At 37.3% G+C, this 576,716-nt stretch overlaps 8 protein-coding genes and 2 non-coding genes across 16 annotated transcripts; 4 read left to right on the top strand and 6 right to left on the bottom strand.

Annotated features, from left to right (window-relative positions):
* Positions 1 to 3,991: 3,991 nt before the first annotated feature.
* Positions 3,992 to 15,337, bottom strand: LOC134795077 (torso-like protein). Its single transcript, XM_063766913.1, has 5 exons — positions 15,001 to 15,337; positions 9,673 to 9,891; positions 7,474 to 7,768; positions 6,137 to 6,271; positions 3,992 to 5,171 (listed from the first exon to the last, which is right to left on the bottom strand). The coding sequence occupies exons 1-5, from the start codon at positions 15,108 to 15,110 to the stop codon at positions 4,911 to 4,913; spliced, it is 1,020 nt and encodes a 339-aa protein (XP_063622983.1). The 5' UTR covers positions 15,111 to 15,337; the 3' UTR covers positions 3,992 to 4,910.
* Positions 15,338 to 26,924: 11,587 nt separating this feature from the next.
* On the bottom strand, positions 26,925 to 115,629 carry LOC134794968 (torso-like protein). The gene is made up of 8 exons (XM_063766840.1): positions 114,831 to 115,629; positions 36,522 to 36,640; positions 35,607 to 35,831; positions 33,946 to 34,068; positions 33,077 to 33,251; positions 31,597 to 31,731; positions 30,496 to 30,630; positions 26,925 to 29,257 (listed from the first exon to the last, which is right to left on the bottom strand). Exons 2-8 carry the CDS (start codon positions 36,617 to 36,619, stop codon positions 28,997 to 28,999), a joined length of 1,152 nt encoding a protein of 383 aa, XP_063622910.1. The 5' UTR covers positions 36,620 to 36,640; positions 114,831 to 115,629; the 3' UTR covers positions 26,925 to 28,996.
* Positions 38,756 to 38,870, bottom strand: Trnal-caa (transfer RNA leucine (anticodon CAA)). Its single transcript has 2 exons — positions 38,833 to 38,870; positions 38,756 to 38,800 (listed from the first exon to the last, which is right to left on the bottom strand). It is a non-coding gene; the product is annotated as a tRNA-Leu (tRNA).
* Positions 115,630 to 115,882: 253 nt separating the features above from the next.
* Positions 115,883 to 119,807, bottom strand: LOC134794887 (uncharacterized). 2 transcript variants are annotated; one of them, XM_063766720.1, is made up of 3 exons: positions 119,707 to 119,807; positions 119,252 to 119,301; positions 115,883 to 118,758 (listed from the first exon to the last, which is right to left on the bottom strand). In XM_063766720.1, the coding sequence occupies exons 1-3, from the start codon at positions 119,719 to 119,721 to the stop codon at positions 116,046 to 116,048; spliced, it is 2,778 nt and encodes a 925-aa protein (XP_063622790.1). In that variant the 5' UTR covers positions 119,722 to 119,807; the 3' UTR covers positions 115,883 to 116,045. The 2 variants fall into 2 exon arrangements, with proteins under 2 accessions (XP_063622790.1, XP_063622791.1); XM_063766721.1 differs by having other exon boundaries at positions 119,252 to 119,295; positions 119,707 to 119,804.
* A 63,589-nt stretch (positions 119,808 to 183,396) lies between these two features.
* On the top strand, positions 183,397 to 260,075 carry LOC134794909 (paired box protein Pax-6). Of its 3 annotated transcripts, none has more exons than XM_063766760.1 (9): positions 183,397 to 183,508; positions 200,039 to 200,264; positions 205,933 to 206,113; positions 222,237 to 222,450; positions 237,276 to 237,443; positions 238,505 to 238,575; positions 249,365 to 249,546; positions 251,603 to 251,760; positions 259,741 to 260,075. In XM_063766760.1, the coding sequence occupies exons 1-9, from the start codon at positions 183,496 to 183,498 to the stop codon at positions 259,827 to 259,829; spliced, it is 1,302 nt and encodes a 433-aa protein (XP_063622830.1). In that variant the 5' UTR covers positions 183,397 to 183,495; the 3' UTR covers positions 259,830 to 260,075. The 3 variants fall into 3 exon arrangements, with proteins under 3 accessions (XP_063622830.1, XP_063622831.1, XP_063622829.1); XM_063766761.1 differs by having other exon boundaries at positions 237,291 to 237,443; positions 238,505 to 238,587; positions 259,741 to 260,074; XM_063766759.1 differs by having other exon boundaries at positions 238,505 to 238,587; positions 259,741 to 260,073.
* A 4,469-nt stretch (positions 260,076 to 264,544) lies between these two features.
* On the bottom strand, positions 264,545 to 278,337 carry LOC134794899 (transmembrane 7 superfamily member 3-like). Its single transcript, XM_063766744.1, has 9 exons — positions 277,989 to 278,337; positions 277,010 to 277,348; positions 274,309 to 274,574; positions 272,413 to 272,605; positions 270,594 to 270,761; positions 269,545 to 269,697; positions 268,411 to 268,671; positions 267,768 to 267,918; positions 264,545 to 266,638 (listed from the first exon to the last, which is right to left on the bottom strand). The coding sequence occupies exons 1-9, from the start codon at positions 278,050 to 278,052 to the stop codon at positions 266,560 to 266,562; spliced, it is 1,674 nt and encodes a 557-aa protein (XP_063622814.1). The 5' UTR covers positions 278,053 to 278,337; the 3' UTR covers positions 264,545 to 266,559.
* Positions 278,338 to 278,667: 330 nt separating this feature from the next.
* Positions 278,668 to 440,869, top strand: LOC134794871 (uncharacterized). 2 transcript variants are annotated; one of them, XM_063766680.1, is made up of 18 exons: positions 278,668 to 278,962; positions 300,093 to 300,173; positions 301,322 to 301,478; positions 301,931 to 302,076; positions 307,054 to 307,179; positions 314,286 to 314,512; positions 315,329 to 315,434; positions 319,120 to 321,769; positions 333,322 to 333,453; positions 334,033 to 334,515; positions 339,129 to 339,273; positions 416,906 to 417,156; positions 425,137 to 425,373; positions 426,510 to 426,893; positions 433,429 to 433,713; positions 437,500 to 437,658; positions 438,489 to 438,626; positions 439,375 to 440,869. In XM_063766680.1, exons 1-18 carry the CDS (start codon positions 278,859 to 278,861, stop codon positions 439,714 to 439,716), a joined length of 6,153 nt encoding a protein of 2,050 aa, XP_063622750.1. In that variant the 5' UTR covers positions 278,668 to 278,858; the 3' UTR covers positions 439,717 to 440,869. The 2 variants fall into 2 exon arrangements, with proteins under 2 accessions (XP_063622750.1, XP_063622749.1); XM_063766679.1 differs by lacking the exon at positions 278,668 to 278,962 and adding an exon at positions 295,192 to 295,311.
* Positions 299,964 to 300,045, top strand: Trnas-aga (transfer RNA serine (anticodon AGA)). Its single transcript has one exon. It is a non-coding gene; the product is annotated as a tRNA-Ser (tRNA).
* Positions 440,870 to 462,865: 21,996 nt separating the features above from the next.
* Positions 462,866 to 464,850, top strand: LOC134795172 (cytochrome P450 6B6-like). The gene is made up of 2 exons (XM_063767003.1): positions 462,866 to 464,153; positions 464,797 to 464,850. The coding sequence occupies exons 1-2, from the start codon at positions 462,981 to 462,983 to the stop codon at positions 464,848 to 464,850; spliced, it is 1,227 nt and encodes a 408-aa protein (XP_063623073.1). The 5' UTR covers positions 462,866 to 462,980.
* A 72,184-nt stretch (positions 464,851 to 537,034) lies between these two features.
* LOC134794894 (uncharacterized) lies at positions 537,035 to 552,271 on the bottom strand. 3 transcript variants are annotated; one of them, XM_063766737.1, is made up of 16 exons: positions 552,113 to 552,271; positions 551,868 to 551,955; positions 550,670 to 550,846; positions 550,160 to 550,253; positions 547,457 to 547,585; positions 546,933 to 547,096; positions 544,050 to 544,161; positions 543,402 to 543,511; positions 541,444 to 541,541; positions 540,682 to 540,979; positions 540,515 to 540,595; positions 540,118 to 540,265; positions 538,852 to 539,028; positions 538,242 to 538,340; positions 537,581 to 537,660; positions 537,035 to 537,208 (listed from the first exon to the last, which is right to left on the bottom strand). In XM_063766737.1, exons 1-16 carry the CDS (start codon positions 552,184 to 552,186, stop codon positions 537,179 to 537,181), a joined length of 1,959 nt encoding a protein of 652 aa, XP_063622807.1. In that variant the 5' UTR covers positions 552,187 to 552,271; the 3' UTR covers positions 537,035 to 537,178. The 3 variants fall into 3 exon arrangements, with proteins under 3 accessions (XP_063622807.1, XP_063622805.1, XP_063622806.1); XM_063766735.1 differs by having other exon boundaries at positions 547,457 to 547,588; XM_063766736.1 differs by having other exon boundaries at positions 546,933 to 547,092; positions 547,453 to 547,588.
* Positions 552,272 to 576,716: the final 24,445 nt, after the last annotated feature.

Genomic DNA, 576,716 nt, shown 5'->3' on the forward strand with positions numbered 1-576,716 from the left:
GTTGCTAACTGAAAATAAGCCTTATTCCAAAGTTATAAGGTCCATTGATAGCCACAAAATTTTCGTTTTAAATATGATTGTAAGATTTGTAAGAATTGTAAGGGGTCATCCATTAATTACATCACACGTTTAGGGGTGGGGGGGGAGGGGGTCCAGAAAATGTGACATGTTGTGACAAGGGGGAGAGGGGAGTCACAAACTTTGTGACGTCACTTTAACTTCATCAGTAACCAAAATTTTATTTTAATCATTTTATTTACTGTACAGTTCAAAAACAAGTTTTTGGAACGATAATCGTTTTTATTAGTTAAATTTTTTTTCATAATCAGTTTTGGGTTATAAATTTACTAATATTTTGACAAAAAATTAATAATACTTAATTCGATTTGCCGATTTCATTGAAAAAATGTGACGTCACACCAGGGGGGAGGGGTTTGCCAAACGTGACCAAGTGTGACAAGGGGGGAGGGAGGGGTCAAAAAACCTTGAAATTCGTGTGACGTAATTAATGGATGACCCCTAAGTGTGGTGGAAGTGGAACATAACTGTGTAGGAATTATTTAAAAAATCGTGTGTGTATATTATATTATTGTGGTCATAGTACTTGAAAGTAAGTGCGATATGACATATCATTTTATATTTTTATATCGCTTTGATTGCTATTTTTATTCTATCCTAAAATTATGTGAAAGTACAACTTCGAACTTTTATATTCAATATTTTTTAGAATGTAAAATTCGTGTTGGTATCTAATGATCTGTAGAAGGTTTAGATATGACTTGTCAGTTTTATCAGTATTTCTATTTATGCATCATTTGTGTTACCTCTGACTGTTTAACTACCTGTGTCTATTTTACTAAACTACAAAACGTAATTCAAGACCAAAAAAAGTAAAAAAATGTTGCCACTTTTTACTAGCGCGTCATGTATTTATGTAAAAATAAGTAAATAAAAGTACTTTTTTAATCGTAGGAGTAAAATTACTAAAAAATAAATTAACTTAGCGTGATTATTAATCAAAAGGAATTTACTATTTTACAAACAAATTATTGCAGTGGCAACATTGTCTTACTTTTATTGGTTTTGAATTACGTTTTTCAGTTTTATATGTATTAAAAAGGTGTGTATTAAATATATATTTGAACTAAGAAGTATAGGTAAACCAGAACTTTGGGAGTATTGTTAAGAGGGCGCTCGTTTTGAATTTTATATAGCAACAATTTGTATAGTGGGGACAATGGAAATTGGCAGATGATTTTTGTTTTATTCCGACAACTTTAATAAGTGCGAAGTTTGATGTTTGGATATTTCTTCGCTTTTTACGCTATAAAATTCGTGAATTTTACGACGTATGACACATAAATCAAAATCACTCAAATCTATTTTCTTTTTTTGTTTTCTTTTTTTTTAGGTTTGGTCGTTTAATTCCGCCCTTACGCCCTTCGCTAGCAATCCGTGATGCCGATGCATGCGATACACCTAATACACAAATCAAATTATTACAAGACATCAACCAAATCGTGACGACCTGACTATAGTGACATTTGTCCATAAGTTTGAAACTTACCCGTCAATTCAGGTGCTAATTTCGTTATGTTTTCTAATGGAAGAAATTTCTCTCCCGCACGTTATTTTTCCAATAAATAACTATATACACTATTTACAACTTTTTCTCTGTAAAATCTAAAACTTTCGGCATGATTATTGCAGTCTAATAATAATTCACACGAAACTAGACAAAGCAATGTTTACATTGTCAATATTGACAACTATCATAGAGGGTAGATGTTGTCTATTATTAAAATTGTTGCCATTGCTAGAAATTAGTACCAACAAATTTCCGTAACATGGCGCACCCTCAATAGATCCTGGTTCACCTATACAAGACTGATGTGCTATAAAGTTATGATGTTAGTGACACGTGTGACAATGCAGTGTCACGCAAAAAATAATTAGATACCTTTTACAAAGTGACTTTGTTATGTTTGACCATACTCTGAATATGTAAGTAGCCTTATAGGTCATACTGAATAACTTTTACGTTGGGGCCTGCCGAAAAAACGAAAAAAAAAAAACCAGCTGTCTCATACGTTTACGTTCTATGGAACAGCAAATTTTTACCCGATTTTATTACATAATTTTTGCGTGTGAATATGAATTTTAGGTTGTAATCATAATAAAAATGTGCTAAATATGATCATAAGAGTCGATGTACAGCAAACCTTGCAAACAAATTTCTATGCATGTGAGGCAAAGAGAATAGAGTGTATAGAAGCGGATTGTCAAAGTAAATTATGTAGCCACTGTAAATGTACTGCCATCTTTCGACAGAAAATTAACACTGTTAGAACGCCATTTGACTTTGATCCTTATTCTTTCAATGATATGTGTTAACTTGTTAAATATTAATATTAACGCCATCTACTCGACACTAGGTCAAAGGTATGGTGCAATGTTTTCGAGCGATGGCGCCATAACCTTCAGCCTACGCTCGAGTAGATGGCGTTAATATTATTATTTAACAAGTTAACACATATCAGTGAAAGAATAATGATCAAAGTCAAACGGCGTTCTAACAGTTTTAATATTCTTTCGAAAGATGGCAGTAAATGTACTGTAGCTACATAATTTACCATGACAGTAACTCTCTATTTCAAATTCTCTTTGATGTGGTCACCTCTCTCTGTAGCTGACTGTACATATGTATAAGCTGAACTAACACTAACAGCGGAGATTTTATGAAAACTTTGAGAAAAGATTCATTGCATGTATAAGATCAGTAAAGTCAAAGACCAAATCGTGTCTCGAATTTGACAGCTGATGTAGATGGCGCCGTAAATTATGCGGTAACTCTGGTTGCCAAAACTTGTATTTGATAATCCAGTGAACACAAAACATGGCACTGTGCAGCGCCATATATTTCAGCTGTCAAACTATGGACATTTCTCTAATACTGTACACATATCCATCACCCACACTGTTAACTGTACATCGATGGACCTTGTCTTATGTAATGAGGTCCACCGATGTACACTTAAGAGTAGTGATCCAAAGGACTCGAGCCTTTTAGCTCTTTTTTTAGGGCTCGCCTCATCTCTTGACGCCTAAAAGGCTAAAGGCTATTTAGCTCTTTAGCCCCCGAGCCTAATTCTATTTAAGAGCCTAGACTCTTGGGGCTTAATAAAGTTATGAGCCCCAAGAGTTTAGGAACTTAAATAGAACTAGGCTCGGGGGCTAATGAGCTAAATAGGTTTTTTTTAGGGCCTTAATAAGGTTATTAGCTCCAAGAGTCTAGGCTCTTAAATAGAACTAGGCTCGAGGGCTAAAGAGCTAAATAGGCTTTTAGCCTTTTAGGCTTCAACAGATGAGACGAGCCCTAAAAAAAGAGCTCCAAAGGCTCGAGTCATTTGGATCACTACTTAAGAGTCTATTTGTACAATTAATATTCTTTATTTTTCATATAAATTGATGTTATTTCTTATAATTAATGTATTGTAAGGGATAGCTGAAAGAAATAACGGAACAAATAGCTATAATAATACCTAATAAAATACTCCGAGCTTAAATTATATTTCACGGAAATAAAATGTGCTATAAATAATAAAAAGTTTATTCACTTTTCAATACTGCTTACACTTAAAACAAATTAATTGACAATTTATTCCTCAAAGCCATAACATAACTAGATTTTAAGTAATATAAACATACTTAGAATAGTGTTTTAAAACTTGTAATTAGGGTAATTCGCCACTGGCCACTGTTAGTAATTGGCCACCCTAGGGGCTGTCCATAAATTACGTCATCGATTTTTGACGATTTTTGACCCCCCCCCCCCCCCCATAATCATCCAAAAATCATGCTTCAAATGACCCCATTTCCTCCTACTTCATGCTACCGTCATCCGATGTCCAGACCCCCCCCCCCTAATTTGAAATGACGTAATTTATGAATAGCCCCCTAAACTAAAAATGATTCTATTGACCTATAAACAAAATTAATTTTAGTATAAGGTTTTCAATAAGGGGCTATTCATAAATTACGTCATTTCAAATTAGGGGGGGGGGGGTCTGGACATCGGATGATGTAGCATGACGTAGGAGGAAACGGGGTCATTTGAAGCATGATTTTTGGATGATATTAGGGGGGGGGGGGGGGGGTCAAAAATCGTCAAAAAACTATGACGTAATTTATGGACAGCCCCTAAGTGGCGAGTCTTCAAAAACTAGCCACCTTATACTAAAATATATTATCTTTATAGGTTAATATATTTTTTTTTTTTTTTTTTTTTTTTTTTTATAGGTTTTTTTTTTAAGGCGGCCAATTCCTACAAGTGACCAGTTACTGGTGAATTACCTACATGTTTTTAGAAATAAATTGTCATTTTCTAAATAAATCACTGGCTACAAACATTTCAGAATGTTTATACAGTGCCGGTTATATACACAAGTACATAAGAAAGTTTGTTCTTAGCTCTTGGCATAGCCAAATAATCCAGCGTAGTGGTTTTGTGATATGCTGTCTAACCTAACTTTGCACCGACTTGAGTATAACAAGTGTAAACGTCATATTTTCATACAAATTTGACATTAATGACGACCATACCCCGGATATGCCAAAAAATTGGTTTAAACTGTAATAACAGAAACTATTTTTAACACAAGTACTTGGAGCTATCTACCTATTTTTAATTCATATTTGTATTTGTATTCATATTCATAACTATTTTACAATAAACAAGTTATAAATACACAAAATCATTTCCGCACCCAAAATTCCCGGGGCATGATGATGACATTACTACATCGAAAAGTGGGGTATTCAATATTCATCAATTTCTTAATTTCATATCTGTATCATTCTTAATGTATAATTATTTAAAAAACTATTTTTATATTTGCCTATCTAAAAGGTTAAGCATTAACCTCCCAAAGCTTCATATCATTCTCCACCACTTCTACATATCGTTTTCTCTTCTCCTCATCTTTAAACAAGGGAGCTAGGGTCTTGAGGGAGAGCCCTAGTAAGGCTCCATCGTCTAACATACGATTGAGGGACAGTATTAAAGCGTTATTGTAGAAGAGTCGCAGTAAACTTGGTCGGTAGTAGAGGTATTGGCTGTCCAGGAGGTTCCGTCGGGCCCAGGCTTCAATGGTTTTTTTGCCGCTTGCTATCTGTAATTAAAAGTTGATTAATGAGTAGGTATACAATGACCTGGAGCCCAAAATGTTGAAGTATGTACAGTCACCTGCAATAATATATTAATATTACACAACGAAGGCCGCAAAAATATCTGACACGATCTTATTTGTAGAGCCATAAGAGCGTGTCACATATTGCGGCCTTCGAAGAGTAACATATTATTGCAGGTGACTGTACATCTAGGACAAAATATGAAACAAAGAGGCCTATCACATATACTTTTAAAAACTATATTACCATAGACAATGATTGGCCGGAATTTTTTTTTTTAATTTACTTATTGGTCAAGCAACTTTTTTGCTGTTGGTCTGTCTCGTGAGCCAGGGGGATAACAGTAGGTAACACAGATTGCTGCAAATAAGTTTCTGACAAAAAAAAAATATGTTTTTAAATGTAGGTACTTTAAGGCTGATTTAGACGGCGTGCGAACTCGCATGCGAGTTTCATTACATTGCGGGCTTTGATCAGTCGGTTGAATTGGACGTAACCCATTGTCCGGAATGCAACTAAAATCGAATGCGAGTCCTCGCGCCGTCTAAATCAGCCCTTATTATTGCCGACTGCATTTAATGCCGCCAAAAATTAGACTCGTCTCGTTAAAGCGAATCATATGAGCAATCTGCACTGATTTTGCAGCAACAAAGTGTGGTGGTGCCATTATTACGGCATTTACGGCTCAAAAAATAAATTACAGGTCTCGTATATAACTCGCAAATGCAATAAAATGTAACTATCTACCTACTAATCTAATAACACATTCATTGCCACCCAGCCAAACAAGACGTCCGCGCCAGGCCACAACAATTTCGTCATATAAAGCAGTAGTACCACGATCCCGACTATCGGGTCGTCCGGCCTGGGAACTAAATTATAAAATACCCGATAGTCGGGTTTTCGGCACTGAATGTGTTAAATTCGAACACTATTGGGAACATACCCTAATATCCCCGACTTGTCTAAGGAAGTTGGAGGCGAAGTGGGACCTCAGTCTGTCCGAGTTGTTTGTATGGTGTTTCCGGTCTCGCACGTACGAACGCAGCATGTTGTACCCGTACCTCTTGAATTTGAACACCTGCAACAGATAATGCAACTTATACTTATAGAAACTGCGCGTTGGGTTCTGTACAGTCTGACAAAAAAGAGTAGAAATTAAAGTGGCAATACTGTAGTGTCGTCCCTTTCAAATCATTTTATATAAAAGAACGGGACGACACTAAGTACAGTATTGCCACTTTTTAATTTCTACTCTTTTTGTCAGACTACACCTAATTACCTACCTAATAACCATTTAGTTTAAATCGCAAGCTTAAAATTGTCATAAAAACTTCATGCCAACAATGGTGATGCCCACTAATTATAATACAGTGCAAGCACGGTCTCTTGGGAGTCTTGGGCGTTGTAGACTACGCCACCTTGTGGCTTAAATCGGTAACTTCAACTTGAAATCGGCTCTTAAGCCCCCTCCTCACTCGTGCGCGAATCACGGCGCGAAGCCGCGAACGTGAGTGTGGCGTCGATTTTCGCAGACAGCGAAATCGACTCCACACTCGCGTTCGCGGCTTCGCCCGCGATTCACGCGCATAGTCTGGAGGGGGCTTTAGGGTTGGCGGATTATTGCTGCTCGTCGAAGATAGCGAAAACTTATGTCGTTGATTGGAAAATTCCGAACCGGGCTTTAAAACTTCCTATTTCTTTGACTCTAATATAGGGCGCTCCGGCCTTGACCGGCGTAAAATCCCCCAAATCTATTCAAAGCGCAACTATATACATGGCTCAAAAAACAGGTATTTTATTCTTTAAACGAGTTCCTCCAAATCTAGTAATATTAAGTAGAAATTATAGTTGTAATGTAAGTAAACAATGTAATAAATTAAGACCACCTATGTATAGCTTTAACTTAACATTTGCATGCTTAACCAGCAAAATATGTCACTGTGCAGGATAATCTTTTCAATATCACCTTGTTGTACAGTCACCTGCAATAATATGTTACTCTTCGAAGGCCGCAAAAATATGTGACACACTCTTATGGCTCTACAAATAAGATCGTGTCAGATATTTTTGCGGCCTTCGTTGTGTAACATATTATTGCAGGTGACTGTACCATATTTTATGCAAATAAAAGAATTTTATTTTATTTATTTATTATTTAATGTCGGGAAATACTATCCGTATACAAAATCCGTATCCGTAACCCATATACATAAAATAATTGGCATGGCTCTCATTCTATTAAAAGTAAATATAATGTATAACATAGGAACTAAATATTACCTGATAAACAAAATTCCCCGTCACATAAGAATCAATATAATGCGTCCCATAACTCCTCATAAACTTCCTGATATCTGCCACGTCGCTCCCATTCATGGCGCCCATCGCCTTCTCCACATAGCTCTTGACAGCCACGTGTTCCAAACTGTCAATTTTGACAGTTTTGTGCACTTTTGACAGCTTTAGAAGAACGTAGCAGCAGTTGTCGCGGACGATGTCGACGTCTATGCCGAGGGTGCGCATGATTTCGTCCTGGATCCAGTCGCCCATGAAGGCTTTCCAGGGCTTGTCTGTTCTGAAAACGAGAGAATGTCAACTTAGCGCCACTTGCACCATCCCACTAACTCGGGGCTTACCGGTTAAACCGTTAACCCAGTGTCAAATTGTACTGGTAACCTTGGTAACTCGAGGTTCAACCGGTTAACCTCGGGTTAGTGAATGGTGCAAGTGGCCCTTAAAGTGTCATTCTATGGAACTGTCTCTGAATGATGAATTTACTAGTGACTTTTGTTTACATAGTTAGCAAGTTCCGTAGAATGACACTTTAGTAATTCTGGTTTTGCATTGAAAGCTAATTTTTGCTTTTAACACTTCGCCGAGACTCATGAATATTTCCAACACCCCGCGTGCCAACCCAACATTCATGAAATGTTATTATTTAGTCATCACTTTTTACCCACGCTGTTTGGGCTTTGGTCCCCACGCTGGTCCAAAGCGAAATGGGGACTTAACATATACCTTGGTATTTCATATATAAGTTCAGAGTAACTCATTGGTACGAGCCGGGGTTAACCGCGCTGTCAGGGTGGAAAGTCGCACGTCTTACCGCTAGGCCACCAAATTGCTCCCATTATATCAAACTAGATTCTGCCCGCTACTTACGGCTCGGCCACGACATGGCGACGGCGGCAGCGATAACCATAGGTTGGAGCGAGACACAGCGATCGGACCTTTCGTTCCTACCTATGGTTGCCGTAGCCGCCGTCGCCAGACGCGCAATGTCGTGGCCGAGCTGTTAGACTGCGTGGAATTATGATAATGGATAAAAACTATTCTATGAAACTAAGTATCCCCATACAAAACTTGATCTGAATCTGTTCAGCAGTTTAAGGGTGAAGAGGTAACAGACAGACAGACAGACAGGAGTTACTTTCGCATTTATAATATTAGTAGTGATAGGCACTGTCTTGATTAGACATTATAAATAACTAAACGCGAAGATATTGTGTGGCAAAGATTAACAATGTAGTTAGATGTCAGTTAGAGTCATGATCTTGACTAATTAATCGTGAGTGTCAAGTTATCGACTCAATGATTCATTTTATCATAAATTTTCCTGTGAATCATTAAACGCAATATCTATTGCACGTTTACGTTATCAGCTTAAACTAGGATGACGGAATGTGTATAGAATGAATCTGAATACCTTCCTGTAAGCTTATAAAAATAAAAGTAAATTTCTTGCCCCTCAATCTGAAAATTCTAGAAGTATTCATCCAGCAACTTATCAAAGGATTCACACAATGGTATATTCATCTCCACCCGGTCTTCACTCAGCGCCTCCTAGCTGCTGCCTTTGAGAAATACTTCAGTGTGAAGAAAAGATAGTATGACTCTTACCCCTCAATCTGAAAATTCTGGAAGTATCCATCGAGCAGCTCGCCAAAGGTCTCACACAGCAGTATGTTCATCTCCACCTTGTCTTCTCCCAGCGCCTCCTTGCTGCTGGCTTTAAGGAATACTTCAGTGTACAGAAAAGAAAGTATAACTCGTACCCCTCAATCTGAAAATTCTGGAAGTACCCATCGATCAGCTCGTCAAAGGTCTCAAAGAGTAAGATGTTCCTCTCCACCCTGTCTTCGCCCAGGGTTTCTTTGCTGCTGGCTTTAAGAAGTACTTCAGTGTAAAGAAGAAGAAGAAACTATAAGGTCTCACACAGCACAGCAGTATGTTCGTCAACACCCTGTCATCTCCCAGCATCTCCTAGCTGCTGGTTTTAAGAAATACTTCAGTGTAAAGAAAATAAAGTAGGTATACCTCTTACCCCTCAATCTGAAAATTCTGGAAGTATCCAACGGGCAACTCATCAAAGGTCTCACACAGCAGTATATTCATCGCCACCCTGTCTTCTCCCAGCGCCCCCTAGCTGCTGGCTTTAAGAAATATTTCAGTGTAAATAAAATAAAGTATAACTCTTACCCCTCAATCTGAAAATTCTGGAAGTATCCATCCAGCAGCTCGTCAAAGGTCTCACAGAGTAAGATGTTCATCTCCACCCTGTCTTCGCCCAGGGTTTCTTTGCTGCTCACATTAAGGAAGACCTTAATATTCTTCTCGCTGAAGGGGTCTGGGAACTCCTCCTCGTCGTCGTCATAGTCCGCTGAGATCACTTGGGTTACTTGGGAGAGGTCGCCGTAGCTGGAAAGGTGTTAGGTTATTAAATCTGACTATTGAAATTGGTGCGGCAGGGGTAAACCATTGAACTATTCTTCTTCTTCCGAGCGTTATCCCGGCATTCTGCCATGGCTAATGGGAGCCTGGGGTCCGCTCCGCTTGACAACTAATCCCATGACGTAGGCACTAGTTTTTATGTAAGCGACTGCCATCTGACTTTCCAACCCAGAGCAATAAGCATTATTGGACTCCGGAGATTTCCGGAGTGCATGACAACGTAAGGAAATTGTACCTACTTGAGCAGATTGAGCTTACTCGTGATTATAAAAATTTGGTCTCGTGAAAGTTATTAAATAAGCCTACTATGTCATTTTGGCCGTATTTCCCCTTTTATCATATAATATAGGTTTGCTACAATCGTAAAATTCAACTGACTTAACATTTAAGGCAAACACGTGTTTTAAGTATTAAATCTCTACGTTATCATTTCCATGCAAAGACATAAATTTAGCCAATATGGACGACATTATCATATTTTAGACTCGACAGAGCCAGGCCAAGTTCGTGAAGTAACCTTGTGTCTATTTCGAATCTACGTATTTATAGGTAAAGTATGTCACTTAATTGTGTATTGCACTTAACTAAGCATTATTGCACTCCGACCCGGAGATTTCCGGAGTGCATGACAACGTAAGGGAATCGTACCTATTTGAGCAGATACTTACTCGTGATTATAAAAATTTGGTCCCGTGAAAGTTATTAAATAAGCCCTACTATATCATTTTGGTCGTATTTCCCCTATTATCATGTAGGTCCATATCATATAGGTTTGCTACAATCGTAAAATTCAACTGACTTAACATTTTTTTTATTTTTTATTTATTTATTTCATAGTTTGGATGTTACATAGGTGAAGTACAGTGAGTGCAAACACGTGTTTTAAGTATTAAATCTCTACGTTATCATTTCCATGTAAAGACATAATTAAGCCAATATTATTATAAGTATCTCCGTTTTGAAACTCGGGTCTTTCGAGCCCGGTCATTTATAACTATAAGGCGTGCGTGGGGATATAGATCCAACACGTAGAGGCCATTTGGAGAGACTTGATGTCATGTGGAAATATTATTATAATATTATATTAATATCCGCAGCAGAACCAAAGTAACCAATGTAGCCCTCCGAATCGCTAAACTTAAGAGGCAATGGGCGAGGCACATTGCCCGTAGAACCGATGGCCATTGGGGCGGAAAGGTTCTCGAGTGGTGACCACGTACCGGAAGGCGCAGCGTGGGTAGACCCCCCACAATGTGGAGGACGACCTGGTAAAGGTCGCAGGAGTCCGCTGGATGCGGGTGGCGCAAGACCGGTCATTGTGGCACTCTTTGGGGGAGGCCTATGTCCAGCAGTGGACGTCCTTTGGCTGATATGATGATGATGACGATGATGATTATATTATCATATTTTAGACTCGACAGAGCCAGGCCAAGTTCGTGAAGTAACCTTGTGTCTATTTCGAATATACGTATTTGGGAGATAAGTTTATTGCTACAGAGATTTGATATTTGACTGACAGTATGCGTGCTCTATCACCTGACTGTAATAAAATAAGATTAATGAACAATTAACAAATTGTGAAACAGTGATACGAGTGGAAGAGTGACGGGTTGAATTTTCTTCTTTGTAATTTTTATGCCGTGATAACGTCTTATAAATCGATGAACACCGGTAGCATGCACGAAAAAGTGTCACGTTGTGGACAAATCTCCTTGGTAACGTTGTGGACATATAATAACGCCATGGTAACGTTACGGCCAAACTTCGAGTAACACGGAAGGGAGGCGGTATTCGCACTATTTCCCCTCTGCCGAGGTACAAGATTAGCGCGTCAATCTAATCTAGCGCGGGTAATAAAACTAGTTGCACTTGGATTTTTCACTAGACCGAGTCCAGACGCGCGCGTGAACACTGCTGCACAAAAATGCCTGTTTGCTCGGTTTTTTGTTATAAAAAGAGGTCGTGGACATCAAATTTACAAAAAGAAAGTGTTACATTTCACATGTAATATTTTTTTTTACATATCATACGTTTAATTACATTCAAACACAATTATTATATTTTAGTCTCATGTAATTGTTGGATTTATCGATTTTGCTCGCTCAGTACAAATTGCGGATCGGTCGAGCGACAAATCCGACTTCTCATCTCTCAGAATACAATAACATACTTCAACGAAAATGTGTTAGTGTGCGTGTTGTGACACTTGTCACTCGTCCGTACACAAAAAGAGATCGAGGTTTGCAAGATTTGTCTTTGACGTGTGTCATTTTCTATGTATTTGTGTCCTCATTACATATTGGATTTTGTATGTAAGTGTGTGAGAAGTGCGACTGTGTGCACCTTTCCCCCCGCGAAAAATGGCAGAAAGATTTGTACGGTGAGGTATCGCTTGGGCCCCTCCCTTCCGATGTGTCGGAAGCCTGTGTTGCTCGAAGCGGCCAAAGTATGCAATTTTTCATCAATGTTTTCTTTTGACGCTATCACTCAAAATTATCGACCGTAAACCGACTTTACAGACAACCATATTTTTTTTGGCTAGCAGCAATCAAGTGTCATTAAAACTATTGAAATAGGTAACGTATTAATGTGTAATTATAAAAAAATTGCACGTCAAAATAGGTACTATATGAGTAATGAGTATGGAAGTGAAATGTAAAAATGCAAGCTGTTTTCGACCACTTGTTGATATGAGATATCCGACGAAGCTATAAATATACCTATCACTTGCTCAATGAATCATATACCTACTACTTAGGGCATATTGAAAATTCCTGGAACTGGCTACTTATAAATAATAAGTGGTCTCATATATCAGAATCCAGAAACTTTCAGTATGGCCCACGTATCTATCTAAATATTCTAAATCCTCCTCGCCTCCTCCAAATCCGCCCAAGACTTTCTGTCTGTCTCTATCTCTATATATTAATTTAATACCAGTGGGTTTTAGGGAACCTGCGCCAAACTCAAGTTTTCATATTAATCTTGCGAACCTCAGAGCGTTTTCACATTGTCCGATCCGATATCGAATGTAGGATCTTACATCCGTCATCCGATAAAATGCTTCCGATAATGTCGGATCCTACTTCCAAGATAATAATAATTATAATGTATGACATCCCACGCAAGTGTGGAGGCCGAGGCTTCCTAAACGCCAAGGATCTCCATAACCGCGAGGTGTACAATCTCAGGAATTATTTCCTTAACAACGAGTGTGGGATGCATCGTGATGTGGTGGCAGTAGACAGGAACCTCACGCCGCTCTCCTTGGCAAACGAGAACTGGCGCAAACCTGTGGTACTAAGTACTGCGGATCGCAAGGCGGCATGGGAGAGTAAGGTGCTACACGGGCGGTTCTACAAGGCCCTCACGGGACCCGATGTGGACCTGCTCGCGTCGGTGTACTGGTTACGATTCGGGGACCTCTTCGGAGAAACCGAGGGTTTTGCCTGTGCAATTGCGGACGAAGTGATGATGACGAACAACTATCGGAAATATATCCTGAAGGACGGTACGGTCGACATTTGTCGGGCATGCCGCCGTCCCGGAGAGTCACTCAGGCATATCATTTCCGGGTGTTCTCATCTTGCTAACGGCGAGTACTTGCACAGACATAATCTCGTAGCCAGGATTATTCACCAGCAACTTGCTCTTCTATATGGCCTTGTGGACTGCGAAGTACCGTACTACAAGTACTTACCTGCGCCTGTTCTCGAGAATGGTCGTGCCACGCTCTATTGGGATCGATCTATCATCACTGACAGGACTATTGTAGCCAATAAGCCTGACATAGTGATAATAGATCGATCGCAACGTCGGGCTGTGCTCGTTGACATCACCATCCCCCATGATGAGAATCTCGTGAAGGCCGAGAAGGAAAAGTCCAGTAAGTACCTAGACTTGGCTCACGAGCTAACTAACCGCCATGTGGGATGTTGATTCGACGATCATTGTCCCGATAGTCGTTTCAGTAAACGGTCTAATAGCGAAGAGTCTCGACCAACACCTTGAGAGACTTTCGCTAGGTGGTTGGATCAAGAGTCAGATGCAGAAGGCGGTGATCTTGGACACGGCGCGTATAGTACGTCGGTTCCTCACTCTGCAGCCCTGACCACCAGCAGCTTGGGCCTTGCCCCGCTGCCGGCGGCACCCTAGCTAATAGGTTTTTTTATAATGTGTTTATATGTATTTTTTATTGTTTGTTATGTGTTTTTGTATTTTACTTTTATCATCATACTATAAATGACCTAGCCTAAGAAGAAAAATAAATAAACGTATTATAATAATAGAGTTAAAGGGGTGTCACTTCATGTAAGTACCTGCTCCAGAATATAAGAGCACTAAGTATTCCGGCTCATCTTAGTTTGGCAACCTAATCACAAGAATAAGCGACTAGTTTTTCCGAAAGCGACTACCGTCAGACCTTCCTAACCCAAAGGGGAAACTGGGCCTTACTGGGATTAGTCCAGTTTCTTTATGATATTTTCCTTCACCAAAAAGCGCGCGGCAGGTAGCTAAATATCAAAGATTAGTATATTGTGCAACATGGGGCGTAAGTTGAACATTGCAAACGAGAGTACGTTAAATCGCGACGGCTTGCCGGAGCGATTTATAGACTCGATCGAGTTTGCAATATTATTACGCCCCGAGTTACACACAATGTTTTTCATCACACTTGCGATACAAAAATTAAGTATAAAGACAAAAAACTGTTAATTATGGCACTAGAAACTTCATGGGAGAACGCTTTTTCTATAACTCCCGCTAAAGCTGCGTGCAATTCCACATTTACTGAGCGAGTGTGATGAAAAAGTATTTAGCTACCTGCCGCGTATTAACTTATTGACACGAACTGGGGTTCGAACCGGCGACCTCTGGTTTAAAAGCAACATCATGCCTTATTGCGACCAACGGTTTACCTACAGCACAAACATAATATAAACAAAGTTAGGGTTTATTTCTTGATACAATTACTCGATAATAAGTAATTACACATGCTACTAATTTACATATAGCTTCGTAATCGGAGTGCACCTGATCTTATTACAATTGCACAAAATATTTAAAAAAACTTACTTGGCAAACACATTTATAGCATTCCCTATACTCAAACTATATCCCAAGTCACTTTCATCACTCGCACTAAACGCCACGCGTAAACAAATCATGAAAAGCACCGTAAACATTTTCGAAAATGCGTAAAAATATGTATATAATATTGTAATATTGTATGTAATATTTGAAACTCCTCGCCGCGTGGAAGCGGCATGTACACTGAGGTTTTTTCACATTTTGCTAATGATGTACATAAGTAAACACATTGTGAACTTGACCTACGAGATTAGACTGAGAGTCGTGCTACACTATACTATTTTAACGCGATTCATTATTGTAAATGAAGTTAATTGAGGAAACTCGTTCGAAAAGCGTGTAGTATCGTACGTATATTGTGACACCTTTATATATAAATACATAGCTGTTATCAATACTTACTGAAAATAAGCGGTATTAAGCAGGCGCGTGTAACTTTTGTATACTCGTATCTATTCGTTGGTTTACCAAACTGAAATCAGTGATTTAATAAAATCACACATAATGTGTATGATATGAGCAATGAGCCTTATCAACGGTACTTTATTATGTACCTACTGATTTATAATCTATCCTATGCTGAAATGGGTATTTGTATGAAAATACCGAAAGTATAACAACTACAATTCTCTGCGTATTCTCCAGTGCTGAGCAAACAAAATTAATTTGTTTTTAACAAATAGAAGCCTCCGGTGTCAGTTAATGTCAAAGGTATTATGACATACCTACATAATAAATATGATAATACCTATAATACCTAGTAGATAAATCGGGCAAATACCTCGATATTTGGTATTGTTATAACAGCAAAAAATATAATAACTTATGTAGTAAATAAAGGTACCTATTGGTTAATGTACAGACTTTAGTATTCGTCTTGTTTTTGTTTTATTTTGTTCATGATATACTTAGCGCCAATCATACGATTCCAACCTCACAAACATTGAACCTTAAACATAGTTTTCAATAGAAAGAATATTTTTTGCCTGACACGTTCCTACTACGGTCATGGACACGTTCCTACTACGGTCATGGACACGTTCCTACTACGGTCATGGACACATTCCTACTACGGTCATGGATGAAGGATACGGTATAGTGGACAGAACACTTTAAAATGCAAATAACCAAAAGTAACTAAACATAAAGGGCGGTAGGTACTTGCTAAAGTACCTAAAGCTGTTTGATTATGAAGCAGCCATGGTGATGCTACCACCGCGCTGCGCTGGCCGTTAGCTGGGCCAGGGGCGTATTTACCCTAGGGCCATCCGGGCCATGGCCCGGAGCGCCAACCCCCGGGGGCGGCATATGCCGTCCCTTGGCGGATTGCATTTTCTTTTTCTTCCTTGACTTCTGGGGCGGCTAAACGTATTGGCCCGGGGTGCCAAATTTCAAAATACGCCCCTGCTGGGCGTTCATACTCACCCCCTAGAACCTGGAATGGTCCTAAATGGTCTCAGTGTAGCTATTCCCATTCGTAACCGCCTTTGTCACGGGGGCCAGACACAGATGGGAACTCTCACTGTGCCGTTTTAGAATTTTACTGCTTTGAAATTACGAACTCACTGGCTGTGGAATGTATCTACTCTTACCGGGGTTTTTCTAGGGATTGAGATAAAAATGAGTGTACCTATACAGGTTTTTAAAGGGTCAACAACACGGTACCGACCATATAGATACCATACGGCTACCTAGAAGATGCTTTCGAACTCCGAGGCCTTATCTTTGGACGGACCGTAGTACATGCATGTTTTAAAAAAAAACATACATTATCAAAATCATACTATATAACTGAACTTCTACTTAATACCGTGGTTAATTTTCTTTTATCATAATTACATATAGAAAATGATCTAAATACCTTATAAAAATTCTTGTTTTAGTAGAGCAGTGGGTGACACATTTTATTACAAACATTAATAATCGATTAGATTTATGACTGTCTCTTGATGAATACCTACACAATAATTTGCATCTATTATCTAGCCTACAAAATATGCTTAAGTAGGTAATTAGGTAACCTACCAAAATTGTATACTTAAATCAGTGGGGAGACACTCCTTCAATCGGCTCAGCATTGCTCCGAGCAATTATTAGGGTTGGCACCACTTTACGTTCTTCTGCGTGCACGACCACAGATAAGATTGACTTGCATTTTGACAACCCTAAATAGCCGAAAGGGATAGTGCCATACATTAGAAAGGGACAGCATGATTTGTCCCTGAATCGCTGTCAAACTTCGGTTTTGTAGGAAGTGTCCTTTCGTATAATATCTAATCACTAAAAATGGTACTAGTTCAGCGGTGTTACTCACGAATTCCAGCCAATCGTGCAGTCTGACGCAACTAGTTGCGACCAATAGCGCGCGTGATGCTAACTCATCAACCAATCGCGCGCGTGATGCGAACTCATAAACCAATCGCGTTGTAGCGGTTTCACACCGCTGTACTGGCTCCTGTCATGCCTCATTATTATTGCCCGTAAAGCCAGTCCCTAGATATAGTCTATGGCAATGGTCCTTTCTATACGGTAGTAGTGCAGTAGTATTTATTCTGTGCTTAAATCTTATTTTTTTACGACGCTCAGCACTCGGGTGGCAAAACTAAAACAAGTGCGAGTCGGACTCGCGCACGAAGGGTTCCGTACCATATAAAAAAAAAACAAAAAAAAAGCAAAAAAAAAAACGGTCACCCATCCAAGTACTGACCACTCCCGACGTTGCTTAACTTTGGTCAAAAATCACGTTTGTTGTATGGGAGCCCCATTTAAATCTTTATTTTATTCTGTTTTTAGTATTTGTTGTTATAGCGGCAACAGAAATACATCATCTGTGAAAATTTCAACTGTCTAGCTATCACGGTTCGTGAGATACAGCCTGGTGACAGACAGACGGACGGACGGACGGACGGATGGACGGACGGACGGATGGACGGACGGACGGACGGACGGACAGCGAAGTCTTAGTAATAGGGTCCCGTTTTACCCTTTGGGTACGGGACCCTAAAAACACTCTCTAGGTACAGTCAGGATCAAAAGTAGCGGATCAGACTATGCGTCAAAATCATCTACATATCATTCTCTAATAAGTTTAATAAGCGTGTGACTATTTAGCATTAGCTCTAAATAATCGTTATCAGTGTAAAGGAGGCCATTATCTCCCATAGAGCGTTCGCAAATCCTACTCTGATAGCGTGTCATTCACCTTCTAACGTCTGCGAAATTGTGGCAGATTGATCTAGAAAATTATTCAAAATGATGACCTACTTACGTAGCCAATACTGGGCTACCTTTTGTGGGGCGCCCACCTTGTTTATTTTAAACTAATTTACTTCATGGGCATTTTAACTTAAAAGTGTAATATTTACTTTTTTTCGAAAAACCATTAAGTACTTATTTCTGCTCAGAATCACGAGGACTATCGATTTAAAAATATAAAAAAAATGTGTCCCAAAACATAGTTTTGTGACACATTTTCATATACCTACTTAAGTACCTACATTTTGTATGGACCGACTGGACCGTCACAAAACTGACACCCAAAATTTGTATGAAAAACTGGGGACACTTTTTTTCTTTGTCTCATTCATAGTACTCGTGATTCTGAGTCTAAATAACCCAAAAGTTGATGATTTTTCGAAAAAAAAGTAAATGGTACCATTTTTTCTGATAACACCCTTATATTAATATTTGTTACTCGCCGAGCTTACTTAATATAAAAACTTTTTACAAAAAAAGCAAACCGACTTCAAAAAGGATGAAATAAAATATTATCATTTTTGAAGTCTATGCGTTACCAACTGATATGTTTGAAGTCGGTGCCAAGCCAAATTTTGAAGCATACCATGATTTTGGTGCGATTCCATAAGGATGTACCTACGTTGGATTGCCTTACACGACGACAATGAACGTACTTTCTGTAGGTACAGTCGATGTTAAAAATATGTTTACACTTTTCGCCTTATTACAAAGGAGTAAGGTGCAAAAGTTTAAACATATCTTTGACACGTCGATTGTATCTTAAGGGGCCCACTGATTAACAGTCCGCCGGACGGTATCGGCCTGTCAGTTAGAACAAAATTTAGACAGTTCCGAACAACTGACAGGCCGATACCGTCCGGCGGGCTGTTAATCAGTGGGCCCCTTAAGAACACACCTCAGAACACACGATCAAACCTTCTTGGCGCAGTCTGTACCATGTTTGTCGGCACATTAGTGGAAATCCAATGCATTTTTTTTCCGTCGTATTTTTTAAAGAGCATTTCTTACTAATGCTCGAACAGTCTATAGCACGCAAGTGTGAGATTGGGACTGAGTAATCTCCCGTCCCTTATCCAGAGGACTACATTTCAAAATATAAAACAATTCAAGAAATTTACCTTCTTGCCAAATTTCACCTAAAGCGGTTCAGTTGTTTAGCCATGAAAAGGCGACAAAGAGGCAGACAGAATTACTTACACATTTGTAATAGTTATTAGTACAGTTCTAATGGGATTTATTATTTTTTTATTATTATTATTTTATTTGATACACTAGCAGCTCTTAGAACTGATGCGTGTATATCGAAGCACTTGTATTTTATTTTGCACTTTTTAAAGTTCTAAAATATGTATCTAGTCTATTTTTGAAAGTGTTGACCGATGGTGCACTAACAACAGTTTCTGGTAGAGAGTTCCACACATTTACCACACCATTCGGCAGGAAGTGTTTATAGCCATAAAGCTGATTATTTTTGACTGGTATTGTTACTACTTGGCTTGGCACCGACTTCAAACATATCAGTTGGTAACGCATAGACTTCAAAAATGATAATATTTTATTTCATCCTTTTTGAAGTCGGTTTGCTTTTTTTGTAAAAAGTTTTTATTTTTCCATTTTTAGTTTTAACGCATTGTTAAGAGCGCGACGCATGAATGAAAAACAAGATCATGTTTAACACTAAATTCGTGTACCTATTACTTTAATAAATATGTAATCAGGAATTTTCTCGAGTCCGTCTGGGAAATTATAATTCCTGTCACTACTACACTAAATCCATCCTCCGCCCCGCCACAGACCCAATCCCTCAACGCCCCGATCACTCAACCTCACAGCGCATCAACCCCTGATCCAGGAACCCCTGGACCCTGAACCAGAAAATTTCTCGAGTCCGTAGGAAATTATAATTCCTGTCAACTAAATCCATCCGCCCGCCCCGCTACTGACCCAATCCCTCAGCCCCCCGATCACTCAACCTCACAGCACATCAACCCCTGATCCAGGAACCCCTCGATTCTGAACCAGCAACCCTTCAACCGCCATTCCCCGACCCCTTAATCCCTGACCCCTTAACTTCTAACCCTAATCCCCGATCAGTAGCCTTACCAGCTTACCACGAATTTGACATTGATATATTCGCTAGCATGTTTGTAACTTACTTCCTATTATGCATCTCGCTCGTACTAACCTTAGTGTGAGCGAGATGCATAAAAAGTTACATTTAGATGCATAAGACGTTAGCGAATATGTCAATGTCAAACTCGTGGTAAGCTACAGTTGCAGTACATCAAATTGGTGGTTTTCGGAAGCAAATGCTCGAGTTACTTTAGAAAACCCCGAAACCACTTAACACGTGCCTTTAAAAATTGAGGAGTTCCCTCAATTCCTCATGGATTCCATCATCAGACCAGAACCAAAAATAATACGGAAACACCTTGGAGGTAACTTCTTCCAAACAAAAAAAGAATTACTCAAATCGGATCACAGGTGCCGGAGTAATCGCTGAACATACTTACATTTAAAGAAATCATCATCATTATCATCAAAATAATCATCATCATCAGGTCTACTTCATCAAATTGGTGGTTTTCGGGAGAAAATGCTCGAGTTGCTTAAGAAAACGCCCAAAACACCATGCATGTGCCTTTAAAAATTGAGGAGTTCCCTCAATTCCTCATGGATCCCATCATCAGAACAGAACCAAATTAAAATGGGACCAACTCGGAGGTAGCTCCTTTCAAACAAAAAAAGAATTACTCAAATCGGACTACGGATGTCGGAGTAATCGGTGAACGTACATAGAAAAAAAAAATAAAAAAAAATAGCCACAACCGAATACAGAACCTCCTCCTTCTATGAAATTGAAGTCGGTTAAAAATATGAAATCAACTGCCTGCATTCCCTTTCTTTATTGTTCTTTGTGTATTTACAATTTTATAGCAACCAATTTAACAGGTGTTTTTGTCCTTTCTATTTTTTTTTTTAAATCATTTATTTACATACAATATATATACAGTGGTACTACTAAACTAAATTAATAGCTAGCTTAAATCTAAAATAGGCCCTTGAGGCATTGTACCAAGGATGCTGGCGGCATTTCCTCGCTGTATCGCAACGTTGTGCGAGGTAGCCGCCAGCTCTTCGGTCACCAGTTACGTCAACCAGACGCTTCGCGATTTCTGCGAACAACTTATGCGCGCTGGGACCCCATGGACCTAGAGTTTCAACTCCAAATGGTACAAAATGGTACTCTCTACCGAGGCTCTTATATTTGTTACGTTTTAGAATTTCGGCGCTTTCCGCCGCTCCGCCCGCTTTTACAGTAGTCCGTTGGAGGTGGGACGGTGCCAGTGTGTCTACGCAGGTAGCATCCCACACCAACATCCGTCCCAACCTCCAAGGAACTAAGGACACTCCATCGGGCCTCTTGCCATCATCTCTGATAATGCCAGTCGGCTCAAGAAGAGCAGGCACATTGATGGTGGCAAGAGACCGACGGACTGTCATTAAGCGACGCATGTCTCGAAAAACGGCCTGCACTTTTTTGACAAGATAATCCGTGGTGTCCCAGTCGGTCCACGTCCGTGCCACAAGAGCATATGTATGGCGTACACACCGAAACCCCGAGTCGCAAACCAGTCGCCAGTCTAAGGGAGGCCGGATCCAAGAAAGTACCAGTATTGGGCGAAGGATGGGCCTGTAGCCAGTAACGGGCTTCCCGGGCTCCGACCGCCAAAAGCCTCGCGCGGTCTGGACCTGTACAGTTGTTTAGGAGAGTATTGTAAGTTAAATCACAGTAAACATTATCCCAACTCCTTTGTAAATTTGGGTTGTCTGGAAATTGTTTGCCTGGGCAAGCAATTTTAAAAGCATTTTTGGCGTCCTCAAAGCCCGCGATCTCACAGTTTGTGGGCAAAGCCCTTAAGATATTTCCTATGAGACCAGACGTGCTATGAGTGGACGCCAAAAAGGCTGGGGAAGCCACACTGGAAATTTTGCGAATTAATAAACCTCCAAACCGAATAGGGAGGGACGCTTGAGACCAGGAAGGCTCACTTAGCTGAATGTTTAGAATCGTCTCTAAATTAATTTTGATCAAATCATCTATGGGCGACAATAAATTTTGATGTTTCCAGAAAGGACAACAGCGGAGCACATACGTAAATTTAGGGACAAAAAGGCAGACTTTAAGAATCACAAGAGCATAATGAGGGCTAATTTCGAGTAAGCGATCCGTGTGACTTTTGAATTTTGTTATGGAGTTAGAAATATAATCGGGAAAAGATTCTTCGAATATAGGAGAACCCAGGAGGCAAAGAGAATACTTGTCTACTGATTTGATATTGGGAGTCAGATCGTCAAATTTGAGTTGTAAGTCGGTCAAAGTACAAGAAGATTTTTGAATAAAGAGTTCGCATTTACTGAAATTCAGTTCTAAACCAATATTTTCGAAACTACTCTTAATAAAAGACAAATCAGAGAGTACAGTATTCACGTCGCCTCCTAGGGTTCCGTCATCTAAGTACCACACATTGAATTTTGATTTTAAATTTTTGATAATTGGATTTATAGCCAAACTAATAATTGCTGGCCCGAGAGGGTCACCCTGCTGACAGCCAACCTCAGAAGATAATTATATTTAATAATATCTTTAAAATTATATTTAATGTTACGTAATCGTATTTTCACGCCGCGCGCGTTTCTAGAAAATGAGGCGAGGAGGGCTGTGTTCAGCGTTGAATAAAAAGTATAAATAATGGAGATACAGTTCTGCAAGTATGGAATGTTTGATTGGAAATATCCTCCTCTTTTATAATATTAATTTTGGTTTCTTAAATATTAATACTTTTTGAGATATTAGGGAAATAAAAAATATCTACTTTTTTCGCCCTTTTTTTGTTTATAACTTTTGATATTTTTTGTGTGCACGCTTCGAATACATTTTTCTAGACATCATTATGAATCTAATGAGGTATCACACGTATTTTTAGGAGTATTATCTCTATTTTTCACCGTTTTCCGTTTCTCGAACAGACTATAGTGTGGTAGTTAGGTGCAGGCACACAGCGGATGTCATTCCAGATCTAGAGCAGAGCCCAACTGGGGAAGTACCTCCACCTTACAGAAAACCGCAGCCAAATAACACTAGACCCTACTCATAGTGTTGTGTTCCTGACGATGAGTAAGGTTGCCAGAGCTCGACGAGGGTGCGTGGTGTTAGAGTCGGCAACGCGCATGTAACACCTCTGGAGTTGCAGGCGTCCATAGGCTACGGTAACCGCAGGCGGGGTATGCTTGTTTGTCACCGACACAGTATAAAAAATACCTCTTGTTGACTATTCTTTAACAAAATATTTAGTATTCCTCATTAGACTTGATTTCTTTATCGGATAATTCTCCCATGTCATAGGTTATCATCGCCCGCGCAATTCTCTAGTTTTCGTCAGTAATTCGGCTGTTTTTGCTATCACTAAACAAATTGCACCTTATTGAACACGTTTTAAGGTCTAATTTATCTAGAACCGAAGTGTTGAGAACATCCGAGCTATTTGCCAACCTTGATCACGACGAATCCTTAGTTTCGTAATGTAAATAAGCGTTAATTTTATAAAATAAATATTTCAAACCAATAAATAAAAGCAACACATTGACGCTCAAGAACTAGCGCGAATCACCAACAAACATTGCCCACTAAAGGCAACTTTGCCCGCTAAGGACAACTTTGCCCGGAGATGTAAGAGGGAAATAAAACTATAACGGGTATTTACAAATTACTTGCATTTTTAAATGTGTGATAATTAACTATTTGTGTCGCTTAACTACAAACTCAGGTAAATCCATTCGACCCTCTCAGCAAAGCAAATATCTACCCTATTACCTTTTTTAGGGTTCCGTACCCAAAAGGTAAAACGGGACCCTATTACTAAGAGTTCGCTGTCCGTCCGTCCGTCCGTCCGTGCGTCCGTCCGTCCGTCCGTCTGTCTGTCACCAGGTTGTATCTCACGAACCGTGATAGCTAGACAGTTGAAATTTTCACAGATGATGTATTTCTGTTGCCGCTATAACAACAAATACTAAAAACAGAATAAAATAAAGATTTAAATGGGGCTCCCATACAACAAACGTGATTTTTGACCAAAGTTAAGCAACGTCGGGCGTGGTCAGTACTTGGATGGGTGACCGTTTTTTTTTGCATTTTTTTCCGTTTTTTTTTCATTACGGTACGGAACCCTTCGTGCGCGAGTCCGACTCGCACTTGCCCGGTTTTTTTAATACCAAAATAGCATAATCTGGCCCCAATTTCACATCGGTGACAGGTGCGACGAATTGTAAAATCACTGTTGCTGACGTGACAGGCATCCATGGGCTTCGATTACCACTTACCATCGGGCGGGCCGTACTCCTGTTTGCCACCATCATTGTATTATTTAAAAAAAACTTTATTATATCGGATAAAAACAGATATTTCTCTTGCGAGGTTTCTGACAATTGTCAAAGATTTAGAAGAATTGTAGGTAATTCTTGACAGGTAATGAGTTATATGTGACGTCCCACGGTCAAAGGTACCTTATGGCGGGTATGGAGTTATGCATACCCCAGTAATCTACAATAAATAAGCTATCGATAACACAAAAGATCAACCTTCTAGGTTGCGTAGTTACAGAGATATGATTTTTTGAAAATAATGTTGTGAAATGAGCAACTTTACGATAGAGAAGTTTTAAGTTTAGCCGCCTAAAAAACTATGTTCCTGAAGTAAGTTACATAGTTGACTACAAATAATAATACCTTATATATCTGAGATTAAAAAAATATTGCGACTTGTTCTGTAATGCAAATAGAAACTTTTGATATCGACTGATTTATGTGTATACTAACCAATCTCTTGAAAATAAAGTTTTATTTCATTTTCACGATTGATTGCAATGAGCTCTCAAGATTTAAATTTTATCTATTAGAAAACGACACTGACAGACAGTTTAAGCAAAAAACAATACCGATTTAGAGGTGAAAATGTATTTTCTGACTTTTTCATATAAAATCACAAAATTGAATATTTTTACTTTTAATGTGACACACAATCAATTTTTCTGAGCACATATGAAAGAAATTCTGTCATTCAAATGAAATAAATCCTAAAACCCCAACTAAATACTATATTTAACCCCTTATGCCACTTTAAACTTACATAACAATAACAGTATTGGCTCCATACATTTACGAAAAGGTACCTTATGGAAATAAATCTAATAATACATCACTACAAAATATCAATCATATTACAGTTTATCTTTTATGAATAGAAAATATTAATTTACATTAAACTGCCCCAAATTTAATTAGTTCTTCGTCATAATAATCTTAAAAAAGACCAATAATTTGTATGTAATGAAAAGGTACCTTGTGATTAAGTTACATGATGAGGCATGATGATGATGATGATGGAACAGTTAGGATAAACTAATAATATTTTGGTAATGGTATAAATCGTCTATTTCTTATCAATAATATATTTCGGTTGCTATTGAAGATAAGAGGCATTGAGGTTCAATGACCTCAGATATTCCATAAGGTAATGCATCGGGTATTGGCATTTTTCAGCAAACCAATGGCTGATTTACTGCATGCGACCAAACCAAATGAAGATTATTCTAGTTAAGAAAGACTTGACGAGAGTAACTTTGGTATAATAGCAGGCTACTTGGATTTGTGATGTCGGTCGATGTACGGTTATAATATTTGCGAGGCGCCCCAACCAGAACTGAAATTATCAAATTAGTTTTGCAGAATGCTAATACAGTTCTCTACCAAACTTCTTTTCCCGTATTGACTAGTTTTTTTGGGAATTTTCAATCTTTTTTCCATAAGGTACCTTTTCTACTAAACTCTGAGACGACATTACTAGGCTTATAACTAACTTATAACAAAAATAAAAACAGGTAAACAAACGTTACGCATTAAGGTTTCAGATCACACAATAAAAAAAAATTGAGCATTTTTTCACCTCTTTACAAAACATTTCATATCTCCGAAACTAGAAACCCTCATAAGGTACCTTTTCCCGTGGAACGTCACATATGTCGGAATTTCGTGACAATTGTAGTGTTTCTTGTGACAATTGTCAGAAACCTCGCAGGAGAAATATCTGTTTTTATCCGATATAATAAAGTTTTTTTAAATAATACAATGATGGTGGCAAACAGGAATACGGCCCGCCCGATGGTAAGCGGTAACCGTAGCCCATGGATGCCTGTGACGTCAGCAACAGTGATTTTACAATTCGTCGCACCTGTCACGTTGGTGAAACAGGGGCCTGACAGATGGATTTACCCGAGTTTGAAGTTAAGCGACTCATTTGAAGGTACGGTCAAGGACTTACTGTAAGTACCATTTCGTTTATCACTGTAACTTTAATATGAGAGCCGGCTTTCATATTGATCGAGACTGTGACATGTTAAAGTGTCATTCTATGGAACTTGCTAACTATGTAGGTAAATAAAGTCACTAGTAAATTCGTCATTCTTTGGTAATTTCAATATGGCGGTTTGTTTACATACCTACTTAGCAAGTTCCATAGAATGACACTTTAGGTACTAAGTAAATGGTAAGGAAATCAAACTCCTGATTTAATCTTAAACATGAGAATTAAACAATTTTTCAGTCATAAATCAATTTATTCCTTTAACTTTTTAATTAATTACCAAAAAATATTTACATCCGTTCCTTACTGGACTAATTAATTATAGTAATTATACATAAAAATAAATGCATTCTCAAGTTTGATCCCGCATTGCGTTACAACACTAAATTGCACGATTTGCTATCTTAGTCTATCTTTTGGACGAATATGAGAAGGAGAATCAGAAGCAAACTATTCATAATTTCAAGTATAATTTGTGATGAACGTTAGGTATATGTTAATAAAACTCTTTTTAATTATATGATTGAATGTCAGATGATGACATTGATGACTTTAAAATATTACTATAAATTGCAAAATTGTTGAATGTAGTACGTGTGCCATTTTATAGGATCAATACAAAAATAGAATAGAATGACTAAGTGTTACGTACCTGCTGTAAAATTTTAGGTATTAGAAGAATTCTATGTCAGGTTCATATACCATAATAGAGTCATTATGTTAGTTCACCGTCCAGTGCCTGTTTCCGTCCACTTGGCGTAGTTGCCACAAAGAATTGTGTATAATTTCAAGAATTGCGTATAATTTCAATATATAGGCATAAATTAAATTATACACAATTCTTTGTGGCAACTACGCCAAGTAGACGCAAACAGGCAAAGGGGGCCGATTTTTGAAATTCGTGCGTTCGATTTCGTCACTCGAAAATCGGCGGAAAACAGTGAAATGCTAATGTTTGAAATACGAGCGATAGAAATTGGGAATCGAGTGGTATTGACCACTCGTTTTCAATTCTATTAGTAGAATTCAATTGCCGGGTAATGGAGATATTATTGAACAAAATACACGAAATCGAGCGGTCGAAATTCAAAAATCTCCCCCCTGGACGGTGAACTGACGCAATGACCCTACCAAGAGTATCAAGTTATTGTTCTACCTAGACATAAAAAAAGGTTAAGTGATGTCAAGCTGTAGTTGAGCATTACCAGAAAGTAGGTACCTATTCGCAAACTATTAAGTTACAATTATTCTAAAATGTCTTCACCAACGAGTTTGAGCAAAAGCCCTATAACAATGTAATATTTCAAATCGACCAAAACATTATACTTAATTAATTTATAGGTATTTCGTATTTAGAATGGCTTAGGAGTGTTTTACTTATTCGAAATTAATTTGACAACATTAAATTACTTATAATATCTATAACTTATATTTATAAGTAGTTCGTTCAATTCACTGCGTCTACATTGTCATTTTTATATCTATAATCACATTTAATATTATATCTAATTTGTTTTTATATGTAATGCTAGGGAAAAATATAAATTCACAAATATATCGTTTATTATAGTCATTATTTGGTAAATTCGAGATTGGATCACAAAATAGGAAGATGATATTTTAAATTGTATTCCAAACATGTACCTGCGTTTAAATTTACGTCCAATTTTAGATATAAAATGAAAAAATGTTGTACTTAAACATGAAATGGCAGTTAATATGATAAACAGACATCCTTTTCTTAGCAAATTGCGCTAAAATCGAAAACGAGCATACTCATATTATCTTCAGAATAACAAGACAAAATTGTATGTAAAATTAATTTAAATTGCATAATTCCGTTTTCAATTTGGCCGGCAGCTTTTTTTAGCACCAATTTATTATTGAACTATTTTTATTTATTGCATACGTATTAAAATACATCATTCATCTTACAGTTAAAACCGTTTAACATAGTTGAATAAGCATCTATAATTAACATTGGTATATTATTTTATTGATTTTGTTTAAATAATATTAAAGGGTTGATACGCTGATATAATATTAGACTAGGCAATCTAAAATAATGATCTAAATTAATGGATTGAAAAAAAATTAAATACCTGCCATTAAAGCAACAACATATATCTTTTAAAAAACAACATGTGATAGGATAAATATTTAAAATTCAAAATACGTATCTCGATATAATAATTCAATCCGTATAATGTGTGCGTATATAAATGGCTTTATAAAAACATTCAAACCAAACTAAACGACTTTAACTGCAAACAATATTCTATAATAACCTAAAAATACCATTCATCACATATTACTCTCCCACAATTTCAAATAATTGTCTATCACCTCCTCGAACCACCGTTTCTTCCTCACATCTTTGAAGGCAGGCGATAACGTCTTCAGTTCCAACTGCAACAAGGCCTCGTTGCCCAGCAGCGAGTCCAGGTTGCGCAGGAGAGACGGCTCGCCGTGCAGTTTGAGGAGACTGGGGTACGAGAATATGTAGTAGTGCACCCGGAGACGCTTCATGGCCCAGTTTTCAACTGTTTTGTTGCCGCTGGCCACCTGGAAAAGGATAGTGTTAGCTTTTGGTTTGAATTTAGTTTTGCAAAAACTATGCGCAAAAACCTTTATTTTGAAGAATGATTAGGTACTTAATCAAAACCCGTATTAAAGGTTTCCTTTATCAATATAAAACAAAAAGTGCATAGAATATAAATTTATGTGATCTTAAATTCATTTACTGGGCAAAGTTGCGTCATCTATCTAAGTTCAATAATACCCAATTATGCGTCATGAATAAATGAGGAAAAATGCAGATGAAAGAGCCGATGACAATGGTACCTAATGATAAGATAAAAAGTTGGATGCTTAGTTTAGTCAATGGCAATGTAAAATATTAAGACACATTTTTCAATTACGACTATGATAATTTGATAAATGCACACTGAAAATATGATTGGTAGTTTCATTTGTTTAATAGAATTTATTACTCAGTTGTATCACACGTCACAGATTCAGCCAACTGGCTGATAGTGATAAAGCAAATTATATTAACACATAAATCGATAGTTGGGTTACCTCTCTCCTTGTCCGAAAGAGACACAGAAAGAAACAAGCAAAATAACATAATTTCATGTTATAATATTTTTCAAACTCGAAGGGTAGGATGACACCTGTCATCTCCATATAATTTATAACCTAAAAACGCCACATCTCGCAAAATTGTCGCATCCTACCCTTCGAGTTTGAAAGCATATAGTTATAGCATTACCGTAGCAACTTATGCTTGACGCCTACATACTTTTTCTAACAAAATTCTATCAAACAAATGAGAACAGCCGTGAGATCTAGCAACTTTGTCAACGGATGTTTGTATGTAGGCGATAACTGATAAGCTAAGCTTCATATTATGTAGGTAAGTACTCTGGAATATAGGACAACTTCTAAATCTGATATGATAGCTAAATATGTTACTAAAAAAATACACTTCGGATGGAATCAAAAAATTCTCCGTCCGCTAAAATATTTACTAAAAACTTCTTAAACTTTTTTCATTTATAAAAATATGATAAGTAAAATCTTGCATTTATGCCTTATTAGAATTTGGCTAACAGAAGTTAAGCTTATCAAATTCACTAAACATAACGACCGTATGTTACATTGCAAAGCTCATTCAATTGTATACCGTTTGAACTTGTTTGTGGCATTTTTGTTTTAATTTTACACCAGCTATTAGGTAGGCATTTATATTTAAAAAACAGTGGGCAAAGTTGCAAGCTCTCACGAAAGATGGCGATTACCTTAATCTGTCCAATATGCTTGGCATGCCAAGGCGAAAAGTAGCCCTCAAGCTCCTTCGCGGTGATATCCGCCACGCCTTTGACTTTAAGTCTCTCTTTTATCATAGAGTATGCCGTTCTAGAGAACACAAACACCTGGAGTGAGAGCATAGACAAGATTCACGATTTTTATTTTATAAAAGTTTCAAATTTGGAACGTGTACTCCGTCAGTGGGCAAAGTTGGACTGAAACTTCTTTTCGTGTTTCTTTGGTTTATAAATACGTACCTAAGTAGTTTAGGCCGAAGTATTGTGTATTACGTATATCCAACTACATCATTCATTACTTTTACCAAGTTTCACATTCGAATTTAATCATAAACTTGTAATAGTGACAACAATTTTGTGTAAGATAGAAAACACTTTTCACAAATTAGAGGTTCTATTATTGACACATTTAAAGCAACTAAATAAAGTAAAAAATCAAATAATTTCTTTGTTTATGCCACTTTTTCTCGTGATGAGTATAGCGTTGAAAATCAAGATTTTTAATTCTCATTGCTCGTACGAGTAAGTAAGTACTATTTTCTCTTTTATTACATTTTTACCTTCAATTAGGAATACAGACCCAGGCGAGAATGATAAGCGAGCTGCAAAGGTAAGAAGTAATGAAGTAATGTGATGGGTAGATATTTGAATGTCCAGGATCGAAAATGGTCAGAAAATGATGAACACAGAAAAGAAGTTTTGATGACACTTATGATCGAAATTGGAAAGCATCTTCACGAGAAATGATGATGATCCATATTTTAGAACACTTGAAGGAAAATTCTAACGTAACGATTATAAAACTATGTTACTAATTCGTTAAAATATACTCAATTCCAAAGCTGCTTTTCCAATTAGTATGATTTACCATCGAACAAGTAAATATTAACTACAGCGCCATCTTATATTACCAGTAGGAACTACTTAATAGTTCTGCTACTCACCGCAAGATGGCGCTGCCGGTCATTGTTACTTATCAGCCACACAGATGGCGCTACTAAGTCTAAGCAGTTCTTAAAGTGTTCGATAGAATTTTCCATTATTTCAAGTGCATGTAACAGCGTCCGTCCAAACCTTGACCGCGCCGATGTGTTCGGCGAAGAACGGCGAGAAGAAGTTGTTGATCTCCGCCGGCGGGATGTTAGTGACGCCTTTGGACTTGACACGGTCTTTGATACGAGAGTACACGCTCCGTGTGAACACGAATACCTGGGCATAGTCACAAAAAGGTGAGAAGTTGAAAGGATTGGGCTGGGGGCCGATTTTTGAATTTCGACCGCTCTATTTCGTGTATTTCGTTCAATAATATCTCCACTACGAGGCATTTAAATTCTACTAATAGAAATACCACTCGATTCCCAATTTCTATCGCTCGTATTTCAAAAATTAGCAATTCGCCGTTTTCGACCGATTTTCGAGTGACGAAATCGAGCGATCGAAATTCAAAAATCGGCCTCTTGAGCTATACATACAATCTCACATCGGAAAATAGGTATTAATGAATTAAGTTTTAAATAGTTTTATTGTTGGCAAATTCTTTGAACTTCTCATTATATTAAAATACATTAAGCGCCACTTGCACCATCTCACTAACCCGGGTTTAATCGGTTAAACCATTAGTGGGATGGTGCAAGTGGCGCTAAATTAAGCAAAATAAGTAGATAAATTATAAATTCAAGTAGGTACCTAAGTACCTATATACTTTCCTACCTAGATTATTTTTAATTTAAAAGTATTTCAATCTCCGTCGGGTATCATGCAGCACTTGTTTGCGGCAATCAAATATCTGAGTAAAGTACTTGTACTTACTACTTATATACTTTATTTAATATAATTAATAATTATTACTTTAGTACTCTTTGATTATCTCTAATCATTCATTCGTTTCAGTACCTATACTAAAAATAGTAAAAATCAAAGTCAAGTTAAACAAACTAGATTATCGCAAAGTTTTGAAAACAATCGTCACGTTTTCGATCACGTCCTGCATCCGTCCTGCTTACTCAATATAAGTAGGAAGGAAATGGATGTCATGTGATCAAACAGCGGTGACGACACGTGCTTTATCACGTTTGGAAAAAAATACAATTTATGGTAGGAACAATTTGATTCGTGACTTGTGATAGTTGTGATCTTCATTCAATCAGCCGTTGTTCATACAGAGTTAGACCAAAAAAAGTTTGCAGAGATTTTGATAGCCCACACAGCGCAAGTGTTATTTTAAACGTCAAACTTCTATGAAATGATGACGTATTAAATAACACTTGCACTGCGTGAGCTATCAAAATCGCTGCAGACTTTTTTTGGTCTAATTCTAATATGTACTTTCAAAATCGGCAAATTCAAAAAATGTAGGCGCGAGGGGTTGAACTTCCATAGAAAATTAGAATTTCGCGCCTTTTTCTACTGACATATCGGGTGTGCCGGTTATCGGTAGTATTACTTTTTCTATAACTTTAACTACAGAAAAAGTACTTTTACTATAAGCATTACTTTTTCTATAACTTTATCTATAGAAAAAGTAATGATTATAGTAAAAGTAGCGATATCAGACCTGATAAAGCGAGTTCCCCGTTATGTAGCTGGATATGTAATGCGAGCCATATTTCCTAATGAAGTCGGCGATGGAGACCGTGTCCCCGATGGTGGAGTCCTGGATAGCGTCGAAGACCACGTCTTCAACCGGTATGTTGGTAGGCAGGTCGCTTAGCTTGGCTGTTTCACGGTACCTGGAAGTTTATGTGAGCGTTTCTTTTATTTTTTCCCATTTTTAAATATTGTGATTTTTTTGCCACTTTTGTGTTATTTCTACTCAGAATCACGAGCTCTTTCGATACTAATGGGATAAAAAAATTCCCAGAGTTTTTTTCCTAATGTGTTACCATTTCCCCATATACCTACTTTGTATGGCGGTAACAAAAAGGAAATTATGAAAAATTTATGGAAATTTTAGGACACTTTTTTTTCAATTTTTTTTTTGTTTTTCCTCGAGTAGTCATGACCAGGTCCATCTTCTGGTGCCAGCTTATCGTTGAATTTTGGGACACGTATAAAATGGCAAAAAATAAAAGAAACGCTCATGTGTGGTTTATACAGAATGTAAGGTCACACTTGGAGTTGTAAGCATCCATACAATTCCATAGCTAATACTAACCAATTTGATCGGCGACGAAAATACTAGGAACGGTCGACTATTTTCGCTCCAAACTACATAATACTTATATGTACAGGTATAGAGATAGTGGATGTTGGTCACAGGTAGCCATTGCTGGCAAAAACTTTTTGAAGATTTATTTTTAGCTAATTGTCGAAAATTGGATAGATTACCTTAAATATGATTATACGTACCCTGTTTAGTATTTAGTACCTTAATTTTGGGATTTAGGACTGAAAGGATACTTGGACCAGGGGCAAGCTTAGTACCTTGAGACCCTGACGAGTACGTAGCAGTGGTCGCCCGTGATGAAGGAGGAATTGATGCCCAGGTTCCTCGCCATGATGTCCGTCGGCCAGCCCGCTGTGAATGCTCGCCATGGTCGCTCTAACCTGGAACCAATATCAATTTTTAATTTATTTGTGACACTATAAATATTACAACACTGAAGAAAGTCAAAGAAATAATACATTTAAATGCCGTTGGCAACTGTCTAAGGTTTGTATAGATGGCGCCATCATAGCTTGCCATTAAAAAATAAATTGTCACATTTCTAGAGCCACGACCACGACCAGTGAAACCTGTGTCGAAACGTCGGTAAATAAAGGTAATAAAATAAATTCGCGATTACCAGTCTTCTAGGGATTGACAGGGCAAGCTATGCTGGCGCCATCTGCTAAATACTTCGACCGGCCAACCCCATTGCCACAAAGTGACCCTCAATTCAGCGTGGTGCTGAGTTTTTACCTAGCGCTGTCTTCAATTAAGGTGAGGTCATTATGAGTAGGTGACACTTAAAAAAACATAACGATAAAGTATTGTTAGTAGGTATTTGGTAGATTCCCTAGCTTGAAAACCGAAAGGCAAAAGAGCTGGGTCAATGCTAAGAAAATGACTCGTTTTATTTCACTGCACTAGCCGAGTATGCTGTGCTATTTCCAAAACAGAGTCTTCGGTTCGGTTCGGCTTCGCTCTCGTACCAGAATTTCTCGGTACCTACCTACGAAACATTGTTGTCCGTCGAAACTGCAATCAACGGTCCTTCAACTTCAAATACTACAATCATAGTTGCAAATATAATTCACAGAATTTCACAATGACCGCAAATCAATAGCAATCATTACAAAAGGATCGATCGATTCAATTTTCATTTTCACAACATTTGCCTTCGATCCAGAAGGGCTTAATTTACTTGTTTTATACAAGACCTTACGCATTACCTCTTTTATCGGCGCGAATGTGTTTTATTCGATTTAGTAATGAAGTTCATTTCAACCAAGTATGGAAGCGTTATAAACATCACGAATATCAATCGACAAAGCAGTAGATGTTTATGAAATATCTAAATCCTGTTTAACAACACTACACAACAGTCTAGTCTAGTATAACAACAGTTATGCTAGTTATAATCTTCTAATAGCGACACTCTTAAATGATCATTGGTGAACCTTATGTTTTGGCAATAAGGTATACCTACGAATTGACAGTTAAAGTGTGGACGAACGGTTCAATAGGAAGTCTTAGTTAGCAAACAAACCGCTACTTGTTTTGGTTACCTCAATAGTTTACCTCATAAATAGGACTAGACATAGATAGAAGTGCAGCGTGTAATAGCGTGTAATAACAGACAATTAACAGTGCACAGTGAAGTGAATATAATCTTCGAGAAAACCTGACTGAATTGGTACTTAACTTAATTAACTTACCTCGTTCGGTATCGGTTCATCAACAGTGCTGGAGTTAGACCAAGAAAAGTCTGCAGCGATTTTGATAGCCCACGCAGTACAAGTATTATTTTAAACGTTAAACTTCTATGAAATTATGACGTATAAAATAACAATTGCACTGCGTGGGCTATCAAAATCGCTGCAGACTTTTCTTGGTCTAACTCTAGCGGTTTTTAAGACCTGAGGAAATCTGTCAACCTTACCTCTCAAAACTAAAATCCCTAAAGTACGCCTGCAACAACTGCTTCAGGTTATCGCAGAACTCCATATGGAAGTCTCCGTCGAACAGGGTCTTGGCCTGCCGCGGCTTCGGCGCCACAGAGAGACGCTCCACGTCTCTGAACACGCTGACGGTGGGCTCTCGGAACACCCAGCCTTCTGTGTCGTTGCGGGGGACCACTCGCATGCATATGCTGAGGTAGCCATATCTGAAACGTGAGGTTTTGATGTCAATTTATTAAGTTTTGGAGGGTGAGCTATAGGCAGACATTTGTTGTGATAAGGCAGTTTTTAACAAACCATTAATAATTAACTGATTTAAACTTTCACGATTATTAAACATTATCAAACTGCACAACGGGACTTAATCGCGTATTTAAGTTTTAAGATCTCATCCACATGGAATCCAGTCATTAGTAAATGTAAGCGGAAACGAATATCGACAGTCGATAAATCGAATATCGTTAGTGTTGTGTGTCGACAGAGTGACATCCCTAGTGCGCAAAACGTTCAAACTGATAAACAAGACCAAGTGCGGGTAGTTCGAAAAACTCGCGCGGCTAGAAGATGTTGATGTCAACTTGAGCCAGTCTTCTCCGAGACCACGGGGACAACGCCGTCCTCGAAACGTCGGAGGTAAATCTTAAAACTTAAATACGCGATTAAGTCCCGTTGTGCAGTTTGATAATGCATTAATAATTAATCTCTTCATTTCTGTAATTTTGACATTTGTGTTTGTTAGAAAGATACCACATGTAACAGAGGTTTGCTGAATCTTATAAATAATATATTGGCTGCCCTGCCGACGCCGAACTCGGAGTAGCGTGGCGGCGCAAAAGACCGCTAGCCATAAGTTCGATACGTACCTCAATTTTCGTAACCTCATTATTGTGTCTTACCTCATAAATATATTGATGGCCTTGCCAACGCCGAGCTCGGAGTCCAGCGTGGCGGCGCAAAGGGCTACCGCCAGCAGCGCGGTGAGGCCCCGCAACATGCCACACGACGATGGGACCGCCTGCAAAAAACAAAAAAGTATTAGAATTGTTTGTGTCACACCACGCCTCCTGAAAGTAAAACGCAAAAGGCTTAGGCCACTAAACAACAAAGTACTAAGTATAACACTTTAAACTCTCGCGTTTTGTACACATATTTTATTACACAAACGGGTCTACCGCGATGGATACATATCAGAATACCGAAAATCGATTTACCTAATGTTGAATCACCTATGCTCGTTTCACCTATTTTTTTAAATACCTAATGATCAATTGCTCAGCACAGGGAGGATTGGAAAGGGAGAGGGGAGGCCTTTGCCCAGCAGTGGGACACACACATAGGCTAATAAAATAAAAAAAATATCAATTAAGTTAAGCTCATAACACCTAATGAACGAATTACCTATTGCACGTTTCAGCTACAACTGGCTTTCCTAAGCTCATCATACCTATGGTCGATTGTTTTACCTAATACTCGAAATACCTAAAGCTAATATACCTAATACACGAAACACCTAATGTTGATATACCTAATGCACGAAATACCTAAACTCGGTATACCTAATGATCGAATTACCTAAAGTTAACACACCTACTGCACGAATTACCTAATGATCGAATTACCTAAAGTTAACATACCTAATGAACGTAATACCTAAATTCGATACACCTAATGCACGAAATACCTGAAGTCGATGAACTTAATGAACGAAATACCTAAAATCAAAAATATTATTATGGTTCAGTAGAATATTATTAGGACATACAACATTTGGTATATTTTTTTTAGCCAAATCATTCAATTGGCTTACTATTTTTTATTATAATATAAGGTCTAGTCATTTGACAGAGTCGAGATAGGTGCGACGACGAGCAAAGCGAGGAGGAGCGTGTTAGGTTAACTGCGACCAAACAGTGCCAAAACCGACTTTTATTTCATCGTCATGATGTTAACTTACAAAAATTGAATTTTTGATAAGATAAGAAAAGATAACTAATTTTGTATTAGACTTACGAAATCATTCTACTACCTAAAAAGTAGCGTTTCAAAAAGTGTATTTTTAAGTTGTTATCCAAACAAACAGTTTCTACTGTAAGGTTGGGAAATCATACCATTTATTGGGTGGAGTTGCCACTTGATCATTCGGCAAAATGATATGAATTTTGTGCTAGGTATGTAGACTTTAGGTATTCCGTGCATTAGGCATATCGACAGGTTTAACAGTTTTAGGTATTTTGTCCATTAGGTAAATCAAGTTTAGGTACATCGTTCATTAGGTATATCAGCTTTAGGTGTATCGTCCTTTAGGCATATCAGGTATAGGTGATTCGTGCATTAGGTATGCTTTAGGTGAAACGTGCAGTAGGTAAAACGTGCATTAGGGGCTATTCATAAATTACGTCATTTCAAATTAGGGGGGGGGGGGGTCTGGACATCGGATGACGGTAGCATGAAGTAGGAGGAAATGGGGTCATTTGAAGCATGATTTTTGGATGATTATAGGGGGGGGGGGTCAAAAATCGTCAAAAATCGATGACGTAATTTATGGACAGCCCCTTAGGTGTTTAGTCCATTAGGTTATTTGAGCTTAGGTATTATAAACTTAGGTCAGTCAATGTTTAGGTAAAATGATCGATAGGTAATTTAAAAATAATTAGGTGAATCAAGCATAGGTGATTCAACATTAGGTAAATAAGTTTTCGGTATTCTGATATGTAACCACCGCGATATAATTTCATACCGTCTTTCCGTGACCACAGCTGGTGCAATTCAGCTGAAACGTCGGAATTTAAGGTAAAAACAATGAAATTATATCGCGGTAGACCCGTTTGTGTAATTAAATAAAGTACATACCTACTAAGTTTAAGTATATAACTTACACTCTTCGAAACCGAAAAAAAAACTAAATGTTAATAAACAAATGAGACTAACTTGTGTACAGTCAAGTGTAAAAATATGGGTACTATAACTTCGCAAAAATATGTCCCATAGTTCTTAATAAATAAATAAAAAAAATATTCGCTGACATAAGACTGGGACATATTTTTGAGTATGATGTGTACACCCATATTTTTACATGATATAAACTGAACATAATATTAAAAAAATGCAAAAACAAAAAAGCAAAAAGTATTGTCAGAAGTGGGATTCGAACCCACGCCCTCAAAGAGGACCAGAACAGCTCATACCCGTACTACGGGCAAGGTAAACCTTGAGTCTGGCGCCTTAGACCGCTCGGCCATCCTGACAGTTGCGGTAGAGCTCGAAATTAGCCAACACGTTCGCGCGCAATAGTTTACACGTCGTTACGATAGATGGCGTTAGTAGTTATAAACTGATTAGCCGAGTAGCACTTTTTTTTGTCGTTTGTGTTGAATGATGTAACTTTATAATTCGTTCTCATATCACGTTTATCTGATATGGACTAGAATACTAAGTGTGAGAATATTTAATAGAATATTATTGTTCGAAATTATACTGCACTGTTTATTACCAAACAAAACCACAAACGAAACATTTTCGTCATAATATTTCGACCATAGTAATACTTTAATCGGGTTTCATGAGATATATTTGGGCAAGTACACAGTAATTACGAATGGACTCATTGATAAAGTGGCCATGCACTTTTGCAGCTGCGTGTAGGTATATCTAAATTAAACTAACTATAACTACTAATTAAAACTAAACTTAATACAAAGACCAAGATCACCCTAATGGTACTCCCACACTGTCAGTTATTAACATTTTGTAAATTTTGTGATAGGGTCAACGGACAACATAATAAAACACTATAAATACTATCATGTCACATTATGTTATATGTATATTTATGTAACGTTATATAACAGTCTTACGTGTCCCACTGCTGGGCAAAGGCCTCCCCCCAATTTCTCCACATATCTCTTTCCAATGCTGGCCACTCCTTCAAAAAGGAGTCTAGTTCATCCCGCCATCGCCGACGGGGTCTGCTAGATCTCCGATTTGAGTTTTCGGGCTCCCACTCTGTAGCATTTTTACCCCACAACTCATTCGGCATTCGGCAGGCGTGACCAGCCCAGTCCCATTTTAGCTTGGCCGCCTTCCGAGCTACATCGACGATTTGGGTTTTGGAGCGCAGCGTGGTGTTTCGGACTCGATCAACCAATTTGACACTTAATATGATACGCTCCATAGCTCGTTGTCAAACCCCAATAATAATATAACAGTCAGTGTAGGAGCACCATTAGGACCCTTTTTGTTCGATACGACACATATGAATGTGTCTGTGAATGAATGAATGAATGTGTGTGTGTGTGAATGAATGAATGTGTGAACAAAAAGACTAGATACAGCAGTTGCAACTGCACAAATGCAATCTAACCCCACCGGCGCCAGAATCGATTGTCCACTTGAACCAATCAAATAGTCATCTGATTATAAATTGGCTAAGTGCGAGTCGGACTCGCTCACTCGGTATACCTACTTTATTAAGGCTCAGTAGGTTCGTATTATAAGTACCCACTTTAAGGCCCTGTAGGTTCGTGTTCTTCTATCTATCTCACTGAGCGAAAGCGTGAGCGAAATGAATGTGCGTGCTCGGGACCGCGGATATCATGTTTTTAAATTTTTAATTTTTCGTGTTTTAATAATAAAAAAAAGTAATCGCAGAGTTCCCTCAAGCATAATATGGCTCATTTTTTGAAATTAGTAATTTTCATATTTGTCGTTTTTGTGCAAAATTTTTAATATTTTTTTAAAGTGCATTTGAGACCTATGTTCTATCGAGCGAAAGTCAAAAACTCAGGATTCGAATCGCTGAAGTCCCTAGAGTGGCCTAGAGAAAGACCTCAAGATTGCTAATAAAATTTTTGGTAATCGTACTGTAATCTAAAAAGCGCTACGACTTTTCAAAAACTCCGTTCTCTGAGCTCAGCTGAGGTTTTATATAACTACTAGCAAAAAGAATAGATAGTATAGAGGGGTCCTGTCATTGTAAATTTTGTAGTCACTGTAAATTTACTGCCATCTATCAACACACGACTAAAACTCAAAATGAAAACGTATAAAGTTATCAAAAAATGTATATATATGGATAAATGAATTTATAATTTTTATATCATTTTGATCCATGTTCATTCATTGATATCTATGTGTTAAAATTGTTAAATATGAAACGGTGTCGTCACGCCATCTAGCCGAGGATAGGCTAAAGGTGTGTGCGCCACCTATTCGAGAATGACTTTTACTTGAATTCCGAGGCACGTTTTTTCCTTAGACTTTATTCGTCTTATACGAAGTTACATATGTCTTTGCTACTAGTATAGGGTGATTCAATTAGTTGGTAGGTAAACAAACTGCCTTAAAATGTCTGAAGATCCCATCAAGATGTATTTAGTAACACACTGTTCTGAAGTTTAGTTCCGGCACAGATGGAACCGCGAGTAAATATGGCGACAGATTACCGACTCGAATGCTGAATGGCCGGTGACCACAGCCCTTGGCCTACTTGCCGATAGCAACAAATCTAATTATAGAAACGCAACCAAACGTTTACAAACTTTATTGTAGCTAACATAGATAGTTTAAACTAGTAAAAATGTTATCATAGGTTGGGTCAAAATTGTTACCTGCTGAATGCTGAATGGGTCCTACGGGACACTATGTCAGATGGCAACTGGGATAAAAAGGAGATGGTGGGTCGACTTCTATGCATTTTGATGGTGAGAAAATACTACGAATCAATTGTACCTATGATGACTTAATGAACCCTAATCCATTTATTCGCAAAAAATAGGAATTAACCTGTATTTTGTCTATATCAAATACTTAATTAAAAATGTCAAATTTTAAACGTTAATCAATGGCTTATTAGATTAGAAAAATGTTTATGAATAACGACATATTATGACAGTCAAGTCATGTCAAGTGTAAAAATATGTCCTTACTGAAAAATATGTCCCATGGTTCTTAATTCGCTGAGATAAGAGGTAATGGGACATATTTTTCAGTATGATAAGTTCACCCATATTTTTACACATTTGACTGTACAACACTATAGGAACGTATACGTTTATTTCGAAGTCTCACTTATACTAAACTTAGTCGTTTACACGATCCACTGGCGATGCACCATGAAGCCATGAAGTATGAAGTAAGCCAAGGTTCGCATTTGGCACGCTGAACGCTGAATAAATCACGTAATTGAGCAACCTACTATCAAGCCGGATTACAATTTTTACAACTATATTATATTGATTTTATATTGATTAATTAGTTGTACTGGGCATTTTCCACAAATCGACAATCATTTGTGCCTATTTTGCGTGAAAACGAGGTAGCACTACGCTGGCCACCCCAGCTCCTCCATGAAACCTAGCAGTGTTCAGGTTGCTAACTGCCTTGCTAACAGTGTGATACATTTTCATTTTATATTGGTACGATACATTATTATTCTGTAGGCGCTCGCACCCATAAGTATGCGAACACACTCACATACTCAGAGACGCACACACGCAGCAACACACATCAAATCAATGACAGATCTTCTGAATCTGAATGCCGCTCCGAGCGTCATGCTCGTGGCGTCATTGATATCACAATTATTTTATGGTTTTATGCATTTTACTGCGTTATTTTCGGTATCGCCTTAAGGCATGTACATCTTAGGTACATGTTCAAACAAAAATATGACAGCTTTACGGTATGTAATTCACTATTGAATACAATTTTTTTTCATTTAGTCTTTAAAAAGATTTTCGGGTGGATTTTTGTTTTGTTGTCTTTTTTTGACAGAAAATGCGAACTCTAAATAGAGTTCCCTATTCTGTATATATAAGTGCAATTTTATCGTATGTTCTACAGAATCTTTCGTTGAATAACGAAAACGTGCGGTATTTTCTTAACTCAACGAAAAATGATATAAATATGAACTTATGTATACTCTGTATCTTTAGGTATGTAAATAAAAGTAAACAAACAATTTGTACATTTTCGGGTAGTTATAACATTTATTGGTTAACCAACCAAATACAAAACCGTCTGGATCTGTCACTGAACGACCTGACTTTAACCTACTTTATTTGATCATGTAATGTTTTCATCTACCCTCAACTGGCTTTAGGAGCCATTTGAGGGTAGATTTTGTTTACTTTTATTTAAATAGGTACCTAAAGATACAGACTATAGGTAGGTATATTTTTTTGTCCCAAATAGGGATTTCGTATTTATTCAGCCCAGAAAAATTTATTAAAAAAAGTAATAAAATAAAACTATAGGTATATAATTTTTAGGGTTCCGTACCCAAAGGGTAAAACGGGACCCTATTACTAACGCTACGTCTTACGTAAGCGAAAAACTCGCGACGGCGGCGCGGCGCGGCGCGGCGCGGCGCGGCGAGGAAGAAACAAAACGTTGATACGTATAGGTGTGTCCTACTCACACATGAGCGATTTAGACGCGAAGCGGCGCGGCGCGGCGCGGCGCGGCGCGGCGCGGCGAACGCGCGGCGAACACGCGGCGCGGCGCGGCGCGGCGCGGCGCGGCGAGGTGAAACAAAACGTTGATACGTATAGGTGTGTCCTACTCACACATGAACGCGGCGAAGGCGCGGCGCGGCGCGGCGGCCTTGTCCGACTAGGGAGACACTCCACGATCGCCATGGCCGCACGCAGACACGGTTTTTAGTAAATTCGTATTTAAATTATGAGTAAACTGTGTCTTTATGTGGTTACTTGCATAAAGTAAGTGCAGCGTTCTTCGTTGTCTAAAATTTTGGTTTACTGGGATTTTGAATTGGCACCGCCATCAAAAACAAGTACACAATTACCCGGGTGGTTATTAATTTGCTTATTAGGTACTAGCTTTTGCCCGCGACTTCGTCTGCGTGGAATTAGTAATTTTTAAACAAATCTGCTTTTTATTACTTCCTTCTTTTCGCCCCCAAAATGGATGACTAATTACAATTAGTCAAAAATGCGAACTTTCTTTATTTGTAACGAAATTAAGATATTATTTTCTTTTATTTATTAATTAATTTTGACGTGATAACGTCTTATAAATCGATGAACACCGGTAGCATGCACGAAAAAGTGTCACGTTGTGGACAAATCTCCATGGTAACTTTGTGGACAGATCTCCATGGTAACGTTACGTAATGTAATGGTAATGTTTTCTTATGACGTTATCACGCAAAATTATCGTCCGTAAACCGACTTTACAGACAACCATATTTTTCTATCTTAACATCACTTCCACCTCCACTCCAACTTGGAGGTTCGAGAAGTTGAAGAAGTTGGAGAAGCTGTAGAAGTTGGAGAAGTTGATAAAGTTGAATAAGTTGGAGAAGTTGAAGTTGGACAATTTAAAGTTGGAGAAGTTGGACAATTTGAAAAAGTTGAAGAAGTTCGAGTTGGAGAAGTTGAAGTTGAATTTGAAGAAGTTGGAGAAGTTGAGTCGAAGAAGTTGAAAAGGTTGGAGTAGTCGAATTTGAAGAAGTTGGAAAAGTTGAAGTTGAAGAAGTTGAAAAGGTTGGAGTAGTAGAAGTTCAAGAAGTACGAGAAGTTGAAGTTAAAGAAGTTGGAGATGTCGAAGTTGAAGAAGTTGAAGAATTTCGAGTTGGAGAAGTTGAAGTTGAAGAAGTTGAAAAGGTTGGAGAACTTGAAGAAGTTGAAGTCTAAGAAGTAGATGTTGAAGTTGAAGAAGTGGGAGAAGTTGAAGTTGAAGAAGTTGAAGTTAAAGAAATTGGAGAAGTCGAAGTTGAAGAAGTTGAAGTTGAAGAAGTAGGAGAAGTTGAAGTTAGAGAAGTTGAAGAAATTGAAAAGGTTGGAGAAGTTGAAGTAGAAGAAGTTGGAGAAGTCGAAGTTGAAGTTGAAGTAGGAGAAGTTGAAGTTAGAGAAGTTGAAGAAATTGAAAAGGTTGGAGAAGTTGAAGTTGGAGAAGTTGAAGAAGTTGGAGAAGTTGAAAAAGTTGAAGCAGTTAGAGTTGGAGAAGTTGAAGTTGAATTTGAAGAAGTTGGAGAAGTTGAAGTTGAAGAAGTTGAAAAGGTTGGAGAACTTGAAGAAGTTGAAAGGTTGGAGAAGTTAAAGTTGAAGAAGTAGAAGATGTTGAAGTTGAAGAAGTGGGAGAAGTTGAAGTTGAAGAAGTTGAAGTTAAAAAAGTTGGAGAAGTCGAAGTTGAAGAAGTCGAAGATGAAGAAGTAGGATAAGTTGGAGGAGTTGAAAAAGTTGAAGCAGTTCGAGTTGGAGAAGTTGAAGTTGAATTTGAAGATTTTGGAGAAGTTGAAGTTGAAAAGATTGGATAACTAGAAGAAGTAGATGTTGAAGTTGAAGAAGTGGGAGAAGTTGAAGTTGAAGAAGTTGAAGTTAAGGAAGTTGGCGAAGTCGAAGTTGAAGAAGTTGATGTTGAAGAAGTAGAAGTTGAAGTTAAGGAAGTTGGCGAAGTCGAAGTTGAAGAAGTAGAAGTTGAAGTTAGAGAAGTTGAAGAAATTGAAAAGGTTGGAGAAGTTGAAGTAGAAGAAGTTGGAGAAGTCGAAGTTGAAGTTGAACTAGAAAAAGTTGAAGTTAGAGAAGTTGAAGAAATTAAAAAGGTTGGAGAAGTTGAAGTTGGAGAAGTTGAAGAAGTCGGAGAAGTTGAATTTGAAGTTGAAGAAGTTGAAAAGGTTGGATAACTGCAAGAAGTAGATGTTGAAGTTGAAGAAGTGGGAGAAGTTGAAGTTGAAGAAGTTGAAGTTAAAGAAGTTGGAGAAGTCGAAGTTGAAGAAGTTGATGTTGAAGAAGTAGAAGTTGAAGTTAGAGAAGTTGAAGAAATTGAAAAGGTTGGAGAAGTTGAAGTAGAAGAAGTTGGAGAAGTCGAAGTTGAAGAAGTAGGAGAAGTTGAAGTTAGAGAAGTTGAAGAAATTGAAAAGGTTGGAGAAAATGAAGATGGAGAAGTTGAGGAAGTTGGAGAAGTTGAAGTTAAATTTGAAGAAGTTGAAGTTGAAGAAGTTGAAAAGGTTGGAGAATTTGAAGAAGTTGAAAGGTTGGAGAAGTTGAAGTTGAAGTGGGAGATGATGAAGTTGAAGAAGTGGAAGAAGTTGAAGTTAAAGAAGTTGGAGAAGTCGAAGTTGAAGAAGTTGAAGTTGAAGAAGTAGAAGTTGAAGTTAGAGAAGTTGAAGAAATTGAAAAGGTTGGAGAAGTTGAAGTTGAAGTTTGAGAAGTTGAAGTTGGACAATTTTAAGTTGGAGAAGTTGAAGAAGTTTGAGAAGTTGAAAAAGTTGACTAAGTTCGAGTTAGAGACGTTAAAGTTGAATTTGAAGAAGTTGAAGAAGTTGAAAAGGTTGGAGAAGTTGAAGTTGAAGAAGTAGGAGATGTTGAAGTTGAAGAAGTGATAGAAGTTGAAGTTGAAGAAGTTGGAGAAGTTGAAGTTAAAGATGTTGGAGAAGTCGAAGTTGAAGAAGTTGAAAAAGTTGGAGAATTTGAAGAAGTTGGATGAATTGAAGAAGTAGGAAGATAAATAAGTTGGAGAAATTGAGGAAGTTGAAAAAGTTGAAGAAGTTAAAAAAAGTTGGAGAAGTTGAAGAAGGTGCAAAAGTGGAAGAGTTAGAGTTGGAGAAGTTGAAGTTGAATTTGAGGAAGTTGGAGAAGTTGAAGTTGAAAAGGTTGGAGTAGTCGAATTTGAAGAAGTTGAAGTTGAAGAAGTTGAAAAGGTTGGAGAACTTGAAGAAGTTGAAAAGGTTGGAGAAGTTGAAGTTCAAGAAGTAGGAGATGTTGAAGTTATAGAAGTAGAAAATGAAGAAGTTGGAGAAGTTGAAGAAGTTCGAGTTGGAGAATATGAAGTTAGAGAAGTTGAAGAAGTTCGAGTTGGAGAATATGAAGTTAGAGAAGTTGAAGAAGGAGAAGTTGAAGGACGAGTTGAAGAAGTAGGAGTTGAAGTTGAAGAAGTTGAAGTTAGAGAAGTAGAAGTTGAAAAGGTTGGAGAAGTTGAAGTTGAAGTAGGAGAAGTAGAAGTTGAAAAGGTTGAAATAGTTGAAGAAGTAGGAGAAGTTGAAGTTGAAGTTGAAAAGGTTGAAGTAGTTGAATAAGTAGGAGAAGTTAAAGTTGAAAACGTTGAAAAGGTTGAAGAAGTTGAAGAAGTAGGAGAAGTTGAAGTTAGAGAAGTTGATGAAGTTGAAGAAGTGAAAGAAGTAGGAGAAGTTGAAGTAGGAGAAGTTAAAGTTGAAGTTGAAAAGGTTGAAGAAGTTGAAGAAGTTGAAGTTGACGACGTTGAAAAGATTGGAGAAGTTCGAGTTGGAGAAGTTGAAGTTAGAGAAGTAGAAGTTGAATTGTTGAAGAAAAGGTTGTTGATTCCCCATACAAACTTCCACCCCCTTTTTCACCCCTTTAAAGAGGGATTTCTGGGATAAAAACTACCCTATGTCCTTCCCCGGGACTCAAACTATCTCTATACCAAATTTCATGAAAATCGGTTCAGCGGTTTAAGCGTGAAGAGGTAACAGACAGACAGACAGACGGACACACTTTCGCATTTATAATATTACTAGCTTTTGCCCGCGACTTCGTCTGCGTGGAATTAGTGACAGCAGCTAAAGTAGGTATGGCGCCTGGATAATTCTAATAGCAATGATTCAATTCGCGCATTGCTTGCTTCAATTATTAGGCAATTCATTAACTCTTTCAATTCCACCCCCCCTTGCACTCTCTTCAGGGATGATTACCGACATAAAAACTATCCTATGTACTTCCCCGGGACTCAAACTATCCCTATACCAAATTTCAACTAAATCGGTTCAGCGGCTTAAGCGTGAAGAGGTAACAGACAGACAGACACACTTTCGCCTTTATAATATTATATATATTTATAATATTAGTATTAATATAGTATGGATAGTATGGATTAATTACGTTTTGGCAGAAATTGGCTTTACGACGGGATAGGGACTGGACAAGGACCTATAGGGGTGGGGTCTGGTATATAAAAAAATATTTTGTGCTTTTCAGTGGGTTGGAAGGACCTCAAAAGGAAACAACGGAACCCTTATACTCCTTATAGGATCACTCGTGCGTCTGTCTGTCTGTCCGTCTGTCACAGCCTATTTTCTCGGAAACTACTGGACCAATTAAGTTGAAATTTAGTACACATATGTACATTAGTAACTTAAAGATGGACATGTTTTTTTTATAATTTTAAAATACATAGGTTCGAAGTTATTTAAGAAAATAGCCAAAAAATGACCATTTATCTCCAAAACTACTGGGTCTAAAATTTTGAAAAAAAAATATAAGTACAAAATAGTTTTTTACCTATAGATGACAGGAAAACCTATTAGAAATGTGAAGTCAAGCGGGAGTCGGAATTATGTACGGAACCCTAGAAACGCGAGTCTGACTCGCACTTGGCCGGTTTTTTTAAAGAAATTATATTAAGTTATTTTGCTTTTATGTTTGTTTTTTTTAATTGATTTATTTATATTTTTACTTTTTTATTTCGTTTTATTTATTTTTGTCTCATTATGACGATCGATTGATCTTGCTGCGCGCACGTAATACAGGGACCCACTCCCTCTCCCACTCGCACTCGCACTCGCACTCTCAATCCCACTGAAAACCGCATCAAAATCACGGACAAACATACATACATAAATACATACCGGTCAAACTGAGAACCTCCTTTTTTTTAAGGCGGTTAAAAACCAAAGTAGTTGCTCTTTTCTGTGAGCTGTAACTTCGCAATTAGCTTAAAAAAATTAAAATAATGACATAAATTACTTTGCCGAATCTTTATTACAGCGAACTCAGAATAGTCGTAAGTGCCATAGACGCTACTGGAGTTAAGTCTTTTATGCCAATTTCCGCGAATTTGAATATTTTTTAGTTTTGTGCCTATAGATTACAGGAAAACCTATAAAGAAATCAAACGGGAGTCGACTAATCAAATCATAGCCGGTAATTCTATATACGCAACGCCTCTAGCCGCGTCATATTCGCGTCTAAAAATCAAATGGATTGATCGCGCCCGTTCCGCGCCGCGCCGCGCAGCCGCCGCGCCGCTTCGCCATCGCGTCAAAATCGCTCACCTAGGACACTTCCATATGCAACAACGGTTTGTTTTTTCCGTGCCGCGTCTCGCCGCGCCGCCGCCGCGCCGCGCCGCGCCGCGCCGCGCCTCGCCGCCCGACATTCGCGTGCAAATCGCGCCGCGCCGCGTTCGCAACGAGATCGCTTACGTAGGACACTTCTATGGGCATCAAAGGATTGATTTAGCCGCGCCGCGCCGCGCCGCGCCGCGTTCGCGCGTTGTTCGCCTACGTAAGACGTAGCGTTAGACTCCGCTGTCCGTCCGTCCGTCTGTCACCAGGCTGTATCTCACGAACCGTGATAGTAGACTGTTGCCGCTATAACAACAAATACTAAAAAGTACGGAGCCCTCGGTGAGCGAGTCCGACTCGCACTTGTCCGGTTTTTTTTAATCAAAATCTGACGAAAGGAATCGACAACAAAACAAAAATCGGGGTGTTTAAAAGATTTACACGATCCGCCGACGATTCTTGAAGATGTAAGCCAAGGCTCTCAGTTACAAGCTGAATGAACAATAATAATGTAGCAATGGCAACCGTTTACAATCGGGTGCCGCGCTCGTGCCGCCAGTTGTCGTGAGTTATTTACTGGCATTTAAAGATTCATTGATTGTAAGTAACATTCAACAACAATTCAAGTAGGTAGTAGGTACAAAGTATTAATTTCGCTTTAGGAGGAATACAATTTAAACATCTTACAAACTACTAACAAAAATTGCAAAAGTCTTACCATAAACTAAAACTATTCACAATATTCTGGAATCCCCAAGGAAAGAGGAAACGTTGCCGTCCAAAACAGACCTGGCGCCGGACTATTGTTGCAGAGGCGAAGGCTATCGGGAAGACTTGGAGCGAACTCAAGCACGAAGCTCAAGACCGATCCAGATGGCGGCGCACTGTGGACGCCCTCTGCCCCACCTAGGGGACATAGGACAATAAGTCAAGTCATTCACAATATTCGCCCCGCGCCGCTACAGATGCAAAAGAGCTCATCACTCTGTCATCACGCTCGCCGCGTTGCCACGTTGAACCGCGATGGACAACCTTTGCATAAGGAAAGACCCGGAGCGAGGGCCAAGACCACTCTCAATCGTCTGCCCACTTACCCAATAAAAGACTAACAGATAATAAAAGACCAAGAAGTACAAAGTAGTGTAAATTGTGCGTATTGCACCCAAACTATGTATTGCACGTCACATACATGTGTGGGGTATTAAATGAAAGCTGATACCACATTTGACTCTTACATTAAAGAAATCAAAATGATCCCAACCCAAATAACGGCGCATTTTACGCACCTTTATTTGGGTTTAACAACCAAAACAACTAAAAAGTTGGTTCACGTTGGTTGGTTGGTTGGCGTGGGTATATGTTTGTGTTGTCCTTTGTTCGCAGGTGTACACATCAAAACACTTGACATTGGCAAATTTGTGCCAACTTGTTTGGCCAGACCGCCATTAAAATAAAAGAAGAAGAAGATTTACCAACAAAGTAGCAGTAATAAATGTCCTAATAAACCACTTAGAAACAATTACCGTCCGATTTGCAGCGTTATCTAACCGTAAAAACAAAAAGCGACTAAACAGCTGATTTAGAAGCAGTTTCTTTTTTATAGCTGCATTATCATGACAGTTCGTGTCGGTAACTACACTGTAGTGGGTAATTGGTACGAGGTTGGGTCATGAATAGAATCGATCGATAAAATAACTGTATCTTTTATAATTACTTGCAATTATTTGTCAGATTATTTTATTATTGTCTAGATAAAATTGTGAGTAGAATCAGCATCATAGGTGAGTAGAGGATGAAACGACATGCCAAATGTAGGCAATAGCCACTCTGCACCTGCAGACCTATTATGGATGGGTTATTCCACGTTACAAAATATCCGTCACTTTTTAACAGAGCGCGATTGAAAGTGACGTATACCGTTTTATCATGCTATCGCGTAGACAAGAACGACCTGCATATCCGTACTGGAATAGAGTTAGACCAAGAAAAGTCTGCGATTTTGACAGCCCACGTAGTGCAAGTGTTATTTATACGTCATAATTTCATAGAAGTTTGACGTTTAAAATAACACTTGCAATGCGTAGGCTATAAAATTCGCTGCAGACTTTTCTTGGTGTAACTATTTACTTTTCAAAATAGAGACGCATCTCAATCTCTAGTTCGCGTTCAAAAGTATCTGCCACAATCTAATCGATCTACATCTCAAAAGAAGCGTATCAGAGTGTGCGTCAAAAGTATCTACCATTCTCTAATAGCTTAACGAAAAGAGATATGTCCATTGTCCCTACATGTAAAACAATTAGCCCCAGCAGATACTTTTGAACGCGTAATGTAATGTACAAATATGTATCACTATATGGAAATAGATATTTGTTTTACAAGGGGGCAAAGTTGTTGTTTAACCGCTCGTGCTAATATTGATACCCGAGCAAGCGATAGATTCCAAAATTGAACCACAAGCGTAGCGAGCCTCAGCCTTTCCGAGCTGGTGTGGTGAAAAGTATTTGAGTGGCAGATGTTTTGGTAGTTTTGGTAAGTTGCCTGATCCGCTACTTTTCATACTGACTCTACATAGTTGTGTACCCTTTACGTACATCTATTACGTAGTATATTTGATTCGACTGACATTACAATGAGATGACAATGGTGCTTGCAAAAGGACGCTCGAGTTGACCCAGCCTTGCCCTCGCGAAACAAATTGAATTACGGCCGATTTGCGCCGGCGCAGGGCGCTCTCCGGTACACACGGCCCAATTCGAACTTTAAGATACGTCAATTAATAGATCTAGAAACGATATCAAACGATATGGATTAGATATGTCAGTGTCAAATGTGACGTTTCTTCAAACAAAAACGTCACTTTTGACACTGACACATCTAATCCAATCGTTTCTAGATCTATTAATTGACGTATCTTAAAGTTAGAATCGGGCAAACAGTGTAACGATCAAATCAACTCTCAATAATGGGTATTTCTACTACTTATCACGCTAATAACATAACAAATTTGCACAGTCGCATTCAGATATATCGGAGCCATAGTCTAATAAAACATGGTCTTCCATTCCCAGAGTGACACGGGGCTACGTCACAACAACATGGCCGCTATATATAGCGCTATCGCATATTATCATATAGCGCTGTCGCATGATGACATAAGCCCGTGTCAGTTAGGTGACCTAGAAAAGACGGGAATGGAGTACCAGGCGGAGTATATTATTATACCATGATCGGAGCGGCCAAGGTGCTTACAAATATGTGAACACAGACACACCTCTACTGTCAAGGCGCTATCAGAGGGCGTGTTCAGATATTTTTAGCGCTTAGGCCGCTACGTAGAGTATGCTTATAGTAGGGTGGGTACCTGGGTACCTGTAGTTGACATCATCATCATCATCATCATTCTAGCCTTCAGTCGCCCACTGCTGAGCATATAGGCCTCTCTCTCTTCATGATATCAAACTGAGTGAAAACTTTCAGTGACTTTGAATTTACACGTTTATAAATACAAAGTGGTAATATTGTGAGCGATCTGAATATGTTTATTTTTCCTTCTTCTAATTAGTTTTATATTTAGATCTAGAGAGTTTAAAAAATCACCTAAAACAGGTTAACACAACAAGTTGTGCAGCAGGAAGGCGCGGGCGCAGGTGCCCTAATTTAGGAACGGGGCCGTTATATAACTATACTTTCAAACTTTCTATAACTAGGTATTACTAGTATTTGATTTTATCCAGAAATATTTGAAGTGTTAAAGCACATTAAAGACCACTTGCACCGTTCACTAACCCATGGTTACTAGTACAATTTGACACTGGGTTAACGGTTTAACCGGTTAACCCCGAGTTAGTGGGATGGTGCACGTGGCGCTAAATGACTCAAAGTACATAGGTGCATATAAAAATTACAATACAGAATACATCAGCATATACCCAGTAAATACTTATATTTCGAAAATACCACTCTATCCTAAAGAAACCATATTCGCTCAGAGTGCTCAACCCAATCACAGTTACGCAAATGGCAATCAAACTTTAATAATCTAATTAACCTCAATCATATCTTCTCCATTTAAAATGGCGTAACCGCCATACTTCGCCTTAGAACTTGTGCCCTTTTGTGTGAGGGGAAACTCAAGAGCACTCGAAAGCATAATGCATTAGCAGGAACGCATTAAGATCAGTAGCATAAACAATATGATCGTTCTTGGAAGAGTTCTTCAAATTTTTTAAATACTTGCATAATGTTATTCAACTTTGCTTTTATTTTCCATTACAGTATTATATATTTTGAAGCAAGTGCACAAGCTTATTGTCTACGAGTCCCGAATTCCCGATATGTCTTTGATTTTCGAGTGCTTTCAGGTGATTAAAAGGTACCTAGGGACACAAACTAATTTGTGACCTACCATGGAACGTTTTCACAGTAAATGTCTTAATAATTTTACTTTTTAAATCAATATAATACCGATCCAACGACGTAATACCTAAGTGTGAAAATGTTTCACAGTGCGTCAGGAGTCAAAATGTTCGATAATACATTAAATGCACGACCGGTCGTTGTGGTCATCATTGTGATCACCATTGATGATGATGATGACCCGGAAGCCAGTGCCCTCTACATGGCAACGCAAGTTACATTCCTTCTATTTATAGAGGCAACAATTCCACTCCGGCCACTCCGGCACATCTGGGGGTAGCGACAGCAAAAAAACGTTTTCTAGGATAGTTAATTAAATAAAAATAAAAACTTTGGTGCCATTAATATTAAACTCTGTTTAATTTTATATGTTTTTAAAATAAGGTACCTAACGAAATACCTTGCGACCATTCAATAAAAAAGTTTATTGTTAATAAATTCAAAGTAACAAGCGTTTCTTTAAACAAATTAAAAAAAAGTTGCGTTCAGCTATCAATGCTATCAGAGGGTCAGCTCCATATGGTCATCATAATATTGCATTGTCACTGTCTTTCATAAAGTACACCAATACACTACAAAACAGTGTTGGCCGAAAGTTAATGCGAATTGAAAATGTTGGCAGTTAACCATTATAAATTGAACCTTAAACCGTAATCGTCCGTTACGGTTTAAGGTTCAATTTATAATGGTTAATGGCCAACATTTTAAATTCGCATTAACTTTCGGCCAACACTGCTACAAAATCAGGTTTGACAAAAATACACAATATATTTTATGTCAGTAATAATTTCAATATCAATTATAAACGGCCAAATCTCGTTTTAAGTAATTAAATTTCGAAAAAACGTGTCAAGAATTACCACATAATTAATATAATTACCTATTAATCAATTAACAAAATGATTGCGGTTAGACGAAATTTGATTGATTGATTCACTGATTGCAATTTAATTAAATAAATAATTTAAATGGCGCTTGCGACTGGCAAAAGTAAATTGATTCGTATCGGAGTATCGGTTTGATTAAATTCAGGCCACCAGGAACAGTCATTTTACGAAATATACAGCAACAAATTGGTCCATGTCGGTATATATTTAAATAGATTACCTACCAGTTGCTTCTCGGTGAACGAAAACATCGCGAGGAAACCATATAACTGCGAAGAAAAAAGGAGTGTGTGTGTTATTTAATAGTAGGTTGTAGGTAAGATTTTAATTAACATACGCTCTGATGATGATGCTCTCCTGACCGATTTCGGTCACAGCGATTGTGTGCTCTGGAGTAGCAAATTTTTAACTCATGTTATTAGAGTGGAGCTGATCCACTCTCTGGTGCGCCCTTAAGTGGCTCACGTACCCTAATATCTTCTTGCTAACTAACATACGCTCTACCGTTTACCGAAGGCAAGATATTATGGTCAGCTACAGATTGGTTGAAAGTTTGCCTGCACAAAGCTGATTTGTGTTGTCAAAAGTCATCATCATCATCTCCTAGCCGTTTTCGGCCACAGCGACTGCTTTCTACCGTTGAGTGTCGCTGGCGCGCTCTCGAGTGAATGACGTAGCCAATGTTTGCAGCAAATGTACGGCCACACTCGCTGCAGGTCAGCACCCCTCCGACTTAATTATATGTGATGGCCACAAGTGGTCTGGGCTTTAGCTCGCCACGGCGTATTTTGAAATTTGGCGCCCCGGGCCATGGCCCGGTTGGCCCTAGAGTAAATACGCCCCTGCTTGAAGCTAAGCTAAGCGGCTTAGCGTCGAGTTCTATGCGTCGCCTGGCTTCGAATTCACGCACCTGCGTCTGCACATGCAATATGCCTCCACTGTGGACGGTGTCAAAAGTAAGTAAAAATGTAATATACGTATAAACTAGTTTTAGTCCCAAAACTCAGCTACGTTCTACAATAAATTCACTGCTCAACACATTTTTCCAACAGACTGAAAGAAGAGGTATAACTTTAGTAGCTAGCGGATTTATAAAAAGTGGATTTAAAAATAGAGAAAAATGTATGTGTTTAATTTACAGATGTATTCATTTTGATTGCAGATATCTAGTCAGACGCCCGATTCGAACTATAACATACGTCAATTACTAGATCTAGAAACGATATGGATTAGATGTGTCAGAGTCAAAAGTGGAGTTTTTGTTTGAAGAAACGTCACATTTGACACTGACATATCTAATCTATATCGTTTCTAGATCTATTAACCGTCGTATCTTAAAGTTCGGATCGGGTCGTGTGTTTATTGTGCGTGTGTGCAGCAAGTAATCAAACAAATCTACTACAATTTTTATTTTAGTGTCATAGCTGTTGGATCTCCAGATAAATAAGAAAAAAAAACTAATTTGCTGTCCGTACATGATCTCGAGCCGGATTTGACGCGTTAGCATTTAAGTCCTAATTGGATCCCGTGTAAACACGCTTCAAAGGGATAAAAATACACCATAAAGACCTCATTCGTCATAATATGGGGACTAGCTGTGAAATCGTTTTAATTGGGTTGTAAAGAAATTAAGATAACTAATTGTTTTGGAACCGTTCAGATGGTGGAACACCGAAAAAAAATAATTTTCTACAATACTACCAGAACGTATAGTAATTAAAAATATAGTTATACCTACTAAAATCCGGTAGTAATAACAAAAAATGTTGTATCGTGTAAAACTTGTTTTTTTAAACATCACTGTTTAATTCTAGTTAAATGCAATTTAGTACTGCTTACAATTTCGTTGTATATGTAAAGATGCAAGTGTTGTAAATATTAAACGTTTGTCTCGTTTAATATATGCATCGTAACACTAACTATTGATATGTAAAAATAAAGATACGAGTGTACACGTTACAAGTTATTATGTTGTGGTTACTATAATGCATTGTATTCTGAACGAATCAAACAGTTGTGCCAACACCACGGTGTATGCGCGGGTGGCGGGGGGCGGAGAAAGGAATTGCGCAAGTCACAGAACAGCAGCCATTACGCCAGCGTCTTACGTTGCGGCCGGTCGATGATTTTATTTACGTAGATCCTGTCCATAATTTTATTGTAAACTAGTACAAGTGTATAGTATAGTATAAGTTCGTGTTGTTTGCGTGTTGCTGACACAGTGAAATGTGCGGGCTCCGATTAAGGAAAAGTCCTCCCGCACCGATGTGGATAAGGAGGGATTCACACTGGTGGAAAGGAAACGCAAGGCGCGCAGGGCGCCTCGTAAAACTCTGTGTGGCACTGCGGAGCCGGTTAATTCTGCCCTACGAGTTGCGACACCGAGTAAGGCGCTCTACGTGTCTCGCCTGCATTACTCCGCCGGGGCCGACGAGGTGGTGGAGTACGTCCGCCGGAAGACTGGCTACACGCTGAGGGTGCACCAGCTACAGTCGCGTCACTATGTGCACTTCAGTTCATTTGTAGTGCGCGTGCCGCGGCCTCAGCAGGACACCATCGCAAGCGCGGACTTCTGGCCGAAGGGTGTGGTGTTTCGGCGGTTCCGGGGCAACCTGCCGAATCCTACGCCGAGTCAGACGAGGCTACGGAGCCACGCTGTTACGTCGTCGCCCAAATCCAATGTTTAATTTGTATGTCATTTTTGTGTCTATTGTTTCCTTTGTGGAGACAAAATGTTTTTTTCATTTGTAGTGTCACAGTGCCTTGGTTTTACTGTAATGCTGTGTTACTTATTTGATCAATAAAATAAAATAAGTGTGCTTAAAAACTTGTCTGTATTTACTAGAAGAGCAGTGTACTGGTTATATATTGTTCACGTAACTAGAACCCACTGTGCTGAAGGGACTTCTAAACGGGCCATATGTTCACTGCAATATGTGGCCGGCAACTATTAGTGTCCCTCTCTAACATGTGAGTAAGAGGACACCAATAGTTGCCGGCCACATATTGCAGTGAACATATGGCTCGTTTAGAAGCCCCATTAGCACAGTGCGTTCTGGTAACGTGAACAATATAAAACCATTACACCGCACAAATCGTTCAGTTACATATACTGAATACCTTGTTATAACAACAGGACAGGAACGTATATGTTACTGCATTATTTAGTAACCATTAACAGACCGGCTAGTTGGGTTTACTAAAAGTCTTATACCCACTACTATACACTTCATAGAATTAACAAATTTAATTTAACAAGAATGGTCTGGTTATGTTTACAAAGTGTCCTGTCGTCACATATACAACAAGACAATATAGTACAGCTAACCAGATTCTGGTTACCAGTACCAGGTTTTTTTTTCAGTGAATAAAGACACTGTCGGCCCAATTCGAACTTTAAGATACGTCAATTAATATATCTAGAAATGATCACCATCATCATAACTAAAGAGCTTTGCTCTTGTCGGTGAAGTAATCGCCAATCATTTCGTTCCTGTGCCAGTCTTTTAATTTCCTCATACGACGCATTATTATTTATTTGGCTGAGATAAGTAATTCTAGGTCTCCCTTCTTCTCTTGCCTTTTCAATCCTGCCTTCCAGGATGTTTAGGAAAAAGTTATCATGCTGTATAAGGTGTCCTACCATCATGCCTCTCCTATTTCTTATTGCATTTAACAAGCATCGCTTTTCTCCTATCATACTCAGGACCTCTTCATTCGTCTTCCTTTCAGTCCAGCTAATCCTCTCCATCCTCCGCCAACACCACATTTCGAAAGCATCCGCAGCCTCTTTCTATCTTATTGTCTCAGTGTCCATGTCTCACCCGCATACAACGCAATCGCATAGAAATGATATGGATTAGATATGTCAGTGTCAAATGTGATGTTTCTTCAAAAAAAAACGTCACTTTTGACACTGACATATCTAATCCATATCGTTTCTAGATCTATTAATTGACGTATCTTAAAGTTCTAATCGGGCAGTGCGTCGGTAATATTTGGACTAATCGTTACTTTAATTCTATTAAGTGGTTAATATTAATCCGATCAAGGAATTAAGCAAATACTCGTACTTACCAATACCTCATTTGTTTTAATAGAATAATGTGAACGTGAATTTAATTAAAAACTAATAAATATAAGAGCCTCGGTAGAGAGTACCATTTTGTACCATTTGGAGTTGAAACTCTAGGTCCATGGGGTCCCAGCGCGCATAAGTTGTTCGCAGAAATCGCGAAGCGTCTGGTTGACGTAACTGGTGACCGAAGAGCTGGCGGCTACCTCGCACAACGTATCAGCATTGCGATACAGCGAGGAAATGCCGCCAGCATCCTTGGTACAATGCCTCAAGGGCCTATTTTAGATTTAAGCTAGTTATTAATTTCGTTTAGTAGTACCACTGTATATATATTGTATGTAAATAAATGTTTTAAAAATTAAAAACTTTGTTGTGAAAAAGGTTCTTATTAAAGTTTATTCTTTTTTTAACCTCCGACGCAAAAAGAGAGCTGTTATACGTTTGACCGCTATGTGTGTACCTGTCTGTGGGAACGTAGCTCTTAAACGGGCGAACCGATATACGGCATCCGTTTCATTATGATGAGGGTGTTTTATAGTTTTTTTCTTTTTAAAAGTCTCTTATTATTTTATATTAACATGCTGCCTGATCGGAACTTTAAGATACGTTAAATATTTCGACCAGATACGATATGGATTAGATATGTCAGTGTCAAAAGTGACGTTTTTGTTTGAAGAAACGTCACGTTTGACACTGACATATCTAATCCATATCGTATCTAGTAATATTTGACGTATCTTAAAGTTCGGATCGGGCCGACAATATTAGATTGTAATATTAGATTGTAGGGTTAACTGGAAGAGATCCCTGAAAGGGATAAGTTGGCCTTTGTACTAATAATTTGTGTTCTTTCATCTTTTATGTTTCATTTTGTACAATAAAGTATTTTACTACTACTACTACTTAGATTGTTCGGTATCTATCTACCTAATGTTATCTAGGAAAAGGTTTAGGAATTATAAACTGTTTTACTAATAAACTATTATTTAGGTATTTTAGGTAATAAGGATAAAAACAAAAATAATATACATTTTTTTTAAGTTAACCTACCTACCTACCTACATGTTTTTGTTTGAATAGGTTTTGCCTCCCGACTACTGAATAATGACTGTGACGAATACTCGGTGCTAATGGTAGCCGTGCCAATGAGTCGATAATTAGTTTCGTCATGGGTTACCGTTCGCATGACGAATAAGACGACGAACACAGCCGTGGTACAGTCACCTGCAATAATATGTTACTGTTCGAAGACCGCAAAAATATGTGCCACGATATTTAAATTCGAAATAAGAATTTGTAGAGCCACTTATATATTTATATATATTTCGTTGTGTTACATATTATTACTACATATCAGCCGTAAGTAATGTTCAATGGTTTAGGGACTGTATGGTATCACGATCACGGTAGTTATGCATGGTACAGTATACAAGGTGGAACAAAAATAGGTCGACTAAGTATGTTTAGGATCATTTTTCTAACACGTCTTTTATGTAATTATAAATTAAAACTATATTAATTTTAATTAAATTCCTTCAAAATGTATCCTTATAGCTTTGATAACGCAAATGTTTGTTCATATTATCAACACTATGCTGCCATAAAAAAATTTGGCAACTCATTTTTGGGACATTCTGTAATATAATAATATAACTACAATATGACTAAGCATAAAGGAACCTACAAGTCGTACAATCTACTTCAAGAATTTTATTTTACTCAAACGGCCTGATTCGAACTTTAAGATACGTCAAAAATTTGCTTAAGATACGACGTATATCGGATGGGTTGTTGCCCAAATAGTTTTATGTCATAATGAATTGTTTGTCCGAATTTTCGTTAGTCATAATTGACTTTTCTCAGAAACGCGTAAATTTTCAGGATTGCCATAAAACAAACCTAACCTAACCTATCTACAGAATAACCTTACGAAAATCCTGAAAAGTTAACGGTTTCAGTTTTATGACTAACGATAATATGACAAACAATACATTATGACTTAAAACTTTATGGGAAACAAAGTGACCCCGTATCGGATAAGTCAGTGTCAAAAGTGACGTTTCTTCAGATAAAAACGTCACTTTTGACACTGACGGTCTGATATATCCGATCCATGTTGTATCTTTAGCAAATTTTTGACGTATCTTAAAGTTCGAATTGCATAATAAAATACAAGCTAATACTGAATAATTTTACGGTTTAAACTCACTTGTTTTAAGTCGCACATGTTAATACTTAAGTGAGTCAAAACCGTAAAAATTATTCAATATTAGTACGAGTATGTCTCACAACAGTTTAAATTCGACAAGCTAATACTATTGGTGATTTTGTATGTAAAATTACTACCTACCTAATATTATTAGCTCGTCGTAGGTATTAAATATTAATGCAATAGGCCCTAAGTCGTAAGACTTTAAAAGATTGACATTTAAATGCATGAGTAAGGTCGACACAAAAGATAATGACATCGTTTTACTTTGTTTTTTCTGTCTGTGCAAAGAGCTGTGACGCTATTATGTAAATTATTGTTTTTTTAAGAGCAAGAACAAAGGACCGAGCATCCATCGGACGTGTAAAAAAACTACTAAATATAGTATATGAACCGGATATCGTCAAACTATACGTAATATGTATGTCATTATGTGTATATATAGCAGATACAATTATCATGATGATTTGTTTTTTTTTAAAAAACTCGTCAGTCGTCAGCGGAAAGACTACTCTACCTGTGGCTATACAAAGGGCCTATTAACGCCAACATTGTAAAATCCAAAATCATTATCTGCCTCTCTATCGCTCTTGCACATTCGTGCGACAGAGAGGTAGAGAAAGTTTTTCGATTTTTCGATGTTGGCGGCAGGCCCTCTGGACTCAGCCTCCGCCAATAAAATGTAGGTACCTAATGTACAACGACTGGGACATTTCCACTCGACTCACTGACTCATATATTGACTCGTCACTCGACTCATTGGGAGTTCGCACCGCGCCGCCGTCGTGACCGCACGTATACTTCGTGCCATGCCACGAAGTCGTGTGTGTCACGCTTACCATCTTGGCAACACAGGCTCCAGCAACAAAGCACCATCGACGCAGCGGACTCACGTCCCATCCCGATGGCGCCCACAACTTCAGACACCATCGCCGTAGCGAGCCACACCACCCGCACGACTATGGACGCTACTACTCTACAACTGCAGACACCATCGCCGTTCGGACAAGATGCGCCGCTCGCCCATGACCCTACACCTCTAGCACCTCAGCCGGAGCGGGACACACCACCCGCACGACTACATCTACAGACACCATCGCCGTAGCGGGCTTAACCGCCCGCACGACCTTGGACGACCACCACAGCTCCATCTCCTGCAGCACCAGCGCGTCTGCCAGCAACATGGACGCACAGAAACCCACCTCACAACAGAAGCACTGTCATCCTCAAAATGATGACGTTTGACCTCCCCACGAGGTGGGGAGCGACCCGAATCAGCCGTCACAGCCGGAAGGCGGGCGCGGCCACGCATACCTCCTCTGAGGTATCGCAAGAATATCCATCATCACAACGACTGGTCAAGTGGTGTCTTTATCCTGGTCCTCCTTGTTGGGGGTCTCCACAAAAGGTAGATTTTAATATTGACAAAAAGAGAGGCTAAATAAATTGCAATAGTAGAGCAACAGCCAAGTTCTCAAATTTTAAAGCACGAAAATGACTTAAACCATTTTCCCGCCCCTCCTTGAAGAACATTAAGCATACGTGATGTTCTTTAATATAAAATACGCTATTACCGGTTACGAACGTGCATTCTGTAAAATAAGGCTAGGTTCACACGGCGTAATTTTTTCCCGTATACCGTATACTGGATTTTATCGAATACCGTAGTGACAGCCAAATTTGTAAGGAAACGTTCAAAGTCGTTCACACGGCGTCTATGCGGGAAAGCCGTCTAGCCGTCTGAACGATTTTGAACGTCTCTATACAAATTTTGCTCTCACTACGGTTTTCGATAAAATCCCGTATACGGTATACGGGAAAAATTAACGCCGTGTGAACCTAGCCTAACGGTTTAAATGTGCAGCTGTTTTTTTACAGCCGGCACATTAGGTACCCAATGTTGAAGACGAAGACACAACATTGTATAAAGGATGACTCACGTCAGACCGGGCCGTGTCCGGGCCGGAGCTTCCGGGGCTTATTTTTCTATGACATGACAGGGGATCACGTGATGCTTTCCATAGAAAACGAAGCGCCGGATGCTCCGGCCCGGACACGGCTCGGTCGGTCTAACGTCAGTCACACTTAAAACGGACAGTTCCCAAATAAAAGTAGTTATTCTTCTTTGGCTTATCTTAGAAGTGACATAAATATTATTGAACCGAAATTCCGAAACTGAACAATCAAGAACGTTATACGTACTTATATTATAAACGTGGCTCATATCACTTGATCTATAAATCATTGCCTAGACCATTAGCGACAAGCGGACATGTAAAGGCAAAGGTAAATTCTCACGTAGGTGGACTAATGGCTCTGGCATGCTGACTACTACCCTACAAAAAAACCGTATCTCCATATGGAATCGTACTCTGGGGTAAGGAATCTAAGTGCTTGTTGCGGATTGTTGAAAACTGAACTTTACCGTAAGCTGCTTTTGGGTTAATTTTATGCTAACTGCAAGAGAGCACGAAGGTACGTTTTATCACAGCATGATATGAGTTATATTTACTTTTTGTTTCAAGCCATTGTATACTTTTGATACTATTAAAACAGAGTATAAACTTTAGCGTCAATGGCATATAAGCCTTTTAAATAATGTTATGTATTCACAGCACGTGCCTAGTAGGATATGTTTTGCATATTGACTGATAACGGAAAGGTCTCAATGCTTATATGATAATTAATGTGGTGTATATTTTATAAACGATAAATTATTTACACATGTCGATTAAGATTCCTAACAGTTGATACTCTTTGCATAATAAAGTAAACTCGTAACTTCCTTCTCGCTATCGTAGTTGATAAGAAAACGATTATATTCTCGATTCATCTACTCAATTCAGGGCTTAGTATGTAATTCAAATCTAAACATGATAAAACCTCAACGCAACAGGTAACTTCAGATCAGACACAACCATTGTGGCTGTAAGCGTGGCTATCTAAACGTAATTTAAATATAATTTGTGTTTGCCCATTTCAGAATGTGGCTCTTGTCTTGTTGAATGAATCGTAGTAAGTTACTAGTTTCGTTACTACTAGTAACGAAACATAATATTTAAAAATGTAAAACATCAACTAAAACTATGTATAGAAAAAACTCCGACTCAAACCTTCTGCCTTGGCCTAGGTTAAAGTGCAAGAACAAAAACAATGTGTTAATGTTAAGCAAGCGTAACCGACTTATACCTGTTATCTTTTTTCATTCTCACGGTAAAAGCTACATGAGATTGTGGTAATTGTTCCGTATTTACTAAACAAGAGTTGGAACACGTCTTGATGTGATTTCTATGCAAATGCAAACTTTAAATCTTTAACTTAGAGGCGAACTTTGAATGATAATAAATTAAGATTTCTAGAATCGCTTACAATGTGAACTGTTCATAAATCAAGGAAATGTATGTGTTGTTGTCTCAGAATTTGCGAGTGTTGAGGATATTATACCAATCAAACAATACGATAATTATTACTGTGACAAATAACGCATCGAATATAGTTGTATTATTTTGAACTTTTCGTTACAATTTACTAATGATAATCGCAAGAAAATCTTTAGCACCTGAACCTATTCCTACATGTCCTACTGTTTGGTAAAACCATAGAGAATTGAGGTTTTTACAAAACGAGAGGTTTATTGAAGTTCCTAAATCGTATCAGAAAAGCACAGAGATTAAGTATTATTAAAATCATTAAATTTTAGGGTTTAGGAAGCGTTTAAACATAGGTACTTCCTATAACAATTTTACTATATAGCTATCAATATGTTTGTTAAATCTAAGAAATGCATCACAATTTCCACAAAATGGCGTCACTTGGTTCAACGCCCTATAAGAGCTTGATCGTCGATATCCTGCAATTGATGCACTTCTGTTCCGCTACAATGTAGTTTTCGCAGGGTGTGACCAGCTTTCGTATTGTGTTCGATGCCATACATTATCACATATATATGTAAATGTATACATATCATGTGTTGTATGTTATTTACCTTTAGATTACTCGTATTATTTTACGGTCAAGTAGCTATGACGTAAATAAATATATACCATGGAAGTAAATCTTATGAACGACTCCTAGAAGATTATTGCTTTAAATATCAATGAAATGCGCTATATGCATGCAACGCTTCATACGAAATATACATATTCAACATAATTCAACACCTAAATAAAACCGGACAAGTGCGAGAAGGACTCACCCACTGAGGGTTCCGTACTTTTTAGTATTTGTTGTTATAGCGGCAATAAGTTTTTGGCAAAAATTTCATTTTTGGTACAAGCTTTTATCGCCGACTGTACTTTTTTTTCCACAGGCAACTAATACTCATCGAGACAATTCTAAAAACCCCAAACACAATTAGGTTTCCTTGTTTTATCACAGAGTTCCTATGGCCACCTCCGGTCTCCATCATCAGATCAGCTCGATGACACCATAATATTGCATTGTCACCCGACTTACGTATGTATGCAAAATTTCAGCTCAATCGGAAACCCGGAAGTGGATCAAATTTAACTTGCAAGATTTGATTACACACAGACAGACAACGGTCAGGTGAAACTAAATAAAAGCTTGTAATATAAATACATCATCTGTCAAAATTTCAACTGTTCGTTTCGACTAGCTATCGAGGTTCATGAAATACAGCCTAGACCGAGGTGACAGACAGACGGACAGACGGACAGAAGGACAGTGGAGTCTTATTAATAGGGTTCCGTTTTTACCCTTTGGGTCCATTTCTCCATTTTTCTGTATGCCCCTGAGACCTGGACAATTAAATCGGCTGATAGGAAACGCATTGATGCCTTTGAAATGTGGTGCTGGCGGAAAATGCTAGGCATATCATGGACCGAACACCGGACCAACGCCTCTATACTCAAGGAGCTCGGAGTAACCACCAGGCTCTCAACCACATGTCTCCGGAGAGTACTTGAGTTCTTCGGACACATAGCCAGGAAGACTGGAGACAACCTGGAAAAGCTAATGGTCACAGGTTCGATGGAAGGAAAGAGAAGGGGCCGCAGTCCAACGCGATGGTCCGACCAGATTAGCAAATCGCTATCCATGAAGGTCCATGATGCCTTGGAAGTCGCAAGGGATCGGACAGGCTGGAAATCTGCAATCCGGAATCATGTGCTCCACTAGGAGGTCACGACCCTCAGCACTGAGGAGTACGAAGCAAGGAGGAGGACGGAACGCTAAAAAACAACGTTATTGAAATATGAAAAAGAAAATGCAATTTGAAATCACTAGACTGGGCTCATTACTCTACCGCGCTCAAAAATCTCTAAAATACTAACAAAACAGAACAGACCTTTTGTCTTTCCTAATTGTTTTTACCATTGGTAAGGATTACATTACAAAGCTGAGTGGCTATTATTGTCATTCCAAACCCTCACCAAGCTAGCCCGGGAAGGCTTAGTTAATCCAGTATCGTACGCTCTGAGATTACGTAAGCTTCTTACGAACGTCAAGGTCATTGAGCAGGCTCGCCTGCGCTCGCGCATGCATGTGTTTAGAATACGTGCAAAGCACTGACATTCCACATTTAAATGACCTAATTAGTGATAGGTGTTATCTAAGAGTCTAATGTCAGGCTGTTTACTAGCGAGGCAGTTTGTGAGTACTATCTTTGGCTATCTGAGACGCCAGTGCATTACACATGAACATAATACACGTGCTTGTTACAATAACGTTTTAATAGTTATTTGTTTTATAAGGGGGCAAAGTTGTTGTTTAACCGCTCGTGCTAATATTGATACCCGAGCAAGCGAAAGATTCCAAAATTGAACCACCACGAGCGTAGCGAGTATTCATCCGAAATACATCCAAAAAAATTACCAGTCTGAAGACTTTAAGTTAAATCTTTTCATCATATCAGCACACAGAAAACCGCCTAGGGGTTGGTCTGTGTATCAGCAGCAATAGGCACAGGCTTCATACAAGGATATTTCCTGCGATATTGACTAGATTGTCGATCCTTGACCTTACAATCGTATTTTGATTTTAATAACAGGTTATGAATTAGATCTGGATTAGTTAAGGATCTGATCTGTCAATGTCAAAAGTGACATTTCTTCAACCAAAAACGCCACTTTTGACACTGACCCAAAACCAATTATTAAAATGAGAATACGATTGTTACTCGGATACGGGTCGGCTCGCCACTCAAGAATACAAAATCAAAATATAAATATTACAAAAAAATCTTTACACGCCTCATGATCCAAGCAGTTATCTCCCGCATCCCGACATGCAGTAGCTCATCTCATGTCGTAAGCACACTGTTGCATAACAATCGAGTCAGACCGTGTATCCTAACCATTGCTTATCGAAGCCGACCGACTCTCTTGCTCTGGTCGACCAGTGTGTCTAGGCCTTAAGTTCCGCGAGTTCGTTCAAAGAATAGATTGTTGAATAAAGTTTATGAAGTTTAAATGGTGTCCCCGAGGACAGAGAATAAGCGCCATATAAATTGTCAGCTTTGTTAACCTGATATTAACCTTAGCTGTCAAATGCGGAGAACGAATTTGTTTTGGAATTTTATCTTTGGTGACAACTGAGACGTGACACGTGACACATATGGAGCCGCGATCGTGTACGTGTTAAATTTCCCATTTTTGATCAAAACAAAAAAAATTGCAGAACTTGACTGTGGAAGTAACTACTAAATAATAAATCGGAATACATACTTACATATAAAAAGGCGCGAGTAATTTTTTCGTAATTTATTATTTTAAGAGTTAGGAGCTTTTAAAATTTTGTATGTAGGTACCTAAATTGTTTTTCGCTTCTAACTCTTATAATAAACAAAAAATCTAAAAAAGGCTTTCGCAAGTTAATAATATACATTAAATAGTGTAAAAAGTTTTTCCTTGGTGTCAATATCTAGGAAAATGGGAACTACGTTTGTATGGGGCAGAGTTTGTCCACTGGTCAGGTGTTAAGCGTTTGGAATAAATCAGCGTGCATCTCGAAGGTCGTAAATTAAAACCAGTAGTAAATGATGTCCGTCCATCATTATCATTGCCGCGTATGTTATTAATGGTAATATTAACGCGGTTTCGTAAGTGAGGATGATGGACGTTTTGTTTGGTTGTGTGAGCTTGGCTTTACCCCTTCATGGCCCGTAATTACTGACTATTGGTACATGTTATAGTTTTTAGGGTTCCGTACCCAAAGGGTAAAAACGGGACCCTATTACAAAGACTCCAATGTCCGTCCGTCTGTCTGTACGTCTGTCTGTCACCAGGCTGTATCTCATAAACCGTGATAGCTAGACAGTTGAAATTTTCACACATGATGTATTTCTGTTGCTGCTATAACAACAAATACTAAAAAGTAAGGAACCCTCGGTGGGCGAGTCCGACTCGCACTTGTCCGGTTATTATTCTTACTTCTTTTGTCGCTCGACTGTGTTTATACCTAAGATGTAACGGATAACTTGATTTTGGTTTGTTATAAGGGCCGATTTTTAAATTATTTTGTTGTCGAATTTTTTTCCGTTTGATCTGGATAAAATTTGGCTGATTTGAACAGCGTCTCATTCTGATAGGCGGAATTCCTGCTCTTATCTAGTTAGTTTTTGCTATGTCGATGTTAACGCTATTGAACCATAAGATATTAGCATAACTAATACATTTCACGTTATTTATAAATATTTGTACTGTCGTTAGAGTCCAAGGCCACCATACCGGGTCAAGAACGAATAATCATAAATAAAAAAAAAATACTGCTAATTTGGTCATTAACAGGTTTCCATTTATAAGCATGTTTTCGTGTTAGGTAATAATTAAATTGAGTAAAACTGCAGTGTTTTGACGGCGAAGTATTGATTTGCCAGAAAATCGACGATTTTATTTTAGGTTTAGGTAGGTAGGTACTTATTTTATAATTTGTATATATTATGTTAGATCTATTTGACTCGTCGCATGATATGTTGTGATATAGCTACCGCAATGACAATTGTAAAGGTGACTAACATTACCTATAGGCCAATAGTTGCCTGAAAATAAATATTTTCATTTCATTTTCATTTTATTTCATTCGCATCATTACTACAGCAGTATTGCAGCGCGACATGTCAAATGTCATAAATCGGATAGCATATGGAAGGAAGAGGTAGGGAATACAAACTCCATGTATTAAATAGTGTCCGTGAATAAACCTGGGGATGGCGCCATAATACCTAGAATAATTGATAAAAAAAATCAAATCTTTGACACCGCACTTCACTCCGTCAATAACGCTTACGTTCTTAGCTAGTCTAGCGCTACTCTGAAGAGATTTGGCACTATTATTTATAGGACCAGGGACCCATTTCTCGAACGGTATTAGTCTAATATTATTAGTGTGTTGCCATGGTAACCCATACTATTGAACAGAGGCCCATTTCTCGAATGATATTAGTCTAATATTATTAGTGTGTTGTCATGGCAACCCATACGATTTGACAGTTTGTGGACTAATAATATTAGTCTAGTATCGTTCGAGAAATGGGGCCCAGTTAGTGGACTAATAATATTAGTCTAATAAGTACCGTTCGAGAAATGGGCCCCAGTTCTGTCATAAGAGATTGTCGTTCCTTCTCTAGTGTCCATAGGAATGGGTTAACATTATAATTTGTGACATTTGCGGCGTAACGCTTTCGGCGTTTAATAGAAAGTTTTCTCGCGCTGAAATCCTGCTACAGTCAGCTGCATTTTGGCTCCATTACTGCAGGAAACGTCAAAAAACTTTCCATTTGACGACCGAGCCTTGATTGAGGTGGTTGATAACACTATGTAATTGTTTACCAAATGAATTTGGTATTTTCAAATTCAAACTGGTTGTCCAACCGACCCGAAATCGCCTTGTTAATATGCATGAGCGTCTTCCCATTCACAAAGATCTCGGTACCTATGCGCTTTAGAAGTAAGGACATAAATATGGCATATTGTCAAGTAGGTACAAAACAGTTTCATATTAGTCATATTAAACGCTTTAGAACTTATGTTGACATTGTTGACGGTAAGTATAAGGTTTTATTTTGTATACTACTTACATACTTTATACTAGTAATTAAAGTGTGAACTTTAGGATTAAACTGAGACAATAAAGTTAATCAAAGATCATCTTGCTTGAAGCGACTTATTGCTTTTCTGACATTTTAGTTAAGGTTGCCAAAGCCAGTGGTAGGTCATTCATAGCTGTGTTAACAGGTTTTTATTGAAGGTACAATAAGTTTGAAATTTGATGGCCTTTCAAGACGAATTACTTGAAGAATGAAAAAAACCCCGTGTGGGACTAATCCCAAGCTTTGCAAGCTATTTTAATAATATCTTATACTTACCTTTAAACCAGGGACCGAATACCGGTATGTTTTTCATACAAATTAACCGGTATTGAATTTCGGTATCTCGGTTGTTTATGTTTATTTTTGCATTTAATTTAGCTAATCTGATCAATCATTATCCTTACCTAAATACTATTCTAGAATCGCAAAAAAATATTGTGAATGCTATGTGATATTTTGATTTATAGTTATACCGGTAACGCGATAACGGTCCCTGCTTTAAACGAGCAATTCTTGTATATTTATTTATTTATGAAATTTGCTAATATGGGGGTTTTCGGGGTCGAAAAATCGATCTAGCTAGGTGTTATCTCTGGGAAAACGCTTTCCGAAACGTTTTCCGAACAAAGCTCGGTCTCCCAGACATTAATTATATACTTACTTAAATTTTTAAGTACACAAGCTACGTCACTTTCTCGACTGAGACGAATCGAATGACACCTCGTACTTTGTGATACTGATCCGATTTAGATTTGATTATACCTTTACTGCAATACCAAAATTTATTGATCGATATATACATATAATAACACAACAAATAGCTTTTTACGAATACATAATGAATCAATACATATTTTATAACACAGGAATGACTGAAGAGACCTTGCCATAAACTTTAAGAAGTCACGTTTATTCGTGTTGGTGGTTCGAATTCCTGCACATAATAGATGGTTTGTGCAAAACAAAGGTCTTAGGTTGATAGTGTTGATATTCGCATTCATTACGCTTATCTGAGGAGTAAATGGGTTATTTGTTTGTTGGAATGAGGGCCCACCCACCAAGACCATTTCTAAGTCCGGTCATAGAGAAATGAGTAGGTACTTAAGCTTAGAGTTCTTACTCCATAGGTACCTACAGTCAAAGAATTTAATTTCCGACCCATTTCGTACATTGTCACAGTGACAAATTGACAATCAATATGAAAGTTGCTGGAGACCTAATACTATTGTCAATGTGGCAAAGTATGACTTTACAAGTTGTATGGGAGGCTGGTATGCGTATGGTTAAACTTAATACTTCTTAAGCTTGAGCTTGAGTGAATGAACGAAACGTTTGCGAACCATGTTATAATTTTTTTAATTAAAGGAAAAAAATTAAAAATTCATTGCCTGTGGCAACATTAGAAGAACTGAGTTGTGTCACTTGTGTCATATTCATATCGCATCAAATATGTTGGCTTTAAATAATTTTATTTCTTATAAACATTTTTGACCATACGTTTTGGTAGGGTTATTATATCTTATGATTATTCATAAAGTATTTGGTTCTAAGGCGAAATGGGTTCAAGCAGATTATGTGCTATACTTATTTGAGTAGTTTTATAGATCGAACATACATAGTTAATAGCATTTACTAATGTAAGTAACTTATTTATTTTAAAGATCGCGCCTTTCGAAACGTAAGTCCAATTTTCTTGTATGATCGATTGATCGTAAAACCCTAAGAGACCGTTTTTATTACGATTTTTCCCAAGCAAGTCCGATCTTCCACCTTAAAAAATATTTTTATGACCTACACTTATTTCTCGACCTACCACGTAATGCCTTGAATCGCCGCAGGAAATCCCGCGACCTTGCGCCGCGTTTGCACATTTCGGCCGCGTCCGCGCAGAAACAATCAACTACAATACTCAATAAACAATACTCTCACTACGTGCTCGAGTTGTTTGGGCAATAGTTCTACCGCCAAAGTTTTTCTGTGGTAGACCATACAGGCTGGCTCGGTCACCTGTACGGATATGATGGTCGTTCTTGTCTACGTGACAGCGTGATAAAACGGTGCCCGTCACTTTCTACCCCGCGATGTTAAATAGAGACAGTTATTTTATCACGTGGATAAAACCATCCATATATAATAGCCTTCCTGGAGAGGATGGGACAGGATCATGATGTGAGAAGAGAGTGTGTGGGGCACCCGGCCGGAAAACGTCCGTCTGGGCGTCCCAGATACCGCTGGAGTGACGAAGCCCTAAAAGACCTGTGCGCTCTTAGGATACCCAAATGGCGTGAAGTGGCGCAGAATAGGGCAGAGTGGCGCTCTCTTGTGTCAGAGGCCAAGATCCTTTTTGGGTCACTGAGCCAGTGAAGTAGTAGTAGTAGGCTGTGCAGTTACGTAAAGAGCTAAGGTGTGTTAGTGTGACTTCTCCTTTGTCGTATCCTCATGGCAGAGGAGTCGGATTCTCTTCACCGGTGCTCTCCAAGCCGCTCTATCTCGGGCCCTATGCTAGCCTGTACGCTTCCTTGCCATGCGGCCAGTGATCATGAGCTTCTCCAGACTATCTGAGTGATGTGAGTGTGACAGCACTATGCAAACACATTTAAAATTTAACTTGTTTTCAACTACCATTAAGCTGTAGTGTAGTCTCATGATTTTCTCGATAGAACGTAGAATAACCTTAACATACCTACCTAGTTGATTACGAAATTATAGCAGTCACATTGTATGACACAATTTTGCCAAAAGCAGCGGAGCAAGTGTGGAACGAGTATGGTATGTGTATAATGTGTACAATACAAATACAAATAAAATGGCGAATGTTATAAATAGCCCCAATGAAACATTTTGCAACGTGATAGTGAAAGGACACGCTGTAATCTATATCTGGTGTGGTCTAATTTTAGTTTAGGAGCGTGTGTAAGTCGTTTATAATACGGCCCGCCTGATGGTAAGCAGTCACAGTAGCCTATGGACGCCTGCAACTCCAGAGATGTTACACTCGTTAATGAAGAACCCCATAGATAATGTAGACCCTCGGGAAAACCTCGGCAGGGAGCTTAAACCACAGCCGGAGCGTCCGCGGGAGGAAATTCCTCTTAAACCGCACAGAATAGGTTCTCGGGAGGTTTGGAATGGGGGTTTTTATTATGAAGTATCTTGCATTTTTATCTTAGGCGACATCGCGTGATATGTGCCTAGTAGAGTGGAAACTGAATTACCAAAGCTGTATTTTCAACATCTTTTAGAAAGAATCCAGTAATAGACTTGGCTGTAACGGCATTACAACTAGCTTAATTCATTAGAGAGGACGTATACAACTTATCGTCAACTTGCGGACCAGGAAAAACCAGGGGATCTATCTTCGGACTAGAGCACGGATGTTGCGAGTGTTGTGTGTCGTGCCGCAGAAAAGATTGTAATGACAAGCTTTAAAGGTTGCCTACTTTATTTTACGGTCAGTAGGTAAAAACTGGAAAAGTGCGAGTCGGACTCGCCCACGGAGGGTTCCGTTTCAACTGTCTAGCTATCACGGTTCATGAGATACAGCCTGGTGACAGACAGACTGAATGACGGACAGAGAAGTCTTAGTAATCGGGTCCCGTTTTTACCCTTTGGGTACGGAACCCTAAATAGTAGCACTAACGCGAAAACACTAAAATATTTCAATCATTTTGAACCTAACTTGGAGTAACCGATGCTGGCCGGCTCAAAACTAGTCTTGACATATGACACGTTGTTGAACCAACGGAAAATTAAACAAAAGAACATTAAATTGTATACTTTACAGGGTGTACCGTTAAGTTCAAGGGAACATATTTCCATAAGTTTCAACGTCGGTTTCTCTAATATGTATAAGATATTTATTTTGCCTAATCCAGTCCAGTCGAAGCCAGTCGCGCAATGTCATGGCCAGGCCGTTAGGCTTTGTTTGGCTTTTTTTAATGGTTAGCTACTTTAGCACAAAAGTTAAAGCCTGTCTCGGTATATTTAAATATCCAAAATATTTGAACATGTTGTATGTTGCATGCCATCGATGGATAAGAAATTATTATTTTTAACTATAATAATCATGCAGATATTACATATTTGGAATAATTAAATTATATCCATTAGATTCTATCAATGTGACGGGTTCGAGGATAAATATCCTGTAGGTATCATTGACTTATCGAACGACTATGGAACGAAGCATCCTTGGTATTAAACTTACAGATAGATATAGAAGCGAAGATATCCGCAGGAAAACCAAACTGATAGACGCCGGACAACACGCACTACAATTAAAATGGCGATGGGCGGGAAACGTAGCGCGAATCACAGACCAAAGATGGACAAAACGGGTAACCGAGTGGATGGGCCCCACTGGTAAGAGGAGCAGAGGGAAGCCAAAAGAACGCTGGATAGATGAAATTCAAAAGAAAGCTGGTAGAGACTGGATCTTGAAAGCGCAAGACAGGAAACAATGGAAACTGATGGAGGAGGCCTTTACCCTAACTGGGGCCATGTGACACTCACTCACAAAAACTATAACTATTTAATTCTTATTATAACTGTTTAATTGTTTAAATTGTATTTATTTCCTGTGTTTAATTATGTAGTTACATGGCAATAAAGGCTTTTTTATTTTATTTTTATTTATTATCATTGACTTATATATTCGTCAAGACGGGCCTTACGGGCACTACGAGGTGGGCCAGTTCATTGGCGCGCAAATCGCGTTTGTGCACGTATTCGTTGGTGCGCCTCGCCTGTTCGCTCGGTATTACCTATATGAACGGGCCTATCTTTACTTTTGAAATCTTTGGTATGTATCTGACGCATGACAACGTTTTCCATACTTTGCGGCCCGCAATGCAACGTTGCCAAACCGATCCTTATCATTGGGGCGTTTTCCTTGACCGAACCGAATGCATCGAAATATTACAAAAGGTTTGAAAGTTATAAGTTGAGAAATTACATATGCGCGTACTTAATTCGGTTTTTAGAACGTACTTAATTCGAGTAATTATTATGCTAATTAAGTACAGTAGAGTCCGGTTAGTACCTACGACTTCGCATATAACAACCAACCGCTTCTTGCGACGTAAGTATAGGCACTTGTTTGGTTTTAGTACAAGCTACTATGAAAGTACAACCGTTTAGAACGACTCCGCTTATAACGACCGACCGCTTTTAACGACGGAAATTGACACAAAATCCGTCCGTCAAGTCCGGTTACAACGACGAGCGACGTAGTTTTTACAAATAAATTGTTGGTAAGAAACTTACTCCGTCCCGCGCACTCAACTCCTCTCCCCCCTTTGCCTATACGCAGCAAGATGAAATTAATAGTCATGCGACTTATCGTAATCTTGCAAACAAATTAAAACCCAATTCCCATTATTCAATTGAGCTTAAACTTCATATACACAATTATGTAAGTTGGGTGACAATGCAATATTTCAGTACCTGCGAGCTAATCTGACGATGGACTCAGGAGGTGGCCAATGGCCATAGGAACTGTGTGACAAAACGCATCCTAATTGAGTTTGGGATTGTAAGAATTGTCTCAATCGAGTATAAGTTGCTTGTTGAAAAAAAAGTACACAGCGATAAGCTCCAGTGAAAATTGAAATATTTTTTGACATTTTTGATTGTCGATGTACGATTGTCATCTTGACTAGATTCCCAAGAATTACGACTTTTTATTTTACGGTATTCGAGTAATTTGCGGATGATGAGTCTTACGCGTTGCCTACAAAAGTACCTTCTTCTAAACACACAAAAGTGTCTCCGTTGAAGACAAAGGGTTGTAATACTAACGTAAATAAATATTTTAATTGAAATGTTTTTTTTTTCTTTGATTATCGCATATGTATTAATAAATACAAAATGATGTAATTATTTTGTTTAAAAATATATTTAAATTGGCAGTTCGTTTAGTGCGACGTCCGGTTAGTACGAAGTAATATCAGCGGTCCCTTGAGCGTCGTTATAACCGGACTCTACTGTATGTGTATTTTAAGATAAAAAGATAAAAGATAAAAAATAGTTTATTCAAGTAGGCATATTACAATGCGCTTCAAATAAACCTTTACCGGCTCCAACCGTACACCTCTGCCCCGAGAAGATTTAAATCCCCCCTCAATTGGAGGAGGGTATCCCAATATGGGACCGGCAACAAACTCGGCGGGACACATCTTTTCAAAACATTATTACATCTTATAATTAACATGCATTACGAGTCATTAAGAAAAATACAATTTAAATTACTATAGAATTCATGCAAGTGAGTACATAACTTTATACAAATACGTAGCTCTTTCAGAAAACATATCATTTTCTTACAAAAGGAAAACAAAATAAAACCAATAAAAGAAATGAGAATACATATTATATGAATCTGATTATTATGAGATGCTTTCATACAATTTGATGTGCTTTCTTACCTGAGCTGAGTCACCTTTAACTCTACACATAATACAATGCTTTTAATTGCTACTTGTCGTCATTACAGTTTCTGGTTTGGACCATGCATGTTTGTCTGTCAAGTAGTCCTCGACTCTGTAATAAGCCTTCAACATCAATGACTTTTTTAAGTAATTCTTAAGAGCTGGAAAAGGTAATCTTAAAGAACGTCGTCTTTTTAACGCCGAAGAGTCTAATTACAGCACAAATTATCATTGCATGGATCAATGCAGTCATTGTATAGAATACCTAGCTAGTCATTCTATAAATAATAGATATGAGAAGATATGATGACAACTCTTGTCAAAATTCGTTTCTGCGATAACACAATGAATAACGCCTTTTTGGCTGCGACGCTGCCACTGTATGAATTGGTTTAGGCTTTTAGACATACCTACTGACGGATATTAGAGTTTTAAATACAGGAAACTTGCAAAGTTTATCTAAAAATAAAAATACTGACCTAACTTATTTATTGTAACGATTTTTTTTTCACTTTCGCCAAGATGTAAAAAAATACCGTGTCTTGTGCAGAAAGAAAAAAAACACACACACTCACAAATATATTTTTTGGCGTTTTCAACCAAAAGTCATATATATTTTTCTGCTCATTATGAGATTTTGCGTATTCCTGAGGACGCGTGGTTAAAATCTGACGGGTTACCTACTCGAGCCCACGGTGTATATTTAACTATTTGATATACATTATGGTAATAAATATTAACATTGTCTAGCACGAGCAAAGCGACAACCTTCAAGCGGAGTCAGGGATCAAGTTCGTTCTGCACGAACAAACAAACATATTCCTGTTGTATCTCTAATAGAGTTAGACCAAGAAAAGTCTGCAACGATTTTGGTAGCATACGCTGTGCGTTATTTATACCGTTTATAAGTCATAATTTCATAGAAGTTTGACGTTTAAAATAACACTTGAACTGCGTGTGCTATTAAAATCGTTGCAGACTTATCTTGGTCAAATTCTAACTATCTCTATCCAGTCTATTTTAGGTATCGCAAACAAAAGTGCCGTAGCCACACTTGCGTCACGTAGTATGTACATTAAATATAGTTGGTCAAGCAGATCTTGTCAGTAGAAAAAGGCGGCAAATTTGAAAAATGTATAAGAGGCATATCGTCTCATATAAAATTTGAATTTCGCGCCTTTTTCTACTGACAAGATTTGCTTGACCATTTATATGTTTGATTACGTTCCCATAGCCATAAAAATAAAGTATATCTATACAGCTTTTCAACCGTAAACTTAGTTATCCCTACTATAGTAAAAAACGAAGGGTTCCGTACCATTATCTATACTGTAGTACTGACCCCGCCCGACGTTGCTTAACTTCGATCAAAAATCACGTTTGTTGTATGGGAGCCCCACTTAAATCTTTATTTTATTCTGTTTTTAGTATTTGTTGTTATAGCGGGAACAGAAATACATCATCTGTGAAAATTTCAGCTGTCTAGCTATCACAGATCACGAGATACAGCCTGGTGACAGACGGACGGACGGACGGACAGCGGAGTCTTAGTAATAGGGTCCCGTTTTACCCTTTGGGTACGGAACCCTAAAAAATAGAAAAATACGTAACAAAATTTATTGCTATTTTTTGTATTGGAATTGTTTGGACTTCGTACTTATAATTTATAATTCGTATTCCCAATACATTTTAATATAAAAAATAGGTACGCTCGCACTTCTAGTTTGGACCGCCAGATGGCGCAACCGCGGCGCGGCGCCGCAAACGGATCGTGGGTAAAATGTTACTATTTGCCTACTTTGATGAAGAAAAGCGGCTAAGTATGCTCGTTAGTGCTCACAGGGTTCAGTATAAAGATAACGAGTACCTATATTAGACCAAAGATATATGTAGGTAACTCCATATAAGATAAATAAAGTCTAAGAAAAAAACGTGCCTCGGAAATCAAGAAAAATTCATTCTCGAGTAGATGCATGGCGTCACACCTTTGGCCTATACTCGGCTAGATGGCGTTGATCAGTGAAAGACCATGGGTCAAAGTCATATGGCGTTCTAAAAAAAAGTCGTTTATATACATATAGGTATTCATTTTTTGATATTTTTATTCGTTTTCATTTTTAGTTTTAATCGAGTGTCGATAGATGGCAGTAAATTTACTGTGACCACAAAATTTACTATGACAATAAGCCTCTATACTATCTATTCTCTTTGATTAGACATAGCAAATGAACTTATCGCAGAATACATTCGAGCATGCAGTCATTGACAGATGCAGGTTCATTCTAGTGGACATCGGTGTTCAGTATAACAAGTCCACAGTTTTAATACCGTCAGATAAATTCTCTGATAGGAAGTGTTATATATTTTTCACCACACCAGCTGGTAAAGGCTCTATTGATTGTTATATTATAGTTATTTGACTTACTTATTTGTTTTACAAGGGGTTAAAGTTGTTGTTTAACCTCTCGTGCTAATATTGATACCCGAGCGAGCAAAAGATTCGAAAATTGAACCACGAGCGTAGCGACATAACCATTTTCATACATACGGTTGGAAATTATGCGCTGGCACGCTTAACAACTTTAACCTAAACTGGTTCAAGGAAATAAGACAGGTATCCTTCGAAATTTTCTGTTAAAGATTTTTACAAAGCCAGTTTTTTTTTACAAAAAAGCAAATTGAAAATTATAATAAAGTACCTACCTAGTTAAACAGTATGTGATTCAAGTTCCTGTATCATACATGGCGTGTAGTTCATTATTTATTTTTTGTTGTGCACAAACATACAATTTAAACCCTTTGTCGAGTAATCAGTATCCACTGTAATGATGTAATCAGTCCCATTGTCCTTCAAAACACCATAACACCATTTACGCTATTATTTTTTACCTTGAGATGATGTATCTGTCAATATTGACTGTATCAACTCGATCACACCATCGCCGTGCGTATTACCTGAAAACAAAAATACAAAATAAATAAATATTTAGGGGACGATATTACACACGTCGACCTAGCCTCAAAATAAGCAAATTACAGGGATTCGAACCCGGAACCTCCTGCTTCGTAGGCGTGTCACTACCGACTAGGCTAGGAGACCTTTAAAAGCTAATAGTGAGTAGGTAGAGGTACACATTTTTGAGGAACTACACCCCTTCCAAAATATATTTTTCATGTAATACACTCTCTCGAACAGCGTGGCGAACTCGATCGTCGTGGACTAGCAAACATATTTACACAGCTGCAAACTTCAAGACTACCTTGCTTGAACTACAATACAATTAAAATTAAATACTTATTAAATAAATGTAAAATACAACCAAGACAAATTCTCCAGGACTGTCCCCTGTGGGTGGATAATGGAAGGATTGGAAGGGTACCCATAAGGCTGGCTACATTCCCACGCTGAATGGCGATGATGCCCATAGATTAGTATATGTTATTTGGCCTATTGCTTGGCCTTGAAATGAGCCAGCCCCGAGGAGTTTTATTAGACCCTGAAAAGTGTTGTGCGCGTCACGTCACGGCTCCACGGCTCTAGCAAACGCCGCAAATATGTGGTAAGTATTTAAGGGACCAGCACATTTGCGACGCTTAAGGGTGTCTGCCGCTGCCACCGCCAAAGCTAACCAGGTTTTAAAAAACGTATATTCATTTTAAAATACTCAAGACTTAGATATCTCTTTTTACAAAGTTATTATGAATAGTAATAGATACTTCTGATTGAGTTGAGGTTGAGGCTGATTTTTCAATAATAATCAAACTAGTAAAGAACCCTAAGTTCGTTCCAGTGGCCTGATATTGGCATGAACCATGAAGCGAGCCCAACTAGCGCAACTTTATTGCCTGGGAACTAACGGTACAGCACAGTTGACGTCAAAGATATGTTTACACTTTTGCACCTTACTCCTTTGTAATAAGGCGAAAAATGTAAACATATCTTTGACGTCGACGGTACCTACAATGAAGACTTGTGGCTTGACAACGATCCCATCAGCTCTAACAAGCTAGCGGTTTCGACATATGTTATAAACATGTACAAGAAAATAAAGCAATACCAAGGAGTTACTTTAAAACACGTCGAAAGTTACTACTTTCCCTCTGGGCATTTTCACTTAAAAGTGAAACCATTTACTTTTTTTCGAAAATCCATCAAGTTTTGGGTTATTTCTATTCAGAACCACAAGGAATATCGATTTAAAAGATTTCATAAAAACCTGACACTCAAAATTTGTATGAAAAACCGGGCAAGTGCGAGTCGGACTCGCGCACGAAGGGTTCCGTACCATAATGCAAAAAACGGCAAAACAAAAACGGTCACCCATCCAAGTACTGACCCCGCCCGACGTTGCTTAACTTCGGTCAAAAATCACGTTTGTAGTATGGGAGCCCCACTTAAATCTTTATTTTATTGTTTTTAGTATTTGTTGTTATAGCGGCAACAGAAATACATCATCTGTGAAAATTTCAACTGCTAGCTATCACGGTTCGTGAGATACAGCCTGGTGACAGACGGACGGACGGACGGACGGACAGCGGAGTCTTAGTAATAGGGTCCCGTTTTACCCTTTGGGTACGGAACCCTAAAAAGTGGGGACACTTTTTTCTTTGTATCATTCAATAGTACTTACGAGTTAGACCAAGAAAAGTCTGCAGCGATTTTGGTAGCCCACGCAGTGCAAGTGTTATTTTAAACGTCAATCTTCTATGAAATTATGACGTATAAATAACACTTGCACTTCGTGGGCTATCAAAATCGCTGCAGACCTTTCTTGGTCTAACTCTACTCGTGATTCTGAGTTTAAAATCTAAATAACTCAAAAGTTGATGGTCTTTCGAAAAAAGTAGTACCATTTTTTCTGAAACCCCTATGCGGAAGAATTAAACATACAAATACATACATCGATTAGATTATAGGTACACAGTTGAAAAACATAATACGTACTCCTTCGGCAGTAAAAAGTCACAATGCCTTAGCAATTTATGACGTTATATCCAGAACAGCGGGGTATTTCAAATTAGTTCCATGAAACTGTGAAATCCTTGAGAAAAAAGTTCATATTCAGACAAGAATTAGTAATAGCTAAAGGAACTTTTTTGGAAGCAGTTATTACAGCTGCACTGCAGAGGTCCAGTCAGTAGGTATAAATGATGACTTACGCTAGACCGGGCCGGGGCCGGGCCGGAGCTTCCGGCGCTCCGTTTTCTATGGAAAGCACCACGTGATCACCGATCAGCCGTGAGAAAATGACATGCCGGACGCCTCGGCCCGGGCACGGCCCGGTCTAGCGTGAGTTCGTCATTAAGGCTGATGTTCGATTACGCGAAGTTGTTATCAATATTTTATTTAGGGGTCAGAGTCGATTCAAAATAGTTTTATTATGTTGAATTATTCTTAAAATCAAGATCGGTAATTACGTTATCGACATTGGTTATAAACAGCCAATAATAAAAAAGGCCCCATTAGGCTACCTTTATAATAATGACGAGTATAAGAAACAGTTAACGGCTCGTCCACGACATTGCGTGACTTGCGACGGCGGCAGCGATAACAATAGGTTGGAGCGAGACACAGCGATCGGAGCTTTTTCGTTCCCACTTATGGTTGTCGCTGCCGCCGTCGCCAGCCGCGTAATGTCGTGGCCGAGCCGTAAAGGTTGGTAGAGACCAATTTGTTATTAGAGAATTAGGTAGGTATCTAATGTCTATAAAGGAAATCTCGCGCCAGCTTTTATGAAACAAGTCACACAGGTACGCAATAAACCCCTTTATTAAATCATAATTTTCAAAACCACTTAAAACAATACCATCAACAATGCCATTGTCGTATCAAAGATGCATTTTTCCTGGAATATGACATCGTCGGATGTCGCCACGAAGGCCCAACCGGTTCGAACCGAGCTCAAATAAGGCCAGTTTTTGTACTTCGGCCTTCACTTGCCGCCTTTTGTTACCATAACTTACTTATTTACTATACTATCTGCAAACCAAAACGACGGCCGAGATCATATTGCCATCTTTTTCGCTCCTGCTACGACTATGCAAGTGTGAATGAGAAGTTCTACGACCCCGGTTGTTAGTTTGGTTTGCGGATATGATCTTTGTAGCTTCCCTCGCTTCTCTTGGCACAGCGTCCAACAAGGTTCGATATTGGGCCCAATTTAAGAATGACACGCTACAACGGCCCGGGCCCTGGCTTCTGTGTACACTGAGGTACACAGAAGGTACAATATGCTATTTATAAATATTTCTTTGAAATCGCTGAGGTCCACCCGCCATCCTGACGCTCACCTAAAGTGAGCTTATTTATTTTACTTTGAAGCAATCATCTTGCTGGAAGGTTATTAAATCCGGAAAATGATGAGGATGCATTTGAAACAAACATGGCGGAGGTGATGCCGTGAGCACTTGTGATTTATTGAAGGTTGACATGGTGGAAGGAAAATGTGTAGCGTGACGTAAGATTCCACGTATTGGAATTACAATTTTATGATTTTTATACGCTACGCGTTAGCTTGCATTATAAATGGATTTCTTAGCGTCATTGGTTAGACGTAAAACCTAGCAGGATGATGATTAGGTATGTTCTTAGACCCTGTTTTATTTTTTAAATATTTTTTATCGTCTAAATTACCTACAATATTTCTAAGAAACGATGGTTCAAATTGCTTCAAAAATAAGGGCAATTGTACCTATAGGATTAATGAATTCATACACATTGGTACCTCAAGAATGTATAAGTATAACAGATTTTGTTACAATAAAGTTATTGAAGTCAACACGAAGTTGTATGTATAAAATAGCTAGTGATAAGAATAATTAAGATAAACCCGCGCGATGGACATATTTTCCGTCGCAAATTTCGCTGGACGCGCCGTATCTTTTGTCTCCTTCTAATTTCCTGGCTTTACGCCCGCTCTTAATTAAAATTTTTGGAAGTATAGCCAGTGGGGAGACACTCCTCACTTCGGTCGAACTCGGCTCCGTTCGGCTCAGCATTGCTCCGAGCAATTATTAGGGTTGACACCACTTGACTTTCTTTTGCGTGCACGACCACAGATAAGATAATCACTTGAATTTTGACAACCCTAAATAGGCGAAAGGGATAGTGCCATATATTAGAAAGATATAGCGTGATTCGACCCTGAACCGCTGTCAAACTTCGGGTTTGTAGGAAGTGTCCTTTCTGTACAGTAGTAGATACTATTGTTTATTCTGTGCTATAGCGCGCTGACTATACAAGTATACAGCTTGTTCACTTCATTTTGACACTTAATTACTGCAACTACGAGTATATTAGGAAACAAGATGGAACCGAGGCTCGCCTGCAATAAATACTTACACAATTTGTTGTTTTGTTTTCATTTGGAAGCATTTCGAAAGCGAATTTTTGTTATATTCAAACAATAAGCGGCCGCAGGCCAAATTAAGAAATTCGCCATTGTACAAACAGAAACACTCCTAACTGTACATCGGACTTTATTACAAAAGGCATAAGGTCTACCGATGTACAGTTGTCAGTGTGGTCGATGGTACCTATTGTTTGTTAATGTGTGTGAATCTTCATTTTACAAGGTGCACCTTGGGTTCGCTAATTGAATGTTATCAGGCAAATATTTAATTTTTGCACTATGATTTCTGTGCAATCAGCTAATACACGGAATCTCTATCATCTGTGCAGGTTGTTATGTAGGCATTACGATTTATAATAACTACACAGAATGTCAATTGCTAATATAACTGCTATACGTTTCTTCTTTTTCTCAAAAGCACAGCTTCTTTGTGTCTTTTATTTAAAAATCGATGCTATAATATCTGGAGAATCTGTTGCCAGTCTTTTATTTACCACATGCGTAAAAAATGCTAAGAGTTGATCTTCTTCTTCAACCTAGCGTTTTCCCGGCCTAGCGCCAGGGTCCGCTTTCCTGCTCAATCTTCTCCACTTTGCCCGGTCGTCGGCATCCTCAGGTGTGAGATCGTTCTCTTCCATGTCCGCTGTGACGACGTCCAGCCAGCGCTTCTTAGGCCTTCCCCGGCCGCGTGATCAGATAAGATTTGATAAGTTAAAAAAAATACCGGATGACAATGAAGACGTATTTTACGATAACCACTTAGTAGTTTCGCAATTAGCCAGGCAAGCTAGCAAACTAGTTAATCAGCACGACTTGTATGGCTAAGTGATCTACAAATTTCCGTAAATTGCTGATCAACCAATTTTTTTGTGTAATTCAATTAAATCAACGTCAATATTGATGAAGTCAACTCACGTTTGGTTCTGATCTGACGAGCGAGTCGAATTTCCGTGTTTTTAAATAGATGCTTCGGCCAAAGACATATCTAACTTTGCTTCGGCGATCGAATGTCAGACGCGATTCGCTTTGACATTTTAAAATATGCATAAAATACAAGATAAATTTTCAATTCTAAATAAAATATCGCCAAAAATGCAGCTATGTATTAAATAAATGGTCCCACGAACCTAAAATTTAACTAGTAGCCGCTTAGCTAGGTGAAGTCAGTTAACGAATCAAAATAAAATTTATAGAAAATATACGTGTTTGTTATTTCATAAAATACTAGCGACCCGCCCCGGCTTCGCACGGGTTAACAAATACACCTAAACCTTCCACAAGAATCAGTCTATTGATAGGTGAAAACCGCATGAAAATCCGTTCAGAACTTTATGAGTTTATCGCGAACATACAAACACACAGACAGACGCGGCGGGGGACTTTGTTTTATAAGTTGTAGTGATGATACGTGCTTGTTGCAAGAATATATTAAATCCATGCTAAATCTACTTATTTTAACTAACTGAAGCGTGCCTAATGTTAAAGCTAGTACTAAAGTCCATTCATAATGTGACAATTGTAATCAGCTGTCAAAGAAAATAGTCACCGCTCCAACGGTGGCCGTAACCATCCGTTAAAGGCATTATGTTCGTCTTTAACTAGCTATGTTTACGTCTTGTATTTAGAGATTTTAGAGTTGCGCAGCAGGCGATGTTAACATAGCATCGTATTACAATGATACTTGAGTCAAAAAGATTTTTAGTTTGAGTTAGACATATTTTTATATAATTAGATGTAGTGGATGTATCAGCAACTAAACCGGGGGCTTTTGTGCTGCTCTCAACAGCTCACGCTTCTTCTTCAATTTAAGAGGTGTGGAGTATTTTCCATTTCTCCCTCTCGTATGCCATATCCTTGACCTCTTGATACGACACCAGCTTTATCTTTTATTTGGTCTAACGTAGCTACTCTTGGTCTGCCCCTGCCTCTCTATCCTTTTATCTTGCCTTCTATTATGGTTTTAAAGAAGTCGTGCCGTATCAAATGTTCAATAATTTTTCCCCCTCTGTTCTTTATGGTATTCAGTAGAATACTCTTCTCTTTCACACAGTGAAATAGTTCACACAGACTCCCTAAATGTAAGATAGTGATGAAAGTAAACAATCAAGTACAGAGTAATTTAACATTACTTAAGTTTGGTAAGCGGTTTGACCTTCTGTGATCTGCATGGCGATTGATTTTCGCAACTCTGCGACGGTTGGTGGTTGATTCGGTTATTTGATACATTGCAGTCGGCCACAGATGTAGATTGAACCACAGTTTACTGGCTTGACATAAATATTTGCTATGTCTATATATCAACTTGACCGCAAGTTGCCTAATTCCTTGGCTCAGCTCGTGATGCTGTATTTTGTTATAGGACCTCCTTTACGAAAATCGGTTAAAAATATAGCATATCCCACCAAGTCAACATAGAGAGAACAGCGAAATGAACAATACACCTGCTCTAATTTCATAAAAAAAATGGTTTATTACCACAACTACAAAAAAATGCACAACAGAAAAAAACACTTCATATTTCACAAATTCACAAAACATGCACAAAAAATCTAACAGTAAACTATGTTCATATACTATTAGATTGATCACCTAAATAAATACATGGTATAGGCAATGGGCCAAAAAAAAATGGCAAATGAGCAATGGTACAAAGTTGTAGATCATTTTGGATTGGACATCTTTTACGTTTAGCTTCTCCATGTAAGTATGATATTATGTATATATGTATGTAAATAATTATTAATTTGGTAGATTTTTAACCCAGATTTGCATTTTTTTATACAGAATCCCAGCTTGTAAAAGAGTTTGCGAGACGGGTTTCGCGTGTATTCGCCATTGGCGGTTGGCTAACATCCTCATTAGCATGACGGTCAAGGCAGGGCGGCATGCGGGCTGAAGGCTTCGGATCATTGGAGGCAAAACAAAGTATTTTAGAGTCAAGAGTGCTACGTCAAGTATGGCGCTCCCATGGGACACGTATACATGTCGGCGGCCGATCGTTAAATCTGCCAGATCGTAAAGTTCATGCGTGTAATGTTTTGATGGTGGTCACATTAAATAGATAGGTAGGATAGGTTCGTTAGGGTTAGACTGCTTAACTGTTCAGAAACAGGAGCCCGTCGACTCAGGGAACGACACGATGCGTTTCAAGTTTCACGATATGCCTAGTAATATCATGATCTAGCGGATTTTTTTTACGGCCGCCGACACGCATATACCCATCGTCATTGTTTAAGTACGAGACGAGAGGAACAAATTGTTTGTCCAACGAAAAGTGACCATGATACTGGTCGATGTGTTTGTGTTAACACGGCACGACGGTCAAGGTAGAGCGACGTGATATGGAGGTGTTGCGTCTCCATAAGAACGTAAAGTTATTTTAAGATATTATGTCTTCGATTATTGTGATATACCGGTATGGGAACTAGATGCCCCGAATAGTGGTTTTGGCCGAATACCGAATGCCGAATATTCGGCATGATATGCGAATGCGAACATTTTGAGTCGTAATTATTATGAAAACTGTTCGCCGACAAAGCACAACGTTTACTAAGATATATTTTTTGTTGAACAGCATTAATGAATGTAGTTATTGTCAAACAAAACAGAACCCATGAAAATATTAAAAAAAATTGTAATCAACAAATGCTCAAAAGAGGGTCTTCGTATTTAACAACTTTCCAAGAATAATTTTAAATAGGTACCTACCTACCTACCTAGTTTTTGGTTATTTTTATTGTGTAATATTTCTTTTTAGGTAGGTGCAACAGATATTCGGTATTCGGCCGAATAGTAGGTACATTCGGCCGAATACCGAATATTCGGCAAAGTGGCCGAATAGGCATCTCTAACGGGAACCATATAATTACATTTAGAACTCGTAAAAACTAACAACAAACTATTTAATATCGTAAAAAAAATCTACTAGTTTTTGTAGCTCTCTATTAGTATTTGTAGAAAGATTAAGCAAGTGTTTTTTCTCTACCATCATCAGGTTTCGCATTTAATTAGTAGAACATTCATTTTATAAAACTCTCTTAACGAAACTGTAATAAAAAGTTATGTTCATTACGACCATATTTTAGTATTTTATACAATAACAGAACAATATGTTTTGTTATTGTATCTATATGTACATTACGTCAGCAAGAATACTTGTTGACTTGAGAATTCGCAACAATGTGGACCTAGATAAGATAGTACAGAGAATATAAGCTATTATGCACTTGTCGTCTGAACGAACATTTGTGGTGATTCAAACATTGTAGTTATTTACAATTACTAACGTTCAAACTGTTGCGGTTTGCGGTCTATTGTCTTTAAGATTACTAGATTATTTACAAAGATAGTGTAACTGACTTAGTTAGCTTATGACTGAGTTAAGTTTTAAGAAAACATAACTTGGTCATAAAAGAGTGGTAAAAATAAAATGTTATATGATTTAGAAATTGCTCGATGACAATAACACTTGATGCGATATTGAATTAATTACTAGCACTGGTACGTTTTTGCTCCCGAAACCTGGCTATGCCTAGAATATGATAATAACTAGAGACCCGCCCCGGCTTCGCACGGGTTACACAAAACGTTAGCAATTTATATAATTAAAACTTCCTGAATAATCACTCTCTTAATAGCATGAAAATCCGTTCCGTAGTTTTTGTGTTTATCGCGAACATACCTACATACACACGAACTGACTGACGCGGCGAGGGCTTTGTTTTATAAGGTGTAGTGATTCCTAGAAAAGGGTTTAAAACATGACAGATGTTTAACCCACAGTGCAAATTTAATTAAACCAACAAGTTTACAAACTTGACCGTATTATTTCTAAACCTCATACAACGTAACTCATTGCGCTTGTAAATACCCAATGACATAACCCTACGATATGACCTGCTTCTTGTGTCACTGTCACCATACAAAATGTCATAATGTAGCTTAACATTACTGTCACTTACGCTCTTCTTAATGTACAAGCTGTTTATTTATGAAATTCTATTAACAGGTAATAAGTTGTAATTTCTGTTGCACATAGTTGTTTTGAAGTTAGGGCCGGTAAACACGGACTGCAACTTGTATGAAAACTGCACGACGACGTTGCAGTTGGCATGCCGTCTACGTGCAGTTCCCATACAAATTGCAGTCAGGTTGCAGTCCGTCTGTATCGGCTCTTAGAGTTAGATCGAGTTTAAAGCGGAATTTGAAGGTTTTTTCTGAGTTTCTTAGCAAAGCTTAACCAAGGATGTTAGAAACATTAACAAGAGAAACACTTTTAAGGAATCATCATCAGTGTTTTTAGGGTTCCGTACCCAAAGGGTAAAACGGGACCCTATTACTAAGACTTCGCTGTCCGTCCGTCCGTCCGTCCGTCTGTCACCAGGCTGTATCTCACGAACCGTGATAGCTAGACAGTTGAAATTTTCACAGATGATGTATTTCTGTTGCCGCTATAACAACAAATACTAAAAACAGAATAAAATAAAGATTTAAATGGGGCTCCCATACAACAAACGTGATTTTTGACCAAAGTTAAGCAACGTCGGGAGTGGTCAGTACTTGGATGGGTGACCGTTTTTTTTTGCTTTTTTTTTTTTGTATGGTACGGAACCCTTCGTGCGCGAGTCCGACTCGCACTTGCCCGATTTTTTCCGTCCGTTCTTTAAAATAATCTGTGTTCCCTTTACCCCACTTAGCGCCACTTGCACCATCTCACTAACCCGGGTTAACCGGTTAAACCTGGAGTTACCACGGTTACCACTACAATTTGACATTGGGTTAACGGTTTAACCGCTTATCCCCGGGTTAGTGGGATGGTGCAAGTGACACTTAGCGCCCACACCACTACCCGGGGTTAGAGTCTGTTCGGAAAGAGAAGAGTCGTGGAATGTATTCGGCGCCATACATTCCACGACTCTTCTCTTTCCGATCAAACTCTAAGTCAGTGTCAAATTGTACTGGTAATCATGGTAACTCCAGGTTTAACCGGTTAACCCCGGGTTAGTGGAATGGTATAGTACTTATAATAAAATTATACTGCGTAATCTGAACGGACACGAGATTCGAGTAGGTAATTAATTAAATTCACTATACTTAGTATTCTTAATTCTAACGTTATGAATAAATCAATTATTAAAAGCTACTCACTATGCTGATCCACACTACGTGACGCGAAAACGTGACGCACAGCAGGAACTGCCACAAAACGTGTCTCACGCCGTTTAAAAAAAAACTAATTGTCTCTGGCACAGCAATTTTGGACGACCTCCGAGATTTCAAGTTTCGAACGCACGTCACGTGACACGAGAAACTTATCTGTGAGGATGGTCAAATGAGGACTAAACGCGTTCCCGTAAGTATCTCTTAGTGATTTTACACAACAACGACCCTGATGATGGCAAAGATAATTTTGTCATAATTAAAATGATTCATCGGTACCTTCGTGCATTAACCTATTACAATTTTCTTATTGTTTTATTGCAATATGAACTTGAATAGGTTCTTGAAAATAAGCCATTATTATCTAATGGAGATGTTTTTTAGTGTGTTACTACAAAATATAGCAGGTTTTACCAGTAAGGTTAGCTGATTAAGCAAAAAGGTCATGTAAAAACGGTAAGCAAAAACTAAAAACACGAACAGGTTGGTATAATAATAAGTAACTACTCGTGTTGGACGAGCTATTAAATGTGTAAGTAATTATAATTTAATCGTCAGCAATTTGTTACGCCTATTATGACATTGAAGAATATTGTTTAGATAAACATATTATATTATTTATACCTACCATTCGAAGTGCACTTAAAAACATGTTGATTTATCTCTGCGAAACGATTTTTTTTTATCACGGGATCAATTCCAAAATCATGGAATAAGTAATAGGCTGTCCCATCGCGACAAAACAGTAAATTTTTCGCATTCTGTTATCTATCGCTCGCGTGTCTCGTACGGACAAGAACGAGCGAATGTTAAGGTTAACTAAATGTCATCATTTAGATACCAAAATGTACCTACTTACCTACTAGTAAGCTGCAGAGATAAGTGACCCCCCTGGATAGAAATTTGTTTGCAGGGGACTTGGACAGGGGATCTCTGCAGCTTATTGTACGTTTGAATTGGCCTCCCTGTATACGTTAAGTTGCCAATGTTGCCATGTAATATGTACATGGCAACATTGTACATGTACACACAGTACATGTGTGGTGGTGAGTGACCTTGCACCGCATTTCCCCGCACCTGCGCGTACGCAACGCATCGGTGAAAGGACGCCCTTGGCACTGCGGCATGTTTAGGCCGATGGTTACAGACAATATGCAGACGTTAACATTCATCATCACGCGCCTAAGGAGTCTGACCAAGCTAAACCATAACTTTGCACTGATTTGAATTGAACAAAGTGAGTCATTACTTATTATAAACGTCATGTTTTCATGAAATTCGACATGAATGATGACATTTCCACATTTTGTCGTTGCAGAGTTAGCTTGGTTCGAATTTAACTCTGCACGAACTTTGCATTGACAAACTATGGCCTTCAATACCAAACGTCAAATTGCTATTGAAATGAATCACTTTGTTTTGTTCAAGTCGTGGACTTTGCTTACACAAACCCAATCTTTTTTGTGTTGTCCTAGTTTTTTCTTCCATTAATGACAATATTTTGCCTTAGAACTGCGAGTTTCAAATAATAGTCACACCTGAACTAAGATACATATTAGAGTTAATTTTGGACTTTATTTTGGTGGTTTTACGGCACCCAAATCGCTGGCCCAATACTTATTACAGGGGTTCTATGTTTCATTTTCAAGATAGTTTAAATTCGACTTAATGTCACTATGAGAATGTTCAAATTTCAGTTCGATAAAAGTGAAACATAGAACCTTGTAATATTGGGCCAGCGAAATGTATCGCTGAGTGTGGCTATTAAGGGTAGCAATAACTATGAGGAATATTTTAATAAATAAAGTGTTCATTTAAAACCCGTAATATATGCTGGCAATTATAACCTTAGAAATTATACAAGAATGCGCTTACGCATAGAAAATGTGGAAAAACGTGTAAAGTGTAACACTGTTGAAGTAGAGCCGTCGCGCAACGTGATTGACAAAGGTACCTACAGACAGCATCAAAAGTAACGGGTAAGACTAGACGTTAAAAGTATCTATTTTGTACTTAACAAAAATAATATCTCTATAGAGGGTGTAACAATAGTGGGGACCCGTTTAAGGGTATATTCAGTATCGTGTTCTGATTAGGAAAAAGTAGAAGAAAAAATCTTTGAGGTAAAAATTTTTTGGGCTTTGTATGGAGGGTTAGCCGACTTGGACGAACTAAAACGAATCCTCACTATTTTTTGAAATAGGTACGTCGAACAGACTGTGATAGATACTTTTGAAAGCGAACTGTAGGCGTTTCTCTATCTGGAAAAGTATTCCAGGGTTGCAGATAGTTTTGCCGCCAGAAACGACGTGGCATTTGCGGCAAAAAAATGGCACGTCAACCTACTTATAAAATACACAGATGCTCGTAGGTACATTACTTGACACTTAACGCAAACGATCACGTTATCGAATGAAATTTACACTAGGGATACTGTTCGGTTCGGTTCTATCATTAAATATAAGGATATGTTGACAAGATCTAGTATTTCTCTTCAACTATACGGTTCCTTCTCCACTTTAGGACCGTAACTGCGACGTGAATGACCGAGGACCGTTAGTATGCAAGTCGGGTATCCGTCAACCGCTGCCGGTTTATAGTTTAACCCTCTGAACGCTATGCTTATCGTGTGCGTCATAGTGAACCCTGTCGGAATGCACGAAGGTGGTATTGATGGCATTGGCTTGCGCGCGTCAGTTGACGTATTTGGCAGACTGGCAGTCAAAGTGTTAAAGGCAGCTTTACACAATCAGTTCTATTGTATGTACGCCCTTGAGACCTGTGAGGTGAGTCTAAATTTGAAGAATTTCATTGAGTCAAGCCTTCGCGTCTAGTCAAGAATCGAGCTCCTACTTTTTCGAGTCTTTTTGAAACGTGACTCAAAAAGACTGGAGTTTGCTGCTGACTGCGATGTTTTAAGAATCCAAACATGGTTTTAAAGTGTTTTTCTAAATAGGAGTATAGAAGCTAAGAACGACTTTGCTATTGAAAATCGTTATTGTATCTCTCTTGAATTGAATGTGAAGACGTCTCCAGAGAATTATTTAGTCGGTAACAACTCCACTTCATAAATAATTGATTAATATAGGAATACAGAATGTTTTTGAAGCCTTATGATGGTAATGGTCATTGCAAAAGTCGGCAACTGACCTTTGCGAAGCAATTATCACACGTGCGCTGGTATTTCCAGAACCTTTAGTTTTACAATTGTTGTTAATTTAGTTAACTACTGCTACAATGATATAAATGTTAGTTTAATTAAAAACCTTAAGCTCTACCAACCTTGTTGTAGGGTTTTACACGATTCTTGCAAAAGTAATTTTTAGATTAGATTTGTTTTACCGCAGACTCTCGGCGCGATTCGGGAAATGAATTAGAGATTCACTAGATATGAAATAGTAAACATAACATCTTTACTTTAAATATATTATCTTTACTATTTCATATCTAGTGAATCTCTAATTTATTTCCCGAATCGCGCCGCGTGTCACCGTGTTCCAACTTGTACCTTAATCGTTAAAGGGGCCCACTGATTAACAGTCCGCCGGACGGTATCGGGCGGTCAGTTGTTCGGAACTGTCAAAATTTTATTCTAACTGACAGGCCGATACCGTCCGGCGGACTGTTAATCACTGGGCCCTTAAGGAACATCGGCAACGTTTATCGACCAATAAGTCTATTAAGTTCCTCATTACCGCTAATTCGTCAAATCCCCCCAATTCATCCCAATCCAATTGAGATCCGAACCTAAGTCACTGCACAATTGACCTCATAAAAGATCACTCTAAATTGGTCCTTCCCGTCTGGCAGCTATGTTCCGAGTACCAAAAAGGCGGTAAAGCTGTAACTCTCAGATTTACATAGTATCTTTTTGGAAAGGAGTATTGGCTATTCATCTTTCTACCCACAAATGGACAGGACGCAGTACAGTCACCTGCAATAATATGTTATACAACGAAGGCCGCAAAAAGATCTGATACGATCTTATTTGTAGAGCCATAAGAGCTTGTCACATATTATTGCGACCATGGGGCCTATTTCTCGAACGATATTAAACTAATATTATTAGTCCACGAACTGTCAAATCGTATGGGTTGCCATGACAATACACCAATAATATTAGTCTAATATCGTTCGAGAAATGGGCCCCATGTAAGAGTAACATATTATTGTAGGTCTGTACGTAGTGCAAATGGCAGTCACAAAAACTCAAATAAGCTTAGTAAGTACACTTTGCTGACGCGGAGGAAATGGGCCGCTACGTTTGTATGGAGAAACTCAAACGCCTATCGTCTTAATATTTTTTACCAACACCGTTAATATGACTCAACTGTACTTTTTCACAATCTATCCAGTTATTGTGTAGCCCTGTAAACCTTTAGGTACTTGTTAATTTATACTAAAGAATGGAGCCAACACATTGTTTATTTACCATAACTTTGACTCACGATAGTCACGATCAAAACTGCTCGTGACTGACTCACGCAGCTTCAAAACGACGCATGCGCCTGTACAACTGAATGCAGTTACGATTTTCCAGCTTTACATATTCCTGTGCGCAAATTTGAGCCATAATATGGATTCGACGTGGAACTAAATAGATTAACTGGAAGAGATCCCTCTTAGGGATAAGTTCGCCTTTGTACAGTCACCTGCAATTATATGTTACACAACGAAGGCCGCCAAAATATCTGACACGATCTTATTTGTAGTGTCATAAGAGCGTGTCACATATTTTTGCGGCCTTCGAAGAGTAACATATTATTGCAGGTGACTGTACTACACATTTATGATTAATCTGATGTAACCAATATTCCGTTCTTTTCGTACAATAAAGTGTTTACTTACTTACCTACTTACTTATTAAAATGTCATATATGCAATGGTTGCATTTGTATTTAGATTAACCATTTATATTATATTACATATAAGGGCAAAAATGATCACATGAATTATTAGGACTTTAAGGAGGCGATTAGGCATTGGGTATTTTTTTTTTATCTTATAAAGGGGACACGGATACCGGTTTACACTCTACAACCCAAAGAACTAAGAAACTAGCTCAAACAAATCCTAATTCCAAGTTTCTTATTTAATGTTAGTTGTGAGACTTGTGAGGTGGTTGTGAGTCTTGTGAGTACACATAAAAAATAAAAAGGCAAGTTTTATAATATTACCTATCTAAAACACTAGTTTATGGAAATATTTTTGTGTCAAATCATTTCAACGAAACTTACTAGCTTTGTTACTAGGTAGGTACCTACAATAAAATTGGAGGTGCATAGTTAAGACGTTTTATGAGTACGCAACAGAAATGCCGTGGTTCACGGCCTGGCCTTTCAATTTGCCGCCATTATTATCCGATAAACAACTGATTGAGAAATTACTTGATTTCTTCAATAGTCCTCTATTGATTCGTTTGTAAAAATAAGAGAAATTGATTGTTATTGTAGTCGGTCACGTTGCGATAATCATTAAGGTGTAAGTAGTACGGCTACCACCAGTTTTGACATTGACATAACGCTCACGTTTACGTAACTTACTTTCTATGCATCTCGCTCGTACTCGCATATGCGAGCAATAGTGCAAGCGAGATGTACAGAAAGTAAATTACGTAGACGTGAGCGTTATGTCAATGTTAAAACTGATGGTAGAGGCTTAGGTGCCTTGATTATCACAACATCAAGTTTTTTAAACAAAAATTGGAAACATCTGAATCTGAAGTACTTACACCTTTGGACTATTACCTTAACCCTCATACCTATATTAATCATAATCATAATAATTTATTGTAAGTATAAAATATTTACTACAGAAAATTTGGCGAGATCGAAATATTACGCCCAAAACCAAGTTGCAGCTAGTGCGCACGCTCGTATTCTCCATTTTTCTGTATGCCTCTGAGACCTGGACAATTAAATCGGCTGATAGGAAACGCATTGATGCCTTTGAAATGTGGTGCTGGCGGAAAATGCTAGGCATATCTTGGACCGAACACCGGACCAACGCCTCTATACTCAAGGAGCTCGGAGTAACCACCAGGCTCTCAACCACATGTCTCCGGAGAGTACTTGAGTTCTTCGGACACATAGCCAGGAAGACTGGAGACAACCTGGAAAAGCTAATGGTCACAGGTTCGGTGGAAGGAAAGAGAAGGGGCCGCAGTCCAACGCGATGGTCCGACCAGATTAGCAAATCGCTATCCATGAAGGTCCATGATGCCTTGGAAGTCGCAAGGGATCGGACAGGCTGGAAATCTGCAATCCGGAATCATGTGCTCCACTAGGAGGTCACGACCCTCAGCACTGAGGAGTACGAAGCAAGGAGGAGGATAAAATATTTAGGGTATGAACACCACACTATAGGCCCCGTGCATGAACTATAGGGGGCAGCATAGGAGCCGTCAGATTTTTGGCGCGAGGCGTAGATGTGTTGGTTATGCTTCCGATGTAGCCCTCAAGATGGCAGAACTTACTATGCACAAGGAAACGTACCGACGAGAACAGTAGATGGTAGCGCTTGCTGTGGCAATGTACATGTGCACATATGATTCCGATTCAGGCCACAAGGTGGCAGGCCCTCCAACGCGCACCGTCCAGAGATAGAAGCTAGCAAAAATTTGGAGTTGGGCCAGGGGGGTGTCACTACGCAGTTTAGGTACATTTGGTCGGCGCACCTCCCGGGCAGGGCAGGCGTATGGCAGTGCAGGCCGCTCGGCTCGCACGATAGTCGTGTCACGTGGCGCTCGCGCAAAGGAGATTCACGGTTCGTGCGCGGTTATAAGTTTCAATTTTGTTGCAGGCGGCGAGTATAGGTATAATTTTATACCTAAATCTGACTTTTGTGAAGGAGTGAATTTTCTGTACGGTAGTACTATTAGTTATTCTGTGGTTGGGCAGAGGGAAGAAAAGGTAATACTGTAGCTACAGTTGAGCTACAGCATATGGTGGCAAAAACGAGTGCTTAACAAAATTAAGAGATTTAAAAGAAAATCTTCGAGATACGGAGGTCTAATTAAAGATACTAATAAGGGGAAATTTAGGAGAAATGACTATAGGATGATTTATAGGATGAAGAGGAAGACAGAGAAAAAAATATTTCAACCAAATAAAAGGTTCAGGTCGTGTCATACCAGAAGGTTAAGGAGTTGGCAGAGGGCCGGATGAGTTGGAGATTGCTCCACCGACAAGAGCACAGTTCTTAAATATAAAGAAGACAGGATGATGTCCGGACTTTTGTCAGGGTATTCCATATTCATATGATTCATAATATATGCATGATTCTTCTCACCTGGTGGTCTCATCGGAAGATCAGCGCTGGAAGCCACCAGCAACATGCTGAGATGGGGCCATTTCGTGGCACTTTAATCTTACTTTGTGTTTTCTTTTATATTATGTATTGTATCGATTGTTTGTGCTTACAAATAAATATATTCTATTCTATTCTATATGGTAACCCTAACTCAGGACATCATTACGAACTGGTTTCACTGCCCGATTTGAACTTTAAGATACGTCAACTAATAGATGTAGAAACGATACGGATTAGATGTGTCAGTGTCAAAAGTGATGTTTATGTGTGAAGAAACGTCACATTTGACACTGACATATCTAATCTATATCGTTTATAGATCTATTAATTGACGTATTTTAAAAGTTCGAATCGGCCGTTAGACGTTTCGGTCCTCGACTTAATTTTCCAGTCAACTCGTGTTCGCTAGGCGCCACTTGCACCATCGCACTAACCCGGAGTTAACCAGTTAAACCGTTAACCTAGTGTCAAATTGTATGGATAACCATGGCAGCTCCAAGTTCAACCGGTTAACTCCGAGTTAGTGAATGGTGCAAGTGACCCTAAGTGGTGTTTAAGTGAGCTTCTTTTGGTTAACTTCTGTTCGTTAAGTGGCGTATAAAAAGTAAGCAGCTGGTTTTGTTAGTGTTTGACAGGTTTCTTGATACCAGCGCCCACACTGTTAACTGACAGTCCGTACTTAAACCTTATTACAAAAGGCATAAGTTCACCCGGTGGACAGAAAACAGTGTTGCTGTTTGTACGGTGGAGTGGTCGACCAATACTTGAAGAGGTTTCACGTTTGTGCATGGACGGTGGACGGGAAAACAAGAATTTGTAATGGAGTAACTTAGAAACTGGATATTTTTGCATGTTATGAATGAGAATATAATGAAGATTATAAATACATTAATAATAACGAGGTTTTAGAATAGAATATAATGTTTTTATCCGTAAACACACACAATAAACATAAATAAAAAGAAGTATAAGAACATAGTGAAAATAAAGTATCACGACATGGCCCCATCTCAGCATGTTGCTGACGCCTTCCAATATCTTCCGATGATACCATCAATAATAAATCATCTTGGTTTTCTGTAAATAATGGCAGTATTATCATTGTAATTACGTAAATCTGTATAAGTAAGTAGAATGCTTAAGTATTAAATTTTTCTCAGGCCTCAAACTATGTATCTCTATAACAAATTTCAATTAAATTGGTTCCGCGGTTTAAGCGTGAAGAGGTAACAGACAGACATATAATATAGGATGTAGGTAACTATTAAACAAAAGGATTTTGTAATAGTATTTAATTAATTTAATTAATTATCAGTCAATTCAGTCACGATAAGGAATACTATAGTATTTATTAAACGCTTAACTCCTTGATGTAAACATTAGCGATCGGAGAGAAAACATTTAGTGCTCAGCACGTGCCAATTTCAAACAATTCTGAGGCCTCCCTGTCGCTCGAATATGTAAGAGTGATAGAGAGGCAGATAACGAAATTTCGATTTTAACGGTACGCAACGCAAACGCAAACAAGCATAGGTACGGCCCGTCCGACGGTAAGCGGTTATCTTAGCCTATATGCAGACTAGGGTTTGCTCCCAGGAAATACCGGAACCGAGAGTACCGGGAATTCCCGGGATTTTGAGCCAAGCAAAGAACCGGGATTTCAAAATATAAATGCCGGTACTTTCGGGATTTTCGGGACTAACATTTCCAGTACAATTTTTGACTGTTTTCTGTTACTTAGCTTGAAATATCATGTTTTTTAAAGAAACATACTTTGATAAAAAATCAATTTAAGGCTGATAATGCTAATACTTTTATGGCTGTCCACATATTAAAATCAAAATAAAAATATTCAATGGGTTTGACAATGCCGACAATATAAAATTGCGTAATTGGAAACTTTAAGGGCGTAAGTGTTTCTACAAAAAATAATTTTATACGAGTTTTTATTAGTTATTTATATACTAAGCACGAGAGTTAATGTAGGCAATGATTGTGTGGCTTAAAAACACGTCGTAAAAAATTAAATATCATGTTTGGAGAAAGATTCATTGTCGTTTTACGCTTTTTATACTGAAGATTTAGATAAAAACTGATCTTTTAAGGCAGTCCCGAAAGTACCGAAAATACCGGGAAATCCCGGTTCCATTTTTGCCTGGTACCGAAAATCCCGGTTCTTTTAAACAGTACCGGCAATCCCTAATGCAGACGCCTGTATATCAAGAGGTGTTAAATGCGCGTTACAGACCCTTTAAAACGTGTACATTATGTACAGTCAGCATCAGAAGTTGCTAAGCGGGCGAGGTGATCAAAATTATCTTGACGCGACTTTATAGTCTCTTTTAAGAGCGTGTCAAGGTAATTGTGAACACCTAGCCCGCTTAGCAACTTCTGCTGCTGACTGTACATACACTCCTTTTTTTATAAGAAGAATGAACTGTATTTCCTCGAGAAAAGCTCGTCAGGCATCGGTTTACCATAACAAATTAATCGTACTTAAGGTGTGTGTGAACCTAGCATATCAAGTGCTAGCATCTCAAACTTTTATGAGAGTTCTAGTAGCATCCCTAATAGTTCTACAGTTCTAGATGGTTTTTTTAAATAGTTCTGCTCATTTTCGCGAAAAAAATGAAATTTTAAAATGAGATGCTAACTTCACATTTTGACATTCCAGCATCCCAGCCATTACCCACTCCACAGCCTCGAAATAGCATTTAAATGAAAGATACTAACATTTCTAGACGATATATAATGAGTTCTAGTCAAAACTGTAAAAAAAATTTTTTTCATATATGTATGGGACACGAACATGAAAAATAATTCTAGGTAAATTCTGATTAATGCTAAGTTTGAGCAAAAATCCCAGTTTGGACAACCAGCATCTCAGCAGTTCTGGATAGCCAGCTCCCAAGTGCACTAGAATAACCACAGTTCTATCTTCTAGAAGAAAATTTGACAGAGTTTTGATAGAATATCTCCGAAAATAGTCTCAAAATCGAGTAAATGCTAAGTTCTCAGCGTAGCATACCAGCCAATGCAGGTCTGGTACCCAGCATCTCAGCAGTTCTGGATAGGCAGCTCCCTAGTGCACTAGAATAACCACAGTTCTATCTTCTAGAAGGAAATTTGGCAGAGTTTTGGAGGATTATGTTTGAAATAGTCTCGAAATCGAGAAATAGCTAAGTTCGGAGCTTAGCATCCCAGCCAATGCGGGCTAGATACCTAGCATCTCAGCAGTTCTGGATAGCAAGCACCCTAGTGCATTAGAATACATGCAGTTCTATCTTCTAGAACGAAATTTTGCAAAGTTTTGAAAGATAGTCTTTCAAAACTCCAAAAAAGTATCAAAATCGAGGAATTGCTAAGTTCGGAGCTTAGCATCCCAGCCAATGCGGGCTAGATACCTAGCATCTCAGCAGTTCTGGATAGAAAGCACCCTAGCGGATTAGAATACATGCAGTTCTGTCTTCTAGAACGAAATTTGGCAAAGTTATGAAAGATAAGTCTTTCAAAACTCCGAAATAGTATCGAAATTGAGGAATTGCTAAGTTCTGAGCTTGGCATCCAAGCCAATGCAAGTCAGACACCCAGCATCTCAGCAGTTCTGGATAGCCAGCTCCATAGAGCACTAGAATAACTACAGTTCTATCTTCTAGAAGAAAATTTGACAGAGTTTTGATAGACTATGTCCGGAAATATTATCGAAGTCTCGAAATCGAGAAATAGCTAAGTTCTGAGCTAGCATCCCAGCCAATGCGGGTCAAACACCCAGCATCTCAGCAGTTCTGGATAGCCAGCTCCCTAGAGCACTAGAATATTCACAGTTCTATCTTCTAGAAGGAAATTTGACAGAGTTTTGACAGACTATGTCCGAAAATATTCTCGAAATCGAGTAAATGCTAAGTTCTGAGCGTAGCATCCCAGCCAATGAAAATCTGATACCCAGCATCTCAGCAGTTCTGGATAGCCAGCTCCCACGTGCACAAAAATAACCACAGTTCTATCTTCTAGAAGAAAATTTGACAGAGGTTTGATAGAATATCTCCGAAAATAGTCTCAAAATCGAGTAAATGCTATGTTCTCAGCGTAGCATCCCAGCCAATGCCAGTCTGATACCCAGCATCTCAGGAGTTCTGGATAGGCAGCTCCCTAGTGCACTAGAATAACCATAGTTCTATCTTCTAGAACGAAATTTGGCAGAGTTTTGGAGGATTATGTTTGAAATAATCTCGAAATCGAGAAATAGCTAAGTTCGGAGCTTAGCATCCCAGCCAATGCGGGCTAGATACCTAGCATCTCAGCAGTTCTGGATAGCAAGCACCCTAGTGAATTAGAATACATGCAGTTCTATCTTCTAGAACGAAATTTGGCAAAGTTTTGAAAGATAGTCTTTCAAAACTCCAAAAAAGTATCAAAATCGAGGAATTGCTAAGTTCGGAGCTTAGCATCCCAGCCAATGCGGGCTAGATACCTAGCATCTCAGCAGTTCTGGATAGAAAGCACCCTAGCGGATTAGAATACATGCAGTTCTGTCTTCTAGAACGAAATTTGGCAAAGTTATGAAAGATAAGTCTTTCAAAACTCCGAAATAGTATCGAAATTGAGGAATTGCTAAGTTCTGAGCTTGGCATCCAAGCCAATGCAAGTCAGACACCCAGCATCTCAGCAGTTCTGGATAGCCAGCTCCATAGAGCACTAGAATAACCACAGTTCTATCTTCTAGAAGAAAATTTGACAGAGTTTTGATAGACTATGTCCGGAAATATTATCGAAGTCTCGAAATCGAGAAATAGCTAAGTTCTGAGCTAGCATCCCAGCCAATGCGGGTCAAACACCCAGCATCTCAGCAGTTCTGGATAGCCAGCTCCCTAGAGCACTAGAATATTCACAGTTCTATCTTCTAGAAGGAAATTTGACAGAGTTTTGACAGACTATGTCCGAAAATAGTCTCGAAATCGAGTAAATGCTAAGTTCTGAGCGTAGCATCCCAGCCAATGAAAATCTGATACCCAGCATCTCAGCAGTTCTGGATAGCCAGCTCCCACGTGCACTAGAATAACCACAGTTCTATCTTCTAGAAGAAAATTTGACAGAGGTTTGATAGAATATCTCCGAAAATAGTCTCAAAATCGAGTAAATGCTATGTTCTCAGCGTAGCATCCCAGCCAATGCCGGTCTGCTACCCAGCATCTCAGCAGTTCTAGATAGGCAGCTCCCTAGTGCACTAGAATAACCATAGTTCTATCTTCTAGAACGAAATTTGGCAGAGTTTTGGAGGATTATGTTTAAAATAATCTCGAAATCGAGAAATAGCTAAGTTCGGAGCGTAGCATCCCAGCCAATGCAGGTCAGACACCCAGCATCTCAGCAGTTCTGGATAGCCAGCTCCCTAGAGCACTAGAATAACCACAGTTCTATCTTCTAGAAGGAAATTTGACAGAGTTTTGATAGACTATGTCCGGACATAGTATCGAAGTCTCGAAATCGACTAAATGCTAAGTTGTGAGCTTAGCATCCCAGCTAATGCAGGTCTGATACCCAGCATCTCAGCAGTTCTGGATAGCTAGCTCCGTAGTGCTCTAGAATAACTACAGCTCTATCTTCTAGAAGGAAATTTGACAGAATTTTGATACACTATCTCCGAAAATAGTCTTGAAATCGAGTAAATGCTAAGTTCTGGGCGTAGCATCCCAGCCAATGCTGGTCTGATACCCAGCGTCTCAGCAGTTCTGGATAGGCAGCTCCCTAGTGCACTAAAATAACCACAGTTCTATCTTCTAGAACGAAAGTTGGCAGAGTTTTGATAGACTATCTCCGAAAATAGTCTCGAAATCGAGTTAATGCTAAGTTCTGAGCGTAGCATCCCAGCCTATGCAGGTCTGATACACAGCATCTCAGCAGTTCTGGATAGGCAGCTCCCTAGTGCACTAGAATAACCACAGTTCTATCTTCTAGAAGGAAATTTGGCAGAGTTTTGGAGGATTATGTATGAAATAGTCTCGAAATTGAGAAATAGCTAAGTTCGGAGCTTAGCATCCCAGTCAATGCGGGTTAGATACCTGTCATCTCAGCAGTTCTGGATAGCAAGCACCCTGGAGCACTACAATAACCACAGTTCTATCTTCTAGAAGGAAATTTGACAGAGTTTTGATACACTCTGTCCGAAAATAGTATCGAAGTCTCAAAATCGAGAAATAGCTAAGTTCTAAGCTAGCATCCCAGCCAATGCGGGTCAGACACCCAGCATCTCAGCAGTTCTGGATAGCCAGCTCCAAAGTGAAATAGAATAACCACAGTTCTACCTTCTAGAAGGAAATTTGACAGAGTTTTGATAGACTATGTCCGAAAATAGTCTCGAAATCGAGTAAATGCTAAGTTCTGAGCGTAGCATCCCAGCCAATGCAAGTCTGATACCCAGCATCGCAGCAGTTCTGGATAGTCAGCTCCCTAGAGCACTAGAATAACCACAGTTCTATCTTCTAGAAGGAAATTTGACAGAGTTTGAATAGACTATGTCCGAAAATAGTATCTAAATCGAGAAATAGCTAAGTTCTGAGCGTCGCATCCCAGCCAATGCAGGTCTAATACCCAGCATCTCAGCAGTTCTTTATAGCCAGCTCTCTAGAGCACTAGAATAACCACAGTTCTATCTTCTAGAAGGAAATTTGGTAGAGTTTTGATAGACTATCTCCGAAAATAGTCTCGAAATCGAGTAAATGCTAAATTCTGAGCGTAGCATCCCAGCCAATGCTGGTCTGATACCCAGCGTCTCAGCAGTTCTGGATAGGCAGCTCCCTAGTGCACTAAAATAACCACAGTTCTATCTTCTAGAACGAAAGTTGGCAGAGTTTTGATAGACTATCTCCGAAAATAGTCTCGAAATCGAGTTAATGCTAAGTTCTGAGCGTAGCATCCCAGCCAATGCAGGTCTGATACCCAGCATCTCAGCAGTTCTGGATAGCTAGCTCCGTAGTGCTCTAGAATAACTACAGCTCTATCTTCTAGAAGGAAATTTGACAGAATTTTGATACACTATCTCCGAAAATAGTCTTGAAATCGAGTAAATGCTAAGTTCTGAGCGTAGCATCCCAGCCAATGCTGGTCTGATACCCAGCGTCTCAGCAGTTCTGGATAGGCAGCTCCCTAGTGCACTAAAATAACCACAGTTCTATCTTCTAGAACGAAAGTTGGCAGAGTTTTGATAGACTATCTCCGAAAATAGTCTCGAAATCGAGTTAATGCTAAGTTCTGAGCGTAGCATCCCAGCCAATGCAGGTCTGATACCCAGCATCTCAGCAGTTCTGGATAGCTAGCTCCGTAGTGCTCTAGAATAACTACAGCTCTATCTTCTAGAAGGAAATTTGACAGAATTTTGATACACTATCTCCGAAAATAGTCTTGAAATCGAGTAAATGCTAAGTTCTGAGCGTAGCATCCCAGCCAATGCTGGTCTGATACCCAGCGTCTCAGCAGTTCTGGATAGGCAGCTCCCTAGTGCACTAAAATAACCACAGTTCTATCTTCTAGAACGAAAGTTGGCAGAGTTTTGATAGACTATCTCCGAAAATAGTCTCGAAATCGAGTTAATGCTAAGTTCTGAGCGTAGCATCCCAGCCAATGCAGGTCTGATACCCAGCATCTCAGCAGTTCTGGATAGGCAGCTCCCTAGTGCACAAGAATAACCACAGTTCTATCTTCTAGAAGGAAATTTGGCAGAGTTTTGGAGGATTATGTATGAAATAGTCTCGAAATTGAGAAATAGCTAAGTTCGGAGCTTAGCATCCCAGTCAATGCGGGTTAGATACCTGTCATCTCAGCAGTTCTGGATAGCAAGCACCCTGGAGCACTACAATAACCACAGTTCTATCTTCTAGAAGGAAATTTGACAGAGTTTTGATACACTCTGTCCGAAAATAGTATCGAAGTCTCAAAATCGAGAAATAGCTAAGTTCTAAGCTAGCATCCCAGCCAATGCGGGTCAGACACCCAGCATCTCAGCAGTTCTGGATAGCCAGCTCCAAAGTGAAATAGAATAACCACAGTTCTACCTTCTAGAAGGAAATTTGACAGAGTTTTGATAGACTATGTCCGAAAATAGTCTCGAAATCGAGTAAATGCTAAGTTCTGAGCGTAGCATCCCAGCCAATGCAAGTCTGATACCCAGCATCGCAGCAGTTCTGGATAGTCAGCTCCCTAGAGCACTAGAATAACCACAGTTCTATCTTCTAGAAGGAAATTTGACAGAGTTTGAATAGACTATGTCCGAAAATAGTATCTAAATCGAGAAATAGCTAAGTTCTGAGCGTCGCATCCCAGCCAATGCAGGTCTAATACCCAGCATCTCAGCAGTTCTTTATAGCCAGCTCTCTAGAGCACTAGAATAACCACAGTTCTATCTTCTAGAAGGAAATTTGGTAGAGTTTTGATAGACTATCTCCGAAAATAGTCTCGAAATCGAGTAAATGCTAAATTCTGAGCGTAGCATCCCAGCCAATGCAGGTCTGATACCCAGCATCTCAGCAATTCTGGATAGGCAGCTCCCTAGTGCACTAGAATAACCACAGTTCTATCTTCTAGAAGGAAATTTGGCAGAGTTTTGGAGGATTATGTATGAAATAGTCTCGAAATTGAGAAATAGCTAAGTTCGGAGCTTAGCATCCCAGCCAATGCGGGTTAGATACCTGTCATCTCAGCAGTTCTGGATAGCAAGCACCCTAGTGCATTAGAATACACGCAGTTCTATCTTCTAGAACGAAATTTGGCAAAGTTTTGAAAGATAGTCTTTCAAAACTCCAAAAAAGTATTTTAATCGAGGAATTGCTAAGTTCTGAGCTTGGCATCCCAGCCAATGCAGGTGAAACACCCAGCATCTCAGCAGTTCTGGATAGCCAGCCCCCTGGAGCACTACAATAACCACAGTTCTATCTTCTAGAAGGAAATTTGACAGAGTTTTGATACACTCTGTCCGAAAATAGTATCGAAGTCTCAAAATCGAGAAATAGCTAAGTTCTGAGCTAGCATCCCAGCCAATGCGGGTCAGACACCCCGCATCTCAGCAGTTCTGGATAGCCAGCTCCAAAGTGAAATAGAATAACCACAGTTCTACCTTCTAGAAGGAAATTTGACAGAGTTTTGATAGACTATCTCCGAAAATAGTCTCGAAATCGAGTAAATGCTAAGTTCTGAGCGTAGCATCCCCGCCAATGCAGGTCTGATACCCAGCATCTCAGCAGTTCTGGATAGCCAGCTCCTTATAGCACTAGAATAACCACAGTTCTATCTTCTAGAAGGAAATTTGACAGAGTTTTGATAGACTATCTCTGAAAATAGGCTCGTAATCGAGTAAATGCTAAGTTCTGAGCGTAGCATCCCAGCCTTAGCAGGTCTCATACCCAGCATCTCAGCAATTCTGGATAGGCAGCTCCCTAGTGCACTAGAATAACCACAGTAATCTTCTACAACGAAATTTGGCAGAGTTTTGGAGGTTTATGTTTGAAATAGTCTCGAAATTGAGAAATAGCTAAGTTCGGAAAATTCGAAAACAGACAACTAAAACTCATCGAGACAATTCTAAAAACCCCTAACACCATTAGGTTGCGTTGTTTCATCACAGAGTTCCTATGGCCACCTCCTGTCTCCATCATCAGATCAGTTCGACAGTACCATATTATTGTATTGTCATCAGAACTACATACAGCTGCCAATTTTCATGACGCTACGATCCTTGGAAGATGGTTAAATTAGTTACCTTAGATTCCATTACATAGTTAGTTACATACAGGTCGAGAGTTCCTATGGCCACCTCCTGTCTCCATCATCAGATCAGTTCGACAGTACCATATTATTCTATTGTCATCAGAACTACATACAGCTGCCAATTTTCATGACGCTACGATCCTTCGAAGATGGTTAAATTAGTTACTTTAGATTCCATTACATAGTTAGTTACATACAGGTCGACCTAATAAAAGCTTGTTAAAAACAATGTCTCCCGCCGCCGCGTCGCTATGTCTGTATGTTCGCGATATACTCATACGGCGCGATTCGGGAAATGAATTAGAGATCCACTAGATATGAAATAGTAAATATATGTGACGTTCCACGGCTAAACGTACCTTATGGCGGCTGGCGCTTACGCTATTATTAACGCCGCTCCAATATTCAGCCGTGGCAATGGTACCTTTTGCCGTGGATCGTCACATATCTTTACTAGGTATTTCATATCTAGTGCATCTCTACTTCGTTTCCCGAAATGAAACAAAAGAAAATCAACACACAACAATAACGTTTACAACCCACGACGCCGGACCTGATGGCTACGTCGCGGTTTGTGCCTTTAAATGTGGACTCTACATATTGATAATATGTTTTATTTTATTACATCGTTTCACAGAAGCATACTATATACGTTTTTTGGTGTCTCATTCATTATTTCATTATGTAAACAATCAAGGTACCTACGTGGTCTTGTATATAATATATGTAAGGGAGACTCGGTTTATCGTAATTATATCGTAGCAGTTTTTACTTAATCGCGGATATTTTGTTTATGAAGGTTTGTTATACTATATTATTTTTCATCACACTCGTTCAGTAAATGTGGAATTGCACGCAGGTTTAGCGGGAGTTATAGAAAAAGCGTTCTCCCTAGGGAGTTATGAAGTTTCTAGTGCCATAATTAACAGTTTTTAGGGTTCCGTACCCAAAGGGTAAAACGAGACCCTATTACTAAGACTCCGCTGTCCGTCCGTCCGTCCATGTTTCCGTCTGTCACCAGGCTGTATCTCGTGATGTGTGATAGCTAGCTACAGCTGAAATTTTCTCAGATGATGTATTTCTGTTGCCGCTATAACAATAAATACTAAAAACAGAATAAAATAAAGATTTAAGTGGGGCTCCCATACAACAAACGTCATTTTTGACCGAAGTTAAGCAACGTCGGGCGGGGTCAGTACTTGGATGGGTGACCGTTTTTATAGATAATGGTACGGAACCCTTCGTGTGTGTGCGAGTCCGACTCGCACTTGGCCGGTTTTTTGTCTTTATACTTAATTTTTGTATCGCAAGTGTGATGAAAAACATTGTGTGTAACTCGGGGCGTAATAATATTGCAAACTCGAGTCTTTACTTACTCTCGTTTGCAATATTCAACTTACGCCCCATGTTGCACAATGTACTATAGTTTAGTACATTGTGCAACATGTTACAAAATAATTTGTCTAGCAAGTATGAATGTGTCATGTGTTTTCTTTATTTTATTTATGAGTTTTACCATGCGAAAACATCAAACCCATGACCGGCACAAAAGGGGTATTTTTAAACAATCTTATCATCAAGTGCACATGCAAAATAGAATTTTACGTAAGAACCAAAATGACCGATGTAACTACGCGTGACCTAACGATTATAGGCTATCAAGAACTGCTGAGATGCTGGGTGTCTGACCCGCATTGGCTGGGATGCTAGCTCAGAACTTTGCCATTTCTCGAATTTCAGACTATTTCAAACAAAATCCTCCTAAACTCTGCCAAATTTCGTTCTAGAAGATAGAACTGTGGTTATTCTAGTGCACTAGGGAGCTGCCTATCCAGAATTGCTGAGATGCTGGGTATCAGACCTGCATTGGCTGGGATGCTTCGCTCCGAACTTAGCATTTACTCGATTTCGAGACTATTTTCGGAGATAGTCTATCAAAACTCTGTCAAATTTCCTTCTAGAAGATAGAACTGTGGTTATTCTAGTGCACTTTGGAGCTGGCTATCCAGAACTGCTGAGATGCTGGGTGTCTGACCCGCATTGGCTGGGATGCTAGCTCAGAACTTTGCCATTTCTCGAATTTCAGACTATTTCAAACAAAATCCTCCTAAACTCTGCCAAATTTCGTTCTAGAAGATAGAACTGTGGTTATTCTAGTGCACTAGGGAGCTGCCTATCCAGAATTGCTGAGATGCTGGGTATCAGACCTGCATTGGCTGGGATGCTACGCTGAGAACATAGCATTTACTCGATTTTGAGACTATTTTCGGAGATATTCTATCAAACCTCTGTCAAATTTTCTTCTAGAAGATAGAACTGTGGTTATTTTTGTGCACGTGGGAGCTGGCTATCCAGAACTGCTGAGATGCTGGGTATCAGATTTTCATTGGCTGGGATGCTACGCTCAGAACTTAGCATTTACTCGATTTCGAGACTATTTTCGGACATAGTCTGTCAAAACTCTGTCAAATTTCCTTCTAGAAGATAGAACTGTGAATATTCTAGTGCTCTAGGGAGCTGGCTATCCAGAACTGCTGAGATGCTGGGTGTTTGACCCGCCTTGGCTGGGATGCTAGCTCAGAACTTAGCTATTTCTCGATTTCGAGACTATTTTCGGAGATAGTCTATCAAAATTCTGTCAAATTTCCTTCTAGAAGATAGAGCTGTAGTTATTCTAGAGCACTACGGAGCTAGCTATCCAGAACTGCTGAGATGCTGGGTATCAGACCTGCATTAGCTGGGATGCTAAGCTCACAACTTAGCATTTAGTCGATTTCGAGACTTCGATACTATGTCCGGACATAGTCTATCAAAACTCTGTCAAATTTCCTTCTAGAAGATAGAACTGTGGTTATTCTAGTGCTCTAGGGAGCTGGCTATCCAGAACTGCTGAGATGCTGGGTGTCTGACCTGCATTGGCTGGGATGCCAAGCTCAAAACTTAGTAATTCCTCGATTTCGATACTTTTTTCGGAGTTTTGAAAGACTATCTTTCAAAACTTTGCCAAATTTCGTTCTAGAAGATAGAACTGCATGTATTCTAATTCACTAGGGTGCTTGCTATCCAGAACTGCTGAGATGCTAGGTATCTAGCCCGCATTGGCTGGGATGCTAAGCTCCGAACTTAGCTATTTCAAAAAATTTTTTTTACAGTTTTGACTAGAACTCATTATATATCGTCTAGAAATGTTAGTATCTTTCATTTAAATGCTATTTCGAGGCTGTGGAGTGGGTAATGGCTGGGATGCTGGAATGTCAAAATGTGAAGTTAGCATCTCATTTTAAAATTTCATTTTTTTCGCGAAAATGAGCAGAACTATTTAAAAAAACCATCTAGAACTGTAGAACTATTAGGCATGCTACTAGAACTCTCATAAAAGTTTGAGATGCTAGCACTTGATATGCTAGGTTCACACACACGTACTTAAGTAAAGATTAAACTAATTGTTACAAACCGGGATTCGAACTTCGACCTCAGCCAGGCGTGGCTCACTCCGCGATTTCGTCGCTTTGCTACAGGACACAGGTAGGTAAAAGTACACCCGTTTGGCCCCAATTTTGGGGAAAGCCATAAGCCGCGCGTGGCGCTGTCGCCACCTAGCGGCCATATCTGTGCTGATCGTAACAGACGCGTTTTGTTAGAGAGTGAGTCTTCTGTACCTAGTACTATTATTTATTCTGTGCCTCAGCCAGCCTTCATTACGGCTCAACTACTGGTTCATTAAGCAAATGTCTTATTCAAGGATGTTGGCAGAATTGGTTGCATCTGAATGAATTTACCCAATCCCTTGCGCAAGTCATGAAATGACGACAAAGATCGCAGAACGAGCTCGAAATGAAGATCATTAATAGCAATCTTTCATTTTAATAACAACTTAATATTGTACAGCATGTACAGTATCACCATCCATAGGTAGCGGATCAGACGACCTACCGCGAACCACGTTCGACGTGTTGCCTCTCTGTCGCACTTGCAGATTCGTACGTAAGTGTGACAGGGAGGCAACACGTCGAACGTGCTTCGCGGTATGCCCTCAGACGCGTCAAATAAAGATTGGCATGACTGAAAAGGGGTCGTTCATTAATTACATCACACGTTTAGGGTGGGAGGGGGTCAAGAAAATGTGACATGTTGTGACAAGATGAGGGGGGAGTCACTTTGTGACGTCACATTAACTTCATCAGTCATTTTGGAACGATAATCGTTTTTATTCGTTTAATTTTTTATCCTAAGGGGCTGTCCATAAATTACGTCATCGATTTTTGACGATTTTTGACCCCCCCCCCCCCTATAATCATCCAAAAATCATGCTTCAAATGACCCCATTTCCTCCTACTTCATGCTACCGTCATCCGATGTCCAGACCCCCCCCCCCTAATTTGAAATGACGTAATTTATGAATAGCCCCTAATCAGTATTGCATTGGAAAATTACTAATATTTCTTTTGTCAAAAATATTTTGCTAAAATATTAATAATATGTGACGTCACACCAGGGGGGAGGGATTTGCCAAATGTGACCTAGTGTGACAAGGAGGGGGGGAGGGGTCAAAGTGTCCCATAATGTATTCTACCTGTAATTAAACGTCCCAGTGTTTGATAGCCTAATTCCAATAGTTGAGAGTAGGGCCTCTAGAAACGTATGTAAAAGTATGATATAGGTACCACCGAGTGCTGTGATTTCGAAAAGCAGGAACGATTATATGTTTAATCTTGCAATTTTTAAACACGTGATAATGCATTTTTGGACAAAGCTAGTTGACAATTAGGTACTAATTTCCAAACCTGTCAAACCTAATTAATTAATAAAGCAGCATAGAACCTGTAAAGGCTAACAGGTTATACCTACCTACTTAATGTAACATTACAAAACATTGCTAATTTGTTTACATTACTTAGGGGCTATTCATAAATTACGTCATTTCAAATTAGGGGGGGGGGGGTCTGGACATCGGATGATGGTAGCATGACGTAGGAGGAAACGGGGTCATTCGAAGCATGATTTTTGGATGATTTTAGGGGGGAGGGTCAAAAATCGTCAAAAAACGATGACGTAATTTATGGACCCCTTACACCTTCATAGCAACTCTACACCTACGCCTCCGCTGTTCGTCTCTCTGTCAGTGGGATGTCTTGGCAATCGTAATAAGGGTAGATGGGGTAAGATGAACACTGGGGCAAGAGTAACACTTGCTTGTAGGGAATCCTTATACTGTTACTTTTGCCCCGAGTAAAATAAACTATGTTTGTCTTACAGGGTTACCAGATCCAAATTTGGGATTTCCTGACAAAATTCCTTATTTGCGAATATTTTTCCTGACGCTAACCGTAAGCGATATCTATGTATGCTTGAAATACATTGTGTTAATTTGAAACGTGTACCTTTCTACCTTTTTATAATGTTTTAAACTTTCGCGTTTTGAACACATATTAACTCACATTTATAGACGGGTCTAACGCGAATTTTATTCAATTCGCGTTAGACCCGTCTATAAATGTGAGTTAATATGTGTACCTTTTTAGATCTGAAAAGTCTGTTAATTCACTGAAACTCCTGACATTTTCGTATTCCGGTCGCATTCCTGACAAACGGCCATAGTCCCTGATATGTCAGGAGAATTTCTGACATATCAGGAAAATTCCTGGCATCTGGTAACCCTGGTCTTACATGACCTTATGTTGAATTTCTTACGGAATTACTATTGCCACTACGTCAACAACGAAAAGGTAAAGCGTCCGACTAAAACTTACTTATACTCATGGTATAATAATATACTCCGCCTGGTACTCCATTCCGAGATTCGCGTATGACCTAACTGACACGCGCCTACGTCATCATGCTGTTTACAGGTTCTCAAACTTTGAAATGTGGGAGAATTTTAACCAACGGTGAAAATTATTTTAACGACATTAATTTTAAGTTATTCATGTAGAAACATAGTAAAATAAAACAAATCTAATGTATTAAATTAAACTTTATTTATCTATACAAGACAAACGTTTAAAAAACTAATTCACAGTTACACATTCATTACCAAGCTTACGACGTGAAAAGTTTGGAAAACACTGCGACTGCTGACACTGAGCGAGAAGGAAATAACAATTAACACGCGTTCGACAAGGATGACGGTCAGGGCATGAAGTTATCTAGATCCGAATTGTCAAATGTCCACAGCGCTATCCTGTGTTGCCAGTAGTATAAACAGAATTACCCGAAAGTCTGAAATTTCTTTCGTGAATCGGAAGATATTGCTAACGAGTAATTAAAAATGACGTGTTATTGTAAAATTTAAGCTAAAATACATATAAATGAAAATTATAAAATTATAAAGAAATATTTTAACTTATTAACCATAGGTATAATGTACCCATGTAACATGTTATGTTGAAATAAAGTGGCAATGTTATTGTGACGTAATCGCGTGTCACTCTGGGAATGGAAGACCATGTTTTATTAGACCATGCTTATACTCTGTATCTTTAGGTATTTAACCAAAACTAAACAAAATCTACCCTCAAATGGCTCAGTCAGTTGAGGGTAGATGAAAGTATTACATGATCAAAATAATGTAGGTTAAAGTCAGGTCGTTCAGTGACAGATCCAGGTGGTTTTGTATTTGGTTGGTTAACCAATAAACCTTACAACTACCCGAAAATGTAAAAATTGTTTGTTTACAATACAATACAATACTCTTCATTGCACACCTCACATACTCGTAGTTAGTTTACTTTTATTTAAATACCTAAAGATACAGAGATAAATCATGTTTTAAAATGATAGTGTAACTTTATTGTATGGGAGCGGCTTTCTGGCGAGTTCGTGTGACTCAGGTGTTCAAAAATGGATGGCAGCCCCCATGTCTATAGATAGTTTACGACTCTCTTGAGATAGATCAATCTTGAGTCGAAACTGTCTTTTTTCGTCTCTGGAAGTAGGTCGATGCAACGGCTGTGTCGCAGTTTGGTCACGATTGGGTTCCGCGCGACTATTGGAAGATTTGGGTTCTTTTTAGCATAAATAGAACTAAAGATGGAGAGTTAACATGAAGACTTATTGATAATTGTTTCTTAGTTTTTATTAATGGTTATATTATTTTGCTATTTTATTACTTACTGTATTTTTGACTGCTCTAATTATTGACTATTAAGTTTATTTCACCCTAATAGAAGGCAATAAAAAAATGCAAAAAGTAAGTTTTAGTATCAAATATTGTTAGTCTAACTAAATAGACGCCATCAGAGTATATAGGTATATCGGAGCGGCCAAGGTGCTCACATATATCTGAACTTGCCTCTGTTGCCAAGGGGTTACCTAAAGAGTACGTGTTCAGATATTTTTGAGCACCTCGGCAGCTCCGATATATTTGATGGCGACTGTACCTCAATTAGGGTTGAGATATTTCAGGTAGGTACTTAAAGGCCCAATACTTACTAACTTTTTTTATTAAGTATTTTTAGAAAGAGCACAAAGTCGAAATAGGTACCTACCAGTTTCATTTTATACTAATTCGATTCCAAGCTACTGCTTATAGTGGCTACAATTTTATTATATGTACCAATTTAATTTTAGATACCTACTTATAGGGTGCGTGCGTAGGTATGATGGATATGAGATACGTCGGGTAATTCCAAAAATGGACTCTAAAATGATGGAATCATGGGTAATTTTCGGAATTAAGTACTGACAATTTGGAGTATTGGAATTACCCGAATACACCTTAATGCCTTTTATAAAGTCAGAAGTGTCAGAACTTACACAGCTACAGTCTTTATCTTTAGGTATTTAAATAAAAGTAAACAAACAGCCGTATTCGAACAATGAGATACGTCAAATACTAGATATTGAAACGATATGGATTGGATATGTGAGTGTCAAACAAGTGTCAAAATTGACGTTTCTTCAAACAAAAACTTTTGACACTTGTTTGACACTGACATATCCAATCCATGTCGTAAAAATCGACCCTATACTGGCTCCTTAAGCCAGTTGAGGGTAGATGAAAACATTACGTGATCAAATAATGTAGGTCAAAGTCAGGTCGTTCAGTGACAGATCCAGGCGCTTTTGTATTTGGTTGGTTAACCAATAAATGTTATAACTAGATAACTACCCGAAAATGTACAAATTGTTTGTTTACTTTTATTTAAATACCTAAAGATAGACTATAGACCACCAACCTAAGTTGACAGCGGTTTTGACAGCCCAGGCTGTGCAAGTGTTATTTAAACGTCATAATGTCATAGAAGCTTGACGTTTAAAATAACACTTGCACAGTCTGGGCTATCAAAATCGCTGCCAACCTAAACCTACCTAACTAACTAACTACTCTAAGCAACTCAATTATATTATATACCTATTTTTTTTTATTAATTAAACAATATAGGTATTTTATTGAAAGTTACTAGTAGGTAAAAATTATAAATAAGTTCTATGCATTCTTAAGCTCTGGTTCAAGTTAAAAATTCACTCTTAAGAAACTTGTTAGGTGGCTAGTTCTAATATAAATTAACAAACTTACCTGAGATTACAATTCCATCAAAATCCAACCAGAAACCGATTTCCTAGGAACATGGACGATATCGAAAACATCCTCTTAATACAACAACATCGGTAGCTTTCAACAATAGAACACGATACCGCGAAATCACAGCAATTTACAAAAAACTAACCGACCGAACTAAAAACAATCACTTTAGACTTTTCGTGGCACAATACTGTTTAAAAAAGTTGTTCTTTGATACAATCTCATTTAGGAAATTGTTTCTAGTTTTTTTTTCGTCCGCGCGCGTCTAAAACTCGCGAACGGCACCAGCAACCCACACGGCGCCCGGTCACTGACTGAGCATTTGGTCTAGGTATTTGTTTTGACTTGCGACTGTGGTCGGGCAACAAGTTGTTAAAGTTACTCGAGTAATTTTATATTTTCATCGGTATTGTTACTAATGCTTTAGTCCTTATTAACTAAATTTTCGCGATATAACTGTTCCAAATACTATAAAAAAAATTAATAGATTGACAAAATAAAGTTAACTTTAAGTTATGTAGTTGTATCGCCATCTATCCGCCATTGTGGTTACAATATATATGCTAACGTATACATATAATAATTTAATCAACGATTACTAGATGGCGTTAAACCATGCGGTAACGCCATCTTACGGGTAGTAGCGGAACTAATGCATGCCCGTGCGAACTAACAAAATGTTGGTTCCTTGGATTCATATCGTTATGATTTTTAGTATTATGGATAGATGGCGCAAAATTTAAGTTAAAATTAAACATTTAAGTACCTACGTAGAGACTTGGTAGAGACAAAGGTAGAGAGAATAGAGTTCGTGCGGAATCAGAAGAGTCGTAGAATGTATGGGCTCCCTTACATTCCACGACTCTTCTTTTTCCGCACAGATTCTAGAGTGTTTAAATTCTCTCTTTGGTGGAATCATGAGCATTTATTAGGGACTACCTATTAGTTTTTTACTTACCTACCTAAACTTTATTGCATACGTGGGTGTAGTGAGAAAAATATGATTTTTATACGATCATGGTGGAATTAAATGGAAATAAATAACCTGCTTCTGGGATCCCTTTATTATGCTTCAAAAATAGTTTTGGTAATACGGATACTAGCCTGGGTCGTCAAATTAATACCTAAAATGCATAATAAGCATTTCGTAATCTATTACTTAGCTCTACTTAATATTAACACAATTAGGGATAATTTGCCTTAGCCTCTTTATCCATATAAACCAGATCTTCCCTTCCACTTCAATGGAGTGCCACTGCTAGTTGCAGATTTCCCTCCTATTATCCTCCACTCCGGCCTCTCAGGAGTTATAATTCTATGAGTACCATATTTCCCATAATCCATGTGCGTTACTATCCCTCTTCCTTGTGGCAAGGGTGTTAGTGATCCACTTGCGTGTTGTGGCTGCTGTATCTCTGACCAAGCTTGCCTCAGTAATGCAGCGTCTTTGGATATATTTTTGCTTGGGACCTGAGGTCTTTTAGGTTTGTTTATGCTTGAGTCCTGAAGTTTTTTCTTCTTTGACTTTTGGGAATCTTTCCTAAACGACACTAGTTCTTCAATAGGCAAAACTCTCAAACCTTTTTTAGCTTTGGAACTACGCCCACTGACCCTGGCCTCAACATGATATTTGTGTGAAATGGACAAAGGCACGATACCTAAAATTTTTGCAGGCTGTATCATTGTGAGTAACAATCCTTCTAAATAGGGAACTTTTGATGACGTTGTATACTCGTGTGTGCTTTTTTTCATAAAGCGATCGTAAGAAAATGTTTTTCCCACTAATATTGGTCTGAGCTTTAAGTTATCAAGGCTTGACGTTCTACCGTTGCCATCTAAAAGAGTTCCCTCACCCGTAACAATCCAACCATTTTGCAAAAGAACGTTTCGTATCGCTCTGTCCAATGCTGTGATATCTGATGTACTTGTAGGTATTCTATTACCATTGAGAGTTGTGATTCTGAGTTGCTCTCTAAGCCAATGGTCGAAGGCTGGATCTTCTATATATTGATAATGGTAATCAAACGGTCTGTACCTATTTATTCGATATTTCTCCCATTTATTAGGGAATCGTGAACCCCCTTCCCAATAAGTTTTAATGGTCTTGTATGTCCAACCTATAATTCTGCCGTATTGGTCCTTTCTAGGCACTTTCATTCTTTGGAACGTTGGAGTTTTAACTTCTTTATCATCCGGAAACCAAAATCTCTCGGTTAGAGGAGGTCTGATGTGAATGGAATGATTAGGTTCGTCTAAAGATTTTTGTTCTTTATGCCAAATCGTTTCAATTCCACCTGGTAAAGTATGTTCTGGGCTACTTTCTTCAAACAGATTTTGAGGTTTTAAAGAGTCAATTAAGGTCCAATCTATTGGAGGTTTATCCAAATTAAGATCATTATTTATTAATGGTTGTACAGACGCGTGGATTTTTTCGTGAGAATTTGGGTATTCTTCGCCAGAAACAGGTATAAGTTCTGACAAAACGTCTTGTGTTGGAGGCTTAATATTATCAATCACAATTTCTGTCTTTGTTTGGTCATTTCCTCCTGGTACAAACTGTGAAATGATATGTGCAGGATTAACTTTATTTTCATCAAGTTCTGTTTGTGATTTCGGGACATTTATGCCAGTTTCATCAATTATAATTTTTGATTCGTCACTTGGAGATGGAATAAAAGGTTCAGGTTCATTGCTTTCATCGAGTTGGATTTGCCACTCTGGGAGTTTAATTCCAATGTCATCAATTATAATTCTTGTATTTTTGTGGTCATTTGGATGAGAAATAAAATTTTCAGGTTTAACTTTGATTCCATCAAGTTGCATTGGAAACTCTGGGATTTTCATTCCAATGTTATCTATCATTATTTCATTGTTGTGGTCATTTGGATATGGAATAAAATTTCCAGGTCTAACTTTGATTTTATCAAGTTGCATTGGCCACTCCGGGATTTCTATTCTATTGTTATTAATCATAATTCCTGTATTTCTGTTGTCATCAGGATATGGAATAAAATGTCCAGGTTTACCGTTGATTTCATCAAGTTGCATTGGCCACTCCGGGATTTTTATTCCATTGTTATTAATCATAAATCCTGTTTTTTTGTGGTCATCAGGATATGGAATAAAATGTCCAGGTTTAACTTTGATTTCATCAAGTTGCATTGGCCACTCCGGAATTTCGATTCCACTGTTATCAATCATAATTTCTGTATTTTTGTGGGCATTTGGATGTGAAATAAAATCTTCAGGATTAACTTTGATTCCATCAAGTTGCATTGGCAGTTGCTCTGGGTTTTTCATGCCAATATCATCAATAATAATTTTTGGTATTTTGTGGTCGGCGTCGGGTATAACTATATTCTTATTTATTTGTATTTGCCATTTCGGGATTTTCATATCAATGTCATTGTTTATAATGCCCCCATTTTTGTCGTCATTTTCTCCTGATATCTGCAGTGGATATGAATCATCAGGTTTTACTTCGTTTTGATCAAGTGACATATCCCATGTCGGGATTTTAATGTCAGTGTTAGAATGTTGTTCATTAAAGACTTTAGGAATTTTATCATCAGAATCTACAATGTTTTCTTTACCTTCATTACTGTCATGCTGTGATATAGGTTCAATATGTGTTATATGTTCCCGTATATCTTTACTAGGACTGATTTCAAATATATCTTTAATAGACGGAATCTGGTCAATATTATAAATGTGACCATATGAGTCGGGGAAATCGGGAATTTTTCTCTGATACTCCTTTTGGGGAATGAAGCTGATAATTTCGCCTGTGCCTGGTTTCTTGTATACGAATACAACTAGTCTCTCGACACCTGAATGATCTGAATCCAAACTGTTGATGATCGTAGGAGATTCCGCAGGACACACACAATTTTCAAATTGCTGTGGGTCAAATCCTGTTAACCTGAAATTAAACTAAGTGTAAATTTTCGGGTATACAAATGGTAATACCTAAATATTATTATGTAGATATATTGTTTTTGCTTCTATACGTAATCGTGAGATGGAATTAAATAGGTATTTGTATATAATAGAATTAAGTTTTAAGTAGGTTTTAAGAGAGGTATGGGTAGTGTGAAATGTCATCTCGCTTGTGTGATAGGATAGGGCACAACACAGCTCATGTCATTCCAGATCTAGAGCAGAGCCCAACCTTAGAGAAAACCGCAGCCAAATAATACTAGTCCCTACTCATAGTGTTGGTGTGTTGTGTCCCTGCCGGTGAGTAAGGTTGCCAGAGCTCAACGAGGGTGCGGAGAGTAAGGGTCGGCAACGCGCATGTAACACCTCTGGAGTTGCAATCCTCCATAGGCTACGGAGACTGCTTACAATTAGCCATATGCTTGTTTGCCACTGACGTAGTTTAAAAAAATTGATATTTAATGCTTAATACTGACCTCAGTGCAGATGCTTTCACCATCAAGTACATCAACGGTAAAACCTGAAACTTCTCGTATGTATAAAAACAACGATGACTGGTAGAAAATGACTCTTGGAATTAAGTCTACCTTTTAAGTAGGTACCTAAATGTTTATTTCTTTGTTTTAATAAAGAATATATATAATAATAAACAGGTTTTTTTGCCCTGGTATATAACCGAATTACGCTGCATAGGTATACAATTTAATGGAGTAAGAAAACTTGATCTCTATATTATATTAGTGAAATGTCTAACGGCTTAACCTTGGTATTAAATGTATCAATATTTTAATAACAAAAAAAAAGAAACGACCTTATACAGGATATTAAAAGAAATGACAGCTTAAAACTTAATTCGACACACTTTTCTTAGGCATTATTCTAATTGTTAATATTTTTTGTTAACTAATAGGTAATATTTTTTGTAACTTACCTTCAATATACTCATGATTACACAAAAACTAACACTTATCAGAAAATCTCCATCTCTGTGAACGTTCTTAGTTCGGAAAACACGTTTTATAGCAATAATTAAACATAATTAGTGCACCGATGAAAAAGGGAAAACGCACTAAATTAGCGAAGATAATTAATTAACTTCTTTGTCACGGTTTTCTTAATTTTACCTTTATTTAGCTAATTGTACTTTATGTTAATTTTCGATGTGGTTCCGCGCTATCGGTTCTGTCGTCTGGGTGTTTTTTAGGGTTCCGTACCCAAAGGGTCCCTATTACTAAGACTCTACTGTCCGTCTGTCCGTCCGTCTGTCTGTCACCAGGCTATAATTCATGAACCTTGATAGCTAGAGCGATGAAATTTTCAATTTTGATGTGTTTTTGCTGGCGCTATAACAGCAAATATTAAAAACCAAATAAAATAAATATTTAAGTGGGGCTCCCACACAACAAACGTGATTTATTTGCCGTTTTTTGCGTAATGGGCCGAAGCCCTTCGTGCGCGAATCCGACTCGCACTTGGCCGGTTATTTTAAAAAAGGTACCTAGTGCTTACACAGCACGGTAACAGTAGGGTAGTAAAAGTGGTTTACATACGTATATTTTACATGATATATAAAAACATAAACACAATAACAAATCGGTCAAGCGTGGGTCGGTCTTCAGAAAAAAAAACATTGAAAGCATAGGCGCGCGAGTTCAACTTGCGCTTGGTCGAATGATTAACACATACACATACCTACCTATGCGAGATTATTACTATTGCTACGTGTTTTATATTTATAACTGTCGATTAATTAAACTTGGTCAAGCAGATCTTGTCAGTAGAAAAAGGCGGAAAATATGAAAAATTTTGGCGCGAAGCGATATCGTCCCATAGAAAATTTATACTGACATTTGCTTGACCAGCTATATTAAAATTTTATGATACATACAACTAAAATAAATATGTCCTCAGAATAAGAATATATACTTACTGAGGTATGAGGCTGCTATTAGCAAGTTTCAGATTAATAAGACATTTCAAAATATTCAAAATCAATCAGCTTTATTGAAAATTAAAACTCATTACTTAAGTAAAAGTATAGCTATAATGCAGACATAATTACATAAATTTTAATTGCACAATTTTCTTCAAAATTAAACTTTCGTGAGACATCACAATTTTCTTAATTAAAAGAACATATCGAAAAAAAACATAACTAAAATAATTCTTCCTTATCACTTGGGTATTGTCATAAATAAATTACTATTCTTCAAGTAAAAGATTTCCTGCTAACATTAATATAAAAATTCATTTTTTTAGTCACAGACTTCACGGGATTTAACAATCAAAGTAGTATTAGGAGTGCAATAGATATTAATGTAAGAGTCAATAAGTTGAAAATCAATCAGTTTTCGGTTTCTGTTCAACAGGAGGATGCTTTTGGGGCTGACTCTTTAATTTTTCTTTAATTTTCTTCAACAGCTCAGTCTGTTTCTTATAGAAATACCCTTCTTCCTGAGCAACCCCGTACTCCCCCAACGCCCCTCCACTTTGCCTGACCGATCCACCCCCTCCTCCACCCCTTCCTACTCCTGATCCTGGAGATCCGGACCCCTGGATCAACCTGAACGGGGTACAATACGGAGACTTTACATGGGCACGCACGGCAATTTTGGTGAACATTTTTATTTTTGTGTTTACGATTTTTTGATAGTTCACACTGACGTTTGAGTTTGTTTTTATTTTCTTTGGGTATGTTACCTCCTTATTTGACCTTTTAATCATGAAACATACTTTTTGATGCGTAGAAAAGAAAAGTCTGTAGCGGATTTGATAGCCCACGTAGTGCAAGTGTTATTTTAAACGTCAAACTTCTATGAAATTATGACGTATAAATTTACACTTGCACTGCGTGGGCTATCAAATCCGCTGCAGACTTTTCTTGGTCCGACTTCTATCTACTGTCGTTGAACATTTATCGTAAAATAGGCCCCGTGCATGAACTATAGGGGGCAGCATAGGAGCCGTCAGATTTTTGGCGCGAGGCGTAAATGTGTCGTTTATGCTTCCGATGTAGCCCACAAGATGGCAGAACCTACTATGGAAAGGAAACATACCGACGAGAACGGTAGATGGTAGCACTTGCTTTGGCAATGTACATGCGCACATATGTTTCCGATTCAGGCCATAAAATGGCAGATCCTCCAACGCGCACGGTCCCTATACATGTAAAATACAAAATACTAAAGCCTGACAACAGTTTATTTAACCCTGAGATAGTGTCGCTGCAAACAGCTTACGTATGGCAATAATGTGCGTACGTCATGTATAGTCGGGGTAGTGGACATTGGCTTCATGTTGATACTCGTATAATGTCAAAACATTGCTTACAGAGAATTCGGTTCTTTCAATTTACCTATTCGTCAAAATCTGATTCTAAATATTCAATATTTAAATATTCTTCGTTTTCTAACTCTGACGAAGTCTCATTTTCATCAGATGTTGTGTCGCTTTCAGGACCACCAACCTCGATTATAAAACGTTCAGTCTCCAATTCGATTATAGGATTTTTAGGGTTCCGTACCCAAAGGGTAAAACGGGACCCTATTACTAAGACTTCGCTGTCCGTCCGTCCGTCCGTCCGTCCGTCCGTCCGTCCGTCCGTCCGTCCGTCCGTCCGTCCGTCTGTCACCAGGCTGTATCTCACGAACCGTGATAGCTAGACAGTTGAAATTTTCACAGATGATGTATTTCTGTTGCCGCTATAACAACAAATACTAAAAACAGAATAAAATAAAGATTTAAATGGGGCTCCCATACAACAAACGTGATTTTTGACCAAAGTTAAGCAACGTCGGGAGTGGTCAGTATTTGGATGGGTGACCGTTTTTTTTTTTTGCTTTTTTTTTGTTTCTTTTTTGCAAGTTAAGCAACGTCGGGAGTGGTCAGTATTTGGATGGGTGACCGTTTATATTTTTTTGCTTTTTTTTTGTTTTTTTTTTGCATTATGGTACGGAACCCTTCGTGCGCGAGTCCGACTCGCACTTGCCCGGTTTTTATCGTCGATCTACATAAACCTTAAATGAAATATTAAAGTTTAAACCAAACAACTAACCAGTTCAATAAAACCGCACTATAAAATGACAATACCGGTCATGTCAACAACCAACTTTAAAACATTGTTTATTGGAATGCTATGTAATTCTTCGTCCTTTTTAAGCTGTAAGTATTTGATTGCATTCACTACAATTTATTTCGCATCTTTGGTAATTTTTTTTGGCATTTTTGTAATAAAACCGTTTATATTTGAATATATTCGTAGATATTTTCCGTTTGTTTATATCGGTGACATTCGATGACATCCAACGTTCGTTGTCAAAGAGTACTTGTTGCCAGTAAAAGAAATTAGTACCATTGAAAATCCGCAAAATGGCGAGGGTCAAATAAACTGTTGTTAGGCTTACAATAAGTGGAGTAGCAACGGACCTATTTGGCTGTTTAGGCTTAGTATTGGTTCGTTAAAAATAGCATTAAAAAAGTACACAGCATAGAACAATGACGGGCAATAATTGACATATCTTCCAGGCTCAATGTCACAATAACACAAAATGTCTTTAAACTAAACAAACCATCAATTAATAGTTTTGTTACCTATGTTTCCTTCAGTCCATAATATATTTTAACGCCACCATTTCTTTCTAAATTACCAAAATCATAGTCATGAGTACCAACACTTTAATCCGTAGTGCTCTAACCTACAAAGTGTTCTCAAAAAGTCAATCGCCAATGTGTGCACAAGTCCGGTACGTGGACAAGTCAGCAAAACCCCCGGCGAAAGCAGGAAGAATAGATAAACTAAACATGCCAGGTTTCGTCACTCCAGATAACGAAAAAGAGGAAGGGTACTTCACTCAAAAGGCGAAACGTGAGCTGGAGGAACTGAAGAAGAAGTTAGATAAACCTAAAGTTAAAAATTACGAGAAGAGAGATTAAGTGAACGATTGAAGACTTTTCGCGGGTTTCAACAATTTATTTTCACCAAAATTAGAGAGATGTTTTCAAAATTGTACTGTGTTTTTTTAATAATACCTGTTTTTTTAAATAATAATAGCTTTGCTCGGAAAACATGTAAAAACTCAAAATTGCGCATTTTCCCATCGATATTTTTGGCCCTGTAAACCCCCATATAGCCTCCTGAGTCCTATATGGGAGTTCTCAGAATCACGAGCTCTTTCGATCCTAATGGGATAAAAAATGTCCCAGAGTTTTTCCTATTGTGTTACCATTTCCCCATATACGTTGTATGGCGGTAACAAAAAGGAAAGTTTGAAAAATGTATAGAAATTTAAGGACACTTTTTTTCTCCTATAAGTATGAAAAGGGCTCGCGATCCTGACTAGAAATAACACAACAGTGGCAAAAAAGGTCACGATATATAAAAATGGCAAAAATTAAAGAAACGTGACCTATCCCATTTTAATTCAAAACTCGATTTGGATTAAATCCTTTATAAAGGCCTCAGGGACTAGGGAGGATAGCAAATTTCATCGAAATCGTTAGTGCCATTTCGGAGATCCCCGAAATATATGTATATAAATAAATATATATACAGGAATTGCTCGTTTAAAGGTATAATAGATATATGTATAGGGTGTAATGTTTTAGGTGATAGATATAAATACATATAACTCATTACTTTTAGCAACTTTTGTTGTGAGGACAACCCTGAAATCGGTAAGAAACATCGCGCGGTGATCCGTACTAAAGTTCGACAAGTGTATGGAGACTAGAATTTTCTTTTAGGATACAGGTGCTTTTATGTTACTGCTATAATAAATTTGATCATAGCAATGAGTACAAACGCGTACATAACATATATCTTGTATCATCTAAAAAATTACACAAACTGACTTTCTCCTACATAACAAAGGTATAGTAGAAACAACACACTGGTCATTACATAATTTATTTCTTAACAGGATTTGTTACAAACATTTAACGCCCATTTATTGTATCCTCCGGATTCTTAATTACTATTTCTTTCATAACACCATTGTTTCTCAATCGTTCTTTTTCTTTCCTCATTCTCTGCTCTTCGGGTGTTGCCAAATCAACATCAAAATAGCTCTTCCTAAAAGGACGAGACTCTTCTTTTTCATTGGCAAAATTTCTAGCAGTATTTGTAACATAAGTGATATAACACATAATATTTTCTGCCAAATGATGATCGTTTAAAGAGTGAGGTGTGCCATGACTCAGTTCCAGTCTTTTGTTCCATTGGAAGAACGGTTTCATACAATTTGAAGAGTGTACAATGGAATGTTCACTAGTCCAGATTAATGGAGAATTGGAGAATGAGAAGAATCGCCTTGGTAGACAAGACAATAAATCTTGATTTTTATACGATGTGCAAAACTTCTTGATGAATAAATTCATGGTAGGTAATTAAGAAATAGCATTATTTATGTAAAACTGAGATTTTAGAGAAATTTGTCGAAACTGAATTTAATTTTCAAATTTGTGAATGAAGAATGACATAATGTCAGTCAATTTGACGATTTTAACGAAAAAGGATAACACCAATATGCCTGCTGCCCTAGATACAGAGTCTGTGCGGATAGAGAAGAGTTGAGTCGCTTAACTTCAAACTCGGGTAAATCCATCTCTCAGATTATGCGATTTTGGTATTAAGAAAAGGTAATAGGGTAGAGATTTGCTGAGAGGGTCGAATGGATTTACCCGAGTTTGAAGTTAGGCGACACAGTTATATCTATGAATTTATTTATTTATTTATCTATCTAAACTGAATATCGTAATTAGATTCCAAAGTTGCCACTTTGTACTAGCGCGTCTTGTATTTATGTAAAAATAAGTAAATAAAAGTAGGTACTTTTTTAACTCATAGGAGTAAATTTACCAATAAATAAATTATATTAGCGTCTTTATTTATAAAAAGGAATTTACTATTTTACAAACAAATTATTGCAGTGGCAACATTGTCTTACTTTTTTTGGAATCTAATTACGATTTTCAGTTTATCTATTTTGCAAAGCGGTGGTGGCAGAGTGGATCTGACGTCCGACTTTCAATTCGGCGATAGCGGGTTCAAATCCTGGCTCGTACCAATGAGTTTTTCGGAACTTATGTACTTACGGACTATCATTTTATATTTACCACTAGCTTTTCGGTGAAGGAAAACATCGTGAGGAAACCTGCATACAGCAAAGAAATTCAAAGGTGTATGTGAAGTCCCCAATCCGCATTGGGTCAGCGTGGGGACTATAGCCCAAACCCTCTCATGCTTGAGAGGAGGCCTGTGGCCATCAAAGGGACGTATACACGGTCTAAGATGAGGAAACCGAATAATTTTAACCACGCATTTCTGAGGTCAAAAGAAGGAAAATATGTAATATGAGTTTAGGCCAATTTCGCCAAAAAATATTTTATTTTGTTTTGTTTTTTAAATTGTTTGAATGTAATTGTACATAAGAAATAAATGTTATTGGTAAACTTGTCACTTAAAATTGATTTTTACATGTTTTTTTCGTAAAACCTACTTTTTGCAAAGTGTTACTTGTCACTTTTTGACATCTATCAATAAGGATATTTAGACCACGTCCCATAGCAGCAACATCACCATCAAAAAGGCCTTTTACACTATGTAACAATAAAAACTTGTATTTTTTTAAATTAATATTATCTCTGAAAGTAGGCGAATTTGAAAAAAAATTATAGGACATTTTTGTCTCTAAATATGATCAGGAATACGCTGTTAAAATTATTCGGTTTCCTCATGTTACACCGTGTAATAGGCTAAATTATTTATTTATTTGATTATTTATTACTCCGCACAGACTAGTTATACACAACACCACAACGCTTGAAAGAGAAATATTTAAAATAACATTTATTTTGAATCGATTTGCTTTGATTTTGTTTAATATTTTACAGTTTGTATTTTCCGTGTGTTGGTGTGAATAATTTTGTTCACTCGGTGGCAAAATTTGTTTGTCCCTCGTGCCTTGAAACCCTCGCGACGCTCAAGATTCCTCTTGTCGATTTTGGAATCTTTCGCTTGATCGCGGGTATCAATATTATCACGAGAGATTAAACAACAACTTTGTCCCCTTGTAAAACAAATAACCACAGACTTAAATATACCATAGATGACGCAAATGCATCTACTTCGCGTGTCCGAACCCCGACCAAGCGTCGAAGTTGGCCGTCGCTATTGACATTCCACGCGCGCCAGTTGTTGCAGCCCGTAAAATATTAAAAAATGCCTCGTTGCGTGATAATTAACTGCAACAGCCCAAAATTTGCAAGCACCCAAGGGCAAGGACATATTTCCTATCACCTTGGCTTATCGTTGATACTTGGTAATTCGGTGATAATGCGTTTTTATCTTACACTGAGCTTACAGTGCTGAAATGTAAGCAATTTAATCGCTGCCAACCCGATTGCAAGCATCAAAACTGACAGCTGCCAACGATTTTATAGCTCGCATTTCCTCATGGTGAGAACTGTGTAAGATTATAACGGAGTATCACCGAATTACCAAGTATCACCGATTAGCCAAGGTTTGCCCTAAGTCATTTTAAAATTATATTATGCGTATATTCATTTTTAAACAATTTTTTATGTATTCCAAGTTGTGATTCCAATAATATACCTAAGTAACTATACATAGATTAACGTTACAAAACTATATTTACATTACATTGCGCGTTTGATCTGACGTTGTGAGTTAAGGGACGATGAATATCGGACTAGCGATACTGCCGCGCATCGCTTCGACTAGTGTTGTTCGTTCTACCGATCGCTTCTAATAATCGATTTTAATCGATATCGGACAGATGATATTAGTCATTTAGTCATTTATTCAATATTGGATTGTCATGTACATAATAAGGTGTTACAATTTAAAAGGCCAGTTCATGACACCCTGTAAGGGCACACAATAGTAGATACATGCTTATTTACAGTTTTATACGTTTTAATTTTAACGATTTAAGTCTAGAAGGTATTATTTAAACTTATCAATTAATCAATAAAATGTCAGCTAGTCACATAAATTAATTCAGGATTGCAATGTCAAAAAATATATTGAAATAATAAATAGTTAATTAAATTATTTTGTCAACTTATTTTATAGTATATTTTACGAATGTCTTAATTCTAATCTTATAGGTAATAAGTTTTATTAGTGGTACGAATAGGTCAAAAAAGAAAAATCCTAAATTAATTCAATGTCATACTAACTAGCGTATTATCTTTGAGAAACGATTCTACTGTGTAATAACAATTTTCTATTAATAGGGTTTTCAGTTTAGTGTTAAACATTTTATCATCTGGTTCGGCTTTGATATTATGATGATGATACGAGTATGATATTAACTACTTATTCAGAAAAAACTATTAGTAGTTATTGATAAAAAAAATCATGTCCTAATTTTACACGACACCTTTATAAAGAAGGGTAATTTAACCACATACGAATTATATGTCTGCCTATACGTTTTTTGTGTTAAAAAATCTTTCATTATTTTTGTTTTCCACATGATCAAGTCATAGATTTTTCATTGAAGGGAAAAGTTGGGAAGAAGATCATTCGTCTGTTTTTATCATTCGTCTATCTTTATCATTCGTCTGTCAGAAAATCGATGTCAATCATGACAATCGATTTGTGATTTTTTACGTGGTTCGCGGGGGAGCGGGGAGTGAGCGAGCGAGACCGCAGATATAAAATCTATGAGTATGAGCAAGACAGTTGAATAGTAGCGGGGCAGAGGGGCATCGGTGTCTTTGAATCGACTTTTCTTCCCATTTTCCCATCACTAAATTGCGGCTGTGAGGTCACAGTAGGTGGTAAAAAGTCGGCACGCTTGGTTTCAATACAAATCGTGATAGTTGCTTCATCTACTTATGGTACATTTAAGTCTATGCAAATAACTATTGTCTAGAGTTACGGCACTCAGACAGACAGACGGACGGACAGACGGACAGACGGACAGTGGAGTCTTAGTAATAGAGTCCCGTTTTACCCTTCGTGTACGAAACCCTAAAAACTGACAGCCATAGGTACCCATTGTTTATCCTCCCATCGTCAGTCGGTTAAAATGGGGAGCATTCTTTAAATAGTAAAGAGTAAAGAAATAAATAAAATAAGTCTACTTTTCTTCTACGTCTAGGTCGTCTAGCTCAAAAAAGAAACATCATTTATATAAAATATTTATTAAGTACTCAAGATATTATAAATAATTGTTGAAAAGACTTATCAATTCATCATTTATATAAAATGTTTATTATTTCAGTTATACTCAGGCACAGTTATACTCGCGTCATATAAAAGGTCAAAGTACACATTTTATTTAGGTGTGTACTTCGGGAATTTTTCCTCATCCGTATCTCTTTTTAATTTCTGCTCCCTCTGAATTCTTTTCAATTCCGCCTGCTGTTCCTTCAAAATCTTCTCATGTCCATGTTCTTCTCCAGATGGATGGCGTTTATCCGGCTCATAGAACAGCGTCGCAAGTTTCTTCAATTTCTCAATCCAGGTATTTTCACTCCTAGCTTCTACATAGAAAACGCCATCGCACGCCGTGCTTATGATGAATGAGGAGTTCCTAAGGGATCTAAAATACCCACTTGGGACCACCTTTCTTGCTGGTGAATATAGTACGGTTTTGATTTGACAGAGCTTGTATGGAAACATGTTGCTTTGCTGCGTAGAGGCGATTCTGTATGATGTTATTGGCAGGGTATTGGTCCGGAGCACTAGCTTTATGATATTATTCGTTGCTAGTGTCTTCAATACGTTGTTGACGCGAAAGATAGCTTGAAAAGCTAGGAGTGATTGATTACAATGATTACATTATGGGCTCTTTGTCAATGTTTGAACCAAGATTGAAACATATATTATTATACTCTTTGGTTTGAACTGATTTAACTATTCTGCTATGTCAAATGACATCGTAGTTTTTTTTTACTGATAGCCGTCTTTGTAGCTGACAAGTTATAAAAGGATTTTACTCGTTTTCAGATTAATCCTTTTGAACTTCTTTTGAACGACAAAAATCGGTAGAACATTACAGTAGATTTCATTTTTCATCAGTCGCACATATTCGGGATGCACTGTGAGTAGTGATGCACTGTGGGTAGAGTTAGACCAAGAAAAGTCTGTACGATTTAAATAGCATACGCAGTGCAAGTGTTATTTATACGTCATTATTTCATAGAAGTTTGATATTAAAAATAACAGTCAGAAAAGAAGTCTTCTCACTTCACTCCTAATGCTCTAGAGTTAGACCAAGAAAAGTCTGCAGCGATAAGTGTTATTTATACCAATTTATACGTAATAATTTCATAGACGACATTTAAAATGACACTTGCACAGCGTGGACTATCAAAATCGCTGAAGACTTTTCTTGGTCTAACTCTACTGACCTTCAGTAAGTGGTGTATGTGTCGCAGGCAAATTGTAAGAATCCGCCGTTTGTAAACGGCGTCGTTAATATGCCTTGCCATACTGTGCCTTAAACTGTTTTTTGACAATTTTCACAGACAATAAAATATGACATTGATGAATCAAGGCGGTTTGTTAACAAGGGCCTACCGGTAAACGCGAAAATCGAAATTTATATAGTTATCTGCCTCTTTATCGCTCGAATATGCAAGAGTGATAGAGAGATTAGAAAACGAAATTTAGATTTTCTTGTTTCGCGGTAGGCCATGTGATTGACGTGACGTGTGATGTGTCAATGTGGTTTGTTTACTGCATGTGCCACAAAGGTGCCACCTACGCAGAGCTTTGCCTAATATTCCCTATTTACAAACGCTTGTAGACGGTCTTTACTTATAGAGTCTGTGTGGAAAGAGAAGAGTCGTAGAATTTATGGGACACAATACATTTTACGACTGACTATAGCTGTAGCGTCATAAATGTTGCTATGTATTTTTTATGTCACTATATGATGTCACTGTAAATGTTGTAGAGTCTGTGTGGAAAGAAAAGAGTCGTGGCATTTATGGGGCACAATACATTTTACGACAGACTATAGCTGTAGCGTCATAAATGTTGCTATGTATTTTTTATGTCACTATATGATGTCACTGTAAATGTTGTAGAGTCTGTGTGGAAAGAAAAGAGTCGTGGCATTTATGGGGCACAATACATTTTACGACAGACTATAGCTGTAGCGTCATAAATGTTGCTATGTATTTTTTATGTCACTATATGATGTCACTGTAAATGTTGTAGAGTCTGTGTGGAAAGAAAAGAGTCGTGGCATTTATGGGGCACAATACATTTTACGACAGACTATAGCTGTAGCGTCATAAATGTTGCTATGTATTTTTTATGTCACTATATGATGTCACTGTAAATGTTGTAGAGTCTGTGCGGAAAGAAAAGAGTCGTAAAATGTATTGGTTTTCACGACTCTTCTCTTTCCGTACAGACTATCAACTTGTGAAAAAACCCCCGACACCTTACAGACTTACAGAATAAATGTTTGAATTTTGAGTAAGGTGGATAACCCTTGCAGGTTCAAATGCCCAGGTTCAGATCCCGGTATACGGCTACGAAGCTGGAGATACTGGTATCTCCAGCTTCGTAGGGTCACTGCCGACTGGACTACGGAGGCTGTATAGTAATGTACATCATCTATTTAATGATATTATATAACTATACATAGGTTACATACATAAGGAACACAAACATATAATCCATACCTATTTATTAAATTTCATGAATGATGAATCTGTTTTTCTCATTGTTGAACATATCTCTTATCTCTTAATTTTTCGGTGCGCAGAGGGCCTACCGCGACCCACGTTCGACGTGTTGCCTCTCTGTCGCACTTGTAAATTCGTACGTGAGTGTGACAGGGAGGCAACACGTCGAATGTGGTTCCGCGGTAGGTCCTCAGGAACTCATTAACACGTGCACAGCTGTACCTTGCCTAGGTGCGACTAAAGAGCTGTACAATTTAACCTATCTGGAACCTATAGATGGTCGAGAAAATTTTGTCAGTAGAAAAAGGCGCGAAATTCAAATTTTCTATGAGACGATATTAAGGAATGATTAAGGAATGCAAATCGGTTATTTTTTGTATGGAAATAACCGCGGTTTCGGTTAAAAACCGATTATTTCCATACAAAAAATAACCGATTTGCATTCCCTAGTAGATATCCCTTCTTGCCTACATTTTTCAAATTTACCGCCTTTTTCTACTGACAAGATCTGCTTGACCAACTATATAACCTACTTGAGTTATACCATTGCATCTATTTATGAATACAAAGGGAAGATAACGAGGTCTCAGGCTATTTGCTTATACAGTTGGATTGGAGTGAAGTTGTTAATTTGTTTTTATCCCACTGCGTACGGATTGAACTGTGCTCCTGACAGCCGACCACTGACGGACGGATAGCAAAACAAGTCCGAAACAAATCTTTTTTCATAGCTCGACGTATAATGAAGACGGTGTTCCTCTAGCCGGTGCCTTTCTGGAAGAAATAATCTTTGGCGATAAGCCCGCTCATTAATAGTTACGCTCTGATTTTAAAATTACATTCTAAAATAACATGAAATTTGTCATGAATATTCAAGCATTAGAGAGAGTGAAGAGTTTACAATACAAAACTTCTACTCGGTCTATTTTCTTTCCAGAACAATTTTTAGAAACGAAAATCAGACAGATACGAGGTAGGTATGTTACGTAAATGTTCATGTCATGTTTTATGTAATTTAAGCATGTCGTTTTAAAACAAGAGCGTAACTTCTATTGTATGGGGGCATTGGGGGCGGCTTATTATTGGCGGCGCGTTAGTGTGACGCTTAAGCCTATATATGATAATTGATGTGACAGAATGTTTGGTATCTACTTTGCTTCTTAAAAACACTATTTAATTCAATTCCCATTCACAAGATTCGGTATCTAGTTATCATTCATTTAAATTTTGGATAAACTTGGATTTTCAGTCAAATTAGAATCATCATCTAATACCTTTAAACGAGCAATTCTTGTTTTTTTTATATATACCTATATTTCGGGGATCTCGGAAACGGCTCTAACGATTTCGATGACATTTGCTATATGGGGGTTTTCGGGGGCCATAAATCGATCTAGCTAGGTCTTATCTCTGGGAAAACGCGCATTTTTGAGTTTTTTATATGTTTTCCGAGCAAAGCTCGGTCTCCTATTTGTATTTGAAAAGATAATTATTATTTTTGCTTTATATCGAACAAAACAAAACAAACTTTGATCCATTTAGTAATGATATAAATTTAATTGAAAGTAAATAGTGCTAGTATTAGGAACGTGGGAGGCTAGAGTTGATGCTGCTGTCTGTATGCGCGGGCGCACGGGAGCTGTCTGCTGACGAGCGCAGCATGAGCCCGCCCGAGATAATCTCGCTGTCCGCCGTGACCCCACTCACGAGACAACGAGCCAACATTATACCATACTGTTATAAAGCTTATAAAAAATACTTAAAATGCGTAAGAGAAAAATTAAACGTAAGAAATCCTGGGAGCGTTGCTTGAGGTTTTAACCTGAGAACGATTGTACCCAAATCAATTTTTAGGGTTCTGTACCCTAAAACGAAAAATCGGTACCCTTATAGGCATACCTGTGCCAATTCGGGGCATCAAACTAAAGTGATGGTAAGTATTTTTTTTTACCTTAAGATGATATTAGATTAGACATGATATTGAACCTGTTTACAGTAATATCCTGGTTACAGGATTTGCAATAAGCAAATAATGCATAAATATACGTCAATAAACTTTAATAATAAACATCAATAAGGTATTCGTGTCCCGAGTTAGCACAGGTATGCTTAAAGGATCTGCGTGGGCGGGCGCGATGTGTAATCAACGCGCCCACTGAGGTGAAGGGGTGATTTCCCCTAGAGTCGGGTCCGAGTCCGGACGGCCGCTGGCGAGGTTGCGGAAGAGTACTTCGGCGTTCCTGGGACCTCGCCATATAGCAGCGAGGCGGCAACAGAGGGGTTTTAGTGGGTAAACCTGGGGTCTCATTAGCCCACAACAGGGAGTCCCACATAACCATCCCGGCCCGTCCCCGCGCCGGGTGGTATGCGTAAAGCATTTCCCCTCTTAAAAAAAAAAAAAAAAAAAAAAAAGGTATGCTTAAAGGATCACTTTGTTGTTCGTCTGTCTGTTTGTCTCTCAAGGCCCTTTATCTTGGGAACGCGTGGAGGTATCGAGTTGAAATCAAAACCATATATAGCCCAACTCGATACGCCGAACCGAAAAGTTTCGTAAAACGCGAGTGTTTCGATATCAAGTGGCCAGCCGATGTGTCCGTACTAATATACTTACTATACTCTTTGGTCCGTACTGTCCGTCCGCATTAAACCTCCATTCTGTCCGCTTCAAACGGACCGCCATCTTTGAGTCGCCGCTTTGTGCGCTACCGAGTTGCGTATGCGCTGGTTACAGCGTACTTATTGACAGTTAATACACTACGCACATTATGAGGACGTTGATAACTTTTATAAATAGTAGACGCATATATGATTTCTATTGGATGTCCTTATCAGATCTTTGTACTACCGCTTCAGATGACCTTTCAACTCACGGATCTGAAACACCAACCTCCGCTCTACCAATTAACTAGACCTACAGGGAATTTTACATTTGACCTTTAAGTAGGTATGTACTTCAAATTTTTTGTGAGTTAGTGCTCGTTTGTTCATTTCTCCCTCACTTCGTTCTTGAAAACTTTTTCAGTTCATATAAACTCAAAAATCATATACTTAGTACGTAATTACGTAACGTATGGAAGTTTTCTTAGAAAGCTTGGTTGCGTTATAATCAAGGATGCTTTGGGCTGTTTTATACTTAAATATGCCTGTAACCAGTAACTTACCTACAAAAGGAAATCCGACAACAAAACGACGCGCTACGTTCTGACAACTAAATTAACCTTTTGCTTGTATTAGAGGCTATAAATGTACCCTCTGTTTGCTTATCTACGCTGTATAAAACGGTATTCATTTCAAGATTTTCAATTGATAATTAAGTCCAGATACACAATGATACTTTCTACTTGTCCGATCAAAGGAATACTTGTAAAAAATAGTGAATCAGACTCTTTTGTTGCTACTCTGACACTAGGCTTGAGTCTGAAATGATACAGGTCATTACTTAGCTTTGTATTGACTGTGTGTTAGTGTACTGTTATATTTGTGAATATTGTTACATTTATTATACTATTTTCTGAATATTGAACCTAGTGAATTCAGCCACATATCTAATCACAAACGCGCATCATTCGGATAATTGTTTATTAGACTTTAAGTAGTATATTCCATCAGAGTACAAAATCAATCTCAACATGGCCATTCTTGTCAGTATCATCATATTTCGCTTTCATCATTCTCTCTTCCATAACACCCGTCATCTCATCATTCACTTCCTTCATTTTTATATCACACTTCCCTCACACAGTTAGGGAATGCAAATCGGTTATTTTTACCGCGGTTTCGGTTAATAACCGATAATTTCCATACAAAAAATAACCGAAAATAACCGATTTGCATTCCCTACACACAGTCCATCTACCTTTTCCAGGGTTTGCCTTTGCCTTTCTTCTCACATTCCTTCAGATTCCTAAAATCCTTTTAAACATTAGCCTTACTTAGTCTTTCATTGCTGAGCAAAGGCCTCCCCTCGTTTTTCCTTTACTATATGTATATGTATGGTGTTCCGTCGGTCCCACTCAGCTAAAATCCTTACCTACCTATCCTTCCTAAATAGCTTATCCTTTTATGATAAAACTAAAGGCCTCCTCAGTACTCTATCACATAACATAAAAGTACCTACTACATTCACTTACATACATACACTTACATATTATCAAAGACATATGTAACTTCGTATAAGACGAATAAAGTCTAAGGAAAAAACGTGCCTCGGAATTCAAGCAAAAGTCATTCTCGAATAGATGGCGCACACACCTTTAGCCTATCCTCGGCTAGATGGCGTGACGACACCGTTTCATATTTAACAATTTTAACACATAGATATCAGTGAATGAACAGGGATCAAAATGATATAAAAATAATAAAATCATTTATCCATATATATATACATTTTTTGATAACTTTATACGTTTTCATTTTGAGTTTTAGTCGTGTGTCGATAGATGGCAGTAAATTTACAGTGACTACAAAATTTACAATGACAGGACCCCTCTATACTATCTATTATTTTTGATATTATGTAGACAAGTCTCGGTCACTCTAGTAAACAATTTTCAAATTAAATACCCCAACAATGCATCTATCATCACATTCATCTCAACTTGGGAGGCTGCGGTGCTTTGACGGATAATCCTCACCAAAACTTGCATTTGCCAAAACGCCGACTCTCTTCCACTTACTTTTAAAACAGCTTAAGTACCGAAGCATGTCATACTAACATGAGCCTTTTATATTTTCCAAAAGTGTGATAAAAGATTTTTGTTGGTTTAATTCGCCTTTGTTGGATGTTACGATATGGATCTGAGACGCCGACGGTTATCAATATTGGCGCAGGTTTCGGCGTTACTGATGTTTTGGGATTAAATGCGGTGTTTTAGTCGCTAATGTAAAAAATATTTAAGACCACATAAAGCATATAACGCCGTAACAGTTTCAGCACTACTATATATAGATAAAATAGGGCGAATCTACTTTTAGACAACCTTATAACATCTCCCAACTATAGGACAGTACCTACAACTTCTACGTGTCAGGGATCACCAACTAGTTTCTTCAGAAATCCGGTTTTTAAATTAAAATGACCATCGCAGTCCGTTTCTACTTGAGTTTATTAAATAAGCAAATTAAAACCAAAATATTACTTTGCTAATCCGCGAAAAAAATCCGCGCGGTTTTTCGCGGATTAGAAAAGTAATATATTGGTTTTAATTAGTATGAATTTCCGCAAAGTAACGCCTGATTCTATTCACTAAATAAGCAAATGTAATGTACATACATCCGGATCCGGACCGCGGTCCCTGTTTTAGGTATTTGATATTTTGCCTTAGAACTGCGATATTAAAATAATAGTCACATCTGAACAAAGATTTTGGTGAAGTTTGGACTAGGTAAAATTGAACGTTTTTGGACTCTAGATGGTTGGTTTTACGATACCTAATATAACAACCGGAATATAACCCAAGCGTAACCCAATAGCCAAACGAAACTCCAAGTAACATACATCCTTCAAATTCCACAAAGAAATTGAAATCGATTCCAAGATGTTTGTGAGCTTACACCGTATGCACACCTATCTATCTAAGTACCTACTTGTGCCTTTGACCAAGATAAATCGATTCAAGATCATCAGACGGAACAAAATCACGACAGAACGCCCGCGTTTAAAAACCTACACACTTCCAATTTCAAATCACGCCAGCGGTCACTTTGTATTTTTTTAAACTTCGGCGGCCAGAAATCTTAAGAAGGATTTAAAATAACAATTGTTAGTTGTAATGGATATGCACTAGAGCGCAAATGGCTTGTTTGTTTGTCTGCCGACACCTCAAAAACGTATTGTTGTTTAAGAGTTTTGAATGCGGATTTTAAGAGCGGTGACCAGTTGCCATCTGGACCCATTAACTGATGGTCTGCTGGGCGCTTTCATGGTTCTAGTAGTTGATATTGGTGCAACACTTCAGTTCAATAAATTTGGTGACAATTCTTCTACACATGCATTTTTCACTCTGATGATTTGATCGCCAAAGTGTGTCTGAGTGTTTGCGTGCACCTTTTATATTTTTTTTCCAAGTTGTTGATTTTTTAAATGACTTTCTTACAAAATCGACCTAGTTTCACAATAAGCTCAATAAGGCTTGTATATAAGAAAAAAAACTTAGTTCTTCACTTGTTTAAATGTAACGTAGCTAGAACACAATTTGGTACCTACTTCATACAGACCACACCAGCTATGATGATTACACAATGATCTTATCAAAAATATACAGCTTACGTATTTCATATACGTCCGACGTATCATGGAAGCCTCCATTTCTCACTTCACTGATCCCTGACGAGCGTACCTACAGGTAATACTGCCAACTTATACTTATCATTCTAAATAATACAATTTATCAAATATACACTTTAATATATGATTAGTAAGGTTCAAAATAACTTAGTTTTAATAAGATAAGTGAAAATAGTCAGTTCATTTAAGGGTCATTGCGCCTAGTTAACTTTTTCATTTGATAACTGAATATTTGTGGCTACTGTTCGATTTGCTATTTAAATTTTGATTAACCGCTTATGGAAGTTAATTAAATTTCATTGTTAATCGTGAATTGGATATTGAATTAATCATTGGTGATATTGCATTAACGGGATGTTTGGGAATAATTTTATAAGTACCTGGGAAACTGAGCTTTGCTTGGAAAACATATAAAAACTCAAACATATGGGTTTTCCTAGAGATAAGACCTAGCAAATTTCATTGAAATCGTTAGAGCCGTTTCTGAGATGCCCGAAATATATAAATATAATTATACAAGAATTGCTCGTTTAAAAGTATAAGATAAGAGTGGGGGACAGATTAAACACCTACTAGACGTGTACCTACCTAAGAATCAATATCTTCTCATATTTTTTTATGAATTTTTCATATCTTCTATGACTTTTTTAATGTTGTAAGAGGCAAACGAGCAGACGAATTATTTTTTACATGTTTCGGTGGCTGCCATTCCTCAACCCACTAACGGAGCGGCAGCTAACGTCCATGAGGGTTCATTATACATGCCATTAACCACTATACGAGTTATCACCCGGGAGGGCCGGGAGGCGATTGGTCATGGAAATCTGTTCCTGGCTCGCGGTCTAGATGTTCGCTCTTTTCTTGAAGGTTTGAAGGTGGTATCGCTCCGGAATAGTTAGTTAGTTAGAAGTTTCGCGGGCGACAGTTCATTCCACAGTTTAGCTGTGCGAAACAGGAAGTTTGTTGCAATGAGCGGCGTCAGAAACTGACGTTTGCTCCTGATATTGCGTCTGATACACCAGTGCCCTGTTTATCAAAACTTGTAATACAAGTGCAAAGTGGAAGTCCCTCTTTGACAGCTTTTGTTAGAAAGGGACTTCCACGTGTGTAGTTACAAGCTTTTGATAAATAGGGCGGCAGGGCACTAGCTGCTGCAGTGGAACGTATGGGCTGTTGATGATAAACATCTTGATATTTGTTTATCTCATGTCAACAATAGTTGTGAGCATCGGGTCCCTATTGTTTCCCAAAAAGTTTTAAGTCATAATGTGTTGTTTGTCCGCATTTTCGTTAGTTATAATTTGTTTGGTTCAGAAACACGTAACTTTTCAAGATATGCCATAAAACAAACCTAATATATATAACCTAACCTGTCTATAGGATAACCTTACGTAAATCCTGAAAAGTAAACGGTTTCAGTTTTAGGACTAATGATAACACGACAAACAATACATTATGGCTTAAAACTTCATGTCAAACAAAGGGACCCCGTGAACATCAAAGGTCAACAGTATTTTGATTGTAAATCCCTACAGTAGAGCAACGGCGTATCAGAATGGAGTGGAATTAATTAAATTACAATTCGACCTCTGCTACCGCGGGATAATTGTGTGTGGCCGCGCGGGCGCACCTGTGGTTGCCAAACTAGATGAGCCTTTGGGCTCCTACACTAATGGCTCCTCTTCACGTTGGGCCAACGCCAACGCCAACGAGGGACGCATTTATGCGTTAGAGGGAGCAAGTGATATTGCTATCTCATTCTACCGCATGGCTGCGTCCCTCGTTGGCGTTGGCGTTGGCCCAACGTGAAAAGGAGCCATAACGCAGCGTAATACGTAGGCGAACAACACGCGAACGCGAAGCGAAGCGATGCGGCGCGGGGTGAATCAATCCTTACCTATAGAAGTGTCCTACGTGGGCGATCTCGTTGCGAACGCGAACGCCTTGGGCCCGCCACGCCGAGCCGCGTCGCGTTCGCGAGTTGTTCGCTTACGTAAGACACAGCGTAAGCATAATGAAGAATCAATGAAATACGATAACAGTACACAGTACAAACTCTAAAATCCCAGTACTACTGTACTATCTTCATCCTACCTAGTAGGGGGGTGTAGTGTAGGCCCTAGTAGGGGTGTAGTGTAGGGATCGAAGCATAATCTTCCAATGACTCTGGTCCCGGGCATTTTGGGTAACCTCCTCCCACCTTATCCAGTACACCCGCACCCAACTTATACTCATCATCATCATCATATCAGCCATCGCCCACTGCTGAGCATTGGCCTTTCTTCGAGTACGCCACTTATCCCGGTCCCGAGCCAATCTCATCCAGAAGTGACCCGCAGTCTTCCGAATGTCGTCCACCCAACGAGCCAACTGACGCCAGGCACTCCTTTCGTCTGTAAGCGGCCACCATTCCGTTAACATTTTGGCCCACCTGCCATCACTCTGCCTGGCAACATGTCCCGCCCAGCTCCATTTAAGTTTGGTAATGACGTATCCGACTTTTTTTTAATGACAATATCCGCCGCAAGTAGTTACAGTTAGTATAGAGTAGTAGTAGAAGCAGCTGAGAGGGCGAGGTTTTCTAAAATAAGTTTAACGTGATTTATTATTGAGAAAAAAGAGTTTTCAGTATTGCACTACTTCCTACAATCATTTCTTCTACTTCTGGATTAAAGTATCATACTTACACTCAAAACCTTTAAGGAATCCTTGCTCCTTCCAGCATTTTACCTGTCAATCCATAGGTGTCGATAGATCAGTCATATTGACAGCGATATATGAAGCGAGCGTCGACCCCTGCCCGACGCATTTGTTCCTATTACTAACATACTTGACCATAGATGTACCTTCTGTCTTTGGCAATAAGGATTAGAATTAGTCAGTAACACTGGTACAGTCGCCATCAGATATATCGGAGCGGCCAAGGCGCTCACAAATATCTAAACACGGCTGTATTGTCAAGGTTAGTGTGCGTGTTTAGATATTTTTGAGCACCTCGGCCGTTCCGGTACATCTGGCGACTGTACATGTTCGACAACGTATTGGTTCCTATTATCAAATTATTAACATACTTGACCATAGTATGTGCCTTCTGCCTTTGCATATAAGGTTTAGAATTAATCAGTAACAGTGTGGACGATGGTACAATTTGGTACATGTCTGGCGCAGCGCGGGAGCATCTCGCTAATTAAGATTTACATTTATAAATTATAATGAAGTGTTATAGAAAAATTTAACACATATAACGGCTGCTTTAGCCTATGCCACGACTGCCTTTGCAGTATCAAACTGATATAGAGTTAGGCCAAGAAAAGTCTGCAGCGATTTTGATAGCCCACGCAGTGCAAGTGTTATTTGTACGTCTTAATTTCATAGTAGTTAGAGGTTTAAAATAACACTTGCACTGCGTGGGCTATCAAAATCGCTGCAGACTTTTCCTGGTCTAACTCTATTCGGTAACGTCTGAGCAAAGAGAATAGTGTATAGAGGCGGTTTGTTAAAGTAAATTATAATTAAAATTATAAATTAAAATTGTTAGAACGCCATTTGACTTTGATCCTTATTCTTTCACTGATATGTGTTAACTTGTTAAATATTAATATTAACGCCATCTACTCGACTGTAGACCAAAGGTATGGTGCAATCTTTTCGAGCGATGGCGCCATAACCTTCAGCCTACTCTTCAGCCTATTTACCATGACAGTAGGTAACTCTCTATTTCAAATTCTCTTTGCTTTCGCAGGTTATTGTTATTTCAATTTATAAAATCTTATATGATTTCGGATACCTTAAGCACTACTACATACTGCATGAAATGTAAATAGATTTATTTAAGATATATCTGTACATATTTTTGCATGCTATATACGGCTAAATGTGTGATACTTATAATTACAATAAGACCTACTGTTAACCACATTTAATGCAAATAAAGAATTTACTTTACTTTACTTTACATACTTACATATTTGTATGCAGCTGCGGGGTTCATTCACCTATAGACAATTCATCCCTTCAAACATTGAAAAATATCACAGGATAGCTATCACCAATCACTTTCTATCAAATTAGATAAACGCATACCACAAAACTTGACAAGCGACCGGCAGCAGACCGCCCAGTAGCAGCCATATTACCCACCCATTGTCGAAACTTATTGGCCAGAAGTTAATTTCAAAATTCGCATAACTTCGCAAAAACTTCCCTTAGAAAACCAACTTAATTTACAGCTACAATCACAAGCAAACGCTTTTAAATCCTATGTCATAAGAATCATTTTCAACTGGACCAAATGTAATCAATAGGCAAGTTTAAGTAGCATTTTTTTTTTGTAGAAATGTCATTATTATAATCCCTTTTCGGATTCATAAGTTGTTTGTTTGTAAAATATTGTTTGAAAGGGAAAGGATGCGTTCCAAGAAACGACATTATTGTAATTTTATAAACTTCTTAGTTCGGGCCCCTTTTTGAGGAGTTCTTTAGTACCTAAGTATAGTTGGTCAAACCAATTTGTCAGTCAGTAAGAACCAGGAAAACTATACCAGATAAAACGCATCCTTTTCTTTTGGGTTCTTTGTGTAAGACAAAGATAGTATGATTCTCTCTGTCTATGATTAAAATGAGACAGTCCTTTGACAAACTATAAGCAAATTCTTACCATTAATCTGTGGTAAGTATTCGTTTGGGGGTTAACACGTAAGCGTGTCAAACATATTTTAGAGAAAGGTATCTTCTGTGGACAATACAATAAAAGTTAACGACCCGTGTACGTAAATTACAATTTGGTTAAGATGTACATATGTAGTTATCATCTAACTTCGGTAGGTATAATTTCCTTCATCCACTATTTTCCACTGCTGCTGTTCGACCAGCCAATCAGACATTTTAAATTAAGGCCAGCCCGCAAAGCATCATCATACTTTTGACAGCACTAACCCAAAACGTGGAACGTTCTTCACCATGCCCTGCCACTTACGCCCTTTTGTTAGTCGGAGAATGCTCGTTGCCGATTGGTTGAGCATGTGGGTTGTCGCGGCGCCGGCGTCGGTGGACGTCTTTATAGCGAAGTGGACGTCAAACTTTGCGGGCTAACGTTTTTATTTTGGAATTATAGGTGACGCCTCATTGTAAAATGTTAGGGCTACCCTGCACTAGCGTCTTCCGAGCATCGGCAAACTCGGCACTTAGTTAACAAATAAAATAAAACTCTATGGCTGCTGCTAGACGCAACGTTGGCGTAACTGCGCAGCGACGCCATTTTCCATAGTGCTGACTAGGCGCTGACGCTTAAAAGACGCTAGTGCAGTGGGGTGGGGTGTGGGGTTTACACTGCTGCAACGCTCATCATGGCATCTTGCGTACTGTTGCTGCAAAAAGTGCTTCTAGTTTACCTGTAGATATTAGCAAAATTGGTAATATCTAGGTACTAGGTAAACTAGTTTTGTCACAATTACCCCGCTTTCGAAGTTAAGTTATTCCAATATTCCGAATGCACCTTAAGGCGATTAGCAGTCTGTGTAGTAATATTAAACTCATGTTTTACTTGCGCCAAAATCAACGGCCTTTTGGTCAACTTCTACTGATCGATCAACCACCAAACCAGTGGTTAGGGAAACTTACTGTAATTGGCATAAATCTGAGACAACCTATATGACGAATTGACCTATAATGTGGTGAATTGAGCGTGAGCAAAAATAGTGTAAATCTTTGATAGCTGCCTCCCTCGACACACATAAATTGGTTAGGGTATTTTTTTGTACACGCATGATAAAATTTCGCAGAAGTCCAAACCTTCCATCGCCGCTAATCAGCCCTTGACGACGACTCGATTCGATTACGGGACTTCTCGACACCTCCTCGGGTTCGGCCGATCCATCATCATGCCACGATGAGGCGGTTCTCAAACCTTAACCTTGGGATTGCAGACCCATTGAGGCTGAACAAACGCTAATAGTTTGGCTTCCCACAAAGTAATATTTTAAAAATCTTTGCGAGCCGACCAGTTACAGATAATTATTCAGAGCCCACTGTGTCCCCTGTTGGGCAAAGGCCTCCCCCTCTTTCCTTTCTCTCCTTTCTCTCTCAGATGTAAGTGCATAATCCTTTACCATCGTATTTTCTCAGAAACGTTCGTATTTGTCATGCTACTTCTGTCAACCTCAGTGTGGCTCCCACCAGTATGCCACAGATATAAATGCTATCGAGAAAGTAACTTTGTGTGCATCTCGCACGTACTCGCATATTGGTGCAAGCGAGATGTATAGAAAGTAAATTACGAAGACGTTAGCGTATATGTCAGTTTTGACACTTTCAGTGACTCATGGTACAGGCTCTGTAGGTAGGTAGGTACTGCGATTGACTGAAATAATATGACATGTTCGTACGTTTCCGTGAAAATACGATGGTAGAATTATGCACTACATCTGTACATAGAAACCTGGTACACTTCTTGAAGAACCCCGTAATGTGACACCTCGAGAAAACCTCGACAACGAATTCAGTACATAACCGGCGATCGTAAAGTCGCAGAAATAAATGTCATATAGGTACTTACCAAGGAAAAAATGGCCAAGGCCAGTGTCCAAGGCTGGAAACGAACAAGGCGTCCTCCGTTTACACGACACGCGACAGATGCCATAGGGGCTACCGCGAAAACCGAAATTCGCAAATTGCGGGGATCTTTCCCTTTTACTCCAATGAAAGCGTAATTAGAGTGTCAGAGAAAAATACCCGCAATTTGCGAACTTCGATTTTCGCGATTATAGCCCTGAACTTCTCGTTCGTTTTTTTCCTTTGTATATGACATTTATGTCGGTTTATATACCTACACTATAAATAGTAGTGAGTCTACTTGAAATAACACAAATTAAAATATTTTTATAGAAAATAATTTAATTTGTTCTTAGAGCCTTCCAAAGTTTGAGTGTCTGCATGGTCTTGGGCGGTCGCGCGTTGTCACCCGACTAATTATCGCTACACGACGATTATTCCGAATAATTAGGTCGCCGCGCTCACAAACACGCATATCTAAGGTGTATCTAATTTACTACAGCGTTCAAACGAGGCGCCATCGCCGTTTCTAAATGGATACACTAGGATTGGACAGTCAGCAGCAGAACTTGCTATTAGGCGGACGAGGTGTTCAATATTACCATGACACGCTCTTATTCTCTTAGCAATAAAGTCGCATCAAGATCATTTTGAACACCTCGCCCGCTTAGCAACTTCTGTTGCTGACTGGACCAAGCTAACTCTGCAATGACATGAAAAAATGTGGCAATGTCATCAATAATGTCAAATTTATAGGAAAACTACCGACCCGCCCCAGCTTTGCACGGGTTATACAAAACCTTAACAAATCATAATCATAATCATAATCATTTATTCCATCCATCCAAATTATACACGTAAAGCTTCCTGAAGAATCACTCTATTGAATAAGTGAAAACCGCATGAAAATCCGTTCAGTAGTTTTTGGGTTTATCCCGAACATACAGATACAGATAGACAGACGCGCGGCGGGGATTTACGGCGCGATTCGGGAAATGATTTAGAGCTTCACTAGATATGAAATAGTAAATGGCGGCTGGCGCTTACGCTATTATTAACGCCGCTCCAATATTCAGCCGGGGCAATGGTACCTTTTGCCGTGGAACGTCACATATCTTTACTATTTCATATCTAGTGAATCTCTAATTCATTTCCCGAATCGCGCCGTTAGTTTAATATGTATGAATTATGATGCAGTGATGTGACGTTTATAATGATACTACCTCACTGTGTTCTGTTCCAATTGGTACAAAATTAGCTTAGACGGAATCTAAGGGCCCTAGCCAAAGTGACAATCGTTAATACAAAATGCCAATCGACACTCAAATAATGAAAACTCCTCTTAGATCGCATTTTTCAATCGATTTTACTAAATTTTTTGAATAGGTTCGACAATTATGTGGATATTTTCAGATTCAGGATTATTTCAAAATCGCGAAAACATGGGGGTTCAAAGAGCCACATTCATTCAAAGAGTAACATAATATAACATAATATAAAAGTGAGATGACGTGACGTTCCACTGTACTAATAAATATGGCAAAGGTATTGTTTAGGAATTGTCGGTTAAAACCAAATTATAAGTACATACCTACCGTAAAACCATAAAACTTTGCCCTTTCACATAACTTCGCCCACCGCGTCTGAAAGTGTTTCTGTAACTACTTTTAGGTTATTTAGCTTCTTCAGAAAGTGTTTCTGTAACTACTTTTAAGTTATTTAGCTTCTTCAGAAAGTGTATACCTACTTTTAAGTCGCTTTTACTGAACTGTGACGCGGTGGGCAAAGTTATGTTAAAGGCAAAGTTTTATGCTTTTACGGGAATATTAATGAGCATTATGTCGGTCTAGTCTGTCACCTACAACCCTCGTTATCTCCAAAAATTCAATAACTAAAAATCACTAAATACCAATTCCGATCCATTTCTTATCATCATCATCAAAGTTTTCATTACCAAAAACCCTTCCAAAAATGCAGGGGAAATTAAACTTTATGCACTTGGTATAAAATGCATGGGAGGTGTACAACTGTCAAATGTGAGAAAGTTTTTTATAGGGCGGTGATCGGTCGACATTTTGACAATTTTGTTCTCCAAAATGTCAAGCAGTTTGAAGACCACCAAAAAGTAAGATTATGTTTTAACTTTTTTGGCAATTTAATTAGTAAAAATGTATTTGTGAGTTAGGTATTCATTGTTATTTGTTACAAACATGTACCTGTCAAAATGTAATTTAGGTTAGGTTTGGTTAGATACGTCTCGGTAAAAACTTTATGTGTCAAGAGAAATATTCATCAAAATATTTGTAAATTTTCACAGGAACGTACCATTTCATCACACGCTCTTAACTGTCAATCAGTAGACCCATAAGGTCTACTGATTGACAGTAATAAGCTCCACCTTTAGTAATAAGCTCCACCGATGGACCTAAGCTAAGTTGCTGTATAAAAATATACTTAAGACGAAACAGGAGCTGAGTTTTAAATATTTTAGGTAAATATACCCGTCTCGCTAACGGAAGCGGCACCTAAAAGTAGTGCGATAAGGACAAGGCGAAAAATCCTGCGTAAAAATCTCAAAAATCGAGGTTACAAAACTTAACCAATCGTAACCAAATTTGGAAATCTAAATGATTATGAAATTATCTGTGTCGGACCGTTTTGCTTTTTTGGCTAATTGATATCAGTTTTGAATGCCACGCCTCTCATTGCGGCATAGTCAATTAGGCCATTTTGGCCATTTTTGAAGGGCTCTAGCGCCTTAAAAAACAAAAATATAAAAAAAAGCAAAACGGTCCGACACAGATATTGACAATATTAATCTGTGTTGAAAAAATCATTGCTCTAGCTTCAAAAACCACGGAGGAAAACGAGGAGTACGTTTGTATGGAGAAATGACCACTCCCGTTGGCTCTTAACATAATTTCATAGGTTACCTAATTGCTTTGCTTCGACTTGAACTGTAGAACAAAGCGAGGGAGTGTCATTATATAAACGTCATGTTTTATATAGAAATTTGACAATAATGACATTGCCACACTTTGTCATTGCAAATCTACAAATACCATAATGTAATAGCCTGTCCTGTCCGATTTCTAAGACCAAGATCGCCATACATTTGTTATGGCGTACTTGATCTTAGAAAAACGGACGGAATATAACTTACACCACTAATTCATTTGAGTATAGCAACAATAAATAAAATACCTACACCCATAGCGCACAATCAACCCATTGAATGCAGTAAACATATAATTTCAACAAACACCTACCTCTAACAGCCCGTCAAAGCGATGCCGCAGCATAAAGAAGCTTTAAAAAAATAATCCCCCCAAGTATCAAATAATAAACTTGGTAGCAAGTGAATTTTGGGGATCGGGTTGCGTTCCCGACGCGGCACGAATAAAATACCTTTTTTTGGGTTCCAAATTCAAATATGAGGACGACGGCCGGTAAAAAAAGGATGGACTTTTACTTTCGTTTTAAATGGTAGTGAGATAATAATAATAGATGTCAAATATTGCTTGTTTATTTGGATTTTTGTTGAAAGGTTCAGTTTTCAGAGTTACCTTAAACTTTATAATGTTGCGCAGAGGTCTCTAGTTACCAAACTACTGCCTGTTATATAGTTGGTCAAGCAGATCTTGTCAGTAGAAAAGGCGGCAAATTTGAAAAATGTAGGCGCGAAGGGATATCGTCTCATAGAAAATTTGAATTTCGCGCCGTTTTCTACTGACAAGATTTGCTTGACCATCTATATTTAGTCGTATCTTGCTTGGTTAGTATCAGTAATATATTGTCACAATATTTAAACGTAAAGTGTCATTCTAATTATGCTAACTATATAAACAAAAGTCACTAGTAAATTCATCATTCTTTAACAATTTCAATATGGCGGTTTGTTTAATACATATAGATGGTCAAGCAAATCTTGTCAGTAGAAAAAGGCGCGAAATTCAAATTTTCTATGAGACGATATCCCTTCGCACCTACATTTTTTAAATTTGCCGCCTTTTTCTACTGACAAGATCTGCTTGACCATCATAGTTAGCAAGTTCACAGACCAGCTGGTCTAGCTTTAGCTGGTCTGTGGTAGTATTCCTATTCCTACCTCTTACAGCTAAACTGTAGGCTAAACTGTCACCCGGTATTTCCGGACCTATACGACCTTAAAACCTTCAAGAAAAGAGCGTATTATGGGCGCATCTTAACGGTCGGCAACACAACTTTAAATCCTTCGGTGTTGCAGACGATATGACTGTCTGCCCGATTGTTGGCTTCATACATCATGAAAAAGATTATAAATAGGTATGTCAATTTCAAAAACTACTTACTATTTAAGAAATAGAACTTGAACCATGCGTCACGTGAAGTATGACGGGGTCGGATTAACAAAATCATAAAAACGCTTCCACTTAATTATGCATTCATCGCGTCCGATGCAAGAACGAAACGAAATACCCCACAACAGGCCATCGAGATAACCGGCGATTAAAAATTAAATTCCAATTTCGAAATAACCCATTCGAAATGCGAACGTAGCATTATGGAATCTAAGTTTAAATTAGGAACGCGCTGGCCGGTGATTGGCCACAGATAAAGAAAAAAAGGCGGTGTTTGAATAACGAACGTCACGTCAAGTGAAACGTCAAATTGTGACAGTTTCTGCGCGGGCGAGCGCGAGCGTTGCTCCTGAGTTCTTGGAATTGCAGTGTTAAAACAATTGGAGATGCTCTGATGAGAGATATGGGTAATTGAGTACGATGATGCGAGACCATTATGTTTGCTTGAATCAGGAATGCTTCACGTCCACTTAAACAAGTCATTAATAAGTACCCACTAACCACATTTCAATTTGGATTACTAGGTCTAACACTGTGTAAAATTAGTACATTTTGATACAAGGTCTAACACTGTAAAATAATGTTTTATTATTGAATCCGTTTTTTTATGCAATAGGTAGTAAATGAGCGGACGAGCCGCCTGATGGGAAGCGTCATCGCGGCCTATAGACATAAGCAATATTAGAAGATTTCAGAGGAGCACCTTATGTCTGGTCAGCTTTAGCATCCTGAATACCTCCTCGTTTCTTGAAGAACCCCATGTAATGCTGCAAAGCTTCTAACTAAAGCAAAGGTTCTAAATAATTCTATGGAAAGAATTATAGTAAACTCCAAAACGTAATTCAAGACCAAAAAAAGTAAGAAAATGTTGCCACTTTTTACTAGCGCGTCTTGTATTGAAGTAAAATTAAGTAAATAAAAGTACTTTTTTAAATAGTAGGAGTAAAATTACTAATAAGTAAATTATCTTAGCGTGATTATTTATCAAAAGGAATTAACTATTTTACGAACAAATTATTGCAGTGGCAACATTTTCTTACTTTTTTTGGTCTTGAATTACGTTTTGGAGATTAGTTTGCGACAGACGGACAAACAAACAACTTTGTTCCCTTATCTATTCCGTTTTTGAACATCATTTGCTCATTTTGGAACCAATGCCCGGACGTCCTACCCGCACTTACTTTTTTTAATAAAAAGGACTAACCTAAGTAATTTCTATCTACTAAAAAAAACAGTTTCCCATAATTACAAACCAGTAATGTGACAGATGATATCTCGCAGCCCATTACCCGCAAGTTATTATAGATTTGTCTACATGATCACACAGAGAGGCCAGCAATTGTTATATTACGCACTAGGACGGAAACGAATTAAGTTTTCACAAACCATATTCGCAGGTGAATGGTTTTTGACGGTTTTTACGTGACGTTTCTTCTAACAATGTTTTTTTATTTGACAGATGACATTAATTGATATAATATGAAACATATTTTAAAAGTTACCTACACTATAAGTAAATTGTCTAAAGTGAATGGAATGGACTAAGAATAATTTTGTACCTAAGTGATGAGGTGCAGGAGGGCAATTAAGACTGCGGGATAATTTAAACTAATCGAAATATCTTCCATGTTTTACATTATTAACTAGAGTCAGTCACACACAACACATCTTTTTCGGTGTCTGCGGCTCTAGTGAATAATGTAAAACATGGAAGATATTTCGATTAGTTTAAATTACCCCGCAGTCTAAATTGCCCCCTGCACCTTACCTATATCAAACTATGCTTCCATATCAACAAGATCAACATAGGTAGGATACAATAATTCAGTTCAGAAACATCTTTACAAATCAAAGTTCCATAAATATATTTCCACGCCTGTTGGTTAGAGTTAACCTAAAAACTATTTTAATCAAATAAATGACACATACCTACACAGTCACACATACACGTCAAGCCCTATTCTTAACCGCGAGTACAAAATTTGTCTAACCGTGGTTTGTGGTCTCATTTCAAACATTAACTTATAGAAATACCTACGTAACCATAAGGCTGCCTATTGTATAAAACCTTTAAGGGTCCTTCCCACCGAGCCTCTGTTTAAATTGAAAATATGAAATAACTTTGTAAACATCTAAGACGTTTGTAGGTCTCTTGAAACGTTTTGGTACTTGATTTGAAGAAACATGTTGTGGTTACATGTTTTGAAGAAAATGTGTATTTATTTGTATGTTTATCACAAAACGTCAATTCAAATGGTAAATGGCAATTTTCGGTTTGTCTAATATAATGTGGTTTTTTAAATCAATTTAAAAAAAGGATGGGGTTTCGTCACACAGTTACGATGTCACCCTAATGTGTTTTAGTTACTGTACTATTAAAATATAGTACTTAAGTATAACGATAACGTAATGTTTTCAATTCGTCCATATGACTCAAACAATTCAGGAAAAATACCGCATTTCCTTTAATTTTATGACCGATAGGTCCCTACTTTGAACTAATAAACTAACTTAAGAATTTAAAAGCATTGCCTAAAATATACTTTAGCCTTTAATTCAAAGTTCCAAATAACCGCAGCATTTCAAATAAATTCACTGTAGATCTATCTACTAGTAAAGTCTACACTCTAGTGCGTCTAATCTAACTTAGTACCATATAAATTTAATATTAATAGTGACGTTTCCACATTTCGCCGGACGATATCAGCCTGTCAGTTAAACGCAAAAGGTGACAGTTCCGAACAACTGACAGGCTGATATCGTCCGGCGAACTGGTAATCTGTGAGCCCTTTTACAGTTAGCTTGCTCTGACTCTAGATATATTATACCCTGTGTAGGTCTACCAATGATACGATTGCTTATAGTCTGTATCTTAATAAAAGTAAACGAAATCTACCCTCAAATGGCTCCTTAAGCCAGTTGAGGGTAGATGAAAACATTACACGATCAAATAATGTAGGTTAAAGTCAGGTCGTTCAGTGACAGATCCAGGCGGTTTAACCAATAAATGTTATAATTTAACTACCCGAAAATGTACAAATTATTTGTTTACTTTTATTTAATTACCTAAAGATACAGAGTATAGACCCCCATTTCTTACAATTACCATGGTATAATAATATACTCCGCCTGGTACTCTCTTCCGACCACGTGACTGACACAAGCCTACGTTATCATGCGACAGCGCTATATGATAATATGCGATAGCGCTATATAAAGTGGCAATATTGTGACGTAGACTTGTGTCACTCTGGGAAGAGAAGACCATGTTTTATTAGACTATGACAATTATCAAGAGTTCCCATCACCCTATACTCCAGAAGCCCAATGCAGCGAAGCGTGCTAACAAAGTTACGGCGGTTGGTGAACTGAACTATGAGAATAGGATTTCTTCACCCCCTCCACCCGGCGAGGGGGGATTAGGAAGATTATCGAGAATTGATATCCAGCGGTGTTGTCGCGTAGTTTTTAGGGGTTTTAACGGGGGCAATCAAATTGTCAACGGAATATTTTGTTTACGTTGGTTTTTCGAAGCCACAGTTAAAATTATGATTATCTGTGCGCATTTTGTCGCATTTCATTGCAACCAATCATAAAGATACATAAAGCTCACACACTAGCGGCGGCCGCTCAGCGTTTTCCCGGCGCGGCGGCTCCATACTGATCCGACGTGTAATTTTTAAAGATGCACCGGATATTCGGTTACTATCCGGTATCCGGTCTATCCTGCCATCATTTTAATATCCGGCCGGATACCGGATAGTGGTCTACTATCCGGCCGGATACCGGATTAACAGTAACATTGCTTGATTTCGCAGTAAACAAAATTGGAATAAGAAACAGTCACGGTCATAATCGTACCCGTTTATTATTTAAAAACAATTTAAACATTCCCTCACTTGCACGCGCACTCATTTCCAACCTAGAAATGTGTCTGCGCGAACGTTCACTAGGAAACAGGTCAAAAACTGCACAATGCGCACCTGAAAAACCGAAATGTAGGTATAGTTCAGCCGGCCGAATATTCGGCGGCCGGATACCGAATATTCGGCCGAACCCAGGCTGAATATCCGGTATCCGGTATCCGGCCAAACAACGGATAGCCGTTGCATCTCTAGTAATTTTGTATGGCGCCGAGTAAACCTGGAGAAGAAACGTGTGTATACGCCCTGAGGCCCCTGAGCCTCCTTATTTCCCGCCAGGCCAAACTTAGCTGGCTTGAAAACAGAGTGATTTTCTACCAAATACATATTTAGCTGCGTTTCCATAACTAATATTCAATAATCGTTGCCTTTCTCAAACAGCACCTTACGATTTTTCATGTGGTTGTTTTCGTAAAAGTATTTCATTCGTTGGAAAATGTTGTACCTATTTGTAACATGCTTATAGACAGACAGTAAAACCTACTAATATTTTCTAATGCATGTAGGTATGTGTTAATAGTACCTACATTACGATACAAGTGCGAGAAATAGGAAATTCGAAACGACTGGCGATAAATTATAATATTACCGAAGGGAGAGGCGAAGAGGATTTAAATCGACATGACTTGCGAATTATCTATTCGCACATGTATCAATGGCTAAGTAACTACAATTTCTATAGCACAAATGAATTCTTGGACATGAAATTTAATTAATTAGACTTGACCTGTATAACATTAATAATTAATATATATAAATAGCGACATTATTTTATATTTTTTGCATGATATTTTTTAAGTTTTGTACATATTTTGCATACCATTTATGGTTAAACATATCGCATGAACACCGATGTACCTGGTAATGTTTATCGCAAATAAAAGATTCTTATTCTTATCGCATAACGTTTTACATATGGCCCTTAAAAATTTTCAACATAGTTACGTAATGGGCTAATTATAGCACTAGTGCGGTAAAGTAGCACACGTGTAGTACCTACTGTAATAGTTGTTTACGATACAAGTGCGGAAAAGAGAAAACCTTTTCGCACGTGTATCGTACAACGTTTTACAGTACATATGGCCCTTTAAACTTTTGACATACGCACGAAAAGTGCTATTTTACGCACTAGTACGGGAAAATAGGACCATATGTACTGTAATAGTTATTTGTTTTACAAGGGGGCAAAGTTGTTGTTTAACCGCTCGTGCTAATATTGATACCCGAGCAAGCGAAAGATTCCAAAATTGAACCACGAGCGTAGCGAGTGGTTCGAAAAATGGAATCTTGAGCGTTGCGAGGGTTTCAAAGCACGAGGGTTAAACAAAATTTGCCCCCGAATGAAACAAAATTTTTCACCACACCAACCCGAAGCAAATATTAAATGTAAAATATCAAAGAAAATCAAATCCAAATGAATGTTATTAAATATTTATCATCCAAAATCATCATTTAAAAGTCAATTCTACCAGCAAACATAAGAAAACAACTCAAAATTTACATTTGATTACTTTGCCTCACATGTGAATAAAATGCAACTTTGTTATCAGTTTTTGAAGTGCAAAGTAAGCCTTTCCGAGCTGGTGTGGTGAAAAATATATTTTCTCAATCTTTTTAGACAATTTAATAAGGAGCCTAATGGAAGAGGCCTTTGCCAAACGGCATACAGACCAAATCGATGTTGTCTGAAACAGTAATAAGTTAAATTTTATATTTTGATAAGTTAAGTACAATAATATGTAAACTCTTAAACTGTATAATTTGTCTGAATAAAAGGCTTATATTATTATTATAAGGAGCCTGTGTGCCGACAACTATTATCGTTCAGATGCGATGCGTGGGAATAAATCTTAGGTAGGTACAAAATCAGTGAAAGTATTAACCCTAAAGCGAATACACTTTGAACTGAATTTTAAAACGTATCGATACACCAAAATTAACCTTTATCTCGGCTTCTATGGCATACCGCCTTAAAAAAATCTAAACAATATACTTGTACAAACAGTAAAAACGCAAGATTATCGCTTTGTGCGCCCGCGCCGGTTACTGATGCGCAAACGCACCGAAAACATGTAATACGCCGCTCCTATTGTACCGGGCTTTGTGGATCCTACCGCTAATTTTAAAAAGAATATCTGTTACTATGACTTGTACAATACAGCCGCAAGCTTAATCCAGAACTCAAAATGTTTTGCAAGAGCAGGAGATAACTGTGTACTAGAGTAAGATAGTGATATAGACGAGTCATGTTCCTTGTTTTTGTGATGGAGGCAAACGAATAGACGAATTGCCTGATGGTAAGCAATTGTCGTCGCCCTTGGACGCCTGTAACACCAGCACGGCTACCACAAGTTTGACACTGACTTATTCGCTAACGTCTGCGTAACTTAGTTTCTATACATTTCGCTCGCTCTAATATGTCAGTCCAGCAGTACAATACATTGTCATGAGTTCTAGACAGCGTTAAAACTACTGCGAGCCTTGCCGAGACGACAATAGGCACCGTGCGCGTTGGAGGGTCTGCCATCTTGTGGCTTGAATCGGAAACATATATGTACATTGCCAAAGCAAGTGCTAATACCATCTACCGTTCTCAAGGGTAAGTTTCCTTGTGCATAGTAGGTTCTGCCATCTTGTGGGCTACATCGGAAGCATAAACGACACGTTTACGCCTCGCGCCAAAAATCTGACGGCTCCTATGCTGCCCCCTATAGTTCATGCACGGGGCCTATCGTTGATAGAAAACCAATCAAAATTAAAATAATCTGGTAATACTTAAACTCTAAATCATAATTAGATTCCAAAAAATGTTGCCACTGCAATAACTTGTTTGTAAAATAGTAAATTAATTTTTATAAATAAATACGCTAAGATAATTTATTTATTGGTAATTTTACGCATACGATTTAATAAAAAAGTACTTATTTTTACATAAATACAAGACCCGCTAGTAAAAAGTGGCAACATTGTCTTACTTTTTTTGGAATCTAATTATGATTTAGAGTATAGTCATGTGACTTTTCGTAGCATCTACCTACATGTCATCCCGGAGATATTTTTGTATTTTCGTTTGGCGTTTGTCGATGTACGATTGTCACCTTGACTAGGCACTCTGGTGGCTTTAGTTGGTGTCTATATACAATGTTAACATAAAGAACGGGTCGGTTACCATGGGCTACATTTGTAACTGACTCCCAAAAGATCCCTCCCTGAAGAAAAAATCAGATTCCAAAACAACATTACCAATTAGCTCTTAATCTACGTCATAGTGCATAAAATACAATATTTCTCTATGTCTCCGTGTATAAATACAGTCATGTCGCAAATTAACGACAGCGCCCTCTTTTGGGTGGTAGAGCAAAACCTTGACCCCTCTAGACAGATTCTAAAAGCTCACTGTGACGTCATCTGTTGTCTGATAGCAGAACACGCCCGCCCTCTGAGGAGGGTAGCAACCCTCCTATTATTTGCACATTTTCCGGACAGTTGCGAAAATATCGCAGGAAAATGAATACAGATGGCGCTAGTAGTTTCAAAGTGAAATGCTTATTCTTATTAGAAAAGAAGTCTGAAGTATTAACATAATAGTTCTAATAAATTATTAATTGTATGCATAAGGTGATAGTAATTTACCTGACTTTAGATATATAGCTATGTTTTAAATTTAGCCGTAACACCCCTTACAATCTGGACGAAACCAAAGTAAGAGTATGTATGTAGGTATGTATAAACTCTTGATTGTTCAAAACACTTATTTATTTTAAGAGTTTATTGCTTTACGATTTTTTTCCGACTGATATCTACAAACTAGGTGTTCTAAGGTCCGCGGGTGGAAACTAAGCTATGAATTTGACATGAGTAAATTGGCACAAACAAAATTGTGATATTGCGATGCGCGAAGTATATAAAATCCGTCTTACTTAGCTAACTTAGAATAGAATAGAATAGAATATCGTTTATTGCACCATGGTAAAAACAAGTACCGACTTGAACGGAACAAACTTTGTTCAACAAAGTGAGGGAGTGTCATTATAAACGTAATTTCATCCCAACTTGAATGATTCAATTTTCCTATTAACTTAGAAATTCTTAAGAAAGCCTTATTACTACAACATGTTAACCAGGCATTCAGAAAAGATAGGGGGTAAAAATAAAAGTAAAGTAGGTACCACCGCCCACACTGTTAACTGACAGTTCGTAAACCTTATTACAAAAGGCATAAAGTCCACCCATGGACAGTTAAGAATGTTGTCACGGCTGACCAGCGGCTCATTGGATCGTGTACACCTTTTCTGAAACAGCTTATCTTATTCAGATACTAACGGCACTTACGCCCTTTTACGATCGCGATTATGCCTTTAAAGAATATTTTTAGCACTTTACATTAAGGTATTTCTGTTGTAAGGGCCCTGTATTTTTGCATGTCCAAAGGCTCCTACTTTATAGTAGGGTGGATGCAGCAGTAGTTGACCAATGGCCAATGGTTGACCATATGAGTGTGACAAAGATAAAAAAAAAATAGTATGATTTTTTCTATGTACTGGTCAACTACCGGTGCCTGGTCAACTATAGGGTCGACCATCCTACCTGGGAGACCGAGCTTTGTTCGGAAAATATATAAAAACTCTGAAATGCGCGTTTTCCCAGAGATAAGACCTAGTTAGATCGATTTTTCGCCCCCGAAAACTCCCATATATAGTAAAATTTATCGAAATCGTTAGAGCCGTTTCCGAGATCCCCGAAATATTTAAATATATATGTATACTAAATATATACAAGAATTGCTCATTTAAAAGTATAAGATAGGCTGAAATTGTCACAGAGAAAATTAAGGTCTTGTGGCAAGTTACACGTAGCAAACCACACATACCAAAGACAGGGGCCAATTCGACTCGAGTGGCTATCATAATTATCGCTGCTTTTGCCATAAACCGACTAAACTGACAATTTTTGACAGATTACACACAATAATAAGCCTAGAGTTAGACCAAGAAAAGTCTGCAACGATTTTGTTCGCACACGCAGTGTAGGTGTTATTTTAAACGTAAAACTTCTATGAAATTATGACGTATAAATGACACTTGCACTGCGTTGCGAACAAAATCGTTGCAGACATCTCTTGGTCTAACTCTACTATAGTTTTGTTCCATTTCCGTCCACTTTCAGCGGTAAATTGACTTGCTGCCCGATTCGAACTTTAAGATACGTCAAATATTACAACTATAGTAGTATACCCTATAATGGACACGGAACCAGTAATGGGACAAAAAAACACAATTCCTCTAAAATAAGTATATAAAAGTAGTTTATAAACACTGGATATATTTTTATCATAAATAAGAGTCCTAGAGCGGATTATGTTTGAATTTTTATTAAATTCGGTTATTTTTTAAGAAATGTGCGTCAACCCAAAAGTTGTCGTGCCACTGAAAAAAAATATCACTAAAAATTCTTAACAACTTCGCTAAGAGAGGTGAGTTAATTTATTAAATTTTAATTAATTAATACTTGATGAAAACTAGAATGTGTTTTGTTAATTGCATTTACCATGAGATAAGGTATACAACACACTATGTTGTGACTCCACAGATGTAAAAAAATAGTAGTATTTGGCCCAATCCCATTATAGGAGCTGTAAAACTGCATACCTCCTATGATGGGACAATTGACATAATGATGCTTGCCATGCCATAATTTCATGTTTTAAACAATACAGAAGTAAAATGTAGTTACGAAATATGTCAACCAGGAGGTATTCTCGGACTTAGGATAAATTAATATCGTTTTTCCAAACTTTTATTTAACTTGCCTTGTTAGTTAGTGTGGGTCAAATCTTGGTAGCTGAATTTGACCCTCTTTTCCATTTCCGATTCAGTTGAAATACGTGTAAGTACGTAATTAAGTATGCAAATCGGATGATAATGCAATATTATGATAACATGGACTTGATCTGATGATGGAGACAGGAGGTGGTTATGGAAACTTTATCGCAATAAACCCTAACTAATTGTGTTTGGGTATATTAGAATTGTCTCGATGAATCTAATACAATAATAATTGGCTGTGGAAAGAAAAATACATTAAGCGATAAAAGCTTATACCAAAAATTGATTTTTTTGCCATAACTTATTCCCCATTTCTATATTTTATACTGATAGAGCAATGTCCATTATAGGGGGCCCATTACTGGATCCACGTCCATTACCGGGGGCCCATTACTGGAGCTTTGGTGTCCATGACTGGAGAAAAAAAGCATAGTTTTAATTTGTTAATTATGTGGAAACTCATTGCAGTATCTTTGATACAACACGCCTAAAACATGAAAGGCGGATAGGACTTTCATCTTTTAACACGCTAAGCGGAGGACCATTTACATGTACAAGGGAAATATCATAAATACTCCAAATTTCCTCTTAAATGTCCCATGACTGGTGCTGTTACTATAGATATGTCAGTGTCAAACGTGACGTTTCTTCAAACAAAACATCACTTTTGACACTGACATATCTAATCCATATCGTATCTAGTCGTAATATTTGACGTATCTTAAAGTTCGAATCGGGCCATTGATATTATGTATGAATACGCATCTCCAATGTCAATGTTACGTAATAACAAAGTACTTGCTGTCAAGAAAATAGCCTGTATTCAATATGAAATTCTAAAACTTAGCCACGTGCAACTGACGCGAAAGTTTCCCACGCGAAGACGGCTCTTAAAGAAAACGCTTTAATGTCAAAATCGCTTGCAACCCTCGATCCTCATCCCGATACAATTACACTCAGGCCAATTCAAGTTTTATTTATTCGATCTGTTTCCGATATGACACTGTCAGTGTCAAAAGCGACGTTTTTGGTTGAAGAAATATCACTTTTGACACTGCCAGATCAGTATCACATCGGAAACACATCGAATAAGTAAAAATCGAATTGTCCTGCTATACTCGTTACAGCAACATCTTTAACGACCGTTCAAGGAGAAATAAACCTTAAAAACGCGACGATACAGTTTAGATTCCAATGCCGTTCCGACCCCAAAACTTTCACCTCTTTCAATAGGAGTTTAAACCTAAATACCTTTGCGTACGAAAGCTTTCACTTTTCAGGAATCATTTTCAATTTAGACCAATGAAAAAGCGACTCTATTCTAAGCTTGATACGGTATATTTTTGCGTTGTTTTCTGTAATTTCGTAGGCTTAAACTCTCGAAACCAATTCTCTAGGGTGCCAAAGGTTTAAAGCCTCCAAACAATGGATGGAACAATTCAATACTTAGCCGATTATAAATGTTTGTAGGTAATGCGCTTATCGCCTCGCTCTTACGACTGAAAAACAGGGTTATAGTGAGGGGTTTGTTTTAGGAAGTGGCTATTGTTAGTATGTATTATATTTTTATATAGGCATTGTAAAGACAATCGAAGTTAAATTGTCATGATTTATACTAAAATTATTGTACAATTTAATTTACGTATTAGGTCAATTCAAGACGCGTTAGGTCTAAAAATGTGTGTGTTAAACCGTAATAGGTACCTACATCTTAGTTTAATGATAAATGAAATAAAAATAAAAAAGCCTTTATTATTCCAAAATTATACGTAACATGCAGTATTAAGTTGTAGTTATTTTACTTGCATTGCATTATAATTATTTCCAACTAGCATGCATTTAAGAATAGTTTTAATTTTAAAGTGTTCTAAAATTATTGTTTATAATATAATAGATTAATGTTTTTTTTTTTTTCAATTTACATTCGTGTAGTTTAGTTATATTTTAATTAGAAATTAAAATATATTATATTTAGAAATTGTCCATTTGATTAAAAAAAATATTGATTAAAATGTCATCTTTTAAAATTTAAATTTGAACACATTATTTAGGTGTGGCCCTCTTGGCGGGTAAAGGCCTCCTCCAGGCATTTCCAATTGTCTCTATCGGAGCTATTTCTGCCCAATTTTCTCCGGAAATCTCTACGATCTCGTCTTTCCATCTCCCTTTTGGTCTTCCAGGTCTGCGGTCTCCGTCTGGCCCTTTCCATGTAGTCGCTCTCTTTGTCCACCTGCCATCTTGGTACCTAGCCACGTGACCTGCCCACTTCCATTTAAGGCCTTGGGCGTAGGATAGAGCGTCGAGTACTTTTGTTTGTTGTCTAATTTTGCTGTGTCTGATCTTATCTTTTAATTTTATTTTTAACATGCTTCTTTCTAGTGCTCTCTGAGTAGTTAATATTTTATTTCTAATTTTTGCATCAAATACCCATGTTTGGCAGCTGTACGTAAGACATGGTAGTAGGCTCGTATCCATGATTTTTTTCTTTACTGATGGGTGTATATTGGACTTCATTACCTCTTTAAAGCTCCAATATTTCTTCCAAGTCAGAGCGATTCGTCTATCGACTTCTATTTCGTTCCTGTCCTTATGGAATGACACTTGCTTGCCGAGGTATATGTAGTCGTCGACGTAGTTGATTGAGGATCCAGCTACGTGGATTGGGTCTTGGGTGTGGTTTGTCATAACTTTCGTTTTGTTTACGTTGAGCTCCAATCCGATGTTGTTACTGACAGCTTGAAGTTCCGCCATCATGCTTTCTAGCTGTATGGCGTTTTCCGCGAACAAGACGATATCGTCCGCGAAGCGAAGGTGGCTGAGATATTTGCCGTCTATGTAGACGCCTTCATTACTCCACGGCAGGTCTTTCTTTCATTATGTTTTGGAGGACTGATATAAATAGTTTTGGAGAGAGTGGGTCTCCTTGTCTTACTCCTCTTAGTATATTTATTTTGTTTCCAGTTCGGTCGAGCTTGACTATGCTTGTACTATTTGAGTATATGTTTTTTTATAATAAACGCTTTTTTATAATCAATAAAGGCGATGTATAATGGTTTTCTAAACTCTACATATTTTTCTATGATCTGGTCTAATACCTGAATATGGTCGTTTGTACTGTAGCCTTTCCTGAAGCCTGCCTGTTCGATAGGTTGGTGCAATTCTATGTCGCAGATATATATAGAGACTAGAGTTTAATGATAGTGTTGACATATTTTACAAACACAGATGGATCTAGTTATTCTAATTCTACTCTAAGGCTTGTGTTTTGGGACTTGTGGGTACTAGACGACGGTACTTATACCGGGTGTGGCCTGTAACATGAGCAAATAATTAAAACATAGATTGTACTCCTCAAACGGTGACACTTTTGTTCAACAACTTTTTAAAATAATGAAGTATTTAGACTCCCTATTTTTCATACAAAATAAATATTATCTTCAATGGACGCCATCGCCACGCCATATCATTGTGATTGACGTTGCTTGTCACGCCTTAAACATAATAAAATTCGCAATACATTGCGTCTTAGAATAAACTTTAAAGTGTATTAAAAATCAAACCACAAGTTATTTTAAAAGTCGCTGAACAAATGTTAGTCAGTATGACGAGTACAGCCTACAGTTTAATTTTTCGCTCATGTTACAGGCCACACCCGGTATATAAATACGTAGAAAACATCTATAACTCAGAAACAATTATTTGTGTTAAACACACAAATAGGTACCTACATGCCTTATCAGGATTCGGCAGGGTCACTACCGACTAGGCGAGGTGAGGAGGCCGTTAAGCTTTAAAAACAACACAATAAAATTCAAACTGTTAACTTTTTCTTGTTTTTCTCCTGAAATGCACTTTGTTGACAACGAGGCTTGCCCCTTACTTCTAAACTTCAAACGTTCATAGATATGATGATATCGGCGCGATTCGGGAAATGAATTAGACATTTACTAGATATGAAATAGTAATAATGATATGTGACGTTCCACGGCAAAAGGTACCTTATGGCGGCTGGCGCTTACGCTATTATTAACGCCGCTCCAATATTCAGCCGGAGCAATGGTACCTTTTGCCGTGGAACGCCACATATCTTTACTATTTCATATCTAGGGAATCTCTAATTCATTTCCCGAATCGCGCCGTAAGGGTTTTTAAGACCTAAATAAATGTTTTTTTATCGGCTACGGTCTACGATAAATTGAATCTTAGTTCTTGCAATTAAAGTCCACATTCCTTTGACACCGCGCGCTCGTCACGAACGGCTGCGTATGCGCCGAGCCGAATAACGCAGTAATTGGCCGAGTGCCGTGTGCGCTCACCCTTACAAAGATAAACAGGGATCTCGATAATTATGGTAATGTTTGTAGTAATAATGAAGATGGTATAAATATAATTTTTTTACGTCCCACTGCTGGGCACAGGCCTCCTCTCAAGCACGAGAGGGTTTGGGTTATAGACCCCACGCTAGCCCAATGCGGATTGGGGACTTCACATGCACCATTGAATTTCTTCGCAGATGTATGCAGGTTTCCTCACGATGTTTCCTTCACAGAATTTTTACAGATTTTTTTATTTTTTTTATTACTACAAACTTTTTTATTTTTTCCACACAAGAATTTCAGTCATTTATATACGTATACGCCACAACGGCATGGCACGACGAAAGTACAGCGCTGTCGCTTAGACCGAATTTCCCATTCGTTCAATGTATCGATTTGCCATTCACTCTCCGTTGAGGATAACAGAGCGGCGTCGTTTCTGAATGGTGCTAAAAGTGCCTCACTTTCAAGAAATACTTTTAGGTACCTACACATATAAATACATGATACTATATGGCGAAACATTTTAGTTTTAAGTTTTAAGTACAGTCAGCAGCAGAAGTTGCTAAGCTGGCCAGGTGTTCAAAATGATCTTGACGCGACTTTATTGTTAAGAGAATAAGAGCGTGTCAAACTAATTTAGAACACCTCGCCCGCTTAGCAACTTCTGCTGCTGACTGTACGTTTAGTTCACAATTGTCCTTACAAAGCCAGTGTTCCAAAATATGTTAACAAGTCTCTAAGAAACAGACAATAAGGTCGTGTATATATATTTTTGGAACGTTGGCTTGTAAAGATGTTTTTGAACTCCACCGTACTATCAAAGTTAGTAATTGTCCCTGAAGATAATAAAATCACAGATAGGTAAATGTGTAATGGGTTAGTCTAAGGTTTTACCGGTCTAGTTTTGTTCTATGAGATTTGGCTTAAAGGGGCGCTTTGGCTAGCATCCAGACCAAAAATTAGTAACCGGGCAAGTGCGAGTCGGACTCGCGCACGAAGGGTTTCGTACCATAATGAAAAAAAAAAACGGAAAAAACGCAAAAAATAAAACGGTCACCCATCCAAGTACTGACCACGCCCGACGTTGCTTAACTTTGGTCAAAAATCACGTTTGTTGTATGGGAGCCCTATTTAAATCTTTATTTTATTCTGTTTTTAGTATTTGTTGTTATAGCGGCAACAGAAATACATCATACATCATCTGTGAAAATTTCAACTGTCTAGCTATCACGGTTCGTGAGACAGCCTGGTGACAGACAGACGGACGGACGGACGGACAGCGAACTCTTAGTAATAGGGTCCCGTTTTACCTTTTGGGTACGGAATCCTAAAAAGGGATTTGATTAACAGGCACAATGCTGGTGCCATCTGCAAATGAGTTCGACCAGCCAACCCCATATAGGCACTTATATAATAATAGTTATAATTCTTATAAATTATTGAAGTAGCGAACGGTATAAAAACAACGGTTTTTCAACAACGGTATAAAAACAAGTTCCATAAGGGCATGTTGCATTTAATGGTTACTTCATAATATAAATACCTAGTTTATTTTGGCCTATGAACCATTTTGCAGTTGAATTAAGAGTTGTTTTTAGATTATTAGCAATACTTATATCCATTCCAACGGAAACCATTATTTTTGAACTCTACCCACACCTTTGTAGAGTTCAAAGGTAACGCATTTATGCTGTATATTTAACAAGATACACGACATTTTTATCAACTTTTTTCTGAGGCTTCCAATATCTATACCAACACTGTTAAAAATTATGTAATTTTACATGCAAAAAAATTACATAATCCTGTAAAATTCCCGAAAAATCTGGGAAATTTACGGAAAAATATGACATTTTACGTAATTCTCGTAAAAATGTACGTAATTCTCGTAAAAATTTACGAGAATTACGTAAAATGTCATATTTTTCCGTAAATTTCCCAGATTTTTCGGGAATTTTACAGGATTATGTAATTTTTTTGCATGTAAAATTACATAATTTTTAACAGTGAAGAAATAACTAATATCTACGACTGTAAATAAACTTGCTAGATATATTTCATATAGGTATACTACTACATAATATCTGATAATATATAATACGCTGTCGGATTTTTTCAGCTTTTTTACACATCAGAACAGGAGAAACGACAATCACATTTATTTGATTAGCCTCCGTAGGATATTTAAAATGTTTGTTTCTATTTAAATAATTTAAAACGAAACAAATATAAATGCAGATATAGTTGTAAAATGAGTAAAACGAGCAACTGTATTTTTTACTATAAAATGTTGCACAAATTTCACAAAAAAAAAATTGTAGCACTAATATTTACACCGTAAAATAATGGACGCCACTAACCCGAACAGAATGTAGCCAATAATATGTCAATAATACATTTTCATAAAACGAACAGTCGCTCACGCATTTTCGATTTTGGAACACGGAGCGTCGGGAAAATGCCGTCGGGAGGTAGCCGTCGGATTCCGATAAACGCCATTCTCCCCTCCACCAATCACAGGCCAGAACACGCCCAGACAGAGAACGAGATACCGCCATGCGGGAAAGCTTAGCGCCAGAGCGAGACGGCGCGTATACGTGTGTTTACATGCTATGGGGGAATATGATGCATCTGTGTTGTTTTAGTATCGGTTACTGTTCGGTTATTTATGTATTTTGTTTTTTTTCGCGATAGGTAAGGAGTGGATTAAGTTGAAATTATGTGAATATTGTATACGAGTTATTGCGCTTAGGGATTAAATTATAAACCACATAATTTATAATGTCGGCAAAAATAATAAATATACTTGTGAAACTACAGAAGTTGAAGTGAAACTCTTGTAGCTTGTTGGTAATGTTTTTAAACTTGGTATCTGACATTATCGATGCGTTGCTTCCAGCCATAGAGTATAGACTTACTTATAGTCTATAGGTCGTGTCTGTGTGTGCGTGAAGGGGAAACCGCGGGAACGCACTGGCAGCGAGGTGCGTCACATTTGAAAATGGAATGCCTTTTCAACTTTTCCAGATATTCGGAGAGCGTTCTTTGTTCGAATATTTCTTTTTCGTGTTCCGCACGCCATTGTTTTGATTTTGTTTTATCTTTAGGTAATGTTTTGTTTTTGTTGATTTGTTTTAAATGAGCGGTATTAATGAAAGCGACGTTGTTGCCGGGTTGGCTTGAATTTTGATGTTTTTTTATAGCTACGTTTGACCTTCAAGCTTTTGAATTGTAAATGAGGTAGAGTTTGAGGACTGTATCTGACTCGTTGTTAAATACGGTCTGGCAGACGAAAGTTAAATGTAATGAAACAAAATAATTTAACAACGTTATTGGTCAAAATGTACGAAACCATGTACCGTATTACTGGAACTGGAATTTAAGTACCTACACTTATATTGTATTTTAAATTTAAAACCGAACTCTGTTAAATTATTAAAATACGTTATACTTTTTTCAAATTTGAATTCCACTAAGTACCTACTTATTAATTAATTTAGTAAACAAAAAATAAATAAGCTCACAGACCACAATCTAACTTAGACCCTTAACTACATCAAACAAGATACAAAAACTCCCTTACACGGTCCGCCACACAAAAACAATGCGACGAACGAATTTACAATATTAATTATATGTACCCTCGTAATAAATTCATAAATAAAGAACTGAATATGTAATCGTTGTAAGGGGAATATTAACACTGGCCTGGGGTATGAATACATTGTTTCTTATATAAGAGTTAATTAAATCATCGAGACGATATTAATATATGACAAGGCTGTTTTAATTTATTTCATTTGAGAGTTTTATCTACACCATGAATGTCACTTTTCTATGAAAATATGACGTTTATAACCTATTCCCTCACTTTTTTCTGTTCAAAACGGTGCAAAGTTAACGGAGCTCCCGGGTTCGAATCCTGGTAAGGGCATTTATTTGTGTGTTCATCACAAATATTTGTTCCTGAGTTATGGATGTTTTCTATGTGTATTAGTATTTGTAAATATGTGTACACACAATACAAGCCTTATTGAGCTTACTGTGGGACTAGGTCGATATGTGTAAAATTATCCTATACCTATATTAAAAAAAATGAAGTTACTTAGACGTTAGTTAGTTAGCTCTGATGGACTCTAATACTTTCCGATTGGCGTTTGTATAATTATAATATAGGGTCATTGTGCTAGTTTCCGTTCATGCTCTAGTTTACGATTGTCGTCTTAGTTTCGGATCCTGAATGCCTTAAGTTTTCCCCAAAATCTTAACCTAAAAACTTTTTCCTACAACTGTTATTTTCAAACCAGCACCTCAAAACTATCCTACACCTTTGCAAAAGCGTCATAAGGCGTGTCACACACCTAATCCGCCGATCGAAGGCCGCGATCTAAAACCGCACAAGCCGCGTATGCGGAACGATTGACGCTAATCTGTAACCTATCGGTGAAAACGCACATCCTTTTTTAATGCACTATGGTGGACCAAGTCATAAGAGGGAGCGGACAACTTATCTCTATCCCTATCATACCTAAGGTATATGATACCTACAGCGGAAGTACCTAGTAAATATTTATACAGCCACAATAATTATACGCAGATGTGTATAATTGTCGATGTTGTGCGTAGCAGATCATACATCACGGAATCGTAATTTGGGAGTCGAGTCGTCAAGCTCGTTCACTCAATGCCAGAGATTTTTGCCTATTCACTTTAAGATATAGGTAACAAACATTAATAATAAATTAATAAATAACATACAATTTAAAACTTTGAATTAATAAACTAAACGTCTAATATGCGCCTTCACCCTGCATCGTACCTGGCTCACAAGTACCCATAAGGCCTGTAGTATTCCCTCGCTGCACTGCAATTGAGATCTGCTGAACCAGGTACGATACAGAGCGTATAGGTAAATATAGGTACGTTCTGTACTGTACTGTACATTAATGATATAAATCACTTGTCGCTCGTTACATAAGATGCAATGGAACTTTGAAAGCGAGGTAGTTTTGTTAATTCCAAATATGTACTAAACTAGAAGCAGGCGTGGCTCACTCCGCGATTTCGTCGCTTTGCTACAGGTAGCTAAAAGTACATCCGTTCCACACCAATTTTGGGGAAAGTCATAAGCGGCGCTGTCGCCACCTAGTGGCCATATCTGTGCTGATCGTATCAGACGCGTTTTGTTAGAGAGTGAGTCTTCTGTACCTAGTACTATTATTTATTCTGTGCTAGAAGCACTTTCTATTGTGACAACAGTACCTGAACAAGATGCCATGATAAACAAGGCCTATAATAACAAAGTACCTTATTAATATGTTCCGTGAGCGCAAGTGTTGGTAAATTACGAAGTAGTTCTGGTTTAGCAGATTTGGTATTTTCAAATTTATCCCGCTTTCAAAGTTGCCCCAATGTTCACCTCTTCCTCTCATCCCTTGGGCCACTCTCGCCTATCGGCGTGCACAAAGCACATCCCAGCGCGTGCGGCGATGCGTGTAAGACGCGGCAGCTGCGCGTACTATACCCAATATACCCATACCTCATAGATAGACCTTAAGTCATGGTAATAAAGTTCAAAATAGGTCAGTGGCAATGATACTATGGGGTTGTATTGCTAGCTGACTGCTGGCTCTGCTGCGTTCATGATCGCCTGGTACATTTATGGGATGCGTTTAGAAATTATAGGTTAAAATGAGGTACGTTTAGGTCAATTTGTAATCAAAGTATTTGCGATCCAATTCTACTTATGACATTGAATCAAAGCGAATTTGACTGCTAGAAACATAAACTAAATAAGTAAATAGTTACAGAAATACCAAAAAGTCATCTCGATAGAAAATTATAAGTCGAAAATACATCAAAACCTGGGGATATCTCACTAAGGCCCACTTGCACCCACTAACCCGGGGTTAAGCAGTTAAACCGTTAACCCAGTGTGTCAAATTGTACTGGTATAACCACAATTTGTTAACCCCGCTTAGTGCACGCAAGAGGGCGTAAGAATTACGCATAGGTATATGTAGAAGAAGAAAACGCCGATTTTCCCTAACGTTTTTGATCTTAAAACATTTTAATACCTACCCATACCCATACCTAACACTTACGTGATTGAATCTACTGTAGAGTACAGGGATCCGATACCGGTATTTTTTGTATGGGAACGAAAACGGTATTTTTTCGTTCGTTGTTAATTATTGCATTTCTAATTGGGCAATCTAATTATACGAAGTCGTTACCTAAAAACACAGTCCTATATTCGAGTATAGAATAATTTGAAAAATATGGTTATTTCGAAGTTTTTGCAAAAAACCGATGCTTGGTAGAGTACCTATATAATAATGTACTCCGAATTATAAATAATCTAGTGTATTATTCCTATTTAATTTTTTCCAATTTTTTCTTTGATAACAAAATCAAGATCAATACTCCACACCATAAGGTCAAAAGTTTTATGTTTTCCAAACAACGCAACTTCGATAAAATCGCACCAACAATGGAACTTGCGCTAATTTTAAATTTCTACTCATATCAAGTCAAGCTCGAAAACCCTGCACAATGACGTATAAAAAATAAATAATACTTTTTATAAAGAAAGTGTTTGTCTAAGAACAATGTATAGTACCACAGCGGGTTGTCCCTTAGACCAAAATTCTTTATATTCTTTGCGTTTAATTTACGCATCGGCGGACTTATTTAACTTATTTTGTACCAACGGATTGTTCTTAAGACGTTTTTTAACGTTTTGTTACATTGTTATTGTTGTTTAGTATTTGTAGACCGTGGAAAATGAAATTGGGTGAAGTAATGAATTGCAAGCAGTCAATTATCTTAGGGTTTTAGTGATTTAATTGATTTGAGGGTCAGTTTTAGGCTATAATAACCAGACATCGTAAATTATTAGCATTTTCGGTGCAGCGGAGTGGTGTTAACGGAATTGGTATAAACAATTTCGAAGCTAATGATTAATTAGCGTTAATTACGTTAATATTAACCTTAATTTACCATTTCTGTTGGAATTAACTATACCAATTCCGTTAACACCACTCCGCTGCACCAAAAATGCTATAACATTTACGATGACTGATAATAACACGGTTAACTGAAGCTCAGTTCAAAGATGAGAACTATCTATTATGGATTTGAAATTTTACGTAGGGCTAAGTTTTCGATTGGACCCTGTAATATTACTATAGAACATTTGTAGTTAAGCGCGCTGTGCATTTGTACTGCCGCTAAGCCGCCTGCTGTGTCCAAGCCTAAGCAGCGGCCGAAGAAAGGGGTGCAGAGCCTTCGTGATCCTGTTCACAAGGACCAATCACAGCTGACTCTAAGGGAGTCGCGATGTGACGAGGACGGTTTCAAGAAGGTGGAGAAGAGAAGAAAACCGGCTCGTCAGAATCAGTGTGGTACCGCACCGACTGGACCGAACCATTTGCTGCGTCCTGCAACACCGTCGACGCTGCTGTATGTGTCCCGTCTACATTACCTTACGAAGGTCGATGACATCGTAAAGTATGTGAAAACGAAGACCGGATTCATCCTGAGGGTCGCGAAGTTGGAATCTCGACACAATGCGAATTTTAATTCGTTTGTGGTGAGCGTTCCGACTGACCATCTAGCGACCTTCACCAAGGAGGAGTTTTGGCCGAAGGGTGTCAAGTTTCGGCGGTTCCGCGGCCGGCTCCCTGACACTGCGGGGTTGCGTAATGCATCGCAGCCATAATGTGATATGTAGTGTTTAGTTTTTTAAAGTTTAGTTATAAAATATATTTTTATATAATATGTATGCTAGTTTTAAGGTATTTATGTATGGGCCATTAGTTGCCTGAAATAAAGATTTTCATTTCATTTCATAATTTATTAACAAAAAAAATAACAACTCAATCATACCAACCAGCCGCATCGAAAACCATGACACAGTATCGCGAATATCACAATGGGTAAGTAGCGAGCGTGAAATAAGGCCGACATTGCGTCTACTTGCACTCACAATGTCGGATGTGCTTTTAGAGCGCGGTCACATGCGACCTTGCGATTTAGGGGCGCGAATTAGGGCTTGGAATGATGTTGTTCTTATTGGAGTTCCAGCACGCTTAAATGGGCCAGTTTAAGTGTGAGCTATGATTTAGAGTAGTTATTAAGGAGCTCAAGGTCGTGTTTTATACTGGTCTTTTTGAAGTCACGGTATGGGGAGAGAATAATATAAGAGACACCCGTGACGACGGCCGCGTGTCGCCTTTGTTGCGTCTGTTGATTTTTAACCGACTGCAACTAAGCTAAAAGGGTATTCGTTCTAGCAATGTTATCCCCTAATACTATAAATATAAGGTATAATATTGTGTAGTTTTAGTAGTAAATCGGCGTAATGCTAGTAACGACATGATTAAGTTTTGTGCAATAATTGTGCGTGGCGTTACAATGTTAATGGCGTGGCGTGAGAGATTTTTGGCACAGACAATTATTAAAACAAATTATATTAAAAATACTTGCAGTTGTTTATTTTTATGATTTAAATTTAACTTCCTTTTCATATAGACCGCCAAGAAATTGTAGAAATTAAAAAGTGGCAAGATCGGAGTGTCGTCTCTTTCAAATCCATCTAAGAAAACGGTGACGACACTACGACGTTGCCACTTTTTAATTTCTACACTTTCTTGTCGGTCAATAGTGTCGTGCGGAAAAAGAAGAGTCATAGAATGTATTCGTTCCCTTAGGTATATTATACGACTCTTATCTCGATATTCCGCACCGACTCTACCTTATGTTTTTTGACAATTAAATCATAAGTACATTAAAAAATAGCAGAAATAGAGAGATTGTAACTCTAGAGTGCTATATTTCGGTCACCACGGTTTTATGCAAGCTACAAAATTAAAATTTAGAAGTTTACACAATTGCAACTAAAATGAAACAACTAAATTGGTAGAAATCCTGTTAACTCTAACCAACTTCGCCAAGAATCAAATATAATGCAAGTTCACCCTAAAACTGTTTAAATAGTTTATCCTACTTAAAGTAGTGAAATTACACAAACCCCTTTATATTTTCGCGTCGAAAAAATCAATGAAAGCCTCACCCGACTCATTCCGAGTAATTACTTAGCTTATACTTGCCTGTCGAGTTCATTAGCGGAAAGAACTAACGGCCCGATTCGAACTTCAAGATACGTCAATTAATAGATCCAGAAACGATATGGATTAGATATGTCAGTGTCTTTTCAGTTTCTTCTAACAATAACGTCACTTTTGACACTGACACATCTAATCCATATCGTTTCTAGATCTATTTATTGACGTATCTTAAAGTTCGAATCGGACAGTAGGGGTCGATACAGACGGACTGCAATTTGTATGGGAACTGCACGCCGACTGCGCGCCAACTGCAACGTCGGCGTGCAGTTCCCATACAAGTTGCAGTCGGGTTGCAATCCGTCTGTACCGGTTCTAAGACTCCACCGTGAGCACCGTGTTGCGAAAAAAGTCTGATAGTAGCATACGACTTCACACGACTTTGGGCCCGATTCGGATTTTGAAATAGACCTATTAGACATCTTTTAGACATCACCAAGATACGATAACGATATGTTTAAGATCTAACCTGTCAAATTTGACATTTGCGCGATTCTGGAGATACTGTTGAACGATTTCCACAGGGTATGACTTAGAGATCCAATTCACATCTAATAGATATCTTACTCTATCTAACGTAAAAGTGACATTGGTTGCCCGAATTGCGCTGCAAAAGAGAACTAGTTGATATCTAAACTATAACGTATCTAGAATGGATCTAGTACGTGTCGTCTCTTGTGAACATCTTGAAGTTCGAATACGGCACTTTTGTTCTAAGAGTTGATAGAATTAAAACTACCTTCCTACTCTAGCGTGTTGTGAAAAACGCGTATCTGCATACCGGTTTATTAGTTGTAACATACGACTTTTTCCTATTATAAAGCTAAGCGAAAAGGCTCGATCTGCATAATAGGTTTACAATAACATACGCTTTAAGGTTTAAACTAACCTCATATTTTTATTTAACCCGTTAAATGTTCACTCTCCTGTTCCTACCCCAGGAACGGTCTAAACCCTAATATAGTCTGACGTTTCAGGGTTCAATGAGCAAGATTTTTGAATAAGACAATCTAAACTTATACGACTAGCCATAAGCCAAATGACGGTTCGTTAATGTTCCTGCTAACGAAACCTTTTACGGGCTTTAACGTAGACCGTAACCGAGACTGTAAACTTTACGACTGACTTCAGAAAGACGTATACCTACAGGAAGACACGTAAGGTAAGCTGGTCTAAGAGTACGCACTGAAGGTTACATTTTTTTTTCTTAGCCTGTTATAGTGTCCCACTGCTGGGCAAAGGCCCGTTTTTCCCGGCCAGTTACTGATGAAGGTGTCTAAGTCGTCCCGCTGTCTCTGTATGGGCCTTAAAAATTACAAAAAATGAAAATGATAAGTAATCAACAGTGTCATTATTCCGTGTATAATTTAATGATCTTTCATAAATATTAGCGACGCCAACTATTTGCTAAAAAAAATATTAAGAATTTCAGAGAAAAGCAACCAACGTAAAAAGTTGTTCGTGTCGTTTGGTGGAAATTCATAAATACCTACCTGCGGTCCTTTAGTACAGTCGTCATCAGATATATCGGAGCGGTCAAGGCGCTCACAAATGTCTGAACACGGGGTCCCTTTGCTTCCCATAAAGTTTTAAGTCATAATGTATTGTTTGTCATATTATCGTGAGTCATAAAACTGAAACCGTTAACCTTTCAGGATTTTCGTAAGGTCATCCTATAGACAGGTTATTAGGTTAGGTTAGGTTTGTTTTATGGCAATCCTGAAAAGTGACGCGTTTCTGAACCAAATAAATTATGACTAACGAAAATGCGGGCAAACAATACATTATGACTTAAAACTTTTTGGGAAACAATAGAGACCCGTCTGAATACGATTTTATTGTAAGTATACATATATTTAGGTAAGTTACAGCTTTTTTTAAGTAGGGACCAAGTAAACACTTTTAAAACAAACGAACACGTAAATTAGCAATAAACCCGAATTTCAGTAAAACTCAAAAACAGCACTTCCCAGCCATTTCCAATTTCCAAAAATCATAAAACAGTACAATCGGCAGCATTGTCAAATTCTCAAGACGTCCATACAGCGCGCCAACAACGTCTGTGTGCGCCTCACTAGTGTGCGTTTGAGTGTGTGCGTGCACCCACCCTAGGAACAGGCCCCGCCCCCCCGATGCTCACACGGCTGACTTGGAATCAGATGGCTGGGCCAGTCGCTAGCCAGCCGTGACATCGTGAACGGTTGGCGGGTTATTTCTCACCCAATACTTTAGGGCATTAGGGTTACGCTACAGTGACCATTGAGAAACCGTAAGGTTTTATTGACTGTGATGTTTGTGTTTGTGTTGGACTGTTAGTGAGATTTGAGGTAGGTGGTTCTTGATTTTTAGTGTTTTGGGTTAGGTCTTAAGTTTAGGTCATCTAGGATACCTAAGTCATTGATGTATCGACTGAAGTAGGAAGTTTAAGTGTCATCGGCTTTAATTTAAAACCTGTTTTGAGGTTAGGAAGTCTCAATAGAGTTTTCAGACTTTTCATCAAGAATGCATCGTAAAACAAGACCGTTAAGTAATTAAAATTAATTATCGGAATAATTTAAGAAACATAAGCATTTATTATTACAAAAATCTAAACGTTTTTTTATAAGATTTATATTGCAATAATAAAAGTTTTATTTGGCTCTACCTTGTGTTACGCCGTCTCTACTATTAAAAACTCAATATTAACAAAAAAAATAGGTACTTCATAATAGTGGTTGTTAATTAAGTATAAAGTAAAAGCTAGGAATTTAATTTTGAAGCAAATATAACAAACAATATTAATGCCTAGACTAAAATCATCATGATCATTTTCCATTTTATTAAAATATGGAAAACATTCCGAACTCCAAAACAAAAATTACAATTACAAATGAAAGTAAAACTGAAATACTATCAACAAATTTATATATAATTGATGTACAAAAGCTACCTGTTCCAATAAAAAAAAACTTTATCCCTATCTGTAATCCGATATTTTAGTTTGAGCCAAAGGTTGGCGTTACCCGAAATTGAAATAAAATACGTATTGTTATAGATAATTTGTAAAAGTAAACATTTGGCGTTATTGTGTTTTTTTTCTGTAATTTGATATTTTATTTTAAAAGTTATCTGAGGAGATTAAACGCGGTATAACTTACTAAGGGTAACTTTTCACTTAATTCCTTAAAATTTCGGTTATAGGTTTTCTACGTTTAAAACTGTTTATGTATAGAATGAAACATTTTAAATAAAATAGTAAAAATATGCTGGTTTGTACCAAAAAAAATACTAACCAGTATCTAAAAATATTGAAACTATGAAAGAATATTTCTGAAAACATTCCTACTTATATAAAAAAAAAAGATAAAACATGCCTAATTACACATTCAATCGAACTAGAATAAATAAATAATGAATTAAATTTATTAATTGAATGAGATTAATCTTTTTAACAAGGTTCGATTAATACACAAACGTAGAAATATATTCAAAAAATAAAAATTCCATCGGCAACATTTATACGCAACAAAACTGAATAAAAAAAATATCGACCCAAAGCAAACAAACGAAAAACGTCAATTGAAGATACATCTGACGACTTTGATCCCACCGCCATGAAAGCGTGTAAGTCCGAAATTTGTAATTTCGTTAAATAGAGATCTCGAGAGCATTGTTGGCAGCAAATAATTTTTGCGGTAAGCGATACTTGGGACACAATGGTGGACGGCCGGTCGCAACTCACAAATCTCACAATAGATTTTTTTTATTGCTGAATTTAAATGGATGTAGGACCGAAAATGTTGTATTTAGGCATTTTATATTGAGAAAATTATGGGATATTTTTTTTTTCTGTACTTTCAATCTAAACTAGTATTGGTTATCGATTTTATTATTTAAAAACGAAGAGATAACTAATAAAATACGATTCAAAAACTTTAAAAAAACTCATTTGATTAAAATATTAATCAAGTGTTTTTTAATTTAAGAGAAAATATGGTTAACGAGTGAACTACTTGAAATATAATAAAAGTAATACTTAGTGTCTGGAGTCAACACAAATAAACTTATTTGTACTTGACATCAAAGAACGCCATAAAATGTATAAAAATCAATAAATCGAGTGATGTCAAGTCAAGCGTGCCGACAAGCACATTCATTCACAGGACTATTATTTATTTCAAACTCTCTTCAAGTGTTGACACGCATTATAACAACTCAGAGGGGAATCGGCACTTTTGACATTTTTTTTGTCATATTAATGACATTTTTTGACAAAGAGAGACATAACCATTGACAGTTGCGCTCTCACTGTCATTACACGGCTAAATGTGTGAAGTTGTGAACGGCGTGTAATGTGACATTTTAGTGTTAAGTAATCGATGTCATTTTGAAGTTGAGGGTCTTAATTTTTGACACTAATCCCTGTTTGGCATTTCCTACCATATTGGCATCTGATTTTTTGTCAATTAATTAAAGATTCATTTTTGATGATTTATGAGAACTTAGCCATAATTATGATATTATGATTAAAGTAAACTAAGTAAAGGAATTAAAACCGTCGTACCAGTTGGACATCATAACTTTTAGCAATAATTTAAGGAAAAAACAATTATTTATCTAGTGAAAAGCGCACAGAAATAGTTTTATCAGCCGGAAGAGTATTAATAATAACAATCTTTTAATATATAATAGGTATATCATTCAGCCCAAATTTACTTCATTCCATTAAACCGTACTCTGAACTTAAGATTTCCTCTGTATAAGACTAAAAAATAAATTTAAAAGCCAGCTCAGCTTAAGGAAATGATTTTATGTAGTACGTTCAAATAATCTTCTTAAAACTGAGCGAAGCCGCCCCCGTCTTACGGCCAGATATGATACCGAAGTGTTATTAGCCAAAAAAATAATCCTTCTCAAAATAACAGGTCTCAATATCCTCACCCTTTCGGTCTTAATAAGGATTAAGATATACCCTTTTTTAAGTAAAAAGCTTTTCATGTATTTGTGACATTTTTTTTTGGTGATCCAAACGCCGGCAGTGTTTTAAATAGCCGGATCGGTGATGAATGTATAATTTTTATTCAATTAATTTGTTTCGTTTTTGAAAGTAAGTGACTTCTTTTTATAAAAAAGCGTTTTGTACTGTCGTGCGAACGGTTAAGCTGATTATGCAAATTTGGTTTAAACTTGTGAGTATTAAAATGCAGTAGCAATTGAAGTATTAAATGATTAATTAAGGTTAAAGGTAAATTTCTTTAACCAAGCGCAAGCTGTTAAAAAATGCATAAAATTGCTGTAAAAATACACAATAGAGTTAGACCAAGAAAAGTCTGCAGAGATTTTGGTAGCCAACGCAGTACAAGTGTTATTTTAAACGTCAAACTTCTATGAAATTATGACGTATACATAAGACTTGCACTGCGTTGGCTATCAAAATCGCTGCAGATTTCTCTTGCTTTAACTTTAAAAACATTTTATCTGAATAAAATAAATACATCCTGGTAAAAATTAACTGCGTCTAAATAAAATACCTTAAATTCCATACAAAGTACCTAATCACCAGCTCCTAAGTTTAGTGTATGTTGGCTGTAAAAAAATGACTAAAACATATTTGAATAGAGTACGTTATTCAAAAAGGCGAAATGAGCTCGAATCATTAGTATGAATGGGTCGGATTCCTACGAGATCACGGGTCAAGCGCGGCGCAGAACCAAAACAACATAAGTTTATTTCTAAGGTTTTTGGACTTATGTTTTTTTAGAAACGGACGATATAATTCAGTAGTAGCCGGTAGAAAGGCGATGTTCTACACATCACAATAGTGGACGATTGATTTATCGTGCCGACAAATCAGACGGCGGGTAGAGATAGCAGGAATGGCATGTGATACACACAAGTAAAGTACAGCGTACAAAAAATATAACGATACAGATCACTTAATAAAATGTTTCTTGTATTTTTTACTTAGTAGAAATTGTTGGCCAACTAAATTATATCTCAGATTCTCTTTATTCTGGCTGACACTAGAAAAACAAGCCTTAAAAAGTACTTGCTAGTATGCTTGCATGTTTTTTCTTAGGCTGAGAAACTACCAGTATTTGGTTATTTTCATAAGAATTTATAAAATGACAGTCGGACAGTGGAGTCTTAGTAATAGGATCCCGTTTTTAGCCTTTGGGTACGGAACCCTAAAACATTATCTACTTTACATCTTTGAACATCATCAAATTTTGTTAGCAAAATGTATCCTTTAATCACAAAGTCGGTAAATTTTCCAATAACTTGCTATCGGTTTCGGTCAGCAGAATCAATGGAACAAATCGCCCGGCGCAACCTCCGAGCGATAGTCATTTATATCTATTCTGACGACCGTCTAATAGAGCTTAAAGCGCTAAGTGTGCGGTAGACAGCATTCAAATAAGACGTTATAATATTTATGATTAAATATAATAATCTAAATATCTTCAAAAATATGTATTAAACATGTTTTTATAAAATTAATAATTTAATATATTTAATATGTCTGTGTCTCACGGAAGTTTTGTTATTAAAATTAATAATTTTTGCCTTTTCATTGAATGAAAACTTTTTTCCTAATAGTACCTACGGGTATGCATTAAAGCAAGATTTAATCAATAAAATATACGACAACAGACAGATACAAAAAATTCCTCGTTAGACTTTAATTTTAAAGTGCCAATAATTTTAATAATTTTACAGAGTTACATCATTTCTGCAATTGGCGTCTAAATTTGCTATAATTATATTTTTCATTTATAATTTTACTTTGTCAAGTTACTTTTATGTTCATTTACTGAATAGTACTAGATATTAATGATATTATATTACACAATATGTAGTATGTAGTACATGTACCGTGAATTTGAGACTAAACAGTAAAAAAAACTCTATTCTCGCATTTAAAAATAATGAACGCAAATATCAAAGCGTGTCACTCGAAATGTCAAAGCTTTATAAAATGTTTCTAGAGCCGTAATATTAATTATGTGGGTAGGACATAAAAGCCCCCTTTAAAACGTGAATAGGAAGCGAGCTTTGACGCTACAACTTAACTGGAGGGCACTTGTCTAAATAGATGTATGTTTTGTATGTTTTTGTATGTAGCACACACGCATGCGGATTGTATGGTGAAATTTAAGGGTTTGGTTCACTTTGATTTATATAGGTATGTCTCTAAAACCTGGTACTCACGGTCGTGCTAAATTGATGCAAAAATAATATAAACTTTTTAGCGTGGACATTTGTAACTTAGTCTGTTTATGTTTGAGGTGTGATTTTATTGTTATTAAAATTTCTATTTAAAAACCAAAAATTAAAAAAAATACTTTTAATAAACCGGTATGTTCCAACACCGCCGCTAAACATGGCCACGATCGCACCACTATCACAAACACAAAAAAAAAACTAAACAGACTAAATTCTTGGCATCCATTCCGCTAAGGACCGCGCATTAGCCCCACCTGCGCCGAATCCGAATCAAAGCGAACCTAATGAGCTGTGCGCGGAACACACCAGACATCCGATCCTATGGTAATGCGTCTCAAAGTGGATGGAGTTTTCTTCGTCTATGGCGCGAAGTAACGGATACTATTGGGGTTATGCATAAACGCGCTACAAGTCTGAATTAGCTAGATATTAATCGTTTGTGTTAATCTGTCATTGACTTATGTATTTGTAAGATAAATTAACTAATACAGTTACAAGCCCCCAGTTTTATGAATAAGGGGTGATTTTTTAAGTGATAAACTTAATACATCTAATAGGTAACGTTTTGTTTCCTTCTAATAACCACAAATCAATGTAAACAATAAGAACAAACAAATTATAACAAAATGTATAATATAACTTAAGGCAACGAAGTCTTTAAATACGTGCGTTGAAAATAATAGTTTTTGTAAAGAACTTAATATTTTGTCAAAAATCTATAAACAACAAAAAAATCATACTTAATTTAGTCACTAACTTATACTTTCGTGATATGATGGACAAATATATTTAGTTTTTGTGATTTTTGTTTTTTTTTTCAAATCTCAAGGTATTACAACGAATAATTACATAACTATTTCTGTAATACTTAGCGTCCACGTCAATAATAACCTAAATTCGACACATAATTAAATTACTCACCCAAAAAAAATCTCACTTACCACCTTCCACCTCACTATCGACAACATTATCTCTAACTCACAATTTTAAAATACCGACTTAGCGGGTTTCCCTTTGACGGAGCCAGACGGCCACTTACGTATAAAAACTGTTTTTTCTGTCGTTACTTAGCGTAGAAATTCCGTTTTTGATCCCAAGGTGAATTTAGTTTGTCTGCAGATTGTGAAATTATGCGGTATTTGCTGGGTGTAAAAACGTTTGCTTTAAATTGAAAATGAGCCCTAGACGTAAACGTCTTAGTAACAAAATTCTACTAATATTATCCTGTCTGTCCATTAAGGCATTAAGTCCGCCTTTGGTAGTGTCATCTTTGCGTGGACTTTTGCATAAACCGGCCCCTATATTTCAAATGCTACACAACTTACAGAAATCCCTTCGCACGCTTACAGCAAGTCCACTTGTACTAACTAATTACACTAATTAGAAACAAGTTTTCGTTACCCGATACCACAGATGAAAGGGCCGCCGATCGCGAGATAGCGAGTGATGAATCTGTCCGCTGTAGTCTGTGGGAGAAAGTATGGCGGCGGTGGGTTGAAACTTTTATGTTTGCGTTCATATACAGTCACCTGCAATAATATGTTACTCTTCGAAGGCCGCAAAAATATGTGATACACTCTGCTCTACAAATATTCAATCATGTCAGATATTTTTGCGGCCTCCGAAGAGTAACATATTATTGCAGGTGACTGTACTCTTGATCAAATTGGTACCTATATTTAATATTAACATGAATTTGTGTTTATTTTAAAGAATAGTTAATGCTTTATCCATGTTGTTTATATCACTAGGATTATACTTAGATTGAAAAAACACAGTGCACGTTACCACGCTAGTGTAATGTTATGACTCTACAACTCGATCCAGCCAACTCTACATGGCATTAGCAATGACAAAATGTGACAATGCCATCACTTATGTCAAATGTCTATGAAAATACGACGTTTACATTGACACTCCTTCACTTTGTTACAAGTCGATGCAAATTTAGCTTAGACGGACTCTATGAACTCTATAATACTGATTACTTATCATTTAACAGTTTAGTGTAACGTACACCATGCTCAACTTTTTCATTAGAGCATAAAATTTATAAAACACATCTCCGTTTTTGACCGGCGATTTTACTGAAACCACTGTTCTTATTTATTTAAAACTCACAATTAAAACCCACTCCGCAAAAAGCCACACCTCCAGAATCCAATTAGCAAAAAAAACTCAATAAATTGTGTCCAAACTTTCGCTCAAGTGTACTCAGGTACTCACTTTGACTAGACTCAGACCCGGCGACATTGTAGGAGCATATCAAAGTGAGTCGATGCCGGGACTTGAAAAGATCAAATGCGGATCGAGTGCGGGGTTGCGATTTGTTGGGCCTATGTTTTGGTATCGATCGAAAATATAATAAACACACAACTTTTGAGACAAATTATCTTAGTTCATTAAAATATTTTGACTTGTGTTTTTTTAATAAGTTTTTGAAGACGCCGGTTCGAAACCAACCTCCGCCACTGGAAGGCTCTTCTTTAGTATATTACATCTGTTTCAGCTTTTAATAAAAAAATAGTTATACCAACTATTAAAAAAAGGAATAGCAGTGAAAAATTAGAAACTTAGACTAATACATAAGTAACAAAAACTCAAATTGTACTCGTAAATTTAACTTGATTATTATGACCTACGTAAGTAAGTACAGTCACCAGCAATAATATGTTACACAAGGAAAGCCGCAAAAATATCTGACACGATCTTATTTGTAGTGCAATAAGAGCGCGTCACATATTTTTGCGGCGTTTGTACTGTAACATATCATTTGCTGGTGACTGTACCTACTTATTAGTGCGAATAACTAATAATATATAAACTTGACTCGTGTAAACTAGTCTTATAAAAGGCGTATACACGGTGTAACATGAGGAAACCGAATAATTTTAACAGCATATTCCTGAGCCTCTACCATCAGTTTTAACATTGACATAACGCTCACGTCTACGTAATTTACTTTCTGTACATCTCGCTTCCACTATTGCTCGCATATGCGAGTACGAGCGAGATGCATTGAAAGTAAGTTACTTAAACGTGAGCGTTATGTCAATGTCAAAACTGGTGGTAGCCGTACTTATCATATTTAGAGACAAAAATGTCCTATAAACTTTTTTGAAATACGCCTAGTTTCAGAGATAGTATTAATTTAAAAAAAAAAACAAGTTTTTATTGTTACATAGTGTAAAAGGCATTTTTGATGGTGATGTTGCTGCTATGGGACGTAGTCTAAATATCCTTATTGATAGATGTCAAAAAGTGACAAGTAACACTTTGCAAAAAGTAGGTTTTACGAAAAAAATAATGTAAAAATCAATTTTAAGTGACAAGTTTACCAATAACATTTATTTTTTATGTACAAATACATTCAAAAAATTGAAAAACAAAACAAAAAAAAATTAACCGAAATTTACCTAAACTCATATTACATTTTTTCCTTCTTTTGACCTCAGAAATCCGTGGTTAAAATTATTCGGTTTCCTCATGTTACACCGTGTATATAATAGTTCTATTGTAATGACAATAAGTGATAGGTATATTTTTCTAATTTTAGCATTAAGTATCAATTTACCTAAAATTTGCTTAGTAATAAATAGATCGAAAAACCCATAACCCTCTAGATTCGAACATACGAGTAGTTGGTTAAAGAAAGGCTTGATTTCGAAGCGTTATGAATATTAGACGTATCGTTTTCAACTAATCACTTCAGACAGACCACTCATAATTTCATTAGTCAATATTCTAAAACGCACCGTCATATAGTAGCGGCCGCCAACGTCTCAGTCAAACAAAAACTCAAACAAATCGGCCGACAGATCGACAGACATCACTACCGTTCGGACTGGGTGGTACGGGCTATCATACCATCTAAGTTCATTACAACGATTACAATCGACTCACGACCAAACTATTCCTGATATGCAACAATAGATGGCGCTGCATTCAGCACCATCATTCAGCAATTACGCCCCGCACTGCTCTAACTTACCGCGCTAAGCTAAGTTTAAGTAAGACGGAAGCATGTTCGGCGTCGTCTTCAAAGGAGTGATTGTGATTGATGATCCGATTGTCTAATACCGCATTAGGGTCAACAAATTCCTTGAATCGTGCTTTTCTTTTGCAGGTCACAAAGGTGAAGCGCGAAAGTGAAAAAAACAGTTGAAAAGCCGCGTTCAATGACCGTTTAAACTTTAGTGTCAACCCTGTGACGTAATTTAATTAGCGTGCGCCAATAAGAAGCGCGTATTCGGTGATAAGTACGTAAATACGGCCAGGGTTGTCAAAAACAAGTGCGTAAAGACACAGTCATTGCGCTGGTCGCGGATCGTTCCGTGTGGGGGGCAGGCAGCGGGGTGGCGCTGCACGGGGGGTGGGGGCGGCCGGCGCCGGCGCACGCCGCCACCACGCTGGTCGGCGGGCTGGTGCCGCCGCGGGAGCCAACCACGGCGGCGGAAGCGTTCTGGAAGATGCCACACAAAGGTGAGTCAACATTAAACGATATTTCTTAAGTAAGTACCTATAATATGTTATAATGTACAGTTTGTACACCCAGCCGCAAAATTGCATGGTCACTTTATGAATGAATTGATTCATAATGTGTCCATGCAATTTTGCAGCTCGAACGTCCAAAAATTCGGAGTTCGGGGGACATTTACAAAGTGGTTTCTGTACCTAAAAACCTGTGGAGAATAGTTTTTTTTATAAACACATGCACAGAGACAAAAATCGTAATGACGAAATTTCATGCTTAAACCTAAGTATTTGCAATATTACGAGTTTACACGAAGCAAGTCTGCAGGAAATATTTAGCCGAGACTCTGTGAACGGTGTTAGAAAGTTTAGCGACACGTCAAAAATTCAAAATTACATGAGTAGGGTAATTCGCCAGTAACTGGCCACTTTTAGTAACTGGGTGGCCAGTTACTAAAAGTGGCCCAAACCAAAAATGTATTCTATTCACATATAAATATAATTAAATTAGTACCTATATAAGGTGGCCAGTTATTGAAAGCTGGCCAGTTATTGAAACCTTATACTAAAATGAATCCTGTTTATAGGTGAATAGAATTCATTTTTAGGGTTCCGTACCCAAAGGGTAAAACGGGACCCTATTACTAAGACTTCGCTGTCCGTCCGTCCGTCCGTCCGTCCGTCTGTCACCAGGCTGTATCTCACGAACCGTGATAGCTAGACAGTTGAAATTTTCACAGATGATGTATTTCTGTTGCCGCTATAACAACAAATACTAAAAACAGAATAAAATAAAGATTTAAATGGGGCTCCCATACAACAAACGTGATTTTTGACCAAAGTTAAGCAACGTCGGGAGTGGTCAGTACTTGGATGGGTGACCGTTTTTTTTTGCTTTTTTTTTTGTTTTTTTTTTTTTGTATGGTACGGAACCCTTCGTGCGCGAGTCCGACTCGCACTTGCCCGATTTTTAGTTTAATCCGGCCAGTTACTAAACGTGGCCAGTTACTGGCGAAATACCCTACATGAGTTTAAAAACATACTGTCTAGTTATTTAATACAATATGAATAGTAAATTGAAGTGCTTAAAATTATTTAATATGAGTGACCGATACTAGTGGATTGGAATCGATTTATTTATTCAGCAAATAAACAGTATTAATGGATTTTTACCGTTTGACTCGGACTGCCATCGCGTATGTTACACTGATAAATAATCCATTAAATATAACTGTTCATTTATTTAAAATTCCCTATACTATTTAAACAAACGAAAATACGAGTGCCCATGGGTTTTAGCTTCGTAAATGGAAGGAATTATTAGACTATGTATTAACATGTATACATGTGTGTATGTATGTGTGTATTACATTTTGTGGTCAGTCGAAAATGAAATTATGTAATGTTGTGTTCCTAATGGCACATAATAAATAATAGTACTATGTACAGTACAGAAGGTTCACTCTCTAACAAAACGAATAATAGTAGGTACTAGGTACAGAAGGTTCACTCTCTAACAAAACGAGTCAATTACGAGATTTACGAGAGAAACAAGCCCAAGCGCGAGTATATAGGCGTCCATTCAGTAGCGGTGCGCGGCAACTACTACTGCTAGACACCATGGTCTAATAAAACATGGTCTTCTATTCCCAGAGTGACACGGGCCTACGTCACAATAACATGGCCGCTATATATAGCGCTATCGCATATTATCATATAGCGCTGTCGCATGATGACGTAGGCTTGTGTCAGTTAGGTGACCTAGAAAAGACGGGAATAGAGTACCAGGCGGAGTATATTATTATACCATGCTAGACACCAAAATTGGTGTAAGCAGTATGAGTACTTGTAGGTTTCCAGTGCTCCCAAGGAGAAATCCTTGTTAGCTTGTAGGGTCGGCAACGCGCGTGTGTACCAGTAGAGTGGCTGCTTAAATGCAGGCGGGCCGCACGCTTGTTTGCCACCGTCGTGGTATTAAAAATATTGTTTGCAATGTTGTTATTCAACTATACAAAATATTACGTAATATTTTGCAATGCTTGTGTAAGTATGTAAGTATGATGTGACTTGCCATTTAGTAATCTCTTAAGGTCATCTTCCTGGTTCGCGTATTGGATCGAAAGTGAAAATGGTTCGATTTACTCGTAGTAATTTAACTTGCATTAGAAGAGTTTTGAATTATAACCCCCTTATTCATAAAACTTTACGGGCCTGATTTAGTTAAATTATGTTTTATCCTTTTCTTACAATTACATAAGTCAAAATGACAGATATAAAAAACCGGCCAAGTGCTAGTAGAACTCGCGCACGAAAGGTCCCGTACCATTACTCAAAAAACGGCAAAAGAAAATCACCTTTGTTATATGGGGCCCCATTTAAATATTAATTTTATTTTGTTTAGTATTTGTTGTAATAGCGGCAACAGAAATACAAAATCTGTGAAAATTTCAACTGTCTAGCTATCACGGTTAACAAGATATACAGCCTGGTGACAGACAGACGGACGGACAGGCGGAGTCTTAGTAATAGTGTCCCGTTTTTACCCTTTGGGTACGGAACGCTAACAAACGATTCATAGCTAATTCAGGCCAGTACCGAGTTTATGAATAACACCATAAGTATGTTAGGTACCTATAAAAATTACTTATACATATTATTTTATACAAAGCTTTAATCATAATGTCCACGGCATTTTGCTTAGATACCTAACATACGAAAATTAGTCAGAAAAATAATTATTAATATCCTAAAAGCCTTTTGTTTTTGCACACTAAAAATAAGTTCAAAAGGCGAACTTAATGCCTTAAGGCATTCTCTACTAGTCAACCATAGGACAAAACAGAAATATCCTAATGTGGGTGGTGCAGTGACAAAAATATTCCAGAACACAGCAACTAGGGCAAAACGTCAATTACTAGCCACCGGCTAACAACTGACCACCCTTAAAAAATATTTTAGTATAAGGCTTCAATAACTGGCCACCCTTTAATAACTAGCGACCTTATACTAAAATGTATTCTGTTTATAGGTGAATAAAATTCATCTTTAGTTTAGGGTGGCCAGTTAGTAAACAGTGGCTAGTTATTAACGAATTACCCTATGCTGGACATTGATGACAACATCTATTGACAATGATGCACATATTATATTGGTATTTATTCCGAAACTAAGTTTCACATGAGCAAGTACAGTTTTAGCCGTACCTAATTAAGTACGCTGTACACAGTTCACAAAGACATTAAGTCAAGTGTACACGCGCCGAGTTGCAGCGGCTGCCACGGCACCAAGTCCTAACTCTCATTACCATTGGTTCTAGTTAAAAAGTATCAAGAAATGAGTTCTACGAAAATTAATATTGCCACTTCAGGCGACATAAACTCACTAGGTATTTCATATCTCTTGTGTCGGAGGTAAACCAAGTAAAGTACCTTAGTGTACCAAAATAGGCATACATATCAAATAAAATAAAGTACTTCTTTATCGGAAACTTTAATTCGAAAGTTCAACGTTTTTTCAGTAAGGCTTTATAAATAGAGTGTATTTTACTAGCAGTTATAACGTCTAATATAAATATAGGTACTAGGTAGATACCTAATTTATTTCAATGACTTTTCAAAAAGTGCTAGAAAAGTTTATTTTTCTCTTTTTCTCAAAAAAAAGTATAACGTGAATGGAACATTCAATTAGCTGTTTAAATTTATTACTAAAAAAAATCACACCATAAACGTTACTAAAAACTCTCCTTAATAAAAGTTACAATGAAGTGAGTTATATCCGAGTTTCCACGGTAACAGTAATGAAATCTAAGTACGAGTAAGACAGTGGCGAGTTTGGAAACTTGAGGCAACTATTGTGTTGTAAACAAGTAGAGTTGCCGAGTTAGTCATACTAACTGGACTAAATTACTATCCTGATGAATTTATGCTCGGGATTTGTATCAGCTATACAAGATGGCAACTTATGTGACGCATACTGTGGAAGGATGGTAGCAACTTAGCAACTCGGATTTGTTTTTTCTTTGAGTTGTTATGGGGTCAGTCTGTTTATTCTCTTCTTCTCTCTTTTTCCTCGCGCTATCCCGGCATTTTGCCACGGCTCATGGAGCCTGGGGTCCTCTTGACAACTAATTCCATGATTTGACATTAGACACTAGTTTTTACGAAACACACACGTAAAACAAAAACCGGGCAAGTGCGAGTCGGACTCGCGCACGAAGGGTTCCGTACCATAATGCAAAAAAAAAAACAAAAAAAAAAAGCAAAAAAAACGGTCACCCATCCAAGTACTGACACTACTGACCACTCCCGACGTTGCTTAACTTTGGTCAAAAATCACGTTTGTTGTATGGGAGCCCCATTTAAATCTTTATTTTATTCTGTTTTTAGTATTTGTTGTTATAGCGGCAACAGAAATACATCATCTGTGAAAATTTCAACTGTCTAGCTATCACGGTTCGTGAGATACAGCCTGGTGACAGACGGACGGACGGATGGACGGACGGACGGATGGACGGACGGACGGACGGACAGCGAAGTCTTAGTAATAGGGTCCCGTTTTACCCTTTGGGTACGGAACCCTAATAAATGGAGAATTGACTTTAAAAATAAATAGGCCAACACTTTCACGTCGACGTCTCTCGAGTTACCGAGAAATCAGGTTGGCAATTTAATATTTGTAAAATTTTAGGTCTATCAGACAGCAAATCGCTTGTTTCAGAGTATAAGGTGAAATTATATGGCACGTATTTAACCGGTCAACTAATTAATCGGATTTGGGTAGTTAAAAATAATAGATATGGGTACTAAAATTAATAGTTAGGCAACAAAAACGGGGCCTTAAAATATATCAATATGAGTTGTATTTTAATGCCGTTACAGCTTTTGTTTATTTTTAGGCGGGTACCAAATATTTATTTGGCAACTGAATTATTATATTGGCGACTATTTATGAAGCACATTTTAAAAAGAAAACGGCTATCTATTAATTTAAAGATGAAGTTCATTTAAAATATTTTGTTTGGTCACTACACGGTCAACCTAACACGCTCCTCCTCGCTTCGCTCGTCGTCGCACCTATCTTTTGACTCTGGCAGAACACAGTGGTAACTATTGAAATCAGTAATTAAAAATTTAAAGACCTAATGGTATAATGGCCATTAGGTGTTTCATGATTAGGAATTTCGACTTTAAGTATAGCAAGTATAGTAGGGTATTATTGGTAAATAAATTTGTGGTGTTTAGTGGATTAGGAAATTTGTCAATTTAAAGTACTAGGTATACATATGTTTAAATTTAAATTATTTAAAAATGGAGTATTTAAAGCTTATGTATATAGGTATCTTAGGTATTCTGTATATGTACAAAATATAAACAGCCAAATTTTATGATCGCTTTACAATATTAGTTGCCAACTTATTATTTTAGACGCCAACCTATCAATTCAAGTTCCCTATAATTTTTTTGGGTGGCTTGATTTTGCTGCCAGTTTTTTAATAATATGATGCTTAAATGAGGCTAATATAAATTTATTGGTGCTAAAATATTAATGCACAGCCAAATTATATTATTATATGCCCAGTGAAAGTTCCTGTTTAATATTTTAGTTGCCCGGTTAATAATAAGCCAAATGATATATAAGTGATATGTCGGTCTAAAAGTTGAATCGCGCAAATTATACTTACGTCTTAATAGTAGTTTCCCCGAATCTTATTGTATGTTGTGATATAGCAAAACTATGGGCATTTTGTCTCAGTAGGTATAGTTTTTAAAATAGAAAAAAACACATAGTATAAGTAGGTCAAATCATAAGGTGAAATACGCACTCAATCACACACATACACACACAACACATCCACATTCACAAGCACCCACACATACACACACACAATCATAAATTAGACTAGTAACTTAAATTTCTTTTTTTATGTTAAAAGTCATTCTTTTTCCTTCTCAGTTTGTTTTACTTTTCTTTCACAGTGTTCAGTATTACCTGCTGACTAGCTTTGTATACATTCTAAATGATAAAACTAGTGTAATTCAGTTTTGTAATAGTCTCACTGAAATACTTTATAATTATTACCTTTACTGTTATATATTTTTTAGATAGTATTCTAAAGTGTCAAGCTCCTCCACAGGACAGGCGTTGCCTAGTGTGGAGGTCAGTAAAAACTGTACCTTTGTGAATATTCATTAGAAAATAAACATTTTATTCTTTATTCTTAAAATTAATCGACATTATTTTTCTCACTCGTAATCATTCTTAGTAGTAAAAGTTTTTATTAAAAACATTATTCGATAGAATTAACAGGACCAAATCGTGTCTTGATTCAATAAAAAACTTATCAAAACCATTTAAATCTCCAATTGACTACTCACCAGAAAGTTTTTACTACGACCTACAAGATAGAGTGGCAAGTTGTCAAGTCAAGTAAGTTGGCAAGTCGTTAGCGGATGACCTTTTGAGGCGCTTGTTAGGATTTGCATAAAGTTTCCAACTCTATGATTCGAGGTTTTAGTTCAATTTTTGGTTTCCTAAAGGAGTTGAGGATGCAAGTTTTCTAGGAAATAACACTATTTTTAGGTCTTTAGATTGGGCGAAGTTTCAAATATGTACTAAACAGTTTTTCAGGCATCGAAGCTATAGGTACAAATCACAAATTTTGACGTAAGTAATTGTCAGACTTGCTGCTGAATTTTTTTAAAGACGTAGAGTTAGACCAAGAAAAGTCTGCAGCGATTTTGATAGCACAAGCAGTGCAAGTGTTATTTATACGTCACAATTTCATAGAAGTTTGACGTTTAAAATAACAATTGCACTGCGTGGGCTATCAAAATCGCTGCAGACTTTTCTTGGTCTAACTCTAATTAACTTAATGATATAATAAATTTATATGGCATTCCTAGATATAGCTGGTCAAGCAGATCTTGTCAGTAGAAAAAGGCGGAAAATTTTAAAAATATAGGCGCGAAGGGATGTCGTCCCATAGAAAATTTGAATTTCGCGCCTTTTTTTACTGACAAGATCTGCTTGACCAGCTATATTTTCCCAAACTCACAAATTCGTTCTAACAATGCAAGTGCACTGTCTCGTGCGTGTGAACCGTGCCTATAATTTAACCGTTGACACCATATTCCATATTTAAACTCGAACGCTCTATACTAGTTCCAGCAGACAAAATAATGGCAAACGCGCTCAATCATTAAAATTCCTCGAAGGCGGTGGTCGCAATTGCTGTTTATCCCGTTCTAACAGCCGTTTTTCCGGTCTATTTGTCTTTGTCTGGCGCTTAATGTGACAGTCTCGCGGCATGCTCGGTTTGGCTGTGACACCGAGCCAAGTCGCCGATGCGAGTTTGTGGCGTTTTTAGGGTTTTGGTTAAACCTAATGTCTTTGTATAAAACTGTTTGTGAAACATAGACAATAGTCAATAAGGCTGATTTTTTTTAACTCAGCAAATAGAGAATACAGTCCGTCTATGCTAACTTTGCACCGATTTGAATTAGAATAAAGTGAGGGAGTGTCATTATAAACGTCATATTTTCAAAGAAACTTCACATTAATAATTACATATCCACACTTTTTCATTGCAAATGGCATGCAGAGTTAGGTTGGTCCGATTATTTATACCTATATATTATGTGCAATATTGTAGGTATATAGTGTTATCATCAATGTCCAGCTTAGTGCTGTGTTCTGAAATATTATTACCTTCTTCGTGCCTTAAACGTAGGTACCTACCTAAAAAGTTTTCTAATAAATATACATAATAATTCTGAGTATGTAGGTATTTTGGTACCAAATATTTTAAACACCTACCTGTAGGTAATGTGGTAACATTATTTACCTATAAAGCGAAAGAAAATAGAGTACGTTCCAAAATGGATGGAGGTTTAAAAAAATATCGCTTACATTCAGCCACTATCCAACAGGTATAAAAGTGGACGTTGTTTTTCAGGTCTTAGTCGTTCACATACTTAGGTAGCTCTACGTGAAAGGAACTACAAATTTAGGGCTTAAGGGTGACTCACGTTAGATCGGGCCGTGTCCGGGCCGGAGCTTCCGGCACATCGTTTTCTATGGAAAGCATCACGTGATCGCCTGTCATGTCATAGAAAAGTACGTGAAACAATGTGAGTCATCCTTTACGCTGGCCTATTTTGTGGTGTAGTATTCAACCGAAACCCGTTCTTTTGAACATGAATGTCCGGTTTGCTGTTACCTACCTTCGGCCGAAACATGATTTTTACGCCGAAACCAAAACCGAAACTTCAGTCTCACACTACCATAAATACAGTTTCGGCGCGGCCAAAATTTTGACAGTTTTTTGGCCGAAACAGAACCTTTTGATGGCCGAAAACCGGCTGATTAGACGGGTATTTTCTTTTTTCGTGATTATGATTCTAATAGAGAAATTTGTTTATGAATATTATGACCTCGGTATGTCGTAGGTCATGATCCTCGTAGACTTCGTAGCGTAGAGTAGTATAGATGTAGTGCATATAATTGTTTTCCTTCGTATTTTCACGGAAACGTACGAACGTGCCTTGCTATTTCAGTCAGCGTCGGTACAAAATGTACTGAAGTTGACTGAAGTAGCATGACAAATAAGTACGAATGTTTCCGAGAAAATGCGATGGAAAACAATTATGCACGACATCTGTAAAGGGTTATTAGGTATTAAAAAACCGGGCAAGTGCGAGTCGGACTCGCGCACGAAGGGTTCCGTATCATAATGCAAAAAACGGCTGAAAAAACGGTCACCCATCCAAGTACTGACCCCGCCCGACGTTGCTTAACTTCGGTCAAAAATCACGTTTGTTGTATGGGAGCCCCACTTAAATCTTTATTTTATTTTGTTTTTAGTATTTGTTGTTATAGCGGCAACAGAAATACATCATCTGTGAACATTTCAACTGTCTAGCTATCACGGTTCGTGAGATACAGCCTGGTGACAGACGGACGGACGGACGGACGGACGGACAGCGGAGTCTTAGTAATAGGGTCCCGTTTTACCCTTTGGGTACGGAACCCTAAAAAACACCCAGTACCTATATCAGTTAACTTCATCACTTTAAAAATTTCAACTGACAAATGACATTCTAATTTCAAAAGCTCCAACCGTCCCGGTTAAAAATAAAGAACGCCGAACCGTCGGCATCGGACACGGAGCGAATTTCGAAAAAGGAACAACGCGCGCATGCGCTCTGACGCCGCGTGACACGTGGCCGGCGTTTGGGTTTTGTATTTAGAATTTAGGATCTGCGTTTTGTTAGCGGGATAAATTAAAAAGGTGAAAAGTAATTGCTGTTTAGATTTTATTTGTAGGTAGCTTATAAGTACCTACCTAAAGGCATAATTAATACGCCACACATTAAATATTAATAAAACACGTTTTTGGTAAATAGAGTAATTTTTACGGACAAATTGCACTTTATTTAAAAATTCGATAACATAAATCGTAAACCTTTGGTACCTAATAATAAAAATATTAATAATTGATTATGAAAGGGAAATATAAGGAATAATTTTCGAAGATACTACTTAATTTATAATTCCTCTGAATCATACCTATGGTTTCGGATTTTCTCTAAGTATCACTAATATTGTCTGGCTTGACGACGTCAGCGCTTACAGCGCTGATATCGATACCGACCTTAGTTCACAGACCGACCGACTTAGTTCGTACAATTTCCGCGGAAAATTTGGTTGTAATAACAACTTTAAGTCTGTGCACTATGGTATTTGCACTAATTGCAACAATTTTTTCTCCGTAATTAGTACGATTGTGAACTAGGGTCAGTAGGTAGGTACATACTTTAGTATTATTTTTTTTATCTGTAAGTAAATATTCTAAATTGCACTACAAAAAAATTATAATTCAAAATCAGATTTACAATGTGAATAAAGGTAGCAACAGGCGGTCTTATTACTTTAATAGATCTCTACCAGATAACAACTTAATTTGTCTACAAGTTTATATTTAAGTTAAGTACTATATAGTTTATATAGCTACTTATATTTTATATTTATTTCTAACGCATTCCCAGTGGCGTTAAGACTGGCTGTCAGTAGAAGTTTATCTACAACCCTTCTCAAAATACGCCAACGCACTGAATATACATAAATATAAAAGACAAAACCTATGTATCATGTTCCTCGCGTTATCCCGGCTTTTTGCTACGGCTCATAGGAGCCTGAGGTCCGATTGGCAACTAATCCCAAGAATTGGCTTAGGCACTAGTTTATACGAAAGCGAAAGCCCAGAGGGGAAACTATTAGGTCTTGTTGGGATTAGTCCGGTTTACTCACGACGTTTTCCTTCACCGAAAAGCGACTGGTAAATATCAAATGATATTTCGTATATAAGTTTCGAAAAACTCATTCGCGACCTCCAGATTGAAAGTCGCACGCCTAGGCCACCAACGCTTCACACCTCACTACGTATACTCTGCGATAAGTTTCATGCCAATATTTAATTATTATTCAAAAGATGGTACTCGAACTTAAGTAGGTATAAATTTTTGTCAACCACTTGAGTGGTTTTATAACAGTTAGGTTTTAAATCTATAATTTTCATTACTAAACAATGAACTTCAAAACAATACAGACCGCAAAGTAGTCTTAATCCTATTGTTTATTTTTGTTCTACGGTTTTGTTAAATTTGTCAACTACTTACAAACAGCAACACTCTTTGTCCATCGGTGGACCTTATGCCTTTATTAATAAGGTTTACTTTAGGTCAGCTAAGAGACGGTAGAAGCGACAAAGTTTAAGAAGCGATTAGGAATTTGTTTTTAACTTTTGAAATGTTTAGGACAATGGTTTTGTTCTATTGTTTTTTAAAACTTTAAAAGGTTTGGGTAACCTGAGCAACCGTTATGGTTTACTTTGTTTTATTATACAACTATTTTACACAAGAAGTTTAAACATAATAGGTATGTGTACTATGTGTAGAAACTTTTTATACTTACAAAAAAAGTTTTAATGTATGTATGTATGATCTTTCAAGTATGTAGTCATGAAGTAGTAGAGTTAGACCAAGATAAGTCTGCAACGATTTTGATAGCACACTCAGTGCAAGTGTTATTTTAAACGTCAAACTTCTTTGTAATTATGACGTATAGGTAAATAACACTTGCACTGCATATGGTCATATGCTATCAAAATCGTTGCAGACTTTTCTTGGTCTAACTCTAACGACGAATGTCTATATTCTAGTAACTCTTTAATTGTAAAAATCATGTTTTTTACATTGTCTATGCTTAAATAATCTAAATAAATTAAATATTTATTACAAAACCTAAAATAAAACATCATAATAACACTAAAATAAAATTTACTACAAACTATAATATAACAGAGGTCGTCAACATTTTCGCACAACGCAGTCTTATAAAATTCCGACTGCATAAATGTCGCTTGTGAACGTTTTTTTCAAGGGGCGTGGTTGACAGCGCTCGCAATAAATTATGTCAGAGCCAAACAAACGGCTCGACGAATGAATGAAACTGTTCGGTAAAAAAAGTTGACATTAGTTGGTTGAAAAAGTGTGTGATTATTTGTTATTGATATTGAGTGTTAAGTTCAAAGTATGAGAGTTTTTTTATGATGTTTTAATTCCTAATGATATAATTTATTAGTCAGATACATTTGTACATTTTCAGGACATATTATGTCATTACATAATTGATTCATGTTACAAAAGTAGGTGATATATTCGATGAACAGAAAAAGAAACGAAAAAAAAAAAACAAAATGTCTCATAACAATTTACTATGCAAGTATGCATTTTAAAATAATGTTGCTACATTACCGGTATAAAATGTGTTTTTATTTATTTAGTTCCAATAAAACCGCTTAAAATCAACCCACGTCGTCAAACGGGATTTGACGGATTCAAAATGGCGTAATTACAATTACATCTCCCCTACAGATTAATTCAAAAACAGATACAAAATAATAATAAGGGGATGTCACCAGGTGTGCCTCACCCTTATGTAATTGTCTATTTAAATAAATTAAATATTACATAATATAGAATGTGGAGTGTTAATGGCGGTATAGAGGAATTAAAATGAGTGCATTTGGATTTTTAAAAGATTTAAGCGGGGACCGTTACCGGTATAACTTAAAATCAAAATATCTCATAGCTTTCACATTATTTCTCTGATATTATAAAATAATATTTAGGTAAGGATAATGATTGATCAGATTAGCTGAATTAAGTGCAAAAATATACATTAAACAACCAAGATACCGAAATTGAATACCGGTTAATTTGTATGAAAAATATACCTTCCGGTATTCGGTCCCTGGATTTAAGCGAGCAAAAATGAATAACTGTCATGAATAAAAATGAATGTCAATGTCAGCATGAACTTTATGAGTACTAACAAATTAACAGTTTTGAATGATTCACGGTTAGTCTCACTAGACTTATATCGACCGGATTACTAACATATTGTAACGTATTAAAAGAAATAAATGCTGAAGATTCACATATTTCCTACTTTGCAAGGTTTTTTTTTTTACTTTTGAACATATCGTATCCGAATTGTATTATTATTAAGGCCTGTGCACACCGGCTGCTTGTGCGTGACGTGTACGTGCGCGTGCGGCGTTGTAGTATACAGATTCCTATGAGAGACCACCCTGCTCTTTTTCAATAGAGATACCTATCTATATCTCAAGACCTTGCGAACCTCAGTGAAAGGGCCATCGAGTATCTGAAGAGTGCAAACCTCAATCTCTAGATTAATAATTAAATTGAATCCAGTAACTGTAATGCCATACGATAAATAAAATAAACCTCAGGAGCTACTAACACATACAGGTTGCTCCAAAGTAAAAAAATCGTAATTTGTTAATTTCTTCGTAACCACTACACCGATTGTTATGATACTTTGTATACTGGTTCTAAATACCCTAATGCATATGTACATTTCGGCTTTGTCCAATGGCTAGGGACACCCTGTATAATTTAACTCCTAAAAAAGTAATTCGCTCCCATTCGCTTATAGGTTTGTTTGACGCCATATAACTACAACACGTCCTGACTATGACGTAAAACCAGCACATACGCAACGTAAAAATGCAAAAAACATCAGTCCAGCGGTAGCAAACCGACTAAACTGCAGCGACAATAAATGAAAATAATAAATAACTTCAACTACACATGAAATTTATAGCATCGCCATAAAAACGGGGATTAAAAATAAATCGCTCGAATAAATTGCACCTCTGAAATTAAAACACTCCCTCACACGACACGCGTGGCGCGCGGCGCAAGCCAACGGCGCGGCGATTCGCTATGGAATTTTATAGTCGGTTTAAAGAACATTAAAGACTTAAACTATTAAGCTGCGTAAATACTTACATTTATTTAGATTTTCGTAAGAATTATATTTCATCCAAACCAACCGAAAATTTTCTTTTTTTAATTAAATTAAATAATTTAGGAACAGTCGAACTTAAACTGTTGTGAAACATACTAACATTGAATAATTTTATGGTTTAGACTCACTTGTCTTGAAACTTGACTTGAAACATGTCGCGCGAGTGAATAAAAACAAGTGAGTCTAAACCGTAAAATTATTCAATTTAGGAATACTTCGAATTTGTAAAGAACGTTGAAATAAATTGAGATTTTTTTTAGTCTTTAAAAGTTACAGTTTAAAAACAGACATGAAAATTGTTGGTTATAGATACATATTTTTAAAGTATGTACACAACATTCTTATAAGATCACCTAACTTACTGGGTCTTTTCTGTCACAGGCATAATTTAACCAATGAAAATTACTCGTATTTCTTGCATTGATATGTTAACGCAAGGGGATTGTCACCAGATTAATAGATCTTACTATTAAATACTAATAAAAGGCATGTATAGCGAGACTGACTTTACAATCCGCCTCCGCTCATAACCGAATCCACGCGAAGGCGGGGCGCATTGTCCATTGTTCTTTTAACAGCCTCGCTTGTTAGTGCACCGATGGTTGACGACGCCTGCAAGAGGTGTGATTAATAACGAGTTTTGGCGCGAAATCCCTCGTAATTGGCGGATGCTTGACGCAAATTAATTTGTAGTTCCACCCACGCAATAAAAAACGGAAATAAATTCACACCTGTGCTCCCCTGGGGCGAATTTCCAAATACCTGATGTCATTTATATAGTATTCTTTATTTTTTAATCGGTCGGGTTTGTTTGATAGGTAAACTAGGGTTACTTTGACTTAGTCTTGAAAAAAAAGTATTTATCACTTTCACATTCAATGCTGCTGAAACAGTAGATAATAAATAGTCGATTAGTGGATGAAAATCTTACAAGTGTTGAAACAGACGTAATATATACAATTATTACAAAGACAAGACAGTAAATCTTTGAAAAAAAAAGGCGATCTATATAACTCGAATATTACAATTTTGCCTAGCAAGACGCAAATGACCAAAAACAAAAGAATAATTCCGTCATTCGCATTCAATCCATGTTCGCCAAAATTATACAAGGCGACCGCAAAAAAGGGCCAAAACAATGAACTTTCCCCCTTCAGCCTTAATCAAGGGACTGCCCCAAATTCGCCCACAAATTGCATCCAATTGTTCACTTTTTACCGCGAGGCGTGTTTATAAGGGGTGTTAGAAAAAAGGGAATTATCTGGCGGACCAACGGTTGCGCGCATCTGACTGATGTGACGTGACGTCATTGGGAGCCATTGGCGTGAAAACGGGTGGAAATAGGACGATTGTAATCAGTGGGCTCGCGTTTCAAACTACGCTAGTTGCTTGGAAGCTCTTTCTGTCTTTTACACAGGTCTAAGGGTCGATACAGACGGACTGCAACCCGATTTGTATGAGAACTGTACGCCGACTGCACGGCAACTGCAACGTCGGCGTGCAGTTCCCATACAAGTCGCAGTCGGGTTGCAGTACCAATAATGGTAATATAAAATTAGCTAGTGGTAGGTACTCGTAATTATATTTAAAATCCATTTCATTTCACATTAACTTTAATGTTAAACAACAGAAATAATTTCAATAACATTCATAAATGTTTCATTTTAAATAGCAAAAGTGCACAGTGGGGTTTTCACATAATTATGATTTTTGAACAAAAATACCAAAAATTATATTCCAGCTAAATTTGCTTGTCACTAAAACTAAAGCATTGGCAGAGAAATAATACAGAATTTTTCTTACACTACGTAGTCTAATGACCCCAACACGGGATGAATTTAGTTTTTAAATTATCCTACTGATACTGACAAAATTGCTTTGCTAGGCTATATATAACTAGGCAGTTTTCTTTGTTCAGCAATGGTTTATTTGCGGTACAACCTATTTTTTCGGTTTGGTAAATATTCTTTTTTTTTATCTCCATCGCATTTTAGAAGATTTAAAGCCTCGATAGTACTTTTTTTATCGTTAACAATGGCGGTCGCATCTTCAAGTATTAGATAAAAATTTGCGGTTTTAAAAACGCGAACCCTTTCCATTGTGCCGATGTAAGAGGATTATTTTTTAAGTTCATTTTTTATTTTTTAAGTTCTATGAGAAACGGATGATCTTGAAGTATCTATTTATCTGTTTTTGCCAGCTGCATCCTTTTATAATTATGATTATTAAAAAAATTAGGAAAAGTTCTTGTTAAATTTTTATACGGATTACTTAAGTGCAGAGACCAAATCAGTTCATCGAACGATTTAATACCAATACATACTTTTATATATTTTGTCGTACAAAATCGTTTAGATAAGAGTTATCCATCAAATTCCGCCTACGTTTTTTGTAATTGATTTGTTGATAAACATATCGGTGTCTAAACATTGCGATATCATGTATGTTTACATAATTCAACTATGGACACAACTTTCATAAAACCGGTTTTGCCTAATGATCACAATCCTACAGAAAACAGCAATTTTGTCCAACATACTCAACTATTGCGCACTTGCACAGTGGTTCAAATAAAGCGATTCCAGTCAAAACATGACTAATGGAAGTGTCCATTAATTGTTAGGTAGCTTTGCGATTGGATGAAAGAGTGGTTTTATTACCAACAAATAGCACTAACGATGTATTCACTGCGGAATTAAAATCAGATCGATTGTCTATGCGTGCCGATGACCTAAATTATATGTTTCGGCAACTTTTAAAAATGTGGACACGTGTTACTTTAGTACAATGAAATCCGGTCGTTATGTGCGGAAGTTTCTAGCGAAAGTGACACGTTTTCATTGGATTTGAGTTTCAAATTATTACTTGCCTAAGTTTTTGTAAATCCATCAATATTATTATTTACTAGACTTATACCGACCAAGGATATGGACCGTGATTATCCTTTGTATTGTTTTCGAGGTTAAATACAAACGACATTCCAGAATTAAAGCATTTTTTTGGACAAGTACTAAATAGACTCGTATTTTCACTTGTGTGATCAATAAGGATAATTTAGTATAAGAATAGTATTAAGACTAGTATAAAACCAATAGCGGTTCAGAAATTCGTTAGTAAAATCTCTCACAGACCATTTTGTTATAGACGAGCTCATGCATAGCGCCGCGATGGGCGGAGGGGCGCTCTTCGGGTGCTCCTCCGCCGGCCACAGCGGGATCAACCAGCTCGGAGGGGTGTACGTCAACGGGAGGCCGCTGCCGGACTCCACGAGGCAGAAGATCGTGGAGCTGGCGCACTCGGGCGCGCGGCCCTGCGACATCAGCCGCATCCTGCAGGTCTCCAACGGCTGCGTGTCCAAGATACTCGGCAGGTCAGTTGCACCTGGTGTTTGTAACGCCGCTCCTTCACTCTCTAAAGGGTCACTTCAGAAAAGTGTCGGTTACTTAAGTGATGCTTTTTAACCTTACTGATAAAGCTAAGGATGCCGATATTTGGCATGAAAACGTTTGGTAACTTAGCCTTGAATTCAACGGTATATAATACAGATTTCTGTAGGTTATAAAGTTAGCTGCCATATGTGCCCCGTCGCTGACAAATGCCCCTAATAGTTATGTAGTTATACCTCTTTGACTGTCTCCTCTATCTTTCTACGCATCTCGCCAACGTAAAATTACTTGATCACTGCAATTATCTTGCTAAGGAAGCTTAAATTTTGCTTTATCATTTAATTTTTCTAAAGTAATGTACCAAAAATCAACAAGTAGGACGTCCTCAAATCGGACCTAACCGGACCTACACTTAATGAACCAGATAACATCTCCAAAGAAACCGTGGATTCCTAAACTAAAACAGATGAAGATAACAAAAATACTCCAAATCAGCAATTCATCGCGACATTGCGTCACAAAGTACAGTAAGCACCCAACATAATAGGAACTACTATTACTTTGACAACTATAAACGAATTATTTAGCACAAAACCCATTGTCGCGAACAAAAGTCTAAGAATCGATCTAAGGGGTCAAATTCCGGGGCCACGCGTTCACAAATTGACGGAATTCCCATAATACCGCCTAAGGAACCGCACAATGGTCGAATTGTAGGACAAAAATTGAGGAAAAATTTCAATGAATTAATCAATAGAAATATGCATTCCCATAGTGTATTGTTTTTGTTGAATGTGCGCGCTCCGGGAGCTAGAGGTGGGAACGCATCGGGTGCTGGGGTGTTCTAATTTCCCATTTTATTGTTTGATTGCGATTTTATCTGGAGATCAGCTTCCAACCCTCCTCCTTGAGCTGAGTGTTTATTGTAACGCGAATGGGATCCGATTGTTTTTGTAATCGGAATGCAACTGACAGGCGTGGAATTAGCAAAGCGACGTGCGTAGTTTCTCTTTCCATTTGAGTATGCTTCTGGGCAAAGAGGGAACGGTTGAAATTAATGTATTTTGTAACAAATATAGTGTAGTGCCTATCAAGTTTTGAGGATTGCACATGAATATGTGTTTTTCTTTACCTACAAAGAAATCAAACTACAATACAATACAGTTCGATTGACTTCGCTGAGTACAAATAAAACAAAGACGTCAAAAGTCAATTGCAAACAATAAAAAAATGTAAAGAATGTCAATCAAAGAAACTACGCCTTTTTAATACACGGTATGACTTCCAGGGTTGTCCCACGACCGCCCCTAAATAAAAATCAAAATAAAACATTATTTTCTAGTAATTGGCACCCCTACTGCGGGAGGCTGCTTGACGCCACTTCAAGAGATCTTATAGGAAAGCAAATTATGGAACCCTAAAATATTGCACAGTGGGCACATGTTATTATTTTGCTGTTATGAAAACAAATGTGTGGCGGTGTGCATGGGTTTGCTACTTGAAAAATAATCTTAGGAAGTTGTTAAGTAGAATATTGTACAAACAGTTATGCTGAAAAATTCGAGTATTTCTGTTATTATTATATAACGACCGATTTAAATATTGGCATTGATTAACTTTTATAACAGAATATTTAATCGTTTAAAATGTTTCGATAAGGTTTTAGAGAATTTATTAAATCAATATATAGGTGTGCAATTTGCAATTTGAAGAAATTGATTCCACAATAAGAAATGTATAGAAGATTACTAAGTGATAGGCTATGCCAAATAAGCCATTAGAAATTATTATTAAGACGGTGGCTGCAAAAGCCATTTTGTCAATATTTACATTTTGATTGGGAATTGCAACTTGATGAAATATTTTCAGAATAGAAAATCTGTGGAAAGTTACTTAAACTATGCCAAATATTCTATGGGAAATACTTATACCAAGCAAGGTGGCAGCAAAAGCCATTTTTCCCATACACCCCTGGATCTTATCGTGCCAATTACCAAAGGGTTCGTCGGAGGGCCGGCGTGGCGGGGCTCCTAATTAAGGAGCCGCCCCGCTGTGTCTTCACATTCTTAACCTTTGCTGTTTTAAAATCGGTCTAAATTTCCCACAAATTATTATAACAAGCTTTTTGTAAACAAAAATTTATGATTAAAATATTTTGTCCCAAAAAATAGTATAAAAATGCGATTATTACTAACTTCTAGGTAGCTGCTAGGTAGGCGAAAGTTCGGCGACATTGTCTCTGTTGTCTGAAGATAGAGTTTTTCCCGAGGACCCCTAAGGCAAAGGCAGAGATAATTTAATAAGTTTTAATTACTTAATAAAAATGTACAAAAAAAATACTGTGTATAAAAAATCCAATTTGTGACAGCGTGAAAAAGTCGTCGTAAATTAATTTAAATCAGTTCTTTCCTTTGCATTTTTTCCACTCCAACCCCCTGCCATAACTACTCAAATTTCATAACAACAGACTAAGTAAGTATCCACTCAAATAAATACAATTGCATTACATCAGTAACTTAGTTGCATTTGAATAACCACTTCAGAAACAATCTCAGATAAGCCCCCTTTTGCCCCCGAAACTGTTATCTTCGCCATCACCCCCGTTTTGATAGCTACGGCGGCCCACTGTGCGTCGAGCAAGTTGGGTTAGATCGCGATAAAAATTTAAGAGAAGTCAACTTTATATGAAATTGCACAGTGGGTTTGTGATAGCCCGATAGGTAATGTCGCGATCTACTGTGCAATTTCGCATTAAAACGGGTAATGAATGTGAAATATTAAATTAATTGGCTTTTTGTGTTGTATGCGGAACGAAACTGATTTCAATCAATTTGTTATTGTTTGATGGAATAATTCGACGGTCGGGCGACAATTTGACGAATCCAGTTGTAAATGGAATTTAGTCGGTTTAATATTGTTTTGGTTTTGCTTTGGCCCAGTTCGGGTATTGTAGAGTTTCAATGGATTATTGCAGCATAAATTTGCGCTTACTGTAAATTTCAACAAAAAAGCAGTAAAACAACTTTTTCTTAATTTCTCTAAAAAAACAACAAATTATGCACATATAAACGTTTTATTTACGAACAGCACTTAATAAACAAGCATGAAAAGCGTTTAAAACATAATCGAAAGTTCGCCGACCTTAAATAAACTGCTACTCAATTAAAATGTAATCTACGCACCCCCAACGCGAAATCTGTCGCCCAAGGCGAAAGCGATTACCAAACTCTATAGGCCCCATAGACCCTGTCAGTGGGTTCTGGTGTACTCACTTTGCTTTTGCGAACACAGATCGAACAATATCAATCACCATTGTATCGTGACCTCTAAATCTGTAACAAGTAAACGCAATAGAGTAGCGAGCTTATATTGGTATCTATCTTTAAGTCTTTCGTTTAAGCTCTTGGAATGACACCTGGCTGAACAAATCGAGTCGATTGTCGAATCGACAGATGACATCGAGATATTGTTTGTTTAAGGGTTGACATTGTGTTGGTTTTGCGTTTGGATGTAGGTCAATGAAGAACAAAAGCGAAGTTAGCAAAATGTTTACTTGGAAGTTTAGAAAAAATAAAACAGTTATACAACGGTTCTACTCTTATTGAGGTATTTACTTGTTATAAAATGTTCAGTTTTATATGTAATAAAAAAATGTCGTAGCGTGTAACTTTTATTTTTTAAGTTTTTAAGCGTTGTTCAACTTCGTAAGGTTCCAATTAAGTTCATATACAAAAACGTAGGTATATGTATTTAAATACCCTATGTCGTATTTTCCAAAGCGTTATATCGCTATTATCGCGTAGTCATATCTATAAAAAACTCCTGTACGTTTGATACAACAATAATATATGTACGTAATACATATATGTATTTAAATTTTAGTTTTCTTAACTCATTACAGTGCATTACCATTAGTACTAATAGTACTAGAATAAAAAAAAAAGAAAAATATTTCAATGCTAAATTATAACGTATTCTATTCTCCGCCAAGCCGGAAATAATCCAAAATTCATCTAATTCCCATCCTCCATTGTAATCTCTAATATCGGCACGTTTCAGCAAACCGTTTGTAGCCACTTATCCCAAATATCTACATTGTCAACGCTACAATGGTATCGACTGTCGAAGTATCGACACATGTCGATCACACAATGCCGATGTCGAGTGCCTACATCCTTACACCCGAAACTAAGCACATAGAACTAAAATGTCATATGTTCTATACTTTGTGCTACAACTTTCGACCTATGGATTCTAATGAGTGTACATATATTTGATGATAATAAATAGAACTCTATTCAATCAACAGTAAAGTCCTTTTTTGTAAGTAATGGGGCTTCAGTAACTTAACGTATTGCTTTTAAGTTAAGGTGTCTTTTAGAAAAAGCTTTTAAGTTAAGGTGTCTTTTAGAAAAAGCTTTACTTTAGTGATACCTAGAAGTACGTCTGTTTTTATTTTGGTTAAGTAGCCTCGCTTAAAGTAATTCAGGAAATATGTAAAAATTATATGAATTTTTAGAACATTTATCTATTTCAATTATTTTTGTCTGCAATTTGCCATTTAATGAACCACCGTTTCCTTTCACCGAAATATTTCACATTTTTTTATCGAATACGTACGAAATTGGGGTAAAAAAGAAAAAGGTATACGTTAAAAATACGTTGAATTTAAAAATCGAGTTATTCCGTCCAGTCAAAAAGTTCGTCAAAGCCAGAATTCCTGACGCATGACATGTTTTAGTGTTAAAATATATACCGACGCTGTTATTTTGACGTTTAGATTCTATCTTTTCACTTTACCGTTCCCGTATTCATTTTAACAGTTTAGTTCGACTAAAAATTTGCTTTGGCTGGATTCTCTTGGTCAAACTAAGTTCAGCTTTGCACACAGATATTACGAGACGGGGTCAATCAAGCCCCGCGCCATCAGGGGGTCGAAGCCGCGGGTAGCCACCACCCCGGTAGTGTCCAAGATCTATTTACCGAAGCTATGTTTTGACATATTATACCAGTGTTAAAATTGCATTACCTATTTTAATATTCACGGACCTGATACATAATGATTTGACGACCGGTCTGGCCTAGCGGGTAGTGACCCTGCCTGCGAAGCCGATGGGTCCTGGGTTCGAATCCCAGTAAGGGCATTTATTTGTGTGATGGATGAGCACAGATATTTGTTCCAGAGTCATGGATGTTTTCTATGTATTTAAGTATTTGTATATTATATAATATTTAATATATCGTGATCTGAGTACCCACAACAGAAGCTTTCTTGAGCTTACCGTTTTTTATAAGATAGTATAATTTGTGTAAGAATGTCCCTATAATATTTATGATAATATTTATATTAATGATGATGAAGAAATGGTTGCACGATGTGTCCCTCAGATCTGTTAGTAAACAGATTACCGACAGAATCTGATTTTATAGATCAGATAGACACTTTTCTATACACGTATATTTGGGTCATACACATTTTCATTTCATTACGTCGTTGGTGTCTTTACTGTAGACATCGTCGTGTCGTTAACTTAAATGTTTGGCCCACAGAAGTGACATTTTTCTGAAATGTTTGTGACCCATTGCTAGCTTTAAACTAACTACGCTCCCACGACATTCCCTCGTCCAAACTAAGTTCAGCTTTGCACGCAGATATTACGAGACGGGGTCGATCAAGCCCCGCGCCATCGGGGGTTCGAAGCCGCGGGTAGCCACCACCCCGGTAGTGTCCAAGATCGCCGACTACAAGCGGGAGTGCCCGTCGATCTTTGCGTGGGAGATCCGAGATCGTCTGCTGAGTGAGAACGTGTGCAATAATGACAATATACCTAGCGTGAGTACTTAGTTTATAGATTATCTTGTACTGTGTTGCTTTAAGTATGGATCAGAGGCCAATGATATACCTAAGACCGATTTGACGCTCATGTAATGATCAGCGTTCTGCGTTCTTGCTGAACCGTACTAACCTAAGTTTTATAACTTGACTAGCGACCCGCCCCGACTTCGCACAGGTTGACGAATTATACCCCTAAACCTTCCTCAAGAATTATTCTATTGATAGGTGAAAACCGCATGAAAATCCGTTCAGTAGTTTTTGAGTTTATCGCGAACAAACATGCAAACACAAACAGACAGACGCGGTGGGGGACTTTGTTTTATAAGGTGTACCTAGTGATTCCACTTTGTTGATCCGTACTGAAAGCGATACCATGTAAGGTCAATGTGGCGAATACCGTCTATCAGATAAGACTGTCTACAAGCTCTTTCGTGGATTTATTTCTTGCCTTACACATACTCCACTTTCAGGAGGAGTGAAACTCTTCCTTTCTGACTGTGTCTGAGCGAACACGTAGAGTTCTTGCGCTATGACGGCTTCCCTACCATAAAATGTATATGTCGGTCTTCTCCACATTGACCTTATGTTGACTTATTTTTTTTTCGTAATTATAAGCGTGTTATCAAACCCTAAAATTTATACATAATAGATTAATCAGATTCGACGGTAAAAATAGTTTCGTTTTCTTTTAGTGACTTTATCTTTCTCTAAATAATTACTTTTACTTTTTCCGTTTGCCAAAGAAGGAAAATAAGATAGAATAAGGAAAACATGTGGCTAAAAGCACAGGGGTACGCCCACACTTCTTATGTGGACAAAAAATATTACACATTATTTATTTTATACGTAAGTAGAAAGGAGATGTTATCTCACTTTTAAACATCAAGCATTGGCATTAAATGAAAGTCAAAAATCGAGTTACTCTATTACACAGCTATACTGTATTTTTTAACGTAATTTATGATTTGCATACTCTTCAACTCGCATACAATTCTTGACTCACACGACATTGACATAACAAAAACAATAGCTTCACGTCACAAATGCTGCATTATGAACTTATAGATAATTACTGTATAATCCATTATAAGTATTATACTTTAGTGCCGTAATCTCAAAGATAAAGATCGCTTTTCATTCACCTTGGCGTGCCATGCGTGACCGTTTAACCAGTATCGGTACAACGTCAAAACAATTTAGTTTATTCGCTTTAAATGTGTCTTGAGGTTTATTTTCGGCATTTATATTAGCATAACTTCGAGATAGCGAGGTGTTTTAGAAGCCTGCGTATCTTGGGAATTTAAAAATATTTATTTGAAGCATAATCATGTAACATTTCATGTGTTTAGATTTAGAGTAGAGAGACCAAGAAAAGTCTGCAACGAATTTGATACCACACGCCGTGCAAGTGTTATTTAAACGTCATAATTTCTTAAAAGTTTGATGTTTAAAATAACACTTGCACTGCGTCTGCTATCATAATCGTTGCAGACTTGTCTTGGTCTAACTCTAGCGTCTCTACCGACTATGATTTTAATATTTTATAATTTATATCAGACAAAAAATCTTTTGAATAGAGTCCGAATTCAGCACATGTCAGCCCACTGGGCCAGTGTCAAAATAATCCAGACAAAACCCCAACACAAATTCTTAATCCAATTTTGCGATTAGAAAAATTTCACGTTACAATCGGCGACCATACGTTTCGGCCGACAGGGGTCATTGTCCCTTTTAAAGATGGACCCGTGGACCCTACTCAGTATAATACGGGTATTCTACACGTTATTGATGACTGCTTATGAAATCGGCCGACATGTTTGATGATGACATTTTATTAGCTCTTTGTGATGTCCATTCAAAAGTGGCCTATTATAGTTGAGTTCATAAATTTTTGAAACGGCTGTTGGAAAAGTAAAGCTAATAAACTCGAGTCCGTTTGTTGACATAATAAAATTCAGATTCTTTTGTTTGGTTAAAGTTTATAATTCTGTGTAACATAAAAGCGAGATATGCCTAGGTCAATTTTAAGTTCTGAACCTGTTAATTTTAACTATAAAGTACTATGTATACATTTTCTATGTAAGAAACAAATGAGCATTCTATATACTATTTCCGTAGGTGGTTAAAAAAAAACAGTCACGTTATGATTACCTCTTAAAAGTGATACAAAACTTTTAATTTACCAAATTTCACTTCAGTTATTTACCAAAGTTACCTCCTTAAAAAATTTGGTAACTCCCTAAAAAACAGTTAATAGATATTTTCAAATTTCCCGACACGCATTCGTTCTGACTTCGACTCAAAGCTGTATTATGTATGCAAAAAGCTCCTAAAGCTATATTTGTTTTCGTGTCTAAAGTAACGTAAAATCTAATTACGGCAAGAAACACAGACGGCTAAATTCTTCGTGAAACGACTCACAGTAAACTTTGCTCAAAACTTCTAAAACGCAGAGATAATTAACTAGAAAAAAGAAATAAAACCTATGAAAAGTATCGCGTAGGCGATTATAAAATAAAGCTGTGTGCAAAATGACACGGCCCGTAATCGAACCAGACGCGACATCTGCCCGGCCAATGAGAGCAAAAAATAAAAATTATTTTTCCAAAGTACCACGTCAATAATGTCACAACTACGAATTCGTGTTTTTGCCCAAAAGCGGAGCATAATGTAAACACTCGGCGGCACAATGGAAGGCGACACAAAAAAAGTTTTTGTAATTTCGAGTGAGGTTTTGAGGACGTGTTGCGTGTCATCTACAAATGGATGTGGAAAGGTGTGGATTTATTTCCAACATTTACTTTTACGAGAAATAAATCTTAACTTCGCGTATAAATAGAATATTTATTTGCTGCTGCTTAACTACTAAACTCCAGAAAAATGTTAAATACCTATATATTTTTTGTTCAAAGTAAAACGTAGGTAGTTCAACGACCTTTACGATGAGATACTTGCGATAGATAACGCTTATAAGTGTCGACATACGCCGAGTTACCTACCACCCCCCTAACAAGAGGACAAAATCGAAATACCGTGAGCCCCTAGGAGATTCGGCGCCAAAGGGGCTATTTTTATGACTGTCGTACCTACGCACTCGGCCCACTGGGCAAATAGGTGAGCACAATGGATACGCGGACACATGTGTTAGAGCGGGACGGTTACATGTCGTGCGTGACGTCGTCTAGTCATAACGGTCGAATGGGCGTGATGTTTCTTACCAACTGAAAGCGGACAAAAATACGAGGAACAATCGATTGCCGCTCGGTAGTAAAAGGACGTAACTCGAGTTGTGGGGAGCGCGTTGATTACTTCTCTACTTATATTTGTATGTTTGTAGCTGTGGGCGAGTTTATACGTATAAGTGTGCCTTGTATAGGAATTTGTAATGGTCTGATTTCGTAAGTGCATTGTAATTTGTTGATATTGAGGAATATTGTTGTGTATGTTTTTTTTTAATAAGAGCTGTCTAAACAGATTAAGACCTAATATGACCAAAAAGTAATGAACTTAGTTATTACGGATCTTCAAATGAAGTCTTTGGCTGGTTAAAATGACAATTGAAATAATATTTGAATAATTAAATGATGTTGACTCTGGATTTCCATCATTCTTTCTCTTATCACTTAAACATACTTTTTTGAACGGGTGCCAAACAGAAAAAATATAAAACACAATTTTAGTAATCACGATACAGCAGTATTATATCGAATATAAAAATATGTAGCATTTATTTCAAGCCAGATATGAAATACCTCAACATGCCTAACAAAAAATATAACCGCGCCGTAGAAAACTCCACAACCCAACTTACGTCATTCTACCTCCCGGCCGCGCTACTATAATTCCCCGTTTACGCGTGAATGCACAGAACATTTGTTGCCTCTTTCACACTCGCGTGCTACCCCATGGATCGACTATCGCTGCCCTTGTCACGGATTAACGTCAACTGCTTATGCCACAGGAATTGACGGGTAAGTCCAGAATTTATGAAAATGTCGGGGAATTTTCATCGAAATAGCTCTGAGTGTGAATGATGAATATTTATTTCTAATGTTTCGAGTTGATATTTGATGTTTTATATTAACGAGTGAAATGATATTTGTTTGTAGAAATTTAGATTAATAATTTATTTTCACGCAGCATGAAGTACTCCTACCTAGTTTGTACCTATTTCGTTTTACAAGACACATATTACTAATTAATTAGATATTTATATTGTAAAACGAGTAATAGGTATATCTAGAAAAGTAGAGTATTTAAGTGGTAATCGATATACCTAGGTACAAATAAGAAATAATCGTTAACTATATACTTACCTAACCCCTTATTCATAAACGCGCTACAAACTACAATTAGCTAATAACCGTTGTCTTTATCTGTCATTTTGACTTATGTATTTGTAAGAAAGGGATAAAACATAATTTAACTAAATCAGGCGGCTTAGCACGGTCGCGTTTTTATCCCTTGTCACCATGCCTGTCACGTTCTAACAAGTATGTAAGTGCGAAAGGGACGCGCATAGTGATAGTCGATAAAAATGGAACCGTGCTGAGCCCGCAGGCCCGTAATGTTTTATTAACAATTATTGCGTTTCTGATTTTCTAGTAGAAGGTAGTAAGGAGTTTTTGGTTCAAAACTAATACATAGTTTATACATACATACATATATGTGACGTTCCACGGGAAAAGGTACCTTATGAGGGTTTCTAGTTTCGGAGATATTAAATGTTTTGTAAAGAGGTGAAAAAATGCTCAATTTTTTTTTATTGTGTGATCTGAAACCTTAATGCGTAACGTTTGTTTACCTGTTTTTATTTTTGTTATAAGTTAGTTATAAGCCTAGTAATGTCGTCTCAGAGTTTAGTAGAAAAGGTACCTTATGGAAAAAAGATTGAAAATTCCCAAAAAAACTAGTCAATACGGGAAAAGAAGTTTGGTAGAGAACTGTATTAGCATTCTGCAAAACTAATTTGATAATTTCAGTTCTGGTTGGGGCGCTTCGCAAATATTATAACCGTACATAGACCGACATCACAAATCCAAGTAGACTGCTATTATACCAAAGTTACTCTCGTCAAGTCTTTCTTAACTAGAATAATCTTCATTTGGTTTGGTCGCATGCAGTAAATCAGCCATTGGTTTGCTGAAAAATGCCAATACCCGACGCATTACCTTATGGAATATCTGAGGTCATTGAACCTCAATGCCGCTTATCTTCAATAGCAACCGAAATATATTATTGATAAGAAATAGACGATTTATACCATCTTAACCCCAAAATATTATTAGTTTATCCTAACTGTTCCATCATCATCATGCCTCATCATGTAACTTGACCACAAGGTACCTTTTCATTACATACAAATTATTGGTCTTTTTTAAGATTATTATGACGAAGAACTAATTAAATTGGGGGCAGTTTAATGTAAATTAATATTTTCTATTCATAAAAGATAAACTATAATATGATTGATATTTTGTAGTGATGTATTATTAGATTTATTTCCATAAGGTACCTTTTCGTAAATGTATGGAGCAAATACTGTTATTGTTATGTAAGTTTAAAGTGGCATAAGGGGTTAAATATAGTATTTAGTTGGGGTTTTAGGATTTATTTCATTTGAATGACAGAATTTCTTTCATATGTGCTCAGAAAAATTGATTGTGTGTCACATTAAAAGTAAAAATATTCAATTTTGTGATTTTATATGAAAAAGTCAGAAAATACATTTTCACCTCTAAATCGGTATTGTTTTTTGCTTAAACTGTCTGTCAGTGTCGTTTTCTAATAGATAAAATTTAAATCTTGAGAGCTCATTGCAATCAATCGTGAAAATGAAATAAAACTTTATTTTCAAGAGATTGGTTAGTATACACATAAATCAGTCGATATCAAAAGTTTCTATTTGCATTACAGAACAAGTCGCAATATTTTTTTAATCTCAGATATATAAGGCATTATTATTTGTAGTCAACTATGTAACTTACTTCAGGAACATAGTTTTTTAGGCGGCTAAACTTAAAACTTCTCTATCGTAAAGTTGCTCATTTCACAACATTATTTTCAAAAAATCATATCTCTGTAACTACGCAACCTAGAAGGTTGATCTTTTGTGTTATCGATAGGTTATTTATTGTAGATTACTGGGGTATGCATAACTCCATACCCGCCATAAGGTACCTTTGACCGTGGGACGTCACATATGACATTTTTACTTACCTATGTAACACAAGTCAGCTTCAGGCAGCCAAGACCGTAGCTGGCCGTAATAACTTCTTACTATAGTTCGTTTTTTTTAGTATTAGAAAGAACTTAAAGAAGGTAAGGGATCTTGATAGGTCTTTTAATTGAAAAACGCTTTTTAAAAATCAGTATTTATTACTTATGAAAGCAGAAGATTATAAATGATCGTATTAGATTCATAATTGTTACATATTTGCCGTGACTTATTTTTAAATTGTGTTTTTCAATTAAAAGACACATCAAGATTGTTTACCTTATTTCTAATGCAAAAAAAACTAACTATAACCGCCTCAGTTAATAGTAAACCTAATAATAATCGATCGAAAATCAAAATAGATAACATTGTAAACACGCACGATTCTATCCCCCATTGTACTAAGTTTCACCAAATCAGTGTTATTCTCTTAAATAGTTTACGCCGGTAGTACAATGTCTAGACCTAGCCTATTTAGCCTAACGGGATACCTAAAGTTTCCACTCCGAGCGTTGAACGCGCGGACAAGGGACTTTACGAAACTTATCCTATAGTTTACCAAAAGTAGCCATTTGGCAGGAAATATTTTTATACTTTGTGAACCGTATTCATTGCTGTTTAGTATATTAGATATGTTGACATCTAGGTTATTAATCAGTCTGTTTTCTGTAAAAATGTGAATTAAGTGTTAGAAAAACTACGTAAATATAGGTACAAGTAGTAAGGTACTTAAAAGTTATTGCTAACCATAACAGTATAGTTAAGAACACAAATTTGTAAACTAGGTACTGCTATTCGAAATATTTTTCTTCTATTTATTTGTATATATAGTTGGTCAAGCAGATCTTGTCAGTAGAAAAAGGCGGCAAATTTGAAAATGTTGGCGCGAAGGGATATCGTCTCATAGAAAATTTGAATTTCGAGCCTTTTTTTACTGACAAGATTTGCTTGACCATCTATATATATTTATTACAATCGACATAAGACTGGCCATTGACAAATTAACCCACAATCTAAACAAATTCAAAGACCGTTAGATAGAAGTTAAAGACACGTTCGTAATTCAAATGCGTTCGATCGTACAGTGGGCACGGGAACCCGACATCTCCACGTTTCTGTTTTAAGATTTATCAAAATTATTTTTTATATTTAAGTATAGGTACTGAATTTATACACTTTTCCAATTCAATCAATACCAAAAACACTAGTCATTGACAAACCAACATTCTAAACCAACTTCAAGCACCATTAAATACACGTTCCTAATTTAAATGCGTTCGATCGCACAGTGGGCTACGCAACCCGACACCGCCAAAACGCTACCGTCGAGCATTTTCGGGGCTTCCGACCGTAAAGTATATTATGTAGCCAGCTTTTGTTTTTACACGCAAAACGGTTGTAAATGAAGTGTGGTGTCGATTACGTGTGGAATTATAGTGTTAACTAGCTAGGTGATATTGATATGTTTGATTAAAAGCTTTGAGTAGAACAAACATTTGTTGGTGGTGAACCAATTTTAAGGGAATTTGATTGCTGTAAAATTAACATTCCGAATTATGTTGTTATTACACTGAAAACTACTATAATCAGCCTTCAGCCTATGGGCGCCAATGAACCTATCGAGAAATAATGATTAAATGTACAACACGGAATGTTCTCGATAATTTTATTATTGTATCTATGTATAACAATTTATACAGGAAACTTCCTAAATGATAACTTTCTTCGAGTATTGTTAAATTTTATATGCTACTTTAAATTAAGTTAAATCTGGCTAACGAAAGTAAAACCCATTAAATTCTTTGACACAACTGAATTACACAAGTACTTAACTTTCATTTATAGTTTCGTCTTTACCGATTAAAGATAGGTATAACTAGCTCATGCAAATGAGAATTGTTTTTATTCTAGACACTAGTAGACACTAGAGCATGTGATCGAAAATGAAAAAGACAAAATGTGACGTTTTCAACCAAAATGAACCCATTGTCGGATGTCGATAAGGGGTCATCCATTAATTACGTCACACGAATTTCTAGGTTATTTGAAAAAAAATTCGGTTACTGATGAAGTTAAAGTGACGTCACAAAGTTTGTGTCTCCCCCCTCCCCCATGTCACAATATGTCACATTTTCTTGACCCCCTCCCTCCCCCTAAACGTGTGACGTAATTAATGGATGACCCCTAAGGTTGATTTCAAATTGAAGCTATATGGAAATAGCGCCTTATCGACAACCGAGAATGAGTACCCCTTTGATTGAGAATGGCACAAATTGTTTCTAATAACGCTATAAGCATTCATAATAACAGTAATAAACAATCCACTCCATTGCCCACGCCCTCCGTCACGCAGAGTTACTCTTTAATTCACGACATAAGCGACATGGGACCAGAGGGACAGGTTAATTACGAGGGTTGACGACTGTTTCATATTCTATGTGTAGGCAGAAGATTCGCTCAAAATAACCTACACGTAATAGAGCGTTTCTTTTATTTTTTGCCATTTTATATATTGTGACCTTTTTTGCCACTTTTGTGTTATTTTTCTAGTCAGGATCGCGAGCCCTTTTCATCCTTATAGGAGAAAAAAAGTGTCCTAAAATTTCCATACATTTTTCATACTTTCCTTTTTGTTACCGCCATACAAAGTATATGGAGAAATGGTAACACAATAGGAAAAAAACTCTGTGACATTTTTTTATCCCATTAGGATCGAAAGAGCTCGTGATTCTGAGTAGAAATAACACAAAAGTGGCAAAAAAATTCACAATATTTAAAAATGGCAAAAAATAAAAGAAACGCTCAATAGATCGGCCTCCGCCTTAATAGGGCTTGGTCACTTTTTCTTTAGTAATTATAATTATGATTTCAATTTCAGTTTATGATCTACACATTTGACTTTGAAAGCTCGTCTAGTCAATTCGGCAGATTTTCAACGAGAACTTTTTGTGCTGAATTTCTGTGACATTTGGATTGCATGCTTTTCTGGCAGTTAGATTTCGGTATTTCCAAAAATTTAGTTTGCAGTTACATTTATATCTAAACTTCAAAATACTCGCAAGCACTTTAAACAATATAAAGATACGCTTTATCTAGATGTTAAAGTTATATCTAAAACGAGATCAGTACCGAAACGCTGTGTAACCACTTAATATAAAATGAGAAAATCCTTTTAACTACGAAAAATATACCCAAAAATATTCTCAACCTTCATTTCATTACTCATGCATTTTAAAAAAGCCCTTCAACCAAATCGCCGACAACAATTTAACATCCATAATGAACCTGACGAGTGCATCAGGGCACTATCCAATCTCGGCGCCCTAAGAGAATGGCAAAAAACCTCCCTAACCGACGCTCCCTAACCGCTTTCCACCGGGGAATCGAACAGGGTCTCCGCGGGTTAAGCGTGTACGTTAAAATGTTTATAGATAATACCAATGTAGGTAATAGTAATTCTAATGGGGACGGACCCTCTTACGGAATTCCTATTCAGAGTAATGGCTTTTGTCCGGATATCTTGTATCGGTTTGATGCTGAATGGCCCTGGAAAAGTGTAACGGCTTAATAGATGGGATTTTCATCAAGCCCACGGTTTTTGTCTATGAGATTAAAGCGGAGAACCTCTGCGGTTTAATCCTGAAAATCGATTCAAATATAAAAAAAACGTAAAGATACTTTCTTTACGTTATTCCTTTACTTTTTTATAGCGTAACGTCTTTACTTTTTTTTGCGTACTTGCTACTAAAAATTACTTTTTACGAGTAAGATAAACGTACTAGTGCTCGACATGCTAATGCCCACTAGATGACACCCTACTGTCACCTCTATTGACAATTACTTAAGTTTAAAGATGACATGTACCGGGACAGTGATTCTACCTTCTATTACAGCAAAAACGCCATTCCATGATACTAAGAACCTAAATCTACCTGATATTAAATGAGGCGTCAGAAAGAATTTTGCGTCAGAAGGGCAAAAAAAGACTAGAAAAACTGAAGTATTTTGTAATATTCGTAAACAAAATGTCGCATTAGCGAAATTGACCAAAACTGTCAATAATCCGAAGGACCACCAGCGGCTGGATCTCTAACACTATCGCTCGCTAGATGATCTATCGCCATGTCACGTAATGAGTTGCGCGCGCGGCTCACTTGACACCTGTCAACTGTCAACTGACAGATCCAGAACGAGCGGGGACGTGTTTACTTCCAATCCAATTTAGACTTTAAGGTGCTCGGGATAGAATATGAAATTGATTGTTAGTAAAACGTGACATAAGTTGTTTTGGTTTTGAAATAAGTAAGTGACGCAGGAACGCCCGCGCATCGAATGATCTATGAGAGCTATCACTGCGAAATATGATACGTTAACTTTTAATTAGATAGAGATTTTATCGGTGTAGATCATATTAATGCTAGTGACGTTTTGTAGGGCAAAGGGAACTTGAGTAGGTAAACTAGTTTTTCTTGTTTTTGTTTTACTTGTTGTTTAAGTTTGGAAAAGTTGAATCTATATACAGGTTGTAAAATTTAAATGGGTCAGTGTGGGAAAGTCTGAAACTATAAGACATTCGAAGATCTGTTCTTAGGAACCATACTGACCGATTTAAATGTTTAACAAAAGTAGATCTTGAACAAATTTGTTAACTTTGTTAAGCTGCTGCTTTTCAGACAAAATGGGATCTGCAAAATAAAGTCGATGAATATATTTATGCCTAGATAACAAAAATGTAGCTGTAATGTATAACTAAAATTTGCTACATTATTTTTCGATGCAAATACATATTTTGATGTTTGGCATTTTTGCACACCATTGCCCCTCAGACCAAGATGCCTTCAAAATTAGCAAAATAAACGAAATAATTACACGCAAGGTCGTGAAACGAAAGTGCGATATCGTTTTACGTTACAAAGTCGGCGACACAAACGTTTATACAATTAATGAGCTTTATCTCTACGGTATAAGATTAAATTTCGTGTAGATATTTGTGCCGAGCGTCGTGCCGGTGTCGCGTTACTGCCATGTACGGTAGTTGCCAGATTTCAGGCTTGACTGGCCGTCATTTTCGATATTCGTGACAGCTGTTAATTATTGAACGTGTCAGCTTTGCATCATTATATTGGTTGAAGCTTGATAAGGGCTTTTGAAAGTTTGTGTACCTACTAATATTGTTTATAGGTAAGAAAATTGTAGTTGAAGTCTAGTTGAAATGTTTGTAACAAACTTTAGTAGAGTTATAAGACACTATAACTCCTCAAGTCCTCACAAGTAAACGCACTTATTTTTTTATTGAACGGAATAAATAAATTTATATTTCTTTAATATGTGGTTCATGTATATCTATAAAAATCTATTTATTTACGACTACAGACTAAAATAAAAAAAGAACATTATTCTTTTTTTATTTTTGACTAACACCGTGTAGCGCCCTAAACCACTGTGCACCAAAAATTGAAACTAGCGTAGCCATTGGCTTCGAAAACTTACGATCAAAGTTGTCTAAAAATATATTTTTTAAATCTCTTTAAAGCCCCCTACATACGCGGGGTGCGTGGGTACAAAGTTTTAGGCCCGTTACACACATCAGTGGACACTAATTCGGAGGTCGGGGGGCGAAAGGACATAAGTCCATATTTGGTAAAAGTGAAAGTATCCCATAAATTGTGTTTTTAGAGACATACAGATACAATAGGTACAATATTATAATGAGTAAACGAAAATTGTACGTATATATTACCCCGTTGGATAAAAAGTACTCGTTAGAATGTAGGTTGTATGGAATATAAATGTAACGATAAACGCTAGTGGACGGAATAGACCCTATGACGGAATTAGCCACATTTACCTTATTATGATAAAGTGTTTAATTACAGATTATATAGGTAGAGTCTGTTCGGAAAGAGAAGAGTCGTGAAATGTATTGGGCCCCATATATTCCACGACTCTTCTTTCTCCACACAGATTAAGTCAATTAGTTGTGAAAACCGACCAAAATACAACGACATTTTTATTTCGTAAGCACAAACAAACGAGACATTACATTAAATTAATTTCTATAAATAGCTGACATTAATTAAATTTAAATATTATGGAATTTAAAAAAGTTGAATTGGACAACGGTTAACTTTTTTAACGCTAAACCGATACACAAAACCAATTAGTTAACAATTCCACAAAAAAACGACGGCTGCGTGCGTTCTTGCGTATGATGTGGCAGAAGAATTAGCCCCTTTGCTCAAATAATGACATCTGAGCAAATACGATCACAGATAAAAGAAAAAAAAACTAGAACACGTGCGCTTTTTAAACTGAATATTTTGATTTGCGATTTTTCTGTGAAATTTTCTATATTTTACGAATTGTAAAAAGAACGTTAGAATACGAGTAGGTTTAAAGTACAGGTACTTTTTAAAAGGTTCGATTTTAAGAATGACATTTCAGATTTTCATTCCTAACTGAATTGCAAAGCCCTTTAGGCTTTTTTGACATAAGTGAAAAAAAGCTGTTGAAAACAAAGGAATTCGATTTCAAATTTGTCGTTGAACACTCATTCAATGGCTGTCGATCAAATTTTGAAAATAGAATCTATTAACTTCTATTCCACGTCTCCGACACCTGACCGCTTTCGATAAAAATTCATGAAATAGAAAAATAAATCCTTTAAAATTCGAACACGAACGCTTTAATCTTGCCAGCCTATCTGATTGGCCAGGGAGCTGTCAGAAACAGAATTTGTGTTTTAAATGCACCTCCTATTGGCCGGATTCGAAATTCGAAATGTTTTTGGCGTTTAGAATAGAAGGTCTTTTTTTGTCACGCTATCTGATTGGGGAAGGATTTAAATCCATAATTGGTTTTCCAATCACTTATTAGGATACTAGAGAGTGCGTTGCGTATGAAATTGGGATCTAAAATGACCTTTACGGCGCTGCGTAGCGTGAAACTGGTTCTTTTTTGTGTGTAATTCGGTAGTGATATGTGTGTTCCCACGAGTTTTTTATCTGTATTATAAATATGTCTGAGGCATCAATACGAAACCTGAATACCTAAGCTTTAAAGATTAGTTTTTTCTGCAGCGTTTCCACGGTGAGCGTTGAGTGACTCTGTTATGTATGATAAAATTCATAAAATAATTCGTAGAATCCATTTTTTTGTTACATATGTCTGAAACATACACTCTATATATGAATCTAGACAAAATCAACTTATTTACGATATTTTTACAAATACCTACTCGTACAATGAACTATTTTTATATTAAATGTATGTTACACTAGTAAAAACCCGTTTATTTGACTTTTTTTTACTTAAACATTTTTATTCATTATGGTAGTTTATCTTGGTTTACCTAATGTTCATCTATTTCTATGTAATATATCTGTTATTTTACAAACCTTTTTGCAGCCGGTTAAAAACTGACCCGTCAGGCAAATCTGTTTTCCAGCGCACATTACCTTCCATTAGTGTAACACGGGATTAATGCGGGCATTACGGCGCCGAGTGTACCGTGCCGCTTAAATTCTGCCCGACTGTACCTTTCGCTGTGTTCGGAAAATTTTGTTTGCATTTTGTAGGTTTTTGACGTTTTGTTGCACAGTGGTTATGATGGTGAGACTGGATTGGTCAAAAATATTGTGAAGTAATTATGAGTCAACATACGAATAGTGCAATTTTGCGATATTGTTAGGCATGTAAAAAATGCTCACAGAAAAAAAAAACAATTGTCTAATAAGAGTGACTTATAAGAAAATATATCTACTTACCTATAAGAAAAGAAAAATAGTGCATTCAAAATTATATTGTAAACGTACCTATAAAATGATTCTAGATACAATTTCAAAGGTTTGTGATAAAACAATTATTATTATATAGATCAACTGAGTATCAAAATTTCTAGTCCATAAGAAAAGAACTAAAAAGTAAACATTCTGTGTTCCGTAATAAGCATTTTAAAACTACGAATTTGTAAAAAAACACTTTGTTACATAATACAGTAAAATTTTATTATTTACTATTCGTGCCACAGTACATATAATATTATATGTATAAACATACTACAGATCTGGTGCATAATTATTTTCCATCGTATTTTCACGGAAACGTACGAACGTGTCTTGCTATTTCAGTCAGTCTCGGTACAAAAAGTACTGACGTTGACTGAAGTAGCATGACAAATACGAACATTTCCGAGAAAAAACGAAGGAAAACAATTATTCACTACATCTGTACATACATCCTATTTCAGCAACCTCACTATCGTAACAAAAAACCATCATTCCACCACAAAGGAAACACATACGCAATTTTGTATGCGCGGCCCCCAGTCTATTTCAGCGTTACCATTGGCAACAAGAAAACAGATATTATATCGCCATGCCTACATATAGTTACGCAGGGTTGCCGGCTGCGAACTTGAAATATGTTGAAACCATGACTTTTTAGAAGAAAAGTCATGGTTTCAATAATTTCCAACCTTTTGGAAATATTTGTGTTTAAAAACTCATAAGTACAGAAAAAATCATAGGTACTTCAAAAACTTCAAAATAACTAGAAAAACGACGCCTGTATAAAATAGACTTACATTGTAAAAGTTAAACTAAAAAGTATTTACAAAAAAATATAATAAAAATATTTTACTTAAGAATCTTCAGGATATAGGATCTTTACTTTTTCATAAAGATGTTTCATCTTACGAAAACTATACCTGAAAATTTCTTTAGCTCGTCATTAAACATCATCAAAATTATTTATTTACCCCCAAAATTATTTATTCATAAAACTTTAAGGGCCTGATTTAGTTAAATTATGTTTTATCCCTTTCTTACAAATACATAAGTTAAAATGACAGATAAAGACAAACGATTCATAGCAAATTCAGGCCAGTAACGCGTTTATGAATAACGCCATAAGAGTCTTGGGGTCCGATTCGGATTTTGAAATAGACATCTATTAGACATCTTTTAGACATCACCAAGATACGATAACGATATGTTTAAGATCTAACCTGTCAATTTTGACATTTGCGCGATTCTGGAGATACTCTTGAACGATTTCCACAGGATATGACTTAGAGATCTAATTCACATCTAATAGATATCTTACTCTATCTAACGTAAAAGTGACATTGGTTGCCCGGATTGCGCTGCAAAAGAGAACTAGTTGATATCTAAACTATAACGTATCTAGAATGGATCTAGTACGTGTCGTCTCTTGTGAATATCTTGAAGTTCGAATACGGCAGTTGGTATTCTGTACCTTCTTGCCGAAAAAAATAACAAAACACTGAAAAAACCTTGCCACCTGGGAACCCTGGTTACGTGTTAAAATAGGCATGTACATTTGTGTGGGTCGGTTTTTAACGCATGCGTGGTTTTTCCGAAAGTAGATAGATATTGGGGTTCGGGAGGTGGGTGGGGTCTAATCTGCCCCTTTGAGGGCCCGATTGGAATTTAGTAATCATATTAGATTTTAAATTACACGTGTTTTGAAGTTAAGGGGCCGCAATTTGTTTCCTATTAGAATAGTCGTGTCGTGTAGGATATAGGAGGGATGATTAGTTATGTATTCGTGGTTTCGTGTGCAATATTTTGTAAACAAGATTTTGAGGTGGCATTTATTTTCTTACCTATACATATACTTATCGTAGTAAATAAAATTGGGAACCAATTTTTACATTCATAATTAAATAAATAAGATACCCTTTTGAGAAACTTGTAGGTAGATATAAGCCGAGTTCACTCTACACTTTTTTTTTATTTTGGCGATTTCAGCGACGCTGACGATTGAACTGTGTTTTTTTACGATTGGCTATTTTACTATCAAATTTTGCAACAAATGTTTACTAAAATGACGAATTAATTATACAAATTAGGGCAATTACTAACCCTATTTTTTCCGCAGGTCTCCTCAATAAACCGAGTACTCCGCAACCTAGCGTCGCAGAAGGAACAAGCGGCGTCTGCGCAAAACGATAGCGTGTATGAGAAGTTACGAATGTTCAACGGCCAGGCGGCGACGGGGTGGTGGTATCCTGGACTACCTGCGCCCGCGCCGACGTTGCCAGCGCCGCTGCCGCCCCAGCTGAACCGGCCGAGCAGCGAGGAGCATAAGAGAGGTGAGTATGGGTGAATCAACGTTTTCTTGTCACCCGTTGCCATGGTTACGGTCTCCTGGGTCACTCTTAAAATACTAGTTATTTCGTATTGAAATGAACCCAACTTGAATATTTTGGTACCTAGTTATAAGGTCTTTCCACAATAGGACATCTACTAAGCACGTTTGTAGAGCATGGTACAGCAGCTCTTCTAAGAAACTATGCTACTATTTGTCTCCTGGATGATGGGACAGAATAACAACAAGAAATAGTTGATCGACCCGTGTAACTCACGGATAAGAATATCTAGAGACATAGTTTTTCGGTTTATGTACGAAATATCATTTGATTTTGCCAGCCGCTTTTCGGTGAAGAAAAAACATCGTGAGGAAACCGGACTAATCCCAATAAGGCCTAGTTTCCCCTCCGGGTTGGAAGGTCAGATGGCAGTCGCTTTTGTAAAAACTAGTGCCTATGTCAAATCATGGGATTAGTGTCAAGCGGACCCCAGGCTCCCATGAGCCGTGGCAAAATGCCGGGATAACGCGAGGAAGAAGATAGCTCTGTGTACTGAATGCCATGAATATGTAGATAAGTCAAAAACACGAAGAACCCCGGACTACCCGCACCTACTACGCCGGGTCCATAAGCAGCCTTGTTTTCTTATTGATCAATTCATAAGAAGCTATTTTATGAAACACGGGACCGTTAGAGTAGGCAAGGCATACTTATCTTTTCTCTGAATGTTTTCTTTTTCCCTCTTCTCTGTTATTATTTTTATTCAAACCTTCCCGTTTCTTATGCCTTGTCTTGTAAGATAAATAATCCTGCTTTGTGTACTTTCCTACTTTCATATCGATACCATCAAAAATGTGTAGCCTAATATGAAGCAAAATATGTACTATGTAGCAGTGAATGTCTCTCGGACTAGTGGGTGTTTTGAAATATGGTCTTCTTCCTCGCGTTATCCCGGCATTTTGCCACGGCTCATGGGAGCCTGGGGTCCGCTTGACAACTAATCCCAAGAATTGACGTAGGCACTTTTTACGAAAGCGACTGCCATCTGACCTTCCAACCCAGAGAGGAAACTAGGCCTTATTGTCCGGTTTCCTCACGATGTTTTCCTTCACTGAAAAGCAACTGGTAAATATCAAATGATTTTGAAACATGGTAATAATACAAAACATCTCCATTTGCACTGAACGTAACTAGACTAACTGACGTACGAAGACCACATAGTCAATTTGTAAGTAATATAAAGCTATCCTCCTAAGGCCCAAGGTCCTACCTATAGACTTATTCAGTCCGATGAAATTTAAATCATATTCAATTGGAACAGAGTCGCATTTCTTTTGTTTTGTACGATATTCACACAAAACCAAAATCAACTCTATTCTTTACAACAAAGGTTCAAATTTTAGTGGCAAATTCTGGATTTTTCATTTTTATGGGGCCTTAAGAGGCTATACTGACCCTTCTCACCTCCATTGTTCCAAGTTGTAGCGATTTCAGACCGAGTTTAGTCGTTAATGTACCGTGAAGACAGCTCTCAGACGCGTCGACATTATCTAATACGAATGTACAGTGCTCAGATGTCTGGCAGTAAGGTTGATGTGTAATATAATATGCGGTAAAGCCCGGGTTGCAACGACCGTGTCTACACGGACTGATTAGTGTAATAACCACTCACATGATTGATATTTTTCAGTGACCTCTATTATTATAATAAAATAAGGGTGACAGCTGTTAGCTACAGTTACCAAAAGCATGTGAGTGGATATACAGTAATTTAGCTGTCTTTTAGAGATTTGTCAAATTTTCAATACAAAACAAATAGACATGTCATAGACATCTTTTCTATCGAGCCAAACTTTAACCTTTCAAGATTTCGATTGGAGTCTGTCCTTTTAAATATAGTCTAGTTTCCGTGTGTTTTTTTTCATGGCGTTTGTCCATGGTTAAAACGTGTAAAAATTCAATATTAATACGTACAATTTGTGTTAGCCCCCTGTAATGGTCGTGAACCGACACTTGCACCCTCCTTTGCAGGAATTATCGGGTACAAGCATAAAATAGAAACAGCATCTTTTTTCTTAAACTGTACCTAACAGTCAGCGCCTATATGATGCTGACTGTACAATGATGAACGCTAAAATTGATCTTTTTTTTTTAGTTGAACGGCAGGTTTTGTCATGGCCTACATATTTTTAGTGACCTAAATTCATAGCAAAATTCTCGAGCAGCTTGTATTAGTCAATAATCCTTTCTATATTTATGTAACAGGAAAACGCCAAAGTCCCTTTGATGTAGACTTTTCCCTAAAGATTTACAAAGCCTATTTCGCCAACGGAAACGGAACTATGTCAAAACTTTCGCGTCAAAAATAAAACGGGTTCTCTGCTGCACATTGGATCTTACGAAATATTAATGCTGCCTTTGGGTCTAAACCGTTGTAAAATGTTGCGAATATCCGCATCCGACGGCAGACTTATATATTCCTGAAATGTGGGTTCATACCTACTGATTGGAATTGGTTTCATGTAACTGATGTACATCTTGCTAACATAATCTCGTCTGCCAAGGTGTTTCGGCAGGAAAGGCCTTGGCAGACTTATATATTCCTGAAATGAGGGTTCATACCTACCGACTGGAATTGGTTTCATGGTGGTATCAGATGGGTTAGTGTACGGTAACCGATGGTCATCTTGCTTATAATTTCGTCTGCCAAGGTGTTTCGGCAGGAAAAGCCCTGGCAGACTTATATATTCCTGAAATGAGGGTTTATACCTACCGACTGGAATTGGTTTCATCGTGGTATCAGATGGGTTAGTGTACGGTAACCGATGGTCATCTTGCTTATAATCTCGTCTGCCAAGGTGTTTCGGCAGGAAAAACCTTGGCAGACTTCTATATTCCTAAAATGGGGGTTCATACCTACCGACTGGAGTTGGTTTCATGGTGGTATCAGATGGGTTATTGTAGGGTAACCGATGGTCATCTTGCTCACATAATCTCGTCTGCCAAGGTGTTTCGGCAGGAAAAGCCTTGGCAGACTTATATATTCCTGACATGAGGGTTCATACCTACCGACTGGAATTGGTTTCATGGTGGTATCAGATGGGTTAAATTAGGGGTCCTGGTGGCCACCTTTGAGAGCGTCTGCCAAGCACTTCCGGCAAAAAAAATACTGGCAGACTTCGCTTTTCTGTGTCTACATATAAATTTCTAACTGCTGCCATAACTATTATTTCGGTATCAGATGGGTTAAATCAGCCCCCTTTTTCGCACCGGAAGTGGCCTTCTTTTTCGTACTTTCGGCAAGTTCCGCCGTGGCAGACTATCGAATTCGGTCTTAGCATCACTTTTATGGGAAACCATTGTGCATTTCATCGCGGTATCAAGTCGGTTAGAAAATTTGCGGCCGGCTCTTCTACTAAAGTCGGTACAGGAACGTCTTAGCGGCAGCGTAATAATGTGCTCGGTAATTTCGCCATTACCTATTACGAAATTGTCTAGATCTAGAAAAGTCGGCCAAGTTACTGTTTATTACATACAACGCACCTATATTCTTGCTCAAATACTAAACGTATCGTTTTTTTTTAAACAAAACTTACTAATATTCGACGTTTTTTAAGTAACTAATCTTGACATCCGCGGATGTGAGCCTTTAAATATCCGCATCCGCATCCGCGGATGTGAGCCTTTAAATATCCGCATCCGCATCCGCGGATGTCAAAAAATCTGCATCCGCAACATCCTTGTTCTAAACACCGCCCTCGCTCAGGGGGAACTTCAGACTTGCCGAGATTATACCTTTGCCTCTTTTGTGTTTTATACCTGCTGTACGGTTACCATCAGTTTGTCACTGACATAAACGTCGTCGAGAACGTAATTTACTTTCTATACATCTCGCTCGCACTCGCATATTAGTGCAAACGGGACGTATAGAAAGTAAATTACGTTCTCGACGGCGTTTATGTCAGTGACAAACTGATGGTAACCGTACTGGTACGGTAGGTATATATGCATGTTATGACTTCAAAAACAATGTCTTGGGAGGAATTGGTATGGAATTACTTGTAAGGATTTAGTCTGTTATGCGAAATAAGGTGATACAATACAGTTTTAGTAAAGCTCCTAGAATTTATGTTATTGTGTAACAAATATTGCCGATTACAGTATATTCTTATTAAGGTCTTAAGAAAACGTGATTGAGCTATTCTCACGTACTTCAATTTATCAAAAAACTAGACCTTACTACATCGTCATCATCATCATCGTATTCTATATATGTAAAAACATGTCGAGCAATCTCCTATAATATATAGTGACCCGTTTTAATTTAAATATATATCTGTGTTTCACGGAAGTTATGTTATTGAAATCTACATCGAATTAAATCCCTACTTATTTATATTACAATCTGACTAAAAGTCATTTTATTAGTTTCTTACGCCAAGTATATACATAGTTTTTCAAGGTCACAGTTAAGACAAAATAAAACCCAGCAGTAAGTCCGCATTAGGTCGCTGACGTGACCTCAAGTGACCGTTGACAGTCGACCCGACCCAAGACGCAAGTCAACTGCGACCCGAACGTGTCACACATGAGCAAAGGGCCCTCCGTGTCGCACAAAGGGAAGACAGTTCAATTTTAAGGGAGGTTTTAAGGGAACGAGAAATAGTTTGGTAACTAAGGTAAGGAATACTTTAGGTGGCTGTTTGGGGAGAAGTGGATGGGTTAACTTTAGATCGAGTGATACTTAGTTGAAAAGCAAAGATTTTATAGTATCTTGTTACATAACTTTCTTATTTTTTTTATTGTTATCCGTTCTTTTGAATTGGCAAAAAGAACTTAGATAATTCACAAAGCATATTCTCGGAAAAGTAAAGTTAGGTACCTAACGAAACAAACAGAAGTTTTAGTCAGCTTCCACTTTTCTTTGCACTTTTCACAGGTATTTTCATGCGTGATTTATTCAAAATATGTCAAAATATGCTTGCATTCACTTTTTGGAAGACGAGACAAATATTTACGCAAGAAAACATTGAAACTTCGCGATGAACATATTTTTGTAAAACTGTCACAAAACTTAAATATGAAGAAACCAAACGCAACTCCATATAAACTTTGACAGTTATCCTATTTCTTGTTTTAGTCTATTTCAGAAGCGTATTATTTTCGGTCTATTTTTTGTTTTGCCTTATCTATGCCAAAATATATTTAACCGTACAACTATTTTTCGAAAGAACGGTATAAAATAAATAACCGACTTCTAAACCGCTTTCTCACATGTCACCGATTTCTCATATTTTATAGGCGTCTTTGTGTTACACTTGTTAGAATTTTTTTAATGTAAAATCAAATAAAACTAATAAAATCGCTTTATTTTTTTCATTAAATTGACTTAATGATTAACAGTACTCGATTTTTTTTTGAAAAACTTACCAAATTTTTTTTTAACACTCAAAGAAACTAAACGCACCGCCTAACCGTCTGACCCCACGTCGTCGACTTTTCCTAGCACTTTTCCGAGGCGTTGTTTGGCGCGTGACTCGAATACTACGAGTAGCTCCGCCGACTCGTTTCTGGAGTTCGCTTTGTACTTCGGAGTTTCATATTTTTAAGCGTGTTATGAACTTACAAAGTATTCGAACTCGAATACTATGTAAATCAGATAATCTGGTTGGAGCGTTGTTGCATTTGTGTGATTATAAAAAATGTTTGTTTCTGAGTTATGGATGTTTTCTGTGTATTAAAGGACGATTTGTGTCAGATTGAAAAGATGTAATCGTTATGTGTTTGAGCAGTTTTGTAACAAAATGATATTTTGGCATTTTATTTGAAGTAGGTACCTACACGTTTGAGAAACTTAGTTTACGTCTATATGGAAATGTTAATTTTTTTAGCGTGTTATGGAATATTCGTATAAATTTCAATTTGGAACCTATCTTGGAACAAAAACATCGTTATTATCAGGCTAGAAGTTCGAAGCAAAAAAGTTCTTACAATACCATTTTTTTTCTCCTTAACTTCTGTATAAAAATACTTTCTTAAATCAATATACCCCCCTCCCCCCCTATATGCTTATGCGGGTGGGGGGGGGGGGAAGGTCCCCCCTTCTACTGAAATACGTAATACGATGACGGACATGTAAACTACGAGCCAATAAAACGGGACATATAAGCGGGTACATAAGGGCACTTTTATTGCCCCCGGCTCGCTGGCTCGGACACGACTGTTTTTATTAAAGCTGACTGTACCGGTATTTAGTACGCATTTTATATACACGGCGATTAACGGGAGGGGTTTAATTGGGTTTTTAAATTTATTTGTTTTTTTTTGTAATATGTTAACTATGCTTTAGCTACTTGTGATTGATGTATTTAAAAAAATTATTATATTTAATATCCCTCACAAATATCGATTAAATTTTTTAGATTTGATATTTTGTGATACAGGATTTAATAGGTTTAAATATGTATAGGATCCCGCAAATTAAATATGTAGTTCATTTATGGCAAAAATCTATAACATTTTTTTAGCTCTATCGAACATTAGGATCTAACAAGATTGAAAGCAAGATTGAACCTAAACAAAAAGGTGAAAATCGCGTCTTAAATAATTGATGTAATTTTCTCTTTTAGTATGAAAAGTACCTATTTATTGTTATCTTATATAACGCAATTATAACCTATGAGAGTTCGATATGTTACATACATAATCTAAGCCAAACTATCATAAGCCACTAGTCAATAAAACTTAAAAACAGCTATATTCCTCCCGCTCGAAACGTTTTTAATATTCAGCGCAGCACGGATCGATGACTTCAGCCAATGTGCCCACTGTGCACGCAAAGAGTTCCCAGTGTTGCTACACGCAAAAAACTGGACAAAATTCCGCCCGATGTCCCCAGTGTCGCTACATGCAAAAATAGACGGCTCGATGTAGACAAGAATGGAGCGTAGAATGCCCGATTATGTTTTTGTATTGTATTATTTGCTATCGTAGTTTCGTAGGTAGTGACTTCCACTAGTAGCTATATTGCTACTGTAACTACACATATGGGAACTATACCGGGAAATCACAAATATATACCTATATATATGATAAACTAAGTCCTCGTTGATAATAGTAGTTATTTATATTTTTCAATATTAAATAGGTTGTAAGTACAGTTGTAAGCCTTTTGTACAGTGTGTTTTCTTATGTGCAATAAAGATTAAATAAATAAAAAAATAAGTCTAACTGTGTAATATATTTAGTTAACTTAATGATATGTATTTGTTACATAAAAGATAATGTACAAGACTTACATTTTATCCATTCGATTTTGTTGTTGAAACAACCCCAAAAGAGCTCATTACGAATAACTAAAATTAATATTGTATTCAACAGAGCCGACTTACCGCAAACTAACTGTTGAAATAATAGATTTAAAGTCAATTTCGACTATGCAAAATATTACGCAACATTTGCACAGTGGTCCGGTTAGTCCGTAATAATAGCACAAATTGTTTGTGCACACGTTTAGAACAATAATGGCCGCGGCGCCCAGTGGTGCGGCCGCAGCTCGGTTGGACACTAATTGACTGATAGCTAACTGAATTGTGATATTCAATGGATTTTTCAAAGCATAGTGCAAGTCCGGATTGATTTTTGCTTGATGGTAAATTATTGGAATATTTTTAATAGTTATTCGTTTACGGTAGTTACCTTACGTCAACTTACGTCTATCTTGGAAATGTTCAAATTATAGTTCTATATAAATTATATTTCGTTACTTTACCGATCAGCCAATATTTAATATAATAAAAAAAGTAGACTAATATTTATTGTCAATTTTGATCGTATGATAGCCCCGAGGAGGGTTGTTAGAAATCAAGTCAAAATGTCAAGCGTAAACGATGTGAAATTGCGTATAACAAAGTTCATGCCCTCTTAGCGCAACATAAAATATATATATTTATTTGCCGAACAAGCTTTTTATAATCGCTGTCTCTATCTGTCATTTTGACATAACAGTTTATTAAAGTTCGCTAAGTTTTATGAATAAGGCGGTAAACATATACGTCACTTGATCACTTTTAGCCATGCATTAGCAGAGGACGCAAATATTTGCGAGCGATCCCCGTTCGCCAATCATCCGTGCGCTACGGACTGGCTTCCAGTAACTAGTCTGAGTCTAGAAACTTCACTTGTAGTGAGAAAAGCAGGTTTTGTTGAGCACGAGGGTGTTCAACTTGTACATTTCTAGATTACAACATAGGTATTGAGGAATTTCGTAAGGTTGCGTGTTACTTTTATTCGTTAGAAAAATGGGTAATGTTGAATATAAAAATACATTACTTGTATTGGTCTGTTTGAAATTAAATTAAATGAAATTTATTAATGTATATTGAGAACATATTATTTTTTGTTATTTTTTTGTTTTGATTTAATTGTCTTTTTTTGGGTACTACTACTGTACGTAGATGTTTAGTGGCATATAATAAATACCCTTTTGACGACTTCTGTGTAAAACGTTATGTACAGTCAACTGTAAAAATATGGGTGCACAAATCATCTCAAAAATATGTCCCATAGCTCTTATGTCAGCGGATTAAGAACTATGGGACATATTTTTGAATAAGTTGGCTACACCCATATTTTTACAGTTGACTGTACCTGGCAAAAACACAGTGCTTATATAATAAGCAGCCAAAGTTTCGGAAAACATTTATGTATCGCCCGCTTGATTACAAAATTATCCACAGAATAAAATACAGGCTAATCGTACATTTACGGTTGTTTTCTGCAGTATCTATCAACCATTTAAGAAGACCTCTTCCTAAGTGTTGTTGTACACACACTTAGATGGGCGCCCAGGGATCTAAGTGCCACGTTAGATCGGCTGACAGGCCCTACGGACTATTACTTAGGGACAGATAATGGATAGTTTTAACGATTGTTAGCTAAATGGGATCAAATGATTGGTTTTTATGTTGTTATTTTGATTGGAACGTGTATCAGTAGGGTTGGTTAACAAGAAAAGAACAGCGTACCTACACCACACACGCGCACATATTATTCCTAGAAAAGTCAGAGGAGATTCAGTTTTCAGAAATAGTTCGTTACGAAATAAAATACTAAGCCATTTGAACCATGACATATATGATTCGAATGAGTCCTGTGATATCTAAAATCTTTAATATTAGATCAAAAGAATCAAAGTCACAATCAGAAAATTTAAGTGTGCCTTTATATTTTTCACGACGGTAAAATGCTTCAAGAGCACACTTTACAAGTGTTCACAACGTGTTCTTGTAGCATAGACACTCCAGCAAAGTCAATTACAGTAACCAACCACATTTAGTAGCAATCTGTCCAACGCTGCACGCGATAGCAGCCCTTAACACAATGGATTAAGACGGAGAATGGCGTGGAGTTCTATAGAATGAAACCACTTTATGGAGTGTTCAATTAAAAATGGGTATTGTTTCATTGAATATTAAATGGTTGGAATGGATTGATAATGAGGGGGCTGTAATGGAACCCCCCACTTGATATCGATAGTTTGCCAAGGGGCTGTTTCATAGCACCTGGTGATAATAAACTTAACAGATTATTGCACTGTGGAATATTTAGAAACTTGCTGGACAAAAAATAATTAGAAACTTTCGCATTTTTAGTAATTGTCACTCATTATCGAATCGAGAGAAAAAATACTTGAACACTTGTTTTTTAAGCCCCTAATAGTGTAGTAAAATAAAAAAATGATTTTATAGAATATCGTTTAGGTAATTCTAGTAATTGAGATGAACCCAATTACTAGAATTACCTAAACGATATTCTGGCGTACAATGATTCCTAATGCCCTGGACAGTATATTAGTTATTCTCTTGGGAACATGCAATTAGGACCAAACAAACAGTTATTAGGCCGTTCATTATTTAATCAAGGAATATTTAATTATTAATGCCGTTGAGATTTAGATAACGCTATGCTACTCGTATAACTTTACAATAGTGCGGAACGCTGTGATAATAATAAATCTGCAGATAGACAAAGTTACATAAAATACGAGATTTTTCTAATACTGATTTATTTACTTATAGGTATTTGTGAAATTGGCCCACCAAGAATATTTTCTTAAATCTAGACATAAGGTCCTCAACATATTTCCCATTTGTTTAGCTATCAAAGTTAGGAAAACAAAAAAAAAGTAATAGAAAAGAAGGGCCTTCATAAAAGGAGTGTACCTGTTTTTAAACAACGGCATGTACAAGTACAACACCCCTGTAGTTGGAGACAACTATAGGCTACGGTGACCGCATACCATCAGGCTGACAAAACGTAAAACACTGAATTCATTGGTCCAAGTTTAAGCGTTGCCTCTTTCTTTACCGAATATAGCCCGTAAAGAAAAAGTAGAGCTCAGGACAGACGCAGCCGAACATTTATTTGCGGAAGCGCGGCGAATTAGCCGAATCGCGCCTTGTCCGGCCGCAGGGACGCTTAGAGGCCCGAGCAATGGCGACAGCGAGTTTAGAAAAATTGAATAAAATAAAAGCTTAATTACATCGTCATGTCTTGAAAAGTAAATACATACATAAAATATTTTACTAAAAAGTCGATTGTAAATACGTGTTATATTAGTTTCACATTTAATTTGAAACTTTAAATAAAGTGCAAGTGTAAAAATATTGATAACCCCTAAAATACTTTTCCTACTTTTGCTTAATCAGGATTTTTGTTACATTTTATACACAATGACACTTAGGGTCGGTTGCACCAAACTGTCTGTCATCGTTAAAGCGGTCGCAAAAATTTTTGTATGAGAAATTTCATACTTCACTGCTGTTTGACGTTAATCAGTCTGTTAAATGTGGTTGCTGCAACTGGGCCTGAATCTTATTAGAAAAAGGCATTTATTTCTTTTGCCTTCATATATTGTTTAGGTAAGCGATCTTATCACTAAATATATAAGAACTATTAAAAATACATTCATACCTTTTTTGTGATGAAAAATATTCTGCGCATTTTTTCATCAAAAGTGACCACTGTGTATGTATACTTATTTTTTCTACTTTTCCACATTGACCACCACAAGCCCCACTGTCCGCCTTCGCCTATGCCTTTACCCCGCGCAAGTGACAGTATCGATCCCACATAATCGCCCCCCCCCTCCCCCCCCTCCCCCCCTCCCTTATTCCCACCAATTTTTCCTTCCATTTTCCTCCCACTATTATTACAATAGGGTTGTTGACATATATTTTGAATTGTATTACTAAATCTAGTTAAATAGATAGAAAATGAGCAATTTATCACAATAAATTGGAAACTTAAAATTTATGGTACTTAATAATAAAAAAATACAAGACCTAAAAGTTTGAAAATATATTTTTTTTTTCAACTTCCAAATAGGAAAAAAATAATGGTACCATTCGATTCCTTAAATTTTATTTTTAAAAATATTGTAAACCAACAATATACATAAACGCAATATTTCACCGACAAAATCGCAATTACCTTGTTTTCCATACATCGAAACGGCCTCTAACGTAACATCGTGACGTCACGATGTATTGCCATTTTGTTAGATAGAAGCGTTTCGTGAGTAAAGTGCGGGTGCCAGACTTTGACCATCATTTGTGACTTTTGTATTGCTTTAAGACAATGGGTCCCATACAGACATTTGATCCTAAAAACAAACCTGATCGATTGATTGATACAATTCATAAAAAAATTACAAATGCCCTATTATTTATTTTAATTTTTAACAAGCAGAAACGTCTGCGAACGATGCTATTAAGCTTAGAATAAATTTAAAAGTGGAAAAATTACTGTCTTGGGTGAGACTTGAACTCACGGCCTCTGGATCGATACTCCAGCGACCTGCCATCTGAGCCACAAGACCTCATCCATAGCCAGCAAATCTAACAAGACAGAAATTTTTCCACTTTTACATTTATTCTAACCCTATTATTTGTCTCATGTTCGCCCCAATCATCTGTTTATTGGAATTGTGAGTGCTCTCGGTTTTTTAATGAATTCCTCGTAGGCTGAGACGTTGATAAATAATGAAAATGTGCCCCTTAATAGGGAAAATAATTCTTTGTTGCTGGGACTCCTCTTTTGTTGGATCCATTGGTAAAAAGATTTCTTTCTCGGTATTAAAGAGCTTAATTAAGTGGCTTTGATAAATTCAGTTGTTTGGGCTATTGTTATGAAATGTTTGTTACGATTTTGACTATTTATACATTTCCCAAAATAAAATAATGCTTTTCAATGTTTTTCAATCTTTTTGTTTTTTTTTTCATTCTAAATCTACAAGGTTTTTCAGCCTAAGCAAAGTATTTCTAAAGTTGAGTTGGGTAATAAGAACTCATTGGCTGCACCTACCTACTTATTTAATATGTTTAAAACTTTTTACATTAATCAATACATTATTTTAAACCGAATCTTCTCAACTCGTGAACATTCTTTTTCAGTTTTTTAATCAAAGTCTAACCCGACTACATCACAAAAATTAATTTCATAAAAACTTCTTATAACCCATCTAAAATCATCATTAAAGTTCGTTTTTTTAGCATTAGAAAGAACTTGAAAGAAGGTAAGCGATCTTGACATGTCTTTTAATTGAAAAACGCTTTTTAAAAATCAGTAACTATTATTTATGAAAGCAGAAGAATATAAATGATCGTATTAGATTCATAATTATTACATATTTGCCGTAACTTATTTTTAAAATGTGTTTTTCAATTAAAAGACACATCAAGATTGTTTACCTTATTTCTAATGCAAAAAAAAACGAACTATAGATTGAAGTCCGAATCAAGTCTGCAAAAAAAAAACATAATTTGGGAACATTCTCATTTGCACGGCACGTCGCTAGGGCGCGCATGCACGATCAATCAAAATTGTCAACCGATTGGAAAGTCTTGAGCGAATGTCGCGCATCAATCATGTCGTGTAGCGCCCGCTTTATGTATCGAGTGTTTGAATGTCGAACGTTGTTTTTGAAATGATCGGTTTAGTTTTTTAAAGTGGATCATAGGTTATTAGTCGTTAGTCAGATAACGTGTTTTGTTTTACGATCGATTTGATAATTAAGAATTGGTGTTTTGGGGAAAGACTGTTACAAAGAAATCCATTTTAATATAATATTGTGCTGAAATCTGTTTTTATTCATAGGACTACTTAAACTTAATCAGTGCTTAACATAAAATTGACAATATTTTAGTAGATAATACTTGGTCAAGCAAATCTACTCAGTAGAAAAAGGCGCGAAATTCAAATTTTCTATGGAACGATAACCGTTCGCGCCTACATTTTTTAAATTTGCCGCCTTTTTCTACTGACAAGATTTGCTTGACCAAGTATACCTACTATATTATACTTACTTAGTTTACTTCCTAGTTGAAATAAGAATGCAGATTACCGATCAGCAACCATCAGCCAGGCTATGTCATTTTATGTTTACAATTTCCAGCTAAGGTTTAGGTTACTTATCGTCAAACATTTATATATCCGATTGTATCTCAAAGCGCGATGTCAAGAGCAAGTTAGCTAAGGGCATACATACTTGCCAACCAATTCATTCCATCTGACGGATGCACTTGTAATCATTAATTGCATCCATCACAGAATTACCAAACGATCCGTGGGGCGTATCAGAAAAATGTGGCAGATTGTGTAACAGCCCCCATTCAGCATCACTAGCCCATGCACCATTACAGGCAGTTCGAGTGCCGGCCATAAAGCAAATTAATCAATTAGCTTGGGGCATGTCGACATTACGAATAACGTTTAATTTTAGCCCTCATAAGAGGGTCATCTCGCTAGAGACGCGCGACCCCGCGATCAAACCGGTCTGACAGTCTCGCGGGTCCTTTAAAACTGGTTTGTGTGGTGGTACGTTTGGGAGCTCATGATGACTGGTTCTATCGAGTAATTGTGCAGTTTTGTTGACGTCATTTGGTTGATAGTTGTCGAGTGCAGTTTGTGAAAAATGAGGAGGTTGCAGGCTGTGGGTGTGTGAGTTTGTTTATGTTTGAGATTTGTTGCGTAATTCGTAGTGGCTGTTTGATGGAGTTTCGTAAACTTTTCTGAAAAACTCTTTACGGCATGACTGAACTAAGGTGGGTAGGTGGGATAGCATCGTAAACGTGCCCGTAATTTATAAATTGGACCATATAATTTAGTTAATAAAATACAAGATATTATATGTTAAAGCACAGATTATATAATAGATATACTTATACTAATACTTACACGCCTTGATTATTTTTTTAGAGTCGTAAGTATTGTCTTAGTATGACTTACCTGTACACTCTAAAGCAAAAAAAAATCTTCATAATATTTTTAGTAGATATGTATTTTGGAATTCTGAATCCATTTCCGAAGCCTCATTTCTCAATGCCTCTGGAGTTCTAAACGTCGTCTACATTGCAGTACTTATCCATCCATCAGGCGGGCCACACGCTTGTCACAAACGTATTGTTTCCCGTATATTTTTCCTTTTCTGGGCAACATATCTTAAAACAATATATTTACACTCTATTTGTTGTTTTTAATATAATTCCTTTTACGCTATTACGCCAAGCGCGCGCTACGATTTTAATTTTTGCGACACGATTTCAAATCGCGCTGTAATTTTTTTTGTCGTATATGCGCGCACTGACATATAAACACTGCTTTTCTGCGACAAAGTTATCGTACGACAAAAAATCATAGTGCGTGCTTGGCCTTAGTCGCAAATGAAGCTTGAACTTATATGTTTTGCCAAGGAAACGGTTAAAAATTTATTATAAGCACCATATACCATTCTAGTTCTAGGACAGACTTTATGTACCGACTAACAGAACATCTCCCCACAGCGGACGCGCTGCCATCCGAAGCTGGTTCGGACGGGAACAGCGAACACGCCTCCTCGGGAGACGAGGACTCGCAGATGAGGCTACGGCTCAAGAGGAAGCTCCAGAGGAACAGGACGTCCTTCACGAATGACCAGATAGACAGCCTTGAAAAAGGTGAGGACCATATTTATTAACTAGAAATCTTCCAAGGGGCCCATAGGTTACCAGTTCGCAGGACGATATCAGTTATTCGTTTATCCTTTAGAACATATAATGTGCCACGGCATATCACCTAACTCAAATTAACCAATATCCCGTTCTCAACAATTCATTATAAAAAAAATGGAAACTAAGACTAATCTTTAAGCTAATCAAGTTCAATCTTCCATTCATCTCTACCACAGCCAGAAATATAGCTCTCTATCGGTCCAGGTTCATAAATCGACGTCACTTAGCACTCAATTGACAGCCGAAATTGTCTACTTCCAACTGTAAGAGGTCCCTGGGGCCCTAATAAACCTATTTCCCATGTCCCTTTCATCTTATTTATTGTTTGCCGACAAGTTATTAGTAAATAAATAAATGTCCCCAACCCCCGTGTGTGCTCAGCGCTTGAGTCGTGGCAGTTGCAATTATTATCCTGGTTATTTGCTTGTTTTATTGCTTTATTGTTTTATCGGTGTCATAATACATTTATTAGGTTGGTAAACATGATCGTTATTTATGAAATTTGGGATTTATTGCAGATAATCATGATCATTTGCGCTACTGATTTATGTTATTTTTTATCGTAATATTGATTATTTCAAATAAGGTGTTGTACTTTTACTTGTGTTCCTGTAATAGTTAACTCTTCATATTTAATCAGTTTAGTTTGCATTTTAAATTAATTTGTCCTTCCTTGCATTTTTAAAATAGAAAGACAGATGGCAACTCATTACAAATTTTAACCGTATGAGGTAAAAAAAACGGAGATGTCACTTGTCATGTACCTAAGAAAAAACACATGATGACATTGCCACACTTTGTAATGGCAAACGGCATGCAGAGTTAGCTTGGTCTGATTCTAGCATGTTTTTTTCGTTGGCAACACAAAAAAAGCAACGACCACAGTCCGTTTTTCCCCAAAAACTGCCCAGCCCTATGATCCACGAAGATTCGATTTGACGCTCACCGTCGATCCGAAAATTCAAACGTGTCCAATTCGAAATTTAATTTTGAATGTCTGTCCACAGAGTTCGAACGAACGCACTACCCCGACGTGTTCGCGCGGGAACGACTGGCCGAAAAGATAGGATTGCCTGAGGCACGTATCCAGGTAAAATTAAAAAAAATTACAGTTGTAAGGTGGCGATACGCTCTGATACTAACTTTGCCGCCTTTTCGGTGCCAAGCGGTGTATACACGCATGGATAATCCACTAAACTAGGTTAAGATCGGTTGGGGCAATGTTGTAAGAATTAGTTAAGGATTAAAGGATGTGGGCACTTGTTTTAATAAATATATAAAAAAGACTTGTTAATTTAAGTTTTGCTTTAAGATATAGGTAGTTTTCAGTTTGTAAGTAAAGTTTTTTAAGTATAAATTCTAAAAGGTCGGGTTTCCACTATATACCTTCCCATATTTTGAGATAAAACTTAAATGCAAGTTTAAATTTACCTACTAAACCAGCGATTATCGCAGATTGTTCTTTTTTTTTGTTCTAAATATTTTTTCTATATTTAGGTTAAGTATGTATGATTTCTACACAAGATTCATGAACTGCTTTTTTATACACTGGTCGAAAATCTAGATCTAATTAGTTAGGACGTGGCACATGTACTTAATCTTTTCGGGTACAGTCACCTGTAATAATATGTTACACAACGAAGGCCGCAAAATATCTGACACGATCTTATTTGTAGAGCCATAAGAGCGTGTCACATATTTTTGCGGCCTTCGAAGAGTAACATATTATTGCAGATGACTGTACAACGTAGGTAAAATAAGAAAGTTTTACGCTGTTAACTTTACTTAAAACGCTGTTAAAAGTAAACTTCAATAAGCCTCACTTCTAATTAGACTATAGAATCGAAGGGCGTTTTTTTTTTATTAAAAGCGCTCAACGAATGCGTTCATAAGGGCTTGTTTGCACTGCCTGTTTGCGTAGGCACGGCCACGCGGATGCGTATTTAGCAAACATACTAAAAAAACAAGGGCAACATACCCTCCCCGACGCAAATACATGTATTACATAGCTTATGTAAATATTCTCTATGGAATATGTTAAACAATGTTTTTGTTGTTTGAATTTTTCATTTGCGAGTTATGTATTTTGTTTGTGTTGCGGCGAACTTATTGTACAGCAGCAGAAGTTGCTAAGCGGGCCAGGTGTTCAAAATGATCTTGACGCGACTTTATTGTTAAGAGAATAAGGGCCCGTTTACACGATGCGCGAAATCGCATGCGAGTTTAGTTACATTGCGTACTATTGAAGTGGCAATGTAATAAAAAAAAAAACATTTATTTCGGACCACAAAAATCCATAAAAAACAGGTGTAACAAATGTAATGAAACTTGCATGCGAGTTTGCGCGCCGTCTAAATCAGCTCTAAGAGCATGTCAAGGTAATTTTGAACACTTCGCCCGCTTAGCAACTTCTGCTGCTGACGGTACCATTGGCCACACTGTTAACTGTACATCGCTGGACCTTATGCCTTTTTTAATAAGGTCCACCGATGTACAGTTAAGTGTTGCTGTTTGTATGACTTTTATTTCGGATGACTATTGAGAAAACTACAATTTGTTTCGCATTAACTCTGAAATGTTTTCGAAGCTAAATTGAACCTTTCGCCGGTTCATCCATTATTTTCTACTATGGATTTAATATTTCATTATAACCGTATTTTTTAGCTTAACACGCTTTTGTTGTTTTTTTTATTATTCCGTCAAGTCATGTAGCAACGATATATACCAAGTTTTTTGTTTTTCTACCAAGGAATACAATATCTCGACACAATACTACGTAGATTAATCGATACAAACCCATTTTTAATGCATTTAAGTGTAGGAAAACAAGTAATAATCGTGTAATGAAAATTCCAATCAAAACTTAAACAGTACTTTTGGGTGAAACAACTTTTTCTTGTCACCCGTTGCCATGGTTACTGTCTCCTGGGTCACTCTTAAAATACTAGTTATTTCGTATTTAAATGAACCAAACTTGAATTTTTTGGTAGTTATAAGGCCTTTCCATAATGGGACATCTACTAAGCACGATTGTAGAACATGGTACAGCAGCTCTTCTAAGAAACTATGCTACTATTGTCTCCTGGCTGATGGGACAGAATAACAACAAGAAATAGTTGATCGACCCTTTTAATAAATAAATACATATTATAGGACAACACTCTTCGTTGCATCTGTCATCCCATATATTTAAAGTAAAGTTTTCGTTCGGCGTTTGTCGATATACGATTGTCGTCTCATTTAGCTAAGCTCTACGCGCTACGCCGTAGCGCTACGACTACGATATCGTTCACAAGACATTATACTAACGGCCCGATTTGAACTTTAGGATACGTCAAATATTACGGCTAGATACGATATGGATTAGATATGTCAGAGTCAAAAGTGAAGTTTTTGTTTGAAGAAACGATATCTAATCCATATTATCATTAATCCATATCTAACCGTAATATTTCACGTATCTTAAAGTTCGAATCGGGCCGCAACTCTAACTTACATGTCGATATCCAGAGCACGATTCTGATTTAGCAACTTGTTATGGTTTTGATCTTGTTTTGATACGACCTTGAAGATCGCTCACGCTGAATGGTGCATGCGAAATGAAGTGGAAGTTTTACGTGAGATACGCGCCAAACACCAAGACTATCGTCACGGTCGTATTGAAACCAGTTCAAAACCATAACGAGATCTAAATCAGGCTCCAATTCTTACTTACAATCCGATATAATTTTGTTATAAATATCAGGGAGACCGAGCTTTGTTCGGAAAACATATAAAAACTCAAAAATGTGCGTTTTCCAAGAGATAAGACCTAGCTAGATCGATTTGTCGCCCCCGAAAACCCCCATATAGCAAATTATATCGAAATCGTTCGAGCCGTTTCAGAGATCCCCGAAATATATGTATAATTTTTTTTTTAATAAACAAGATAGAATAGAAGAAATAAACAAGAATTGCTCGTTTAAATGTATTAGATCCGCGCGTGCATTTCACCCGTACTTGTTCGTCGTATTGACAAGACGCACGCACACAAAATGACATCATTTTGATATCGGAATGTTCGAATTGGCTACACAACCTTTTAAGATTCCGTTTAAAAAAAGAATCCGTCCCACTTAACAACTGCAGTGTTGCCAACAGTTTAAACCACCATTTGTCATGGGGGACTTGGCTGCAGCTTTTAGCTTTTAACTAAACGGATTTTAAATCGAATTATGTATTATGATTCTACAAATTTTAAGAATTAATTGAGTTATAACATTATAGAATTAAATGATGTTGTCGGATGGATCGAACGAAAATATCCGCAAAAAATAATACGGTCTCTGTAGCCCAATTGATAGTGACCCTTTCGGTGAAGTTGGTGGATTTGGGTTCGAACCCTATACTCTGTATCTTTAGATATTAATAAAAGTAAACAAAATCTACCCTCAAATGGCTCCTTAAGCCAGTTGAGGGTAGATGAAAACATTACATGATCAAATAATGTAGGTTAAAGTCAGGTCGTTCGGTGACTGACTCAGGCGGTTTTGTATTTGGTCGGTTGACCAATAAATGTTATATCTTATAACAATCCGAAAATGTACAAATTGTTTGTTTACTTTTATTTAAATACCTAAAGGTACATACTATAGTATGTCTTTGTTTGTATGGTATTTGTAAACTAGGTAACGCTAAATAATGCCTAGACTTGAACAAGCATAATGTATTCATCTGCGAAATAATACAAAATACATATCGATTGCACAACCCTACTGGGAAGCCGCTACAAACCACTTTAAGCCCTAAGATTAGTGGACAAAACTCAATTTCGCTTGAGTGGCGCGAAGGCTTTCGAGGAGTTGTTTCCAGTGGCTACCACGTGTTGCCCCGGGTTCAAGGCTGTGTAGGGTGACCATATGATTAGAAAATGCAGGATATTTTTTGCCCACTTTATGGAGAAAGTTGGACACTGTTTTTCTTAAGTGGGTTAACGAGGAAATTATTGTATACGGATACGCTACTTTTGTATATAAGTCATATTAGCTATGTAACTTATTGGTGTGAGACAAATCTACTCTACATAGCAGATCTTTCAGTAGTATTAGAGTTTTTAAAAAATCACACATTTTACCTTCTAATTCTTACAAAAAATATACGACATAAAACTTTTAAAAAACTTGACGATTGTAACCGTAATAGGGATTTCTATTTGAATTTACAAATTAATGTCAATTTGATTTCATTTTGACATCTCTCGCCCTTGCATCCCGGTCATACAGATCTTGGTGGAAGTTACAGATATTCGAGTAATATAGCATGTCAATAACGAATCAAAGACATATTTTTAAACTTCCAATACCGCGTACACTTTTCATCCTCTTCAGCTTTTCAATACGCATTCAACAAGCCTCTCAAAATTCTTTAAAAAAACCCAACAAATCCCACACTGGCCCCACTTGTGGGCACACTACCGGGGTGTATCGACCCAGCCTACAGGAAGCGAGGGCGAATTTCCGCCCCCCGTTCTGAAAAATTGGCACCCACCGCGCATGAACTTGCACTCTAATACCAACCTTATCCTCTACTCTTAAAACTCATATTAATTTGGCTACATCCAGGTTACAACAACCTTTATTTACGCATCATTTGAAAATGAATTTTATACCATTGATAATAAGGATGTGTTTGGGGTGGGGATGGGGATGTTTTCCCTCTCCTGTCCTTTTTGATTAATGCTGGTAAATAACTGGTTTGTTTTTGTGACGTATTTAATTCGATCTCTTTTTGTATTTAAAGGCTTTACCTAAAGGTTTCCTGGAAATCTGGGGAAGAAATTTTTGTAAGGAATAAGTTTCTTTAAGTTGATTTTCTTGGAATAAAACTGAGACTCGGGTACTAACACCAATATAATGTCTTCAGGCATTATTATAAATATAAGGACAAAAATAAATAATATATGTACCTTTAACAACTACCTATGTATTTATAATTCAGCAGAAAGTATGGTCGCGTTCATGATTTGACCTTCACTGTAAATCTTTGTCTATGTTTAGGTTTTTCTTATTTTTTTGTTTGTTTTCTTAATTATTTTTCTTGTATATATTGTTCTTTTTTTTGTATTCTCTGTTGTTATCTTAATTATTCCTTTTGTGTATCTATGCAATGTTTTAATATGTATCTTTATGTGTTATCTGTCGTGGCATCACCGAATGGGCTCTACGGAAGACCAGCGCTGGCTTTATAGCTAGCATCATGCTGAGTTGGGTCCATTTCGTGATGCACACTTATTGATGTCTTAATTCCTTGCTGTTGTTGTCTGTACATGTTTGTACATGTTTTGTGAACGTCACGAATAAATATCTTTTATCTTTATCTTTTATCTTTATCAGAAAGTCATGTTATATAATAAGGTACCTAATATTTAAGTAATACAAGGTCGATCTACCTACCTACGTCTAATATTTATTAATATCCTCTTGAGAGCTGAAATCAGGCCAGAAATACAAAAGGTAATTTAATAACAAATCTAAATCAAGATTGAAATGCTCTCTATATTTTTTAGCTTCCCCAGAAATAATATTAAGCTACATTTATGCTTGCATTCCGCTTTTTGACATTGTGTGTACATGACTTATGTGGTCTCCATTTATCTAAATTTATTGAGCTGTATTGCCTTTTAGGTACTCTTTCATTTGTTCGTTAATAAATTAGGTATACTTAATACCATTTCACCTGAAGCTAAAGTACCTAATTGTTGATATAACTACCTGAACTAGTCAGACTGCCGTATTCGAACTTCAAGATATTCACAAGAGACGACACGTACTAGATCCATTCTATAAACGTTATAGTTTAGATATCAACTAGTTCTCTTTTGCAGCGTAATTCGGGCAACCAATGTCACTTTTACGTTAGATAGGGTAAGATATCTATTAGATGTGAATTGGATCTCTAAGTCATATCCTGTGGAAATCGTTCAAGAGTATCTCCAGAATCGCGCAAATGTCAAATTTGACAGGTTAGATCTTAAACATATAGTTATCGTATCTTGGTGATGTCTAAAAGATATCTAATAGATGTCTATTTCAAAATCCGAATCGCCCATATTTTGTCATTGTCCAGGTCTCATTCCGCAAACTTTAAGCATGCAATTCCAGCCTTAGTCCCTCGCAGGGCTAAACAAAATTTAATTGCGAATGACAATTACTCATAATTCCTCTGGCTAATGAGCAAACTTTGTAATGAGATAGAACAAGGGCTGGAGCCCTATGTCTGCGCAGAATGGCGGAAAAAACATGGCGGGAAATAATATGCTGTTATATACACTCATGGATAGATTCATAGGAATGCAAAAAAGTTAAATTACTAATTTACATATTTAAGTTAAATTAGTAATTAAACCTTTTCTTATCTTTAATATGAATAACTGGAAAATACAGGAATATGTAGAAAAATCAATAAATTCAGAAGTCTATTTGCGTTATGGTTAAATTTTTGTTTGCGACTACATTGTCACTGGTAATGTCTGTCTGAATATTACTACTATAATCTTAATAGGTTACATGGAGCCTCATAAAACTGTACGAACAGTCCGGCTGTAGGATTCGCAGACTTAATAAAACATTTATAGAATCAATCATCAAATAATCATTATCATTGAATTGTACAATACAGCGCGCGGGGGTAACGCTGCTAAATAGTAGTGCTAGTGTGATGGGGACCTTTAGACCCGGCATGGCTCAGAACGGGTTTTAGTTTCTTAAGTTTTGTAGGTAGTAGAATTTATTGTATAGAAATAATCATTCACAGATGTCACATATCCGACGACAGCAATTTAAGGCGGCAATTTTTCTAACTTTTAAGAAACAACAGATATCCTAACTTTAAATCTTAAACAAAGTTGCGACGCGCCATGTTGTGCCAACATCTGAACAATTAAACAAGTCGACCGTTGCGTGCCGGAAGCTGCCAGTGCTGGCGCGTGCGTCGCTTCCGGCAATATGGCGCCCAAGAGCTGGGTAATGATGATTTTGAGGCTCACCGGATTATTATCATTTTAATGTGACTTCTCTTCAGGCTGCTTTAAATCTCTTACACAGTCCACGAATTTGATTTGAAACTCGTTTGTATCATTGTTTGTCACTCCAATGACGTCAGGTGAAAGCACAGAATAAATAATAGTACTAGGTATAGAAGACTCACTCTCTAACAAAACGCGTCTGTTACGATCAGCACAGATATGGCCGCTAGGTGGCGACAGCGCCACGCGCGGCTTATGGCAAACCCCAAAATTGGGGCCGAACGGATGTACTTTTAGCTACCTGTAGCAAAGCGACGAAATCGCGGAGTGAGCCACGCCTGGTGAAAGTTGATCCAAGAAAAGTCTGCAACGATTTTGATAGCACACGCAGTGCAAGTGTTATTTTAAACGTCAAACTTCTATGAAATTATGACGTATTAATAACACTTGCACTGCGTATGATATCAAAATCGTTGCAGACTTTTCTTGGTCTAACTCTGTAGACGTATTATAGAGTCAAATAGACCTGAATTAAAATCGATAAACCCCAACCGAACCATCCCGCAATCCGCAAAACTACACATTTCCATAACTAGGTTACACCAAAACAATTACTCCGGCCGGCAACTTGTTGTCAAAATAACAGAATTACGGCAAATCTCATTTAGCAACCCTTGCAACTATGGCGCAATTTATAAAAGGAAATGACGGAGCCCCTTGTCATCGCTGACAGTAGTATAGATATAGACGGAGGAAAAACGTCATAATATTTTACCGGGGTACGATTTAGTTCGGGGCGTTATAGCGTTTTTATGTACGTTGGGGGTATTTTTAGGTATTTATTGGGGGCGGAATTACACAACACAAGACCCAACACAAGAACAGCCGATTCAACGGAGCCACGCCGTTTTGTCGCATAAATAGTGTTTAGTCTTTAAGTTTATAATATATATATATACAGGGTGGAAAGGCACGACGATCCTTCCCGGAAGTATTAGGTCGTTTAAGTGATACAGAGACTATTGGTAATGGTAAGAATCGTTAATTGAGTAAAAAATAAAAATTGCAAAAATACTACTTTTTAACTGTGGTGATAACCCTATAGCATGTGCACATGACGGCTAGATTAAGGATCTCCGTCGGGAAAGCTCGGGACTTTACACTTTTTTCCGATCGTTGACAGTATCGCAATGATGTATGAATGACGCATAAATGTCAAATAAATCAAATGCATGCAAAAATATTACAAACAATTTTATTACTTTCTTAGATAATTACTTTTTTCCAATATTTAATACTATCTTCTTTTCACATACGGTGTTCAAATGTACCTCCGTGTATTACAACGCCGCCGCAGCCCGTACCCGAGTATGTCGATGCACATGCGATATAGTGTATGCTCTTCGTCATTTATCCTCCGCAGAAAGCACCAATTAGCCTTTGTCTCATTTCGTCCGCAGTTTCACATTCCGTTTGGTTTGGTACACCATATCTTTTACACAGCCCCACAAATTTAAATAGCCACGAGCATCTAACATTTTTATTTGAAGAATATGACATTCAATAAGTATAGTTCAATGAAAATTTAATTTCAAACATCAGACGTCTTGTCTATTTCCTACCACGCAAGAAGGTTTGTTAGTTTGGTATTGAAGAAGTATTTATTCTTGATTTATTCTTAGTATTTCATTTTTGCAAGTTCATTTGGTGCAACTAACACAACCTACATGTAATTTTTTATTATTTTAAATAGTTTCCAATTATTCGAAAATAATTTTGTGAAACGTGTTAAGAAACTAAAACCTTTTTATCAGTCAAGGAAACCAGAGATATTTATAAGACGATTGCGTACTTTTGAGTGGTTGTCAATGTCACCATTTGAACTGTCGTTGTAAACAATGTTGTGGTTAGTATTATTAATATTAAGGAATAACATAACTATTTCATTCAAGTATTGAACAAGTGGAACCACTAAGAAAGCGAAAATCCTGCAATGATTCTTACCGTGCTGTAAGCAGACCTAAAAATGGTTAGATGGCAACAAATTAGCATAATTTCCTGTCGAATACTGATTGTTTACAAGTAAGTTCATTGACCCTGTCACCTGTTAGGGTTAGAACAAAGTAGTTTTTTGCGTGGATGTTTAAAAGGTCATAATTTAGAAACGGTTGCCCATATTAACATAGTTTCTATGGAGAAAATATAGAGCTTGTATTGTGTAGAGCGGAAAGGATCGTCGTGCCTTTCCACCCTGTATATGTATGTTAGTCTGTAAGGTATTTGTAATATGGGCCTTGTTGCCTGATTTAAATTTTAAATAAATAAAATAAATAAATATTACACATATACTTACCTATAAAAATAAGTTTAACAGACATATTTGCAAAGTTTTAAATTACTAACTATTACTTTAGGTTTTGCAAACTAGTAGACAATTAAGTAGCCTAAGTTGGAATTAATGGATCAACCATTTAATTGATAAGTCTAAATAAAATATTATATAGGTAGGTACTTACAGTGAAAGTTTCATTAGGTATATGTAATTTCATTATATTTTTGAGAGATTCATTGTTGGTGTTGGCAATCCCTTTTCCAATGCCCTGAAGATTCTAATAAGGCAAACCATTGAATATTTTTCATGACTGCACCAACTTCTAATATGTAGGTACATATCGGACCATTTCCTCATAAGCATTTCCTTCTCATATAAACAACTGAAATATATCTAGTTCCAATAAAACATAAAAGTACGTAGCAACACTCTCGACCCTTTTCCCCATTTCGGCCGGGAATAAAATATTGTAGGCAGCAATTTCAGAGGCCCGGCAATAATATTATGACATATTGCTTTGCCGGCCCCTTTGATGGCAATGTGTGGGGCTTTTCCTATTTTCCTATCAACTACGTAAGTATTTAAATAGAGGAATAATTTTTGGGAATCATGTGTAATAGGTACGTAAAGGAATCAAAATGTAGAGTTGGGTTTATTTTGTAGTTGATCATAAAAATGGTATAAAATAATTATGTCTGCGTGTGTGCTAACTGCATTAACTATCTGCCCGATTCGAACTTTAAGATACGTCAATTAACGTCTAGAAACGATATGGATTAGATATGTCTGTGTCAAATGTGACGTTTCTTCAAACAAAAACGTCACATTTGACACTGACACATCTAATCCATATCGTTTCTAGATCCATTAATTGACGTGTCTTAAAGTTCGAATTGGGCAGATATTGTATCATTTAATAAATAAGACATGTTTACAACTATACTAATATTAACTATTGTATTCATTTTGTTTAACAAAGTGCCCCTATTCATATTCCTACCTTCATAAATAATATACTACATACTTATAATTAATTTTCACTCAAAAGAGGATACTTACATGTTATGTTTTATGGTGTGAGTCACTTAAAGTAATAAATGTCATACTCGTAAAAAGATCACATGCACGAAGCCACGGGACCGCGCGGCTGGCCTAATTTGATTAATAAATACGTAAATGTACATGCTTTAATTAAGTAAATTACCCGCATATTTAATTTTATTTCACGCAACAACCCGCCCACTAGCATTGGAGTATTTTTAAATATAAGTTAGCATGTCGTCAGCCCGTTATTGTATAAAGAGGGTAGACCCTCGGGGTAGACCCCGAGAAAATCGAAATGTCGTTATCTACAATAGACGATGGAATGAACAGAGTGGTTCGCGGTAAGCCCTCAAAACTTAACCTCTTAAAACTCAAATCTATTTTCAAATACCATTTATTCAAATTTGACTACCAATTTTCATGTATGGCGGGCCTTTCATGTATGCATAGGTCCTTAAACATCAAAATCTAACCACCATACCATTACAGGTGTGGTTCTCAAACCGGCGGGCGAAATGGCGAAGGGAAGAGAAACTAAGAAGTCAACGGCGGGACGCACCAGCTGCATCACCGCCCGCACCGCCAGCACCGCGTCTACCACTCAACGGGGGCTTTAACTCAATGTACAGCCCGATACCGCAACCTATCTCAACGATGAGCGATACCTACAGGTATGTTAACTAGATCACTTTGGCAGGGTCGCCATGTAAAAAAATCTTAAGGTACAAGGAAACAACGACAGCGATGTGTCTACCGTTCAACGGGGGCTTTAACTCGATGTACAGCCCGATACCGCAACCTATCTCTACGATGAGTGATACCTACAGGTATGTTAACTAGATCACTTTGGCAGGGTCGCCATGTAAGAAACTCAAAGACCACTATGACAATGAGACGCCTGCTCTGTGCCTACCATTCAACGGGGGCTTAAATCAGCATCAGCTATACAACACGATACATGTCTGCCGCTCAACGGGGTTTCAACTCAATGTATAACCAGGCGTGGCTCACTCCGCGATTTCGTCGCTTTGCAACAGGTAGCTAAAAGTACATCCGATCCACACCAATTTTGGTGGCTGTAGCCATAAGCCGCGCGTGGCGCTGTCGCTACCTAGCGGCCATATCTGTCCTGATGGTAACAGACACGTTTTGTTAGAGAGTGAGTCTTCTGTACCTAGTACTATTATTTATTCTGTGGTATAACCCTATATCGCAACCATCTCTACGATGAGTGCAGGTACGTTAACACGTTTGTACTCGTAGGGTCGCCATCTATGTAACACTGTCCGAGACCTATTATATAAACCAATATGTAGTGAGTTCAAGAGCGATAACCACAGGTAAATAAACAAAATTCCAATGTGATGGTCTGGTAAGAAACTCAATAATAATAACAATTTAGGATACCATTAAATTATTCTAGAAATATTTTCACAGTACATTTGGTGCTACTTTCCCGACTAGTGTGGAAATAAGCAATTTCCGTGGCTATGTCGAAAATTTAAAGGGGCCATATGTAATTATGTACTGTAAAACGTTGTACACGTGCGAATAGGTAATTCGCAACGAGCGGTGATATATTAAAACACGACCGAAGGGAGTATTTTAAATCGCCACGAGTTCCGCACTTGTATCGTAAATAACAATTTTCTGCTATTTCTGAGTACCTAAGTAGTTACTTTTTGCTAAATATTTTTGATGTTTATCTAAATGAAACCTCACAAAGCTCCCTGTCTTTTACAAAGGGAGTTAGTTGAAAACGAGCTTACGCGAATACACACGAACCAAAGCTGCGAGTGCTTTGAACTCGCATTCTTACCACTAGCGCCATCTATCATCGAGTGGCGACACTAATTAAATTGAGCGGGAAATCGCGCGGCAAAGGTCGTCTTGCGTTTTCCGCCGCGCCACAGACTCAAAATAATCTAAAAACTACGACGTGGTTGTGGTTGATTTAATGAAATTAGTCTTTATTGCCCTAATAATAATATTAATTTTATTAGAACAAAGTTTAGAGCACATTTGACGTTTTAAATATTAAAGGAAAAGTGCACTGAGACGCTCTAAGGTTCGAAGGTCGGTCGGCGTTCCACTTGGATTGATTTTTAATACTTGAACGAGGTTTTAGCCTTTGTCGTCGGTTGAAAATTAACTGAGAAGTTTCCCTTTACTTGAAACTAGCCGACACGCTTTTTGTCGTTCACGGGTCGTAAAGTTTATGAAAGGTTTTGATGTCGTGTAGTATAATTTTAACGGCTTCTGACTGTCGATGAGTGCTTTCAGTCAAAACAGAAGTACATTCTGAGTGTCTATGGTCTTATTTTATGCGTCTGTTGTTTTCATGAAACTAGGTAGGTACCTATTTAATAGGCTTTTTTTTTCGAAGCTAGGTAAGTAATTTAATTGTGATAGCATAATCATATGCCCAAATCCATAGCACCACCCGTAAGGCAATGTTGGAGCATTCCACGAATTTGTGTATGACGCTAAATAATAATTTCACATTTCCATTATTTGGCCAATTAAGGACACCGCAGTTATCAAGGAATAACGTATTGGTTTTAAAGCCATTATTCAAAGTTAGACATATTTTCTGTTTTCCGACGATATTTTTTACAGTATCAAATTATAAGGACAGATTAGCAAATCTTTATGTCCGACTACAACGCAACATTTTCTTAAAAATCACCCATTTAAATCCCATTCTGACCCTCTCTTTGCCCACAGCTCAATGTCTGGCGGTCTCTCCTCCTCCTGCCTGCAACAGCGCGACGGCGGGTACCCGTACATGTTTGGCGACGTGCTCGGCAACGGCGGGTACGCTAGAGCGCCGGCCGCGCACCAACACGCGGCGTACAGTCAGCCCCAAGCCGCCGCTAGCACTGGTAAGACCTATTACGAACGCCTTAAGGTCCAGTCGCTTAACGCAGTTACATTGCCAGCCGCTATGACAACCGCGTCAGGCGGCTGGCCGCTCAAACGAACCGCCTAAGCGGCCAACCGCTAGTGCGCAAGGGATCTTACCTAACGCGCGTTCAGAGCGTCAGAGGCATTCACGCTCAAGGCTGACGCCTCAAAAGTATAGAGTTAGACCAAGAAAAGTATGCAGTGATTTTGATAGCCCACGCAGTGCAAGTATTATTAATACGTCATAAATTTCATAGAAGTTTAACGTTTAAAATAACACTAGCCCTGCGTGGGCTATCAAAATCTCTGTAGATTTTTCTTGGTCTAACTCTAGCGGTCGGTGAGCTTGCACGCTCGTGACGCTCGGAGCGTACCTTTCGTAACCGAAACGTTAATCTCCGCACTTTATAGGTTGATTCAAAAGAACTGTGACGAAAAATTCAATAAAACACGCACCAGCTTTCGTTTCGTCCAATGAATCTATACAGTGTTACTAGCTATAAAAATGTTGCTCTGTTGCCATAGTACAACGTGACGTTGTATACAGCGTAAAGTGAAAAGCGAAGAACACCTACTTGCCTAAAGTCTCCTATTGCACGAAGATAAGATTCAAGCTTTGAAGTAATATTGCCGTCTGCGTCATAGAAAGAAATGGATGTAAGTGTTTGTGTCACAAATAGCATTCAAAGGGTCAATTATAGATCAGGAAGACGTTATTGTTAACTGCTTTTTTGTAAGACGGCAGATATCTCATTCGAAAAAAACTCAAACCTCCCATTTATGAAATAAAAATATTGAACACCAATGTCTGAAAACGCTACAGAACCGTCGAAATCAAGAGCCTTGGAAAATATTTACCAACTCCGTAATAAAATGTAAAAAACGCTGAGTCAAGAGCAAGGGGCGCACCGCGACATGACAGGGAAACAAAAAATAAAACCGGGGAAAAAAGAGGGAAAATAGGAGTCCCGATTGGATTTGCCGTTGTCTGTTCCTTACAAATGGGTTTTAAATTGATTTTGAATATCGAACGGTTTTGTTCTGTAGACGACGGTTGGATTCTTACGCAAATGTGGTGCCAATTTAGCGGGCAGACTTACGACTCACAAACGTTTGTATACGTTAATGTTTTGTACCTAGTGTCTCCTTCATTTGCTGGTTGAAAATACCGGAACTATTTAGTTAAAGGTATTTTAAGAATAGAAAGGAATAAATTATTAATCAATTTACTATATGAGTTCAATACTGAATCCAAACGTTTAATACCTACCTCATTTTACTCGCTGGATATTGACATTATAAAAAATATTTTTACACAATTGATTGAACATGAACAGTTGTATTATAACTTTATAGCCTCAGCTATGCCTAGGGTTGCCAACTTTTTTTTGGTGGAATATAGTATTTTCCAGAATAAGGAATAAAAATATAGTACATTCCAAAAAAATATAGTACTTTCAGATAAAATACTAAACATGAGTGTAATATACGTTTAATCGGAAATATAGTATTTTAGCGTACTATATATTTTTCCAAAAGTATATAGTACAGAGAGCCAAAATATAGTACAATACTATAGAATATAGTACGGTTGGCAACCCTAGTAGTAGAGGAGTCGTATGAAAATTTGTATGTAAGGGTCAAAATAATTCCCACAAAGACGGGGTTTGATTTTTTTAGTTCTTTGTGTGTATCTTTTTGACATACTAAAAATATATCAAAATATATGCATGCAAAACGCATTTATTGACATTTCAAATTTGAAAAATCAAAAAATATATTAAAAATCGTGTGTGGTATCAAATGACAGGAAATTACACGCTAAAAAAGGTTGTGAAGTTGATTTTACAAAATAAAAATAAAAAACAAAGTGGTGGCTGAAAGACTGTTTTTTTTTTCAATGTTGAGAATTATTTCCTACATTGAAAACTAAACTAAACAATCATAGTTTTACACATCAAAATACATTGTGTAAAAGAAAAGAATATTTAATTAATGAATACCTATTTTTAATTATATTAATATAATATGAAAAATATAGGCTCTATATTAATTTAAAAAGTTTTATCAATAAACTGAACGCACCTCAAAGGAGGTGCTTGGCAGAATATATGGAACAAAAACTATTGTAAACTGGTCATATTTTTGTAAAACTCGATTTCGACTGGCAAATTATATTACTTTTTGGCAACCGAGTTTTTTACCCTAATTAGATCCCGCTGAATCCGAATTTGCTCGATCGAATTCTTGACCGGAAGTGAGATATTTGATATTAAAGGTTCCTTTTTTTAGCATGTCGTAAATAACTCTTAAACGGTGGCGCATAGCAAAAATGTTCTTATACGTAAGTAATCTGCATAAAATTGCCTACAAGAAAGATTCAGTACAATTTTTCGCTAGGATCAATATACAAAGAGATATTAACGCGGGAAATTTAATTATAATCACTTCTAAGGTCCCTTTTTTTTAGATTTACGTAAATAACTCGTAAACATTGGCCAATATAAAAAAATGTTGTTAAATGTTAATAATCTACACAAAATTCTCTACAAATAAGATTCAGTACACTTTTCCCCGGGATTAATATTTAAAAAGATAATAAAGAGGGAAAGTTAATTATAATAAATTCTAAGGTTCCTTATTTTTATTTTTTCGTTAATAATTTGAAAAGTATGACTCGTAGCAAAAAAAATCTTGTACATAAATAATAAACATAAAATTTCCTACAAGAAACATGTAGAACACTTTTCGCTAGGATCAATATTAGAAACGATATTAAAGGAAGAAAGTTCATAACAATTAATTCACAGGTCACTTTATTTTAGTTTTTCGTAAATAATTTGTAAAGTATGACCTATTTTGCTATGGGCCACAGTTTACAAGTTATTTACGAAAAACTAAAAAGGGACTTTTAAATTTATTATAATTAACTTACTCGCTGCTTTATTTTTTTAAATATTGATCCTATCGAAAAGTGTTCCATATGTTTCTTGTAGGAAATTTTATGTTTATTATTTATGTATAAGTATTTTTTGCTATGAGTCATACTTTTCAAATTATTAACGAAAAAGTATAAACAAGGAACCTTAGAATTTATTATAATTAACTTTCCCTCTTTATTATCTTTTTAAGTAATTATCCCTGCGAAAAGTGTACTGAATCTTTTTTATAGAGGATTTTGTGTAGATTATTAACATTTAACAACATTTTTTTATATTGGCCACCGTTTACGAGTTATTTACGAAAAACTAAAAAAAAGGGACCTTAGAAGTGATTATAATTAACTTTCCCGCGTTAATATCTCTTTGAATATTGATCCTAGCGAAAAATTGTACTGAATCTTTCTTGTGGGTAATTTTATGCAGATTACTTACGTATAAGAACATTTTTGCTATGCGCCACCGTTTAAGAGTTATTTACGACATGCTAAAAAAAGGAACCTTTAATATCAAATATCTCATAATTAAAAATAAGTATTCATGAATTAAATATTCTTTTCTTTTACACAATGTATTTTGATGTGTAAAACTATAATAGTTTAGTTTTGTTTTCAGTGTAGAAAATAACTTTCAACATTGAAAAAAATTAAGTTTTTAAGCCACTACTTTTGTTTTTTATTTTTATTTTGTAAAATCAATCTCACAATCTTTTTTAGCGTGTAATTTCCTGTTATTTGATACCACACACGATTTTTAATATTATTTTTGATTTTTCAAATTTCAAATGTCAATAAATGCGTTTTGCATGAATATATTTTGATATATTTTTAGTATGTCATAAAGATACACACAAAGAACTAAAAACATCAAACCCCGTCTTTGTGGGAATTATTTTGACCCCAAAGGCTATATCCTCTCTACTATAGCTATGCCCCTTCGTTTCAATTTTTACATTTTTTAATTACTATAAGACTAAGAGCTTTAAAAATATGTTCGCTGCGAGCGATAAAATTGCGATAAGCGAAAAGAAACACTCATAGATATAAAGTCAGTATACAGAGAGGAAAATGGGGATTACATATTTGTCTGTATAAGCGGTCATCCACTTTCCTCTTAAATAGATTATAGGTATATAGAAGAAAATAAATTAGTACGGTTAAGATAAATACGCGCCGAAAACAAATGAAAATGCCGGCGTGAAAAGCTAAACAAAATCAACGAATCAGGATTTATTATTCAAAGAGCAAACCCATTGTTTCCCAAAGGCGGTAACTTTTCCATTTGATATTATATATCACGCGGCCGACATTTTTAGCCGTAGGTGGCGGAAAGGGGCATGAATTATTGTTGTTCGTCGGACTGAGTTTCAACGGGAACAAAAGAGTTTTTCATTCAAAATGCATTTCATTTAGTCTTTTGCTTTCGACGGGTGCATTCGCAGGGTATTAAATAATGCGGATTTGCTCGTTTGGCGCCTTGTGCTCGGGATTCCTTTTGGTTTTTCATGTTTCTTTAGACCTTGATGAAAAGAACAATGCTGGGAATACGGACGGAGGGATTCATATCTACCTACATCTATACTAGGAACCGTAGACAGAAAATGAAGTGCTACGAGTATATGCATAATAAGCTGTACAAGATGTAGTGCATAATTGTTTTCCTTCATATTTCCTGGGAAACGTTCGTATTTGTCATGCTACTTCAGTCAACCTCAGTACTTTTTGTACCGAGATTGACTGAAATAGCAAGGCACTTTCACGTGTTTCCGTGAAAATACGAAGGAAAATAATTATACACTACATCTGTACGTAAACATGCATTTCTAAAAGTCAACTTTCAAAGGCGAGTTAGTTTAAAGTTGGCGAAAGGCTCTATAATCCTGCGAAAAGACTAAAGTGGCCCGGTATTCCTTTACCTACACAGTTACCTAGAATTGATAAAAAAGCCAATAAATTCAGAAACTTGAATAGTAAACCGACATACATGAAAACAGATCCAATAGTTTAGAAGTCAAACGAACAAAAACAGACAGGCCGGGAACGTACCTAAAATGATTTAAATTTGTTGAAGTCTCAAATCGATTTTAAAAACTTCCTAGTTACTACACTTACTATTACCTACTACTATACTACTACTACTACTACTATACTTACTAGTTTTGATGATTGACATCAACAAAGAGAAGGTACCTTAGCGGTATCAATTATACCGGGTGTGGCCTGTAATATGAGCAAAACATTAAACAGTATGCTGTACTCCTCATACTGACCAACATTTGTTCAGCGACTTTTAAAAATAACTTGTGGTTTGATTTTTAATACACTTTAAAGTTTATTCTAAGACGCAATGTATTGCGAATTTTGTTATGTTTAAGGCGTGACAAGCAACGTCAATCACAATGATATGGCCTGGCGATGGCGTCCATTGAAGATAATATTTATTTTGTATGAAAAATAGGGAGTCTGAATACTTCATAATTTTTAAAAGTTGTGGAACAAAAGTGTCACCGTTTGAGGAGTATAATCTATGTTTTAATTATTTGCTCGTGTTACAGGCCACACTGTGTATATCATAGAGTCATAGACCATTGATTAAGCGACCTTAGAATTTATCGCAAAAACACACACGACACATCATAATATCTAGTAATTAAATCTAGTCCAAAACACCGATAAATTGACAAGCTAGCAACAATATAGCGTGGCATGAACGCGCCATAGACACAGACCATTGACTAGCGTGCTTAGCGCGATAATGGCGTGAAAGCGAACCCTCCGGTTATCGCCGGCGGCAGGCAAGGGGTTGAAGTGAGCCGTATGTCTGGATAGCTAAAATGTAACCTATGCGAGATTGTGCGAACGCTATGTTGCGTCCTTAGCACTGAATAGGTTAAGCGTAGCGTTTGTTCGATAAACGCAATGATGTTTGATGCGTAACATTTTGGCGTGTCTGTAAAAGCCTTTATTGTGCAATATTATAAAAATATGGACACTGAAAGAGCATAACTGAACAGTTTAGTTATTGCATTATAGGTACAGTCACCTGCAATAATATGTTACACAACGAAGGCCGCAAAAATATCTAACACGATCTTATTTGTAGAGCCATAAGAGCGTGTCACATATTTTTGCGGCCTTCAAAGAGTAACATAATATTATTGCAGGTGACTGTATATTTACATACACGCACTTTATTATGTAGGTACCTACCTAGTTGCATTTCTCGAGTTGGGTTGAAAGGTAGGTACAAGTAAAGGTACATTGGCTATATTATTATAGGTAGGTACTTACCTATACCAAATATGTTACTTCGTACATTAGGTACAATCGCAAATCAATACGTAGGTAAGTAACGAACGATTTTAGTAAAAAAAGTATTTGTACTATAAGGATCTAGATGATATTTGAATGAATAAAAATAACTTTTTAAAGAAAACCATTTAATTTAACATTCTTAATAGTTATTTTTATAGTAATCACTAGACACAAGTACTCGATGGCTGCTTAACATCTACAACAATAACGATTGCTTATTCCTTACTTAAAAATCACAATCAAAAATATATGGCTCACGCGACCCTCGATTACGAGTAATTCTGGAGACGTCCGTCCGCCGCAAGCGCCACGATGTCAATGCCGGACGATGGCTGTGCGCACCGCGTGCTCACCTACCCTACAGCTAGGTAGATAGGTACTGACTGGTGGTGACGTCAGGGGTGGTGGTAAACTGGTTGCGCTTATAGTACCTATTATATTTAGGTAGGTAGGTATTTAAATAAAAGTATACAAAATCTACCCTCAAATGGCTCCTTAAGGTAGTTGAGGGTAGATGATAACATTACATGATCATGTCATGGGCATTTCTATTTAAAGTTGTACCAAAAAATGTGTTAATTGTGTTAATTGTTGTGTTAAAATTGGGAATTTTTGCAGCTGGTTGTACAACGGGTGTACCTACAACCTTATTGTATTACCTAATCTTAGCTTCATTCAATAACACAAACAGTTCCAAATCAAAATTCATCAGTACAAGTAATTATTGGTTCGTCAGAGCATCTACACCTAATAACTTGCTCATGTCTACATTTACGTGGTCAATAACCGCGCGAATTTAAAACAGCGTAAGTCTATAAGGGACGCTATGGCACATACGTCGTTTCCATAATTATAAATCTATAGGGTTGTCAATCGGCTTCCTGACATAATCAACCAAGATATCGTGTACCGAACGTCCGTATCAACCCTTAATCATATAAACTCGTATCTCTTCCCTGCTTTACTAATGTCAACTTTACTCCAACGTCTTAAGGTTGAATTTGCGATGTCATTTAACGCGATGGGAGGTTTTGGAAATAATTGAATACCGTATTAGATATTGGCTGGTTTGACGCGCTAATAGGTTTTACGATAGGTATGACGTTTGGGTCCTAGATCTAGGTAATTGATGCGGAACGCTAAGCGTATCGAATGGAATATGCGTTAAGGTATGGGATCGATAATATCGGAGCGAAATTAACCCTTTGAATGCCGTTCACTAGTATTCGTGATGCAAATGCTATATATGGTAGCATAACTCGACGCTATCAGTGTTAATTAGGCCTGAAATATACATACAGTATGGGAATTACTGTAAGTTAACTTACTTAATGTTAACAGTTTTAAGTAATTAAACGAACGTCTTGAAAAGTGTAATCGTAGGTACTATTTGATGAAAATGATGAGTGTACCTAACTACTTAAAACTCTACCTACTCTACACAATTTAGTGATTTGAACGGGTTTAACGGATTTAATCGATGGATAAGGTATAAAAAAATTAATAACATCGCGTTAGACCCGTTTAAATATACATATGTACCTAATCCATAAACATTTTAACATTTTATTTACCTACGATCTAACATAACGATGCTAATATTTATTATAAGTGCAGTTGCATGTGTAATAGACAATTCTATTAAAACCACAGATTATAAAAGGCGTCTTCCCAACGATCAAACATCAATCCCCTTTTTCCGTAGGTGTAATATCTGCGGGAGTCTCCGTCCCCGTCCAAATACCATCGCAGGGGCCCGACCTCGCCTCAAACTACTGGGGCAGACTACAGTGATCGCAGCTCTTCGGGTTCCCGCGCCTACTGATGCCAGAGAACCCGACAGAGCCATCTAGCGAAATGCCGCACAACTACGACCTCTCGATGAACGCTCTCAACATGACCGCGGGGCATGACGCTATTGAGATGCCGGAAACTGTATCGTAAGTCAAGAAAGCAACTGATGATGTTCAAATACTAGTTTTAAGCGGCGCGCGTGGTAAACTATGCTGAGAAATTAAACTAGTATTTTTTGGTAGAATCTGGAGTTTTAGATTTTTTTTCTACTTAGAATCAGTTTAACATTACCCCAAAACAGTTTTAAGTAGCTATTCTTACTAGAACTAAAATCGATGTAAATCGAATTGGTTTAGACTTGGTTTAGATGTCTTTCTATTCCTCATTCCAATTGGTTGTATAATCGATTCTTCGTAGAATAAACAAAAATACTCCAATTCTAAACTCCAAAAATAGGTACCTACCAGAAATTTTTATTATAATTATTTATCATTTTATTATGACAGCGTATTTTACTGCGCGCGTATGATTTTTAAACTAATCTAAGGGGTATTGGGTACCGGAGAATAATTTCTAAAATCCTAATTCCTATGTAAAGTGTGGACATGAAAAAATCTGGTCGGTTTGAATGCGATCTGTCGGCGTTCATTTGTTTTAAAAACAAAAAAAATTATGTCAAACCTTACTGTCAATACTCGATTCTATCAATCTGTTTCGGTATTTTTATAATATATGATGTAATTAAAAGAATGCCGTCCAAAGAACTTGCAATACGAAAAAAAATCGTGAACATGTTTCAAGAAAATCTAGGCATTTCACAAAACGACATTGCTAAGTGTCTGAAAATCAATAAATCGACGGTACAATCGGTACTTTCTAAGTTCAAAAAGGACTTGACTGTGGAACGGAAGCAAGGAAGCGGTAGGAAAAGTGGACCTGTGGACAAAAAAAAGGCAAAGAAGGTAGTCGAGTGTTTTACGAGAAATCCGGGCATATCTATCCGAGATGTTGCAAAAAAGTTGAAAGTGTCCAAATCGTATGTGCAGAAAATTAAACGTTACGAAGGTTTAAAGACTTATAAAGCTGTAGTCAGACCTAATAGGTCAGAAAAACAAGAAAATTCTGTCAAATCACGCTGTAGAAAATTGTACGACCAGTTTCTGACAAAATATGATTGCCTAGTCATGGATGACGAAACATACGTCAAGGCTGATTTTAATCAGTTACCTGGGCAACAGTTTTATGTGGCAAAAAATAAGGCAACTATTCCTGATGAATATAAAAAAATTAAATTATCAAAATTCCCAAAACGTCACATGATTTGGCAAGCGATATGCTCCTGCGGTAAGAGGAGCAAAGCTTTCGTGGCTTCTGGGACAATCAATGGTGAAGTTTACACGAAGGAGTGTCTGCAAAAGAGATTGCTGCCTTTCATCCAACAACATACGGGTTCTGTACTGTTTTGGCCGGATTTGGCGACATGCCATTACAGTGCGGTTGTCATGGAGTGGTACAGAAATAATAACGTAACCGTAGTACCAAAACAAGCAAATCCCCCCAATTGCCCAGAACTGAGGCCCATTGAGAAATATTGGGCCATAGTGAAAAAAAATCTAAAAAAGTATAAAACGGATTGTAAAGACGTTAAAACTTTTAAGGCGAAGTGGCAAAAAGCTAGTAAAGAAGTTTCTGATTATGTTGTTCAGCGAATGATGACGAAGGTGAAGTCTAAAGTACGTAATGTCATACACACGCATAAACTTGAGTAACTTTTGTATTGTATTTTTATAGCCTCTGACATGTATTATTAGTAAAAAAAAAGTTACATTAAATTTCGTTTTATTGAGGAAATTACAAAAAAATATGTACGACCAAATTTTTTCGTGTCCACACTTTATGTATCTTAATGTTACGAAATTCATAAAGACAACGTATATAGTCACAAAGAAATGTATTATAAAAATGCCAATTTTATTATCGTTCTAATAGTTTGTGCAATTCTCTACTAACAAAAGTGAATTTAACTTTTAATTCATAAATATCACCCTAAACTATCTACTCCAAGAGTTTTAAAGAATTTCGTACATTAAATACGGACCTTCGAATGATTATAATAACGTATTTTAGTAATTGTGATTTAAGAAATTATGCTACGAATCCAAGAAGTTAAAAATGTACATACAGCGCCATCTCTGATCGAGTAGCGGCGGCTTGGAACGCTCCGCGTGAAAACCGAAATACATGTAAATAATTGTTTGTGCCAACGTTCTATGATAAGTGTTATGCACCCTTTACGTGCACAACCCTTTTTCTTTGATGTATGTAGGGGTGACAAGCAGTAATAGAAAACGAGGAAATTCCCGTTCGCCACGGTGTTCCCCTCAAAATTGTCACACTACAAATAGTATTTGTATTATTTGTACAATAACAGCACTTAGTTAATTTACGATATTTATTTATTGATAGGAATCCATGTTGCTGTGATTAAATTAGTATAGATATTATTTTACCACAAATTGTTGAATTCGTGTAAAACTAAAGCCAAAATTGCATTTATTTCTTCTTAATAACTGTATTTTAATAATTAATACGATGGTGCTGGTTTTCAGCAAGTTCTATATTTTACATTTAATTTTAATGTAAAGTGAACCTCTTAATATATTTTCATTGTCTAATGGAATGAAATGCAATACTGACGGGGCGATATGATATAAAAAGTGTATGTATTAATTGTAATTTAGTTTTTAAGTGTAAAATAAATTATTAATCGATTATAAGTGCATATAGATTGAGGGGATTACAGTGAAATTTAATAAATATCGCATTAACCATTATTTTCTTTGTTTTATTAATGTCCTAGGTATCAAAATTATATAAGTATAGAAAATTGACGGTTTTATTTGTCTTGAACATTGCAACGTACAGTACACATCTAAATAGGCTACGGTGCCAGCGTACTATCACCAGTGCAGTATACTTGTGTTTCACCATGAATTTCTAAAAAAAAACTTTCTTTTTGCAAAAAAATTCGTTCGCTCATTATTGCCACAGCCACAAAAATATCCATGTCAATTTAACAAGTCAATATCACAACCCCAAACAAAGTTATGATCATTTAAAATGACGAATGGGCACACTCGAGTGTTACTAATAGCGCAACAATGCCCTAATAAAGTGTGGAATAAAATATTATTATTAATAACCAATTGTGATGCAGCAGATGGCAATAAAATTCAAGCGAAATGCAACTTTATTGCGTAAGTGACAACCCTATGTTCAAAACTAGAATCGTCGATATATCATGCAATATATTTGGACCTTATTTCGTCTACATAAAGGCGATTATGGCTTGGTCTAGCGTCACAGATAATTTGGTAATATATATACTTGGACATTGTTAATGTGTGAGTTTTATATAGGGGACGCACACATACAAACACCCCTCGTAGGGTTGAACAAAAGGATGGGATTAACTGTATTGTAGCATTATAGTGATCTGAGCACAGTATGGTGAATTTTAAACGTTCAGTGGTAATTATTAAACAGTGGTTATAGGAAAATAATTTATTGAATTAGCAATTGAGTTGAATAGCCTATCTAGTCGGTGAACTGTAAATAAAACTTATACACAACTGTAAAGATATGGGAGCATTCTTTTTCCTTTTTTTCATACACTTGTTACATTTAGGTTTCAATGAAAAGTAAAGTATCAATTGGTTGATAAAAAATCATTACTTCAACACACAAACTTAGAGAAATAATAAAAATCAGGGCCGGACAGTATTCGAATGATAGTAGGTTGAATGTACCCATATTTAACATTTTGTAACAGTCAACAATATAAACTCCATGCGTTTAAATTATAGAGCGAATAACAGAGATAGTACCATTGAATAACAACCATTATTTAAACTAAAATGTGACGTTTTCCGTCAAAAGGTACATTATCGATAGTGGATGAGGTTGATTTATAATTGTATATTTACTGTTTTTAACGTATCAACTCACAATGCATACCATTTAGCTTGAAAACTACAAAAGAATACAAAGAAATAAAAAATGTTCTTTTTGAATGTGAAGATTTTTGTTCCCCATATGAGAAATTTCCAAAGTTATTCCATGTGGATATTTCCGAATTTTGGAAACTTTTACGCCACATTAGGGGGCATAGCCAAGTGACAATCGTAAATAGAAAACGCCAACTGAAACTTTAATAATATGGTCTATTACCACGTGAACTTTCGTAGCATCTGTCATCCACATATAGTCTGTCAAGCAACGTATGTCAGTAGCAATGTACAGCAAAGTGAAGTAGGGCAACACTCAAAGAGCAGTATTGCGCTAAGAAAAGCAGCAATGTACATCGAACCAAAACATGTAATTATCATAAGTCATAAATTTTACAAATATTTACGATCAACGAGCATCATTGTACATTGTAGGCACCTGGACTTTGCTTAAGTTCATGCACAATCTTATTCAATATATTGGTATTTAATGGTGACAGCAGAAATTTCTCTTGAAATAGCAACGATTCAGAATGTAAGCAAACAAGATGGCTGTCATTCACGATCCACATTCCACAGATAACACACAGATGACACGCGATTTTGGAATTATTCGAAAACAGTGTTGCTAACTCGCGATTTTTAAAATTTGCCACCTTTTGCTACTGACAAGATTAGCTTGACCAAGTCTAGGTACATTTTTTCTAATGTTTAGCGTTTGTTGTACAATTGCCATCTTGGCTAGGCTCAGTAGAGATGATTGCATTACACTAGTTCTGAGTCTGCACCCTATTTACTCTATAATGGAATTCTATCAGAAACACGCAGCCCCTCTGTCAAACAATTCAGATTATCTGCGCTCATAATTGGTTTAGATGTTGTCTGTCCATCCCTCAAACTGAATTTGATTTGAATGGCTAATCTTTTGCCATAGTGCCAATTCTTTATATCTAAACGGATTGGGATTTCAGTTTTTTTTGTGTTTATTCAACATGGCAGGGTATTAACACGGTCTGCTAAAATAAACTTAGTTAACTTAAATAAAGTAAACATAGTTAAAAGTAAAATAAAGAAGATATATTTTGTGCGAGCGACAGCAATATAATTACGCGCGTGCGATAGAGATAGGAAATCGAGGGTCAATGTACGAAATTATTCGCGCTTAGCATTCATACTTTATACTTGTAATGAATTTAGTTACAAATCTTACTAGACATAATTATATAAAATATATAGGAGTATTTTATGGACATACCCCAAGCAAGCCACGAGTATACTATATACAGGTTGTCTTTTTACAATCCTAGCCATACTTTAAATATGAGATAACCTAAAAATTTATCGTAGGTACAGTAAGCATCAAAAGTAGCGTATCTGACTACGCGTCAAAAGTATCTGCCATTTTCTAATAGATTCACTATAGTTCGTTTTTTAGCATTAGAAAAAAGGTAAACAATCTTGGACGTGTCTTTTTATTAAAAACACTTTTGAAAAATAAGTCACGGCAAATATGTTACAATTATAAATCATACACGATTATTTACATTCTTTTGCTTTCATAAGTAATAGTTACTGATTTTTAAAAAGCGGCTGTCAATTAAATAAACGCGTCAAAGATCGCGTAGTATTTTTCTAATGCTAAATAAACGAACTATAAAACATATGTAGAACATTTAGATAGTGAGAGATAATTTTGACCATGAATATACTAGAGATTTAAGTATCTCTATTTGGAAAATTATTTCAGACTGCCAGATACTTTAGGTGCATTATTTCATCCGCTATTATTAATGTTGACTGTACAACTAGGTTTGAACAACTTCTACTAGGCCAACCCCGAAATAAAAAAAGTTTTACAGTAATAAACATCCACATCTGGTCAGCCCAACTTCTAATGTACGACTACCCATTTTCTGTCGCGATTTTGGCAATGACAATGGGAAAAAGTTGTACACTTCAAAAATGTATAGCAGAGGTTTATATAAACTCCATTTATGGGTAATGTAATGATTATACATTATTTCTAACGTACATACATATATATATACATATTATCACAAATGGCAACAGTCTTAAAGATTTTAAATATTTGGTAACACTAGGAATAAAAAACTAAGTACTAAAAAAATACACTAATTTAAAATTATTCATAAAATTAACGACATTTGCAATTTTGCGCTTTAACCTTTTCACCACATTATTAAAGTGAATAAATAAAACCATTAAAAAGGTTAGACTACATAATAAAATTGTAACTTAAAATCTTCTTACTTAGGCAGTAAGAATTTTTAAATTAATTATTTTGTTAAATTATTAATTGTTGTAGTATTGTAATTATTTTGTAAAAAAAAACTTTAAGTAATACAAAAAACCGTTATAGAGAGATTAATAAGGGTCTCTCCACACCTATCGACGCATCGAGCGACGTCTTTTTCGGTATTATTGTGTAGACTTAAAGCTTTTTTCTATCGGCTTTTGCCGTTTCCGCATTGATAGGTGTGGGAAGACCCTAACTCAGTACCCACTATAGGTAATAAAAAAATATTTGCTTTATATTACATATTAGTGTTTTTGGGAAAGTTTTATAAATCTTCAACATATCACGCAGTTTAAAGGTTAAAACAATTTTTGTTACGTTCAAAGGCGAGATCAAATAGCGATAATTTTCAAATAGGAATCTATGAAAAGAAGCTTTAAGTAGGTATATGTGATTATGCGACATTTTAGGCCAGCAAAGGGGTGTTTTCGTTGCTTGTAAGGTTGGATGTAGACCGCAGAGGTGGATCCGAAGCAGCGCCCAAACTGAAATGTGAAAAACAGTTGGTAAGAAAATGGTATGAAAGTCCGTCTAAGCTAACCCTGCACTGATTTAGAACCCAATCATATAAATTTTGTACTAATTCAGCAGAAAATGATAAATTCAGGAAATCTATCATTTTCTACGATATAAAAACAAAGATAAGCATATAACGGGGGATTGGCCTAAAATACATATAACAAACTGTATAAATTAAATATACGTATGCGTAACGGGTGATAGAGCCGTAACTCTCTGGGCTCTCCCGAATGTTCCTCGGCGGGGGAGGCAAGGGGGCATTGTTACAACATAATCCAGTAGCTATCAGCATTACCCGCCACGCTAAGGCCAAGAACACTGGCACTGCCAACTTGGGAAGTACCTCCACCTTACAGAAAACCGCTGCCAAATAACACTTGACCCTACTCATAGTGTTGTGTTCCTGCCGGTGAGTAAGGTTGCCAGAGCTCAACGAGGGTGCGGAGTGTTAGAGGGTCGGCAACGCGCATGTAACTCCCCTGGAATTAGGCGCTGCACCGCGCGGAACGGCGGAGGCGGATTACCGTGATACAATATTTAAAGTCGCGTCACCGCGAGCATCACCGCTATGTGTGTTCTTCATCTAACAAGATGTCTTATAACTACATGTACTGTGAGTACCTAATAGGGGTAGAAAAGGGGTTGTGTTACAACAAGACCCCGTATCGACCAGTATTACCTACAACTATCCATAGAAAAGCATATGTAACTATAAGTACCGTGAGTAAGGGGTGATAGAGCCGTAACCCTCGGGGCTCTCTCGAATGTTCCTCTGTGGGGGGTAAGAAAATGGTTGTGTTACAACCAGAACTCCGTATCGACCAGCATTACCTAGGACTACCTATAGAAAAGCATAGCATATATAACTATACGTACCGTGTGTAAGGGTTGACAGAGCCGTAACCCTCGGGGCTCTCCCGAATGTTCCTTGGTGGGAGTAGGAAAGGGGTTGTGTGACCAGTATTACCTAGAATTACATATATAAACTATACCTACCTTGTGTAAACGGTGATAGAGACGTAAACCCCGAGGCTCTCTCGAATGTTCCTCGGCGGGGGAGTGAAGGGGTAGATCCCGTAATAGCTAACAACGTACCGTGTGTAAGGGGTGATAGAGCCGTAACCCTCGGGACTCTCTCGAATGTTCCTCGGCGGGGGAGGGAAGGGGGGCTTCCCGCGGTTATGGTAGTGTTGGAACAGGAATCCAGTTATGGCCAGCATCACCCATAGGAGGATTAGCAGGGCATCTGTAAAATATACATTGTTATAGCATAGTAGAATAATATAATGAATATTGATAGTAGATAAGGCTTGCGTATACTCGTAGGTATTCAGTATAATAAAGAGTAAATGACAGGGCTTTATTTTAATGAGATGACCGCGTTATTAATGTTATTATACAACTTTTATACTTTTAATGGCTTGGAGTATTGGGCTAGGGTGAGCTCTGTAGCTCAAAACCTGTTGTAAAATGAGAAGAGGCCTGTGGGACATTAGTATAGAAAAAGGTGAATTTTTAAATATAATAAAATCATATGAGGATATGTCCGTGTACGATAAATGTTGTATGAGGAAAACTTGTAGCATAGCCAGTTGGATATAATAACATGAGACTCTTTTCCTCTTCTGTATGACTTGGCATCGTATTTGAAAACAATTACGTATGAAAGTTATAATGTGGAATAACTAAATGCAACGTAGGAAGGACGGAACCTACAGGTATTAGGGTTAAAACTCACCATTTTTTTCAAAAGGCGGCGAGAGCACAGCATAGTGAAACTTGTCAACAGTAGCCCGTCTCACAGTGTTAATGATGATGTACTTCAAATTGGACCCTAAGCAGTAGTCGATAGGGTATATAGCTGCGTACGCGCCGAGAACAGCGCAACAGAGGATGTTCGCTGGGTACGTAGCTGGTGTTAGGATGACAGCTGTCAGGAGCATCACTAGGATGAATAGCGTCCAGAAGTTTAGGTCTTCAAGCAGCATTGTCAGGCCACCTGGAGATATGATTTATTTCAATAGCTGTCCTTAATATACAATTTTTAGCTGGGAGGATTACTACATAATACATAATATTATTACTAGGTTTCCATGGAACCTGATTTAAAAGGTCTAGTCCCAATATTAATCCAGATACCTGAGTCAAAAATCATTCAATCAAGTTCTTGCACTATCCAAAATGGGTAAGGCCGGTATAAGCTGATGGCGCTCTCAAAATCTTTTAATGGAAAAGATAAATTTCAATATCAGTTCATTTTGGTATGGAATTCGACAATCAAAGAGACAGTTACCTTTCACATTGGTTATAAGTACAATAATATTTGTACAGGTTGATATTTGCAAGGGCCTAATGATTCTTACCAGGAATTTGATGGTACAGGGCGCAGGCAGCGAAGAAGCCGAAGTTCAGGGTGACCAGAAGCAAGGAGAACACAGGAATGCCGTAGAACCATCAAAACGTCAGCCAGATGAAGACTAAGGTCCCAAAGAAACTAATCACCAATCAGATCTACTAGAGCCTAATGAATCTTACCCGGAATTTGATGGTATAGAACGCAGGCAGCGAAGAAGCCGAAGGTCAGGGTGACCAGAAGCACGGAAAACACAGGGATGCCGTAGAACCACTAGAATGTCAGCCAGATGAAGAACAGGATTCCATATAAACCAATCACCAATCAGATCTAATGAATCTTACCCGGAATTTGATGGTATAGATAGAACGCAGGTAGCGAAGAAGCCGAAAGTCGGGTGACCAGAAGCACGAAGACCACTGGAATGCCGTAGAACCATCAGAACGTCAGCCAGGTGAAGACCAGGATCCCAGAGAAACAAATCACCAATCAGATCTACTAGGGCCTAATGAATCTTACCCGGAATTTGATGGTATAGAACGCAGGCAGCGAAGAAGCCGAAGGTCAGGGTGACCAGAAGCACGGAGAACACAGGAATGCCGTAGAACCACCAGAATGTCAGCCAGATGAAACCGAACAGGATCCCGGAGAGGAAGGATGCACCAATCAGAGCTGCAGAAGAGATGTAGATGTAGTGTTTTCGGAAAGAGAAGAGTCGTGGAATGTATTGGGATTTGGGACCCATACATTATACGATTCTTCTCTTTCCTCACAGGGGCGTATTTTGAAATTTGGCGCCCTGGGCCAATACGGTTCGACGCCCCAGAATTCAAGGAAGAAAAACAAAATGCAATCCGCCAGGGGCGGCATATGCCGCCCCTGGGGGTTGGCGCCCCGGGCCATGGCCCGGATGGCCCTAGGGTAAATACGCCCCTGTTTCCTCACAGACTCTAACAACGAGTATTGAGATCTTCAGTGTGCATATATGTCTCAAAAATATATCATTCATCATCAAATCAGCCTTGTATCGCCCACTGGTGGGCATAGGCTCTTCTACTAGTACGTCACTTTTTCCCGTCTTGACCTAATTTCATCTATAAATATACAAGCTGCGTAAACTCAGACCCATAACTACGAAACCTAAATCGTTTCTGAACCTACTTCAGAATTTAGAAGAGAGAGAGAGTTTCTGATTACGATGGGATCCTTATCCCCCGCCTCCCTGATTCCCCGAATTTCGGAAAATTGTTTCCCGAATCGGATTTTTCTTTTGTTTGAAAGGGTTCGTCATTAGATCATCTTCTGATGGTGGTATCCTGGAGAAATCGAGGGAGTAAACTCTGCAATAGATACACAATTCGTGTATTTTTATACTAACTCATGCCTTGCTCTCAAAAAGCATAATTTAGTAAAGTGGAGCTCATAACATGAAAGTATACAGTTTTTAGAAGATGTTTTTTTAGAAATTATGTACGATTAGACCGGTCATTGTAGCACTGTTTCGGGGAGGCCTATGTCCAGCAGTGGACGTCCTCTGGCTGATATGATGATGATGATGATTAACTCACGGGCTTGCTCCATCTCAGCAATCAGCGAGATCAGTATGTAAGTGATGATCACTCCGCTCAGCATCCCGAACATGAACATCTCCGTCTTGAAGAACTTGTGCCCGAAGTAGCACACAAACAGGCCCACGAAGAGGAGAGACGCGCAAAGGACTTGGGATAGCAGATCACCTGGTGCAAAGGTATAGGAAATAAACTTAGCTTCTTCTTCTTCCTCGCGTTATCGTGGCATTTTGCCACGGCTCATGGGAGCCTGGGGGACGCTTGGCAACTAATCCCAAGAATTGACGAGAGGAAATAAACTTAGCTAAAACACGGAACCTGAAGAGACCCCACACTTAGGGCATGCAGTACCGGTCCCGGTACCAAGAATTTCATTTCCCGGTTCTGGGCATGGCCGGAACCAGGATTCCCGGTTCTCAAGGCATCTTTTGATTACTTTTAAGAAATTGTTTGTGTTAGCGTAGGTACAATCTTTATGAATGACTTATTTTCATATAAATAATTGCATAAGAATTAATAAATGACTTATTTTATTGTAAACAAACACTTAATTGGCGTTCTAACCTATTTTACCAACTTAACCGGTACACTGCCTCCGCCTGGGCAGAGCCACACGGCCCGGCCGTAGCGTAGTCGATGCACTCAGCACGGCCTGCCTGCACGATTGTCTACTTTACTAGGTTAGTTTGTCGGCTTATTTGAGTCCCCCGTTATGAAACGAAACCACCACCACCATTATTAAATGTTATATAATATACAGGGTGATTCATGAGACGTGAGCAGGACTAATCCTGCACACTCAGTAACTGATAATTGATCGGTCACCGTCGTATTTAGGTGAAACAACCACACTTTTTCCTATTTTGTAACTTTTTGATGAGGGCAAATTTAGGGCATAAAACCTCTTTAACCGTAATGACAGCATTTTGATTACGAAGAAAATAAACTGTCAAACTTGAGTGAGATACGAGTTTTCAAAAGTAACCAGACCGTGATGACAGTGATGACATTCCATTTGACACAGAATATCGGTAGTTTAGTATTCTAATTTTAGGGTGACCATGCATGTCGTAAATAAATTAATAACTTTTTTTTTCAACACGACTAGAAAATTAAAGTTAACCTGCTCACGTCTCCTGAATCACCCTGTATAATGTCCCGAGCTAAAGTACTAAAACATTACTACTATTGAAATGGGAATAAATAGTCATATGATGAGAACCGGGAAGTACCGGTACCGGGTCTTCATTACCGGTTCTTTTGACACTATAAAATTCCCGGGAATTCCCGGGAATATGAGAACCGGGAATTCCCGGGAGCATTCCCTACCCACACTAGCGTATAAACTTCTAGAGCGTCGGCGTCTACTCAATTCAATGGCTGTTGCTCAAGAAGCAGCGACACCGTTTTCTATAGCAGTGACCAGACGCCGACGGTTTTTCCTGAGACTCTATTTAAATTATTGCTGCATTTCGAACTCCGCAGTTATAAGGCCTTTCTGGGCCATCTACCTACATCTTTTCGATTGTCGATGTTTACAGTAAGCCCTTAGACCTTTTTATTTATTTAGAAATTTAAATCAGGCAACAAGGCCCATATTACAAATACCTTACAGAAAAACATACATATTATGTATTTTATAAACTTAAAACTAATCACTATTTAGTCGACAAAACGGCATGGCTACGTTGCGTCGGCTGCTCTGATGTCGGATTCGTCAGTTTGCCCGGAACCTAAGTATACTATTGGTTTATAGTATGGGCAATTGGGCATGGTTGATAAAGTAGCTATCTATATGTAGACAACTATATATACTTACCAAGCAATAGGCAATCGTCCTCCACCAAAGGCGAGCAGACATACGTAACGGTCGGTACATATGTAGACCACCGCGGAATTGGATTTGCAGTGCCATTATAATTCCTAAACAGTGCTACTGCGACGAACACTACCCCGGTGCCGGGGTAGGCGCTCATTGTACGGCGGACGTTCGATCGATGAGTTTCGGGTATCTAAAATACAATATAATAAGGCCCACTTACACCATTCCCCTAACCCGGGGTTAACCGGTTAAACCTGGAGTTGCCATGGTTACCAGTACAATTTGACACTAGGTTAACGGTTTAACCGCTTAACTCTGGGTTAGTGGGATGGTGCAAGTGGGCCTAATTATAATAAAGTAAGGACGTGGCTCACTCCGCGATTTCGTCGCGTCGTTAGTCGCTACAAGTTCATGCGGCCATATGCAGCCCACACCAATTTTGGTGTCTAGCACTAGTAGTTGCCGCGCACCTCTATTACGGAACGGACGCCTGCTCGCGCTTGCGCCACCTTGCGGTCATATCTGTCGTACTAGACGCGTTTTGTAAAATGAACCTTATTGCAATTTTCATAGGAGTTGTATTCAATAACCGGTTAAAGTTACCGAAATTTTTAATGCAGGTGGTAATAGCACGAGCGGTTTTAACAATAGAGAAAGGATTAGCCGCTCGGGGCCAGCTACAAATCGAAAGACTATACCTAGTACTATTATTTATTGTAGTAAGGACGTCAAGGACGAGGAAGAATTACGTACATTGGCCAGCCATTTCCTATCTCTATCGCACCCGCATAATTGACCGAAGCGAAGCGAAGGTCTACGTTTTGACTCGGGCATTTTGCTTTCGTATGTCCGGATGTTCTCCTCTACAGGTCGCAATTCTTAACCGATTCTCGTGAAATTTTGTGACCGAATTTTATGACTAAATAAAATTTTTTTGTCAATCCGGTTTTTGGAAATTTTAAAAAATGGCGGAGTCGTGATACCTGGCGCCTAAACAAATAGTCGTATCGATATCATAAGACTTTTTTCTTTTTGAGACATGTTTACAGAGTTAATAGCAAAAAATGCAGAAAAAAATTATCGCTGGTTTAGGCGGTATTTAGATATTTAATTTTAACTAATTTTAATTTGAGAAGGAGTAGCTAAATTTCGTCAACCCATCTAAGAACTATTTGGCTCAGTTTGTAAACGTTCGCTTTTTCTGTTTGCACAATTCTGTTTTTTCTGGGTTCGATCCCCAGTAATTGTATGCTGGGATATTATAACTTTTTGTATTTTTTTACACATAAATTTCGTATTGTTTTTCTTTAATTTACTATACACCGTGTTTTTATTGAATTCCGTTACTTCGGGGTATAGTTAAGTACGTTTATAAAAACTAAATGGCATAGTTAATTTTCAAAAAAAAATTTTTTTTTGTTTTCTTTTTTGTTTTTTTTTTTTTTGTTTAAAAAGTAATTAAATGTAGCATATAGCGTTGTTGTAACACGGGCATTACATTTAACTCAACCAAACAATTGAAATCTGTGACATATCAATGTCATTTCGTACATCAATCGACCGAGATTGTACTTAAGTTTAGTAGCAAATGTATGAACTCATTCTAAACACTAATCAATATGTAAGCCGGCCCTAAGGCAAGTGTACACTACACGCTTGTAGAGGCCTTATAGTAAAAAAATAAATTATGGATTATCTCCGAAATGGACTTAATTAGAACATCGGTGTCTTTGAGAAAGTTACTTGATTTAAGCTCAGGAATGCACCCTTGAAATTAACGGAAATCAAAAAAAACACGGTGTATTTAAAGCTCTTAGCACCATGTTATTTCAAGCTCTGCTCGCGAGGTCTACAGCTCACAGAGCCACTAGTTGTATTGCTGTCTCTACTCACCTCGTCACCATACTTCAAAACACTAGGATAGCTCATCATAGCTTTGATTCCTCCAAAGTACGAGTCCATACTAAAATCCCTTTCAGGCAAGTATAATCTGTAGAACGTTAAGCTTTGTAAAGTCTGTTCACACATATCGGGAGCTAAGCTAGGGCTAGGCGCTGGAGCGGTTACGCTTATGTAGTCTCTGTAAGGTGATGTGGTTGTTGAAACGAATGGCGGTATTTCTACAGGGCCATCTAGGTTGCAACCGCCGGGCACTGGATCTGTATGAAGGAAAGTATATTTGAATATAATAATGTAGGTATTTAAACGAGAGTTGCGTAAAGAAATTTCAATAAGTTGGAAATTTCTCGAAAATAACAGGAAACTTCTCAGCCAACGAGGAACTTACTATTTACTGGGATCTCTTCAAACTCTTGTGGTGAAATGCTTTCCTTTATGATGAAATAAATAAAAATTTTGAAATGGAAAATTTCGATTTCTTTAGGTACAAAATTATGAGAAGTGTCCGAAATTTTTCGAAGGGGAAATTTCTCAAATTTTTGACAGCACATCAGAAGGTACTTTAAATTAAACACTCGCATCGCTTGGATTTTCAATCCCAAACGTACGTTTGGATTTACTTTTCGTTTGCGCACTTATATCAACAAGTAAACAGTTGAAAAAATTTAAACTGGCTAAGTTTTTTTTTAGTAAGCCTATCGATAATTATTAAGTAATGTTAAACACATGTTTAGGAATATCACAGTTGATGGCAATGTTGTCGCGTAGAGCGATGGTGTAAAGAAGCGGCAGGGATTTATATCATTTTCATTCCTTTTTAGGGTTCCATACCCAAAGGGTAAAAACGGGACCCTGTTACTAAGACTCCGCTGTCCGTCTGTCTGTCTGTCTGTCTGTCTGTCTGTCTTTCTGTCCGTCTGTCTGTCACCAGGTTGTATCTCATGAACCGTGATAGCTAGGCAGTATCAAGCTGTATTTCTGTTGCCGCTTTAACAACAAATACTAAAACCAGAATAAAATACCTAAATATTTAAGTGGGGCTCCCATACAACAAACGTGATTTTTTTGCCGTTTGTTGCGTAATGGTACGGAATCATATTCATGTGCGACCATATTCGAGTAAAAGGCGTTTTCTCTTTAGGTTACTGTACTATTTATTTAGTTAGATAAGATACGTAATAAAGGTTTTGAACTCATACAGATATTCTCAATGGCATTATAGATAGCAAAACATGACACGGAGTTGGTTTCAAGAATCCGCAAATAACAATAGTAAAATATTATCTTATACCGTGATGATAGAGTTCATACTGACGACCGGTCTGGTCTAGCGGGTAGTGACCCTGCCTGCGAAGCCGATGGTCCTGGGTTCGAATCCCGGTAAGGGCATTTATTTGTGTGATGACTTGATGAGCACAAATATTTGTTCCTGGGTCATGGATGTTTTCTATGTATTTAAGTATTTGTTTATTATATGTATCGTTGTCTGAGTACCCACAACACAAGCCTTCTTGAGCTTACCGTGGGACTTAGTCAATTTGTGTAAGAATGTCCCTATAATATTATTTATTTATATTTATTATTTATTTATACTGTTCATAGTCCTAGGTAAGTAGGTATGTATATTTAATATTTAAAATATTAAATACGAAGACCCTTCATTGAGTATTTGTTGATTACAAAATATTTTATTTTCATCATGGGTCTGATTTCATTGACTCTATAGACCGACCGCTTAAATGTCGTCCTACCCCGTCGCCCCCGTACCGCGCAGGCATGGACTCATTTAAGCGGTCGGTCTGTAACTACATAAAATAATAATAAAATAACTCTGTTCAACAAAAAATATATCTTAGCAAACGTTGTGCTTTATTGGCGAACAGTTTTCATAATAATTGTGACCGCATGTCATGCCGAATATTCGGCGCTTCGGCCGAGAGAGGGGCCGAATATTCGGTATACGGCCAAAACCACTATTCGGGGCATCTCTAATTTTAATATAACTCTTAACTGACCATTTAGCCCTTATATCTTGTCAGTACTTTAATGGTCAATTATAATACAGGTATATGGTAATACGTATCGAGAATGGTAAAGGAAACTAATTTATTTGATTTGTTGCTATGTTGTATAATATGCATTGCTGCCAAGGTTAACAAGAGGAAAATACAATATTTCAGGATATCCCCAACTTTATGCTATAAATAAACTATACTAACTACCTATAGCAATCATTTGATATTAAATATACTTATAAAAAATGAAAGGAAAAGCATTCCATGAATTCTGCAATCAATTATAATTATATTTGTTAGGGTTCCGTACCCAAAGGGCAAAAACGGGACCCTAATACTAAGACTCTGCTGTCCTTCTGTCTGTCTGTCTGTCACCAGGCTGTATCTCATGAACCGTGATAGCTAGGCAAATGAAATTCTCATAGATGATGTATTTCTGTTGCCGCTGATAACAACAAATACTAAAAACAGAATACAATAAATATTTAAGTGGGGCTCCCATACAACCAATGTGATTTTTTTGCCGTTTTTTGGGTAATGGTACGGAACCCTTCGTGCGCGAGTCCGACTCGCACTTGGCCGGTTTTTTCCAAATTATTGTAAATGATACTTATTTATATAGGAAACCTTTTTTAAATATAACTAAAGTGTTTTCAGTATAAAAGCATAAACACACTCACCATCATAAATGTATCCATGGACGGCTATCAATATTTTCAAATCCTTTTCATTCAAATTTGTCACCGACATGTCAGATATAGGCATTGTGCTGAATAAACCAATATTCATACCAGTTAATATCTCACAAGTGCGATTTGACTTGTTATTGTTAAAACAAGTCTCATTCCGCATAGAAATATTGTTAAGATGACTATGCATTTGAAAGACGATGAAGGAGATATCTTTATTAACATCGGTGAATTGAAAGTGGGTTTTAGATTTGCTTTTTACATCAATTATGCTGCTGTATAGCTCGTCATTTGAATATGTGTTGTTTAAGGATATTATAAATGTTGATTCTGAAATAAAAACATCATAAAATTAATATGTGAAACAGAAAACACTTCATATCCACCAAATTGGTTGCCACAGAGCATGTGTCATGGCGGGATGCCACAACACTAATTTTCAGGGCAACCAGAGAAAACTTTCTACTTTTTGCCAATTCACAATAAATAAAACATTGCCCTGTAATAACAGGCCACCTCCGCTTGATTGTACAAAAAAAAACACTATAATTCCGTCTGGGTTAGCCATGTTCAAAACTATTTCAAATCAATAGTGTAAGTTGTGAGATATTTAGCGATGTGACAGACAGACGGACGGACAGAGTGGCACAACAAAGGTTCCTTTTTACCTTTTAGGTACAGAACCCTAAATAGGGTTTGGGCTGGAATCCCTATGTTGGTTGAGAAACAAAAATATTTCATTTACTTTAAAAACATTATAAATTTCGGAGCAACAGGCATAACAGAATGAAGGAATATACTCATCATAAAAGCCTTATAATTTTATTTTAAGGTACTTACTTGGTTTTCACATAAGAAAAAAAAGTAGGTACCTATTCAACTCAGAGAGGGCAAAAATAAAACACTAGCGAACTCTAGTACCTATAGAAATCAATGACATACAGACAATTACTCAGATAATTGAACATACCTTGAACTTCTTCAGCGCTTATAGAAGCACATATGTATAATATTATGAGAATATAATGAAGCATTTTGGCAAACTTTGAAAACTATATCATATCACAACAAGAATCACAATCGATAAGTGCTCTTAATCACTATTGCGGTGTACTTTTATCCTATTTTATTATTGCACCTCTGCCAACAGAAATCAGCTGTTCCTACTTTGACAGGCGTTAACATATTGTACATTTTCCCATAATCATATTACACTTATTCAAATTATTCTACTTGCAAAACTTAAACATGTATAAAGGATTTCTGGGCGTATCAAGGAAAACAGTATGATAAGTACGATTATTACACGCCTTTGATACCTACAAGCAAAACCAAAACAATGGCATGTGAGTGAAGTGAAGTGAATTCAATTGACAGCTGATTTTCGAATGAATGTCTGAATGTCAGAACGAATGGAACAAGTAGGAATGTACAAAGAGTAAGCGAGAAAGCAAGATTAAACAAGCGAGTAAGAGCGAGACAATAGATGCAATGGAATGCGGCAGCCCGATCATCGAACAAAATAAATTATTGAAAACCACACATATTCTTTTCAAAAATAGTAATTTTAATTATAAAATCTGTGGTATTTGATTTTATTAACGCTAACAATTGTTTTAAGGATTATTTTTGCAGTTAGAATGTCAGTTTACGGCACGGGTCACAAAGAGAACGGAATATCGATTCCTATGCCGGCCGCTAGAGCGCACTCACGTCACATTGAACTAAACATGGCGGCGCGATCAATGAAGTAGTAGTGTGTAGTGAAGTCTAGTGTAAAAAATTGATATGATTGATCTCTGTGTTGTTTTTGTGTGTGATGTTTTAAATTAAATGGGCCATGGGGCGAGGCCAGGAGTTGTTGGACGCTGCCCGCAAGGGCGACGTGCGGACTGTTACGAAAATACTTACACTAATAACGAAAAGGAGTGGTCCGTTTACAAGGTACGTCCTTTCATGTTTTGCGAATTACTTTGCAAATTCATGGTATTTTGTATGGTATTTTTTAGGATGCTTTCGGGTCGAATAACCGTTGAGCTACTAGTTTCCCTGTAAGCTTTGTTAAAGTGGAGGAATCGATGCTATTTGTATAAACAATAGGCCATCCAACAAATTGTTAGTGGTATTTTTCATAATGTTTACGTGCTTATCACTACGTCTTGTTCTGATAACGGATTTACGACAGTTTATCGTTATTTCCTACCCATTTTAGGGATAAACGTAAGCTTGAATTGCCTTTTTCTTACGAGAATGTACGTGCATTAGGTCAGTACTTAGATTTATCCGAATCACCAGTTCTTGGTAATGGAAATGGACAGACGCAAGGCCAATTTGATAAATCTTACGCTTGACTAGATAGTTAAACCGTGTAAGATGAAACCGTCTTTCAAATTAAATAGCCATTTTAGTACTTATGGGCTGCAGTAGGTCTTCACTGAGTCTTACTTCTATTCATAACCCAAGAATAAGAAATATCTACGTGCTAAGTAGGTATCTACCTAATCTACCTAGCTATATAGGTACCTACCTATTACTTACCTATTCTTCTCCGTACCTACCTACGTGTTACTCCGACTCCGACTGATGCGCATTCAATTGTAGATTACCAAATTACCATGTTATGAGTTACCTATTCTAAACACTGCATGTACTTACCTATTGACGAGTATGTTAGCTATATTGAGAACGGTAATTAGTCGTAATTCCCTAAGACCTTATCGGAACTTTACTAATTACTGTTTACATCACTTGATCGATAAACGTTCGAAAGTTTAGTTGTCTATCCGAGAATTGGTTGAAAAGGGCTTTTGACGATTTTTTACGGCAATATTGTCAAATACCTAGGTCAAATCTCGCGCCATTGATCTGGGGACACGGCAGTGCCTCCGCCAAGTCGAGTAAAACAAACAAAACAGCTACACAGCTGTAATATCATCCTTTTCTCGAAACCGCTCTAACTTCGTTCCATTGGGGTCATAAAACAACTATGTATACTCATTCTACTAGTCTACATTTTTCTACATCAGAGGGCCTACCGGGAACCACGTTCGACGTGTTGCCTCTATGTCGCACTTTGTAAATTTGTACGTAAGTGTGACAGGGAGGCAACACGTCGAACGTGGTTCACGGTAGGCCCTCTGACTACAGTCACTAATCTCATTATGAATTGACCTACCTACTCTACTGATTAATTGACCGACTAATGAATTGACTTGGAAGAACTATTGATTTACACGATGCATTCTTCGTGGCATACGAGTGTAGGTTGGTAGGTAGGTCAAATTCTAGTATAACTCAGCATAGGAAACACATTAGGGGATCCAGCCTAGACGACAATCGTACATCGACAAATGCCAAACGAAAAGTAAAAAAAACCGGACAAGTGCGAGTCGGACTCGCCCACCGAGGGTTCCGTACTTTTTAGTATTTGTTTTTATAGCGGCAACAGAAATACATCATCTGTGAAAATTACAACTGTCTAGCTATCACGGTTCGTGAGATACAGCCTGGTGACAGACGGACGGACGGACGGACGGACGGACAGCGGAGTCTTAGTAATAGGGTCCCGTTTTACCCTTTGGGCACGGAACCCTAAAAATCAGGATGACAGATGCTACGAAAAGTCACGTGACTATGTCCATACATTATTTAAATTTCGATTGGCGTTTTCTATCAAGAATTTTCATCTTGGCTTTGCCCCTTGGTATCGTGTCATCTTGATTCACATAAATGTAAATAAAAGTTGGCCATTGATATTCATTCATATTTCATAAAAAAACGTGGCATTATCCTTGGAAGCCAGTTATATAAGCCTTATCTCAAAGCAGCAAGGCCTATATCTTTAGCTAAATACCTACTGTCTAATAGCTGTGGGTATCATTTTCCTTGATCATTAAGTCGTTCGATTGTCATTACAATAGGTCATTCAAGATGAGGTCTGTCGGCTACTTAGGTAGGTACGCTGATAGCGATTAGTGAGGTACCTTCCTGATATCACCATCGCCATATTCAGGGGATCAGTAGGGTTATCTCTGGGGGCCCGCGACAATATCTTGCCCGCGATATAGAATACCCGTCCTTCTCTAATTAATACAGTTAGAAAAAGACGCGTATTAGTCTGTCTCGCAGGCGAAATACTGTGTTAAGCCCACTGGTCCGTTATAGGTACGTTTTCAGGCTTAAAGTAGGTACCATGTGCTTGAAAAAACTTTATTGCCAAGATTACAAAAACTTGTGCATATTACTGACTCATCAGGCATCTGAGATAAAATTACCTTTATCTTACATGATTAAGGGCAGGAAATATCTAACGACCTTATATTAGTTATAATAATATGGCAGGTCCTACTTAGAGTTGTGCCGTTCTCGAGAACATTCTCCGTTTGCTATGGGAAATATTCTCGAGCGAGACATACAAAACGGAGATCGTTCTCGAGAACGGCACAACTTTAGTCATACTTTTTTCTTTAAAGAATCCTTCCAAATGTATTCTGGCGCCGTTCCCGTGATCTTAAAGCTGCAATGTAAGCATTGACATACATTATCGTGACCTACTTAATTTATATGGGTTACCCGCTCCTTTCCCCTGTTATGGTTTGCAAAGATGTGACTCGCTTTTAGGGTTCCGTACATAAAGGGTAAAAACGGGACCCTATTACTAAGACTCGACTGTCCGTCTGTCTGTAACCAGGCTATATCTGCCTGCCGCCGCCTGTTGCCGCTATAACAACAAATACTAAAAAGCACGGAACCTTACGTTTCTTCCTCTTGCGCCATGCTGATGATACAATTTCCCTTCATCATGGACGTAAAGGCCCTCTGCGCGGCATCTTCTGGTAGATGTGATAGTATATAGCAGAAGTCTTGAGATGTACGTCTGCTAGCAAAATCGGAAAAATTTACCACATTGACCAAGATTTGAACCTGCGACCTTTCGGAGCAGTTCAAATCTTGCTTTGTGTGTGTGTTTCTTTTTTTAATTAAAAACCAACAAGATTAGGTACACAACAACTGCGATACACACCTTAAACTCTCTTTTCGCACCTTAGATTAGAAGATGTTCATTCATTTAACCGCGTGCCACATATTTTCGGACTATACTGGGTAAAATACTACAATAATCCGTCACGTATGTCAAAATTTGCCTTTTGTTTTCCGGGCTTTCCCTAATCCACGTCTAAAATCCGACGAAATTGCAGGATTGACCCTTAGAAGTTGACGAGGGACTTCTGTCAGTCGTCTTGGGTGGGGTTGTTGTTAGGGTTCCGTACCCAAAGGGTAAAAATAGGACCCTATTACTAAGACTCCGCTGTCCGTTTGTCTGTCTGTCCGTCCGTCTGTCTGTCACCAGGCCTTTGGGTACGGAACCCTTAAAATGACTCATTTAGGGCCAAAATCCAGAGAGGAAAATGTCGAGAACGTTTGTATGAAAAAATGACCACTAATGTATCCTCTTAACCATATACGAGTGCGATAGGGATATCCCCGGTCACGTCTGTGTGTCAGCCATCACACCTACTCGCTTTCGTAAGAGCATCGCCCACTTGATCTTATTTACGTCTTAATGGTGCATATTAAATGATTAGGCTCAAGTGTGTCACACTGAACTTCATATTAGCAATTGGAGAGCTCGGAGCAGTCGGAGCACGCCATGTGTTTTTAAAGTATATAAACAAAGTATAAGCAAGGGCCGCTAAGCTGAAATGGGACTGCTGGGCACTTGGGCAGGGCACATCTGCCGAGTGCACCCAGAACGCTGGGCCAAAATGGGACTCTGGGCAGGGCACTTCTGCCGAATGCACCCAGAACGCTGGGCCAAATTAGCCACGGACTGGATCCCACAGGATGGATCTCGGAGCAGGGGAATACCCAAACGGAGATGACGGGACGACCTTGATACATTCTGTGTGGAGTGGCGGGAGTGTGCATTGGACAGAGCCAAGAGGCGGGAAAGAGGGGAGGCCTTTGCCCAGCACTTGGACACAATAATAGGCTATTAAAAAAAACAGTCACGACAGAGCTTAAGATGGACATCTTTGCTTTAAACAGACCTAGATTCTGTTTGTCTGAATACAGACAGACCAAGGGTGAGAATTTTATTCCTCTAGCTAGGTATATAGTCTTCTTTAAGGACGAGGCAAATAGCTTCAGTATACGAGTAGAAGACCGTAAGACAAACACAAATAAAAGTCCTCATCGGGATTAAAACCCAGGAACTTCAGGTTCGTAGGCAGTATATAGTCACTATACCGGCTAAGGTTTAGATACAATTACCATAAATATACTCTAGGGTTCTTCCTTATAAGGTCTCATAATGATGTTATTGAACAAAATTGGACAACACATCCTTTGGTTTCCCGTGCCTATATTAGGCATTAATTGAAATAGGTATCAACGTATTAATCCTCCATATTAGGCATCGAGTTAAATATTCTTTCTAATAGTAATAATACACCAGGCTTCTGATTCACTAAGCAACGTCAAGTGAGTTATCAAACAATGGCTCTATGATTACATATGCGGTCAAAGTATTATTTTACAGTTAAATGACCTGTCATCTGTACATTAAAGCGGTTTAGGTAAAATATTGTTTTGTTGAAGATGGTGATCAGCTTCTACTCTTCTTCAACCTATTACCGTTTTGCCGGCCTAGCGCCAGGGTCCGCTTTCCTGCCCAATCTTCTCCACTTTGCCCGGTCTTCGGCAACCTCAGGTGTGAGATTGTTCTCTTCCATGTCCGCTGTCACGACGTCCAGCCAGCGATGGTGATTAGCTATAACAAAAAAAAACAGGACAAGTGCGAGTCGGACTCGCCCACCGAGGGTTCCGTACTTTTTAGTAGGTTTTTGTTGTTATAGCGGCCACAGAAATACATCATCTGTGAAAATTTCAACTGTCTAGCTATCACGGTTCATGAAATATAGCCTGGTGACAGACTGACGGACAGTGGAGTCTTAGTTATAGGGTCCCGTTTTTACCCTAAAAAATTAAGAAGCTATGACAATGACAAATAAAATGACTACACTTGTATTGTTGTCTTACTTGTGTTGTTGTTGGGCCAGGTAGCAAAGTAGTCATATAAAAGAGTTTTCTTGAACGGATCATGCAATTCAATACTATCAGCAACTTTTTCAATCTGACCAAATGTGGAGCTTGTGTCTTTGCAATAAGGTTTACTTAAGGGGCCCACTGATTAACAGTCCGCCGGACGGTATCGGCCTGTCAGTTGTTCGGAACTGTCAAAACTTTGTTGTCAAACTGACAGGCCGATACCGTCCGGCGGACTGAATCAGTGGGCCCCTTTAGGAATCGTCATCTTATAGTTTAGACAAAAATATAGAAAATTCATCAGGAAGTGTAGTTAAGAAGGAATCGAGATCTGATTCAGGTATACTCTGACGTATATAGACAGGCTAGATATAGGCTGTTTCAGGAAAGCTGGCACGGATTTTCTATGAAAGCGTTGACAGTTCTTACAAACATTACAAACCTCACGCCAGCTCTTATGAATTTACCTATACTTGTAGAAGTTTGATGTTACAAAGGTTCAGGCGCAAGCTCATGTAGTGTCTCCACACAGTCATATTAAAATCAAGGAATTTGATTAATTGATTTCGGTACCATTTCGTACCTTACCTTGTAACAGTGACAAACAATATATAACCCGCTAGAGATCTAATTGTCACTGTGACATGGTACGAAATGGTATAAGTAAGTAACTAAGTATTTATTTGCAAAGAAATTAAATTCCTTAACCGTACAATATGAAACTCCCAGAAGTGCCAGATTTTTCTCTGCTTTGGATTCAATTTATCAATCAACGAAACTGGGTTACCGCTAATGCATCCTCGTACTCCACTTAAATGCATCGCAAGCTTGTACCTACCGTTTCTATAAAGCACCACAAACACGTCGGAGAAACAATTATGGACACCCGGCGTCTGAAACTGGGGTTTAACGACTTCCTTGTCTATGTTCTAGGACTCTTAGGTCGTTGGCCGTGAGTGTAAACTTGAGACCTATATTGTAAGCGGAAACTTATTTTTGAAGCTTTTGTCAAGTGTATCAGAAAATCTGATACATTCACGCTAACCGGCGTCAGGATAGCAAAAGGTAGCGATAGGTATTGGAGCAGCAAATATGACAAAAAATATCTGAACATGCACTTGGACCTCTTGATAATGAGGCTTTGTTCAGATATTTGTGAACACTATGGCTGCTCCGATATATCTGCTGATGATTGGACATGGATTCGTATCGATCTTCAATCAGCCCTAATGATAAAAACGCACTCAAATTCTTGACTTATACACTTTAGCTGCACAATGACTCTCTTTACAATATAAAGAATAAAGATTCAATTAAATAAACTTTATTCTGAAAGTAGGTCGTAAGGCTACTTTCAAAAGTCTGCGTCGGCCAACGCTACCCAAGAGAAGCGTTTTAGAACACAATTTATTTTATTTATTTATTTATATATTTAATCTTTATTGCACAAAAGAAAACCTTATAGTACAATTATTTATGTTTATCTATAAGTAATGCTCATGTTAACGGGTAATTCCAAGATGATACATTGCGGTTGAGCTGTTAGTATACAAAATAAGAAGTATGACATTCCATACAGTTTACCTATATGATCCCTGCTTACTTCACAAGGTTACAAAACATGATTAATCGAATCGAAATAATATTCGAATCGGAATCGCCGTGAGTTTCGAAATGTTCGTTAATATCATCTAACAGAGTGGTTATCTATTTAAGGAAGTAAGATAACTCAGGCCATTATTAAAGTGAAGTGTTTGGCTAGGCGCCAGACACCAATCGATGCTAAGAACGTACGTTGAACCTCTGTCTGACTGTCTGTCTATACGTAGCTCGTGCATGTAATTTGTATGCAGTACTTGACCGGTACAAATATGGTGGGCGAAGGCCGACCGAAATGCATTCGGTGTTGATTAAAACCTTTGTATTGAATTTAGGGAATGCCTAAGCTTGATTTTAAAAATTATTCTTATTACATGAAATGTTTAATACAAGGTGAGATAAAGACAAACAACTCTAACCTTTCGTATGTGTGTGGTAGTCAAAAATCATGGTTGAAACCAAGTCATGCCGGATAGACCGAAACGTTCTCGAAAAAAATGCAAAATCTTTCAGGATCAGGATTTTTATCATAGGTTAAATCAATATGCCTTTTAAAAACAATATCTATTCGCGATAAAATTGGAAACTAATTGATTTACGATCTTGTGGATGGTTTGGTTTATAAATTGTTGAATTTTAACATTTTGCGTGAAAATTTAACTTGCCAGTTGATTTTTCTTTACACAAATTCAATCTTTAAATGATATTGAATCTGATATAGGAGCCGCATAACTTTGCAACCAAAGATTACATTCAATTTCCGTTTAGTCATCGCAACCGACGAAACCAGTCTGTTGTTTTTATAACAAAAAAAACATAAGTCTTCATCGATTATGCCGACGATACGTGTGTATGTATCGAAGAAGCGTGCGTGCAAAGACACTTTGGCCTTGTATGCTTGACACAGTTTTTTTGCGGACTCTACACGGATTGAATACTGAGCATTTGCATAAACTGTAGGCATGTGTATGCTGCTCGTGTCAGTCGGTCTGTTTGAAAACAATCGCCATCAGATATATCGGAGAGGCAAAGGTACTCAAAAATATCTAAACACGAACTCTAAGACCTTGACAATAAAATTGAGGCGTGTTCATATATTTTATTATGAACACGTTCATATATATTTTACTTTGGCCGCTCCGATATGGCGACTGTACATGATATAGTGGGGCGTGTAAAAACTATTAAGCACAGAGGCTTTTGCTCAGAGAAAAACTTTGCAGCCAAAAGAATCTATACTAAAATTAGGCTGTTATTTATTAAAAATCTTCCTTCTAGGAGAGGAAGAAGAAATGAAATGACACAGGTCGATTCTCGCGAGAGGGTCACGGGCACATCTAGTGCTAGTAGGTACTTTATAATGTAAGGAATTAATCGTAGCAATGGTACTTTTAATGATATGTCAGACGTTATAATACAATGATCAGACAACGATGAATTGATGAATGATTAGACTGTCGCTGTGTATTTTAGGCCATCTTTGTCACCTCAATTAATAAACTCATGTGAAAGTAGAAGCGTTGTTGCGCCGTGATTCGTGCGATTCGCTTGGTATTAGGACTATTAGGGCATTTCTCGGTTTAGCTGCAGAAAAATCTGACCTCCGTCGCATAGACAGAAGTTTGTACGTACAGTAAGTGCCCCAACTTAAGTACAGTCAACGGTAAAAATATGGGTGTAGAAATCATTTCAAAAATATGTCCCATAACTCTAATGTCAATTAATTAAGAACTATGGGACATATTTTTGAGTAAGTTGTCTACACCCATATTTTTACCGTTGACTGTACCCACGTCGCCACACTAGCTGAATAGAAAGATTAGAAAGCAAAGAGAATATGATATAGAGGCGTATAGTCAAAGTAATTTTTGTAGCCACTGTAAATTTGGTATGGCGCCATCGCTCGAAAAGATGCCTTTATACCCATTATACCTTTGGCCTATGCTCGTGTAGATGGCGACACTTTTTGACACCAAACTTAACACACATCAGTAATGAATAAGGATCAAAGTCAAATGGCGTTCTAAAATTTTTAATCAGTTGTCGACAGATGGCAGTCAATTTACTGTGGCTACAAAAATTACTTTTGACAATCCGCCTCTATACTAAATTCTCTTTGATTTCTATCAAAGAGAATTTAGGTAGCACCGGATGTACAGTCACACTCAAAAATAATAAAGGTAAAAAAAATGGATGATGGATATGATTTGTGAATGAAAATCGAAAAGTTGATTGTACAAATCCCCGGATTTCTGCCCAAGAAGTAAGTATAATTGGGAATTCTTCCCCATTCAAAATGTAACGGCTATTAATCCGAATAAAGAGCCGATTTATACCCGTCACAGACGAAATAAACAAATTAGCCAGATAATCAGCTTATCACCGCGACCCATTTAGCGGACCTGTTGGCCCTAATTTGGTTAATGGCTGCTAATTAAATTGATGTAGTTCTGCACGCAAGCGTTTGTTTGACGTTTGACACGACATCATTTCAATGCAAGCAGTGTGAGCCAGTGCTTATTAATATGGATAACTTTTAACAAAAAAAAAAGACTTCACACAACATTTTATTTTATAGGACAATTTTACACAGATCGACCTAGTTCCACAGTAAGCCACAAATTAAAAAAAAACATCATTTTATAGTCTTCATCACTTTCAGCAGTTCCACTTCGCCAAATGATGATCTCTGAGATTAAACGCGAGAGTTACTTACTGCTAAACTCCAGAAAATCCCGAGATCGCCATAGGTTAGCCTTTAAGATTCTCCAAGGTTCCATCATCAGATCCTGACTTGATGCCAATGGGATCGATCAACTTTCATAAAAATAAAACTCGGTCCAGGTGCCGTTAGATACCTGTTAATAGTGACATTAGTAGAGTATATTCGGAGAGAGAAGAGTCGTGGAATGTATTGGGCCCCATAACCCCCCCGCCCCCCGCCCACTCTCTTTCTGCACATACTCTAACAATGTAAAAAATTTAATAGGAACAATGTTTATTTGAGTACCCCTTTTGAGATAAATAATCCTGTAGGTAATCTTTTAAGCTCATTGTAGAAGCACTGCCTAAAGCACATACCTATAGACCTATAAGACTCAAACTTTCTACTAACTCTTGTGGTCGGGAAGTTTAGAGAAATAACAAGGTTGTTGACATGGTACAAGCGTTCACAAGTCGATGAATCAATCGTTTTAACTTGAAACATAATACCATCAGTGTAAAGTCTAGTTCTAACTGAACTTACTGTTTTACTTAACACATTGGTTGTAAAATATATGGAGATTGTTTACGACATTCTATTGTAATGACATAATTTTTGAACGTTTTCCTATATTGCTCAGAAGTATGATTTAGTTGCATCGAAATCCCATGACGTTATCCCGTCCATATTAGGTAGACTAGGTATCGATAGCTCAGCATTTGTGGTGTTTTGTATAGGTATTGTACTTCCCATACCTACATAATTTCTGGTATAGGTAGGTACCCAATAGGTAGGTAACACCACATCGGCATATGACAAACTAGGTACTTTTAGAGTAATTATTTAAGACCAAGCTAACTCTATAATATTTTAATAACATAATAATATTTTCAATGACAAAGTGTGGAAATGTTATCAATAATGTCAGATTTCTATGATGACTTGATGACTGACAAAAATATGACACGCCCTCACTTTGTTGTATTCAAGTATGTTATGTATGTAATGTATGTAAGTAGGTATGTTTACTGATGAAGAAAGAAGTTAACCTAAAGCCGACTGTAAATGGCTTTTGAAAGAGCCCTTGAGGCCTACTTGCAGAATATTTTTTTAGAATTTTGAAAAGTAAATCTCGTAAAAAAGAATTACGTGAATTACTTTTCATACACGAGATGACGATGATGTTATCCTGTTATCTCTGATTAGGGACATACACGACATACAAATTTAAAATAATATCATGTCTGAAAATTTGAAGTATAAGGCTCTATCTTGTCTTTCCCGCCTAGCAAGTTTAAGTAAACAAACCTTAGGTTTTTCCAGTACCTACCAGTCAATATAGTTTATTGGTTGAGTAAACAGTAAACAGGCAAGTCTGTGCCTGTTCTAACCGCAGGCAGGTGTTTACAGTTCACCGTCCTTATAACGGGATTTTGTTTGCCGAATCTGTAGCTCAGCCAGCCGATAGGTTTTACAGTTTTTCGTATTTGTCACGGAAATGTGAGGAAAACGAATTAAGAGGCTTCTTAAATTCTGAACTAGATAACGGACGAGCGAAAACAAGAGTAGAGGCTTTTAAGTTCAGAAAAAATCTGCAATCAATGCAAAAGTAACTTTGTAGATAACGCCAGAAGCCCTTGTGATTTTCGACTCTATCATTCATATTATATACTAGAACCTTAGTCCTTTGAATAAGGCGAAAAATATAAACAGATCTTTGACGTCGACTGTACCTATATATAATAAGTAATTACTAATTACTCAATTCTTCGGTCGCGGTCCTCGCAGACTGCTCATGTCAGTCACTGAGGCACAGAGTACGAGAAAGAACTTAATGCTCAAGGAAGGGCAAGTGTTTACAATTTACCGTTTTGACAATTTATTTGCCGGATCAGTTCAGATCAGTCAGCCGATAAGTTTTACAGTTCAAAAAATCTGCCTTTTACGTACCGTAAGGTATTGAACACTTTACGGTACGAAATGTGAGGGAGACGGGTCAACTAACAAGGAAAATATAAGCATTATGGACCCGAAAATCAAAAGGCTTGAACGTAAGCGCCTCCCTCGTACGGTTAACAAATACGACATCCTACCTAAATTGTAGGGTTTAGCATAAATAACAAACTAGTTCCAAACCAATTCGGAGGAACAAAAATCGCGGAGCCAATAATAATTTTAACTATTGACCACCAAACTACCTGCTAAAAAGATGCGGAAGCCATAATCGCTATTTTATCTTTTAAGGCCAAACCCTGTCCGAGAGATAACACTGTAGTCGAGCTAATATCAAGTGAACTTTTTCACTCCATTAGCCCAAGCCGACAAACTCGCCATTACTTAGTTTTTTTCAGCATTAGAAAGAAGGTAAGCGATCTTAATGTGTCTTTTAATTGCAAAACACACAAGTCACGGCAAAATATACAACAATTATAAAATCATATACGATCATTCACATTCTTTTGCATTCATAGGTAGTTACTGATTTTTAAAAAGCGTTTTTCAATAAAAAGGCACTTCAAAATTGTTTACCTTTTTTCTAATGGTAAAAATAACGAAGTAAAGCACATACTGAAAGTGCAACTACAACAGCAAGCCTACATGATAACAATTTCATTGGTGGTCTCTATTGTTACACCAATGAATCGATCTGTCGACGCGTAGCATGAATACATTACAATTACATCATTATTCATGCCAGAACTGTAACAAAATCTGCATCCATTATGTGTCAGTTTCTCGTTGGCCATTCGTGTTTTATTAAATTGATGTAATGTGAGTTGATAAGAAACCCGACTGTTTTAGATGATTCATAGAAATCTGGTTTTCCCTTCTTTTAATTTATTCAATATAGTTTTTAATTGGTTACGTTTGAATACATTCATAGACTATTGGAACATTTGGAACTGATTTCAAGTTTTGTAAATAACATCACTATTATGAAAAAATCTCGTATCTCACCTCACACTTACACAAAGTTGAAACGCAGTAACTCTGTATGCGACCCATACACATAGTCACCCCTTTTTAATTTGATTGACAGAAGAGTTTTCTTTATCAAAGTACCTAATACTTTAGTGTCACATAGTTTGACGACATTGACGTGTAATTTTAATTATTTCAATTGTTTTATTAATGAGTCTCCGTCTGACCTAACAAAAGTGATAGTTTGAGGCCCCAAGACAAAGTCTTGACACAAATAAATCACAATTTGCGACCAAATCAGATCACTAGAACAACTTCTCAAAAACAGTTAGTCGCAAAAAACCGCAATAAAAAGTTCTAAGTGACCGAAAATGGCGTGTAATGAAATAGGCGTTAAAGGTGTACGAACTTCGTGTTTCAAAAGCCTTTCTTTTCCCAGTGGCTTGGCTTCCTATGAATCATCGCAACAGTCGTCTGTTACTCTGTTAGTCAGTTTTGACCATCCCAACGCACCTTACGCTTGTAAATATTTAAATAACGATAATATCGTAGCCGACCGGATTGTTTGTGTTCAGTTCGAGGACTTGGTGTTTTAGACAAACACTTAGGATTGTGTTATTTGTAGTTATGTGATTTGTGATGTGAAAATGCGATTGAGAATACAGTTTTTTGATAATGAGCATAGGATGTTGAGGAACTTACGAAGGCGGTTCAGGTTTGTTGTGTATTTTTATTTTAATACTAATTAACTTATTGTTACTACAAATACAAATACTAATGCTTCCTTGTTTATTTTCATCACTTACGAAATATTTCAATCAATCGAACTTGATAAATATCATATCCTTAAAGATATAAGGGTTTAAATTTATAAATTAGGCGGTGTCCAAGATTTTGAGTGGTTGCTCATTTGTTTTCATCACTTACGAAATATTTAGGGTTTTATTGGACTTGATAAATATCAAATTCTTATAGATATTAAGGGTTTAAATTTATAAATTAGGCGGTGTCCATAATTTTGAGTGGTTGATAATTTATAATTACAGGCATATACATACGTTGTCTAGCTTTGTTTTTATTTTCGATTCATAATTTACATTTCGTGTTTTATTTGAACAATTTTATCTGTCCATTTAAACATTTATGGGGAGCATTTTTTACTTATAGGTCAGTTTAGTTTAAGATTTGTTTTATTTTAGTTTTAATTTTAACGTTAAGTTTCTTGTTTTCATTTTGGTTGTTATTAATAAACTAACAATATCATTTAAACTACCTATTTCATTTGCAGTAAAAAAATAACTAGGTATATCTTACTAGAATAGTGATATGTTACAATTATTAGACAAACAGTAAAGGGGCCGATAGTGTCACTTGTTTAACCAGTAACGTATTAATTTTCAGTAGATACTAGAGAGTGGATTTTACTGTTAAAAGTTCTACAGTTAAGTACTTTAATTAAATCTATATCCTTTCGAAATGCCGCTTAGAACCTGATAACATTAAACAGAGTTTACTAGTTGTTTGCCATACTAGTTTTATATGATCTGTGGCCATGCTAACCCAGTGGAAAAACTAACGGATAATAAGAGAGAAAATCTCTTTTTTATTTAGTATTACAAGTGTCAGATAAACGTGTGTTCGCTTTGACTGCGCAAACGCAGGGGATCGGGTTCTTGAATGAACCATTATATTATCAGATGGAGGTGGATGCCCAAGGAATTGTAGTCATAGGGCTTTGGAGTCTAAATTAGAAGTATACCTACACGACTTAAAGATTTGTTTTGTAAAAGAACATAAAGTTCTCTGAAAAGAACTCGAGTATCGACTTAACTAACTATAGCGGTCTCAAAAACTGTGTCGAGCGAGTCTTAAACCAGAGGACTGAAAGGACTCTAGTGTTAACCAACACTATTAGTAATAGTGCTTCTATTCTGATTTTCCCAAGCGGTCACGCACTATTATAGAATCACATCTCTGTAAAGACTCAATTGTTGACATTGACAGTAAACGCATTGCTCCATTGACATTGCCTCAGTTTACAATAACGACAACGCAAATGTAATCGTTATTGTTTCGGTTATAAACTGTTTTGTTACGTAACAGGTTGTATTGTTCATATTATCAACACGTTTATATCATTAATTGTAACACTTCGCGTAAGTTAACATAAGTTCCTACTATTATTTTAGTAGCAAAGTGTAGGGGGGAAATCAATGCTATATCTGCCAAGCCAAGCCACGCATTTTGACTAAGGTGTAGAGTTTGTGAAGTTAGGGCTTGTAGAGTTAGATAGAAGCTTGGCTCTACAAGATATCTGATTACTTTTTGACAGGCCTTATGGTTTCGTCTTGGCAAGATTTTACATGAAAATGTTTTTGGTGGGATCTGTATTTAGGAAAGTATTTCGGGGTGGCAGATACTCTTGGCTCATTGTTTCATACGCTGTTGTTAATGCTGAATGTGCAACGTTGTTGAATAGCCACGATTAGTAAATTATTCTTTCTATGAAGAAAAATAGCGTCAGGATTGGAGCCCACGTCCAATCATCAGTAATGGCCGAATGGCCCGTTGACCCGTTACTTAGTACAATGGGTGTTGATAAAACAGCCTATCGAGTGTTACTCATTTTCATGACTTGCGTTGTTCCTATTTCAATAAAAGTGGATCGGTTTTTTGGAGTTATGATTGAAGATCTGGGTTTAAATATGAATTTCTAAAGTTTTATTTTGTGATTGAAGGGAGAACTGGGAGAAGAAAACGAAGAAAATGTTTGAATTTTAGAAGTGCAAATACAGATATATTTAGATCTGGAATATCCGTAGGGAATAAGACGTACTTTCATGGCTCAGGTCAGGTAGCGATGAGTTTGGAAGGGTACTCGGGCAATTTAGATAAAAACTGGGCCAGTAAAGTCATTACCTGCGATAGATAAGGGTCCTGACGGGTTCGATGATAATACAAATCCTGGCTCAAAGCTTCGTGTTTATCTACAATAGGTATCGTACTATCTACTAGTGTTAACTATTTGCGTTATTCCTGAATGTCCTACACGCCGAATTTTTCGTTACGTATCTGTCGCTTAAAATACATAAGTACGTGTTTGTTACCAAGAGAAAAACATCAAATAATTGCTTCATATTAGTTTGTCTCTAATGGGTTGTTAAGATTTCTGGAATTACCTTCTCGTGTCAAAGCACATCAATTGGGCGACTGGCTAGGTTACACTGCTAAGAGAAATGCTATCCTATACCTCTGTTTAATCCAGTGCTTTACCTTCTAAAGAACAAATCCTTTTTACAAGCTTTTTATTAATTTGCAATGTACCTATCTATCTATGTATGTAGGGTCAAATCTTGCATGTTAAATTTGACCCACTTCCCGACTTCTAATGAAGCTGAAAATTTGCATACATATATTATGTAAGTGACAATGCAATATTATGGTATCATCAAGTTGATCTGATGATAGAGACAGGAGGTGGCCTAACGTACTCTGTGATTAAACACCGAAACCTAATTGTGTTAGGGGTTTTTAGAATTGTCTCGATGAGTATTAGTTGCACGTGGAAAGAAAAGTACAGTCAGCGATAAAAGCTTGTACCAAAAATGAAATTTTTGCCAAAAATTTATTAAGAATCTGTTGCATAAACAAACGCAGTTCACAAATTAGATCACTAGCTCGATCCGATTCGAATATCTTATCATACTCACTATCAGACTTATCATTAAAAGTAGCTAGCTATCCAATTAACCGTCTTCATGTTTTATTATTGTTTGGCTCAACCTGCTCGGACCACTTCCCCGTGACTCATGCTTAACACCATCCCGATAGTTAGTATAGTTATTCCTTGTACGCGGTTTGAGGATGTCGCCTCTTTAAATGGTTATTAAATGTGTTTTAATTTTAATTGTTTTTGTGTAAAAATGAGTGCTGTAGCGGAGACTGTGCAGTGTTGCCCTAAGTTTTACTTTAAGAGCTGGATGGCGGGGAAGCTGAGGAAGAAATTGTATGATGTTGATAGGTAAGCTTATTTGAGCTGTACTTAATTAAAGTTATTGTAGATTCATAATTTATTATTGTGACTGTTGCCTGCAGGCTACACTCTGATTGCCCTTAATGTATATAATTGCCATACGATTAAATAAATAAATTGTGCCGGTTTTATAGAACGACATTTGTGCGCTTTCTGTTTTTGTCGAGAAGGGTAAGCAACGCTAGAATGCTCGTTATTTTGTTTATTCTAAAGATGTCTAAAGCTAATCTAATCATCAGCATCCTCATTATTAACCTATTTATTGCTGGATGAACGAAAATCAATTTTTACATACATAATTATAAACCCTGGGCCCAAATTCGACATGTACAACTGTCAGATTTCGCATCCACGTCAAATCAACAGTGGATTTTATTGCATGTTGATTCTATCAAGTGTTTATTCGATCAAATGTAGATAGAGATCATTTGGTACAACGAAAACTCAACTCTGAACTCGGGGTGGTTCTGTATGGTTTGGTTGTCACGTAACCGTGGATTGCTGATGTCAAATTTTGACATTGTACGTACTCGTATTCGAGAACTTATGATTTTTCCCACATCAACGGGAGATCAACATGATACGTCAAACGTCGCTTGTCGAATAGGGGCCCTGTTGGGGCACTGCAATTATTATTTAAGACTTAGTTATACTTAATATAAAGTGCAACATGCACCGTGATGGGACGAGAGAAATCTTACAGTTAAATGTAGAACCTGCACCTCTTAATACCTGCTGGCTTACCTTACTAAGTGTTTCCTGCATAATACTCGGGAATTTATCAAATAACGGAATATATTTTCATTCGTTATACGCGATATAATCCGTTCAAATAGTTTTATTTCATGGATACATAACTATCGCGGTAACCGAAGACAGTATTAGGGATGGAATTAACGGTCTGTGCCATTTTTAAATTAGGCTACGAGTGCTATGATTTCATAAAAAGCTCAGTCAATTCTGTTATACAAAATGACCTTATTGCTCGTGACATGAGTCTACTAGTAATAGTCTAATATACGTTAATTCATGTTATATAATTGTGTAAATTGTGTTACGTACATATTTTACAGGAAAAACGGCTAGAAAATGCATTTATTGTTTAAATCCCACATAGTTTCAACAATTTTTCCTGGTTAATATCCTTTGTTCTGTTCATTGCTTATCAATTCAATTTTAACTTCAGTATGTTTATGGGACGAAAACCTAATTATTTGTATTAAAATTGAAACGAATGCTAATATGAGGTACCACTACCTACTCACATGACATGTAAATAGGTAGTATATATTTTTCCTCTAACCTAAATTTGGTGGTGTGTATGGTGGTGGGTAATATGGTGTTCATATGCCTATTATGTCTATTATTTAACCAACGATATGTACCAATCTATTGCCACCTTTTGAATCTGAATACATTAGCGGAATAAAACAAGCTGTTCGGTTAGGTTTCTTGGAAACGAGCCAGCGGTTGAGCCTTTGGCGATGTCAGGATCATGGACATTCCAATCGCTCTACAGCTCGTATGTGCGAAAACAGGTTGGGCAACATAACTATAACACATATTAAATCACATTTACAACCGGGTCTATCGCGAATTTATTTTGTTAAGTAAGTACCTTTATTTACCGACGTTTCGACACAGGTTTCACTGGTCGTGGTCGCGGCTAACTGATCTCCCAGCAAAATGTCAAAATAGTGATTTGTTTAACTACCCCACGAAAAGTGTATGAAAAAGTTTGGGGTAGACATCACATTTTTAAATCACCCACTACACATATGTAAACCCGGTTGTAAATGTGATTTTATATGTGTTCAAAATGCGAAAGTTTTAAATGTTATATAACTATAACTATTATCTAGAGTCGGACCAAGCTTACTTAGCACGGATTAAATAATAAAGTGTGGAAGTCGTTCGCCATTGCCCAAAGGTCTAGGAACTTTAGGGCTAGAACGGCTTATCCTTTTATAAGCCTTGTATAATTAATAATAATGATACATCCTAGCCAGTTCGGGCTGTAATTAATTTCATGGTTATTAATTCAGTAGCAATTTTTGTCAAGGGCATACGAACGATTAACTTGAGGGGTTAATGATGTGAGAATTACTGTATAGTGTATACCTATGCTTGACTATGGCAATGAATAAATAGTGTAATTCAACCATATATGTTGACGCAGCTGTGATGGTATTTCTTCATATGCGGAGTTACAAAATTAATGCAAAGCCACAAAATGCCTATAAAACTGTATTTAAATGACACCATACTCGTACGTTGTCCATTAAGCAATAGGTACGCTTAATGTCTAAGCCTCGCATCTCTAGTTGTTTTTGAAATGTGAACTCTATGCCGTGTTCATAAAGGTTGCTTTTATTGTAAAATATGAGAAAGAGATTTCGAGCCGACTAACGATCGTTGACATTTAGGCAAGAGGTCAAGGTCATTCGAAACTTCAATGCAAGTCGGTCATTGTGTGATAACAGAGATTTTACTGTTAAAATTTTGCATACTGTATTTTTCCGTAAAACCTAATTAAAAAATCTCAAAGGTATTATACGCGTTTTTAGCGGAAAAGCGTATTTGCCGTGAAAAAATGTATGAAACCGGGTTGCAAAGAGTCAAGGACCATTGTAAAGTAACTTATTACGTGGGAAATCTCAGGTACAGTCACCAGCAGAAGTTGCTAAGCAGACGAAGTGTTCAAAATTATCTACCTTGACGCACTCTTATTCTCTTAATAATAAAGTTGCGTCAAGATCATTTTGAACACTTTGCCCGCTTAGCAACTATAGCTGCTGACTGTGTCAGTGACCTGTTTGAATAGGTTTTACTGTTTGTAATCATAATCAATCAAGCTAAATTTTGAGCTACTTCCCTGTTGATGACGAGTAATGATGACGTGTAAAAGTGCCCTTGTGGCCTATTTGCTGAATAAATGTTGATGTTTGATGTTTGATGTTTCCGATTGAGCCAAAATTTAGCATACGTAAGTTTGTTGGCAAAACAATGGTATTTTACCACCAAGCTGATCTAATAATGAAAGGCCGAATGTGGCCATAGGAACTGTAAAAACAATACCGTATCCAGTCTCTTTGGTTAAAGTCCAAGACAACGTTCAGTAATCAATTGTATCCAAAATAAGTTTTGATGAAAACCAGATTTTTAGATTGTCTCATTCATGAATTTCATGATGTACCTAACCCACTCGCAATAGTTATTTATTTTACAAGGGGGCAAAGTTGTTGTTTAACCGCTCGTGCTAATATTGATACCCGAGCAAGCGAAGTATTCCAAAATTGAACCACGAGCGTAGCGCGTGGTTCGAAAAATGGAATCTTGAGCGTTGCGAGGGTTTCAAAGCACGAGGGTTAAACAAAATTTGCCCCCGAGTGAAACAAAAATTTTCACCACACCAACCCGAAGCAAATATTAAATGTAAAATATTAAACAAAATCAAACCAAATCAAATCCAAATGAATGTTATTAAATAATCCAAAATCATCATTTAAAAGTCAATTCTACCAAGCAAACATAAGAAAACAACTCAAAATTTGCATTTGATTACTTTGCCTCACATGTGAATAGAATGCAACTTTGCTATTTGTTTTTGAAGTGCAAAGTAAGCCTTTCCGAGCTGGTGTGGTGAAAAAGTATATACAGTAGAGTCCGGTTATAACGACGCCCAAGGGACCGCTGATATTACGTCGTACTAACCGGACGTCGTACAAAACGAACTGCCAATTTTAATATATTTTTTAAATCAAAATAATTACATCATTTTGTATACTTATGCGATAATAAAAAGAAAAAAAACATTTCTTTTAAAATATTTATTTACGTTAGTATTACGACACCTTGTCTTAAATGGAGAGACTTGTGTGTTTAGAAGAAGCCACTTTTCAAGGTACCTACGCGTACTCACTCGTCAAGTCGTCATCCGCAAATTACTCGAATCCCGTAAAATATAAAATCGTAATTCTTGGGGATCTAATCAAGATGACGTGGTTTTATCACACAGTTCCTATGGCCACCTCCTGTGTCCATCATCAGATCAGCTCGAAGGTACTTACCTACCAAAATATGTATTGCATTGTCACCCAACTTACATAATTATGTATGTTAAGTTTAAGCTCAATTGAATAATGGGAATTGGGTTTTATTTAGTTTGCAAAATTACGAAAAGTCACATGACTATTTCATCTTGCTCCGTATAGGCAAAAGGGGGAGCGGAGTTGGGTGCGCGGGACGGAGTAAGCTTCTTACCAACAATTTATTTGTAAAAACTACGTCGCTCGTCGTTGTAACCGGACTTGACGGACGGATTTTGAGTCAATTTCCGTCGTTAAAAGCGATCGGTCGTTATAAGCGGAGTCGTAATAAACGGTTGTGCTTTCATAGTAGCTTGTACTAAAACCAAACAAGTGCCTATACTTTCGTCGCTATAAGCGGTTGGTTGTTATATGCGGAGTCGTACTAACCGGACTCTACTGTACGTGTAAATTTTATGTTTAATCAAAAGGAAAGGGTATAGAATCGTCGTTACAGTGTTTCACCTTTCATATATCATCAAACAATGTTACATCATAAGTATAGAAGTCTGCTGCCGCTTCCAAACGGTATTTTCGTCCGATCAAGCACGAGCAGTCGTGGCCGAGCGGTTAAGGCGTCTGACTAGAAATCAGATTCCCTCTGGGAGCGTAGGTTCGAATCCTACCGACTGCGAACTTTTTGCTTTTATTTTCTTATTAAAGATGTTTTTTCTTTTGCAGTTTACGAAGAGGCGCTGGCGTCAACGTTCAGGACGATAACGGATACACACCACTCCATCATGCTTGTATGAATGGCCATAGGTAAGTTACTAATACAAATACTTTTTCTGATATTAAAAGTCGCTATTATTATCAGATATACGAGTATCCTGTATTTGTATACAACAACGAACAAGGTGCTCCCAAATATCTAAACCCGGTTTATGTTCTGATATTTTTGATGCCGATTATGCAATCATGGTTAGATATGTCTGGCTAAAATTTGCAAAGCTGAGTTAATCAAGGAACGGAAAAAATATAGTATATAAAACTACACAATGGGAGAACCGAAAATCCACAAAATTATTGGAAAGTTGCCCGACTTCAAATAATTATTAGATTACCTATCCACGTATAAATTCGTGCGTTAGACTCGCTAGAGGAACAGTCGGATTTACAATCAGTCAATCAGGTATTTTGTTTTATATCTGACCTAATTATACATCTGTAACATACATGATATGCCATGCATACTTATTATCTAGTATATTATATCTATGACGTCGAACTGGTATCGATAAATAGTGACGTAATCGTAGTAGTTAATGTTGACGTTTTGAACGTAGTTACATATGTTTGTATTATGTATTGGTAAACAATACGCTATATAGTATTCAAAAACTCTCTTGACAAAGGGTTTTGACGATTATATCTGATGTTAGAATCATGAATAGTTTAAAAATACTGTGAAAATAGCAGTAGGTATACAGTTTTTATACCACAGTCACGTCTATATCGTCAATTGACAAGCAAAACTCACTAATTACTAAAAATATTTAAACAAAAATCGATCTTCTTTTAGTACTAATATGGTTCACTATGGCTATGAACTTGTGGTGGTAATTAGTGAGTTTTGCTTGTCACCTGACGATATTTTGTACGATTAGACCCCATAGAATGGAAACTTGCTATTCAAGCTTGTATTCTCGTATTTATTGGACAAATATCTACCTTATTATTTTTCTGTTATAAGTAATACTATTAGTAATAGTTTCATATTTTTCGAGATCCTGTGTCAAACCGACATAATCAGCGTTAAATAGGTATTAGATAAGATTCAAAAATTACTAAGTTATTATTTATACTTATTTTATTGTATTTCATACGAAAAAGTAAAGTGTTTCTCGAGATATACATACTTAATGATTTTACTACAACTTAACCGTTAACTTAACTTAACTTTGTTGCAGGGAGATTGTTCACCTCCTACTCAAAGTGGACGCGTCGCCATGTGTAGTGGACAAAAAGGGGGCAACGCCCCTCCACCTAGCAGCTTGGAAGGGGGACTCGCATGTTGTATCTATGCTGCTGGGCCACTGCAACCCCCCGGTCAATATAGACCAGAAGGTTCGTTGTACAAATAAATCTTCCATAGTACAAAAAGGGGGCAATTCCCCTCCACCTGGCAGCTTGGAAAAGGGGAGTAGTACGTTGTATCTATGTTGCAGGGCCACTGCGACCCGCCTGTCAATATAGACCAGATAGTTTGTTGTATTAAAGAAGTATTTTGTCGTCCAAACAGGGGGCTAGGGGGCTACGCCCCTCGACCAGACCATGTGGCCACATATCGGCCACAATCATTGCATCGTAAATACCAATCATAAATCATAATCTTCACGTGGTACTGTAACAAATACATTGGAAAATCAGCGCTGGAAGTCGCCAGCAACATGTTGAGATGGCGCCATTTCGTGACACTTTATTTTCACTAAGTATGTTCTTTTTACGTATGTCTATTGTTTGTGTGTTTACATAAACAATCTATTTTATTCTAATTCACGACGATTTTTCCTTATTAGACCAACGACCAAGAAACGGCACTCCTCATCGCGGCACAGTTCGGCCATGTGGATGTCGTGGCACAGCTTATCGCCAAAGGAGCTGATGTCTCGCTCAAGAACAACAAGGAGGAGAGCCCCCTGGATCTGGCGTCTCAGTATGGGAAGTAAGTGATTGTAAAATATGACGGTAGAAGATGTATTTCATTGATATCGATACAATTTACTGATTAAATAGTCTACAAGGATCTATTGTAAGACTTTAATGTTAGAACCTAAAGGATACTGTAGGAGTTTCATTAATACGACGATAGTTGTTTACAAAACGTTTATTGGCACAATGAATAGAATTATCAACAAGACATGTACATGTAATAAGCGTAATAATCAACAATAAGACACTGACCTGAATGCAGTACGCTGATGTAACAGTAATTAACAAGTTAAACAATTTATACAAACTTCGTAGCACCTAAGTACCTCCAGTGACTGCACGACCGCTCTCACTGACTGTCGATAGACGAATGCCATGCCATGCGCCCCTCACCTCTTGCAACGGTCGCTCAGCCACTCGAGGTGGGGTGACCGGTCACGTGCTAATCACGTGATCGGTCATTACAAATACTTTAATATTATATTATTTAGCTTATTCATCGCTTAAAGTATGCTGTGTTTACAAATATTTATATATTAATTATACGGTATCCTAACAGAACTAATATTAGATAAATAAATGCGAAAGTCGGGATGTACAGTCAGCTGCAGAGAGAGGTGACCCCCCCCCCCCCCCTGTATAGAAAGCCAAGAAAAAAATCGAGAACGATCTTATTTTTGCAAGTTGGCTAAAAACCGCATAAAACTCGTAATAGACTAGGTAAGATCTTTACTAAAAAGAAGCTCATTTCCTAACTTTGCCTCCGCCAGAAGTTGCGTAATATACCAAACTTTACTAAAGCGCCCAAGTGCGCTCCAAGTATGGTAAGTATGGTAACTTTCCGCAGAAGCCAGAAAGCGATATATTGCATGTATTAAGATTAACTTTGTACCTTTTCTTGGTACCTATCATATAAGAATAATAGCTTAGAAGTGGAGGTTATCGTATTGAAATAATGTTTGTTACCTATTAACTATCAATTTAGTTAACCGTCTCGACAATGTTTTCGGTCGAAGTAAGTTGCGTTTTTTTAGCTTATCGTAATACAAAAAGCAACACTCTTAACTGTTCATCGGTGGACCTTATTACAAAAGGCATAAGGTCCATCGATGGACAGTTAACAGTGTGGGCGATGGTACATAACAGTTTCTACTGCGAAAAACCGAATTCTAAAAATATAAATGCCTGTCTCCAAGAAACCAACAACAACTATACTGTTACCATCAGTTTGTCACTGACATAAACGCCGTCGAGAACGTAATTTACTTTCTATAAGTACATCTCGCTCGCACTCGCATATTAGTGCAAACGGGAGGTATAGAAAGTAAATTACGTTCTCGACGGCGTTTATGTCAGTGACAAACTGATGGTAACCGTACTGATCTTCTTTGTCGTTACACTCTTGTCAGAGTGGTCGTGGTCGTCATATCAGGGCCGGTGGCAAGCTTCACAATCCGTCGCCGTTCTTCCCGTACTGTAGCCCTTCTTGTACATTCATGGACTGGTTCATTGAATGCATTTTTGACTAGGTCTAACCAACGCATTGGTGACCTACCGCGCCTGCAACTGATATGCATCAACATATGTCTGAAATAATTGGTCCCATAGAAAAGTATGACAGTAACACTTTACAGAATATAGCGTCAGGGGGCAACCAAAACTTAGTCATTTCTACCACAAATTTAGAGCCATAGTCAACCATACTATTAACAAATCTGTTGTTTAATTCTTTTTATGCTTTTTATGAGTATTGCATGTCACCTGGCGATAGTTCAATATTGTAAAGATCGGGTGAAATAGAACGAGGGACTTTTTAGGCTACTTTATTTTTCACTTATCAATCACGTTAATATTTCTGTCTTTGAGATACAATTTGTTAAAACATTAGTGCAAAAATCTGTATGTTTCAAATTCAACAATGAAGTAGATCCTATGAATGACATGACATGTGTCAATTTAGAATGTATACCGGGTGTGCCCTGTAACATGAGCAAAGAATTAAAACATAGATTGTACTCCTCAAACGGTGACACTTTTGTTCAACAACTTTTAAAAATTATGAAGTATTTAGACTCCCTATTTTTCATACAAAATAAATATTATCTTCAATGGACGCCATCGCCACGTCATATTATTGTGATTGACGTTGCTTGTCACGCCTTAAACATAACAAAATTCGCAATACATTGCGTCTTGGAATAAACTTTGAAGTGTAATAAAAATCAAACCACAAGTTATTTTTAAAAGTCGCTGAACAAATGTTGATCAGTATGAGGAGTACAGCCTACAGTTTAATTTTTTGCTCATGTTACAGGCCACACCCGGTATAACTTTGTAGGGTTGTCACTGATATAAAAATATTTCATGTAAATGATTTTGTTTTACTTTTTAATCCAAATTACGATATTATAGTCGTATTATACTCGATAGTAGATCACTTAGATAATACTATTCTTTCAGCTCAGTATCTAGAAATGTTCCACCCTGTATGTAGTCATCCTCTACTCGTTACTGTATAAGTCTTCAACTTTCAAGTCGCAAACTTACCAAGGTTCTCAAGAAGCGGTCTCGGTGCTTCGCAAATTAGATTTTCCCACTTATCTGTGTCTCTCAGAGTTATGAGGAAAATTGAGGTAATATGTTAACCACTTTAATTAGTATGCGTTTAAAGACTTAATTATAAGACACTTGTAAGTACTGTAAACTACACTTAGTTATTTGTTCCTGATGAAATGTGCTTACGTGTAAGAAGTTCAAACTTCTGAACCTATTTTTAAGTAGCAGGATTACTGGATTAAGTATAACATTTATAATCATTTTCCAGGCCGCACCAATCTGGAAGGCTTTCCCAAAAAATCCAAATATATTCCAGTTAATCCAGCCTTCATGATTCATTTGAAGACTAGTCACATTTCCCGAAAATGTAATTTAATTTGAACCTTAAATCGAAATCCTAAAGTTGAAATTCTATTGGCGCGTATGTGGTCGATAAATCGTACTATACCTGTAAAAAGGTTGAATGAGGCCTCATAATCAGAGTACACTTGTTTGTTAAAAACTAAATTAGATTTTTTTTCTTTGTTACCAAGTAACCGTTCTTGCAAAGTTACGATTCATTATTTAAGTTTACTACACAAAATAATAAATAATAATACTTGAATAATTGGGATTAAAAACTAAATGTATCTACCTAATTATCCATTTCTTTATATAAGAAAAATTCAAAGCTTTTAAAACCAATATACTAATGCAGCAATCGTAATAATCACCTAGAAGTGCGGTTTACCTACATCCTTAGTTACTTATCATCAATTGACGTCATTTAAAATAATTATATTATAAAAATTAAATTCTACGAAAATCATGAGAAGGTCTATCACTGGCAAGCATAGTTACTAAGGAAATAGCCATTAAATATTAATAATTTAGTTACTAGCTTCCCTTGATAATGCTCAATACCAATCCTTTTCTACTTCATAGGTACCTACAAGTCCCTGGCCCAATATTACAGGGTTCTATGTTACATTTTCAAGATTGTTGAAATTCGACTTAATGTCACTGTGACAATGTTCAAATCTCAGTTCGATAAAAGTGAAACATAGAACCCTGTAATATTGGGCCAGCGAAGTGTAAACATTTTCCTCTTGAGTTTGTGGTACCTACAGTCAGCAGCAGAAGTTGCTAAGCGGGTGAGGTGCTCAAAATTACTCTTATTCTCTTAATAATAAAGGCCCGTCAAAATCATTTTGAACACCTCGCCCGCTTAGCAACTTCTGCTGCTAACTGTACCAAGTAGTACCAACAGCAACACATCTAACTATCCATTATGCCTATTAGGATATTATGTTTCTCCAATAAGGTTTTACAGATTGTTAGTTAAATGTGTGGATACATATAAACTAGAGGTTTAAATTAAAATAAGTTTATTTGTTAATTTTTTTTTTGATTTTCTGGCTTTACTTAGGCTTAGGAGGCCCTCTTAAGTTGTGCTCTGATTTGCAACTTCTGCTGCTGACTGTACAAGCATTCCATGTGCGTTATTTTTTGTTTTTTTTTTCCTGCTTGCTATGGGAACGTTATGATTCAAATCGCACAAATTGTTTTGTGGAGCTTATGGGCAGTCGCTGTCATCGAAATGATCAAGTGATAGAGGTATTATATTAGGTAGGTTTCTTTTTAGCCCCGGACGAAAGAAGAGTCAAGGGATTTTTCACATTAAAGAAACCAAGCCTTTAATAGGGCAGTCGCTGTCATCGAAATGATCAAGTGATAGAGGTATTATATTAGGTAGGTTTCTTTTTAGCCCCGGACGAAAGAAGAGTCAAGGGATTTTTCACATTAAAGAAACCAAGCCTTTAATAGGGCAGTCGCTGTCATCGAAATGATCAAGTGATAGAGGTATTATATTAGGTAGGTTTCTTTTTAACCCCGGACGAAAGAAGAGTCAAGGGATTTTTCACATTAAAGAAACCAAGCCTTTACTAATTGAAAAAATAATGCATTTGAATTTGGGGTGTTATAAGTATAAGTTTAACAGGTGTGTACCTGCGGGTGAATCTATGTGTCATTAGTGCTTATGTACTGTGGTGTTATCGTAACACTTCATTAATAATTAATCTACGGCGTTGCAGGCATAATCTAAACTGAATCAGGGCGTGCCTAACTAATATCTAGTTATCATCACGTGCTGACAATATTCTGCTGGCCGGCACGCATTTTATCCTCCTATGGCCCAGCCATACAAATGAAAAATGCAAAGTTTGCCGCAGAAATTTGAACCTTAGGGTAGGTAAATAGGGTTGATTTTGCGTTGTTTAAAACTGAACGAAACAAAGCAAAAGCAACTCTGTTTCAATCGAATATGGTTTAATTTTCATTGAACTGAATAAGTACTATATGTAGGACCTTGGGCCTTAGGAGGATAGGTATTACTTTGTTTCTACTTATTACCTATTCTTCACAATTATTATCTCAATCTTTCTGTTCTCAGGTTAGAAACGGTGGTGCAGCTTATAGCCGCGCATCCTCAACTGCTCGACCCGTACCGGTTTCCCATCGGCCGGGGTCGCTCCTTCCCCACCACCCCCCTGCACCGGGCTACTATGAATGGAAACAAGTGAGTACAACTCTTACTGTATTATACCTAAGGCGCCTTTCATACATTTAGTCGAGCACAATGTATGTATGGCCTTGATTTTTCGCTTGCCGCTTGCATCCACTCTGCCTAACGGCCTGGCCACGACATTGCACGACTGGCTTCGGCTAAGGCGACAACCATAGGTTGGAGCGAGACACAGCGATCGGACCTTTCGTTCCCACCTATGTTGTCGCCTTAACCAAAGCCAGTCGCGCAATGTCGTGGCCAGGCCGTAAGGCTGCCGCTGCAAGCAGCCTCAGAGCACGCTGCTCAAATCCTATGGACGCTCCATGCAACGCTGCACGCTCGCCGACATCGTCGCGCCGCTGGTTGGTCGCCACTGAGACCGTTCATAACCTTTTACCAGGCTAAGGCCCACTTGCACCATTCCACTAACCCGGGGTTAACCGGTTAAACCTGGAGTTACCATGGTTACCAGTACAATTTGACACTGGGTTGACGGTTAAACCGCTTAACCCCGGGTTAGTGGGATGGTGCAAGTGGGCCTAAGGGATATATATTTCCCATATACGGCACTTCAAACATGTGTTCTATTTTCGACGATTAAGAAATTCGATTATAATTTTTGAAATGTCAGCCTGGTAAATGGTTAAATCGTAGATAAAACCTTGGCATCAGCGAATGCTTGACTCGTACTGTTTCCCCCTTTACTACATATACCTAGGTTAACGTGTACCTACACTTTCTTGAATAACCGGATTCTAAAGTTCCGAAAAATTTCAGTTCGGGGGTTCAGTAGAGAGATAATTTCAGGAGCTTGTTCGAATGAGGTAATTCCTATGAAACTACCTGGCTCATTCATTTCAGTTATATCATTCAGTTTACAGGGTTCTTAATCTATTATTTGGACTTCGTCTATAGACGATTTGTCGATTTGATTTGTACTTAGCAAAATTTACTTTTTTGAACAAAAAGCTCAAGTGATTTCCTATGGAGCCCCTTAATATTCAGTTACCTCGACAATCTTTAATTACTCATCTATTTTAACCGTCTTCACATAGTATTTACAAGCTATTAATCAAGCAAACCCTCAGCCTAGTTTTCGCCATATTTACATGATTTATTTGCAACATCTCATGCAGATGTATGGTAATGCGAAGGCGTGTACACACGACAATCGCTTCATATTCATATACAGTCGCCATCAGATATATCGGAGCGGCCAAGGTGCTCACAAATATCGGAACACGCCTCTATTGTCAGGGCGTTAGAGCGCGTGTTCAGATATTGTGAACACCTTGGCCACTCCGATATATCTGATGGCGACTGTACGTTCGTTATAACGCTCCGATCGGTTCTGTGCGTGTAAATTTGCTTTATTATAGACATGGGTTGGGATGTGGGAAGGATTCTACGTGGATGAGCCTGGGGTTGATATTTTCATCATCACCAATACATATAGGCCCCGTGCATAAACTATAGGGAGCAGCATAGGAGCTGTCAGATTTTTTTTTCGTCAGATGCTTCCGATGTAGCCCACAAGATGGCAGAACCTACTATGCACAAGGAAACGCTAGCACTTGCTCTGGCAATGTACATGTGCACATATGTTTCCGATTTAGGCCACAAGATGGCAGACCCTCCAACGCGCACGGTCCCTATATGCTTGTCCTGTTGTTAGACAAGTTACAAATCGGATTTTACATTAAAAATCATGATAAAGAGATTCAATATTCAATCATATTCGAAAACTAGTGGCTCTTTGAGCTAGGTATAGAACTCGCGAACCCCTACGTCTCCGTCATTTAGAAAAATATCCAGAAACTAAATAGAAGGAAAAATTCCATACAATTATAACTAATTATTGAATCTTACCACAAAATTTCACTAGAATCGGTTGAGAAGAAATGCGACATAGGTATAATGTGAACAGCCAGACAGCCGAACATACGCATAGCATTTAATTTTCTCAAGCTGGAACGGAGAGGCTTCTCTTCTTACATGATGCGCATCGCGTTCGCTCGGTCGAATACACTCTAAAAAAAATTTGGTTGGCCCTATCAATATTTTGATAGTCGTAATCAAGCATCTTGATTCCATACGAGCCTAACAAGGACTTCGACATTTCAAATAAGGTAATTCTGATTGATTTTACTATTGCTATGTAACTGAGCCAACTAAGATCTTGTTCAATATATACATGAAAAAGAATTATGCTAACTAATTGACCCTAGTAAGATCAACTAAGCTTGATATTTATTGAATCAACCTACGTTACATAATTATGTCAACAAGTTAATAATAGATGCAAGGTATACAATTGTTAGGATTAATCAATACCTACTTTATTAGTTCAATCACAGATACACTTATTGTTTTAAGTAATCGGCTTTCATTGATTTATATAAGATCGTAATTGTTGTAATTAACTTAACGTCAACTAAGAAGAAACTGCTCTTAGTTGGTCTTCATTTTTTAGAGTGTACTTATGAAAGACTTACTTATGAAGTTGTACTGACAAAACTAGTGTGCTCAATATACCGCATCCAAAATTATTGTTATTATACGCGCGGTGTCGACGCAAATTTTCCATAATAACGGTTGAAGGGGTGAAATTGGTAGCACGTGGCTTCTGACGCTTGCCTTTTGATTTAAACCACGAGAGGGCGCGCGTTCATTATGATAAACTATACATATAGGTATATATTAGCAATATATACCTATATGTATAGCAAATATATGTGGTCTATTGAACAAAATGGATAATTTAGAATTTACACTGCATGAATTTCAAAATAATTATGACAATATTGATGTACTCTGTTTTAGTGAAACATTTATTAAAAAAGGCACTGAACAAAACATAAAATTAAATAACTTTAAACTAGCAGCATCATTCAGTAGAGAGACATGTAGAGGTGGTACAGCAATATTGGTTAGAAAGTCATTAGAAGTTAAGTCCATCAATATTGTTCCAAAATTAGCATCTAACTTTTATTTTGAATGTTGTGGTATTGAAATTACAAGTATTAATTTAATAATAATTACCATCTATAGGATACCACAACAAACTCAGTCGCATTACGGTGTTTTTCTACATAAACTTGAGAGTTTGCTCCAATTTTTAGCCTTAAAATATAAAAAGAAAAAAATTGTTGTATGCGGTGACTGGAACATAGATATCCTTAAAGATAATACAGTTACGAAGGATTTAACTAGTATATTAAGGAGCTACAACTTTTCGATGCATATAAATACACCCACTAGGATCAATACCTGTATAGACCAAATTGCTAGTAACATGCGTAATGTTAAACCTGAGACCCATAAACTTGAGCTGTCTGATCACGATAGAGCCCAATCCATCACATTAAATATTAATAAAACTAAATCTTATACAACCTGGTTTGAGATGAAAAGGGACTATAGCCGTGATAATGTCAGAAAGTTTCATGATAGCATTAAAGCTCTATCTTTTTGTGAGGTTTTAAGTTCTGACAATGCACAGGAGGCTTTTAAAATATTTTATGATCTATTGAAACTTTTCTATGATCTATGCTTTCCCCTTATTAAAGTTAAAATTAACAATAGACAAAAGAAAATTAAGTGGCTGTCTACAGGTATCCGTAAGTCCTGTCAGGTCAAAAGGCAAATGCTCTTCCTAAGTCGGAAAAGTGGAGACAGTATAGACCATAATAAAATTACTCTAAAAAAATATGGTAAATTACTTGCACAGTGTATAAATAAATCAAAACAAATAAGCAACAATAAATACATATCTGCAAATAAAAACAAATGTAAAGCAACTTGGAATGTTATAGCCTCGCAGGTATCAAGCGTAGACCATTCAACTAATATAAAATATTTAAAAATTGATGACAAGACTTATGACAGTCCTCATGATATCTGCACTATACTTAACAATCATTTCATTGAATTAAGCAACGTAAATAAAATTAATATTAATACTATAAGGCCCTCAAAAATAAATATCGAAAATTGTCCATCCACTATGTTCCTGATGCCAACCGATTCAAATGAGATTTATAAAATTATTATGTCTCTGAACAACAGCAAAACTTCAGGCATTGATGATATATCAACTGAACTAGTAAAATTAACCGCATCGTTTTTAAGTGGCCCTCTGGCACACACAATCAATTTGTCTTTTAGTCATGGCTATTTTCCTGAGCAGTTAAAGACATCTATTATAAAACCGATATATAAAAAAGGAGAACGTAACGATCCCGGAAATTATAGACCAATAACAATTGTCCCGATACTGTCTAAAATAGTGGAAAAAGCCTTTTGTGTCAGATTAGATAGCTTTTTAACAAAACATAACATCCTACATCCTGATCAATACGGCTTCCGAAAAGGTCTTAACACAGAACTGGCATGTTTTGAATTTATTAAATATATAACTGAATCTATCAATAATAAATCACCTGTTATGTCCATATTCCTTGATATGACAAAAGCGTTTGACCTTGTAGATCATTCAAAGCTGCTTAAAAAATTAGACAATTACGGAATTAGAGGTCAAACAAATGACTGGCTTAGATCTTATTTAACTAATAGACAGCAAAGTACTGAAATATCAAAATTTGTTGAAATTGAAAATAATTTGCATAAATTAGTATACAGATCACCTTTACGTACGGTTGTTTCAGGAGTACCTCAAGGAAGTAACTTAGGGCCCCTTTTATTTTTACTCTTTATCAATGATCTTCCTAAAGCCACAAAGCCTAAAACCATACTTTTTGCAGATGATACAACCATCGTAGTCAGGAGTCAAAACCAACACACATATGAGTCTGATATCAATGATGCCTTGACAGACATGAATGATTGGATACTTGATAATAATCTTCTAATTAATCTGAATAAAACGCAGTACATGCAATTTCATTCTTCCAGAACAACGCCGCCACTAATTAATATGAATATAGACAACATTCCCTTACAGAAAAGTAATACCATTAAATTTTTGGGTTTAAATATAGACTCCTCACTAAACTGGAGAGAACATATTAGTTCAGTGTGTAAAAAACTAGACCGTTTCATTTTCGCCCTAAGAAAGCTACGTCAGTGTGTGTCCTATGAAGCAGCCCTTACAGCTTACCACGGCCACGTCTCATCTATTCTTAACTATGGTCTCATCTTATGGGGTAACTCTGTGGATGTGGAAAGGGCATTTAAATTACAAAAAAAATGTGTTCGCGCAATTTCTAATGCTCAAATTGGTAGTAGCTGTAGACCATTGTTTAAAAAACTCAATATATTACCTTTAGCATGTATTTACATTCTAAAAATTTGTAATTTTGTTAAAAGATTTCCAAAATACTATGTTAAACGTTCTGATATATATTGTTCAAGTAACCCTAGACCACAATACAAAAACATTCTAAACCAACCGCGCTGCATGACCGACATTTACAGAAGAAACGCTTACAATGCGAGTATTATAATATACAATAAATTACCCGTCCACATAAAAGCACTCGAGGACAAGAAATTTACTCAAAATCTGAGATTTTGGCTCATGGAACGCTGTTTTTATACTGTAAAGGATTTTATGAATCATACGGAGTGAATATTACAACCATTTCAGTGTCTTCTAATTCAAATTCGAATGTAACTGTTTTTATATTACTGACTCTTTTTTACTGATGTTAAGTTACCATTTGTCGGATTAATTTATGTTGTATCATTTGTATGTAATGCTAATTAATATCCTCTATAATATTTGCATACTGTTTAAAACAGTTGAAAAAGGTGAAACATATTTTATTTTTACACTAACACATGTAATCTTTACCCTTTTTCTGCGAATAAAATTTTTGTTTGTTTGTTTTGTTTGTTTGTTTGTATCATTAATCAAACATTAAACTGGGGTCTTAAATTGATAAAGAAAGAGCGCTGGAGGCCTAGCGGTAAGAGCGTGCGACTTTCAATGCGGATATCGTGGGTTCAAACCGCGGCTCGTACCGATGAGTTTTTCGGAACTTATGGACGAAATATCATTTTGATATTTACCAGTCGCTTTTCGGTTTCGCTCGGCATTTCGCTTATAAATCTTACCAACGAAATATTAATGCTCGACGTTGTATACTGTACAATATGACAAATTCAAGGAAATTGAGTTATACTGAATATGAATTTCCTGTTTCATAATAATATGCTATAATTTTACAAAACTACATTACATACCCAATACAAGTACAGTAGTAGTATTTTATTGTAACGTTTTTAACGACTTGTACGTACGCGGAGGCTGTTAGTATCCTAATAAGTACCTATACTTGGTCAAGCAGATCTTGTAGTAGAAAAAGGCGGCAAATTTGAAAAATGTAGGCGCGAAGGGATATCGTCTCATAGAAAATTTGAATTTCGCGCCTTTTTCTACTGACAAGTTTTGCTTGACCATCTATATTTAACTGCCTTCTGACTTCTGACCTACTCTAGGTCTACTCTAGTAGGAAGGTACAAGTAATATCGCCTTCCGGTTCTTCATATTGCAGCTATTCAGGTGTTTCCTGCCAAAAACGCAATCCGTACCCCGCTCGTTAAACATCGCAGATATGAATTATTTATGAATTCCACGTTCTAGGTACTGAAAATATGTGTTCGACACAATGGTTTCTGATTGTACCATGGTCAACACAGTTGACTAACCATTCGTACATCTTATTGCAACGATATAAAGTCCATAAATGCTCATTTAAGTGTGTTACTGTACATGCTGTTGGTAATCGGTTGGATAACTGTTTTGAATATTTTGGTAATGCAAAAACCGCCTTGGAATGACCTCGCTACCGAGGATTTCTCATGTATGATACGGTTTACAGTATGATGCATTGACGTATATCTCAGGACGGGCCTTATAGTCTAACGTAACTAGTTGCGCCCAATCGCACGCGGGATGCGAACTCGTCAACCAATCGCATTGTATCGATGTCTCGCCGCTGTACTGGCCCCATTCATGCGCCATTCTTATTGCCCGTAAGGCCAGTCCTGAGATACGTCAACGGTATGATGCTATTTTCCAAGTTTTCTGCTATCCAGTAAAATTTATAATTGTTTGGGTTCTGTATATTTAACATGAAATTTTCTACCCACAGGGAAGTGGTAGCGTACCTAATAGATGCCGGTATGGACCCAAACGTCCGGACCGAGAACGGTACAGCATTACACGAGGGCATCCGATACCTTCAAGCGTCAGTAGTCAAGGTGCTGCTGTCCAAAGGGGCTGATTTGAGAGCCAAGGATAGACAGGGGAACTCTGTCCATGCACTATTGGCTAAGTACCCGGAGGATGCGACGAAGAAAGTCAAGAAATATATTAGAGGTAAGTCCGAGTGGCCTAACGTACGATACTCAATAAACGTCGCTGTGAGACCAGTGTTTGAACAGTACCAGTATAAGAACGCATTCGGTACCTCCGAGTGTTGGTAGTCAAGGTTCTGTTCTGCAAATGGTCGGATTTGAAGCCGAAGATCAGACAGGGGAACTCGCTCCATTGGCTGTTGGTTAAATACCTAGTGGATGCGACGAAGAAAGTTCACTAATATATTATAGGTAAGTTTTTAATGTTTCAAATACTTCTTACCAAAGGAATTTCTGGTTCCAAAATCTGGTACACAAACCTCTAGAGATTTTCGCCAATACGATCCTCCACTTCAGATGCCACAAATTTCGATAGCGCATTGGATAATATAGCATGAGAGATGAAGAAACGCTGCTTAAATCTTCTGACGTGAACGAGGCCTAACGATGATGATTCAGTTAGTTACATTTTACATTTATATTGAAAGTTCAGCTATCTGTGTCTACCGGAGCCAACCAGGCGTCCATTGATTGTTGGATCAGCAATGTTTGGCGGATGGTCATTCAGGTAACAATTGTCACATGAAACTGGGACCAGATATTTTAAACTTCATTTAATCGTTGTTTATAGTCAGAATTTCAGCAGGTATCCATAAAAAGAAACCCGAATGAATCATTCAGTCAACAGCTACTGATAACACTGTTTATTCTTGGCTGATTAAAATTTTTGGCTGTTGATAGCGACATAATATGTAGTTACAATTTGGTTGTTGTAGTCGTGTTTCGATTATTATCTCCATAATTTTACGTCGTATTCAAACTATGTTTCCTCTGCCAGAATACGAGAATCAAATAAAAATCTCATACGAGAGCGAAGAGGATCTCCCGCGCATACCAGTGAACGACTACCCCAGCCCCGTCGGCGGTTACGTGAACGCCCACATGTGAGTTATATTACCAACACCATAAGGTTACTTTTACAATAACAGTTGTGTCGAATTATATAAAACGTTCAATAAATCAACAAAAAATCCTAAAAATTTAGTACATTGCTTTATGTTTTGTTTTGACTATATTCCGTTGCCGTTTTGGGTGGCTTTTAGCAAATTTTGTATACGTCGACACATTTGTGTAAATATTTGATTTGACGATCGGCCTGATCCTTTAAATATGTAAAGATTATTGCGTTTCCATAATCAAGTCAGTTGAAAACGTAAACACGAAGTACTACTTTTTTATCAATTGAAGGCATTTCGTCAATAAAAATGTTTTGACAGACTCATCGCGTCGCGAAAAAAATATCAGTGTGTATCTATATTTTACAATTGTCTAAGACGTATATAATACAAATACATAATGTGACTTCATGAAGTAATCGTTAAATATATGTAAAACATATGTATCATTCTATCAATTGTGTACGATTTGCAAACAATCAACAAATTGTGGTTACGTTATCAATATACATACTATACAAACGAATATAGTACTTCAACAAGATTATATCATGAAGCATTTAGAGGTAGACCAAGCTAAGCTGGTAGTGATTTTGATACCACGGACTGCGCAAGTGGTATTTAAACGTCATAATTTCATAGAAGATTGTCGTTTAAAATAACACTTGCACGGTCTGTGCTACCAAATCGATGCCAACTTAGCTTGGTCTAGTTTAACTCTAGTAGTAAAGTTTATTTGGTAGAAAAAAACTTAAAAGGTGGCGGTACGCAGGTATTAAAGGTTGCAGGATTTTTGGATAATAAACACTTGATGTTTATAAAGTTTGTTTGTTGTTTTTAAGCAATAAACGATACAAAACATAGTGTGCTATATGTATTATCGGGTTATGGTACACTGGTGTCTTTTGGGCTGTTCTATTTTCTTTGCTTTTTTCGTAATATAGGTTCTTTCTTCATTACATTACGTTCATTTCCAACATTAAAAAAACGAAGTACAGAAAAGTCGTTTAATTAAATTAGAAAAACTATATCCACAAATTATGCGTCAAAAAGATGGTCCCTTTGAACCTTAAACGTCCATTGAATTGTGCTGGCTCGCTTAACTAGACGACATTTTATTTACACAACCTCGTACCAAATATAATAATCCCATTCAAAAATAAAGTTTACAATCCATAAAAATAAAGCTCAAATTTCAACGACTCGCGTCTAAAAATATGAGTTGAAGAAGATCAGTTTCGCGGTTGCCTTAAGCGGCCGCTGAGGGCGCTGTACGTAAAGGAATCCTTCAAGATCGCGTTAATTGGAGTGCGATCTCAATTACGACACACGACGTGACACCTTTGATCCCGATTGTACTAAGAATGCTCTTTCTCTGTGACACTTTGATTATAGTCGGGACTTTTTGTCGTCATGAGTGCAGGAGAGGGACTTTGAAAGGCGTGTGTTTTGAAATTGCAGCTATATCCGATTCCAAGGCCAATTCGTATTCAGATGAAAAGTTTTGCACACTAATTATAACTGCAAATTGAAAAAATACAGCACATGATTACCGAGTGATTAAGTTCACTGTAATACGAAATATTCTTATGTTACGATTGTCACTGCTCAATTAAAATTTGACGCACCATATATACAAACGACACAAGAGCATTGTATAACTTTTTAACTCACGCTACCCCGATTATGCACTCATTAACGTAAATTATAACAACAAAAATCCAACATTCCCTTTAACAAAATTCATGTAAGCGGACAAAAAAGCGCGAAACAAAAAACTGTCAATGCAACCTCATTAAAATCTTCCGTGCCTTTGATTTTGTCTCGCAAACGGTCAGGTGAGAGCCCCCAAGACTTGCCGACATCTTTTCAAAGCGTCTCGCTACCGCTGGGATGAGCACAAATAAATAGCACAAAAAGTGCACGAAAAGAAATTTAATTCGAAGCAGTATTTTGCATTAATAGATGTAGATGAGAACGTACGTTTTACACTTTGGCGGCGCTTATCTTTAAACAAATTCTATGGAATTATGATAATATTCAGTGATTTTAAAGATAATATGCACTCAATTCATTTTAACTTTTTCAGGATTAGGGTTCTTCCAAAGCTTGGCACTAACCCCAATGCTTCTACTAACAAATCTTTTAAAAAACGAGTCTTTAACACTTCATCTTCATTAATTTGTAGGGTGCCACCATTTAAACGTGCATCAACCAAAATAATTAAAATCACTGCTGAAGTTGGTTCCCCTAAAACGGAAGCAAACGTACTAGATAGCCCTGGAATACAGCCTGACTATGTTAATTACGAAGATATGATGTCAGAAAAAACTGAAGCGGTACAAAATGTACCTGCTAATGACGAAATATATGGAAATATACCAAGCGTTAACTCAACTATGGACAAAGAAGCAGATTACAATATTCCTGGTTCGCAGAATAGCTTGAAAAAGAAACCAAAGCCACCTCCTAAACCGCTTAACCAGTTACATAAACAAACGCTTAGTTTTGGTAGTGAATTGGTTCAAAAGATAGATTTAAGAAATTCTAACAAGCAAGAGCCTAAAGACGGGGCATCGCAAGTTGACGGTAATATTAAATCTATTGATGATGATTACGTTATTTATGGTAATTTGCCGGACGATGAAAAAGTCAAGCGAAATGGCGACGCTGACTCAAAAGCGGAAAGTACTTATGTCTTGATGGCTTACAAGAAGCATTTAAACAGGCTGTCTGTACCAAATTACGTGGAAATGGCGGGCAATAATGGCGGCATTGCAGATATTTACAGTGAATATATTAGTATGGACGAAAACGGAGTAAAGAAACGATTGTCCCTCTCTGAATCGAAACAATACGTAATGATGAAAGGTAATCAGAACTCCAATCAAGAAGCTGTGGATTCAGACAGCGATTACATTCCCATGGGCAAAGAAAAAGCAAAGAAAACCCTCTCCCTCGTAGAAATAAAAAAACCCGTTGGACATTGTTTAGGTGTTCATACGAAAGGAGAAAAGGGTTGCATTTATAGCCCAGATGATTATGAGTATCAATACGTCTTAAAGCCCAGGGTCAGCAAAGGAGATGTGTCACCTTTTATAAAAAAGAAATCAAAAGTTGGTGATATGCCTTGCTATTGCCACGAGGAAGCAGCAAAAAATAAAGGGCAGGAAATATATTACAGTTGTGAGGAGATGGAGACGTATGTCATCGTTGACAAGAATAAGATTTATGCTTCCTTAAGTGATGTTTCTGTACGCAATGAAAATAATCAAGCTCCTGACATACCTACAAAGTTAGATTTAACAAAGGAGGAAAAACAATTTGAACCATTTAATAACACTCCAGGTACATCGACATCTAGTGACGATAATACACAAACCCTTCCACGAGTAAAACGATTTTCTTCGCTCTGTAAGAAAAAAATCGAACAAGCAAAGCAATTTGTGACTGACTGGTAACTTTGTCATCAATCATATCATACCATGTTACGTCGAATCATAACATTCTTTATTTTCGGCGATTTTAGTTTTCCTAATCTATATTAATGTCAGGATGCGTTTGGTGGTGGCATACTATCTAACACATGCTCAAAATATAATATCCTTTGTAGCTTAGAATGTAAGTAGTAATGTATTTTTACTTTTATTGTTTGCTTTATATGTGTTTACAGGAAAGCCCCAGAGACCCCGAAAAATACTAACTTTAACCTAAGCTTGTCTCAGTCTTCATCTTCTTTAACAAAGAATCCTCAAAGTTTTGTCAAAAAGCTTGCTTCGAAATGCTTGGGACTTAAAGCAAAGTTTAATTCGGCTCCTAACATTTCTAACAGTTTAGCGTTGGATTCGGATGTTTCTGCTAAATCGCCAAACCCTGATCATAAAAGCAACACAAACACATTGTCAATTGGAAATAGTAAATTTTTCAACAAGATACTGTCCAAAAAAGAAGAATCTGGTGAAATTAATTGTAATGACGAATTTGACACTATTTCATTGGATAGACTAGGCTCTTTAAATAGGGATTCATCGGTTAACAGAAGCAATCGTAGCTGTCCTGGGTTTAAGACTTCTTTACCGAATATTTCTGAAAACGCTGAACTCAGTGATTCAGAGTCTGTAGTAATTACTGAAATTGACTGTGATAATTCACGACGGCCTAAAGAAGCCATTAATTTACACACAAAACTTACTATATTCGAGCCTAGGGATCGTCTCAGTACGAATAATGAGGCTGAAACAAACAACGATTCCGTTGATCTGGTTAATGAATGTTACGAACAATGTAAATTCGCAGAGAGTGAAACAGAAAAGGATAAAGAAAGCAATAACAATTTACCTAAACCATTGCCACGAGCCAATGTGGCGGTACATTCTAGTGAAGACGACCTCATTTATGAAAATGTTACTACACTTAATAAGCGCGGTCCACCAACACCGGCTGTGAGAAATAAAGTGCCATCGAAAATGCTTTTAGATGAAGTGCAACGTAAACCGTTGTATGAAAATATATCAGTTTTAAAAGAAAAAATACAAGATGAATCGCCATCTAATATTAACGTTATCCGTATTAGTCCGCAAGAAAAAACAATACAAAGCAAAATAGAGATGCTACCTATAAGTAGATCTTCTACCTCGTCATCTTCATCTGATTCTATGGAAGACGAATCTAATCTTGAAGATATACTGCTTTCTCAAAAATCTAAATCGTTTCGACGAATTGAAAAGATTGCATCGTATACAAGTAAAAGTGAAATCAGTAGGACTCAATCGAATGCGTCTGATTTCTCCGAATTAACGGAAGCCAGTGCCATTGAAAATGTAGATTGTAGCGAAGAAATATATACAACAATGAGTGGGACGCTACCTAATAAATCAAAAATAGACTCAGAAAAGAAGAAGAAAGTACTGTTTAGACATAAAACATTCACAAATATTGAAGTAGATAGAAATTCTGCAAATTTAAATTCGCCAATGCCTTTCGACCATAACGACTTTAATTTTATGAAAGAAACTTTAGCTAATTATCATATAAGAGGCACTGGTCATTGCATTCATAAAGCGCCTACTGTTGAAGAATTTATGTATATCTTCAATAGAGAGACTCTTTACACAGACACTCCTCCATTCACTTTAGTGCCCAACGATAAAAGGGAAAGCTATTTTGAAACGGCTATCTGCTTTTGTAGACCAAAAGTTCCGAAGTATCACAAAAGTGCTGAAGATTTATTACTGCTGCCGTTTGATTTACCTGAAGAAAATAAAGTCACTATCGATATTGACGCTCTACGGGCTAGGAATGAAATAGTTTCTACGTCATTTCGTTGTTTTTGTGATTCCGGAGAATGCACTTTTCACACTAAAAGACGTGAGTCGATAAACGATCTGATTGTAAAGTTTTCAGCGGTAAAGAAAAGTATATCAACACCCGATATCACGCTAGATACTTCTTTTTCGGCAGTAAATAGAAGCAGTTCTATGAGAAATCCATCAGCTAAGTCCAAAACAGAAAATCATTACGCAGTAACAAATATAGAAGACATCGTGTTAAGAAATAAAAAAATAGAAACCTCCAATCCTGAAAGTCCCATCTATACGGTTATGTCGCAACCTTCTACAATTTCGTCTTCTGTCGGACAATATTCCATTAAAGACATAGCTGATGTAATTTCAATTAACAGTCATTCTGAATCTTCCGACGCTTCACCTGTATGTGCTTTAAATTCTGCTCATTTACCGCTGCGCAAATCGACATCATCGGAATACTCGGACCGTTGGACGTTAGCGTCATCCAATTCAAACACGACTGTCCAATCTGATACATCGTTCAAAACTTGCTTTGAAGATCCTGAAGAGGATTCTGACGATGGTACATTGCATTCCGACGAAGACTCATCAGATGCCGAAACCATTAAATCTGATGTTAGTACAGCTAAAAGACCGTGGGTTCACAGTGACTCTTTCAACTTCGGTCAGAGCGGTCCTAAGATCCAAAACTACGCTATTTTGGAAGAGGATTCAAACTCCGACGACTCCTTGAAGTTTGAATCGTCTAAGATCGAGAGTGGTATTAGCGTAGGAGGGTCTGAGAGTAGTTCGTCGGGGTGCGATGAGGACAGTGGTATTCCGGGGGTGGGCGGTGCGTCTGGTGTGGCTTCGCTTGAGCGGGACGCGGGATCCGTGGGTGTTCGCAGCGGGTCGGGGCGGCGGCGCTGGGACGAGGCGGAGGGCACGAGCGAAGGTGATGCGCTGAGCATCTCCAGTGCGGCGTCTAGCTGCGCGCCGCACCATCTGGCGCATCATCACGACTACAGCAAAGTTTCGGTGAGTACCTACACAAATGTACACTCAAAACAAAAGATAAGGTCAATGTGGAGAAGACCGTCTACAAGCTGTTTCGTCGCTTCCCATTCTTGCATTTGTACACTTAAATTGTATAAACCAGTCTTTTCCACAATGTAATATCGGTACAATATTATTGTCATTTTATAGGTCTAGTGAACTCAACACAAAAATAAAGGTATTCAAAGCAAAGGGAGTGTTGTTCCCGCGGCCACGCTCGTGGGAAGCATTTCTTAATTAGTGACAACAGCTCATTACAATTAACAATCGCAAGACACTGTTAAACACGAAAGGGACACTTCTTGATGAAAAGCGTTACAAATGTTACAGTGGGATTGGCTGGTCTAAGTATTTTACACATAGCAGCATAGATTTTACCTGTCAATACCTCTAATAGTGTCATAATTTTGGATTTGATGACCCAGATTCGTCGACCTTTTGTTTTGTCGCTAATCGTACACATGCCTATCCAAATGCGAATAGTTTAAACCCTTACAATTACATAATATCTAAACATTTTTATGACGAAAAAAAAAATCTACTTATTTCTTCCATATAGCTTGCTGTTTGGACTTGATACTGATACGCCCGATTTTCACATTTTTAACAATTCTGTGATCCATCAGTCATCATGTTTATTACAGGCACTTGATCCTCATTTAACCGTTTAAAACCTTCCTACAACACTATACATTTATCAAAGTAGAGTTTATTAAATAATACAAACACAGCTCATTTTAACACCCTTGGCACCTTTTTATCATGAAAATATGTTAATATTGCGTTTGTGACCCTATTGTTACCTCTAACACAAGTTCATTACGGTATTTCCTTCCGTGTCACTCGTCGCCGCGCCTTGCCTCACGCGATTCGTTAATTCCACTAATTTAATCATGTTGACACGTCCTTTGGTTAGCTTCATAATTTGTTTTAGGCCAAAGGTTTTATTTAATAGGACGTTGGTTTAGGAAAGAAAAAAAATTACCAGCCAAGCCAGTAATTAACACTTAGATATGAGATGTGTTTTCGGAAGTCTTGCCGTTCGATAAAAACAAAAAGCCAAATAAATAAAGTATAAGGTGCAGGGGGGCAATTTAGACTGCGGGATAATTTAAACTAATCGAAATATCGTCCATGTTTTACATTATTAACTAGTCACACACAACATACACAACCCATCTTTTTCGCTATCTGGACATATATGGCACTCTAGTTAATAATGTAAAACATGGAAGATATTTCGAAATTTCGAATTTCGATTAGTTTAAATTACCCCGCAGTCTAAATTTCCCCCATGCACCTTACTCAGCCTAAAATCGGCCTCGTCGCAGTTTTGGGACGTCTCATCTCCCTCACCACCTAATGTGGGTATATCTAACGTTTCCTTGCTGCTATTTCATTTGAACTCATATACTTTTAAAACTCATAAACAAATAAAACTATAAGTAGAACAGCCGAAAATGTTTAGTGTCAATAAATCGATGAGTAATTTCATTTCCAAAACAAAACCATAAAATAATCGTGAGAGTCGTAACTCGTAATGTTACTTAATTCACACACGTGGCTTTTCAGAGCAGATTTGGCAATTTGATTATTTCAGATTTTCGTTTTAAAGTTTTCATGAAAGAGTTATTTTTATCATTTGAATATGCTAAATATTTACTCGTGTATATATTCGTTGCTGTATTCGTGAATATAGGGAGAAGGAATATTTCGAAATATGTAGGTATCGTATTTGCTTATTGATCCAACAGTTATAAACAAAAATCTTCTCTGCAATACTCAATACATGTTTTGCTTAGTCACATAAGTGATACGAGTAGTGCCTCCAAGAATTTCAAATTATTGTGAAACTACAAAACATGTATGTATGTGTAAGTCGTCAGAAAAAATTACAACTCAGCAGAAAACATTACGAGTCAAAGCAGAAAAATAACCTGTTTACGAGTAATTATACTAATTATTCAATGATACTTTACGTTAACGCCAAATTTTTCTTTCAGTAAATCAGTGTTTGTAATCTATCAGCTCACAAGTCTCACAACCAATACCGGCTTGAAAGACAAAAGAAAATAGGTACCTAAAATCCATTAAGCGAAATCAAAATACCTAATTGTTTTAAATAAAAACAATGGACGACGATTTTAATTGTTATCAATTCACAATGACACCGGCTTTTTACACTACAAGACATTACTCGATCCGCGATAACAAGTCACATTTCCCAAGGATCACAAAAATATGCTCGCAAACTGTCTCAGATAAGACAAAAATATCTCAAGTAATGATAATAGATGATCTCTAATTAACACCGTGTTATCCACATGCGCGGGAGTGGCAAGAAGTAACAAATTAGGTGGCAGTAGCGTCTTAGCGCGCGCCCCGCGCTTGCGTCCCGCGATCTAACGCTCGATCCGATAGCGAAATCGCGATTTTAGATCGCGCGATATGATATTTGTGTTGATCGATTATTATAGGATTTTTGAATAGTTGAAATACCGATTTAGGGAGTGTGTTTTTGTTGTGTTTGTTATTGTTAAGATCGACCGGTGTTATAGTGCGTCGAACCTAATTCGGGAATGTGTTTTGGTGATTTGATGATCGATTGTTAGTAGTGATGTGGTTTTGTTATGGTAGTGTTTATGTGTTAGTGACTTGGGAATGGTTATTTACGTAGTTTAAGTAAGTTGGACTTATTTTTTGTAGTTTTTGCAGGATGGCGCAAAAAACGTTGACAAACATATTCTAGGAATATTTTTTTAATTACATGTCTTTTACAAAATGTCATAAAATTTTGAACTACAATCATTTCATACCGTCCTTGCTAAAACAAAACGTATTATTATCTTTTACCTTTGATCAATTCAAACGTTTGCTAAAATTATCAACAATATGACGCAGTAAAAAAAAATTACAATGTATTTTTGGGCCATTTTTACAGAAAGAGTAAGTAGGTACCTAACCTACCAGTTTAGGCATTTATTTCATGATATCTATGGTGGATTAACGATCACTTGATCATTTTTTATTAAATTCCCAATCTTACTTATTTTAAATAACCTAGGTTAATACTCGTTACATACCTATTATTTACAATATCAACAAATCATAACAGATTTATTCAAAACAAATTTAACAAACCTAAATTAGTATAAACCGTATCCGCTTTAATTTCACCCACGTTGTTAAAAGTTTGACCCTTCCGTATGTAATTAGCCATATATTCGCGTTTGATATACTATACGGGACCGAAGTGGGTCAAGGGTCCCATCACCCAATTTCATTTCGTAATTTTATAATGCGCTCGCGTTACACAAATATCTTATGGTGCAAAGACTAAACTATGGGTAGAAGGCAATGATTTATTATAACCCAAGATACGCTATAGGTGTTCCAAAATTGAAGCGCTTACCTTGTGACACATTGTACAAGTTGCCTTTAGTCGCACCTGGGCAAGCGAGAAATGTGCACGTGCTAACTAACCGCTCACAAAGAGACAAGCCATGTTTAGCAACGAGTATGACAAATATGAATGGAATGCGAAAATTGATCAAAAATAACAGATTGCTTCGTAGGTAATAGAAATAAATATGGAAGTATTTTTTGTGCTCCTTATGTATGAGTATAACCTATCTATAGTTGGTAGAACGTACAACTAAAGGATTGGACTGTCGGTTGACATATTCATAGGTTCAAAAAGTGGTTCATTAGAATAATCAGCTACGAATATGAAGCTTGTAAGGGACTGAATAACATCCCTCATAGGGATAAAATTGCCCTTGTACTATATTTATGTTCTATCTGATGTACCTGTATTCCTCTCTTCCGTATAATAAAGTGTTACTTACTTACATCTTTATGAAGCATATGTATGTGTGATTAGAAGTAATCGTAGAGTACTTTCATAAAAACGAATATACTTACTCATAAAAAGTACATATGTCCTCATTATGTTTTGTCGTATGGAGGTTTCACGTTGTCCAAACATCAATTGAATTATAGTGTTAGTAATGTTGTTTTTGTATTCACAACTTTTAAAGATTTTAGTTAAAAAGTCGCATTTCCTCCAACTTGCAAAATGTTGTTTTTCGACATTTACATAATTTAATGCTAATGCCCACAGAATGTGAAGCGGTTCACGATTATTAAAGTAAACGAATGAAAAACGATACAAATACCACGCATATTATGCGATAAGGAATTAGCATGAAATAAATTATCATTGGACACGAGCTGTATTAACCACATTGGAAAATATTTTATCCTATTTAATATAATTTAAATATATATTCATATTTAATTACACAAACGGGTCTACCGCGATATAATTTCATTGTTTTTACCTTTAATTCCGACGTTTCAGCTGAGTTGCACCAGCTGTGGTCACGGAAAGACTGACGTCCCAACAAATGTCAACGGAGATATTAATAAAACACCACTAAACTACCCGAAATTAGTTTATAAAAATGTTCGGGGTAGACAAAGAAATTGCAGCTACCCGTTAAAGTTTAATGTTAAAATATATATTATTGTCATGAATTCATGATGTTTTGAATCTACTTAACGCGGTAGAATAGCTAATTTATGTCATATATGTAATTTGCATTGGGGAATTTAGTATGCGGGGTAATTTTGAAAATGGTAAATAACGATAAAACCATAAGCAACTTCATACTTTAGCAACACTTACATTACTGCAAAAAGCTACAGTAACTGTTGCATACAGTAAAAAGTGCTTCTACACCGTGTTTTTATTGAATTCCGTTAACTTCGGGGTATGGTTAAGTACGTTTAAGAAAACTAAATGGCAGTTAGTTTTCAAAAAAAAAAAAATTTTTTTTGTTTTTTTCTAAAAAAAAGTTTAAGTTTAAAAAGTAATTAATTGTAGCATATAGCGTTGTTGTAACACGGGCATTACATTTAATTCAACTAAACAATTGAAATCTATGACATATCAATGTCATTTCGAACATCGATCGACCGAGATTGTACTTAAGTTTAGTAGCAAATGTATGAACTCATTCTAAACACTAATCAATATGTAAACCGGCCCTAAGGCAAGTGTACACGCTTGTAGAGGCGTTATAGGAATTTTTTTTTTATTGATTATCTCCGAAATGGAGTTAATTAGAATAGCGGTGTCTTTGAGAAAGTTACTTGATTTAAGCTCAGGAATGCACCCTTGAAATTAACGGAAATCAAAAAAAACACGGTGTAGTTTAGTAGATATTTGCTATTATCAAAATGGCCACGCTTTCGAAGCTACCCGAATGCACCTTAGGTTCTTGTGGGAAACAAACGTTACAATATGTAGAAAGTTGGTAAGGGAAAGCATGGGAAGAAAACAAAGAAAATATTCGTGTGAGACAGCAGTGTCATTATTTCTTTGACATTTTTGCTTGCTGTAATATGTCACTAATATATCAGTAGTGTCAGTACGATCGAGATGCATATTAGAAAGCAAGCTATAATATACGTAGACGTTAGTGTATATGTCAATGTTGACACAGTGACTCGGGTACTGTTCAGTTCAACTTATTTTGTAACGCCGTTACCATGGATGCGTATCGAGAGCTTGGTAAATCATCATTTGGTTCATTTAAGCATGTAATACACACAAAAAACAATCGATTGAAACTGAAAATAAATTGTCAGCAAGTCAAAATAATTGTGAACAACAAAATTTTTCACAATTATTTCCTGTTCTCTCTACCTTTTTATTCTTTGACATCGCTAAACGTCCAGAATCCACGGAAATAGCTTCAGATGAACTGACGTTTGGCCGCCGGCCAGTTTACAAATACTTTCTCGTTTTGCAAGAATGAACAACGACCCACGGTGCGCTTCTATTACCACACCCGTAAGGCCTATTTTTGATCGGCAAATAACTGGATGCTAGCCAAGGTGGCAATCGTTTGCGCTACGACAACGAAACGCTTTGTGTCTCTCTCTGCCCGATTTGATAGAGGCCCCGATTCGAACTTTAAGATACGTCATTTAATAGATCAAGAAAGGATATGAATTAGATGTGTCAGTGTCAAAGGTGACGTTTTTGTTTGAAGAAACGTCACATTTGACACTGACACATTTAATCCATATCGTTTCGAGATCTATTAACCGACGTATCTCAAAGTTCGAATCGGGGCCTCTATCACTCTTTCATATTAGTGCGACAGTGACAATTGCGTTTCTTTCGCTACGGAGCGTAAACGATTGGCATGATGGCTACGCACACTGGTTAGAAGGGTTTGCCAAAATTTTCTTTCAACGGGTTGACTAAATGGACGGATTGTTTGGTTCCACTTCTTAATGAGTTGAGATAATGAATGGGTCGTGTCTTACAACTGTTTTTTCTAGGATTTTCCTCGAAATGACGTATTTTCTATGACAGTCAGAATTACGTCTAGACATACATTTCAAAAAGCCATCCAGACACGTTTTTAACTGTTTTGTAACTCTCTTTTTCGAAAAAATTTTCGCCAGAAACATCAACAGCAACATACGCAAGCTCGTTCCTATCCAACGTGGCATGCCAAAAACTACCTTATACTGTGAGTGTAAAGTTCAATTTTCGGTTAAAGGGAGTGTTAAAGAAGAGTTTTCTGTAGTTAAAATAAGTATAAGTTCACATCTGCTTCGATGTAGGCGATGCTGTGGCAAAATGTGTGATAAGATTGGAGAAAAAAAAAACTTGAACTGTGGAATCCTTGATAAATCTAGGTCTAAATGCGGAACCCTAGGTCTATCAATTTAAAATCCATTAATTGACCAGCGCAGTCAATCAAGAATCCGTCTAAGCTTACTTTGCACCAATTTGAACATATCAAAGTGAGGTAGTGTTATTATAAACGTCATACTTTCATAGATGACATTGCCATACTTTGTCTTTACAAAGAGTTAGTTTAGTTCTACTCTAAGTACACTCGCCATCAGATATATCGGAGCGGCCAAGGTGTTCACCAATATCTGAACACGCACTCTAACGCCTTGGCAATAGAGGCGCGTCCAGATATTTGTGAGCACCTTGGCCGCTCTGATATATCAGATACCGACTGTACCAATTTAAAGTCAACTTCTTCTTCTTCGTTGCGTTATCCCGGCATTTTTGCCACGTCTCATGGGAGCCTGGGGTCAGCTTGACAACTAATACCATGATTTGACGTAGGTACTAGTTTTTACGAAAGCGTCTGCCATCTGACCTTCCAACCCAGAGGGGAAACTAGGCCTTATTGGGATTAGTCCGGTTTCCTCACGATGTTTTCCTTCACCGAAAAGCAACTGGTAAATATCGAATGATATTTCGTACACAAGCCCCGAAAAACTACGAGCCGGGTTTACAAATTTAAAGTCAACTTGCTCTCCATCTTTCGCAACGCCCATACATCAAACTGACAGACCTACATATTTAATCTTTCAAAACTACAATTAGCCGATTTCCGTTTACTGTAATCACAAGCGTTTTACACATCACACTATTATTAGGTTACTTCGTTACGTTGCAACACCACACACACATGTTTTGAAGCAGATGTGAACTCATAACTACGGAAAACTCTTGTTTAACGCTCCTTTTAACCCAAAATTGAACTTTACACGCACGGTATAAGGTAGTTTTTGGTATGCCACGTTGGATAGGAACGAGCTTGCGTACGTTGCTGTGGGTGTTTGTCTGAAATCTTCCTGAAAATATAAGTTGGGCAGTAGGGCGCAATTGTTTACATTCTCAAATTTTGACATCTTTCAACACCTTACCTAATATAGGTACAGTCGGAGCCCTGACTTTTTTATTCAGGGCTTTTTGACAGTGACATGTTGTTTAATACCGACTGCATAGTTAGAGATTTTAAGTTATCTGAATCGAAGAGTTCTGAAGTAACACTCGGACACCTTAAAAATCCAGATATCTAATACCTTTAAAAGAGCAATTCTTGTTTATTTATAATTATATATATTTTGGGGATCTCGGAAACGGCTCTAACGATTTCAATGAAATTTGTTATATGGGGGTTTTCGGGGGCGACAAATCGATCTAGCTAGGTCTCATCTCTTAAAATGTTACAACTTAATATGCTGTAAAAAAATGTAGATACTCCGACTCGGACACTGTTTTATTTTATCATTATTACGATAAATCATTGTTGAGTGACGCTTTTATATAATATGTACTACAACTATGAATAGTATATAACATTCAAATTCTCGTAATATTACATTGTTTGAACACTTTTATACAGTCTGCGGTATATGCACTTCGGTAAACAAACCCAGTGACTCAACATAAAAGTCACTTTATCCTCATTGAACGCGTATGCCAGCCATTTGAAACTTCCCGCTTATCGTAATAAATCCGATTCACCATGCTTAATTAGCCTAAACGGCTTTAATGGCTACTTGGCGCCACTCAAATAAATTAAAAAGTTATATGTGCTTTAACTACTCATGCTATTCCAAACTTTCATAGTACTGACAGGTCGTAAACCTTATTACAAAAGGCATAAAGTCCACCGATGGATACTCAAGAGCGATGCTGTTTGTACGCTTAAAACGTTATTCCTTTATTGTGATATGGGCGTATCTAATTTGAAACTTCACGTAGTTACAACCTTTTCATTGTTAGGATCGGCGCAGTTGATTTATATCTGATACTTTGTTCCCTTTGATGTGATTTGTTCTTAATGTGGTTCGAAGAATGCTTTTGAAAGGGTTTCCTTGAAAATTTGGAAATTAGCCGTGTAAGATACATTTGTGAACGAAAAATACGTAGGGTCCGTGAGCATTTAAGATTAGAATTTAAAGACACATAATGTTAAAAAGATCTTATTGACCAAGCGACAGCGAAACATGAGCTAAGCGTCTCCATTTCGGCTTGGGCAAAAATGCTTTCGTATATTGCAGTTCCTTTCTTCTCTTCATGTCGCATTTCTCAACCAATTCTCGAGAAATTTTGAGTAAGTAGGTATAATAATATAGTGGGATTTTTGCCGATTCAGTTTTTGGAATTATTTAAAAATGACAGAGTCATGAGGGTTTGCGAGATCTATGACCGATCTGCCCTAATTACGGCACATTAATTCTAGATACGCTGTTTTACCGTAACAGGGCAGCATTGTACGTCAGTTTCCATCTTAGAGAATGCTGTGTCACCGTACCATTATCTATTAGCCTACAAATTTGCTAAGGCCTGATAGCCTCGGCTTTTAACACCCATTCTATGACCGCTAATAATTATGCCTTTGGTACTCAAGTACTGGCAGTTGTACAGTTCCCTTCTTACTTGCAAAGTGTGTTGTCACTGTGCCATTATCACTACAAATCGGCTCAGGCCTGTTAGCCTCGGCTTTTATTTCGCCCATTCTATGACTGCTAATGTAAATATGCCTTTGGTACTCAAGTACTGACCGTTGTACAGTTCCCTTCTTACTACAAAGTACGGTGTCACAGTGCCATTATCTCTACAAATCGGCTCAGGCCTGTTAGCCTCGGCTTTTATTTCGCCCATTCTATGACTGCTAATGTAAATATGCCTTTGGTACTCAAGTACTGGCCGTTGTACAGTTCCCTTCTTACTGCAAAGTGCGGTGTCACAGTGCCATTATCTCTACAAATCGGCTCAGGCCTGATAGGCTCGGCTTTAATGCATCCCATTCAGTGACCGGCTGTCGCCAATCTACGCCTCATCCGCGCTTCTCTATTGGATTACTTGTCCACTTTGCTTGGTCGTGGTCTAAACTAAACGCGGACGCAATGTCTCCTTTTACCCAACTGGGAATTTATCCCGACTTATGCGATGTTCAGACGATCAAGCATACTAACGTACTTTAGTAGGCTTGACGAAGTTTTTGATTGACACACATTATTTAAAAAGTTTTTGGCAATAATTTCATTTTTGGTACACGCTTTTATCGCTGACTGTACTTTTCTTACGACAGACAACCAATACTCATCGAGACAATTCTAAAAACCCCTAACACAATTAGGTTGCGTTGTTTCATCACAGAGTTCCTATGGCCACCTCCTGTCTCCATCATCAGATCAGTTCGACAGTACCATATTATTGTATTGCCATCAGAACTAGGTACATACAGCTGCCAATTTTCATGACGCTACGATCCTTGGAAGATGGCTAAATTAGTTACCTTAGATTCCATTACATAGTTAGTTACATACAGGTCGACCTAATAAAAGCTTGTTAAAAACAAGTTGATCTCACTGACGATGATCTAAATCGTCTGTGTCCATAAGATTTTCTCTTGGCTTAAAAGTTTATCAAATACAAAGTAAGCTTTTTGGTCACTTAAATCTCGTACCTCTCCTACATCGTTATCTCAGTATGCTTACCAAGTAAACGTGATCATCTGAGCATCCAGATAGACATGACACATTTATATAATTAGTATTACCTTACCCACCTTTTATCACATTTGCCCAATTATTTTTTTAGACTGATCTGATTAGCATAAATAATAAACGAATTATTAAAAGTACAGAGCCCGTGTGTCTTCAGAAAGTAGGTACTTACTTAAGTATGTCTAATTTTAGAATTAAGACATTTAATTCCCTTCAGAAATACAATCCAAAGCAATAAAAACAGGTGATTTTCTATAGAAATATCCATTTCAGTTTACATTCCTCCTAAAGTTCACAAGGTTTTCCCCGACTGCAAACGTTTCTAGCTAGGTACTGTAACTTTGGACCACCGGCTACCAACGTAGCTGTATTCAAATACCCTGTTCAATTGCGGCTTAGTTCCAGGAATAGGCATTCCCGTTCTTTCCACCATACAATTTGATAAGCTCGGGCGAAGACACGGCGTCGTGTTCTTAATTGAAGTGAAGGCTAAGTTTAAAATTATATTTAGGTCTAAATAAAGACGCTGGCTAATTTCTATAATTGTGCCAACTGCTAAACCATTGTATGGGCAGGTTTTATTTTGATCATTGGTGAAGCAGCAAACATTACATTATTTTCGTGGTGACAATATCGCAGTTGGCAGTTGCTATAAAATTCAATACGAAAGCTCTGAATGGGGATCGAGTGTTTTTTTATGGTCCACTGGTATTTTGAGCCATGGTTCATGATAAAGATACTTACTGACATACTGTTTGTCTATATCGATGTTCAAATAGACACGTTTAAAGAAAATGCATCCCATTCATTACGATGCCTATATAATAGCTTTTGAATTGATATGCTCAATCATACTCGAGTTAATCATTTAACCAATTTTATGTTGTGTAGGTATTATGACTGAAACTATAAATTTTTCCTCGTTTAACAAGTTCAGAACACGCAGAATTTTACCCACCACACGATTTTGTAATTTTGTGAACGGACATTTTTTTGCTGGGTCTTTTTTTGATGCGAGTGTGACTCCGACCGAATCTGCCTGACGAACCTTGCACGCTTGACTCAGCCTTCCCGAATCCACGGTTTCCAAACTGTTAATGTAGAATTATACCATTTAGTTACTACTATTGACTATTAAGTAATTATACCTACTATTTAGTATAAAGTTATATTTTTCTTGCCCACAGCCCACGCCGCCTAAGAAACCTCCCCGAAGAAATCTCTCAGTATCTCCCACTCACGCCAACTCCCCCTCCTCCGGGTACAGCTACGAGCTGCGGACCCATGCGAGGAGTCAGGACGACTTGGATGAGATACAGGTATACCTTAAACTATAAATACACACATACGCTGCTGATAGCATAGAATAAATAATAGTACTACCGTACAGAAAGGACAAATCTTACAAAACCGAAGTTTGACAGCGAGTCAGGGACGAATTATGCTATCCCTTTCTAATGTATGGCACTATCCCTGTAGGGTATTTAGGGTTCTCAACATTCAAGTGATTATCTTATCTGTGGCCGTGCACGCAAAAAGACGTCAAGTGGTGCCAACCCTAATAATTGCTCGGAGCAATGCTGAGCCGAACGGAGCCGAGTTTGCCCGAAGAGAGGAGAGTCTTCTCACTGCTGATAGTGCTAATACGCTATTACAGGAGTATTCAAACTACTCCGCCGGGTCCGGCCACGTGTCCGCAGAGAAGCAAAGTCAAAGGTCAAATCACTGATTTTGGCAAGCGACAGTGTCGAAATAGTATTTCCTTTTGCAGCACTTTGTCGCTGCAAACGGCCGCAGTTTTCTAACAGCCGCGGCCTTGATAAACATGAAAATATGTCATTTTCATAAAAAAACGTCTATTAAAATCAATCAATTAACACGAACCTCTTTTGTTACAGGGTGCCAAACATTACCTCAAACACGGTCGATCCGTCGACCAATACGTTGACGGTAAACTCTCCTACCCCGAGTTTGAAGAGAACCACAACTCTCCCCGCGTGGCCCCTGTGCCCAACCCTCGCCCCAGCCTCAAGAACCGCTCACAGCCCGTCGCCATCACTGCTATGTATGAAAACGTCGTCATCAAAGAACAGAACCCTAGAAGAAAGTTAAGAAGAAGTTTCGGACCGCAGAACGACAACGAAAGAATGGAGGACAGAGTCAGAAAGTACTCCAACCAAGACAGATCTTCGTTAGAGAGTCTTTTAGATGACCAATCGATTAATAGTCCGAGCGACTGTGAGCGGTATTACGATGGGCCGAGGGTGGATATTCCGCTGTCGCCCACGCATTATGAGCAGCCCCCTACGCCTGAGCATCCGCCGCCTTCGGCGCGGCAGGCAGAGAACAGCATACATGAAAGGATCAGACCCTTAAGCCAGGTTAGTCCTGATTGCACGTAGTTTTCACACCACTTATATTTGTGTTTGTACCTTATTATTTTTCTGTTATTTATGTTTATGTTGTAGTAGGTTTAGAACTAGTCTCCATGATGCACAAAATCACTTTGTAACTTTGTAAAAATACTTCCCAGGAAAAGTACAAAAAATAAGGCGTTCGAAACTTCCCATAGTTTTACTATTACTTACCTACATTAAAATGATTTATTGTCGGGAAACTTTTTTCTACTAACGCTTTATTTATGTTAAAAGACAATAAGTAACTTAAAAAAATGAATTGCATGATGAATATGCATGATCTTTCAACAGTTTTTTGACATTTCCGATATTTCGTTCACTCGAGGACGATGCATCGAAAATGTATGATAAAAAATTACAAATATTTTTCAAACGTTTCAGCTTATTATGGAGGTTGTAGAAGAAATAAGAATTAGAAAAAAATCTCAGGCAGACGAGTTAGGAACTAGGTGACAAAATTTAAAACCCAGTTCATGCATTTATATTGATTTTCGGTATTTTAAAATAGGTACCTAGTCCTTCCATAATTCTGGTGCTTTTGTATCAGGTGCTTTTTAAAAATAAAAATTGTATGATGTTAAATGTGAATGGAAAAGTATTTCTTAGGTGCTATATATTTAGGATTAATTATGATAGGTATTAAGTTTAAAATGTGAGACATGTCAGAATCTATATGTAATCTATAGTTTTGTGCTTATGTTGATGATTTTTTTTATCTTGTATAAGGAATTAATTTTTAATGATAATTAACTACCTACTTACTACCTACAATATTTACATTGGTTACGCCTTTGGTTTAAGCATTGTGATGTTATAGAAATTAAAAAATATATACTTATCATTTTATGATTCAAAAAAATTATGAATGAGTCTTCCATATTAAATATATATTTGAAATAAACTATCATATTTCATAAATTTGGACATTCTTAACGAATTTTATTATAAGATTTTCTATAAGTACCTACATGACAGTATCTTGAATAGTGATAGATTTAAAAACGGATATATTCCTACATATACGTAAATACGAATTTAAAAAATGCCTTATTCGAGTATTAAAAGAGGTTTTACTTACTTGTTCGTGATTATTAAAACAGACTGAAGTAAAAGTAGTACATACTAACAAAAAAAAACTTAGGGTAAACGTAACTTTAATTGGAACAGATATTTATTTAAGTACGTAACAACGGGTTTTTGTTTAAGGCGGTTTGTTTCAATCAATCATTTGAGATCATTACAATTGTAGTTCTACATCGACTCATTTTAACACACACTTAAGAATAACATCCCATTTAGTGTTCATACGTGTTCGTATTTCACTAGAAACTATTGAGCTATTAGTATGATGATATTGATGATGATGTCCCGTCGGAAACTTTCCAATATTCCATTTTCTAAATGAAAGTTTCTTTTGTTTGTTTACAAATTATCCTGAAATTCAGAGAATTTATTGGAAACTTTCCGTCCAAAATGAAAGTTTCTTTAGTTTGTTTAGAAATTATCCTGAAATTTCAGAGATCTTTTTGGAAACTTTCCGCACATCTGTAGTAACAACTTTCTTTAAAATGGCTATCAACTGAGTCGTTTACCCTAAATTAAACTATGTCCTATTTTATTGTTCAATTTGTTATTTAAAGCTTGGTCATGTATTATTTTTGTTAATTTGCGATTTTAATAAATTACTTAGTCATTTATTTTTTGTTTTATTTTATTATGTTCGCTGAAATCTTCATTCCTACTCACGGAGAACTCTTGAACCTGTAAGTATTGTCAGTATTTTTTAATTATAGCAAATAAGACCTAGTTTAACCCTTTTCCAGGCCGCACCAAACTACAAGGTTTTCCCAAAAAATGCAAATATATTATATAATGCAGCTTTGATGATTAATTCAATGATAAGTCACTTTTCCCGAAAGTCCAGTCGAATATAAACCATACATTGGACTCCTAAGGTTGAAATTCTATTGGCGCGTATGTGGTCGTTAGGTGCACTATGCCGGGAAAAGGGTTAAGAGCCGACGGGAGTGGTCATTTCTTCATACAAACGTACTCCTCGTTTTCCTCCGTGGTTTTTGAAGCTAGAGCAATGATTTTTTCAACACAGATTAATATTGTCAATATCTGTGTCGGACCGTTTTGCTTTTTTGATATTTTTGTTTTTTTAAAGCGCTAGAGCCCTTCAAAAATGGCTAAAATGGCCTAATTGACTATGCCGCAATGAGAGGCGTGGCATTCAAAACTGATATGAATTAGCCAAAAAAGCAAAACGGTCCGACACAGATAATTTCATAATCATTTAGATTTCCAAATTTGGTTACGATTGGTTAAGTTTTGGAGGAGGAAACAGAGGAGTACGAAACCTCGATTTTTGAGATTTTTACGCAGGATTTTTCGCCTTGTCCTTATCGCACTACTTTTAGGTGCCGCTTCCGTTAGCGAGACGGGTATATTTACCTAAAATATTTAAAACTCAGCTCCTGTTTCGTCTTAAGTTGCCAACAACAACAGCAACAACGATTATCAAACTAGGGAAAAGGGGATAAGGATAACATTAGACTTTTTCTTTATTAACTAAGTAACTAATGAAACCAGTTGAAAGATTGACTTTTTAATTATCTTAATATTGTTTGGTATGGTATTCCCATTCAAAGATAGTCAAGATTACAGTGCTGTCAACCGCATTCATACGTATAATAGGCATAATTATGACAAAATTCTAAATTTCATCTTGAATTTTATAAAACAAAATTCAGTTAAATAGGTCACCATTTAAATTGGACACAAAAATAAATAAATTATAAACAAATTACAAGACCTCAAATATCAGAAATACTCGTTTGTCTTTATCTGTCATTTTGACTTATGTATTTGTAAGAAAGGGATAAAACATAATTTAACTAAATCAGGCCCGTAAAGTTTTATGAATAAGGGGGTTAAACTCGACTTTGCCTAGTAGTGTGACACTAAGTTCTAATTAGCCTATATACGAGTAGGATCCCAGGTTGAATTCGATAAAAAGTTTCTAAGGTATTTCATTTCCTGCCCTATCGTAGCCACGCCATAAATGACTGAGCGCTCTAAACTCTAAACTAAAGGGACCCACAGATTAACAGTTCGTCGGACGATATCAGCCTGTCAGTTGTTCGGAGCTGTCAAATTATCTTTACTGACAGGCCCATATCGTCCGGCGGACTGGTAATCAGCGGGCCCCCTAACCCTTAAATGCATAGTGTTGCCAAATGTCTACAAAGCATTAGACAGCTCAAAGATTTAAAAACAAAGGCTTACGTTCTTGAACAAATGAACACACCTTTATACCAAACGTCAAGTAGGTAGTAGGGTAATGATTTAAGGGTTAAATTTACGCAATATTTTTAATTAATAAAAATTACATTCGTTTTAAGACGAAAAGTCGGAAAGCTTGGAAAAATCCAGAAGTTGATAATTTTTAGTAAGTATGTGATTTGGAACGGTGTTTTCGGGTTTTGTAATTATTTAATAATTAAAAACTTTATCATGGGTATATCACAAATAGTGTACCTTTCTAATGGTAGAAAAAAAATCATATATCTATTACTGAAAATTACATATTCACATACCTAAATATGATTTAGCCAATTCAACTTCTAACACTGATTTCGCAGTGAAAATCGAAGTTATATTTTTTTTTACTATTTTTCCTAGAATCGGCAAACAATTATGTGATACATATATTAATTTCGGGCAAAAAGAAAAAATCATGCATTTAAGGGTTAAGTATAAATTTGGTTTCATTGCTCCAAATAACACAAGGCATTGTCTTTATTTGTGCTAAATTTCAATTCCTAAAGATCATTTTGCTAAATGGGTAAAACGAAACTTAAATGCAATGAAACCAAAGCGAATAACTGCCAGTCACAGTGTGCGGCGTGCAACTCTGCGCCTGAATCGTTTCACAGAGCAATATGTAAGGCACCCACATTATTGCACCATCGTACTGTAAGTTCCGAAGTAGCTAACACTAATATAGTACCTAAGTACGACTCCCCAAAATTAGGAGGTACAGTAAGCTGCAAAGTGAATCCCCTTTGCATTTCTATGCAGGGGGGGCTACTTAACTTTGCAGCTTACCTACTGTACATAATGTCATAAACAAGGTTTAAATGAAAGTGGTCAACTCCGTTGAAAAATGAACGACCCGACCCGAGGGATAGCTTGTGTTTTGATGCTGCTGGGGGCTTAGCCAAGATGACAATGGAACAAATGATGTGTAAATGGAATTATGCACAGAGCACACAGAAGTAAAAATAGCATGGAAATATATAGGTAACAATTTTTTTAATTTTTAATTATAGGACTAGAGGCCCTCCCGCGAAATACGAAGGTAGAAATTTCTTTATCTGCTCCTCGATTTCTCGAATAGGCAAGAGTGATAGAAAGGGAGATAATAAAATTTCGGTATCTAAATACAACGTCTCGTTGTGTCTTAACTTAGGGTGTGATACTTGCCAATGAAATTTTGTTAGTTTTAAAACTTATCTCCCCTTAACTCGTCTCACTAAAATACAGTATCAGACCAAAGCTTCCGTCCGCAGGAATACAAACGGCGTTCCATGCTCCGTGAGCTGTTACGCGACTGCCAGACGGACACGGAGCTGCTGCGCGCCATGTCCGTGGCGTCTGTGGCTAGCGGCGCCACCGACTGCGTCGAGGAGTACGTGTGCGACGTGCCTTTTGCAGGTTAGTTTAATATAGTAGGACAGACGGAGGGACACGGAGCGGAGGCGCCATGTCCGTGGCGTCTGTAGCTAGCGGCGCCACCGACTGCGTCAAGAAGTATATAGGTACCTACCGAAAACCAGCTCGTCAGAATCAGTGTGGTACCGCACCGACTGGACCGAACCATTTGCTGCGTCCTGCAACACCGTCGACGCTGCTGTATGTGTCCCGTCTACATTACCTTACGAAGGTCGATGACATCGTAAAGTATGTGAAAACGAAGACCGGATTCATTGTGTCGGATTGGAATCTCGACACAATGCGAATTTTAATTCGTTTGTGGTGAGCGTTCCGACTGACCATCTAGCGACCTTCACCAAGGAGGAGTTTTGGCCGAAGGGTGTCAAGTTTCGGCGGTTCCGCGGCCGGCTCCCTGACACTGCGGGGTTGCGTAAATGCATCGCAGCCATAATGTGATATGTAGTGTTTAGTTTTTAAAAGTTTAGTTATAAAATATATTTTTATATAATATGTATGCTAGTTTTAAGGTATTTATGTATGGGCCATTAGTTGCCTGAAATAAAGATTTTCATTCATTCATTCATTCATTATACGTGTGTGATATGCCTTTTGCAGGTTAGTCTAGCTTTAGTAGATTAACTCAAGCAAGCAGATCCTGAGAACCGACAACTTTTTAACATTCGCTAAGGGTTTCTCTTAACCTAACAGTTTGTAACAGGTCAGACTGAGAAATTCGTCATTAAAAACTTGTTTTTTTGGTAATTTAAGGACGAGTCGATCTATGTCTCCCTCAGGCACTCAATTAATTGGGACATATAAATTAAGTGAGTATGAGGCGTGCTATGAAAGGATCGGTCAAAATGCTTCAGACTAAACTTGACAAAGAGAGTCAAAATCTATAATTTTCGACTAGTAAGTTTCAGTTCCATCTCTCCCCATTTCTGTTGTAGATATCATATTTCCGATTGACTATCAAAGTAAACTTATTAGTAGGGGAGACCGAGGTGAGTTGTGACAGAGGAGAGTTGTGACATTGTCGATTTTTCGGAATCTATTAACTAAAAACTAGGTCGCAATAGCGCGCGTTTGTTAGTTCAAGTTGCGAGCTAACAAACGCACACTGTTGCGAGCTCACTAACAGTTATTAGATTCCAAAAAATCGACAATGTCACAACTCTCCTCTGTCACAACTCACCTCGGTCTCCCCTACAGGCACCTGCAATAATATGTTACTCAACGAAGGCCGCAAAATATCTGACACGACACGATCTTATTTGTAAAGCCATTAGCGTGTCACGTATTTTTTCGGCCTTTTAAGAGTAACATATTATTACAGGTGAGTAATACCTACATAAACTTAATATTTTATCAATTCTTTGTTCAAACAAAACATGCAACATATGTAAATAAAACTCGAAATTAAGCATTGGCTATAAACGTATATAGGTGCTCTTGCCCGCGTAAAATATTTACCACTGGGGAGGCGAGAATCCATACTTTTTCCCGATTTTTCTGTTTGCGCAGCAAATATGGCAATACGCGCCAGTGGGTTGCCAGACTGCAAACAAAAAATCCCGACCGAAAATCCAGCGGCATATTTTACCGATGTTTGGTAACGTCCTACGATGCTGTAGGTATTTTTGATTCGTGTTGAATTTTATACTTTTATTTAAAAGTCAAAAGTTTGTTAGAGATATTTTTTCTAGCTTTTGTTTTATGCTGTATAGTTTCAATCACTAAATTCACGTGGCAATCTGTACACCTTTTTTTCTCCTAGTAGGATCGAAAAACTCGTGATTCTGAGTAAAAATAACATTAGATGAGACGAAAGGGGACGATCGCCTCGAAACCGGTTCTCCATACAAACGTATTCCCCATTTTCCTCTCTGGATATTAACATTAATGAAAATATCTTTACACATTTATTTTTATTATTACTTACCTATAATAGTTAGGAGCGAAAAACAGGGATCGTACAAATTTTTAAAAGCTACTACTCTTATAATAAAGTTAACATCGAACAAAATCAAACGGTCGGGCATAGCTATGGTTAAAATACATCAAATAAATAATAATAAATTCAGCCTATGTACGTCCCACTGCTGTAGGCCTAGCACATGATTGGCGCGACAGTATCTCGCGGCGAGATAGACTACCCGTCATTTTTTAACCGACTTCAATTTCATAGAAGGAGGAGGTTCTGTATTCGGTTGTGGCTATGTTTTTTTATTTTTCTATGTACGTTCACCGATTACTCCGACATCCGTAGTCCGATTTGAGTAATTATTTTTTTGTGTGAAAGGAGCTACCTCCAAGTTGGTCCCATATTAATTTGGTTCTGTTCTGATGATGGGATCCATGAGGAATTGAGGGAACTCCTCAATTTTTAAAGGCACAAGCATGGTGATTTGGGTGTTTTCTTAAGCAACTCGAGCATTTTCTGCCGAAAACCACCAATTTGATGAAGTAGACCTGATGATGATGATGGTTATGATGATAATGATGATGATTTTTTTAAATGTAGTTGTTCAGCGATTACTCCGGCACCTGTGATCCGATTTGAGTAATTCTTTTTTTGTTTGGAAGAAGTTACCTCCAAGGTGTTTCCGTATTATTTTTGGTTCTGGTCTGATGATAGAATCCATGAGGAATTGAGGGAACTCCTCAATTCTTAAAGGCACGTGTAACGTGATTTCGGTGTTTTCTAAAGTAACTCGAGCATTTGCTTCCGAAAACCACCAATTTGATGTAGTGCGACTGTAGCCTTACCATGAGTTTGACACTACCCCCGATCAGTAGCCTTACCACATTGACATATTCGCTAACGTCTTCGTAACTTTTTTTTATGCATCTCGCTCGCACTAATATGCCAGTACGAGCGAGATGCAAAGAAAGTAAGTTACACACACGCTAGCGAATATATCAATGTCAAACTCGTGGTAAGCTGGTAAGGCTACTGATCGGGGGTTAGGGTTAGGATTAAAGGGGTCAGGGATTAAGGGGTCGGGGAATGGCGGTTGAAGGGTTGCTGGTTCACGGTCGAGGGGTTCCTGGATCAGGGGTTGATGCGCTGTGAGGTTGAGTGATCGGGGCGTTGAGGGATTGGGTCAGTGGCGGGCGGAGGATGGATTTAGTGTAGTGACAGAAATTATAATTTCCCAGACGGACTCGAGAAAATTCCTGATTACATATTTATTAAAGTAATAGGTACATTAGGTACACGAATTTAGTGTTAAACATGATCTTGTTTTTCATTCATGCGTCGCGCTCTTAAAAATGCGTTAATACTAAAGATGGAAAAATAAAAACTTTTTACAAAAAAAATCAAACCGACTTCAAAAAGGATGAAATAAAATATTATCCTTTTTGAAGTATATGCGTTACCAACTGATATGTTTGAAGTCGGTGCCAAGCCAAGTAGTAACAATACCAGTCAAAAATAATCAGCTTTATGGCTTCTTCTTCTTTTCGTGTAAAGGGATCAAACTTCTTAGTACTAAATTTTTGTTTGCCAATGTTTTGCTATGTTTTGTTGTGTCTTTATGGCTATAAATCCCATTAGAACTGTACTAAATTTTTTTTTTACCAGTACCCAGAAACAGTCCGCTGCGCAGGATATATTATGGTGCGTAAGTGCTCGCGCAAGCACAGACGCACCCTCTTGTCCCTACCCCTCTTGTTCCAATGGAACGGATAGCCGCTACGATCGGAGAGAAGCAGAGATGCAGTATCTAGGTAGCGATAACAGGTCTCCTATCGCTACCCTTCAGGCCATCCACAATTGCCTAGCTGCCTCGCCACCGGTGGTGGACTGCTACTCAGCCGAAGCAGACACTATGCACTATGCGGGGAGCGACCGCAAGGCTTAGGTGCAAGCACCTAAACCCCCCTCTACCAGGTTTGGCCCATGAGTCGACGTGGTTGCCCGGGGTGTGGCAGCTGCGTGCAGACAGCTACGAGGAGCCACTGGTGAGAGTTCATGGGCATCAGTGATTTTAACTAGGTTGTCCCCCGCCAAAAAGCCGACTGGGTGGATCCGACACTGAAAGCCCACTACACCCAGAACTGTACTAATAACTATTATAAATGTGTAAGTAATTCTGTCTGCCTCTTTGTCGCCTTTTCATGGCTAAATTGTTTTATATTTTCAAATGTAGTCCTCTGGATAAGGGACAGGAAATAACGCAGTCCCAATCTCACACTTGCGTGCTATAGACTGTTCGAGCATTAGTAAGAAATGCTCTTTAAAAAATACGACGGAAAAAAATGCATTGGATTTCCACTAATGTGCCGATAAACATGGTAGGTACAGACTGCGCCAAAAAGGTTTGATCGTGTGTTCTGAGATGCGTTCTTAGATACAATCGACGTCAAAGATATGTTTACACTTTTGCACCTTACTCCTTTGTAATAAGGCGAAAAGTGTAAACATATTTTTAACATCGACTGTACCTACAGAAAGTACGTTCATTGTCGTCGTGTAAGGCAATCCAACGTACATCCTTATCGAATCGCACCAAAATCATGGTATGCTTCAAAATTTGGATTGGCACCGACTTCAAACATATCAGTTGGTAACGCATATACTACAAAAAGGATAATATTTTATTTCATCCTTTTTGAAGTCGTTTTGATTTTTTTTGTAAAAAGTTTTTAACTATGTTAATTAAAAAATGACGGGTAGTCTATCTCGCCGCGAGATACTGTCGTGCCAATCATGTGCTAGCCCGGCTGGGCACAGGCCTCCTCTTATGCGCGAGAGGGCTTGAGCTATAGTCCCCACGCTAGCCCAATGCGGATTGCGGACATCAAATTATGTAAAAATATTTTCCACAATGTGAATATCCATGGAGGAAAATTCTCCATACAAACGAAGTCTGAGGACTTCGTTTGTATGGAGAATCATTCGTCCTCTTAAAAATCCCAAATTTGAAAGCAAAGTGTAATGTAAAACCCCACTGGCCCACTAACTCGACTACTGCATAATCAGTCTACTGCTAGAAAAACTTATCTCATAGTGCCTCAATTAGACTGTTTAACAGCCGCTAATAGGCCGCATAAATAATTGCATCAGCCATCGGTATGTTGATGTTGAAGCAATTTTTACGGCCCGATCAATCTCCATCGAGACGGTAGTCGTGATAGGCTGTCATAAAAGTTGTTTATATGTTTGCTTATAATTATTCTGAAACTGTTTTGGTATCATTATGGTATTTATGGTGCCAAGCCAATGCACAGACCTCTTCTTATTGTATAAAAGGTTTTTGGCTAATTAGGATCGTGGACTAAATATGCACCTTTGAATATCTATATGCAGGCTTCCTCGCGTCGTTGTATTAGTTAACCGGAAAGCAACGGGTAAATGTCATATGATATTGAAATTGCCATTGATACGAGGCGGGGATTGTACTTACGACCGCCAGTTTGCTATAATTCCTACTTTTAATTTCTGTACGTATAGGTACCTATATAAACCCATTTAACAGATCGTAGGTAATAGGTAAGTATTTCAAGAAAATAAATTGGTAGCAAAATTTCCACATAATATACTCACTCGTATTGCTATGACGATGACGTTTTATGAACTATTATTGTAAATAGGTACTTCTTCTATAGCCTTAACGCGAGTTTGACATTGACTAATTCGCTAGCGTGTGCGTAACTTACTTTCTATGTATCTCGCTATAGTGCCGTTACGCAGATGTATGCCATGGTATAATAATATACTCCGCCTGGTACTCCATTCCCGTCTTTTCTAGGTCACCTAACTGACACGGGCTTACGTCATCATGGGACAGCGCTATATGATAATATGCGATAGCGCTATATATAGCGGCCATGTTGTTGTGACGTAGCCCCGTGTCACTCTGGGAATGGAAGACCATGTTTTATTAGACTATGATGTATGCGAATAATATCAGTGTCTAAACTGCTGCTCGCTGCTTATAAAAATCTAATATGAAAAAGTAATTACGTTGTGCAGTAGAGGCGTGTAAAGGGCTCGACCTTTCGCAATCGTCGTGTGAAAGGAACATGGGTTTGTTACAAGCCTCGTGCTAACGGTTGCATACTTTATATCAAAGAGTAGATATTAATTATAGAGGATACAATGTCTATAAAAATGGTAAATAGGTCTCAGACATCAACAGCATGTTCTGCCGCGTTCCCACTGTTTGATTTGGCCGTTTATCCGTGTCTTTTTGATGAAACTTAGATTACCTACGGCGGAATTACGCTACTCTTTGGATTAGGTATTATCACATTCGAGTTGATTTTTAATTTAATATATTTATTAGAAGTAAACATGTAGAAGACAGTAAAAACAACAAACTTATTTATTAACGACAGGTATCTCAAATACCTACCTATATTTTACTCAGTCGATCGTCATATTAAAGTTGTGTATGTAATTAGGTAATTGATATGACGTTAACTTTCAGGGCACCCAGTAAAACCTAAACAGAAAATAAAAACGAGCTGTATTGTAGCAATTGTAATAATTTAAGTAAGTACCTATTATATATTCAAAAAAATATTATATTAAACAAATAATTCAAATTTTTCATGTATCAGATCCATGCATTTCACTATCAAAATCACCATCATTTAACTCCATCTATCACCTGTTGTACCGAATTCTCGCGCTGACCTCATTACACTGCGGTGCAATTAAATGTACAATTACACTTCTCTGTATAATGAGATACACGTGATTAGAACATTAGCAACGATGCCATAAGATGGTGCTTGAAATATCGAAAGAATCGTTAACATGCAAACTTCAAAATAAACTGTACATCTAATGTATTCCGTGCAAAAATCAGCAAAACGGGACACACCGATTTGAATAGGACAAGGTAAGTGGCACGAAATGGCCTCATCTCAGCATATTGCTGGCGACTCCCAGCGCTGATCTTCTGATGAGACCATATGTCTCACTGCTGCATGGATACAGGCCTCCTCTCATTACACAAGAGGTGGCTATACTTTCCCCACGATAATCGAATACGAATTGGGGATTTATGGGGGAATCCGATAGACCGTAACATCACGATTCTATTTATGCACTTTGAACGTTTCAGTAATTTTTGTGCCCAACAAGGCCTTTCATTTTACTTAACTCATATAATTTACGAAGAAAATAATCAACACTCTTCACCCCTTTCAAAATTTATTTTTTCTACTCCCATACTTTTATTTGTCATTTAAAGGGTCGTGCACGCGTCTTTAAAACCCTACCTTAAGTAGCTAACACACTATCGCACCGCACCAAGGTCATTGTGGGACGCGGCCATAAGTAAGAGGGAGACAGCGATATCTCTTTCTCCCTCTTACTTATGGGTGCGTCCCACAATGACCTTGGTGCGGTGCGATAGTGTGTTAGCTACTTTATGGTTGTCAAGACAAGTCTTTAGTCTTTAGTCTATTCCCCAAAAACGCATTTGTGCATACACGCAGTATCTTTTTGGCACTTTTCGATACTTCGTGTAATGACCACTTAAAAAATATTGTATGAAATACAATGTTGGCAACTTTATTTTAAAAGTCATCTCTGACAAATAAGTGAACCATAGACTTGTTTTTTTTTTCAATTTCATTCATTCATTTTCCCACTCGTACCTTCCATTCTGTGCTGCTTCTTGAATGTGGTTATTGTGGTTGTCGAATAAAAACTTGACATTTGTGTTAAAAACAGTGTCTTTCAAGTTAAAATGGATGAAGATGAAAACTTTGTGTCTACGCCTGAAGAAATATCAGTGATAGCCCAAGAAGTCACTAAAAATTTGCTGCCTTCAACTACATGACATGAAAAATATTTGTTAAATTTACAATTTTATTTCAAAGTGCTTGGTCGTAGAAAAAGTATTGTATGCAACGTTGTTTAACTGAGTCAAAAAATACTCGTGGCTTTTTATTAACAATTTTCGGCTTCGCCTCAAATTATTATACTCACGCCACTAGCCTTTTTTGACCTCTCTTAAACAACGGTTGCATAAAATACTATAATGATCGGGGTAAAAGTGATCATCAGACTGTCAGCAGCATTTTACACGTCCACGACTCGTGTACGTTTGAAAGTACGTGTTTTTATAGCGGTCTCGCAATGTTACCATCGCTTGGTCATTAGAGTTCCGTGCGCCTTTATAGAAAACCATCGCGACGGGCGACGCTTGCAACTGCAGCTCTGCTGCAACCTAAAGTATTGACTCCTAGTATTGAACTTCCTAGCAGTATCTGGCGATAAGTATAGGTACTTTTAGGTACAGTCGATATATCGGAGCGGCCGAGGTGCAAAAAAATATCTGAACACGCACTCTAGCGCCTTGACAATAGCGACATTTTCTTATATTTGTGAGCACCTTGGCCGCTCCGATATTTCTGATTGCGACCCACCTGGTAACTATGCTCGACATAAACAGTAAGTAGCACAAAACAGCAATGCTTGCTTTTCTGTTAAGGCGCTTAAAGAAGTATATAATAGTACATTACATACCTAGGGAGGTGAATTCGTGAATGCACCAGATCGCAGCTGTTTGTGGCCCGAACCGAAGGTGAGGGCCATAAATATGCGATCTGGGGCTTTACGAATTACCGCCCGTGCATGGTTTGTCTAAAGTTTTACGTCTTGCCTTGGCCAGGAAGGAAAATCACACTTACGGGCCTAGGGTGACGTAAATATTTTTACTGTGTACCTATCACATAACATAATGAAAAATAGTATATCTACAGAAAAAAAGAGTATAAGATTAAAATAAAACCTGTTTTCACATGAGCTGTCAATAACATTCTAATTAGTGATGTACCGACTATTGATTTGGCCGACTAGCCGACTAGCCGACTAATCGGCGCTCGGATGGCCGATTAGTCGGCCGACTAGTCGGCTAGTCGGCCATATCATTAGTTTCGTCTAAGTTCGGTTCAGATGCACTTAAAAACAATCGTTTTACCCCTATCGTCGCGCTATCCATCTACCTAAAAGCAAAAAAGGTGGTAAAGCTAAAAAATTAAAAAAAAACCTAAGGCTATATTTCATACGACAACCTGACAATCGGACATAAGATAGCGACCACACTGTCAATAATTCGAACAGAATTTTCGTAAGCACCCTAAATAGGAATTTGGGTAAAATAGGTGAAAAGCTTAGGTAAATAGTTGCTGTTTATTTATTTTTGCCCTGTTTTTCTGTCACTTATAAAGTGCCGACTAATCGGCCATTTTTGCCGACTAGTCGCCGACTACAAACGAGGCCGGATAGTCGGCTTTCCCGACTAGTCGGCGACTAGTCGGTACATCCCTAATTCTAATGCCTCCCGCTCTTTTAAGCAAGACTATAATACTGCCCTACTACTACTGAATATCTGCACTGTATTCACAGTTACTTTATGTATCTGAATTAGGTCCAACTATATAAAATTTACAATCAATTTTTTCCTACAGAACCCTCGGCTTATTCAGGCTGGCGCTTGTCTGTCCGTGTTTTTATTTCCTTCTTGATTACTGTTTTCACGCGCCCTTCGTGACGGCTAGCGTGGATAAATATTAATTTACTTGCCGTGAAGCAATCTTATAGACGTACGTGAATTCCAGAGGAGAATGTCTGTTTATGATAGGTATAGACAACAGAACAGACGTGAATTCCTTACAATACGAGTAAGTTATGTATGGTAGCAGAAGTCGCTTAGCCGGCGTAGTGTTATCTGATGACAACTTGACTGAGTAAGAAGATTTGCACGGCATATTGCTCATGTGAAATTCATCAAATAAAAAAAATGTAATGTTTAAAATTCCTAAATATAATATTTAAATTGCTTAAGATATTCACCGCAATGCTTCCTCATAGCTATAACCCAATTATATCATGATACCTAGTTTATCTACAAAAAGTCGCTTAGTAATCAGATCATTGAAGGCACATAAGACCTTTCTAAAAAAGATAGAAATAAAATAATTTGCGGTTAGCTCTGGTACAGTTAGTCATAAACATGTATACATTTTATGACATTAAATTATTAAAGTTAGAATGTGTATACTTTTTTATGATCGCGTCTGTAGTTATGAACACGGAACATGGTAGCTAAATCGATCTATAATAACTTATAACATTTGTAATTAATGATAAATGGTGGCAGTTGTGGTTTAATTTTAATAGGCGTTGCACTAGAACGTAAGTGTAGAATTTCTTAATGTTCTACGAAATTCTAAATGACAGGCCAATTCGAATTTTAGTTATTCGATCGGTTTCCAATGTGATACTGATCTGCGAGTGTCAAATCAAAAGTGACATTTCTTCAACCACGTCACTTTTGACACTGGCAGATCAGTATCATATTGGAAAAAGATCTAATAAATAAAATCCGAATTGGCTTGTAAGTAGGTACCTATATGCATGTATATGTACCTAATTTAAAATTGCCAGAGGTTATGAAAGCGTACTAAGTAGGTAGGTACTAGCTTTGGCCCAAGTCTAATAGTTAGTGATTACTTTATTTTAAATGCATGAATGATTAAAAAAGTTATTAATAAAATGTAGACCTTATATTAAGGTAGGCAATGGTGTTATTTCGACTACTGTGACAGAAATAAGTACCTAAGCAGAGAGTGCTCACTCCATACATCAGTTTTGTTACCAAAAACGCTTAAGCAGTACCTACTTACTGATAAATCTGCTAGTCGACTAAGGGCCACTTGCACCATCCCACTAACCCGGGGTTAAGCGGTTAAACCGTTAACCCAGTGTCAAATTGTACTGGTAACCATGGTAACTCCACGATTAACCGGTTAATACCGGGTTAGTGGAATGGTGCAAGTGCCTACGAAAATAATAAGCGTTTTGGTAAGAAAACTGATGTATGGAGTGAGCACTCTATGCCTAGTTATTTCTCTATGACTGTGACAACGTACAATCAGACGAAGCAAACCGTACGTGCATGCATACCTATACCTATGGGTGCATACCTATGCATCGTGGTCTAAAAACTTTTAATTAGACTTTCAAAGCGAGTTCCCATGATTTCTCGAGAAAAACCATTACTCTGCTATATTAAGTCATTATTCAGCCGAGTTAATTGCACTGCCATTTAAAATTACTATAACAAGCACTAAAAGTGCATTATATATCGAAAAATAAAATAAGAAATCTAGTAATTCGCGTTACAATCGCAAAAAAGTACAAAGAAACTTGCGCCGGCGCCGGTCCGCCGCCATTTTTCTTTTTTTATTAAAGCGCGTTCAAGTAAGGATATATTGTTATGTTCGTTCGTAACGCAATTGAGTTTAAATCCCGAAGTGGGTTAGTGGGTTAGATGTGTGATTAAATTATAAATTTTAGTGATCTGCTGATATCGCCTTTCACAATGAAATTGTCTTTTTTTATTTCGCACATATTACGCATAAAACGTTGTAAATATCCAAAATTGAGACAAGTCAGTCGAATTTATAATAGCTACGTGCATAATTAAGATACTTTTCTGTCAACACTTTTATCTTTGATTAAAGTGTGTGTTTCTTTGTAAGTACATCAGATTTTTTTAAATCTCTATGTAACTACTTAATACATAATAAGTTTAATTCTAGAGATAATTCGAAAAGTGTATAATGTGTGTAATACAAGTGTACTAATTTTATAATACTGACTATATATTCTATGTATTTAACAGTATAAGTCTCTTGGATGTAGCTGTAAACTTATACTTTTTGTTTGTCTGAATAAAGAATAAAGTACCTTTTATAGGTAGGTACAGTCAACAAACATGATAAAGATTGATTTACGTTACATTGTGTAGGTAGTTAGTAAACACTAATTTAGTATAATTATCCTATCATCATCACTTCATCACTAAACTACCTTCCAAACACTTCTATTCTACCTTTGCCAACGATCTACGTACTTACATCTTACACGTAGTATTAATTACCTACATTATAACATTAGCAACAATACTTGAAAATGTTACTGAGGACATAAATAATTTTAGTAGTAACTTAATTATAATAATTATGTTGCATGTATTCTTTGAGTTGTGGTCACTTAAAACCGGCTAACCATCTGTTTCTAATTTTTTGGGTTCCGTACCCTAAAAACGGGACCCTATTACTGAGACTTCACTGTCCGTCTGTCTGTCACCAGGCTGTATCTCATGACCCGTGACAGCTAGAAAGTTTTCACAGACGATGTATTTCTGCTGCCGCTATAACAACAAATACTAAAACCAATAAAATAAATATTTAAGTGGGGCTCCCATACAACAAACGTGATTTTGCCGTTTTTTTGCGTAATGGTACGGAACCCCGTGCGCGTGTCCGACTCGCACTTGGCCGGTTTTTAACTAATACCCCACTAATCATCATTAGTCTGTAATGTAGATGTCTACTGGAAATCTGAGGCTCTGTCTTTGAGTATTAAGCAAAACGAACCTATCTTCTAGGTACAGTCAACGGTAAAAATATGGGTGTACAAATCATCTCAAAAATATGTCCCATAACTCTTATGTCAGTGAATTAAGAACTGTGGGACATATTTTTGAGTAAGTTGTCTACACCCATATTTTTACCGTTGACTGTACATACAACTGTAAACCCAACGGTTGCGGTTTCTCGCTAATCAAGTTGATTGCTTGCGGTGAACACGTAATGAAAACGACTCTTCATTGTCCTATAACATTACTATTGGGTGCTTGTGGGGGTAACAAAGGGTCATTTCTAGCCAGGTTGCAGGCTATAAGCGATAATTTTGGTTGCTGTATCGTGGTTTTGCGAAATTCAAAGATATACCTATAACCTATGCATTGACACCTGACAAAGACTATAAGTACCACAATTGTGTAAATTTCTGATATTTTTATGGAAAAATAGTATTTAAATTTTCAATGAGAAATAAATAAATATATGTCTATATAGGGTGGCTAAAAAATAAATGCATTCCCGTTGCCACTTGCCAGGGAGGTTTTGGGATTATACTGAGCAACCACCGTGTATATCTATGTATATTGTTAAGGTTATCTTACCATACAATGTTAAAATTAATCACAGAATTTGATTTTAACTAATTTAACGCTTGTATCAAAATGCAGCGTGTAATAAGTAACGAGCTTAGGAGTCACGGGTCACAGGTCACAGGTTACCTTTAAGCTCAAACGGGTTCCCAATGAACTAATGTTACGTATGAATAACTAGTCTTACTAGACGCATATGCATTTACATGAAGCATTTCTTTGACTTAGTCATCATTAATATTTATGTTAGAGATAGTTTAAGATTTTCAAGGCCTGGGGTTTCTTTTCTGTGAACATGCTTGGAAGCATAATGTATTAGGTAAGTACATAACTATAATCATCACTAGCATATACATTGTGGAATAAGGTTACTGTGGCGAAGTCCGGCATACTTTATTTTTTTTTGACTTTGGAGTGATCTAGTTCCGTTAATTATTCACCTATGTTACTGCTTGTAGCCGAATACGATGAAAAATTTAATAATTAATAGTTTAGCCTTAGTGACAGATCATTTCAAGCACAAATTAAGCAAAAACAATGGCATTTTTTAAAATTCGGCGAGTAGACGGACTTCCCATGCAGTTTAAGGGAAGTCCGTCTAGTTTAGAGATGGGTCGCGGGTATTTACCCAATTTACCCACCCAGGTAAATACCCATCTACCCGGTATTTACCCGTATCTACCCAAATGGACGGGTAGATTCATTTCTTGTTGCACATGTCGATTTGTGTTAAAGTGGAGATATAAACCGAGTTAATGGTTGTAATTATTGTGTGTCATTTAAAATGAAATGGTTTAGTGAAACTTGCAGTTGTAACTAAGGAATTTTTAGTACAATTTTGATAAATATTAAAAAAAGGCCCTCATAAGAGTATTTTTTTTAGATTCGAGTAAATTATCGTACTTATACGTTGATAATACACATTCCAACTTCGGTCGGCGGGGGTGTGATTGCGGGGAGGGGGGTAAAAGTGAACTTTTTCATATAACTTGGAATCTGTCATTAATATCGAAAAGTGTTGTATGTACAAACTAAAGTAGACATAATTTTCTACAAAAAAGGTTATATACATTTTTGTCCTAAAACTAACTGTATTTGACTTATGATCTTCCCAAGTTGTGATACTGCACAATTTTTTTTTATTATCATTCATAAGTAGTCTTTATTTTCATCTTTCTAATGTATATTAAAAGCGTTTTAAAACATTTCCGGAACCCAGGGAATGATTTTACACGATTTTCATAATTGTACTGATATGTTAAAATCGAACTTCACCTCATAGCAACCTTTTCGTACTTAGTTTGAACATACATTGTATGTAACATTATAAAAAAATACTTAAATTAATCTTATTTATACTCACATACCATTAAACACATCAAATTTAGAAGAAAAACGAAAATACCCGCGTATTTACCCGCGGGTAGGTAAATATCGGGTATTTACCGGGTAAATACCCGCTCTCGGGTATTTACCCGGGTAGTTACCCATCTCTAGTCTAGTTATGATATCAGCCAACCTATGGGTGCGTATATGTTCGTATTCAAATTCCTAAAAAGAACGGATCAAGACAATGAAAAGTGTAGACATAGACATAGACATAGACATCTTTTATTGGTAATGATAAATTACAGGTCACAACTTACATATTATTCAATTATTATAACTAAGACATTATTTACATATTATTTACATATAACTTATTTGTTCATTACGGTCACAACTTATAAAGATAATAGATTGCAATTATTTATACATCATTATTTAAGTGTTATAATTTAATATTCATACACATTATTGAATGTTATTTCTTTATGTTCAATAAATTCTTTATAACTGTAGAAACATTTCTCAATAAGCCATTTTTTTAATTTATATTTAAAACTTGGATCACTTACAGCCTCTGTTATAAATTTTGGCAACTTATTATAGACTACAGGTGCTGTAATATGGATAGACTTTGCCGTCTTTTTGAGTGTGTGAGGGATGGTCTTTATTTTGTGCGTATTTTAAACTTGTTAATATACGGTTCAGAATCAAAATAAACACCATTTTTCTAAAACAAAGGCAAGTCCGGCCACCACCATACTACCAAAATGAGGTTGTAAACCTTTTTTGGCAAATAATTAAACATAATTATTTTTTTGATTTCCGATATAAAAGATCAATAGTAATTTTAAAATGAATTTTAATCGTTTCTTTTAATTTACTGAGATCAAAATTTAATAAAGTAACATCATGCGCAAAGTCAGGAGGATTTTTTGATACCTTATCAAATCGTTATAATATTAAAGTCGCAAAAACAGTTGGTAATCTCTGATTTAACGAAAGTAGTAAGTAGGCATATGACGGACTTGCCTTGAACATAATAGACGGACTTTCCAACTTAGTCAAATTTTAATATGATACATTGTGGAACGTATAATTACAAAATTAAGCTAATTTCTGATATTTTAAAAATAGGATAAAGACAACTGGTTCTTATGCTACCTACATTAGTTACTTTCTGATGCACAATCTTTTCAAAAACTATTTTTAACAAATTTTTTTCGAACGGCTGTCGCACTATGACTTCGACTTCAAAACACGAAATGACTTGTTGAGGCGGATTGCTCTGAAGTTGGTTGTCACAGCGCCATCTGTTTTACAGTGACGGAACTAGCGCGAAAAACTGGTTAATCGACTGGACTCCAAAGTCGCATACGCCTTCAAATTCAAAAGTTATAATGTGTTGACGGACTTGCCTTGTAGACGGACTTGCCCACAGTGACCTTAACTAATTTATTGGATAGTCCAAGAGAACCACGTTTTAAAACCTTAAAACGTGGACGTAATACCCAGGATTCACAGAATTACAAAAAATAAGATTTTTTAAATGCAGTTATTCTTATTTGGTAAAAAATATTCCACACTAAAATAAAGTACTATCGTCAAGGCGTTAGAGTGCGTGTTCAGATATTTATGAGCACCTCGGCCGCTCCGATATATCTGATGGCGACTGTACAAGAGGGTTTGCTTTGGGATATAGTTGTCCTTACGTTAACTCAATGCTTTTTTCCCTAATTTTTTTACCTTAAATGAAAACGACATTGTCAGTTAACGAAGCTCATTACCATTCATAAATAATTAAGATAAGATAATTGGAAACATTTTAAACGCATTCGTAGGGAACTTTAATCCTACTGGTGGCAGTACCTACCCTGTCAATACGCCCGGTGAACTCTTGACATGAGATGTGTTACCCCCAATCACAGACAAGACATCCTCCAGACTGAGCATAGTAGCTCTACTCCCTCTGCCACGCATACGGCAGTTTTACTCCATTTTCGAGTCGAAAGTGTCTTTGTGTGACGTCCGTGTCTTTGAACGGACCAATCACGGCACGGGACTTCGCTCACCTCGTCCCCCGCACCCCAGTATTTTTGGCAGCATCGGTTTCATGAAATAATTGCTCTAAACTCCGTCTAGAGGATTCCTAATAGTCTATGCCCCCAACTTGTTCAATGATATGTAAGTTATGTGTCCGTTACAAAGAGGACTTTACAATGACTATTATCGAAGGTCCCGCAAAACTTTCGACGCAATTTATTTGTAGTGGGCATTATACTAGTAAGAGCTTCCGATAATGATCTTTTTTTGCCTGTGATAACTTTGTGATAAGTTGATAACGACACATATGTTGAATCGAACATAAGCCAAAACTATATATTTTAATAATTTTATTTGTGTATTGTATATGTAGTTTATTGTTACTCATTTGTTTGCAATAGTTCCAAATTAAATTCTCTTACGTTTCTTCTTGCACCATTTTAATTACATCTCTGTTTAGTCCTATGGTTGACTGTAAGATAATGCCTTTAGGCACTAAGTCCGCCATTTGTATTTTTTTTGTATTTTGTGCAATAAAGTTTAAATAAATAAAACTAATCAGTTAATGCACAATGACCGTACAAACTCACGACCTACACCACTCGTGAAATTGTCTGTCGCCTTCATGTCGCGTCACTAACTCCTAATCATATACAGCCAAATATAAACAAACATTCAAAAACATACCCTATGTACTTACACTTTAAGTCGCAAATTAAGGGTTGGCTACGTTGCTAAGTCTGGTAAGGCCGAAAGCGTATCGTCGCTTAAGTATAATAAAAGGATTATGTCTGTCCGTCTGAATGGAGACTGGGACGAGTGTAAAAACCGGCCAAGTGCGAGTCGGACTCGCGCACGACGGGTTCCGTACCATTACGCAAAAAACGGTAAAAGAATCACGTTTGTTGTATGGGAGCCCCACTTAAATAATTATTATATCCTGTTTTTAGTATTTGTTGTTATAGCGGCAACAGAAATACATCATCTGTGAAAATTTCAACTGCCTAGCTATCACGGTTCATGAGATACAGCCTGGTGACAGACTGACGGACGGAAAGCGGAATCTTTAGTACTGAATAGGGTCCCGTTTTTAGTTTGGGTACGAAACCCTAAAAAGTAACTTCATGTGTCATGAATATAAAGCAACTGGTATAGCTACTACTAGAGAGAGGATATATATCGATATTGAACACTAAATTGAGTAGAATACTGAAATTTCTAGTCTGAAATTTCTTCTTTACTATATTTTTTACTCAAAACAAGCATATCACGAAATTAGGTACAACTTACTAAAATGCCTAAAGGAAATAGCTGCCCCAATATTACAGGGTTCTATGTTACATTTTCAAGATAGTTGAAATTCGACTTAATATCACTGTGACAATGTTCAAATTTCAGTTCGATTAAAGTGAAACATAGAACCCTGTAATATTGGGGCAGCGAAATGTCATTGTATTGGACGAGCCCCGAACGCACGGTTTTGTGAAACCGGCCTCTGCTATAACTGAGATGTCTGAGCTACCAATGTTACCCGTGCAGCCAAAGCCTATATTTTACTAGGTAAAATAAAGTTTACTATTTACAGGCCTTAAGGAGCCCTAGTAAGACATCTACATTCCAGACACAATTAAAACGGCTCTACATCACAATTGCAATTGTAATCTCCATTATTTCCATTAATATTACTAATACATATGTGCCCCCAGTTAGGCTTACTTTACCCTAGGTATATCCATATATTAATCGCCTGCGCATGACCTGGCATGACGCGCCGCGCCGGCGGTGGCGTCTGCGCGGCCGCGGCGCCGGCGCGTCATCGTCCTACCGTTGTGCAGTCCTCCGGTGTGACGACAGTACGGACGGGACGATAGTCTTTTGTTTAGGTTTATTTTGTTTATTATACGCGCACATGGCCCGGCGTCTTTATATTGTAAGTGTGTAATTGTGTATAACGATTTTTAATAGAGACTGAAACTGACTTGATTATGAAAACTGGGTATATAATAGCCAAAAGGCTTTAGAGTAAGACCAAGAAAAGTCTGCAGCGATTTTGATAGCTACGCAGTGCAAGTGTTATTTATACGTCATAGAAGTCTGACGTTTAAAATGACACTTGCACTGCGTGGGCTATCAAAATCGCTGCAGACTTTTCTTGGTCTAAATCTATTAATCTATGTTTAGTTAGAACATAAACATTAATAAAAGAAAAAATGATGGTAAAAAAATACAAGTCTAACTGTTGCATTAAAAAAAAAATCTGCCGTTTTTTATCTTGTTGCACAAGTGTAGTGCGACACAACAACAATACATATCCTTTAGGTTCTACATATGTGTTTAATGGGCCAATCTTTAGAACAAAAACAAAACAGAATAGAGGTTACTCTTCCCCCATAAAAAGTAGAGCCTTTAAGAACCATTTTTACCTTTTTCCCATTGTCAGTCTTCGTTAATTGGAGTATAGACCGTTGACACAGGCCCAGTGTTCCGTGGTATTGATCCGATCGATCACCAAACGCCTGATTTAGAGCCACCGATTTAGAATGGCCCCAAATGTTTTTATGTCGGGTTTATTGACAGCTGAAAACGGGAGTCATATGGCTTTCAGACATATAGACATCATACTAACATAAATATGAAAGTTTGCATGTTTGGATTTTGGGATGTTTGTATTTTCCATTACGCAAAAATGGCTAAATATATTTCGAAGATATAAAGGCGTACTTTCTCGTGATATTTCATAATCTGGGAAGAACATAATTATGCTGTATAAGTATATATATAATTTTTTCCCGGTAATCATCCTCTATTGGGACGAAATAGGGATAGAGGAAGTAATGAAGGATGGGGTACTTACACTGTAAAACTACCTACTTTACTTCTACATCGAAGAAAGAAGAATACAAAAATTAAAAAAAAAAAGAATAAGAAGGTTAAGAAGCGGCGCATTCAGGTAAATAAATCAATAAAATAAAATAAATATAGCTGAATGTGAAAATATTAGGTGTCAATCTATCAATGAATTTAGCAATTTTATTTAAGTAACACGTATTTATTAGTTTGTAAAAATAAAATACACATTTCATCTCGTAGTCAAGGTCCATCAAACACATTAATTATTTTTGTACACATAAAAAAATTATCATTTGAAACCTGTTCTGCAATCATTTTATAAGTACTAACATAACTTAGTAGTTATTTATTGCATCCAACGCAAACAAGTTATCATATCCAGTTTTAGATTTACCAAATCATAAGAAATCATAATGAATAATTTATTTAGAACTACCATATCGCTCCAAACACATTTACTTAAATCTAATGTTGAAGGGAAAACCGTTATAGCCATTCAGGGTAATTTATATATGTCATTTACGTCCACCCCAAACAATAAAACGCCCTTAAACCAACAGGCCCTTGGCCCATAGATTGTTACCTGCCCCTACATTTTACTAAAAATACACTTCACGCTGTATAAACACTAACCAGTACAAAAAGAGGGGTTTTGTCTTCAAATAATTCTATACCATCTTCCACAATGGTAACTGTCAATTTGCAATCCTAACTTCCAACGCATAAGGTCCACCGAAGATTAAATAAAGTGTTTCTATAAGTATTAGGTACATACCTTTTGAATTTGGTCGTATAATAAGCGCGGGCGCACTGCTATGGATCGCCGTCTGTCAGTTGCTCTCGCGCATCGATCCACGCCGCCGCGTAGATCCCGATCAATAGTTTCATGTGATTTAGTTATCTCTCTATCAGTGTAAGGACAGTGGTCATTTCGGATTCATTTGGAGTTTGTTCAACTTTGTAATTCATGATAGGTTTGTTATATTTTTTATGTTATTTTAATTTAGTTACTTAGATAAGGTTTGGTTTGAGTATTTTTATATCATTATCACATTTAATGAGTTCTCTAATTTTAGTGATTGTAGTCATCTCGATGACTTTGTTTTTATCGTTGTAAACAATGAAATGAGTCACTGGTAGTGATTCAGTGGCGAAATTAGTGCCCTTAGCTACGATTAACATGAATATCTAATACTTGACACGATTCAAACGTTGCATAAGGCTGTATCGCTGGTTTGTTTACTTTTTGGAACCATAGAGCTCAGTGAATTTATGTAACTGGTCAATTCTCCAATGATGGCTAAAGGCTCTTCGCAAACGCTTCCTAAATAAAATAATTTGAGAGTACCGATTATCTAATTATGCATGGTATGCCGTAATTACATAGGTACTAAGTGTACGTACAAACAGAATGCAGCTTTGAAAAGAAGCACAGAATTTCTTCCGCGGAATAAAAACATCGATTGGTCATGTCATGTTCTTATTCTAATAAGTACTATACGAAGATCTGTATCTTGTTATTTCACACCTGCGACGAAGAGACAAATAAATTAGAATATTTTTTGCGTTAGTTATTCCAATTTGTCTCTTTATTACGTCAACCCAATCCAAAACTTCAGATGGTTATATTTACGTAAATTCTGTCGAACAGAAAGAAACGTCCTGTCTTTTCGATTCAAGTTCCTTCATTCAAATATATTTATTAGCAGGAGATCTACTTTATGTACAATATGTACTCAAGGTATTGAATAGCAAGTTCAAAGTTAGAATTGTCGATGATTCACTATTGATTTTGTATGTTTTCTCAAGCTGTCGACCGGCCGTTCAAACATTGACTTAACCCGTGATAGGCACGTATGCTATCTATCCTAAGGTCAAAAACGCCTGACGTTTGTCTATTATTATTATCGTGAATAATATTATTAAAAATAACAGTAATTTGAATGACTTCACAAATTAAATTATTCTGTCGTAATGCTGACGATCCTTGGTTTGGTTTGCTTGGTTCTCTGTTGATTAATCGAGGGTTTTTATTTGATGACAAAGATGGATCTCTTATGATACTTTTGTTTCGTAATTGTGATCAAACATGACAATCAAACAGTATGTGACTTGACAATTTATTTGTTATTCAGCTGCTTGACTCGAGAACACGTGGCTAATCAATCAAATAAAATAAGTAGGTATATACAAGAACTATGAGTTGTGTGTCTAAAGACGTACGTGCTCATAAGATAAGTCAATAATCAATTAAATATTTGATGATACGAATGATTAAGGTTCGAACGACAATCACACGAAAAGTTCGCAATCATAACGTCAATATAATTCACACATGCGAATATAAACATCAGATTTTGAAATGAATGAATTCAAAGTTTGGTTGTTTGCCAAATCACTTTATGTTAAACGTCTATTTATCTATAGAGGTTCAATGTTTGTAATAAATGTTTCCTTGGATAAAATATTTGACAAGAATAAATTGAAAACTTGTTGAAATGGGCAGCCCGCGAGCAAGCGAATGATTAATGAAAAAAATATTCAAAGAGCACTAATGACTGTCCAATCTTGTAAGATGTAAATTTTCTCAAAAACGGTAGTTTCCACCGCTCCAAGATCAAGTGTTAACGGCACCGCAAGTGTAAAAAACCTCTTCCCATGATGAATGGTGCCCTTGTTGTGGTTTTTATCGAACCGTGGTGTTTCCGGCACTCGAGAGCCGGATGGTGGCGATTAACTCTGAGACGTTCCGGTAATGGGAGCGGTAAAGGTGTACCGAATGTCTGGGAATTTGAACTGATCATATCAGAGATGGGACTGGGCCGGACACGTCTACCGCATGCATCCGAAGAGGTGGGCTAGCTTAGCCATGAAGTAGATATCGGTAGTGGGATGTGGACGCGGCAGGCCCAAACGGAGATGGCCGGATGACCTGGACAGCTTCCTGAACAACTGGCCGGAACAAACACCAAATCGGGAGTCGTGGAAATCAAGGGAAGAGGCCTTTGCCCAGCAGTGGGACACTCAGATAGGCTAGAAAAAAAAAATAAGAGATGTCGTGTTGTTGTTTGATTCTGAACATTGATTTGTATAATATGGTGTGAATTTTTTAATTGGTTTTCTATCAATATTGTTAAAGTATGCAGTTGTATTTGTTATAAGAAAAATTCTTAAGAATAGCCTGTGTTCTATGAACGCGTGACATTGTGTACAGTTTTGTAAAAAGTTGTACAGGTACAGTTGTGTAGGTCTACGTGGGCCGACTGACCGATGAGACGACTTATTTTTTCTAAGTGGCCAGTCCAGGAATTTTCAGTATGCCCTAAGTACTTACCTATTCAAGTTCAAGTATTAGTACTTAACTGGTTCATTAATCGAATTAATTCGATATTTATGGTATTTCTAGCCATACACTTCATAGATGTCCTATACATACCTACTATAAACTCTACTGCCACTTCTACAAAAATATTTTCTTGAAAGTGATCTAGAATAAACGCCCAACTGCTTATACGAATTTGAGTTTGATACAAGCATTTATATCGGATGTTATGTCTTATCTCAGAACCAACGTCATGACTTATACATACCTAATTATCCCATAAACAAGTAGGTATGACCGCACCTCTAAAACCCAAAACACGATTCTCAAACGTGCAATCGAAAGTTCATTATTTCTTCACGACTTAATAACGTCACACCATTCAACTTGTCGTATAAACTCTGAATTAACGTCGCATGAATTTGACGTTAAACTGATACTTGAAAAAAAGAGGTAGCGATAAAAAGTTTCGGAGATATGATTAAAATACCGGTTTACTGATTGCTTTTCAATTACCGCGATATAAATTTTAAAGCGACGAATATGGGAAGGCATTCGTGTTCTCACGCGGTGGAGTTTACGGTAAATATTATGGTTTTGGGATAAAATGTAAACATGTGACGGCGATTAGTTTTTGACTGGAAGATTTATTGATGATTACTTATAGTTGCATATGTGCAGTAGGCTCGATTTTATAAACATCCGTTAAAGTTGATCTCAGACAAAATAGGTATAAGTAGGCACCAAACACCCTAATTTCGAATTGATACCTGATAACCTGACTTAAATTAATGAGATTTAAAGATAATTTCGTTAGTGTGAATAATTCAAAACGTTTCGGAAAGATGGCTTTATACACCGTTGAAATACGTTAAATTGCATATTTTGCTTAAAAATAAATACTAATTTGAAGCTAATACTACTCATTTGAAATATATCCAACCACTTGTTTAAATTTTAGTCGATCCTGTGTCTTCAGAAATGTGCCATACGAATCTCAATCTAAGTAACTCGACAATATTGAATTCAAAAACCTTCCCTTTTCTATAATGGAGAAAGTATTTATTTCTTTCAACTCAGCAACTGGCTCTAAGATAGTAGTTAGAGTCAATTACAGCATAGTAATTTCTCAGTAGTAGCACCTGTCAGCCGCCACCGGGCACCGCTCTTGGTGGAATGTTATAATCGCCGCTTCCTGGGCATGGGACTTAGAATTTGCTAGTCTAGTTGCTAAGCCCTTTTGATCAGCAATAAAGTGTTATAGTTTCTAGGTTCAGACCAAGCTCACTTTGCGGTGACAGAGTGGGAATATGTCAGTGTCGTGTCGCCATTTTCTGACTCCTATGAAAATGTGCGTGTTCTATTTTATGTAAGGTTAGATGGGGTAAGAGAAACCTTTGCAGGGAATCCTCATTATTGTTTCTCTTACCTTACCCAACATGACTTATTTTTTTCTTTATAATTATAAAATACCTACTTTTACAAATAAGTCTATCCTGAGAATTGGTGACTCCTAATTCTCCTAAATTGCTCTGACTTTATACACAAATTGCACAATCAAAACTAAACTTACTTAAGTCCCTATAAGTGTTTCTTCACATCTGTCTTTGTCTCTCATAGTTCATAATAAATAGTTCCGCTCACAATTGTTTACACAAAGCAAATGTCATTACAGCATTTGTACATATTGATAACAGCAATGATTTGGATCTTTGTCTACTAATTCACAGCTAATGACAAGTTGACATAACAGATAAGACCACGTGTGGGCGATATGAGTCATTCTAATGGCGACGGTCAGTTCATATGAGATGTAGCAAAAAAGATAAGTGATTAGCGTGTTGAAAATGGAGTAGCAATTATTGAATTATGTTTAATGGGTTATGTCATAGTAATGTGATTAATTGAGGGGTTTTTGAGGTCAATGTCCTCAAGCATTAGGTACGTTTGGTTAGGTTACTCAAATCAACAAACTCGTCGTTATTTCTTTCTTCTTTCATTCTCATAAAATTCATCTTGTTTTTTTTCTCATATGACCTGCCGGCGTATTATGGATAGCTTTATCCATATTTATCCACGTGATAAAGTAACTGTCACTTTTTAACACCGTGAGATAGAAAGTGACGGACACCGTTTTATCACGCTGTCACGTAGACATGAACGACCATCATATCCGTACTGGTTTAGTTATCACTTATAGAACAAATATTAACTAACTAACTAGCTGGATTTATATACGCTTTGATTATTCTAATAAATATTTTGACCTTAATAAAACCTGCTTGGTGAAAATTTAGCCCATAATTTTGATAAGTACCTACTCAAAGTTCGATCCGGTTTTGGTCGATGTAAACCACAGCTACAACCACATAAACAAGTTTTTTTTTTGCGAGTGTAAGACCTAGGTGTTTTAGAGTCCATACAACATTGTGACACGAGTGCATAATTTGCTACCGTATGCGTCCGCGCAGGTATATTACACGGGATGCACGCTCCGCTGACGGGTTTGTCACACAAAACCACGCGACTGTAACCTGTCCACGGTAAAATTTAACAATACAAGCGGTGGTTGGGCCAATAAAAACAACTTGACTACCACGGGTCGAGTTGGGTTCCGATAGTAATGATGACAGCTTATTGAAGGACAATAAGATTGAGAATATATGGAGCCTGTACAATACAGTGCTCGTTTTCACATATTTGATGACAGCTAGCGACAAGAAGACAACCATACAAAACGGCGATCTTTCCGACGATATGTCAGATTTTGCAAGTTGAAATGCTATAAGCAAGTAGTCAAAGAGAGATGAAATAAGTAAAATGTTATATTACATATTTTGTATATTTCTACGTATAAATTATTGGTATTAAGACTATTAAGAGTGTTTTTTGTTATTATGTTCTAGATGTGATACTTATTGAAATGAAGATTAGATAGCAGTCATTAAAACATACGTGAGACCCTAGAAAAAACAATGGCGAATTAAAACAAACAATATCCTGGATGCCACGTCACTGACCTATTTCAAGTGCGAGACCTTGAAATATAATAACATTGTATTTTTAGCGGAATCATATCATTTGTTCCCATTCAACCCACTCGTCACGATTCCATGTAAACAACGCACTTAGTGCATTCATCATTATCATAACCATTATTGCTTGAACTCTTGTTATACCACAATCACTGTTCCTACTTAGAACAGCGTAGAATATAGGAGATCACATTACTCTGGTCAATATAGCTGCCATTTCACTTTGACCTCCCTTGCTTCTTCATCTCCATCACAAATGGAACTTTAGAGAGAGATTCAATACTGTCCAGTGTATCATTTAAATCTGGTGGTTATGCCTTTAATAGACCCTGCAGCTTCAATCATGTGACATCATCTATAAGCAGGTTGTGACCTTCATTTAATCTGGTTCGGTCATGGGAGAATCGTACGGTACAGATTAAATGGAATTGGTTTCGGTTATTGTGTCTAATTATCATGGTTCGGTGGGCATGAGTCAGTTTTCTATAGATGTACGTAAATTAGGATGTACCGAGAATTCCGGTTTTTGAAGCGTGACGGATTTGATGGTTGCTTCATTTGAATTTATGACAAGTTTTCGGGGTTATGTGGTAAACAGAAGTAGGTATAGCGTAAGTGCATAATAAGTAATTCCTGTCTTACAAATACATAATTCCAAATGACAGGTAAAGACAAACGATTATCAGGTAATTGAGGTTTGTAGCGCGTTTCTGAATAAGGGGGTGTATGCAGATAAAGCAAATTTTATAAAACCTTGTCTACCAAGGCTCAAAAAGTATTACCATTCCTCCTTCGTAACTCGACTAAAAACATGAAGGATTTATGATATAGCTGAACAACAAAAAAAATACATTAAAATACGTATCTCACGCGAGACACTGAACTAATAAAAACATTATTGTATCCTTCCAACAGTATAATGTCAATGTAAAACACCTTTTTCCTCAATTCCTTGATCGCCTCCATTTCTCACAGGACCGGGCACATTGAATATAAAGGTTGGGATCATTTTTTACCATCCCGCTTACAATTACTTCACAAGCACCATTAAACCGTAAATGGTCGCTATTCGGATCTCCTCGTTCAAACACACTACTATTTACTTCATCCTCCGTTTCTTGTTACATATCATTGTCTGTTTCACAATTGTAGTCTCTATTTTAAAGTTCTTTTGGTTGATTATTGTCTGTGGTTTTCTGTCGGGTATTATCATTGTTAATTTCAGCAATGTAATCCTCTTCACAATTGCTTGATTACTACAATTAATCGCAATTGAATGGAATTCATTGGACTTCCTTCTTTGACTTTGTTTCAACACACTTTGGCTTCAGCCATTTGTGTCGTTTAACAATAGAAGGATGCAGGTTTTTGGTATGAACATATTTATCATTTTCTTTTGTGTAAATTTTAAAGAATAACGTTTATTACTTAAACGAAGTCGATGTCCTCATATAGATAATGTTAGCATTCAGTTTTTTAGTCGTGATTTAGTTTTGGAGGATAAATACATGATATTTGGACAGTGCAACGTTTTTGTGGTGAAATTTTAATAGAATATACGACTATTTTTGTTTAATTCACAATTTTATATTCATTTTGCAATCAGAATATTTGCTGTAAAATTCCGATAAAATCAAGCAAAAATAATTAATCATTTTCCTGTTTGACTATCGGAAATGGTAGGTATTAATGCATGTATGTGAACGTATGGATGTATAACTCAGAAACGATTTACGGCACGATTCGGTAAATGAATTAGATTTCTACTAGACTTCAACAAGTTACGATACGGATAATTTAAAGATACTTGTAAGATAGATATGTCAAATTTGACGTTTCCGCGATTCTGGAGGTCCTCTTGAACGATTTCGACAAGTTATGACTTAGATATCCCAGTCACATCTAGTCCATATCTAATGTAGATCTAGTTGATCTCTATATCGTCTCAAGATCTTGTGATTATCTCGAAATCCGAATAATCCTGTTAGCCATTTCGGATATTTTTCGGAGTTCTTCAAAAATTCACAGATCTCTCAGCGAAGATGTCACAGCTTATTTACGCTGCGATAGTTTTTCGGAAATATAATGAGAACAATCACAGAGCTGTACGATGACTATTGTCCTCAAAAGCCCCGTCCATAACGCCTGGTTCTCCGAAGCGGCAGGAAGCGAAGCGCGAACTGTGCCGCTTAGCTCCATCCTCTGCATTAGTAATGCGGTGATGAAATTTATTTAGCGCTCCAGTCGTACGTGCAATCGTACATAGAGTAAGTAGGAGTATTTTAATAGCATTTTTGATGACTATCACACTTAATGAAAGGTTTTTGAATGCTACTTGCATATAATGTTACATTCGAGGACAATTCAATTCGGTTAGCGCTTCAACCTTTTGTTCATGTATAATGTTGCTGATCTCTCCATCTGATGTTGGCAGACAAAAAGCCAATTTCATGTTTATATGTATTGATTAAGCTCTAGATAAAATTACCGTGAACACAACTCAGATGAAGGAAAATTCTATGGTAGGTATCCTTGATTTCATGTTATTATCGCATTGATAATGACTACATTTAGCGCTTCGGTCTACATATGTGCAAGGCTATGTCGATTATTAATCAAGTTCTAAGGAGCACTCTTGTATAGACACAAATATAACAATTTGACTGTCGTAAATTCCATATCAGACCTACACATTTTACGAATAAAACAGTAATCGTAAAATCCCTGTTACCCGGTAGTTCTGTTGCCCTAAGGGGGCAGAATAAAGGGTAATGGCGATCTTTCGTGTTGGGGCCTAAAATAATGCTTGCTCTTGGTCTTGTCTTGAGCATACAAAAAGAACAGCTTGCAGCGAATTAGTGATGGTAATGGTACGTACCATCGTGATGCTATTAACTGGACAAACTTTTTTGTAAATATAATGAGGCCTTATGATCAGTAATGAATGTTGTTAGTACAGGTGAACTTAATTTACTTAATAGTGGCTCGAAATGTTTTTGTTATGATTTTTGTAGTCTTGGCCCAAATAAATAGTTGATGTGATTAGGAGTATTTTCGTCGTAAGTATGATTAAACTGCATGTGATAGTAAGTACATTCCTACTAAGATTTGTACCAGCGTATGTCTACTAAGCTATTTATGATTGAAGATCTAGGTAGAAGATAGGATCTAGCTACAAGCTACGTCATAATAAAATTGTTCTCTATTGTTCATGATCGTTATAAACACAAATGGCTCTGTTCTTAGATGTCCATCTCGTTTACGAGACCTTGATGAACGACGTAATTTGATTTGTTGTTGATAAACTTTGTGAAAACAGTACAGTCGAAGATAGGATTACGCTTTGGCGCCTTTCTTAATAAGGCGAAAGATGCAGGTATACAGTTCTTAAATGACAGATTTTAACCATAGATATTCTACGTAATTGCTTTAATGTCCAAGGTTGATTTGATAGAAATCTGTTAAGTATTGATCAACTTAACCTCCTAAGCCCCAGATTATTTTTCAAAATTCGAATTTGAAAACTTTTTATTCCATAAGAGTTCGTAATTCGATATAATTTGTATTTTTAAAGAACCTAGGGACTTAGATGTGTGGTTTACATTGGTCACAGGTATATTCGTAGTTGTATCAATATATTATATTTATGTGATTTGATTTCAAATTCCGCAGTAGAATGAAATCAAGGGTACCAACTATTATGTATCTGATCAACATCTTATCTCTTAATCATGTTAAGATAGCAGCACCAAAAACTGGGTTCAGAACAGGACCCATCTGCCAGATTACAATAATGCCTCATCATCAAAAACAGGCCAGACCGGTCTTCCCAATGTTACAGTTCAATCACTTGATCAAGTTATCAAATACGTCACTGTCATTGTTTAATTGTAACTGCATTAAATCACTGTGTCGACTGCGTCGGTTATTATGCTAATAGGTAGTCCGGTCGTTGTGTATAATGTGTATATGTGTTATGGTAATGTACCGCAACTTCTAAAGGATGACGTAATTTTTCATGTAGGGATTCCACACATATGTATGTCTCAGGTCGTTTCTTGATGGTTTAGGATCACAAACACGATCAAGATTGAGGATTCGACCGGTGGCCTGACCGACTGTAGCCAACATGCCAATCGCTTACGCTGTCACTGTCGCACTAATATGGAAGAGTTTCGTTGTCGTAGCGATTGTCACCTTGGCTAGACCGGAGGGACCCTACTGAGGGCCTACCAAAAAGTACTTCCTTCGATTTTTCGTTTGTCTCTCTATCGTTCAAATTTGCAAGAGTGATATCTTTATAGCTTCCTCTCAGAAGATAACCAAGTTTCGATTTCAATATTTGCGTTAGGATTTCAGATCCTAGGACATCCTCCTAATAATATCCTATAAATAAGGTAGGTATAACGATACCTTAGTTTACACTCGTACTAATAACGGGGAGAACTCTGTTATAATTAAGGGTCGGTTGCACCAAACCGCCTGTCACCGTTAAAGTGTTCACATAATTTTATTGTACGCGAAATTTTCCTAGTTCATTGCTGAGTGATATTGATCAGTCTGTCAAGTGTGGTCGGCGCAACCCGCCCTAAAGGGGCCCACTGATTAACAGTCCGCCGGACGGTATTGGCCTGTCAGTTAGAACAAAGTTTTGACAGTTCCGAACAACTGACAGAACGATACCGTCCGGCGGACTGTTAATCAGTGGACCCCTTAAGACTTGTAGTTTGTGCACTATGGTACTAATACATAATTAAATTACAACAAACATTTCCTCGTAATTAGTACGAGTGTGCACTACGGTATCGATGTGTAGGTTACGTGTGAGCGTGCGCGGGCGCTGCTGCAAGTATTCGATGTAAGCCATTCACGATTACTTATCAGAAAAGCTATAGTTTACCTTTGTTCTAATTTGTTAATTATACTTCCGTCATTAGTCGATTGTTGCAACAATATAGCATTGTGTAGGTAATTATTGTATGTTGGGCTGAATCTGAGCATGCTTTGTTAAGAATACAAATTCAAATATTTTGAAAACACCGACAATGTAACACGTGATTTAGCATGAAAATGTTAGAACAATGTTTTTGTCCTACCAAGCATTTTCAATGATGTTGATATAGTATCATTGTAGGTATAGGAAATTCATTAAGTCTCTAATTATAGATTAATGAAATAATCGCATTACTCCAACAAACCTAACGACACAATAAAATCCGTCAAGTCGTTTCGTTTAGGCTACACATGCCGAATGAACATTAATAATAACACACCTCCCGCCAAAGGAGCAAAGTTCATCCCCACTTCTTAGATACATGGCACACCAAGAATAAGCGGGCATCTCGCTCGTTTCTTCCCAGAACGTGCAGAATGTGGAATGACTTGCCTCCTGAGGTATTTCCTTTGCGCTACGACATGGGATTCTTCAAGAAGCGGGTATTTAGGGTTCTCAAGGGTCGGCAACGCTTAAGTGGCTCCTGTGGTGTTGCTTATGTCCATGGGCGACGATGACCGCTTCCCATCAGGCGGCTCGTCTGCTCGTTTGCTGACTATAACATAAAAAAAAAAAAAAAAAACATACTGCCGTATTCGAACTTCAAGATACGACACGTACTAGATCCATTCTAGATACGTTATAGTTTAAATATCAACTAGTTCTCTTTTGCAGCGCAATTCGGGCAACCAATGTCACTTTTACGTTAGATAGAGTAAGATATCTATTAGATGTGAATTGGATCTCTAAGTCATATCCTGTGGAAATCGTTCAACAGTATCTCCAGAATCGCGCAATTGTCAAATTTGACAGGTTAGATCTTAAACATATCGTTATCGTATCTTGGTGATGTCTAAAAGATGTCTAATTGATGTCTATTTCAAAATCCGAATCGGGCCCATACACTCGAAAAACATAATTTCAGGTACGCAGTTACGCAGCAGCAGAGGTTGCTAAACAGGCGAGGTGTTCAAAATGACACGCTCTTATTTTCTTAACAAAAAAGTCGCGTCAAGATCAATTTGAACACCTCGCCTGCTTAGCAACTTCTGCTGCTGACTGTTACTTTAATTCCAAACCTGGGATAAAACAGACATTTCCTTAATACAAACAAAAACACAACAAAACACAATCGATTGCAATAATTTACAAGCCACTATCAAAACAATCCCGCAATTAATTACAACAATACCGGCAACGCTCCGCAAATTCTAACCGCTGAATTTCCACACAAAATAATCATGGAAAATAATCTTTATTACCCTTGTAATACAAGCGCTAATGTGTAATCATTCGATCACATTCCTGCGGCGAAAGCTATCCTTCCCAACATTCTGCGCTACTAATATCTAATATAACTTGACCCTGAAATTATTAACGACTGTATATAACCAAAGATCAGGCATAGACTGGACTATTGTTTCATACTCTTGTAACTCCAGCTGCTCCAGCGTAACTCGGCCTCTATAGTCGTAGCAAGTATACGCAACTAAAGGTCCTATAACACTGGTGTTGGTAAAGGTGTGAACAGCGTAGATCCTTGAACGATATGCGCGTGAGCAGGCTGTGAGAAGTGTGCGATTACGCGTACTTTATGGCTTCCTCTCACTGACGCAATGGGGAAGATTGTATTTTTTGCAATTTTATGACATTTCTTGCGTGAAAGCACAATATTACATTGAAAGTGACGACATGAAATGAAGTACTTACGTACATAGAGCAAAAATAATAAATTATGACATTACCTAGAGTCTGTGCGGAAAGAGAATAACGGCTCGATTCGGAAAATGAATTAGATTTCTACTAGACTTCAACAAGTTACGATATGGATAATTTAAAGACATTTGTAAGATAGATATGTCAAATTTGACGTTTCCGCGATTCTGGAGGTCTTCTTGAACGATTTCGACAAGTTATGACTTAGATATCCAAGTCACATCTAGTCGACATCTAATGTAGATCTAGTTGATCTCTAAATCGTCTCTAGATCTTGTGATTATCTCGAAATCCGAATAGGCCTGTAAGAGTCGTTAAATGTATGGGATCCAATACATTCTACGTCTCTTCTCTTTCCGCACAGAAACGTCTGTCAAACCTTTTTTTTTTTTTTTTTCTGGCTTACTCCCTGCAATTTTGCACAGGGTGGATTTGCCAATGTCGGTGTGGACTTTCACACGTGAGGAGAATGTTCGGTACTGTCAAACCTTTTATAATGATAATCGTTATTTGTTCCTATCTGTCATTTTGACATTTCTGGTTGAAAAGAGATAAAAATTAACAGAGGTTTGTATTTAAATAGGAGGTTGCTAAGTTTTATGAATACCTATTTAAGGGGGTAAGTAAACTAAGTAAGGGTTGGCAGCACGCTTTTGACTCCACGGCAGTTGCAGGTGGCCATAGGATTTAGTATAAAATAACGTGATAGTAAATGGCAAATAGTTCTCAATCCCGCTATGTGTGAATTTTTTAGTTATTAACCTCATTCGCTTAAAAGTTGCTTCGGCTCGGTTCTGCATGAGATCATGCTCATATGCTAATGACAATGTCGTGCGCGTCCCGTTAAGGGTCCTTCCCAATTACAAGGATAACGGTGCCAGTCCGCGGGCGCGGTAAAGCTGGGTATAGACTTGCGAAAAAGCACGTTTACCACACTGGCGTAGAATCCAACACCCACGAAATGTTATTCGCTCTAACAGTAATAACGTTTATTGCAAACCATTGATACAAGCAGTTGGTACAATAACTATATAGTAGCTACTAACTATAAGCGTCCATAATTTACAGTTACCGCTTACCATCAAGCGGAAAGACTGTCAGTTCGTTTGGGCTACAAGACGCATCTTAGTATTTGATAAAAATGATAAACAAACATACCTGCACTTGAAAAACAACAGGCACCTTTCCTCTTCAATCTGTTTAAAAACAAGTAATAAATAAAGGTATATGTTCTTTATAAATTACTCTATAGCCTCATTAGAACCGTTTTAATTTTAACTGCCGTCAAAAGTTCTAGCTTAACAGTATCTCGGTTAACCATTCGTTTGTTTATTAACTATTATTTTGTTTATTTTACGGCCATGGCCGATACTCACGCAGAGAGAGCGTATAAGATCGTCTGAATGGTCAATTATGCCACAATATAAAGATTTTATTGTGGAATAAATGGATTCAAATGTTTAGAAAGCGAAAATTTGACTTTTATAGCTTTAAACTAAAATTAAAAATGTAGAATTGTAAGTTAATCTTTTTAGAGATTTTAAAAACAAAAAACATCGAACTTTTGGAAATGTATTTACTATCTGTTGTGTGATGCTTTTGTTGTGTGATTGATTCTTCATCCGTTGCATTATTTAACGTTATAGCAGCTTTATGATTTAAAACATATCTTTTCTCTTTTTATATCAACAGTAGCTTCGACGTTATTTTTATTTAGATGGAAATATCAAATCATCTAAACCTCTATTAGAGTTCTCGGATAAACTCAGAAGTTCCATGCAACTGTTAATGACTTAACTGAACCAAATAAGGGTTCCTTGTGTATTCGAACCACTTTTGGTAATTCAAACGTGGAACAGGCAAAAAACTTGTAAACTCAGGTACAAGGGACCACCGGGCTCGAAAAAAACAGGCCAAGAGGTTCTTAATGGTACTATTGTGTTGACACTGTTAAGCATGATAAGGCTTACAAAAACTGTGGTTGGGAAACATAGCTTTTAGAGAGTTCATTAGTCAAATATATACATACAAAAGAAAGAAAGTTTTACAATGGAGATGTAAAAAGCAGAGAGTATTGTGCATGTATGAGCAATTTGAGGGAGAGTTTTAAAGACCGATCATCTCCCTTATCTTTTAGAGGTGGTGGCGCACACGATGTGTTTTGGTCTCAGTCTCACCCAGTGTTGGTAAGAACTCGAGTCCACTGAGTCTGAATTTGAAGAACTCAGCTCATTTTAACGAGACTCGGTGCTTAAAAAACTTCTGAGGCTTGTAAGTTCGGAGTATCCTTTAAGAGCAACTCAAAAGGACTCTAGTCTCCGAATAAAGACTCCGTCAACAATTTTATAGGTTTTTCCTAAATTTCCTAAACAGTAAAGAAATTAGGCGTTATTGTATGATTTGTGTACCTAATTCACGAATTTTACATAAATACAATGCGTTTTGATTTTTTTTGTAAAACTCGGGTCTCTAACAAGTTAAGTTAGACTTAATTATAAGGAGTCTCAAAAACTGAGTCGAGTCTTGGAGCAGAGGACTCAAAGGACTCGAGTCTTAATCAACACTAGTCTTACCTATTATATTCGGCTTGGCTACTCGTATTATAACGGCTTGTTGTTTTTCGGCATTCTTTCGGATCCTCTAACTGCCACGGTCTCTTTTATTGGGTCTCAGAATCTTCCTTAGGCAACTTACTCTCTTAAATGTCACGACAGATCTTCTAAATGGAACTGTTCAAGGAAATTTCTTTTTACTCAAATTATGCAAACATTCAACCGCAAAATTGTGAAAAATATTAAAGAACTTCAAAGAAGTTGTTAACAGAGTTTAAAATAGAGGAATTTTGCTAAGCACTATACAATGAAGTGAAACTGGTGATGAATAAGTACCTACCTATATAAAATTATCACATAGAAGTATAGAATGAATTGTCGGTTCTTTTTGTTAACGATTATGTATAGACCAAAGAGCCTTGGGCCATGCTATGGGCATCTTGGATCCGTGTAGCTTTCTGCTGCGGATTATGCTTATATTTTACCATCAATCTCATACTTAAACCGAACTACAATCACTCCAACCAAGCAAAACACATAACTCTCCCCATATTTAGACAAACCAGCCCAATAATGAGATCTTGGCAATACTTACGGCTGCGGTATTATTAGATAAACCGTCACCCAATACTACGGTAGGAAGAAAACCAATTTGTCTGTCTGTCACCACGTTATATATAGGGTTTGGTTTTCAGGAATTGTGGATAACGATTTACTTTTGACTATTTTTGGAAGTCATTTCGGATTGATGAGTAAAGGTAGGTGTATTTGGTTCAGTGACGCAGCACTCCATCCATCTAATTCCATACCTAGTTATCATCTTTCATTAATTATTAGGTACAGTTATAAGAAACACATAAGTAGGATCTGTAATGCTATTTATGCTGCACCCCAAAGTAGAGGTACTCGTATGAACGGCCCGGTATATGCGGCTCAAAGAAATGTCAGCGAAATATGTAGGTATATTTTAATTATGAAAGGCTCAAATGTATGTAATATATAACATGACACATAAAAATAGATAAAAATAGATGGCATTGTATTTACACCAACAGACCTTGGACCAGAATCAAGAACAATTGTACCAAGCATAGATAATCGTAACCTGATAACTGTTTTTACCAATTTAGCTGCCCTGTTCTTGGGCAAGGTTGAATGAATTGTCCAATTCAGTTCAATGTCCGCATTTATGTTTGTTGAGGCAACAAAACTAAATCGTTAACTTTAAAGGCCATAAAACTACTGTTACCATAACATTACTGGCTGAATGATCACCAGATGTTCGTTCACATAAAAAAGAAAAAAAGCTAAAATTCGAATCGTTGAGTGAAGAACTACGACCTTGAACGTGACAAAACGTCAGGATTCGAAATTTAAAAACGTATTAAATTTAGAATTGAGTTCCCGCGGCGCTTTGCTAACGGCCGGTTTAAATATAGAACGTTCTATTCCCGCGCGGAGTGAACTCCCGGCCGATGGCTTCTTATTGTTTTTGCCAGCATGTTAAGGGCTATAATGTCCTGTATTAGCGAAAGGTATTTTAGTACCTTGTTTTTATTATTAAAGCTCGCTATTTTATCACGATAGCAAGAACACAAGGATAGAATATTCTCATTATTATATAAATGTGTAGTAGCGATTTAATTCCATAATTTTCATTTGGTATTTGAATTTGCATTCCCCTCTTTATGTGCAATTTGTACGCGGTCGGATTTAGCAGTTTTGAATATTAAATATTTTTAACTGAGACTTTAATTATTAAACATGGCAAATTACAGCCTTTATTATTGAGGTCTATCCTGATAGCTTTGATTACATTTAGATCATAAAGTGAATCGAAATTACAAGCACTTATATTTGCATATCAGGATTTTTACTTTTTTTTAAAGACAACTTAGGCGTCGGTACTTAACAAACATTACGGCATTTGTTCGATCGATTAAATTTGGTGCTCCTACGTAGACGGCAAAAATTGTCTTAAATCGTATACCATTTTTGTAACGCCTGTATTAGTATTAGAATTATAGACATGCACACATTTTAATGGCCATAGACTGTGCCTTAATAACCACCGGTGCTCTATTTGTTTATGGTGTTCCGAGTTGTTATGACGGTTGTGTTTGCGTCAGTGGCTTTTATTTCTTCCGTACTATAGACACCGATATCCGTTTTCTAAATTCAAATCTGGAACTATTACTCGTTTGCGTTCGTCTACCTGAGCGTGCTAAATACCTGGATATTTTTAGATCTAGGAAATTCCAAGCCTACCTGTGATGCTTCATTTGTATATACTAATGAGTATTGACGTAGGCGTACAAGAGTGTACAGGTAATATGTAATAATACTGGATTAAAGCCCGTTTCGGATAGACGTTTCTTTGAAATTTATGAATGAACTTGCAGAGTACATATTTACTTAGCTGAGAAATTTTACAATTTCTGAAGATTTGATAAGTGTATATTTACACATTTGACACCGACATTGGAAAAATTATCAACATTAACAAAATTATCGTAACACAAATATTTTTTCACGCCACTGTTCGGAAATGTGGCAATAGATGGTCTAAAACCAAGCTGGAAAGTAGGCAATAGCTGTAGCACCTGAACCACCACTACTACAATGTTTCATTGTTATCATCATCTGTCATTGGTGACAGTTCGCTACAGCAATGAGTATCATTTAAAACATAAAAATCAATAAAAGGTATTTTTCGGCGCAACTTTATCCTTCAAAAATAAAATTAGGTTATTTATAGGACCAATTTTTTGTTTAAAAAAAAAAAAGAAGTGTCAAAACCATTCACTTCATTTTTTTTTTAACAATTATCCATTCAGTTCACGCTTAAGGCGTTTTTTACTTTTGTAGCTGTTTGTGGTTTTTTTTAGCAAAAACGCTTCTAAGTTTAGAGTCGGTTTGAAGCAAATAACAGAAAAACGCCTCTTAAAAGTGATAAAAAAAGTAAAAAAGGCGGGATTTGAAAATACTTACTGACTTGGATAGTGTAAATTGTGTTTGACTAAAAAATACAAGAAACACGTATCTACGCTCGCTATAAAAATGAGTTCTTCTAGTGAAGAAAATTATATTCTTACACTGACGCCTACCGAAATTCAAGAGACAGCACAGGCAGTGGCTAGTAATTTGCTACCAGAGAAATCGCGGGCTAGTACTTATAGTTATGCAAATGTTTTCTTATTTCCTCGCAGTAGTCGTAAAAAGCACTATGTAATGCCTCGGCCGGAAACGCTAAAGATGGACTCGTATTATTTGAGGGCCTCCACTAACGTGTCGGCCCTCAAACGACTCGTCCATCTTTTAGCGGTTTTCCGTCCTCTCCTACAATGTACTAATATTCCCCGTCCATTTCATTTTCATCCTTATTAATTTTACAAACATATAAATCTCAAAACAAACACGAACCTTGTTTACACTACGATACTTAGCCCTGTCAAAACAGTCGGTCCGGTTTCCTTTTGACATTATATCTTGACATCTGCCAAATGTGAACAAGCATCAGCTGTGTTGAGTTTATTTTAAAATAATGAACTAAAATAGAATGTCAATAAACTGTTCAATTTACATCAGTTGTCAATTCTATAAAAATACTTAAACCATTCAGTTATTTTTAATAACTTTACTTTTTATTCTTGGGTTTTTTTCTTTCTTTATAATTTATCTTGTTTATTTTCTTTAAAGGTAAAACCGTTTAAAATCAACTGTAACTATGTGCGCGAACGAACTGTGAAGCAAAATTTGGAAAAGCGAATTTGAAAAAAGAATGTCAACGGTGTATTGAGGCGTGCAGTGTGTAACAGGCCTAAAAATTCCGGACTACGCGCCGACGGACGGGCAAATGGGTACGTTTTTTAGCTTATGTGAACTAGCCCCATAGAATGCTAAGCGTAGTACAGATGATTGTAAAATATAGGTCTATCACAGGTATTTGTCGCATGACGAAGTTATATTCGCGCATTTTTTCGCTTGTGGCTTGTGGAAAAATGAGCGACAAGTGACATAAGTAATACAGATGTATAGTGCATAATTATTTTCCATCGTATTTTCACGGAAACGTACGAACGTGTCTTGCTATTTTAGTCAGTCTCGGTACAATAAGTACTGTGGTTGACTGAAGTAGCATGACAAATACGAACGGTTCCGAGAAAATACGATGGAAAATAATTTTGCACTACATCTGTACACACTGTTCGGTTCGTTCATAGTGAGGTAATGTCATCATAAAGTGTCTAATTTCAATGAAAATATGGCGTTTATAATACCACACCTACACTTTGCTCTGCTCAAGTCAGTGTGAAGTTAGCTTAGACTAGGGGTTTCAGAACCCCGGCCCGCGACGCGTTCCAATCCGGCCCACCGACACCTCCGGCCTGCGGGAGCCAGGCTCCAGGGGTTCAACCCTAACAGCAGCAAACAGACACGCACAGGCCCCCCCGCGACGGTGGCCCGCGCGAAGTTTCTAAGGCGCAATATGGCCCTCAGCTAAAAAAGTTTGGAGACCCCTTTGGCTTAGACGGACTCTACACACCATGTCTTTCTCGTCTTGTATGACCCAGCCCTAAATGGTACAGAAATAATTGTACCGCGTTTTTATTATTTTCATTGTCTATTCTCTCAACCGTCCCAGAAAGGGAGACGCCATCCGAATTCGGCTAGACAGCTTGTCTCATCTCAAGAAACCTGATGTCAGTCTAGTTTTTCCTTAGGTCTAGTCTTGGAATTTAGCTGCTATATGCTATATTCCCAAGCGAAGGCGAGAGTTTCCAAGTTTGATCAGTTAAAATAGATCTCTGATAGATTGCAGTTTTATAATTCTTGGTAAATACGGGTTCGAATCCTGGTAGAGGCATTTATTTGTGTGTTTATCACAGACTAGCGACCCGCCCCGGCTTCGCACGGGTTTAATAAAACCTTAACATATTATACTCTTAAACCTTCCTCAAGAATCATTCTGTTGATAGGTGAAAACCGTATGAAAATCCGTTTAGTAGTTTTTGAGTTTATCGCTAACATACATACACACAAACAGACGCGGCGGGGGACTTTGTTTTATAAAGTGTAGTGATATTTGTTCCGGAGTTATGGAAGTATTATACCGTCGTCTAGTACCCACAACGCAAGCCTTATTGTCAAAATTGACGTTTCTTCAAACAAAAACGTCACTTTGACACTTGTTTGACACTGACATATCCAATCCATATCGTTTCAATATCTAGTATTTGACGTATCTCATTGTTCGAATTCGGCTGCGGTCAATTTGTGAAACATTGTCCCATTTGTTAGGTCAATTTTTGACTGAGCTAAAGTGAAGGTCTCCGTTTTAGCTTAATTGGGCGAAAATGCTTTCGTATGGCTGTTCTCTTCGTTACAGGTCGCATTTTTATACAAATTCTCGCAAAATTGTGTGAGCAGATTCAATAATTTATATGGACTTTTATGCCAAAACTTTTTTTATTTTTTATTTTGGATTCGAGAGGTCTACAGCTCACTGAACCACTAGGTAAGGTAAATGTACTAGCGACATGCTAATGCCCAATAAATGACACCTGGCTGTCACCTCTATTGACAATGACTTAAGTTTCAAGATGACATGTACCGCGTCGAGCACCAGTACGTTTACCTTAGTAATTGGTTAGTCAAGTCTAAGCGATGGGTAGCAAAGAAAATAGCAACCCAGGACAATAGGATGACTTTTTAGGGTTCCGTACCCAAAGGGTAAAACGGGACCCTATTACTAAGACTTCGCTGTCCGTCCGTCCGTCCGTCTGTCCGTCCGTCCGTCCGTCCGTCCGTCCGTCCGTCCGTCTGTCTGTCACCAGGCTGTATCTCACGAACCGTGATGTATTTCTGTTGCCGCTATATAACAACAAATACTAAAAACAGAATAAAATAAAGATTTAAATGGGGCTCCCATACAACAAACGTGATTTTTGACCAAAGTTAAGCAACGTCGGGAGTGGTCAGTACTTGGATGGGTGACCGTTTTTTTTTCCTTTTTTTTTCGTTTTTTTTTTTGCATTATGATACGGAACCCTTCGTGCGCGAGTCCGACTCGCACTTGCCCGGTTTTTAAAATAGTTATTCCATATAGAGTTGCCATTGAAAAGTGGCGCTACTAGCCAGGTTGGAATGCCATTCTATGATTAATAGATGGTTAAGTATGGTAGGAACGCACGTTATTAATAAACGTTAACAAAAACCGTTTTTTAGGGTTCCGTACCCAAAGGGTAAAAATGGGACCATATTACTAAGACTCTACTGTCCGTTCTGTCCGTCCGTCTGTCTGTCACCAGGCTGTATTTCATGAACCGTGAAAGGTAGGCAGTTGAAATTTTCAGAGATGATGTATTTCTGTTGCCGCTATAACAACAAATACTAAAAACAGAATTTAATAAATATTTAAGTGGGGCCCCCATACAACAAACGTGATTTATTGTCGTTTTTTGTGTAATGGTACGGAACCCTTCGTGCGTGAGTCCGACTCGCACTTGGCCGGTTTTTTGACTGTGTCTGAGTGACGTACGTATACAAATGCGAGAATTCTCGCCCTATCCATACTAACCTAACCTGATATAATACCGTCTACAAATAATCGCTGCTTAAATCCAAAGTTCCAATGTCATTTCTGAAAAATTCCAAATCGTGATTTATTTTATATCTGAGACACTAAAATAACAGTTCGATTGCCCCATTTTAATCACCTGTAGTCATTTAAGTATAAAAACACAAGATAATGATATTAATTAATATACTCGTTTGATAAGGTAATCAAATCACCTATAGCGTCCTATAAGTCCCTGCGCTGCGTACAATTTTTTTGTACATATATTCCAAAATATATTTTGAACTTTTATTGTGTAACTAAGGGTTATAATTTCAAAAACAAAACAATTGCTTCCGGGTCTCAGGAGGATAGGATCTGTTCAGCCCTTTAAAGAAAATTTTATAAAAAAGTGTAGTAGGCAGTGAAAGGTGTAAAATTTTATAGGCATTGTTACTTACAATTATATAACTCGAGGAAAAAACACACTTTCACGGCGAACAATAAAGACGTAATTCCTTTGTCACATAAGTTTCTTTTACGGGCATTTTTTTACTCCATATTGTCAAGCGTCGTCTTACAAAAATACACCTAAACATTATAGGAATTAAGCCCATTTTTGTGCAGGCTCGATTAACGTAAGAAGTGCTGTCTGGACGATTGTCATTTGTTTTTATTGTGAGTACATGCATTTTGAACTTAGCGTCACTTATGAATAAAGTTCATATTTAATTGTGTGACTGGAGCGTTACAGAAGCTTTATCGTCCATTGTGATCTTGGTTCGTGAGTTGAATAAAATTAGGGTTTTTTTGTGTTTTCTTAAGGAAAGGGTTTTTATAGTGTGTATGGGACAATAAGGCTAAATTGTGTGATGGATGGAAACCAGAACATTGGGGTTACTCGACATGTTTATTTTTTATGCTCGGTCCACGTTGAGAGTATATTTTCACGGTTGTTAAGACATTTATAAGCGGAATAACTCGCTCGGCTGATGCCACTTAAAAACCTTACCTCATATATCACTATCTATTTTATATTAAAATTATTCTTGGTATACAGGGTAACAATCCGAAGGTCGCGGGTTCGAACCCGGCTTGTACCAATGAGTTTTTCGGAACTTATGTAGTTACGAAATATCAGTTAATATTTACCAGTCGCTTTTCGGTGAAGGAAAACATCGTGAGGAAACCGGACTAATTTTCCCCTCTGGGTTGGAAGGTCAGATGGCAGTCGCTTCCGTAAAATCTAGTGCCTAATTGCCTATGTCAAATCTTGGGATTACTTGTCAAGCGGACCCCAGGCTCCTATGAGCTGTGGCAAAATGTGGCGATAACGCGAGGATGATGATACAGGGTAACAATATGTACTTACAGTCAAAGAATTTAATTTACAATCCATTTTGTATATTTTTAGCGACTTTCATATTGATTGTCACGGTAACTTGTTTTATAAGACTTGTTTTCGTTTTTTTTAGTACCTATATAACGTTTTGCTTTTCTGCCCTTGCAAATGGGCGAATCAACTTTTTCTTTTCACTATATAGTTACCATGGTTACTGTCTCCTGGGTCACTCTTCAAATACTAGTTATTTCTATTTAAATTAACGAGACTTGAATTTTTTGGTAGTTATAAGGCCTTTCCATAATGGGACATCTACTAAGCACGTTGCACATAATGGTACAGCAGCTCTTCTAAGAAACTATGCTACTACTGTCTCCTGGCTGACGGGACAGAATAATAACAAGAAATAGTTGGTCGACCCATATATGTGACGTCCCACGGTCAAAGGTACCTTATGGCGGGTATGGAGTTATGCATACCCCAGTAATCTACAATAAATAAGCTATCGATAACACAAAAGATCAACCTTCTAGGTTGCGTAGTTACAGAGATATGATTTTTGAAAATAATGTTGTGAAATTAGCAACTTTACGATAGAGAAGTTTTAAGTTTAGCCGCCTAAAAAACTATGTTCCTGAAGTAAGTTACATAGTTGACTACAAATAATAATACCTTATATATGTGAGATTAAAAAAATATTGCGACTTGTTCTGTAATGCAAATAGAAACTTTTGATATCCACTGATTTATATGTATACTAGCCAATCTCTTGAAAATAAAGTTTTATTTCATTTTCACGATTGATTGCAATGAGCTCTCAAGATTTAAATTTTATCTATTAGAAAACGACACTGACAGACAGTTTAAGCAAAAAACAATACCGATTTAGAGGTGAAAATGTATTTTCTGACTTTTTCATATAAAATCACAAAATTGAATATTTTTACTTTTAATGTGACACACAATCAATTTTTCTGAGCACATATGAAAGAAATTCTGTCATTCAAATGAAATAAATCCTAAAACCCCAACTAAATACTACATTTAACCCCTTATGCCACTTTAAACTTACATAACAATAACAATATTTGCTCCATACATTTACGAAAAGGTACCTTATGGAAATAAATCTAATAATACATCACTACAAAATATCAATCATATTACAGTTTATCTTTTATGAATAGAAAATATTAATTTACATTAAACTGCCCCAAATTTAATTAGTTCTTCGTCATAATAATCTTAAAAAAACCGGCCAAGTGCGAGTCGGACTCGCGTTCCAAGGGTTCCGTATATTACACAATTTTTAACAATCAGTGCCGGATTAAGATATGTTGATGCCCTAAGGATTTCTAGGTGCCCCCTCTCCCTCGGGTCATCAAGATTACATTGATTTTTTGGTAAATTGAGAGAAGTTCATTGCCGCGTTACAGCTGAGAATGGAAATCAGTCACATCATTTTATCACGAAAATTGACAGTGCCGCAGCAGTAATGTTGCAACAGAGTACCTAATGCTGTTGCAGTCGCCACCCGAATGTCACCTTTATCATAGCTTAGAAAGTAATAGAAACGCGAGCGAAGCGAGCGCGGAAATTTTTCGATATAAAAACGCAATATGATAGACAGTTGTAAATTTTTACTTTTAGTATGGAAATCAGTCACATCATTTTATCACGGAAGTTGACAGTACTGCAGCAGTAATGTTGCTGCAGTCGCCACCCGAATGTCACCTTTATCATACCTTATAAAGTTATTGAAAACGCGAGCGAAGCGAGCGCGAAAATTTTTCGATATACAAACGCAATTTTACTTTTAGTCCCAACCAGGCGCGAATCCAGGATTTCATACAGAGAAGGGATGGGACAGTTTTCTATCAGCCTAGCTTCGCATAGGGCTCGATATTTCTTAATAGGCTTCGATATTCGAGGTTGTTTTCATGCATAAAATATGCAAGAAAGCAGAGCTTGGAATTGAATTGGCGAAGTGTGAGAAAGGCAGTAGGCCTAGCTGCGAAAGAGGAAAGCTTGGATTTGGATCCACGCCCAAGTGTAATTAAGGCAGAAGGCCTCGCATAAGACCTAACGCCGAACCGCAAAAGAGTGGGTTGAAATCGAATCTATGCATGTAATCACGACTCTTCTACTGCTACCGATTGTTTCCCAAAGAATTACGCGCCATTATTTTTGCAAATTAGCTTTTGGACAGCTAAAAAAAATCGTGTGGTAAAAACGATGTGTCTGTCCCTAATTTTAAAATTTGTTCACCTTTTTCAACCTGGCATTTTGGTGCCCCTCCTGAACGTGGTGCCCTAAGCACGTGCTTGTTTTGCTTATTGGTTACAAAGTCTTTATTAATTCAAACATTTTTTTTTTTTTTTTTTTTTTTATATTAGGGGACATCTTACACAGATCAAACCTAGCCCCAAACTAAGCAAAGCTTGTACTATGGGTACTAGGCGACGATATACATACTTGTATAGATAAATACATACTTATATACATAGAAAACAACCATGACTCAGGAACAAATATTAGTGTTCATCACACAAATAAATGCCCTTACTGGGATTCGAACCCAGGACCATCGGTTTAGCAGACAGGGTCACTATCCACTAGACCAGACCGGTCGTCAAACCGACCGACCGACCGTAAGTCGACGAGTACAAAAAACTTTAAGCTAGCTCTCAATTTAACTTTTTTTTTAAACATTATTTTTAATTTGACCTTACAATTACTCGTAAGTAGGTAAGACCGTTAAATAATTAAAATGATTATCTTATCAGAAAATTATCACCAATTACTCTAAGAAAACTACTACTCTAAGTAATCCGGCACTGTTAACAATGTATTTTTTATGTGAAACGTGAGTGAAATCTCTTTAAAAAATCCGTAGGGGTCGGATTAAAAACTGTAATTAAGTCCGACTCACGCTTGACTGTACATTTCTAATAGGTTTTCCTGTCATCTATAGGTATAGACCTAATTTATGTATTTTTTTCAAAATTTTAGACCTAGTAGTTTCGGAGATAAGGGGGGGGGAATGGTCATTTTTTGCCTATTTTCTTGAATAACTTCTAAACTGTTGATTCGAAAATTATAAAAAAAAAATATTTGAAATCCTTACAATAAGCTCTTTCATTTGATATGTAATATGATATAGTTTGAAAAATTTTTTTTTTCATTTTTTCATTTACCCCCCCAAAAGTGGCCCCCATGTTTAAAATTCATTTGTTTACGTTACATGTCCGTATTCGGGTCACAAACTTACATATGTGTACCAAATTTCAACTTGATTGGTCTAGTAGTTCCGGAGAAAATCGGCTGTGACAGACGGACAGACAGACAGACAGACAGACAGACAGACAGACAGACAGACAGACGCACGAGTGATCCTATAAGGGTTCCGTTTTTTCCTTTTGAGGTACGGAACCCTAAAAGACCAATAATTTGTATGTAATGAAAAGGTACCTTGTGATTAAGTTACATGATGAGGCATGATGATGATGGAACAGTTAGGATAAACTAATAATATTTTGGGGTTAAGATGGTATAAATCGTCTATTTCTTATCAATAATATATTTCGGTTGCTATTGAAGATAAGCGGCATTGAGGTTCAATGACCTCAGATATTCCATAAGGTAATGCGTCGGGTATTGGCATTTTTCAGCAAACCAATGGCTGATTTACTGCATGCGACCAAACCAAATGAAGATTATTCTAGTTAAGAAAGACTTGACGAGAGTAACTTTGGTATAATAGCAGGCTACTTGGATTTGTAATGTCGGTCGATGTACGGTTATAATATTTGCGAGGCGCCCCAACCAGAACTGAAATTATCAAATTAGTTTTGCAGAATGCTAATACAGTTCTCTACCAAACTTCTTTTCCCGTATTGACTAGTTTTTTTGGGAATTTTCAATCTTTTTTCCATAAGGTACCTTTTCTACTAAACTCTGAGACGACATTACTAGGCTTATAACTAACTTATAACAAAAATAAAAACAGGCAAACAAACGTTACGCATTAAGGTTTCAGATCACACAATAAAAAAAAATTGAGCATTTTTTCACCTCTTTACAAAACATTTCATATCTCCGAAACTAGAAACCCTCATAAGGTACCTTTTTCCGTGGAACGTCACATATATAATATACAAATATTAGGTAAAATATTAAACACTTACTTATAGACTGAATGAAAGTATAAATTCAAGTATTTTATTCTCCGTCACGGCTAGTTTAACAGTCCGTTATTCTATTAACACGGCACTTACACTGAGAGAAAAAACTAACAAAAACACACTTAGAATTACAAAAATAAAACTTAATCCGGGGACAAGGAGAGTCAACTAATAGGAACAAATTGACTTTTGCAATTTCCATTTAGTAGGAAATACAACTTCTATATTTGTAATTTGAAGTATGCTAGAGTAATTTCAGAAATTTGGTTTTGTTATTCCGAGAGGTGCTTTAGCAATATCGGAGGTGATGACGTCATGGGTGAAAACTAACCGTTTTGTAATTCTAAGCGTGCTTTAGCAATATCGGAGACGATGACGTCATAGGTTTTACTAAACTGTACTGCGATTCCAAGCTAGCTGTTGTTATTCTAGAGATAATGACGTCACAGGCAAAAACTAAACTGTTTGCAATTCCTCCGCCCCTAGCAAACGGGCGCCGCGAGAGCATGTCGCGCGCGTGGTAGCTACCCGTCTCTATTTCTGTATGTATTAATAAAAAAGCATTTGGTAGTATATCTCTGTACTAAAGAGGCACTATAAAAGCCTGTCGAGATATTCTACCCATTCCTTTCTTATTCATACAGTCAGAAAGAGACTAGTAGTTATTACGCGCGCAACATGCTCTCGCGGCGCACCTGTGCTAGGGAGGTTGGAATTGCAAACAGTTTAGATTTACCTTTGATGTCATTATCACTATAATAACAACAGCTAGCTCGAAGTTGCAGAACAATATATTCCTGTAGACCCCAACTACACAGTAGGTCGCGGGTTAATATGTCCATGGCCCACAATATATCCTAAATTTATTATTTAACTTAAGTATGTTTTAAACAAAGAAGACACGAGACACGCCCGCCCGACATCCGACACAATACTAACTCTAACCAAATGAACGTAGCAAGTAGCTGTGTTGGTATTACAAAACTCGTTTAGTGATTGGTACAACAATGAACATAAACACAACAAGTCTATCTACTAAATACCAGTAAACTTTGTAATGTCGCTATAGTAACAACTGAATTGTTATTTTAAATGGGGTAATGTTATTCCCGCGAACTCGTTTTTTAGATATTACAAAACTATGTAAGTGAGACATTTACTAAAATCATAACTTGAAATCACAGATGCTTTTTTCCAAAAATCACAAACTTTACTAGTAAAAATCGGAGAATTTTAGTAGTAATAAAAATGGATTGTAACAAATACTGAACTTTGTTTAATGCTCCATTTACTAAAGTCTGTTTGCTGAAATTAGATTTAGTATTACTGAGCTGTTTGTAGAAATAAATAAATTTTACAGAAATAGTGAAACTTCCATGATTACTACTAAAACTTCATTTTTTCCCCCAGTACAGAACTGTTTATTAATTCCTGGTGGTGATTTTTCTCTCAGTGTAGCAATGAATTGGAACATCTGATGGATATATTTGGCGTCACATCCGGTTTTAAATGGACCGGAAGGAGGGTTATACCTGCGACTTCCGGTTTGCTGCAGAGTTATTCATACTGGAACAATACGACTTGGGAAAGAGGAAAATCGATTTATCACGTTGTTTGTGTGTTTATTTTGTTTATAGGTAGTTGTTATCAAATTATGTGCTATAACAAAGTGATAGCACTTTACGATAATATGTATAGATTATCGAGAAGTGCAAGTTGCTGAAAGTTTCCAAAAAGTTATATGAAAAGAAAGTTATCGAAAAGAACAAACTTTTTTTTTTAAATTGAAAATTTCACAAGAAAGTTTCAATTTAGAAATAATGGAAAGTTTCGTTTCCTTTACCAAGTTATGAAAAGTTTCCAAAATTATTAACTATAGGAATTTCACAATTTTGGAACGGCATTAAGAATAAAAAGCTATGAGGCGCTAACGTTTTTAGTTTTAGTCTATGGGGATCCTGTGCCTTTGAGCTGGCCATACTTTGGTTTATCACATTTGACAAAAATAAGTACCTACATAAATAAGTAGTTACTCATAGAAAGTAATTTAAATACTATGTACTTATACGAAACGGGCACAACTCTAAGGACTTTTCCGTGGTGTGCCATTTCTGCATTTTTTTTGTAACGGCCAAATATGGCTTTATAGTGTCGTTGTTGACAAGAATTGCCAAAAAGGTCAACTCCGTTTTCGGTGACCGTCTAAAATATGGCGTGTCAATTGGGTTGGGTCGGGTCAGACACGACAATGCATTATAAAATTAAGGTGAATGAAATAAAGTAGTATACAAGGTTCATCTTATAACACTTTAAACTCTCGCGTTTTGTACACATATTAAATCCGAATTGATTTGGGTCTTTCCGTGACACAGCTGGTGCAACTCAGCTGAAACGTCGGAATTTCTAGTAGCATTTTCGTTGGGGCCCACGGTGCCAACGGTAGGGAAAACGTTGGGATGAGGTTCGTTCCGTAGCCAACATTAATTTTGTATTGGCCCACCATCGCATTTACCAACATTCGCTGTGGCACAGATGCCCAACAATGGGCCTGTGTGTATTTTGGTACCGTTGGTTAAACAACGATAATATTCGTTGGCCCGATGATGACATATATCGCATTTACCAACATTGGCAGTGGCAGTGATGCCCAACAATGGGCCTTTGTGTATTTTGCTACCGTTCGCTAAACAACGATAACATTCGTTGGCCCAATGGTGACGAATACCGCATTTACGAACATTGGCTGTGGCACGGATGCCCAACAATGGGCCTTTGTGTATTTTGGTAACGTTGGCTAGTCAAGGATATCATCCGATGGCCCAATGATGACAAATATCGCATTTACCAACATTGGCTGTATCATTGATGCCCAACAATGGGCCTTTGTGTATTTTGGTAACGTTGGCTAGTCAAGGATATCATCCGATGGCCCAATGATGACAAATATCGCATTTACCAACATTGGCTGTAGCATTGATGCCCAACAATGGGCCTTTGTGTATTTTGGTAACGTTGGCTAATCAACGATATCATCCGATGGCCCAATGATGACAAAAATCGCATTTACCAACATTGGCTGTGGCACTGATGCCCAACAATGGGCCTTTGTTTATTTTGGTAACGTTGGCTAATCAACGATATCATCCGATGGCCCAATGACGACAAATATCGCATTTACCAACATTGACTGTAGCATTGATGCCCAACAATGGGCCTTTGTGTATTTTGGTAACGTTGGCTAATCAACGATATCATCCGATCGCCCAATGATGACAAATATCGCATTTACCAACATTGACTGTGGCACTGATGCCCAACAATGGGCCTTTGTTTATTTTGGTAACGTTGGCTAATCAACGATATCATACGATGGCCCAATGACGACAAATATCGCATTTACCAACATTGGCTGTAGCATTGAGGCCCAACAATGGGCCTTTGTGTATTTTGCTACCGTTCGCTAAACAACGATAACATTCGTTGGCCCAATGGTGACGAATACCGCATTTACCAACATTGGCTGTGGCACGGATGCCCAACAATGGGCCTTTGTGTATTTTGGTAACGTTGGCTAGTCAAAGATATCATCCGATGGCCCAATGATGACAAATATCGTATTTACCAACATTGGCTGTGGCACTGACGCCTAACAATGGGCCTTTGTGTATTTTGGTACCGGTGGCTAAACAACGATAACATTTGTTGGCCCAGTGAGCACAAATATCGCATTTACCAACATTGGCTGTAGTACTGATGCCCAACAATACCAGTTGAGTTTGCTTGTGGCGTCACTAGATGGCGTTACTGTCTCCAAACATCGAAGTTATAGTTATTTTCTCGATTATTCCGGATATAATCATAATATTTTTTAAAAGTAACTTATAAATCTAATAGCTATAACTATAAAATTTATACATAAATTTAAAAAAATTGTATTTTACCAACATTTTCTCAATTTAAATCTCAAAAAACATAAATCTCGCTTACGAAGTTTCGAAGTGCGGTTAGTATATATACAAATTAGAGTGTATAGTAAGTGTACTTGCTTCGGCAGTACATATACTAAAATTGGAACGATACAGAGAAGATTAACAACAACTGCTGCCTAGCCTAGGGCCTTCATGTGGATACAACCAATGCCTACCGTAGTGTAATTGTAATATTTATCAGCAAAGGCCCAACGTCGTATTACACAACCACTTACTTAACGTAGGGTAACTGTAGGACTCGTAAACAAAAGCCCATTACATAATTAGACTGTAGGCACACTATAAATTACACAACTATTTACCTACGGTAGTATTGTAAGAATCCTACACAAGGCCCAACGTTAAAGTTACAATGTTGGCCCTTTGTGGGACAAGCTATGTTGGGCCTTCAACCTGGTGCACGACTACCTACCGACCTAGCTTACTTGCTGTTGGGTAATTGTTGAATTTGCAAACAGAAGCACAACGAAAAAATTGCCCTTTTTTATTTTTTTGCAGTTGGCCCTACAGCAAGCCATACGGCCAAATGTAACAATTAACCAACCATCAAACAAATGTGTATAGGCCCAACCACGGCCCAACCAAAACCACCACCGTTGAATAATTGTATGATTTATTTAAATAGGCCCAACGAAAAAATTACTCTAATGGCCCTCTGTTGGGAATCTTCGGGAGGGCCTTTGTCGAGGGCCCTCCAGCAAATCGTACGGCCAAATGTAACAATTAACCAACCATCAAACAAATGTGTATAGGCCCAACCACGGCCCAACCAAAACCACCACCGTTGAATAATTGTATGATTTATTTAAATAGGCCCAACGAAAAAATTACTCTTATGGCCCTCTGTTGGGAATCTTCAGGAGGGCCTTTGTCGAGGGCCCTCCAGCAAATCGTACGGCCAAATATAACGGTTGCCCAACTAATACGTAAACAAAGGCCCAACAAAATCCCTACAAGAAAATGCTATTAGGGTAAGGTAATAATAATTAAATTATATCGCGGTAGATCCGTTTGTGTAATTAAATAAGGTTCACCTTAACTTAAAAATTAAATACAGGTATTAGGTAAAACCTGACCAGGAATCACGCGCCATGTTGCGGAATTTCACTTGTTAACAATCTAACCTTTATGCATTAGCGCCGCCAGAAGAACCTACGATGCGGCGCGCATTCTAATTTTGAAATACTTGAAATATGTCAATGACAAGAAAAACAACTTACTTAATGTCAACATCTCAATGTAAAAGTACAATAAAATATTACGAATTTATTACTATAAACTAGTTTCAATAATTCTATAGCAAAAGACAAGAATATAGTTAACGCCAGTATCGCGCTAACATTTGGTGACCCTACGTTCTTTGAACAACAATCTTCTTCGAAGTACAAGCGGTGCATGGATCCTTGGAAACAAGCGGAATCCCGAAGTCCCGTCTACAATAAGTACAACAGCATCAACCACGAGCACAGAGATACAAAGGAACCCTTGCGTGAAGTGTTTGAGTACCTAACGTAAATTACGAATTTCATGGTTGCCTTAATCCTGCTCTGCATCAGGTTGTATTCTTCTATAATTACGTTAAAAGCAAAATATTGCATTAATTCACTAGTTACATTCAATTTCATTCAGATTTACAACAATTTTCGTTCAAATAAAAATAGTCCAGTCGCTTTAGACAAATAGTCCAGTAAAACACTGAAAATTTTGAAAATTTTCTTCAAAGTTCTAAGACTTAATTAACATCGAGGCATACGTAAGAAAGCAGATTTGTGCATAATTTGCAGCATATTAGCATACTCTGATATTAGCGCAATTAAATTTTCAGGGAATAAGCTATATGTTGCCTTCAAGATTCTTCCGGAGCTACGGGTGTAAGCTGTCATTTTGCGTGGATCTTCCACTTAATCGCGAGGTTGACATCACTGCACGTGGACAGCCATCCTATTTGCCACCTGTTTAATACGGTGGCAAATAGGATGGCTGTCCACGTACGTAAGAATACAACCTGATGCAGAGCAGGATTAAGGCAACCATGAAATTCGTAATTTACGTTAGGTACTCAAACACTTCACGCAAGGGTTCCTTTGTATCTCTGTGCTCGTGGTTGATGCTGTTGTACTTATTGTAGACGGGACTTCGGGATTCCGCTTGTTTCCAAGGATCCATGCACCGCTTGTACTTCGAAGAAGATTGTTGTTCAAAGAACGTAGGGTCACCAAATGTTAGCGCGATACTGGCGTTAACTATATTCTTGTCTTTTGCTATAGAATTATTGAAACTAGTTTATAGTAATAAATTCGTAATATTTTATTGTACTTTTACATTGAGATGTTGACATTAAGTAAGTTGTTTTTCTTGTCATTGACATATTTCAAGTATTTCAAAATTAGAATGCGCGCCGCATCGTAGGTTCTTCTGGCGGCGCTAATGCATAAAGGTTAGATTGTTAACAAGTGAAATTCCGCAACATGGCGCGTGATTCCTGGTCAGGTTTTACCTAATACCTGTATTTAATTTTTAAGTTAAGGTGAACCTTATTTAATTACACAAACGGATCTACCGCGATATAATTTAATTATTATTACCTTACCCTAATAGCATTTTCTTGTAGGGATTTTGTTGGGCCTTTGTTTACGTATTAGTTGGGCAACCGTTATATTTGGCCGTACGATTTGCTGGAGGGCCCTCGACAAAGGCCCTCCTGAAGATTCCCAACAGAGGGCCATAAGAGTAATTTTTTCGTTGGGCCTATTTAAATAAATCATACAATTATTCAACGGTGGTGGTTTTGGTTGGGCCGTGGTTGGGCCTATACACATTTGTTTGATGGTTGGTTAATTGTTACATTTGGCCGTACGATTTGCTGGAGGGCCCTCGACAAAGGCCCTCCCGAAGATTCCCAACAGAGGGCCATTAGAGTAATTTTTTCGTTGGGCCTATTTAAATAAATCATACAATTATTCAACGGTGGTGGTTTTGGTTGGGCCGTGGTTGGGCCTATACACATTTGTTTGATGGTTGGTTAATTGTTACATTTGGCCGTATGGCTTGCTGTAGGGCCAACTGCAAAAAAATAAAAAAGGGCAATTTTTTCGTTGTGCTTCTGTTTGCAAATTCAACAATTACCCAACAGCAAGTAAGCTAGGTCGGTAGGTAGTCGTGCACCAGGTTGAAGGCCCAACATAGCTTGTCCCACAAAGGGCCAACATTGTAACTTTAACGTTGGGCCTTGTGTAGGATTCTTACAATACTACCGTAGGTAAATAGTTGTGTAATTTATAGTGTGCCTACAGTCTAATTATGTAATGGGCTTTTGTTTACGAGTCCTACAGTTACCCTACGTTAAGTAAGTGGTTGTGTAATACGACGTTGGGCCTTTGCTGATAAATATTACAATTACACTACGGTAGGCATTGGTTGTATCCACATGAAGGCCCTAGGCTAGGCAGCAGTTGTTGTTAATCTTCTCTGTATCGTTCCAATTTTAGTATATGTACTGCCGAAGCAAGTACACTTACTATACACTCTAATTTGTATATATACTAACCGCACTTCGAAACTTCGTAAGCGAGATTTATGTTTTTTGAGATTTAAATTGAGAAAATGTTGGTAAAATACAATTTTTTTAAATTTATGTATAAATTTTATAGTTATAGCTATTAGATTTATAAGTTACTTTTAAAAAATATTATGATTATATCCGGAATAATCGAGAAAATAACTATAACTTCGATGTTTGGAGACAGTAACGCCATCTAGTGACGCCACAAGCAAACTCAACTGGTATTGTTGGGCATCAGTACTACAGCCAATGTTGGTAAATGCGATATTTGTGCTCACTGGGCCAACAAATGTTATCGTTGTTTAGCCACCGGTACCAAAATACACAAAGGCCCATTGTTAGGCGTCAGTGCCACAGCCAATGTTGGTAAATACGATATTTGTCATCATTGGGCCATCGGATGATATCTTTGACTAGCCAACGTTACCAAAATACACAAAGGCCCATTGTTGGGCATCCGTGCCACAGCCAATGTTGGTAAATGCGGTATTCGTCACCATTGGGCCAACGAATGTTATCGTTGTTTAGCGAACGGTAGCAAAATACACAAAGGCCCATTGTTGGGCCTCAATGCTACAGCCAATGTTGGTAAATGCGATATTTGTCGTCATTGGGCCATCGTATGATATCGTTGATTAGCCAACGTTACCAAAATAAACAAAGGCCCATTGTGTCATACTCGATTGTAATTCAGTAACATTTAAGTTTCCGGATACTTTGGCCTTATTTTTGTTACAGTTGTTAAGAAAACGTAGCACAAATGCGAATGTTCTTTGCAAGGTTTGTAGTTTTGAATATTTGTTAAATGGAATAACATTAGATTCGCATTGTACAGTCATAAACGATTTAATCTCTGGTAATAAGGCATCAACGTGTTTAGCTGTCGGCCATTCAGACTCTGGATGTTTAAGGAAGCAGGGTCCTTCCCACCACAAAACACTGGTGAGTAATTGTTGAGGTTTGACCCCCCTTGAAGCCAGATCTGCTGGGTTCAAATTTGTTGGCACGTGACGCCAGGCATTTGGATCTGATAGTTCGCGAATTTGGTCTATTCGATTACATACGAAGGTTTTCAATGTTTTCGGTTGCGTCTGAAGCCAGCCCAAGACAATTGTGCTGTCAGACCAAAATATAGATCTAGTAACCGTCACACGTAAAGCTTGCGTAACCTTGGCATGTAACCGAGCACCTAATAATGCTCCTAGTAATTCTAAACGAGGAATTGTCATTTCAGGTTTGAGTGGTGCCACTCTTGCCTTAGCGCACATTAGGCGGACACATATGTTGCCTTGACTGTCAATGGATTTCATATACAGGCATGCTCCGTAAGCATCCTTTGAAGCATCAGTAAATGTATGAATCTCAATCGTGACAGGTGCGTGACAAAGAGCGTGGCGTGGTACGCTTAGATCCGCAAAATGACGCGATTCATTTACGAATTCACGCCATGAAATCTCAAGCTCCTTGGGTACTGAATCATCCCAATCCAATTTGTTTAACCACAACCGTTGAAGCAGTATTTTGTGAAATATAGTGCAAGCAGACAGAAGACCGAGCGGATCAAATATTTTACATGAGCTAGACAGGATATTGCGTTTTGTCACCTTTTTGATGTCTTCAAATTCTGAAGAAAACTGTAGTGTATCATTTGTAGGCGACCATTTCAAACCTAGCACTGTTGACTGCTTGCAAAAGTCTTGTGGATTAATTTGTACGCTATCGATATTGTCGAAGATGTCTATGGCGTTTGTTCGAAACTTCCTCAATGGAAATCCCACACGAGACAATTCGTCAATAACACCCTTAACAGTTTTACCTAAATCAGTTTTTGAATCAGACCCAGTGTTCAAGTCATCAACATAGAAATCGTGTTTTATTGTATTAGCCACTATATCGTCCGTGCACTCTTTAGCAACTTGCACCAAACATCTTGTACTTAGGTAGGGAGCAGACGAAGTGCCGTAAGTCACGGTATTTAATTTAAGTATTTTGAGTGGCTGACTCTCCTCGTCTCTCCATAAAATCAATTGAAGATGACGTTGAGACTCGTCCACCATTATTTGACGATACATTTTTTCTATGTCTCCTGTTACAACATAAGTATTTTGTCTAAATCGTAGTAATATGGACAGTAAATCGTCTTGAACTACAGGTCCTACCATCTGAATGTCATTAAATGACTTTTTGGTTGACGTTTTGCACGACGCGTCAAAAACGACTCTTAAGCGCGTCGTCTCACTATTTTCACGAATAACGCAATGATGTGGGATAAAATACCCAAAGACAGGACGCTCCGTTTCGGTCAGGTGTCCTAAGCTCTCGTACTCTTTAAGAAAGGCAGCATAATCAGTTTTCATACTAGATTTCTTTAATTTATTTTCTAGGTTAAAGAACCGCCTCCTAGCAATGTAATAAGAGTCTCCTAAGGCGTCCTCCGGGGCCTCACGGAGTGGTAGCTTGACACAGAAACGACCATCATCAAGTCGCACGGTATTTTCCTTAAAATGGGTCTCGCAGTACTCTTCCTCCTTTGACAGCTTTGATTCAGGAGGAGAGTTGGGGATATCTTCAAGCTCCCAAAATCTAGCAAGACTATCCTTGATCTCTTGAGTAAAGTTGCACCTAGTAGAAGAGCTTGAACCCTGACCTGTCGGACCAGAAACAAGCCAACCTAGTTTTGATTCTTTAAGCGTTGGTTTGTTTTTACCTAATTTAATTTTTTGACACCCTACAATATCCCAAAACACATCGCCCCCCAGCAATATATGAATTTCAGACGGATGATAAAAACTGGGGTCCGCTAACGCAATCGATTCAGGAATATCGAAGCGTGATGTGTCAATTTCCAAACTCGGCGTCGATTGTGTTACTTGTGGCATGATCAGACAAGAAACATCTATTTCAAATTGACCGGTTCTGGATTGCACGAGAACACCACAATGTTTTGAAGCACTGCCAATCAAGCAATCGTTTAAGCCTGTTATAGTAGTGGGCTCACTCTCATCGTAGGTAAGGTTCAACCTTCTTTGCATTGTTGTAGATATATAAGAAGATTGACTCGCTATATCTAATAGAGCTTTCGTAGTGTGAGTTTCCTTTGTTACAGGATTAACTAAAATCACTTCAGCAGTACACAAAAGCACATAACCCTTCTTAGCCGGAGTGAATGAAGACATTGCAGTAGTAGTATTTGTGTTTTCAGGTAAATTTGTACTATTGCTGTCATTTGTTTCAATGTGCAATAGTGTGTTGTGTTTTTTATGACATGTATTACATGGGCCTAACCGGCAACGAGAGTGGTGATGACCAGGGCGCAGACAATTTTTACATAATTTGTATTTCGAAACTTCATTTTGCCTGCAATCCACTGACATTTCTTTAAACTTGTCACACTGATGATTTAAGTGATTTTGTTTGCAAAACGCACAAGTTATTTTTGTTTTTGTATCTAAGTTATTAGCACTAGCTGTGTCACTTGTACCTAGCATTGTTGCAACACGTTTGTTTTCTTTTATTTGATTAGTAGGTTTATCATGTTTTTGTGTAGAAGCACCGCACTGTATTGTTTCCAAGACATCCGCTCGATTACGAAGGAACACTAAGAAATCATCGAGCTTAGGAGAAACCTTGAGTGTATTTTTGTGTTCTTCCCACTTCCTACTAGTGGCGCCATCTAGTTTCGACACCATCATGTATATAACTAAAGTGTCCCAACTGTCTGTGGGCTCTTTCAGTGTGTGTAAAGCACGCAGGTTTTTGGAATAAAAATCAATCATGTACCTTATAGCTTTATGGGATTCCCTAGTAATTGGTTCAAAGTTGAACAATGACCTAATATGGTTATTGATCAAAATTCTCTCGTTGTTGTATCGCTCGCACAGTAAATCCCATGCGATTTTGTAATTTGTACTTGTAAACTCAATAGACTTTATGACTATAGCTGCTCCACCTTCCAAAGATGCACGCAAATAGTGAAATTTGCTTATTGTAGGAATGGACTCGTTTTCATTTATTAATGAATCAAAGGTATCGCGAAACTCCATCCATTTTGCATAAGAGCCGTCAAAGGAAGGTAATTTTATAGAAGGAAGCCGAATGTGACAGTTGACAGACGTCTGAGAACTGCCATTTGAATGAATTGAACCATCGGCTCGAGAAGCAGCGGTAGCATATTTAGTAGTCACTGGTTGGTTCGACTCAAGTATCAATTGTGACAATGAAATCAACTTTATGATAGAATCCTCAACTTGCTCACGTTCTAAAAGCTGATCGGCTAAGTTGATGTCATCAAAATTTTCAATTTCTGACTGTACTTCATCAAATTGAGATAATAATTCTTGAAATCGACCTAGTTTCAACTGGAGTTCACCGAATAAAGCCTTAGTGAAGTTCTCCGCCGAAATCGCTTTTATTGTATCAATATATTTCTCAAATAAAGTAATCTTTGCCTTTATAGTGCCGCGCTTGCGAACTAAAGGCTTTAGTTCTTCAGACATTTTGTAGAATCAATTAAATGCACATAAATAAGTGTACTAAGAAACAGGCATAAATAAATTGAACAGACTGTACTAAGTAAAAATTAAATTTCAAACCGTGCAGGCCACCGTATTAAACAGGTGGCAAATAGGATGGCTGTCCACGTGCAGTGATGTCAACCTCGCGATTAAGTGGAAGATCCACGCAAAATGACAGCTTACACCCGTAGCTCCGGAAGAATCTTGAAGGCAACATATAGCTTATTCCCTGAAAATTTAATTGCGCTAATATCAGAGTATGCTAATATGCTGCAAATTATGCACAAATCTGCTTTCTTACGTATGCCTCGATGTTAATTAAGTCTTAGAACTTTGAAGAAAATTTTCAAAATTTTCAGTGTTTTACTGGACTATTTGTCTAAAGCGACTGGACTATTTTTATTTGAACGAAAATTGTTGTAAATCTGAATGAAATTGAATGTAACTAGTGAATTAATGCAATATTTTGCTTTTAACGTAATTATAGAAGAATACAACCTGATGCAGAGCAGGATTAAGGCAACCATGAAATTCGTAATTTACGTTAGGTACTCAAACACTTCACGCAAGGGTTCCTTTGTATCTCTGTGCTCGTGGTTGATGCTGTTGTACTTATTGTAGACGGGACTTCGGGATTCCGCTTGTTTCCAAGGATCCATGCACCGCTTGTACTTCGAAGAAGATTGTTGTTCAAAGAACGTAGGGTCACCAAATGTTAGCGCGATACTGGCGTTAACTATATTCTTGTCTTTTGCTATAGAATTATTGAAACTAGTTTATAGTAATAAATTCGTAATATTTTATTGTACTTTTACATTGAGATGTTGACATTAAGTAAGTTGTTTTTCTTGTCATTGACATATTTCAAGTATTTCAAAATTAGAATGCGCGCCGCATCGTAGGTTCTTCTGGCGGCGCTAATGCATAAAGGTTAGATTGTTAACAAGTGAAATTCCGCAACATGGCGCGTGATTCCTGGTCAGGTTTTACCTAATACCTGTATTTAATTTTTAAGTTAAGGTGAACCTTATTTAATTACACAAACGGATCTACCGCGATATAATTTAATTATTATTACCTTACCCTAATAGCATTTTCTTGTAGGGATTTTGTTGGGCCTTTGTTTACGTATTAGTTGGGCAACCGTTATATTTGGCCGTACGATTTGCTGGAGGGCCCTCGACAAAGGCCCTCCTGAAGATTCCCAACAGAGGGCCATAAGAGTAATTTTTTCGTTGGGCCTATTTAAATAAATCATACAATTATTCAACGGTGGTGGTTTTGGTTGGGCCGTGGTTGGGCCTATACACATTTGTTTGATGGTTGGTTAATTGTTACATTTGGCCGTACGATTTGCTGGAGGGCCCTCGACAAAGGCCCTCCCGAAGATTCCCAACAGAGGGCCATTAGAGTAATTTTTTCGTTGGGCCTATTTAAATAAATCATACAATTATTCAACGGTGGTGGTTTTGGTTGGGCCGTGGTTGGGCCTATACACATTTGTTTGATGGTTGGTTAATTGTTACATTTGGCCGTATGGCTTGCTGTAGGGCCAACTGCAAAAAAATAAAAAAGGGCAATTTTTTCGTTGTGCTTCTGTTTGCAAATTCAACAATTACCCAACAGCAAGTAAGCTAGGTCGGTAGGTAGTCGTGCACCAGGTTGAAGGCCCAACATAGCTTGTCCCACAAAGGGCCAACATTGTAACTTTAACGTTGGGCCTTGTGTAGGATTCTTACAATACTACCGTAGGTAAATAGTTGTGTAATTTATAGTGTGCCTACAGTCTAATTATGTAATGGGCTTTTGTTTACGAGTCCTACAGTTACCCTACGTTAAGTAAGTGGTTGTGTAATACGACGTTGGGCCTTTGCTGATAAATATTACAATTACACTACGGTAGGCATTGGTTGTATCCACATGAAGGCCCTAGGCTAGGCAGCAGTTGTTGTTAATCTTCTCTGTATCGTTCCAATTTTAGTATATGTACTGCCGAAGCAAGTACACTTACTATACACTCTAATTTGTATATATACTAACCGCACTTCGAAACTTCGTAAGCGAGATTTATGTTTTTTGAGATTTAAATTGAGAAAATGTTGGTAAAATACAATTTTCCTTTGACGGCTCTTATGCAAAATGGATGGAGTTTCGCGATACCTTTGATTCATTAATAAATGAAAACGAGTCCATTCCTACAATAAGCAAATTTCACTATTTGCGTGCATCTTTGGAAGGTGGAGCAGCTATAGTCATAAAGTCTATTGAGTTTACAAGTACAAATTACAAAATCGCATGGGATTTACTGTGCGAGCGATACAACAACGAGAGAATTTTGATCAATAACCATATTAGGTCATTGTTCAACTTTGAACCAATTACTAGGGAATCCCATAAAGCTATAAGGTACATGATTGATTTTTATTCCAAAAACCTGCGTGCTTTACACACACTGAAAGAGCCCACAGACAGTTGGGACACTTTAGTTATATACATGATGGTGTCGAAACTAGATGGCGCCACTAGTAGGAAGTGGGAAGAACACAAAAATACACTCAAGGTTTCTCCTAAGCTCGATGATTTCTTAGTGTTCCTTCGTAATCGAGCGGATGTCTTGGAAACAATACAGTGCGGTGCTTCTACACAAAAACATGATAAACCTACTAATCAAATAAAAGAAAACAAACGTGTTGCAACAATGCTAGGTACAAGTGACACAGCTAGTGCTAATAACTTAGATACAAAAACAAAAATAACTTGTGCGTTTTGCAAACAAAATCACTTAAATCATCAGTGTGACAAGTTTAAAGAAATGTCAGTGGATTGCAGGCAAAATGAAGTTTCGAAATACAAATTATGTAAAAATTGTCTGCGCCCTGGTCATCACCACTCTCGTTGCCGGTTAGGCCCATGTAATACATGTCATAAAAAACACAACACACTATTGCACATTGAAACAAATGACAGCAATAGTACAAATTTACCTGAAAACACAAATACTACTACTGCAATGTCTTCATTCACTCCGGCTAAGAAGGGTTATGTGCTTTTGTGTACTGCTGAAGTGATTTTAGTTAATCCTGTAACAAAGGAAACTCACACTACGAAAGCTCTATTAGATATAGCGAGTCAATCTTCTTATATATCTACAACAATGCAAAGAAGGTTGAACCTTACCTACGATGAGAGTGAGCCCACTACTATAACAGGCTTAAACGATTGCTTGATTGGCAGTGCTTCAAAACATTGTGGTGTTCTCGTGCAATCCAGAACCGGTCAATTTGAAATAGATGTTTCTTGTCTGATCATGCCACAAGTAACACAATCGACGCCGAGTTTGGAAATTGACACATCACGCTTCGATATTCCTGAATCGATTGCGTTAGCGGACCCCAGTTTTTATCATCCGTCTGAAATTCATATATTGCTGGGGGGCGATGTGTTTTGGGATATTGTAGGGTGTCAAAAAATTAAATTAGGTAAAAACAAACCAACGCTTAAAGAATCAAAACTAGGTTGGCTTGTTTCTGGTCCGACAGGTCAGGGTTCAAGCTCTTCTACTAGGTGCAACTTTACTCAAGAGATCAAGGATAGTCTTGCTAGATTTTGGGAGCTTGAAGATATCCCCAACTCTCCTCCTGAATCAAAGCTGTCAAAGGAGGAAGAGTACTGCGAGACCCATTTTAAGGAAAATACCGTGCGACTTGATGATGGTCGTTTCTGTGTCAAGCTACCACTCCGTGAGGCCCCGGAGGACGCCTTAGGAGACTCTTATTACATTGCTAGGAGGCGGTTCTTTAACCTAGAAAATAAATTAAAGAAATCTAGTATGAAAACTGATTATGCTGCCTTTCTTAAAGAGTACGAGAGCTTAGGACACCTGACCGAAACGGAGCGTCCTGTCTTTGGGTATTTTATCCCACATCATTGCGTTATTCGTGAAAATAGTGAGACGACGCGCTTAAGAGTCGTTTTTGACGCGTCGTGCAAAACGTCAACCAAAAAGTCATTTAATGACATTCAGATGGTAGGACCTGTAGTTCAAGACGATTTACTGTCCATATTACTACGATTTAGACAAAATACTTATGTTGTAACAGGAGACATAGAAAAAATGTATCGTCAAATAATGGTGGACGAGTCTCAACGTCATCTTCAATTGATTTTATGGAGAGACGAGGAGAGTCAGCCACTCAAAATACTTAAATTAAATACCGTGACTTACGGCACTTCGTCTGCTCCCTACCTAAGTACAAGATGTTTGGTGCAAGTTGCTAAAGAGTGCACGGACGATATAGTGGCTAATACAATAAAACACGATTTCTATGTTGATGACTTGAACACTGGGTCTGATTCAAAAACTGATTTAGGTAAAACTGTTAAGGGTGTTATTGACGAATTGTCTCGTGTGGGATTTCCATTGAGGAAGTTTCGAACAAACGCCATAGACATCTTCGACAATATCGATAGCGTACAAATTAATCCACAAGACTTTTGCAAGCAGTCAACAGTGCTAGGTTTGAAATGGTCGCCTACAAATGATACACTACAGTTTTCTTCAGAATTTGAAGACATCAAAAAGGTGACAAAACGCAATATCCTGTCTAGCTCATGTAAAATATTTGATCCGCTCGGTCTTCTGTCTGCTTGCACTATATTTCACAAAATACTGCTTCAACGGTTGTGGTTAAACAAATTGGATTGGGATGATTCAGTACCCAAGGAGCTTGAGATTTCATGGCGTGAATTCGTAAATGAATCGCGTCATTTTGCGGATCTAAGCGTACCACGCCACGCTCTTTGTCACGCACCTGTCACGATTGAGATTCATACATTTACTGATGCTTCAAAGGATGCTTACGGAGCATGCCTGTATATGAAATCCATTGACAGTCAAGGCAACATATGTGTCCGCCTAATGTGCGCTAAGGCAAGAGTGGCACCACTCAAACCTGAAATGACAATTCCTCGTTTAGAATTACTAGGAGCATTATTAGGTGCTCGGTTACATGCCAAGGTTACGCAAGCTTTACGTGTGACGGTTACTAGATCTATATTTTGGTCTGACAGCACAATTGTCTTGGGCTGGCTTCAGACGCAACCGAAAACATTGAAAACCTTCGTATGTAATCGAATAGACCAAATTCGCGAACTATCAGATCCAAATGCCTGGCGTCACGTGCCAACAAATTTGAACCCAGCAGATCTGGCTTCAAGGGGGGTCAAACCTCAACAATTACTCACCAGTGTTTTGTGGTGGGAAGGACCCTGCTTCCTTAAACATCCAGAGTCTGAATGGCCGACAGCTAAACACGTTGATGCCTTATTACCAGAGATTAAATCGTTTATGACTGTACAATGCGAATCTAATGTTATTCCATTTAACAAATATTCAAAACTACAAACCTTGCAAAGAACATTCGCATTTGTGCTACGTTTTCTTAACAACTGTAACAAAAATAAGGCCAAAGTATCCGGAAACTTAAATGTTACTGAATTACAATCGAGTATGACAGTATTAGCGACTGCATCGCAAAGGGAATCCTTTGCTACAGATATTCATTCTCTCAAAACGACAAAGAATCTTAACCGCAAATCAAGACTATTAGGATTAAATCCATTCCTTGATGAAAATGATATCTTACGTGTTGGTGGTCGCATTGTTAATGCTTCTCATTGTCCATATGAACAGCGACACCCAATTCTCATTGATAGCAAGCATTTATTCACGAGACTTTTATTCGAAAGGGAACATATCAGGTTGTTGCACGGAGGAGCTCAATTATTGTTAAGTTCTGTGCGAGAGCGATTCTGGCCAATCGGTGGTCGGATTTTGGCAGTAAAGGTTGTAAATAGATGTATGAAATGTCAAAGATTTAAGGTAAACCCTATGCAACCAATTATGGGAAACTTACCCGCTCCACGTGTTATTCCTGCTCCACCCTTCACAAACTGTGGGACCGATTTTGCAGGCCCATTTCTGATTTTAAATAAGAAGGGTCGTGGGGCCAAGACTTCCAAATGTTACCTTTGTGTATTCGTCTGCTTTTCGACAAAGGCTGTTCACCTTGAGGTCGTTAGTGACCTAAGCGCAAATGCCTTTATCATGTGTTTACGTAGATTTATCGCTAGACGTGGTAAGCCAGAAAATATCTATTGTGACAATGGAAAAAACTTTGTAGGGGCTAAGAATGAATTGAACAGAATGCTACAAACGTGTAAACGGCAAATCGGAGAATTCGCCTGCAGTGAGGAACTTCTCTTTCACTTCTCTCCGGTTTACGCTCCTAACTTTGGTGGAGTCTGGGAGGCAGCAGTAAAATCTGCAAAATATCATTTAAAACGTATTGCTGCTAATACCAGTTTGACTTTCGAGGAATTAGCTACTCTGTTTACACAAATTGAGGCTATTATGAATTCACGTCCTCTGACACCTTTGTCTGAGGATCCATCTGAACTAGCTCCACTCACGCCTGGGCACTTCCTTGTCGGGCGACCATTGATGTCCTTGCCATCGCCTGAAGTGAAGACGATGACTGTCAATAGATACCAGCTCGTACAGCGACTTCGGGAACATTTCTGGACGCGATGGACTAAGGATTATCTCGCTACTCTCCAGCAACGTATCAAGTGGAAAACCAGTAAGGGATCCATCAAGATAGACGACCTGGTCCTAGTCATGGACGATCAGCTGCCACCAATGAAATGGTTACTAGGGCGCATCGTCAAACTCTATACTGGAAATGATGGAGTCTGCAGAGTAGTCGACCTAAAGACGAAGAACGGCATCATCAAGCGAGCCGTATCAAGGCTATCAGCCTTAGAAGGATTAGGCTCCCATGAGCCTCTTGAAAGCTAGGCTTTCAAGGCGGGCAGAATGTTAACAATCTAACCTTTATGCATTAGCGCCGCCAGAAGAACCTACGATGCGGCGCGCATTCTAATTTTGAAATACTTGAAATATGTCAATGACAAGAAAAACAACTTACTTAATGTCAACATCTCAATGTAAAAGTACAATAAAATATTACGAATTTATTACTATAAATCTAGTTTCAATAATTCTATAGCAAAAGACAAGAATATAGTTAACGCCAGTATCGCGCTAACATCACTGGAACTATTTTTTTCATACTATACTGAACTATCACTCTAGACATGAGAATAACAGCGCCCTTTTCACAATGACATATATTACTGGTCAGGCTTTAATTAAATGTACGTGCAATTAAGATTGACAAATATCCTATACGAAACTAAATATAGTTTTGTCAAATGTGTACCTACCTACATCAGAGAGCACAATATCACATCATATAGGTAAGTACAGTACAGTCGCCATCCGATATATCGGAGCGGCCGAGGTGCTCAAAAAGATCTGAACACATTGACAATAGAGGCGTGCTCAGATGTTTATGAGCACTTCTTATTACCATAACTTAATATTCTCTGTTTTATTTGTGTTAGGATTTTTATGCAGCACTTGTAAACATTTTAAAATTCACTAGAAAAAGACAAGTGTCTACAAAGTGAAAGTGTTTCTTTGGATACAGGTTAAGAACGCCCTTCTAAAGGGACAATAATATGTAAACACTTATACGCACGTGTCCGGGTACCACAGTTCTAAAAAGTGACATGTGTGATGTAAAACACAAGTGTTATATACGTTTTTCAGGTACAGGCGTTATTTAACACCTTCCATAGTAAGTAGGCCGTTTCGCGCGAAGTGATACGTCAATAAGTATGTTTTAAAATGGTGTTAAAGAGATGTGAAGGATGCATTGCGTTCTACTCGAGTATAATCTTACAGTGTTGCAGTGAAGTATAAACATTAACCTTACTTTATGGCTCCTCTACACGATGGCCCAGCGCCGGCCACTCCAAGGGACGCATTTATGCGTTAGAGGGAACAAGTGATATTGCTATCTCATTCTACCGCATGGCTGCGTCTCTTGGAGTGGCCGGCGCTGGCCCATCGCATAGAGGAGCCATTAGTGCCATTAGGCGCCACCTGCACTATCCCACTAACCCGGGGTTAACCGGTTAAACCGTTAACCCAGTGTCAAATTTAAACCAAAGGAACAACCCAAAAATAATGTTTAAAAAACAAGCATGCATAGAATTCTAAAGCTTGACATAATAGGCTTTAAAACGTACAAGTATGGAAATACAATGGATTTTTAACAATAGCAACTAAATATAAACTTTACATAATAGGAATAACAAAATAGGGTTTTCTAAAGTACAGAAAAGAGTATTTTTTGTGACCTTTTAAAGGTATTGTGGGTCAAATAACTAATTATAAATACGTTAAGTGAAAGTACTTACCTATCACTTGACTAAAATGGCGTAATTAGGTAAGTACATATTGTTCACAGCACACCATCGATATTTAATGTCATCGAATTTATTGACGCGTTCTCAGCACCATAGAGTTTAATGAAACGAGTGGCGCCGGCGCATAATGCTAGTGCAAGGTCATCAGGTGCCCGGTGGGGTCAGTGCAACGGCTTAACATAGTTTTCACGGGCAGAGACGTCACGACATCATATAGAAGTGACTTTTTACAGCTTTTTTCTATGGCTTGTATGATGGTCGTTCTATGTCTACGTGACAGCGTGATAAAACGGTGTCCTTCTCTTTCCGCCCGCGGTGTTAAAAGGTGACAGTTATTTTATCACGTGGATAAAACCATCCATAATACGCCGGCTCTTTTGTTTTTGTTAGAGGTGTGGGAGAGGATCACGAAAATGACCCACTTTACCGATTATATAACTTGTCATTACTATAATAACATCAAGTTTGGGATCAAATGAGGTCGCTTTATCAATTATTCTCATATTACACTCAATTAAAATAGCACAAAAAGTTATAAGATAAAGAGTTGCTGTCTTATCTTTGAAAGTTGATAAAAAACGCATTTTTCATAAAACTTTATCACGCTATCTTTGACTCTTATCTTTTGTTTCAAAATGCATGCCTACTAACTCGTATATTGCATTATTATCTATCAGAGTGGCTGATACACCTTTGCCTTTGCCTAGATGTGTTAAGAAATCATGTATACAATGGACATATGACATTTATTGACTTCACATGTAAAATAAAATTATATTGTCGCAGTCGTTGATCAGTTTCTTTATTCGAACTGTCAAAACAATTTTGCTACTATGGAATTTAAATGAAACACTAGCATGAGACGTCACAATAAAATTACCTACTCTTTATAGTTTTATACGGGTTTTAAAATATAAATTGTGTCTAAAGGGGCCCACTGATTAACAGTCCGCCGGATGGTATCGGCCTGTCAGTTGTTCGGAACTGTCAAAATTTTGTTCTAACTGACAGGCCGATACCGTCCGGCGGCCTGTTAATCAGTGGGCCCCTTAAAAATAACTGCTGTCTACGTTTCTCTATTAATCTTCTGGTACTTTATTTCATGCATGGTTTAAAAAAATATGTTTTAAATACAGTCAAATACCAATTCAAATACCTTATTTTGCGGAGCGGAGATTCCGCCTCAGTGGACTGCCTTATACTTACTTCCTTCTAATAGTTAGGTAAGGTGTATTCGGGTGATTCCGAATGTCGAAAACTGTCGGATAATTCCGAAAAGAGACTTTTATTATGATGGAATTTTGGGTGATTTTCATCTGAATTTCGGAATTATCCGACATTCGGAATTACCCGAATACACCTTACTACATACTGCATTGCAAACACCACGAACTCGTATGTAGGTACAGTGAGCTGCAATACTTACATGGAGAAATTATGATTGAATTCATTGATAAAGTCGCCATGCACTTTTGCGGCTGATGGTACAACAATGGACATGCGCATTTTTAAAGTCATCGAACTCCCTTTGTCCGGCCTTAACGTCTGCTTTATTCGCGATACTCGCCATATTTTATACGAACACAATAACTGACGGTTTAACGCACCTCTCATTAGCACTGGTTATTGCTCACTATAAATTATTGATGGAAAATACTAAACATTTGTAGATTTGAAGATGTGGTTGCAAATTGACCTGTAGTTACAAGACATAGTGGTGGATTTGCAATTATAGATGAAACTAACATTTTTATTATACAATTGAACAGACCACTCGGTGTTAAAAATAAAACAATATACTTACCTAGTACTTAGATGTTATTAGAAACTGGTTTAAATTGTAAAATCCTAGACAAGTATAGATATGGGAACCACAATCAGTATGACACGAGAAAACGATGTGACGCAACGTAGTTATAATTACCAATATTTTAAATTATTTCTATGTGAATTACTGGACTTCAATAAATAAATTCTAACCTTGTGATATTTTTTGTACTTAACTACTGACAAAAGTCAATTTATTGGAAATGAACCGCGAAAACCTAATCAACACAGGAAAAAGACAAACGAACGGAGTTAATAACAGTTCAATGTTTTTTTAGTATCCATACCTATTAGTACCTAATAGAACCATCTATCGACATAACCCGCCATTTCTTTTACGAAGAAACTTAAATACATGCATTATAGGATGCCCTTTTTATGAGAATTACTGTATGTGACCAACCTCAAGATTCTTATCTCTTGCATTCGTCAATGTCATTCCACGTCATTCTGCGTCATAACACAACGCAATGCACTGATTGCGTCTCAAATTTTGAGAATTCGTAGTTTTCCTGTTCACATAAAAACTTTTCCTCTTCGTCATAGTGCGAAATATTTCTAATCCAGGAAACGGGTGTTTATAAAAAAGTGATTCAGGGACTTTTGTTTGGCAATCAGATGGATAGCAAAGAGTTTACGAGTTGGTATATTTGCTTCTTTCTGTTGGGCCGTTTGTGGTAAACCCACATCACTGTTTTGTTTATTTTTGTTTGCTGAACGTGTTTAGATTCCCATTCACTCTAATGACTTAGGGCTTCATATACTTTATAATGCGCTTATAGTGTTACATTTTGTAATTTTTTTAAGCAACTTTTTTAATAAACATAATTGTTATTGCTTTTAAGAAATTATTTGTTTTCTTGTGTCGTTGAATGTATATTTCATTATTCAAAAGTAAGAAATGCATACTATGGACAAATGAAAAGAACCCCAATATCAGCATCTTAAAATAAAAGACATATGCGCTGACGTTTTTAAAATAAAAAGTCAAACCACAACTATCGAGTTACACGAACCCGATAGCTTAATTTTCGACACAACCGTCACAGTTAAAATTAAACTTTTTGGCTGATACATTAAAGTCTAATTTCGTTAATCATGACCGCGTCATTTCACACAGCCCGTTAATGTAAATTGACGTTTTTGTGAGATATTTTCAGTGTTGAGTTACTATATGAGCTTCGACTCTTTACGACACATTTTGGTTTTGTGAAGGGTTACTTTTTCTCATCTTAAAATGTAACTTGGATTGGAGCATGTGGATTTCGATTAAATAATATTTAGTAATATTATTTTCACATAATGGATAACCATGCTTTATTTTTAAAAGACTAAATAATACCGGTCGTAGCATCGATCCTTGGGGGACTCAAACAACAGGTTCAGTTCGTTCAACCTATTTGTAATGATCAGTATCTTGAATATGGATTCACAATATTTAACGAACCTAATACCTTTAAACGAGCAATTCCAGCAATTGTTGTTGTTCTTGTATTTCGGGGACCTCGGAAACGGCTCTAACGATTTCGATGACATTTGCTATATGGGGGTTTTCGAGGGCGATAAATGGATCTAGCTAGGTTTTATCTCTGGGAAAACGTGCATTTATAGCAAAGCTCGGTCTCCCAGACGTTTAAAATAAAACTAGCAATCATAACGATCAAAACAACGTACCTATTTTATTCGTTCCCATGCTTTAATATCTCTACATCTAATGATGTCGTATCAGTTGGTTATCAAATCTAATCATCAAAATAATAACACCAAGTACCAGGTATTACATCCGTAAGGTTTCAAACAACCCGATATCTTCGACCCTGACACTGACCACATGTCCCACAATATTGGTGTATGTCTGTAAGACTATCCCAGCATACTCGTAACATAACGCTACTGTTACAACTTTTTATGGCCCACGCCTACCAAATTAAAGTATCAGGTTTGCTGCATTACTTACAGCTAGATCGTTTGGATATAATTATGATCTCGATTAAGATAACTTGTGAAATATTGTCTTAGTATGTAGAGATTGAAAAAGTGTTGTATAACTAACGATGGTGATAAATTAACTTTCAGTAGAATAAAATAATGTAAAACGGATATTAAATAATAATAAAAAACGTTGACTTTTATAAGTTTTACTGTGACCACTTGACTAGTAAAGTTTTAAGATTGAAATATAACTTTTTTGCTATAATAATAATTAAAGACATATTGATCATGTAATATGCGTGACATTATCTAATATTACAAAACCGGGAGAAATCACATAAGTTAACTGACCGGCTTTTAACAAGTTCAGTTGCCTATCACGGCTAATAAATGAGTATCATAACTTTATCAGCTTACTTCGATATGTAAATCTAACCAGTTGCTCTCAGCAGGTATTTAAGATTAAATCCTCAGTTGATGTAGCGACTATAAAAGAAGACTTTAATACGTTGAAATAAAGATGTATTTTACTGCTCTTCCCGCTGCTTATAAAGAAATGCTATTAATTTATGAAGACACTAAATCAGTAATATTATACGCACGATAGTTCGTGATCGTGAATACAAAACATGCGTAAGATGAGGCAAAAAAAAGATAACAAAACAACAGCCAATTATTTGTACAGGGCCTTATGTATATTAAATTTACCAAAACAAAAACTAAGTAGGAAAACAAGTAAGGTACTTAGAAACAAGTAAGTTTGCCTAAATGATTGAGTGAAAATGTTAATTTACCTAAGAGCAATATATTCAGAGCAAATCCCGTCAACAGACTTCCGATCAATCATATTTAATCATGAATGTAAATTATGAAATTTAAATGTAAGAACGGTGAAGCTCATAAATCATTATTCCCACACAGACCTACATATAATCGGGAGATAACGAAGTAGCAGAAACAGCGATATGTTCTGATAACATGATTTTTTGCTGCATGCCTCATGAATCTCATTGATAAACAACCCGCTTATCATACATCGTCCGTATTTGGCCATTTATCGATAAAGTTAGTCAGTTTAATCTTGTCCTTGTTCCTGAAGGACAAACCCTTTGCATGAAGTTTTCTATATAGCAAATGTTGAAGCATTTTTAGTATTTTACTAAAACCCGCAATGGTATTAGCGGTCATAGTTTCAAATATACCAGATTTGCATAAGTGAAATATTTGCATAAGTGTCCCTTAGACACAAACAAACGGCAGCGATTTGCATTTTGTGATTCACTTCAGGTATTATTAGATGGTGTGCCGCAAGGAACAACTATTGATAAACATATGTTCCTCTGGTAATTAGAATCGGATACTATGTTGAAATTAAACCAGGAAAAGACATATCCGATGACACTTGTGTTAGAAAAGCTATTACCTCCCCGTTCCCACATCAGGAGCCATTTGTTCCAATCACAACCAGACGGGAGGTTCAATAGCAATTGTCTTCATGAATAAATTGATACCGATTAGTAAAGAAGCGACGTCACTTATCGTTTATAGTCGCCCGTTATCAATACTCTTGGCATGTTCGACAGTGCCTTGCAGGCCGTCTGCATGAAATGTATTGTTAGCGAAGTCATTACACGGTGTATTTACTTTAATAATGACGAAAAAGTGAAGTGTACTGAAGCGGTGAATATTTTTAATAGAAATGACTGGGATATACGTGGGAACACTTGCCTGCACTGATGGGAAATTGTACGTGATTTGTTATGATTATTGGTTCACAATTTATTTATATTTCTTGTTATTTATAGGTTATGTTTTCTTACGTTCATTTAAATTGATCATATATTTTTCAATCATGTTCATGTCTTTTTCGTGTTGTAATATTTAAATGGCTTTTTAAATTAGTCTATAAGAAATACCATTTCCGAAACAAATCGATGTCAAGGGTCATAATAATTTACGTAATGCGTTTTTTACCTGACACCGTATCGTGACTATTCTGTTGCTCATGAAACCATTATAGTACTCGTGTGTCCATAAAGTGCCCATTATAGGTCGTAAATGTTTCAACAGACTCTGTTTAGTTTTTTACTGGTGTGGAGCAAGCCCGGTGAGTTTTTGCTTGGTTTCTTGGCTATGTTTTGTACTATATTGTGAAATGTGTGCGGAAAACCTTCGCTAATACAAAGTATAAGAAGTTCTTGCAACGTAAGGAAACAGACACGTCCTGAAAAACATATTTCATAAATTATAAAATATAATATTATCGGAAGTAGATTTCTTACTTTGTGTTGGACATTGATGATAACGTCGATATTAGACAACTTATAGTATTAGATAATAACAAGTGGTTTTATAGAAGATCTAATAATGTCTCCTATTGTCACAGGATAGAAAAGGCAGTACATACACTTCCGAGAAATTCGAAACCTTTCATACAAACCCTTGCATTCGGTGTTCCGATCTTAACAGAACGCGTACAGCTACATTTTTAGGGTTCCGTATCCAAAGGGTAAAAACGGGACCCTATTACTAAGACTCCACTGTCCGTCTGTCTGTCTGTCACCAGGCTGTATCTCATGAACCGTGATAGCTAGACAGTTGAAATTTTCACAGATGATTTATTTCTGTTTTCGCTATAACAACAAATACTAAAAAGTACGGAACACTCGGTGGGCGAGTCCGACTCGCACTTGTTTTTTATGATGTCCTAATTCATACTCTTTAAAAGCTCTTCCTAACCATTGGGACTACATAAATATTTACTAGGTATTTGGAATATTTCTACCTCGATCCTCTATAATAGCCATCGCCATTTGCACTTAAGTATATTTTGTTATCTTCAGTTTCACAATCCTTTTTGAAAACGTAACGACCCGAGGAAAGTGCAGTGGTTATCGTAATTGCATCGACGGACGACACAATAGCCATTGTTCTTTGTTGTGTGCGTGCCTCATTATCATGTGTGTGTCTATGTTTTAGCGGTGGCTTCCTCTGTTAATAACTAAGTATAGCTATTGGTGCAATGTATAGTAATTTCCACATAATAACCATTAGTCACTAAGACAACACTTTCCGGCTTCACAGTACAATTGCTATCAGATATTTCGGAGCGGTGAAGGTGTTCACAATATCTGAACACGCACTCTAAAACCTTGACAATAGCGGCGTGTTCAGATATTTGTGAGCGCCTTGGCCGCTCCGATATATCTTATGGCGACTGTACATATCTATACCGGGTGTGGCCTGTAATATGAGCAAAAAATTAAACAGTATGCTGTACTCCTCATACTGACCAACATTTGTTCAGCGACTTTTAAAAATAACTTGTGGTTTGATTTTTAATACACTTTAAAGTTTATTCTAAGACGCAATGTATTGCGAATTTTGTTATGTTTAAGGCGTGACAAGCAACGTCAATCACAATGATATGGCGTGGCGATGGCGTCCATTGAAGATAATATTTATTTTGTATGAAAAATAGGTAGTCTAAATACTTCATAATTTTTAAAAGTTGTTGAACAAAAGTGTCACCGTTTGAGGAGTACAATAAATGTTTTAATTATTTGCTCATGTTACAGGCCACACCCGGTATATAATATCTTGCATACTGATCGTCAGATGTTATCACAGAATTTGCCATTGATGATGCCATTATACCTACAGATTGTACTCAGTCGCCGTCAGATATATCGGAGCGGCGAAGGTGTTCACAATATCTGAACACGCCCTCTAACGCCTTGACAATAGAGGCGTGTTCAGATATTTCTGAGCGCCTTGTGCGCTCTTATATAGATGATAGCGACTGTCATGTGCAATGTGCATGCTTCCGCTGCGTACATCCAACAATTCAGGCCAATTATGGCCTCAGACGCAAAATTACGCACAGGTCATACTCAAAATCACTACTTACCACCACGTCATACTACTTTCAACTCTATTACTAGAATTTAAGGTTGGTTCTTGAATTTAAAAGGCAAAATTGAGGCGCCATCCATTTCCTTCGCATTGTATTGTGATGATGAATAGGTTTATGGTAATATTTTCGCATTTTGTGCGTTGGAAATGAATTTCAAATTTACGGTTTGCCCGAAAGCGTTTTTGTGTGCCATGTTTTACATGTAAAATATGGAGTAATTTTTAGGTAATCTTTGCAATTCTAACGAATACGATGATCTTAGTCATTAATATCATCATATATTATATCATTAATATTATGCGTCATAATGATCAATGCTTTAGTGTCAAGGATAGAAATAGAAATACTTTATTTAGTGTAAAACATAAAACTTAACCTATACATTTTATTCTAATATATTCTAACACCAAAATTAAGATACTAGGCACTATATTAAGATGACACTACACCTTACGTTTTACAAAATACAATTACAATTGCATTTATTTCATTACTTTTTTACATCTGTTCTGTTGTTATTTAATCGAGTTTAAGAACAAATGAGATAGGTACCTACCTAATATAGGTACTTGTACGAATATACTTATGTATAATTTATGGTAAACATTAGTTTATTAATTTATTTATATTCAAACTGAGTATGTTTAATTTTAGTTTTTAAATTTAGTTTTTAATCTTTTTATGTTACTCATTATACTGTATTATTTTTATCGAACCTTATAAATTAATCTTATAGGTATTTACATGTGTTAAGACGCTTGGTATAATAAAAACTGAGTATGTAATCTTTTATCTCATTGTTTTGCCATGAAATCTAAAAAAGATAAGTAATTTTTTATCTGTAGCAAAGATATCTACATACTAACAATAACATAACTAAACTAATATTAAAATCACGTCGCGATAGGTACAATATGCTCTCCGTATACACGTCGTAGTATGTATGTTTTATCAACTTATAGATTGAAATAGGTACTTGAAATCAATATATTATCTATAATGATCTGACTTCCATTTGAAATGATGACTCAATCCTATCCTATCACAACGTTAAGATTGTGAGATGTCTACGATTTGTATGATAGCTGTTGTTTATTTTGATTTCAGTTACTATTACTATCACTATCATTACACATTATAAAATAAGCATGTCTGTCCGTTTGTGTGTTCATTCGCGATAAACTCAAAAACTACTGAACGAATTTTCACGCGATTTTCACCTATCAATAGAGTGATTCTTGGGGAAACGTTTAATTTGTTAACCCGTGCGAAGTCGGGGCGGGTCGCTAGTAATGATTAAGTACAATAATTTAACCCTTGAATCCACACGCGGAAGGTCATGAATTTAAACCTCCTCAGCGCTCAAAGGGTAGAATTGCGTTCGGTAAGGAAAAACTGCATACCTAAGGAGGGGCAAAGGTATGTCCAGAATTAGGAGTCAATATATGTGCCGTCAAAATACATTTTAATTATATGAAAATACCAATTTAGCTTTCAATTTATTTGGTTTTACCATAATCCACCAGTTGTAAGTTCATCTAATAAGTACGAATCTATATATATGACCACTATGATGCTCTTATGATCATTTACATAGTCACAAACTTCGGAATATTTTAGAAGAAAAGAAAAGTGAAAACGCACCGCATCGGTGCCAAGGCTCGTGGTATCAAAGTAACCGGTTGACAAGGCCGGAGGGCCAACCGAACGAGTCGCTGATTAGATACCAGTTGAAAACCCTTTAACGTCGGCGACACCTTGTCTTGTCGCACCAAGGTTCGTGGTATCGGTAGGCAAGGCCGGAGTTACTATGACTATTAACCCTTTGGTTGACGACGACTATAGTTCTCGTGACAAGGTTGGAGGTTTCAAATTAGTCGGCAGGTGAAGGGCTAACTAACCGCTTCGTTGATGAGATAGGAGTTGGTTTCTGTCAGCCCTTTGACGGTGAACCTATGGTTACGCCAAGGTTAGAGATTTTAAACCAACCATTAGGAACAATACAACCACTAATGTTGATATGTTCTATGTTCTATGATATATAGTATAACTCTTTGAATGTTGCCAACACCTTTACTCATTGGTAGAGTCGGATCCAGATAACTCTGTAAGGTGGTGGTACTAGTGCTCGACATGCTAATGCCCAATAGATGACACCCTGCTGTCACCTCAATTGACAATGACTTAAGTTTCAAGATGACATGTACTGGGTCCGCATCGAGCACCAGTACCACCACCTTATGGCATTTGCAATGACAAAGTTTGGAAATGTTATCATTAATGATCTAAAACTTTCTTTCTCTTGTCTCGAAATCTATGAAAATTTTGTTACATTCAAGTCAGTGCAAAGTTAGCTTAGCCAGACTCTAGTCGTAATCTAAATATGGACTTCAGAATTGTCATTGTAGCCTCTGCTAGACGAATACTCATGGCCCTTGCATTTTGTCTCCTTGCGTTACCAGCGAGGCTATCGTTCTATTATTGCCTCTATAATGTCTACATTTTTTTTAAATAACCTGTTATAGTATCCCAGTGCTGGTTAAAGGCTACTCCCCTTGATTTCCATGACTCCCGTTGTTGAGCTTTTTCCGGCCTGTTATTAACTCCACAATAGCTAACAATATTTCTCTCTTGTCCACAGGCCTCTTCAAAGGCTCCACGACCACACTCGACGGCATAGGTCTCCGGCCGATGCCGGCCGAGCGGCCTAAGACCCTCCGTAAGCTCAAGTCGGTGTACGACGCCTCCCCCACAGACCCCCCGGCGGTGACCCTGGGCAATGGGAGCAGTGTCAATGGCTGTGAGGATGAGGTCAGGAGACGGAGCAACACGAACAGCTCGACGCATAGTGGGGATAAGTCGCTGTCAATACTTAGCCCGTTTGATGAGCAGGTATGTTGTTCAGAAGAAATATTTTTATGTAACATATTCATTATTGTCATCAATACCTATATAGCTTGATACAGTCTACTTTCAAACATACTACAAAGCTCTACATCCTATTGCGCTCCGCCCTTTATGTAATCAACAAAATAAATCAATTTTATTCTGTAAGTAGTTTTTTTCAAGCAGCGCCTAAAGATATCTAAAATAATAATAACAATTGACATCATCATCTTCCTAGCGTTATCCTGGCTTTTTGTTTTTTGTCACGGTTGGCAACCAATTCCAAAAATTGGCGTAGTATACCTACAGTTTGCTTGCAGATTTTATGTCTTCTTAATTTTGCAAAATAAGAAATATCTTGTTAAGCTCTCCACGGTAATAGTATTAGGTCCTTACCTATGAAATTGGCGTTTTTGTTCATAGATATAAGTCTGATCCTAGTTTTTTTTTTTTTACAAAAGTACATACACAATTACAATAAAACTACAATATGATTTCGCCAAACTGCTTGACAGCAATTAATTGTTATTTTTTATTGTTAAGTGTTCAGAATTAAGCCTTGAAAATAGGTCTTTTCATGTGCTGTCGGTTCGAGTATTAAAATTACTTATATTTTTCTAATGGTACCAATTTTCAAGAAATGGAGATATTGAAAACATACCTTAAAGGTGTCAAAAATTACTGGAAAAATTTTGTTTGGTTTGAATTAGCCATCAAAAAAATATCCGCAAAATTAATTGTATGGAAATTCGTGTTTCGTTGAAATTCTCCGAACAAAACGCCAATTTCATAGGTAATGACCTAATATTATTCGATCCCACGGTGTATTAGCAAGATTCTCCTTTCAGATAACCGGCCAGATGCAATGATAACATGCTATTAACTCGGTCCATGTATTACACAACTAGTACGGTCGAGTTCAAAAACATCTTTACAAGCGAACGTTCCAAAGAAACAACACGACCTTATGTATGTATGTATGTATGTATGTATGTATGTATGTATGTATGTATGTATAAACTCTTTATTGTTCAAAACACAAATTTATGGCACAGGATAGGCAGTACAAAGGCCACCTTAAGGATACCTTATTGTCAGTGTCTTAGAATAGTACTTAAATGTATTCATCCTTACGTGTCTTATCATGTAAACAACCGCGACGTCAAAGTGTCATTCCAACATTACGATAGACAATCTAGACATCGTAATGTCAGATGTTTTTGAGGTGATCCGTTCGTTGCTGCGATTCTTGATGAAAATCTTATTGAAAATGATATTTTTTAGTGGTTATTTCGTTGATTTCAATACTTTGTGAGTTTCTTCAAGTATACAACATTTTAAGTGATGATTATTGTGTAATTCCAGAGAAAAGTGTGATTTTGTCTTCGAGAAGTGTTTGTTTACATGTGACAAGTAAGGATTAATAGAATACACTTTGACGTAAGATACTTTTGACGCGAAGTCTGACCCGTTACTTGTGATGTTGACTGTACCAACAATAACAACAAGCCAGGGCCTTTGTGTGCCGCTCTACGTATTAATTGCTACAATCGGTTATGTCATATGGTAGCTAAATGGTTTTATTAATAGTAGCTGTAAACGGCCGCCGCTGGCATAGTACTTTCAAACGTGAGTTTTGTATGTGGAAATACCGCGAAAATTGATATAAGTACTTACTCGTGCTTAGAGGATATAACCAAACGGAGACGCCTTGTCTGTAATTTTCGGTACAAAACAGTCTGCCGCTTTTTGCGGGGGAGGGTCAAATGTAAAACGTAAAAATAGCCATGTCAGATAAACGTCAGTCCATACAATGTGTATGACCATTGGCCGCCTATTTTCGACAGAGGGGAACGCCTACGCCTGTTTAATGGCTACTCCGTGTGGTTATATCCTCTAAGGTATAAAGAGCGAAAAACAACATTGTTAGTAGATTAACAAACCTTCGCTTCAATAGTTCATTACAATCAGTAAATAGAAGGGCTTTAGCAATTCCCGGTACGACTTGACCTTATCGGTCACGATTCGCGAGGTGTGTTAGATAAACAAGAAAGTTGGTACACAGTTTCTATGTGTATTTAGCAACTAGAATACTTACTTTTACTAAAATATTCACTTCGGTATGAGTGTGGTTACCTGGGTAACACAAATATATTTGACACGATAAGGGCTGATTTAGACGATGCGAGACCTCGCATGCGAGTTTCATACGATTGCGGGTTTTGAACGGTCGGTAAAATTGGACGTAATCAACAGTCCGCAATGTAACTAAAATCGCATGCGAGTTCGCGCGCCGTCTAAATCAGCCCTAATTTAATATTAATATATTTATTTCGGATAACGAGATCCATACATTTTACATTACATATATAAATACCTAATACAATAAATTAAATTAAATTAAATAAAACTAATTCTTAAAGTACTTAACCAAATTTGCCCAACAGCACCTAATGCATAAACGGTATACATTATGATCGTTTTGGAAGTTCGGTTAGGGTGAAATTTAATTTGTTATCCAGACAATAAAAACTATTAAAAACTAATCGATTTACACCAAAATTAGCTCTGTAGTTTCAATAAATATATTGTAAGTCACCACACCGGTTTGTTATGGCATTTAGGGTTCTAGGGTAAATTGGATATTCCATAGCGTAAGTATTGAACAACCAATTTAGGTAGGACGTTAAATGGTGGTGCAACAATCGCGGTGCGTGATGGTACTTACATTCATACTCGTAGACTAAAAATCATAACAGCCTGCTTCTGCCATTGGTTAAGTATAAAAATATTGCGTAGTTCAGTACTCAGGCAAGCTAGTTTAACGTTTTGTCAGGTAGGTAATAAGGACTTTTAAAAGTTATATACTAATTCTCGTCAAATTAATTATGTTCTGATCAGAGCCATATGCTAACTTAATACCTAATAGTTATAGTAGCTACGGTATTACGTATGTAAATATTTCTTATGTAAGTTTAAGTTAGATTAAATAACAATTAATTTCACTTCTTATCTTGATTCGTACTCAAACTGTATTAAACTTTCACTAGCATTGTTGAACGTATGTATTATCTTATTGTATGTAGGTTATTGCCGTATTAAAAAGCTACTTAAGTGAGTGTAAAGTGACTTTCATGTGGATACTATCACTTATCAGACCAATTCAAACGTAGTGTACGTTTGAATTGGTCTGATAGTATACATGTCGTAGGCCGATCGTAAGATCGCAGATCGTAATGTTCCTGTGTAATGTTTTGACGATAGTCACATTAAACCAATACATAGGTAGGATAGGTTCGTTAGGTTGCTTCAGATGCCCGAAGGGCAAACTGCCCAGAAATAGGAGCCCCGCGTAGCGGGGCTCCGTCGACTCAGGGAACGAGTCAAAGATTTTCACGTTTCACGATATGCCTAGGAATTTCACGATATGCCTGATCTTACGATCGGCCGCCGATATCCACATGAAAGTCAGAATATTATATCAGAATGACATCTAATTGATGTCATTCAGTTAGATAAAATAAATAAATCAGATAAATATTAGGGGGATATCTTACACAGATCAACCTAGCCCCAAACTAAGCAAAGCTTGTACTATGGGTGCTAGGCAACGATATAGGTACATACTTATATAGATAAATACATAATTATATTAAAGTAAAGTAAAGTAAAGTAAAGTAAATCTTTATTTCAGTACATATATGAGATTGAGCATAAGTATTAGACATAAGGCGTAAGCAGGTACTCGAATAACATAAACCAAGAGTAGATTATACATGGTTCCTACACTAGGCAGTGCCTGTCCTGTAGGTAGCCGACACAGTTACGAGTATTCAAACGACAAGTAGCGCGATAGTTAACACAATCAGACATAGATTATTGTAGGTCATAATTACTATAAAACTAAGCTTATTTAAATAATTTACACATAAATCAATTTATCCTATCATGCTGCGAGGTTAAATATTATATTTACAGTTTGAGCTTAGTAATTTGTAGCGAAATGCAGGTGTGTATGTATACGTGAGTGTGCAAGTGAAGGGGGAGTTTGTTTGTATGTATGTTATGTTTGTGTATAAGTAAATAAACTAGTCCATGTGTTTATCCTCGGTATTTCTTCTATTTCCTCGTAAGATAGCGTATTGAGCCATGTTTTGAGTTTGCGTTTTAGTTCTGCGATTGAGCAATCTTTAAAACTAACTGTTGCACTAACTTTGTTGTAGATGTAAGGTTGGAGAAATACTATAAATCTCTTAGCGAATGCTGTTTTAACTGTTGGGATGGGAATTTTATACTTTCGTTTTTGCATTATAGCTGAGAGATCTGATGATCCAAGAACTCGAGCGTGTTCGTTCAGCACTACCCGCATAATAAACAAACTACGAACGTTTAGTACATCCATATCCCCATACACTTGCTTGGTTGGGTACAAGACTGACTTCTTAAGAATAACTTTTAGTACCGCACGTTGAGCTCTTTCTAACATAATCATAGCTGTTTTAGCAGTCCCACCCCAAGCAGTTATGCAATAAGACAAAATCGGTTGGCAGATACTAACATAAACAGTGCTAAGAAGCTTTTTATCAGCGGAATTGCGCAGGTTCTTAAATATATATATTAATTTACGTATACGATTGGCAGTGAGTAGTATGTGTTGTTGAAAGTCAAGCTTTTCGTCAAATGTAACGCCAAGATATTTTACCGTTTTGGCCCGACTGATATGCTCACAACTACAGTTTGGAATTTGCGACCCGAATGGGCTGCATCTATGTATCACGATATCCGGCAAGCTAGCAGGCGCGGAAGCTTTAGATTTATGAAAGCATACAAACTTAGACTTGTCAACATTTAAAGTAAGTAGGTTGTGTTGAAGCCTTTTGGCCACCACTGCCATTCCTTTCTCGGCGGATTTGACAACTTTACTCCACGTGTCTTCATGAAATAGAATGGCAGTGTCATCCGCGTAACATATGACGTCTGCCTGTTCAATGTTTGCATTAGCTATGTCATTCACGTATAAAATGAAGAGTGTGGGGCCCAAAATACTGCCTTGCGGGACACCAAAATCTAACTCTACCGCGCTGCTCACATCTTTGCCTATCTTTAGTCTCTGGGTCCGACAGGTCAAATAACTCTGAAACCAGCTTAGGGCGTTTCCCCTTACCCCACATAGCTCCAGCTTTTTTAAAAGTATAGGGACCGAAACCGTGTCAAACGCCTTCGCGAGGTCCAAGAATACTCCCAAGCAGGCCTTACCGTTATCTAAGTATCCTGAGATGAGCTTGGTCATGAGCTCTACAGCGTCAGCAGTCGACCTCTTTGCTCGGAATCCATATTGGTGTTCAGAAAGGATGTTATTTTTTTCTAAGTAACTTACTAAGCGCCTGTTCACCACTTTCTCTAAGATTTTAGAAAAGGCTCCCAGCAAAGAGATCGGTCTGTAGTTGCTAGGATTAGATTTAGCACCTGATTTGTGGATAGGAACAACAGCAGATACCTTCCACTCTTCAGGAAAAACTCCTTCAGATAGGCTGAGATTAAAAATATGAGTGAGAGGTACCGCTATTATACTCTTGAGAACCTTAAGTAAGCGGTTTGTTACCCCATCAATGCCCGGTGCACTGTCTGTTTTTAAACCGTTGATGAGGGATTTTACTTCAGCTACGTCGGTAGGATACAGGAATATAGATTGAGCAGAAGATACCTGGACCGAAGTCTTACTAGCTAAATTTTCCTGCGTGCTATTGAGTGACGTTAATATATTACCAGCAAGACATCGGCCCACACTCGAGAAGTATTCATTGCAGTGGTCTAGAGATTCAGTTACTGAGTTCTTAATGAGTGTGAGTTCCAGAGGTATTTTAGCAGTTTTCCTGGTATACGTAATAGTTTTAATAGTATTCCAAAGCTTTTTTGGGTCATTTTTGCTTTTTTCCAGCTCTAGCGATTCGTATTTGTATTTTAACTTCTTTATTAAATTATTATAAAAGTTTTTGTATCGAGTATATATCAACTTTAGGCTTTCATCGTTAGGGTTGTTACGGCATTTTGCATGCAGACGATCTCGGTGCTTGGAACATCTAATTAGACCCGGAGTCATCCATGGTTTGATAGCGAATTTGGAACGACTAACAGTAACCTCTTTAGTGTGTTTGTGAATGACACTGCAGAACAACTCATTAAAAGCTTGAACCGAATCAATTACAGAGATCGAACTTGTCACGCGACTCCAGTCCAGTCGTTTTAGTTCGTCCTCAACGGAGGCAAAATCTATTTTGTTGGTCTGACGTCGTTTTTGGACCGGATGCGCTATTCTAGTTTTTATTCCTGCAATCACCATATCGTGATCAGTGACGTTTGACTTACATACTACCGACGAAGCATGATAACGAGATGAAACGTGGATGTGGTCTAAGCAAGCGGCACCTCTAGTAGGTTCATTTACAGTCGGGATAAGATTGAGTGCCGCGAGTGAGCACAGATAATTTGTGCGAGTAGTAAGTTGATTTGAGTCTACTGATAGAGTATCGATATTTATGTCCCCGGCTACTATCTTACAATGCGATGTTTTGATGGATGTGATTACTGATGCAATCGAATCAATGAAGACTGAAGTGTCAGGAAAGGACGGAGAGCGGTATATAGCAACAACACTAAAATTATTCTTCACTGTCACCAACAGACAATCAGCTTCATCAACCTTTGGCTCTGTTGCTTGCGCAGGCCATTTATTGTGCACATAGACTACAACACCTCCCGCTTTATTAGTGACTTTTTGAGTCCTAAAAGATTGATAGCCATCTATTTGTGGTATGATTGAACAATCGTGAATCCAGCATCCAGCATCCATATACATAGAAAACACCCAGGGCCCAGGAACAAATATCTGTGCTCTGTGCTCATCACACAAATGAATGCCGTTACCGGGATTCGAACCTAGGACCATCGGCTTCACAGGAGGGTCACTACCCACTAGGCCAGACCGGTCGTCAAAAGAATAGCTTCAATACTTTATGATACGCTCTTTGTTCTTAAAGTCTACAAATAAATATTATCAACGATCACCATATTCTTATCCCAGTAAAAAATTGCCTTTATGCTTTATGCTTCGTAAACAATACCTAGCTGATATAAGATAATACGCCCGTATGCGTTATCTGATGATATGCAGTCATTATGTGCAAGCGCATGCAGGTATACTACACTAAAAAAAAAGTTAACTGAACTTGAACTCTAAGTCAATGGAATAAAGACTTTGATAGTTCGTTCGTTTTTGTCGTAACGCAGGTGGGTAAGCAGCTTGGCGATCGGCAGATGTTTTAACACGCACGACAATTTTATCGCGGTTTTTAACTTGACTGTGACAGCCTCTTAATTGTTATCATTAAGCGTCAGCTGTTTATTAGCGAACGTTTTAAGTTCTTCTTTATTTTTATCTTTAGTCTGATGTAGGTATACTGACGTTAAAATATGTATTAACTGTATTAATTATACATCATCAGCCTGTTCTTTGGTTTATAAACGTACATACTTATAGTTACATTATTTTGTATTTTATGCTATTCTCATTGATGTTGAAATAACAGTTCGTAATTTCCGTCCGTATCATAAATAAAGCGTTTTCTTGAATGAAACAACTTCTCCCGATGTTTTTTTTATTTATATTCCAAAACCATGTAAAAATACAAGTTTTGAAAACAGTGCAAACACCATAGTAATAAACACAGTAGAAGTAAACGTGATAAAATTATTATTAGTGATACTAAGAGGCCTATTCTAGGCTATGAATTTGATGTGGATTTGTTATGGATATGATCTGTCAGCATCATACGTGATATTTCTCCAACTAGAAACGACCTTAGGTACTCTTTTGTTCATTCCATTTCTATTAACTCTCGCTTATACACCAGTCTCACTTATATATCTGATATACCAGTCAACAACTACATTTGTTTCTATATATTTATTTACTTATATTGTCCACAGGAGGAATGGGCTAAGATCTCCGAGATAATGGCCTCGTTCGGCAGCAAGCTCGTCCGCGAGTCCGTGTTTGTCTCTGAACTCGAGCAGGAGTTCACCTCCCGGCTCGGCCTGAGCTGCTCCGAGTCCAGCTTGAGTCCTTCTGTGGCCTCGAACTTGGGCCTCTGGCTTTCCGGCCTCGGTTTACATGACTACGAACCGCTGTTCCTAGAAAGCGGCTTCGATGATGTTGATTTTGTGGTAAGTGTCCTTTAAAATCAGAGTTTAGTAGCAGTAGTTTAGATAGTTTGAGTCCCTCTGTAGCCTTGAACTTAGGCCTCTTGCAATATTTTTGACAACTTGACTACTTAGTACTAAAACGAAATTACTTACTAATTTATTTGAAGTGTTTTTACAAATTTCGACAAATTGCAGCTTAATAAATAAATAACTCTGATATTACTTTAGTTGCTTCTGTGTATGTATATTGTTCTGAAATCCTAGTTCGCTTCTGCATCCTTTTTGATTTTTTTATACATATATAATTAAGTTTAAATTTATTCATTTATTATTTCCGGTCCATAAACGCTCCTAGCAAACGATAATACAATGACTATTGACAATTAATAATAACTAACCTACATTTTTTATTATCCATTGATTAGTTAGAATCATTAATTTTGCATTGAATGGTGACACAAATAAAACCAGTATGTTGTTTTGATAGCTGAATATTTAATCAGTTGGTGTCTTTTATTACGTAAAAGTTTTGTTACGTAGATTTGAATATTGTTTTAGTTAAAATTAGAGTTTAGTAAGATTCCAAAACGATAGTTATAAGTATCATTGTGTATGTTTGGTACAACAGCAGCCATTAATAAAGTAATCCTAGCTATCAAAGGTTGGGAAAGGTTAGCGGTTTCCACTTGCAGTTAAATAATGGATGTACAAAATGATATAGACAGTTATTAATGCCAGAGAATATAGACAGTTAATAATAGAGTGCTAATGTCAAAGAAAAATATGAGGTGTAAAAATAGCAGGTAGGTAGGTAGGTATATTAAATTACATTCTTATAATGTCCGCAACACATAATATTGTGTATGGATTGACCGGGCGGTGTAATTATGCTATATTTTGATAATTATGTATTATGTTTATACAGCACACTTACATTATATTACATGTTTGAAGTCTACTTCCATTTACCTATTTACAAAGTAAGTTTGAAAATCTGCATACTTTAAATGAACTTTTGAGACTATAAATGCGGTCAGTCAAACCAATTTTACGTTTTGAAATGAAACAAATAGCAATGGAGATTGTACGTCTTCTTTAATTAATGGACTTTGTTTGCTTAAATGTTACATATTTCTAATTGAACCTTTCTTTTCCAGAACGGCATACTAGACGAGAACGACCTCCGAGAAATGGGAATAGAAGATAGCGATAGACAAAGAATATTAGAGTCAGCGAAACAATTACCTCTTAAAATAACTGAAATAAGCAATAACTATAATAACAATAATATAAGTAAAAACCAAAACGAATCCGTAGAAGAATGGTTAAGGAATATAAATTTAGAGATATATAGTGATACGTTTAGGAAGCATTTGTATGTGGACATGGATCGGGTGAGGAGGATTTGGGAGGTGGAGTTGACGGCTGTGCTGGAGATACAGAAGGCGGGGCATAGGAAGAGGATCTTGGCTTCGGTGTCGGGCGAGCATAATGGACCCGCGAATCATATGGAAGACATTAATGCTGATCTCAATTCGTTGGTGAGTTATTATTATTATTATTTTTTCTATTTTTCAGACAACATGATGCGTAGTTTGTTAATGCTAAAACTCCTTAGGTATGACTATTAGTAGGTAAACGTACTAGCAACAGAGAATTTTTAAATAAATGTAGCATAATTCCGCACTCATGTCTTACAAGCTATATATGTTTTGGATATTTGATTTTGTTTTGCTGATGCGCTTTGATATTCAGTACTTATAGATTTTTACTTCGTTTCAAAGATTCAATCAACATAGTAAGCACGAAGAAGTCTAATTTAGTAGTGTCATATCAGTATTCTGAAGTGCCTGGTAGTTAACTTTATTACCTAACTTTCTATCTAACAATGCTTCTTATTTCCGTTGCTGGCTTCTTATTTCAAATGGTTTAAATTACATTAAAGTAGTATTATCGATAGGACCGTAATTATATGTATATGCAAGTGGTTGAGCCGGCTCTTGAAATATTATAATAATCTTCTATACCTACTTACATTATCATGATAAGTATTATTTATCTTTTCTGTGAGAATCCTTACGCTATAAATATGGTACGCCTAACAATTGGCAATTCCATTATAATTCCTTCCAACACCAACGTCATATCATTGCACTATATTTAATTTAACCCCTTTAATGCCACCGTCACGTACTTCGATTAGGTATTTCGACCAGAAGCATTGTCTATGCGTTACGTATGCTGTCCACGGCACTGGACGGACGCACTCCGTACGAATGTTATTGCATTTTAAGTTATGGCTTATGGTTTCCCATGGGTTTTCCTTATTTGATAGTCACGCCAGGTTTATTGTGATTTTAATAACGATAATGCTTTATTACTTTCTTGGTGCATAAAGTATGGGAAAATACTACAACACACGCCCGCTTCGTCGCCAGTTCTCTTCTTTTGAACTTGGCTTGACACGCTACTGCGTGTCTAGATTCTATGACTTCGACGCATTTGTTTCGACATTTCGTAGATGTTGTAGTATTGGGGGCACGGCCGTGCCCCCTCCAAGACGAGACAAAGGGCAAAAGGCAGTGCCTATCTTTTCTCGGCACGTTTCGTCGTGTTTTCGAACCCTCGTATTTTGTTTGTTCGTAAAAAGATTACATACTCGTATAGAAGGAACCTTCTTCTCGTAACTTTTATATCTACATCTACTGATTTTCATCCATTTAGGAGACGATTAAATAATGTAATACTGATACAAAAAAGATAAAATAAGTATACCTATATGTTGTCCGTAATAAAATACATAACAAACGGAATTATAACATTGTTATGTTATGTATTACAAACGGAACATGTACTAATGTGTATCGCTGTTAATATGTGTTTAAATGAGACAAAGTTGGTCGTGTCCTGGGTATTATACATATATTATTTATTTATTTAAACTTTTTTGAACAAATTAAAACAATGTACGAATGGCATTATATCAAAGGACTCATTGTATAAGAAAAATAAATAGTTTATAATTTAAAAGCCAATTTTCGATTAATCAACAGGGCAATGGCAAATAAAATGGCACGCCTAAAGTGGCCGGTATCAACCGTTGAACTGTAAATGGCGGCCATTAAAGATGGCAGTCTGTTCAATCGTGGTAAAAAGGATATCCTCGATCGTTGAGGGAGTTGCTTAGATACTGCACAATGCAATCAACTCTAACAGGGTGACGACAGGAGTTGATGACACTCGAACGAGTATTAGATTGCATTCAGAGTAAGACCAAGCTTGCTCTGCACAGACTTTGCAACGACAAAGTGTGAAAACATTTTTCCAAATTTCAAATCAAATGTCGTGTGTCGTCAAATTTCTATGAAAATATGACGTTTATATTGACACTCTACACTTTGTTATATCAATGAAAACATTATTTAAGAAAATTAATTAAATAAAACAGTAAAGATAGTTTTTATTATTTATTTTCTTGCATCAGTACAACATTTTTGTTTGGCATAGTTACGTATAAATGTTGTTAAATATTGACAACACTGCAATAAAAGTATGAACAGAGGCTGTTTAAACAGTAAAAAAAATGCGTTTTAATATTCCATTACAGTAAGATGTTACGTGTTTTTATTATGTTATAAAACGTAATTATGTCAGACATTTCACATGCAATAAGCGTAACTGGGTCGCATAAAATAAAAATACAGTATGCTTAGCACAGGACTACCGGTCTTTTTCTTACTGTATTATTTTCAATTCTTATGTATATCATCACTATCATCAGTACCTACATCTGTCTTGAAAAAGTATATTAAATATTAAATTGCCAGATTTAGAATTTTAATTGCTAATACTTAGTACGTTTATAAAGGACACAGAAAATGTTTAGACAGATTTATCTAGTAGGTAAATTACGAATGAGTATGACCTAATAATAAATCGCTAGTACTGATAGTAGTGATCTCACATGCGTCTATCATCTCATGCGTCTATGCGTCGTGTGTGCATCAGTAAATGTCCTATGTAGGTTCGTACAGATATATTTATACTAGCTTTTGCCCGCGACTTTGTCTGCGTGGAATTAGTGACAGCAGCTGAAGTAGGTATATCGCATGGATAATGCTAATAGCAATCATTCAATTCGCGCATTGCTTACTTCAATTATTAGGCAATTCATTAACTCTTTCAATTCCACCCCCCTTTGCACTCTCTTCAGGGATGATTTCCGACATAAAAACTATCCTATGTCCTTCCCCGGGACTCAAACTATACCAAATTTCAACTAAATCAGTTCAAAACGTGAAGAAGTAACAGACAGACAGACACACTTTCGCGTTTATAATATTAGTATGAATTTTTTACCCCAAAATAAAATGTTGTGTAAAATTATTAATATTATTATTCAAAAAGGACAACGAGATATTTAAGATATCAAATAAAGCTATGTATAAAGGAATGCGAGTGGTTTTAGTATAATTTTATTGACTATCCGGTCAATATCCATTTAATTTGATAAGGGATAACAGCTTTAAATAAGAGTTTAATAATAATTTGACCTATTCTAATAATGCGTGCACTAACTAGGCAAAACCTATGTAATATAGGTAGGTACCTAGTATGTATTCACAAAATCACCATCTAGCATGCAGTATTGCGAGAGCGGGACGCAACTATCTGCTAGAGTGTGACGGTAAAGGAAGGCTTCTTCTAATATGTCGATACGCATAAACTATAAGTACGTTGTTAGATGTTTCGATAATGTGACTTTAATGAAGTTCAACATCGCATTAGGCCCTGTCATTTCTATAGCCACCCTTTCTATGTAAACACCACTGTCTTAAACAACTCTATTACAAGTGTAATAAGATCACATTTACTCTGCTTCCTAAAACTAAGACTGGTTGCACACCAGTTAAAACACCGTTTTATATTAAACCTATCACTCAATTTTACCCCAAACGATGAGATTAAAATGGCTAATCCTTGCAAATTGCTCATCTTACGTGTAATTATGGTAACACGTGCGAGGGGGGTAGCCAGGCAACCCCGCTGGTGTGGTAACGCCTTTATAAGTGGGATGCAATTCAGCCCTAATATGCAGTTAAGTATGAAAATGTTGATTACTGATGTGCACTTCGGGAAAGTCAGGTGTAAAAATTGGTAATTATTTTTTAGCCTTTTTGTCGGTTCGTTGTTGCATCGTCAACACTAGAGTCTGTGCGGAAAGAGAAGAGTCGTGGAATGTATGGAGCCCTATACATTCCACGACCCTTCTCTTTCCGAACAGACTCTATATTTTTACTGGTGAACGCACATGTGCGGAAAAGTAAATGGGGCCCTACCGAACATCTTCGGTACTTTACTTAAGATTTATCTTGTGATGATAAAAAAACTGATAAGATAAACAGGTCAATGTGGTGAAAATCGTCCATCAGGTAAGACCGTCTATAAGCTCTTTCATTTCATCGCTTTAACTTCCAACTCTTGCGTTTGTACATATACTAACTCCAATTACAAAAGGTCCGTGTCTGAGCCAAACACTTATACCATAGGTACCAATACGAGAGTTCATGCCTTATGACATCGTAAATTTTATAGCCTTTTTGGTGCAGCGGAGTGGTGTTAACGGAATTGGTATAGATAATTCCAACTGAAATGGTAAATTAAGGTTAATATTAACGTAATTAACGCTAATTAATCATTAGGGTTGAATTTTTTTTTTTTTTTTTTTTTTTTTATCAGTATGGCCATTATTTTATTTTATTTTACTTTATTAGGTACACTAAACAGACATCGTACAATATCATGGGTAAGTAATACAATTGCACATTATGGCTTAAATCTAGCACGAGATCCAAAACAAGTGTACACAGCATGTTTTACAATTGAGCGGAAATATTACAAACTAATTAACACCATATTCCTATAGCTACAGTGAAAAATATCAGAGTAGAAATAACTATCTAAACATTACAATATAACGAGTAACGAACTTTACATTATAAAGACTATTAAACATCACTGAAACAAACTTAAATTGTTACCAATTCCATTAAAACCACTCCGCTGCACCGAATTTACGATGTCTGATAAGATCGGTCTAATGTATATGCCAGTCTTAGTTGTCTTAATGATAAATATCGATGCTCATTGGAGTTGTTGGCGTCAAACATAAGACCTTAAAATGTATTTCACGCCAATTAAATATCTTTAAAGACACGTGCATATGTTAGCAGGATTCGTTACATGCTAACAAAAATGAGACTCGATTTTCTGCTTTATTTTTTATTTATTTTTACAACGACGTTCTTCAGACATAAGGATATGACTAGTTCTCTTAAAATAGCAATGTTTTCCCTTAATAAAACTATGAATGAATAGCACAAAGAAAAAGCTAATGTAGTAAGTGTAGCTTTCGACGTGTAGGTAGCTATATTATCTAGTAAAAGCGACCCTATGGAATCTTTAATAAGGTATTAAACAGATTTTATGTTACTTGCCATAAGGTCCTTTTTTCCACAAAACTACTAAGCACTAAGGTTTCGCATTTTTTTACAAAATGCATTAAAGTCTGTTTTCCACTGCAATCCCACATGTGTCTTTTCTGTACTGAGTAAAGTACGCGGTCTTTTTTTAATTTCACACGTCGTCGGCCATGTATAGGTAATTAGTGTTCAATCCTACGTCTATTCACGGCCCATTCATACCGACTGCCGAGCTGAGTGCAGGTGGAATTACCCTTACTATGGTGGATAGTCATCGCAAAATGTAGATAGATTTGTAGGCGAGTTAATAGTTGTCGTTGACGTTTTGCGCAAGTAGTTATTTGTCAGATGTCATCCGCACTTCGTCAAATAAGATTCTAACCCCTTTAGGACAGTTTCTGGCTTGTCAGTTGTCATGGCGGAAACAGTGCAGTACCTATTATACTTACTTTACTCTTTGCAGTGCAGTTATATACGTTAGTTATAAGTTTGTAAAAGCCACAGCTTAGATATATTATGTTAAGTAATTAAATTATTTGTATTTGCTACACCCTATTCAGGGTCCATGTGATACCTACCATAAGAAATATGTAAAACCTAAAAATGTACCATGGAAGCAAGATAAAAATGAATACTGAATACTGAATACAGTATGCAGTATATTTCCTGATTGGGTGGGGGTGGTAGGAGCGCATGAAACGCAATCAAAAATCTTCGTGCGATCTTAATAGTACCTACCTATCAGATTATGAGTATGAGTATCATAGCATGTGTGGGTTTGCGGGATTCCTATGGTTTAGTAACTTTAATAAAACTTATTTTAAGCTAAAAGCTAGTCTCAATGCCCAAAAAATCATCTGCATAATTTACCAAGAATTGATTTAAAAAGTTACCAACGAAACTTGAACTCGAAACTTCAAACGCAAACCCCATAGTTGGGGCGCACGAAACCTCCGCCATATCCCCCATTCAGAACCGTTCCAACGGAACATTATTCATACAAACCCTTCATACGCCCGCTATATTTTTTTATCAAAATGACACTCGTCAAATTAGACGGCTCATGTCAATTATTTTTCGTACCTTTGACTACAGTTAATTAAAATTTCATGGTTCGTCTCTTTTTTGTCGCTGCATCATTACTTTTGTTTTGCACCTGTGAGGTGTGAATCGGTGTCGGAGTGTCATTTTTTCCCTTTTGTTTTATTGTATGCTTTGTTTAACTTTTTTGTTTAATTAGCGATGTTTTTGCGAAAGCTTGTGCTTTTATTTTCAACTTTCACGGAGAGAGTAAAAGTGTAACTGTTTCGATTCTAGTAGAGTACAAAGAATCAGAGTCAGGGAACGTTGTATATTTATAGCAATATGATTCGGTGAAATCGTTCGTAAACATTTGCTGGATACGTTTTAATTTGAGCGGATTGTATCACTGGAACAATACTGGATTATTAGGTGATTTATCGACATTAATCTAGGCCGAATCCAGCATTGAAGCTATATCGAGCATAGATACCGTGTGTACTTCTGGTCATATCTATGTTTTTTCTTCGACTTGCTCCTGCCAAAAATTAAACCAATTATTCTTTTGTTCTAGAAAAACAACATAAAACAGCTAAAAGAAGACATCAAAGAAAAGTTACCTATCTCCGAAAACCTGAAAGCGGTACCCCCTCCCGTAGTACCTTCCCTCGCACCCCCGGGCGGTGAGACGTTGAAACGCAGCAAGAAGAACAGACCAGCTCCTCAGCCACCTAGACCCTCGGACTTGGAGATCAGGGCGCCGTCGGAGCTGCTGGTGGGCGTGCCGGGGGCGCTGAAGACGCAGTGGAAGCATCAGCCGTTCGTGTTGGTGACGGGCGCTGTGACTTACGTGGCTAATGTAAGTTCTCTTCTTTTTTTCGTGTCGAGGTTCCTTTTTTATACGATGGATGCCCAGTAGGCAGCGGTGTTGACAGCCCTGGCTGTCGCGTCCCTCAGATCCAGCTCCGAGCAGTGATGCGGGCATGCGGGGCACGCCAGTAGATGTGCCATGGTTTGCGTTGCTGTGTCGCAGGTACACTGAGTCGAGGGGCTACGGAGCAATCCCCATTTGGCCATGTTTTGCCTACAGCGACCAACCATGTCAGTTTACAAATCTTTAAACAGCTTAAGATGGGGCAGGAGAAACACTTGAAGGGAATTCTCATACCGTTGCTGGTGCCCCCATCGAAATAGACTATGTTTTTCTTACCCTAACCATACCTTATTCATTCCGTTGCCAGTTTGTATTTGTTAACATACTAGTTAACATACACCGCTTCCATCTTTCGCAATTTCTGGCGATCTTTTGTCAAATATAGTATGATTATTTGTGTTCTAGTATATTGTTTGGTACTTTTAAACTAAAATAAATTATCACCCATTATAGAACTAGAGTTAGGTACATTATATGACATGAAATTGTGGCTAACAATATAAACTGTTTAATCTTATACATCAAACATCAACATCATCAACATTTATTCAGCAAATAGGCCACAAGGGCACTTTTACACGTCAACATTGAATTTACATACAAGCAAAAATAATAACATCAACAATTTTATAAAATAAAACTAACAATTCAATCTAACGTATTACAATTACTAAGAGATGTATATGGTCTCTTAATGTCGAATTACATACAAAATACAGATACAAAACACAAAAAAAATCTATAATATTTAGAGGTGTAAATGTCTCTAGGTGTCAGAACTATAAGATTATATAGTTTATCAAGTTATCCTTAGAGATGTATAGGGTCTCCAAGAGTCAATATCCTGTATAATTAATACATTCATTAAGAGAAAAGAAACATACGAGAGCAGAATGAGGCGTCTCACTGTAATTAATTAATAAAAATAAAGTTACTAAGTATAATAGCTTGTGTTAGCTTAAACAGACCAGTCTCCACAAACAGCACCCGTTCACGAGTATGACGCGTATCTCAGCCATCGCCTCCCTCAACCTTCATTCGGGAAAGTGGCGACCCGATTAACGACGCCACCGTAAGCAAAGACTTTTAAGCGAGCATGACATGTTCAAGCTACCGGCCTATATTAATATTAAAATAGTAATAACATGTAGCTGTAAGAAACGGCATTTTGTGCTCGTAAAAAGACAGTATAGCTTCACATAATTACTAGCCTAAGTTGACTTAGAGATGTAAAGGTCTCTAAGTGTCAGAAACATTAAAAATATAGGTATGTACAATCAAAAATAAAAATAAAATATATAAATAAATACTTAGAGATGTATAAGGTCTCCAAGTGTCCAAAACTAAAATTAAATTAAACAATTTAATCAAGCGAGAACATCATTGTCTCATGTGTCAATTCTACTGGACACTAGCATATTTAATTCACAATGTAAAAAAAAAACAATATTTATTTAGCTCTTATTATACTATATAAGTTTGATTTGGCCGAAATGTCGCTAATATGATTTACGGCGTTTTTTGAAGATTGCATCATAGACACTAGGTATATACTTTTTAACAATACGGGTATTTTATGCGTTTGTTTCGAGCTTTAAAAAAAAACAACTTGAAAAGAGACTTATCAATAACGTGTTTTATTTATTTAAATATGAAACAAACGGTCATACAAAAAATATTGTTACAGTTTCTTCTCTTAATCTAAACCTATAGTTTCCATTTTTATTAAACATATATTTATATAGAAGCACGAAAAAGTACCTATCTTGGCTTAAGTTCAGCTGATTAGTAAGAGGTTACACTGAGTTTGCGAAGCTAGAAATTAAGTATACATAAAACTCAATGAAGTACTTGTTCTACGTTTTCAACAACTATTGAATAAGTATCGACATACATGACATGACATATATTAATACTTAAAATTTTGACAAATCGCGTTAATTTACACACTACTAGTCCTGAATTTTTTTTTTATTGAGCTTATGGTACAGTGAAATATGTCTAAATTTTTTACAATATTATTATCATTATAGAGTGCACATGCTCGCTTAATAAACATATTTTTAGAATAGTTAGTTCTACTACGTGGGATGGAGAATAAATGTTTGAATCTATGACGACATCGGCGTTCTTTATTACCTGGGACTCTTATACATATGTCTTTTAACAGGCTATCAATATGACTATTTATTATTTTATATAATAGAACAGAATCAACGCAGTCTCTTCGACACTCAAGCGACTGCATTTTATGACGGTTTAAGGATTCCACATAATCTTTGTATTCAATACCGCATTTGAAATCAAGGGCTTTTAGGAACTTTTTTTGCAATCTCTCTATCCTGTCGTTATGAATGCTGTAATGGGGTTTCCAAACCGCACATGCAAACTCAAGCCGACTTCGTAAGTACATAACTGTTATAAAGAATTTTAAGTGTTAAAGTATTCCTGAAAGGTTTACCAATTCGCAGAATCATACCCAATTGTTTAAAAGACTTAGCTAAGATGGAATCGATATGAGGTATAAATAATAATTTGTCGTCCATGACTACTCCAAGATCACGAATCTCATTTACTTTTACCAGGTCCTGGTTACATAATTTGTAATTAAAGTAAGACAATGTTTTTTTTCTAGAAAAACTAATAGTATTACATTTTTCTATGTTTAGAAACAGATTATTTTCTCTACAAAAGCTCTCAAAATTACACAGATCATTTTGTAACAGTTCGCAATCAGAAGAGTTACGAATAACTTTATAAATTTTTGCATCATCTGCATAAAGAAGAATGCAAGAGTGGGAGATACATTTTACGATATCGTTTATATATAACGAAAACAACAAAGGCCCCAAATGGGAGCCTTGGGGAACGCCTGAGCTGATATATTTACTTTGAGAGATAAACCCTGATACTACCACTGACTGTGTGCGATTTTCTACATATGACTTAATCCAGCGAAACAAATCACCGTGTATACCGAGTTCCCAAAGCTTGCATAATAACGTGTTTTATATTAACGAAGTAGAAAAATTCGCTAATTATGTAAGTAAGAGTCGTGAATGCACAATTCCACAAAATATCGAATTGGTAATTTGAATCACAAATTTATTACCTTCCTTGACATTTGTAAAGAGAGAAAAAAAGTCAAGATCAGGTGTTTTTAGGTTACCATACATACTCATTTTTTATTTGTTAAAATTATTTTCTAGAACCGGTAGTCATTTAAACCTTGCTCGGATTTTATTTCAAAAGCCTGGTTTTGTACAGTAGTAAAAGTTTACTATCGTGGTTCTAAAGTTTAAAAAAAGTGACTTTAAAAATTATTGCGGCCTTAAGAACTTAACATACATAAATTTCAATCAATCAATCAATAATTTTATTTCGTCATCATAGGTGTAAATACATTAGTACAGGTGATAGGGTGTTTTTTCAATGCAACAGCTATGATGTTGATGTTTGGGACTATCTTACGCAAATTGATCAAGTCTTTCATTTAGCTTGTGTTGTGGGTACTATCAGATGACGCAATATAATTTAACTCAGGAACGGTGACCACTTCCCATCAGCTCGTTTGTTGACTATCACATAAAAATATATACGAGCTCATCAAACATATAAATGTCCTTACCGAAACTACAACAGAATCACTACCCACTACCCACTAAACCCAGATAGCCATTAACAGTGATACTAACGGTAATTTTTAAACAGTACCTAGGGTCAACGGTGGTGAAGGAGCTTCGAGGAACGGAGTCCACAAAGAAGTCCATACAGAAGCTGAAAAAGTCTACCAAAGAGCCCCGGGATTCCCCGGACATCATCCTGTCGATCAGCTACAGGGGGGTCAAGTTTCTGAACACCATCACGAGGGTAAGTGTTTAATTGTTATGTCAATGTTTTAGTTTTAATTTTATCATACAGGAATGAGCACTCTCGGAAATAATTAAAAAAAACAAGACATCTGGCAATCTTCAACCATTCACTATGAATAGAAACGAAATAAAGTAATGACTGTAGTGTACTTTGTCGAGAAAAGAAAGCGCTACCCTTTTGTAAAATAAAATATGGAGTTGTTACGCCAATAGAAAGGGTTCATAAATAACCCAAAAATCTTAAAGCATAATAGTTGGCAAGTCTTTGTATTACGGAAGACTGTTTCGTAAAATCATCGGAGCGAGTAAAGGGCAAACATCCCTCGGACTTAACAGAGCCCTCGTCTCCGCTTGACTTTTAATTATGGATCTTCACACTTCATCGGACCACTGACCAATCTTGCCTTTGTGTTTCTTACAAAAAAGGATTGCTTTTTCTTTTCAGTTTTTTGTGAGGCCATCACGGTTAGTTAGCTTTGCTAATTAATGTTTTCGGTGTTGTGCTCTTTTCAGCTTGACCGGGGTTGAATTTGTTGTTTATAAAGGCTTTGATGTTTCATAAATAATATTTTACTTGATTTTTCTCAATGAAAATGTCTTACCTATTGTAGATTTACGTACACAAAAAATATGGCTCTGTCAACCGAAAAAATCAATCGACACCCACTGACTATGCCATCCCTTTTACCAGTATTATTTACTTAGGTGAATGAAGATGCCAGAATATATAACATATTTTTTTATCGTAACATTTTCATCATTTCGTAAGGGCTAATTAGGATTTTTCTATTTTAATATCACTGTAACTCACAAAATTCATCTTGTCAGGATCTGATCTGCGAGCACGAGATCCGCAACATCCACTGCGCGTGTCAAGACGCCGATGATCTCACACACTTCGCCTACATCACCAAGGACCACACCACCAAAAGCCACTATTGCCATGTGTTCAGAGTTGCCACCATGGTGAGTTTCATCTTCTATATGGTTGTTCAGCAGATTATCATCAACTTGTATCAAAACGTTGATGGTTATACGCACTCTTTCTACATCACCAAGGACCTCACCACCAAGAGCCACTATTGCCATGTGTTCAGAGTTGCCACCATGGTGAGTTTCATCTTCTATATGGTTGTTCAGCAGATTATCATCAACTTGTATCAAAACGTTGATGGTTATACGCACTCTGTCTACATCACCAAAGACCACTCACAAAATAAGGTCTTCAGAGTTGCCACTAATGTAATTTTCATCTTTGCCATCATTGTTCTGAAGACCAAATTCCAATTCGTGTGTCACGCTGCCTACCTATCGCACAGACCACCAACGTCAGGCCACCTGAGTCACCTAAGACCAAATTATTATTACTGTTGGTCCATGGTAAGATTTACAGTGTTAAAAACACAAGGGCTTTATAATCCTCAATATTTTAGTATTGCATTAGGGCAAGCATAGTCTAGACCTATAAGGATTTGCTGAGTTGAGGATATTAGAAAGATTTCAGTCTGTAGCTAAATGTGAAATGTGTTCAGCAGTAAGTCGACTTTGGCTTGACATAATTAATATAAGCAGCACATGAAGCGCTTTCTGTCCCTCGTCCAAGGTGCAGCTATCAAAGCTCTCGGATAGATCACCCATCAATTTTATTATACTTCCTTCTGAAATACTATTCCGTCTTACTATATTCACTAATTGTTAATTTCTTCCATTCCAGGACCAAGCGACAGAAGTCATCTTGACCCTGGGCGAAGCGTTTGAGGTAGCCTACCAGATGGCCCTCCGCGAACAGTCCAACCGGGTCCGTGTCACCCACTCGCAGGCCAAGACCCCCACCCACGACCCCACGACCACCACCAACAAGGATAAGCCTATAGTCAACCACGGCAGATCACATTCCATTACCGAGATTAAACTAAACGGCCATCAGCTCAAGATAGCCCCCATGCCCGCCTCCTTATCCAACGAGGATTTCCAGTCTTCGAGAAACTCCGATGGCTCTAGGAGCCCCAGAACACCGCTTCTCAAAGCGCCTATAGCTTCCACTGAAGAGTTGTGAACAGTTTAAGGTTCATGTGTAAGATTAGAATGGAATTTTAAAACAAATGGCATTACGGGCCGTTAGAAATGGCTTCCACATGTTAAAAGGCTTAAATTTTGTAACGAGGTTAGTGTTTAAAGTATTCAAATTACTCGAATTGTTATCGGCCATAAATATAGTGACACTGCGTGACATTTTGCAGCAATGATATAATTTTTCCGGTCTTGATTCGTAAGACTGGTCGATAAAATTATAAAATTATTGACTTTTTGTATTTCGATTTCGACACTGCTTTTATGAACCATAAACCTTATTATATTATTATAACGAATAGTTAAATAAACAATTTTACTATTGAATAGTAAAAATAGGGCTGTTGTATTTATAGTAGTTGTAAATGTATATTATTTGTTTAATTTGCAATTTGTGTGTGGATGTTACGACTATTATCAGATTAGAATTGAGCTATACTTATGATTATTAAAAATATAGCGTCATAATTTTAAAGTTCTGATTATGCGCGCATAAGAGTATTATAATAACGCGTTTTTTAATAATTTGAATTTTTGGGTAAGGCCTAATATATACCTATGGGCGTTATATTGTACCTTCTGTGCGTTACCAAGTTTTCGATGTCGTGAGTAAGGACCGGTACAGACGGACTGTAACCCGACTGCAACTTGTATGGGAGCTGCACGCCGACGTTGCAGTTGGCTTGCAGTCGGCGTGCAGTTCCCATACAAATTGGAGTCGGCTTCCAGACCGTCTGTATCGGCCCTAACAATGTAAATATATTATAGTTTAAGATTGCATATAGACTTATATCGAATTGTTGATATTACACATCTTATGACAAGATCGGTGGATACGCCTAACACATAGTACATTAAACATATCAAACTTATGTTATATTACTACGATTATTCAATTTATTTTGAACACATTAATAAGAAACTACGTGACATTTAATTTAGGTATTTATTGTGTTCAGTGACATAATTTTAACCAATTGTATTATACTTTTATTAAGACTTTTGCATTTCAAAAATGTGTACGTATCCTTCATGTATATTATACACGGAACAATTTTTTATTAATGTGGTCAAACCGTATTTAAAATGTTTTAATATGAGCTTCCGAAGTTAATTTTGCTCGTAAATTACATATATATAATGTAATTCGTTGTCTTCGTACAATAATCATGTCTAAAAAACGACAAAAAAGAAATTTTTGGAAAAAAATGTTTAATGTTTTCCTCATAGGTGCAACCGTTTGCTCAAAGCCTCTGGCGTTACAATTGAATGTAATATCATTTTAGTATTGAATTGTTGTATGACTTGCGGCCCGATTCTAACTTTAAGATACGTCAATTAGGTAATAGATCTAGAAACGATATGGATTATATATGTCAGTGTCAAGTCAAATGTGACGTTTCTTCAAACATACCTACGTCACTTTTGACACTGACATATCTAATCCATATCGTTTCTAGATCTATTAATTGACGTATCATAAAGTTCGAATCCGGCAGTTGGTATTAAATACGTTGTGACATTTTGGCATGTTATTTATTTCGAGTCTGATCACTTATGAGATTTCATGTGATGTGATATAAAGAGTAAAAGTATTCAAACGAATATGTTTCTTTCATTTATGATTACGATACCTTGCTTTTATATTTCATTCCTATTAATTTATAAATATTTTATATGTATATGTAGCTGAGCTTTATATAATTGTTATAATATGGATCGAGTTATATGTACAACAATTTCTTAAGAGTTAAGATGTCTGTCGATGTTTTCTTAAAATAAGGTAGGTGGTATTGCTATTTATATAAATATGGTATAATATTAGCTATAAATTTGTGCCAAAACTCATGGATACAGGTAATATACGCCAATATACAACCCCAAATTGAAATAATAAATTGAAGCTCACTTGTCGAACACCAATTTTTGTACATTTGGCCTCATTTCGGTATTTAATATACATAGTATAATTATTAATTACAGTAATTTTTTTACCGTCCCCGGTAGGGTTAGTTTTATACTAAATAATTTAGGGCATACGTTTCTGTAGCAATTTTTAAATTTTTACAAATTTTCGTTCGTCATTCGATACAATAAGATAAGTGCTAAGTTTTTGACATTTTAATTCCAGTAGTAGACACCCTGTTTGTGAACTCTATTTCGACGGTGGAAATTTCAAATGTCGTAAGGGACATGTTGTCTTATGTCCCTTACAACATTTGAAATTTCCACCGTCGATTTATGAATGAAGAACCAACTATTGATACACTGTCAAGCACTGAGATATTTATGTTACCTATATGTAATGTAGAGTGGTTGCTCATGAAACGGTTGTAAAACATTTATTTGGGGTCAATTAGCGTATCTGATGCCTGATATAGTATGTATTTATCAGTATTCTTTTGCTTTGTATACATAGAACAACTCCCTCGCATACAATAATAAAACTGTAACCTACAGTTATATTTGACGTAATAAATGCTCAAAATATCTGATAGGTATCCTCAAGCTTAATAGAGTTAGACCAAGAAAAGTCTGCAGCGATTTTGACAGCCCACGTAGTGCAAGTGTTATTTATACGTCATAATTTCATAGAAGTTTGACGTTTAAAATAACATTTGCACTGCGTGGGCTATCAAAATCGCTGCAGACTTTTCTTGGTCTAACTCTACATAAACATTAACCTTTTGATCGCCAAAACGTCAACTGACGCGCGCGGCTGCAGCTCAATATCAACCTTCGTGCATTCTGACAAGGTTTAGAATAAAACCACCCTACACTGTATAGCGTCTTTTGAGCGTCAACGTCTAGTCAGCGCTATGGAAAATGGCGTTGCTGCGCAGTTGCGCCGACGTTGCGTCGAGCAGCAGCCATAGAGTGGGCAAGACGGCGACGCTCGGAAGACACTAGTGTGGAGAGGCACACAATAGGCTTGGCGTTCAAAGGGTACATGCGTATTGTCAGATATTTTTGAACGCTTGATCCTGTCTAATATTACCTTAATGGTACATTTCTAATTAGCGATCCCCTTAAAACTTAAAAACTGACCATTATTTGTAATCATTCACATTTATCTAATAACGGAGAATATAACATCTAAAACACGTAGAAACTGCATGTATACCAAAGAAATTATTAGACTACAAAATAAACTAAATATTCATAGTTTTGAGATCAATCTAGCGATTACACAAAGTAGGTAGGGATAGTAATTAATGAAATAAATAAAGTTTGAAATTGTCACTGCCGTTGGAACTAATAATTTGTATTTTTCTTATTTTTATTTATTTTCTTCAACTCAATGCTTAGGTTTTCTATTATTCTAATTAAGTAGAAATATTTTTATGACATCTCATAAACTTCTATGCTTTTTTAAATCATATCAAATGACAACTAAAGTCGTTAAAATGGTTTTAAGTTTTAGATAAATGTTATAAAACCTGAGAGAATATATAAATATATGTTGCGTACCTATTGTTTATGTATATCGTAGAAATATAAAAAATATATTGTACCTAGTTGAATATCCAAATATTGATGTAAATATAATATTATGATGATATTATATTAATCTATCCGAGATTCAATAAATTGTGAAATACAAACTGGCTTTCTATTATTAATTATTATATTTTATTTCGCTTTGATACGCTTAATCCTATCATAAATATTTTAATATTAAGTAGGCATATTAAAAATAGGTAAGTAATCAGTTGTGTAGCGAGGGCACGACAGTTAGATAGGTAACTAATAAATCCTTATACCTGGATACCTGGGGCCCATTTCTCGAACGACAATTATTAGAGTCTCGAAATATTAGACTAATATTATTAGTGTGTTGTCATGGAAACCCATACGATTTCATATTTCGTGGACTAATAATATTAGTCTAATATCGTTCTCGAAATGGGCCCCTGTGCTAACTCGGGGCAAGAACACTAAAGTGATGGTAAGTATTAAAGTTTTGACCTTAAGAGGCTCGATATTAGACATGATGTTGAATCTGTTTACAGTTACAGTGATTTCCAATAGGAACCTAAGCAAATGCATAACAATATACTTCCATAATAGGTAATTAATAATAAACGTCAATTAGTATTCATGCCCCGAGTTAGCACAGGTATGCTAATAAGTACAGGTAAATCTTCAGTGCCAGGCGTCCGCCTAAAGGGGCCCACTGATTAACAGTCCGCCGGACGGTATCGGCCGGTCAGTTGTTCGGAACTGTCAAAATTTTGTTCTAACTGTTAGGCCGATACCGTCCGGCGGACTGTTGATCAGTGGGCCCCTTACTGTCAGGCCGATACCGTCCGGCGGAGTGTTAATCAGTGGGCCCCTTAAAGGTATGTGTGGGTAGGTCCGTCTAAGCTAACTTTGCACCGACTTGAACGGAGCAAAGTGTGGCCGCGTCATCAATGTCAACTTGAATGTCAAATTTCTATGAAATTTTCATGCAGAGTTGGCTTGGTCCTACTCTACCCACCTACACATAATCTACACCTCCTACCTACGTAAATAGGTAGGAGTTACTGATTTTTTTTATTTACCCAAACAAAATAAACTGCCAAGGAGAAGGCAGAGGACCGACGTGCATGGAAATCGCTCCACCGACAAGAGTCTAACTCTTAAATAAATGATGATGATGATGAAACAAAATTCGCTGTAAGTACATTTTTTAACCTCCCAACCCCTATTCGCAACAGCTAATAATTTACCCAGCATCCAATAATAAATCCGTGGCCATAAAGAGGCTAATTACTTCTGGCCCATTAGCTCGCCCGAAAAAAGGCTGCTTTAAGCGCCGTTTATTAATCTTGGCCAAGCTCGATTAGCGAGCGATGGACAGGCCAGGTACGGGGTGGGTAGGGTAGTGTAGTACATAATTATTTTCCATCGGATTTTTACGGAAACGTAATATGAACGTGTCTTCCTATTTCAGTCAGTCTCGGTACAAAAAGTAATGAGGTTGACTGAAGTTGCATGACAAATACGAACGTTCCCGAGAAAATACGATGAAAAACAATTATACACTACATCTGTAACCAGTACTGATGTGCCGTCGGAAAATTTAAAAAAAATCTCACATACTTGTAAAGGGAATCTAAATTTTCCTTTTCGAAAATGAAAGTTTCCTTAACTTCCTAAGGGCCACTTGCATGCAGCATCCTACTAACCCGGGGTTAACCCGTTGAACCGTTAACCCATGCAGTGTCAAGTTGTACTGGTAATCATGGTAATTCCAGGTTCAACCGGTTATCCCCGGGTTAGTGGGATGGTGCAAGTCCTAAGAGTTTTCCTGAAAATACTGTTTTTCCAACTTTTTTAAAGTTTTCCGCAGCTTGTACACATTAATTATGTAGTATTAATCAGTGAAATTAGGGGTGAGTGACGATGATTTATATAAAAGCCAATCGAAACTTAAATAATCTGCTAATAGTCAATTGGTGCAATTTTCTTTTTGTTTGTCGATGTACGATTTTGGCTAGTCCACCAGATGACCTTCGACGATAGGTGCTCGGTATAAACGGCGCCAAGTGAACCCTTGAGAACTAGGCTATATTTTAACTGAACTGAAGTGAGCGGACTAATCGGCCCGTCTAATGGGCCGTGGGATGGATGTTGCACAATCACGGCCCCGACCGCCGTAATCGGTGGATTTGCGGGGAAAACTCGCTTTTTACAACGTGTGTTTTTTACACCACATCGGTGGCGCAGACTCGCACAGGTTCTAGTGCATGTGACACCCCTGGCTTACTTGCTGTGGTAGTTTTTGACATTCGTAATATGCTTACGTACTTAAATCGAAATATAAAGACTTTCACTTTCGCTGCTCCGACTATTTTAAAGGTCATACCATCCCTTGAGAAAACCTTGCCACTTTAATCGTAATCGTAATCGGTGGATTTGCGGGGGAAGCCACATTTTACAACGTGTGTTTTTTACACCACATCGGTGGCGCAGACTCTTGCCAGGGGTGTCACATGCACTAGAACCTGTGGTAGTTTTTGACATTCGTAATATGCTTAGTATTCTCTCGTCCAATATTTTATAACTGTAGGTAATATTCGACACCAAAAACTGTTAACTTACCGAAATTCATTATTGATGGGTACCTATTAAGTCCTCGACTATCAATTTTCTGTCTCGCCGCATTCGACAATAGGGGAACTTGCAAAACAGATTACTTTCAAGTGCAAATAAGCAAGTGCAGTTTAGTGCAAGTACTTGATAGATGCGAGTAGCTCGAACGTAGGGCGAGGGGCACTTGACTGCTGTTAGAACAACTGTTACAGTTTTTGTCGCATTTGTGATTAGTTTTAAATTAGTATGATGATTTAAATGTTTACCATGAAAAATACTTTGTTGTTACATACAAAAATTCATAGTAGTTCTGTAGAAAGCGACCAACATTATTTTATTTTTGTCCAAGTGACTTACACCTTAACTCAGTGGATTTGGTCGCTTCCTGCATTGATAAAAAATGGAGTTGGTCGTTTTCTGCATAACTACGGTTATGTGTCGACGTACAATTTCAATTTCAATTTCTTTATTATTCAATTTAGGCATTAACATAATGCACCTATGAAGGTCAAAAAAGTACAATTGTACAGAATTAAATCTAAATTAAACAATCACAACAAACATCAAATACATAATTACAAACACATTGCATAATTGGTATACATAGCATCAAATAAAATAAAATCTGTTTCAATTATTTAACCGTTTTTTGGTTTATGTCATTTTTTTTTCCATATATCCCGATCAGTGATATAGTCCATAACTCTATAATACGCTCTAGCAATAAGTGCTCGTTTAACCACGGTTTTAAATTTTGCATCCGTTAGCTTACAAATTTCTAAAGGAATTTTGTTGTAGAACTTTGTACAATTCCCCAAGAAGGACTTTGTTGTTTTTACTAGCCTGTAGGATGAGACTTTAAGCTTACCCGAATTTCTGGTAACCTTTGGTTTATCAGTATTTGTTGGAAAATTGTACAAATTCCTCCTGACATACATTATTATCTCGAAAATATATAGTGACGGTAGCGTTAAAATGTCAATTTTCTTGAATATTTCTCTCAATGAGTCCCGCGTTCTTAAGTTATATATTGCCCTTATTGCTCGTTTTTGCAGTATAAATATAGTTTCCATATCGGCAGCAGAACCCCACAGTACAAGACCGTATGACATCAAACTATTAAAGTAGGCGAAGTAAACCAATCGTGCTGTCTCTACATTAGTTAACTGTCTCATTTTTCTGACTGCAAAAGCAGCTGAGCTCAACCTACTAGCTAGTGTAGTTACATGGGATCCCCTACTACAGACTAATGAACGCATTTGAATTTTGCACAATAAATCGAATTTTACAATAAATAAGTATTACTTCAGAACCATTATGGCAGGCTTACCTAACTACATATATATGTAACTGATTTGTATTATTGTTTGTTTTTATTTATTAAAGTTCCACCATACATAAAATTAATCGCAGTTTAAATTGCTTTAACTGTTAAGTCCAATTTAGGAAGTTACAAGCCTTACCCGGTAATTATTTCAAAGTGCCGACCAGAGCATCTGAGCAAAGTCCATTGGCTAATACGTAATCTTCGCGTACATTATAAGGCACTTGTTGTTGTTGTTGTGTTGTTCTTTACGTAGTAAAATAAAAGTAGACTATGTGTTTTTACATATGGAATGGGTACTTAAAGCATGTACCTATTAGTTACACAATGAAATACTGCCTTGATTTGTTATCATTTTCCCTTATCGTTCTGACTTTAACCTATTTCATATAAGCGGTGGTGGCCGAGATATGACGTTCGACTTTCAATCCGGAGGCCCCGTTTCAAATCCTGGCTCGTAGGTACCAATGAGTTTTTCGGTATGTGGTTGGTAAGTTAAGGTAAGTTCGGTGAAGGAATACATCGTGAGGAAACCTGCATACATCTGCGAAGTAATTCAATAAGGGTATGAGAAGTCCCCAATCCGCATTGGGTTAGCGTTGGGACTATACCCCAAGCCCTCTCGTGCATGAGAGGAGGCCTGTGGCCAGCAGTGGGACGTATATAGGCTGAATTGATTATTATTATATTTAATCGAATGGCTAAACATTCCGTCTCGTTTTAGGTTCTTTACTAGGGTCGGTATCTAATACCTACTAATACTGGTAATATTAATAAAAAAAAAATAAAAAAAAAAATTACATCTTCTTATATCACGCTGTATCTTAACCCACATATAAGGGCTATACATATCACATCCTGTCACACTCACACATATTTACAAATGTGTTAAGTTGGTGATCGGCGTCATTTCGCGGCGCAATTACCACGGATGCACGCTGGATGCACCCCGCGCTGTTACAGTTTAAACAGTATGCAGTGTTCCAACTCTATACAAATAGCGCTTGGAACAAGTAGCCTTACCACGATTGCCTTAGCAGTGTCAATTTGACATATTTGCTGTCTGCGTAACTTACTTTCTATACTTACATCTCTCGTAGCGAGACACATAGAAAGTATCTGCGCTACATAGTAAGTACGCATGTGTCAGTGTCAAACTGGTGGTAGCGCCGTAAAGGGCATACCACAAAACGGTCAACTTTGTCGGTGACGTGACGCGTTTGGCAACTACCTCTATAACCAGCGAAAAGCTAAGTTATCCAACATTATGATACCAAATATTAGCTTCTAAGCTTTTTCAAAAGTGTAAAATAATTGCGTCAGGTACCCGACAATTTTTTGGATGCCCCAACAACGCAACCTCGTAAGAGAGCGGCGGGATATAGATTGATATAAGAATCATATTAATAAAAGTGGCTCTGTGAGCTGTAGACCTCGCCTATGGACATGAGAGTATTTTCCTCGCGTTAGTAGCAAAGTTTGTTTAACCCTCGTTGTTTGAAACCCTCGCAACAGTCGCAACGCTCATGAATCTCATGATTCAGTTATTCAAACCACTTGCTACGCTCGCGGTTCAACTTTGGAATATTTTGCTTGCTCCGGTATCAATAGCACGAGTTAAACAACAACTTTGCCCTCTTGTAAAATAAATAAGGCTATGGTGACTGCTTACCGTCAGGCGAGCCGTATCCTTGTTTGCCACCGATGTGGTATAAAAAAACTATTTCTTGCTTGCAATTGTCATACTGCACGACTTCACAAATATACTGTGCACGAGGGATGCAGCGCTGATGAGAAATTTGCCGCGCGCCCGTTCGGAAGTATTGCCATAATATTGCCGTAATATCGCCGATCGACTCGCCAACGATCGGCGCCGATGCCCCGTGATGAAATGAGATTACGGTGCTGTAGCGTCTAATGTAAATCACTAAAACTGTGTTTTTTAAAGCCTCGTATCTCTGCACTGAACCGATACTGAGATATGATTATTACATCCGTATAGCCTATTCCGACAGAGTAGAAACTACGGAACCCTACACTGAGCATGGCCCGACATGCTCTTGGGCGATTTTTTTATATGTCACCTAAAACAAATTAGTTGTTTATTTCCGGGTCTGAGAAAATTAAGGTAGTTCAGATCCTATGATTAATGTACTCAGATTAATAATTACTAATACTATTTCATCCTATAGCTACTAGGAGGAAAAGGTCTAGTTTATTATATTTTCGACTTTCCATTATGTTAACTCCGTGCCCATAGGAAAGTAGCGTTAGTGGGTTGATTCAAACTTTACCCTAGAATCTTTTGAAATCCGAAGAACTCTATAAACTACAAAGATTTCTAAAAAGGCCCTAATTTTAAATAGGTAACTAACGCATTTCAAGGTTTTTATTATGAATAAGAAGGGTAAAGGGGCCCACAAATTACCAGTTCGCCGGACGATTTCAGTCTGTCAGTTAAACGCAAAAATTGACAGCTCCGAACAACTTTACAGGCTGATATCGTCCGGCGAACTGGTATTCTGTAGGCCCCTATGCGAAGTGACCGAAAGTTCATCATACAGACTGTAACACACACACGAGTACGCGTCGCAAACCTCAAGTAGGTAATACAATTTCCAGCACAAAGTCAAAGAGCGCCCGTGTCGCAATAAACAAATTACTGTAATACCAACCTAAATACGTGACGGCTGATGTAGGGTGGCTAGGCTTCCGGGTTTCAGGACGGGATAAATATGTTCAAGTGTTTTAAGACGTCATTTATGCCCAGGCACAGGCAATTATTTGTTATCTTTAGAGTATTTAATTTCTTTCAATGCGGTACAGTGCATATTAGTATTTTGTAGGTATACATTTTTATTTGTATAGGGTCAGTTGTTCTACATTGAAACAATCGGACACAGTGTAACTTTGCGATATCTCGGAAACTAGGTGTTACCAGCTAGTGCCGTCTGTCAAGCAAGGGCAGGCTCAGGGACCCCCAGCACCTCCCCAAAACACGAGCGCGCCTCGGAGAAGGAGCACGCTGCTATGAGCATTATTCTGAATTCGTGCAACAAAAGTAAATTTTTTCATTTAAGTTTCGCTATTTTTTACCAAGATATAGACTCGAGTTTGGCGTTTTTTAAGTTTTTGTTATGTTCTATGTGTATTAAAGTTTATTTGGAGCTAAATATTTTTAAATTTCTTTCACTCTTTGGTGCAGTTTTTATTAATTGATTAAAAAAACACCCCCTAGTCTCACAATGAAACATTTTTATGTAGTATACAATGAAACACGATGTTCACTGAACACCAGTACCAGCACACAATGAAACAAACTCATTATTTTTTTTAATAATTAAAACCTATGTGCTAAATTTGTGAAACTAAAATACCATGAAAATTGGTAATAATTTGTCTATCATATGACAAAATATAAGATACTTAACTTTAGGAATGGCTGAGATAGGATGGCTTATATGTTGAATGTTTCATTGATGGCAAGGTTAAGGACACATGCCTTACATTGAAACAGTCGTGTATAAACACTATGTTGCAAGAAAGTGTATGAAATCAAGCATGGAGATGCTCAAAACCCTCTCGCGTCTACCTAGTTGGCAATCATGCTCCGTGGACATAAAAGGCGCCTTTTTCGCAGCATGCCGTACCTGCCGACCAGATTTTCGATTCACAATGAAACTCAGGTGTGTGTACAATGAAACAAGTCTTTCGCTTTTAGATATTTCAGCAATCTTATAATGATTCCATATGTCGAAAACCTTTTAAATAACTAATTTCAGCCTACCACTATTTTCTCCTTTCCTTTCTCATTAATTGAGTGAAAGCATATATGTATTAATGTCACTTATTTATTACACCGTTTCAATGTTTATTAACGATGTTTCATGGTAGACTATAATTATTACATTTGTTTCACTGTAAAAATCAGAGTGTTTCATTGAAAACATGCACAAGTACACAATGAAACAAAACTCATTTTTCAAAAAAAGGCTTATAACACAGGAACTGTTACAGATAAGTAGAAACCGAGAATGCCATATGATAGCCAACGAAATTGTTTATCTTCATACGAAATGTCACACTCATAACTTTAAAAACACCAGAGATAGAAAGGCTTGAACTTTTAGTGTTTCATTGATCAACAAGTTACCCTACGCATGATTTAAAAAAATGGTAAAAAAAAAATGGTGAAGCGCTGGTGGCCTAGTGGTAAGAGCGTGCGACTTTCAATCCGGAGGTCGCGGGTTCAAACCCCGGCTCGTACCAATGAGTTTCTCAGAACGGACTAATCCCAATAAGGTCTAGTTTCCCCTCTGGGTTGGAAGGTCAGATGGCAGCCGCTTTCGTAAAAACTAGTGCCTACCTCAAATCATGGGATTAGTTTTCAAGCGGACCACAGGCTTCCATGAGCCGTGGCAAAATGCCGGGATAACGCAAGGAAGAAGAAGAAGACACATGATTTAAAATAGTCTCATGAGAAAGACTAGCAGGCTGGAATATATACCTATTTTGTAAAATTTTCTCTTTTTGCGCCAACGCCATTGGCTTCCAAATAGACCGACTTAAAGTTATTGCCTATGCTGCGTACATCAGCCTGTAATATAAATATATATTTATGGTGTGATGGCCTAAGTGGTATGAGATGCAAGCGTATCCTCATCCTCGTTCTAAACAGCTCTAATTATTGTCGCTCTACTCTTTTTACAGACCACCATTTATCATATTCAAAATACACACACGTCAATTTAATTGTACAAGCTAGGTCATATACATCTTCAAAATCATTAAAGTTAGTTTTTAAAGCACATGCCTAAGATTAGATTAGATCACATAAAGTTAAGAATTTTACGCTGGCGCGACAACTTATTTGAGGTTTTTTGGGGTACTTCGTAGTTCACATAGACTGACTCCTCCTTTTCTAAACGCGTGGTGTCGCTAGTGTCGCCGTAATTACGGGCTAATTACGCACTCTGCGCGAGCGTGCGTAATGCGCATTTTCGCTCGCATCGCTCGCTCAGCGAGTGTTTACTAGGGTACTAGATTGTACCTATTGATGCTTAGAATGTTACTTCTATTAATTATATTATAATATAAGTAATTCGGCTCGAACAGGTACCTTACGACACATTTTTTTTCCTGTAACACCTTAAACCTTCTCTATTTGAATATGGAAATCGTATTTAGTTAAAACAAAAATATTGCTTTGCCAATCCGCAAAATAACGTGCTAGTGATGCTAGTCAATGAGTGCTAAGTGCAAACCATTGAATAATTGCTAAAAGTTAAGCATTTGGTCTGCCTTTTGTACTAATGTATTTTCTTTCGTGCAATAAAAAATAAATAAATTAGCTACCTTCCTGGCAATTTCCAAAAAAGTACGATTAATAAATACTCGAGATATTATCGTCTAACAATCAGTTGACTAAGGGTAACATTCCATTTCTGACCGCAGCTGCACTACTGGTACTGAACGCGTCGCTGTTACTGTCAATTTCCATAGTAAAATTGACAGTAGTGCAGCTGCGGTTGGAAATGGACTGTCACCTTAACACTACGAGTAAGAGGTAATTTCGCGCAGTCGCTAAGAATAGTACATTGTAAGAGAGACCGCGCGGAAAACCGCTCAAAGATGAACGAGTGAGTTTGAGTCAAATGATACGAGTCCATCTTTAGCGTTTCCGGCCGAGACATTACATAGTACTTTTCACGACTACTGCGAGGAAATAGGAAAATTTTTATAGCGTAGATACGTGTTTCTTGTATTTTTTAGTCAAACACAATTTACACTATCCAATTCAGTAAGTATTTTCCGATCCCGCCTTTTTTCTTTTTTTATCACTTTTAAGAGGCGTTTTCCTGATATTTGCTTCAAACCGACTCTCAACTTAGAAGCGTTTTTGCTAAAAAACCACAAACAGCTAGAAAAGTAAAAACGCCTTAAGCGTGAACTGAATGGTCTTGACGTTTCTTTTTTTAAACAAGTCGGTAATTGGTCGGTAATAAATAACCTAATTTTATTTTTGAAGGTTAAAAGTTGCGCGAAAATAGTATTATATGCAACCGTTCTTTAAGAGAGGTCAAAAAAGGCGAGTGGCGTGAGTAACAATTTGAGGCGAAACCGAAAATTGTTAATAAAGACGCCACGAGTATTTTTTGACTCAGTTAAACAACGTTGCATACAATACTTTTTCTACGACCAAGCACTTACTTTGAAATAAAATTGTAAATTTAACAAATATTTTTAAATCAAGAAGTAGCAAAAATGGAGGGTACGGGCGGGAAAAGAATGATGAATGAATAAAATTTAAAAAAATGTCTATTTGTCAGAGCTGACATTTAAAATAAGGTTGGCAACACTGTATTTCATTCAATATTTTTTAAGTGGTCAATTACACGAAGTATCGTAAAGTCATCAAAAAGATACTGCGTGTATGCACAAATTCTTTTTTGGGGAATAGACTAAAGACTTGTCTTGACAACTATAAGGTAGGGTTTTAAAGGTGTGTGCACGGCCCTTTAAATGACAAATAAAAGTACGGAAGTAGAAAAAAGACCTTTTATCGATTTTTATGTTTTAAGTGATACTCTTTGCTGTAGCACCTGAACCATCACCAATGACAGATGATGATAACAATGAAACATTGTAGGTAGTAGTGGTGGTTCAGGTGCTACAGCTATTGCCTACTTTCCAGCTTGGTTTTATACCATATATTGCCACATTTCCGAACAGTGGCGTGAAAAGTATATATTATAAATGACATCTAAGTAGAAGTTGGTATCTATTGTATCCAACTTTTATGTAAGGTACTTGTATATAACGAGAGTAGACAACATGACGGAAATTTGAGACCAATGCCGCGTGAGAGACGCACGTCCGCTATTCTTTCCTGAACACGGATCAGGATATAACATCGGATATGATATGATATTATCTACATACAAGGAAAAATTCCAAACATTCGAAATTGTTTTTATAGTCTCAGTGAAGACGGCATAATTGTTTTTGTTGTAGTCTAGATCTAGAGTATAAAAGTAAAAGGCATTATACAGTACTCCATATAGTTTTAATTTAGATTTCTATGACATATGAAATAGGCGCCAATAAGTTACGTAAATGCTAAATTGAACAGTCTTCATCAGTTACAGACTTGACTTGAGTAATAATACCTAATTTGAACGGGAACTTTCTAAGTGGAAACCTGCATGAAAATTTTCAGAATTTTCTTTATGTTGTGTAACTCGCGCAAATGCGCATTGCTAATCATATTAATGAAATAAATAAAGGAAAGTGTCTCATCCACCGCCGCTCGGTTCATGGCATAGAGCGTCGCTGAATACAAACCGCGCTCGCAAATCGTATTGCGGGACTCGATTTGACAGATTTTGTCGGAAGTCAACTCTAACTGATTTCCTGAGCGATGCATGTATCTATAACACAGGGTGTAAACCTGATAGGTAGCGTTAATAAATGAATTTCGTGGTTTACTTAAAGAATAACACATTTTATAACGCCGGGAAACAATCGTTTTTTAACGTTTACACGTTAAAACTTAATCTGAATTGATTATTCGATCGTATCCTCGTCCACTTTACAACCTATCTTACAAGTAGTACCTACTTAGTGCGAAATGCTATCCAAATCACTAAATAATATTGGACGTGGGTGCACCAAGTAGAGGATGACGAGAGTATTAGGTACTTATACACACACACACACACACTTACAGAAAGGAGCTAGCAATAAGCCCTGACGAGTGGCAGAAAATAGAGAAGAGCGTTTGCCCAAAACTGATGGTGTATCCCAGTAGAATATTGTGTTATACAGGCTATAAAAAGGTGGAAGAAAAATAATACACCTAGAAAATATATAAATAGACGTCAGGATCTTAGTAGTAATCCGCGATCTCTGCCCAGCTTTTCGAAACACAAATGTATTTTGATAAAAATGTCGGTTGTTGCACAAAATCGAGTAGGTAAGTAAGTACTGTAAGTATGTAGGTACAGTCACCTGCAATAATATGTTATTCTTTGAAGGCCGCAAAAATATGTGACACAATCTTATCTGCAGAGCCATAAGAGCGTGTCACATATTTTTGCGGTCTTCGAAGAGTAACATAATATTGTAGGTGACTGTACCAGAGAGGAAGCGGGTTTTATTGAATACCCAACGGCCGTGCGACCATTGTGTGCGGATTAAATCATATTTCGAAGAATAACCGGAGGAAATTGTACGTTACACCACGCACAGTATGGACTTGGACTATTTAAACGCATTGACTGTCAACGCGAGTCGAGCTACGCGTGTAGCCGACAGCGCGTTTTTCCGCTTATAGTAGCGAAAATTGCCTATACTAATGGAGAACCCGCCTAGCGGGTCTCGCAGTGATTGTGTTATTACCCACATTAAATTTTATAAAATAAATAAATAAATAATTCGGATTTTGAAATAGACATCTATTAGACATCTTTTAGACATCACCAAGATACGATAACGATATGTTTAAGATCTAACCTGTCAAATTTGACATTTGCGCGATTCTGGATATACTGTTGAACGATTTCCACAGGATATGACTTACAGATCCAATTCACATCTAATAGATATCTTACTCTATCTAACGTAAAAGTGACATTGGTTGCCCGAATAGCGCTGCAAAAGAGAACTAGTTGATATCTAAACTATGACGTATCTAGTACGTGTCGTCTCTTGTGAATATCTTGAAGTTCGAATACGGCAGTAAGATGCAGTTACAAATCTGGTTACAACTTCAATATTGACCATGTGCGAAAAATACCTAGTCGGGGACCTAAAACCGATGACAGCGCTCGCTAGTAAAAATATGATCCTGGGCCCAAATTATGATCTTATTATAAATAAATAAATAAAAATTGTTTATTTCAGATTTTAAAATCCATATTTGTGTTAGTCTACTTATATCTAAACTTAAAAAAATATATATTATAATTTGATATCTATAAAATATCAATGAGGTCAACTGCGCCGCTGTAGTCCCCAATCAAGTCGGTTTACGTTCAGTGAATGATAGAATATTTTGACATTGGAAATGTCTTTTCGTTCGCTCCAGTATACGGTCCGATTTCACGAAAAAGTGCGATCCCCTTATATCTCGGAAAGTTGTGAAGATATGATATTAAAAAATAGGCTCAAAAGACGCATAATCACGAGAGCTGTAAGGTGCAAAAATAATTATTCGAGAAAGTCAAAAACAAAAAAAGTTATGGTCGAAATAGTGAAAATAAAATTCAATTTTTTCCGAATTTTTGATTTTGGTGCTCGATAATTTGGAAACGAAGAATGATATCAAAAATTTGAGAAAAACGGCTCTGGACAATTTAGTCAGCTACAATTTGAGCCTAAAACAAAGACGATCGGGTTAAGGGTTTGCCCTGTAGCCTAACCTTAAAATAGTCAAAAAGTCAGAACGACACTTTTCACAGGACATTTATGACTTCATGTTTCGCAGAGTTCGTTATCGGTGTTTGTTGTGAATTATCAGGATTATGACGGCAGAATAACACTTGCACTGCGTGGGCTTTCAAAATCGCTGCAGATTTTTCTTGGTCTAACTCTAACTCTATCTATCCTGCTTGAGACGGGCGTAGATAACGCACTATTCGACAATCTATGCATTCTTGTGGTGGTGGAAATAGAGATAGAGGCAGAGGGAGAGGGAGAGGGAGAGGGAGAGGGAGAGGGAGAGGGAGAGGGAGAGGGAGATGGAGAGGGAGAGGGAGAGGGAGAGGGAGAGGGAGAGGGAGAGGGAGAGGGAGAGGGAGAGGGAGAGGGAGAGGGAGAGGGAGAGGGAGAGGGAGAGGGAGAGGGAGAGGGAGAGGGAGAGGGAGAGGGAGAGGGAGAGGGAGAGGGAGAGGGAGAGGGAGAGGGAGAGGGAGAGGGAGAGGGAGAGGGAGAGGGAGAGGGAGAGGGAGAGGGAGAGGGAGAGGGAGAGGGAGAGGGAGAGGGAGAGGGAGAGGGAGAGGGAGAGGGAGAGGGAGAGGGAGAGGGAGAGGGAGAGGGAGAGGGAGAGGGAGAGGGAGAGGGAGAGGGAGAGGGAGAGGGAGAGGGAGAGGGAGAGGGAGAGGGAGAGGGAGAGGGAGAGGGAGAGGGAGAGGGAGAGGGAGAGGGAGAGGGAGAGGGAGAGGGAGAGGGAGAGGGAGAGGGAGAGGGAGAGGGAGAGGGAGAGGGAGAGGGAGAGGGAGAGGGAGAGGGAGAGGGAGAGGGAGAGGGAGAGGGAGAGGGAGAGGGAGAGGGAGAGGGAGAGGGAGAGAGGGAGAGGGAGAGGGAGAGGGAGAGGGAGAGGGAGAGGGAGAGGGAGAGGGAGAGGGAGAGGGAGAGGGAGAGGGAGAGGGAGAGGGAGAGGGAGAGGGAGAGGGAGAGGGAGAGGGAGAGGGAGAGGGAGAGGGAGAGGGAGAGGGAGAGGGAGAGGGAGAGGGAGAGGGAGAGGGAGAGGGAGAGGGAGAGGGAGAGGGAGAGGGAGAGGGAGAGGGAGAGGGAGAGGGAGAGGGAGAGGGAGAGGGAGAGGGAGAGGGAGAGGGAGAGGGAGAGGGAGAGGGAGAGGGAGAGGGAGAGGGAGAGGGAGAGGGAGAGGGAGAGGGTCTCACCTCAGCATGTTGCTGGCGGCTGCTAGCAGATAGCTGATGCTGAACCCTGGCAGTACCTAGTGGAGCTCGGGCTTAATCTAAATATATAAACGTGAAAGACCTGACTGACTGACTGACTTAAATCAACGCACAGCCCAAACCGCTGGGACTAGAAAGTCCAAATTTGGCAACTAGATTCCTTATAAGGTCTAGGGGTCCACTAAGAAAGGATTTTTCAAAATTCATCCCCTAAAGGAGTGAAATGGGGGTCCAAAGTTTGTATGGGGAAACAAGATTAGTTAGACTATTTTATTCCAAATTTCACAGGAGTATTCCTAAAGATAAATGAGTAAACACGTGTTTCAGGTTTTTTGAAAATTGAACCCCTAAGAGGGGGAAAAGTCCCCAATAGGGTTGATATCTCAAAATATCAATATGGGTATCATTTTCATAGTATTTTGAGACGCTAATAACAAAAATGGCATCAAAATTAAAATTAACGTAGCCGAAGTGAACAATCATCCCCCTGGTGGGGGTGCAATGGGGTTGAAATTTCAAAATATCAATATGGGTATCATTTCCATGGTTTTGTGGGACGCTAATTACAAAAATGGGATCAAAATTAAAATATAACGTAGCCGACGTGAACTATGGCCCCTGGTGGGGAATGCTAATTACGAAGATAGCATAGACGGTTGTAACATACACGCTGATTTACAGCCACACGTGATCCAGACTTTTGAGAATGCAATGCCTTAAAGTAATTTTTTTTAGCTATTAGCTCAGGGAAAATTTCACTAATACCTACAATGGCTGTTGAATCGTTGGATATTGATGGGACCATGTTGGCTCACACCGTAGTACCTATAATTGGAGATGGAGCCTGTCAGGCCGCGTAGCCAAGATGCCAATCGCTTACTCTCCGTAGCGATCGAAACGCAACTGTCACTGTCGCGCTAATATGGAAGAGTGATAGAGAGACATAATGCTTTTCGTTGTCGAAGCGATAGCGATTGTAACCTTGGCTAGGCCGGCTGTTTCGCGCCATCTCCTATCTTCTGTATGATACGCAGGTGATGGCCAGGGAGGTGCGCGAGCAAATCGTTAGTCACGTGGTGGCCAACTGGGAGGAGTTTGTTATTATGTCTCATAACAGTAACGGTGATAATTACTCCAGCTCCGTTGAATACTGCCTTGAAATGTCGCGCCCGTTTACTTACGGTAGTCTCTGCGAGTTGGTAGCGGCAGGACAACTGTTTCCGTGGGTTTTCGAAGTTTACCGCAACAATGAGCTATATATGAGATTTGGTACTGTGGGTAATCCGGTGGGCCAACTAAGATTTTCAAGTGATTTGTCTAGCGGTCATTTTGACGTATATATTCGCAGTGAATTACTCGTAACACCCACAATATCAGAGCCCCCTTCTTCACTCCTCTCTGTGGTTGCCAAGAAGATTACCACGAGAAGGAATGAAGAGATTACCACCCCACCACCACATTTAGAATCAGACTCATCATTATCTCTTACCGCTACCAAAACAGTTACTAAAAAACGCCGTGCCAGGTTCACGAATACTACACGGAACAAACAACTAAAAGCTGCCGCAAATAAATATATGCAAAACAAATCATCAGATCACCAAGCTGCCGTAAGCAATTACCAAAAAATGAACCCTGATGTACACAGAGAAGCAGTAGCTAGGTATCAGCAAGCCCACCCCGAGGTAAACCGTGACACCTCTGCTAGGTATCAGCAAACCCACCCCGAGGTAAACCGTGACACCTCCGCTAGGTATCAGCAAATCACACACACTGATACACTTCATCCATGTAAAACTCCGCACCATTTTGCAATTCTCTCTCAAGTTGCCGTTTAATGTCGTCCGAAAAACTGTCCTTATATTTTTCCCAGAGACTTAACGGGTCAGTAAGTTGACAAAAAACTAACATTATTATGAAAAGTTCACGCAGCTTGAAGGGAGAATCGCACAACGCAGCTTCCTCTAAAGTTGAGTCCCAAATGTTTATCGTCCTCTAGCAATCCAAGGGAGAACCACTAATGTAGTGTATAAGGAGTTGCTATAGGTACAAAAGGCTACAACTACATAAATAAAAAATATAAATTAAAAGGTACAAAAAGTACATTAGATTATATTAAATAAGTCGAGCTCGATTAATCGATATAATTACAATTCTTCAATCGATATAAATACTTTCTATACATCTCGCTCGCACTCGCATATTAGTGCAAACGGGATATATAGAAAGTAAATTACGTTCTCGACGGCGTTTATGTCAGTGACAAACTGATGGTAACCGTACTGGTGTCTTCAAGTCAAGAGTGAATACTGTGAATAAGCTTTTACTGAAATAGTGAGTTACACCTTCGGCCTTGTCATCACTTTCCAGCAGGTGAGACTAAGGTCAGTCACTGTTCAGTCCGTAAAAAAAAAAAACAACATTAAAAAAACTCTCCTGCGCGTGCGAAGCCGCGGGCAAAAGCTAGTACAACATAAGCACACGCTGTTTTGGTCATCGGACTCGTCTCGATGAGCACTTAGGAGAGTAGTACCCAAGATAGAGCTGATGCTGAACCCTGGCTGTACCTAAAGGCACTCAGGTTTGTTGCAACATAGGCACACGCTGTTTTGGTCATCCGACGTCTTGATGAGCACTTAGGACAGTAGTACCCAAGATAGAGCTGATGCTGAACCCTGGTTGTACCTAGCGGAACTCAGGTTTGGTGCAACATAGGCACACGCTGTTTTGGACACCCGATTCGTCATGATGAGCACATGGTAGAGCATTACCGAAGATAGCTGATGCTGAACCCTGGTAGTACCTATTGGAACTCAGGTTTGGTGCAACATAGACAAACGCTGTTATGGTCATCTCTCGTCGCGTCAAACTGCTGTCAAGAAAATTTCATATCTTGCAGCAAATGGGCCGCTGCCGATCACCACTTCTCGAGTTGACTACGGATTTGCCGTGTAATAATTTTCTTGTACTTTGAATATTAATATATCCTGCTTATTAATCGAAAAATGAAATATGTACCTATACTTATGCGCCACGGCGACAATTATTCAAACTTGGATACGCGTGTGGAAATTTTGCAATTTGTTTGTTCACATGCGTTATGTCCAGGATACTTGTGTTAGTCTAAGAATAAAATAATTATCATTCAACGTTGTAGTTTTATTTTGTAACTTTTTCCTTATCCAGACTTTCTCGTCGCTCAGCGACAATATTTTTTCGAATTCCGTAGATTCATTTCCAATGTGCTCGATAGTCGTGTGAGGCACGAAATCTGTGAATTTTTTATGTACCTACTACAAACGAAACTCGAAATTGAATGAAGTCTAATAACTACTTAAGTGTTTTTAAGGTGCGTCCAGATTGCCCGAATGGGTCACGAATATGCTGTTCGCGTGCATGTCACTTTTACATTAGCGTTTAAAAATCCTCAATCCAGACGACAACGATTTCTTAAATGAAGAAAGTTGCGTGTGTATGCCTGCCATATTATAAGTTCTGTATATTTCTTCTATACCTAGTTACCAATATGAGTCAGTGAATTCAAGAGCCACATAAATACAGTAAATTGTGTAAAGTCTATAGTTTACTTGTCATATCCTAGGGGCTGTTTAAGACGAGATGAGGTCCTGACTGCAGTTACGCCTGATTAGCTCTGAATCGACACGGCTTTCTATAATACCTATTGTCATATCATCTCAGAACAAGAAGGGTATATGTGCTCTTGAAATGTACGGTAGTTATTACCTATTGTAATACTCTCGTAGGAGAACAAGGGCGTATGTGGCTTAGAAATGGGTGGTGGTTATGAGCGTTTGGATCGGAGACAGATGGGATCAGATAGATAGTACCTACCTATTTATAAATTGTCAATATTATTGTATTGGTAATTCGTAACGTATATATTGATATTGTATTGATGCCTTCGAGCATTTAATAACTGGAGTCGCCTTTAAGAGCTTACACCTCTGCCGAAAAACTTGCACAATCGTGCGAACTTTTGTATGGACTGGCTATTTGTAACGTACAAATCATGTAGAAATACCAATACATTTGACGTCCCCTCCCCAAAAAACGGCAGACTGTTTCGTAAAGAAAATGACAGCGATGACATCTCCAGTTACTAAATGCTCTAAGATTGATGCATATCCAAGTCAGGCATTTGACAGAGCTCAATCTTGCAAGTAGGCTTAGGGATACTTTCCTCAGGATAATAACCTGTTCACATTATAAGATTTGACGTTACAGTAAAAGTTAAGTTTTGGTTTTGTTTTGACACGTGTTATTAAAGAAATAATAAATATAAATCATCAGATCGTCAATATTTATGAGCTATGCTCTTGTCGGTGGAGTAATCGCCACTCTTCTTTTTGCCGGGCCATCCTTTTAACTCCTTCGTACGACACGACAGAAACTCTATCTTTTATTTGGCTGAGATATGCGAGCCTGGGCCTTCCTCTGCGTCTGCGTTTATAAATATAAATATGTAATAATAATTAAATTGGTACTTGATATGTAAAATTATTTAAGCATAGATATTAGAATATATACATTTATTGACTTGTAAAATGATTGCCTTTTATCAATAAAATATTTCAATCTGAATCTGAGTAGAGGTAGATTTCCAATCTTACTACAATCTTGCCGCTAACCAGTCTTGTACAGTCGACGTCAAAGATATGTTTACATTTTTCGCCTTATTACAAAGGAGTAAGGTGCAAAAGTGTAAACATATTTTTGACGTCGACTGTATTTAACTTCCCTGTCTCCCTATTTAAGTGCTCGAGCATGTTATGGATATGCATATGCATAATGCATGTATTATAAAACGGATTTTCAACACGATGCGAATTGCATACTTTATTACTAGTATAACTCTTTGTTGCACACCTCAAGATCAATACGTGATACACCTACATGATTAACCTTTAATCTTATCACTGTTAATGAGTTCAGTCTTAGTAATTGCAGTAATCATAATGTCTCAAGATCTTGGACAGCATGGTCCTCCTGACGATAGTCGCACTCACAGTTGCGATCGTAGTACTGTACTATCACTTTACAATCACTTTTAATTACTGGAGAAACCAACAAGTCCCAGGCCCCAGGCCAATACCAATTTTCGGGAACACTTTGAAGTTTGTTTTAGCTTCAACTTCATTGGGCGTTATATTGAAAAGACTATACGACGATTATCCGACTGATAAAATGGTGGGACTGTACAGAATGAGAACGCCGTGTCTCTTGATACGCGACCTGGACATAGTTAAACATGTTTTGATAAAGGACTTTCAAGTTTTCTCGGACCGTGGTGTCTCATTTAGCAAGAAAGGGCTGGGAACAAACCTGTTCCACGCCGATGGAGAAACTTGGCGATCGCTAAGACATCGCTTCTCCCCCCTGTTCAGTAATCAGAAACTTAAGAACATGATGTACTTGCTGAATAATCGAGCTGATAAATTCATGGAATATGTAAGTGAGGTGACTGTGACTCCAGAGCACGATGTGCACGGACTGATGAGAAAGTACACGATGTCAACGATATGGGCGTGCGCGTTCGGTTTCGATATCGACACCTTTCAAGAAGAAATACACACCACTTTGAAGAAGATCGACCAGGCCATATTTAGCCGTAATTTGATAATCGAGCTCGAAATGATGTATCCGGGTTTACCCAAAAAACTCAAAATTGACATATTTCCGAGCTTTATGCAACATTTCTTTAAAGATCTCGTCGAAAAAGTAATCACTCAAAGAAAAGGAGTACCATCGACTAGGAACGACTTTATGGATTTGCTTTTACAAATTAAGAATAATAAAGAACTTCAAACTGCCGGAAGATTCGGCGATGTAGAAGGTGAAAATGTAGAAATAACTAATAGCATAATAGAAGCTCAATCATTTGCGTTTTATGTAGCTGGCTATGAAACATCGGCGTCCACCATGGGGTTCATGCTATACCAACTAGCACTGAACCCTGAAATACAGGAGAGATTAAGAAAAGAAATAGACGAGTATCTTCAAAGACACGAAGGCCGAATAGAAGTGGACACCATAAAAGAATTAACATATATGGACCAGGTTTTTAACGAGACCCTTCGAATGTATCCTATTGTGGAACATTTACGACGAAAATCGCAAACAGATTATGAGTGTCCGGGTACTAACGTAAAAGTGTCTAAGGGACAACTAGTGCTTATATCTGTTTGGGGGATTCACCACAATAAGTTGTACTACCCAGAGCCGCAAAAGTTTAATCCTGATAATTTCTCTCCGGGGAACACCGCTAGTCGACATCCCTGCGCGTACCTTCCGTTCGGTGCAGGACCGCGCCATTGCATTGGTAAGTACGTAAACAAAATACCATCAAAAATTTTTCATGTACTCGTAAAATGTTGCCAAGACGTAACCATATGGATCGCACTGTCAAAAAGTTATCAGATCTATTATACAAGCCCTGACTTCACACACTTTATACCTTAGTCAAAATATGTGGCTGTGGCATGAAAATGTTTTTGGTGGGATTTCACGACTTTTTTTAAGTTGCTTATGATGACAGTTAAATGACAATCTTCCATCCCTCGCTGGCATACTGAACGTTCGTTTACTATGGAGCCAACGCCGATCGAACTGATAAAATCAAATGTTCTAGAGATAACAACGGAGTTACATTGGTAACTCACCGAAATGTAAATTGCTAATATTTGGGTCAAACAGATCACTGTGTTATGTCTTTCCTGTAGACATACACAAGAGTTAAGGGCTATAAAGGTTAATTTTCTTATTTAACCCTTATCCACGTGAAAAGGTCCTCCTTTTATTTAGAGAACTATGATAAAATCATTACTTACATGCCCACAAGCTGTTAACTATTGCCCACAGGAGAGAAAACTAGTGTGTTATCGCGAACAGCACATTTTTCGTTGGTACATTACATTTGGTGTGTGATATTACAAGTTACGTACCTACTGTAAATTGTAATATCGAACTTAAAAAACATTTGTAATAATGTTTCCGATTTTAGCTATTTGATATTAAATTCTTCGACAAACACAAGCCTAAATGCGGAAAGCTGTAATTCAATTAAATAATTATGACAAATACGTTAATTATGCAAATCTCGATCCTATAATATTTCCTCAAAACAAACCCAAATCCCAAAAGCAAAAGCTCGTATCACCAAAAAACTAAAACTTGCAATATCAACTTTAAGACCCACTAATTATAACTGAAATTAAATGTTGCTGAAAATGTTACAAAGGTCGTTTTTACTATGAAATTTCCAAGTATAAAATGGCTTTTCGTAACCCGTTTACCACAATAGGGGCGGATTTACATCCCACTCGAGAAATACGTTGGCGAGCATGAGAATCTAAAATTCTAATTGTCTTGGATCAAAGATGGCGAAAATTTTAGATATTTCGAGTACATACTTGGAGTTTGCTTTGAGATTTTCGTGTACCTAATAAATTATTTTTTTATTATTTTTGTGGCACTATGTCCACCCCACACAGTTATTTCGATTATTTTGATCTATACTCATAGACACATCGACAGACAGACAGACACACATGGCATATCAACCATTATTGAATCTGACAAAATAATTTAGATGTTAAGGCTGCCTTTCCACTGAGCGAACGTGAGAGGAAACGTGTGGGGAATCAACCAATAGGCCCCGTGCATGAACTATGGGGGGCAGCATAGAAGCCGTCAGATTTAAGGCGCGAGGCGTAAATGTGTCGTTTATGTTTCCGATGTAGCCCACAAAATGTCAGAACCCACTATGCACAAGGACACGTACCGACGAGAATCGTAGGTGGTAGCACTTTCTTTGGCAATGTACATGTGCACATATGTTTCCGATTCAGGTCATAAGATGGCAGACTTTCGCGTTTTCGCTGGCGCCACTTGAAGGGATGTTACCTATATTTAAATGGTCATTTATCTTAGATGATAGTATTTAGGTGGGTCTATATTAGGTCGCATAATAATTAATTGTCCTAATGTAATGTTACGCATAAAACTCATTTCGCATATTATTGTGCCGAAACTCTTAACACATCTGAAAAAATATAAAACAAGCCTAACCTAACCTTCCATATTCTACACAACCTATGCAAAATATTTTCGAAAATACCTTCTGTGTCAGCTGGAGTAAAATTATGCGAAGAGAGTTTTATGCGTAACATTACATCAGGACAATCAATTATTATGCTACGAGATAGGCACCGTATTTAGGTACTATGGATTAATAGTACTTAGATTTATCGCACTGCCAAAAAGAGCTAGATTTAAACACATACAAACGTAATAGCATTCAGATTGTATTAAGAGCCTTTGCATATTTCGCCATTAATAATTAGGGAAGTTGTACGGCGAGGCAGATGCGATTTATTCCGATTTTCGGATTCACGGAGCCGAAGTCAGCGGCTTGGAGGGGTGGGGCGCCAGTTTAGAATAAGAATAAGAATAAGAAATGTTTAGGTATTAGCACAAATAATATATTAACACAAAACTAAAATTCATTCCGAACATAAATATTTGTGCCAAAAGGTCGTCACTCAGCTTCTTGTCACGTTGTGTATCCTAGGACAACGAGTATTTCTTAAAACCTCTTAATTTTACGGCGGAGACTTGAGAGCACTTGAAAGCCAACCAAATATAGTTGTCTCAGCGCCGACTACGAGTTCGTAGCTTTTGGAGTCGAGACACTTGGGCCTTGGGGCAAGGATGCACGTAGGCTCCACAAGGAAATTGGGAAGCGGTTGAGGGAGGCTACAGGGGAACCTCGCACGGGCAGCTTTCTTGCGCAAAGACTTGCTATCGCGATACAGAGCGGGAATGCTGCCGGCGTGATGGGCACCTTACCGAGAAGCATGGGTTTGGAAGGTAGATTTAAGGATTTTGTATTGTTTTAGTTACCTAGGTTTATTTTAAGTAAAAACTAGGTAGTTTTATTTTATAAACTTCGGCTGTTTGTGTAGTTTGACATATATTTAATTCAAAGCAACAAAGCAGTTTTCCTCAATTTTTTTATGCCCCGCCCATTCAGCCCCAGCCCTAGCGCATCGCTCGGGTCGAACCCTAGGCATACGACTTGAATTACTTGTGCTGCATATACTGCAGTGGAGCTACTCGTGATGTTCCTCCATCCACTATTATAAGCCCATTTCGCATGATAATCGTTGATAGAAAATGCCAATCTAAACTTAAACAATGTATGGAAATAGTCAGGTGACTTTTCGTATCATCTGTCATCCCAACACATTTATTTTTCCGTTTGGCGTTTTTCGATGTACGATTGTTACCTTGGCTAGGCCCCCTGGTCCTGATAAGACAAGGTCTTGATGTGCTCCATGCGCCCCCTTTGTTTCCCATAAAGTTTTAAGTCTTAATGTATTGTTTGTCATATTATCGTTAGTCATAAAACTGAAACCGTTAACTTTTCAGGATTTTCGTAAGGTTATACTGTAGATAGGTTAGGTTAGGTTTGTTTTAGGCAATCCTTAAAGGTTACGCGTTTCTGAGAAAAACCAATTATGACTAACGAAAATTCAGACAAACAATACATTATGACTTAAAACTATTTGGGAAACAATATAGACCCGCTCCATGCGCTGCAGTGGTATATATGTCAGCACAAGCGTAACTTTCCGCTTCCCGCTATAAGTAAGGCCCCACCTATTCCGCCCCAGCGCGCCGCGCGCTCCACTGCGCTCGCGTCGCCGCCTTATAAGATTTGTCTAAAGCATTTACAGGATTACGGTTAAGATATTTACTTGCTGGATTTCTGCGTGCACTTGTATGCATTTTAACGCGATAATAATAATATATAGTGGTTTAAAAAAATAGAATGCCTTTGGGTCAGAAATTAAAACTTCCTTCATTTACTGGAACAGAATTTTTTAAGGTTAGCCTTTAAATTTACAAATTACACAAATAAAAACAGTCTATAGACAATGTGAATTCTTAAGGTAGGGATAAACTGAGCCCACGCAATAAAACGTATGAAATCTAGACCCCGAAATTTGTATGCTTAGAAACATACTTGTCATGCCTTGCGCTGTGTAGGTATGACATACTTGTTTCTAAGCATACAAATTTCAAGGTCCAGATTTCGTAATGGATTGCATACGTTGCGTCCGTGGGCTCAGTCTGTCCCTGCTTTTAAGCGAACTTTGTAATTCGCAAAAAAAACGTAGGTAACGTAAAATGGGGTGAGTAGGGATTGCGTGGAGAGTTGGGTTATGAATGGGGAGAGAAGGGATGCCAGGGGGGTGAGATGGTTTTTAAAGGCTACTGCTACCTAAATAATGTATTCGTATTGCAAATGGCGCTATAGTCATATTCAGAAGAAAAAAATATCGACCCAACAATGTTCCAAAATCACCTTTGTATGAAATCCCATCTCACCCCAACTACGCGGCACTACGGGGTGAGGAGGGATTTTGTGTTTATCGGTAAAGTTATGAAATGGAATTACCCATAATCATAAAAAAACTAAAATACAAACGTCTGGAACATTTATTATATATACCATTCAGTTTACATATGTAAAAATAAAATGTTATCGAGGTTTGAATGTCAGTTTTCTCCCTACTCACCCCATTTTACGGTACCTATTTACATCAAAACAATGCGCTTTGCAAAGAAAATATTGACAATCGCTACACGCTACTCGCTTATGAGCCAATGCATTGGGAGAGCTATCATAGGTAAAGATATACCTAAATATCGGCAGCGAAGCCTCCGAAGCCTCAAAACCGTGATTGGCTAATACAAGACAATGGCGGCTGTGATGGACGTTGATTAATGTCTGTCTGTCGCGGAAAAAACTTGTGTTCTGTGCACAGAGGAGCCATGGACATGACAGAAGAAAAAAATGATGGGCTATGCGCACTGGAGGCCAATGCGAACTTATATTTTAGAAGGGACACTTAAATTAAGGTGCAGTACTTCTATTTTCTAAAAATAGTACAGGTACGTTTTCGTCTGGAAATACCGTTAAAATGTTTATTATTCACATTTTTTAAATTTCGAACCAGTATGTAGTTTAACACTTCCTAATAATTGGCACTGAGTTTTAAAATCTTAACTAAGTAACACGCTGTATTTATGATTTTGGTTTTGCAAATACAGTGTAAACTCTATATAGCGACACTCAAGGGACCGGTCACTTTTTGACGTAATAGAGAGTTTTCGTTAAATAGACAGAAATTAATATTAAAGTAAACCAAGTAGACCAAATATGTCGACGTAATAGGGAGTGAAACGTTATATGGAGTGACGTTATATAGAGTTTACACTTGACAGTAAAAACGACAATCTTAATAAACAAATGTGTTGGAACCTATGTTGTTTAAGCAGGAAAGCACTTAACTGACTGTTAGTAAATTATATCTCATAACAACATTACCATTCATCAGAAAAATATTTACCAAAAACTAGTTGCAACAACATTATATATCCTCTATCATAAAACTTTAATAATCGAAATAAGTAGGTAAGTATCCAGAATATCAGATAAGTAAAAAAAATAAAAAGAATATAGAACGGAACCATAAAGCCTTCTCCACGGCACTGGTGTCGCGACATTTGATCCCGGCGACATCTGGCGGAAGTAATGGATTTTTTCAGTTAGCTGAAGGTGAAAATTTAATCTGCGATAAGTGACGAAAAAAACGCGCCTACAAAGGGTACGTCAAAATTGGATTTTACGCTGTTTACAGGCGTATGGTTTTATGTCATTTTTTTTTATATGTGCGACTAGAGATGGGTAGTGAGTAAATACTCACGGGTAAATACCGAGTAAATACTCAGTATTTACTCAATATACCCGTATTTACTCGTTTATACCCAAATTGGTGGGTATAAACTATTTAGAGTGCTGAAAGGGGCATATAAATTTGAAATATAGGTGTATTTTGTAAGCCGCTACTGGAGTAACTACTCAAATTGTAAGAAATGTATTTTTAAGAGGGGTACTCCATACATGTAACTAATTGTCACAAAAAAAAGTTTCAGAAACCACCAAGGTGTTGTACATCATTAAACGGCTCTTTAAAAATGACTGGAATGTTTCTAAGAACATTTTTGGATAAACTGAATATTTTTGGAAAAAAACCGTTTCGAAAGGCCAAAATAATGATTATCTCTCTATAACTTTAGAACCAAAGTTCAGAAAAAATATGAAAACATATCGGGAGATTAGCCGTATAATAGAGTACAATAAACAATATTTTGAACATCATCGGTTGAGCCATTTTTGAGTTTTCTTTAAAAAACCCTTAATAAAAGGTCGTAAGTGCCGCGTAAACACGCACTTTTGTGCAACATGCAGTTATCTAGAACATCGATAAAATTTAAGTACCATATTTTTAAAGTATATACCTTCTTATTTAAAACAAAATTGTTAACCACGCATTATCACAATTTGCGTCACACTAATAATTACTTTTATTTCCTAAATTAAGCGTCCTATATGCTTTTTATTTTATAGATATTGTTAATACACGTTAGCACTCTTCAATAAAAGACAATTTTGTTCTTAAATCTCACTTTTTGAATATTTTATAAGCAATCGTTTTTACCCACCTAAATGAGTAAATACGGGTATTTATCGGATGCTTTGAGTAAATACCGAGTAAATACTCAGTATTTACTCACCCCTACCCATCTCTATGTGCGACAGGTGATGACACCGAATTACGATAGGCAGTGATTATTCCTATTCATAACGAAAAAGGGGTATAGCGCAATAATGCGTTGTTAGTAATAGGTAAATCCGCATTGCAAAACCTTTACAAATACGTAGGGTATTATTAAATAAATACCTATTAAATATAGGACAATGTTACAAAGATCTGGTTCCACAGTAAACTCAATAAGGCTTGAGTTGTGGGTAGGTAGACGGAGAATTATATTTATTTAAGTTTCAGGTAGATGGTAGATACAATAAAAAGAAAAATAAACTAACTTATCTATAAAATAAAAATAAATTAAAACTAAAAACTAATACTAAATAAAATTAAAATACGTCTAAGAAATTGGGCCCCTTTGGCATGGTGCCGAGGACGGAGAATTAAATATACAATATATGTACATATATGTTTTAATCATATGCTCCTGTTACAGGCAACACCCGGTACATGTAACGTAACGTAAGTGTACATCTAAATCTTGTATCCAATATACAGACACTGCAAGTTAAACTTTTCAAAGTTAGCGACTGCGACACAAGGAGTCGTCAGCAGGCAAATAGTTGAGCAGTTAGGGGGTTAATACTTGAGCCGGGTTGAAGGGAAGTTTGTCCGGGGCCTATTCTGGAGTGATAGACATGTGTATACCAACATGTGTCTTTTGCGGTTGAAAATGTATACTGTATATTGGTGCACCTAAATATTACATATACGTGACGAAAATACAGGTCATAAATTCTTATTTATTCGTGAAAAGAAATTGATTTTGTTCTCTAGAGTCTAGGCAACTTTAAACAAAATCACATTTTATTATTATTATTAATTTATTAGTATTTAGGATAAAGTAAGGTGGGGTAAGACTATCACCGGGGTAATACTATCACTTGTATGGAATCCTCTTACTGTTTGTCTAGCCCCTAGCAAAATAAACTATGTTAGTCTTACCCCACCTTACCTACAACATTCACACTAGAGGTATAACTGGATCGTCAATTTCTTTGTATTGATCCTCCTCCTTTTTGGAAGTCCGTTAAAAATGTAGCTTATTGTCGTCTGGGCCATTACACACGTCTTATTCATTACAATTTTCTAATTTTTATGTACAATAGGTTCGCCAAAACACTAAGAATCATAACTCTTCTTGTAGTCAGTAAAAATAAATCAAATAGGCAATACGATAGGTTCGCGTAAGGTGTAAGAATCATTAGTCAGTAAAAAAAAACAATGAGGCAACATTTACAATTAAATATTTCTCAAAGCAAGCTGAGACCTATATTATCTTCACTAACTCAGAATCTTGTCCAATTTCCAAGCCTCTTGCCAGTTCAGCTGCCAACGCCACATAACAATGAACTATGCGAACACTGCCTGCTGTACAGAGCGACTCAACTGACATACAAGCCCAACTGACATACAGCATTTTAAAGCTGGGGTGACGGCAAACGAGATTGCAATGGGCAAACTTGCTCCCTCGACGTACTTTATTCCAAACTGCGTAAGTTACTGTGTAATGTTTTATGCTCGTAATGTGGTTTTGATACTTTTGATATACTTTATTGTTTTTATGGGTTACTACAAAGTGTTGTTTAGGTTTAAAGTAAGCTATCGTTGTACAGTTGCCATGAGATATAATGGAGTGGCCAAGTTGCTCACAAATATCTGAACACGCCTCTATTGTTAAGGAGCTAGAGTGCATGTTCATAAATGTTTTAGCACCTCGGTCACTCCAATATGGCGACTAGGATACCTATTTAAAAAAATCTTGTTTTATTCAAGTTAAAGATCCTGGATGCTTTTCTGTAAATCATGCCGTAATGTTTAATGTAGGTATAGCGAACTTGATACCAGTTATAACGTGAAATTGACCTTAAACCTCCATATAAATAAATACAAATAAAAATAAAAAAGCCCATTTATTCCATAACCAAAGATTAAATTAACATAACAAAAAGGTAGGTAATTAATAAAAAAAAAAATCTATTTTTTTTATATTTTGTACACTTAAACAATTTTTTTTGTAACTATAATTATATCATTTGGTTAGGCCCCCTCACGGGTAAAGGCCTCCTCCAGCTCTTGCCATCTTTTTCTGTCTTGTGCAGTATTGGACCAGTCCTTATCTATGTCACGGAGTTCATCTGACCACCTGGCGTTTGGTTTGCCGTGTCTTCTTTGAAGAAGAAACCTCCATATACAGCTTGGCAAAAAAGAGTAGAAATTGAAAAGTGGCAACACTGTAGTGTTGTCTCGTTTTCTTATACATATTGGTTTGAAAGGGACGACACTACAGTGTTGCCACTTTTTAATTTCTACTCTTTTTTGCCAAGCTGTACTTTGTTATAATTATCCACATATTTTTATACTCTTAAAGTGCTTAAAATTGCAAACAAACAAGGCATATTCCGGTAAAATAAGCATTTAAAAATAAAGATAAAGAAGAACGCGTTACGGAGGAAAAAAATATAGGCATTTACAGCTATATACTAAATATAATACAAAAATAGTTCTTGAATAATTATGTTCCGCATTTATAGTTTAAGTTGATGATGATGATGATTGTTTAAGTTATTAGGTTTATAAATGTCAAATTATGTTAGCTACTACTCTACTGATCTTTTAGAATTCTAAAGTCACTGAGAGATCACTGAAATATTTTTAAAGATATCTTTGGAGTTTTTCCGACGGCAAACGGCCGCCGTCGATTATGTAACTAAGTTAGTTCTTACTGTTGTACCCTCTTATTCATAAACGCACTATGTATGTCTTTATTTGTCATTTTGACTTATGTATTAGCAAAGAGAATAGATAGTATAGAGGGGTCCTGTCATAGGAAATTTTGTAGTCACAGTAAATTTACTGCCATCTGTCGACACACGACTAAAACTCAAAATGAAAACGTATAAAATTATCTAAAAATGTATTTATATGGATAAATGATTTTATTATTTTTATATCATTTTGACCCATGTTCATTCACATGATATCTATGTGTTAAAATTGTTAAATATGAAACGGTGTTGTCATGCCATCTAGCTGAGCATAGGCCAAAGGTGTGTGCGCCATCTATCCGAGAATTACTTTTTCTTGATTTCCAAGGCACGTTTTTTCCTTAGACTTTATTCATCTTATACGAAGTTACATATGTCTTTGGTATTAGTAAGAAATGGATAAAACATTATTTAACTAACGCAGGCCCGTAAATTTTTATGAATAAGGGGGTTAGACTTTACGCCTCTTCTATACTCAGTAACGCTGTGCACCGTACAGCCTAACTACTTTAGAGCTTGCAGGTTTACCGAGACTTTGCTCGTCTCGAGAGAGACTCGTGCGCACTGACGCAGACATTTCAAGCCTCAGCAACTTTTAGCTCCGTATATCGCTATATAAAAGGTCTCGCTGAAAGAACCCGTGTCAGTGGGGTTTTTGCTGACGTTTCACGTGGTTTTGTGGGCCATGGACGGCCAGAGAACGGTAGGAAAATGTATGAAAGTGTGCTAAAAAAATTGATTGTTTTTCGATTCGGATTCGATTCTGGCATTCGTGATAAGCCCTGTCAGTTTGCGTGAAGTGTAAGTCTAGTTACGAAAAAGTGTGTAGTTTCAGTATAAAATGAGTGTAAATAAATTTGTTTCAAATTACAGTAAGTGACGTAAACATGTTAATTATGCCGTTATTAAGGTCTGAAAGTAGTTTGGTTACTAAGCTGAGTTTCTGAGGTCAGTCAGTGTATGTGAGACGTTTTTAAACTAGTGACATTAGTGACGTATTTTCCGGTTACTTGATGGTGTTTATGTGCAAATATCTCGGTGCGCTAAAGACTTAGATTTAGATTATATCAGTTTAATAATAATAAATTATTTTAGACTAAAAAAGACTAAATACTAAAGTAAAATAAGCTGTTAATTATTTTTTCCCTGACATTGTACCACTTCAGACAATTTTGGTGATACTATTGCCCACAGGAGAGAAAAATGTACTGTTCGCGATAACACACTAGTTTTCTCTCCTGTGGGCAATAGTTAACAGCTTGTGGGCATGTAAGTAATGATTTTATCATAGTTCTCTAAATAAAAGGAGGACCTTTTCACGTGGATAAGGGTTAAATAAGAAAATTAACCTTTATAGCCCTTAACTCTTGTGTATGTCTACAGGAAAGACATAACACAGTGATCTGTTTGACCCATATCCATGACTATCTATAATGAGCGTTATGTTTTTGTGATAGCAGAAACAGTTCTAAAGGATACATGATGTATTTCTATTTCTTCTACTAATGACAGTAATTAAAAGCTTAAACTGATTGAATGATAAGATTACACGATATTTAATCAGATACCCATTATCCTTGCACAAAAATAATTATTTGGAATTCAAAACGGGAATTATCCAGACCAGTTTTGCTAAATTTAAATTTTCCCTTTCATAGAGTCCCTTTTTATATACACGGTGGCCAAAAAATAAGTGCATTCCCGTTGCCAGTGAGGTTTTGGGATTATATTGAGCAACTTTTACTATGGGACAAACCCCGAAATCGCCAAAAAAAATTTACCCTCTCATAGAAAATGTACCAGCAAAAATGTATATAACAGCCAAATTTTTTTTGGCGATTTCGGGGTTTGTCCCATAGTAAAAGTTGCTCAATATAATCCCAAAACCTCACTGGCAACGGGAATGCACTTATTTTTTGACCATCCTGTATTTAGTCACTTGTAGCCACCCTTGGCCACCCTGTAGACCATATGTAAAACCCAGCTAATTCTAAAGCCCCGGCTGTCTATAAATAACTACGCGATAGATAAATGTGAAGGCAAGTAGGCTATTCATTTCCAAGTCGCGTAGGGTAATGTATATTCTAATATATTTTTGGGACTTTTCGTGTCTACCGGCCCGTGCGGACTGCGGTCCGACGAGGTTGGGACCATCTTTGGCATGTCGATATTTTAATTGGCATAAAGTTTCAGTATTTTTAACTACTGTATCACTAATGGCAAGAACCGTGTTCCACTTGATTTAATTTTATAAATTTGATGCTATTTTTGGCATGTCCAATATTTTAATGAGTGTATCACTAATAGCAAAAACAATGTTATGATCGTTATTAGAGTCAGACCGAGAAAGGTCTGCAGCGATTTTGATAGCAAGTGTCATTTTAAACGTCAAACTTCTATGAAATTATGACGTGTAAATAACACTTGCATTGCGTGGGCTATCAAAATCGCTACAGACTTTTCTTGGTCTAACTCTATAAGATAAGGCCCTAAGGCCTTGTTTACATATTGGCCTACTTTTACCTACTCAAATGAATGTGCTCGCACTAAACATTAATCAATTGATGTGTAAATAGGCTTTTAGTGTATAGGTACCTAGTTTTGACTTTTATATACAACAGCGTGGGAAAGATGTCTGAGGAAAATCTAGGTGAAAAACTCCGTAAAAGTAACACCACCAATTCTTAGGAATTCATTGATATTTGCTACATCAATTTAACGTCACTTTAAATACTGAGTTCTTTAAAATCCTACGTTTTGTTACAGACATTTAATAATAGAACCAAATATCCTGGCTAAATAGGCTAATTGCTAACCTATTTTCATTACCTAGTTAAATATTTGATGTAGTAATCTGCCCATACTCGTACGACTACAATTAGCAGGAAATTAGAAAACGTGAACCATATGGTGTATATACGATTTCTTATTTTTAATTGTCGAAGAATCTTTTTTAAAAGGTTGGTATAATCTAACAACAACAGAAATGTTAAATATTACAATAATTCCAATTGTATAAATATTATTGTTACAGAAAGAAAAATCTACCGATACCTTTTAATCCTCTTCACCCCATCCCTAGCCAGCCCCGTATTTACCCTGCACCTCGCCAGTTCATCTTCACGTTTTCCCCTCTTTTTACCGGAAAAGGGAAAAAAAACGGGAAACCGCTGTAGTAATGAGAGTAAAAAAGCTAAAGATCGCTCCCCATTCGGAGATGTAGCTGTCCCGCTGAATGGAAGACGTTTTATTGTGGGCTATAGTTTTATTTCCTGCTTGCATTGCAAGATTGATTTGGTTTTTTCTTTTATTTAACTTTCCGTGTTAGTTAGTTATCGTTCTACCACTTACGAATATCTCAGGCGGCTGGCAAGTTACGCAGTGATACGCAGAGGTAGTCGAGTTTTGGGACCAAAACTATAATACTCTGTATCTTTACGAGTAGGTACTTAAATAAAATAAATAATTTGTACATTTTTGGGTAGTTATAACATTTATTGTTAACCAACCTAATGCAAAACTACCTGGATCTGTCAGAACGACCTGACTTTAACCTACATTATTTGATCATGTAATGTTTTCATCTACCCTCAACTAGCTTAAGAAGCCATTTGAGTGTAGATTTTGTTTACTCTTTTTTAAATACCTAAAGATACAGACTATAACTTATGTATTTAACATTAACAAATCAATCAATCAATCGCCTCAGTTAAACGGTAGATATATAGTTACCTAATATGTTAGTTTGGGAAAATAAATAATAGTACCAGGTACAGAAGACTTCACTCTCTAACAAAACGCGTCTGTTACGATCAGCACAGATATGACCGCTAGGTGGCGACGCGGCTTGCTTTCCCCAAAATTGGGGTGGAACGGATGTACTTTTAGCTACCTGTAGCAAAGCGATGAAATCGCGGAGTGAGCCACGCCTGGTTTGGGTGGGATAAATCTTGGAAACGAAACTAAAACTAATTCCTGACTTTTTTCCTTTGTGTAAATTTATCACGACAAAGGAGGTGTTTAAAGATTTTTTGAGGGCATATTTCGCTGTTGGCTGCTATTAAGTTTCTCACTGATTATGCCTGTTAAAAGTACTCATAAATGAATTGTGTAGGTTTGGGACGAAAACTATCTTCTTGAGCTGTTAAAAACAAGCATATTTATACAATTTACATTTGTTTCAAGTCTTACCAATCATATTCCTTCAAACATGCAACTGGAAGGCTTAAAGCTAAACTTTCCAAAGATTAATTGTTCTTTAGTAATACGGTATTGTTAGGAAACAATCAAAATGGCGAAGTATAGGCATAATTGGATTGGGCAGATCCCCAATAAGACAATTTGGTCGCAAATTGCTCCCTAGTAAGGAAAATTGGGAACAAGGGATCCTGGGGGTCCATTCTCGACACTTCGCAAGTCAAAGTCACATGAAAACCAGTTTAAGAATTCTTTTGAAGACTTTTCTATGAACTTGTAACTAGATAATGAACGGGAAAACTGACTGTACTTAATAAAATCTTGCTAGTTTATTTTTACCTGCTTAAAATAGCCGCATCGATTTGAAACATTGAGAGTAGGTACCTATGTTGTCAGATATTCAATAAAAATCAACCATGTCTTGGTAAGGTACAATATGACTCTGAACTTGTGGTAGTAATTCGTGAAGTTTGGTTATCTAATATCTATCACCTGACGAGAATGACCATACAATCATTTAATTCCTTCAACCTAATCTGACAATGGAAACCGAAGGTGTATAGGTACGTAGCGAAACTCTTTGGTGGCTTCTTTGAAATTCCCCAGAATCTAAAAGTCATGATTTGGTTCGAAGAATCCAATTTTTGGGGGTAATAAATACTTCTTTTATGAAATGCAAATGATTTTTTGATCGAGACTTATTTTAAAGTACTCGAGACCACGTACCGCTGGTTAGTTCTAGAACCCGACTACGAAGACAGCAATGGGAATGTGGGGTCCCGGGGTGTCCTTAATTTCATGTAGATTCAGATTCACATAATGTGTAAAATTCCAGGGAAGGTTATTGAAGATACCTACTAACATGTGGAAAAGGAAAAGCGATTCTTCTTCGACGTACATGAAGATATTGCAGACAGATTGTAAGTGATTTGTTTTTCTTAGTTAGTCCAGAATGGTTGGATGTCTATTACCTATGTGTTTGCAAATGCATACAACTTGCTAAAGGCTTTCTTTTCTTGCAGCCACGTAAATTCGTCTTAACTGTATGGAAAGAACTTGAACACTATTTCAAATTTTTTGACACAAAGCTCTCGGGTTTTAAACCACATCTTCTAAGTCCTATTCTTTTCTACTTTTCCGCTCGCGCGCAACCATCACGTGCGTGTACACTTAAATTAGAATTTCCACATAAACGTAGAAATTAATTTCAAATGTATCACATACATCTCCAGAATTAATTAAGTCAGTCAACAGGGCATGCTGATTTACGTCTGTATCAGACTACGCGTGGCGTCACACGTAACATGTTAAATTATTTGGCTGCGCCATCTAGGAGGAATTTGGGGAATTGAGGAGGGTTTTATTAGAGGCGGGTGTTGTAATTTTAAATGGAGGAGGTGCTTTGTAATCATCGGTTCCGTATGGAGTAAAAGTAGTAGGTAGGTTCCTACGATTATCTATACAAGAAACAGGAAGAAATAGCTGAGTATTTTTTAGGTATTACCAACTTTTCTATGTGTAATATGATAATACCGCAATCATTTGATGATAGGTATATAAAGATTTACCTACGGTATTTTTTTTTTAAGTTTCTTGCATATTTACTTTTTAATAGTTTATCATTCAGCAATAAATATACTCGTCATTCGGCAATAAAAAAATGTACTGATTAACATTCGTGTCCTGAATTTAATTTAGTAAATATGAAGATTAATGCACAAACAAAACATATAATAGGTAAATATATAATAATAAAATACACGATGCTTACAGTTACATTTTAAAGCATAGGTAAATATGAAAGATGACATCGATACCCAGTTTATCAGTTGATACGGGTTATCCTTCCACTATGGTAATAATCCTGATAGCAATAAATTAAAGTAGAATGGGCGGAATATAAGAACACCATAGGCCATCATACTAAATTGTCTACACATAGCCCATAGGCTTCTACACCTTACACTAAATTATATGCCTACAGGCCGTGTTGCCCGTCCGCAGGCAAATCTGCAGCGAACGGCGGGACATTTGCCCGCAATGATTTATGGGCTCTGCTATCGACACGACGCAGCCCTTCTGTCGGCACGGAACAGAGGATGACATGAGTAGACCAATAGTTAACATGGCTAGAAGTCTCTAGAATTTTCATGACATTTGCTAGATGGTTATGGGCCCTGCGCAAAGTTTGAGTACTCATGTTTGGGCCATATTTCTAATAATTAAAGTCTCATTTAACCCATTGGATTTATAAAATCACAGGAATAGTCTTTAACAGGTTTAAGAATACGTCCACTTTTGCATGTAAATATTTTGTCCGCAGTTCCTTTAAGTTGAAATACGTGAATAATTAACGTGTAATTAAATCTAGCGCTGATTAATTTTGAATAAATCTTCTGCACAATGAGATCTTTTTGGAAGAGTTATTTTTCATAGAAGTGATGATGATTAGTAGTCCGGTCGGAAATACCTTTCTGTACCTTGTACTTGTTTCACTCATTCAATCGAACTTCTAGAAGTTGTAGCATCATTTCGGCGGCATTCGCCTATTTTCCTTTCCAAGTCTTTTTTATTTCATAGAGTCAAACCATGCTAACTCAGCAGCGATTTTGACAGCACAGACTGTGCAAGTGTTATTTTAATCGTCATAATTTCACTGCATAGTCTGCTCTATCAATACCGCAACCGAGTTAGCTTGGCCTGATTCTACTAAGCTACTCCACCGCACTCCTGTTCCGTGTCTAACTCGGTCCAGTAGTGCGTGCGCGGGGCTGCGATTTTTTGTAAGATTTTCCGCGCGATTGCGCTCGCGCCGCCCTGCGACTGATTAATCGACTATTGATTACGGGGGTAGCCAAATGGCTGAATTTACAACGTGATGGTACAGATTTAGTTTACGTACCAAATTAGTTTTGGAGTCAGTCCAAATATTATTGAAATATTTATATTTCAGTTCAAACACCAAACAAAAACTAAACATGTCAAACTAAATAAAAATGGAATATTTTATGAACAAGGTGACGGACTCGGTTAATGAAAAGGTACATAGTACATACTTGTCAGAATGTTCTTAACTCAAAGAGGAAGACACAAATCGCTTATGTTATGATACATGTATTTACTTATATGATGGTCCCGGGTTCGAATCCTGGTGAGGGCATTTATTTGTATGATGATACAGATATTTATTCTTGAGTCATGGTTGTTTTCTATGTATTTAAGTATTTATATATTATATATATCGTTGTCTGAGTACCCACAACACAAGCTTTCTTGAGCTCAACGTGGGGCTTAGTCAATTTGCGTAAAATGTCCTATAATATTTATTATTTATTTATTTTATTTATTTATTATATGAAGATCTATTATACATACAAACTGACAGTGTTTCTACTAGTAAACGGGAAAACAGCAGAGCCGCAGTAATTTCTAATGTAAAACGTTTAATATGATATTCCTATCAAACATTGAGACTTGATAGTTCAACCGTCAGTTGCCATATCTTTATACGGATATAGATACAAACAGCAACACTCTGTCCATCGGTGGACCTTATGCGTATTGTAATAAGGTTTACGAACTGTCAGTTAACAGTGTGGGCGATAGTACAGTCGACGTCAAATATATGTTTACATTTTTCGCCTTATTACAAAGGAATAAGGTGCAAATGTGTAAATATATCTTTGACGTCGTCTGTACATCGTCAACCCCGATTCATTGATGCATACACAGCCATTCTAAGCCAAAACGCATTTGTCATCACGAAAGCCATATGGAGATACGACCTTTTGTCTCACCTCGGTAAAATAATACTCGGCGCGATTCGGGAAATGCATTAGAGATTCACTAGATATGAAATAGTAAAGATATGTGACGTTCCACGACAAAAGGTACCTTATGGCGGTTGGCTCTTACGCTATTATTAACGCCGCTGCAATATTATTGCGGCCGCCATAAGGTACCTTTTGTCGTGGAACGTCACATATCTTTTTACTATTTCATATCTAGTGAATCTCTAATTCATTTCCCGAATCGCGCCGACTGTCACAGTCATGTCAAACGCACGTTCAAACGCGAATAACGTTTTGCCACGCCATCTGTGAAATGATTTTCATTGCATCAGGCAGTTTTGTTATGAGACAAAAGATGGAATTAATCATTTAACCTTTCATACGTGTGAGGTGCTCAAAAATCGTGGGTTCAAACCTCGTTTGTGCTTTATAGAGCAGAAGAAATCATATTTAATACCGTTTCAGGATGTTTTAAATAAACTCTATTTTTAGGGTTCCGCACCCAAAGGATAAAAACGGGACCCTATTACTAAGACTCCACTGCCCGTCTGTCCGTCTGTCTGTCACCAGGCTGTATCTCATGAACCGTGATATGTTGCCGCTATAACAGCAAATACTAAAAGGTACGGAACCCTCGGTGGGCGAGTCCGACTCGTACTTGTCCGGTTTTTTTGCGATATAAAACTTCTATTTTACATACAGAGACAAAGATTTATGTTATAAGAAGGAAAATGTTATGTTGCATTTTTGTTAAAAGGAGCAAGTTCAAGTCTTTTGACACTCAATAGTCTTAAATGGTTCTGTACGGATATCATGGTAGTATTTGTCGACGTGACAGCGTGATAGAGACAATCTCTTTCAATATGTTGTGTTATAAAATGACACTTATCACGTTGGCAAAGTCTTCCATAATACGCCTACAGTACTGGTTACGAAAGAAATACAAAAGAGTGTCAACCCTGTAGGTTACGTATGTCTTAACGAACATTTCTAAATAAAGTGCTAAATTTTAAATCTAATAATACTTTTCCAACTAAAACACAATTTTAATACTTCTCGCATTATCACAAACTCCTTCAAAATCTTAAAGTCGGTATAAAGGTCAACATGAACTTAAAGACGTAATAACATACTCACCTAGTAATTTACTTAATGAAATACGCGTCTTTAGGAATATGACGTCGCACGATAACCACAGACCGCCAATTTGACAGCAAGTGTGATCAAAGATGTCGCTTCTCAATTTGGTTCTCGACGGCAATATTTGCTAGCGGGGCTGGTGGAACTGGTGACTAGTTTAACTATAGATTTACCAATAAAAAATCTTATCTATGCTATAGCATATGCGTGTCCGTACGCTAACGTAACTAATACGATGACTGCAAGGATAACTATTTAAACTACATGGTTAAACTACCGCTATCGCAATTGTACCTATAGGTACATACAGTATATTTTTAACAGATCTATGATTTCTTATACCGGGTGTGGCCTGTAACACGAGCAAAGAATTAAAACATAGATTGTACTCCTCAAACCGTGACACTTTTGTTCAACAACTTTTAAAAATTATGAAGTATTTAGACTCCCTATTTTTCATAAAAAATAAATATAATCTTCAATGGACGCCATCGCCACGCCATATCATTGTGATTGACGTTGCTTGTCACGATGTTGTCACGCCTTAAACATAACAAAATTCGCAATACATTGCGTCTTAGAATAAACTTTAAAGTGTATTAAAAATCAAACCACAAGTTATTTTTAAAAGTCGCTGAACAAATGTTGGTCAGTATGAGGAGTACAGCCTACAGGGGTGTCATTCTGAATCCCTAACAACGTTTGTCCTAAAGTCACTTGCCCTAACTGGTTTGTCCTAATGGGCACATGCCCTAACGATCAATTGTCATAACGATTATTTTCCATAAAGTAATGGTTAGCCTAAGACTCATTTGCCCTAAGCATTTGTACCATAACTATCAAGATCCCTAATGTTTTTTACCATATTCTTCGAAATCCCTAACAATGCTTGGCATAAAATAACATGTTCTAACTGTTTTGACCTAATGGCTATTACCCTAATGATCAATCGTCATAACAGTTACTTTTCCTATTGATCAATTATCATAACAATTACTTTCCATAATGAATGGTAACGAACTGTTGCCACAAAAGTGGGTTAGGTTAGGTTAGAACCGTGACCCTCGCAAAAACGAACTGCTGCCACAAAAGTGGGTTAGGTTAGGTTAGAACTGCGACCATTGTAAAAACGAAATGTTGCCACAAAAGTGGGTTAGGTTAGGTTAGAACTGTGATCCTCGCAAAAACGAACTGCTGTCACAAAAGTGGGTTAGGTTAGGTTAGAACTGCGACCATTGTAAAAACGAAACGCAATAGGGAAATCAAAATTAGGGCATACGAGTGTTAGGTCAAGCAACGATAGGCTAAGTGAAATTAGGTAACATGATGGTTAGGATATATAATTTTTAGGCCTAACAATAATTAGGCAAAAAAATTATTATGCTACATAACATTAGGATAAATACTCAATATGGAAAGTGTCATTAGGGAAAAAGATATTAGGACAAAAAAAAATCGCCCATTCGATAATAGGGAAACCAAAATTAGGGAATACGCGCGTTAGGACATCTGATCATTATGACAAACAATATTAGGGAATGCAAAGATAGGAGAAAAGATTTTAGGGATTCAGATATAGATCCGCCTACAGCTACAGCCTTAATTTTTTGCTCATGTTACAGGCCACACCCGGTATATGATTTCCTATTTTTTGTAGGTAAATATTTATTATGCTTGAATCAATAACGGGAGATAGTGACACATTTTACTGGGTCATTTGTACCAGTATGGCGGTTCGTCAGGGGTCTAAGCATGTAATGAAGGAAAGAAAATGCTATGACCATAGCGCTGGTACCGGCGGCCCAATCGCGTGGGCGTTAGTCGAACGTGTCGGATAAAATACGAGTGTCGAACGATTTGTACCACAAAAATCCTCGTATTATTCGATAGTCCATAAAAAAGAAGTAGGCGGTAGCGTAATGCCATACTTCTCCGGTGTGACTTACAGCCCGCCATACTGAGGCGAACACGTTAATTAAAAAAAAACAATTCAACCATTTGTACCAAGCTAATTTTTGCACAGGTGATCATCGTCGAGCAGCCATTCATGGACATCACCATGCCATACTTTTCGGATGGTTCCAAATGGCCGCCATACCGCCGCAAAGGAGTTAATTTTTTTTTTATTGCTAAACGATTTGTACCACCTTGTCATTTTTTTTCAAGACTTTCTGTGTGATCATAAATGGAAATCTCATAATGCCATACCTGTAGGAGGTGGCAAATGTGTACAATATTTTTTTTTTATTTCAAGTATGGTGCCCCTTTCTCCCCCTATTAGAAGTATGGCAAATATAATAATGGTCACATTGCATCATATAATTTCCAAAAATCCAAATGCCATACTGGTACAAATCGTCAATTTATTTTTTATTTTTTAAGTCTTGGCTTAAGTCTCACAGTCGTCCGCCCCGTAGTTATAATCCGGAATAATTTATTTTTAGGTATAATTGTATCCAATCAAACAGAATATGATGATGCCATGCTGTAAAAAATTATTTTACGTATTGTATAGTCGTATTTTTGAAACGTGTCGATTAAATAAGTTTTTCAAGTATGGCAGCACTTTTTCCCCCTACTATAAGTATGGCAATTATAATAACGGTCACATTTTATCAAATACTCTCCAAAAATTTAAATGCAATACTGGTACAAATCGTTTAGCAAAAAAAAATAAAATAACTTCCTTGCGGCGGTATGGCGGGCATTTGGAACCATCCGAAAAGTATGGCATGGTGATGTCCATGAATGGCTGCTCGACGATGATCACCTGTGCAAAAATTAGCTTGGTACAAATGGTTGAATTGTTTTTTTTTAATTAACGTGTTCGCCTCAGTATGGCGGGCTGTAAGTCACACCGGAGAAGTATGGCATTACGCTACCGCCTACTTCTTTTTTATGGACTATCGAATAATACGAGGATTTTTGTGGTACAAATCGTTCGACACTCGTATTTTATCCGACACGTTCGACTAACGCCCACGCGATTGGGCCGCCGGTACCAGCGCTATGGTCATAGCATTTTCTTTCCTTCATTACATGCTTAGACCCCTGACGAACCGCCATACTGGTACAAATGACCCAGTAAAATGTGTCACTATCTCCCGGTGTGTGTTGGATGAACCTGTAATGAAATAAATTTTATCTACCCAGTTATATGAAAGTAGACATGGCTGAAAACTAATTTATGTAGGTATTCAAATAGTATTGCATGCAACTATTTAAAAGTCTAGTGAAGCACATTTTCACATTGTTTAAGAAAAAAACATGTTAACTTCTATTAACTTTAAGGCAAAAGGTAGGATTTAATATTCGGTTAAGTGATATAAATCGTGCATTTGAGGTGTTTAAATTAAAGCACAGTTAGGGTAACGTGTAACCGACTCTTCGCAAGGTATTTTCACCTTGCAAAACTATACTGATATTAATATATGCCGACTTTGAACTCTGCAAACTTGCCACTAGTCGAAATTATGCTTAGAAATACTTCTCTCTTGATTTCCAAGGTAATGAATCTGAGGGTTGTTTATTTGATAAGTTATATTTATTTAAGATGCCGTTTTAAGATGTTAAGATTCAACTAATAATTTGACGACCGGTCTGGCCTAGTGGGTAGTGACCCTGCCTATGAAGCCGATGGTCCCGGGTTCGAATCCTGGTAAGGGCATTTATTTGTATGATGATACAGATATTTGTTCCTGAGTCATGGTTGTTTCTATGTATTTAAGTATTTATATATTATATATATCGTTGTCTGAGTACCCACAACACAAGCTTTCTTGAGCTTACCGTGGGACTTAGTCAATTTGTGTAAGAATGTCCCTATAATATTTATTTATTTATTTATTTATTACACGACTGCCCAAACAAAAAGAGTGTATTGTTTTCAGCGTTCATGTTTGTATGTATGTGAGTTTCTTTATTCCACCTTAACTTCTGAATGCCTTAACCGATTTAGACGTATGATACATCATTAGAATCCTTACGTCATCCCGGGTAACATAGGCTATGTGACGTCATTATAAAAACAATATGGCGGACTTAATACGCCATATTACGCAACCTTTAGAAAAAAATATCGTGCAAACCTATCGAGTAGGGTATCAAAATGAAGGGCTTTGAAAGCCGATTGATACTATATATGCAACATGTGGGTTTAAGTTTCATTTTGAGAAAGTAAGAATTGACAAAATATGTTAAGAGAAGCTAATCTCATAAAACCAAATATTATTATTGAATGGGATACTTATTAAAATAAAAGGAAAGGGTTTGATCGCTGATCATAAAAAAATAGAATTATATTATATTAGGTAGGTGCATACTACTCATAGTTTTTAAAACATGTTCGTAATTGCGCTTATGGAATCGAAAAGTTTAAAATATAACTTATATTTATTAATCGATACGATACAGAGTCCGTCTAAGCTAACTCTGCACCGACTTTGGCAGAACAAATCGTGAAAGTATCATTATAACCGTATGGTTTGATTTAATTTTAACATTTATGATGATGATGACATTTTTTTAAGGCCGAAGGGTGAGCTCCGCGTAGGGCCTACGGCTCAGAGCGTAAGAAAGATGTGCGCTTCCTGCAACTTGTCCAAGTATATGCACTCGGTCCAAAGCCAGGCGCCAAAGACGCCCCCACACTAAAAGGGTCAGGCGTAGCCCGACGTACGTGACACGCTATACGCTTACCTTCGGCGCCCTCATACTAAAAGAGTCGGGCGTAGCCCGACGTACATACGTGGCGCACTGCGCGCGGTCCAAGGCCAGGCGACTTCTACTTTCTCATACTAAACGTGTCGGGCGTAGTCCGACGTACGTGACACGCTGTTCGCATACCAAAGCCGAGCACATTCGGCGCCCTCACACTTAAAGGTTTTGGCGTAGCCCGATGTACGTGGCGCGCTGCACGCAGTCCAAAGCCAGGCACCTTCAAATCTCTCATATTAAAAATATTGGGTGTAGCGTGACACGCTGTATGATTACCAAAGCCGGCCTCATACTCAAAGCGTCGGGCGTAGCCCGACGTACATGACACGCTGTACGCTTACCAAAGCCGGGCGCCTTCGGCGCCCTCATACTCAAAGCGTCGGGCGTGTACGAGGCGCGTTGTACGCGTTCTAAAGCCGGGCGCCTTCGGCGCCCTAATGGTAAACGAGTCGGATGTAGCCCGACGTACGTGGCGCGCTGCACTCGGTCCAAAGCCAGGCGCCTTTGACTCTCTCATACTAAGTGTCGGGCGTAGGCCCACATACGTGACACGCTGTACCCTTACCAAGACGCCTTCAGTGCCCTCTTGCTCAAAGCGTCGGGCGTAGCCCGACGTTCGTGGCGCACTGTACGCGTTCCAAAGTAGTCGGGCGTAGCCCGATATATGCGGCGCTCTGCGTGCCTTTCTGTACTGAGGACGCCCTCGCAAAAGTAATATAAAGTGACTTCAAATGATTATTAACGAAATCATGACCCCAAAATTAATTAAATAAATAAAAAATTAAAAAACACGACCGCGAAAAAGCGAACTGAAAAGATAAAAATATTTTTTAGTTGTGTTAGTTACTCAACTTAATGAATGTAAAAATTCTAAAAAGTATAAAATAAAATAAATTAATTAAAAATTAAAAAACACGACTGCGAAAAAGCGAACTGAAAAGACAAAAATAATTTTTAGTTGTGTTAGTTACTCAACTTAATGAATGTAAAAAATTATTAGAATATGAGTGTTTAGTGAAGGTTATAAACAACAAACGCAAAAGTTTTATGCTCATTTAGGATCGTGACTGTACCTGTGTATTTTATTTCAATTGCAGTCGGGGACCTTTTAAATGGGAAAATGTCAATACATCAAGGTCCCCGACTGCAATTGAAATAAAATATACAGGTACAGTCACGATCCTAAATGAGCAAAAAACTTTTGCGTTTGTTGTTTATAACCTTCACTAAACACTCATATTCTAATAATTTTTTACATTCATTAAGTTGAGTAACTAACACAACTAAAAATTATTTTTGTCTTTTCAGTTCGCTTTTTCGCAGTCGTGTTTTTTAATTTTTAATTAATTTATTTTATTTATTTAATAATATTCGGTAGATATGCAAGGCATATATAACTTGTAATATGATGTTAACGACCAATAAAATAAAGCAGGTTAAGTAATACATAACTACGAAAAAAATCGTATTTCGTATATGAACTACCCTTCCACAGTCTGCCTTCTAGCGGTGTCCAATGAGTAGGTACTCCTTTTATCCTTATAACTTTTCAATAACGAATCACAGTACCCATGGATTTACAATGTTTGCGTTTTTATGTGGAAGTATAGGTGATTTTTTTCCCCATTCGCGACAATAAGAAACCCATTTGATTCCGGACATTTAGCGCAATATTTGATGAAATCCCGGCTCCATTATGAATGCGTACCACATAATTCCTCTGGCGGACGGCCAACCGATTTCAGTTTTCACGGATCGCTTCCCTCCACGTTTCCGTGTGCCGCTTGTCGATTACTATCGTATTGCAGGTCTTGTATTCTGTACTATATGTAGGTGAGACGAACCAGTGAATAGGCTACTTTCCTACTAGTAAAATCAGCTTCTTTTTTAGAATAGGCGGCCAATGGTCATACACATGCAATTACTTAGTCTACATATTTTCAATACTGCCGTTAGTTCAAAAAAATTACGATATCTTAACGCATAAAATTTAAGAAGCAAAAAGTATACTTTGACACGACTACATTTTTAATCTCCCCAGTTTCTGGTAACCCGATGCTAGCCGGCTATAACTCGATATCCATGTCTAAAACAACAGCCGAAACGCAAACTGTCACCGAAGATGCAGACTAGGTTAGGTAGCAGCAACGCTCTCTGACCATCATGTACCTTATGTCATTGTAATACGGTTTATGAATGGTCATTTAACAGTATTGATGTTAGTGTTGGTAGGAACTGTCTTTTGAAGAACTCGACTCGTTACGAAACTGCGCTAAAATAACGTCCGAGTCTCGAGTCGAGTCCTTTATGGAGCCTTTTTTAAGCGCAACTTAAAATGACTCGATGCTCCGAATAAATACTTCGTCAACTTTGTAGATTTTATTTGTACTAGTAGCGGTTATAAAAATAAACATTAAGTATCGTATGGTAATTTAACGGTTTAACACACGTGTTTTAATTTTGGAAAAAAATTACAGTTCTCTGAAAATTACTCAAGTCTCTACAAAAGACTCTGGTCTCTCATCATCATCATCATTATCATCATCATCATCATCAGGCTATTTTCCCTAAAGCCCTCCCCTAAAGAGCGCCAAAGTGCCCTGTCTTCAGCTTGCCGCATCCAGCATCTGCCAGCAGTCTTCGGCTCAAGAACACGTTTACCCCAGCGGTTTTCGGTTCTTCGTGAGATATGGCCAGCCCACTACCACTTCAGCTTGCTAATTCTTTGAGCTACGTCGGTAACTTTGGTTCTCTGTCGGATGTATTCGTTACGAATTCTATCCTTCAGAGAAACCCCGAGCATACGAGTAGCTGGTCTCTAACAAGTTGAAAAGAACTCGAGTTTCGGTTAGAGTGTATGAGTCTGAAAAACGCAGTTGAATCTTGAAGCAGAGGACCCGATAGTTTCTAGTCTTAACCAGCACTAGTTGACTGTATTAGGTACTAGGTATAGTAGGTATGTGTTCGGAGAGCGCTGCATGCACTCCTATTTACGAGAGTGCTTGCATCGACGTGCAGTCGCAAATACAGGAATGGTCAGACACGGCGTGAGAAAAAATAAAACCATCGGTTGCACATTTTACCTGCTAATATCTGGGAGACCGAACTTTGCTCGGAAAACATATAAAAAGTAAAAAAGTGCGCGTTTTCCCAGAGATGAGACCTAGCTAGATCGATTTTTCACCCTCGAAAACCCCCATATAGCAAATTTAATCGAAATCGTTTTGACATGTATCGAGATTAGTTTTGTATTTCCGTCAAAATACCACCTTTACAGGATGGAGTCATGTTTCAAATTTTCCAGAGAATCGTCAACCTTTTTCAAAACATGTACCTATTTCACATATACCTATTTCACATATATATATGTACCTATTACACTTGTTTAATTTGTACGCAAAGTCAAGCTGAGATCGATCGGCCCCTGTGTCATTTTTACTATTAAACTCTTCGAGCAAACTTTACGTAATCGTAATACAGCTATGTCACGAATTCAGAACCTAAACTAGCGACATTGCCGTTTTTTCGGTAGGAAAATATAATATTGGCATTTTAAAATGTATACATAATATACAGGCTGATTTCGGGGTCGTGAGCCAGAACCACTTTTTCTGACTATGTAAATGATCCACATTATCATATGGTAGTATTTGATTAAAATAGAATTAGTTAATTTTTTCTTATTCTTCAAGTAAAATTAATGTTATACAAAGTAATTATGGTCACCCTATGACTTTTGACATACGCTGTATGGAAAACGACAAGACGTCACATTGAGTAGGGTGACCAAATTGTATGCAAAAAAGTTTTTTCCTACTTGTCATCTGGAAAATAATCATCATTATGATGATAAACAATAATTAACAACATCATGAGGCTCATCTTTGGATTCTGTATGATGTCTGGCTCTCTTGCTCCACGACCCCGAAATCACCCTGTATAAACATGATTAATTATACTTAGGTATCAATAACCTTACATTTAATCAGAAATCTAGAAATTATAGTTACACGTATTTTTTTGGTAACTTTTCTACTTAAATCCTGATAGCAATTTTTTGCGAATTTGTATAGTTGAGCATTCGTATGTCTAAAAGCAACTTGTAACTTCAACATGAACCTCTATAATATTTTCTATTCGTAACTCTACAAGCATACCGTTGACCACGACACGTGTCATGCCCTGGCTGCGGCCTCCACGAGCCCATTGTAAGGCAAAACGGCTCCCAGCCCTGCGCTATACGCGTCTGTCTGCATTTAGATAGGCTGTGTGGAACTGTGGATGTACGGTCCGAGCCACATTTCTACGGTTTTAGATGTAATAATCTTGGTGGCAGCTAGACTTATTGATAAGCCTTACGTTACGCGTACTATTCGTTAGATTTTTCATACTCACAAGTTTCACTTACCTATTAAAATTAAAATTACCAACTCACTGTAAATGCAAAACGGCTCCGCGCACTGGTCTATAGGTACCTAAACGTCTGTTTGCATTTAGATGTGTGGATGTAGGGTCCGTGCCACATTTCTACGGTTTTAGATGAAACAATCTTAGTGGCAGCTCGCAACTAGACTTATTGTTAAGCCTTACGTGTGAGATTCGTACCATTTTTCGTGGTCACACGATTCCCTAAATAACAGCTCATTGTAAGGCAAAACGGCTCCTATCCGTATTCTATACGCGTCTGTCTGCACTTAGATAGGCTGAGGATATAGGGTCCTCATGAAATTTCCCACAATTTCGGGTGCTGTTCTCTTGAACTTGGACGCATCTTCTCTAAGTAAATACTAATGTGACATAGCGAATCACTGTCACCTTATAAAACAACGTTACCCGCCGCGTCTGTCTGTTTGTGTGTATGCATGTTCACGATATACTCGAAAACTACTGAACGGATTTTTACGCGGTTTTCAACTGTCGATAAAGTGATTCTTGAGGAAGGTTTAGATGTATAATTTGTTAAGGTTTTGTGTAACCCGTCCGAAGCCGGGGCGGGTAGCTAGCTAGTATATTACGAGCAGTTTCAATCACCACGAACTAATTTATTGTTGTTATAAAGTAATTCCTTAACAAGCTAACAGTACTCGTACACACATACACAATTACACATATTGTAGTATATTGAATACAACGATTGACAATGTCAAAATTAGCTTCTTTTGTAAAGAACATCTGTTGTGACCTAATTTTATGACTGCATTGGTTTTCATCAAGTAATCATCATGTCATAATTTTAACATATTAATTGAAATAAGAACAAATGCAATAAATGAATGAAAATAACGAAGTCACACTCCCCCTTTAAATGTATCATTTACACAACCTACCACAGCAAACATTCCAATTTTAAATTGCTTTTATTTTTCCCAACGGCCAGCATCATACGTTTCATTCCTCGCAAAATAATTAGCGAGCGTTCGTTGTTTAAATTTTATACACCGCTGCGTGGACCGGAGCGTTTCTTGTATAACTTTTGGGAAAATATTTTTTTAGTTCTGCCTGGGTATAAAACGTTGGTATATTTCAATCCCCCTGTGCAGAAAGCGTGAGGGCTGTTACGTGATTTTAATATACTATGACTACGGGAGGTCGGAAAACGCGCGGCTGCTTTTTAGGATGGAAAAAATAGTGTTAGTTTTTTAGAAATGAAAACGTATAAAAGTAGAATTTGCACAGCCAAAATAAAGTTTTCATCGTATGCTTGCCTATTTCTGTGTAAAGTACATTATGCTTTTATCTCTTTTGAGCATAGTTGTATATTTGAACCCATATTTCTGAGAGTAATATATATTATAACGTAGGCATTTTGGATTACAGACAATACACCGAAAAAATTAACTTAGTTATGTTAGTTATTTTAGCCTAAAGTGTCATTCTATGGAACTTGCTAACTATGTAAACAAAATCTAGTAAATTGATCATTCAGAGACAATTTCAATATGGCGGTTTGTTTACATAGTTATAGTTAGCAAGTTTTAATTTTAAACGGTAAGAGGCAAGCGCATCATAATTATTATCCATAAATTAATAAAATAAATAAATTCTCTATTACTTAAGTTCAGTTATTATTTGAATTATACTCAATGAGTTCGGCTAATTCTTTTTTTTTTTCAGTGCACTCATTTCAAAATCACAACAACAATATGTTGTGTTCGTGACTTTAACTACACGAGTAACAATTTGTGTTTCTATAGCAGTCGAGAGAACGGAACTTAAACACCACTTAATGGTTCTTTAAAAGATCTAAGCCGATGTATAGGACTAATAAAATATTACTTGGGTAGGATGCCGATATCTATAGCGTCTTTATAAGTAAAGACGCTATAGATATAGACGCTGGATATCTAAGTATATCAAGCTTCTTGCTACAGTTCGGCTTTTCCGGCAGCTCTGCCTCTTAGCCAAATTAGTGCTAAGGGTACTCAAGTCGGCTTAGGCAGTGGACTAGATGACGCGATTTAGGTCTAAGTAATTAGATCATCTAGCTAAAGGACTCCCGTATTGCGTCGATGGACAAAATAGTTGATCTGCACGGATATCATGTTTGCATATTTATCACTTGTCATGTCATGCGTCACTTTCATTTCATACTTGTTAGAACGTGACAGGCATGGTGACTGATGATAAAAAACCATAATTAACCTTCTGTACATGTATGTGCACGTATATAGGTATACCTAATAAATGTATATGATCGTAATATGAATGTTTTCAGAACGTCATATACTTTTTCGTTTAAAGTATGGTACTCTAAATGCAAAACTTGAGTGTAAATAGCACTTTCAAACGTGTATGGATATTTTTCTTTAAATATTAAAGAATGAGAAAGACAAGTAAGAACTTCAGAGAAGTTAATGTTTGTTGTAATCTTAGATCTTAACTCCAATATCACATAAATGATAAGATATGATCATCTGATAATGCGAAAAATACAGGTTCTAAGGACGACCGGTCTGGCCCCTGCCTGTGAAGCCGATGGTTCTGGGTTCGAATCCCGGTATGGGCTTTTATTTGTGTGATGAACACAAATATTTGTTCCTGAGTCATGGGTGTTCTCTATGTATTTAAGTACTCGTATATATTTATCTGTATAAGTATGTATATCGTCGCCTAGCACCCATAATACAAGCTTTGTTTAGTTTGGGGCTAGGTTGATCTGTGTAACATGTCCCCTAACATATATTTATTTTATTGATTTATTTATTTAAGTTTGACTCGTCCGCGTCATTTTTTGTTTAAAATTGATTTTGCAACGATCACTGAATACTCAATTATGTGCATAATACTTTATCAAAATTCAATAGCCTTACTAATGCTAATCCCATACAAAATGCATGAGTCTTTAATTGGCCTGCTCAAATTATACAGTCACGCCCGAAGCCGCTCGCGGTCAACATAACTAGCCCCTGATACAAAGCAAACATTAGCCCAGCCATGCATTATTGTCAAGCACTGGAACATAGGCACCCTGTATATACAGGGTACCTACGTAGATCCTACAACCCCAAACAAAAACCAACCTTAAGACTTTCGCATAAAGTTGGAATTCGCATGGAGTGTTAAAGTTCCATATTGTGTTTACACACTAGGCGGTTTTGTATATGCATCGAGCTGGCAAGTCGGTACGCGCCGCTGGTCTCGGCTGTGACAAAGATTGGAGCCACGGTTCGCTTTATTAATAACAGCTCGTTTTCCGGGCATGTGGACCGGCTGCAAAATGGCGGCGGGTTAATTAAAGCTAGTTGATTATTAGCTAATTAAGATGACGTGAATTTTAGAGTTTTAAGGGGCTACCCGAGGCTTTCATCGATTTTTGACAAGTTTTGAATCGTATCTCCTTTTTTTGCACTAGGTACAGATAGAATTATAAGACAAACGTTTTTCAATCTTTTATCTCCAGTTTTGTCCACCGGATTTTGAAAGAAATGAATACTTATTTTTTTATAAATTTTTTTAAACATTGTCTAAAAAAACACTTTTTTCGTATCTAGTTTGCAGTGAAGGATCTTACATGTACGAAATCTACATATTTGGGTTCGTCTTTGACGTCTCGAAAAACGTGTCCAGGGTTTCAATTTTAAACTAAATAACACAAAATTATGGCCAGAAAACCAGTTTTTTAGCCTAAAATTGTTCAACTTTAATGTCAAATATCTCGAAGACTTTGAAGAACTTTGAAGTAAATATGGTATACTATATTGCTTAAAGCCGTTGCTTTTAATATAATAATCTACAAAAGACATTATAAAACTAAGGGATTCAGATCGAAGGTCATTGGCGTGGGGTAGCTCCTTAAGTAAGTGTGATCGGAAAATTCACAAATAGGTATACTTTCGTTAAAAGGTAACGTTACGAAAAAGGGGCATTCCGCTATTGTCCACTCTTTCAACACTTTCAAAAGAATCGATATTTGTTTGGTCTAATCAAAATCATGTTTCATGGTGGCTTAAATATTTTACAGTGTCAAAACAAAACATAATTTGATAAATATATTAGGAACGAGTCACTCACGTAAAAAAGTCGAAAACTCTCGACATGTTTCACTCCGTACCATATGTATGTAAAATGCGTGAGTGACCCGTTCTTAATATATTTAATATGTCCATGATTTACTAGTTCATATTCTTGAAAAATCTAAAAGTAATTGTTCGGTAGCGAAACACTGCTTAACGTGCCAGCGCGAGAGCTTACGTACACGCGTCGTAGCGCGTACGCTACTAGCGTAGCCGATAACACGGGAAAACCCATATGTAGCGAAAAGCGGATCCCTGGAAGTGAATGTTAGGCGTTTAATAACAGAGTTATAAATTAGATCTGGATTAGTTAATCTGATCTAATTCATAACCTGTTATTAAAATCAGAATACGTCTGTGTGTTTAAAAAATCGTAGTCGGCTAAATATGCTACGGCGTAGCACTACGAGCTACGACTACCCTCTTCGATTTCCATGTAAGTGGGTCAAATCCTGTGACCGCGACCCCTACGTCACGTAATTCTTAAAACGGGATGGGGTACAGTCACCTGCAATAATATGTTAACCTTCGAGGGCCGCAAAATATGTGACACGCTCTTATGGCTCTACAAATAAAATCGTGTCAAATATTTTTGCGGCCTTTGTTGTGTAATATATTATTGCAGGTGACTGTACATCTAGAGTGAAGTTCAATAGAAATAGTAAATAATGTAAACAAACATGACAGATTTTGTTAGCATTTGACGTATAACCTAAAAGTTTACGATGGTTGTTTTCATTGAAATTATTAATACTTCATTAACATATTATTGTAACTGTAGATACATATTTGATATAAAACTGACTGTTTATAAGCAGCGAAGTAAGGTAAACGTACTAGTGCTCGACATGCTAATGCCCAATAGATGACACCTTGCTGTCACCTCTATTGACAATAACTTAAGTTTCAAGATGACATGTACTGGGTCCGCGTCGAGCACCAGTACGTTTACCTTAGCCTTGTTCGAGCTGTTGCGGTGAAAAGTATACACGGTGGAAAGGCACGACGATCCTTCCCGGAAGTATTAGGTCGTTTAAGTGATACAGAGACTATTGGTAATGGTAAGAATCGTTAATTGAGTAAAAAATAAAAATTGCAAAAATACTACTTTTTAACTGTGGTGATAACCCTATAGCATGTGCACATGACGGCTAGATTAAGGATCTCCGTCGGGAAAGCTCGGGACTTTACACTTTTTTCTGATCGTTGACAGTATCGCAATGATGTATGAATGACGCATAAATGTCAAATAAATCAAATGCATGCAAAAATATTACAAACAATTTTATTACTTTCTTAGATAATTACTTTTTTCCAATATTTAATACTATCTTCTTTTCACATACGGTGTTCAAATGTACCTCCGTGTATTACAACGCCGCCGCAGCCCGTACCCGAGTATGTCGATGCACATGCGATATAGTGTATGCTCTTCGTCATTTATCCTCCGCAGAAAGCACCAATTAGCCTTTGTCTCATTTCGTCCGCAGTTTCACATTCCGTTTGGTTTGGTACACCATATCTTTTACACAGCCCCACAAATTTAAATAGCCACGAGCATCTAACATTTTTATTTGAAGAATATGACATTCAATAAGTATAGTTCAATGAAAATTTAATTTCAAACATCAGACGTCTTGTCTATTTCCTACCACGCAAGAAGGTTTGTTAGTTTGGTATTGAAGAAGTATTTATTCTTGATTTATTCTTAGTATTTCATTTTTGCAAGTTCATTTGGTGCAACTAACACAACCTACATGTAATTTTTTATTATTTTAAATAGTTTCCAATTATTCGAAAATAATTTTGTGAAACGTGTTAAGAAACTAAAACCTTTTTATCAGTCAAGGAAACCAGAGATATTTATAAGACGATTGCGTACTCTTGAGTGGTTGTCAATGTCACCATTTGAACTGTCGTTGTAAACAATGTTGTGGTTAGTATTATTAATATTAAGGAATAACATAACTATTTCATTCAAGTATTGAACAAGTGGAACCACTAAGAAAGCGAAAATCCTGCAATGATTCTTACCGTGCTGTAAGCAGACCTAAAAATGGTTAGATGGGAACAAATTAGCATAATTTCCTGTCGAATACTGATTGTTTACAAGTAAGTTCATTGACCCTGTCACCTGTTAGGGTTAGAACAAAGTAGTTTTTTGCGTGGATGTTTAAAAGGTCATAATTTAGAAACGGTTGCCCATATTAACATAGTTTCTATGGAGAAAATATAGAGCTTAGGCTAAACTATCTCCCATTTCCGGAAAGGATCGTCGTGCCTTTCCACCCTGTATATTATTTGATAAATGAATCACACGTCTGTACCGGCCAGACCCACGTTATCAATAACAATTAATTTGAGCTTATATATATTTTGTTTAGTGTTTCCTAGCTCTGGGAACTGGTCCCTTTATCTTTCGAATATGCGTGACATCTATTTCAGATTATAATTGAAGTTGTTTTTGTTGCAAGTCAAATTACTACTTGTGTTAAAGACGTAGGGTACCTACTAAGAGGTCTAAAGGGGCCCACTGATTAACAGTCCGCCGGACGGTATCGGCCTGTCAGTTGTTCGGAACTGTCAAAATTTTGTTCTAACTGACAGGCCGATACCGTCCGGCGGACTGTTAATCAGTGGGCCCCTTTAGGGTCGGCTGCACCAAACTGTTCGTATCGTTCAAGAGTTCGCTAAATTTTTATGTACCTATGGAAAGTTTCATAGTAAAGCGCCGGGGCGCGCCGGCTGACGTTGATCAGTCTGTCAAATGTGGTTGGTGCAACTGGCCCTAAGAGTACGTAATAAATGTTTAACCGGTTCTTGTTTGGGGTTCCGTACCCAAAGGGTAAAAACGGGAATCTATTACTAAGGCTCCATCTGTCTCCCATACAACCATTTCCAGTCGCCGTTACGACGCGGTGTTGACACATCTTGTGTCGACACCGTCTGTTTCGGTCACAATTCCAGTCGCAGAGTCGTCGCCGTGTCGACACAGTTACCAGAAATGGGGAAGGGTCGACACATGACACAAAGTGACATAAAGTGTGGTCGCCGTGTGCACACATTGTTTCATTGTTCCTGTCAAATGGAAACTGTCAGATGGAAAAATACTTAAATAAAAATAAGTGACATTAATACGCCATCTCTTAAACGGATTTCAAGACGTAATTATATATTGTTTGCATTTATATTACAATATGACTTAAATTATTATGGGGAATTAAACTGCTCGAGTGATTTGATAAACTAAGTGTAATATAATCAACGCGCCACCACATTGTTGTAGTTTAGCCGGAAATGAAATTGTTTACTTCTCAGTGCCTGTGTTCATAACTATATTATTTGAAGCATTTTTAGTACTTCGATGCGTATACTATACTTAAATAACAGAAATAACGCTTTACATACTACCAAACTTGTTAATTATGATGTATAAATATGGTTTAAGGCTGAGAAATATTGCAGTCACAAAGTAGTTGCAATGTTTCGACTTTGTGTCGACTCTGTGTTGACACATGACACGCGCTGTCAAAAGTAATAACAAAGTTACTGGATTTGCAAAATGGCTCCTTGTGTTGATTTGTTTTCAGATATTCTCAAAGTGTAAAAATGCCGTGGTCAGAGATGGGCATTAATCGATTAACTGTTTATTCGACTAATTAATGGAATAAAAAAAGTTAATTCTCAAATTTTAATCGCGATTAGTTTAGTCGACCTAACATAGATTGAAATTGAATTAATCTGAATATTAATCGAATAAATTATCGATTAAATCTCGATTGAAAGTTGACAGGGGGCCATTTTTGTACGTAAAAATAATAGAAATGTCTTGCATGCAGATGGTAGCAATACACTTTGTCATAAAAGTCGAGATGGGTGTCGATATATAGGTTTTAGGGAGTGCCGATTTCGAAAATAATGATCATTTTGGAATCCGAAATGGCGGCCATGCACTGTGTCATAAAAGTCGTCATGGATGTCGTTTTATACGTTTTAGGGGGCCCCAATTTTGAAAATGATGACCATTTTGGAATCCAAAATGGCGGCCATGCACTATGTCATAAAAGTCGTCATGGGTGTCGTTTTATAGGTTTTGGGGGGCGCAGATTTAGAAAATGATAACCATTTTGGATTCCAAAATGGCGGCCATGCACTATGTCATAAAAGTCGTCATGGGTGTCGTTTTATAGGTTTTGGGGGGCGCAGATTTAGAAAATGATAACCATTTTGGATTCCAAAATGGCGGCCATGCACTATGTCATAAAAGTCGTCATGGGTGTCGTTTTATAGGTTTTAGAGGGCGCAGATTTCGAAAATGATGACCATTTTGGATTCCAAGATGGCGGCCATGCACTATGTCATAAAAGTCGTCATGTATGTCGTTTTATAGGTTTTAGGGGGCCCCGCTTTCGAAAATGATGACCATTTTGGAATCCAAAATGGCGGCCATGCACTATGTCATAAAAGTCGTCATGGGTGTCGTTTTATAGGTTTTGGGGGGCGCAGATTTAGAAAATTATAACCATTTTGGATTCCAAAACGGCGGCCATGCACTATGTCATAAAAGTCGTCATGGGTGTCGTTTTATAGGTTTTAGAGGGCGCAGATTTCGAAAATGATGACCATTTTGAAATCCAAGATGGCGGCCATGCACTATGTCATAAACGTCGTCATGTATGTCGTTTTATAGGTTTTAGGGGGCCCCGCTTTCGAAAATGATGACCATTTTGGAATCCAAAATGGCGGCCATGCACTATGTCATAAAAGTCGTCATGGGTGTCGTTTTATAGGTTTTGGGGGGCGCAGATTTCGAAAATGATAACATTTTCAATTTAAAAATGGCGGCAATGCACTATGTCATAAAAGTCGTCATGGATATCGTTTTATAGGTTTTAGGGGGCGCAGATTTCGAAAATGATGACTATTTTGGATTCCAAGATGGCGGCCATGCACTATGTCATAAAAGTCGTCATGGATGTCGTTTTATAGGTTTCTGGGGGCACAGATTTCGAAAATGATGACTATTTTGGATTCCACTTTTATGACAAAATACGTAGCCGCCATCTTGGATTATAAAATGATCATCGTTTTCGAATTCTGCACTCCCTAAAACCTATAAATCGACATCCGTGACGACGCAAGTTATCTTTATTTTCAGATCTAACAAATTGCTACAGAATACAAAGGACAAAAAAGAAGCGAGGAGGTAATGAAACAAGCAAAAATACAGATGATTGATGAATATAAGATTTTTTTTGTCATAAAAGTTTATATTTTTCACATATTACTCTCACAAGTTCCGTGACATTTCGACCTTGTAATTTTTTAAGTAAATGTTTTTGTTTATCTATGAGGATCTCACTAGAATAGTATAATCAAGGTATGTTTATATTTGATGAATGAAATAGTAACGCAAAAAAAAATATATTTGTGTCTTATATTCCTGCCGAAGACTTTTATTTTACCTTTTCCTTCTACACAAGTTTGGCCAAGTAATAAGAATTTAGGGCTCTCAATTTTATTTTGACTTCTACAACATTAAAGCTACGAGGCCATGTTTGGTATCGTTTTCGTATAAATTCGCAGTACCAAATTTAGTTAAGGTATCACATTGACACCATTCCGAAGTAAAAACATATAAACTTATTAAAATACTTTCTTTTAAACTCCTCTTCACGCTTAAACTGCTGAACAGTTTTAATTTAAATTTGGTACACATATATTTTGAGTCCCGAGACAGGATATAATAAGTTATCTCAAAAATCATCCTTTAAAGGTGTGAAATGAGGTGTAGGGGGGAATTCAGAATTGACTTCTTGAAGAATACTGTTTAAGTTTAGGTTTGAAGTCATGTTTTTTCATCATTTTTAACTAAATCAAAGATGTAGACCATCCCAAATTTCATATAAATCGGTTCAGCGGTTATTGATTTCCCGTACAAATTTCCACGCCACTTTTCACACCTTCAAAAGATGATTTTGGTTATAAGATCTATCCTATGTCCTGTTCCGGGACGCAAACTATTTCTATACCAAATTTCAACGAAATCGGTTCAGCGGTTAAGCGTCAAGAAGAGTTTCAAAAAAACCGGCCAAGTGCGAGTCGGACTCGCGTATTAAGGGTTCCGTACATTAAGTCCGACTCGCGCTTGACTGCACATTTCTAATAGGTTTTCCTGTCATCTATATGTAAAGAACTATTTTGTGTATTCAGACGGACATACATACAGACGCACGAGTGATCCTATAAGGGTTCCGTTTTTTCCTTTTGAGATACGGAACCCTAAAAAGATTTATTTTTATTTTGTGAAATGGTGTCAATGTGATATCTTAAATGGATTCAGCACCCCAGATTTATACGAAAACGATAGCAAACACGGCCTAGCACCTTCACTAATATAGATATATCAAGATAAAATTTAGAGCCCTAAATAAACTTTCAAGAGCGGATATCTCAAAAACTATTCAACATATCGAAAAAATTGACTGAATAAACTTGTAACAAATTAAATAAACTTTCATTTTGTATAAGTGGCCATGTCGCTGAGATGCATAGTTTCCGAGATATAATCGAAAAACGGGAAAATGGGACCTTCAAAGCCCCCTCTCTCCCCCCCCGCTCAAGGGCTACGGCCGGGGACTTTTGATATGTTCACCTCCTAACTTGTCAAACCGAGTTACGGAGTCAAAAATTGTGTTCCGAGCATTTCCCTCTACAACTTTTGGAGCATTCGTTGCCTGACCTAAGTAGCTTATTGAATTTCTTTAAAAACTTTTCTGTAAAAGGTTGACGGGTGTTGGGTGTTTATATGGTTTCAGTCGATTATTATCATTTGCATTGCCCATGATGACTTACTAGAATTACGAGCACACGAGACACTAATAGTAGTTTGACAAACCTTGGTTTTCAAGAGGTATTTTATATTGACATTTGCTGTCACAAATTTGCTGTCAGATTTAGTCGCAAACCGCACGCAAAGTGCACACAAATGTGTCGACACCTTGTTACGGAAAAGTGTAGACACGGCGACGACACTTTGTTTCGAAACAATTCTAGACACATTGTGTGGACTCTGTTACGACACATCTGACATTTAGTTACCACTTTGTGATTCTGCGACTGGAATGGTTATATGGGCTGTCTGTCACTAGGCTGTAAGTCATGAACCGTGATAGCTAGACAGTTGAAATTTTCACAGATGATATATTTCTGTAAAATATACTAAAAACGGGATAAAATAAATATTTAAGTGGGGCTCCCATACAACAAACGTGATTTTTTTGCCGTTTCTTTGCGTAATGGTATGGAACCCTTCGTGCGCGAGTCCGACTAGCACTTGTCCGGTTTTTCATTGTAACTAAGTCCAGTACGTACACAAGCTAGGTGAAGCCACGAAGTTTAAAATAGCCCCACTTCCTGGTCGTCGCGACCCAGTGGGCTTCACGGTGGGGCGAGGGGTGCTAGCTGGTGTAATGTGCGATTTTACTGGCATGTGCAAATCCTAAACGTGTGTCAGCCGTCATATACAGTCCACATTTAGCGCCACTTGCACCATTCCACTAACCCGGGGCTAAACCTGGAGTTACCATGGTTACCAGTACATTTTGAGAACTGGTTTAATGGCTTAACCGCTGTGTTGTACATTATTGTGAAAGAGTTAAATGACAGCAGTTTGGGTAACATTTTGCTATTCATAGGCATTTTTCGTGAAGAGAGTTACGAAAAGGAGTAGAACTACATAATAGAAGTAATAAATAATGCATAATAATAAACTACTCGTAATGTACTCGTAAGTGTTCATTGTTCAACCTATCATTCGTATTTGTATATTCTTATTAATTTCTGACACTAATAAAATATTTTTAAAGGTTTTTTAGGTTTCCGTACTCAAAGGGTAAAAACGGGACCCTATTACTAAGACTGCAATGTCCATCTGTCTGTCAGTCACCAGTCTGTATCTCATGAACCGTGATAATTTTCACAGATTATGTATTCCTGTTGCCACTATAACAACAAATAGGTACTAAAAAGTACGGAACCCTCGGTGGGCGCGTCTGACTCGCATTTGTCCGGTTTTTTATAAACAAAGTAATTGACAGCCCTATACGGGTCTAGACCGAGGCACTGAGCTTTACAAAATGCCTCTTTACGCCTATTAGGCCTATCCAGGTTACACCCTTTGTTGCGCTCCGTAGGATGGTTTGCATGCAGATTTTACCCTATCGAGGTAATTTGGTGATGACGTAGTTTACTACGATACTGCTATACATTACACCATATGGATAGCTCAAAATGTGAATAAAGGATTACTCACGTTACACCGGGCCGGAGCTTCCGGCGCATCGATTTCTATGGAAAGCATCACCTGATCACCTGCCATCTAAAGAACATAGAAAATCTGCCATCATCATAGAAAAGTAAGCGCCGGAAGCTCCGGCCCGGACACGGCCCGGTCTAACGTGATTCATCCTTAATTCGATTGGTGCCCAAGTTTTTAAAACATAATTATTATGAAAAGCCTGAAACATTATAAATAAAATTACTAATCCTGTTGACGGCGCCCATTGTGTTATTATATTATAATCGACTGTCTACGTATTTTTTGACCTAGCTAAGCAAAGGTCTACGTTTCAACTTGGGAAAAAATATTTTCTATGTCCAGATGTTTTCCTGTACAAGTCGCATGTTTCCACCAAAATTCGTGAAATTTTGTGAGCTGGTTTAATCATTATAAAGATATTTTGATCGATTAAGGTTTTAAGAATTTTTCAAAATGGCGGAGCCATGGCGATTCAGGAGATCTGTAGCTTTAGTTTTAGCAAAGATTTAGTTTAATCGTAGTTGACTAATGTTTTAGTCTTCAAAGCGAACCGGAAGATACAGACAAAAAAGGTTAATATATGTATAGATATCAATAGGAAAAACATCTGATTGTATTTTATTTTCGCGGTATATCATATAAGAAGTTAAATATTTACCTGAATAGTTACTTGATCTTAGGGCGGTTTACAAACTTTTTCTTTAACAGTTTGAAATCGATATTAGTAACAACATAATTATACAGTATTTTATATGTTATTGTACAAACTTACAATAGAAACTAAAAAGTAGACATTTCATAAACCAAGAATTAATTCTAAATGAAAGATACATAAAATGATTCGGAATGGAAGAGGGTTCGAGTGTGGTTAGTTTGCCGGGGTCAGGACAATTAGGTTAGCCGCTAAACAAATCTGCGTCTCTCGGGGTACCTTGTCAAACAGTTTCAATAAAGGTGACAGTCCATTTCCAACGACAGCAGCACTACCATTCATTTTACTATGGAAATTGACAATAACACCGACGCGTTCGTACTATTTAGTAGGTAGTGAGGCTGCGGTCAGAAGTGGAATGTTACCCTAAAGTCGTACTTTACCCTTATAGACCCATTAAAAAGTATTAATTCTTAAAATTTGTGTGGCGAAAGCCTTAGGAAAATGAACCCAAATCTGGTAATAAAAAGATGCCAATTTTCCGGAATGTTTTGACCTATTAATGTTGTAAAATATTATGCAAATATACCTAGTCCCATTGCAAGATTAATAAGCAGACATCCTAAATTTTATAGCATTTTCGGTGCAGCGGAGTGGTGTTAACGGAATTGGTATAAACAATTTCAACCCTAGTGATTAATTAGCGTTAATTACGTTAATATTAACCTTAATTTACCATTTCAGTTGGAATTATCTATACAAATTCCGTTAACACCACTCCGCTGTACCAAAAATGCTATAAAATTTACGATGTCTCTTAATAAGGCTTTTGTTTGGGGTACCAAACGACGATATATACTTATAATAGACATAGATAAATACTTTAATACATATAGACTACATAAGTCGTTAAGTCTTTGTTTCTTTTTAACACATTCACTGCCAAGAACACGTGTGTGTGTCCATTTTGTACTTGAAACGGGGCGCCCTGGGCTAATATGTTCGGCTCTTTATCATTTGTCACCATGCCTGTCACGTTCTAACAAATATGTAAGTGCGAAAGTGACGCATGGAATGACAGGTGATAAAAATGCGACCATACCGCTGCTGAATTTTGTAAGTTATCAATACCTAACGAATTAGATACCTATGTTATTAGTTTACGTTCTGTGCCTAGTTCATGGAATGCAGTCCTCAATTAAGAGATGAGCACACGTCGGTGGCATCTTACAATCAGCGCCATACGTGAATGCAATCAGTGCATGTGTTTATGCAGCGAGGTTGTTGCATTCGTGCGCTGCAGGGGTGCCACTAACTGAGATTTTCGATATAACGAAATGAAGTTATTGTGCGATTAAAATAATGATCACTTTATGTAAATTCACAAATAGACCTAACCTAAAATAAACAAATTTGTAATTCTATTTTGGTTAAAATTTTGAGGTGCAACATTTGAAGTCTGTAGCCATTTTTTAGTAAAGATAGTAAGATTAACCATTATTTAGTAAAAAAATAGATACGCAATTTTTAAACGGATGCAAAATACGTCAAAATAATATCGAACGATATACGTAATATGGATATGACTAGGTACAATTGGTTTAAAACAATAGAACATGATTGCAAGAAACCTATAGAAATTTATTGTTGAAGTAAATAATTATAATTTTTTCTATATTAGATATTTTCAGTCCATTCCTTTAATAGTTCACTATCCACTTATATTGGAAAATGACATCTCTACATCTACAGATGTAACAGGTGCGTATTCATAACCGTTATTTTGAATTTACTGTTAAATAAAAAAAATTGCATATATTTTTATACATAAATATTACTCGAAATTTAATAAAAGTCTTATCCATATTATGCATTCGTCACCATATTGCATTCGTCAGCCGCCCATTAATTATTATGAAGGATATTTCGTTAGCAAAATTGTTAAATTTACTAGTTACATTCTATTGTCATCGCCAACCCTACCCCAGCTACGTGGCGAAGTCATTAGCAGTAATGGCTGATCCACTGCGCCGCCAGATTTACTGCTGGCCTGCATGCTGCATGTATCATGTATACATGCACATGCAGATTAGGCTTTATAAGAGGAATGGTTTGGGCTCAGGGCCTTTAAAGAGGCTAGCGCAGACTATTATATAGGTAAATAGGTATATAAACTCTGTAAAACTCATATAGGTACATATGTATGTATAATACAGTATGTATCTGAACGAAAAACAATTACTCAAACCCGTTAATGTTTAGGTCATGCTAAGTAACTTTTACTATGGGACCAACCCCGAAATCGCGAAAAAAAATTGATTCTCCCATAGGAAATTTCAACATCAGACCAGCAAAATATATGAAACATCCAATTTTTATTCCGCGTTTTCGGGGTTGGTCCCACAGTAAAAGTTGCTCAGTATGACCTAAACATTAACGGGTTTTAATAATTGCTTTTCATTCAGATACATACTGTATATTTACGGTTAGGTTCTGGCATTTGTAAACAAAAGTATGTAGATAAGTATTTCAGACATTAATATACCTAGTACTTAATCTGTATCTATGTCGATTTTAAATTTAGAACATACCATATATGTAGTAGATTTTTTCTTTAAACTTACAATGTATTTACATAGGTATAACTCCATTATTCAATAATTCGTGGATTCAATTTAATTTATATGGTTAATACTAATGAATTAAAATATGAGTAGGTCTGTAAGTACGTATCGTGACGTGATGCTGACGAAATTATGTTACAAAAACACAATGTTTAACACTCTTGTGGTTTTCAATACTCTTTGTATTGAAATATCAGGCCCCTGTTTCAACACTGTGACAATTACGAGTATCACTTGGTAATACCAATTTGCAGTACAATGCTTGTCCAACAAGTAAATATGTATGTGATGGTACGTACTGTCTTTATCGACTCGGAAATGTAACTAACATTGTCTGTCTCAGGTGCCGATTGTCATAAGTTGTGGTGAAATAGGCGCCAGGTTTTTGAATATACTCGTATACTATCTTGAACTTGGCTTGACACGCTGCCGCGTGTCTAGATGTCTGCTAAAATAAGATGAACATAATTATCCAAGCACGATGAAGAAAGTAACATAATGTACGTATCGGTACATACCTAATATTCTAAAACTTATCCGACCCAAAACTTTAAAAAATCAATATTTTCTCCTAAAAAGGTTCGTCGTGCCCCAAACATCCGCGAAGAGGGTTCAAATCTCCATACGGCCCCTAACTGCGGCCATAACCGTATTTTACTCTGCGTCATAAAAACTAAGAACGCCGCAAAAGTATTATAATAAGATATTCTTTTATAGTACGGGCTTTGGGGCGGCGTTTAAATTCATAAAAGGTTTTGTATTATTGTAGAGAATTAGAAACGAGCTTGCTGTCTTCGTGTGTTCCAGTTTTCATCCAGTTGTTCCAGTTCCAGGTTTCGAGAAAGATACTAGAGTAGTTACAAATCTATAAATACATATATCGGTTTTTGTGAAAGTTATGGACCTATACCTATTATAAACACATTTCAGAAATCAGACAAAAAATCTATTTAGCATTTAAAGTTTCTACTTTCTTCATTAGGTAGTTCGCAAATGGAATCATCAATTTAACTGATCTAAAATACATGATTATCATTCCCTCAAAAGTCTCCGTCTGTGTTCCGATGTGTGTTCATCTACTAATTGCCAAGGATTGCTTGATTCCTAGCTACGCGACCTGCGATACATCGTAACATCGGTTGAATTTCGTAGTATTTCGAATACAGCGTGTTTCAGTTCAGAGAATTGGTAATTTCGTACAGGAAATTTCGAGTGGTCAATTAATTTTTACTTTAATTACTCTAATCAACTGAAATTGGCTATACCCATTACCTACTTTAACTCAACTACCTACGCTTCATCAAAATGCTACAAAATAAGGTACCGTAACGATTAGAAACTAGGTAAAAACTGTTGAAATGTATACTAAACTGAAATGTATAAAACATTATCGTAACTTCTCTTACCGATGTGAAACTGTTACTGAAATGAAAATATGGACTTTTATGTGTAATTTGCCAATTTGTATTCTATTTAGTAAAATAATTTTGATATAGCTATGTACATATATACCTTTATATACCTTTGGTTATTTACATGTATTTTTTGTTACATATTTCGAGTTTAAAGTTATTGGTAAGCAATAAAATCCATTTTAGAACTATCCACCCCAACATTCACTCCCTCGCTGCAAGTCGCCGACCGTAAGGAATGCGAGACGGATTTCTTCCAATGCTTCCGCATATTTATAGCGCTTTTTATATTTGTATGCAGATTTGTCGACATGTGTTGTGGAATTTGTAAATTTGAGGTTCGTAAATTTATGACTAAAACATTGTAAAACTAGTAGGTATAGGTATATATTAAATTTTTTACTAACGTACCTAAAGCTATGACACTTGTCAAAAAAGTTTTGTAACGTTTGGCAGACCCTCAATGCAATACAAGCATAATTTACATGTTTATTTCATAAACATAGTTATGTATGATCTAAGTAAAATTTGAGCTAGGTACCTACATTGGATCAAAGTGAAAATTTATATTTTTCCCATGGAAAAGTGATAATATAAAGTAATGTAAAATAAATATCAGTTTACATTATTTATAGCAAGAAAGAATATTATGTACGACTGAAAATAAGTACGTAGATTACAATGCCAATTAAAACAGGATGTTTGAAGAGTACGACTAATTTAAATAAAGAAGTCGTATTTCAGCTTTCGTGATACAATTACAGGAATTTCTAACGATCTTACCCTTCAGAGACATGTAGGTTCGTTAACTAGACCCATCGAGCCGCATCAATAACGCAAATAACTGCCAAGCCTGACTTTCCACATATTTCTTCAATTTGTTCCTCCCGCCGTCATAAATATCCATCTCATTTACATACAAACACTTTATATATCCTTATATACCCTGACATTGTCATCTTACATAATCTGGCAACTATCTTTAAGAAAAGCTAGCTAGCTCTCTATCTAATTCTTGCCCCATCCTTTTCTGACTCACGACGCAAACCAACCAAGCGAGCCGATGGGCGGAGTCGAAAACGCGGCCATTTTACGTAGACCCCTGAAAATTCCTGGATCCGCTCGAATTGTCCGTGTTTTGTATAGGAAAAGCGGGCGGCTGGAGACCAGAGATGGCTGAATGGACTATATATCGCCTGAGTGCACATTGGCTGATTTAAACCACGCCCATTTAGAAAATGCATTCCCGAGATTGCTATGCAGATGGCATTCGAAAGTACGCTGGATTTCTCAAGGCTTTCGAGGAGTTTTTAGGTTAATCGCAATGTCTAGGAGTATGGTAATGGACTTCGAGGTTTGCACTTTACTGATGGATTCGTGTTTAATCCTTTAGTCTCTTTAGCAAGTTCCTACATCTTTCAATGCGAAACGTACCGCAGAGAAACCGGCAATAAAATAACATACAACTTTGACAAATCGTCGAAAACCCCCTTTTTATTGATCAGGCTTTATTAACACATTCAATGGCAGCGCGAACTACGCGCTACGAGCGTATAACACGGGAAAAACCGTATGTAGCGCAAAGCGCCTACGAACAGAGAACTCGCCAAGCGGGTCGCTGGCAGTGAATGTATTAAAGAGGCCTTTCTTTACACACACACAAACACACATTCTAATTTACCATTTAAGGAAGTGGTACAAAAGAGCCCTTATTTTCGATTCCTACAGGCATTGTTGAGTTTTTACCTGTTGTGGTGCGACTCATTGCGGGTACGCGATTTTCCATCCGGAGGTCATGGGTAAATCCCGGCTAGTATGTAGGAAATTCTCGGAATGTATAATTATTTAATTTAAATATGTTATGTACTAACTCCAGTAGTAAATTTGTTAAAGTACTACTATAAAAGAAATTGCAACTGTACTTTGTTAAAACACATACCCTATCTTCCTTTCCCAACATAATATGATAGTTCCCACTTATTGACAAATTTTCAAAAATGTTATACTATCGTAGACATCATATTGTATGCTTCCCTACAACTTTACACTAATGTCTTATAATTCTAGATCAGAGATACAAAACACAGGGTAACCCTTTTAATTGTAGGATGGGCTACAAATGTCATTAGAAATCAGACTTAGGTAGGTACCTACCTATAACTAGTCCTAATTTCCCTCTAGTTTGAATCAGTTTGCATTGCAATAAGTATAAGTACTTATAGTGTTTTTTAAAGTAATACATCTAGCCTAAAACTAAAACCAGTTTGCCAATTAATAAGATTATAACTTTCAGTGTTAAAACAAAACCAACTCTGCCCTAACTGGAGTATTACAGAGTTATGCATGTTGCGGCTTACTGGCGTGAGTAACGAAGTGCATTCGCAAATCGCATGTGTGCGGCGACGCGCGTGCATCGCAGGATTATGTGCTGCACTAATATGGACACATTGGGGAAGACTGGCCATGTTTGAAGTGTTCATATTTCTACTATACCACACAGAAATAAGTGTCTAAGCTTAGTTTTCATTCCATACATGAGTTTCCTTACTTAATAATAAAAAGTTACATGCTGGGAGGTATGGTAAAACGAATTAATAAGTCTGAAACTCGTTTAAAACTTAATACCTCTTTAATACTGTATTTTATTATTTTATTATTTTTATTATTTTATTTGATACACTAGCAGCTCTTAGAGCTGATGCGTGTATATCGAAGCACTTGTATTTTATTTTGCACTTTTTAAAGTTGTAAAATGTGTATCCAGTCTATTTTTAAAAGTGTTGACCGACGGTGCACTAACAACAGTTTCTGGTAGAGAGTTCCACACATTTACCACACGATTCGGCAAGAAGTGTTTTCTAGGGTTACTAGCACACGGAGGTTTGACAAGTTTTTATACATAAGCTTAAATCTTATTACAAACTAGCGACCTGCCCCGGCTTCACACGGGTTATACAAAAACTTGACAAATTATACACCCACATACCTTACTTAAGGACCACTTATATTGATAGGTGAAAACCGCATGAAAATCCGTTCAGTAGTTGTCATCTTTGTCAGAGATGACGGCAGGGTGTCAACTATTGGGTATTAGCATTTCGAGCACTGACGTTTACCTTTCATAAATTTCGGAGAGCCTAAGGGCCAGTTGCACCAACCACATTTGACAGACTGATCAACGTCAGCCGGCGCGCCCCAGCGCTTTACTATGAAACTTTCCATACATAAAAATTTAGCGAACTCTTTAACGATACGAACAGTTTGGTGCAACCGAGCCTAAGTCTCCTTTCGTGTGAATGACGCGCCGCGTAATTACGGAAGTAGAATGACTATAGTTTTATCTCCTTTAATACTAAGTATTTAAATAAAATGACTTTCCCATTGCGTTAATCCGAAGCGTGTAATCCAAGCTATACAAGCGCGGCCCGCGGCGCGCTCCGCTGGCTTTCAATCCTCGCATTTTGCTCCATTCAGTTTCCACTTCGCGGGGACGGAAATGAATTTCTTGCCCATTTTTTTAGCTATCGGAGGTTGAATGCTGAGAGAGTACTTATAATGAATAGACAGTAAAATTATATGTAGATGTATATTGTATAATTAAAGTACCTACTTATGTAGATTTTGATTTGTGATACTTGAAACAGAAACACCACAGATTTAATTGAATACTGTGATATAAAGATGAACTAGAGTTAGACCAAGAAAAGTCTGCAGCGATTTCGATAGCCCACGCAGTGCTAGTGCTATTTTAAACGTCAAACTTCTATCAAATTATGACGTATAAATAACACTTGCACTGCATGGGCTATCAAAATCGCTGCAGTCTTTTCTTGGTCTAACTCTATAACATCTTTAATTGATTTATTTTTCTTGTCGGTCTACCATCGCGCCAGCGTTTTTATGACGAAACCGGGAAAGTACTAAGTTGAAGATATTTCTCTCGCGAGTTCTCCCTACCCCATCCCCGCGACTCGTGAGCAAGCCACAGATACCGGCATTTCATCAGTTTTCGCCCGACCCCATAATTACGAGCTCAGGTGATCGGCTGATGATTAATTTTCCTTCCCAATGTTTACCGGTTCATATGTCTAGGTAAAAAATTGGGCTTTTCAATTCGGGGTAGCCGAAATTTTAAGGCTCTTGTTAGTGTTCTTTTTATTTCAATTGGAAATCGTTGAAAAAAAAAGTGACATTCATTAGTTTCATTACGGTTTATATGAAATTAAATGATGCTTCTTTTTATGGTGAATCATTGGGTGAAAGTATACCGGGCTACTATAGGATTTATCTAGCTAGGATGAGGATATACATAACTAGGATGTTAGTGTGTTAGTATATTTGTGTGGGTCTTTAGAAGTTCAGTTGCACTCATGAAAAACCGGTTGCAGTTTCATCATATAGTATTGACTTTACGAGTCTTGAGTTCGTAATCGCGTCGATAAGTAGGTACTGGATGGCGTTTAAAGATAAGTACATTCCACATGCATTCAGTGATAAAAGCTAAAAAGTGTTTTTCATGGCAAATTACTTACTTATTTTTTGGGCTTGACGCGCATGATAATCAATCAATCAGTACCTAGTATATTTTCAGGTCAAAATCCTAATATGCTTACAACGTTCGCATCGCCATAAATGTGTCTGGTTTGTGCTTTCTATATACCTACTGCTTTTTTCAAAGTGTGCAATTTTAATAAATAACTCTGTCACGTCAAAGTACTTCATAGTTCTCATTTCCTAGTAGATTAGCATTTAAAACGCAGTATAAAGCGAGTAATATTTTATTATACGAACACGTGCGCGAGCGGCGCCGGAAGGGCCTAGTGGCGCCATCTTTTAATAAATTGCCCATTTTAAAATGCAGTTTGAGAAGAAGGTCTTATGTCAGACGATTTTCCTATTAAATTACATCAACTTCGTAAACTATTTTATTAGTAGACTAAATCTTGCAAGACCAAACGATGGTAATTTTTCTAAAAACATTAAATATTTTTCATATCTGATCTTGCACTTTGTAACGACAGGAATTCGACTCTTAAATATTTTTTATTGAGACATATTTAGTGTCTATAATCCCTTTATATTTAAGACTAGCGCCCCGTCTCGGCTTCGCACCGGTTAACAAATTATATACAATAAAATATATACAATCACTCTATCGATAGGTAAAAACCGCATGAAAATCCGTTCAGTAGTTTTTGAGTTTATCGAGTTTGACTTTAACTACTTATTAGTCACATTGCTATCCCATAGATTATTATGTGGCGCAATCTGATTGCATAAAGTTTGCTCGATAAAAAATGGACTAGAAAATTTTACATTTTTATATATACGAACTTGAACTAAGCTACGGCTACGGCGTAGGCTATGAAATGAATAAATGATAGTAGCGTAGCGTAACGGCGTAGGCTATGAAATGAATAAATGATAGTAGCGTAGCGTAACGGCGTAGGATATGAAATGAATAAATGATAGCGTAGCGTAACGGCGTAGGCTATGAAATGATTATGAATTTCTTCAATGTCTCTCACTGAGGCAGGTCATTACCTACATACTGACATGCAGTAAATGATGATAGGCTTATTCAGAACGGAACCGGGATTCAAAGTTAATTATTCCTAAATTATCTTAAGGGCAATACTTTCAAGCCCTCGTTGGGCCCTTCCTCGAATTTAAACTTAAAATACACCGTACTGTCTCGCTCATAAAATAGGTCGTATTTTATTAAGAAAACCATGTTGCTTGTGATCTTATGTCCAAAGAGGGTTGAGCATGTTGCCCGACCCTCCCATTGTGATTCAAATCGTACGAGGCAGCCGAATTTAAATAATAATAAAGCTAATATATTATAACTGTGTTTTGTGGGTTTATTTTCTGTCTTATTTTTGTTTTTTTGCGAAATATGTTGACGTGCCAATGACAAGGTTTTTAAGGCACGTGTAAAGCTAATAAAGATATGTAGGAAATACAAAACGGTTTTGCTTACTAAAAAATATGTTTAAGTACAGTTTTTCCCCAATTTGTTTATTGTTTCGAAGTTAGCAGCTAACAATTTATATTTTCATTTTTTTACAGTCTATCAATAATATTATTTTACAGTCTCGTAGGTTAATACGTAAGTAGGTAGGTAGGTAGGTAGGTAGGTGGTTAGGTAGGTATGTCTTCGGGTATATTATAAGATAATTCACCACTTAAAAATGTTTTTCAGAGTCTATATAATTGTTTCTTGTACGTATCTTCGGGAACTGAGGAAATAGTATTATCGATGAAGGATTTAATACTCTTCCGCTAGTCTTCTATTTAAATAAGTATATATGTTTTAAAAAAAACAAATTATTAACTACATCACTAATGATGTCATCAACCCTTTAAAAACAAACATGAAACATTAACACTTTAAAGTGTCATAAAACTTAACAAAATGCACCCTTCAACACCCTTATTATAATAGCACAATTCAAAATATGTATTTCATATCCCTATGAATGATATGACACTTTGAAGGCGTTACGAATTACACTAAATCCCTGCAAACTTACCAAAATGCTCACAACCAATCACTTGACTCTTCTACATTTTGCAATAGGTTGCAAAATCGAATGATATTTGTTTTATAAGCGATATGGTTGTAGTGGTGAGTGTATGTTATGTGTCATTGTATTTTTAGCCCCAGGTTTAGATGGGGCAGTTTGCACCCTCTGATTAGCGCGCTTAATCTGTAGGGGGATGTTTGGATGGTTTCATACAGCATGGTTAAGATGGAGTTAGTAATAATATTCTATTACTGAATTTTGAACTTAACTTTCTAAATCTTTTCTATTCAAATACACATTAGCGGTGACTAGCAACAGTCGCTGTTATAAAAAAATCGCGGTCATGTATTACAAACAAAAAATTTATTAAAAATTATACTGTTTTGTACCTATATAATAAACCTAATCCTGAACTTGCACTGCGTTAGTTTACTTTGCTTACTCAAGATTTTTTAAGTAGCTTAAGATACGAGTAAAGCGTTTTCCATGTGAAAATGTGAGACTTTGGAACAAGATCACGCTAAATTTTTTATTTTATTTAAACTTAATTGCACAAATTAAAAAAAATGGCGGACCTCGTGCCTTTAGTCAACCATTAATAGGGCAAATTTTTCTTATATAATATCCTATCTCAAGTATATTTTATGAAATTTTTCCTACTAGAATAAAATCTGAAATTAAAATGTGCTTGGTCATTATTGCATACTACCGTCCAGTTATTCAATAATATTTAGTATGTTTACTTACCAACTTAAACTGTTGCTTAATGAACTGCCCGGGGAGTTGTTTGCCTACACGCTCATCTTATTATAATATAACTTGTTTCTATTCATCTTATATATGCTTAGTTGTAAAACACGAGTAGACATTTGTTGGATTATACAATTGTTGTATTTGACTACATGTCAGAAATATTAGGTACCGTAGAACCAGCTAACTATTGGGTTTTTTGCCTTTTGTAAAAATGTTTCGCCTTAGAACTGCGACATTTCTGTGGCGACATAAAATCCACACCTAGTTAGTTAATGGTCCCTAGTTAAGAGCTTTTGAAATATAGGTATATGGTATAAGATGTAACTAATAAAATATAAACGAACATCTTAACACACTTGAAATTACTGCGATCCAATGGAGAGCTTTATAAAACAATATCTAGGAGACCGAGCTTTGCTCGGAAAACATATAAAAACTCAAAAATGCGCGTTTTCGCTCATGAGAGATAAGACCTAGCTAGATCCATTTTTCGCCCCCGAAAATCCCCATATAGCAAATTTCATCGAAATCATCGAGATCCCCGAAATATATAGATAATTATACAAGAATTACTCGTTTAAAGGTATAAAACATTTGGAAGCATTGACAATGCAAGAACAGACATTATTTTATACCCTCTGTAATAGTTTCCCCAAACGCAATTTTATGGAAACTTTCTTTTATTTATTACCTACCCATAAGGTTAATATAATCGCCATTACCACACCCATTTATCAGTCGCACTAACCGCAGCCATTACCCGGTTATACCCGGATAGATCGCGATCGGATGCGCGCGCGGCTGCATCCGGCGCGCGCGTCGCCGTGACGTCACTTCCGGCCGGGGATTTATAGGTGAGAGGTTATGTGGAGCATATTGTAGAGGTTATAGGGTAGGCTAGTTGTATTGTACCTATTACAGTCACGACCCAATTCGAGCAATGCTCATACCCGATACCATACCGATCTGTCAGTGTTAAAAGTGACATGTCTACAAACAAAAACGTCACTTTTGTCACTGACGGATCGGTATCGTACCGCTGTGACTTATTATAAGAAATCTTCGAATCGGGCCGATAGCCAGCACAATAGTAACATAAGAAACAATGCGCCAAAAGCATCTGTCACCCTCCAATACTTAATATGTCAACATACTTACATTTGCCCTAGATGATCGATGTACTTGGAAAACGCATGTGGATAAGGTATGCTCAAAAATTAATAGATTTGTATATGTTTTATGGCGTTTGACACGCATAACTGATATGAAAACTGCTATAATGGCATATCATGCTTATGTTGTATCCAATTTAAGGTACGGTATATTGATTTGGGGCAATTCATCACATGTAAATCATGCCTTTATAGCACAAAAACAATGCATTAAAGAGCAATATGCAACATCCCTCAAAACTGGCCTCACAGAACATCCTGTGTAAGTTCTTTTATTAAATTGAAATTGTTAACGGTGCACTCGATTTATATATACGAAGTTTGTGTATTTGTTAAATTGCATTCCGATATGTTCGTCATGAAAAGAGATATAACACATTTTAACGCTAGATATCCTGACAGGCTAGTAAGTACTCCCTAATATGCATACAGTTATGAAAAATAAAAGCTGCTATGCAATGTGCGTTAAAATATTTAACAGACTGCCTGACGAGCTTAAACAGCTACCGCTTAGTAAATTTAAAAACAAACTGTACCTACTCTTTCCTTGTTGACAAGTGTTACTACAGTCTGAATGAATTTTTAGATAAAACTGTCACTTCATAATCTTTTGTAACAGTCCACGTTAATGACTTAACTAGCTTAATAATGCATGTTTTATTTTAAATAATAATACCAATTAAACTTAATTTTAGTATAATTTTAATTTGCATGGTTTTTTAAAGCCTAAATGTGTATGGCTCTATATGGAATAATGTAACACCATTGTATACCACATTTAATGGCAAATAAATATATTTCTATTTCTATTTCTACTATAACGTTACTTTTTGTTACTTTTCCTGATAAAGATATATGTACCTCTACAGTTCGCTTTAAAACGTATGTGTCAAAGTCAGTGTTCTACACATGTAGCACATTTATATTACTCACGAGTCACGACAGTTTAAGTTTGACAAAGCTAAATAATAAAACTATCAATTCCCCTGAAAGTTTACATACACTGTAAGTACCTATGCTGAGGTTGAAATGAATTCAAACAATTTTAACATCGAACCAATGATTCATAGTATTAACCCTAAATAGGTTTTAGGGTTTACCTAAAGAAAGGCAACCACAACAATGGCTAAATTACAGATTGTGACATATGTAGCTCCAGGCGTGAACCTTTCAACTACCAATCCACCACAAAAGAGCGAACCGTGCATCAGAACGACGAAAAAATCAAATCCTATACCAAACCACTGGCTGTAAAATCTTTTGTTCGAATTTCAAATTTCGAATCCCTATTCCGAAATTAAAAACGTTAGTTGAATCGAAATGGCGCCTTACGCACGAGTGGCCGTGCAGAATGGAAACTTAACAACCGCGGTAAATAACCACAAATCAACGTTCTAACCTAGCCCCGGGCGAGATTTAAATTCACGCGTGAATGTGAACATTAGAATATTGTGTATGTCCATTGTAGAGAGATTTAGAAAATATGAAGTGCGATCTTTGGTAAAAAAAAGTATAAAAAGAGAGATTTTTAGTTTGCCCTCTACACCAGGCGAAAATGGCTCGATTTAGTCTTGGACCGCTTTGAACATAACCATTATGTCTATTCATTAATTATTATTCATGCCTGAGTTTTAAATGGTAAAGAATCTATTTTTGCATCAGGTACACACAGCGGGTCATCTGACACCCCCTTTCTGGGGGTGTGAGGAGGCCATTTCAGGGCGAGGCCCTGTTTGGCAGCATCTGTCGCGGGCTTTAACGACAGCCCGGTCTGTTGTTGCCAACTGAATAGTTTGCGTTCTCTCCTTCCTGTTCCTCGAAGGATTTGGTTAACCATCATGGCTCGGACGTCATGTTGGCCAATCTGTGGCTTGGTGGGCTTCGGGGCTATTCCTGCGGCATGAGCTCACGTGGTTGGGCTCTCTGCCGGCGGGCGTCTGGGGGTGGCGGGGAGCTATCCCTCTCAGCAAGTGGTGTGACGAGTCGGCGCTGGCGAACATTTTGCGCGCAAACAGTCCCACAAACTTGTCCAGTTTCTGAAATTTGAAGTCTCTGTATATGGTCGCGTTCCGCACATAGCGTGGGGCTCTGACGATGGTCCTAAGGCTTTGCCTCAGGTACAATGGAAGCACCTATACCTATGTACCTGTACTATGTACCATGTAGGAAACACGATGATTTTGCGGTTACAAATCAAAATCACCCAAAATGCCTTAAGATCTTGGTAAAACTTATCACCCGACAGAAACACTTGTATCCTAGTCTCTTTCATCATTCCTTATCAACAATCAATATTAGAGTATTAACCATAAACGTTTAAACGTAAATTAATTCAGGCTTACGTTACGGCTTACGTGTAGCGTTATGACCGTTACTAGTGGCTCTAAGGTTAGGTGAAAGAGCTCCCTTATAGGGCACCCGAATTTGCAGAGGTCATCCGATATTACAATATCGTGTCTGACCCAGCAACGAGCCCGCACTCCTCAAATAACACACGACCGAAACATGCATTACGCTACACTGAATCAAAAAGACACAGGGACGGGATGACGTATTATTATTTTTAAATTCATACACGGCGAAATTTCACCACACAACTCCTGACATATGACTTTAAACCTTATATTTATAGCCTTAAAGTCTTCATGAAACTATTAAACGATGACTAATGACGTCATTGTTGCACTTGTCGTGGGTGTAAGCGCGATCGGTGCGTCACTAATTTTCGGTTTTTACAATTCGAGTCAGGAGTCGAGCCGTGACCGATTCGTGCCGAAATCGCTTTGTCAGCCTGAATAGGGATGCTATGAAATATTTTATGGGTTTTCAAATTTGCAATTTACAATGATTAAGTATAGAAGGGACGTGATAATGATGTAGGTATGTGTTGGACATAGCTTAATTTTCTTATACGTGGACCATACTGAAAGTTTCTGGATTCTGATATATGACACGACTTATTTTTTCGAAGTGGCCAGTCCAGGAATTTTCAGTATGCCCTAAGTAATGTACTCGTAAAGCTTACATGAAATATAATGATTGCTAAAATAATTTCGGCAAAATTTACAACCTCATTAAAACGTCACGTAGTACAGTTACAACTGCAACCTAGTGCATAATTATTTTCCATCATATTTTCATGGAAACGTACGAACGTGTCTTGCTATTTCAGTCAGTCTCGGTACAAAAAGTACTTAGGATGACTGAAGTAGCATGACAAATACGAACGTTTTCGAGAAAATACGATGGAAAAAAAACAATTATGCACTACATCTGTAATGAAGTAACGTATTTATTTAACCGCCGAGTTTTCATTGAATAACTATAGTAAGTACATGATCCCATTTTCAGTTTATAATTTATAATGAAGTAGTTTATTCAGTTTACATACTCTATCGATGTTTCTCTAGTTCAAATATAAATAAATAGTGAATCTATAATTTGATTCGCGGTGCGACAGGCGAACTGGAATCGCGAGGCAGTGCGCCTCCTGAACGGCAAACACTGAGGTAAAATGCTAAAATGCTTGCTCACAGAGAACAGGTGGGTTAGACTTGAATGTTTTAGTGTTCTTAAGAATTAAATAAACTAAAATAAAGAGCTTATTCACCTATTCCATATCCAACTTAAGCTAGCTCTCGGGTAAAGGCCTCCTCCAAATCATGCCATTTGACTCTGTCTTGAGCTAACTACTTCCTGCCAGTTACCTATTTACTTTTCGTTATAACAGTTTAAACTCTCGCGTTTTGTACACATATTTAATTACACAAACGGGTCTACCGCGATATATTTTCATTGTTTTTACCTTTAATTCCGACGTTTCAGCTGAGTTGCACCAGCTGTGGTCACGAAAAGACTGACAAATGTCAACGGAGATATTAATAAAACAACACTAAACTACCCGAAATTACTTTATAAAAATGTTCGGGGTAGACAAAGAAATTGCAGCTACCCGCTAAGTTTAATGTTTATTGTCCACGGCACGACACGCAACACTCACAGTATCCGTACACTGGTCCGAAGATATATCCGCTGGTTTCAACATTTGAATCACTGGTCCCCAAGTAGACGATAATTTGTACCCGTCCTCTCGATTGAATTTTTAGGGTGTTTTTTAATTTCAATCGTTTCTCTCACGATCCGTGGATAATAGTGTCGCTCGTTGGAGAGGACTTTGGGTTTATGTAGCTCAATCCTTTTCGTTGTAAGTCGTCTACCCAGCAAGAGTTTGGTTTGCCCTGTCTTCTTGTTCCTTTTGGGCTAAGCCTCTTAGGCCCACTTGCACCTAGGTGGAGTTACGCGACTATATTTTTCTTGTTGTTCACCGACTTTCAAGGAGTTTCAAAGAAGTCGCAATCGGGTTTAAGATTTTTTTGTAAAATAATAGTGTCAGTTCTGCGGCGTCTAGACTTTGGCAGCGTCTGGGCTAGTCGAATCAGTTCCAGCCTAGATTTAGTAAATTTACTAAGTTTAAAATCTCCGGCTTCCTTGGGGCGTGCTATGCAAATTTAAGAAAGCTACGCACTGCGCGCATAAACTCTACGTTTCTGTAGATTAATGGGAATTGGATAAATAAGGTCTTATCGGACACTGTCTACATATACCGAATCGATTATCCGACACAGAGAGTGAATGATCACACGATTTCGGGTAATCGCCACAAAATCATAATAAATTGTGAATACACTAATTTGTATTGCAATTATTATGAACAACTCAAGCAACTATGTTTGCTTTTCTAAGCTACTGACCTAAGTATGGTAAAATGTTTAAAGTCGGTATTAAACTCAAGCCCTGGGGATGGATATTTTTTTAACAGCCTGAATGAATGTCCACAGGGCACATGCCTTTTCTCTTTCCCGTCATTTGAACACACGTACAACACATGCATAAGCTAGGTAGGTACTTCATTATTGGCAATTTACTTCCTAAAAACGGAATCCCAATCGGAGTCACAGACACAGCTAGTTGCGGTGTTTTACGTATGCGGACACGGGCTTAGCATAGATCTAGCCCATAGACTAAGAATCCTCTAGACGGAGTTTAGAGAAATTATTTCATGAAACCGATGGTGCCAAAAATACGGGGGTGCGGGGGACGAGGTGAGCGAGGTCCCGTGCCGAGATTGGTCCGTTCAAAGACACGGACGTCACACAAAGACACTTTCGACTCGAGTATGGAGTAAAACTACCGTATGCGTGGCAGAGGGGGTAGAGCTACTATGCTCAGTCTGGAGGATGTCTTGTATGTGTTCTAGCCTCTCCGGACGTGCGGTAGTCGTTATTAAAACTGTCGTTTTGCTAACACAGTGCGTAGCAGAGCCGCCGCTGAATTCCCAATGAGCCTGTCACGGAAGGGTTCCGTCGTTCCGTGACATTCGCCGCCCGACAAAGGTTTTTGCAAAACGAATTTATTAAACCCCTTGGTTTCCCGTATAAGTGGGGAAGTTGAGATTGATGGCTGAATCTATTAGAGTTGAGGAGCGAGTTTAACACTTCGGGGGTGTAAAAAGATTTTGAAGAAGGGTTTGTGTTCTTGACGACGGTTGTGATGGCCGACGGCCGATCTGCAGTAGGTATATAATTTGTAACTTTCTAATAGACCCTGACGGGTAATCCTTTGTCTATTGTTAAATAAAACCGCTCGTGCCACATGCCACAACCACCTGCATAAAAAATCGTTCGTGCACTTTACCCAGGTAATTGATTAACAACTCCTATGGGAATTGCAATAAGATTTTAAATTAACTAATGGATAAATATTTTGTTAGGATGTATGTGGTCCGTTCAACTCGCCGGTAGTAAGTACTTCGGTTACTTTTAATCGGTTAATTAACAACATTATTCATAAGAGACAGTTCGGTTTTCAAACTTGCACAGTTCACAGATGAAGTAAACCAGCATTTAAATGATAGGAAGCAGGTAATAGTGGTAATGATAGACTTTAGCAAAGCATTTGACACTTTGAATCACGAGACTTTGTATAAAAAACTTCAGCGAAGTGGTATACAGGGGCCCACACTGAATTGGTTTAAGCAGTATCACCAGCAAAGATTTAACACTGTTAGTATTGCAGGAGAGCAAAGTGATCTCCTGCAATCCTACCACGGCACAGCGCAGGGATCAATTTTGGGACCAACAGAGTACCTAATCTATGTTAATGACATGATTAATATATTCCAAAAGGCCTCAGTATACCAATTCGCTGACGACACATGTTTGTTGATTGCTAATAAAGATATGCGAGTGGCGGAGTGTCAGATGCAGAGTGAGTTCAATATGTTATGTAAATGGGCCCACGATGTTGGCTTGTCCATAAACTATAGTAAAACTAAAGTAATGCATATTTATTCTCCTTATGTTAAAATCTATGACACACCCAGGATCGTGGCCCACGAGCATGCATGCATGCACACAGCGCAGTCCTGCTGCAGGGATAACTGCGAGTCTTTGGAAGTTGTCAACAACCATACCTATTTGGGATTAAAAATTGACACCGCATTTAATTGGGGTCCGCATATTGATAATGTGTGTAATAGGCTAAGGGCTATTCTCAGTAATCTTTGTATAATTAAACAAAAAATGCCTTATAACATACTCCGTTTATTGTATATTGCTATGGCCGACTCCATAATTAACTACGGCATATCCAGCTATGGGCGAACCTATAAAACTTACTTACAACGAATACATAAACTACAGATTAGAATATTAAAAACTATAGTTCCGCTAAAAATAAAACAACAATTCAGACATAATTATGAAAACTTGTTTAGTTATTGCAGGGTGCTAAGTGTATATGATAAGGCTAAACTGGCTGTAATCTTAGAATATAAGCATTGTCTGGGAGAGCTGAAGAGATATAATAGACCAAATAACCTTCGCAGCCTACCCAATGAACCTAATTTTATGACTACTAAAAATAATAACGAATATGGTAATACGAGTAGAACCTGGTCCTCTTATGTTCCTAAAGCTCTAAACAGCTTTCCCAGTCATGTAATTGAAAATATAGATAAGAAACCTAATAATATTAAGGATATTGTTAAAAAGGCACTGATAGAGATAAATGTAAAAAGACTCAGTAGCATGTAAAAACACTTAATGGTAATGTTCAATAATGTTGATAGGGGTTGCTCCCCATGTCCCTTAGTTCTAATAATCTTAAAAATGTAAGATTAGTTCTAAGTTGACTGTATATTTATTCTTTTTTTTTTTAAATAAACAGTTTAAATTTTAATATTTTTTTTTTTTTTTTACTGAGTGCCGGCGAGTCGAACGCTACAGAACCAGTCTAAAATGTGTCATCGAGATGCGTAACAAAGGCGCGTTATCGGAGAGCGCACCTACACTGGTTTTTTGAGCGTTGGACTAGCCCGCGCTCAGGTGCCAAATAGAATATTTTTTTACTTAACAATAGACAAAGGATTAGCCGTCGGGATATATTAGAAAGCTACAAACTATACTTATTGGATATAAAAAATATGTCCGTCTAAGCTAACTCAGCAACGACTTTGACGTGACAAAGTGTTGAGTACCATTATAAAATTCATAATTTCATAGCAATTTAACGTTTATGGTGTTGGTGACACTGTCACACTCTGTAACTGCAAAGTCTGTGCAGAGTTAATTTGGTTTGTAGCAAACTGTCAAAAGATGGTGGGCTATTCAAGAGCGGTAGACATGTTTTAAAAATAGGAATTTTGCCGTGTCGTCTCAAAATCAGAAAACGTCCAAGTACCGAAATCATGTCTAAATGCCTAAAACAACTAAATATTCGAATACGTATGTTCGCCTATAAATAAAATGCATAAAAGTTCACGAGACTTGTAAGCCTCAAAACTGTAGTTTTCAAGTAAAAAAATGTATGTGCAATCTTAATTTCTTTTAATTGTTGAGTTCATTATTCTACAAAATATATCTCCATGTTACACAAAAACATGTACAAATGCATGGTATAATAATATACTCCGCCTGGTACTCCATTCCCGTCTTTTCTAGGTCACCTAACTGACACAAGCCTACGTCATCATGCGACAGCGCTATATGATAATATGCGATAGCGCTATATATAGCGGCCATGTTATTGTGACGTAGGCCTGTGTCACTCTGGGAATAGAAGACCATGTTTTATTAGACTATGTACAAATGAAATGACAATTGCTTAGCCCGGGGCATCCAAACGAGATCAAAATAAAAATCAAATTACCCCGGGCATTGCATCGAGGGGCCCTTAATTATAATCCCCTGCATTGCGAGACCCTTAACTTGACTTATAGTAAATTTTATTTGGGATTATTGATGATAACTTAATTATAATATTATGATTAGTCGATTGTGTAAGTAAGAAAATCGCTAAGCCGGAAGATTGAAATAAAATTAATAGTAAAGTGTCATTCTATGGAACTTGCTAACTGTGTAAACAAAAGTCACTAGTAAATTCGTCATTCTTTGACAATTTCAATATGGCGGTTTGTTTACATAGTTAGCAAGTTCCATAGAATGACACTTTATAGAGAATCGCACAAGTGACGCTAGCTTAGATACTGTCCAGTGATCATGATCCCAACAAAAACATAAATGTGAAATGAGAGCCAAGTTCAATATTAAGAATATGTGTCGTTGTTGACTCGCTGACAAAAGAATTGAGATCTATATGGGTGCCAAGTTCTGTGTTGTGTAGAAAATCCTGAAATTATAAAGGATTTGACTTGGCTAGTTTTTACCAACAAACCAAATTTTAGAAAAGTAGCCTATACGTAAAAACTAGCCAAGACAACTCCTTTATAATTTCAGGATTTTCTACACAACACAGAACTTGGCACCCATATAGATCTCAATTCTTTTGTCAGCGAGTCAACAACGACACATATTCTTAATATTGAACTTGGCTCTCATTTCACATTTATGTTTTTGTTGGGATATCATTACTTTTTGTACAGAAATTACTATAGTAGGTATTCATCATAAAAGCAGTTTGCCTAAGCTGAAAAGGAGACCCTAGCTAACGCGCGGTCAATTGTTAAAAAGTTTCAGTTTTCAGATTTTTTCTTTTTTATACGCCTCTAATAGTCTAGCTTCATGCCAAATATCAAGTTTCTAAGTGATCTAGAAGTGGGTTAGGTTTTTGGTTTATAAGTATTACCTAATTAATTTTTTTACATGTAAATATCAATAATTTCCAGTTTTCAGATTTTTCCCTCTATATAAACCTAATAGTTTACCTTGATGCCAAATATCAAGTTTCTAAGTCATCTAGAAGTGGGTTAGGTTTTTGGTCTATAAGTATTAATTATGTTTTTTCCATCGAATTATCAATAATTTCCAGTTTTCAGATTTTTCCCTATTTATACATCTAATAGTCTACTTTGATGCCAAATATCAAGTTTCTAAGTGATCTTGAAGAGGGGTTAGGTTTTTGGTCTATAAGTATTAATTTTTTTTTCCATCGAAATATCAATAATTTCCGGTTTTCAGATTTTTCCCTCTATATACACCTAATAGTCTACCTTGATGCCAAATATCAAGTTTCTTAGTCATCTAGAAGTGGGTTAGGTTTTTGGTCTATAAGTATTAATTCTTTTTTTTCCATCGAAATATCAATAATTTCCATTTATCAGATTTTTCCCTCTATATAGACCTAATAGTCTACCTTGATGCCAAATATCAAGTTTCTAAGTGATCTAGAAGTGGGTTAGATTTTTGGTCTATAAGTATTAATTATTATTTTTTCCATCTAAATCTCAGTAATTTCCAGTTTTCAGATTTTTCCCTCTATATACACCTAATAGTCTACCTTGATGCCAAATATCAAGTTTCTAAGTCATCTAGAAGTGGGTTAGGTTTTTGGTCTATAAGTATTAATTCTTTTTTTTCCATCGAAATATCAATAATTTCCATTTTTCAGATTTTTCCCTCTATATACACCTAATAGTCTACCTTGATGCCAAATATCCAGTTTCTAAGTGATCTAGAAGTGGGTTAGATTTTTGGTCTATAAGTATTAATTATTATTTTTTCCATCTAAATCTCAATAATTTCCAGTTTTCGGATTTTTCCCTCTATATACACCTAATAGTCTACCTTGATGCCAAATATCAAGTTTCGAAGTGATCTAGAAGTGGGTTAGGTTTTTGGTCTAAAACTATTAATTATTTTTTTTCCCTCGAAATATCAATAATTTCCAGTTTTCAGATTTTTTCCTCTATATACACCTAATAGTCTACCTTGGTGCCAAATATCAAGTTTCTAAGTGATCTAGAAGTGGGTTAGGTTTTTGGTCTATAAGTATTAATTATTTTTTTTCCATCGAAATATCAATAATTTCCACTTTTCAGATTTTTCCCTCTATATACACCTAATAGTCTACCTTGATGCCAAATTTCAAGTTTCTAGGTCATCTGGAAGTGGGTTAGGTTTATGATCTATATGTCAGTCAGTCACAAAAATGCCGGTTTTTAAACGTTAATTTATCAGTAATTGTTTGAGCTACGTTTATGAAATTTTGTATTTTAGACAAGCTAAGGGGCTTGAATAGATGTGCCAAATTTCATTAGTGTAGGTTAAGTAGGTTTCAAGTTGTGAAGGGATCAAAAGTAGCTCGAAATGGTTCGTGTAATATTACACACGGTTGCTGCGTCGCCAGTTCCTTTTTCTTTGAACTTGGCTGGACACGCTACCGCGTGTCTAGATGATGACTTTTAAATATACACGCCAAGTGCTACGTCACATTCACTGCCCCCGATGCACATGTGCGTCCACCGTCATACAAGTTTGTTCCTAGGCCACGTTACGCGCCCTGGGGGCCGATTTTTGAAATTCGACCGCTCGATTTTGTGTATTTCGTTCAATAATATCTCCACTACTAGGCATTTAAATTCTACTTATAGAATTGAACATGAATGGTCAATACCACTAGATTCCCAATTTCTATCGCTCGTATTTCAAAAATTAGCATTTCGCCGTTTTCCACCGATTTTCGAGTGACGAAATCGAGCGATCGAAATTCAAAAATCGGTCCCCAGAGCCTCTACCACCAGTTTTGACATTGACATAACGCTCACGTCTACGTAATTTACTTTCTGTACATCTCGCTTGCACTAATATGCGAGTACGAGCGAGATGCATAGAAAGTAAGTTACGTAGACGTGAGCGTATATGTCAATGTTAAAACTGATGGTAGACGTACTGGCAGTGAATGCGTTAAATAAGGTGCTCCTATACATTGCCACTACCAAGTTTGTGCGGATTTGGCGTAATCGGATTCTACCCTTACCATTTCCTTTCTTATTTATTTTTTGGATAACCTTTGGGGTAAATGAAGTGGACTATTAAGACAAGTAGATTTTATCCAACTAAGGCGTTTGTAAAAAGGAAGCTACCTACTCTAGAGAGGAGTGTAGAGCGCTTTAATAGTGTAAAACATAACACTCATGAGCCAAAAAGCCCCGAGAAAGTGAGTCGAAGAAATATAAATAATATTAAGATAATTAAAGATAACGAATGAGGAGGTGCTAAGAAGAGTGAATGAAAGGAGAGCTATCCTGAACACCATTGCAAATAGACGCGGAAAAATGATTGGACACTTAATACGACACGACCACATCTTTAAAACTATCCTGGAGGGGCGGATAGGATGCAAGCGGGGAAGAGGAAAACCCAGACGCAGCTTTTTGGAGCAAGTGAAAGAAAAAGTAGGGGTCGTGTTGTATCAAAAAGTCAAAGAGCTGGCGTAAGATAGGGAGAGCTGGAAAATACTCCACCGACAAGAGAATAACTCTTAAGTTAATGATGATGATGATGAATTAATTAATGAGGCGGATCGATTTAATACTTACCTACTCAACGCCTACTCTAATACTTGTCTACTCAAGTCACGAATGCACAAGAGCGAGATTAGCGATGTGTACCGTGTGGTGTCACAAAATGAGCTCTTTATCACAACGTGATGACCACGACAATTATTTCAGAACACAACAGCAAAGAAAAAGATATTTCATAAAACGCATAATGCAAAATTTTCGACACAACAATATTTTGCTCATATTTACGAGTCCAACCCTCACAATGCAATCGACTGCCGACTAGCGAATAAAAATCAATTGTAGAACAGAACGAGCAGCGGATTACGATGCACCAGCGCACACGCAAATTGCGCGCTAACCTGATTACAACTAGTTCCACATTGTCTTTAGCCCGCGGGCGGGCCCTGGATGTGACACCCTAGATGTGACACTACGTACAAGGATCGATTATAAGTTACGTGAAAATGGCCTGATAGCCTGATTACAATTAACTACTTCCACAGTTTCCACACTGTATTTAGCTCGCGGGCGGGCCCTAGATGTGACACCCTACCACTACGTAAGTGCAAGGATCGACGATACATTACATTTAAATTGCGCGCTTTATTACAACTAGTCCTACATTTTCTTTGGCCCGCGGTCGGACCCTAGATGTGACACCCTGGATGTGACGTTACAAATTTAGGTACCACAGCATAGATCATAACAACATTTTTAATATTGTCACACGCAAATTGCACGCTAACTTAATTACAACTACCTATAGTTCCACATTGTCTTTAGCCCGCGGGTGAGCCTTGATGTAACACCCTAGACGTGAGTCACGTGACGTGACACTAGAAAGGAAACTAGATTTTAAAAATAAACCAGTCAAATATTTTATATTACATTGACATTTTGGAAGCAGAAATGTTACAATTTGACCGCTCTGACAGATCAAATCCATAACAGTTTCAGAACAAAAACTTAAATTCAGAATCGGACTCATAGTTTTTGAGAAATAAAATATAATTGTCAAGTGGTATTTCCAGTATTTCACTATCATTGGAAAAAATAAGACCCAGAACTACTGAATTCCCATTTGTCGAATTTTGATGGAGCCGCAATGCATTATTGCTAAACTGATTTGGGTACGATTGAATTATCTCAAGTGGATATTTTATGATTTACCAGTTGGTAGTTGGTACTCGAAATAATAATTTATTAGTATGCTCATATCAGAAAATCTGATGGGCAGTTTATATTTGAACATATGAATTTATGAATTTATTTAATCTGGTTTTAGCAGTGTTAGAAATGAAAACCCTTTGTAAGTGTTGTACAATTTTTGTTGTTGTGTTTCAATAGATTTTGATGAATGTGGTTTTGTAATTTTTTTCAAGGTTTATGCGATGTGATAGACTATATTTTTCAAAATAGGACGTGCTATACGAAAAGATACATGCACAAGTTCAAGTGTTTTTTTCGAGAAAGTATTTCTCATAATGCATGTTTGTTTAATTATAATTATGTAGGTACTTAATGGTTTTGATTTTGGTCACAATTTATAACGACTAGTTTACAACAATAAAATCAAACACTGACCATTTATCTCCGTCCGTCAAGTCCAGCCAACATAATTAACAATCCCCCCTCCTCCCCCACCCCTGCGCACGCGCCGGCACGCGTCGGCACGCGGCGGTAATCCCGCGCACATCTCAATCGCAACAACTAATGAAGTGTGACAGCGGAGCGTAATGAGGGCAAGTATGGCGAATTAACACGCTGTGAAATTGGTTGTGTGTGTTTGTTTAAAGTACTCGTTACAAAGTTGTGTAATGTTAAGACCGAATTGTTTAAAATTTTGATCGCTCGAAAATTTCCCTGATCTATTAAATTTCGCAAGAAATATAAACGGAAATGCAACTTAACGATTGACAATCACAATTGGTCAGCTGAGACTTATTGCTGTCATAATGACAGAATCATAACTTAGTAGGGTGTTACTCACTTACTCAGTGTAGGAAGGGTGTTAGTGATCACGACGTTAAAAGTGTGAAAAAAAAATTCTGTTCCCTGAAAGTTGAGCAATTAAGACACTGGTCAGAAATCATATGTTTGTGAATCTAGGGCGGTAATATGTATTTTAACATTTCGTAGCACCATCTATGGCGTAGCTGAAGTTTGCGTAGAATCATAAAGATATTCTATAAGTATTTAAAACTGAAAAAAAAAAATCTGGGCCTTAGGACTAGTACATATAAGAAAGTCATAACTGTCATAAGTTAATACACAAGCACATGAGAGAGATTTTGTTATGTAAGTATTTTTATAAAAAATTTGAACCTACCGAATCTAATATTAAATCAAATAACACACGTCGGCAAAAAACATAACGGCTTTTGGAAAAATAGATACATTAGGTATAATATTTTTAAGATATATCAATAACAAACGTGTCTCTATTGTTTCCCATAAAGTTTTAAGTCATAATGTATTGTTTGTCCACATTTTCGTAAGTCATAATTTGTTTTTTCTCAGAAACGCGTAACTTTTCAGGATTGCCATAAAACAAACCTAACCTAACCTAACTTATCTATAGGATAACCTTACGAAAATCCTGAAAAGTTAACGGTTTTAAAATTATGACTAATGATTATCTGACAATCATTACATTTTGACTTTCAATAATTATGTCAAACAAAGGGATCCCATAGCAAACTCACATATTTATTATAGTTTTTATCAATTACAATAAACAACCATACGTCCAACACAACACAATAAAAAACCTCATATCCCCAGTGCCCAGTTCCCAACAGTTGTACTAACGATATCAAACTAACAATGCATTTATTATACGCATAATTTTTTTATTATATCGCCACGCGGCCAATGGGTTAATGTATGTATTAGTACAATGGGCAGAATGGTCGTATAAAGAGTGGGTGACAGTGATATGATGAATATGATGATATGATATCATAATCAAAATATGATTGGGGGAGCTTTGTTTGTTTTAGTGTTTATATGATATTGATCATTGTTAGTTAATTTAGTAATGGGTGACATGGATATTTTAATGTTGGTAGTGACACTTTCGACGGATTTCGTTAAAGACATTTAGCGGCTAAGTATTGCACTAGACGTGTGCGCCGATTAAACAATGATCGGCGGCGGCGTTTGCCGAAAAATCGGCGGCGGCGGCGTGATTTCGGCGTGAAATCGGCGTGACCTTGACTTCCAGGTTTCTTGAGAAAACCACCGTTATACCCGTCTATAAATATGAGTTAGAATAGAATAGAATAGAAATACATTTATTTATAACAAACAAACACAGATGACAAAAACATGTTGACCAGTTAATATGTGTTCTTAAGAAAAATCATTAATTTGTTGTTTTTCTTGAAAATTTGCTCAATCCAGGTTGCTGGTTAGTGAACTACGTATAGTTTGAATATGCTGTGAGTAAAATAAGGTTTGTAAATGAATATAGGATAGGTATAATAGCGTGATTCTTAAAAAAGTGGCATCGACAGGTTAAAGAAAATGAAAATCATTATTTTTTATTTTTTTTACTTTTAATAATGAAAAATATGTTTTACCACTTCAAGTACCCCAAATTTTCAAAAGGGAACGGAATATGAAGAAGTTATTTTCAAGACGTACAATAACCTATACATTGAACACAGGTTAAAGATAAGCAGGTTACAGTAAAAAATACATTCATTTTTATTTTTTCCCTTGAACGGATAATAATACGAATGTCTCACTTTTAGCATAGATGAATAAACCTTCATACAATATTAAAATGATATTATTACATTAGGCCCCATACCAAATTCGTAAAATAATCGAGACAAGTTAAAGTTAACATTCCGTTACAAAACCCCAGATTTCTGCCTTTAACCACTTGTCTCTACGAAACTACGAAACTTGGGTCATAATGGTACCCTACGGTGGTTAGCTTGATACTTACCTAATATTTTGCCATAGTTATGATCTAAATAATTTTTTCTGTGTATGAGTCAGATGCAATACCGCGCATATACAGGTTGGTACAGGTTAACAGAGAAAATATCCTCGGACAAACTTCATGCGTGAATATTGTTGTAAAAAAATATATATAAGGCCTGTGCAAAGTACGTTTTAAAAGGTATTGTTTGTGTTATTATATAGCATGATATTTTATCTACATAAATTGGTGCTTATAAAATCTAAAGAACTAAAACTGAAAGAGCGATGCTTTTGGACAAGACAGGTTACAGTAAAAAGTGCTACTCTTTATTTTATATAAATATAAGTATTAAATTTAAATAAAAATAATGACTTGGCCTCGATAAACATTGTTTTAGTTTATCTAGATACATTTTTGTTTCATATGAAAAAGAGCAAATAAACATACATTCAATTCAAAAACTCGATGACAGGTTAAGATGCCACTATTTTGAGAATCACTCAATAACTTGATTTCCCTAGTAACTGGCTTGCATTAAGAGGTTACCTGGCCCCAATCACCTTCGATTCGATCTGTAACTCTCCGTTTTCTCAAGCTTTCCATGGCTTATCCTATTAAAAATGAGGTTCTTTATCAAAACAGAACTTCGCATATCCTTGAAATTTGCTAGACATAGAGGACTGCTATGGTTTTCTTGTCGTACAAGCATCAGGCTCACAAGACGTATCTTCTTTCTCGTTTTCTCATTGCTGAGGATCGCGACCACATGTAATTTGTCTTCATTTCGTGGCGTCATAAGCCGTATGGACTGCACGGTGCAGACTGCCGCAAGCCGACCTCTTCATAGCGTTCGACCATCTCACACATGCTGCAATTCGAGCACGTTTGCCATTCATTTCTCCACATTATGCGTTTAATAATATGTCCGAAGAATGTAAGGGTTCACCTATGGCATGTTGGGAAGAGCTGAGTGGTGATGAAGGGAATGGAGGGGTTTGTTCATCTAGCTGTCCGAGGTATAAGCAGCAGTCTTCGTTCGTTTGTTAACAGTTGACGGTTAACGTTAACAGGTGACAATTATTGGTGTCAAATAGTTTCTGCAACTGGCTATTCAGTTTAATTTAATTAATAAATTATGTGTATATTTAATAATTGTAACATAAATAATACAAAAAAATCCATATTCTAATCCAAAAACCAACTTGGAATAGCTAATTAACAACACTCAAGGTCACGCCGATTTCACGCCGATCATTTATCGGCGGCGGCGGCGTGGTCAAAAAGCCCGGCGGCGGCGGCGCGCCGGCGCGGCGCACACGTCTATATTGCACTGTCCTACTAACCAGGTGTTAACCGGTTAAACCTCCCAGTATCAAATTGTACTGGTAACCATGGTAACTGCAGGTTTAACCAGTGACGCGGGTAAGTGAATGGTGCAAGTGGCCCTAAGTGGGTAAAAGAAACACGTACCTAGGTAGTCAATGTATGGTGTTTCTTAACAATATCTCTATAAAAAAAATGACTTAATTTTTTTTTTTTTATATAAAATCATTATTTTAAAATTCTTATTATAAACCAGCAGTTGGTTTACTTAATTTTATATGGATTGTTTTTTTTCTATTTTACTTAAGGCAAAAGTATTAATAATAATATCTGTCTCTCGTCTCTTCGGATTGGCCAAGTAGCTAACAAATATCTGAACACGACTGATAATGCTTTAGTCAGTCAGTTAAATTAATAACAAAGGTTGTCTGGAAGAGATCGCTTTTTAGCGATAAGGCCGCCTGTTGTTTAACCTCTTCTTCCTGTATTATTTGTATTGTTTTCTGTAATGAGGTGTGCAATAAAGAGTATTTGTATTGTATTGTAACAATGGTTTGGGACTTGAAGAAGCAATATCATGAAAGGTAACCAATACCTACCACACAAGTATTTGTTTGATTCGAGAAACTCAAAAATGGCAATTACTACCCCATTCGATTAAAAAAGGGCTGTCATGTTCAAAAAATGGCATTCGTCGAATCCCACAGTCGGCACCAGACGCCACTTGCGTTCGCACGAAATAAAAATTCGATAAAAAATGTCGTCGCCACGCGGCGGGGCATTATTCGATAACTGTCGGGGGCGGTATAAGACTATTGAGGACAACCCTAATTTTACTATCGCGAACTACCAAAGAAAATTCAACCTTAGACTACTAACTATAGGCTTTAATTCTGCTTGAGCAAAGCGGTAATCTAGTTAGATTAAAGCAGTAGAGATTCGACTTTAAGCAGGGGTGTTAAGGCAAGTTTTTGCGTGGGGTTTAGGAGCTTAATAAAATAGGGTTGCCAGAAGATTTCTCTATTTATTGGTGGAAAGGCCGCGTGTCAGATCTAACACCAGTTTTAATATTTTTGGTCGCGTGCCCTACGCGTGCGGCGCTTTGATAAAAAACTATAGGCCAAATAATTCCAGTTATATTGTCATTTTCGTAAATGCTGTTTTTTTACAAGGTTTCCTTTGTGGTTGATGGCTGGACGTCATTACCAAATTGGATGGCTCTAAATAGCTATTGTGGTGAAAGGGATGGCAAATCGCGGTTGGAACGATGTATTCACATGCTAAATTTTAGATTGCTTGAACATTTTAAAGCGGAGTAATTGAGTGCGAGCAATTACAGACTAAAATATAATACGCTTTATCTCAATAATCATGGTAACGACTTTAGATTTTAATTGTATACCTACATATGGAATAGACTAGACGTAAATTATTGATTATTTAGTGGGTTATTCTATCATAATTCATAGCACATAATTATGGTTTTCAACTTGAAATTGTGTCATTTAAATACGTTTAACCTATGCAAATAATTTTGGTGTTACCTATTCACTAAACAGTTATGACGTTTATATTTTATTTAGATATATGTAGGTGCTTTGTTTATTAAAATACTCTATCACCGTAGCGCGCTTTTCCAAAAGTAGCAAAAAATGCCCAAATCCTTTATCTGTACCTTTTTCTTTAGAAAAAAAGATCACTTTTACGATTTTTAATGTGTACTTACTTACAGTTACTTGCAGTTACTTACAATTTGCTTTAATATTTTTTGTCGCAGTTTCATTAAATTTGTTATATAGAACTATCCTTAAAATACATATTTGTTGAAAGTTGGCATTAAAAGATAAACTACTAAACGCTTTTAAAGCGTAAAATCGGAGATAAAGTTCAAATATCATACAAGAATACTGTAATTTTTCAAAAACTGGTACTTCTTCTTATTCTTATGAAAAGGTTATCGAATTATTAAATTAAATCTTGCTATCATTCTCAGATTATTACCGTTAAAAACTTCAATTTATTCTTATTAAACTCCTAAACGCTACTACTAGCGCCATCTATCCCCGCCAATCCTCACTAAACCCGCCCTCGTCACAATTTCCGTTCACGTGCCGCGATATCGTCGCGAATGTCGCGATACAATAGCGATGTCAGAGCGATACAATGACGCCGGGGCGTCACAAAAGAGACGTCATCGCTGCGTCATAATAGAGGATTATTACGCGGACAACAGGAAATTGGCCCTTCGAGGGTTTTTGGATTGGAATTTGGGGGGTTGATAATTTATTAACTGTTATCTGTTACGTTAAAAATTGCAACATTAAATTTAATTACTTATTAGATATGAACTTATCAAGATTTCTTTGAAAAATGAAAAATCGGATTTTCAGTGGTTAACTACAAATATGCAAGTTACTTACCTAGTTCATTTAGAAGTTACAATACAACTAAGGTTTACTCGGTAATTCCGAAATTCGGATAATTCCGAAATTCAGATGAAAATCACCCAAAATTCCATCATAAAAAAAGTCTCTTTTCGGAATTATCCGACAGTTTTCGATATTCGGAATTACCCGAATACACCTTATATATCTCGGAAAATTATAGAAAACTTTACAAGAATTAACTAAAGTAAGTTTAGATCTCGAGAAGTAGTTATCTCATAAGATATGTTGAGTTTCCGATACTTTTCCATGTGAAAATATATAATTTTAATTTTTGAAAACCCTTTGTCGGTACAGCAGTACCTAACCTCCCAAGACCCAGAAACAATTGTTTTGTTTTTGAAATTGGAACCCTCTACTTACTCAATAAAAGTTCAAAATAGATTTTGGAATATGTACAAAAAATTGTACGCAGGGACTTAGGAGGCTAAGGCTCTAGGTATTTTAATTTAAACAAGTTGCTCTCATATTTAAAACATTTTCGAATATATTTAAAACAAAACGCCTAAAGCTACAACAAACAACTAAACTTGGTTTCGCTTAACACTACACCTAAATCAAAACTTCATTTTCCACTGTAAAACAAACAAAATAAATAAAATAAGTATTTTCAGTCGGAGTCGGACAGGGGGATGCTTTCCTGAAAAAGAAAACCTTCATTTATGTTCATGTTGTTTATGTTACAGATTTTAAAAGGCTCAAAATACATTTTCACCTTAGCAGCGCGAACATGGATACTTTGCTGCTTAAAAACAGTGAGCAAAATCGCATTTTGCTTTGAGTGCGGTTTGGGTCCCTTACTACGCTCAAGAATCTAAATTCGATTATTATAGAAGCTTTCGCTTGCACGGGACTCAACATAGTCACTCGAAGATATATCAAACTTTGCTCACATTGTAAACTCATCACAAAAACCACCCGTTGTTGTGTTTCTATTTGGCTCTACTCGGTAACAATTAATACCATATCTCATTTCTCAATATGTATACTAACATCAGAAGCGGTTTCTTACCTCGAACTCTCCTATAAATATATCGGAGTCATCGGAGTGCGGCGGCTGGTCTATGTTGTCCACTGCCGTTATCTGAGGACCTGCGTCATACAAAATTAATAATTGAAATTGAGCTTAGCCCACAAGATGGACAGACGACCTTATTTAAGGTCGCCAGAAGACGCTGGATGCGGGTCGCTTCCAACCGGTACGTATGGAGGTCCAAGGGGAGGCCTATGTTCAGCAGTGGACCTCTTATGGCTGAGATAATGATGATGATGATTGAGCTTAGAACGACAACATAAATACGATGTATCATATATTATGATTGACCTGAAGGATCGTGTGTACCGACTGAACGACTATTTCTGCTCCATCAGACCCTAAGCAGTTCATGTGGAAGTTCTTCTTTCCTTGTTATTTTATACGCAAACTACCCCTTCCATCTGATCTTGGCGCTTTATCGGTGGTATCCTTGCCTATCCGAGTTTTAACTCCGTCAGTCTTTTCCATCATCAGACTCTAAGGCCCACTTGCATCATCCCACTAACCCGGGGTTAAGCGGTTAAACCGTTAACCCAGTGTCAAATTGTAACCACGGTAACTTCAGGCTTAGCCGGTTAACCCCGAGTTAGTGGAATGGTGCAAGTGGGCCTAAGTCGTTAATGTAGTGATTCCTTACCTAGTGGGATACATTCCATGGGCTCGAACAGATCGGTGATCAGATCTAGTGGCGGCGATGGCGCTGGCGGCGGTAGTGAGCAAGATGAGATGCTGGTCCCTGTGAGAGTTATCAAAATTATTACACTGTGTTATTGTACTAGCGATCCGCCCCGGCCTCGCACGGGTTACAGAAAACCTTAACAAATTATACACCTTAACTTTCCTCGAGAATCACTCTATTGATAGGTAAAAACCGCATGAAAATCCGATCAGAAGTTTTTAAGTTTATCGCCAACATACAGACATACAGACAGACGCGGCGGGGGACTTTGTTTTATAATACGTATAGTGATTTGACAGTGGGCCTGGGGATGCATATCAAAATGACAATATCGCTGCAACATTAGACAAAAAATTCGATGACCTATTGAACTTAAAAAAGTTTTTCTATTCTAGATACGATCATTGATAAGCAATCGAGTATCCTCAATTTTTTTACACTCGAGTTCAATATTATAGTATTGCGTGTACCTGTTTTGAAATCAAAATCCTCCTCCGAGGAACTCCTACGCTGCTACTGCGAGGATGTAAATGGGAATGTAGTAAGAAAATACAATTATGTGACTTACCAGGTTTGACAACGTCCTCGAAGCTACGCGCAATATGACGCTCTAGAGCTGGCATATGCGACGGCATGCATGCTGTCAAGTGTGGTTCCATGCGGGACTCCATTCGTGGCAGTAGACGTGGTGGAGACGGTGGAAGCTCCTGCTTGATGGTGCACGGCTTCTCCGGTACTTCTCCTACTGCAGAGTAGGATATTTAGTTTAGGTTCGTAACACTTGTTTAGAGCAAATTTGACTGACAATACCTTCGGATTATTTTTATGCAAGCAAGATTTATTGCTGTAAAAAACATGTGTAAATAGCCTTTATCTAACTCATAAACAACGCATTCTAATGGCACAGCGAGGTTCTTGAACGGCTATAAGTACTTACGAAGGCCACAAACATATCTCCCACGATCTTATTTGTAGAGCCATAAGAGCGTGTATATTTTTGTGGCCTTCGAAGAGTAACATATTATTGCAGGTGACTGTACTATTTTACACAGTGGTCACCATTGGCACACGGATCTGCATCACTCACCATCAGCATAGATGCATCAGCATGTGGTACGCATGGTGAGGTTCTTGACCGACTAATTGTAGATGTAGTTTGATCTGTAAGACCACAGTGGCTACTTGGCTACCATTGGCACACGGTACAACACTTACCATCAGCGGAGAATGCGGTGTGGTACGCATGGTGTAGTTCTTGATCGACTAATTGTAGCTGTAGTATGATCTGTAAGACCACAGTGGCTACTTAGCTACCATTGGCACACGGTACAACACTTACCATCAGCGGAGAATGCGGTGTGGTACGCATGGTGTAGTTCTTGATCGACTAATTGTAGCTGTAGTATGATCTGTAAGACCACAGTGGCTACTTAGCTACCATTGGCACACGATACAACACTTACCATCAGCGGAGTGCGGTGTGGTACGCATGGTGTAGTTCTTGATCGACTAATTGTAGATGTAGTTTGATCTGTAAGACCACAGTGGCTACTTGGCTACCATTGGCACACGGTACAACACTTACTATTAGCGGAGAGTGCAGTGTGGCACGCATGGTGTAGTTCTTGATCGACTAATTGTAGATGTAGTTTGATCTGTAAGACCACAGTGGCTTGGCTACCTACCATTCGCACAGGGTACAACATTTACCATCAGCGGAGAGTGCAGTGTGGCACGCATGGTGTAGTTCTTGACCGACTAATTGTAGCTGTAGTTTGATCTGTAAGACCACAGTGGCGACATGGCAACCATTGGCACACGGTACAACACTTACCATCAGAAGAGAGTGCGGTGTGGTATGCATGGTGTGGTTCTTGAACGGCCAGATGTAGCTGCCCTCCTGCTTTGATCTGCGGAACCACGGTGGCTACTACTGGTACACGGATTTGAACTGCACTCTTCATGTCGGATGAGCCTTGCTCCTAAAACAAAACAAGTCAACAAATTCTAAAATAAAAAGAAATATGAAAAAATAATTGAGGCATATGGTCATAATATGCAGTGGAGGAACTAGAGCGAAAACAAAGTATAGCGTATGCAAAGGACAAATTTGGTCATGGTGGTCAAATAGGCCAAGATGTCTTGCAAGATGCCTTTGAAATTTATTCGAAAAGACCATTTGTTGAACTAATATGAAGATTTCTGATAGTTCAATAGGATGGCTATTTTACCTGAGACCGGGTACTTTCAGAATTGTTCACTACTATCTTTCCTCCGATCCTCAAATCATCTGCGGTGGCGGGAACCAGCATCTAAAAAGGATAGTAACACTTGAAACAAATCCTTATTTGACCAATAAAAAAATTACACGTCCAATCAAATAGTTTAAAAAACTTACTTGCTTCCCTCCAGGAATCTTAGTATCAATCACTTTCACGAGAACAGGCGTACTGTTATCCGGCTTCAACAAAGCAAATGGTGTCTGCCTGGTGGCCAGAGCTACCCCCATGTGGTACGTCTTTATGGGGTCCACTATGACTCCATTGCACATGGTACTCCAGGGTAGGTCGTTGCTCCAGTCGCTGGACTCTAGGGAGGGCGAGGATTTTGGGGTCCATGAGGAGGAGGATAGTTCAATGGAGGTGCCCATGTAGGGGCCGACGGAGGAGGATACTTCGCATTGGTCGACTGAGGTTCTGGAAATAGACAGGTTAATATAGTGTGTTGTTCTGTTAGTCATTTTAGGGTCAAGTATAAACAGTGGAGGAAAAAGGAGGAAAAAATTACGTATTTATGAATACCTGGTAATGGCATACCTGGTGGAAATTTGGAGAAGCGCTGGTGGCCTAGCGGTAAGAGCGTGCGACTTTCAAGATGTCGCGGATTTAAACCCCGGCTCGCACCAATCAGTTTTTCGGAACTTATGTACAAAAAATCATGTGATATTTACCAGTCGCTTTTCGGTGAAGGAAAACATCGTGAGGAAACCGGACTAATCCCTTTAAGGTCTAGTGTACCCTTTTGGTTGGAAGGTCAGATGGCAGTCGCTTTCGTAGAAACTAGTGCCTACGCCAATTCCCGGGATTCGTTGCCAAGCGGACCCCAGCCTCCCATTGAGCCGTGGCAGAATGCCGGGATAACGCGAGGATGAAGAAGATACCTGGTGGAATCAGGCTGACTTTCAGAGACAGTGCTGGCGGCACGAGGGGTGTTGGTGCGGCCGCGGAGGATAGCTCCATTAGCGTCTTCGGAATGAGCCTGGTGAAAGTTGGAAAATTTTATAGTCATAAAAGGAAGCGTCCATCAGTGGAAAATGTCAGTAAGCCTAGGATAGTGATGATAACATATACTTAAGTAGGTAGCAAGAGTTTTTTAAAGTATTGATTTTGATGCAGCATTTCCGTTTAATCCCGTCCAACCGAAACGTATTAGCGTCGTAGCAGCTAACTAGTACCTAAGAGTATTTCGGCGGCCGATGGTAAAATCAGGCTGATCGTAAAGTTCCTGTGTACCTAATGTTTTGACGGTAGTCACATTAAACCAATAGACAGGTAGGATAGGCTCGTTAGGTGGCTTCAGATGCCCGAAGGGAATAAGGCAAACTGTCACAGTCTCACTCAGGAAACGAGACAATGATTTTCACGATTCACGATATGCCTAGGAATTTCATGATCTGCCTGATTTTACGATCGGCCGCCGATATCTATACCGAAACGTAGATCCGTGCATTAGGTAAGGTACCTACTGAATTATAATATTTTACATTAGAGTTCACTAATTACTAACGCAGATCCACGTTCAGATGAAAGGTTTTAGTACGGGAAGTAGTGTCATAATAAGGTACACATTTTGGTATCGGATGAATTCACTTAGCACAGATGTAATATACGTAAAGCGAAGCTAATTGAGCCCGGTAAACATCCGCCACCCCCTGGCAGGTAGGCAGGGGGGGGCAGTCAAAGTAATTTGTAATGGATTCAAACATTGAACTCCTTTTTAGGGTTCCGTACCCAAAGGGTAAAACGGGACCCTATTACTAAGACTTCGCTGTCCGTCCGTCCGTCCGTCCGTCTGTCACCAGGCTGTATCTCACGAACCGTGATAGCTAGACAGTTGAAATTTTCACAGATGATGTATTTCTGTTGCCGCTATAACAACAAATACTAAAAACAGAATAAAATAAAGATTTAAATGGGGCTCCCATACAACAAACGTGATTTTTGACCAAAGTTAAGCAACGTCGGGAGTGGTCAGTATTTGGATGGGTGACCGTTTTTTTTTTGCTTTTTTTTTTGTTTTTTTTTTTTGCATTATGGTACGGAACCCTTCGTGCGCGAGTCCGACTCGCACTTGCCCGGTTTTTTAATCCCTTAGAGGATGAATTTTTAAAAACGCAAAAATTGCTATTCTTGTATTCTAATAATATGCGCATATAAAAAGTTTCAAGCCCCACACTCGAAATAAATTTTAATCTCCATACAAAACTTCAACCCCTATTTCGCCACCTTAGGGGATACATTTTCAAAAACGCTGAAATTAGTATTCTTGTATTTTAATGATATATCTTTTAACGAAGTTTGAAATTCCTAGCTTAAAATAAAACATGAACCCCATACAAACTTTCATCCCCTTTTTAACCCTCTTAGGGGCAGAATTTTTCAAAATCGCTTCTTATCTCTTGTACACATTATAAATGTAACCTGGTGTGCAAATTTCAACTTTCTGGCATTTGTAGTTTCGGCTGATAATTGTAATAGTTGAATAAAAAAATTGCAAACCGATTTTGATTTGTTCGTCAATATTTTTATTTTTTCTATTAAACTGTACATTAAATGTGTCAAAAATGAATTCCTTATGCCCGATTTATCTGGAAATGATACCAAACTCGAGGTGGTAGGTAAATAGAAGCCGATATGCGGCGTGTAACTTTGGATACCCCCCTGCATATCCACCAGGGGGTGGCGGATGACTACGGGGCTGGATTGGCTTAGCTTAGCATCTGTGCCAAGTGAATTCATCCGATACCAAAATTTGCACGTCCCATACATTGGGTGACACTACTTACCTAACTACATTAACAGTCATACACAGTGTAAAAGACAAATACAATTATTTCACCTTATTTTTATGGCACACGAGGTTAGACTGCTGGTTGAACCCCTTGAAACAAATGTTGCAACGGTAAGGGCGCTCGTTGGTATGAGTGAACAAGTGGTTTCGTAGATTGCCTGAAAAAAAAAAACATAAACATGTACCTTTTAACCGCCATAGAATTTTTCATCGAGCGTGCCCGTGTCGCGAGCGGTACACTCGCGAAACGGGCACGCTACACGAAGATTTGTCTTATTTACAAGACCACGGTGAAATGAGCCCGATTTTGTATGTCTTATATATCAGTCTACAGCGGTTAAAAGGTTAATCGTGCTAAAATCTAAACGAGGATCAAATATAAAGGTAAATAAGGAAATGATCTGGATTAGGGAAAAAGGTATAATGGGGTCAATTAGATGATCAAAATTTTATACAAGTTCCTACTATTTCGAACAATAGATACATATTAAGGTAATATTGTTTTGAGGACTTTTAGAAGCTGGACACCTGCAGGTGTGTTATTATCACGGTTATCGCGAACGACATGACATGATGAATGCTATACTTGTATCTTACTACCGCACGGTGTCAGAAAGTATGCTGTTTCTTGCACGATAAGCGCAACCAAAGTACTCCTGTAGAAGATAATAGGGATGAGGATTGAGGAGGGTTAACCTTTCTGGTGGAATCCTTTAGGGCAGAGGTGGCACTTGTAGGGCTTGACGTCCGAGTGGGTCTTCCGGTGGGAGATCAGGGTGGACACGCGGTTGAACGTTTTGTTACATACCTAGACAAATGGAATGGTTTTTAAAGGATAACTTGTTAATCTAGACCAGGGGTCTCCAAATCCCAGCCCTCAAAGCGAGTGCCCACTGACCGGCCCGCGGGAGCCAGGCTCCAGGGGTTCAGCATTCATTGAGAGTGGAACTGTTCCTAACAGCAGCAATCAGACACCCTATCCCGGCGCAAAAACCGACGGTGGCCCGCGCGAAAGTTTCTGAGGCGCAATATGGCCCTCAGCTAAAAAAGTTTGGAGACCCCAGATCTAGACTATCTACAGGGGCGTATTTGGAAATTTGGCGCCCCGGGCCAATACGTTTCGGCGCCCCAGAAGTCAAGGAAGAAAAACAAAATGCAATCCGATGCCGCCCCTATATGCCGCCCCTGGGGGTTGGCGCCCCGGGCCATGGCCCGGATGGCCCTAGGGTAAATACGCCCCTGACTATCTAATGACAAAAGGATTTAAAGGACAGGACTGGAGCAACTCTAAAAGCAACTGGACGAAGATTTTCACGTAAGTCCACAAGTGTTTTGGCTGATCACTACCTATTAAGACCTAGATTAAAGTGTAAAAATTACGCAGACGTAGTTATTAGTGACGTAGTTCAAGATTCTTAGGGTTCAAGGCCCAGAACTTCTAGTTGAAAAGACGCCACATTTAGAAATTTGTTCTGAATATGCAAAGTCCTGATCTGAACTTATGATTATCAATCGTATTACGGCACAAATCTTATTACCGCTTTATATATAAGAGCCTAGAGGGTAGCCTTCCATTGTCACTGAAGCGAAAACTCTTCGACATGTGTATCCTGCCCGTCCTAACCTACGGTGCTCAAACATGGTCACTCACAGAGAGTCAGAAGTCCAAACTGAAGGTCTGCCAACGGGCTATTGAGCGCAGCATTTTAGGTGTGAAGGTGAAGAGGACTGATCGTATCCGAAACACCACGCTGCGCGCAAAAACCCGTATTGCTGACGTCGGCGAGAAGACTGCTAGGCTCAAATGGGACTGGGCCGTTCACGTCTGCCGCATGCATCCAGACAGATGGGCTAGTGTAGCTACCAAGTGGATGCCAGAAGGAGAGCGCGGACGCGGCAGGTCAAGACGGAGATGGCGGGACGACCTAGACACCTTTCACAGTAACTGGCCAGACCAGGCGCTATGTCGGGAGTCGTGGAAGACAAAGGGAGAGGCCTTTGCCCGGCAGTGGGACACCTTAATTATTAAGCCTATTATAGGCTAGCAAAATATATATATATATATATAAGAGACAGGCGTAGTTTTGTCATTATCATCTTGTCAGTATCATCAAATAATTTATGTTTATCAACTCATAGCAATTTTATAGACATTCTGACCCTTATTTATACATAACACACCTTACTAATCCACAGTCAATACCTCCGTTCTGTGTGCCTAAATTTATCAGTTTTTAGTTTTTAACTGTGCTCTGAAATTTGTAGTATAAAGAACAAACATTTATTCTATTTAATTCAAAAAGAACGATCCGTTTGAACTTTGCTTTGCAGTTGACATCCGTTTAACCCGTTGCTGACAAATTTTTGATGCGGAAATATCCGCCACTGTCATGGAAATACAAGAATGCAATAAATACACCCCAAAATCTATTATCACAAAAGAAACATGTAATTGACGTGGTTACTCCCTTGGGACCCGGGGGAACAATTACAACCCCTTTGGTGCAAATTGGCCGCAAAGGGGTAGTTTTGAACGTCATTTTCACTGATAATGAGCGAAGTCGATGGTGGTCGAATCAAATTGGTGCCTACATAATACATACTGTCTCATAAATAAAAGTGGATGTGGTGAAGTGGAATTGATCTTGAAGTCTTTGAAACGAGGAATTTAACAATGACACAGTGTTTTGGGCACAATAATGAACATGTAGGTAGAGTTTTCCTCCTCGTTTCTCTTGAAATGGTGGGGGGACTTTGGTAATTTATCTTCATTTAATGTTGTGTGCGGTGGGTTTGACTGGTGGTATGTTGGTTGATGAGTCAAGACAGGTACCACGCAGCCGTAAGGCCGCTAAGTCGAGGATCTGATGCTGTGTTACTGAAGGTGTCAATTTGTCTGTAACTATTTCATCTAAACTGGGCCTTAATGTATTTATCGCCTAAAATAAACTTGAAAATAACTCGCGGTGTTTCGCAAGGTACAGTTGCCAGATCAGATATATGGGAGCGGCCAAGGTGCTCACAAATATTTGAACACGCCTCTACGAGTATTGTCAAGGCGCTAGAGAGCGTGTTTAGATATTTTTGAGCACCTCGGCCGCTCCGATGTATCTGATGGCGACTGTACCTCGCAGGCGTAATGACGCTTGGCGGAATGTGTGGCGTGGTGCTGGTTCAAGCTGATCTGCTGGTTGGTGTTCGTGAAGACGTGTGTTGTGTGTGCGTTCACAGTGGAAGTTGTTTTGTATGTAGTTGACATCTGTAGATCTTCAAGCAGTAACGGTATATGTGTACACCTTCAAGCAGAGGTGGTATGTTACCTCGCAGCCGTAAGGGCGCTCGGCTGAGTGTCGCAAGTTTTGTGATGAGACCTGGTTCGGCGCACTCGCTGACAAGAGGCAGAAATGACGACAAGGTGTCTCAGTACCGGTTTCCGCAAACTTCTCTTATCAGACCTGTGGTAGACCATGTCGGTCTCGCATCGGTCTATTCAGCCACCAAAACGGTGTTTCTCCGGTTTTACGCCCATAAATCGTCTGCAATAGACGAAAAGGCCTATGATGTATAAGTATATGGTACCTCGCAGCCGTAAGGGCGCTCGGCTGAGTGGATAGCGCGGTGCTGGCTCAAGGTGGAGAGCTGCCGGAAGCTCTTGCCGCAGGTGTCGCAGTGGAAGTTCCTCTCGTCTGTGTGCGTAGGCAGATGGCGCATTAACGTGTATTGGTGCTGGAACTCTCTGCTGCCTGGGAGCAAAGAACAAAATTATCTGTAGCCGGTATGCGTAACAGCTGGAGTTTGATGACATCAAACAAAGTTCATCCAAAAGATGGGCGAAGATATACCTATAGATAAATCTTAAATTATTTCAGATTCGATTGACATTTTCTATGAATGATTGTCACGACTTGGCTAATAGCCGGGTCCACACAGAGCGAGCATACGCGCGAGGCCATTTCCTCGCGCACAAAACGGCTAGTGTAGCCGTGCCTCGCGCGCGCCGCCTCGGCCGAGGCTCTGTGTAGACCCGGCTATTGGCATAAACTTTACGAATAATAGACGAGAGGAAATGAAAACTTAAGGGATCAAAATTACATAAGACTTACAGATGCCGCACTCCCACAGTTTAACGGTCCGTCCGTGTCTCTTCACGTACTTGACGTAGTGGAACCGCGAACGGGGATCCGTCTTGTCCACCTTGCAGGCGCCTTGGGTGCCTCTACGCTCATTAGATACTGCTGAAACATTAAAAATAAAATATCTTGAGTAATTTTGCTACATTAATCTTTCACATCTCCTAGTAATAGTAAGTATTTTTAGTTATTTTTAGAATCTTTTAACTAGAAATTAGAATAGAAATTTTACTTTTATCGCGGAACAAATTATCAATAAATTAAAATTTAGAAATGATCGCACTGGCCTCTTATTGATAGATGTGTTCCATCCAAGTTGAATGCAGGAACTTCGCTCGCTTGTTCGATAATCCAAAAAAGTATGACGTAGAGCAATGAAATGATCAAAGTGGGCCATTTTATTTAAAGTTGTCCCCTACACTTTTTTTTTTCATAATTGGGATTTTTTTATGTTATTTTTACTCAGAATCTTGAGCTCTTTTGATCCTAACAGGAGAAAAAAAGTGTCCCAAGATTTCCATACATTTTTCGATCTTTCCATTCCGAAACCGCCATACAAAATCTATGAAAAAATGGTAACGGAGTGGGAAAAAACCTTGGGACCTTTTTTTCTCCTATTAGGATAGAAAGAGCTCGTCATTCTGAGTAGAAATAACATATAAATTCACAATTAAAAACAAAAGTGTAGGGGACAACTTTAAATAAAATGGCCCAAGTACACAAGCAAAAAGGTTATACCTAACCTAACCTTGCAACAGCGAAATACACAAGCTGTTTAAAATAGGCTGGATGTATAAAGGGCGGCCCATAAAACATGGCGGCAGTGGCAGTCCATTTGCGAGATTAAAATACGCCTACAGGATGCAATCCATTTCATTTGGAAAAAGGCTTATTACAGCTTGCTATGTTTTTTAGGAAGCTACGTAAATATTACCTGTTCCAATGTTAAAATAAAATATATGTATTTATAGAGTGTTCGGAAAGAGAAGAGTCGTGGAATGTATTGGGCCCTATTATACATGCCACGACTCTCTTTCCACACAGACTAGTTATTAATAATATGTATAGGCAGTTACACATTTGCAGACGTACCACCGCCCACACTGTTAACTGACAGTTCGTAAACCTTATTACAAACGGCATAAGGTCCACCGATGGATACTTAAAGGGGCCACTGATTAACAGTCCGCCGGACGGTATCGGCTTGTCAGTTAGAACAAAATTTTGACAGTTCCAAACAACTGACAGGCCGATACCGTCCGGCGGACTGTTAATCAGTGGGCCCCTCAAGAGTGTTGCTGTTTGTAGGTAGGTATCTAAGCTGGCAAGGTGTTCAAAATGAACTAGGTACGACTATGTTGTTAGAGGACTAAGCGTGTGTAGGTCATTTGAATACCACGTCCGCTTAGCTACTTTCTGTTTCTGCTGCTGACTAACTATAGGTATGCTAGTTTTAGTTGCAAATATTACTTTCTACTACCGTTATTACATGGACATAAAATGTAAATTTTATGAATAAATAAATGAAATTGACTATACAGGGTGTTTGGTACATCGTTTGCCAAATTAAAACGGCAGATAGGTTGAGTCATTTGCTATCTTCTGAGGCCTAGAAATTTTTAATTTTGGGCACGTGTTTTTTTTCAGCTCTAGGCCAATTTTTCGTAAATTTCAAATTTTTACTTGCGCAGTAGTAAAAAAAACCATGGCCATTTTTTTTCTAGGCATGAGAAGATAGCAAATGACTCAACCTATATGCCGTTTTAATTTGCCAAACGATATACCAAACACCCTGTATAGTCAATATAAGATAGCTCAAGCCTCAAGCAAGTTGAACATGGTACAGTCAGCATTAGAAATAGCTAAGCGGATGATGTGTTCATAATGACTTGAACACTACCTAATTGTAAAAGAATAAGAGCCGTCTGTACCTTTAGAATACAAGTGTTTTTGATATAATGTGTATTGGGATGGTGATGGTAAAGATAAAATAGTAGGCATATTACAATGCGCTTAACCCTTTAACCATTTGTCATTCCTTTCTAGTCATTCGATTTCGAACCGTAATTCTTATAGTAGAGATGCGTTTTTGTTTTAAGTATGATGGCAAGTATGTTGCCGCTACGGACTAAAGGGTTAAGAACGTCAAATAAAGCTACGTCGACTATAACCCTACACCTCTGACCCGAGAAGATTTTCAATCCCTCCTTAACTTAAGAGCCCATCAACGAGCACACTAGCGCCACTGCTAAAATAATCGTAATTATTTAAATTTAACGAAAGATATTTAAAAAAGGGGGCTACGTACTGTATTTTGTATTTAAGTACCTTTTGAATACATCATACTAGTATTTATGTTGCTGGCTTCGTCGATCTATCAACTCAAAACAAAAACGGCCGTTTTAACTTTGGACGCATAGATTGACGAATCCAGCAACATAAAAACTAGTTTGATGTATCCAAAAGGTATATACTTAAATACAAAATACAGTACGTAGCGGCTCCCTTTTTTAAATATCTTTCGTTAAATTTTAATAATCACGATTATTTAGCAGTGGCGCTAGTGTGCACGTTGATCGGCTCTTAAATTGAAGGAGGGTAATCCAATATGGGACCGGCAAAAAACCCGGCCGGATAACGGGATGGTACCTATAATGATAGTTAATGGTTAGGTACCTGCAGAAGTGGAGGAAACTAGGTGGGAGTCCGTGGTGGTCTTCGGAAGGTAACTGCGGCCGTGGAACACCGAGCTGGAGGTGTCCGCTTCTTGCTGAAAGAAAGCATTTGCGTAAGTAAAAATGATGTTTTTAGATAAATATACTATGTAATTCATTGACTGCTTTCGGAAAAGAGTTCCGTTTTCATTGTCAATGAAAAGGGTAACTTAAAGTCTATTACTTACCAATAAGTAGCTACTGTCATAAAGACTCAATTAATAAATGAGCCTTATCACTAACGATGTGGTTACCTAAGTTGCGTAACTAAATTTCCCAAAAGTCGGAAGTTTATAGAAAAAATCGAGGAATTTTTTATTTGGGCAAAGAAGAATTTCGATCTAAAAAATATATGACACGTTTCCAAAATTTTCCCCTGTAGAAATTTCGCAATTTTGTAAATTGTCCAGCGGAACATAAGAAGGCATGTCTGGCCAGATTAATAGTAAGATCGGGGGTTAGTCAATAATACCTCATTGTTAAGGGCTGCATCCAGGTCCTTGCCAAAGGTTTGCCCCGTACCGAAGCCAGGCTCAGACACGAGCGACGCGATGTTGCCGTCCTCTTCCGTCCAGGCGAAGCGAGCTTGGGAGTGTTCGAGCGTGTCAGGGAAGAAGCCATCGCGGAAGAGAGAGCGAGATACATCTAGCTGGAATAATATTTAGAGTTAGAATCCAAATCATAAATCAATTAAAATATGTTTTGAAAGCTTAATATTTCATGTGTGTGTTGGTCAAAAATGTTGGGTTCATTCCTTTGAGCAAAACCGGGAAGGGAGTCGGCATTCCCACTATTTCCCTTCTGCCGAAGCACATGCCCAACTGGGCATGCAGACAACGTGACAAAACACAACAAAAGGTGTGTTTTGTCACTCATCCGTACACAAAAAGAGATCGAGGTGTGCAAGATTTGTTTTGACGTGTGTCATTTTCAATGTATTTGTGTCGTCATTACAGATTGGATTTTGTATGTATCACTTGAGCAAAGAATATAATAATATATGTATAGTAACACTTGAGCTCCTCCCTTCCGACGTGTCGGAAGCCGGTGTTGCTCGAAAGTTCACTCGATTGTGATGTATATAGAAGGAAATTCGTTCTTGAAAAAAAAAATGACTAAATATATTTTGGTCAGCATTCTTAGCATACACAGGCGAGGTTAAGCAACCCTTTCACGAAGCCTACATAAGTATTTAGCACATAAAAGGGTTAAAAATCGAATAAAACTGATTACTAAAATTGTTCGTATATTAAAAACCTGAAAAGAAATATAACCCTTGCAGTGGCGTCATTATGAGGTCGTCATTCAGTCCTAAATCGTTGATATGAGGTATATAATATTTATATTCCTGAGTTCCTAAGCATGATAGACAGGCTACACGTAACCGGGTTTTTATAGAACACGACGCAGGTTTCTGGCAAATAATATCTTCTAAATTGTTTAGAATTAAATCTTTTCAACAGGAAAACGAGTTAAATTAATACTAAAGTTGCGATGGAAAAAAATATTAAGTACTTATAAATATTATTATTTGATGGAAACTTTTTAAAACATTTGAGTTCAACCGGACAAAGACTTATTTACTAGGTTTTTAATTTGCGTTTCGTTTCACCAAAATATTTTGAAACAATAAAAATAATAATTATATTTTTTGTGTAATTATTACTTACTTCATTACCACCTGAATTTGAAATGAACGGCTCCTTATCACTTGAATCGCTTTTATCAAATTTGTCGCTTAAACACACTTTGCGTATACTGCAAAAAAACACAACACGGCACAAAAATAAGTGGACATTCGTCAGTAAAATAAAATTTAAAATAATGAAGACAGGCAAGCATTATAAGCTTCGATAAATATCAATGTGGTTGCGATTCATTTCTCATTTATTACAAAAATAATCGAACATCGCACCTTATTATTTCATCGCCAGGTCTCATGAAACTACCACCCGGCATTTCTTTTATTTCGTCATCAGAAAACATCATTTATTTTTGCAATATTCAACTTTTTAACAAAAAACACGACACTTCACAACAAATTTTCCTTCATTCGCGACGTTTGATTGTTATTTTCGATTCTATGACAATGCGCGCACGACATTTCAAAATTGGAACGTTTGATTTTTAATTTTTGGTGGTTAGCTATTATCTTCAAACAGGTTGGTCATGGTATGCGACCTATTTAATTTAATAAATTTATATTCGTTTTAGGGTTCTAGGGAAAAATACCTAGGTATGTTTTATAAAATAGGTATTGATAATGTTTACGATATTTTTTAAATATTTACCGAGTAAATTTACTAGTGTCTACTTACTTTAATTGTGTCTACCAAACATGTTTTGATTAAATTTAAATGCTTTATGATGAATATATTCTTATTCTATTTTCTTGTGTACCTTACGAAACCTTATTATGAAAGAAATATGTAGTAAAAGTACCTATCTTCATTATGAAAGAAAACCAAGTAAAAAGCGTTTCTCTTGTTATAAAGAGGGTTATTTCGTAACTGTAAGTGGTCTGCTCATTCCAAGCCACTCCATACTTGAAGGACGCTTCGTCTGAGGAATACTTATATCGCGACCTATCTTTCATTATTCTATGGAAAGCCATAAAAACACATGTAGGTACGTATAGTCAGCCGGCAGCCAACTTTGCCACCAGGGGAAACTTTGCCCAAAACGACAATAATGTAGAAAAAATTTAGGTTAAATTTGTGACAAAACTGTATACCAAACATGTGCACAACTTGACTTGGGAATTTTCAGCGAGTTGTCAAATATAGGGTACCTATATTTAAGCGGGCAAAAAATTGTTGAAAAATGAAATCAAGTAGAAAAAAATTGAGAACCCTTTGACAAATTTATATTTCCGGGTTTCAGTTATAGTTATAAAACATGAAGCATAGATTATGTCCATTGAGGTTTAATCTAAAAAGGCCTAAAGACACAAAAGTTATGGCGGTGGGCAATGTAATCCGGTAATTTGCAGACCTATGGATGCCAACATTGCCCACCACCAAAAACGGCTTAGGGTTGTCACTTTTGACAAATTTACCCAACTTTGCAAGTAAAAGAAGGTTATGTTTGTATATTAAAGTAAGTTTATAAATGAAACGTACGAACGTGTCTTGCTATTACCTACAGTCAGTCTCGGTACAAAAAGTACCTACTGAGGTTGAGTGAGTAGCATGACAAAATAAATACGAACGTTTCCGAGAAAATACGATGGAAAACAATTACGCACTACATCTGTGATTGGACATGTTAAGTCATTAAGAAATAGAATTAGAAATTCTATTTATATTCCTATATATTTTTATTTCATGCCAAGTTTTAAGATTTTTTAAGCATGTCGTTTTAAAATGAGAACGTAAAATTGTATGGGAGCGGCTTTTTGGCGGCGAGTTCGTGCAACTTGTGTGTGATTATCAGATCAGTAACATCCTCAATTCTACAGATTTAATTCATTACCCAGTAATTGGCATTGGCAGCGAAACGCTTCAAGATCGAAAGAATACCTCCGCGGGAATGCCTTTGATTGGGGGACGTGTGATCTAATTGAAATACCTCAGATACTACCCACTCGCTGATAATTTCTTGTGTGTGGCCATTAAATACGAGGGGCCAATTTTGAATGTTATCTGAGATATGAAAAAAATTGCGCCACTACGGATATTTGCTAATAGAAATCCCTCCTTTTTGCAAGTTAGTTCAAAACGTAGCGTAGGTATTAAAATATTGATTAACTCACTTATATCGTCACGGTGGAGGGAACGATACAAGCATAATTAAAGAAATACTTACGGTAGACGATTAACATCATATTCCATTTATAAATATTTTTCATGGAAGGGTAGGATGACACCTGTCATTTCAATACAATTTTGCGACATTTGGCGTTTTTAGGTTATTTATAAAACATATTATAGTTGACTTTGTCATAGTCAGGTAAAGCGAACACTTGTTAAACTAAAAGCCAAAAAACTCCAGTTTCGTGGCCCCAAGATGACACGTGTCAACGGCTATTGCGTGCCATTGGAATGTTCGACTCGTGGACACTTCGACACGCGACAGTTACAAGACGATTCGGTATTTGGCTGACTGTACTTACCTAATTATAATTTAACTAGAGAGTAATCTCACTTCACTACTAAACGGGTAGATATTATTCTTAGCTAGAATATTCAATATTGCTTTTTTGGTGTGAATTTTACCGGCAATGGTGGTAAGATCAGAGAATAACAGTTTTTTTATTATTAGGTATTCCTTACGTAAAAGTTCCTGTTGTAAAATTAGGTAATCCTTATTTTTTTATGAACAAACCTTTAATATTAAGTAGGTATACTTAACACACAAATTAAGTATATTCACGAATAAAAAAACTATAGGAGGTACTTGGAGGTACGAATGTAAAGCAAAACTTAACAATAATATGTTCCGTGCTGCCATCTATTGAGTTTGCTAAACGGTGCCAAAGTTTTGTAGTTTGTTTGCGACTTTTGCGAGAAACTGCTTAGCGGCAAACTTACGCCGTTCACGTAGGTATTCGTCGTTCGTTGTAGTCCCTACATGCGACAAAACATCCTGCTCTTTCAAAGTAGGTTAAAATGTGTAGGTATGCCACCCGCGTCATATTAGAAACAAATAGATTGAAACCTCATTCATCGAAAGCCGTTACGGTGGAACACACGACACAAAAAAATATACAACACCGTATACATGCAAACATACACGACTAAAGTGGTCTAAAAGCTTTAGTCGCTTTTCCTTAGTCGGTTAAGTTTATAGTTCGTTTTGTGTTGCTATCGCCATCTACTTGTATTATTTTAAAATATAAATTGTTGAAAACAACACCATTTAGCGCTTTTCCTTTGAAGTAGAGTCAAGTACAAGACACAGATTAAACTTTTGTTTGTTCTAGTTCATCGCATAATTACTAGATGTCGCCAGGAGGTTTAAGAATAGCGCCATCTCTTGTTCAATAGCCACACTAGCACGACACTTGTATATGTGGCCGCGTATCGTGGTAACATTTTCAAAACTTCGCCAAGTCGTCGTTAGATGGCGCATTTTTATACAATATCAATTTATTTTATTGTACGCGTATTTCATATGCACATGCATTATATACATATTCGTAGTTATGATAATTATGTGTTTATAATTTTATTGATAATTGTATATTTTGTAGGTGTTCATCATTAATAAATTCGGTTGATCTTTGTTGTTACCTATATCATTACTACTAAACTTAACAAATATAAAAATATTATATTGAATATGAATATGCACTGTCATAAGTTGTTAAAGGGGCCCACTGATTAACAGTCTGCCGGACGGTATCGGCCTGTCAGTTAGAACGAAAAATTTGACAGTTCCGAACAACTGACAGGCCGATACCGTCCGGCAGACTGTTAATCAGTGGGCCCCTTGATAGGTAAAAAAAATATAACTAGTCACGTCGGCTGCCTTTAAAATTACGTTTTTTTTCTAGGTATCCAGTGAATTTATGGAGACTATTGAAGACTAGGTACCTACTACCAAAACAACAAAGATAGTAGATAGTACGTGATCACTATTTAACGTTTAATCCAGCCTGTCTACACTAGTACACTATTCCACTACTCACGCTGGGTGGTTTTATCAAGGGCCAGATGCAGAAGGCGGTGATCTTGGACAGGGCGCGGATAGTCCGCCGGTTACTCTCTCTGCGGCCCTGACCACCGGCAGCTTGGGCCTTGTTGGCGGCACCCTAGGTTAGGTTTCTAATAATGTATTAATATGTATTTCTTATTGTTTTTTGTGTGTTTATATAAGTACATATATGCACTTATTGTAAAAAACCTAAACTGAGAGTTAAAATGAATAAAGGATCTATCATACTAGCAGTAAAGCACCGATCAAACGACAAACGATAGACGGATCGCAATATTCGCAATGTTCATTATTAGTATCGCTAGTATCGTGACACTCTGTCTTAGTCGCGCGACGGCAACGCGACGCGGCGCGATAGGGAGATCGCGGGGCGCGATAGAGGCGCGATATAGATATGTCACAGTATTCTGAGAAGTGATAATGGTAAATAAATTTTTACCACACCAGCTCGTAAAGGATCTCATTATTATTTAAAAATGTATGAAAAAGTTGCATTTTATGAATATGACTTAACTTGATGCAAATTTTGACTTGTATTGGTACTTCCCTCATGTTGCTGGTGGAATTGTCTTTTTTTCTTTTTTTAAATGTTACCTATAGTTCGTTTTTTTAGCATTAGAAAGAAGGTAAGCGATCTTGACATGTATTTTAATTATTTTTTCTCAAAAATGGACGGCAAAGTCGACTTTGCCGTTTAAAAAATAGGTCGCGAAGCGCGTAGTTTATGGTCAGTCAAAAATTAAAAAGTTAAAAACATTGCAGTCTCGATTTTGGGACTGCAATGTTGCATACAAATTCCATTATTTGTCGAGTTCCAAACTTTTTAAAAGTTGAAATGACCATATCAAATTAAGGCACAGGCCCATTAAACAGCCAAACAGATGATTAGTACCGCGACTATTTAGCTGTCTCAAATAGGTTGACGTATTTTCGGCAGAAAAATACACTTCTATTATTTTATTAAATAAATAAAAAGGCGGCAAAGCTAATTTTTTCAATTGTTTCTACTTTTTTCTGTGAAAATATATACGTAAGAACGTTGCTTTTGTAAAATATTTCTATGATATTTATATTTCTTGCACCATTTTTGAGAAAAGCACTATATATGACTCGGCTGGAAGGCTACTTGCTGGCTTCGGATTCAATTAAACGGACTCCCAAGGTCGTCCGTTTAAAACGAATCCTCAGCCTGCAAGTAGCTACTTCCGAGCCTCGACAATAATGTACTATTTTTTAACAGTAAGAATAAATGATCGTATTAGAATCATAATTGTTACATATTTGCCGTGACTTATTTTTAAAACGTGTTTTTCAATAAAAAGTCACATCAAGATTGTTTACCTTATTTCTAATGCTAAAAAAAAACGAGCTATAAACATTTTATAGCGTTTATTTGGATTTAATTTCTAATGTCTTACAGTTCTTATTTTCTATGCATTAGTGAGGTGAAAAATGGTGTGTTTCATTCGATGCAAAGTTTGTTTTACCTTCGTGCCTTGAAACGCTCAAGATTCCACTTTTCAAACCACTCGCTACGCTTGTGGTTCAATTTTGGATGCAACTACTACTACTACGACTTTAGTTGGTATCTTGAACTATAATAATAATAATAATAAGCCCCCAGGGCAGCTTGTAGCGAGCTGAATGGGAAGTGACGCCATGGTCCCGAGAATTTGTAAAATACAGACATAATAATAAAATGCTTTATTGAAAGAAATGGTACAAAAGTATGAACAGGTACAAATATGTAGGTAACAACAGGCGAACTTATCGCTAAACAGCGATCTCTTCCAGACAACCTCGAACGATGAACGATCGTCATTGTTGAAAGTGTTCTTGCGTTCTTAAGGTTCTTAGCTAAATCAATATACAAGTACCTACATAATTATTTTCCTTCGTATTTTCACGGAAACGTACGAACGTGTCTTGCTATTTCTTTCCGTCTCGGTACAAAAAGTACTGAAGTTGACTGTAGTAGCATAACAAATACGAACGTTTCCGAGAAAATACGAAGGAAAACAATTATGCACTACATCGGTGCCTACCAGTAAATATTGAATAGAATAGAATAGAATAGAATTTATTCGTAAGCACAAACAAACGAGACAATACATAATATAAAAGAAAACACTAAATAAGATTATATATAAAGTGCCACGAAATGGCCCCATCTCAGCATGCTGCTGGTGGCTTCCAGCGCTGATGTTCCGATGAGACCATCAGGCGAGAAGAGGTATTGCACATCGGAATTTCGGCTTCGTAGTCCGTTGTCTCTTTCTCTCTCGTTGTTTCTAATATTCTCTTTCTAAAGACCGAAGAGCAGTATTTAATCGGGTACTGTACGGTTTGATCTACTCTTACTACAGTCCCGCCTCTTCAATGTTAACTCCAACGTAATTTGCAATATGTCAAATGATTAATATTGGCGGTATTGTTATCATACTTATTATCCAGTAGAAACAAGACGGCCTTACGATAGTCACACAGGATCATTTTGATCATTAATGATCATATTATAATGCGGTTTTACTCCGTTCTTCATACATGTCATAATCGACGGGTCGAAGCATTTCTCATCTAGATTATTAGAAAAAGAAATACATAGAGTGCTCACCCCATACATCAGTTTTAGTACCAAAACGACTATTATTTTCGTGGTCGACTTCTAGCATCGAGTAGCGGAATTATACTGGGTCAAGCAGATCTTGTCAGTAGAAAAAGGCGGCAAATTAGAAAAAAGTAGGCGCGAAGGGATATCTTCCAATAGGAAATTTGAATTTCGCGCCTTTTTTTACTGACAAGATTTGCTTGACCAGCTATATCAGTACTTGACAATAGATGTTCCGACGACCGAATAGTCTAACAATGCAACAAATGCTCAACAATTTTCAGCTAATATTATAAATTATAACCAGATTAACCGGAACTCTATTTTCAGCCATGTACTTCTGCTTTTAATATTAGTTGTAAATTGTTGTTCAATTCGTGAATCATACAATTCTAGTATCAAGTAGCGTTACTCATAATTCCGCTACTCGATGTTAGATGTCGACTGCGAAAATAATAGTCGTTTTGGTATCAAAACTGATGGATGAAGTGAGCACTCTATTATTATTATATTTCTCTATGTCTAGATATAATACATACAGGGTGAAATTTTAACCACCAGCCATACTCTGCGTAGTGACTTTATATGTCATACTTCACTTCTTTATTCTGAATATTGTGATAGAATATACCTATCTCATATAGATACCTACATATCTAAAACGATATGACAGATCGAAGCCATTCTCATACATGGATGGACCAATCAGTCCCATAATGGCACAAACTATATCAATTTGGATGCCTCCACGCCACATGTGACGGTGATGACGTCACGCAGGTATAATGGCAGCACGTGATATGAGACTACACTGGGTGCCAAGAAAATGGGACATTTCGAGTTTGTGATAGTATATTTCAGGCACAGATTTAAACAAAAGTGGGTGTTCAGGTGGACACTGGACAGTAGTTAACAGATCGTGTGCATAATATAGTATGAGTTTATCACATAGATTGATAGACAAGGAGTGTAGGTAAAAAACTTAGCTAAAGCCCCTCTTGTATGCAGTAGTGAAGTGTTCTGATAGGCGTTCCATATTTGAAATTTGTAGTAGGTATGATATCGGGGTATTACTTAGTCATTCTTAATAAGATTGTTATACTTACTAATTTTCTTGCCAGAGGTAAACAAAATTTTAGTAAACTACACTAGTTCCAATAAAGCCTAGTTTTCCCTTTGGATTGGAAGGTGAGATTGCAGTCGCTTTCATAGATAGTTTCTATGCCAATTATTAGAATTAGGTTGTCAAGCGGACTCCAATCCACTCAATAAAATTGACCACGGGCAAATTGCCGGGCGGGATTAGCGTTGTCAAAAAGTATGATGGAAAACTAAACTCTACCATTTCACCATTTTTTTTGCAAGCAAGTGTACCGCCACAATGTCCGAGAAAGCGTCACACGACATTATGCGCGCGCATTTTCTGAAATGTGTCTCCGCTCGTCCGGGACGGGATTATGCAGAGATTGCCACGCCGGTTATGATCGAGTAATGCAACTTGCTTTTAAAAACGAGTTTTTGCATCCGATATAACTAAGGGATTTGTAAGAGGGAACCAGTAGCTCAAAGCTTAGACAACGTCAGTACTTTTTGTACCGAGACTGACTGAAATAGCACGACACGTACGTTTTCGTAAAAATACTATGGAAAATAATTATGCACTACATCTGTACTTGTACTGCCCATAATTATGTCTAACGAAACAGGCTAGACGAAAAATTTCAAAATTAGATAACGCCAACATGTATGTTACAGAATATTCACTGTATCATGATTTTTTTATTTCTTTAAAAATTGCTAGTGACTTATTTGTGTTTGTTAAAGCATTCATTACGCATGCTTGAAGGACTTACTTGTGCGCAAGTAAAAACTGTATCAAATAATTATGATTTTCTTATTCAAAGAATCATTATTTGTCATTATTTCAAAAAAAAAAAAATCAAATCAAAATATTTTTTATTGTTAAACAGTACAATTTTTACATAAAAGAAATGTCTGGCGGAACCCAAACTAGGCTGAGCCTGTATCATGGGCCCCTGGAGTGCAAAATAAGTTTGACAATAAGATTATTATGCTAGATATACTTACACTTAACAAAGAGCATTAACTATACAATTTATAAAGTAATAGTAATAGGTTAAAAAAAATAAACCCGCATGCAACTTGTATGAGCGTGTGCATGTGTGTGTGTGTGTGTGTGTGTGTGTGTGTGTGTGTGTGTGTGTGTGTGTGTGTGTGTGTATGTACATGTATGAGAGAGTTAGTACCGGTGGATCAACTGGCGAGAAGAGAGAGTTTTTATTATGGAAAAATTTGTACATAAAGGAGTAGTAGTAAAAAGCCAATTTTACCTCTAGTCGTAATATGGACAATTTTATTTTCGTAATGCACTTCCATTTTTTCAAATAAATTGCCATAGTCATATTAAAAAAACTGACAACGACGTAATATGGCCTACTTCCCTTTTGCTTCTTAACTTTTATAAATTATAGTAAATTGCTTTACCTAGTCATATTTTTAAAATTATTATTTTTCAAATCTTACTGATTCACTATGGCATGAACTGTCCACTGCAATCGTACCTGGTTACAGTAATGATTGTTACGCCCAGGACAAGCGACAATCACGATCATCACATGATTGACAATACTTATTCTTGTTACGGAGGAATTTGCACGTAGATCATTACAAATTATAGGACACATCAGAAATCATAGTCAGTGATCTTATTTTTAGAGATAAGTGGGTATAAAACTATGCGCTTGTGATATGGGGATTTCCAACTAAGTACTTATTGAAATAATCGAATTAAACGGTTTATCATTCTAACATTAATTCGGTCACAGAACGGACAGATAGACAGATAGGCTTCTTTGTTGACTACAGAATCATAAAATGATTCTGTAGTCAACAAAGAAGTGGCTTTAGTAACGTGCTATAAATAAAACTTATCGCAACTAGAGTCTAGTCTGTGCGGAAAGAAAAGAGTCGTGAAATGTATGGGTCCAATACATTCTACGACTCTTCTCTTTCCGCACAGACTCTATTACAAAATGATTTATACTACTCTTCTCTTTCCGCACAGACTCTATTACAAAATGATTTATTACCTTTATGTAGGCACAAAAAACCCCTGCTTTATAAAAGTACAGTCAGCAGCAGAAAACTCTAAAAATGATCAGCATTCGTTTACTTTCTTAACAATACAGTCGTGTGCGCATTTTAAGCTCCTGGCCGTATGCTAACTCGGTACATGTTTTTTCTACCGCATTACTATTCATACCGAAGCTATTATAGCCCGGTTCACATCTCAATCGAAAGGTTAACTGTGTGTCTGTTACTGTCAGAGATCGCGCCCCGCTGCGCTGCGCTTGTGTCTGGGCGCGTGAGTTTGGAGAGGTAGCGGGAGCGGTTTTATAGGCGGTTGAAGAACATCTGTATAAGTTTACTTACTGTGTGTTCGTTACTGTCAGGGATCGCGCCCCGCTGCGCTGCGCTTGTGTCTGGGCGCGTGAGTTTGGAGAGGTAGCGGGAGCGGTTTTATAGGCGGTTGAAGAACGCTAACTATTCGATCTGAAAGTTTACTGTGTGTGCGTTACTGTCAGGGATCGCGCCCCGTTGCGCTGCGCTTGTGTCTGGGCGCGTGAGTTTGGAGAGGTAGCGGGAGCGGTTTTATAGGCGGTTGAAGAACGCTAACTATTCGATCTGAAAGTTAACTGTGTGTGCGTTACTGTGAGGGATCGCATTATGAAGGTTAACGCTCACGTCTCATTTCTAAAAACCCCAATCACAATTAGGTTGCGTTGTTTTATCACAGAGTTCCTATGGCTACCTCCTGGCTCCATCATCAGAACAGCTCGATGGTACCATAATATTCCATTGTCACCCGACTTACATTTGTAATTTATGTAAATTTTTAGCTGCTTCGGAAACAGGAATAAATTTTTGGCAAAAATTTCATTTTTGGTACAAGCTTTTATCGCCGACTGTACTTTTTTTCCACAGGCAACTAATACTCATCGAGACAATTCTAAAAACCCCAAACACAATTAGGTTTCGTTGTTTTATCTTAGAGTTCCTATGGCCACCTCCGGTCTCCATCATCAGATCAGCTCGATGACACCATAATAGCATTGTCACCCGACTTACATTTGTAATTTATGTAAATTTTTAGCTTCTTCGGAAACAGGAAAATGGGTCAAATTTACCTTCCAAGATTTGATTACAGCCCACACAGAAAACGGGACAGGTGAAACTAAATAAAACCTTGTAAAAAATCAAGACGATACGCTATCAGCTTATACCTAGCGCCACCCTGATATAATTTGTTCAACTAAATTGTCTGTAAAACCTGCACTTAGAATGTAATGTTTAATAACTTGTGCCATGGGAGGCTGATTCGTAATTGTATGCTTGTTTTGTGAGATTAGATACTTTTGAGAAAACAAATATGATAATACTATTTGAATGGGGTATTTGTTTGTATATCGAACAAGGTTTGGTTGATCGGGTTATTGATGAACTAAAATGTTTATATACAAATGTGACTGGTTTTTTACAAGCTTTTATTTAATTTGCAATGTACCTATGTAAGTAAGTATGTAGGTACTTATGTAACTTTGTTTGTATGGGTCAAATCTTGCAAGTTAAATTTGATCCACTTCCCGACTTCCAACAAACCTGAAAATTTGCACACATACTATATGTAATAAGTCGGGTAAATAACCATCACACTAACCCGTGCTTAACCGGTTAAACCGTTAACCCAGTGTCAAATTGAACTGGTAACCATGGTAACTCCAGGTTTAACCGGTTAACCCCGGGGGCTTGTGAATGGTGCAAGTGGCCCTTAGTACTATTAACGGCCGGTTAGCAATCGTCACAAAACTGACGGTCATTGTCTAATCCCATACCTACATTTTGTCAGGAATGTGACGATTAGACATTAGTGAAACACGACTTAAGTTGCGCTCTAAAGTACAAGTTAAAATAAACTTGCCCCTATGCAGTCATACTTACCTACTTATTATACGGGAACTTTTAATAGTTAGTAGTTATTTTACACACTAAACAGATGCCACAGAACACAACAATGTTTGTTCAGCGACCATAAACCATCATACCGACTCGGCAACAACTCGCTACAACAGCTTTGTTGTCAGTGAGCACCTTACCTAAATCATGTTTGGTGTACACTAAGAATGTATAGACATGTCAGTAGAGTTCACAGACAAGACATCCTCCAGACTGAGCATCAGCCTCTGCCACGCATACGGTAGTTTTACTCCATTTTCGAGTCGAAAGTGTCTTTGTGTGACGTCCGTGTCTTTGAAAGATCCAATCACGGCACGAGACCTCGCTCACCTCGTCCCCCGCACTCCCGTATTTTTGGCAGCATCGGTTTCATGAAATAATGGGGTTGGCCGGTGGAAGTTTTTAGCACATGGCGCCATCATAGCTTGCCCTGTCAATCCCTAGAATTGTGTCAAATTTTTGTTTTCTTAATACCCTGGATGCCAGTCCTTTAAGCCAAATCTCATAGAAAAAGGGGCAAGCTATGATGGCGCCATCTATGCAAACCTTTGACAGTTGCCAACCCCATTGCTCTAATCTCGGTATAGAGGATTCCTAGTCTATGGTAGAGTTAGACCAAGAAGTCTGCAACGATTTTGATAGCATACACAGTGCATTTATATTTTTTCATAGAAATTTGACGTGTAAAATAATACTTGCGCTGCGTGTGATACCTGGGAGTTTTCAGAAAAAATGGTACCATTTACTTTATTCGACAAACTTTTAGGTTATTTAGACTCAGAATAACGAGTACTATTGAATGAGACAAATAAAAAAAGTGTCCCCAGTTTTTCATACAAATTTTGGGTGTCAGTTTTGTAACGGCCATACAAAATGTATGTGAAAATGCGTTACAAAACTGACATTCTTTTTGGGACACATTTTTTTCTTTTTAAATCGACAGTCCTCGTGATTCCGAGTAAAATAATCCAAAAGTTAATGGATTTTCGTAAAAAAGTAAACGGTACACTTTTAAGTGAAAATGCCCGCCTATCAAAATCATTGCAGACTTTTTTTGGTTTAGCGCTTAAAACTGCTTCTCATACATTCGATCAAAAGCAACTATTTACTAAATCAGCATTTTAATGTTTCTTTATTTCATAAAGGCGCTATAAATCAAATAAACCACAAAACTGAGCGGCCATTCCTAACTCTACCCGCCATATGCAAATCCATGCCTCGAAAGAAACTTATAACGCGCCCGGCTCGCAAATCCGTCCGTCTGTCATCCCCGGTTAGTTATGGCCGATTCGTTTGTTTTAAAAAATAATTAGCCCGAGTGTAAACATCACACAATGCCAGTGGTGAACGGGGTTCCGTGTCCATGTATGTACAAAAATTTTAAGAGTTGTAAAATATCATTTTCACTTACAAAAAACCAGAAGTACACGCAAAATGTTACCTACGGTACAATATATTTCTTTATAAAGAAAAAAAAAACACTGTAAAATGCATATTTTCATGCTATAGGTAGAGCGCATGACAAGATGCAGTTAGCCCTTTTAAGGACTTAAATAATTGTCCTTTTCAATCGACGTATAATGTCGTTTTCTTTCTCACCCTGGCTTATCCAATTTTTTATAAATTGATCAAGTGCGAGTTTATTTGGCATTTTTTTTATGATAGTCTCAAATATGTAGTTGTTAATCGTTTGATTTGATTTCGTTTCGACATTGATTAGAAAGGGACAAAATATATAAATTAACAGAAAAGACTCAAATACCTATATTACGGAACCTTCCACTATATTTATTTAATCCCTGTCAATCGCAAAAAGATCGCGAGCGAACGATTTATCGTTATCGTAAGAGGAACCGACTTGACGGGGAGAAATGAGCCAAAACAAGTTGATACCAAGATAATTGGTAAGACTCGGTGCACACTATCGATTGTTAATACAGCCTGGGAAAAAAGAGTACTTAGAAATTAAAATGTGGCAACACTGTAGTGTCCGTTTCAAATCAATTTATATAAGAGAACGTGACGACTATAGTGTTGCCACTTTTTAATTTCTAATCTTTTTTGCCAGGCTGTAGATTTGTCTTACGTTTGTATTGTTGGCGAACAATGCTAGGAGTCACGGAGCAGATTGTGTCCAAAGTCTTGGTATTCTATTAGATATCGGATACATTTTGGAGAAGTAAGGTTAGGAATCACTCGAATTGAAATGAATAAACGATGGATCTAATTTGTTTTAAAATGTTAAATTAAATATTTTTTTCTTACGTAACCGCGTCTTTTTTGGGATTGGGTTTAAGATGTAACCTACCTAGTACCTATGTCACCTGGGTAACCAAAACCAGTGCCAAAAATGAATTGATACACAATTTTTTTAATTGGCTCAGTTATTTTACACTACGGTAAAATATATAATCACAAACATACCATCATATTTTGTAGAAAAAATACCAACTTAAGCAAAATACAAATACACAAGCATAAATAATAAATGCATAGGTACAGTCACCTGCAATACACTTCCTGCTGCTGCTGCTGTTACTCTTCGAAGGCCGCAAAAATATGTGACACGCTCGTATGGCTCTACAAATAAGATAGTGTCAGATATTTTTGCGGCCTTCGAATAGTAAAATATTATTGCAGATCTGTACATACAGGGTCATTTTTGGACCGTTAGCCATATTGTGCGAGGTGATTAGGTAGGCCATACTGAACAACTTTTTCTAAGGGACCAACTCTGAAATCACAAAAAATTTTTGCCCGTTTCATACATTTTGCTAGAGTGGATGTCGACGTTCTCTATGGGAAGGCCAATTTTTTTTAAGGATTTCGGGGTTGGTCCCATAGAAAAAGTTGTTCAGTATGACCTACCTAATCACCTCCCGCAATATGGCTCCAAAAATTACCCTGTATTTGCAACAAACAGTGTGTATTGCCTTATGTTGTTATGTCCGAGTGATTGCTCGTTGGTATGTTCGCATTGTAAGCTTAAATTAACCCCACCTGTCGATACAAGGCCGGTGGAGTATCAAAAGCGAAGAAGTTTTATTCCGTAAGCGAGTAAAGAAATAGATGTATATGATATATTGATGCAGGTGAACTGAGGTCTTTTCAATGACTAATAGACTTATTTTAGGTTGAATATTTCAAGTTTAGAGGTGTTACAAGAGTGTAAAATGGAGCCCAGGAATATCAAGTTTCATACGAAAACAAGAAAAACGTTGTTATTTTATGCGGGACGCGCGGAGTCTTTTACAAATACTAACGTTAGTCCAATTGTCCCGTTCACAAGTTCAATACATAATAAAGTATCAAAGTTCGTTATTTGGTTTTACCTGTGTTTTCTCTTCCATTTATAAAAACATTACATAACCTATACCCATACACAATGGCTTTACTTGGTTTGGGGCTAGGTCGATCTGTGTAAGCTTGTCCCCAAATATTTATTTAGGTATTTACATTTCAGAACGGCGTTATTCAAATAATATTCTCATTCTGAAGTTAAATTATAAATTGCAGTTGGTTTAGGTTAGGATCACTGTTATAATATTTGGGAGATTCCGGTTTTTCGTTGGTTGGTTTTTCTGTACTTCATACTTTGATATAAAAAGTTCTAAACGAATTTCATCTTAAAATTATAATCTTCTTGATTTGCCATGCCCTAACGGACGTCGGCGACTAGCTTTGCCATCTCTCTCCTGCTCGTAGCCATTCTTGCCAGTATGGCTGCGTTATCCACATTCCACATTCGTCCATTTTTTTATATAGTTAAAAATTATAATTTATAGTTGGTCAAACCAATTTGTCAGTCGGTAAGAACCAGGAAAACTATACTCATCCTTTTCTTGTGGGTGCTAGTACTAGTGTAAGACAAAGATAGTATGATTCTCTCTGTCTATGATTGAAATGAGAACTAAACTATAGCTAGTTATAGCATAGCATGTGAACTGCCCAAGCCTCCCCCGACCACCCGACCGCCCATAAATACGTTCGCATGATTTATTCTTCAGCTCCGTCTAATTATTCGCCGATCTACTTTACTGAGAAAGTGTGATTGTCGTGATATGTTACTCTGGTTATTTATTACTCGTTAATTTCGTGTACTTTAAAAGAGATTCGGACTTGTAAACTGGATTTTTTTTGGCGTTTGGGTTATGGAACCCTAGTTTCAACACCGACCTTCAATACCAATATATATATTTAATTAATATTTTATATACTTATACTACATCATAATAGTAATCAAATGCAAAATATAAAACAAAGTACAAGTTGTAGGCCGCCCGTACCTACTGGAAGTGTGAACCTATAACTTTACCTATAACTTTTTGTGAAATGCATTCTATTTTGACGTGTGAAATTTAATGTATATTTACAACAAGAAATAAATGAATCTAATCTAATCTAATCTTTAAAAATAGACGAGAATTAATCACGTAAACAATATATCATTTCGATTTAAAGTGTAAATATTTGCTGGACACAGCAGCCATTGAATTACCTATTCGACGAGACTTTACTGAGAAAGTGTGATTGTCGTGATAAGTTACTCTGGTAATTTATTACTCATTGATTTCGTGTACGTGTACGAATACGTAAAAGGTGGGTTGTATTATATCTGAAAGAAAGTCAGTTTTTTTGGTTTCTTTTCAAGGTTCCGCACTCTGCGTGGAACCCTAGTTTCATTATGTCCGTTTTTCCGTATGTAGTGTAGTCAAGAGACGATTAGGACTATATAGACAGTTAATATTATGCATTAATTATGTTAGCTAAAAGTCTAAAAATAATACGTAATTTCAGCAAGCACATTACAATAAAATAATAGGGCACCTACATGTAAAATATGGATGAATTATTATTATTGCTTCAAAAATTCATGTATTTATTAAAAAAAATGTAGCAGGTGTGATTCAGTTGTCATTGCCGACTTTTTATAAGAAATAACATTACCTTCCACAGTGCTTTCCACCGCGTTTTCAGCTTTTTCCGGTAATAAATGAGATAATTTTTAACAAAATATTTATACACTAGCCTCCTTATTCATTATACTTAGCAACCTCTGTTAAATTTGTCTCCTTCTAAGAAACGGAAATGTCAAAATGACCGATAGGGACACACGATTACCAACGGTTTGTTAGATCTGACACATCACATGTTTATGACTAAGCCCATAGATCAAATACATGTGAGTAATGACATTTTTTTATACAAAAAATTCAAAAATTCAAAATTTTTATTTCAATTCAGTTCAATTTTCAATTTTAAGTAAATAAACAGTGCTTTTCACAGTTAAATACAACTGAAAATCACTTGTTATACATATTTATATAATATACATGATTACTGAACTGCACAATACAAAAAAATTGAACTCAAAAATTACCTGTGACCCCTACACTATCTGTATCCTGTATCGTAGGCTGACACAATAAAGATTACCAAAAATTTCTCAGTTAGCGCTAAAGAATTAAGGAATTAAACTAGTAAGTACGAGTAACAGATATAAACAATTTGTAGGATACGAATACAAGAAAAAGGGTTGAAAGTAGTATAACCCAGTTTTAACTTAACGCCAAAAGTAAAACACTATAGGTATTTGCTTGCAACTTGTATTGCTAGTATTGCTACGTGCGAAACCGAAGTCAAATAAATAAAATGTATGTAAACTAGGCCAATTAATGTAATTCCATTAATCTCGCCACGTCTCCGTCAGGGCGACACCTGACGGGAAAAGTGGCACAACTCCGTTTTGAATGAAATCGTGATTCGTTGGCAATTATTAGTATAATCTAGTGGTGTGATAGACTTGTTAAAGTTAGTTTATTATGATATAGTCTAAATACGCCATCTGTTTCAATGTAGATCTTGATATAGGCGGCTACTGAACGGATTTTCAAGCGGTTTTCACCTATACAATAATTTTAATACATTTCGCGTTTGCGTTAAATCCGGTAGTTCTGATTTTTTGCAGACGTGTTTATGATGTTGGCCCAATGAATAATACAAGTTTGTGACTTCGAGCGCCGAACGCAACTTTGTCAAATATTGAAAAACCCGCGAAAATTTCGGTTTTCTTTTAGATTTGGGCGATTATAACCCTAAAGGACTAGTTGTTGATAGTGCCTTTTCAGGACGTTTTTAAAGTGGACTAAATTTGCTACAATACGAGACTAGAATTGTCTCTGTACATCTAGTAGTTTCCGAAATAAAACCTTTCAAAATTTATAATTTTCAACCGACGAAAAAAAAAAACGGATGAGGTTCTCAAGTCGACGAGTATATTTTTTTTTTTTTTTTTTTATGTATGACCACGCATAACTTTTTACAGAGATGTTCGATTTTGATAATTATTTTTTTATTTGAAAGGGTATACCCCGAAGTTGGTCCCATATAAATTTGGAAAAAAAAATCCAACCTTAAGGGTAGGAAAATAGGGGATGATTGATTTTTTCACTCACCGATTGTAACGTATGACCACGCATAACCTTTTACAGAGTAGTCGTAATAATAATAAAAAATTGGAAAAAAATCCTACCCTAAGGGTGGGAAAATAGGGGTAATTTATTTATATTACAGAACAAAATAATAGTTAAAGTAGGATTATTAATATAACAGTTAATAGCTAAAGCAAGGTAGGTAGCTATTTTAAAAGTAATCAAAAATTAAGCATGTAATAATTTGTATAAATTATAGCCACAGAAAATTATAAAATAAATACTTTTTAACAAAAAAAATAACCGCCGAAAAAAAACTAAAAGGAAATAAAAAAACCGGCACTAACACGAAACGAGTCGACCAACAAAAACAATAGCACACTGAAAAGAAAAAATAATTATTTTGTCTTCAATAATTTGGAGTCGGTGCCAGCCTCAAACAAACTTGAGCACCTTAGTGAAGCACCTGCACCGACTCCAAAAATAACAGATTGTAAATATATAAATACGCAGATTTGTGTGATTGATTTCAGAAGTATGTATATACATAGTTCATAGGTATTCACTTGCGTTATTGAAGACAAAATAATTATTTTTTTCTTTTCAGTGTGCTATTGTTTTTGTTGGTCGACTCGTTTCGTGTTAGTGCCGGTTTTTTTATTTCCTTTTAGTTTTTTTTCGGCGGTTATTTTTGAAATTGTATTCGTAGGGTAAGTAAGTGCAGTGAGTATGCACTTTTGTCTCAGGCGATGCAGCTTGGCACGATTGTTCCTAAGGTCAAACAAAGCTGATTTGGCCAGGTAGCTTGAGATCGTACTGTGCCTACCCCCCAAAAAGGGAGGCGCAAGGGTCGGATCACCAGGTCCAATCTATGCTATATTTCTTCCTGCTCTTAGCAACTAGGGCAAGTAATATATCATTTTCATATAATTTAGGGATTCCTTTTTCTATAAAGTATCACTTTAAAGCAGGCAGTCATACATTTTTTTGGAAAAATATGTAGCGGATTGATTGACGATTTCCATAGAAATGTAATTATGGCCAAAGTCAGAGGTTAAAAATGTAAAAAAAAAACACTTAACTTGGCGTTTTAAAAGTATGAATATAATGTCCTCGTCCTTAAATTATATGCATGTTAGTTTAATTGCCAGCTAGAACACGAAGAACATGAGATGGGCAGTAACAACACATACGGATATTACGGGGCCTTGTTCACAAGTTGCTCACAAACTGTACATAGGCTGACCTGTGCACAGACTAAACATTAACGGCCTTCTAGCCTAGTCGGTAGTGACCCCTACGAAGCAGGAGGTCCCAGGTTCAAATCCTGGTAAGGGCATTTATTTGTGTGTTCATCACAGTTTGTTTTCTTGTTTACTTTGTAGTCACAAATAAATGCCCTTACCAGGATTTGAACCCGGGACCTCCTGCTTCGTAGGCAGTAAGTAGGCAGGGTCACTACCAACTAGGCTAGGAGGCCGTTAAACACCTACAAAAGTGTTGAATCATGAAATTATTAAAATGTATAGGTATCTACTTGATTTTGGCGACATATTTAACAGATATACTTATATAGAAGGCCGGCCGCACAGACTTTTGGTTACTTTTCGTTCATGTCGTCTCAGATATTGAGTGTGTTCAGAGCGCTCTTACAAGAAAAGTCGAAATAATGCAAAATTGATGATACTAGTCGACGAAATTCAGGACTTTGCGCTCATTATTAGAAACAATGAGTACTTGTTCCAGTAAAAGCGTCTTCTTATCTTTATAAATAGCGTTGTAAATATTAGAAAAAGGACTTATTAAATTAGTAATGATTTTTTTTCTGATGGTCGTTTCCGAAAAACCCCGTGAAGCACTGAATGGCGAGCTCTTATTTGGAAATGTTGAGAATTTTACTCTGCTAAACCTGGCTATTTTGTATTACTAATACCCTGTACTTTAGGCATATCAAACTATATTTTTCCTACATACCTTTGAGAAAGAGAAAATCAAAGTAAAACGAACTCGATTTTCTCTCCGAAACAAGTGTCAATTCCTACGAAAATCTACTTAATATCGAAGTCATTTTCATACTCAAGCAATCTGCAACCTTTGCTTATACTGTTGGTATACATTAGTGTTTATGAAATTCTACTATAATTTTTTGGCAATTTTTTGAAAACTACTCTATATTACCGATAACGCGCGCTGCGCCAGCTCAGTGCCGCGGCAGAGCTTGTAGAGGCAGGACGTGTGTCGGTCGGCTCCGCACATTTTCAACGGCGACGACGAGGTTTTTTATCATTGTGTGCGGCGGGCGCCGTGTAAAACGCTATACTGTGTGCGTGTAAACCGCAACGAGAGACTTTGATCCTAGCACTGTTTTTATAGTATTATAATTTATAATGGTACAGTTTAATAAACTACCGGACAGGATTAAAAATATTTGAAACGACCTGACATTCTATATGTATTTATTTGACTCAAGATAGTACTCAGGGTCTGATGATGGAGCCGGAAGGTGGTCACCGGTACCAATCAACCATGCAACTAAACCACTTCGTGTTTAGGCTCGTTTTATTCATCTCAACAAGATCTTTGACACAAGATAGTACTCAGGGTCTGATGATGGAGCCGGAAGGTGGTCACCGGTACCAATCAACCATGCAACTAAACCACTTCGTGTTTGGGCTCGTTTGATTCGGCTCAACAAGATCTTTGACTTAAGATAGTACTCAGGGTCTGATGATGGAGCCGGAAGGTGGTCACCAGTACCAATCAACAATGCAACTAAACCACTTCGTGTTTAGGCTCGTTTTATTCGTCTCAACAAGATCTTTGACTTAAGATAGTACTCAGGGTCTGATGATGGAGCCGGAAGGTGGTCACCGGTACCAATCAACCCTGCAACTAAACCACTTCGTGTTTGGGCTCGTTTGATTCGTCTCAACAAGATCTTTGGCACAAGATAATACTCAGGGTCTGATGATGGAGCCGGAAGGTGGTCACCGGTACCAATCAACCATGCAACTAAACCACTTCGTGTTTAGGCTCGTTTGATTCGTCTCAACAAGATCTTTGACACAAGATAGTACTCAGGGTCTGATGATGGAGCCGGCAGGTGGTCACCGGTACCAATCAACCATGCCACTAAACCACTTCGTGTTTAGGCTCGTTTTATTCGTTTCTATAAGATCTTTGACACAAGATAGTACTCAGGGTCTGATGTTGGAGCCGGAAGGTGGTCACCGGTACCAATCAACCATGCAACTAAACCACTTCGTGTTTAGGTTCGTTTGATTCGTCTCAACAAGACCTTGGACACAAGATAGTACTCAGGATCTGATGATGGAGCTGGAAGGTGGCCACGGGTACCAGTCTACCATGTAACTGAACCACTTCGTGTTTGGGCTCGTTTGATTTGTCGCAACAAGATCTTTGACACAAGGTAGTACTGAGGGTCTGATGATGGATCCGGAAGGTGGTGACCGGTACCAATCAACCATGCAACTAAACCACTTCGTGTTTGGCTTCGTTCGATTTGTCGCAACAAGATGTTTGACACAAGGTAGTACTGAGGGTCTGATGATGGATCCGGAAGGTGGTCACCGGTACCAATCAACCATGCAACTAAACCACTTCGTGTTTGGCTTCGTTCGATTCGTCGCAACAAGATCTTTGACACAAGTTAGTACTCAGAGTCTGATGATGGAGCTGGACTGTGGCCACGGGTACCAGTCTACCATGTAACTGAACTACTTCGTGTTTGGGCTCGTTTGATTCGTCGCAATAAGATGTTTGACACAAGATACTACTCAGGGTCTGATGATGGAGCTGATGATGATAGACAGGTACCCGTCGCCACCTTCGCGCTCCATCATCAGACCCTGAGTACTACCTTGTGTCAAAGATCTTGTTGAGATGAATAAAACGTGCCTAAACACGAAGTGGTTTAGTTGCATGGTTGATTGGTACCGGTGACCACCTTCCGGCTCCAACATCAGACCCTGAGTACTATCTTGTGTCAAAGATCTTGTTGAAACGAATAAAACGAGCCTAAACACGAAGTGGTTTAGTTGCATGGTTGATTGGTACCGGTGACCACCTTCCAGCTCCATCATCAGACTCTGAGTATCACCTAGTGTCAAAGATCTTGTTGAGACGAATCAAACGAGCCCAAACACGAAGTTGTTTAGTTACATGATAGACTGGTACCCGTGGCCACCTTCCAGCTTCATCATCAGACCCTGTGTATCTTCAGTGTCAAAGATCTTGTTGAGACGAATCAAACGAGCCTAATCATGTTACTACATGGTTCATTGGTATCCGTGACCGCCTTAATCATCATCAGACCCTCAGTACCAGTTCGTTTTTAAACCCTCGTTGATACAAACTTTACAACCTATAGGTACCAAATGCAATGACGAAACATGTAAATAAGCGAGTAGGTACCTATAATTTCTTTCGAGTAATATACCTTCATAAGTACGAGTATGGGGCTATTCATAAATTACGTCGTTTCAAATGGGAGGAGTGGGGGGGGGGGGGGGGGGGTCTGGACATCGGATGATGGTAACATGACGTTGGAGGAAACAGATTCATCCGAAGCTTGATTTTTGGATGATTTGAGGGGTGGGGAAGGTCAAAAATCGTCAAAAATAGATGACGTAATTTATGAACAGCCCCTATGTACATTTGCACTGCATTTAGTATTTTCGTACTTACCAAATAACAGTTTTAGAACTTTAAAAGTTAAGTACAGTTAGTGTTGTTATGGTTGATTTCAATATGCTTCGCGAAGGATCAAGAATGTTTAATCCATCATTGTAGTGCGAGTGTGGTAGAAGGGATCGGCATACTGAGCTCGCACGGCCTGCCGCAGCGCGTAAAATACCTAAACTCGCTCAACGCCGAAATGTAATAGCGCTCTTCACCCAGAACGATGAGATGGTATCGATGCATTCAGTGTAATACTCTGAACACAAATACATATATGAGATGACAAGCGCGAAAGTGGTGGGGGTTTTTATTTTCATTTAAACATAGCATGAGGGTTGCCAAATGAAAGGGCTTTGTGAGTAGATCACAAATATATAACATACTGTAACATTTTCAATACTTGGTCTAACTAATTATTAGAACACGTTCAAAATTTTCACAATCCACTGTTGAAAAACTATTTTATACTATTTACTGGAAACGTTAAAAAAAATGAGATTTTTCAGAATAACTTCATATCAAAGTATATTTGTGATAAAGTGGCAATTGGTTGTCAGTACTGAATCGGATTGAAGACAATAAACACTCGTTTCCCGACTTGTGTGTGTTAGTCCAGTCGACTGAGGACTTGGTGTATGACACAATCCAGGGCCGTCTTAAACTATGCTGGGGCCCCTGGGCACATAAGAATTTGGGGCCCTTTTGGAAAGTAAAGAAAGCTAATTAAACTAACATTTTTCTACTATGATCTTATATTTATTATGGGTAATCAAATATACTGTTACTATCTGTCCTTCGGGACCCCCTGAGGATAGGGGCCCTGGGCACGGGCCCTGTGTGCCCTTATGGTAAAGACGGTACTGACACAATCGAAGAACTAGGTACGAGTATTGTAAATATTACAATAAATTGTGTATTTTTTTTCCATAATGTCAATATCCAAACGGGCTACAGTACGGGAAGAATGGCGACGGATTGTGAAGCTTATTGCCACTGGCCCTGATATGACGACCACGACCACTCTGACATGAGTGTGACAAAAAAGAAGAATATCCAAGGCGGAAACCGATTCTCCATATGTTTGTATGGAGTGTAGCGGTCGTCTACAGCAGCGGTCGGCAACCTTTTAGCAGCCAAGGGCCACATGGTTGTAAAGGAAGTGAACGTGGGCCGCACTTTTGTTAATATGTGTGACTTTATCAGACATTGTTGTTTCACTATATTACATACATACAAAATAGGCAGGGGGGCTTGCGGGCCGCAAGTGAGAGGTTCGCGGGCCGCTTGTTGCCGACCGCTGCTTTAAAGGAAGACTCACGTTAGACCGGGCCGTGTTGGGGCCGTGTCCGGGCCGGAGCTTCCGGCGCATCGTTTTCAATGGAAAGCGTCACGTGATCGCCTGTCATGTCATAGAAAAGTAAGCGCCGGAAGCTCCGGCCCGGACACGGCCCGGTCTAACATGAGTCGTCCTTAAAGGGATATTCTTCCCCTGGATTCTTCATGTGTGAAAAGCCCTCGTTGACGGGAGTTTATTGGGCGGTAATTGTTTGATCGGCACGTGATTGTGGCGGCTCCCGGAAATTGCGCGGAGTGCCATTCTCCGGCGCCTTGTTAGTCGCCGAGTGTGGAGGGCGCTTATACGACCCATCAGTGTTTCTCTTACAGGTGAATTTGGCTTAAAACCCTTATCATCATCATTATAAGCCTACTCTCGTCCACTGCTGGACATATAGGCCTCTCCTATTGAACGCCATTGAGCACGATTTGCGGCAACTCTGATCCGGCTCTTGCCAGTCGCCTTGCGAAGGTCATCGCTCCATCTAGTCTGAGGGCGTCCTACGCTACGTTTCCACTCGAGAACTCGTTTACCCCAACGGTTATCGGTTCTACGGCTAATATGACCGGCCCACTGCCACTTCAGCTTGCTAATCCGGTGGACTATGTCGACGACTTTAGTTCTCTGACGGATGACTTCATTACGAATACGATCCCTCAGAGAGACTCCGAGCACAGCCCTTTCCATAGTTCGCTGAGCGGACCTTGAACGGAATAATTATGAACCAGTCCTACCGTGAGTGTCCACGTTT

The sequence above is a fragment of the Cydia splendana genome, chromosome 11, assembly GCF_910591565.1.
Source record: "Cydia splendana chromosome 11, ilCydSple1.2, whole genome shotgun sequence".
Lineage (NCBI taxonomy): Eukaryota > Metazoa > Arthropoda > Insecta > Lepidoptera > Tortricidae > Cydia > Cydia splendana.

Bases quoted from the DNA above. Each gene is read 5' to 3' on its own strand.
- LOC134795077 (XM_063766913.1), bottom strand. From the start codon at position 15,110: ATGTTTACGGTGCTTTTCATGATTTGTTTACGCGTGGCGTTTAGTGCG. The intron at 9,892-15,000 runs GTAAGTTTTTTT...ACACCTTTCCAG, and splicing joins GCTATAAATGTGTTTGCCAA to CTACGGCGACCTCTCCCAAG. The intron at 5,172-6,136 runs GTATGTTCCCAA...TTTTAATTACAG, and splicing joins GACAAGTCGGGGATATTAGG to ATAGCAAGCGGCAAAAAAAC.
- LOC134794968 (XM_063766840.1), bottom strand. From the start codon at position 36,619: ATGTTGCGGGGCCTCACCGCGCTGCTGGCGGTAGCCCTTTGCGCCGCC. The intron at 34,069-35,606 runs GTAAGGTTGACA...TATTGGTTCCAG, and splicing joins AGGGATTTTAGTTTTGAGAG to GTTAGAGCGACCATGGCGAG. The intron at 31,732-33,076 runs GTCTGATATCGC...GACTATGCCCAG, and splicing joins CGGGGAACTCGCTTTATCAG to GTATTCGTGTTCACACGGAG.
- LOC134794887 (XM_063766720.1), bottom strand. The intron at 118,759-119,251 runs GTCAGTATTAAG...GTTTAATTTCAG, and splicing joins GTGAAAGCATCTGCACTGAG to GTTAACAGGATTTGACCCAC.
- LOC134794909 (XM_063766759.1), top strand. The intron at 206,114-222,236 runs GTGAGTACTTAG...TTTTTTCCGCAG, and splicing joins ATAATGACAATATACCTAGC to GTCTCCTCAATAAACCGAGT. The intron at 238,588-249,364 runs GTAAAATTAAAA...ATACCATTACAG, and splicing joins TGCCTGAGGCACGTATCCAG to GTGTGGTTCTCAAACCGGCG.
- LOC134794899 (XM_063766744.1), bottom strand. From the start codon at position 278,052: ATGCTTCATTATATTCTCATAATATTATACATATGTGCTTCTATAAGC. The intron at 268,672-269,544 runs GTAAGATTCATT...TCATATCTCCAG, and splicing joins TCTATACCATCAAATTCCGG to GTGGCCTGACAATGCTGCTT. The intron at 267,919-268,410 runs GTGAGTTTTAAC...TATATTTTACAG, and splicing joins GCCGCCTTTTGAAAAAAATG to ATGCCCTGCTAATCCTCCTA.
- LOC134794871 (XM_063766680.1), top strand. From the start codon at position 278,859: ATGGGGCGAGGCCAGGAGTTGTTGGACGCTGCCCGCAAGGGCGACGTG. The intron at 321,770-333,321 runs GTGAGTACCTAC...TCTTGCCCACAG, and splicing joins ACGACTACAGCAAAGTTTCG to CCCACGCCGCCTAAGAAACC. The intron at 339,274-416,905 runs GTTAGTTTAATA...TCTTGTCCACAG, and splicing joins GTGCGACGTGCCTTTTGCAG to GCCTCTTCAAAGGCTCCACG.
- LOC134795172 (XM_063767003.1), top strand. From the start codon at position 462,981: ATGGTGGGACTGTACAGAATGAGAACGCCGTGTCTCTTGATACGCGAC. The intron at 464,154-464,796 runs GTACTCGTAAAA...TTCCGATTTTAG, and splicing joins TACCATCAAAAATTTTTCAT to CTATTTGATATTAAATTCTT.
- LOC134794894 (XM_063766735.1), bottom strand. From the start codon at position 552,186: ATGATGTTTTCTGATGACGAAATAAAAGAAATGCCGGGTGGTAGTTTC. The intron at 551,956-552,112 runs GTGCGATGTTCG...GTTTTTTTGCAG, and splicing joins CCTGGCGATGAAATAATAAG to TATACGCAAAGTGTGTTTAA. The intron at 537,209-537,580 runs GTAAGAAACCGC...TTTCTTTTTCAG, and splicing joins TATTTATAGGAGAGTTCGAG to GAAAGCATCCCCCTGTCCGA.